Source organism: Ovis aries, chromosome 24 (genome assembly GCF_016772045.2).
Source record: "Ovis aries strain OAR_USU_Benz2616 breed Rambouillet chromosome 24, ARS-UI_Ramb_v3.0, whole genome shotgun sequence".
In the NCBI taxonomy this organism is placed as follows: domain Eukaryota; kingdom Metazoa; phylum Chordata; class Mammalia; order Artiodactyla; family Bovidae; genus Ovis; species Ovis aries.
Genome location: NC_056077.1, coordinates 12123401 through 12700116, shown reverse-complemented (window position 1 = coordinate 12700116; position 576716 = coordinate 12123401). Strand labels below are relative to the sequence as shown.

The window sequence follows — 576716 nt, the reverse complement described above, 5'->3', positions numbered from 1 at the left end:
CAATTTACTCCCATAAAAATTAAATATATATATATTTATATAAATATATATATTAATTGCAAAGCACTTAATTTTTTTTCTGAATTAGTTATCAAGATTAAAGCAAAACAAGCAAGCAAATGTTAGCAACAAAGCTAGGAGATCTAACAAGAAAGTTAGAGTTCTGGTCTCTTTTGAAAACATGGAAGATCTGGCAATGTGGTCCTGCCTGGGCAGTAAAAGTGGCTAGTGATGCTGTCCCTTGTCCGCAGGCAAGCACTCAGCAGGTCCATGAGGCTTTCTTCACTGGTGTTACCTGCCTGGCCTCTGGAGTCAGCTGAGTTTTCACTGCATTCTTAGGAAAGGGGAGTTATTATTATTACTAAGTTACAATTAGCATACAATATTATATTAGTTTCAGATGTGAAACATAGTGATACAATATTTTTATACACTAAGAAATAATCACTACAGTAAGTCCAGTTACCATCTGTCACCATACAAAATTGTTACAATATTAGTGATTATATTTCCTACTATTTACAATAGCCAAGATAAGAAAGTAACTTAAATGTCCATCACCAGATGAATGGATAAAGAAGACATGGTATGCAGTCCATGGAATTCTCCAGGCCAGAATACTGGAGCAGGTAGCCTTTCACTTCTCCGGGGGATCTTCCCAACCCAGGGATAGAACCCAGGTCTCCCGCATTGCAGGCAGATTCTTTACCAGCTGAGCCACAAGGGAAGCCCATATAAATATACATAAATTTGAGCCACTTGGGAATGCATGTATTTATATGAATATATATATATATATATATACACATGGGTTCCCAGGTGGCTCAAGTTGTGAAAGCAGATTGACTCCTCTGCCACCTACTGTTCTCCACTCCCTTCCCGATCCCCACCACTTCATCTAATTATTGCTGTTGTGAGTTAGAGTAATCCTGGGCCTTCGAACATACCCATACCCCTTCTTAAAACAAAACATACGCAGGCTCTAAGCTAATGAGAAAGACATTTGGAAAGAAAGAAAACTGTGGAGCAGAGACAAAAGGAGACTGTTCACAGAATAACTAGGAAACATGCTAAAAGATGGCCAGTGTTGACTTTTCTGAATTTGGATGTTTTGTATTTACTCTGTTTTACAGCCAGACAATAGCAAAATCTTCCTTTCTTTTTCTTCTCCAATAAAGGGACTTAAACTCCATCCCTGGTTCCCAACACAGCAGGGAATTAGACAGATCAAATCCAATGACTGACAACTCTGCCCTGAAGCCAAAGAGAGGAGGGGAGGATAATTATTGGGGAAGCGATGGCACATTAAAAGGATGTGCTAAGTCGTCTCAGTTGTGTCCACTCTTTTTGACCCTGTGGACCATAGCCTGCCAGGTTTCTCTGTCCATGGGATTCTCCAGGCAAGAATACTGGAGAAAACTGCAGTGGGTTGCCATGCCCTCCTCCAGGGGGTCTTCCTGACTGGGGGATCAAACACACACTGCTGAGTCACCTGAGAAACCCCATTAAGGGGATAGGGTGCCACAAATTGGGTTTCCCAGATGGCTCAGTGGTAAAGAATCCACCTACCAATGCAGGAGACAGAGGAGATGCAGGTTCCCTCCTTGGGTCAGGAAGATCCCCAGGAGAAGGAAATGGCAACCCACTCTAGTATTCTTGCCTGGAAAATCCCGTGGAGAAAGGAGCCTGGGAGGCCAGAGTCCATGGGGTTGCAAAGAGTTGGACATGACTGAGCACACACACCATCAATGGGAAGTAGACAAGATAAAAAAGGGAGAAGTTTCCGTCTACGGAAAGGGAGCCCCAAACATCTAAAATGAATCCCTACCCATATACACAGTCACTATTAAGAAACCATCTGTGGGAATTTCCTGGCAGTCCAGTGGTTGAGATTCTCTGCTTCCAATGCAGGGGCCATGGGTTCAATCCCTGGTCAGGGAACTAAAATTCCACCTGGCATGCGGTGCAGCAAAAAAAAAAATTTTTTTTTTTTACTCTTCAACTTATTTATTTATTTTTGCTCTTTATTTTTATTTATTTTTTTACTTTACAATACTGTACTGGTTTTGCCATACATTGACATGAATCCGCCATGGGTGTACATGAGTTCTCAATCCTGAACCCCCCTCCCACCACCCTCCGCATATCATCTTTCTGTAAAAAACAAAGATTTTAAAATGAATACATACATAAAGAAGTCATCTGCAAATTCATAATTCTTGTGGGGGTATTTGAGGGTGTAATATTAAGACTGAGGATTTTCCAGGTCTCTCCTACTCCCATGTGTGTAGAAAGATCACCACCCTCCAACACACATCCTCCTCCTTTGTGCCTAAATTTTAACCCAGCCCTCTAATAGCATTTCATCTAATCACAGCCCCAGCCGCCCATGCTGGTAAATGGCTGAGATCACTGCCACTCTAATGGAAAGTTTGGAAGGTCTAAAAGAAGCAGAGTTGGCTCCCAACTGGGCTGTTGAGAGCTGACCTTTTATTTCTTCCATGGCTCTGCAGCAGAAATAAAGTTTCCTAAGATGGTCCCCATAATTGGGTTTAACACAATGACATCCGCAAAGATGCTTGGAAGATGGAGAGTCAGGCTCAAAGTCAAGGAATTAAAATTTTGAGAGGCGCTTCCCTGGTGGCTCAGTAGTAAAGAATCTGCCTGCCAGTGCAAGAGATAAGGGTTGGATCCCTGATCCGGGAAGATCCCACATGCTGTGGAGCAACTAAGCCCGTGCACCGTAACTATTGAGTCTGTGCTCTAGGACCCTGGAGCCGCAACTGCTGAGCCCATGTGCTGCTACTACTGAAGCCTACAAGCCCGAGAGCCTGTGCCCGGAAACAAGAGGAGTCACCACAATGAGAAGTCTGCCCACCACAAGCAGAGAAAAGCCCTCACGGCAATAAGACTCAGCATCAGTGCAGTTCAGTCGCTCAGTCGTGTCTGACTGTTTGTGACCCCATGAATCGCAGCACGCCAGGCCTCCCTGTCCATCACCAACTCCTGGAGTTCACTCAGACTCATGTCCATCAAGTCAGTGATGCCATCCAGCCATCTTATCCTCTGTCGTCCCCTTCTCCTCCTGCCCCCAATCCCTCCCAGCATCAGAGTTTTTCCAATGAGTTAACTCTTTGCATGAGGTCCATACATCTCAGCATAGCCAAAAGTAAATAAATAAAATTATAAACAAGGGACACCCAAAAGGCGTGTGATCCAGTCTCTTGCTTTTGGGCTTCCCTGGTGGCTCAGCTGGTAAAGAATACACAGGCAATGCAGGAAACATGGGTTCAATCCCTGGTTTGGGAAGATCCCGTGGAGAAGGGAACAGCTACCCACTGCAGTATGCTGGCCTGGAGAATTCCATGGACTGTATAGTCCATGGGGTTGCAAAGAGTTGGACACGACTGAGCGGCTTTCACTTGCTTTCAGTTTCAACCATTCTTCATGGAGAGGTAACAAATCTTCCCTCTTGGCTTCCATATTCCAGGTATGTCATACCTGAAAGAGAGGCTCTCCTGGACAGACATTTCTAGAATCCCTGCAGGTAACCTTTTAAGTGTGTGTGTGTGCATGCTCAGTTGCTTCAGCCATGTCCGACTCTTCAAGACCCTTTGTACTATAGCCTGCCAGGCTCCTATGGGATTCTCCAGGCAAGAATACTGGAGTGGGTTGCCATGCCTTCCTCCAGAGGATCTTCCCAACCCAGAGATGGACCCCTCACCTCTTATGTCTCCTGTATTGGCAGGCAGGTTCTTTACCATTAGCGCCACCTGAGAAGCCAACCTTTTCAGTGTACTTCATAAAATAAAAATACCCCAAGCACTGTGCCTACATATCCTTGGCATTCTTTTTAAGTCAGCTTCTTGAGTTTTCTCATTAGCAGAGATGGAGGCAATCACTTCATTTAGCAAGGGGATGAAGACAGTAATTAAGTGGCTGTGTCATCTTTTCCTTTCTAGGCTAACTAATCCCAATTATTTTTTAACCTTTTTTCATGGGCCTTTTTTTCTGACCTTCAAATGAATTTTCACTGCTTAGCTCTGGTCCTTATCTAGAGGTAAGGCTTCACAGTTTGCCAAAGCTTTTCAGTAGCCATATGAAATGCTTACTATTTTCTCCCTCTTTGTAAGAGTAGACTCCCATTTTTGAGAAATATCTAACAAAAATTATATGCCTGATTTTCAGCTGCTGTTCTGCAATAGCATTCCTACCAAATACATCAGCTAGGCTCTCTATTTTTTTTTAAATTTTTTGCATCTAAATGTTTTATCTACAAAATAAAACGATTATTGAAAGTATTTTCAATGCATTATTGAGGCCCTGCGAGGTATGGAAGAGTGTGCTATGTACTACGTTTACGTGCTAAGTCACTTCAGTCATGTCTGGCTCTTTGTGATCCCATGGACTGTAGCCTGTCAGGCTCCTCTGTCCATGGGATTCTCCAGTCCAGAATACTGGAGAGGGTTGCCATTCCTTTCTCCAGGAGATCTTCCCGACCCAGGAATCAAACCAGAGATCGACCCCTCATCTCTTATGTCTCCTGCATTGGCAGGCAGGTTCTTACCACTAGCGCCACCTGGGAAGCCCGCTATGTACTATGTGTGTGTGAGTCGCTCAGTCATTTCCGACTCTTTGCGACCCCATGGACTGTAGCCTGCCAGGCTTCTCTGCCCATGAACTTTTCCAGGCAAGAATGCTGGAGTGCATAGCTCCAGTTTCCCTTCTCTGGGGGATCTTCCTGACCCAGGGATTGAACCTAGGTCTCCTACAATGGGGACAGAGTCCCCCATCTGAGCCACCAGGAAAACCCCTAATTAAGTGGTAGAAAAGTGATATAAACTCCAACTTGTCTTGACCGAAAGCTAATCAGTGGGATTTTCAGGGCTTGGTGGTTTTGCTATATTTACATTTATGACCTTGGCACTCTTATCTTACAAGTAAAGCATCACCTTAAAAATACAAAGCTGATATTGTTAGGGGAAGCACACTGATGGAAACCGCCCATCCTGGCCAGGCACCACAGTAACCATTTGCATGAGCTGTTTTAACGACAGGAGGTCCTGGTAAGGAACACGAACCTAATAAGCCACCACCAACCGGAAGAGTTCAGGAAAGGTCAAAAGGAGACACCATATGTCCGACCACCTCCCAGAATCCTTCTCTCTGGTATTCATCTTGGCTGAACAAGGCGTGCACCACCAGGAAGGACTCTGAGTCAGATGATTGGCTAAAGACTACCCGGAAACTAATCCCATTACCATAAAACCTGAGACTGCAAGCCATGTGACAGAGTTGTTCTCCCGGGTTCCCTTACCCTCCTGCTCTCCGCCCAGGCGCCCTTTCCCAATAAAATCTCTTTCTTTGTCAGCACATGTGTCTGCCCAGACAATTCATTTCCGAGTGTTAGACAAGAGCCCAGGTTTGGGCCCTCAAAGGGGTCCCCCTTCCTGCAACAATATTAGTAACTATTAGTGATATGATAAACATCATCTCCAAGAATCGAATGGAAAGGGACTTCCCTGGTGATCCAGTGGTTAAGACAATGCAGAGGGTCCAAGTCTGATCTCTGATCAAGAGCTAAGCTCCCACATGCCTTGTGGCCAAAAAACTGAAACGTAAAACAGAATCAATACGGTAATGAATTCAATAAAGACTTTAAAAATGGTCCACATAAAAATAATTTTTTTTTCTTAAAGAAAAGAAAAAAGCCAAAGGGGAGTTTACAGGAGAAAGAATTGAAACCCATCAGGACCTTCTCAATGGAGTCACCATGTCCTGTTTGTTCTTCATGGTACTGGAGGCGGTACAGAATGGAATGCATGGTCCCTGGGACCAACCTGGTTTCATCCCAGCTCCCCCACTTAATGGCCGTGAAACCTTAGGAAAAATGCTTCTCCTCTCTCTGCTTCCATTTTCCCATTTGTGCAATCAAAATATTTGTAGCATTGACCTCGTTGCACTATTGGGTGTATTCATATGTTAAAAGTGGGAAGACTTGAGACTGAAATAGACGAAGTGCTGAGTAATTAGTGACCATCACTGTCCTAGAAATGCCTTCTCCCCAGGGTGTCCCAGCTTTTAATGTCCATCTTTTCTGGAGTTGTATCGCCTTTATGGTAACCATGGCAAACAGCCCCTGTAGATGTTTCCATGACATTTTTTTTTTCCTTAAGCAAAAACTTGAAAATCTCTTTTGAAAACCAAAGCTATCTAATTCTTCCAGGCCAAAAGGAATCTAAATTTTCATCAGAGCTGTAAAATGCTTTAAGCAAGGATATGGGGGATTAGACAGGATGTCCTAAAGCAATTAACTACACAAATGGATGAGGCAAAATCCAAGTCTATCTGAAATACAAGGTCATTGTGTTTTAAGGTGACTGTGGAAACCAGCAGGAATATAAAATGGAAAGAATTCTAAAGCGTCCTTGCTTACCTGAGTAGTTTATTCGCTTCTGTTTTCTTAAATATAAAATTTGTACAGTAAGTCCTCTACATACGAACAAGTTCAGTTCCAAGAGCATGTTTGTTGAGACAAATTTGTTCATAAATCCAACGAAGGTAGCCTAGGTACCCAACTAACACAATTGGCTGCATCATGCTGGACTGTAGTAGGTTAGTAACACTTTTCACAGAAATAATAGGTAAGAAAATGAACACACAAAAAATAAAGAAAACACTTTAATCTCACAGTACAGTACCTAGCACAGTACAAGAGCTGGCATACAGGGGCTGGCATCGAGTGAACAGGCAAGAGGAGTTACAGACTGGAGGAGGGACAGGAGGTGGGAGATGGTAGAGCCGAAGGGTCATCAGCAATAGGAGACAGAGCGCGGGCTGCAATTTCACTCATGTCTGACATTGATGGCACAGGTCCTGGTTCCTTGCTGGAATCAGATGCATGTTCACATCTTTGAAAGTTCGTGACTTGAGGGTTTGTATGTAGGGGACTTACTGTATTGAAGTATAACATGTCTATGGGCGAGGATATGAATCTTAAAGAACTTTTATAACATGAGCACACCCAGATGTAACTGACATTCAGATCAGGGGACAGAACATTGAATGAACCTCTCTCACCTTATTTCACTATTTTTAATTCATATTCATACACACAGCCCTAATGAGGAATGATAATATTCAAATGTTTAAAAAGAAATCATTTTGCTTGAACTAACAGAGCTATGGGAGGAACTAATTTTTTTTTTCTCAGATTTTGATCATGGTTGAGTCCACCAGAAATAATTTTTTCTTAATGTCTGGATAGTTTGTATAATATTGATAGCTGCTCATTGAACACTACTTTTCCCAGTTACACGCCAATGAACATAAAATTGTAAAAAAAAAAAAAATTCCCTTTGGAATAGACATTCTTCATTGAGCTGGGCTCAATTATGCAGTTGGCTGCCTTTTCTGAAGACAGTTTACCATCATTTGCCCAGTGCTTTGTTATTCAATTGTTGTGTGTTTATCTTCTCTTTTCAACCACATTTCAGATTCCTGTAGAGAGAATTCTCACTAAACTTCTCTGAAGTCTTTGTACTTCTGAATACTCATGACATAGAGTTATCTCACTATATTTCCTGAAGAAATGATTCAAAGAATGCATGTATCTATCCTCTCCGGCAATACATATTGTTAAAGTAATAGAAGTTTTGCTACACAAAACAAAGACAGAACCTTGGTACATTCTTGAAAGCTGGTGTTTTCATTAATTAGCATAATGGATCAAGTAAACAGGGAAGAAATTATGTTTGAAAAAGAGCAGATTACCTACAGGGCTGAGATCTTGTCATGCGATACATTTGCAGTGATTGCATATTTTTTGTCTTAAAGAGGGATTATTAACGAAGCCTAAAGGCATTCTCTGTTCATGGTATATTCAGAAAAATACCAATTTCTTTCCAGTCAAAACAGAATACAACTACTTTGTAATAGGAAGAATGGTTAATAGATTATTGAATGTTACTGAATTACTTAGCTAAAGTGCTGCTAAAAACCTGGAACACCAGCTCCTATTACTTAATTAATTCTTCATTCCAACAAAAATCATTGAGTAGATACTGTGTACCAGGCAGAGCTTGTCTATCACAGAAATGTCACCAAGCTGACAAAGGCAGACAATAAATGATCTAGAGCCAAAGCACACATAATCTGTCTATCCTAAGAATATGAGGTTAAGTCAGGTGGGCAAATCCTCCAGGCTGTGCTCAGATGCTTTCTCCTTCATGAACCCATTCATCGATTCCCGCCCCCCACCCCTGCATTCCCAAAGATTTTACCCAATACCTTCATTTTCACTTATTTCCTTTTGTGTTATAGTATTGTTACCTTGGATGCTGTGAAGCATGGTGGTCAGAATGTGAATTTTACGGTCAGATTGAGATTTGCATCCTAGCTTTAATCTTTCCTTGCCCTGTGTCCTTGAGCATAGGAATCCACCCCTCTGGACCTCAGTTTATTCACCTGTGAAATAGGAATAATTAAAAATTTCCACAAGCTCTCATACACATGGGAATTCCCTGGAAATGCAGTGGTTAGGACTCTGAGCTTCCAGCACCAGAGGCCTGCATTTGATCCCTGGTCGGGAAACCAGGATCTCACCAGCCATGGGGTATGGCCAAAAAAATCATAAATGCAGTGTGCTTCATGCACTCAGAGATAATAGTAATTATAATGAACACAGCACTAACTGGATTTTTATGAGTGCTTTAGGTATATTAACTCATTTAACCCTCACAATAACCCTAAAGAGCAGGCACTTTGGTTATTTCAGATGAGAGACTGAGATGCAGAGAGGTTTAGGGAACTCTCCCAACATGACACAGTGAGTTAAGCGGTGAAATGGAGTTTTGAATTGAGGTGTGTTGCCTCTAGTTTTCATGACTGTTCTACTGACTTTTCTAGAACATGGTAGGCATAAAATTAATAAGTGGTAGCTATAAATATAGGCTTCCTATGTGGCGCTAGTTGTAAAGAACCTGCTTGCCAATACAGGAGACATAAGACACATGGGGTTCGATCCCTGGGTTGGGAAGATCCCCTGGAGGAGGGCATGGCAACTCACTCCAGTATTCTTGCCTAGAGAATCCCATGAACAAGGGGAGCCTGGCAGGCTACAGTCCATAAAGTCGCAAAGAACTGGACACTACTGAAGTGATTTGGCATGCGCTGTAATAAGCACAATTTTAATCATCTTTTCCCAGCACTATGTTGATAACATAGTGAAACAAAAAAGCGCCTCTATTTATTCATCTGTCTTCCTACTTTTGTGCTCTGCAGATCGTAGGTCCACAACATTTTGTTTGTTGAGTTGAAATGCCTTTCTTAAAAATGAAACAACAAAAGAAAACAAAAACTAAGGGATACACTATTTTAAACTATAATTCTATCAAGTTTTTGAATCAATGTTTCTTCATGACCCTAAGACTAATGCAAAAATGCAGATTTCTGAGCATTTTAGAATGTCACCCTCCATTTCAATCATTTCACAGCTCATTAGCTTCCAGGTTGGTTTTTTTGTTTGTTTGTTTGTTTCCTCTCTCAGTCCCTCACAATAAGGACTCTTAGAAAATAATTCTCACCTTCCAGTCCACATTTGCAGCTTCTGTTTTTGTTCGTTTGTTTTGCAGCCTTGCAAATAGTTGCCTGCCCACTGGCACAGGGGAATGGCATCTATTCTAAGACATTTAGAGAGAATATAGATGTCCTACATATTCTGAACTTGGAAGTACAGAAAAGAGAAATTAGGATGGGGTTGACCAGCTTTTTCAATTGGTTGTTCAGCTTTTCATCTTTCAGAGACTGTGGGAAAGAAATTCGTAACATGAGACTTTACAAGTCTGGGTACAACCTAAAGACACGTTATTTTAATTTTGTTATTGGAATTAAGTATGTATTTCCTTACAAGTCTGAATTCTTCAACAAGTAGGACAACAAAGTCACTGCTGGAACACAGGAAGCTGAGTGAGTCCAAAACCAGTTGTTCATGTCCACTGACTCTCAGATTGATTGTGGAAGAAATAATACTTACTAGAAAATGGACCATGGGCCTGGAGTTGGAAAACCAAACAAACAACAGCAACAAAAAAGCTGTACTGTTTTTTTTTTTTTAGCTTCCACATATAAGTAACATTATATATTTGTCTTTCTCTGTCTGACTTACTTCACCCAGTATGACAATCTCTCAGTCCATCCATGGTGCTGCAAAAAGCATTATTTTGTTCTTTTTTATGGCTGAGTAATATTCCATTATATATATATGTAACACATCTTCTTTATCTAGTCCTCTGTGGATGGACACTTAGGTTGCTTCCATGTTCTAGCTATTGTAAATAGTCCTGCAATGAACACTGGGGTACATGTATCTTTTCCAATTATGGTTTTCTCCATGTATATGCCCAGGAGTGGGATTGCTACAGGAACCAAATACATTTGGTTTGTTTGTTTACCTTTTCTTGCTTCAAGCTGTTGTTTTGTTGCTGGGTATACAGCCTGATAAGATCTTGGTAAAAATAAGTCGGATATTAGAAAATCCAAGAACACATCACATATTCCAGTTGGATGAAAATTTATACACAACAATGTCAGTTTCCTCTCCTAAATCAGAAATCTCTTCTGTCCATTCAATTCTTTCTCCCCTTGACATCTTCTGAGTTTCTACTCAGTTCCAGGTATTATGATGGGCAATGTGTCTAAAGATCTGAACAACTGAGAACAACCGAAGAACCATATAGATGCAGAAAGAGGCAGGCTAACAGGCAACGACCGTAAAATCTGGGAGGTCAAGTTCAAGACACTGAATTCAGGCTGGACCATGAAGGTGATCACAGACTTTCTCAAGTAGGGACAACTGAGATGGATCTTGACAGATGTGTAGGAGTTTCCCCCTATCCAGAGAAGGAAGTTTCCCAAACAGCCCCTGCCCAGGCATTCCTCATGAGGAGAGTCTCCCTCCTTTTCTAGTAGGTAACCATGTGGGAGCAGTTGTTGGAAAACTTCTGGAACCTAAATACACCTTCCTGTAACACTTCTCTTATCTCTGGTTTCGTCTTTTGGAAAAACTCTTCTTTTTACAGAATTCCATCAGACAGTTGAAGATAGTCTTTATGTCCATTGTAACTCTCCCTCATAAAAATAAACATCTTGTAATCATGCTATTATCAATTTTCTTCATCTTTCTGATCACCATTTGCTGATGAAAATAAAATTAAATGTCCATTGAGTCCCTTTCAGGGCCTGTACTAAGCACTTTTGGCTTATCTCCATCTTCACGACAAATCCTTTGAAAGGTTCTTTATTTATTTGGCTGTGCCAGGTCTTAGCTGCACAAGGGATCTTTAATTGCAGCATATGAATTCTAGTTCCCTGACCAGGGTTTGAAGCTGAGCCCCCTGCACTGGGAGCACAGAGACTTAGTCCCTGGACCACCAGGGAAGCCCCTATTGTTGTTGTTGCTTTGGCAAGCTTCTCAGCATGTTACATCTTAGCTCCCCAACCAGGGATCGAACCCATGCCCCCTGCACTGAAAGTGTGAAATCTTGACCACTGGACCACCAGGGAAGTCCCTTTATCCCATTTATAAGTGAGAAAGTGAGGACTTAGAAAAATAACCTGCTCAGAGTAACCCACCGGACCCCTAGCTTTCAGCAATAATTGTGCCTCCTAGATTCCCACTGATTTCATTAAAATCATAAAAGGCAAAGGCTTGCGGTACCCTTTTCTCCCTTTTAGCTGAGGAAAAGCACGAGATCCAAGAAGTAGGATGCACTTGGAGCCAGTTAGGAAAACAAAGTGAAGCCCCTATCTAGAATTGTACTTGACTTGGCAGTCCGTGTTCTGGGTAGGAAGGACGGTGTTTTTGTTAGAAGCAATGTGCCACCGTCACAAGTACATGGACTCCTCTGTCTAAATAGTGAGGGATAAGTCACAGCGGTGTTCGTATCCGATAAACACAGCGCATCACATGCCAGATCTCCCACCACACCCTCCATCTCAGACTCTGAAACCGTGGGGTTCAGCAAGTCCCACTTCTACATCCCTGTCTTCCTATCTTTTCGTGTTTTTATACATTTCTCCACCTTCTGTCCTTCATCTTAGAAAATCAAAATGACCGCTTACATATCTTATGAGAAATCACATCATGGGCGATTTCTACCCCAGGGAACATTTGGCAACGTCTAGAGAACTTTTGGTTGTCGCAACTGAGGGTGTGGGGGTGGCAGTGGGTGTAAGTGACTTCTAGTGAGTGGAGTGATACTGTTAAACATCCTACAATGGACAGGACAGCCCAGGACAGCAGAGGGTGACCCAGCCCCCAAAGTCAGTCATGCTGAAGCTGAGAAACCCTACGTTCATGCATCCGTCTCTCAGTCGTCATCTCCTCTTCCTCTTTCCTCTTCTTCCCTTTTCTCCCTTCTTCCCTTTTGTTTTTTATTTCCCATTATTTTTTCCTCCCTTTTCTTTCTAATTCTCTGGTCTGTTCACCTTCCTTCCTCAGTGGATGACAGATAAAGTAAAACTCTGCTTTTCCTCACTGAACAAAGTTTTCATCTAAAACCCCAAATGGTGGGGCTGCCCTTGTGGTCCAGTGGTTAAGACTCCATGCTTCCAATGCAGGGGGGCACGGATTGGATCCCTGGTCAGGGAACTAGGGGCATGACCAAATTTTTTTGTTTTAATTTTTAAAAATAAAAACCTCAATGGTAATGGCGACCAGAGGTAAACAGCATGGTGGAATCTAGGATACCAGGTCCTGTTAAGGTGGGTGCCCTATAAATGCTTCTTCCTCTAAGCTTCTGGCCTGCTGGAGTTTGCAAAAAGGCTGCATTAATCTTGTCCTTTGGCAGATTAAGGATCCAGTTACCTAGAAAGACTCAGAGCTCTCCATTTTCACATATAATGTCCTCTACTGATCAGGCATCTTAAAGGAGCATCCTTAGATTGTTAAGAACTATATCTGTCTGCTAGGGTTACCATAACAAAGTACCACAAACCGGATGACTTACACAGCAGAAATTTATTTTTTTCCAGTTGTAGATGCTGGAAGTCTGAGATCAAAGTTCCTGTGGGGTTACTTCTTTTGAGACCTCTCTGCTTGGCTTATAGATAACTGTCTTCTCCCAATAACCTCACATCGTGTTTCTTCTGTGTTTTTTCTTCTCTCCTTTCTTCCTTATTTTTCCCAGCCTTATTGGGTACACTTGACAAGTAAAAATTGTATGTACGTAAGGCATACTGCATGATGTTTTGATATATGTACACATTGGGAATGGTTACCGCAGTCAAGCCAATTAACATATTCATCACCTCTTCTTTTAAGGATGCCAGTCATTGGATAATGGCCCACCCTAATGACCTCATCTAACCTTCATTATCTCTTTAAAGGCCCCAATACAATTGCATTCTGAGATTATCGGGGCTTAAACATATGAATTTTGGTGAAGGGGGAATAATTCAGCCCCACGCAAGAATGTTGCAACTCATGTTTACCCCTTGCTAAGTTGTAAATTATATGTTAATATCTTCTTCATCTGCAAACTATCTTAATTTATAAATAAGAAAAACACTCTCAATTAGTCATCAAATCAATTACAACTCCCCAAACTCCAAATACCTTCGAAATGTCTTCTGTCAAGGGTTGTGTCCACTTGCCCCCCACGTCAATATGTTGAAGTACTAACATCAGTACCTCAAAATGTGACTTTATTTGGAAACTGAGACTTCACCGGTGTAATTAGTTAGGATGAGGTGATACAGGAATAGGGTGGGCCCCTATTATGGTTGGTGTTGTTAGAATAAAGCAAAGTTTGGACACAGAGACAGACAAGCACAGGGAAGGAGTATGTGAAGACGGAAGGAGCAATTTGGATGATGTAACAGAAACCAGGGGATGCTAAAGGCTCCCAGCAAACCATCATGAGCTAGGAGTGAGACACAGAGCGGATTCTCCGGACCTCACAGCCTTCAGAAAACACTCACATCTGACACCTTGATCTCGAATTTCTAGCCTCCAGAACCATAGCACAGTACATTCCTGTAGTTTAAGCAACCCAATTTGTTGTCCTTTTGTTGTAGCAGCCCGAAAAACTAATACAGGTCATCTCCTTTATATGCTCTGTACAAAATTAATAATTAGAAATCTCAATTAAATAGAGTTAGGAGACCAGAAGGGGGCGCTCTCACACCCCGCCACGATATAATAGCACAACCCATCGGAAGAAGACGGACTTCTTTCTTGGTGAGGACTCAGCCAGTGACTACAGCCCTCCCGACTTCCTTTTCACCTCTATACAAGAGTGTTTTTTCTCTGGTCATCTAAGGACTTATGCATGACTCCCCATGGTTACGGACCCAAAATTGCAATTCTCTGCTGATCCCCAAAGAAATCCATCTTTGCTAAAGAAACATCAGCAGTCTATTTGTTTCAGGTTGACAGCCCATAAATACAGCTGAAACTGTTCACCATCTTTTCATCATTTCTCACCTAGTCTATCCCAGTTAGCTTTAGGTGTTCTTCCCCCCACAAGACTAAGGGTCTCCTTCCATTTATTCTCCACTCACCTGCATGGTGACCTTTCCACAATTCAAGAGTCACCTTGTACAGAATCCTCACCATTATCCTCAGGATGTGCGCCAAGATAATCAACCCAACATTCAGGAACAGAGTCCCCCATTAATAAAATTACTTCTTTTCCGGGAGCATTGTCCAAATTTAGGATCTCATGAATTTCTTCTTAGGGGTCAGAATTCACTGGGACATGAAATGGAAAGGAGAACCCAGTCTCAGGAAATTGAGTTACCTTTGGGAAGCTAGCATCAGAAACAGATACATCTCTTTTGCTGTTGTTCAGTCGCTAAGTCGTGTCCAGCTCTCTGCAACACCATGGACTGCAGCACACCAGGCTTCCCTGTCCTTGGTTATCTCCCTGAGTTTGCTCAAATTCATGTCCATTGAGTCAGTGATGCCATCCAACCATCTCATCCTCTGTCATCCCCTTCTTCTCCTGCCCTCAATCTTTCCCAGCAGCAGGGTCTTTACCAAAGAGTGAGCTGTTCACATCAGGTGGCCAAATATTGGAGCTTCAGCTTCAGCATCAGTCCTTCCAATGAATATCAGTATTGATTTCCTTTAGAACTGACTGGTTTGATCTCCTTGCCATCCCAGGGACTCTCAAGAGTCTTCTCCAGCCCCATAGTTCAAAAGCATCAATTCTTTGCTACTCAGCCTTCTTTACAATCCAACTCTCATATCCTTATAAGACTACTGGATATCTGTCTTTAGGACTGACAATCACTGGGGCCTCCCAAGGAGACCTTTTCCACTCAGGGTGTGTTTATTTGGAGATAAGGAACCCCTAACTGTTTTGAGCTCTTGGTCAATGTACTTGAAAATCCAGCCTTTGTCATTTTTTTGGTGGCCCGTCCAGGAGGATCCCCAGTGATGGAATCCAACCAAGGGTGTAGCTCAGTGATAAAAGTGTTTGATGATTGCCTTTCTCTCATTTTCCCCACCCCCACCCCTTGCTGGTGATTCTGAGCACAAATAATCGACTTTATTATGCTGGGTTAGGAGGATGCTCTTCCACAGAAAATTACCCACAGCAAATAAAAACAATTCCATATGGCAGCCCCATTCACCGCAAGACTAGTTAAACCTTGACAGCACAGTTTGTGCTCATGTGTCATCTTTCTTGTTGCCTTGGCAATTTGCCAGCATGTGGTATTCTGTGTCCCCTGGTGACAAATTCAACCCAGAAAATTCCTTGCAGGGTTCTTTTTATCTCTAGATTTCTAGTAGTTCTTTCTGTTTTGTCCTCAGGACAGATTCTAAACCTCAAATTGACTTCTCCTGGAAATCATTCAGTGTCCAGTAAATATTTATTAAACACCTCCCGTGTGATGTGCCGTATAGAAAACTCCAGAAATGCTATACTTCTGTAAAAGATGATGCTTTGACTCATTATCGAGTGGGTTGTATCTTCAATGATTGTTTTTTTTCTATCTGTGAATATGAGTTATTCTAGAATAATGCCGTGTTTGCATACCCTAACAGCTTGGAGAACAAAAGCTATAGTCTGTTACCAGTCTGCCTTGTAAATACCTCATCTCCTGCTTCCTCTCTGGTTGTCTCCCTCAAGCCCCCCCCCCCCCGCCCCACTCTGTCCACACTGCTTTAAATATCCAGCCTTATCATCTACTCTTCCCTCTCCATGCATTTACTCCCTTCTATCCTGTACTACCTGGAATGCAAGTTTCCATCTCTCAAGATCCCGCTCAAGCCACATCTCCCTCACAAGGCTTTGTCTCTTCTTTTTTAGCTCATCTACCTCCCAGTTAGAGTGATTCATCCCTTACAATTCTTCTGAGTTTGATTTTTCACGTAAACTGCAGTTGCCTCAATCTGTTTTGTATGACAGTCATCTGTTTACACTTCTTTTTTTAAATTGAAGTATAGGTGCTGTACCAAATTATATAACTCACAAGTGTACTCTGTAGTGATTCACACTTTTTGAAGGTTTTATCCTATTTATGCGTGCGTGGTGTTAAGTCACTTATGTTGTATCTGACTTCTCGCGACCCTGTAGCCCACCAGGCCCCTCGGTCAATGGAATTTTCCAGACAAAAATACTGAAGTGAGCTGCCATACCCTCCTCCAGGGGATCTTCCCAACCCAGGGATCAAACCCATGTCTCCTGTAGCTCCTGCATGACAGGCAGATTCTTTAGTGCTGAGCCACTGGGGAAGCCCCATATTCCATTTATAGTTTTTATAAAATATTGGCTATAATCCCCATGTTGTACAACAGATCCTGGCAGCTTATTTTATACGTAATAGTTTATATCTCTTAATCCTCTCTGCCTACAGTGTTCCTTCCCCCTTCCCTCTCCCTATTGGTAACCACTAGTTTGTTCTCTGTGTTCTGCTTCTTTTTTGTTACATTTCTTTATCAGAGAGGAAAGAGTGACTTTATCTAGCTATATACCCTGGATAGGCTCCTTAGCTTCTCTTCCCTCCTTTATAAAAGGAAAGTTTTTAACACTGGCCTTAGAGCCATGAATTCATTTCTTTCCCTTTCTCATGCTGCTCTGGCTGGTGAGTTTGGACTAAAGGGCCATGGGGCATTTCTAGTCTTGAGCACTGAATTGGCAAAGTGAGATGCTCCCAAACTCCCCTTCCCTCTGCAAGGCCAAGCAGTGGTGTTCCTAAGAGAGCCTGCTCTTCTGCCTGATTTCCGGAGTAGCAGTCTCCAGCTGACTGTTATAGATATACAGCAAGAGTAAGAAATAAACCTCTTCTTATAGCCTCTGACATTTGAGGGTTGCCTGTTACTGCAGCATAGCCAGGACTATCCTGACTGGTGCAGAGGGTTATGATGAGAATTAAATACAATAAGGTAAGAATAATGCTTGCTGGGACTTGGCAGACTGGAAGTGCTCAGTCATCGTCTGTAAAGCACAGAGTGAGGAAGAGAGGATGTCGATTCTAAATGATCTATGTACAGCCATCCCATTTCAGTGTTACATTTTGAGGTGTCTGAAAGATCCCACAAATAAAGGAGTTTTATTAAGTTAGCTCCGTGGCACTTGCTTCCCCCTAATATTAATTTCCTAGTATGAAGTTAAGTCTTCCAGCCTGGCTTAAACTAATAGAGCATCAATATAAGTACTTTATTAAGTCATCTTGATCTTAAGATTGATTGACATATATACACTACTGATACTGTGTATAACATAGATAACTAATGAGAGCCTATGTGTAGTTCAGGGAACCCTACTCAGTGCTCTGTGGTGACCCAAATGGGAAGGAAATTGAAAAAAGAGGCAACACATACATATGTATCAGTTCAGTTCAATTCAGTCACTCAGTTGTGTCCGACTCTTTGTGACCCCATGAATCGCAGCACACCAGGCCTCCCTGTCCATCACCATCTCCCGGAGTTCACTCAGACTCACGTCCATCGAGTCCGTGATGCCATCAAGCCATCTCATCCTCAGTCGTCCCCTTCCCCTCCTGCCCCCAATCCCTCCCAGCATCAGAGTCTTTTCCAATGAGTCAACTCTTCTCATGAGGTGGCCAAAGTACTGGATTTTCAGCTTTAGCATCATTCCTTCCAAAGAAATCCCAGAGCAGATCTCCTTCAGAATGGACTGGTTGGATCTCCTTGCAGTCCAAGGGACTCTCAAGAGTCTTCTCCAACACCACGGTTCAAAAGCATCAGTTCTTCGGTGCTCAGCCTTCTTCACAGTCCAACTCTCACATCCATACAGGATCACTGGGAAAACCATAGCCTTGACTAGATGGACCTTGGTCGGCAAAGTAAAGTCTCTGCTTTTGAAGATGCTATCTAGGTTGGTCATAACTTTTCTTCCAAGGAGTAAGCATCTTTTAATTTCATGGCTGCATATATATATATACATATATGTATGTATACGTATAGCTGATTCACTTTGCTATACAGTGGCAACTAGCACAACATTATAAAGCAACAATACTCCAATAGACATTAATTTGAATTAAAAAAAAAACTCTACAGTGCCCTTAAGAAGAGGGGCTGTTTCTTTCTGGCTCCTTGGGAGCAGATGGACTGTACACAGAGTGTGCCACCAGGGACTTGGTCTCAGAAGTAGGGGCTCCTTGGTGTAGTGGCTGCAGGAAGTGGTTTTAGAGTCAGAGAGACCTGTGTTCAAAACTGACTCCACTGCCTTCTGGCTCCATGAACCTAGGGAAGCTGATTAACCCCTTGACACTCCAGTTTCCCTTGCATAAAATGGAAAGAGCAATAGTGCCTACCTCAGAGAACTGTTGTGAGAATTCAATGAGATAACACATATAAAACACTTGGCTAAGTGCCTGGTGTGGAGTACGCTCCCAATAAATGGTAGCTATTATTATTACAGCAAGATGCAGCTCAAACTACATTTTCTGCCAAATACTCTACACAACCCAATGAACTGTGAAGTTTCTATTATAACAGGAAGGAGAAAGAAGGAAAGTTAACAGAGACCTTTGATGCTGGTGTAGCAAAGTGTAGATCAGCCTTCTGTTGGTTGCTTCCCACGCATTGGCTTCCCGTTACAGAGTGGCTGTGGGGAGGCGAGCACAGGAAATTTGACCTTGAACCATGCCTAAGAACTCCATCTATATCTACAGGGTCAGCAAAACAACAACAATAACTCTTATTTCTAGTTTCCTGGTCTTTGGGTTGCTTACGGATTCTCTGGGAGGAAAGAGATGAGTAAATAAACAACGATAATGACTTTCAAATGTGGTCTTTCCAAAACAATGTTAATTGCGAATGGAAATCAGGACAATAGAAAGCTAAACATGTTTTTCATATCTTTTAAAAAATTTTGTTTATTTTTGACTGGGTCTTCTTTGCTGCGCAGACTTTCTCTAGTTGTGGCGAGTGGGGGCTACTCTCTGGTTGCAATGGGCAGGCTTCTCATTGCAGTGGGAAATCTCTACAATTGCCAAAGCAAGGCTTCTCTTGTTGGGGAACACGGGCTGTAGAGCACAGCCTCAGTAGTTGCAGCACGTGGCCTTAGTTGCCGCTCTGCTTCTGGCATCTTCCAAACCAGTGATCGTACCCATGTCCGCAGCAGCTGTCAGGCAGATTCTTAACCACTGGGCCACCAGGAAAGTTCTGTTTTTCATATTAATGTAAATGAGCGGTTCTCTTTTAAAGAAGAGTTTCTCTGAATGTTACAGTTTTCCTTTCCTCTGGTGACCTGGGACAGGAGTTTCCTTGACTCTCAAAGGATGAAGAAGAGACTCATCATTTCTCAGGACCTTTCTGATGGCTCAATGTTCCCTTGGAACACTCAGTTATACCCAAATCTGTGTCTCCCCAAATGGCAATTCCTAGAACCTCAAACAGTTAGAATCGGATATGAAACAATAGACTGGTTCCAAATTGGGAAAGGAGTACGTCAAAATTGTATATTGTCACCCTGCTTATTTAACTTATATGCAGAGTGAAAGTGAAAGTGAAGTCGCTCAGTCATGTCCAACTCTTTGCGACCCGGTGGACTGTAGCCTACCAGGCTTCTCTGTCCATGGGATTCTCTAGGCAAGAATACTGGAGTGGGTTACCATTTCCTTCTCCAGGGGATCTTCCTGACCCAGGGATCGAACCTGGGTCTCCCACATCGGAGGCAGACGCTTTAACCTCTGAGCCACCAGGAGTACATCATGTGAAATGCCAGGCTGGATGAAGCACAAGCTGGAATCAAGATTGCTGGGAGAAATATCAATAACCTCAGATACACAGATGGCACCACCCTAATGGCAGAAATGCTCTGATGCTGGGAGGGATTGGAGGCAGGAGGAGAAGGGGATGACAGAGGATGAGATGGCTGGATGGCATCACCAACTCAATGGACATGAGTCTGGGTGTTGGTGATGGACAGGGAGGCCTGGCATGCTGCAATTCATGGGGTTGCAAAGAGTCAGACACAACTGAGCAACTGAACTGAACTGAATGGCAGAAAGTGAAGAGGAACTACAGAGCCTCTTGATGAAAGTGAAAGAGGAGAGTAAAAAAGCTGGCCTAAAACTCAACATTCAGAAAACTAAGATCATGGCATCCAGTCCCATCATTTCATGGCTAATAGATGGGGGGGAAATGGAAATAGTGATAGACTTTATTTTCTTGGGCTCCAAAATCACGGCAGGTGGTGGCTGCAGGCATGAAATTAAAACACGCTTGCTCCTTAGAAGAAAAGCTGTGACCAACCTAGGCAGTATATTAAAAAGCAGAGACATTACTTTGCCAACAAAGGCCTGTCCAGCAAAGGACCTCAAATAAAGTTTGGGCTTTTTAGGTGGCACTAGTGGTAAAGATTCTGCCTGCCAATGCAGGGGATGCAAGAGATGCGGATTTAATCCCTGGGTTGGGAAGATCCCCTGGAGTAGGAAATGGTAACCCACTACAGTATTCTTGCATGAAAGATTCCATGGACAGAGGAGCCCTGGCAGGCTACGGTCCATGGGACTGCAGAGAGTCAGATGTGACTAAAGGCCTAAGGAGCAGCAGCAGCAAATAAAATTCTTTGTTCTTTGCCTAACAGTCTTGATACTGATTATTGTTTAACAGGAGACAGACAAGGTGAGGGATACAGGCAGGCTCTTGGCACTGAGAGCAGTCCTTGGTTGAAAGACAATAGGAAGCAGGGGCATCAGCCCTACAGTTGCAAAGACCTGAATTCAGCTAACAACCTGAATGACTTTGGAAGTGGCTTCATTCCCAGAGCCTCCGGAACGGAACATGACCCAGCTAATGCCTTGATTTCAGCCTCATAAAAGCTTGAGCAGGATTCTCAGCCATACTGTGCCTGGTATGGTTATCAGCTCCTAAATGCGTGATGATTTGTTATGCAGAACTAACACAAGGAAAGTGAGTTACTTTATTTGTATATTAAATGAAAAACTGACCCCAGAAAGCCAAAGAAATTAGGAATAATTTGGGTAAATGACAGGAGCTTCCCTGGTGGCTCAGATGGTAAAGAATCTGCCTCTAATACCAGAGACATGGGTTCGATCCCTGGGTCAGAAAGATCCCCTGGAGGAGGGCATGGCTACTCACTCCAGTATTCTAGCCTGGAGAATTCCATGGATAGAGGAGCCTGGGTAAATGATGACTCTCACTTGGAAATACTGAAAAACAGGTTCACAGAATATAAAACAAAATGTAACTATGAGTATCTTTAAGGGATGGGATAGATTACAGGGTAGGTTATTTCTTCTTTCTTGCTTTTCTCTGCCTTAGAACTTTTCTAACTTTTACCATAAGACAAAAATAAAGGAAACAATTTCCAGGGAAACACAAGGCAGATGTCAGACGGCCAGAGACAGTAAAATGAGTAGGCGATCCTTTTTGCCCTCCCTGGCAGCTCAAAGCCTTTCTTCTTTTCAGACACACATTTGGATACCTGACCTCTGTGAACTCCTGGATGCCCAGAGCAAGCCGTTTTTATCACTGACTAATAAAACTTGGAGGTGATCAAACCTATCCCCTCTCTTTTTGTAGGTAAAGGAACTGGTTCTCAGGGAAACTAATTTATCCAAAGCCATGCAACTGATTGGTGGTAGAACTGGGGTAGGAATCCAAGCTCTTCCCTCCCCATCCTGCCCTCTTTCCTCTTCACTTCAAAGTTGCCACGGGAACGTTTCCTTTTAGAGCCAAAAGGAATCTCCAGCCTCAGCTGGGGCAAGATCCTCGTTAGGGAGACAAGGAAATAGAGACACAAAATTGGTATAATGTCACCAAGATCACTTGCCAAAGAGTGGAAGCCACAGGGTTAGAATTCCAATTTCACGCTCTTCCCAACGGTTTTCTATTGATCATTTCAAATGTAGTTCTCTCCAGTCTATTTGAAGGTTGGTGGCATGGAGAAACTTGGTTTTTTTCACCTGGTGCTCATGGCAGGGAAATAAACATATTTGTCATTTGCTCTCTGCTTTAACCTGGGAGCAGAGTTACAGCCCCCACACATTGGCACCTCCCTGCCCCTCTGTGCTGCTTAAGAGGGCTGTTTGCAGAAAGCACCTAAGTGTGACATGAAGGGCCACATGTTACTAGGGGCTGAGCCTGGGTCTTTGGAGTGATGCTTCCTGTGGCCACAGAGGGAAGGGAAACTGAGCAGGTCCCACTCAGCTGTCTCTGCAAACTCAGTCCCACAATAGAACACGCAGGAGAGTAATGGCGTAAGGGGCTCCCCTGGTGGCTCAGGTGGTAAAGAACCTGCCTGCAATGCGGGAGACCCAGGTTCAGCCCCTGGGTTGGGAAGATCCCCTGGAGAAGGAAATGGCAACCCACTTACACTTACTTATTTAATGGCCTATATGGGAAAAGATCTAAAAAAGAGTGGACGTATGTATATGCATAACCGAATCACTTTGCTGTACACTTGAAACCAATACAACATTGAATATCAACTATACTTCACTTAAAAAAGAAAAAGAAAACATATGGAGTGAAAAGGCCCACAAAGTACTCAGTTGGCCAGAAAGTTCTTTCAGCATGGAGAAACCCAAACGAAATGTTTGGCCAGCCCAGTATTTAGGGCCCAATCTAGGCATTCCCTGGGCTTGTCCCCAGGCATTCATCTTTTCCTCTGCTTCCTTCTGGTTAGACCTTTCTTTCAGTGCTGTCACCAAACCAAGCTTGGGTCCCATTGCCCGCTAAGCTTGGGTCCCATTGCCCGCTCTCAAGGCGGAAGAGAAGCGGACGGCAGAGGATGAAATGGTTGGATGGCATCACCGACTCGAGGGACATGAGTTTGAGCAAGCTCCGGGAGATGGTAAAGGACAGGGAGGCCTGGAGTGCTGCAGTCCATAGGGTCACAGAGTCGGACACGACTGAGCGATTGAACTGAACTGCCCGCTTCTAGTCGGAGAAGGCAATGGCACCCCACTCCAGTACTCTTGCCTGGAAAATCCCATGGATGGAGGAGCCTGGTAGGCTGCGGTCCATGGGGTCGCTAAGAGTCGGACACGACTGAGCAACTTCACTTTCGCTTTTCACTTTCATGCACTGGAGAAGGAAATGGCAACCCACTCCAGTGTTCTTGCCTGGAGAATCCCAGGAACGGGGGAGCCTGGTGGGCTGCCGTCTGTGGGGTCGCAGAGTCTGACACGACTGAAGCGACTTAGCAGCCTGCTTCTAGTAAAGCTAGTCTACTGACACCTGGTGGTGGGGAAGGAAAGTGCAACACTTATTGCAGGATGCCAAGCAAGGGACTTCCCTGGTGGTCCAATGTCCAATGTACTCCCAATACAGGGCGCCTGGGTTCAGTCCCTGGTCAGGGAACTAGATCCCAAGTGCTGCAACTAATACCCAGCACAGCCAAATAAATTAATAAGTATCTAGCTTCCCCAGTGACTCAGCAGGGAAAGAAACCCCCTGCAATGCAGGAGACACAGGAGACCTGGGTTCGATCCCTGGGTCAAGAAGATCCCTTGGAGAAGGAAATTCTAACCCACTCCAGTATTAAAAATTCCATAAACAGAGGAGCCTGGCGGGCTACAGTCCAAAGGGTCACAAAGAATTAGACACAAACGACAAAAACACACAAAGAGTCCAGGGTAGCTAGTGCTCAGAACACCCAAACTCCCCAATGGGTTTCAGCAAAGCCTTTTAAAATGCCAGGTGAGGGAGGTGGGGGGTGCTACAAGGTATCTGATCAGCTTGTGCCCAATTCTCTGATTGGTTGTTGGTGAGGTAACAGGGTGGTGTCACTGGGGTTAGCATTATCAATCCTTAGGCACTAGTAGGTACTGGGGCTATGTGCTCAGTTCAGTTCAGTCACTCAGTCGTGTCTGACTCTTTGTGACCCCATAGACTGCAGCATGCCAGGCTTCCCTGTCCATCACCAACTCCTGGAGCTTGCTCAAACTCATGTCCTTCGAGTTGGTGATGCCAGTGCGCTCAGAGTCATCGAGTCGTTAATTTCATCCATTTTGTAGGGGTTTTAGCCTCTGTAAAACAACTCAGGGAATAGGCATCAGATGCTATTATCTGGATACTTCAGAGAAGAACTACAGCCCAGGATATGGGGGAGGGGCCTGTCCTGGGAAGACCCCTGGGGTCCTGCTGGGTTACACAGTGTTATTGGACAGGATTTGCTCCAACCTGGCATTTATTTGCGCAGATGCACTCCAGGTATTAGGTGAAGTGGGGAAGGCCAGTAAGAGGTTTTATGAGATTTCAGGCAAGAATTGTGTACAGTAGAATGGCCTGGAGGAAAGGGAAGAGAACAAATATTTGCTGATATCCCCTGCACCTCATGCACTGCGATAGGTCCTTTAACATACAACAGAATTACAGCAATTAAAATGTACTGACGGTTTATTGAGTTCCACTGAATGAAGTTCACGACTGGGTTTATTAGAGCGGAAGGATGGTATATCGGAATTACGTGGAACAGAGAAAATGCCTGTTGTCGGTAAAGACAGGGATTAGAAATGGCATTGCCTCCAGGAGATCTGAATGCAGTGCAAACTCTCTTACCTGGCATGGGCCAGGGCTGGGGAGTTCCAGCCAACTGCATATTCTTGTTGATGGAAAAGGCTCACTTCCAAATGTTCTCTAGGTTTGCATTCACTGGTTCCAGTTTAATCAGTACTGAAAACGATGTGGAAATCCACTCTCTTCTTGCCTGGTGTGTGGGAAGAGCAATTGAATCACTGCTTTCCCCTGAAGCAGATTTGAGCTGATTGGCTTGGAGTAGCCCTAAGACCATCTTCTCATGAGTGGAAGCTTGTCTGGCTGAGAGGTATTTGATGTTTGCAGAACTTCAGTTGTTTCCAAACAAGGCTGATTATAATACATCCTGAGGCTGGAGAGGCTATGAGCGCATGCTGGGACAGGGGAGTGGGGGGTCAGGGACACTTCACCACTCGTGTATTTCTTGGGGTGATTCCAATTTCTCGACACCTCCAATTTTGTCTTTCCCCATTCCTCCCTCCCTCCCTCTCCCTGTTGCCGTCAGCCTGAACTTTTATTACTTTCTCTAATGAAACACACTCTATCTCACCTTGATGCGTTCGAAACAGCTGTTTCTTCTAGATGGAACAATTCTACCCTCCTTAACATCCTTCCTTCCACAAACCATCTGTGCTAAAACAGGATTCTTCCAGTCTCAGACTAAACCTCACTCCCTCAGGGAAGTCATTTCTGGCTCCTCCATCCTCTAAGATTAGGTGATATCCATTGCATCTTTCCTTCCCACTTCCAGGCATCTTTTTTAGATTGGACACTCTGGGAGAGGAGGGTCACACCTCCCTGTTCAGCTTTGTATTCCCATTGACCAGAACAATGCTAAGCACACGTTGAAGCTAGAGTAAGTATCAGCTAAGTGAACAGCTTTTTCTGGTCTTATCTTCTTTTTTAAAATTTTTTGTGGAAATCTCGTTGATTGACAATGCTGTGTTAGTTTCAGTTGTACAGCAAAGTGATTCATATTATATATACATGTATATATATATGTGCATGTATATGTGTGTGTGTGTGTGTGTGTGTGTGTGTATACCCTGCCAGGCTTCTCTGTCCGTGGGATTCTCCAGACAAAAATAAAATGGAGTGGGTTCCATGCCCTCCTCCATGGGATCTTCCCAACTCAGGAATTGAATCTGTGTCTCCTGCATTGCAGGCAGATTTGATGAGCCACCAAGAAAGCCATATATATATATATATATATATATATATATATATATATATTTCAAAATTCTTTTCCATTATAGATTATTACAAGATATTGAGTATAGTTCTCTGTGCTATATTGTTATCTATTTTGTATGTAGTAGTGTGTGTATTTTAATTCCAAACTTTTATTTTATCCCTCCCCTGCCTTTCCCCATTGGCAATCATAAATTTGTTTTCTATGACTGTGAGTCTGCTTTGTAAATGAGTTGATTTGTATCGTCTTTTTAGATTCCACACATAAGTTATATCTTGCGACATTTGGCTGCTCTGTCTGACTTCACTTAGTATGATAATCTCTAGGTCTACTCTTGTTGCTGCAAATGGCATTATTTCATTCTTTTTTATGACTAAGTAACAGTCCGATACATATGTGTGTGTGTGTGTGTGTGTGTGTGTGTGTGCATGTGAGAAGGCAATGGCACCCCACTCCAGTACTCTTGCCTGGAAAATCCCATGGATGGAGGAGCCTGGTGGGCTGCAGTCCATGGGGTGGCTAAGAGTCAGACACGACTGAGTGCCTTCACTTTCACTTTTCACTTTCATGCATTGGAGAAGGAAATGGCAACCCACTCCAGGGTTCTTGCCTGGAGAATCCCAGGGACGGCAGAGCCTGGTGGGCTGCTGTCCATGGGGTCGCACAGAGTCAGACACGACTGAAGCGACTTAGCAGCAGCAGCGTATGTGCAAGTATCTACTTCTTTATCCGTTCATCTGCAGATGGACATTTATGTTGCTTCCATGCCTTGACTATTGTAAATAGTGCTGCTATGAATATAGGGGTGCTTGTACCTTTTGAATTACAGTTTTGTCTGGATATATGCCAGGAGTGGGATCACTGAATATATGGGAGCTGTATTTTTAGTTTTTTAAGGAGTCCCCATACTGTTCTCCCTAGCTTTTGTATCACATTGTTATCAACAATGGGAAACTTATAATAGAGCTCAGTAAACATTCATAAGATAAAATAGAATGCCTAGAGCAAGGTTAATTGAGCCCTGGCTCATGTGCCAAATCCAGCCGGCTATGTGGTTTTACTGAAACGCAGTCATGTCTGCTTGGTTACGGATCCTCTATGGCTGACTGTGTATCGCAACAGCAAAGCAGAGCGATTTCAATAAAGACTGCACAGCCCACCAAGCCAAGAATAGTTTGTATAATATCTGGCCAACTCTAGGTCTAGATTCTTTCCTTTCAAGCCCCAGAAGAGATATAAGTAATTAACCACTTCAAAATACCTCCTCGCCTTTTGATTTTTCATTCTCTGCTTATAGCCACATTTAGTTTTCCCATTAATCTTTAAACTGCAGAGTTCCGCACATTATATACTAAAAATGTCTAAAGTTTAAGAATTTAAAATGTTTAGGAGAAAAAATAATTGTGTCTTGGGCCAAAAGTCATTAAAAAACATTTCTAGTTTAAAAAATTTTTTCCTTTCTCTGCTTCTTCTCTGCCTAATTAAATCTTACCAACTTCCAGAGCACAGATCAAGTTTCCCGTTTTCAGGAGGCCCTGCTGTTCCCTCCAGCTCTCAGAATGTTTATTTTCCTTGGAGGTTATTCCTATAAAACTTAATGCGTGAGCCATTTCTTTGGGGCTCCCTGGTGACAGCTCTCATATTGTCTTATGCCATTATTTAATGTATATTAATTTTATTTTCCCAATTAGATGCTAAACCCCCAAGGGTGAGGTCATTAAGTACCAAACTTGAACTAAAAATGTTATCAAGTTTAATTTGCTCCTTCATAATCCAGTTTGTTTAAATGGGCTTATATAAGATCAAAAAGTCACATTTCACTAGCTTTGCTTCAACTACTCGCAAGGAACCAGCCGGTCTCTATGGAGTGTCCCCAGTTTACGTCTGGGAATCTCCCCAGGGTTGTCTCATTTGTGCTTATTAACCAGGCTGTTAACTTGACCACTGTGTGATAATGTAAAATGTTCTTTCTCTCCTGCTCTGCCCTGGGCTGTTTATTCTGCCCCTTGGGTGGGCTAATGGTATCCTCGTGTGACAGGACAAGCATTGAGTCCCCTGTGTGCCCAAAGCTAGACTGTGACTTGTAGGACTTAAGGTGATCAAGCCATACTGTATTGTTATCAAGTCAAGCAGAAGGTGAATAGAATCACCCCACCCATGTGCTGCTTTGCCCAGAGAACATCTCTGCTTGGTCCCCCATCATTAGAGCTCCTGCAGCTTCTCTTCTCTCCAGGTACCCAGGCAGGAATCTTTGGATCTGGCTGGGTGACCCAAACAGACTCCTTGCTATACACATTATTTCCTCTGAGCTAATGAATCTCTGAGGACTGGAGTCCCATCACCAAGAACCCCACTTTCTGGTATCTATGCCCTTAAGTTGTCTCATCCCACTGTGAAATGGGGCTAACCCGGTGTAACACAGAATGTACCAGAAGTGATGACGTGTGACTTCTAAATCTTGGTTCTAAGAGGCTTTGCTGTGTCCATCTTGGTCTTGTTGAACACTTGCTCTGGGGGACATCAGCTATTGTATATCTAGGTTGCATATCCTGACACCATCATATTGTGGAGAAACCCAACCTGGTCACACGCAGAAAGAGCAGTGCTAGTCCACCCCCAAAATGTTTCAGCCATCTCAGCCCAGACACCAGGCATGTGAGTGAAGCAGACATCTTCAACAGTCCAGCAGATGCCGCAAGGTAATGAATTGAAGACCCAGAAATACATCCCAGTTGAGAGTCCATCATCTCTAGCCATTCATACATGTGTAGGTCAACCACTGAAACAGCAAATTAGACATGCCTAGAAAAGCCATATTCTCAGAGATGAATACAACAGAATTTCAGGGGAGGGCCTCCCCTCTCAAACTTGTCAGGTATCTGTTGGATGGATGAAGGAGGAAAGGAAGGAAAAAAAGGAAGGGTTCAAAGAAGGAAGGGCAAGAGGAACAAAATAAGAGGCTCATGGTTTCAGCAAGAAAAATATAAGATGGCACTTATGAAGGGTATCATTTGGCATAAACCTTCCCCAGTGATTTTCAGAGTTCTGCCAGCTTCACCACACCAGTGCTTCAAGCAGCCTCTGCTTGACTCCAGTGTTAGGTAGATAAGTCATGGTGACCATGTCAATAGGGTAAGCTTACCCTCCCTCCTTGCTCTACTCTTCAGAGTTAATCTGTCCGTTGTCCCCACTCAGGGAATCTGTGATGGGCTGTTCTTTGTAGGTTGTCTTTGTAGGTGGTACCTAAGTTCAATCGCTCGGTCACGTCTGACTCTTTGTGACCCCATGGACTGCAGCACACCAGGCCTCCCTGTCCATCACCAACTCCTGGAGTTTACTCAAACTCATGTCCATTGAGTCGGTGATGCCATCCAACCATCTTATCCTCTGTTGTCCCCTTCTCTTCTTGCCTTCAGTCTTTCCCAGCATCAGGGTCTTTCCCAGTGAGTCAGTTCTTCACATCAGGTGGCCAGAGTATTGGAGTTACAGCTTCAGCATCAGTCCTTTCAATGAATATTCAGGACTGATTTATACCTACACAGACAGAAATCTGTGATGGTGACACCTGTCCGATGCGTGTGATGCCCATGACGGTGCCATCCAGTCAAGCTTCTTCTGGTTTAGGAACAAGGAACAGAGCAGTGGTTAGCAGGTCTAAAGGGATCAACAGCATAGGCTTGTAGAAAGAAACAAAGACGCCATGCTCAGTTGCTCAGTCCTGTCCAAATCTTTGCGACTCCAGGAACTGTAGCCCATGAGACTCCTTTATCATTGGGATTATCCCAGCGAGAATACTGGAGTGGGCTGCCAATTTCCTCCTCCAGGAAGACTCCATGACAGGATCCCAATTATTAATGAGAGAGAAAGTGAATTCACCGAACAAGTAGCTATTGACTCAGTCTTGGTGCTGTTTCTACTCCCCTGTTTCCGATCCAGTTCTTAGGAGCAACTCCCTTGTCCTTTTGTGGACAGCTAGTCTCTGATCTTCTCTTTTTTAACTTAAAACCTTTCAAATAACACAAGGGACAAGAAGGGAATGTTGGCTTCCATTTTCACTTCATAAGTGCTTCCATCTCTGAATTCCTTCAAGTGACAAAACATATCATAAAACATGAAACATATCCCATTCTCTCCTTCGGGTGCCAACCATCCTTCAACACATTGTCACAAATCCTGCACTGATGTTAACAGTCCTCTAACATCCTGAAAATGCCTGCATCCATTCACGTCTTCTCCAGTTGCTCCAGTGCGATGGGAGCAGTGATTTATTCAAAAGGAGCCTTTCAGCAAGAAGAAAGTTATAGCCCACGTGATTTTCTCTGTGGCTGCCCTAAATTTTTGATAAGCTGGCTTTCTCCATCTCAGTTACCATTGGATTTTGATTTAAACATTTCTTCTGGAGATAACTTAAAGGAACTTATCCCAGTTTCTTAGGTTTCCGGGTAGTTTTCACAGGAATTAATGTGTGAATCAAAGTCCTCCCAGAGGCTACATCATGCGATAGTTAAGATGTGGACCCTGGAGGCTGGTTGCCTTGGTTTGAGTGTATGCTTTATTGTTTTTCTGCTATATGGTCTAGGGTGAGGCACTTAAGCTTTTCAGTCTTGTTTTACTTTCTAAGGATGGAATAACAACTGCATTCACTCTGTGATGTTGAAAGAATTAAATAAATAAATGCATAAAAATTTGAGACTCCAAGTAAGCAGATGATAAAGTGCCAGGTACTGTTTTTATTATGTATAAAGCTTTCTGACAGCTACTGTCTAGCTTGTTTCTTAACTGTGTGAATTTTTGTTAACTTTTTGAGATTTTATTCATGTATGATATATGTACAAAAGAGTGCCAAGGTCATAACAGCATAGCTCAATGGATTTTCACAAATTGATCATAGTCATGTGAGCAGCCCCAGAGCAAAAATAGACATCATTAGGACCCAAGAAGCTTCCCTGCTCCCCCATCCCCTAGTCCCTACTTTCCGAAGAGAACTGCACTTCTGATTTCTAATGCCATTGATTAGTTTTGTCTGTTGTTGAATTTTGTGTAATCTTCCAGTATGTACCCTTTGGGGTCTGGTTTATTTTGCTCAATATTGTATTTGTGTGAGTCACCCATACTTTTGCATGTATAATATCCTGAATGTGTACTATCCCACCATGTGAATACATTAGGGTTTATTTATCTGTTCTACTGCTGATTGGAATTTGGGTAGCTTCCAGTTTGGGGAGGTTATGAAGAGTGTTACAAACATTCTTGAACATTTCTTTGGGTGGACATACATACACATTACTGTTGGAAATGAAATGAGTGGTCATGGGGAATGGATAAATGTGTAGATTTTTAAAATTCATTTCTGGCTGTGTTGCATCTTCATTGCTGTTGCAGGCTCATAGCGGTGGCTTCTCGAGCTGTGGAGCGCAGGCTCTAGAGCATGTGGGCTTGGTCGTGGTGGCACATGGCCTTAGTTTTTCCATAGCATGTGGGATCTTCCCAGACCAGGAATCAAACCTGCGTCCCCTGCATTGGCAAGTGGACTCTTAATCACTGGACCACCAGGGAAGTCATATAAATGTGGTTTTAATAGACAATGCCAAAGCTTTTTCAAAGCCATGGTGCCACTCTACATGCCCACCCCTGGTATATGAGAGCTCTTTGTTCTCTTCATTTCTGCCGCTAGCATTTTCTGTCTTGTCCATTTTAACCATTTTGGTAGGTGTGTTGGTTTTACTTTTGAAAATCCGTCTAGCAAAGGAACAGTGAGAAGAACGCTACAGTAAAAAAATAAATAAATAAAAATAAACTTGAGCCCCTAACTCGAATTTACCAAATCTACTTCCTAGATGTGTGACATGGTGAGTCATTTTACTTCTCTAAGCCTATTTCCCTGCGTTTAAAATGAGGCTAACAATATCCCCAGGGAATTCAAAGCCCTTGTTTCAAGGAATGCTGTGTGGGCATTTGTGAACACCTACTCCATCCTGTTTTCAGTCCATTTTCACCCTGGATGCTAGAACTTACTCATCTGCCAGTGGTATATACCAGTAACAAACTGTAATCATTAGGTTGAGGCAGTAATTTCTGTGGTTGAAAAGTCAGGGCTTAATGGGTCATGCTGCTCTCTCAACAGGAATTTTGCATGCAAGATTACAACACGGAGAGGTAGTGGAGGCTTTGTTTTCCTCCTATTTACTAAATTAAGAAGTGAAAACAGAACCTGGGGATAGCTTAAAACTGTACACATATTTTAGGACACCCAACTCTATCTCATGTGGTGATCAAGGGGCATATCTCAGCCATGAGAAAGTCAAATTTAACTCATGGAGGAAAAGCCACAAAAAGGACTTACCAAGATAATCCTTAAATAACAGGACTTGGAAAGAAGAGATTAATCTGGCCACGGAAATCCCCTATTGGCTCTGCAGTTGCCTTTACGTCTTAGCTGTTGCTACATTTCCAAGATGACTTCTGACATTAAAGATATACTCATAGATACCCAGAGTATCAACTGGCCGATTTAGACATCTGGTAGACCAGTTTCTCCACAGCTGTATACATGCAGACACCTCAAAGCAGGGGTGCATAGTTAATTAGAATCTCATCATCAAAGAGCCTTCATTCATTCTAAAAGCCAACGTCTTTAATATTTTCAAAAGAGAAATCCTTGTTTTGAGAGCCCAGTGAAGAGCCTCAGAAATAGTTCCATCTGCTTGTTACAAATGATAAAATCGGTGACAAGAATGATAAATTGCTTGCTGCTGGGGCTGCTAAGTTGCTTCAATCGTGTCTGACTCTGTGCGACCCCATAGATGGCTACCCAAGGTTAATTTTAGTGACAGGTTTTATTTGTTCAAATTTCCTGATTTTCAATCATCGAATTTTCTTCAAATTCCATAAAGAAATTTGGAGGTGAGCACACAATTGATGGGGTAGATCTTGATTGTGATTATGTGGGGGTTTCTTTCTGCATCCTTTGGAGTCAGATTTTTCCTTTGTGAGAACTTCCCTGAGTTTTCACTTGATCCAGGTGAAATCAGTCCCTCCTTTTTCTGTGTGCCTAGGGTAATTTTGCATATTTCTCTACTATACTATTTCACTCATTCACTTATTATTTGTTTCTTCATGTGTGTATGTATGACTGCATTCCCCAAGAACATCGCATTTTATTAGATTTGTTATCTAATTGTCCCTTGTCTTCTTGAATTTGATAGCTGCCTAAAGTCAGGTATCAGAAGGAATTCATCTTTGCATCTTGCATAATGGCTATCACAGTGAGAAAAATATACAGAGACACAGAGAGAAAAAAGAAGAGAGGAGGGAGAAAGAGAATGTAGTGTAGGGGAAAGAAGAGAAAAGAAAGAAAAGAGAGAGGAGAGAATTTAGGAGATGTTATGGACATCTGTTGATATTGCCTACTGAGCATCTCTATCCCCTTCTTCCAGCTCTCACACCAACACTTTCATCTGGGAAACCAGCCCTCTCTACTCTCACCCAGCCTGTGGACATCATATGGGGCTGCCCTCACAGTCCCCTACTCCAGGGATGAGCACACAAAGCAGGTTGTCCAAGCAGCCTGTTTCATTCTTTGACCATAATCATGGGCACATGTGACCAAGTCAAACTGGTGTCGCTCAATTCTGGGAATTTTATGAGAACTACTGAAAGGAGAAGCTCTCTTTTCACAGGTTTCAAGGGAAGTGTGTCTGGGTCTACCAGCAGCAATTTTGTCAGCATGAGGGGAAAAATCTGCCAAAGAACAAAACTTATTCAGATAGAAGCAGAGATGAAAATAGATTCCTGATGCTGTGATTTGAACCCCTGAATCCAGCTGTGCCTGAAGCTGGATTATTTTATGAATCTAGTCTTCTGAGCCAATTTTCATGCTGAAATCAGTTTGAGTTAGGTTTCTTTCATCTGTCTATAATTAATAGAACTCCAATTAACATGAGAGTTATAGAAGGAGAAAGGAGAAAAGAGTGAGGAAAAATAAGAGGACAGGCTTTGGGTACCTTTGGGTTCTCCTTCTAGGTCCTCTCCACTGATTGAATATTCATGATCTAACCCAATAACAGGAAGCAACAGTTAGAACTGGACATGGAACAACAGACTGGTTGCAAATAGGAAAGGAGTACGTCAAGGCTGTATATTGTCACCCAGCTTATTTAACTTCTATGCAGAGTACATCATGAGAAACGCTGGGCTGGAGGGAAGCACAAGCTGGAATCAAGATTGCTGGGAGAAATATCAATAACCTCAGATATGCAGATGGCACCACCTTTATGGCAGAAAGTGAAGAAGAACTGAAGAGCCTCCTGATGAAAGTGAAAGAGGAGACTGAAAAAAGTTGGCTTAAAGCTCAACATTCAGGAAACTAAGATCATGGCATCCGGTCCCATCACTTCATGGGAAATAGATGGGGAAACCGTGGAAACAATGGCTGACTTTATTTTGAGGGGCTCCAAAATCACTGCAGATGGTGACTGCAGCCATGAAATTAAAAGACACTTACTCCCTGGAAGGAAAGTTATGACCAATCTAGATAGCATATTCAGAAGCAGAGACATTACTTTGTCAACAAAGGTCCATCTAGTCAAGGCTATGGTTTTTCCAGTGGTCATGTATGGATGTGAGAGTTGGACTATAAAGAAAGCTGAGTGCCGAAGAATTGATGCTTTTGAACTGTGGTGTTGGAAAAGATTCTTGAGAGTCCCTTGGACTGCAAGGAGATCCAACCAGCCCATCCTAAAGGAGATCAGTCCTGGGTGTTCACTGGAAGGACTGACGCTGAAGCTGAAACTCCAGTACTTTGGCCACCTGATGCAAAGAGCTGACTCATTTGAAAAGATCCTGACGCTGGGAAAGATTGAGGGCAGGAGGAGAAGGGGATGACAGAGGATGAGATGGTTGGATGGCATCACCAATTCGATGGACATGGGTTTGGGTGGACTCTGGGAGTTGGTGGTGGACAGGGAGGCCTGGTGTGCTGCAGTTCATGGGGTCACAAAGAGTTGGACACTACTGAGTGACTGAACTGAACCCAATAACCAGCTTGTGAATGAACTTTGTTGTTAGGTGGGAGGGAAAGGCCATGCCTGGGCAGACCGACGTTGGAGGGGTGTTTGGATAGTGGCCTCCTCAGCCTTTTGCAATTTATTCTACCTACTTCTCCAGTTAGGCTTCCCAGGTAGCGCTAGAGGTAAAAAAAATCCACCTGCCAATGCAGGCGATTCAAGGGACTGGGATTTGATTCCTAGATTGGGACGATCCCCTGGAGGAAGAAAGGGCAACCCGCTCCAGTATTCTTGCCCGGAGAATTCCATGGACAGAAGAGCCTGGCAGGCTACAGTCCATGGGGTCACATATAATCAGACATGACTGAGTGACTAACACACACACCTCTCCAGTTAGGAATTACATAACCACGGATACATCTTTCCTTTCCTTATATATAGCAAGTCTAACAGAGGAGCCTGGTGGACTACAGTCCATGGGGTCTCAAAAGAGTCAGACATGACTTAGCAACTAAACTAAAACAACAAACCATAAAGCGAGGATTTGGCCTTTATTTTCAAGGCCCCTTCTATCTCTGACACCCCGGGTGCCTCATCTGGTTCTCCTGAAGCTCCAAAACAGTCTCATCCCCAGAGGTCTCTCTGAATCCCATGATGGGGCATCTTGGGTGAACAACCATCTCAGCTTTCCCAGGGCTTAGGGGGGATCAGGAGACACAGTACTTTTAGTTCTGAAACCCAGAACATCCCAGGAAATTGGGACAAGTTTGGCTCCCCAGACTGACACATTCCCATTAGCTGCTGCAGCCCAAGGGTAAGGCTCCCTCTGACAGATCAGACACTGAAGAGCCTAAAATGATGGTGACCTGTCTCTAGGAATTTCAGAACTTTGCAACAATGAGTTGTAAAACTCCTTGTATAAAAACATTGTTTAATTGTTAAGTCTCATAATGATAAAAGTCAAACGTAGAAATGTAGATAGAAATGTATTATAGAAATGTAGATAGAAATAATGGGGGATTCCCAGGTGCCTCCTATGGTAAAAAAAAAAAAAAAACAAAAACAAAAACTACCTGCCAGTGCAGGAGACTCTGGAGACCCAGGTTTGATCCCTGGGTCGGGAAGATCCTCTGGAGGAGGAAATGGCAACCCACTCCAGTATTCTTGCCTGGAGAATTCCACGGACAGAGGAGCCTGGTGTGCTGCAGTCCATGGGGTCACAGAGTCAGACACAACTGAGTGACTGAGCACACAGGCACAGACAGAAATAACAGGTAAGTAGGTTGATAGACAGACAGGCAGACAGGCAAGGGATATGCCCGTGTTTGCCTTAGTTTTCCTTCATCCATCTTGCTTTTTGGAATTCAGATCGCTGTCAAGCCATCTTTGCTGATGCAGAAACAAAAAACAGCCTAGGGATGGCAGAGCAACAAGAGAGGAGGGTCCTGGATCCCTGAATGACCTTGTAGAGCAGAGAGGCCATGCTCACCTGGATTGCTTTCCTTGCATCTCATCTTTTTTATGTTTAAGTCATTACTATTCTGTGCTATTGATACACACAGGTAAACTAACTAATTCACATGTTATCTCATCTGGCCATCGCTGGAGCTGTTTCTGAAGAGAAGTTAAGAACTCTGCCCTTGACCATATACTTGGTCAGTGGCTGAGATTCCAGTAGAGTTTAGGCCTGACTCACATACAATTTGGGCTTCTAATCTCCAGGCTTTACTTCATTCTCACTTTTCCTTTCATGCAGTGCCTTCCAGCTTCCCAAGGGGTTCCATGATTATTACTCAGTTAAGGAGGCAGGAATTATTACTGTAGTTATTAGCCAGATCACTTAGGTATTTGACTAAAATCATCCAGTGAATTAGAGATGGAGTTAGGATAAAAGTCCTAGTCTTTGAAACCTTGCAACATTGCCTCTTTCACTTGACTTTATCTGTCAGGCCCTCTTGGAAGCACCAGACTCCACCAGCCTCTCCTAATATTTTTTAATTACTCTAAGCATTCATTCAGATATTAAATTCAAGAATACTAATGACAGCTATTTTCTTTGAATTAAGGTATATTTGACAGGAGAAAATTAATTTGTTAAATTAATTTGTTAACTTCATAAATGAAGTTATGGTCAATTTCAGTCTCCCCTCCCACAGAGAGTAGTATCTTTTTCACTAGGTTTATTCAGAATTTTTATTAGTATCAGTGAAATGGAGTTTAAACACTCTCTCTTTGAGCAAACAAATGATCTAATTCAGCCACAACCTGTCAGGCTTTGTTTATTAAGATTTAACAGCAGTACCTAATTCTTATCATCAATTTAGCATCCTTGAAACAGTCAGCTTCGTTCCCCAGTGCTCGACTTTCTGACAAACACTCTATTTTTCTTGCATATTTTCTGAACTGTAGGTTCTAATTCTGTATCCCAGTTAATCAGCACCGTCTGTAATTTTAGACAACCCATATCTGTTAAGGCACCCAAAATTCCATCTTTGTTTCCAAAGGTGGCTGTTTGTTGTGCCAGAAGGTACTTAGCTGCCGAAATAAATAGATGACGTATCACTTATAAAAAGTGCCGTTGCCTCACTGGGCAGATGTCTGGTGGTGATGGTACCTAAATATAGCACGCCGATTTTAGGGCAAAGATGTAATTTTAAAAAGTAATCATAAAACTATTGATCGGAACGATATCACTCATTTCCTGTTCACTGCAATTAAAGAAACCTTCATCCTTACCAGGCTTAGGAATTTTTAACCCTTGAAAACTAAAGCCCCCATGAACAGATTTCACATCAGAAAACTAAAAGGGATGGTTAGATAGCATCACAGACTCAATGGGCATGAATTTGAGCAAACTCCAGGAGATAGTGAAGGACAGGGGAGCCTGGCGTGCCGCAGTCCATAAGGTCGAATAAAGTCAGACACAACTTCAAGGCTAAAAAGCAACAACAACCCAGAGGGAGAAAAGCGTGGGTCAAAGACTTTTTTCTGCCCTTTATTCCAGCAATGAAAACACATTCAGGAGGGGAAAAAGGAGGTGCTATGGGAAGTACCATCTTAAATAATAATAAAACTCCTAAAAATATAATCATTGTTACCATATTTCAAACTTCATCATGTGCCAGACAGTGTGATAAGCACTTTATTTATATTGTGGGTTCATTCAGTTCTTGGCGTGCCTGTCATCAGAGCAAGATATATTCATGTGAAGACCACAAAACTTACATTTTGGGGTCCCTTTCCTCAAATGGACCATTTCTAAGGCCCTAGCAATGTGTTTCCGTCATCACATATTACTTTGAAAATTTGTAAAAGTAAAATGTTTGACTGGCAGTGGCTTAAGGCTGCGAATTCTTTCTCCTGGGGCTTGTCCTTTATTACATATTCCATCGTGTTTGGTGCTGGAGAGGCTGAGAGCACTTGGGGATTTGGGATTCAGCCGCAGTAACACATCAGGATAGGGTTTTGTGGGATATATTTATGTGTTTCTCACTCATTTCCATGAATAGTTAAGTTACTCTACTCGGGAGTGACTTATCCCTATGGTTTCCAGGAACATTCCCGCCACCACTGCGCTGACTCATATGATGTCTTGATCCAAAACTGCAGGGGCAGAGGTGGTACTGCAATGGGGCCAGAAGAAATGCAGGCACCAGAGGAGAATTTAGGTTGGAAGTTTACGAAGTCAGAAGCTAGTCTACGGGAAATTCTTCTAAAGCTTATAACCCATATGTGAAACAAATTCATTAGAGCTTTCCCCAAATTTAGTGACAATACAAATTTACATGACATTACTAAAACAGTAAATTGTACAGCTGAAACAAAATTTTCTAAACAATCAATAGTCATATGGTATTTTGTCAACCATGCTAGAAAAAGTTAAAGGGACTTCCCTGGTGGTCCAGTGACTAAGACTCTGAGGTCCCAATGCAGGATGCCTGGGTTCAATCCCTGCTCAGGGATCCCACATTCTGCAAACAAGACCTGGCACAACCAAATAAATAGTTTTGAAAAGAAAAAGTTAGAATTATTTATTCTCTTTATAGAAAGTATCTTTATAAAATTACTGTCTTATGAAGACAGAGTATGCAGCATGAACATAGAGGCTAAAAATATTATAGAGAGATTTATTAGTCTCTTAGTAGTAAAATATATTATCTTTAAAAATTTGGTGATGTGGGCATTTATCATCTTTTAAAATTTGAAATCTGCTGTGGCTTCCTTTTTAATTCTACATTAGCATTTATTTCTGTACCTAGTTTTCATAGTTTTGATTTTGCTTTCTTTTAAAGAATGTATACAACATAAAATAACTTACAGATCCCATAAAATGTAAAAATGGCTAAGCAGCAGAGAGGTTTATTTCTCATATGATAAAGCGTCTAGAGAAAAATGTTTCAAGAAGTTCAGCACCTAGACACTGTCAGGGCTCTGTATGACTTTTCTGTGATTTTCTTGCTTTTCCCCTCATGACTGCAAGATGGCTGCTGTAGCACCAACCATCATAGAATCATTAATGTCTAAAACCATGAAGAGAGGAAGATGGACTCACTCTGTTCCCCATTCTCTTTCTTGTTGCTAGGGAGGGAAGTCTTTCCCCAGCATTCTCCAGCAGGTTCCCCTTTGGACTGCATGATCCAAAAATGATTGCATGGCCTAACCTGAATGGACTAGGATTATTATGATCACCAAGTAAAAATTCATCCCCTGGGACAAGATACCTTGCCTTGAGTACCTAAATGAAGCAATACTCTATTTTCAACAAAGATGGGATGACTGTTGTTTAGGCAACAGCACAATAGCATCTTGCAGTCTCACAATAGCATCGCTGTCTCCTTTCTGTCCCTTTACATAAACAAGTTAAGGCTTAGTGATGTAAAGTGTTGTGTTTCCAGAGTCACACACCTAGGAAGTTGGGAAGTTAGAAAGCCCATATGTGTTTAACTCTGGGACTCAACTGATATCTTATACTATGTCATGCAGCCTTCCCAACTCACAAGGCCACTGGTGCACACTACAAGCTGTACAACTTTGGGGAGCCTGGGAGGAAGGAGTATAGGGCAGCAGAATGCTGGTCAGAAAGTCTCAAAGGGTCAAAGAGGGAGAGCGGCCTCTGTTCTGAGTCCAGGGATCAAATTTCAGTAGGGACCATTACAGGTACCCAAGATACATTTTGTTGTTTTTTGAGTGAAGAAGGGCATTTCAGGTAGTGGAGATGACATAAAGAAAATAATAGTGGAACGTGACTGGATTAAGGGTAAAGAAAGACTGTGTTTGAATCAGAAATCTACCATTTTCAAGATCTGTTATTTTCCCTTGCAATATCTTATATTTTCAGAGGGGGATAGTTTGATAGGGTCAAAGAAAAATCAGAGGAACCATCAGCTTCATGCCCCTTTTCCTTCACAGAGGAGGAAACTGAGGCCCATAATAGTAAATCAGCGACTTGCCCCCCAAATTCCAACCACTCAATACCAAAGCCTTCATCTACAAATTTGATTGCTTGTTTTTCAGTGTCTGTTAGACCCTGAACTGGGAAGGCATCATTCTGTACTCAGTTCCTTATTCAACCTACTCATATCACTTAACGCTAATAACATGCTTCTTTCCTTGTGGAAGTATGTCTGTGATGACGCTTAGCAGCACCATCTAACACTGTGATTAAGTAATGCTTTTGAATTACTGTCTCCATTTCCAATAGGGTGTTTGGGAGATGTCAAACCCAACAGAGATCATGAATAATATTCCACACGAGATTAATATGATTGCTATCAAGGGTGCATTCCACAAGGTACCTCTCATTTCTGGTCAATTACACATTCATTCATTCATTCCACAAGATATACCACACATCAAATATGCTGCTCCAAACTCAGTTTATAATTGTTCAGTTCAGTTCAGTTGCTCAGTTGTGTCCGACTCTTTGCAACCACATGGACTGCAGCACGCCAGGCTTCCCTGTCCATCAACTCCCGGAGCCTATTCAAACTCATGTCCATCGTATTGGTGATGCCATCCAAATATCTCATCCTCTGTCATCCCCTTCTCCTCCTGCCTTCAATCTTTCCCAGGATCAGTGTCTTTTCCAATGAGTCCGTTCTTCTCACTGGGTGACCAAAGTATTGGAACTTCAGCTTCAGCTGCAGTCCTTCCAATGAATATTCAGGGTTGATTTCCTTTAAGATAAGTTCATTAAGAAGATTAAAGAAATGAAAGCAGGTAAAGAGCTCAGAAGAATAATTGGAGCATAGGGGCCCAATAAATTCTCTTTAAACTTTGGAAGATCCAGTAATATGTTTATTATTCTGACAGCTTATAGCAGTGTTTCCCCAAGTGTGGCCAAACTCTCTAGGTCTGAACCTAGAAATATGCATTTAAGTGATGTGGACATAGGCTTATGTTGGAGGCTCACCAGCTTACCTGCTAAGAGATGTTGGGTAAATCTATTTTGTTCACAGCAATTTCCTCATTTGGTTCTCAATCAATTAAGTCCATGTCAAGAAGACAGGGTGCACATCCAGTGTCTTCTAGTCTGTGTCCTTCAATAGCTGGCCATTTGGGGTCATGTGATCTGCATGAAATGGAAACAGGCAAGCTGATGTGTTTAGACATGGAGCGAGGATTTTCAGAATGAATTTTTCACTTGTCATCTAGTTGAGTCACCGTTGCGGGGACCCTGGCAGCAACTGTCCCCCTTACTGGAGAAAGATGCCACTGGGAGGCCAAGCAGAGCCATGGCTGCCCTGCCCCCCTGTCCCCACTGAGAGCTGGTGGGTGGTGTCTGAATATGCCTCCCATCCGCGATCACAGTGGGGCTTCCCAGGTGGCACCAGTGGTAGAGCCCACCTGCTAAAGCAGGATGCACGAGAGACTCAGGTTCAATCCCTGGATCAGGAAGATCCCCTGGAGGAGGGCCTGGCCATCCACTCCAGCATTCTTGCCTAGAGAATCCCATGAACAGAGGAGCCTGGGGGGCTACCGTCCATAGTGTCGCAAAAAGTCAGACATGAATGAAGCGGCTTAACGTGCATGATCACACTTGGTCTTTCTGAAGAGAAAAATAGTGACTTTATGTGATAACGATTTGACTCTGCCAAAAATCCAGAAATAGCAAACTTGAAGTAACCAAATCAATAAACAGTGTTCAGTAAGATGTACTGAATAACAGTATTTAGTATGTTCTTACATACAAGAACAGTTCGTGAATGGAGAATTTTCAGACTTAAAAAGGATATGAAGCTCAGGGGCATGACTTTACAGGATGGCTTATAAAGTGACAATGAGGAAGTTGTTTAACCGTTACAGTCATTGCTTATTACAATAGAAATTTCCAGGCATCAGGGGATTGGTTAAAAGTGACGATCTTATTCCCTCACCATAGTGAAGGTGCGGTTTAAGGGTAGAAACTTCCAGCTAGTAGATAAATAAGTCCTGGAGATCGAAAACATAGCATAGTGTTTACACACAATAATATTGTAATAGAAATATCAAAATGGCTAAGAGACTAGAACTTAATTAGGCTCAGAATACTTATTCCCAGAAATGATAATTATGTGTTGTGATAGAGGTGATAGCTAAATCTACAATGATCATTATATTGTGCTATGTAAATGCATCAAATTAACAGGTAATATGCCTTAAACGTATACAATGTTATTATGTCCAATATATTTCAATAAAGAAATAAATTTAATAGACTCACAGACATAGAAAACAAACTTATGGTTACCAAAGAGGAAAGGCAAGGGGAGGGACAAACTAGGAGTTTGGGATTAATAGATACACACTCTCCTCATTTCTGTGCTAGAAGACCATGGCTGCACCCAGCTGGCCTGTTATGGAGCACTGAGGTATTGAAGAACTCCCATGAAAGGCCAGAAAGCCACACTCCTGGCAGGAGCCAGAAGCAACAGAGCCAGGAGTGACGTGGGGATGTTAGTGATGAGACCATCAGTGGGCTGGTCTTTGAGCACGTGTGAAGCATGGCTGGGGCCACACAGAGCAAGCCAAGGGAGATGGTGGGGAAGGAGAAGGCCATGTGGTTCTTTGCTGGAGACAAAGGGCCATGGCAGTTTTAGTGTTTATGCCAATTTGGCTCCATTTGTGGGTAAGCCAGGTGAAGCCTGGATCATTTTGGATAGATCTGTGCACGTTGCTGCGCTGGACTGTGAACACCTAGAAGGAAGGACGCGGGTCTTGCATGATTTTTAACCCCAGCATCGGGTGCACAAAGCTGGGGCTTAATCAATACTTGCTAAATGGCCTGATGAACTCCATTTATTAATGCATTCATTCATTCATTCATTTAACAAATAATCAGTGAATATAATATTGTCCAGGCACTGTGTTAGAGCTGGGTTAACACTGGTGAATAAACTACATTGTTAGCTGCCCTTGTGAAGCCTGTAATCTAGTGAGGGACGGACAAGCACATGAAATTAATGTATAATTGAAAAAATTATGAAAAATGCTAAATGTGGAATATAGAGAGAAGGATAAAGGGAGAAGGAAGATGCCTGAAGACCGAGTACCAGGAAAACCCCCTTTGGGGATTGATGTTTAAGTCAAGAATTCTTGAAGGATGGGAACATGGAAGGTGGAAGAGCCTTCTCAGCAGCCATCACAGCATGTGCAAAGGCCCTGAGGCAAGAATTAACGGAGTGGCACAGGATTTATGGACATGAAGCAGGGCAGACTCCAGGAGATGGTGAAAGACAGGGAAGCCCAGTGTGCTGCAGCTCATGGGGTTGCAAAGACTCAGATATGACTTGGTCACCGAACAACAACAACACAAGATTTATAAAAAAGATAACCCACACCCTAGTTTGCTGCTCACTGAACAGCCCTACCCTGTTTAAGCAACAGAAATCCTGAAATAAGAGTCAAGTCTGTCTGAGACAAACCAAGTTCTGTTGTGAGCCCTCGGGGTTGCTTTAGTTTGTGCTCCTTTACAAAAGGAGAGTCATCCACTTGGAAAATCCAGGCGCTGCAGGGTTTGAGTTTCTAGGAGATGTTCGCATCTCAGGGCTCAACCTAAAATCTCGTCTTGTAGGTTTCTAATTTGTTACTCTTTCCCCCATCTTGATCATGGAAGATGAAAGCGTGAGTCATGCGATTTAGAACGTGTTAGTGTCGCATTTCAGGGCTGCGTTCCAAATAGAAAGGACTGTTTGTTTTTTGGTGAAGATAATGAAAAAGTTCTAGCTCTCCTGTTACTATTTATGTGACCCTGAACCTCTTACCTCAACTTCCCACACCTGGTTGCTTCCTTGCCAAAACAGTCTTTGTGAGCCCAGTGATGTTTATGAGAACTGGCTCAGTTTTGTGCAGTAGGAAAGCATTTCTTGAGCACCTAACAGTCAGTCACTCATTTGACGAATGCGTTGATTCCCTCTCTGTATATTTTAAGCACTGCGTGAAACTCTGGAGATATAACAGAGTGAAACAGGAGCATCCCAGCTGCCAAGAGCTCACGGTCTACCAGGAGAGACAGGCTTAAAGCACAGCAGATGTGAATTTCAGCCCAAAGTGTTAGCACTATATATAAAACAGGTAGACAACAAGGATGTATTGTATACCACAAACATCTTGAAGTTTACTGTATAAACCCCAAATAATGGAAAAGAATCTAAAGAATTTTTTGAGAAAATACACACACACACACACACATATATATCGTTGCTGTTTTTTTTTGTTGCTAAGTTGTGTCTTTTGCAACTCCATGGGCTGTAGCCTGCCACACTTCTCTGTCCAGGGGATTTCCCAGGCAAAGATACTGGAGTGGCTTGCCATTTCCTTCTCCAGGAGATCTTCCCTACCCAGGGACTGAGCTCGCATCTTCTGCTTGGCAGGCAGATTCTTTAGCACTGAGCCACTAGGGAAGCCCTGTATATAATCACTTTGCTGTACACTTGAAGCTAACACAATGTTGCAAATCAACTATACGCCAGTCAAATTAGTTTTTTTAAGTGAGGTTGCAAGAAATAGCAAAATATTTATTGTCTGTAAACCAAGTGAAGGCGCCTTTCAAGCCCCGATTGTGTCTGGTTGGCAGGTGATTCAGTCTTGGAGATTACCAGGCTCAGTCTCTTAACGTGGGACTTTGCAGAGGACCTTGACTTCATCCCATGAGACTTCTAGCAGAGAACGTATGCTCGGCTCAGATTCCTGACCCCGGGAAATGGTGAGATGATAAATTTGTATTGTTTTAAGCCCTCGGATTAGTGGTGGTTTTGCAGCAGTAGAACAAGAATACAGAGGGTCTCCACCCTTCCCCACGTCTCTCCTGGTTTCTGTGAGTGTCCTAGTGTGTGAGCCTTCACGGTTCCTGCTGTGGTTTCCATGACACCTGAGAAGCCTTACTGACCAGCAGCCTAGACATTGTGACCCAAGGTCTTTGGTGCACCAGACCTCCAAATCCTTGTGCCAAGCATCCATCCCCACTGTCTATCCTCTCTCTGGGGTACTCTCTTGTCTCAAAGCTAGACCCCCAAATCAAGCTTCTCTCTTCCTGTTCCCCTGCTGGGATGATGCCAGAAGTGGCTTAGAATTTCATAAGATGCAGGGGGAAAAATAAAACAAACCCAGATTCTTACTTTGCTTTAAAATGACATGAAGAATCATCACAGAGCACTGAGCTAGAGGGGTGGGATGAGGGAGGGAGGTCCGAGGGGGAGGGGATATGTGTATACAAACAGCTGACTCACTTTGTTGTACAGCAGAAACTAATACAACCTTGTAAGGCAATAATGTGCTCAGTCGCTCAGGTGTGGCTGGCTCCTTGTGACCCCATGGACTGTAGCCCACCAGGCTCCTCAGCCCACGGAATTCTCCAGGTAAGAATACTGGAGTAGGTAGCCATTTCCTTCTCCAGTAAAGCAATTATACTCCAATAATAAAATAAATTCACAAACAAAAAGATGACACGGAAGAAGGGGTCCTACAGACAACTTGGGATTAGTGTAGGGGCTGGGGGCAGTTTGGAAAGCAAAGCGTGGCTATTTCTCCTTTGTTCTTATCGTTCTGCAGAACTGACAATGGAACACCAATGTCTTCTTATATTTTCCCATCAGACTAATGATGACATTGTACTGTTTCAAGTGCAGTAATAGGAGAAGGACACGGGGCAACAGGAGCATATGCCAGGGGCCGTTGGCATTTTCTAGCGAGTCTGATGGAAGATTGTGGGGTTGCACCCAGCAGTGCAAGCCCTGTACTTAGCCAGCTTCAGGACGGAAGAAAGAGCTCGGAGTCAGTGACAGAGACATCACTGGATTAATGAATGGGGGGATCTTACAAGCAAGTTCATGGAGCGACACCCCACCATGTGTGGCAGATGGTAGGTGGGACATGGCAGGAGACTACCAGTTATAGGGGGGATTGACATCAGATTGGCTCATCCGTTACCAGGGAAATAAGCAGAGGGGTGCACTGCTCACCACCCCTTTGATAAGCTCTCATGGTCGAGATGTTCTCATCTGAAGACTGGAACAATCACTAGCTGGGGCAGAGGCACGTATGTAGGAAGGTCAGTCATGTGAGTAGGGTGTAGGTGAACACTGGTCAAGCGGGGGATGTACAGAGAGCAAGAGAACAGCCATCTTAGAGGCCTGATCGTACAGAAACTTACTGATGGAAGTGGAATTTAGTGTGAGAGCCCAAGAATGAGGAATTAACTAGGTGAAAGTGTAGTAGGATTGGGAGGGGGGGTGGTGGAAGGAGACAGTATGTTATTAACTCAAAGCCAAGCAAGACATGGCACAGTTAAAGAATGAAAGAGCATGTGCTGGAGAGAAGGGGATGACGCTGGGGGATAAGTCTCGGTAAATAAGAAAGGCTCAGCCAGGAAACGCCGTACAAACCCAGTTAGCAACATCTCTGTGTCAGTCAGCTTTTGCTGTTGTAATTCTGCCTAACAAAAACCTCCCAGACTACACGGGCTATTAAAAACAAAAAGCATTTCAGTTTTGCTTATAGGTCTCCGGAGAGGCAGTTGTGTTTCTGGGCTTGACTAGAATCAGCCAGCTTTGAATCTAGGTTGGGCAGTGGGTTGACTCCACCTTCTTCCTCCTTCTCTTTGGACCAATGGCTAAGTGAGCCATGTTTTTCTCACTGTAGATGGCAGATATGCAAGCAGGTGAGAGGGAGCATGTAATGTTTCTTAGGGTCTCAGCTGGGAACTGGCACAATGGTAGTTCCATTCAAGTTCCATTGGCCAAGGCCGGTCACCAGGCCAGGGCAGGAAAGGTCACTTTGCCCACAGAGGAAGAGACACACTACAGAGGCTCACAGAAAAGGGCAGGGAGGTGCGATTTCTAAATCAGGGAGGGAAGAGAGAAGTGGGAACAGCAGCTCAACTTGTGATCCTAAGGGTAATAGAAACCCATGCCAGGGTTTCAAGGAGAGCTATGAATAAAATGATCAGATGAGCAAAACGTTGTGCCAGTGTGAACAGCCCCGCTCTCAAGAGTCCTGAGGGGTGCAGCCCTTCCTCCATGGTTCTTGGTCCTACTTGGTCACGTGAGCCTCACAGCTGGCCTATCTGTTCTCAGAAATTCACACAACCTCTAATGAACTGTTGCCCCTTCCCTCAGCTGCGGTCCTTAATAGGACTGACCTGGGAATTGAACCCAGGTCTCCTGCATTGCAAGTTCAATCTTTACCATCTGATCCACCAGGGAAGCCCCACCAGAGTGGATGAGTCAGATGAGTCCAGCACAGTCCCCTTCTGCCATCTACTGTCCCCGAACCCCTGGAAATGACCAAAATAATATTACTAAAAGGGAAAACAAATGACCAACAGAAAACATAACATCAATGAAAAACAACAAGAGAGGGACATTAGTGGACCAGAAACAATGAGAAATCACTACAAGCAAGTAAACAGGATGTGACTGAAGGAAGGAAAATTGGTAAGAGGCTTGGGGACAGGACAGGTTACAGACTTTGCAGGGCCCAGTGCAAAATGAAGATGCTGGGCCCAGGTTAAGAAACGATTTAGGATTTCAAGATGGCGACACCAGAGAACTCAAATAAGCCCAGAGCCCTTCTACGTGTACAGCCCATTGAGAAGAAGAAAGATTTCATTAAGGTGACTAGTCAGTTGATGTTAGTATAGACAGGATCCTAAGTTATCCAACTGGGCCCAGTGTAATCACATGAGCCTCATGAGACTCTAAGTAGAAAAACCACCAAGCTAAGCTGCACATAACCTTCTAAAAGATGGAAGGTATGAGATAATAAATCTATATTGTTTTAAAAAAAGAAGAAGATTCCTTTTCTTTCCTGGCAAGGGCTCAGCCAATGAAAAGCCACAGACACTGCACAGGCCCCATGCCCATGAAGCTGGCTGGCTAAGGGCAGCAGGCACCATGTGCAGGAGAGGGCCAAGAGCAACAATCATGGGAATTGGTTTGAAATCAGATTTATAACCAGGGCAGGATTCCCACGTGGTGCCGTGGTAAACAATCTGCCTGCCAGTGCAGGAGACGCAGGAGATGCAGGTTCGATCCCCGGGTTGGGAAGATCTCCTGGAGGAGGAAATGGCTGCAGTATTCTTGCCAGGATAATCCCATGGACAGAGGAGCCTGGCAGGCTACAGTCTATGGGGTGGTAAAGAGTTGGACACAACTGAGCCACTGAGCACGCATTACAACCAGAGCAGTTGATGAGTTTAGCACGTGTCTTCTGCCAGGCCTGAAACCCTCCACTTGTTCCCATCAGGTGAAGGATTGGTTCTTCTGACCTGGACTGCTGTCATAGTAACCACTCACTGGGTGGCTTAGACAACAGAGACGCATTGTCTCCCAACTCTGGAAGCCAGAAATCAGGAACTGTGGTGTCAGCTGGGCTGGTTCCTCCTGGAGGTGGTGAGAGAAGTCAGTCCCATTTTCCCTAGCTTCTGGAAGTCTGGTGGCAATCTTTGGTGTTCCTTGGCGTTGCCCCAATCTCTGCCTTCAGCTTCACGTGTTGTACTGCCCATGTACATGTCTGCAACCAAAGTCCCACTTTTCATAAGACACCACTCATTAAGGGGAGGGTCCATCCTTCTCCAGTAGGACCTCATTTTAAATAATTATATCTGCCATGACCCTATTTCTAAACATCATATTCTGCTCAATATTTTGTAATAATCTATAAAAGACTCTGAAAAAGAATATATATAGATACGTAGATGAAACTGAGTTATTTTGCAGTACACCTGAAATAACAGAACATAGTGAATCAACTATAGTTCGACTAAAAAAATAAAGTCACATTCTAAAGCACCGGGGGTTAGCCAAATGCCCAACGACAAATGATGGAAAATGAGGATGTAACACATAGACACTTGGTCATAATCAGAAACAAAACTGGGTCATTTACAGTGATGGGATGGACCTAGAGTCTCTCATACAGAGTGAAGTAAGTCAGAAAGAGAAAAAACGAATACTGTATATTAATGCAAATATATGGAATCTAGAAAAATAGTGCTGCTGCTGCTGCTGCTAAGTCGCTTCAGTCGTGTCCGACTCTGTGTGACCCCACAGACGGCAGCCCACCAGGCTCCCCTGTCCCTGGGATTCTCCAGGCAAGAACACTGGAGTCCGGTTGCCATTTCCTTCTCCAATGCATGAAAGTGAAAAGTGAAAGTGAAGTCATCTGACTCTTAGTGACCCCATGGACTGCAGCCCACCAGGCTCCTCCGTCCATGGGATTTTCCAGGCAAGAGTACTGGAGTGGGGTGCCATTGCCTGTGCAAATTAACCTATTTTCAGGGCAGGAATAAAGACGCAGATATACAGAACAAACATATGGACCCAGGGGGAAGGAGAGCGTGGAAGGGATTGGGAGAGTGTGATTGACATGCACACACTACCATGTGTAAAATGACAGTGTGAAAGGGCTTCCTGGGGAAGCTCCTGAATAGAAGGGCTTCCCTGGTGGCTCAGCTGGTAAAGAATCTGCCTGCCGTGCGGGAGATCTGGGTTTCATCCCTGAGTTGGGAAGATCTCCTGGAGAAGGGAAAGGCTACCCACTCCAGTATTCTGACCTGGAGAATCGCATGGACTGTATAGTCCATGGGGTCACAGTCAGACATGACTGAGCGACTTTCACTTTCACTTCATGTGTAAAATAGATAGCTAGTGGGCAGCTGCTGTATAGTACAGGGGACTCGGCTTAGTGCTGTGTGGTGACCTAGATGGATGGGAGGTGGGGGTGGGAAGGAGGTCCAAGAGGCAAGGGATATATCTATACAGAGAGCTGATTCACTTCACTGTACAGTAGAAACTAATGCAACATTGTAAAGCAATTCTACTCTAATGATAAAATAAAAAATAAAATTTTAAAGCACTAGGGGTTAGGAATTCAACACATGAATCTGACCAGAGACACAATTCAACCCACAACAGGGGTATGGTGGGAGCTTGAGGCCGAGGTGCAGGGCCGTGCCCTGGCACAGACTTCTTCACTCCCAGGCCACGGGCAGGCAGGGACGCCCCCCACCCCCCGCCTCACCTGGCTGCGTTCTGCTCCTCTCCCCACAACCACAGGCAGCAGATGGCCCTAAACAGACAGCAGCAAATGAGGACCATCAAACACCAGGGGCAAACCAAATGTCAGGGAATGAGAAAGTTGCTCATGAAGAATATCATTTGATTAGACCGCATCACTTATCCAAAACAGATGGGCTTTTCATAGTCCTCTGGCAGTTCTGAATTTTTACGACAAATACCCAACAAGTGCAGCCGTCTCTCGCACTACTCTACCTGCTGCAGTCAGGTTACACAGTTTGGAAACACTGTGGCTTGACTCATCCAAGGTCAGAGGTTGTGAACCTCAGCTACACACTGGAGTCCTCTGGGGGGCTTTGAAAATGCTGCCTGGGCCCCACCATTGAACTGGTCTGGGGGGTGCAACCTGGACACCAAGATTTTTTTCTTTTGAAAGCTCCCAGGAGATCACAGTGCATAGCGGAGGCTGAGAACCACTGGCTTGGAACCCTCCCAGAACCTAGCCATCTGCGTAGCTGTAATGATGCATATTGATTGCAGATGGCATGGGATAGGTTTGTTGGGGGTTGTCTTTTGTTCGTTGCTTTCGAATGAAATGCATCAATATCTCTATTCTTTAACTCTGCAGGGCCGCATGCTCTATTTTCTTTAACTTCTGTCGGTTGCTAAGGAGCCAAATCTTTGCCGTATGAAGTTGACTTTGGCTTACACAAGCAGCGCCTCAGCTGGAAACCGAGGCAGCGCAGTGAATTGTAGTAAAACGGAAGAGAACAGAAAATAGGTTTGCATTCAGTACAATGTACGATCAGGAGTAATCGTGTGGACCATAGCATCTTTTTTTTTTCCCCAAGGATGCAGGTTGGTCTTGGTTACTCTATTCAGCAGAAAACACTGGTCTAAGGCCACAGTGTATCTCTCCCTGTGTCTCTTGGGTTCTTTTCCTTTTACTCTCTCCCTCTCACTGATTCTCTTTCCATCTTCTCATTTATTCTTATCCTCTTTCTCTTCTCTTATGTTCCTTCCCATGTTGTCTCTCTCTTTCCCTTTCTATCCTCAAAACTCTTATTCTCACAACTTTCACAGGCTGGGGTAGAGGCAGTGTAGGTTCAATAGCTTAAATGCTCCGACAATCAAGACATTATACTTGTAAACCCTACGATCTTCTGGGACATCTCCTATTGCTTCTTGTAAAAGATGTGAGGAGAAACCACACAGCCAAGAGAACTAAGTAGGTCTCTCTTTTCCTCAACCCATGAAGTCTTTCTCTCCCACAGTCTTGTCTTTCCAAATCTATGTCACCCTGTTTCCTGGTCCCAGAAACTATACCTAGGGAAGTTGGCTACACAAACCTGGGAAATAATAATAGCGCATGCTAGAGCATACTTCTTGCATGCCAGGCGCCCTTCTTAGCACTTCTGACAGATAAGGAGACATAGCCAGAGGTGGGGGTAGATTTCAAGCCCAGGCTTTGTGCTCCAGGGTCTTTATATTATGAGCATTTCAGAAGGGGGAGTGAGAAAAAAAGATTACAGAGAAGGAGAGAGAGACAGAAAGTAGAAAGCAGAAAGATGAAAGTCAGAGGCACGGGGGGATGGAGAGAGACAGCCACTAAGGTGCAAAGAAGGAAAAACAGAATAGGGCCATAAAAACCTCAACAGTAACAATCACAGAGCCAGAGAGAGCCCTGGTGAACACACTTGGTACTGGCTGTGAACTGGGTAAAAACAATCCCACGTCTAGGGCCAGTTTAGCTGAGAATCTCCAGCTGAATGAAGTACAAGTCTGACTCAGGTATGGCTTGAAAGAAAATTCTGATGTCATGGTTCACTGGTTTTGGAAAATGTGTGTTTGTTTCTGGTTCACCTGGTGTCTTTTGAAAAGGGAGAAAAAAATCCCCTTTACTTCTAGTTTCAAGCCAGAAAAGACAAAAAAAAAGTGAAAGATTGTATTTAAGTTTTGTTTAATTCAGCCTTCAAAAAAACCAAGGCAAAAAATTCTGATTCTTTTTCAAGTCTTGTTATTTCCACTTGCCGATTGAAATCTTCAGAGACCCTGTTAAATCCAATGCCTAAACTAGTAGTTTCATTAGAAGTAAGTGGGGATAACAAGACAGGATGGGGCTGCATTTCCTGGATCTGAAGTTCCAAGAGCACGCATCGTAGGGAAGCAGGGGTGGATGGAGCCTGCTGGTGGTTACAATTGGTAGAGGTATTGCATTGTGATTTTCAGGCCAGTTCCAGTATCCTCAGCTAATCAATTTTATTTCTTTAATTTCTTAGTGTGGTAGGTGTTAGGGTGCTAGTGACTTATCTTTTGTGGTATGTTGCTGGGACCCTGAATCATTAAGAGGACTTATTTCCCTTCCAAATGGTCTTGGAATGTTGCTATCTGCTCATTCCATGCTGTGATCACTGGAGTGTAAGATGGAGACCTAATTTAATTCCATAAAAGTTGCATGTTCTTCAATAGGTGAATGGATATGTGAACTATGGTACATTCAGACAATGGAATATTATTCACTGTTAAAAAGAAACGACCCATCGAGCCATGAAAAGATATGAAGGAACCTTAAATGCTTATGACTGACTAAGTGGAAGAAGCCAGTCTAAAAATGCTACATACTATACAGCATGCTTTAAGTTTTGAGGTGAACCTAAAACTGCTCTAAAAAATAAAGTCTTTACTTTCAAATTGTGGTGCTGGAGAAGACTCTTGAGAGTCCCTTGGACAGCAAGGAGATCAAACCAGTCAATCCTAAAGGAAATTAACCCTGAATATTTATTGGAAGGACTGATGCTGAAGCTGAAGCTCCCTTACTTTGGCCACCTGATGAGAAGAGCCAACTCACTGGAAAAGACCCTGATGCTGGGAAAGATTGAAGGTGGGAGGAGAACAGGACAACAGAGGATGAGATGGTTGGATGGCATCACCAACTCAATGGGCATGAGTTTGAGCAAGCTCCAGGAGATAGTGAAGACAGGAAAGCCTGGTGTGCTGCAGTCCATGGGGTCACAAAGAGCTGGACATGACTTAGCAACTATACAATAACACAAACATTTTAAAAGAGATTTATATATTAAAGACTTGATAATCTCATTTGCTAGGATGCTATTAAACATGAAAATTCCCTTTCCTCTTTGATTTTTCCATCTCCTCTGAGTTGGGCCCTACTTTTTGCTCAAATTGATTTTTGATAGAACAACTACTATGAGCCAAGTTTGTCTCTTTTACAAAGGAGACTTAGGCTTGGTAAAGGCTTATCGGTATTTCCAAAGGACACAGCACATAATAGAACCAGGATTTTTCAAACACGAGATTTTCCAAATCCTGAGCTTTCCCACTGCTTCTCCATCCTGAGAATCTGCTAGAGGTTTGGCAGTCATTCCCATGCAGCTTTCTGTAGTTTCCTACTTAACTCCTGGGACTGAAAACTCCTCGGTCTCCTGTTCCATACTGCAGTTCACAAAGACTATCCCAGAACTGATACCTGGGAGCCACCAGGACCCAGATTGCAACTAATAGAAATTGCTCCACAGGGCAGAGAGCTCCCCAGTGTAGAACGGACTGCTTCAGTAGTAACGACCTCCCCATCACCCCAGATATTCAAGCAGATGATAGAAAAACAAGGATTCTTCAATTGGGATTCACAAATGAACTGTGGACCATCTAAAATTGCCAAATTTTGAGCGTGGAGTATATACATATATGGAGGAGAGTTACACTAGGTTTTCAAATTTTAGTTTGACCCAATAGTTGAGAACTTTTGAGACCAAAGGTGGAGGAAAGGGTGGAATGAAATTACATCCCAAAGTTGATCATCCAAGAGTCTCCCTACTGAGTCCTTTTCATGAGTGAAAAATGAGTCCTCAGGGATAATATTAAGCCAGGCATCAGCCGAAAGACTTGAGTCTCCTGTGCTGCATCATAGGAGTCAGTGCTTTCCTAGGGTCAGGGTGAAAATGAACTGTAAATTGCATAAAAATACGGGATCTTACTAAGGTGATGGAAGTGCTCTAAATGTGTACCATGTATTGCTACTGAAAAAAAAAACAGCTATATTTGAAAGCACTAAAAACTCATATACAGACTTAAAGGACAGACTTGTGGTTGTCAAGAAGAAGAGGTGTGAAGGAGGAATGGACTGGGAGTCTGGAGTTAGCAGAGGCAAACTATTATGTACAGAATGGATAAACAATAAGGCCCTACTGTATAGCACAGGAACAATACTCAATATCCTGTGATAAACCATAGTGGAAATGAAAAGAAAAATGTATGTATGTGTATAACCGAATCACTTTGCTCTCCAGCAGAAGTCAACACACTGGAAATCAAATAAACTCCAATAAAAAAAACTTTTTAAACAAATGTATCTTAGCTTCTTAGAGCTTTTGTAACAAAGTACCACCAACTTGGTGCCTTAAAACAAGAGAAGGTCACATTAAACTAAATTATACCTATAACAATCCTATTTTCAAATAAGGTTATAATCTGAGCTCCTGGGGGTCAAGATTTGAATATATCTTGTTTGATGTACACAATTCAATACACAGAAAAGTAAAATCATAGTTCTGCTTGCAAATGTATGTCCATTTACAGAGATAGGTATATTTTATAATACGTAAGTTAAACTTTGTAAAAAATGAATAAACAGAAATCCCAATAAAGTAGAGTTGGGAAACCACAAGGGGGAGCTCTCACGCCCTCTGATGATAGCACAGCCCAAAGGAAAGAAAGACTCCTTTTAAGGACTCAGCCAGTGCAAAGCCATGGAACCTTTGTTTACTACTACCCTCATCCGCACCCAACTTGCTTTTCCTCTCTATAAAAGCCTTCTCCTTCTCTTGCTCCTTGGGGACTTGCAACGACTCAATATGGTTGCAAACCACCAAGTTAATATTCTCTGCTGATTCTGATTAAACCCATCTTTCATGGAGAAAAAATATCAGCAGTCTATTTGTTTCAGGTCAACATTTTAAATCAAGTAATTTTTAAAAAGTGGCAAGGAGATTTTTCAAACCATTGCTGGGATTCTGAAGTTCATATAGTCAGCACTATATCTTAACACACCATCTGAAAGTTTCAAGTCATATTTAGTGAACCAGCTATTCCATTTCTCACGTATAGCTCAGAGACACACTCACATGAGTTTAGATAGCACAAAATTAGGAGCAATCTAAATCTCTTGGTAAATAAATTGAAATTAGCCGATCATGGAATACTATGCCACAATAACAAAGAATGAGATAAAGTGACATTTAGTGACATGGAAAGAAATCTGAGATAGCTTGTTGTGAGGAGAAAAAAGCATAAAACAGACTGACACAGGAAACATACCATTTGAATAAAACACGAAAAGTCAACATCAGAAAAAAGTATACTACCTGTTGCCTGAGAATACAAATGTAAAATAAATCTTGAGCATTTACTATGTTCCAGGCTCTGTTCCAACAGACTGACATATAATAACTTATTAAGTTCTCAGAACTAATTAACTACTATATTATTATAGCTCGTTTAATGAAGATGAAGCTAAGGCACAAAGAGGTTAAGTTATGTCTCCAAAGATATCACCTGGTGGAATCAGAATTTGAATCCAGGCTTGTCTGAATTCAGAGGACTATTTCCACTCCGGGCTGTTTTATGTACTCCAGAAGAATGCACATTAAAATAATGAATGTGCTTATACTCACTGGAAATATACTACATACCATCTTACAAGTTGCTTTTTTCATTTACAAGTCTATTATGAACACTGCCCCCATTTCATTAAGTATTTCTCTTAAAAATGTATTTTGGCTTTTTCCCTTAATTACTCTTAGTCATCATGATAAACCTACTATGTTTGGGGAACTTGAAGGAGAGCTGGAGGTAATGTTAGAGACCACCTTGCTCACCTTCCTTGCTTATGAATGTAGCATATTCCCAATGAGTATAAGCACACACACACACACACACACACACACACACACACACGTGTATATAGAAAATTTCACACATATAAAAAATTATCTGAGTAAGACAAAGCAGATTATTACCAGTGATGGCATTGAAATTACTGATATTTTATTTTTGGCAAGTTTTTGCATTTTATAATTTTTCTGTAAGGTACAGGTTTTACTTTATTAGCTAGAAAAAGATAAATTTTGTGAATGTTTTCTTCTGATCATTAAGTTAATGTGTGTATCTTCTAATAGAGCTAATATTTTGTAACTATGTAATTGGAATTAAAGTGATAGTTGACCAAAAAAAAAAAAAAGTCCTGAGCATTCACCTTCAGAAATGAGTAGAGGGGAATCCATGACTCCAGTTAGTAATCAATGGATTTTAACTTTTTTACTATTGTCAGGAAATAATGCAGAGAGATTTGTATATCATTTACTCCGTTCAGTTCAGTTCAGTTCAGTCACTCAGTAGTGTCCCACTCTGCAACCCCATGAATCTCAGCATGCCAGGCCTCCCTGTCCATCGCCAGCTCCCGGAGTCCACTCAGACTCACAACCATTGAGTTAGTGATGCCATCCAGCCATCTCATCCTCTGTCATCCCCTTCTCCTCCTGCCCCCACTCAGTTTCCCCCAATCATATGATCTTGCAAAATTGTAGTAAAATATCATTATCAGGACATTGACATTGGTGTAATCCACTGGTAAGTCCACCTATTTTTACTCATTCATGTGTGTGTATTTGGCTCTGTGCACTTTTTATCTATTTATTTTTGGCTGTGCTGGGTCTTCGATGCTGTGCGTAGGCTTTCTCTAGTTTTGGTGAATGAGGGCTACTCTCGAGTTGTGGTGCCCAGGCTTCTCATTTCGGTGGCTTGTCTGGTTGCAGAGCACGGGCTTTAGGACTTCCGGGCTTCAGTAGTTGGGGCTCATGGGGCTTAGTTGCCCTGCAGCATGTGGAATTTTCCTGGATGAAGAATCAAAAGTTCCATACATTTCATATGAATTTTAGAATCATTTTTACTATCTCTGAAAAACTCCGTTGGAATTTTGATAAGATTTGCATTGAGTCTGTAGACTTGGGGGGGCAACATGGACATTTAAAAAGTATTTTTCCAGTCTACAAACATGGGATATCTTTCCCTTTATTTTTATGTTATTCAATTTCTTTCACCAAGGTTTTGTAATTTCCAGTATCAGGTCTTTCATCTCCTTGGTTAAATGTATTCCAGGTCTTTCAATACCATAGTTTACTCTTAGCATGTAGAAATATAACTGATTTTTTCCATGTTGAATTTACATCCTGCAAATTTAATGAATTCCTTTACTAGTTCTAACAGTTTTTCTGGTGGCATCTTTAGGATTTTCTATATATAAAATCATGTCATCTGCAAATGGAGACAATTTCACTTCTTCCTTTCCTACTTGGGTGCCATTTGTTTCTTCCTCTTGCCTAATTACTTCTGGCTAAGACTTCCAATACTATGTTAAATAGAAGTGTTGAGAGTGATACCTTTGTCTTGTTTCTGATCATAGAGCAAAAGACTTCAGTTTTTCACCATTACAGTATGATGCGAGCTGTGGGCTTGTCACATTTGGCCTTTGTTATGTTGACATTCATTTCCTCTACACCTCATCTGCTGAGATTTTTTTTCTCATGAGCAGATGCTGAGGTTTGGCAAATGCTTGTTCAGCATCTGTTGAAATGATCATATGGTTTCTATCCTTCATTCTGTCAATGTGGTGTATCATGTATATTGATATGTATATGTTGAATCATTCTTACATTCTGGCAATAAATCCCATTTGATAGTACTGTATGACCCTTTAAATGTGCTGTTGGAATTTGTTTGCTAGTATTGTGTTGAGGTTTTCTGCATTCATACTTACCAGGAATATTGTCCTGGAATTTTCTTTTCTTGGAGATCCTCATCTGACTTTGATATCAGGGTTCTGTTGGCCTCATTAGGAGCAATTCCTTTCCTCTTCAAATATTTGTAAGAGTTTGAGGAGGGTTGACATTAATTATTCTGTAAGTGTTTGGTAGTATTTACCCATGAAGCCATGGGGTCCTGGGCTTTTCTTTGTTAGAGCTTTTTTGATTACTGATTTAATCTCCTTGTAATAATTGATCTGTTCAGATTCCCTGTTTCTTCATGATTAAGACTTGGTAGTTCACATGTTTTCAGGAATTTATCGATTTCTTCCAGGTTGTCCAATTTGTTGGGATGTAATTGTTCACAGTAGTCTCTCATTATCCTTTGTGTTTCTGTGGCATTAGCTGTAATACATCCTCTTTCACTTTTATTTATTTTAATCTCTTTTTGTTTTAGTCTTGCTAAAGATTTCTCAATTTCATTTATCTTTAAAAAACTCAACTCTTCGTATCATTGACCTTTCTATTGTTTTTCTAGCCTCTATTTACATTTATCCAATATAACTCTGTGTTCAATGATCATGAACCCAACTAGATCATGGCCTAGTTAGTACGTATAAGTTTACTGCTGAGCTAAGCTGTATACATGGATTATCTTTTCTCAGTAACGTAACTTTATATTTTCTTGGAGTTGATAATTGCTTGAGTTTTTCATTTGCTTAGCTTTCACACTCCACAGAACTCTGGAAATCATTTTAACACTGTTTTCCTCACAGTCAAGTGAAACAGTTATATTCATCTCTCTCAAGTGCCTCTGTGTCCCTGTTCTAATCTGTTGTGGCTGTTTGCTGGGCCTCTTTCCCAGTGTCATCTAGAGACATCCCCTCAAAACCATTCTTAAAATTACCTCTGCCTCTCCTTTCTGCTGAATCCCTCCCCTAGAAATCTTATTTTTCTGTCTTTTGGCTACTTCTTTTTAGAGGAACACTTTGTCCAATAGCTTCCTGAGAACTTACAAATATTAAGGAAAAAAAGCTTTCCCTTAATACTTGGTCACTCGTTTGAATGGCATAGAATTCTTATTCAGAAATCATTATTAGTCAGAGAATTGAAATCATTGTTCTATTGTCTCCTAGTTTCCAACATCATTGCTAAGAAAACTAATACCATACTCATTTCCAATTCTTTGTATATTGTCTCCTTTTTGTCTCTTTTGAAGCATTTCAGTTTTTCTTTATTCCCCTTGTTTTAAAATGAAATAATGATGTGTCTTAGTTTTATTATTATTATTGTTTTGTTCTGGTCATTGGGTTAGAAAGAGAGTGTTTTTCAAAACTGGAAAATATTTCTTGTATTTTTTCTTTCATAGGTTTTCCTTTCTCTGTAATTCCTGTTCTATTTTTTAAAAAAAACTTTCTTTAGTAAAATATTGAATCTCTTGGATTGATGGTCAAATTTAAAGTAGTATATATGTGTTTCTGTGTTTTTATCTTTTGGCCCTACTTCCTCTGAGATGTCTTTGATTTTATCTTTCAACTCTTATGTTTATTTTGTTCTTTAAAAAGTTTGGGTATGATATTTTAATTTAAAAGATCTCTTTCATACATCTGATAGTTTATCTATGATTTCCTATTTCATGGGTATTTCATGAATTATAAAGTAAAATTAGCTATAATGATAGCTAATATTAGTTGAACCATGGAGTACTTTAAGAACTTTGTGAAATTAGCTCCTTTAATCCCCAGAACCATGGACTGAGGGAAGGGAGTGGTTCTCTATAACAACAACAAAAAAAAAGGCATTGATAATAGAAGAAAAGGAAGGGAATGTGGAATGTCAAAAAAGGACAGATAGCCATGAAAGAATGCTTCAAAGCAATATATGCCTACCAGGAGAAGGGGACGCCAGAGGATGAGATGGTTGGATGGCATCACCGACTCAATGGACATGAGGTTGAACAAACTCTGAGAGATAGTGAAAGACAGGGAAGACTGGTGCCCTGTGGACCATGGGGTTGCAAAGAAGTCCAACAGGACTTAGCAACTGAACAGCAACAACCAGAGCCCAGGCACTACTGTAGGCCCAGCGGCTGGGACCTTGGAGAGGGCGATAAGGCACCATTCCTGCTGTATTCACATCCTTTAGTAGAGTTGAAAGCTAATGGCGTTTGCCACTTGTCAGCCCCTGATGAATTCCTCCCCCAGTGCCTTGAAGCAGCCAGGAGCTCTGCAGGAAAGGCCTCCTGGAACAGGAGGAGGAAAGGGAGGGGACCTCGGAGTTGCTCCTTCTTTGTGAAAAACTTTGATGGGAAAATTGTCAGCTGTACTCCCACTCCCTCTGAAAGTCAGTGTGATGTTGCATCCATCTTAATCACCATCGGAGAGAGCAGGCATTTTAATAAGCAGCATTATTCATGAAAACTGTGTTCTCCTTTCCCACTTCCTTCCAAAATAAGATAGACGTGAACTTGGAATGAACTCCTCATTTGTCTCCTTCTTGCCTCTTCTTTATATTGAAACCTGTTACCTTCCCACCATGGTCTCCATCCTCTGGACATCTCTGGGGAATAACTGAGGAGCAGCTGTCCACCTGGGGTTGGAGGCGGGGGGAGAGTGTGGCTGGAGGTGTCTGGACCCCTAGAGTGTAGGGACCTGTCACTACAAATTGAGAGGCCAAAGAGATGGGATCCCTGCTGTGGTGGAACCTAGAAGTCATTCACTGAACCAGCAACTTATTTAACAAGTATTAATTGGTCACTTAATGTGTGCTTTGCTGAGAACACAGTGAATCAGATATGATTTCTATCTCCGGCATGCATATGTGCTAAGTTGCTTCAGTAATGCCTGACTCTTCATGACCCTATGAACTGCAGTCTGCCAGTCTCCTCTGTCAATGGGATTCTGCAGGCAAGAATACTGGAGTGGGCTGCCACGCCCTTCTCCAGGGGATCTTCCCAACCTAGGGATCGAACCCATGTCTCTTATGTCTCCTGCATTGGCAGGCAGGTTTTTCACCACTAGTGCCACCTGGGAAGCCTTCTATCTCCAGAGGAACTATCAATTCATTCAAGAAATAGTGTTGAGCTGTGGAACAGACCCCAGACAAGATTCTCAGTATGCCCATGTATTATGCATTGTAATTCATTGCATTATAGGGACACCTACATATTTTAGGTATTGTACTAGATACTGGGCTTATAGAAACATAGAAAGTCCAAGCCTCTGTTCTACTCAGGGTCTAGAAGAGAAGGTTAGGAAAAGAAAAGAAATCTATAAAACATATTATGTATTGTAGGGGATGACACAGGTAACAGCTCACAACTTCTCCCTTCTAGAGATTTCTCTGAGTGTTTCAGAGGCACTATTGCACCTTCCTGTACACAGTGATTGTTTCAGAGATGGAGCAGGACTCAGACTGAATAATGCAACACTTTGTGGGGACACTGCTGGGACCATGGAGTAAGGCATGTGTTTATATTAGGGTTTCTCAGTGTGTACCTTGCTAGCATATGGAGAGAGAGTTGTTGTTGTTGAGTCTCTCAGTCATGTCCAGACCCTGTGGACTGCAGCACACCAGGCTTCCCTGTCCTTCACTATCTCCCAGAGCTTGCTCAAACTCATGTCCATTGAGTCAGTGATGCCATCCAACCATCTCATCCTCTGTCATCCCTTTCGCCTCTAACCCTCAATCTTTCCCAGCATCAGGGTATTTTCCAGTGAGTCTATACATCGGGTGGCCAAAGTATTGGAGTTTCAGCTTCAGCATCAGTCCTTCCAATGAATATTCAGGAGAGAGCCTGCCTGAGAATAAAACCAATGAGGAGCAAAATAGAGCAGAGATGAAAAGAGATCAAAGCCTTTAGACTCTGGAGTGCCTGGAACTAGTCATACCTGGAACCAACTAGTCATGTAAGAGTAATCCCTAAACTCTTGGGGATTTTAGGGAGGCCTCAATTTTGAGGCTTCACTTAATTGTGCATTGTAGATACTTCTATTTTTTATTTTTATTTTTTTTAAAAAATTGAAGATTTATGCAAATCCTACATGGAGCAAGTCTATCATCATCATTTTTCCGACGACATTTGCTCATTCTATGTTTCTGTGCCACATTTTGGTAATTCTCACAATATTTAAAATTTTTCCATATTTTATTTGTTATGATGATCAGTGATCATCATGTTACGGTGATCTTGGACTTTACTACTTTGGCTCACTGAAGGCTCAGATGACCGCATATTTTTTTAGCAATACAGTATTTTTAAAAAATAATTATGTCTTTATTTGGATGTGCCTGGTCTTAGTTTTGGCATGCAAGATCTTCAGTTGCAGCATGTGGGATCTAGTTCCCTGACCAGGAAAGAAACCCTTGCATTAGAAGCACGTGGAGTCTTGGCCACTGGACCATCAGGGAAGTCCCCAGCAGTGAAGTATTTTTAAATTAAGATATACACATTGCTTTCTAAGACATAGTGCTTTTGCATACACAATAGACTACAGTAGAGTGTAAACATAACATTTATATGCACTGGGAAACCAAAAAATTAGTGTGACTTGCTTTATTGTGATACTTTACCATTGTTGTTCAGTAACTAAGTCATGTCTGTCTCTGCAACTCCATGGACTGCAGCACACCAGGCTTCCCTGTCCTTCACTATCTCTCAGAGTTTGTTGAGAAGGTAATGCCATCCAACCATCTCATCCTGTCATCCTCTCCTCCTGCCTTCAATCTTTCCCAGCATCAGGGTCCTTTCCCATGAATCAGTTCTTCACATCAGGTGGCCAAAGTATTGGAGTTTCAGCTTTAACATCAGTCCTTCCAATGAATATTGAGGTCTGATTTCCTTTAGGATTGACTGGTTTGATCTCCTTGCAGTCCAAGGGACTCCCAAGAGTCTTCTCCAGCACCACAGTTTGAAAGTATCAAATCTTGGGTGCTCAGCCTTCTTTCCAGTTCAACTCTCACATCTGTACATGACTACTAGAAAAATCACAGTTTTTGCTAGACAGATCTTTACTGGCAAAGTGATGTCTCTGCTTTTTAATACACTGCTTAGGTTTGTTATAACTTTTCTTACAAAGAGCAATTGTCTTTAAAATTTTGTGGCTGCAGTCACCATCATCAGTGATTTTGGACCCCAAGAAAATAAAATCAGTCACTATTTCTACTTTTTACCCACCTATTTGCCATGAAGTGATGGGACAGGATGTCATGGTCTTAGTTTTTTGAATGCCAAATCTTAAGCTAGCTTTTTTACTCTCCTCTTTAACTCTCATCAAGAGGCTCTTTAGTTCCTCTTCACTTTCTGCCATTAGAACATTATCATCTGCGTATCTGAGGTTGTTGATGTTTCTCCTGGCAGTCTTGACTCCAGCTTGTGATTCATCCAGCCTGGCATTTCAAAAGATGTACTCCTCATATAAGTTAAATAAGCAGGGTGACAGGATACAGCCTTGGCATGCTCCTTTCCCAATTTTGAGCCAGTCCATTGTTCCATGTCAGGTGCTAACTGTTGTTTCTTGATCTGCACACAGGTTTCTCAGGAGGCAGGTAAGATGGCCTGGTATTCCTGTCTCTTAAAGAATTTTCCACAGTGTGTTGTGATCCACACAGTCAAAGGTTTTAGCATAGTCAGTGAAGCAGAAGAAGATGTTTTCTTAGAATTCCCTTGCTTTTTTGGTGATCCAGAGGATGTTGGCAATTTGATCTCTGGTTCCTCTGCCTTTTCTAAATTCAGCTCGTACATGTGGAAGTTCTCAGTTCATATACTGTTGAGTTTAGCTTGAAGGATTTTGCTCACTACTTTGCTAGCCTGTGAAATCACTGCAGTTGTACAGTAGTCTGAGCATTCTTTGGCACTGTCCTTGGGACCGGAATGAAAACTGACCCTTTTCAGTCCTATGGCCACTGCTGAGTTTTCCAAATTTGCTGGTATATTGAATGTAGCACTTTAACAGCATCATTGCTTTCCTGTGATGTTCGCTTTATTGCAGTGGTCTAAAACTGAGCCCTCAGTATCTCCCAAGGACGCCTTGACGTGGATCATTAAATCTCCCCTTTGATCTAAGCCAGTTTGAGCTCTGTTCCTAACTAATATAGAATCTGATACATATTAATATTTCCCAACTCTTCAGCCTTTGTAGAATCAAAGAGGACCACGTGTCAGGTGTCTCCAATTCCTAAAATGAGATTTTATTTTTTATACAGAAAAAAATAAGAAAAATGAGATCCAGAGAAGTTAATTATTTTCCTAAGATCACACGATCACAACACATAGCAGAGTTGAGATTTGGATTTAAGTTAGTCTGATTCCAAAGAAACAGTTCTTCATCATCATGATGGAGCCCCCATATAACTTATACTCAGAAAATGTACTGTTGAATCCTAGAGGGCTGGGATGGGGGCATGGTAGAAAGCTCAAGAAGCAGGAGATATACAAATATTTATGACTGATTCTAGTTGTTGTACAGCAGAAATCAGCACAACATTGTAAAGCAATTGTCCCCCAATTAAATTTAAAAAATAAATAAAATGTACTCTTAACTATCAATCACCAGAATTTTAAGGGGGTTTTCCGGTGGCTCAGTCAGTAAAGAATCCACCTCCAGTGTAAGAGATGCTGGAGACCAGGGTTCAATCCTTGGGTTGGAAAGATTTTCTGGAGAAGGAAATGGAAACCCACCCTAATAGTCTTGCCTGGGAAATCCCATGAACGGAGGGGCCTGGTGGGCTACCATGCATGGGGTCTCAAAGAGTTGGACATGACTTAATAGAAATTGTGCATGTGTGCATGTGTGTGTATATTATTTAATAATCACAAAATATCTATGAATTGGATACTTTTATGCTCACTTTACAAATGAGAAAACTGAGGTTCAGAGAGTTGACTTGGACAAGATCACTTACCATTAAGAGGCAAATCATTAAGAGGATTGGAACTGAAACTGCTCTTGTTCCAAAGGTCCCTTCATGTTCTTTCCAGAAAATCAGTTTCCCAAACTTATTCAGTGGTATCTACAGGGGATCTGATTTTATCTCCAAGAATGCCTTTGCTGCGGTGCACAGCTACAGTCCATCTTGCTGCTGTTCCAAAACTCTTCACCCTGTGTACTTTCCAATACCCAAGGGAAGAGAAAGTACTGAGCTCTTTGGGTTAAAATGGCATTTAAAAAAATGCTCTTGGAGAACAAGATGGTGGAGGAGTAGGTAGATGTGGAGTACATCTCTCTCCATGGATACATCAGGAATATACCTTCAGACACAAAAGTGTATGCAGAACACCAGCTGAGAGAAGACGGGAGTACCTGACCAGCAGAAAAGAATATATAGAACCTCACAAAACTCAAGATCAAGCCCTGAGCCCTTGGAGTGGGAGCCCTGACTCCAAAACCCTGGGCTACCAGATAACTAACCCTAGGGATTATCAAATAGTGAGAACCCACTTGAATACAAGACCTGGCATCACCCATCCACCAGTAGAACCCTGTGTAGGAGGCCTCATCCAAACAAGAAACAAAACAAAAATACAAACCTAATCATCAGCAGACAGGATTACCACCTCACTCAGCCCTGCCCATCAGAGGAAAAACAAACAGACAAATAAAAAACTCAGCACAAATCTCACCCTATACAAAGCTTACAAAAACCACTGCACCAAACCTGGGAGAGCAGAAACCAAAAGGAAGAAAGAAGTCAACCTTAAAGCCTGGGAAAAGGAGACCTCAAGCACAGTAAGTTAAAAAAAAAATAATAATAATAATGAAAAGGCAGGGAAATGCTACACAAATGAAGGAACAAACTAGAAACACAGAAGTCCAAATAAATGAAGAGAAAATAGGCAAACTACCTGAAAAAGAATTCAGAATAATGAGAGCAAAGATGATCAAAAACCTTGAAAACAGAATGGAGAAAATGTAAGAATCAATTAACAAAGACCTAGAAGAATTAAAGAATAAACATAGAGTCAAACAAAACAATTACTGAAATGAAAAATACTCTAGAGGGAATCAATAGCAGAATATCTGAAGCAGAAGAACAAATCAGTGAACTGGAAGATAAAATGGTAGAAATAACTTCTGAAGAGCAGAATAAAGTAAAAAGAATGAAAAGAACTGAGGATAGTCTCAGAGACCTCTGGGACAATATCAAATTCACCAACACTTGAATTATAGGGGTCCCAGGAGAAGAAAAGAAAAAGGAAAATGAGAAAATTTTTGAAGAGAGTATAGTTGAAAATTTCCCCAACATGAAAAAGGAAATAGTCAATCAAGCCCAAGAGGTGCAGAGTCCCATACAGGATAAAGCCATGGAAAAACAAGCCGAGACACATATTAATCAAAAAGAAAGAATATTAAAAGCAGCATGGGAAAAGCAACAAGTAACATACAAGGGAAACCCCATACATTTAACAGTTGATCTTTCAGCAGAAACTCTGCAGGCCAGAAGGGAATGGCAGGATATATTTAAACTACTGAAAGAGAAAAATCTACAACCAAGATTACTGTACCCATCAAGGATCTCTTTCAAAATTGATGGAGAGATAAAAAGCTTTTCAGACAAGCAAAAGTTAAAAGAATTCAGTACCACCAAACCAGCTTTACAACAAATGTTAAAGGGACTTATATAGTTAAGAAATACAAAAGAAGTAAAATATCTATAAAATCAAGCCCCAAACAATTAAGAATATGGCACTAGGAAAAAATATATCAATAATTACTTTAAATGTAAATGGATTAAATGCTCCAACCAAAAGACACAGACTGGCTGAATGGATACAAAAACAAGACCAACATATATGCTATCTACAAGAAACCCACTTCAGAGCTAAAGACACATATAGACTGAAAGTGAGAGAATGGAAAAATATATTCCATGCAGTTCAGTTCAGTTCACTTCAGTTGCTCAGTCGTGTCCGACTCTTTGCGACCCCATGAATTGCAGTATGCCAGGCCTCCCTGTCCGTCACCAACTCCTGGAGTTCACTCAGACTTGCATCCAAGTGGGAAGCAAAAGAAAGCTGGAGTAGCAATTCTCATATCAGCAAAATAGACCTTAAAATAAAGAAGACTACAAGAGATAAGGAAGAACAATACATAATGATCAAGGGATCAATCCAAGAGGAAGACCAAATATATATATATATATATATATGCACCCAATATATCTATGCACCCAATATAGGAGCACCTCAATACATAAGACAACATTAACAGACACAAAAGAAGAAATTAACAGTAGCACAATAATAGTAGGAGACTTTGACATTTGACACCCCACTCACACCAATGGACAGATCATCAAAACAGAAAACAAATAAGGAAATACAAGTCTTAAATGATACATTAGATAAGAGGGATCTCATCAATATCTTCAGGACATTCCATCCAAATGCAGAAGAATACACCTTCTTCTCAAGTACACATGGAACATTCTCCAGGATAGACCACATCTTGGGTCACAAATCAAACCTCAGTAAATTTAAGAAAATTGAAATTGTATGAAGCATCTTTTCTGACCACAACGCTATAAGACTAGATAGCAGTTACAAGAAAAACCTGTAAAAAACCACACAAATACGTAGAGATTAAACAATACGTTTTTAAACAATGAACAGGTTACTGAAGAAATCAAAAGGGAAATCAAAAAATTTCTAGAAACAAATGACAATGAAAATACAACAACTCAAAACCTATGAGATCAGCAAAAACAATTCTAAGAAGGAAGTTTATAGAAGTACAATCCTACCTCAAGAAATAAGAAAAACATCAAATAGACAATTTCTAACTTTACACCTAAAACAACTGAAAAAAGAACAAAAAAAAATTCCAAAATTAGCAGAAGGAAAGAAGTCATTAAGATCAGAGCAGAAATGAATGAAAGAAGAAATAGCAAAGATTAATAAAACTAAAAGCTGGTTCTTTGAGACGATAAACAAAACTGACAAACCGTTAGCCTGACTCATCAAGGAAAAAAGGGAGAAGAATCAAGTCAACAAAATTAGAAATGAGAAAGGAGAGGTTACCACAGACAATGCAGAAATACAAAGGATTATAAGAGACTGTTATGAACAACTATATGACAACAAAATGGATAACCTGGAAGAAATGGACAGATTCTTAGAAAAGTTCAATCTCCCAAGAATGAACCAGGAAGAAATAGAAATTATGAACAACCCAATTACAAGCACTGAAATTGAAGCTGTGATCAAAAATCTCCCCCCAAACCAAAGCCCAGGACCAGATGGCTTCACAGGAGAGTTCTATCAAACATTTAGAGAAGAGCTAATACCTATCCTTCTAAAACTCTTTCAAAAAATTGCAGAGGAAGAGACACTTCTAAACTCATTCTGTGAGGCCACCATCACCCTGATACCAAAACCAGACAAAGACAACATAAAAAAAGAAAACTACAGGCCAATATCATTGATGAACATAGATGCCAAAACCCTTAACAAAATTTTAGCAACAGAATTCAACAACACATTAAAAAACTCATACACCATGATCAAGTTGAGCTTATTCCAGGGATGCAAGGATTCTTCAATATATGCAAATCAATTAATGTGATGCACCATATTAACAAATTGAAAGATAAAAACCATATGGTAGTCTCAATAGATGCAGAAAAAGCCTTCGACAAAATTTAGCACTCATTTATGATTAAAACTCTTCAAAAAATGGGCATAGAAGTAACCTACCTCAACATCAGTTCAGTTGCTCAGTCATATTTTATGTTTTGTCACCACATGGATTGGAGCACACCAGGCTTCTCTGTCCATCATCAACTCTTGGAGCTTACTCAGACTCATGTCCATAGAGTTGGTGATGCCATCCAACCACCTCATCCTCTAGTCCCCTGATCTTCCTGCCTTCAATCTTTCCCAGCATCAGGGTCCTTTCCAATGAGTCAGCTCTTCACACCAGGTGGCCAAAATATTGGAGCTTCAGCTTCAGCATCAGTCCTTCCAGTGAATATTTAGGACTGATTTCATTTAGGATGAACTGGTTGGATCTCCTTGCAGTCCAAGGGACTCTCAAGAGTCTTCTCCAACACCACAGTTCAAAAGCATCAATTCTTAGGTACTCAACTGTCTTTATAGTCCAACTCTCACATCCATTCATGACTACTGGAAGAACTATAGCTTTCATTAGATGGACCTTTGTTGGCAAGTAATGTCTCTACTTTTTAATATGCTGTCTAGGTTGGTCATAGCTTTTCTTCTAAGGAGCAAGCACCTTTTAATCTCATGGCTGCAGTCACCATCTGCAGTGATTTTGGAGCCCAAGAAAATAAAGTCTCTCACTGTTTCCATTGTTTCTCCATCTATTTGCCATGAAGTGATGGGACATGATCTTAGTTTTCTGAATGCTGAATTTTAAGCCAACTTTTTCACTCTCCTCTTTCACTTTCATCAAGAGGCTCCTTAGTTTTTCTTTGCTTTCTGCCATAATGGTGGTGTCATCTGCATATCTGAAGTTATTGATATTTCTCCCAGCAATCTTGATTCCAGCTTGTGCTTCATCCAGCCAGGTATTTCACATGATGTACCGTGCATTTAAGTTAAATAACCAGGGTGACAATATACAACCTTATATATAAAGGAAAGTACTACTTTCCTGATTTGGAGCCAGTCTGTTGTTCCATATCCAGTTCTAACTGTTGCTTCTTGACCTGCATACAGGTTTCTCAGGATGCAGGTCAGGTGGTCTGGTATTCCCATCTCTTTAAGAATTTTCCACAGTTTGTTGTGATCCACACAGTCAAAGGGTTTGGCAGAGTCAATAAAGCAGAGGTAGATGTTTTTCTGGAACTCTCTTGCTTTTTTGATGATCCAACAGATGTTGGCAATTTGATTTCTGGTTCTTCTGCCTTTCTAATTCCAGTTTGAACATCTGGTAGGTCACACTGCACATACTGTTAAAGCCTGGCTTGGGGAATTTTGAGCATTACTTTGTTAGTGTGTGAGATGAGTGCAATTGTGTGGTAGTTTGAACATTCTTTGGCATTGCCTTTCTTTGGGATTGGAATGCAAACAGACATTTTCCAGTCCTGTGGCCACTGTTGACCTTTGCAAATTTGCTGGCATATTGAGTGCAGCACTTTCACAGCATCATCTTTCAGGATTTGAAATAGCTCAGCAGGAATTCCATCACCTCCACTAGTTTTGTTCATAGTGATTCTTCCTAAGGGCCACTTGACTTTGCATTCCAGGATGTCTGGCTCTAGGTGAGTGATCAGACCATTGTGGTTATCTGGGTCATGAAGACAGTAACATAGTAAAGGGCATATATGATAAGCCTACAGCAAACATTATTATCGATGGTGAAAAACTGAAAGCATTCCTCCGAAGATCAGGAACAAGACAAGGGTGTCCACTTTCACCACTATTATTCAACATAGTTTTGGAAATCCTAGCTACAGCAATCAGAGAAGAAAAAGTAATAAAAGGAATCCAGATTGGAGAAGAAGTAAAGCTCTCATTGTTGCAAATGACATGATACTGTGCATAGAAAACCCTAAAGATATTATCAGAATATTACTAGAGCTGATCAGTGAATTTAGCAAAGTTGCAGGATACAAAATCAATACACAGAAATCACTTGCATTTCTATACACTAACAATGAAAAATCAGAAAGAGAAATTAAGAAATCAATCCCATTCACCATTGCAACAAAAAGAATTAAATATCTAGGAGTATCTAACTTACCTAAGGAGACAAAAGAACTGTACACAGAAAATTATAAGATACTGATGAAAGAAATCAAAGATGACATAAACAGGTGGAGAGATATTCCATGTTCCTGGGATGGAAGAATCAATCTGGTGGAAATGACTATACTACCAAACACATTCTACAGATTCAATGCATTCCCTATCAAATTACCAATGACATTTTTTCACAGAACTACAACAAAATTTCACAATTCATATGGAAACACAAAAGACCCCAAATAGCCAAAGCAGTCTTGAGAAAGAAGAATGGAGCTGGAGGAATTGACTTTCCTGACTTCAGGTTATACTTCAAAGCTACAGTCATCAAGACAGTATGGTACTGGCACAAAAACAGAAATACAGACCAATAGAACAAGATAGAAAGCCCAGAAATAAACCCATGCACCTATGAGTACCTTATTTTTGACAAAGGAGACAAGAATATACAATGGGGCAAAGACAGCCTCTTCAATAAATGGTGCTGGGAAAACTGGCCAGCTACATGCAATAGAAAGAAATTAGAACACTTCCTAATGCCATATACAAAGATAAACTTGAAATGGATTAAAGACCTAAATGTAAAACCAGAAACTATAAAACTCTTAGAGGAAAACATAGGCAGAACACTCGATGACATAAATCAAAGTGAGATCCTCTATGACCCACCTCCTAGAGTAATGGAAATAAAAACAAAAATGAACAAGTGGGACCTGATTAAACTTAAAAGCTTTTGCACAGCAAAGGAAACTATAAGAAAGGTGACAAGACAACTCTCAGAATGGGAGAAAATAATAGCAAATGAAACAATTGACAAAGGATTAATTTCCAAAATATATTAGCAGCTCATACAACTCAATACCAGAAAAACAAGCAACTCAATGAAAAAGTGGGGAAAAGACCTAAACAGGCATTTCTCCAAAGAAGACATACAGATGGCTAACAAACAGATGAAAAGATGCTCAACATTGCTCATTATTAGAGAAATGCAAATCAAAACTACAATGAACTATGACCTCACACCAGTCAGAATGGCCATCATCAAAACGTCTACAAACAATAAATGCTGGAGAGGGTGTGGAGAAAAGGGAATGCTCTTGCACTGTTGGTGGGAATGTAAACTGATACAGCCACTATGGAAAATAGTATGGAGATTCCTTAAAAAACTAGCAATAAAACCACTATATGACCCAGCAATCCCACTCCTAGCCATATGCTCTGAGGAAACAAAAATTGAAAAAGACACATGTATTCCATTGTTCATTGCAGCACTATTTACAATAGCTAGAACACGGAAGCAACCTAGATATCCATCGACAGATGAATGGATAAAGAAGTTGTGGTCCATATATGCAATGAAATATTACTCAGCCATAAAAGGAATGCATATGAGTCAGTTCTAATAAATCTAGAGCCTATTATACAGAGTGAAGCAAGTCAGAAAGAGAAAGATAAATATCATATACTAATGCATATATATGGAATCTAGAAAAATGGTACTGAATAAGTTATTTGCAGGGCAGCAGTGGAGAAACAGACATAGAGAATAGACCTATGGGCAGGGGAAGTGGGGAGGAGAGGGTGAGATGTATGGAGAGAGTAACATGGGAACTTACCTTACTGCCAATGGGATTTGTTGTATGTTTCAGGAAATTCAAACAGGGACTCTATCAATCTAGATGGGTGGGATGGGGAGGGAGATTGGAGGGAGGTTCAAAATGGAGGGGATATATGTACAAATATGGCTGATTCATGTTGAGGTTTGACAGAAAACAACAAAATTCTGTAAAGCAATTATCCTTCAATTAAAAAAAAATGCTCTTTCTACCTCTCCTTTCAACAGTCATGGAAATATCACTGTATAGTTTACTTTTAATCTGGTTTTCTTCTGTCTTATTTATTTTTTTATTTTTAACTGGAGGATAATCGCCTTATAATGTTATGTTGGTTTCTGCCTATAATAACGTGCAGCAGCTATAAGCATGTTGTATGTATGGTAGAATACGTATGTCAGTGCTACTTTCTCAGTTCATCCCAGCCTCTTCTTCCCCTGCTCTGTCCACCAGGACATTTTCTACATCTGTCTCTCTATTCCTGGTCTGCAAATATTAATAGGTTCATCAGTACCACTTTTCTAGATCCCATATATATGTGTTAATATATGATATTTGTTCTTCTCTTTTTGACTGACTTCACTCTGTATAAAATCTTATTTTTTAAATAGCACACATGCTAAAATTCAAACAGTACAAAAGTATTTACAATGAAGACTAGGTCTCCCTCCCGCCTACAATCCTAGCCCCAGCTGTAACAGGGACAGCTGCCACCGATGATTCACATGGTTATTCTAAAGATGATCTGTGCACACGCAAACACTCATAGCCCTTAAGTTCCATGCATCTATGGCTGTCATTCTTAACCAGCAGTGCTTTAGCATTGCTTTCCCCAGGGAACATCTAGTAATGTCTGGAGATATACAGAGTGAAGTAAGTTGAAATAGAAACACCAATACAGTATATTAACACATATTTATGGAATTTAGAAAGACAATAACAATGACCCTATATGCAAGACAGCAAAAGAGACACAGATGTAAAGAACAGACTTTTGGACTATGTGGGAGAAGGCGAGGGTGGGACGATATGAGAGAATAGCATTGAAACATGTATATCGCCATATGTAAAACAGATGACCAGTTCAAGTTTGATGCATGAAGCAGGGCACTCAGAGCTGGTGCTCTGGGACAACCCAGAGGGATGGGGTGGGGAGGGAGGTGGGAGGAGGGTTCAGAATGGGGGGACACATGTATGCCCATGGCTGATTCATGTTGATGTATGACAAAAACCACCACAATATGGTAAAGTAATTAGCCACCAATTAAAATTAATTAATTTTTTAAAATTTTATTTATTTATTTATTTATTTGGTTACACTGGGTCTTCGTTGCTGTATGTGGGCTTTCTCTGGTTGCTGTGAGCAGGGGCTATTCTCTAATCATGGCATATGGAATTCTCCTTGTGGTGCCTTCTCTGGTTGCACAGCACAGGTTCTAGGGCACACGGGCTCAGTGGCTGGAGCTCCCAGGCTCTAGAGCACAGGCTCAGTAGTTGTGGAGCGTGGGCTTAGTTTCTCCGCAGCTCATGTGGGATCTTTGCAGACCAGGGGTCAAACTCTTGTCCTTTGCATTGCAAGGCAGATTCTTAACTATTAGACCACCAGGGAAGTCCTGGAGACATTTCTTACTGTCATGGCTTGAGAGTGGTAGGGATTGCTTCTGGCATCTGGTTGGCAGATGCTGCCAATCATCCAGCAATGAACAGGACAGCCCCTCCACGACAGAGAATTATCTGGTCCAAATTGTCAATAGTGCTGAAGTTGAAAATCTCTCCTCTAAAGCAATCTGTTTCTAACTTGCTTTCAACACTTAGCCATGTGTTGAGTCTCTTTCCATATCAGCTTACACCGACATTTTTCAGTGTGTTAAATAGCTTCATGATGCTCAATTATATAGATAGGTCATAGTTCATTTAATTAGCCTGCTATTGATAAACATTTAGGTTATTTACTGTATAAGACAAGTACAGTACAATACCATGCAGCAAAGAGTCTGAACATGTCTTTGGACCCAGAATTCATGCATCTGTAAGATATATTCACAGAGGGTCAATCACTGAGTCAAAGGGAACGTATTTTCTCTTTGCTCTGAGAAGTATTTCCAAGTTGCTCTTCAAAGAAGCCCTCCTGGATTACACAGCCACATCCATGAATAAGAATGCCTGATTCCTCACATTCACTCATCCTGGGTTTTACCAAGCATTTTAACTTTAGTCCATTTGATAGATAAATAATTGGTGTGTGCTCAGTCGGGTCCGACTCTTTGTAACCCCATGGACTCTAGCCCACCAGGCTCCTCTGTCCATAGCACTTCCCAGGTAAGAATACTGGAGTGGCTTGCCATTTCCTACTCCAGAGGATTTTCCCAACTCAGGGGTCAAACTCGGGTCTCTTGCACCTCTTGCACTGGCAGATGGATTCTTTACCGCTGTCCAACCTGGGAAGCCCCAAATCACTGGATCTAGCTGCTATTCAAAATACCATTTCATTACTAATGAGCATGATTGAACATCTTCAGTGTGCGTAAATTCTGAAGGTCCTAGAAACGGTCCCTTGTTGCTACAGGACCAGGACACTCACCCTTTCAGAAGGAGGTTTTGCTTTAACACCTCTTTGCCCTGCTCCTAGAGCCTGACTGATCCTCTTGCAGAGCCCTCGGAAAGTGTAAGATGGTGTCAAGGCACTCAGGACTATGTTTCTTGTAAAAGTGAAAGTGTTAGTCGCTCAGTCGTGTCTGACTCTGCGAACCCAGGGACTGTAGCCCACCAGGCTCCTCTGTTCATGGGATTCTCCAGACAAGACTACTGGAGTGGGTTGCCATTTCCTACTCCAGGGGATCTTCCCGACCCAGGAATCGAATCCGGGTCTCCCACATTGCAGGCAGATTCTTTACTGTCTGAGCCGCTTAGAAGCCTACATATTAGTTAGAAACAGATGGGGACTCCCTAATGTATCTGAAGTCATTCCAGTCCTTATCTTCATGACCAGAGGTGTTTTTTGGTTTCGTTTTTCTGTGGTGTGGTGATTCCGAGATTGAAGTTGCAGAAAACCAGAAGGAGGACTATGCTTCTGAATAAGCAAATTAATTTATTTTAGGCTGATTAAAAACTACATTTCTATTTTCCAGAGTAGAGTTGAGAGAACATTTCTTATTCTATAAATGATGAGATCTTATATGAAGAAGGCATTTACCCAAAGGGAATGTAAAACATCAGAAGCTTTAATGCCACCTCCCTCCTTTCAGGAGACAGGAGAAAGGCAAGGGTTACAGCATCTCACCAGCCAGCGAGGGTGCCATGCTCACCAGTGATAGAGAACAGGGTGAACCCCCATGAGCCAGACTGTGCCTCGAATGGATAAGGGATAAAGAGCTCCTCTACCAATACAGGTGGCCGTTGCCATGAACAGTCTATATGTACATGAATGGCCTATATGTACCATTGCTCAAGCTGCTCAGGAACAGAAGACTATGGATTGACTTTGTTATGGGGCAATCTGAGTATTGAAAGGAACTAGGCACTAAGGGAATATGCTGCCCAGTTTCTGGCAATCCATCAATTCTTTGGCCTTGTGTTGCCATCTATCGATCATTCATTTATATTTTGAACTTCACATTTATTCTAAATTTTAATGCCTCATAAATTTGCAGGGAGGAGAAGGCAGAGGACTGTCCCAATACACTCTCCCATTATGACTTTGTTGTTGTTCAACTGCTAAGTCGTGTCCGACTCTTTGTGGCCCCATGGACTGCAGCACGTCAGGCTCCCCTGTCCTTCACTGTCTCCTGGAGTTTGCTCAAATTCATGTCCACTGAGTCAATGATGCTATCTAACCATCTCATCCTCTGCTGCCCTCTTCTCCTTTTGCCTTCAATATTTCCCAGCATCAGGGTCTTTTCCAGTGAGTCGACTCTTCAAATCAGGTGACCCAAGTATTGGAGCTTCAGCTTCAGCACCAATTTTTCCAGTGAATATTCAGGGTTGATTTCCTTTAGGATTGACTGGTTTGATCTCCCTGCAGTCCAAGGGACTATCAAGAGTTTTGTCCAGCACCACAATTCTAAAGCATCAATTCTTTGGTGATTAGTCTTCTTTATGGTCCAAATCTCGTATTTGTAAAAGCCATAGTTGGATATGATTGGAAAAACCATAGCTTTGACTATTCATATTAGTATGCCATCAGTCTAATTGAAATATTGTCCATGGTATGTTATATCGATGCTGAAAATATTCACTGCTTCTCTCTAAGGGAAGACTGCACATTTTCCCCACTGATATCAGGCTTGACCGTATGATTTGTTTTGGCAAGTAGAATGTGAACCAAAGTGACATGAACCAATCATGAACAGAGTCATCAGCTAATAGTCCACTTCCTCTCCTTTTTTTCTGCACCACTATCAGTGACATTCCAGGGTGGACTTCTTCTATCACCTTGGATACTTAGGTTGGTTGCTGTAACTTGAAATCAAGAAATGTGAGTACGCCAAATTTTCTGTTTTTCAAGACTGTGCTGTTTAGGATCCCTTGCATTTCCATATGATTTTTAGTATCAGCTTGTCAACTGCTGAAAAAATGGGAAAAGAATTGTAATAGACACTGTGTTGAATCTGTAGATCAATTTGGGGAGTGTTGTCATCTTAACAGTAAGAAGTCTTCTGATCCATGAATACATTCTATCCTCCCCCCGCCTTTTTTTTTTTTTTTTTTACTTCTTTAGTTGTCTGCAAGGATTTTTACCATTTTCAGTGCACTAGGCTTATATTTCTTTTATTAAATTTCCTGAGCATTTTATTATTTTTAAGGCTACTGTTAGTGGAATTGTTTTTTCATTTCCTTTTTGAATTGTTTATTACTGGTGTATAAAAATACAACTGATTTTTGCATGTTGATGTTGTATCCTATATCTTGCGGAAGTAATCTGTTAGCTTCAGTCTTTTTTTATTCCTTTGGATATTCTGTGTAAAAGATTTTGTCATTTGCAAAAAGATGCCAAGATGCCAGTATTACTTCTTTCATTGCAGGATGGACAATTTTATTTCTTTTTCATATCTAATTGCCCTAGTTAGAAACTTTAGTACCATGTTGAATAAAAGTAGCAAAAGTTGACATCCTTGTCTTGTTCCTGATCTTAAGGGGAAAGCTTTCATTCCTTCACCATTAGCTATGATGTTAGATATGAATTTTTCATAGATATCCTTTATCAAGTTGAGGAAGTTCCTTTCTAGTCCTAGTTTATTGAGTATTTTCACTCAGGAAAGAGGATTAGATTTTCTCAAATGCCTTTTCTGCATTTATTGAAATTACCACGTAGTTTTGTCCTTAACTCTATTAGTGTGACATATTACATTGATTGATTTTTCATATATCCAACCAACATTATATTCCTGGAATAAATTCCACTCAGTTGTGGTGTGCAATCCTTTTTATATTTTGCTGGATGTACTTTCTTAGCACTGTGTTGAAGATTTTTGTGACTACATCATGCAAGGGATATTAGGGATATTGTAGTTTTCTTTTCTTGTGATGCCTTTTTCTGGTTTCAGTATCAGAGTGCTATTATCCCAGTAGAATGAGTTGGAATGTATTCCCTCCTTTTCTATTTTTTAAGATTAAAAAAAACCAAACAAACATTTGGTAAAATTTGCCAGTGAAGCCATCTGAGTCTGGGATTTGTTTTGTGCATGTTTCTTTCTTAACTTGATATTCAGACCTTCTTGAGTCAGTGTTGGTAATCTTTGTTTTTCTAGGAATGTGCCCATTTCTTCTAGATTTTCTATTTGTTGTCATACAGTTGTACATAATATTCTCTTATAGTTCTTATTTCTATGAGATTGGTATTAATGACCCCACTTTCATTTTTAACTTTAGTAATTTGAGTCTTCTCTTTTTTTCTTGATCAATCTGGATAAAGTTTTGTTACTTTTGTTTATATTTTCCGAGAACCAAGGTTTGGTTTCATTAATAGTTTTCTCCGTTATTTTTCTTTTCTCTACCACCAATTTCTCTCTAGTATTTATTATTTGCTTCCATCTATTTGCTTTGGGCTTAGTTTGCTCTTTCTTTTCTAGTTTGCTAATGTAGAAGACTACAGATCTTGAGATCTTGAGATCTTACAGATCTTGCCTTGAGATCTTTCTGCTTCTCCCACCACATTTTGTTATTGTTTTTGTCACTGCTGCTGCTGCTGTGTGTTTAGTGACTTTCCTGAACTAATTATTTAACATTTCTGTTCATTGTTATGTGTAGACATTGAAGTTTCTGTTTGCTTAGCTTAATAGTCAGTTAATAACTGGACAGAAATTGTCTTGGATTCTTGGAACCAGTAAGTCGAACAGGCTTTGTTTCAAGTCTCTGTCTGTATGTGGAGACGCCCCTTCAGATCTATGGCTCCTCCTGTCTTCACCTCCTACTTGTGTAAAGCCTCCAGGTCAGCAGTGAGAACTTGGGGCCTTCCCATTTCTTTCCTAATCACGTGCAGCATTGTTCATGTGTGTACGCGCCTAGATTCTCAGGAACATGTCAGAAATTTACAAACCCTTCAATGAACGTCTCATTTTTCACCTTTTCCTTTTAATTATTTTTGGTCAGTTTGTTTTGTTTTCCCAAATTTTTGTTGCTGCCTCAGGCAGCTTCCATGTTAAACAATTGCCACGAATTGTTTTTGACAAATGCCTAGAGGGAAAAGGGCATTCACAAAGAGAAGGCTCTGAGACAGGTCAGGTAAATACAAATCGCCTTACTGAGTGTTTCCAGGCTATTGTCAGATAGGTCAAAAATGATAATTACCTGAGAATGGTTTTTCTGGAGAGCTCCAAACTAGTTGTTTTCCTTCACTGGCCACTACGCATGCATGCTAAGTCACTTCAATCATGTCTGACTCTTTGTGATCCTCTGGACTGGAGCCTGCCAGTCTCCTCTGTCCATGGGATTCTCCAGGGGAGAATACTGGAGTAGGTTGCCATGTACTACTCCAGGGGATCTTCCCAGCCTAGGGATCAAACCTGCATCTCTTATGCCCCCTGCATTGGTAGGCAGATTCTTTAACACTAACGCCACCTGGGAAGACAGTTTTCACTGTGGTTGCAGTCTTTTGATTTTCAAGGCTATCATGGAGCTGGAGAGAGGGACTTAAAGGGAGCAAGTTAAAATGCCACAAAGCTCTCTATTCTTATTGATATTTATCTGCTTTTCTTGACAAATATTTCTTAGATTGTTGCAAGCCTTTAGTTAATCTCCAGAGTTCTGAAAAAGTTGGGTTTTGACAATTTTCACTAGTGTTGTATATATGGAACAACAGATTTTTGAAGTTCATTACAATGCCATTCCCACTGATGTCCCTCTGGTGGATATTAAATCTGAGTCTAAATACTTTACTTTTGTAATCTTTTTTTTAAGTGTCTCTCTCATTAAACCAGAGGCTCCATAAGGGCAATAATTCAGGTTTTCTTATTTATCATATTCCACCATGTGAAAGTCACTCAGTCGTGTCCAACTCTTTGTAACCCCAGGGACTATACAGCCCATGGAATTTTCCAGGCCAGAATACTGGAGTGGGTAGCCTCTCCCTTCTCCAGGGGATCTTCCCAACCCAGGGATCAAACCCAGGTCTCCTACCTTGCAGGCAGATTCTTTACCAGCTAAGCCACAAGAGAAGCCCATTCCACTCTGTAGTACAATATAGTGTAGCAAGATTTCACTACATATTTGATGTGTCAAGGTATAAATGAATGTTCCCCATAGCCAACCAAGAGAAAATGAAATTTTAGAACTAATCAATTATCTATTTACTCCCCCCGCCCCCCACCCCTCCACAACAGCAAACTAAGGTTCCCTTTTCTCAATGTACGCATGCTAAGTCGCTTCAGTCATGTCCAACTCTTTTTGACCCTATGGACTATAGCCAACCAGGCTCACCTGTCCATGGAATTCTCCAGGCAAGAATACTGGAGTGGTATGTCATGCCCTTCTCCAGGGTATCTTCCCAACTGAGGGACTGAACCCTTGTCTCCTGCAGCTCCTGCACTGCAGGCAGATTCTTTACCACTGAGCCGCCAGAGAAGTCCCCCTTTCTCCACAGCATCCCAGTTGTTGTTGTTGTTCAGTCACTCTGACTGTGACACTATGGACTGCAGCATGCCAGGCTTCCCTGTCCTTCCCTATCTTCCAGAGCTTGCTCAAACTCATGTCAGTTGAGTCAGTGATGCCATTCTTCTAATATGTGGTGTCTTTTTGAAGCTAGACATTCTGACAGCTGTGCAGTGATACCTATTTGTGTTTTTGATTTGCATTTTCCTGATGATTAGTGATGTTGAGCACCTTTCCATGTGCCTGTTGGGCAGTTGTGTTTTCCCTTTGGAAAAAAAATGTCTATTTAGGTCTTTTGCTGATTTTTCAGTTGAGTTGTTTGGTTTTTTGATACTGAGTTATATGAGTTCTTTATATATTTTGGACCCCTTATCAGACATCATACTATGAAAAGCAGTATGGAGGTTCCTCAAAAAACTAAAAATAGAACTACCATATGATCCAGCAATTCCACTCCTGAGTATTTGCACAGAAAGAATGAAAACACTAATTTGAAAGTATATATACACCCCAATGTTCATTGGTATAGTTCAGCCACTCAGTCATGTTTGACTCTTTCTGACCCCACGGACTGCAGCACACCAGGCTTCCCTGTCCATCACCAACTCCCAGAGATGTTCAAACTCGTGTCTATCAAGTCGGTGATGCCATCCAACCATCTCACCCTCTGTCATCCCCTTCTCCTCCCACCTTCAATCTTTCCTAGCATCAGGGTCTTTTCCAATGAGTCAGTTCTTCACATCAGGTGGCCAAAGTATTGGAGATTCAGCTTCAGCATCAGCACCAGTCCTTCCAGTGAATATTGAGGTCTGATTTCCTTTAGGATTGACTGGTTTGATCTCCTTGCAGTCCAAGGGACTCTCAGGAGTCTTCCCCAATACCACAGTTCAAAAGCATCAATTTTTCAGTGCTCAGTCTTTCTTATAGTCCAACTCTCACATCCATAGTTGATTACTAGAAAAAAGATAGCTTTGACGAGACAGATCTTTGTTGGCAAAGTAATGTCTCTGCTTTTTAATATGCTGTCTAGGTTTGTTATAGCTTTTCTTCCAAGGAGCAGGCATCTTTTAATTTCATGGCTGCAGTCACCATCTGCAGTAATTTTGGAGCCCAAGAAACTAAAGTCTGTCACTGTTTCCATTGCTTCCTCATCTATCTGCCATGAAGTGATGAGACTAGATGCCATGATCTCAGTTTTTTGAATGTTGAGTTTTAAGCCGACTTTTTCACTCTCCTCTTTCACTTTCATCAAGAGGCTCTTTGGTTCCTTGTCACCTTCTGCCATAATGATGGTGTTGTCAGGCAAGGGTATGTTCCTTGGTTCTGTTTCATCACAACAAAGATTTGGAGTGATGGACATTAAAGCCCTCGTCACATCACAGCTCTCGGGTCTTAGACAGATTGTGTTATAGCTTTCAGGTCTCAAACAGACCATGTTATAGCTCTTAGACAAATCAGTGTTACAGCTCTATTTTATTTAGAAAATAGCAGGAAAATCCATCCTTGAGGCGTGAGGGCATGTCAACCTAAAAACGCAAAGAGAAGAGCACCCCAGAGTGCGGGGGAGAGAGAGAGAGACCCCTGGTCCTTTGGCTCCTCTTTTTATATGTTTTTTTCTCCCCCTGGGCCTGCCCTATGTAAATTGGGCTAGCCGGGAGTGTTATTTGTTCTACCGGAGGTCCTCACTCTGGTCCTCAAACCTTCCTTTGTTCTATTTTCACGGGCTTTTCCCTTCCTTATCTTTTAGCCACTGCCATTTTGGACTCCTATTTCCTATTCTAACTACCTAACAGTGTTATCTGCATATCTGAGGTTATTGATATTTCTCTAGGCAAATTTGATTCCAGCTTGTGCTTCATCCAGCCTGGCATTTTGCATGATGTACTCTGCATATAAGTTCAATAAGCAGGGTGACAATATATAGCCTTGATGTACTCCTTTACTGATTTGGAACCAGTCCATCGTTCCAGGTCCAGTTCTAACTGCTGCTTCTTGACCTGCATACAGATTTCTCAAGAGGCAGGTCAGGTGGTCTGGTATTCCCATCTCTTGAAGAATTTTCCACAGTTTGTTGTGATCCACACAGTCAAAGGTTTTGGCATAGTCAATAAAGCAGAAATAGATGTTTTTCTGGAGCTCTCTTGCTTTTTCTATGATCCAATGGATGTTGGCAATTTGATCTCTGGTTCCTCTGCCTTTGCTAAACCCAGCTTGAACGTTTGGCAGTTCTGGGTTCACATACTGTTGAAACCTGGCTTGGAGAATTTTTAGCATTACTTTGTTAGTGTGCGAGATGAGTGCAATTGTGCTGTCGTTTGAACATTCTTTGGCATTGCCTTTCTTTGGGATTGGAATGAAAACCAACCTTTTTCAGTCCTGTGGCCACTGCTGAATTTTACAAATTTGCTGGCATACGGAGTGCAGCACTTTCACAGCATCATCTTTTAGGATTTGAAATAGCTCACCAGGAATTCCATCACCTCCACTAGCTCTGTTTGTAGGGATGCTTCCTAGGCCCACTTAACTTCAATGTTCATAGGAGTCCCATGTTCATAGGAGCATTATTTACAATAGCCAAGATATGGTAACAACCTAAGAAAGATATGGTACATATGTATACAATGGAACATTATTCAGCTTTGAAAAAAAAGAATGTCTTTTCCCATTTGCAACAACATGAATGGACCTGGAGTTTAGTGAAATAAGTCAGACAGAGACAAATAGTCAATGTTTCCACTTACATATGGAATCTAAAAAAAAAAAAAAATTACAAAATGGAAACAGATTCACAGGTATTATGGGAACAAACTAGTGGCTACCAGAGGGAAGAGAGGTGGAAGGAGAGGCAATATAAGGGTATGGGATTGAAAAGTGAAAGTGAAGTTGCTCAGTCATGTCCGACTCTTTGTGCCCCATGGACTGTAGCCTACCAGGCTTCTCAGTCCATGGGCTTTTCCAGGCAAGAGTACTGGAGTGGGTTACCATGTCCTTCTCCAGGGGATCTTCCCGACCCAGGGATCGAACCCAAGTCTCCTGCATTGTAGGCAGACGCTTTACCCTTTGGGCCACCAGAGAAGCCCTGAGATTGAGAAATGGACTGCCATATCAGCAAACAAGGATGTCACAGGCATCAGGGATTTCAGCTCTCCATTGTGAACTCCTGAGCCCTAAGGGCAATCAAGAAAGAAAATAATCGGCAATCTCAAAGCCATCCAATTCCAGTCACTTCCTCTGGGTGAGCCCAAGGGAGCTCAGATTGTAAAAAACACAGGACACTGGCCACGAGGTAGCTGAGATTCATATGAAAGGAATGAATTCAGTGAGCCCAGACTCTTTCATCTTCCAATACATAGAAAAGTGCTCTAAATTCCTTAACTTGGGAAATCTGGCTTTCCTAAATTGACAATAATCTTTTGATGTTCAGACTACCTGCTCTTTGTTGCAAAACATCTATGAACCCTGACTCAAACCCTCACCTCCAGAGCAGTTCTCTCAGGGTTATTTGAGATGCTGTCTCCTGGGCTTGAAGTCCTAAAAATTCCCACCAAATAAAACATAACTTTCAACTTTTAGGTTGTGGCTAATTTTTAACTCGACAAGATTCAGAGATACAAACTACTATGTGCAAAATAAATAAAGCTACAAGGATATAATGTACAACGTGGGGAACATAATTAATATTTTGCAATAACGTCAAATGGAGTATAACCTATGACCCTATTGAATTACTATGTGGTACATCTGAAACGAATAGGTCATTGTAAATCAACTTTATACCAAAAAATAAATCAATTATCTTACTGAAGTTAGCTGTACTTCATGATTCTCATCCCTGGCTGCATGTTAGCATCACCTGGGAAGGTTGTGACTCATTGGGTTTGGGGTGGAGCTCAATGGGTGATTCCACAGTGGGAGCCAAGGCTGAGAAGCAGTGCCTCAGTATATCCCAGCTCTACTTCAATTCAATGGTGTGTTTGTAGTGTCTCAAACTTCAGGTTCCTTGGCTTTAACTGGAGAGCTTGTTTAAAACACCCAAATGCCAAGAATCCACCCCTGCGCCCATTTTCTCAAAATCCATGGAGGTGAGGAGAGCCATCTGGAATTTAGCAAATCCCTCAGTTGAGAGCCAGTGATCTACCTTCATCCTCTTGCTTTACACCTGAAAAAGTAAACGCCCAGAGAGGAAGATGACTTTCCAAGTCTGTCTCTCTCAGGTTTTACTTCCTCTCACCAGACACAGTGCTTAACCATAGCAGACACAGAGTGAAAGTTCGATGACTGAATAATTGTTGAGTGGCTTTCACCTTATGAATTTAGAGAGGCAGTGCATCATTGTGGTTAAAGTAACAGGCTCTGGAGCTAGACTTCCTTCATTCAAATCCCAGCTTTGCCACATACTAGCTTTGCCATTTTGGGTGAGTTAACCTAACCCTCTGCCTTTGTTTTTTCAACTGGATCATGGGACTTATAATAGAATCTCCCTTATAGGGTTGTAAGGAATAAATGGGTCTAATTCACTTAGTAAACTGACAGAATCAGCAAAGAAAAATACAGAAACTTACAATACTAAAGAAGCACTCACTGTTTATCTAAAATCCAAGTTTAACTGGATTTCCTGTGTTTTTATTTGCTAAATCTGGCAACTATCATTTAGCATACCCAGCAAGTGCTAATAGGTGTTTTCTATTTTTTTTTAAATTTTTATTATTGAGCCCACTCTGGTCTAAGCATTTTGCTCAAAGTAAGGAGCAAAGAACCCTTCAGAACCTTGCTAATTTGGCTTCCAATAATATTAATGCATAACCAAACAAAGGTAGATGGGAGCTTTTCATTACTAAGTAAACACTCCCTCAAAAATAAAATAAATTTATGCTAAGGATAATAAGATCATGGTGGGAACACTTAAAATAGTTAACTGAACAATGTGTTTTAATGAAACTTCTGATGTTTTAGAAACTCTCATTTCCATACAATTAGGATAATTATAAATTATTTTGTGCTTGAAAGGAAGTCCACTCAAAAGCATCTTCTCAAGCCAGTTTAGGGCTTGACCTATCACTTCTGGAAAATAAATCCTTATAAACAGAATTTCCTTCAACTTTATTTTCAAGACGGTGTCAGAAAATCAGCATTTGGCAGAAATGGAGACACAGAGATGGATAACACATATGTGGATTACGAGGGGGAAGAGGGTGGGTGGAATGAATTGGGAAACTGGGATTGACATATATACACTATTGATACTATCTGTAAAATAGATTACTAATGAGGACCTACAGTAAAGCTCAGGGAACTCTACTCAAAGCTCTGTAGTAACCTAAATGGGAATGAAATCCCCAAAAGAGGGGCTATAGGTAAAAATAGAGCCGATTCGATTTGCTGTACAGTGGAAGCTAACACAACATTGTAAAGCAGCTGCGTGTGTGTGTGTGTGTGTGTGTGTGTGTGTGTGTGTGTGTTAGTCACTCAGCCACGTCCTACTCTTTGAGACCCCGTGGACTGTAGGCCACCAGGCTCCTCTGTCCAAGGGATTCTCCAGGCAAAAATACTGGAGTGGGTGCCATTCCCTTCTCCAGGGGATCTTCTCAACCCAGGGATCAAACCCAGGTCTCCTGCATCGCAGGCAGATTCTTTACCATCTGAGGCACCAGGGAAACCCTGCTGCTGCTGCTAAGTCGCTTCAGTCGTGTCCGACTCTGTGCGACCCCATAGACTGCAGCCCACCAGGCTCCCCTGTCCCTGGGATTCTCCAGGCAAGAACACTGGAGTGGGTTGCCATTTCCTTCTCCAATGCATGAAAGTGAAAAGTGAAAGGGAAGTCACTCAGTCGTGTCCAACTCTTCGTGACCCCATGGACCGCAGCCTACCAGGCTCCTCTGTCCATGAGATTTTCCAGGCAAGAGTACTAGAGTGGGGTGCCATTGCCTTCTACTCCAATAAAATTAATAATAATAAAAAAGAAAATTATCATTTGAATTCTGGATCTGCTACAAATTCACTGTGTGTCTTTAGGTAAAGGTATTTTTGTGTTTCAGGACCTTTATGTTCTCATTTTGAAAATGTTGCTATTATATCATATAGTCTCAGGGTTCCCTTTTAAGCCCAATAAATCTACTCTTTATTTCCCACTGAGGTCTGTGTCTGAGCAGAAAAGGCACCCAGCAAGGCACAAGGCGATGTATATTTATAACCACTATTTACATTGATTGTTACCAGACCATAAGGAGTAAAAAGAGACAGAACCCATGATTGTGGCGCTTTGGAGCACACGTAGCCCAAGGTTCTCAGTCTAGGCTGCACGCTGAAATAAGTGAAGGGACTTTAAATGAAATGCCCACACCAGGTCTCCACTCCCAGGGATGCTGATCCAGTTGGTCTGGATAGGGAGCAGGCACAGTGGAGCTGCCCAGGTATTAAAGATACAGAGCCAGGGCAGAGAACCATTGGCTTAACTGGCCTCCATGATCCCAGTTTTTATCCTTCTCTCATATGCCTCTCAAATTCACCCCAAATCCTTCAGTATGAGGCTCATAGGTGATCACAGATCACATTGCTCCAGGTCACTTGATTTTCATTTGCACGTGGCTAACAAGGATGCTATAAGCATGAAGGAAAAGCCCCGTGCAGGATCGACCTGGAAGTGCAACACCACAGCTTAGTCTTGGCCACACCCTCTGCTGCTCTCTCACTTTTAGAATTTTTGTCAGAGGATAACTGCTTTACAATGTGGTGTTGGTTCCTGCCATACAACAATGTGAATCACCCAGGTGCCTCAGTCTCTGGAATTCTCCAGGCAAGAATACTGGAGTGAGTAGCCATTCCTTTCTCCACGAGATCTTCCTGACCTAGGGATCAAACCCAAGTCTCCTGTACTGCAGGCAAATTCTTTATCATCTGAGCCAGGGAAGCCCAAATCAGCCATAATTATATATACACGTATACACACACACACATATCTCCTCCCTCTTGAGCCTCCCTCCCCTCTTCCAGCCTACCCCTCTTGGGTCATCAGAGCACTAAGCTGGCCTCCCGGTGTTATCAGCAGCTTCCCACTAGCTCCCTATGTTACACATGGTAGTGTATACGTGTCAGTGCTACCAGATATCATCTCACAGCAGTCAGAATGGCATTTGCACCCTTCTTTTGGCTAAACACCCTGTTCATCTCATTTCGACTCACCTCACTCGTGGGGTCCCAAGAAAGTCGCCTCTGGAGCCTCCCCACACTGTGACTTACAAATCTCACTGTCCAAGATACAGTCTCCTCAATCCACCAGTTTAGCACGTTTCCTTTCCTTGATCATTATGAGCTATCTGGAATACATGGACGAGGATAGATTCATTTAATAAGCTAGCAAGCTGCCACGCCTGTCTGCCAGAGTGAACAAATGTTAATGCTTTGTTCAGACTTCTTTTATGGTATTTTCTAATCTTGTGCTCTTGATTTTTTCCCAGGTGTTACCATCACTCTCAGATTAGTGAGCATCCCTCTCATTTTGGGGATGTGAAAGCCTTTCTATACACAAATGTTAATAAGTGACAAAGGATATTGTTTTATGGAATCACACTGGGTATTTATTCTGCAGCTTACTCTTTTCACACAGCATTTTGAGATTTATCTAAATTCGGTGTATTCATTTTAACACCTCTGTAATGTTCCATTGTGTAACTGTCTAACACTTTTTTCATTCTAGTGCATTATCTTTCTACCAACAGAACATTTAAAATCTTTCCAAACACACCTATTCACACAAAGATGATCTTCCTGGCTAAAGAGTTTCTTCTTTTCCAGAAAAAATGTTGGATTATGCGCCCAAACGTGCGCATATTCATTTCTACATTGTGCACCTAGCCCACTGTCAATCACATGTTAAATATCCGTAAAGCTTAATTTCCTTCTTTTTTAAAACACCGTTTTATGTATTAATTTATTTTATTTTTGGCTGCGCTGGGTCTTCATTGCTGCACAGGCTTGTCTCCAGTTGCAGCGAGTGGGACTACTCTCTGGTTTGGTGCGTGGGCTCTTCCCTGCAGCGGCTTCTCTTGGGTGAAGTATGGGCTCTAGGGTGCACGGGCTTCAGTAACCGCAGCACTCGGGCTCAGTACTTGTGGCTCACGGGCTTCAGTAACTGCAGCACTCGGGCTCAGTACTTGTGGCTCACAGGCTTCAGTAACTGCAGCACTCTGGCTCAGTACTTGTGGCTCACCGGCTTCAGTAACTGCAGTACTCGGGCTCAGTACTTGTGGCTCACAGGCTTAGTAACTGCAGCACTCGGGCTCAGTACTTGTGGCTCACAGGCTTCAGTAACTGCAGCACTTGGGCTCAGTACTTGTGGCTCACGGGCTTAGTTGCTTCACAGCATGTGAGGTCTTCCTGGATCAAGGATTGAACCTACGTCTCACCTGCACTGGCAGGTGGGTTCTTTACCACTGAGCCACCAGAGAAGCCCCTTAATTTCCTTCTTCACTGTGAGAAGAACTTTTAAATATTGTTAAAAGTTCTATTAATAATATTTTCTCCCCATATCCCAATGTGACTTTTTTACGCACATTGTCTTGCTTCAGAGGCCATTGCTCTAACAAATGCATCTTTGACTTAACTGAATGGTTTTCTATCTCCTAAAAGAGTTCACTTTCCCCCTATAAGTTTCTTTCTTTTTTTTGTTGGAGGATGATCGCTTTACAATGGTGTGTTTTACACACGGTAGTGTATATATGTCGCTGCTACTCTCTCAATCGGTCTCACCCTATTTTGATCAATACAACCCTCCATTTTCTCCCCAGTTGCATGTTCTTTTAATAGGGGAGAGGTAGAGAGGGATAAATTAGGAGTTTGGGATTAAAATATACCCACTACTATGGGCTTCCCTGGTGGCTCAGACAGTCAAGAATCTGCCTGCAATGCGGGAGACCTGGGTTTGATCCCTGGGTTGGGAAGATCCCCTGGAGGAGGGCATGGCAATCCATTCCAGTATTCTTGCTTGGAGAATCCCCATGGACAGAGGAGCCTGGCGGGCTATGGTCCAGGGGGTCTCAAAGAGTCGGACATGACTGAGTGACTAAGCACAGCACAGCATATACAAAATAGATAACCAACAAGGATTTACTGTGTAGCACAGGGAACTATACGCAATATCTTATAATAGCCTACAACGGAAGAGACTATAAAAAGAGAATATATATATATATATATATATATATATATAACTGTATCACTTTACTGTATACCTGAAACTAATACAGCGCTGTAAATCAGCTATATTTCAATAAAAAAAATTTTTAAGTCTTTTCTCATTGTTAAAACAAGCCCATAATGCACCACACACTTTCTCTCTCCTCATCCATATAGCGTCTCCCTCTCCCGTTCACATTTAAAAACCTTCAAATCCAAACAGGCCCCGAGCTCCCAGGGGTCTTTCTTCTGATAGTCCTAAGTCATGTTCCTTCGAATGAGCATGTCTCTGTATACAGTTGATACTGATTGAGTGTGAGTTTGGTCTGTTGCAACTCCTTGGATAGCAGTTACAAGGAAGAGCCTGCCTACGCTACCAAAATTCCTTGAAGCTCCCCTCTTCCCATCTCACTGTGGAAGAACCGACCTCTGGCTCCCCAGGGGGCTAGAAACATGGCTGCAAAATCATCATCATGATTACACCTACTAGTGCCCCTGGCTCATATATGGCTGATTAGAAACGCCTTTGCAGGTGATTTCAGCCCAATTTTAAGGACTTGTTGATTAACTTGGTTGATTAATCATTTGAAGCACAGTAGGGAATTGCCAGTCTGTGGGTACTTGGGAGAAGCCTTTTCTGAATTATAGATGATTACAACCATTGACAACATGGATTTGAATTGCAACTAGGAGGCTAATGGCCTGGAAGACTGTGGGATGCCCAGGGATAAGTAAGGGCTCATTAGCAGATCTTTTTTCTCCGTCCAGATATTAGGAAAGGAGACCAAGACCAGCTCAGTTGTGTGTGTGTGTCTGTCTGTCTGAAACCTATTTTGGGAGGGATCTTCATTTTCTCAGCCTGTTCATCTTGTTTTAGGATAAGGAGCAGCATTTTCATTCCAAATGATGCAAAATGCTATAGAAGCTGAATAATGCATCAAGAGACCCATGGTTCAATTCTTAGTTTCCCACCCAAGGATGAAGCAAATTTGAGCACACCACTTGACTTCTCTGCCTCTTGGCTTCCTGTTCTGAAAAATGGGGACAATGATAATATTCTCCTCTTACCATTGTGAGGATTAAGTGGGAGAATGTCTGTAAAGTGCCTGGCACAGCATAAGAGCTTAATAAGTGAGACCCATGGGTGACATCTTTCTTCCTCTGTTTTATGTACCCATTTTGCCCAATTTCAGATCTCAGCATGATTGGGTACCACAGAGTATACTCTGCATGGTGCCTGACATTCAGTAAGCATTCCACACACAGCAGTGGATAAAGTTTGATTTCTGAATGGTTGTTGGCACAAGTTGTTGGACATTTATTTAGAAGTTCGCCCTGGTAGTTTGTTTAATTCTTTGAGTTTAAATTTTGTTGATTGGAACTCCTTGTTGTACCAGTTTCATAGATGATTCTTGAGGTTACTAAGATCTTTGAGAGAGGAGAGAATTATTGACACACATTAACTCAGGTATTTACAAGCCTAGATCCTTGATGCTCATAGGATTCTCTGGGAACCACTGGCATCACCTGGGAGCTTGTGTACAAATGGAGAATCTCAGCATCCCCACACCTACTGAATCTGAACCTGGATTTTAACAGAGTCCTTGGGGATTTGCTTGCACAATAAAGTTTGAAATGTCTTTACCTAAATATTAGTACCACATGTGAAAACACACTTCCACTCTCCTTAGATAGATGTCACCTCTATCTTCACAAGTTAACTGTCTAGAGCTGGCACTACAGAAGGTGAACAGACAAGACTCAGGGTCGCATTAAAGCACTACCTATTGAGTTATCGGCAATGTCTTTTCAAATAATGTGAGGCACGGAAACAAGATATTGGATATTTTGTCATAAGGTGAACTGATGGCAGTTTTGTATACACCTTCTTCACATGGCCCTTGAATGATCCTTATTTTCTGGACCAATGGCAAGACAAAATTACCAACATTATACCGTGTGATGATAAAACCAAAATAAGGGCTCCATGCATTTCAATTCAAGGCGATTTAGAAGACTTCAGGGGAGTTTTAACTTTCTCTGAGATAAAACTTCCCTGGTGGAAATGTCTTTCTTTAATATTTTTTAATTTATTTGGCTGCACAGTGTCTTAACTGAAGCATGCTGGATCTTTCAGCTGTGGCATGTGGGATCTAGTTCCCTGATGGAGGAGCAAACCCAGGCCCCCTGCAGAGGGGAACAGAGTCTTAGCCACTGGACCACCAGGGAAGTCCCCATCCTTAGGGGAAATTTCTGGCTGTCCTCACTTTTTTTCAGTGGTTCAAATCCCTGGGTTGTCCATGGAGTCCCATAGACAGATACAAACCTGGGAGTCATCCCTGACTCATCACCATCATCATCCTTTTTGGAACACAAATATGAAGTCCCAAGGTCCTTGTATGTTATGATCCTCTCTGCCCTCCTCATTGTTCCATATCCCAAATAGCTCATTTCCTCATTCTTATTGACCACAGAAGAACTGAGCCCCTAACTCTGACATTGCCCAGCATCATGTTCAAATGAACATGATTCTCCAACCAAAGAAATTCACCAGATACAGAAGTTTTTATTATAACTGTCACTTGCATTATTCAAAACGTGATTAATGTCCATGGAAGGAACCCATTCAGAAAGCGCAATTCCTCAGACATCGGGAATCAAGTCTCTTTCAGAGGTTGATCAGAGAAGAAGCGAAATATGAAATGATCTCTCAAGAACCTCTTACCATTAAATTGTCTATTTAATTAAAATATTCCCTGGTGTTCATTATAATTGGGTATTGTCTAGTTAATATTGTCTATATGGCATATTGTCTGTTGAATAAAAATACTGAATGGCGTTAATTATATTTGGGTGAAAAGAATCATCTTGCATATTCATTGAAAGACATAAACTACCCAAATTCTGCAAGTTGAGTGAATGTTGAATGGGGAAATTTCTCTTCTTGCTGGTTCTAAATTTGCTTCTCTTTATTTTCTCAGGGCGTCTCTTGTCTTTGTGTGATTCAGTGTCTTTGGCAAAGGCACAATTGCTTTTTCCTGTTCCTTGGAGCATGCGAACACCAGAGACTAGCCTTATTCCTCCCTCCCTAGATTCTGGTCTGTTTCATATTGTTTTTAAGAACTGAGTGGACACGGGTCTTTCTGAAGAAGTCCAAGCTATTTCTAAAAGGCAGAGTAAATCTATTAGCAGGGTGCTAAGCCAATGAGCGTAAAGATAAGGAAACTGTCTAGAGGTGTTATAGCTTCTCAAACTGGGAAGATCATCAAAGATAAGTTTTTATTTTGTTTTTATTATAGACTTTTGGCCACACATCTTAGATCAGGGGGCTTCACACTTGAGCATGCACCAGAAATCATATGGAAGGACCTCGCTGGTGGTCCAGTGGTTAGGAATCTGCCTGCCAATGCAGGGGATACAAGTTCGATCCCTGGTCCGGGAGGATCCCACATGACTTGGAGCAACAAAGCTCATGTGCCACAACTACTGAGCCCACACTCTAGAGCCATCTAGCTGAAATTATTGAGCCTGTGTGCCACGGCTACTGAATCCTGCTCACCTAGGACTCATGGTCTGCAACAAGAGAAGCCACTGTAATGAGAAACCCACACACCGCAATGAAGAGTAGCCCTGCTCACAGCAACTAGAGAAAGCAATGAAGGCCCAGTGCAGCCAAACATAACATAATACATAAATAAAATTTTTAAGAGGAAGATATTATTTAAAACCAGAAATCATATGGAATGCTTGTTAAAATACAGATTGCTGGGCCCCACCAGCTGAGTGTCTGACTCAGAAGGTCTGGGAGGGCCTGAGAGAGTACATTTCTAATGAGTTCTCAGGAGATGAAGTTGGTTGTCATTTCTTCCTCCAGGGCATCTTTCCGACCCACGGTTGGAACCTGCGTCTCCTGCCTTGCAGGTAAATTCTGCACTGTTGAGTCACCAGGGAAGCTCACCAAGCCACTTGCAGTGGCCCAGATTCAAAAGCATGTCTGCACCTTAGCATCTCTGCACACACTCTTTTGATCTGTTCTGAATACTCCCCCCCCCCACCCCCCCACTTCTCTGTTTCATGCTTCAGAGCTCAGTTCAGGTGCCATTTTCCTCAGGACCACCCTCCCTTAAGGAAACTTAGTTCTTCTTCAAGGAAAATCTCAAACAAAAGACGATCTGGAGGGAGAATCAGGAAGTGAAAAATTCCCGATTGTGACACTGCCTTTGTACTTTGCTGTACACATGTTTCAATGTAGGGCTTATTTCCCAGCATTGAAACGGTTGATTTCTGTGGCTGCTTCTCCCTGTAGACTGCAGCCTCTTGGAAGGCCAAATCCACATCTTTTCATTTCACTGCACTTAGTTGGTCGGGTGGTTGAATCTTTCCTAAAGGCTTTCTGAGCTCAACACAACCGCCTTATACTAACACTAGTGCAGCAGATGTGGAAACCCTAATTATTTTATTAGTTGGCCTCAGAATTCTTTCTATATGTGCTTGCCTGTTTTGGTTAAGAAGAATCCCATGAGAAGCCACTTGAGGCTTGAATAAAAGCTCAGAGCATCTGAACTTTGAGGGGAAAATTCAAGGTGATGAAAGAAAAGGGTACTTGGCTCTGTGTGAGAAGATGAAAGGAAGGTGGCTTTGCTCCTGGGGTAGGGAGAGAAGGAATATAATAGTAGCAGAAAGGGAAATGGAATAGGGCAAGTGATGAGTGAAAGAGACTGGGAAAGGGGGGCATCTGTCACCAGTGAGATGGGCTGAGACTAAGGCATGAGATGGGATGAAGCAGCCAGGGAAAGTTCTCTGGTTCCAGGGTGACCAGAGCATTTCAGCAACAGATAAAGTTTTTATTTCACTTTGATTAGGAATCTCTTCTATGTGTGTCCCATGCAGCCCATAATTTTCAATAAAATCCACCAACACACAAATGCCTTTTACAAGTGCTTTCTGTTATTTTATTTTATTTTTTATTTTTGCAAATAAAGGAAGAGTCTGAGTTTTGCGTCTGGGTCAGCACACTGAGGACTGGAGCCAGGATTCCTGGGACTATGGTAAGATGATCTTAGAGATAAAATGATACAGAATGCCAGTCAGGAAATACTCACTGAGCATGACTGGGTGCTGGTCATGCTTGTAGAACTGGGGATACTGCAGTGAACACAGCAGGGGAGGAAAGTCCCTGATCCCACAGAGTTCACATGCACGTGGAGGAGACATTTAACACAACTGGAGTGCTGAGCGCTAAGCTGGAGAATGAAATACGGCACAATGATGGTGTGATGATGGTCCAGGGTGACTGGGGAAAGCCTCTTTGAGGAGGAAGTGTGCAGCAGCTGTGCTGTGCTTAGTCACTCAATCATATCCAACTCTTCGGGACCCCATGGACTGTCGCCCACCAGGCACCTCTCTCCATGGCAATTCTCCAGCAAGAATACTGGAGTGGGTCGCCATGCCCTCCTCCAGGGGATCTTCCCCATGGAGGGACTGAACACAGGTCTCCTGCATTGCAGGCGGATTCTTTACTGTCTGAGCCACCAGGCAAGCCCTGATGGGGCAGAGACCTGACCGAAATAAAGAGCCACAGGCAATCTGTGCGAGAGGTCACTGGGCAGAGGAGAAAGCGAGCCAGTCCTGAGAGCGAGAATGGTCCAGCTGAGAACAGCAAGCCTGCCAGCACTTCTGGAGCAGAGTGCATGCGCGGAGGAAAAGAGAGGAGGTCTCCAGACAACAGGGAGAAGATCACTTGGGGTGCTGATTGGCAAGGACTCTGGATTTTACCCTGAGTGGAGGGGGGTGTGGGATGGGGAACCATTGAAGGGTTTAGAGCAGAGAAGTGACATGATCTGATTTGAGTTTTAAAGGCTTTTTCTGGCTGCTGTGGGGAGAATAGACAATAAGTGGTGAGAGTGAGAAGGAGGAGCCCAAATGACCTTCAGAATTAATGGAAATCTTGAGCAGGACTTTGGACTTCCCCTGGTCATGGAATCGAGATTTATATCCATCTCTTGTAGATTGCATACAGTTGGGAGGCCCTCTTAACATCTGGATTTTAACATCTGCTACTGCTACTGCTACTATCACTTATTATTACTACACTTGCAGTAAATAATAATTACTAATAGATAGTGAGGGCGGTAATATTACTACTACTGTTACTACTGTGACTGGTATAGTTACTGCTGCTTAGTACTTTATTACTAGAAAAGTACTTGGTGATTACTATGCTGCTTTATTACAATAGAGTAATAAGCATTATGTGGCAGAAGCATTGAAGAGTGATTTGCATAAAATAAAGCAAGCTCATCCAGCTCTCTCAACAAACCTAGGGGAGAGGAGCTATTTTTAAAATTCATATTTTGCAGATGAGAAAACTAACCCTGGGACATGTTCAGTAAATTACCTAAGGTCACGTAACTATTAAGTGATGGCAATGGGATATGACCTTAGGCCTTTCTGACTCTAAAGCCTGAAATTCTTTACCTCCCTTCTGTAATGACAAGTGACAATGAATATTTCAGTGTTAATGCAAACAAGAGGTAGTACAGGGGAACTAGTCGGTTAAATAAAAGCCCTTCATTCCACAGACCATTTATGTGAGACTATTGTATTGAAATATGAAAGAGAGGAGGCGTGAGCTTAGGTGAAGGTGGAAGGGAAGCAGCCTTTTGAGAAGGACAGGGTGAAGATGCTAGGATGGGAAGGTAGGGGCGTGATGCTCATAAGATGTACAGGTAGGAACACACATGGTTAAAATCAGGAGTTCTGCAATTGGGAAATAGATTAACACCCTAGGCCCCACTCACTCACTCAAACATCCTTGGGCAGGTTCCTGGACCTCTCTGTGCCTCAATTTCATCATTGTTAAATGGGAGGGAAAATAGTATCATCCCTACAGGGATGTCAATGCAATTAAGCATGAAAAGTTCATAAGATGCTTCAAATTTAGCAAATATTCAAAAAAAAAAAAAAAAGAAGAAGAAGATTAGGGACTTCCCTGGTGGTCCAGTGGCTAAGACTCTGTTCTCCCAACGCAGGGAGCCTGGGTTCAATCCTTGGTCAGGGAGCTGGATCCCACATGCCACAACTGAGAACTCGCATGCTGGAGTTCAGATCCCACGTGTTGCAATGGAGATTGAGGCTCCCACATGCCACAGCTAAGACCTGGTACAACCAAATAAATAGTTTAAAAACAAGAGGTTAGCCTTTATTAGTTTAGAGCTGCTGCTGCTGCTAAGTTGCATCAGTCGTGTCTGACTCTGTGCAACCCCATAGATGGCAGCCCACCAGGCTCTGCTGTCCCTGGGATTCTCCAGGCAAGAATACTGGAGTGCATTGCCATTTGCTTCTCCAATGCATGAAAGTGAAAAGTGAAAGGGAAGTTGCTCAGTTGTGTCTGACTCTTAGCGACCCCGTGGATTATAGCCCACCAGGCTCCTCCATCCATGGGGTTCTCTGGGCAAGAGTACTGGAGTGAGTTGCCATTGCCTTCTCCTTAATTTAGAGGGATGTGGACAAAAGAGAGAAATGATTGCTATTTGGTGATTGATTCAAGGATGAGAAGAGAATGACCCCCCACCTTGCCCTGGCCAGTTTTCTGGGTTAAGTTGCTAAGGGCATCACGGTAATAACACGAATTGAAACATATGGTCCTGGTGGAGAATCAGGCTTTTTCAAGACAACATATCTTGTAGTCCTATTTCCCTAAGAATGGAAGAAAGAGAAAGGTGGGCAAAGAGACACAGAAGAAAAGATGATGGCGGATTTTCTCAGCCTTTAAGGGAGAAATGGAATCATCTACGAGTGTTGGAAATGAAGGATGCAGTGGGAGTGTTAGAAAAGAGGAAGAATGAGGTGAGGTGTTAGTTTCTATCTCCCCAAGCAGAACCTGAGACAAGTTCTCAGGTAGTATATTGAAGAGGTTATCTTTAAAAGTCGGAAGAGGGAGCAGTACAAATCAGACGAGAAAGGAAGAAAAGCTGATAACAGGGGCATTATTATTATGGCCACACCATGCAGCATTCTGGACCTTAGCTCCCTGACCGGGGACGGAACCCATGCCTCCTGTATTAGGAGCGCCAAGTTTTAGCCACCAAATCACCAAGAAAGTTCCATGGTGGAGGGGGGGTGGGCATTATTGAGTTATTACCACTGTGGGCAGCCAGAAAGCTTCCTGCTGGAGCTCCTTGGAGAAGCTGTGTAGAAGGCACTTCAGGAAGCCCCCTCTAATGACTAGGAGTCTGGGCATTTATCCCCTGACTCTTTGTCTCCCATTGGCTGAGGGTCACCATGCTGGCATTAACTTTACCATGTTTCCATGGGTGATCGGAGTGAGCTGCCACCATTAAAAAAAAAAAAAAAGTCCCGAAGACAGTAAAGTGGGGAGACACTGTGGGGACCTGAAGTCAGACACTGGCAGTGACCGTTCAGCTCAGCTAAAATCAGACCCTGATGCTTGAGTCCCTTGGACTGCAAGGAGATCCAACCAGTCCATTCTGAAGGAGATCAGCCCTGGGATTTCTTTGGAAAGAATGATGCTAAAGCTGAAGCTCCAGTACTTTGGCCACCTCATGTGAAGAGTTGACTCATTGGAAAAGACTCTGATGCTGGGAGGGATTGGGGGCAGGAGGAAAAGGGGACAACAGAGGATGAGATGGCTGGATGACATCACCAACTTGATTGACTAAAGTTTGAGTGAACTCCGAGCGTTGGTGATGGACAGACAGGGAGGCCTGGCATGCTGCGATTCATGGGGTCGCAAAGAGTCGGACATGACTGAGCGACTGAACTGAACTGAACTCAACTGAACTGATGCTAAGAAATATTGAAGGCAGAAGAAGCAGGTGACACAGGATGAGACAGTTGGAAGGCATCACCAGCTCAATGGATATGAGTTTGAGCAAACTCTGGGAGATGGTGAAGGACAAGGAAGCCTGGTGTGCTGCAGTCCATGGGGTTGCAAAGAGTTGGACACAACTGAGTGACTGAACAACTACAAAAATCAGAGATGGGCTAAGGGAAAGTGACACATGGGTAAGAGTGGCATCTGCTAGGTGGGAGATTAGGGTTTAAACCCACATGGGATGGAATTCAAAACTCTTGTCTCAGCTACCGTGCTGCCAGTCTTCAGCAAAGAATTCTATTAAATTGAAAATGGCAACAGCATTAATGGGCCAATTCTTCCCAGGACTAATTATTGGAATTTTGCTGACACTGTTTTCCAGACCAGGACCTCAAAATACCCATGTCTTGAGGGACCAGACACATGAGAGACTCTAAAGAGGAAAGTGAGAGCCACGATGAATTCAAAATTGGAGATTCTTCTCCAGTTCAAATTTGAGGGATGGGAATTGCATTTCTTAGCCCAATCAAGACATTCTTTACCTCCAGAAATAGGTAGTCCTTAAAGTTCCAGGCTTTTGTCCTTGGAGGAGGAATTCCAAAACTTCCACGTATAATCTGCTTAGCTCAGCATTGTACCCAGTGGATTAAGGTACTTTTCCATTTTCCTCATTCTGACAGACCTTTTAACACTGGTCCTAAAAACACTTTAGGAAATCCTAAAGGAAATCAGTCCTGAATATTCATTGGAAGGACTGATGTTGATGCTGAAGCTCCAAATTTTGGGCCACCTAATGCGAAGAACTGATTCATTGGAAAAGACCCTGATGCTGGGAAAGATGGAAGGCAGGAGGAGAAGGGGACGACAGAGGATGAGATGGTTGGATGGCATCATTGACTCAATGGACATGCGTTTCAGCATGTTCTGGGAGCTGGTGTTGGACAGGGAGGCCTGGTGTGCTGCAGTCCATGCGATTGCAGAGTTGGACACGACTGAGCAACTGAACTGAACTGAAAAACTCTTTGTCTTCTAGGCCTATCAACCATATCGTGTTTATCTTCTCTGACCTTCAGAATTTCCACTAAATGATTGAACTATTTAGAATTGTGCTGAATCTGAGAGTCCTGAAAATAGAGTAAAATTTCCTTATGATTTTCATGTTCGCAGGACAGAAAGGAAAGGGGAGAGGAAAGTAGAGAGAAATTTACTGAGCATTTATTTATGCCCAATACATCTTCACAGATTGCATAAACGCATGTGAAGTCACTTCAGTCATGTCCAACTCTTTGCAACTCCATGGACCGTAGCCCCCCTAGGTTTCACTGTCCATGGGATTCTTCAGGCAAGAATACTGGGGTGAGTTGCCATGCCGTCCTCCAGGGGATCTTTCCCAACCCAGGGATTGAACCTGAATCTCTTACATCTCCTGCATTGGCAGGCGGGTTCTTTACCACTAGTGCCACCTGGGAGGCTCAATTCTTCACAGATTATTTCATCTAATTCTGACAAGTTGATGACTTTTTAAGGCTCAAAAACTCATGCTCATCTTTCTCCATTCATCTTCCGTTGGATACTTAGGTTGTTTTCATGCAGTTATAAATGGTGCTGCAATGTACATTGGTGTACATGTATCCTTTTGAATAATGGTTTCTCAGGGTGTATGGCCAGTAGTGGAATTACTGGGTCATATGATATTTCTGTTTTTAGTTTTTAAGGAATCTGTATACTGTTCACAGTGGCTATGCCAATTTGCATTCCCACCAACAGTGTAAGGGGGTTCCCTTTTCTCCACTCTCTCCAGCATTTACTGTTTGTACACGTTTTTGATGATGGCCAAGCCAGCGGGAACCTGCTATAAAGCACAGGAAGCTCAGCTCCGCACTCTGTGATGACCGAGATGGGTGTGGGAGGGACATCCAAGAGGGAGGGGATATATGTATACACAGAGCAGATTCACTTCATTGTACAGCAGAAACTAGCGCAACATTGTAAAGCAATTAGATTCCAATTAAAAACAAACAAACAAACAAACCTCATGCTCAAAGCCAATATTTGGACTCAGTTGCTGTCTGGACAGCAACTATAGCACCTCCGACTGCACATTCCTCTCCTACCCCCGGACAGATGTCACTAATCAATCAGGCTCTTCAAAATCCTTCTCAGTGTCCCAAATAGTCACTACCAATTGAGTAAGAGCCAACTGATACACTTCCCTCTGTTAACCTAAAGCGATAGAATGACTAGTCGTTTTGCAAGCGAAACAGGTTTCTTTAGGAACTGCAGAGAATTTCAGTTCTGGACATCCAACAGTGGGGGACCGTGTACCAGCCTGGGAAAACAAAAGAGAGGAAACTCTTTAATGGAGAAGAGGACGTTAGTTGGGAGGGGCTGCTCTTTTTTTTTTTAATTTTTATTTTTACTTTATTTTGCTTTACAATACTGTATTGGTTTTGCCATACATTGACATGAATCAGCCACGGGTGTACATGAGTTCCAAATCCTGAACCCCCCCTCCCACCTCCCACCCCGTATCATCTCTGTGGATCATCCCCGTGCACCAGCCCCAAGCATCCCATATCCTGTATCGAACATAGACTGGTGATTCGTTTCTTACCTGATAGTATACATGTTTCAATGGGGAGGGGCTGTTATTAACTAAAGTCCATTGGAGAAAACTGGGAGTTTGACTTAACAGTGGCTTTTCGTTGGTTGAAGATGACAGGCTCTCATTGGCTAAGCTGTTGCTAGGTCAGGAGAAAAAAACATTTTTTCTTCTCTGGCTGGCCATAGTAGCGGCACTTCTACTGAAGATGCAAAGTAGTCTCTTTCCTTTAGGACGTGTATTGACACCTTGCTATGTGTGTGAGAGCGCCCCCTTCTGGCTTCCAGATTCCCGAGGTCAGTAAGATGTCCCTTTATTAGTTTTCACATGACTTACCGAAGATTGGAGGCCTCCCTGGCTTCCCTTGTGGCTCAGCTGGTAAAGAATTCGCCTGCAATGTGGGAGACCAAGAAGTCCATATAGTCCATGGGGTGGCAAAGAGTTGGACTCGACTGAGTGACTTTCACTTCACTTTGGTGGTTCAGAAGGTAAAGAGTCTGCATGCAAAGCAGGAGACTCGGGTTCGATCCCTGGGTTGGGAAGATCCCCTGGAGTAGGAAATGGCAACCCACTCCTATATTCTTGCCTGGAAAATTCCATGGACAGAGGAGCCTGGCAGGCTACAGTCCATGGGGTCACAAAGAGACTGATGCCAAAGATTTGCTAGCAGAAAGACGATTCCCCTTCCATGAGAGGCCATGCCCATCACAGAGCCACACCTTTGCTGTCCAGACCAATCTGAAAGGTCATCCCAAGACAACACAGTGTGCCCTAGATTCCTACCAGGATCACACTTCCATGGCAACAAACTGTGTTGGCGTATAACACTCCTCCCATCCCCAGCAGCAGCCACTGAAAACATATTAATACATTTCTTTCCAGTCTATTCTCACTGTAGAAATTTTGCTGTGGACTTGAACTTAATTGTGAACACACCGCAGCTGCATTTCAAATGCTGCCTTCTTCATGTATCATCATAACAAAAGCATTAAACAGACTCTCCTATCATAATGCTCTCCGCTGGTTCATTTTTATTTCTGCCCCAGTTACAGGAAAACAAAGAAATCAGACCATGCACTCCTTTCTCCCTCTCTTCTGCACTCTGTGGGTAGAATAGAGAGCTAGTGGGAAGCTGCTGGTTAGCACAGGGAGTCCATCTTGGTGCTCTGTGATGACCTAGAGGGGTGGGATGAAGGGAGGGTGGGCCAACAGGGAGGGGATATATGTATACATATAGCTGATTCGCTTCCTTGTACAGCAGAAACTGACATGGCATTGTAAAGCAATTATACTCCGGTAAAAACAATAGTCATTTAAAAAAAGGAGATCTAAGAAGTGAGCATTGCTACTTAGTTTGGGCAAAGAGGAAGTTTTTTTCTGGGGGGGTTGTTTTTGCTAGAAGTTGGAGAAGTTTCTTTCAGCCGTCACTTCTTTCAGCTGTCATTGATACTCATCTCTCCAGCCTGCTTTGATGTCAGCAAAACCATTTTATTTGCACAGGAGCGGGCACCGTGGCTGATTCCCCACCTGTTGTTATCCTCTCCCCCGCCCCCTCCGAACTTCTTCCAGCAGAGAATTTAGAAAAACTCTTCACAGGGTAGCAGTGTGTTTGCTGTGGTGCCGCAGTTCCCCATGTTTGATCTTATGTTTCTTGCCTGGAGCGTGTATTTCAGACTAGAGTAAATTATTTACCAGTGCTAGCAACCAAGTCTTGTGTTATTCAAAATATAAACCTGAGATATCGGAGCAATCAGACCTTGCCAGCTGACACTATTTATGCTTTGCAGACAAAGAGACAGATCAAAGGATGAATCATAATTATTCCAACACATCAGTTTTTCCAAGTGAAAGACGGGGAGATGCAGTCCTCTCTGGTGGCCATGAACTTCAGGAAATAAACACCGATTTGCTCGTCTCCTCCCCAGACTCATCCCAGCCAGGAAAGAGGACTGAGGGTGTGGGCAAGCGATCAGGACCTGGGCTGACTCTAAAACTGTTCTGGCTTCCTTTCTTTGCTCTCTCAACCTCCTTTGCACATCAAGAGTCCTTGGTTGGTAGTTCTGCTCATCATGGTGTTTTCTGTCTCCTTTCTCTTCTCTGCCACCCACCAGTCTATGAGTTCCTGCAAGGGCAGAAAACCAAGTTATACAGAAAAGTGTGTTTATGTGGAAGCAGCTGTCATTTGCTTTCCTTGTTAGCTTTAACACTGGCTGGCTAGAAGCCTATTTTGTCTACCTGCCGGGCAGACTCCCTTGTGACAGAGAAAAATAAGAGCGGCCCGTGGCAGGCAGTGCCGGTAATTGACTAAGAGACTGGACTTTAGAGTGATGTAGATCTGGGTTTGAGTCCTGTTCTGCTACTTTTTGCTGTGTGACCTTGAGAAAGTTACTTAATCTCTCTGATCCCCAGTGTCCTCATCGGTATAATGGGGGTTGTTAGGGAAATTGATTGAGACAATTCATATAAAAGAATCGACTCTAAAGACTTCTGTAGCAGTCCAGTGGTTAAGATTCTGTGCTCTCTCTCAGTATAGGGGACACAGGTTTGATCCTTGGCTGGAAAACTAAGATCCTACCAAACAGGGCATTGCCAAAAAAAGAGAATGGACTCTTATGAAGAATTTACCACAGGGACTTCCCTGGTGGTTGAATGGATAAGACTCCATGCTCCCAATGCAGGAAGCCTGAGTTCAATCACTGGTGAGGGAACTAGATCCCACGTACAGCAACTAAAGGTCGTGAATGCCACAACTAAGATGCAGAGCAGCCAAATGAATAATTTTTTAAACAAAAAATTAAAAAAAAAATTAGCAGAGTACATGCACATGCGTGCTATATCACTTCAGTCATGTCTGACTCTTTGTGACCCAATGCTGTAACCCGCCAGGCTCCTTGGTCCATGGGGATTCTCCAGGCAAGAATACTGGAGTGGGCTGCCATGCCTTCCTCCAGGGGATCATCCTGACCCAGGGATTGAACCCAGGTCTCCTGCATTGGCAGGTGGGTTCTTTACCACTAGCACCACCTGGAAAATCCTAATCCCTGCCTAATAAATGATAGTGATTATGCTTAGTGCGCCGGTCACGGCCACCTGTGCTTAGTGCACAGTCGCAGCCACCTGTATTTAGTGTGCTGGTCGCAGCCGCCTGCCACTGCGTAGTGGGATAGCTAGAGGAGCTAGCCCACGTTGAAGGCCAGGAAGGGCGGCAGTGAGGAGATACCCTCATCCAAGGTAAGGAGCAGTGGCTGTGCTTTGCTGGAGCAGCTGTGAAGAGATACCCCACGCCCAAGGTAAGAGAAACCCAAGCAAGATGGTAGGTGCTGCAAGAGGGCATCAGAAGGCAGACACACTGAAACCATACTCACAGAAAACTAGTCAATCTAATCACACTAGGACCACAGCCTTGCCTAATTCAATGAAACTAAGCCATGCCCGTGGGGCAACCTAAGATGGGCAGATCATGGTGGAGAGGTCTGACAGAATGTGGTCCACTGGAGAAGTCAATGGCAAACCACTTCAGTATTCTTGCCTTGAGAACCCCATGAACAGAATGAAAAGGTAAAATGATAGGACACTGAAAGAGGAACTCCCCAGGTCATTAGGTGCCCAATATGCTACTGGAGATCAGTGGAGAAATAACTCCAGAAAGAAGGAAGGGATGGAGCCAAAGCAAAAACAATACCCAGTTGTGGATGTGACTGGTGATAGAAGCAAGATCCGATGCTGTAAAGAGCAATATTGGATAGGAACCTGGAATGTCAGGTCCATGAATCAAAACAAATTGGAAGTGGTCAAACAAGAGATGGCAAAAGTGAACATTGACATTCTAGGAATCAGCGAACTAAAATGGACTGGAATGGGTGAATTTAACTCAGATGACTATTATATCTACTACTGCGGGCAGGAATCCCTCAGAGGAAATGGAGTAGCCATCATGGTCAACAAAAGAGTCTGAAATGCAGTACTGGGATGCAATCCCCAAAACAACAGAATGATCTCTGTTAGTTTCCAAGGCAAACCATTCAATATCACGGTAATCCAAGTCTATGCCCCAACCAGTAATGCTGAAGAAGCTGAAGTTGAATGGTTCTATGACGACCTACAAGACCTTTTAGAACTAACACCCAAAAAAGATGTCCTTTTCATTATAGGGGACTGGAATGCAAAAGTAGGAAGTCAAGAAACACCTAGAGTAACAGGTAAATTTGGCCTTGAAATGCAGAATGAAGCAGGGCAAAGACTAATAGAGTTTTGCCAAGAAAATGCACTGGTCATAGCAAACACCCTCTTCCAACAACACAAGAGAAGACTACACATGGACATCACCAGATGGTCAACACCGAAATCAGATTGATTATGTTCTTTGCAGCCAAAGATGGAGAAGCTCTATACAGTCAACAAAAACAAGACCAGGAGCTGACTGTGGCTCAGATCATGAACTCCTTATTACCAAATTCAGACTTAAATTGAAGAAAGTAGGGAAAATCACTAGACCATTCAGGTATGACCTAAATCAAATCCCTTCTGATTATACAGTGGAAGTGAGAAATAGATTTAAGGGCCTAGATCTGATAGATAGAGTGCCTGATGAACTATGGAATGAGGTTCGTGACATTGTACAGGAGACAGGGATCAAGACCATCCCCATGGAAAAGAAATGCAAGAAAGCAAAATGGCTGTCTGGGGAGGCCTTACAAATAGCTGTGAAAAGAAGAGAAGCGAAAAGCCAAGGAGAAAAGGCAAGATATGACCATGTGAATGCAGAGTTCCAAAGAATAGCAAGGAGAGATAAGAAAGCCTTCTTCAGCAATCAATGCAAAGAAATAGAGAACAACAGAATGAGAAAGACTAGAGATCTCTTCAAGAAAGTTAGAGATACCAAGGGAACATTTCATGCAAAGATGGGCTCGATAAAGAACAGAAATGGTATGGACCTAAACCGAAGCAGAAGATATTAAGAAGAGGTGGCAAGAATACACAGAACTGTACAAAAAAGATATTCACGACTCGGATAATCACGATGGTGTGATCACTCATCTAGAGCCAGACATCCTGGAATGTGAAGTCAAGTGGGCCTTAGGAAGCATCACTATGAACAAAGCTAGTGGAGGTGATGGCATTCCAGTTGAGCTGTTTCAAATCCTGAAAGATGATGCTGTGAAAGTGCTGCACTCAATATATCAGCAAATTTGGAAAACTCAGCAGTGGCCACAGGACTGGAAAAGGTCAGTTTTCATTCCATTCCCAAAGAAAGGCAATGCCAAAAAATGCTCAAACTACCACACAATTGCACTTATCTCACATGCTAGTAACGTAACGCTCAAAATTCTCCAAGCCAGCCTTCAGCAATATGTGAACCGTGAACTCCCTGATGTTCAAGCTGGTTTTAGAAAAGGCAGAGGAACCAGAGATCACATTGCCAGCATCCACTGGATCATGGAAAAAGCAAGAGAGTTCCAGAAAAACATCTATTTCTGCTTTATTGACTATGCCAAAGCCTTTGACTCTGTGGATCACAAGAAACTGTGGAAAATTCTTCAAGAGATGAGAATACCAGATCACCTGACCTGCCTCTTGAGAAATCTGTATGCAGGCCAGGAAGCAACAGTTAGAACTGGACATGGAACAACAGACTGGTTCCAAATAGGAAAAGGAGTACATCAAGGCTGTATATTGTCACCCTGCTTATTTAACTTATATGCAGAGTATATCATGAGAAACGCTGGACTGGAAGAAACACAAGCTGGGATCAAGATTGCCGGGAGAAATATCAATAACCTCAGATATGCAGATGACACCACCCTTATGGCAGAAAGTGAAGAGGAGCTAAAAAGCCTCTTGATGAAAGTGAAAGAGGAGAGTGAAAATGTTGGCTTAAAGCTCAACATTCAGAAAACAAAGATCATGGCATCCGGTCCCATCACTTCATGGGAAATAGTTGGGGAAACAGTCGAAACAGTGTCAGACTTTTTTTTGGTGGGGGAGCTCCAAAATCACTGCAGATGGTGACTACAGCCATGAAATTAAAAGACACTTACTCCTTGGAAGAAAAGTTATGACCAACCTAGATAGCATCTTCAAAAGCAGAGACATTACTTTGCCGACTAAAGTCCATCTAGTCAAGGCTATGGTTTTTCCTGTGGTCATGTATGGATGTGAGAGTTGGACTGTGAAGAAGGCTGAGTGCCGAAGAATTGATGCTTTTGAACTGTGGTGTTGGAGAAGACTCTTGAGAGTCCCTTGGACTGCAAGGAGATCCAACCAGTCCATTCTGAAGGAGATCAACCCTGGGATTTCTTTGGAAGGACTGATGCTAAAGCTGAAACTCCAATACTTTGGCCACCTCATGTGAAGAGTTGACTCATTGGAAAAGACTTTGATGCTGGGAGGGATTGGGGGCAGGAGAAGGGGACAACAGAGGATGAGATGGCTGGATGGCATCACGGACTCGATGGACGTGAGTCTGAGTGAACTCCGGGCGTTGGTGATGGGCAGGGAGGCCTGGCGTGCTGTGATTCATGGGGTCGCAAAGTGTCAGACATGACTGAGTGACTGAACTGACTGACTGACTGATTACTGTTGGGAAGACCTGCAATACAAGCCTTTCATGGATCCGTGAGGCAGTGTTGATGGAAGATGTGAAGAGATCATGTTCTCTGGAACAGCTGGATTCCAGGTGAGATGACATCTTCCTTAATCCTACTTTGCCAAAGCCTCTTTTGGAGAATGAAGAGGGATTCTGTGCTATAAGGAGCAACATGTTAACAACAACTACTCAATGAACCATTCAGAGTTAGTACTCCAGTGCTTGCCCTTTTCCCTCACTGCCTCTCTCTCTGCAAAGACGAGCTGAGGTAAGTCTCGGAATGACTCGTGCCTCTGGAGCCCAAATGCATTTCTGGAGAGCATTCACTTCTCTGAATTCATCTCTGCATTTTGGATGCAGAGACACAGACCTGAAACTCCCAAGGATGGCTCTCAGAGGGCTGAGCCCTGAGGCTGGTTCCAGGCTCATCTCAGTGGACTGAACATGTACATTGATCAGTTCTGGAGCCTTTCAGAAAAGTCTAGTGAAAGTAATGGATGTTCTAACTTCTGCACTTCTGAGGAATCAGGTCTGTCTTTATATCTGACCTAATCCTTCCCTTTCAGACCAGATAAACACCAGACCTCTTAATCTGCTTCCCTAAACAACAGTAACCATCCCTGCATGAGATTTATTACCACCTTTCCAAGAGTCTAAGATGCCCTATTTGTAAGACACGTCATTGATTTTATAGCACCTTTCTAGAAGAAAAACACAAAAATAAATGTACACATCAATTGTCAGTTGTAACAGGCTTTCAGAAAATAAAATGTAGAAAGAAGTGCTCCTTGGAAGAAAAAAACATCCTAGTCATCTTAACTAAAGGGCACTTGTTGTAACAGAAATACTATAACTGTCAATGGATTAGAGAGCAAACAAGGTTTCCAGGCCCCCAGGCCTTTTCCTATCTCTATTCCATGATCCTCAGGAACCGTGTACTTGGCCTCCAGAGTGATAAGTGAAGGTTGCTCAGTCACGTTCGACTCTTTGCGACCCCATGGACTATACAGTCCATGGAATTCTCCAGGCCAGAATACTGGAGTAGGTAGCCTTTCCCTTCTCCAGGGGATCTTCCCAACCCAAGGATCGAACCCAGGTGTCCTGCATTGCAGGCAGATTCTTTACCAGTTGAGCCACCAGGGAAGCCCACTTGGCCTCCAGAGACCTGGTACTAAACCAGTGAAGTCATGTCTGTAGTATCTGTCCCTTGTGACTCTGGCCTCTCTCCTTATCTAGGCAAATTTGATATTTTCTGCAGAAAATCAGACTGCCACTATAAAAGATCTCTTTTCCTTTAACTCACCATGTATTCATATTGTGGATGATTAAGACAAACTGAATATCAGATAATAGGAAAGTCTAAATTGATGGCGGCTTTGCAAAGCTGACCTGCCTCTTGAGAAATCTGTATGTAGGTCAGGAAGCAACAGTTAGAACTGGACATGAAACAACAGACTGGTTCCAAATAGCAAAAGGAGTACGTCAAGGCTGTATATTGTCACCCTGCTTATTTAACTTATATGCAGAGTACATCATGAGAAATGCTGGACTGGAAGAAATACAAGCTGGAATCAAGATTGCCGGGAGAAATATCAATAACCTCAGATATGCAGATGACACCACCCTTATGGCAGAAAGTGAAGAGGAACTAAAAAGCCTCTTGATGAAAGTGAAAGAGGAGAGTGAAAATGTTGGCTTAAAGCTCAACATTCAGAAAACAAAGATCATGGCATCCGGCCCCATCACTTCATGGGAAATAGTTGGGGAAACAGTCGAAACAGTGTCATACTTTATTTTTCTGGGCTCCAAAATCATTGCAGATGGTGATTGCAGCCATGAAATTAAAAGACGCTTACTCCTTGGAAGAAAAGTTATGACCAACCTAGACAGCATCTTCAAAAGCAGAGACATTACTTTGCCAACTAAGGTCCATCTAGTCAAGGCTATGGTTTTTCCAGTAGTCATGTATGGATGTGAGAGTTGGACTGTGAAGAAGGCTGAGTGCCGAAGAATTGATGCTTTTGAATTGTGGTGTTGGAGAAGACTCTTGAGAGTCCCTTGGACTGCAAGGAGATCCAACCAGTCCATTCTGAAGGAGATCAACCCTGGGATTTCTTTGGAAGGACTGATGCTAAAGCTGAAACTCCAATACTTTGGCCACCTCATGTGAAGAGTTGACTCATTGGAAAAGACTCTGATGCTGGGAGGGATTGGGGGCAGGAGGAGAAGGGGACAACAGAGGATGAGATGGCTGGATGGCATCACTGACTCGATGAACGTGAATCTGAGTGAACTCTGGGAGTTGGTGGTGGGCAGGGAGGCCTGGTGTGCTGCGATTCATGGGGTTGCAAAGAGTCGGACATGACTGAGAGACTGAACTGAAATGAACTTGCAAACCTCATTGGCATTTTGTAGGCAGAAGCTAGGAGGACAAAGGGAGTTGATATTTACTACACAGTAGGATTTTCTCGTTTATTTTTAATAACTGCTGCTCACTTTCTTACTAGACTTTCTCCACCAAGCAACACCCAATGATATTTTGTGGAACATGCTTTAAATTATCTACTTGATGGATTGTCCAGAGCGTGGGGGATGGGAGCTGGTGACTTAATACTTTAGTTCTGATGATGACTAGCATTTTACTTTGTGGTATAAGACAAAAAATCGGAAAATGTAAATGTCTTAAAAAAGCAAAACCATGCAAGATATAGATCACATGTTGAGGGACTGACTTTGGGAATGGAAAAATGAGATCAGCAGAACTATTGGAGGTCTGGAGATTTGATGATAGGAAAATTAGGGAATTCTCTTCAGTTTTCTTAACCAAGAAGTAAGATCATCAGACAAGAGGAAGGTGGGCTAATGACAATAACAATCATAACAACAGTAATAATATTAACAATAAACGTTCATTGAGTGATTCCCATATGCCAGTTAATATTTTAATCATTTTGTATACATTAACTCAGTCATTACAACAACCTTACGCATTTGAATTAGATCCTGAAGAGCAGGAAAGTAAGCTCAGTGGAAATAAAGACTATATAAAAAAAGGATGTTTATATATGTGTGTATGTTAGTTGCTCAGTTGTGTCCAATTCTTTAGGATGCCATGGACTGTAGCCCACCAGGCTCCTCTGTCCACGGGATTCCCAGGCAAGAATATTGGAGTGGTTTGCCCTTTCCTCCTCCAGGGGATCTTCCTGATCCAGGGATCAAAGCTGGGTCTCTTGCATTGGCAGGCGGGTTCTTTACTGTCTGAGCCACCAGGGAAGCCTAAGGTTATTATGAAGTGAAGTGAAGTCGCTCAGTCATGTCTGACTCTTTGTGACCCGTGGACTGTAGCCCACCAAGCTCCTCCATCCATGGGATTCTCCAGGCAAGAATACTGGAGTGGGTTTCCATTTCCTTCTCCAGGGGATCTTCCTGACCCAGGGATCAAACCCAGGTCTCCCACATTGCAGGCAGACGCTTTAACCTCTGCACCACCAGGGAAGGCCAAGGTTATTATATGTATGTGTATACACACACACACACACACATGCACGCGCGCGGCGCACACACACACACACACACACACACACACACACACACACACATCCAACCTAGGACTGATGTTGAAGCTGAAACTCCAATACTTTGGCCACCTGATGCGAAGAGCTGACTAATTTGAGAAGACCCTGAGGCTGGGAAAGATTGAGGGCAGAAAGATAAGGGGACGACAGAAGATGAGATGGTTGGATGGCATTACCGACTCCATGGACATGAATTTGGGTAAACTCCGGGAGATGGTGATGGACAGGGAGGCCTGGCGTGCCATGGTTCATGGGGTCCCAGAGAGTCAGACACGACTGAGCGACTGAACTGAACTGAACTGATCCCCAACCTTGGCTGGGTATACATAAACTATGTAAATATATGTACATTAACTACTACTTCCCTGCTGGCTCAGACATTAAAGAACCTGCCTGCAATGCAGGAGACCCAGATTCGATCCCTGGGTTGGGAAAATCTCCTACAAACAGAAATTGAAACCCACTCTAGTATTCTTGCCTGGTAAATACCATGGACAGAGGAGGCTACTGGGCTTCAGTCCATGGGGTCACAAAAGAGTCAGACACAACTCAATGACTAAACAATAATAACAGTGCATATGTATGTATGTGTGTGTGTGTGTGTGTGTATATATATATGTGAATCACTTTGCTGTACAGTAGAAATTAACACAGCATTGTAAATCAGCTATATTTCAACCAAAAAAAAATAAGAGGGGTAAAAAAGAAATACATTATAGAATGTAAAACCAGTATCCTAGTTTTATTTTCTTATTGCTTTTGGTTACCAGGGGGAGCTACAGAGAAGGCAGAAAGCTTATTGCCTATAGGGTTGGATTTTACCAGGCAAATGCGGTGGAGAGAGAAAAGGAGTCAAGTGTATCCAAGATAGTGGGCCTTTGGGAGCAGATAATCGCAAGTGATGGGCCATGAAATCAGGATAAGAATGGGCATGAAAAGAGGCTTAGGAATCTGGGGAACTTGGTGTCAATGGCTTAGGGTCATCATGAAGTTGAAGAATGATCTTATGAGAGTTAGCTGCCTCCAAGCTGGAAGAAGAGGAGTTTGCAGTCACAAAGAAGGGAGATGGCATTTGTGATGCCTATAAATGGGGCAGCATTCAGTGATCATGAGTCCTAAGATGTGACCCTGATGTGGCAACTGAGGTATCAGTTCAGTTCAGTTCAGTTCAGTGGCTCAGTTGTGTCTGACTCTTTGAGACCCCATGAATCACAGCATGCCAGGCCTCCCTGTCCATCACGAACTGAGGTATACAGGAGGTGAAATAAGAGATGGATTATTACACCTGATTAGGTTGATGTTTAGGAAGATGAACATTATGGAAGGGACAAGATCTTTCTGCTATGATAGACAGGATCCTTCTATGTTTCTTTCAGTGTTTCATCTCCTGGAAGGAGTTTTTGCACTTGACGAGGTTACTAATGAACTCAAATAAAGACCTGTGGTGGGAAAGCGTGTTGCCAGTGGAAATGCGGATACAGAAGTTAGGGAGGGCATTTTAAGGACTGAAGGTGGGATCCCGCCAGCGCTAGACATAACCAAAGTGCTGCTCTCTGGTTAGGCTGGGTCACCTGATGAACCAGAATAGAAATAGCAGCCGATAATGACAACCATGGTTTGTTGATGACAAGCCTGTGCTGTGTAGCCTCCTTTTTTAAAAATCAAAATTTTTATTGAAGCATGGTTGACATGCAGAGTTGTGTTAATTTCCACTGCACCGCAAAGTGATTCAGGTACACGTGTATAAACGTTCTTTTTCATATATGCTTCTCCATTATGGTTTATCAAGGATATTGAATGCAGTTCTCTGTGCTATACAGTAGAACCTTGCTGTTTATCCATTCTATATATAAAATCTTCTATCTGTTAACCTTAACCTCTCACTTCATCCCTCATGTGTATCCTCCTTTTGAATCACCCTGGAAGAGGAAATCTCTTGGGAGTTTCTCAATTTCCGTCTCCTTATGGCAGCATAAAGGGTCTTATTGGGTTGCAGATAAAAGAACCCCACTCACATATGATTGAACAAAGCATAGGCATTCAGTGAAAGGATGGTTAGGGCCTCTCACTGAATCTTTAAAAATGTGAAGAAAAGAACACTTCAAGGAGAGTGGTGGTGAGAATCAGGGCAAGTCTCAAATCTCAGCAGCTGCAGTATGTAGAATTTCTCCCTGTAGCTCTATTCATTCCTGGCAAGGAGATCAAACCAGTCAGTCCTAAAGGAAATCAGTCCTCAATATTCGTTGGAAGGACTGATGCTGAAGCTGAAGTTCCAATACTTTGGCCATCTGATGTGAAGATCTGACTCATTGGAAAAGACCCTGATGCTGGGAAAGATTGAAGGCAGGAGGAGAAGGGGATGAGATTGTTGGATGGCATCACCAACTCGATGTGCATGAGTTTAAGCAAGCTCCAAGAGCTGGTGATTGACAGGGAAGCCTGGCATGCTGCAGTCCATGGGGTCACAAAGAGTTGGACGTGAGTGAGTGACTGAACTGAACTTATTCATTCATTCAGCAAGCATTTATTGAGCATCTGTTATGGACAAGGCATTGTGCCAGACACTAGGGACACAGCAGAGAGCAAAAGTGAAGATGACTTCATCCGAATGGAGCCTGGATTCTGCTGGGAGAGACTGTCATCAATCAAATAATCATGCAGATACATGTGTAACCACAACTGCGGCTTGTATTAGGATGAAAAGGACACAGGGCAATGAAAGCCCACAGGACATAAGCTTGACCCGGTCGGGGAGGTGAAGGAAGATGTCCTTGCGAAAGTAACTACAGAAATGATATAGGAAAGATGAGGAGGAGAGCAGAAGGGCTGGTGTTCCAGGCAGAGGGCACGGCAACGGCATCAGCAAAGACCCTTTAGCAAGGGCACCCGTGGTTAGCACAGGGCCAGCGCACTAACAGAAAGGTGACGCACTGTGAGATGAGGCCCTGGGGGTCCACGGTGTCTCCAGTCAGACTCTACAGGTCCTTGTTCCCAGAGCAAAGGGGAGCTACAGATGTGCTCGAAGCAGGAAGGAGGTGATTGATTTTCAGAAAAATCACTCTTGCTGAATTGTGATACCAGGTTTGGAGGAACTCAGCTTCCAGTTCCCACCTCTGCAGAGAGTGAATATGATTGGATCAGGGATCCAACTCCAGTCCAGTCATGTAACAGGAGGAGAGGGTCACATGGCTGCCAAGGACCCACTTGGAGGGAAGTTTTCAGAAAAGATGTACTAGACACGCATGTGGGCTTTGCTGGTGGCTCAGACAGGGAAGAATCTGCCTGCAATGGGGGAGACCCGGGTTCGATCCCTGGGTTGGGAAGATCCCCTGCAGTAGGGAATGGCTACCTACTCCAGTATCCTTGTCTGAAAAAATATCATGGACAGAAGAGCCTGAAAAGCTACAGTCCGTGGGATCGCAAAGAGTTGGACCCGACTGAGCGACTAACACTTTCACTTTCAGACATGCCTGTGTGTTCAGTTGCTGAGTCATGTCTAAGTTTTTGCAACCCCATGGAGTGTAGCCCGCCAGGCTCCTCTGTGTACGGGAGTTTTCAGGCAAGAATACTGGTGTGGTTTGCCATTCCTTTCTCCGGGAGATCTTCCCATCCCAGGGATCGAACCTGCGTCTCCTGCATTGGCAAGCGGATTCTTTACTGCTGAGCCACCAGGGAAGCCCCAGAATCACCCAGATAACTATGACATCCATTTACATGACACCATCACTTTCCATGAATGAAGACCCCATGAGTAACACTTCCCCCTAAATGTTTCCAGTCTCCTTCAGAGCGGGCAGCTTCTGGGGAGGGATGAGGGCAAGAGATTTAGGGAAAGACATTTGGCCAAAACATTTGTGTGTCTGTACACAAATGGCTGAATCATTCCTACTTCCTCCTTTGCAAAGTCAGAGATCATCACAAGAGCCAATGTTTCCTAAGCTGGTACACCGTGATCTCACTATAGTGTCATTTTAATCCCAAGGGGCAGAAATCACAATCTCTATTCTATAAAAGTAGAAATGAAGGTTGAGTGTATTTTAAAGCGGGAATAACTTCAAAGTCTTTATACTCTTCATCATTTTCCTCCCTAAATCTCCTAACCCTCTACATCAAATGAGAAATTATTATCATTATTATTCTTAATAGCAATAATAGCAGGGTTTAATTGATAGTACCATTACTATGGATGGTTTAGATGTATAGTACATCACGTTACAGGCATGGTTCTAAGCACTTCTGTGTTTGGAATTATTCATTTAACCCTCATAGCAATCTATGGGATAAAACAGTATTATTACCTTTACTTTGCATGTGTGTGTGCTAAGTCACTTTAGTCATGTCCGACTGTGTGACCCTGTGGACTGTAGCCCTCCAGGCTCCTCTGTCCATGGGATTCTCTAGGTAAGAATCCTGGAGTGGGTTGTCATGCTCTCCTCCAAGGGATCTTCCCGACCGAGGAATTGGACCCACGATGTTTATGTCTCCTGCACTGGCAGGCAGGTTCTTTAACACTAGTGCTACTTAGAAAGTCCACCTTCACTTCAGTCGCTCAGTCGTGTCCAACTCTTTGCAACCCCATGGACTGCAGCACCCCAGGCCTCCCTGTCCATCACCAACTCTGGGAGGTTACTCAAACTCATGTCCATTGAGTCGGTGATGCATAAATAGCAGAGACATGGGGGTAGGGTGGGATGGATGGGGTTATGTGGTGAGTAGATGCAAACTAGTATATAAAGGATGGATAAACAACAAGGCCCTACTGTATAGGACAATGAACTAAATTCAATATCCTAGGATAATCCATAAGGGAAAGATACACTAAAGAATATATATATATATATATATGACTGAGTCACTTTTCTGTACAGCAGCAGTTAACATAACAACTATACTTCAATTTAAAAAGTTGAGCAACTTAAGAAAAACAAAATTTTTTTTTCAACCATCCTGTGTGCCCACTAGGATATTTTGTCTTTAAAACAGTGAAGCATTGCAAGCTGTGATATATAAAAACAAACAAATAAATAGTAGAGACATAACTTGAACCCCAGATGTTTGGCCTCAGAGTCCAGGTGGTCATTCTGCTCTGTTCTTATTCATTTTCTCTCTGTCTCCCTCCCCACCCCATTCTCTCTAGCTCTCTCATGCTCTCTCTCTCTCAACACACATACACACACCAAACAGGAAAAAAAACAACTAGGACTATTATTATTCATGAATTATTATCTCAATAGTTTTTAAAGAGGAGGCACAAGAGAATATATACTTTGTACAACCACTGTCTTTATACTATTATCATTGCCTCCATTTTACTGATAAGAAAACTGAGGCTCAAAGAGATGGACTTCCCCAGTGGCTCAAGTGGTAAAGAATCTGCCTGCCAGTGAAGGAGACGCATGAGACATCGGTTCAATCCTGGGTTGGAAAGACCCCCTGGAGAAGGGAATGGCTATCCACTCCAGTATTCTTGCCTGGAAAATTCCATGCTCACAAAGAGTTGGACACGACTGAGCTCACATGCCATTTTACTAATAAGGAAACTGAGGCTCATTCACGATAACACAGATTGTAGCTGAAAGAATCAAGATTCAAATTCAGGTCTATTTTACTCCAAAGTTCTATTGACATGAGAACAGGAAAACAATTTTCCCATCACTCTCTCTCCACTGCTTCCATCGAAGCCCTTCTTGAATGAACTTTGGGACCCTTGTGAGAAAATAAAGACAAAAATGATAAAGTGCCTGCTGCTGCTGCTGCTAAGTCACTTCAGTCATATCTGACTCTGTGTGACCCCATAAACAGCAGCCCACCAGGCTCCCTTATCCCTGGGATTCTCCAGGCAAGAACACAGGAGTGGGTTGCCATTTCCTTCTCCAATGAATGAAAGTGAAAAGTGAAAGGGAAGTCGCTCAGTCATGTCCAACTCTTCGCGACCCCAGGGACTGCAGCCTACCAGCCTCCTCCATCCATGGGATTCTCCAGGCAAGAGCACTGGAGTGGGGTGCCATCACCTTCTCCAGGAAAAGTGCCTATTAGCCCTTAAATTTTGCCAGTTCCCACTCCATCCATGACTCCCATATACCCAGACCAACATGTGTCAGCATTTTTACACAATAAAGTCACAACACTGGATTAATCTCCAGTATTTTCTGCTTCAGTTATGATTTCTGACATAGAGGTGAGTTATTTAGATTGTTAGTAGCTGACAGTGCCCATAAATTGCTAGAGGAGGTTCAGCAGGGTAAAAACTGACTCTGTTTTGCTCTCTGCCATGCAGTATATCTCTCTTTCTCTTTCTTTCTCTCTGGTTACAATCTCTCCTTGCAGTTCCGTTTACCGAGTGGCAATGAATTATACATGTTGTTTCTGAAGTTAAATGGAAGTTCCCCCACCTATTAAATCGCCAGTTTCCCAAATCTAGCATAAATCTAATCCAAATACACTTAGGAAAATATTGTACTGTTTGTTCTTCTATTATTGGGTCTTTTTCTTTATTGTATCATGTATTCAAAGTGCCAAGAGATTCTGCTTACTATATTTTCACCAGGGGATTACAGACCAGTCTAATGAGTCTGCAGAGTGGCTCAGAGATGTTAGAAATCCACGAAACACAGGCTGGATCATTCCACCCCATCAAGCAGGAGAAAGCTAGTCCACTGCCTTGGAAGTAGCAAGTAGAAAGAGATAGGACTGCAGGAGAGGAGTCAAACTTCCAAATAAAAATCCTAAGGCAGAGAAAGCCAGAGCTACTTTCTAAGCCTTTCACTGGCTTACTATTGTCTATGAGTGATGAAATAAACTTTAAGGGAAGCATCCTAGGTTCTTTGTGGTGTAGTTTCTCTCCATCTGTGCATCTTTCTCTGGTCACACTTTTTTCCCTACCATTTCAAACTACAGCAGATTCTTGACATGTCATGTTGAATAATCCCGTTATCAATTATTTATGCATGACCCTGAGGTCTTTGAATGGATTAAGGGGTTTTTGTGTTTTGGTGTTTTTTTTTTTTTTAGTTGCAAGTGAAAGACGTATAACTCAGATTTAAATAAAAGGAAGAAATTGTTAGGCTATGCAACTAGAAGGAGCTTCCTAGGTGGTGCTAGTGGTAAAGAATCCACCTGCAATGCAGGAGAGGCAAGAGCCGTGGGTTCAGTCCCTGGGTCTGGAAGAGCCTCTTTAGTAGGAAATGGCAACCCACTCTGGTATTGTGGAAATTTCCATGGACAGAAGGGCCTGGCAGGCTACAGTCCATATGGTCACAAAGAGTCGGACATGATTGAGTGCACACACACACACGCAGCTAGAAGTTCAGGGCTGTCAGAAGCTTCAGTGTGGTTGGATCCAGGAGTTCAAATGCCATCACCAGGACTCAGCTTCCCACCATCTCTCAGTCCTGCTCTAAACGGTTGATGTCATTTTAGATAAGCTTTCTCCCCAAGTCAACAAGAAGACCCCTCAGAATACTTGACTCACAACCTATCTCTTCAACGAAAAGAAAACTAAGACTGTGATTTTTTTTTCCATACTAGCAGAATATCTTCAAATATTTGCTAAAAATTTGAGCCAAGAAAAAAATCAGACTATTACTTATGGATATCCTAGTTGAGAGTATCTTTGGAAAAGTCAGATGATCTAGCAATATTGGGCCTTGGTTGGCAAACGGTAACCATAGTTTGGCCCCTTAGAAGTGCACCCTTGACACAGAGCACATACTCTTCAGTTGATTACCATCCCTCCCGCACTCTACTGTCTCCGAAACTCTAGAGCCAGGCATCAATGGCCAGTCATCACCATACTCTCATTGGTTTTGTTTTAGAAGAAAAATATTTCTCTGTGGCCATGTCTTTAAGAAAAGTGGGTCAATTAATGAACAACTGAGAGACCCTTGTGAGTTTTCTTAGACCTGTCCCACTTCATTTATATAGATTGCCTACCTGGCTTTGGACGGCATGGAAGTGTGAGCCTCCATGGCAGAGACATGCTGCTTGGATGGCGTGATGAGGAGGAGAGTAACAAACAGTACTCAGAGAGCCCGGGTCCAGGAGTGGACAGAATGGTACAGATAGAATGGAGACACTAATGAAAATTCATCCACAGTTTGAATATTTCACTTCCTTCTCACCCCAGACCAAATTCCCTGCCCAACACTTGGTCCACAGCTAAACTGACAGCTCTTGGTGATGGTCCAGGGGCACATACATAGGAAATGCATTCCTCACCTTCCAAGTTGGCCATCCTCTTGGGATGGAGAGAAAGAACTCTCCAACTATTTTAAGAAAGCAATGCTGTGGGTTGCTACATGCTTTCACCAAGGAAGCTTCCTTTCTGGGATCAGAATGATTCACTGCCTGCTTTTTGTCTGGGACCAGCAAAAAAAAAAAAAAAAAAAAAAAAATTAACATCTTTTATATGAATCTGGGTCCTGATATACCTAAACAGAGACTTGGGTTCATAATAGGAATCCTCAAGTGTGCATTTATTAAATTATTGATTATTTACTTGGCTCCCTTTGTGATCCGGGGTCTTCATTGGCTCTTTATTTGGCATAGAGGCCACTACTGTTGACCCCTTTTTAAAATAAGGAACATTATCAATATTATCCCTCTGTGCTTAAGTTGGAGAAAGTTGATTCCGGGAAGATGGTATGGCATGCCTGAGCATGCCTGGGTGAGTCTGAGCAAAGTAACCTCACAACCTTTCCACTAAGCCCCTGGAAAAGGGGTTCTGATCTGATGAAGCTCCGTGCTGGAAGCCCTCCCTTCAGTATTTAACTATAATTAGCGAGCGCCATCCATATGGCAACTTCTCTCAGGCCAGATGGGTGGTTGTCAGGTAGCACATGATCTTTGCTTCACTTTGAAGGAGACGTGAGTAATCCTGGGGATATTAATCCAGCAAGGGCTATATTTATCTCCATTTCTTTGGTTGGTAACACATCTCTGTTTCTTCTCTAGGCATCTGGGGGGATGGGACACAGGGTGCAAGCACCAAGATGATCCTGCCCAGAGCTGATGCCTCCACTCTGGGGTTCCCACCTGGTTCCATGGCCCCATCCTCCAGGGACCTCAGACACCCTCGAAGGTGCAGAGCATCAGAACCTGGTGGCGTGTCAGAGCCTCAGAGTTTGTCCAGGGAGTTCGACAGATGAGGAGACTGGGGCTCAGAGAGGGCGTGGGATGGTCCGCAGCAAGTTAAGGATAGGACTGGTGTAACAGTGGCTTGACCTTTCCCTAGCTTCATGTGGGAGTGACAACCTATTTTGCATGTGCTGAAGCAAAGCATGAAAAACTATATGGTTGCCATATTTTAAGAGACTACAGTTCCTTTTAAAGGGAGCCAGAACAGGTAGACATTTTCAGCATATATATGGTATAAATGGAACCAGAAAAGCTATCACACTTCAAGGTAGTTCCACAAGCAACCTATTCCATCCATTTCCCTCTTTCTCCCTAATGATGGCTCTGCATCTCATCTCAACTCCGTCACCCTCTCCCTCCCACCTAGCTGGTCCTCCTCCTGTCTTATGGGCCACGTTCCCCAGGAGGCTGGTCTGATTGGCTCTGCTGATAGTCATCAACTCCTCTGGCCATTCTATGTTGCCTTGTTGGTCATTGGCCAGTCAATGGACAAACTACAGACACCAGATTCAATGCCCCATGGAGTCGGCAGCCTAGCTGAGTAAGGACTGAAGCAGGGGTCGTTTTAGCTAGAAGAGGGTGTTGTGCATGGTGAACTTTGGGTTGTAAAAGGTAGGGTCCTTCTTGGGATTTTGTTAATGACTTTATTACTAACATTCTTTGCTGAAATCATAGGTACTTAGAATAGTCAGAGAGTCAGAATGTACACTGGTAGATGCCAGGGGCCGGGGGTGATGGGTACTTAGTGTTTTAATGGGAACAGAGTTACAGTTTAAGAAGGTGAAAAATTCAGGAGATGGCTGATAGTGAGAGCTGCACAACAATGTGAATGTCCTCGGTGCCACTGAAATGTGCACTTAAGTATGGTTAAAACAGTATCTTTGATATTATAGGAATTTTACCACAAAAACATTTAAAAATTATAACATACTTTTGAATGCTTCCTGACACCAGTTTAAGATTATTTTCTTAATCTTCACACAATCCTATAGGGTACGTATATTCTCAGTTTATAGACAAGGAAATGGGGGGCCAGAAATTCCATAATTTGCTGAAGGTAATGCAAATGCTGCTTTTATTTTTTATTTTATTATTATTTTTTTAAATTATAATTCTTACATGCGTTCCCAAACATGAACCCCCTCCCACCTCCCTCCCCACGACATCTCTCTGGGTTATCCCCATGCTGCTTTTAAAATGCTGTCTTGACCCAGTTTGGAGGGCCTGGCTAGAGGTTAATTAGTTCTTTTTGAGCAGTAATGTCCACACCCAAGCATTTCTGTAATGGGCTCACACTCCAGGCAGATCTGTCCACCCCAAGGACCCTAGACCAAATAACCTGGGAGAGCAACTATGCCCCAGAGCCTGCTGAAATTATTCATGAGCCAATCTTACACCTGCTTACTCTGCCTCTCCTTTTCCTTCCTGCTGCTGCTGCTGCTGCTGCTGCTGCTGCTGCTGCTGCTGCTGCTAAGTCGCTTCTGTCGTGTCCGACTCTGTGCGACCCCATGGACAGCAGCCCACCAGGCTCCCGTGTCCCTGTGATTCTCCAGGCAAGAACACTGGAGTGGGTTGCCATTTCCTTCTCCAATGCATGAAAGTGAAAAGGGAAAGTGAAGTCACTCAGTCGTCTCCGACTCTTAGCGACCCCATGGACTGCAGCCCACCAGGCTCCTCCGTCCATGGGATTTTCCAGGCAAGAGTACTGGAGTGGGGTGCCACTGCCTTCTCCTGAAGAAGCCACAATAAAGGAGCCTGACTACAGTCTCCCTCTCCCCCTGCCTCATGGTGGACCAGGTGCCCCCCGAGCGGCCCTACATGGCGTGCTCTTTCTCCCCAAGGAGCTGTGAGTGTGCCAAACCACAAAACTCTACCCGTTTCTCTCTCTTGATCTGCATCTGGTCACACCATACCTCACTCAAAGTAATATGGTTAAAAGTGACGTAACTGGGAAGAAGTGGAGCTGGGGTTTGAACCCAAGCAGCCTGACACGAAGAGCCACACACAGGATTATGTTACCCTGTCTCTCATTCACTGCCAAGCACACCCTCCAGGGATGGGGTACCACCAACTTGTTAATCTGTGTTGACTCTGACCTTGGAATAGACAGAGTTGCTACAAACAGGTTCGGCCCCACCTTCCAAGAGTATCTTTTACCTCTATTTCCAGTCTGGGTATCTATTAGTTCCTACCTTGAAGGTCCTTGATAGCAAGTAAAAATTTCAGTCAACATGACCTGGCAAAGTTTGCAGAATCTTTCCTGTTTCTTATAGTTGTTATTGCTGTTGTTATTATGCATTTTACTCATATCTTATTATTTTGTATTTTCTGATTGTTGTTATTTTGCAATTTATTGGTAGTCTGGAAAGCCTATAAGATCTAATATTATGAACTTTAACTGTAACAGAAAAGAAAAAGGAAGAGACCCAAAATGCAGGCAGCACATATCTGTGACTTTGGACAAGTTACCTTTCTGAGTCTCAGTGTCTTCATCTGTAAAATGAGAACAATACTTCCTACCTTACAGAGTTATTCTGAGGGATGAATGAGAAAAGGCCTGTGGAAGTGCCTAGGAGAGTCTCTGGAACCTAGTACTTGCTCAGCAAGTATTTCTCTCCTGGCTTGAGTAAGTCCTTAGGCAGCACCAATGTGTCATCTATGTGGGTCTCCGACGTGAGGTATCATTATCCTTCTTTGTCCTGACACTTCCCTATAAGTTCTTTCTCTCTCCAGGGTATCTGAATTAATTATTCCTAGGTCTGATTTCTTTACCTACTTATGTTTTCTCCCATTTCTGATCTCAAATAGCCCTTCACACCTAAAGCCCTTCTCTTCCTCCCCACTATGGCCATCAGATTTTGGGATAAATGACTTGCTACCTCTTTGCTCAAGAAAAGAGAAGACAGTTAAGGTCTTCTGTTTTTTCCTGAGCTGTAGATAGCAAATATCTTTCATGCAAGCTGGAATCAAGATTGCCAGGAGAAATATCAATAACCTCAGATATGCAGATGATATCACCCTTATGGTAGAAAGCAAAAAGAACTAAAGAGCCTCTTGATGAAAGTGAAAGAGGAGAGTGAAAAAGGTGGGTTAAAACTCAACATTCAGAAAACTAAGATCATGGCATCTGGTCCCATCAGTTCAGTTCAGTTCAGTTCAGTCTCTCAGTTGTATCCTACTCTTTGGACCCCATGAACCGCAGCACGCCAGGCCTCCCTGTCCATCACCAACTGCCAAAGTTTACCCAAACCCATGTCCATCGAGTCAGTGATGCCATCCAACCATCTCATCCTCTGTCATCCCCTTTTCCTCCTGCCCTCAATCTTTCCCAGCATCAAGGTCTTTTCAAACGAGCCAGCTCTTCGCATCAGGTGGCCAAAGTATTGGTCCCATCACTTCATGGCAAATAGATGGGGAAACATTGGAAACAGGGAGAGACTTTATTTTGGGGGGCTTCAAAATCACTGTAGGTGGTGACCACAGCCAAGAAATTAAAAGATGCTTACTCCTTGGGAAAAAAGTTATGACCAACCTAGACAGCCTATTAAAAGGTGGAGATATTACTTTGCTGACAAAGGTCTGTCTAGTCAAGGCTATGGTTTTTCCAGTAGTCATGAATGGATGTGAGAGTTGGACTATAAAGAAAGCTGAGCACCAAAGAATTGATGCTTTTGAACTGTGGTGTTGGAGAAGACTCTTCAGAGTCCCTTGGACTGCAAGGAGATCAAATCAGTCCATCCTAAAGGAAATCAGTCCTAAATATTCACTGGAAGGGCTAATGTTGAAGCTGAATACTTTGGCCACCTGATGAGAACTGACTCACTGGAAAAGACCCTGATGCTGGGAAAGGTTTAAGGAGGGAGGAGAAGGGGATGACAGAAGATAAGATGGTTGGATGGTATCACTGACTCAACGGACATGAGTTTGAGTAAATTCTAGGAGTTGGTGAAGGACAGGGAGGCCTGGCGTGCTGCAGTCCATGGGGTCACAAATAGTTGGACATGACTGAGTGACTGAACTGAACTGAACTGACTGTTCATACTGAAGGCTGACTGTGATTATATGAGAGTGGCTGAGTTCTTAAGATGCCAAGTCCTGAACAGATTCTGTGGGAAGGAGTTCCATAATCGATTGGCCATGTCTGCCTGGGCACAGAGTGGAGAGTGACAACCCATGTTCCATTTTTCCCCTGTGCTTGTGACACTGATTATTCCTAGAATTGTTGTCACATCATGCTCTTGGTCAGGATGAAGGTGATGTTACGGACAAGCACCAAATGCAAAAGCCTCCACCACCACTAAACAAACCATTCAAATGCTTTCACTCCTGGTTTATAGAAAGTCCATCTTCATATGCAAAAATGCACATTATGCAGATGAAGAAAAGACTCATTGTACCATCTTTCATGAGTAGTTGAGGGATTTAGGCCAATTGGTTCTCTATCTTTTTAAAATATTTTTAATTAGTCATGCAATTAGGAAAGAAAATCTGGGGAAACAGGTGTGATTATTTTATTCTTTAGGACATAATAGCAATTTCATTATTGATAACTACTTTTTAAGTAGGTCCCACAACTATCTAGCTAGCACTGTAATCAAAACAATTGGTGGTCCAGTGTTTAGGAATTCACTTTGCAGTGCAGGGGATGCAGGTTCAATCCCTGGTCAGGGAACTAAGATCCCATGTGTTACAGAGCAACTCAGTCTGTGCACCACAACTCGAGAGTCCATGCACTATGACAAAAGATCCTTCATGATGCAATGATAATCCCACATGCCTCAGCTAAGACCTAAGGCCCATGGAAGTGCCTAGAAGAGTCTCTGGAACCTAGTACTTGCTCAGCAAGTATTTCTCTCCTGGCTTGAATAAGTCTTTAGGCAGCACCAATGTGCCATCTATGTGGGTCTCCATGCTATGGCTTCTCATTCAACATTACAACAACACTATTAGGTCAATACTATTTGTATCTCATTTTATGGGTGAGGAACTTGTCCGCGTTCACACTGCAGTTGAGCAGTAGAGCTGGATTTTACCCTGGCTGCTGCCAGTAACCAAAATCTGAGCTCTTCCCAAAATACTGGGTTTCTGAGCAAGGGTCTGGAAGATGTTGTCTGTCAGCTCAGCCCTCCTGACCTGACTATCCCCTTTCCTCATTTTCTGGTTAATTGACATTTGAGATAGAGCCTCTGTGTGTGTGTGTGTGTGTGTGTGTGTGTGTGTGTGTGTGTGTGTGTGTGTGTGTGTCTGCTTCTGCGCCCAGCTTGGCTTTCTGCATAAGATTGAATTTAGATTTGGGCCAAAGAGTCCAGGCAATGAAGCATGCATTAGCTGGGTCATAGCACAGAGGCCGTGAAAGAATTCTAAATTGAACCACACCCTCACACCAGAAAAACCTAGATGAGTCCCTATCCAACTTCTGGTGTGTTTGCTTCCTAGGGCTGCTGTGATAAAGTAGCATGAATTAGGCCACTTAAAACATCACAAATGCATTATGTCACAGTTCTAGAGGCCAAATGTCCAAAATCAAGGTGTAAGCAGAACTATGATCTCTCTGAAAACTCTAGGGAGGGAACTGCTCCAGACCGTTCTTCTAGCTTCTGGCAGCCTCAGGGCCCCCCTTCACTCCTGTCTTATGGCCATCTTCTCCCTTTGTGTCTGCTCATTACCTTCCTTCTGTGTGTCAGTTTCTGTGTCCAAATTTCCTCTTTTTTATAAGGAGACCAGTCACAGGCCATGGTGGTTTAGGGATCCCCTTTATCAGATCTCCTTGGTGGCTTAGCAGGAAAGAACCTGCCTGACAATGCAGGAGACACAGGTTCAATCCCTGGGTCAGGAAGATCCTATGAAAAAGGAAATGGCAACCCACTCCAGTATTCTTGACTGGAAAAATCCCATGGACAGAGGAGACTCCATGGAGTCTCAAGAGTTGGACATGACTGAAGTGACTAAACAGCAACAACAATACCCTTAATGATTTCATTTTACCTTGATTACCTCTGTGAAGATCTTACCTCCAAGTAAGGTCACATTCTCAAGTACTGAGAGTTAGGACTTCAGTGTATAATAAGGGATTGGGGGATAAGATGTGGCCCATAACTCTTGGGTCCTCTGTATGGGAATCAGAACTCAGGAACTGTTCTTCCCATGGAAAGAACTAATCCCATGGACAGGGGAGCTTGGTGGGCTATAACTGATGGAGTTGCAAAGAGTCAGACACAACTGAGCAACTAAGCACAGCACATGGAAAGAACCATAAGAAGCAGGAAACATTGATAAAATCAAGGGTGGGATTCACATAGCCTCTTAGAATACTTAGGACCATGGTATATAGAACTGGAGTAGAATATCCAGCTCTAGGAAGGGTGGGCAGGTAACATTTGCTGAGCACCTCCTATGTGCCAGGAACCTTTACAATCTGTATTTAGCTCAGTGAGTATTGGGCAAATAAATATTCATATCCATTCATCGGTCTTTCAGAACAAAATCTTGGACAGGGGATCTTATTGTCTCCATTTTACAGAAGAGAAACACGAAATTCAGAGGAGGGAGAATGCCTCAGTTGGCAGGATTAGATTTCCAGATCAGGAGCAGTGAAATGCTTCTCCCCATGGCCATCAGTCTTGAGGGCTGGTAGTGACCAACACCAGCTGAGACCTCAGACAACGGGGGCAATGATCACCAAGAAGCAGACTCTTTCTCTTAGGAATGGTAAAAACATGAAGAACTCAAGAAAGGGAAAACCAAGCACGGAGTTCATTGACGAGTGCCAACTGGATCCCCAGTGAGGAGAGAAAAGGAATTGAATTTCTCTTCTTGATGTTCAACTTGGACATTATAAATTTTGAAACTTGGCCTGAAAATCCAAAGATCAGCAAACCCCAGTTTTCTCATCCTGAAAACTGGGGACGCGAACTTGGTTGGGGAAATCAAATGGACTGAGATGAGTGTAAAAAACAGAAGCAAAAAGCAAGGGAGAAAGGAGTATACCCAACTGAATCCAGGATTCCAAAGAATAGCAAGGAGAAATAAGAAACCCTTCTTAAATGAACAATGTAAAGATATAAAGGAAAACAATAGAATGGGAAAGACCAGAAATCTCTTCAAGAAAATTGGAACTATCAAGGGAACATTTCATGCAAGGATGGGCATGATAAAGTATAGAATCAGTGAGGAACTAACAGAAGCAAAAGAGATTGAGAAGAGGTGGCAAGAATAAACAGAACTATACAAAAAAAAGGAATTAATGATCCAGATAACCACGATGGTGCGGTCACTCACCTAGAGTGAGACATCCTGGAGTATGGAGTCAAGTGGGCTTCAGGAAGCATTACTATGAACAAAGTTAGTGGAGGTGATGAATTCCAGCTGAGCTCTTTAAAATCCTCAAAAATGATGCTGTTAATGTGTTGTACTCAATATGTCAGCAAATTTGGAAAATTCAGGCATGGCCACAGGACTGGAAAAAGTCAGTTTTCATTTCAGTCCTAAACAAGGGAAATGCCAAAGAATGTTCAAACTACCATATACAGTCACACTCATTTCATATGCTAACAAGGTAATGCTCAAAATCCTTCAAGCTAGGCTTCAGCAGTACATGAACTGAGACATTCTAGGTGCACAAGCTGGAGTTAGAAAAGGCAAAAGAAGCAGAGATCAAATTGTCAACATCTGTTGGATCATAGAGAAAGCAAGGGAATTCCAGAAAATCGTCTCCTTCTGCTTCATTGACTATGTTAGAGCCTTTGACTGTGTGGATCACAAGAAACTGTGGAAAATTCTTAAAGAAATGTGCCCACCAGACCACCTTACTTGCCTCCTGAGAAGCCTGTATGCAGGCCAAGAGGCAACAGTTAGAACAGGACATGGAAAAAAAGACTGGTTCAAAATTGGGAAAGGAGTATGTCAAGGTTGTATATAGCCATCCTGCTTGTTTAACTTATATGCAGAGTATATCATGTGTAATGCTGGGCTGGACGAATCACAAGTTGGAATAAAGATTGCCGGGAGAAATATCAACAACTTTAGATATGCAGATGACACCACTTTAATGGCAGAAAGTGAAGAAGAACTAAAGAACCTCTTGATGAGGGTGAAAGAGGAAAGTGAAAATGCTGCCTTAAAACTCAACAGTCAAAAAACTAATCATGCCGTCTGGTCCCAACACTTCATGGCAAATAGAAGGGGAGATAGTGGAGACAGTGACAGATTTTATTTTCCTGGGCTCCAAAATCACTGTGAATGGTGACTGCAGCCATGAAATTAAGAGACACTTGCTCCTTCGAAGGAAAGCTATGACAAATCTAGACAATGTATTAAAAAGCAGAAACATCACTTTGGCAACAAAGGTCTGTCTAGTCAAAGCTATGGTTTTTCCAGTAATCATATACGAATGTGAGAGTTGGACCACAAAGATGGCTAAGCACTGAAGAATTGATGTTTTCAAATCGCGGTCCTGGAGGAGACTCTTGAGACTCCCTTGGACAGCAAGGAGATCAAACTTGTCAATCCTAAAAGAAATCAACCCTGATTATTCATTGGAAGAACTGATGCTGAAGCTGAAACCCCAAATACGTTGGCCACCTGCTGCAAACAGCTGACTCATTGGAAAAGACCCTGATGCTGGGAAAGAGAAAATGCAAAAGGAGAAGGGGACAACAGAGGATGAGATGGTTGGATAGCATCACCAACTCAATGGACATAAGTTTAAGCAAACTTAGGGATATAATGAAGGACAGGGAACCCAGGGATTGCAAACAGTTAGACAAGACTTAGCAACTGAACAACAACAAAAACGGAAAAACGTGATGAAAAGGTTGATCTTTTTAATCTCCATGGTCGGAGTTAGAGCAGAAGTGGTTTGGAGCTAGATAAGATGATCGTTTCTGAGAGATGAGGCCTTTGTTATTCTATGTAACAAGGTTATGGAGTTCTCTTTGATTTTTTTTTAATTGGAGTATGATTGCTTTACTGTGTTGTTTTAGTCTCTGCTGTACAACAACGTGGATCAGCCATGTGTACACATGCATTTCCTCTCTTGAGTCTCCCTCCCACCCTCTAGGTAGTCACAGAGCACTGAGATGAGCTTCCTGTGCTATATAGCAGCTTCCTGCTAGTTGTCTGTTTTGTAACACATGGTAGCATGTATATGTCAATGCTACCGTCTCAATTTGTCCCATTCTCGTTCCCCCCACCATGTCCATGCTATACATCCATGTCTCTACTCTTGCCCTGCACATAGGTTCATCAATATCATTTTTTCAGATTCCATATATATATATATGTGAATATACGATATTTGTTTTTCTCTTTCCAACTCACTTCATGTTGTGTAATAATCTCTAGGTCTATCCATGTGGCTGCAGATGGCATTATTTCATTCTTTTTACGGCTGACTAATACTCCATTGTATATATGTACCACATCTTTATACATTCTTCTGTCTATGGGCAACTAGTTGCTTCCATGTCCTGACTACTGTATACAGTGCTGCCGTGAAATAGGGGTGCATGTATCTTTTTTAATTATAGTTTTGTTTTCAACAAAGCAGCAGAAATTATGTCAGAGCAGGGGCACTTGAGAACTCCTCCACTTCCGTGTGTTTTTTGCTACAGTTTTTTGACGCTGAAAAAACTGGATGGTTATCTTATGACCAGGCAGTTTAGGTACCAGATATTTACATAGTGATTTTCATTCTGTTTCCATTTGGGGACATCCTTGCTACTCTCTCTCTTCCATCTTTCCCAAATGTTTTAGTGAGTCAATGGGTTATTATCTCTCAAAATTACACAACTTGTTCCTTCAAATGTGACTCTTGGCTCTGAGTGTGAGATTGTTGGAAGATGTCCAGAAGCTCCATTCACCCTGTGTGCCATGAAATATACATGACACCAAAATAGGCAGACTTGACAACCGCCACCCCCCCCCACCCCCGCTCCTGCATGTCAGAAGGGTAATGTTTGTGATTTATATGCATCTTGATCAAGCAGACGTCTGGGGATCAGCTTGAGACTTATCAATAATTTCATCAGGGTGATAACATTTCACACATTACCCAAACCAGCTTCCTCTTTTCCAGATGATCTGAAGAACCAGGTGAAACTTTGATTGCAGCTGAAAAAGCTCTAGAACCAAAGTGGCCCTGCCTGGCCCTGGCTATGGTTTTACTTCCCTTCCCTTGAAAGAGAGAAGTCAGCCTGTTTGATGTTTGGATGGATGTTCCAACCAATCACACATGTGCACTGATGACCCCTAATCTGCAAGGTCCAAGAGCTGGACCAGAGAACATCCTCCTTCCTGCACTGAAGAACATTTTCCTTTCTGCACTCTTCCTGGCCTCTGACTTCTGAAAACAGACACTGCAGAGGACCTCTTGCCAAGAAAAGAAGCAGGATGAAGAGCTGGGTATCTTTTTGTGAAAGTTTTTTTTTTAGTTGTTTGTTTATTTATTAATTTATGACTGCACTGGGTCTTCATTGCTGGACATGGGCTTTCTCTAGTTGTGGTGAGTCAGGGGTGCCTACACTCTAGTTATGATACACAGGCTTCTCATTGCAGTGGCTTCTCTTGTCACTAAGCATGGGCTCTAGGCATGTGGGCTTCAGTAGTTGCAGCTTGCAGGTTCTAGAGTGGGAGCTCACTTGTTCTGGTACACGGGCTTCATTGCCCTATGGCATGTGGGATCTTCCAGGACCAGGGATCAAACCCATGCCCCTGCATTGGCAGGCAGATTCTCAACCTCTGGACCACCAGGGAAGCCCAAGATTGGATATCTTTAAGTGTTAGTCACTCCAATGTGTCTGACTCTGTGACCCCATGGACTGTAGCCCACCAGGCTCCTCCGTCCATGGGGTTTCCCAGGCAAGAATACTGGAGTGAATTGTTGGGCCCTCCTCCAGGGGATCTCCCCTACCCAAGGATCAAACCCCTGTCTCCTGCATCTCCTGCATTGGCAGTGGGGTTCTTTACCACTAGCGCCCTTGGGAAGCCCCAATATAACTGTAGTGTGTGGTGTTAGTCACTCAGTCGTGTCTGACTCTTTGTGACCCCATGGACTGTAGCCTGCCAGGTTCCTCTGTCCATGGAATTCTCCAGGCAAGAATACTGGAGTGGGTTGCCATTTGGATTTCTCATTTTTTTTCTGGTGGCACTGCTTTGCTTCAGATCTACCTCCAGTAATTTCTCTAGACTCCAGCCATCCCCCTCTTTCTTTTTCTAAATATCACTATCTAATTTATACCCCCAACTAGATTAGCAAGAAGGAAAACCAGCCCAAGATCATGGGGAGTGTTTTCTGAAGGATGTTAGGGAATAGAGATAGAACACGAAGCCAATTGAATACACATCATGAACTGTACCAGCTATTTAATGCATACCAGGTTATCATGGCAACCTGGGGTAAGTATTATAGTTACAATAATATTATTACTGTTTCCATTCTTCAGACAGGAGAATAAAGATCAGGAAGATTCAATGACCTGTTGGAAATTATACCGCAAACATATAGTGGAACTGGAATCAGAACCCAGGACTGGTCGGGAGAAGAGACAAGGTCATTTTGGAAGGGAAGCTTGAGATTATAGCTACAAAATATCCCAAAATGTTGAAGCCAGGGAGGAAAAATAAACCCACTGTGATGGAGGGGAGCAGATGAAGCAGAAATGTGGGAAAACTGAAATATATGCATTTCTCGTTTTTTTTTTTTTTTAATTTAACACTCTTTATGGAACTTAAGTCATTTTGTAAGCTTTGAAACATAAAAATGTATTATGTATAATGTGCTTTGCTCATAAAATTATCATGTTTGGTGTATTTAAAGACATGAGAACATGGGAAGAAGGAGAAGAGTTTGAGGGGAATAGCTTTTTTTCTTTTTTTTTTTTTTTTGAAAAAAGTTAAAAGGTTTTGATGAGAAAAAAAAATGTTAAGTTAAAATTTTCTATTTTTTTCACCAGATGTGCATGATTCTATTTGCAGCCATTAACTTTTCCCTTTTTTGGTTAACTTTCAGGAACCCTCAAACTGACCCTCAGGGGTTCCTCCATCTGCCCCAGGCCCAGAGTTCATCATCACTATCCCCACCCCTCTGGGGATATCCCCTCCTTCTCTCTAGTGGTGGACACTTCACAACTCCAGTACCCTTGATTTTTCTGGCCCTTTCTCAAGTACTAGCCTTCCATCCAGCTTTCTGTTCAGTAGCTGTTACTTGGTTCTGCCTCTTCATGGTAAACTACTCCTTCTGAGTAGTTAGTGTCTGTATAGTTCACAGTGGCTTCTAGTCATCTCACTGAGATGACTTATGACCCTTGGGATTGGCTGGGTACTAGGTAAGGAGGACTGCTTCTCTAAGACGTTTAGAGGGGTCAGGCCAGGGAATTCTCCTTTACTACACCTGTACACCTGGGGGACACAGTCCTACGCTAGGGTTCCTGGTCTGACGAATGGAGTGTGGGCTTGATTGTTACTCCCAGTTGGCCTCTTGGTCAAGTGTCCATCCCCTCTGTCCCAGATCAAGCCAAGGTTTTCAAAAGAACTTTGCTAAAGACTGGAAATAACCTAAAAAGCTAAAATAGGATTGTTTAAATAATGAAGCATCCACAAAGTGGGATCTGTGCTGCGCAGTCGCTTCAGTAGTGTCCAACTCTTTGCAATCCTATGGACTGTAGCCCTCCAGGCTCATCTGTCCATGAGGTTCTCCAGGCAAGAATACTGGAGTGGGTGGCCATGCTTTTCTCCAGGGGATCTTCCTGACCCAGGGATCGAACCTGCATCTCCTGTGTCTCCTCCTAAAGTGGGATGATATACAGCTATCAAAATATTAAGACAGAGCTATGTCTACAAAATATGGTACCATCCTTAAGGAAATTTAACTGATACAGGTAAAATACAAAGTTATGTGGAACTATTTCCTATTTACATAAGAAAGAGTAGAAACAGACTGATAGGTGCATTTTGCTTATATGTCCATAAGATATCTTACAATCTTTACAAGCCCCAGGAAACTATGACAGAGAGGTGACCTAGGGGATGAAAGATAAGGAGCAGGAGAGATTTAATTTTTACTAAATATTATTTACAGTGCTTGCTTTATATCACTTACATGTATTACCTTTGGATAGCTGGCTAACCAGATAGCTAGGTAAACGAATAAATAAATGAAAATTTAAAGGTAGTTTGATACATTGTATGCATTGAGTAAGTTTGCTATAGATTTATTAAATGATCAATTTGCTAATTGATCAAGTCACCACTGCATAAGGGATAGCAGGCATGTACTCTAGTAAATCTGAAAATTCTGTTTGTCTCTGTGGAAGGGAGGCAAATGAACTTGTCTCTAAATGGTCTCTCAATCATTTCGTTATTTCTACAACAAACATAAACTGAGAACTCACATGTTCCAGCACTGAGGTGCACACTTGTGCTGCAAAGGTGAGTAAGACACAGCTGATTCATTTGGATCACATAGTGAACGGCGGAGGTAAACACCTCAGTAAATCACTAGCTCAATGTAATGCAAGCTCAACCCAAAGATCGTGGGGGATAATCCACTAATGGGAATATGGGAGGTCTGGAGAAGACACTGAATAACTTCAGAGATGAAAAGATCCTTAGGAATCTTCTAGTTCAATCTCTTGTTGAAAAAGTAGAAGAAACAGACATGCCCAAAGTCAAGCGGGAACAAAATGACAGAACTGGATTAAGCCAAACTGTGCTTGCGCTCAGTTCCTCTGTTGTGTCTAACTCTGTGCGATCCCATGGACTGTAGCCCACCAGGCTCCTCTGTCTATGGGATTTTCCCAGAATGAATACTGGAGTGGGATGCCATTTCCTCCTTCAGAAGATCTTCCCAAGAGATCGAACCAGTGTCCGCTGCATTGGCAGGGCAGATTCTTTACCACTGAGCCACCTAGGAAGCCCGTGAGCCAAATATAAATGTTCAATTCTGCTGCATGACAAATACCCTCAATATTGCAACAACATGCAATAATAAGCATCTATGTAGCTCCAGTTCTGAGGGTTGGTTGGGAGTGGGCAAGGTGGCTCTGTTCTGCTCCGTGTGCCTTTCATCGATTGCCCTACCCTGGGCATGTTCTTCTCCTGACATGGCAGAGATGCAAGAAAGCAAAGAGAAGCATGCAAGGCCTCAGAAGGCATAATCTCAGAACTGGTACCACGTCATTTCTGCTTCATTCTTGACTAAAAGAAGTTTCTGGCTGAACCTAAATTAGAGGAATGGAAAATTATTTTCCACTCCTTTGGTGGAAGAACATAAAAGTCATAAGGCAAGGGGCATGGTTAGAGAGAAGGGTGAAGAAGAGTCAAGAATAAAATCCAGCACACGAATTTTAACTCACATCTTTTGGTCCCAAGCCCAATGCAGTAGGCTACATCTTAGGAAAAATAGTTGCTAACGTAGGGTAGTCCTGTAGACTAGGCACTTGTAATCACATTGGTATAGTTAAGGAGGAAAATAGATCCTTTCTAGCAAGCTGGCATCTGGAAATTTATCTTTTCCTCTTTCAAAGCTATTGCAACCCGCCCAAGGTTTTGCAGACGTGTGCAGGGGCTAGAGAGTTTGGTGGTGAGGGGCACCTGCTCCAGGACAGTTTGAAACAGAGAGTAGGGGGGCGGGGCCAGGAGAGACAATACTCTTCTCCTTGCATAATTGTTAAAAGTAGAATCTTTTCAGATATTTGTTCAGATAATATATGAATAAATGGACATGTGAGAATGAGGAATCATTTCAGATGAGACAAGTGTCAAAGTACAACCTTGGGGCTCGAAGAAACTCAAGATCTGGTGCTTCTAAGTGAGCTGGCTGATCTGCCAACCAGAAATCTCCAGTTCCATCCTAACAGGCCCCACCCTTAACAGGCCCCACCTCCAAGAGGCCGAAACTCTAGCAGACTCCAACCAATCAGGCTCCACCCCCAGCAGGCCCCACCCCCAACCTCTCCTTCCTCCCTGGTTAGGACTTGTCTGTGCCTCCAGGGTGTTGGGCAGGGAGATGGGTTCGGTTCGGTTCGGTTTGGTTCAGTTGCTCAGTCGTGTCCGACTCTTTGCAACCCCATGTATCGCAGCATGCCAGGCCTCCCTGTCCATCACCAACTCCCGGAGTTCACTCAGACTCACGTCCATCCAGTCCGTGATGCCATCCAGCCGTTTCATCCTCTGTCGTCCCCTTCTCCTCCTGTCCCTAATCCCTCCCAGCATCAGAGTCTTTTCCAATGAGTCAACTCTCTGCATGAGGTGGCCAAATTACTGGAGTTTCAGCTTTAGCATCATTCCTTCCAAAGAAGGAATTACTAGGAAGTAAGTGTTCCTAGGGAGAAGGGTTACTAGGGCTCAACTAGTTCTATTAGGAAGCATAACCTGGAGCATTACTTTCACAGAGGATAATGCCTAGTGTTTCCTGCAGGCAAGACTTCTAAAAATTGGTAAACACTGTGGCAAGAACTGAAATAACTGTTATCACACTGTTTAACACCTAAATTGTGTATATTGTTGCTGGGGAAGAAGCAAATTTGGCTGGTGGGTGTTGAGATTGTTTTCAGGATAATCAGGTTGCAAAGACATTCTATGATGAGTCACTGAGTCACTGATAATAAGGCACAGAGAGGAGAGAGACAAAAATAATAACAATAGCTACCATGCAGGGAACACCTATGATGTGCTGGGTATTGCTGCCAGATTATTTTTCTTACTGCCCCAATACAGTAGGGACAGGCACATGACCTAATATCAACCAATTCAATTCTTTCCTGGGACTCTGACTCTTAAGTGAAATGGTGCAATGTCCATGGAAACCATTAAGGTTTGTTTATTCCCGGGTTAGCCTCTGGGTGAGACCACTGTGCTGGTTAATTTTATGTGTCAGCCTGATTGGATCATTGGCTGGTCTGAATAAACTGGATTGCTACTTTCAATGTAGATGGGCCTCAGCCAATCAGTTGGAGATCTGAATAGAAAAATGGAGTCTTCCTTGGTGACTGAGATGGTAAAGAATCTGCCTGCAGTGCAGGAGACCTGAGTTCAATCCCTGGGTTGGGAAGATCCCCTGGAGAAAGGAATGGCAACCTACTCCAGTATTCTTGCCTGGGGAATTCCATGGACAGAGGAACCTGGTGGGCTATACTCAGTGGGATTGCAAAGAGTCAGACATGACTGAGCAACTAACACTTTCCCTTTTCATAAAGGAAAATGTGCTTTCTCTTCCTGTTTTAACATTGGTCTTTTACATCAGACTGGAACGTAGTCAATGCCCTTGGTTTCCAGGCCTTCGAACTTGGAGTGGAATTACACTGCCAGCTTTTATGGGTCTACAGTAGAAAGTGGAACTTCTCAAACTCTATAATTCTGTGAGCCAATTCCATATAATAAATTTCTTTGATAGCTAGGTGATAGGTGGATAAATGAAAGACAGATACATAGATAAACATAGATAGTTGTTATTTTTCAGTCTCTAAGTCATGTTCAACTCTTTGTGGCCCCACGGATTGCAGCATGCCAGGCACCGCTGTCCTTCAGTATCTCCCAGAGTTTGCTCAAATTCATGTCCATTGAGTCAGTGATGCTATCTAGCCGCCTCATCCTTTGCTCCCCTCTTCTCCTTTTGCCTTCAATCTTTCCAAGCGTCTGTTGACTCTTTCTCTGGAAAATCCTGGCTGATATAACCATCAAGAGGTTTGTGCTACCAAGACCTTTGGGAGAGGCCCAGACACTTTTTACTGTCTGCTTTGATCTATACTGAAAGCTACTCCGTGTATTTTTAATTAATTAATTTAAAAATTAATTTCTAATTAATTCCTTTTGGATTAAGTGATTCAGAGCCAGATTCTGTTGCTTGTGACCAAAGAATCATAGCTTCTGATGTAACCTTAGTAGATTGGTAAATACTACTCTTTCCTAAAGATAAAAACAAACAAAAGCAAAACAAAATAGAAACCCCACAAAATCTATTGCAAGTCATAGAGGTGAAGCTGTGTGCACAGTTAACGAGTGGTGGGCTTGTGATTTGAAATCAAGACTCTGAGCTCTTTTCCCTTTGTCCTTTGGGGTTGCCAATCATAAGGTGACTGGAAACTGGTCTTGGATTCTGGAGGAGGCTCCTCACCAACTCTGAGCTACAGAAAATTCCAGAGGCAGATGACCTGACTCATTCTGCAGCAAGGGAGATACTCACAGATCAAAGGTTCTTAGAATAAAGGGTGTCAAACCTGATTTAGTGCCAAGTGCTAAACCTGGGGTCTGCCACTAAGTTGCTAGAGGTTCTGTTACTAAACGAAGCTCGGGTTTCCTTGCCTGCATGCAGTGAAGCCGATCTACTGACACCAAGTTGTGGTGAAGGAAAGTGCAATGTTAGCTGCAAGCGCTAAACAAGGAGTCCAGGATAGCTAATGGTCAAAAAGCCCAATCTCCTCAAAGGGGTTTTAGCAAAGCATATTTAAAGGCTAAGGGATGGAGGGGCATCCCAGGGGCTGTGACCAGTTCATGCACAGTTCTCTGATTGGCTGATGGTGAGGTCACAGGGGATAACATTATCAGTCCCTAGGCTCCAATGTCTTCCATCTGGTGACTGTTTTAGCACCTGTAAAACAACTCAGGAAATGCACGTGAGTCGCTGTTATCTAGGCCCTTCAGAGAGGAGCTAAAGTAGTGAAAATGGAGGAAGGGACTGTGCAGAAAAGGCCCCATACGGTCCTGCACCATTATAGAACCTGAATTGGAACCTGAGTCTCTTAACCCCAGAGCCCATTGCTGTTTTGTTCCACGCTAACCTGCCATTTCACTTGAGAGTTTCATTTTAACAGGATAAGAAGCAATTATAATTGCAGATTTTCCTTTTTCCTGGCCTTGCCTCAAATTCAAGTATCAAAACAAATGTAAAACCAAAGTTTAAACAAGAACCATCCCCACTGGAAAAGCCACCCGTGTTCTGTTCTTCACCCTGTTTTTATCAGCTCTGTGCACATCTCTGCGCTGAAGTCCCTAGAGAAACCTTTGTTGGGACCGAGACGGACCCCAGAAGAGCCTGAGCTGAGAGCCCAGGCCTCCTGCGATCAGCTCAGGGCTGCATCTAGTGGACAGATGGTTATTGTTTAGTCCTCAGTCATGTCCAGCCCCATGGACTGTAGGCCGCCAGGCTCCTCTATTCATGAGATTTCCTAGGCGAAAATACTGGAGTGGGTTGCCATTTCTGTGGAGACTTTTACTAAGGTTACTGGATAAAAATCTCTGGAACTGACCAAGCCTCATAGCAACTGTTGCCATGAGCCTCCAGATCTAAACCCACCAGTTCCCTGACTCCGTATCAGGTAAAATACTCACCCTATAGTATCCTAGCCTTCCCTGGTGCCTCAGTCAGTAAAGGGTCTGTAAACAGTACAGGAGACCTGGGTTCAATCCCAGGGTTGGAAAGATCCCCTGAAGAAGAAAATGGCAACCCACTCCAATATTCTTGCCTGGGAAATCCCATGGACAGAGGAGCGTGGCAGGTTCATGGGGTTTAAGAGTTGGACATGACTGAGTGACATAACCTACCTACCTATAGCATCTTAACCAATCACCTAAAGCCACCATTTCAGTAGGAATTTTCTCTGTCTTGTGGCTAGAAAAAGTGGCTACTAGCCTGTGGAAGTGTTCAGTTCTCCTTTGAGCTGGTCCACTGTTCTAGCAGCATCTCCCACTCTAATAAACTCTATTCTCCCCTCATTCTGCGTTGTGTCTGGAAATTCTTTCCCAACCTGCATGGACCACGACAATTTCCTTCTCCAGGGGATCTTCCTGACCCAGGGGTTGAATGCACATCTCCTATGATGGCAGGCAGATTCCCTACCACTGAACCACCTGGGAAGCCCGGTGGACAGAAATGAAAAGGCTTAAAATTCAGACCTGGAGAATCACACCCTCATATATATACACACACACACACTCATCCCCATTCCCAAGGTCAGGGAGCCAGAAACAAGTGAAGGAAGGCTTTCTTGAACTTGGGCTCTTTCCAACTAGAGTCTTTGCTGTACCATTTCAAATCTATGTCAGGCAAAGAGGAGAGTCAGCTTTATTCTCATGTGTTAAATCCTTATCATTGCTTATTCATGCAGGGTTTACCTCTTAGTGTCACATTGGCGACTGAGATATTTGTTTGAGAGTTCTCCAAACAGATCTCTTAGGGCAGAAAAAATGCAGCTGGCTGGAGAGCTTTCTCGCCAAACAGTTAGGTTTGTTTTGCAAAAAAAAAAAAAAAAAAAAGGTGAAATTAGTCCATGAGGACTGCCTTAGTCTTCATTGGTGCACAACTGAGAATATAGGCTGGACCTATGTCTTGCAGGGCTTTGGATGTCTGCTGAGGAGTCTGCACTTGACTTAGAAAGTGATAAGGGGTGGTGGAGGTGGGGTTTTGTTGGTTTGTTATATTTTTAGTGGAAGATGGCTGTGATTCAGGTTTATTTAATCATTTTGCAAATATTAGTCACCTACTACATTCCAGCTACTCTTTCAGGGCCTGGAAATTTTATAGAAGATAAACCAGATAGACATAAGTAGGTTATTATGAAACTTTGATTCATCTACAATAGTGGTTTTCAACCAGGGGCAATATTGCCTTCCCAGGGGCCATTTGGAAATGTCTGCAGGCATTTTTGGTTTTCATAACTAGGGAGGGGGAGGCAAATTTCCTACTGGCGGATAGGAATGAAGACCATGGATCCTATAGAACACAGGACAGGCCCCAGAACCAAGAACTGACAAAATAACCAATGATACAAAGGTTGGAAATCCCTGACCTAATAAGTCATAAGCTCATGAATGATAAAGATATTTTCTCCTGGCACATAAATCATAGACACTACTGAAGTGCTGGACACAGGATAAATAGTGGACAAAATTAAATAAGGCATACATAGGCTTTAGAAATTAGTCATTTATATACCATTTATATAGTCATTTATATACCAATAAATTAGTTATTTATTAGACATTATATATATATGGACCTTTTCCAGTCCTGTGGCCACTGCTGAGTTTTCCAAATTTTCTGGCATATTGAGTGCAGCACTTTCACAGCATCATCTTTCTGGATTGTCTACTCACACAGCAAACATCAAAGGCAATGGCTTTTTGTTGTAGAATCTTCCTGACATCCAGAGTTTCATGCATTATTATTATTTTTGAAAGTATCCTGAGACCCTAAGGTTGGAAGCACCTCATGTTTGACTTTCTGGAGATCTCACTAGGTGCTCAGAGTTTCTATCTGAAATACCCAATATTTGACTATATATACAGTCAAATACTGGATGTCAGGAAGATTCTACAACAAAAAGCCATTGCCTTTGATGTTTGCTGTGTGAGTAGACAATCCAGAAAGATGATGCTGTGAAAGTGCTGCACTCAATGTACCAGCAAATTTGGAAAACTCAGCAGTGGCCACAGGACTGGAAAAGGTCAGTTTTCATTCCAATCCCACAGAAAGGCAATGCCAAAGAATGCTCAAACTACTGCACAATTGCACTCATCTCATGCTAGTAAAGTAATGCTCAAAATTCTCCAAGCCAGGCTTCAGCAATACATGAACCGTGAACTTCCAGATGTTGAAGCTGGTTTTAGAAAAGGCAGAGGAACCAGAGATCAAATTGCCAACATTGGCTGGATCATGGAAAAAGCAAGAGAGTTCCAGAAAAACATCTATTTCTGCTTTAATGACTATGTTAAAGCCTTTGACTGTGTGGATCACAAACTGTGGAAAACTCTGAGAGAGATGGGAATACCAGACCATCTGTCCTGCCTCTTGAGAAACCTATATGCAGGTCAGAAAGCAACAGTTAGAACCGGACATGGAACAATAGACTGGTTCCAAATAGGAAAAGGAGTACGTCAAGGCTGTATATTGTCACCCTGCTTATTTAACTTCTATGCAGAACACATCACGAGAAATGCTGGGCTGGAAGAAGCACAGGCTGGAATGAAGATTGCCAGGAGAAATATCAATAACCTCAGATATGCAGATGACACCATCCTTATGGCAGAAAGTGAAGAGGAACTAAAAAGCCTCTTGATGAAAGTGAAAGAGGAGAGTGAAAATGTTGGCTTAAAGCTCAACATTCGGAAAACGAAGATCATGGCATCTGGTCCCATCACTTCACAACAAATAGATGGGGAAACAGTGGAAACAGTATCAGACTTTAATTTTTTGGGCTCCAAAATCACTGCAGATGGTGACTGCAGCCATGAAATTAAAAGATGCTTACTCCTCGGAAGGAAAGTTATGACCAACCTAGATAGCCTATTAAAAAGCAGAGATATTACGTTGCCAACAGAGGTCCGTCTGGTCAAGGCTATAGTTTTTCCAGTGGTCATGTATGGATGTGAGAGTTGGATTGTGAAGAAAGCTGAGAGCCAAAGGATTGATGCTTTAAACTGTGGTGTTGGAGAATACTCTTGAGAGTCCCTTGGACTACAAGGAGATCCAACCAGTCCATCCTAAAGATCAGTCCTGGGTGTTCACTGGAAGGACTGATGCTGAGGCTGAAAGTCCAGTACTTTGGCCCCCTCATGCGAAGAGTTGACTCATTGGAAAAGACTCTGATGTTGGTCGGGATTGGGGGCTGGAGGAGAAGGGGACGACAGAGGAGGAGATGGCTGGATGGCATCACCAACTCAATACACATGACTTTGGGTGAACTCCAGGTGTTGGTGATGGACAAGGAGGCCTGGCGTGCTGCAATTCATGGGGTCGCAAAGAGACAGACACGACTGAGCAACTGAACTGAACTGAGACTATCGTAATTATCAATTATTAAGCACTTAGTATATGCAAGTGCGTGCAAGTCCCGCTTCGGTCGTGTCTGACTCTGTGTGACCCTATGGACTGCAGCCTGCCAGTCTCTGTTCATGGGACTCTCCAGGCAAGAATACTGGAGTGGATGGCCAACTTTCCTACCCTCCTCCAGGGGATCTTCCTGACTCAGGGACTGAACTTGTGTCTCTTACATCTACCTGCATTGGCAGGTGGGTTCTTTGCCGCTAGTGCCACCTGGGAAGCGCAATATATGCAGAGTGTGATGCATTATCCCTTGCATTCCACTACCCCCCCCACCCCCCACAACAACAACCCTGTGGGTTCAGGCTGTAATGATCTCCACGTTACAGATGAAAGAACAGATGTACAGAGGGATTAGGTATCTTGTCCAAGATCACCTCATTTGCATGCAGAGCTGGTCTTGCAGGCAAGAAGCCAGCTGGACCCCAGAGTTTGCACTCTTCACCCAAATTTCCTCTTGAGGAAACTTGTGCTTGATATTGGGGAGCCACCAGTGAGCATCCCCTGCCATAACTCACATCAGGCCAGCTGGACTTTCTGGCCTGGAAGTTTCTCTCTTAAACTTTGTGACAATGAAACAGAAATGGTTGATCGATTTCCCTTCAAGCAGTTGTAACCAGATTCCTTGTGTTGCCCTGGGTCCCACTTTCCTGTCCATTCTGCCAACTGCCTCTTTTCTCACCAATAAACTCCACCCTCTGCTAATGTAGGTCATTGTTCATTTCTATTGTTTGCAACCAGAGATTTCTGGTACAGAAAAAGATCCAGGAAAGGAATTATGCACGTCCTGGGCCCTACTGGCCTCTTAAAGCAGCTAGAAAGTCAGTCTGTGGAGCAGGGGAGGCTGGAAGCTGTGAAGACAGGCCTGAGGCTCAGCTGAGGAAGGAGAGGAAGGAGATTAAAGAAGCCAGAGAGCATTCTGCCTCAAGTGCCTGGAGAACAGATGACCTGCAGGCTCCCAGAAGTGCATGGGCTTTCACCAAGCTGCCTAGATTCAAACGGTGGCTCTCTTTTACTGACTTCCCTGGGTGACTCCGTCAGTAAAGAGTCCATCTGCCGTGCAAGAGACCTGGGTTCAATCCCTGGGTTGGGAAGATCCCCTGGAGAAGGAAATGGTAACCCACTCCAGTATTCTTGCCTGGGAATCCCATGGACAGAGGAGCCTGGCAGGCAACAACCCATGGGGTCAGAAGAGTCGGACACGACTGAGTGACTAAACCTACCTACTTACCTCTCTCTTACTAGCTGTGTAACTTTGACAAGCTGTTTAACGTTTTGGAACCAGTTTCCTCTTCTTGAAGGGGGTGTATATTAGTATCTGTTTTGTAGAGTTGACAGACAGATTCAAATGAGCTAACAGTGTATTCATCACTTCTATGGTGTACATTTGCCACATTTTATCATCTTTAAAAATTGGAAGGTGGCCTACAATGGATAATATAATACAGATTACTAGATGGGGTATTTTTTCCTTTAGCAGTACATGAAATAAAAGTAAGTTATTGCTGTCATCTTAGATTCAGTGATACAGCCTGGATTTACAGCTTAAAATATTAGCAATTATTATTCCTATTTATATCAGCAGTTCCTGGCATATCATAAGCACCCAGTGACTGTGAGATTGAAAAAGATCCCTCTTGAGCTTGAGCTTTACCTGAAGATGTATTTGAACACTTACACCCAGTGAAGGTCAAGGAGCAGTTACACTTGGGCTCCCTTTATGGGGAGAGAGGTCGACATGAATGTACAAACGAAGCCCCTAGCCAGGAAGAAATGATGAAACTCTGGTTGCAATAAATCACTTTGGACAGGTTTATCTGTGTTTTCAGGGAAGTTTTGCAATCATATTTCTCTTTTGTTCCATAATTTGCAATACAAAACCACTGACCCCTCCACCTCTGCTTCCTGGCACACTGACAAGTCATCCAGACTCTAGGTAGCAACCAGAAGTTGACAGTAAGTGATTGCTTCATATCCAAGCTTTGCAGGACCAGTGATAAGCCTTTTCTAAATGCCATTACTCATCTTCAGCTTGGCCACAAAATTAGGCATTTGCAACTCTCTGGTTGTCATTGATGTAATTGTTCAGATCACAACACTTCTTATCAGATTTTATTTCCTCTGACTTAAATATGCAATTCTACAGGAGCATACAGCTCATCTGGGCATTTTTATCAGTATTCACTCAATAGTTAACTAGGGAGATGGAAAATACAGCATGATGGTTAAGAAACAAGTGCTGGTATGTCACTGTCCAGGATCACAGCTTCACTTCTAAATATGTGACCGAATAGGAAAATACCCAACTGCTTTCAGCCTCAGTGACCTCAGCTATAAGACAAGAATAATAATAGCTGATAATATTATGGACTAGACACTGCTCCATGTGGTTAACACACAACTGTTTATTTGCTCCTCACAACCATCTCTGAGGTAGGCATTCTATTAACATCCCCATTTAACAGATGTAAAAACAGATTTAAAAAAAAAAGAAAAAAAAGGATGTTTCAAGAGGTTCTGGAAGTTGCCCAGTGAATGACAATGGCAGGCTGGCAGTCTCTGGGTTATGTGCTCATAACCGTAACTTTATGTTGTGTCCTAAACCCAACAGAAATGCCTCCCCAATGGCAAGAGTGTGGTAAGATTCAACAAGATAATGAATGCAAATATATAGCTTAATGCCAGGTTTTGTAAACACAAGAAAGTTCAATGCTGTCAAGACAGCTTTCATTTATCAAGCGCTGATCATATGCCACACACTGTGCTATAGCCTTGACCATGCAATCTCACTCATCCTCACAATGACCCAGCAAATAAGAATTGTTATTACCTCCTCTTAAAGATGAGAAGCTAAGTTCAGAGAGGCTTTGTCCTTACAATTACTATGGACCAGTCACCATTGCACATGTTGTGCAAGAGTGGCGTGCAGGGCACACCACTACTGACTAGCCAGGTCTACTGGACTCTGAGACCCATTCTCTCTCCATTTACCCCATCACTCCAACAATAGGCTTTATTTATCTGATAAGAATGCTGAGATCATTTCAAGAGGACCAAGCAAGGCTTATGGACTGTGATGATCAAAGAATAGGAGTTATTCTCAGTACTTATTAAGTTACCTGGGCTTCCCAAGTAGAGCAGTTGGTAAAGAATTTGCCTGCCAATGCAGGAGACACACGTGACTCAAGTTCAATCCCTGGGTTGGGAAGGTCCCCTAGAGTAGGAAATGGCAACCTACTCCAGTATTCTTGCTTGGAAAATTCCACGGCCAGAAGCTCCTAGTGGGCTGTAGTCCACAGGGTCATAAGGAGTTGAACATGACTGAGCCCACACAATAAGTTGCCCTGGAATTGATTCCAAATGCCAGAATAAGAAATAAGCTTTGGCAATCATTTAGTTCCAACCTTCTTTTTGCAGCAGAAGAAGGGAGCCTGGAGACCTGCCTAAAGGACAGAGCTCTTTAGCAGAACCAGGGCAAACCTCCATGGCTTCCCAGAAGAACCATCCATTTTGCCAGCTGCTCAATGCAAGGGGCTTCCCTGGTGGCTCAAATGGTAAAGAATCTCCCTGGAATGAAGGAGACCTGGTTTTGATCCCTAGGTCAGGAAGATTCCCTGGAGAAGGGAATGGCTACCCAATCCAGTATTCTTGCCTGGAGAATTCCATGGACAGAGTAGCCTGGTGACTAACACTTTCACTTTCAACACAAAGAGAATGCAAACTGCACTGAAGGGCTTCCACTGAAGTCTTTTAATATATAGTTTATTTTTGAATTATGAAAGCTGTGCATGTTTGCCATAGAAAATTGGGAAAATACAGAAACAAAGAAAGTTGTGACAAAAATAAAATGACCCTGTTTCCCACCACCCAGAGAGCTGTAGATAACTTGGCATGTTTCCTTCTAGGACTCTTCCTATGCATAGCTTTTTGTTTGTTTTCTTTTTCGTTTTGAGATACTTATGAAGGCACTGTGTATGCAATTTGTTACCAGCCTTCCCACTTAAATTATAAATATTTTCCCATGTTATTACAGTCTCTTTGTAAACAATTTTCCTTTTCAATAATCAAGTGCAATAGTCTCCTGCGCTATGCCTACACTCTACCCTGCACATACATGCATCTATTGCGATCCCCTTGGGAACTGCTTTCAACCATCTGTGTTTAAAGTTTTTCTGTTACCTCCATATAGCTTAATATGTGACTTCTAGATTTTTCTACTTCGTAATTACCTGTTGATTTCCTGCTGTGATAGATGGGAATTTGAGTTTATTTCTACCACCAACTCTAGATATATCTTTTCTCCTTATTCTTCTCCCAATAATTATAATAATTATGCCATTATTTTTCTTATTTCCTGCTTGGTCACCATGATAATTGTAGATAACTTGCCTAACCTTCACTTTCAAGATCTTTGTCTTGTTTTCCTCCCTACACTTCTGAACTTCTATTAACTCTAGTTTTTATTTTTAAAATTTTTATTTTATTTTATTTTTGACTGCACCATGCAGCATGTGAGATCTTAGTCTCTGCACCAGAGATTGAACCTGTGACCCCTGCAGGAGAAATGTAGAGTCTTAACCACTGGACTGCCAGGGAAAATCCTGACTAGTTTTTCTTTTAATTTGTCAGTTTTGATAATACTTATATTCTCTCCCCACTCCATAATTAAGACATTAATGAATTCTTTATAGGTTGATTCTGAAACTTGAAAACAAATAAACAACATTCACACTAGCAGGAAAAATGGATATCTGTTATGACTGCATAATATTCCATTGGATGTTTTTGTTTCTCAATTTCCCTAACTATCAAATGCTTGCTGCTGCTGCTGCTGCTAAGTTGCTTCAGTCATGTCTGACTCTGTGTGACCCCATAGAAGGCAGCCCACCAGGCTCCCCATCACTGGGATTCTCCAGGCAAGAACCCTGGAGTGGGTGGCCATTTCCTTCTCCAATGCATGAAAGTGAAAAGTGAAAGAGAAGTCACTCAGTCGTGTCCAAATCTTAGTGACCCCATGGACTGCAGCTTACCAGGCTCCTCTGTCCATAAGATTTTCCAGGCAAGAGTACTGGAGTGGGGTGCCATCGCTTAAGGAGGATTAAAAGAGGCTCCCCCCCTAATTATTCGCTATTATAAATTACACTGTGATAAAAGGCTTTGATTTTTGTGTTTGTCTGAATATCCTTCTCTGATGGTTTCTTTAGAAGAGATACCCAATAGTAGCCAGTAGGGTACCTGACATACTGTGAATTCTTAATCAATATTTGTCACAGCAATGAATAAAGTGTAGATGTGAACAGTTTTAAGACTCTCAATAAATAACTAACGAGAACTTACTGTATAGCACAGGAAACTCTACTCAATGTTCTGTGGTGACCTTACTTAGGATCCAAAAAAGAAGGGATATATGTATATGTATAGCTGATTCACTTTGCTGTACAGTAAAAAGAAACTGACACAACTTTGTAAAGCAACTATACCAATAAAAACCAATAAAAATTATTTTTAAAAAAAAGATTACAAAACTACTTTCCTGGAATTATTCTAAATATTCACCACTGAATGTCCCTGAAATCCATGATAGAGATTGGGGATAAGAGAAACAATTAATACAAGCTCATTTGGAAAAAAAAAAAAAAGAAAAAGTTGGTGATTGTGATGCTGGAAGGGCTAGAGCAGGGGTCAGCAAATTATGGTCTACCCACCAAATCTAGGCCACCACCTGCTTTCATAAATAAAGTTTTATTGGAACACAACCATGACCATATGTTTATAAATTCAGTGGCTGCTACAGCAGCTTGGTTGAGTCACTGTAACAGAAATTCAATAACCGATGAAGTCTAAAATATTTACAACCTGGGCCTTTAGAGAAATATTCATAGTCTTCTGGACTTCAAGATTTGGGAAAATAAAGCTGAAGGTTGGGTTACAATGGCTTTAGTAAATGGAGCTAGTTCCCTATCCCTCTTCCTAGACATCCTTCCTGAAAAACCACTGTTATTACAGGAGAAAAATAACACACAGTTGTAAAATTTTACTATTTTTCAAGCAGGGTACTAAGGACTTCACATATCATCCACTCACTTAATTTTCACAACAATCTATGACATAGTTACTGTTATCATAACGTCGTTTTTGTTGATAAGGAAACTGACATCAAATAACTTGCACAGGATGATAGCACTGGTGAGCGGTGGAGGGAGAAATCATGGCTGGGAGGCAGACTCCAGGGCCTGGGCTCCTAACTACCGCATTATAACACGTTGTCCTAGAGAAATGAAAGCAGAAGGGACCAAAGAGAGCAATCTCCACTAGCTTGTAAACATAGAGTTTTTAGGAGTGGAAATGTTGTATCTTCCTACTTCACAGTCACCTTCCTTATTTGCTCCCGTCACCCCCCAGATGGTCTTCTAGAAGCCTTGCTTAAACAACATGACTCAGTCCAGAGCTGATTTAAAAAAAAAAATCCTCCAAGTCACTGTCCAAGTGAGCTGGACCAATGAGAGTCCTTTCAGTCCCAGGAACTAAGAGGGAAGGAAAGCCCATCTCTTCATGGGGTTGGGCTTAAAATATGTATTGCAGAACCTACTTAGACTGGCCAGATAAAATAGAGGATTCCCACTGAAGTTTAGATTTTTGACAAAAAATACTGAATTTGTTTATGTAAGTATGTCCAAATATTGGATAGAAAGCACACTAAAAAAAAAAAAAACCTTTCTTTTTAAATCTGAAATTCAAATTTAACTGAGTGTCATAATACACATATATATACATACAACATGCTAAATAAAAGATATAATATGTAATATATAAAATATAGTATATATGAATATGTATATATACAGGTATACCCTGGAGAAGGAAATAGCAATCCACTCCAGTATCCTTGCCTAGAAAATCTCATGGACAGAGAAGCCTGGCGGGCTGCAGTCCATGGGGTCCCAAAGAGTCAGACACGATTGAGTGACTAACACATACATACATATACACGTATACGGGTCTTCCCTGGTGGCTCAGTGGTAAAGAATCTGCCTGGCTATGCAGGAGATGCAGGTTTGATCCCTGGGTCAAGAAGATCCCCTGGAGAAGAAAATGGCAACCCACCTCCAGGATTGCCTGGGAAATCCCATGGACAGAGGAGCCTGGTAGGCTATAGTCCATGGCATTGCAAAGAGTCAGACACGACTTAGCAACTAAACCAACACCACCATGCATGCATACACACACACACACACATATACACACACATACATTATATAGATGCATACACACACACACACACACACATACACACACACACACATATACGTTGTTGTTCAGTTGCTAAGTCGTGGCGGACTCTTTGTGACCCCGTGGACTGCAACACGTCAGGCTTCCCTGTCCTTCATTATCTCCCAGAGTTTGCTCAAATTCATGTCCATTGAGTCGGTGATGCTATCTAACCATCTTCTCCTCTGCCACCCTCTTCTCCTTTTGCCTTCAATCTTTCCCAACGTGAGGTATTTTACAATGAGACAATTCTCTTTGCATCAGGTGGCCAAAGTGTTGGAGCTTCAGCTTCTAGGAGCCCTGTGAATACCCTTGTTTTGGAGAAAGTCTGCATGCTGAGCAGGAAAGATCAAGCAGACACATGGAGAGAAGCAGAGACGTGAGCGTGGAAGTATCTCCCAGACCCTGATTCAGTTCCTTCATACATTCTCAGTCTTGGATTCCACCTAGGCTCCCCCACCATTTACAACCAAAGCACCCTTAGAAGATAATCCTTCAGTAGAAAATGTGAATGTTCAAGTGTGAAATTAATGCCATTCCCTATAGCATAGTGGAGAATTGAGATCCAACATTCAAACCATCTCTCAATTTTTTTTTTTTTAAGAATTCTTCAAAATAGTCTGGTTTAAATGGACATACAATCGCACAAAAATACTCTTTCTTTCATCCCTATCTTAATGAGTTAGAATTCCTCTATTAAACAAACACGCTTCTAGGAATGATAACATAAAAACCAAGATAGCAATTCTGTGTGTCGACAGGGCAAAATGAGACTAAAGAAGTGTCTCAAAGGATCTCAGTTAAATTTATGTTGTTTTATTTCTTAAACCATGTAGTAAAGACCTGGAAGCTAATTAAAATATTCTTTGCACTTGTTTTGCATCCTAAATATTTCATAGTAAAAAACAGAACAAAGCTTTTTAAGCCTGATCACAGTTCTTGAACTTAGTTAAAACTATCTTAAGAATGGGTTAGGTAGAAAAGATTTAAAAATATCTTTGCAGTTTATTTGATATTTAAAATACAATAGCTTGCATTTTTTTTTTAAAGATTTGGTCTGTAGGTCCCAGGAGCATTATCATGACCCATTTGGAATTTTAGCATTCTCAATAAAAAGGTTTCAGCATCTGGAACAGTGCCTGGCAAATGGTAAGTATTCCGTGTATAGTGATTGAGTTTCCCTGGTGGCTCAGATGGTAAAGAATCTGAGATGGCATAATGATTAAATGGATGGCAAAACACTAATATCATCACTGTTCAGTTCAGTTCAGTCGCTCAGTCCTGTCGGATTCTTTGCGACCCCATGAATCGCGGCACACCAGGACTCCCTGTCTGTCACCATCTCCCGGAGTTCACTCAAACTCACGTCCATCGAGTCAGTGATACCATCCAGCCATCTCATCCTCTGTCGTCCCCTTCTCCTCCTGCCCTCAATCCCTCCCAGCATCATCTTTTCCAATGAGTCAACTCTTCACATGAGGGGGCCAAAGTACTGGAGTTTCAGTTTTAGCATCATTCCTTCCAAAGAACATCCAGGACTGGTCTCCTTCAGAATGGACTGGTTGGATTTCCTTGCAGTCCAAGGGACTCTCAAGAGTCTTCTCCAACACCACAGTTCAAAAGCATCAATTCTTCAGTGCTCAGCTTTCTTCACAGTCCAACTCTCACACCCATACATAACCAATGGAAAAACCATAGCCTTGACTAGATGGACCTTTTTGGCAAAGTAACGTCTCTGCTTTTGAATATGCTATCTAGGTTGGTCATAACTTTTCTTCCAAGGAGTAAGCATCTTTTAATTTCATGGCTGCAGTCCCCATCTGCAGTGATTTTGGAGCCCAAAAAACTAAAGTCAGCCACTGTTTCCACTGTTTCCCCATCATCATCACTGTACACCCTCTTTTATGTTAAAGTTTTCTCCATCTCTTCCCATACGCCTTGTCTCCAAAGGTATGGCTATGTGTGTACTAAGTCACTTCAGTCATGTCTGACTCTGCATGACCCTATGGACTGTAACCCACCAGTGTCCTCCATCCATGGGATTCTCCAGGCAAGAATACTGGAGTGGATTGCCATAACCTCCTCCAAGGAATCTACCTGACCCAGGGATCGAACCCATGTCTCTTATGTCTCCTGCATTGGCAGCTAGGTTCTTTACCACTAGTACAACCTGGGAAGTCCAAGGTATGACTCTTCTAGGGCTTATACTGGAAATGGAACAGGGTTGGCAGGAGAGAATTTGAAAGAGCTGCAGTTTTGTGATTTCCAGAATGTTTTCCTGAGACCCAAGCTGAAGATACACTATGTGGCTGACATCATCTCTACCCGTTTTCCTGCCTGAATGGTCTAATTTGAATAATGTTACCTTGGGCCCCTCACCATGACAGTTCAGTTCAGTCGCTCAGTCATGTCCAGCTCTTTGTGACCCCATGAATCACAGCATGCCAGGCCTCCCTGTCCATCACCATCTCCCGGAGTTCACTCAGACTCAAGTCCATCGAGTCCGTGATGCCATCCAGCCATCTCATCCTCTGTCGTCCCCTTCTCCTCCTGCCCCCAATCCCTCCCAGCATCAGAGTCTTTTCCAATGAGTCAACTCTTCACATGAGGTGGCCAAAGTACTGGAGCTTCAGCTTTATCATCATTCCTTCCAAAGAAATCCCAGCGTTGGTCTCCTTCAGAATGGACTGGTTGGATCTCCTTGCAGTCCAAGGGACTCTCAAGAGTCCTCTCCAACACCACAGTTCAAAAGCATCAATTCTTTGGTGCTCAGCCTTCTTCACAGTCCAACTCTCACATCCATACATGACCACAGGAAAAATCATAGCCTTAACTAGATGGAACTTAGTCAGCAAAGTAATGTCTCTGCTTTTGAAGATGCTATCTAGGTTGGTCATAATTTTTCTTCCAAGGAGTAAGTGTCTTTTAATTTCATGGCTGCAGTCTCCATCTGCATTGATTTTGGAGCCCCCCAAAATAAAATCTGACACTGTTTCTACTGTTTCCCCATCTGTTTCCCATGAAGTGATGGGGCCAGATGCCATGATCTTCGTTTTCTGAATGTTGAGCTTTAAGCCAACTTTTTCGCTCTCCACTTTCACTTTCATCAAGAGGCTTTTTAGCTCCTCTTCACTTTCTGCCATAAGGGTGGTGTCATCTGCATATATGAGGTGATTGATATTTCTCCTGGCAATCTTGATTCCAGCTTGTGTTTCTTCCAATCCAGCGTTTTTCATGATATACTCTGCATATAAGTTAAATAAGCAGGTTGACAATATACAGCCTTGATGTACTCCTTTTGCTATTTGGAACCAGTCTGTTGTTCCATGTCCAGTTCTAACTGTTGCTTCCTGACCTGAATACAGATTTCTCAAGAGGCAGGTCGGAGATCTGGTATTCCGATCTCTCTCAGAATTTTCCACAGTTTATTGTGATCCACACAGTCAAAGGCTTTGGCATAGTCAATAAAGCAGAAATAGATGTTTTTCTGGAACTCTCTTGCTTTTTCCATGATCCAGTGGATGTTGGCCATTTGATCTCTGGTTCCTCTGCCTTTTCTAAAACCAGCTTCAACATCTGGAAGTTCACGGTTCATGTATTGCTGAAGCCTGGCTTGGAGAATTTTGAGCATTACTTTACGAGCATGAGATGAGTGCAATTGTGCGGTAGTTTGAGCATTCTTTGGCATTGCCTTTCTTTGGAATTGGAATGAAAACTGACCTTTTCCAGTCCTGTGGCCACTGCTGAGTTTTCCAAGTTTGCTGGCATATTGAGTGCAGCACTTTCACAGCATCATCTTTCAGGATTTGAAGCAGCTCTACTGGAATTCCATCACCTCCACTAGCTCTGTTCATAGTGATGCTTCCGAAGGCCCACTTGACTGCACATTCCAAGATGTCTGGCTCTAGATGAGTGATCACATCATTATGATTATCTGGGTTGTGAAGATCTTTTTTGTACAGTTCTTCTATGTATTCTTGCCACCTCTTCTTAATATCTTCTTCTTTGTTAGGTCCATACCATTCCTGTCCTTTATCGAGCCCATCTTTGCATGAAATGTTCCCTTGGTATCTCTAACTTTCTTGAAGAGATCTCTAGTCTTTCCCATTCTCTTGTTTTCCTCTATTTCTTTGCATTGATTGCTGAGGAAGGCTTTCTTATCTCTTCTTGCTATTCTTTGGAACTCTGCATTCAGATGCTTATATCATTCCTTTTCTCCTTGGCTTTTCACCTCTCTTCTTTTCACAGCTATTTGTAAGGCCTCCCCAGACAGCCATTTTGGTTTTTTTTGCAGTTCTTTTCCATGGGGATGGTCTTGATCCCTGTCTCCTGTACAATGTCACGAACCTCATTCCATAGTTCATCAGGCACTCTATCTATCAGATCTAGGCCCTTAAATCTATTTCTCACTCCCACTGTATAATCAGAAGGGATTTGATTTAGGTCATACCTGAATGGTCTAGCGGCTTTCCCTACTTTCTTCAATTTGAGTCTGAATTTGGTGATAAGGAATTCATGATCTGAGCCACAGTCATGATCTGAGCTCCTGGTCTTGTTTTTGCTGACTGTATAGAGCTTCTCCATCTTTGGCTGCAAAGAATAGAATCAATCTGATTTCGGTGTTGACCATCTGGTGATGTCCATGTGTAGAGTCTTCTCTTGTGTTGTTGGAAGAGGGTGTTTGCTATGACCAGTGCATTTTCTTGGCAAAACTCTATTAGTCTTTGCCCTGCTTCATTCCGCATTCCAAGGCCAAATTTGCCTGTTACTCCAGGTGTTTCTTGACTTCCTACTTTTGCATTCCAGTCCCCTATAATGAAAAGGACATCTTTTTGGGTGTTAGTTCTAAAAGGTCTTGTAGGTCTTCATAAAACCATTCAACTTCAGCTTCTTCAGCGTTACTGGCTGGGGCATAGACTTGGATAACTGTGATATTGAATGGTTTGCCTTGGAGACGAACAGACATCATTCTGTCGTTTTTGAGATTGCATCCAAGTACTGCATTTCGGACTCTTTTGTTGACCATGATGGCTACTCCATTTCTTCTGAGGGATTCCTGCCCACAGGAGTAGATATAATGGTCATCTAAGTTAAATTCACCCATTCCAGTCCATTTTAGTTCGCTGATTCCTAGAATGTCGACGTTCACCCTTGCCATCTCTTGTTTGACCACTTCCAATTTGCCTTGATTCATGGACCTGACATTCCAGGTTCCTATGCAATATTGCTCTTTACAGCATCGGATCTTGCTTCTATCACCAGTCACATTCACAACTAGGTGTTGTTTTTGCTTTGGCTCCATCCCTTCCTTCTTTCTGGAGTTATTTCTCCACTGATCTCCAGTAGCATATTGGGCACCTAATGACCTGGGGAGTTCCTCTTTGGTATCCTATCATTTTGCCTTTTCATACTGTTCATGGGGTCTCAAGGCAAGAATACTGAAGTGGCTTGCTGTTCCCTTCTCCAGTGGACCACATTCTGTCAGACCTCTCCACCATGACCCGCCAGTCTTGGGTTGCCCCGCAGGCATGGCTAGGAGGAGCTTCCCCACATCCGAGGTCAGGGGCAGCCAGGAGAAGCAACCTCGCGCCCAAAGCCAGGGGCGGTGACCCTGAGGAGCCACCCTGAGCCCGAGGCCAGGGGCGGCAGCTGGGAGGAGCCACCCACGCCTGAGGCCAGGGCTGGTGGCCGGGAGGAGCAACCGAGGAGCAGTGGCTGCGCAGGCGCAGGAGGCCTAGAGGAGCTATCCCACGTTGAAGGTCAGGAACAGCGGCGGTAAGGAGATACCCCTAGTCCAAGGTAAGGAGCAGCAGCTGTGCTTTGCTGGAGCAGCCGTGAAGAGATACCCCACGCCCAAGGTAAGAGAAACCCAAGTAAGATGGTAGGTGTTGCAAGAGGGCATCAGAGGGCAGACACACTGAAACCATACTCACAGAAAACTCGTCAATCTAATCACACTAGGACCACAGCTTTGTCTAACTCAGCATGTTGGTTAGAGGATATGGAGAAAGACGAGGTCAGGACAGCGGGGGCAAATCTCTTGTCTTGCCCTTTCACCTCCACAAACAATGACAGCTGAAATACATCTGATGCTTTCCCTCACATCCTCACTTATAAGCATCGGAACAAGATTCTCCCCCAAGAGGATGATCCTGGAACAAAGACCACTTTGATGAATATAATAGAGCAGTTCATACGCTCTGCTGCTTTGGGGGGCAAAAAGTCCCAGAACATTCTATTCCTTTTTCCCCCCACAGTCCTATTATTCATGTGATGCCTCAAAATAATTATTTTCTAAGAGGATTTTAGCATCCCAGATGCACTTTGAATGTCATGAAAGAGCAGAGCAAACACAAGCATGAGATGAAGCACAAGGCAAGAACACAAAACAAACTGCCTGGGTCTGTGATGTACGGCACCCAGAATAAACACAGGGAGCTCTGTGAAAGCCGGTTCATTTTATGTACAAGGCAATCCAACTTTAGTTGCTGGCAAGACCATTAGTCGTCCTCACCTAATCATGGAAACAGTGAAGTGAAAGTGTTAGTTACTCAATTGTGTCCGATTCTTTGTGACCCATGGACTATAGCCCGCCAGGCTCCTCTATCCATGAGATTCTCCAGGCAAGAACACTGGAGTAGCTTGCCATTCCCTTCTCCAGGGGATCTTCTTGACCCAGGGATTGAACCCTGGTCTCCTACATTGCAGGAAGATTCCTTATCATCTGAGCCACAAGGGAAGCCCATCACGGAAAACAGCCCATCTAAATTTTCCTGAAAATTCCAACTCATTGAGTGGATTAAAAGGATGGTCTTTTTATTTAGAGGTAAGACATTTTAAAAGTCACTTTCATAAAGTGGCAAAACCTAATTTTGTTCTTTTCCTCTCTATTAAATATGTCTAAACAACTTATTGATTCCTGTAAGAGAAAGTGCAGGGGAAAAAAATCATGTACAAATTGAATAAAGACTTAGGGGTTTCTTACTCTAGAGTTATAATTCAAGCAGGCTTTGAAAAGAACTTTTGTCTAATTAGTCATTGTAATCAGGTATCTATGGGAATACGTGCTAATGCTTGGAATAGACAACCAATTAATCATGTCTACAGTCAGCATAATAACTGGCATCAGGTTCTGTGTTTTTTAGAATTTTTATACAGCAAGTACAAAACAGGCTATCCTGTGCTTTTCCTGGAACAGAAAGCAAACCCCCTTTCTGCACTGGGAGGCCCCTGGGATAGCTCATCCCTGGATGTCTGAATCCTTATAGCCTCGACCATAAGCCAGGGGAAACAGCAGCAGGGAAGGTACACGAGAGTCCCGTCCATTCAGGAATACATGGCCCCTCCACTTAGAAGATTCACAATAATTGACATTCATAAAGTAATTCTATGTGCCAGGCAGTGGACTAAGTCCTGAGCATACATCAGATTATTTAATCTTTATAACAACTCTGATATATAGGTGCTGTGATTCTCTTTACAGACAATGAAACTGACCTGTGGAGTAGTTAGTTGCCTTGATCGAGTTTGCGCAAGTAGAACCAGGGTCAAACTCAAGCCAGTCTGACTGCAAAGTATCTGATGTATCTATTGCTTAATAACATGGAACTATGCTTTACCATTTTTGTGGGTCAGGAATCTCGTGTGATTTGTTCAGTCATTTAACTCAAGGTGCCTCACAGAGCTGTAGTCTTCATCTCAAGGATCAACTGGAGAACAGTCCATGTCCAGGTTCAGTCATGTGGCTGTTAGAAGCCTCAGGTCCTGACTGCCACTTGGACTGCCCCTTGGGGCAGCTTACAACACAGCAGGTGGATTCCATCCAAGAGAGAGAAGGGGAGAGAGAGGATGAGTGAGAGAGGGTAAGTGAGGTGGAACCAGAGTCTTTGTAACCTAATCTCCGGAGGACAGCCCATCACTCTGGCCACATACTTATTAGAAGCCAAGTAACCAGGTCAGCCTGAAGAATTGATGCTTTCAAATTGTGCTGCTGCAGAAGACTCTTGAGAGTCCCTTGGACTGCAAGGAGATCAAACCAGTCAATCTTAAAGGAAATCAACCCTGAATATACATTGGAAGGACTGGTGCTGAAGCTGAAGCTCCAATATTTTGGCCACCTGAAGAAAACAGCGGACTTGTTTGAAAAGACCCTGATGCTGGGAAAGACGGAAGGCAGGAGGAGAAGGGGATCACAGAGGATGAGGTGGTTGGATGGCATCACCGACTCAATGGACAAGAGTTTGAGTAAACTCCAGAAGATAGTGAAGGACAGGGAAGCCTGGAGTCCTGCAGTTCATGGGGTCGAAAAGAGTTGGACATTATTTAGAGACTGAACAGAAAAACCAGGCCATCCCAGAGAGATGATTAAGTGAGAGCCTAAATACCTGGTGATAGGGATCACTGGGAGATACCTGAGGAGCTGCTGCCTTGAATATCTTGACCTTGTCTCTCAGAACAGGTCCAGACTTGCTTTCACATGCTTTCTCTAAGAACCATCTTGAACTCCTGCCATGCACCGCTCCTGGAAAACAGGAGCCAATTCCTCTGCTCCTGCGTATTCAGTGGATGGCAGTCCATCTCTAAACTCAGTTCATCCATTGATCAGTTCTGTGTTTCAGCCTTGGCCGTGTTGCTTAACTTCACTCATGTTCTAACTCTCCATTTGTAAGATGGGGTTAATAGTAGAGCTCGTTTTGCAAGTTTTTTCTGAGGACTGAAAATGCACGTAAAAGCTCTTAAGAGTGGTTCTCAAAGCAATGTAACTCCTCAGTAAACAAAAGCAACCTTTACTTTTTTTAAAATTTATTTTTATTTTGTTTTCACTTTTTGGCTGTACTGTGCAGCATGTGGGATCTTAGTTCCCCACCCAGGAATGGAACTCACGTCCCTTGCATTAGAAGCATGGAAGTCTTAACCACTGGGCCACCAGGGAAATTCAGCAACATTTACTGTGGTATTGTTGTTATAACTATTACCATTTTAGCCATGAAGGTCAAGATATCTGAAAGAGAGCTTCTGCATGGTGGGAGACACTGCTATACAAATCTTCCCAGAACTAGAAATGGAAAATTACAAGGAAGGAACTGTAAGACCTCACTGGTGCCCCAAGAGTGTGGATGCCCCAAGATAGAGATTGGAAGTGGACTAAGAATCAGATCCCACAAAACTGTAGTATAGACAGAAATCAGGGTGGAGAGGGGTTTTTTTTGTACATTTCCTTCTTTAAAATAATTTCATTTGGTTTCCCTAAGCAATTAATGGGTGGTGGTGGTTTAGTTGCTAAGTCGTATGCAATAAGTGTTAGACTCACCAGGCTCCTCTGTCCATGGGCTTTCCCAGGCAAAAATACTTGGATGTGTTGCCATTTCCTTCTCTAGGGGATCTTACCGACCCAGGGATCAAACCTGTGTCTCTTGCAATGTAGGTGGATTTTTTACTGCAGAGCACCAGGGAACTCCCTATGCAATTAATACGGTCCTTTTAAATTTAAGGATAACCCAGCTATGCTAAGAGAATCCAGGGATGATCTGTACAGTCTGTAAAAAGATTAAGTCTGGGAAGAGAAAGGCAAACAGCATTTATTGAGTGACAGTTGTTAAGCCACAGAGTGCATTTGAGTTCCAGTTGCATTTCACTGTCACTCAACCACTTTAGGGGATAGTTTTCCTTATCCTCCCATTTTGAAAACAATGGTCAGATAATGAAATTATTTCACCATAATGCTGCTGCTGCTGCTGCTAAGTCGCTTCAGTCATGTCCGACTCTGTGCAACCCCATAGAGGGCAGCCCACCAGGCTCCCCCGTCCCTGGGATTCTCCAGGCAAGAACACTGGAGTGGGTTGCCATTTCCTTCTCCAATGCATGAAAGTGAAAAGTGAAAGTGAAGTCTCTCTGTCGTGTCCGACTCTTAGCAACCCCATGGACTGCAGCCCACCAGGCTCCTCCGTCCATGGGATTTTCCAGGCAAGAGTACTGGAGTGGGGTGCCACTGCCTTCTCCATTTCACCATAATAAAATCACATAATAAAATTAACCATTTAAAAGTGAACAGCTCAGTGGCATTGAGTACATTCAGAATATTGTGTAGCCACCATTTCTACACAGATGCAAATAATTCCCATCACCCTTAAAGGAAACCTTGTTCCCATTATACACTTTTTGTCCGTTTCCTTCCCACCCCACATTCAGCCCCTGGCAACCACCGACCTGCAGTCTGTCTTCATGGATTTACCTCTTCCAGATATTTCACATTAATGGAATCACACGTAGGTGACTTTTTGTGTCTGGTTTCTTTCACATAATGTGTCTGAGGTTCATCCACACTGTAGCATGTACTGGTACCACATTCCATTTTATGGCTGAATAACACTCCCTTGCATGGATACAGCACAATTTGTTTATCCATTCATCCTTTGATGGATATTTGGGCTGTTTCCATCTTTTAGGAACTGTGAATAATACTGCTGTGAACAAGATTTTTTATCGGAGAATAATTGCTTTATAAAGTGTGAGTTTCTGCCGTACAACATCATGAATCAGCTCTAAGTACACATATATCCCCTCTCTCTGGAGCCTCTCTCCCAACCCGCCCCATCCTACCACTCTAGGTCATCACAGAGCCCTGAGCTAAGCTCCCTGTGCCATACAACAGTTTCCCACTAGCTAGCTATTTTTGTGTGCACAGGAGTTTGTGTATCTGCTTTTTGGTTCTTTGGTATATATTCCTAGGAGTGGAATTTTCATGTGAACTGCCGACTCATTGGAAAAGACCCTGATGCAGGGAAAGAGTGAAGCCAGGAGGAGAAGAGGCAATGGAGGATGAGATGGTTGGATGGCATCACCAACTCAGTGGACATGAGTTTGAGCAAGCTCCAGGAGATAGTGAAGGATAGATAAGCCTGGCGTGCTGCAGGCCATGGGGTGGCAATGAGTTGGACACAACTGAGTTGTTGAACAACAACAATAGTGATTCTGTTTAATGTTTTGAGGAACTGCTTCATCTCACTTTTTACGGGTGGAGGAAAAAACATGAATGCTTTCAGTTTAGAGTTATCAGGTCTCTGAGGCATAAAAGTCATTGCCATTTTCACTGATTACCAAAAGCTGCATGAAGGAAGGCTTCCTGGAGGAGCGGGACTATCTCAGGGAAGCAAGTTGCTCCTGTGGGATAGAACAGGGCAGAAAGGGTGCTGATGCCAGGATGATATGGATAGAGGCAGAGGCAGGCAGCTTAGTCTGGTTGCAGCCAAGGTCCTGCCTGGAAAGAACTCAGGCCACAAGGCTCCATTCACTCCATTCACTCCTCCGTGGGTATCTGCCTGCTCATATCTTTATTTACATTTCAGAGTCAGAGGAACTAATCTCTGTCATGTTGAGTAAGAACTATGTATCCCAGGATAGGCTCTGGGCTCTGTCCAGCTCACACAGGGACACAAGCTATGGACTTTGATTTCTTTTTAAAAAGAAGTGGGGGGGTGGGGAACGGGCTAATTTCCGCCTGCACATCTCAGCTCTTTAGAGGCAGAAACAAGAGATTACACAGACAGATTGCTGGCTCTCCTGGTTTCCCATTAACAATCATGACTCAGTCGGACCAAGAGACAAAAGTCTAGGTCCTCCAGCACCACGAGGAAGGAAATGAGCAGCCTAGATCCAACCACCCTACGCTCTAACAAAACCTTCTCCCGCTGCCCAACATCTTTAAACATCAGTGTATTCTCTTCACCCCAGACACTCCAATTCCTCTGCAACAGCAAAATTGCACCATTATCCCCATCAGTTCAGTCTCTACTTTGTGTCAGGCACATTCTACACACTATCTTCTTGAGCCTTCACAATAACTCTGCAAGGTACACAAGATTACCCTCATTTGACAAGGAGAAGAGTGAGGTTCAAAGAAAAAAAATTGGGTGGAATCAGGTTCCAAGCCAATGTCTTGGCTGAACTTTCAAAACCCGTGTTTCTTCTGCTTCGCTGTGCATCCAGGTTCACTCAGCCTGCGGCATGAAAAGTGAAAGGGTCCGTCGCTCAGTCATGTCCAGCTTTGTGTGACCCCATGGACTGTAGCCCACCAGGGTCCTCTGCCCATGATATTCTCCAGGCAAGAATACTGGAGTGGGTTGCCATGCCCTTCTCTAGGGGATCTTCCTGACCCAGGGATCGAACACACGCTTCTTGCGTCTCCTGCATTGGCATTCTTTACCATCTGAGCCACTAGGGAAGCCCATGCTGCTGTATATTTCATCTAACTCTGTAAACTGTGACCAATTTTTCCCTCCAGCCCCTCGTAACCACCATTCTACCCTCTGCTTCTATGAATTTGGCTATGTTAACAGCATGTTTTTTTTAAAGAAGAGAAGCGATGATTCCATAAGCTTTAGTATTCTGTTGCTGGAAGATACTTTTTGGATTTTTTTGTTTTGCTTGGCTGTGCCATGGGGAATCTTAGTTCCCTGACCAGGGATGGAACCCATGCCCCTGCAGTGGAAGCACAGAGCCTTAAGTGTTAAAGTCTTAACTGGAACAGTTAACTGGTAACTGGGAAGTCCCCTAATGGCATTTTTGAAAGAAGCAAAGGAAGAGGTAGAGAAAAGAGGAGAGGAGAGGAGCCAGAGTGAATAGGGACAAAGAAAGGAAGGCGCTCCATGAATGGAGGGGGAGGAGGGTATGGGTAGGAGGAAAGAGAGCGATCCTCTCACAGTGCTGAGAAGAGCCCCCCGCCTTTGTGCGGTTGGCAGAACCCCCATTTCTCTAAAAGGAAACCTGGTCCCTCTGCACGACTTCCCCCCAGGCTGGGAGCGTGCAGCCAGGAGGCAATGACAGGGGCGCACTCACTGATGCTAAATAGACTCTGCTGGGAGCACATCAGAATGATTTTCGGGATTCAATTGAATCAACTCATTCTTTAAATTAAATTCTTTCATTACAGCTCAGCTCCTCCACAATTGCCCAGTTCTCTCCTAAAGGGCTCCGATTCCCAATTAGTAAATGAGATCTCTAGTAATGCCAGTGTACGTTTTGCCAATAGGGGTGGACTAGATGGCGGAGGGGAAATGCAAGGAACACTGCACCTGTCTGCTTTTCCTCCTGGAGGGCCCATGTGGATGAGCTAGTCTGGGGGAAGGGTGGGGAAGAAACAGGATTATATTTGCAGGGAAGTTCCAAAACCAGGTCCTTGCTCTAGGGAAGCTGGCTTGTCTTCACAGTCTGTTACATCATGGGGTCCCACTCAGAAATGGGATCAGGGGTGGGATGAGTTTGGGAAGTCAGCACCCCATGAAATTCAGGATTGTTAGAGGAAAAGGTGGGCAAGAGCCCACTACTTCTGGACTCTTATTCCCCTTCCCTCCATCACCTTGAATGCTTGCTTTTGCTTGAATCAAGGTAAAGTTTCACATCCTGGAGGACAGAAACAGCTGGACTGCTTTTCTGTTGTTGCTGTTTTTTTTTTTTTTTTTAAATTTTTTGGCTGCACTGCACTTGCATGCGGGATCTTAGTTCCCCAACCAGGGATTGAACCTGTCCCCTTGCAGTGAGATATCTCCAGGAGACAGTGAAGGACAGGGAAGCCTGGTGTGTTTCAGTCCTTAGGGTAGCAAAGAGTTGGACATGACTTGGCAACTGAACAACCCTTCAGTGAAAACACAGTCTTAACTACTGGACCAACAGGGATGTTCCTACACTGCTTTGAAATAGGAGCATGGAGATGGAAAGGGAGGCTGAACAGAAACCTTGGGGAGCGAGTCCTTTTGGGAAATCACACTCCTTCCTGGAGTTTCATGTCTGCCATTTCACTGAATCCTCACAGCAATCTGATGGTGTAGGTAGAACTAGCACCTGCATTTCACTGATGGGGAAACTGAGGCACAGAACTCTTCAAGGCTGTGCCCACAAAGGCAGAGGGGGATGAGGTAAAGCCAGGATGGGGACCTGGATCTGCTCATCTCAGTTCTACAGAACAGTTAAGAGTCTGAGTCTACAAGTCCATTCTCTACATCTATGTCTGGGGAACTGCGAGAGCTGGATCGACATAATTACACTACCATGCATGAAATAGATAGCTAGAGGGAGGCTGGCGTATAACCGAGAGCTCAGCTTGGTGCTCTGTGATGACCTAGAGGGGTGAGATGGGGGGAAGGACTGGGAGGGGGGCTCAAGAGGGAGGGGATATACACATACACATACTTACTTATGGCTGAGCCACACTGATGTACAGTGGAAACTAGCACAGCATTGTAAAGCACTTATACTCCAATTAAAAAAAAAAAAAGATAAAATATGATTCTGGAGCCACTCAATGTATATTTGAATCTCAGCTCTTGACCCTACTGCTGTGTGACCCTGAGCAAATTACATAATATCTCTGTGCTTGATGAGTGAAAAAAAATGTGAGACACTCAGTTGCATCTGACTCTTTGCGACCCCACCAACTGTAACCCACCAGTCCAGGGAATTCTCCAGGCAAGATTACTGGAGTGGGTAGCCGTTCCCTTCTCCAGGGGATCTTCCCAACTCGGGGATCAAACCCAGGTCTCCTGAATTGCAGGAAGATCTGAGTCATCAGGAAAGCCCAAAAAGTGTTGGTCACTAAGTCGTGTCCGACTCTTTGTAATTCACACGGACTGTCGCCCGCCAGGCTCCTCTGTCCATGAAATGCTCCAGGCAAGAATACTAGAGTGAGTTGCCATTCCCTTCTCCAGGGGGTCTTCCCAATCCAGGATTGAAATGAGGTTTCCTCCATGGCAGGCAGATTCTTTACCATCTGAGCCACCAGAGAAGCCTTCCCTGATGAGTATCTGAATGATTAGAGCAGTGATTGCCTTGTGAGGTAAGTGCTAATGAGAGTGCGGTAAATGAATTTTTACATTCTTAGCCACCAAGTGACATTCAGGACAATAACGGAGGGAGTGATTGTCTTTGGAGGGTGTGGTTTAGAAGAAGGGGGAGGAGTCCAGTCTCAGCTGGACTTTATCACGTGAGCAGGAAGTCTTCTGGCTGCCCTTCTGAGCATCCTTCTGTGGGTCCCCTCCTACGCAGTCTTTGCCTAACTCTTGCAGCTCCAAGGGGAGCCAAGGAGACTGCTCATTTGAGCCAAGTGGATTTGGGGACAGGCCTCTAGGCATCTTGCCCAGGGAGCTTCCCACTCTGTCAGTGACCAGAACTCAGTGGCAGGCAGCAGGGGGTGCATGTGCCCTTCTGACACACTGAGCCTTCCCCAGGCTCTGAGAGCCATAACGAGGCCAGATCTCAGCATGGCGGCCAGGCTGCGTTAGACAGGAATTTCCAGCCCTCCTTCCCCAGGGCCTAGTTAACTGGATAAACTCTTCCAAAAGGCCACACATCAGCAACTCACTAGATAAACTGTGGCTTGGACAGAGCTCCCTCTGTGAAACAAATTGAAAGACAGAGTTCATCAGACAGAAGTGAGTTCAAATCCCAACTCCATTAACGTCCAGTTCTGAGTTCCTGGAGAAATTGCTGAACCACTCTAGACCCTGGTTTCCTCTTTCTCTGTAAAATTAAGATAGTAATCCTACTGACTTCTTTTTTAAAAACATATTTTTGTTTATTTTTTAATTTTTATTTATTTATTTTTTTGGCTTTACCTGTGGTTTATGGGATCCCACTCCCCTGACGAGGGATTGAACTTGGGCCAAGGCGGTGAAAACCCAGAACCCCAACCAGTAGGCCACCAGGAAACTACCATTACTGACTTCTTAAGCTTGTCATAATGATGAAAATGAGATAATCCATGTAAAGCTTTTAGCAGAATGCCTGGGAGATCATTGCTTAGTATTTGTGAGTTATTATTTTATTATTGATAGTATATTGATGTCAATCATTATTAAAGTTAATAAATTAATGGAAATTAGAGTTTTCAGAGGGGGACTTTTTCCAGCAAGAGTTTCATCATCAGTTCCTTTTGACTTAGTGGGGTCCCTCAAAATCTACAACCTCTGTGAACTTCTGCACCATCAGAAGGACAGGGCTGTGGCCAGGAAGCCTGTGGAGAGCTTCCATGAGGAAGGGAGCATCTTTATATAGTAAGTCCCCTGCTGGGGTGGCGCTAGTGGGAAAGAACATGCCTGCCAGCACAGGAGAAATGAGACTTGGTTTCAATCCCTGGGTCAGGAAGATCCCCTGGAGCAGGGCATGGCATCCCACTCCAGTATTCTTCAGGGCTTCCCAGGTGGCTCAGTGGGTAAAGAATCTGTTTGCAATGCAGGAGATGTGGTTTCAATCCCTGGATCAGGAAGATCCCCTGGAGGAGGGCATGGCAACTCACTCCAAGTATTCTTGCCTGGAGAATCCCATGGACAGAGGAGCCTGGAGGGTTACAGTCCATGGGGTTGCAAAGAGTTGGACACGACTGAAGTGAGTGAGCAGGCACACTGCATAAAAATGAGTTCCAGTCCAAGAGCACATTTGTAAGTCCAGCAAAGTTGGCCTAGTACCCAGCTAACACAATCAGCGATCTAGTACTGTACCATAATAGATTTATAATACTTTTCATACAAATAATATATTTTTAAAAAGCACAAAAAAACAAAGAAAACATTTTTAATCTTACGGTGCAGCACCTTGAAAAGTACCAGCTGTGTCACTGATGCTTTCCCACTGTCTTCTGGACATGCTGGGCTTGAAATACAGATAACTGTACTGCTGGATTCTATACCGTGCACTAAAGTACATAAAGACACAACAACCTGTAGAGGATTTGTGCATAGGATGATGTTCGCCAGACACATGAACTAACTTTGTGATTGGCCAGGGGAATGCATGTTCACATCTTTGAAAGATCACAACTTAAAGGTTCACACGTATGGGGACTTACTGTATTTGAATAAAAATCTCCTTTTTTTTTTTTTTTCAGTTGAGTGGCAGGCATCATGATTTATGCATCCACCTGAGCATATTTCCCTACCTTCCAGCAAGTGCGTCGAAGGTAAGTGTCTCAGAAAACCCTGAGAACTGTGCCAGCAGGGAGCACCTGAGGTTAACTTCCCCTTCTTCCTCTCTCATGAAGCCGATAGTCAGACCACCCTCCTTTGCTAAATCAAACCTTTGCTGCCTGGGAAACTTTGTATCTGCTATATCCTTGCGGGGACTTCTTCCTTTAGATGAGTGGATGGCTCTTTCTCACCTCATTCAGCTGTCTGACATCATCCTGGTCAGTACAGGCTGCTATAACAGAACATCATAGACCCAGAAGCTTATACGTAACATACATGTGTTTCTCACAGTCCCAGAGGCTGGAAGTCTGGGATCAGGGTGCCAGCATGGTCTGGTTCTTTTCTTCTATTTTGCTGGAGTGGGGTTGGTTTCCAATGTTGAGTTAGTTTCTGCTGTACAGCAGAGTGAATCCGCTATACACACATATTGTGGCTGTTGCTGTGCGGTCACTCAGTCGTGTCCAGCTCTTTGTGACCCCAGGGACTGCAGCACGCCAGGCCTCCCTGTCCCCCAACATCTCCCAGAGTTCACCCAAGTTCGTGTCCACTAATCAGTGATGCCAGCCAACCATTTCATACACACATGTGTCCCCTCTTTTTTAGATTTCCTTCCCATTTGGGTCACCACAGAGCACTGAGAAGAGAGGTCCCTGTTCTATATAGTAGGCTCTCATTAGTCATCTGTCTTATGCATAGTAGTGTATATACGTCAATCCCAATCTTCTAATTCACGCTACCCTTCCCTCCCCGCTTGGTCTGGATCTGATGAGAGCTCTCGTCTGCCATGTGCCAAGCTGACTTCTTGCTGTATACCCACGTGGTAGGGAGCAGGGAGAGAAGGCACTCGCAAGTCCCTCTCTTGTGACCCTTATAAGTGCACTAATTCCACTTAAGAGGGCTCGACCCTCATAACTTCATCTGATCCTTATTACTTCTTCAAGGCCCTAGCTCCTAATACTATCCAATTGCAAGGTAAGTTTTCAGCATATGAATTTGGGGGGACACAGACATTCAGTCCATAAGAGTCACATAGGAACACCATCCCTGACTATGCTATTATAAATCCAAACCCCACCACAGCATTCTCTATTTCTCAAAATGTCTTCTCCCTCAGGACAAAGGGAAGCCCCTAATATAGACCCAGTCTCAGAAGACCTCACAGTATAAATTTATACCACTTTCTTACAAAATCATCAGTAGACTTGAAAAACAAATATTGTATATTAATGCATATGAACTGGTCATAGCAAACACCCTCTTCCAACAACACAAGAGAAGACTCTACACATGGACATCACCAGATGGTCAACACCGAAATCAGATTGATTATGTTCCTTGCAGCCAAAGATGGAGAAGCTCTATACAGTCAGCAAAAACAAGACAGGGAGCTGACTATGGCTCAGATCATGAACTCCTTATTGCAAAATTCAGACTTAAATTGAAGAAAGTAGGGAAAACCACTAGACCATTCAGGTATGACCTAAATCAAATCCCTTATGATTATACAGTGGGAAGTGGGAAATAGATTTAAGGGCCTAGATCTGATAGATAGAGTGCCTGATGAACTATGGAATGAGGTTCATGACATTGTATAGGAGACAGGGATCAAGACCATTCCCATGGAAAAGAACTGCAAAAAAAGCAAAAGGGCTGTCTGAGGAAGCCTTACAAAAAGCTGTGAAAAGAAGAGAAGTGAAAAACAAAGGAGAAAAGGAAAGATATTCCCATTTGAATGCAGAGTTCCAAAGACTAGCAAGGAGACATAAGAAAGCCTTCCTCAGTGATCAATGCAAAGAAATAGAGGAAAAGAAGACTAGAGATCTCTTCAAGAAAATTAGAGATACCAAGGGGACATTTCATGCAAAGATGGGCTCGATAAAGAACAGAAGTGGTATGGACCTAACAGAAGCAAAAGATATTAAAAAGAGGTGCCAAGAATACACAGAAAAACTGTATAAAAAAGATCTTCATGACCCAGATAATCGCGACGGTGTGATCACTCATCTAGAGCCAGACATCCTGGAATGTGAAGTCAAGTGGGCCTTAGGAAGCATCACTATGAATAAGGCTAATGGAGGTGATGGAATTCCAGTTGAGCTGTTTCAAATCCTGAAAGATGATGCTGTGAAAGTGCTGCACTCAATGTGCCAGCAAATTTGGAAAACTCAGCAGTGGCCACAGGACTGGAAAAGGTCAGTTTTTATTCCAATCCCAAAGAAAGGCAATGCAAAAGAATGCTCAAACTACCGCACAATTGCACTCATCTCACATGCTAGTAACGTAATGCTCAAAATTCTTCAAGCCAAGCTTCAGCAATACGTGAACCATGAACTTCCAGATGTTGAAGCTGGTTTTAGAAAAGGCAGAGGAACCAGAGATCAAATTGCCAACATCTGCTGGATCATGGAAAAAGCAAGAGAGTTCCAGAAAAACATCTATTTCTGCTTTATTGACTATGCCAAAGCCTTTGACTGTGTGGATCACAAGAAACTGTGGAAAATTCTGAGAGAGATGGGAATACCAGACCACCTGACCTGCCTCTTGAGAAACCTATATGCAGGTCAGGAAGCAACAGTTAGAAATGGACATGGAACAACAGACTGGTTCCAAATAGGGGAAGGAATACATCAAGGCTGTACATTGTCACCCTGTTTATTTAACTTATATGCAGAACACATCATGAGAAATGCTGGGCTGGAAGAAGCACACGCTGGAATCAAGATTGCTGGGAGAAATATCAATCACCTCAGATATGCAGATGACACCACCCTTATGGCAGAAAGTGAAGAGGAACTAAAAAGCCTCTTGATGAAAGTGAAAGAGGAGAGTAAAAAAGCTGGCTTAAAGCTCAACATTCAGAAAACGAAGATCATGGCATCCAGTCCCATCAGTTCATGGGAAACAGATGGGGAAACAGTAGAAACAGTGTCAGACTTTATTTTTGGGGGGGCTCCAAAATCACTGCAGATGGTGATTGCAGCCATGAAATTAAAAGACACTTACTCCTTGGAAGGAAAGTTATGACCAACCTAGACAGCCTATTAAAAAGCAGAGACATTACTTTGCCAACAAAGGTCCATCTAGTCAAGGCTATGGCTTTTCCAGTGGTCGTGTATGAATGTGAGGGTTGGACTGTGAAGAAAGCTGAGTGCTGAAGGATTGGTGCTTTTGAACTGTGGTGTTGGAGAAGACTCTTGAGAGTCCCTTGGACTGCAAGGAGATCCAACATGTCCATCCTAAAGGAGATCAGTGCTGGGTGTTCATTGGAAGGACTGATGCTGAAGCTGAGACTCCAATCCTTAGGCCACCTCATGTGAAGAGTTGACTCATTGGAAAAGACTTTGATGCTGGGAGGGATTGGGGGCAGGAGGAGAAGGGGACGACAGAGGATGAGATGGCTGGATGGAATCACTGACTCGATGGACAAGAGTTTGAGTGAATTCTGGGAGTTGGTGATGGACAGGGAGGCCTGGCGTGCTGCAATTCATGGGGTTGCAAAGAGTAGGACACAACTGAGCAACTGAACTGAACTGAACTGATGGAATCTAGAAAAATGGTACTGATGAACCTCTTTGCAGAGTAGGAATAGAGACACAGAAATAGAAAACAGACTTGTGAACACAGAAGAGGGAGGAGAGGGTGGGAAAAACTGAGAGAGTAGCTTTGAAATATATACATTACCATATGTAAAATAGATAGCTAGTATTCTGCCACAAGGGTGGTGTCATCTGCATATCTGAGGTGATTGATATTTCTCCCGGCAATCTTGATTCCAGCTTGTGTTTCTTCCAGTCCAGCGTTTCTCATGATGTACTCTGCATAGAAGTTAAATAAGCAGGGTGACAATATACAGCCTTGACGTACTCCTTTTCCTATTTAGAACCAGTCTGTTGTTCCATATTCTGTTCTAACTGTTGCTTCCTGGCCTGCATACAGATTTCTCAAGAGGCAGGTTAGGTGGTCTGGTATTCCCATCTCTCTCAGAATTTTCCACAGTTTATTGTGATCCACACAGTCAAAGGCTTTGGCATAGTGAATAAAACAGAAATAGATGTTTTTCTGGAACTCTCTTGCTTTTTTCATGATCCAGCAGATGTTGGCAATTTGATCTCTGGTTCCTCTGCCTTTTCGAAAATCAGCTTGACACCACCCTTATGGCAGAAAGTGAAGAGGAACTAAAAAGCCTCTTGATGAAAGTAAAAGAGGAGAGTGAAAAAGTTGGCTTAAAGCTCAACATTCAGAAAATGAAGATCATGGCATCCGGCCCCATCACTCCATGGGAAATAGATGGAGAAACAGTGGAAACACTGTCAGACTTTATTTTTTGGGGCTCCAAAATCACTGCAGATGGTGACTGCAGCCATGAAATTAAAAGACATTTACTCCTTGGAAGAAAAGTTATGACCAACCTAGATAGCATCCTCAAAAGCAGAGATGTTACTTTGCCAACTAAGTCCGTCTAGTCAAGGCTATGGTTTTCCAGTAGTCATGTATGGGTGTGAGAGCTGGACTGTGAAGAAGGCTGAGCGCCGAAGAATTGATGCTTTTAGACTGTGGTGTTGGAGAAGACTCTTGAGAGTCCCTTGGACTGCAAGGAGATCCAACCAATCCATCCTGAAGGAGATCAGCCCTGGGATTTCTTTGGAAGGAATGATGCTGAAGCTGAAACTCCAGTACTTTGGCCACCTCATGTGAAGAGTTGACTCATTGGAAAATACTTTGATGCTGGGAGGGATTAGGGCAGGAGGAGAAGGGGACAATAGAGGATGAGATGGCTGGTTGGCATTACTCACTCGATGGACTTGAGCCTGAGTGAACTCCGGGAGCTGGTGATGGACAGGTAGGCCTGGTGTGCTGCGATTCATGGGGTCACAAAGAGTCGGACACGACTGAGCGACTGAACTGAACTGAACTGAGGAGGAAGTTGCTGTATACACAGGAAGTTCAATCTAGTGCTCTGTGACAATCTAGAAAGGTGGAATGGGTTTGGGGGGGGGTGCAGGGAAGAGAGGTTCAAAATGGAAGGGACATATGTATACTTACGGCTGATTTACATTATTTTATGGCAGAAACCAACACAGCATTGTAAAGCAATTATTTTCCAAATGAGATAAAAAGAAAAAAATCTGTTCCATCTGACTCATTCAAATAACCTAAGGTAATAACATGAGATACAAGAATGATGAGCAGGAATATTTATCCAAGTAGCATTTATGGAAGCAAAGCATTGGAAATCACCTAAATATCGAACCATAAGGGGATGGATTAAAATGTTATTGCGCATCAGTGTGTCGGAACACCATGCAGACATTTTAAGTCTTTTAATACTGTAGGGATGCTATTAGAGTAAAAAATAAATCTGGATATTAATATTTACTTACAGTGTTATTCTGAAGATGTGCAAGGGAGACTATATTTCAAAGTGCTAAATGTCTCACTGATGGAAAGAAACACGAGCAAATATTCTCTTCATCTCTTTTATAGTTTCTAAGATACGTTTACTATGAACACTCATTATACTTATAAGGAAATAACTTTATAGGCTATGTGAGTTTTTAAATTTATTTGTTTTTAAATGAAGGATAATTGCTTTACAATATTGCTTTGGTTTCTGCCATACACCATCACGAATCAGCCATAGGTGTACATATGTCCCCTCCCCCTTGAAACGCCCTCCCATCTTCCAGCATTTCCCGCCCTTCTAGGTTGTTACAGAGCCCGGGTTTGAGTTCCCTGAGTCATACAGTGAATTTCCATTGACTGTCTATCCATCTTACATGTAGTGGTGTAGCTTGCATCCTACCCTTTCCACTCATCTCACCTCTCCTTCCTCCCCTCTGCCCTGTGGTACATAAATAGTTGAGGGTTTGTTTTTTTTTCTCCATATATCCCATCATGTGTTTTGTTGCCATGAATACAATCATCAGTCCCACCAAGAGAATGGGGTCCCCCTAAAAGAATATTAACAGCCACATTCCCAGAGTTTCTGGACACAGTGAGGTAGGAACCTACTATCCCTGCCTCCCACCCCTCCATGCTATTCAAAATACAGCAGGCATAGCAAATCACAACCATCCCGATAACACAGGTGGGTAAATATTGATAGGATTTGTTATATGAAATACTAAAAAATATAACTTGAGGATGTAACCACTTATTTTCCCACCTTCAGAAATCCCAGTACCCTTTTTTGCCATAAAGATGGAGGGTGGGGAATTTTGCAGAGATTAAAAAAAAAAATTCAAAAGTCTCTTCTTTCGAACTGACAGAGGAAGAGGTGGGGTTGATAATGGAGGAAATGCACTAAATCAGAGGTTTGGCTGTTATCATTTCTGAAAGCACAAGTGAGCTGGATTTTGCAGCATGCAAGTGACAGGTGAGACCGATGGAAGGACTGGGGATTAAGAGACACTTTTCAGATTTGCAGGGAAGGCAGGGAAAATCCTTCCTCTTCTCTAACTGATGGACACACAGAGTCTGACACAGGCTTAAGAGACATAGCCTGATTCCACCAGGACTTGTCATGTGATTTGGGGCAATTCAAGGAAAGGCTCAAAGAAAAGGAGGGGAAAAGTTCTCTCTGAATCAACGTTCCTTCCTCTGCATTTTCAAACTTTCTGGCACACCCTCTCTGGCACTGTTCATCTCTGTGCATTGTGTGATCAATTTTTCATCATCCTTGGGACTTCCTTGGGGTTTTCCCTCTTCTAATCCCTCTCTCCACCCTGCCAATTCTTGACAACAATGTTAAGCCACACCTGCTTGGCACCTGAGACATCTCTTACCTGCTCAGGTCCCTGAAGGAAGGTAAAACACTGAAGGTGAAAAGGCTGTCAGCAAGTTCCAAGGTTGATCTGCAAACCAAGGCCAGTCTCTGCCTTGGGCTCAATTTCCAACACCCTCTCAAGGATGAGCCAATGTCAAGCAGTGACTACCTGATACCCTGGACCAATCAATGCCAGAGCAGGAGATTCAGCCCGAGTTTCATGGAGACACTGCTGGGATCTTGGGGACTGACTTTTGAAGCTGTGATTGCATTCAGGACTTTTCCAGAAGAATAGGAGACCTAGAGTGTCTGGGCAGCTGCCCTGGATTCAAGATGATAGAATTGTCCTTAACAGACCAACCCTTCTACAACAGTGATCTTAAACTAGAGGTCCAGAGCCCAATTCTGTCCATAAGCATACCTTCCTTGGTCTGCACAGCTGATTTTTGTTTATTTAAATGCCTTGTCAAGATGTGAATCATGAATGATTGCATGTGAAAATACACATTTCTGACTTTTTTTTTAATAAAAAGATTTGATTGTAGCTGTGCTGTGCTGTGCTTAGTCACTGAGTCATGTCCAACTCTGTGGGACCCCAGGGACTGTAGCCCCTCAGGCCCCTCTGTCCATAGGGATTCTCCAGGCAAGAATAATGGAGCCATGGCCTCCTCCAGGGAATCTTCCCCACCCAGAGCTCGAACCCAGGTCTCCTGCATCACAGGCTGATTCTTTACCATCTGAGCTACCAGGAAAGCCCAAGAACACTGAAGTAGGTAGCCTATCCCTTCTCCAGGGGATCTTTCTGACCCAGGGATTGAACTGGGGTCTCCTGTGTTGCAGGCAGATTTTTTACCAGCTGAGCTACCAGGGAAGCCCTTTGGTTGTAGAGTACAATGTTTGAGAATGTAAACTCTGGAGCCAGATTTCCTGATTTAGAATCCTAGCTCTGTGATTGAGAGCAAAGTATCAAACCTCTCTGTGCCTGAATTTTCTCATCCAAAACATAGGAATAATAATACCTGTCTTGTTATTATTGTCGTGAATAAATAAACTAATATAAGCAATTTTAAATTTTTAATTATTTATTTCTTAGCTTTCCAACCAGGGATTGAGTTCCTGACTCTGGGTAGTGAAAGTGTGGAGTCCTAACCCCTGGACCACCAGAGACTTCCCTAAGTGAAAGTGAAGTCATCGCTCAGGGTTTGAACCCAGGTCTCCCACATTGCAGGCAGACACTTTAACCTCTGAGCCACCAGGGAAGCCCTGAGACTTCCCTAAGCAACTTTTAAAAAACAGTGTCTAGCATGTATAAGTATTAGAACAATTACTACACTGTGTTGCTGGGTTGGGAAGATCCCCTGGAGAAGGAACTGGCAACCCACTCCATATTCTTGCCTGGGAAATCCCATGGATGGGGGAACCTGTTGGGCTACAGTCCACTGGGTCGCCAAGAGCTGGACACTACTGAGGGGCTCACACACAGACACACAGACATGTTGTTATTAACAAGGGTGGGGCATTCAGCAATTACCTCCCTCACTCAAGGTAGGACATAACCTCTCCTTTTCATTATGCTTATCACCCCCTCAATTTACTCATTATTTTGTATTGTATTAGCTTCCTGACCTCTGGATCAGTAGTAAAGAATCAACTCACCATTGCAGGAGACACAAGAAATGCAAGTTCAACCCTTGGGTTGGGAAGATTCCCTGGAGGAGGAAATGGCAACCATTCCCCCACTCCAGTATTCTTGCCTGGGATATCCCACAGACAGAGGAGTCTGGTGGGCTACAGCCCCACAGGGTCACAAGGAGTCACACGACTGAGCATACACACGCATATTGTGTTGTATTACCCTCCTGGCCTCTGTAAGTACTTGAGTTTGAGACTCATGGTTTCCAATGATGATATAGGATTTGCCAATTGGGACCTTTGTAAATCCATGAGGGTAGCACTACCTTGGGCAATAACCAGGTGCAAATTTCCTCGCACCGAGAAATCTAGGAGCATAATAGGTGAACATCACTTCCTGCTCATGATTTGGCCATTATTTAAGGAACAGTCTTACGAATTAGGTACTGTTGCTCGCTCACTTTTACAGCTGATGATGCTAAGGTCCAAGTGATGCAGCCTACAAATGGTAGACTGAAGCCCAGGGAGTCTAGATCAGTATCTGGGCTCCTAACTCCTGCATGCTTCTGCTCCGGCATTATTTAAGAGTTTTGCAAGCGGTAGAATAAGCAGAACTTAGTGGTTGATCAGCCATAGAGGTAAAGAACAGGGAGTTCAAAACTGTTCAAAAACAACCTGATCTTCTCATTTGTTTTAGGGAAGAATGTGTGTCCTGTGTGCGCAGGTGCCAATTTAGTGACAAACAAGAAGCCCACTAAGAAGAGAAGATCCATGGGAGAATGATTACCATCAGCAAGGATTTGGTGGATTTCACATATTCGGTTCTGACTCTTTCGATCAAGAAATCAGGACAGAGGCAAAGAGGTGGGAGGAGTTTTGAAAGGAGGAGGAGTTTGATTTGAATGTTTGGAATAATTTTCATTGGTCAAAACATTACATGGATGGGATGAGCTGCTTTGAAGATACACAGACGCCTGGCGTTGCAGTTGTCTAAGCAGGGAATGGACATCACTTGGCAGGAATAGTGAATAGGAGAATCTAGCAGTGGGGTGTGTGCGAGTGTGTGTGTGTGAGAGAGAGAGAGAGGGAGAAAAGAAAGAGTGTGATAAACAAATTGTTTTTGTCGTTCAGTCTTTAAGTCACATCCAGCTCTTTGTGACTCCGTGGACTGCAGCACACCAGCTTTCCCTGTCCTTCACCATTTCCCAGAGTTTGCTCAAACTCATGTCCATTGAGTCAATGATGCCATCCAACCATCTCATCCTCTGTTGCCTCTTTCTCCTCCTGTCCTCAAAATTTCCCAGTATCAGGGAAATTTTCCCAATGAATTGGCTTTATGAATCAGGTGGCCAAATTATTGGAGTTTCAGCTTCAGCATCAATCCTTCCAGTGAATATTCAGGACTGATTTCTTTTAGGATTGACTAATTTGATCTCCTTGATGTTCAAGGGACATTCAGAAATCTCTTCCAAAGTATCAGTTCTTCAGTGCTTAGGCTTTTTAATGGTCTAACTCTCACATCCATACATAAATAAATTTCTTAAAACAATCACAGCGTCATTTTGTGACAACTTCTAAGTTGTCTACTGCAGCTGAGAACTTGTTTCAATCTTTTGGAGGCTATTTAAAATCTGTTTGCTGCCTTGATTTTTCTAGTTAATACAGTAGCCAAGACTCAGCAAGATAAACAACTATTTGGAAGGGGAAAAGCCTGGATATTCTTGGCTTTGTCAGGTTCTTTTTTAAAAAAAAAAAAAAATTCTTGTTTGATGCAGAGCAGCATTCTTTCTCTCTAGAGCAGAGATCAATAATGACTTTTCTGCTAAAGGTAGCATGTATATTTTCTTTAATTCCAAGGGATGAATGCTTGCAGCAAGGAGACAGAGAATCCTCATTCAACTTGATGCCCTAAAACTTTTGCTCCTTGACGAAAATTTTGGAAGAGGTCACTTTTGAGACAGGCTTTCAGTCTCAGAGTCTTTTGCTTTCTCCCTGATCTTGTCTTGAAGTTAAGCTTTCTTTCTCTATAACCACCTCCCCCACCCCTTGTCCGAGTGACTGGTACTATCTGGTAGGAATCGATGGCCAATTACAGGACTAGGAGGGCATCTCTCAGACTTCCTCCTCATTACCTGATGGAGGCTACCAGTAATAGGGAGATCAATGGATATTTGAGATGGAATTCAAAAGATGGGGGAAAAGAACTCAGAAAATCTGTCATGTGGTTTGGTGTGAGCACAGAGCTGGGTAACAGAGTCTGAATAAAAAGATCAGAGAAATGAAAACATGGGGGTATTCTGAGTAGGGCCGTACAAAGACATGAATAGAGAAACCCAAGCCTTTCTTGATGAACTGAACGGGGATACCCAACTCCTCTGTTGTAGGGTTCCAACTATATGACATGAAAAAGAGTGTGTTAGAAGTGGCCTGGGTTTTTTTTTAAATTATTATTAATTGTATTGGATATAATTGCTTTACAATGTTATGTTAGTTTCTACTGTATAGCAAAGTGAGTTAGTGATACAATAAACATATATTCCCTCTTTTTTGGATTTCCTTCACATTTAGGTCACCGCAGAATACAGTTCCTGAGCTATCCAGTAGGTTCGCATCAGTTATCTATTTTATATATAGTATCAGTAGTATATATATGTCAATCCCAATCTCCCAATTCATCCCATTACCTCTTTCCCCCTTGGTGTCCATGCATTTGTTTTCTATGTCTGTGCCTCTATTTCAGTGTTGCAAATAAGCGCATCTATGCCATTTTCCTAGAGTCCACATGTGTGTTTGTGCGTGTGTGTGTTAGTCATTCAGTCTCGTCCAACTCTTTGTGACCCCATGGACTGCAGCCCACAAGGCTCCTCTGTCCATGGAATTCTCCAGGCAAGAATATTGGAGTGGGTTGCCATTCCCTTCTGCAGGGAATTTTCCTGACCCAGGGATCGAATCTGGGTTTCTGCATTGTAGGCAGATTCTTTACCATCTGAGCCACTAGGGAATCCCAGATTTCACACATATGCCTTAATATGTGATATTTGTTTTTCTCTTTCTGACTCCCTTCCCCATGTATGACAGTCTGTATATCCATCCTCTTCCCTACAAATGATCCAATTCCATTCCTTTTTATGACTGAGCAATATTTCCATCATATATCTTCTTTATCCAGTCCTCTGCTGATGGACATTTAGGTGGCTTTCATGTCCTGGCTATTGTAAATGGTGCTGCCTGGTTTAGAAGCAGCAGTCAGGACAAACATGCACATATTCTGAGTCGTAACTGGCCTCAGTTCAGAGGCCATGGTGGCTTATATGAGTAGGTCATGAAATCTGATGGAGGTCCAATGGCTAAGACTCTGTGTTCCCAATGCTGGGGGCCCATGTTCCATCCCTGGTCAGGGAACTAGATCCCACATGCCACAACTAACAGTTCACATGCTGCAAATAAGCAACTAAATATCCCACATGGTACAACTAAAGACCCCATATGCTGCAACTAAGACCTAGCACAGTCTAATTAATTTTTTTTAAGTGGCTAAGGACATAAGTTGCAACCATGAAATTAAAAGACGCTTACTCTTGGAAGAAAAGTTATGACCAACCTAGATAGCATATTCAAAAGCAGAGACATTACTTTGCCGTAAGGCCCATCTAGTCAAGGCTATGGTTTTCCCAGTGGTCATGTATGGATGTGAGAGTTGGACTGTGAAGAAGGCTGAGTGCCGAAGAATTGATGCGTTTGAACTGTGGTGTTGGAGAAGACTGTCGAGAGTCCCTTGAAGTGCAAGGAGATCCAACCAGTCCATTCTGAAGGAGATCAGCCCTGGGATTTCTTTGGAAGGAATGATGCTGAAGCTGAAACTCCAGTACTTAGGCCACCTCATGTGAAGAGTTGACTCATTGGAAAAGACTTTGATGCTGGGAGGGATTGGGGGCAGGAGAAGAAGGGACGACTGAGGATGAGATGGCTGGATGGCATCATGGACTCGATGGACACAAGTCTGAGTGAACTCCTAGAGTTGGTGATGGACAGGGAGGCCTGGTGTGCTGCGATTCATGGCTTCACAAAGAGTCAGACATGACTGAGTGACTGAACTGAAGTGAAGGACATAAGGCTACACTTTTAAAGTCATTTCTGACTCCATTTTCTTGCTCTTCTGCATTTAAAAAAGATCTTCCATCTATTTTGCATTTGGGATTTCTCTTTTGATATCAGATATTCTTTTGTGTCATATGATATCTTTTCTGAACAGTAAATCAAATATCAAATGAAACATACCCTTGGACATAAACTGGCATCCATGCATATATATGATTGCATGATCTACATACATATGCTTTCATTCCCTCTCAGTACCACCTCCTTACATCACCACCACCACAGCAAAATAATTAGGAGCACTTTATAAGCCACTGGTAAAGAATCCGCCTGCAATGCAGGAGACCTGGGTTCAATCCCTGGGTTGGGAAGATCTCCCGGAGAAGGGAAAGGCTACCCACTCCAGTATTCTGGCCTGGAGAAAATCCATGAGGTCACAAAGAGTCGAACATGACTGAGTGACTTTCACTTATAAGAAACATGATCCAGAGAAAATGCATAAAGTGTATTTGGATAATGGAGTTAGTGGGTTATGTGACTGTTTTGTGGGAGCTTCAATTTCCTAAACTGCCAGAGACAAAAGACGTGATTTGCAAAAGTTAGTGAAAAAAAACAAGTGATATCCCATATGATCCTGGGTGATGTGAATTTGCCAGTCCTCTCAGCAAGAGTTGGAGTCTGTCTCCCCACACCTCAAATTTGGGTTGGCACAGTAAATTTCTTAGATCCACAGAAAGTGGTAGAAGTTTCTTTTTTGGTTGCCCTGTGTCTTAGTTGCAGCACTCCAGATCTTCAGTTTTCATTGCAGCATGTGGGATCTTAGTTCCTGGACCAGGGATCAAACCCATGCCCCTTGCACTGGGAATGTGGAGCCTTAACCACTGGACCACCAGGAAAGTTCCTAGAAAGTGGTGGAAATGATATTGTACAAGTTTGGGAGTCTAGGTATCAAGAGTTCTTGCAGTCTTATGGAATGTCTCTCTGAGACCATCCACAGAAGGAAGTGGATCTGGCCTAGTGAAGAATGAGCAGCCACGTGGAAGACAACCAAGGCATCCCATTGGCCATCAGCTTCTTTTACTGCTGCTTTACAGAGTAAAGTGCTGCTTTACAGAGTAAACTGCTGCCCGAGGCTGGGCCAGAATCTGCAGGCCTCTGCTCTCATGCCCTTTCAGAGTGTGTTCAACAATAATGTTGAACCTCTTCCCTGTGCACCTGTGCTCAGTTGCTCCAGTTCTGTCTGACTCTTTGCGACTCCATGGACTATAGCCCACCAGGCTCCTCTGTCCATGGGCTTCTCCAGGCAAGAACACAGGAGTGGGTTGGCTTGCCCTCAGGAGACCTTCCCAACCCAGGGATCAAACCCACATCTTGTGTGGCTCCTGCACTGCAGGCAGATTCTTTACCACTAGGCCACTGGGGAAGCCCCCATACCTTTCCTTTGTAGGAGAAGAGATGCTGTGAAAGTAGAATTCGGTGTTACAGCAGGAAGGGGACAACCCTGAGGGTCAAAAGACAAGAGCTTTATCCCCAGCTCAGTCAACAACTTGCTGGGTTGTTGCTGTTCAGTCGCTCAGTCATGTCCGACTCTTTGCAACCCCACTGACTGCAGCATGAGAGGCTTCCCTGTTCTTCACTATCTTCCAGAGTTTTCTCAAAGTTATGTCCATTGAGTTGGTGATGCCATCCAACCGCCTCATCCACTGTTGTCCCCTACTCCTCCTGTCTTCAATCTTTCCCAGCATCAAGGTTCTTTTCCAATGAGTTGACTGCTTGCATCAAGTGGCCAAAGTATTGGAGGTTCAGCTTCAGCATCAGTCCTTCCAATGAATATTCAGGACTGATTTCCTTTAGGATTGACTGGTTTGATCTCCTTGCAGGCCAAGGGATTCTCAAGAGTCTTCCAACACCACAGTTCAAAAGCATCAGTTCTTCGGTGCTCAGCCTTCTTTTAAGGTCCAACTCTCACATCCATATATGACTACTGGAAAAACCATAGCTTTGACTAGATGGACATTTGTCAGCAAAATGATATCTCTGCTTTTTAATATGCTGTCTCAATTTGTCACAGCTTTTCTTCCAAGGAGCAAGCATTTTTTAATTTCATGGCTAAAATCACCATCCGCAGTGATTTTGGAGCCCAAGAAAATAAAGTCTGTCACTGTTTCCTTTTTTCTCCATCTATTTGCCATGAAGCTCCTCTTCACTTTTTGCCATTAGGGTGGTGTCATCTTCATGTCTAATGTTATTGATATTTGTTCCAGCAATCTTAATTCCAACTTATGCTTCATCCAGCCTGGCATTTCGCATGATGTACTCTGCATATAAGTTAAATAAGGAGCCTGACAACATACAGCCTTGAAGCAAATGAAGTGAACTTTCTGGACCTCCACCCCTGCATGCGTGGGCTGAGCAGGTTGGAGAAGCAAGTCCCCAGTAATGCTTATTTATTTGTGGCTGTACTGCGTCTTTGTGGCTGGGAGCTTTCTCTGGTTGTGATGAGCAGGGGCTGCTCTAGCTGTGGTGTGTGGCCTTCTCATTGTGGTGGCTTCTCTCGTGGCAGAGCATGAGTTCCAGGGCACTTGGGCTTCATAGTTGCAGCATGCAAGCTCAGTAGTTGTGGCTGATGGATTTATTTGCTCTGTGGCATGTGGAATCTTCCCGGACCAGGGATGCAACTCAAGTCCCCTGCAGTGGCAAACAGATTCTTATCCACTGTACCGCCAAGATATCCCAAAGCCCCTTTAAGCTCTCATAGTCCCTATCTGTCTGACTCTAAAGCATCCTTCCCAGTCCCTTAGTCACGGCAAGAGCTCAGGGATTTTATCATGACAGGCAGGAAGCCAGTGTGGGGGAGGGAGGGGGTTGCATTTCATTCTGTCAGCTCCCCTTCTTCTAAAGGGTAACATTGTCACTCACAGCTTATCTTGCTGTGAACTTTCCTTAATGGTTTAGTTGGATTCAGGCTCAGATTAATCATCCTGGGCAACAGGCAACACGACAAACTCATCACTAATTAATTGGCAGCTGCACAAGATACCACGTTCCCTGGTGCAGAAGGTCTGTTTCTGTATCAGCCTCCCTCCTCCCAGGTTCTAACAATGGTGTGCCTTTTCATCCTCCGTGCACTCATCTTGGCTAAACGCATAAGTGAATGCTCACCATGGGGAAGAATGACAAGGAGAAGATCCAGGTCGGGAACGTGTGTTTCTGTTTACATCTTCATTCCCCAAACCTCTGTTGTAGTTAAGGGAGAAGTTCTACTTTGGCCATCTTCCACAAATGGAAATGTTTGCCCTTGCAGCGTTAAGCAAAAATTCAATATTACTGCTTCACATGCAATACTGTAGATGCGAAGACTAGGTTGTTCCATAAATAGGCTCTAAATTTTGATGTTCAGCAGAACTTTTTATCAAAGAGGTTTATTCACACTCAGATATAGATATGTGTCACGTGTGTGTGTATGCATTCATGAGTCTTGTCTGACTCATTGAGACCCCCGGGGACTGTAGCCCATCAGGTTCCTCTGTCCATGGGGTTCTCCAGGAAAGAATACTGGAGTCGGTTGCCATTCCCTTCTCCCGACTCAGGGATTGAATTCACATCTCCTGTATCTCCTGCATTGGGTCTGTCACCTCTGGTCAATGCTAAATCACCCAGTACACAGACGAGTAAATGTTTCTTGTAGAAAAGGAAGAACCTCTCTTACAAAACAACTACACTATTTTCTCATCTTCTATTGATTCCTCAGATTACAGTGTTCTTGCTTTCATCTCCACCCCAACAATCTCAGTATTGGTCAGGAGTCTTCCATCATTTTAGGAGCATAAACACAACTCGAACTCATTTAGAGAAAAGAGGGAATTTTTGGATTGTGTGGCTGGAAAGAAAACTGGGCAGCTTACAGTGATCAAAGGAAAAGATCTGGGGAAACATCCTGAAATTCTGTGCTGCCAGAAAGCAATCCATCAACAAACAAATCCCGCCATCCCCAACCTCTCTGTCTCCACCATGTACGGACAAGCAAGAAGGTGGCTGTATGTAAACCATGAAGCAGGAAGTGAGTTCTCACCAGAACCAAACCATTTGGGCACCCTGATTTTGGACTTCCAGTCTCCAGAATTGTGAGAAAATAACTTTTTGTCATTTAAGCCACCCAGTCTGTGGCATTTTATATGGTAGCCTGAGCTAACACACCAGTCTAATCTAGTTTTCTTCTTATCTCTGAAATCTTTTCTTGTTATGCTGTCTTTGGGGTTGAATTTTACCTCATCCCATGTTTTCAATGGACTGAGGCTTTTGAATTGTGGTGCTAGAGAAGACTCTTGAGAGTTCCCTGGACTGCAAGGAGATCAAACTAGTCAATTTGAAAGGAAATCAATCATGAATTTTCATTGGCAGGACTGATGCTGAAGCTGAAGCTCCAGTACTTTGGCCACCCGATGTGAAGAAATGACTCATTGGAAAAGACCCTGATGCTGGGAAAGACTGAAGGCAGCAGGAGAAGGGGACGACAGAGGAGGAGATGGTTGGACGGCATCACCGACTCATTGAATATTAATTTGAGCAGGCTCCAGGAGTTGGTGATGGACAGGGGACCCCGGCGTGCTGCAGTCCATGGGGTTGCAAAGAGTCAGACACGACTGAGCGGCTGAACTGACGTTTTCAATTGTCACCACCATTTAGGTCGCCCAGATGTCATGCGCAGCTCATGTTTCCCGCAGGAGCTACATATGAACATATCTTGCTACTCACTCCACCCAAACTGAATATTCTCTTCTCCCAAAGCCATCACTGTTCCCATCCACACTCATCATCTCTGTGAATGAGTATCACAGTGAAAGAGTATGCGCAGTGAGGCAATCTTTTACCCCAATGTCAAGTGCAAACAGCAGCTTCTTATTATAACTACTAAGAAGTTCTAGAACTCTTCTGTTTACCTTCACTTAATGTTGACAATGCTTTAGTGAAAATGAACCACCACTGCTCATTTTACAACACTCTTCTAAGAGGTCTCCATGACTTCAGATCTGCTCTCTGGAACCCGCTCTACATTCTGCAGTCAGACTTGACCATGCTATCCCTCTGCCAGAAACTCAGCACAAATCAAAGTGTTGGACTTACCTTTCCAGCATTATTTCTTGCTCTTTTGCTCTCACACTCTTTATTTCGGCCATTCAGCAGGCATGGATGTTAAGTCGTGTCCGATTCTTTGCCACCGCATGGACTCTAGCCCACCAAGAGTCTCTGCCCATAGGGCTCTCCAGGCAAGAAAACTGGAGTGGGTTTCCAAGCACTCCTCCAGGGGATCTTCTCGACCAAGGGATCAAACCCACATCTCATGTCTCCTACAATGGCAGGCGGGTTCTTTACCACTAGCTGCACCTGGGAAGCCCTGAGTCACGTGGATCTACTTACAATTCTTTTGGACCATATAATTCTCACTAATGCCTCTGAATGTTTGAACATCTATTCTATCTAAAAAGATCGTTTCCATTGCTCTTTTCCATTGCTCTTTACCTGATTACTTCCTACTGGTCCTGCTGGCTTCAGTTGTTCTTCCTTTGAGAAGCCGCCTCTTTCCCTCAATTTAACTAGGTTCTTATGGGATCTCATAGACCATGTTATTAATCTTACTGTAGGATCAGTTTACAGTATCCTAAACGATGTGCTTACTTTTCTCCTCTTCTGTTAGACTGTGAATTCCTTCACTGTAGGAGTAGTGTTTGGTGTCCATTCTGAATACTTAATTTGTATTTGTTTAATGAGTACATCAAAAAGTAATGAGTGAAAAAATATACAAACCTATCCCCACCCCCTAATTGTTTGATGACCATAATTCCTTTAGCTCAGTTCTTACAAAAATATAAACAAAAACCAAACAAATTCCACAGCTTCACCTTTTTAATAGGGAAACATAAGTATCATTTTATAGCTTTATATAGAAGAACAAGAAGGTTATGTGTTTTATATGCTAATTTCATTACTACCTTCTTGAAAGTCTATTCTGTCCATCAATTTCTGCTGTACTAAGCAGAAGGAAGATTTGTTTCATCAACAGTTGTCCCCTGCAGATATATAAAATCACATTAAATGCCTCAGATGGACTTTATGAATGACATGTTCCTTCTTGTTACTTTTTCCTAATATTGGTTTAATTGTTTCATCATCATTGTGGAAGAAACAATCACTGGCTGTTACATTTTGCTCAGACAAGTGGCTCACTCAGATCTGTTTGCTTGTTTTATTTGGGCTTCTTGAGTTTGAGTTTTACATGGGTGTGAATACATTTAGTGACAAAGAAAATGCTTGGGGACAGGTGGTAACTGAAAAATAGGATATAAAATTATTCGTAGAGACTTGTGGTTGAATATGCAGCACTGAAATGATGGAAGAGAATTAGACACATTTTTAAAAATCTGTAGTAGAACTGGAAAGATGCGAAGGGTACCAGGAAAACAACCTGATGGAAGAGAAAAGGGGCTGGAAAGGAGTGACCGAGGGAGAAGAGGGGATAAAGGACAAAGAGCCAAGGGTTCTTAGTAGAGTCAGTAGTTATAAGGTAGAGAAATTAAGGCAAGCTCTGCATAGCAGAAGGTCTTTATCTGATATTTGTCCCCAGGACAATGTTTTACATATCATCTTTGACCCTGAAATTCTGACAAAGGCTCCCAGAGAAAGATATTTGGCCAGTGAGATGAGACTGTGCCTCAGATAAATTACATCTTCCAGGAAAGACAAAGAGGTCACATATTCAAAGTGAAAAACTCATTCTCCACTTACACACCTTAAAGGAAATTCCACTTGGTCTCCCATCCCTTCCTTCATTCCCTTCTTTTACAAAAACACTGACATTAAGGTGCTTATGATCTAAATCTGCCTTCATTACCAAGAGGAAGAGAAATTTCACTTGGACTGAGGAATTACCCCCTGGCTGCCAACATTGCTCAATTTAGATTTCATCAATGATTACGAACAGCAGCTAATAAATACCATACATTTGAAGAAATCTGACAGTGTGAAGAGGAATTTCAAATACAATAAATAACAAATTAATGTGGAAGAAACAGTGGACACAATAAGCTGAAGGAACTTTATCAAGCTATTTCACATCAGCAAGAAAGAACAGGCTGCAAAGGAAAGGAAACATCAGAACTCTCAAAAACAAAATCCCACCCCTGGGCATATGTTTAGAGAAAACTGTAACTCAAAAAGATACACACATCCCAGTGTTCATAGCAGCACTATTTAGAGATATAGCCAGGACACAGAAGCAACCTAAATGTTCATCAAGAGATGAATGGATAAACAAGCTATGGTAGCCCAGTACTTACCTCCAAAACAGAAGCTGACCCGCAGACATAAAGAACAGACTTGTGGTTTCCAAGGGGGTACTGGATCAGGGAGTTTGGGATTAGCAGATGCAAACTATTATATATAGAATGGATAAGCAACAAGGTCTTACTGTATAGCACACAGAACTATATTTAATATCTTGCAGTAAACCATAATGGAAAAGAATATAAAAACAAATATATATGCATATATGTGTAACTGAATCACTTTGCTGTATAGAAGAAATTAATACCACATTGTAAATCAACTCTACTTCAATGAAATTGTAAAAATATAGTGGCATATAGAAAATGTAAAATAGTGAAGAAAAAAGAAAACATTTATATAAAAGGAAATCAGAACTATATTGACATCATCTTTTAGAGCAATAGAGCCATGTCTTGAGTTCTTATAGAATATGATGTTGAATTCTTATTTCTATATCAGACAAAATTGTATATGCAGTGCCATCTCAATTATGTAAAAATATGCATAGGAAATATTGAAAAGAAATGTGTGTTGAACACCTAACCAGTTCCAGTATTAAGGGTTTTAGACATATCACACTTGATCCTCCCAGAGTAAGGATTATTTTCCTTGTTATTGGTCAATCTGACAGGGCTGGTAGAGAACAGAGCTAAACTCAGACCATGCCTTCTGTAGAGGAGGAAGTTAGACTGCCTGCCTTGTCATCAGATTTTAGAAATTTACACTTGATACTGAATGACAGATACCCCTGCAGCATCAAATGATCAATGCTTCCACTACAAATGGACCAAATGCCCAGCATACTGGGCCAGATGTCCAGTGGAACTTGGGAATTTGTGCTTGACCAGAGGACAACTGGGCTTCCGAGGCAGCACTAGTGGTAAAGAATCCACCTGCCAATGGAGGAGACACAAGAGATGTGGGTTAGATCCCTGGGTCAGGAAGATCCTCTGGAGTAGGAAATGGCAACCCACTCTAATATTCTTGCCTGGAAAATTCCATGATGCGCAGAGGTGCCCAGGAGGGTAATACAGTCCATGGGGTCCCAAAGAGTGGGACACAACTGAGCGACTGAGCACACGCACAAGAGGATGATGGCTAGATTCGCAGCATGGGCTAACGTCTTTCTGCTGTTGGGAATTAGCAAGTTCTCCCTGAAACCTGTTTGATTCTACTAGGTTTCCTCCAAAGGGATGGCTATCATTGCCAAGTGGCTTTTCCAGCTTCAAGGCAGCATGAATGACTTTTTCAGGCATTCTGATTCCACACAGAGTTGGCATGGAATTTGAGCTACTTGACACAATCGAGGGCCTTCTCCTTCCTCCACCTTTCACAGTCAGCCAGCAGTACTGTGGCTCCCTTCCATCTGCCCACATCGTCTCTACCAGGGGGAATTAACAACCACTTCACTAGCACAGCTCTGAGAGGCTGGAATAATTCATTAAAATTTAAAATAAAACCATTTACAAGCCTTTGCATCTGAAACCATAGGAGTGGGTAACCTCTTCAAGGCATTGCAACTGATTGGCAAGGAAAGGAAAGTTTGTTTTCCAGAGGATATTAGCAGTATAAGTGATTTCTTAAGCATATATATAAATAACCAAACCACAAAAGCTGACATTAAACCCGAACAATCTTGATGTGTATAACAATTAGAAATTTATCCAGAGGATCAAGATGGGTTCATGGGCAGCAAGTAAGGGCTAGGCTACTAAGTGAAAAATGTGGATGCATAAAAGTGACGAATCAAAATGATAACTGGTCCAGCTTTACCTTTCATGAGGTGCTCCCCAAATTCCTGGAATAGTCCAGTAGCTGATGGACAGAATACAGTTTTATGTTTTGATTTTATGATGCTTCAAATGAGAAGGAAACAAGCTAATGACATGTGTTATAGACACTTGTCCAGCCAAATTTGTTGCTTTTGCCTAGATGAGGAAACTAAGATATATTTCTTTGGTCACTGGAGTGACCTTCTCAAAGTTGTTATAACAATGATTCGTTCCTAGAAACAATCTTGCTGGAAGAGCCCAGATTCACTTTCAACATTTGTATTTTCAGTTCCAGCTCACTCAGAATGATGCTTGATTGATGACCCAGATATGCCAGTTATGCAAATGCTTTCTCAGAGACATGGATAGCCATGAACTTCGACAGTTGATGACAATATTACACTTCTGTAATTTTTCTGAGGCTTGGGGAAGAGGATTGAGTGTTCACTGTGCTTGGATTTTCTGTATATGATGATCTCATTGAATTTCCTTTTGTTAAATATTTATTTTATTATCACAAAAATATTTATTTTATTCAATACTAAACTTAATTGAATGAACTGAAATCATAATCACAGAAAACTAGTCAATCTTCATGGGAAATAGATGGGGAAACAGTGGTAACAGTGTCAGACTTTATTTTTAGGGGCTCCAAAATCACTGCAGATGGGGATTGCAGCCATGAAATTAAAAGACGCTTACTCCTTGGAAGAAAAGTTATGACCAACCTAGATAGCATACTGAAAAGCAGAGACATTACTTTGCCAACAAAGGTCCGTCTAGTCAAGGCTATGGTTTCTCCAGTGGTCATGTATGGATGTGAGAGTTGGACTGTGAAGAAAGCTGAGTGCCAAAGAATTGATGCTTTTGAACTGTGGTGTTGGAGAAGACTCTTGAGAGTCCCTTGGACTGCAAGGAGATCCAACCAGCCCATTCTGAAGGAGATTAGCCCTGGGATATCTTTGGAAGGAATGATGGTAAAGCTGAAACTCCAGTACTCTGGCCACCTCATGCGAAGAGCTGACTCACTGGAAAAGACTCTGATGCTGGGAGGGATTGGGGGCAGGAGGAGAAGGGGATGACAGAGGATGAGATGGCTGGATGGCATCACTGGCTTGATGGATGTGAATCTGAGTGAACTCCGGGAGTTGGTGATGGACAGGGAGGCCTGGTGTGCTGCGATTCATGGGGTTGCAAAGAGTTGGACATGACTGAGCGACTGAACTGAACTGAAATTGAATGAATGCGTATGTCCATAGTAGTTACTCTATGTTTCACTATTGTAACAAGTTGAATAATCTATTAAAATTTTATGTTTATTTATCTATGGCTGTGCCATGCAGCATGCAGGATTCTAGTTCCCTGATCAGGGATCGAACCAGGACTCCCTGCAGTGGAAGTGCAGAGTCTCAACCACTGTATAACTACCTTGTGCAATAGGCATTCCATATTTACAGACCATGAAAAAGTTTGGAGTTAAGCAACTTGCCCACAGTCATTCTTTTGCCACCCCATGGACTGCAACCTGCCAGGCTCCTCTGTTCATGGGATTTGCCAGGCAGGAAAACTGGAGTGGGGTGCCATTTCTTTCTCCAGGGGATCTTCCTGACCCAGGGATCAAACCCGGGTCTCCTGCATTGGCAGGCAGTTTCTCTACCACTGAGCCAGCAGGAGTAAATTTGGGGAGATAATGGAGGACAGAAGAGCCTGGCAGGCGACAGCCCATGGGGTCGCAAAGAGTCGGACACGACCTAGCAACTGAACAACAACCATCACAGTCGCACAGCTGCTCAACTGAAGCCTGAGATTTCAAAATGCCTCTATTCGGGCACGCCATCAATATGTCTCTGGGAGATCTCTGCTTGCACCAGTGTGACCAGGTGCATAGGCAGAAATTGGGTCTTCCGAAGTACTTCTGTAGACCGCTCACAGCTGATGGGCTGAATCAATGTAATGCAGTGAACACTACCAATTCTGGTGGCAATCAACTAAGGGTTTGGCCAAATCACCATCACTGCACTGATTCCCTGGCTTTCCCAGTTTAGAAAATGAGAGAAAGCAGTAGCTTTAGTTCTCCCAAGAGTTTAAATATCCCAAATTAAAACAGAGGGAGAGAGGGAGGGAGAGAGAGTATCAGCATGTCTAACAGAAAAGTCTGTATGACTGACACATAGAATCGTATAGGTGATTCTAAGGGCTGTGGGGGAAAAACCCCATTTGATAACATGGATAGTTCTGATGGTAAACAATGGGATGGAAGTTGGCGGTAAAGAGAAAGACAATGGGTTTTGCCTGAGACTGAGAAAAAGGAGACCCTATTGTGCATCTTCCTCCTGTCTAGGCACTCTACCCATATCATTTCAACATGTATCATTTCATTAATCCTCACAAAACTGGTGTCAGCTGTTCTATAAACTTACTATGAAAATATGGTGATGATTATTTTATTTTTCCGAGGAATCGTAGAGTCCTCACCTACTAGATTGGAAAAAAAAAAAAATCTGATTGCCTTCTCATGGATTTCCCTATGGATTTCCCAAACACCAGAAAGAACTGGGGTTTACGTCTACATGTGGTGGAGGTAGGGGAGGGAGTGGGTGGTTGTCCAACTTCCACACTCAAGCAGAAACTTTCACAGCTTTCAAACAGCCCACCATCACCATTGCTTCTTCCTGCCTCATTGTACTGCTTTTATAAACAACTTTATCAAGGTATAGTTTCTGATTAGGAAATCCATCCATCTCAATGAGACACTTTGATGATTTTAGTTAACTTTACTAAGTGGACTGGAGAAGGCGATGGCACCCCACTCCAGTACTCTCGCCTGGAAAATCCCGTGGATGGAGGAGCCTGGTGGGCTGCAGTCCATGGGGTCGCTAAGAGTCGGACACGACTGAGCGACTTCACTTTCACTTTCCACTTTCCTGCATTGGAGAAGGAAATGGTAACCCACTCCAGTGTTCTTGCCTGGAGAATCCCAGGGACAGAGGAGCCTGGTGGGCTGCGTCTATGGGGTCGCACAGAGTCGGACACAGCTGAAGCAACTTAGCAGCAGCAGTAGCAAGTGGACTAACCATCATCATCAATCAGTTTGAGAACATTTACACACACAGCACACACACATATACACACAGGCACACCCTGTAAGGTCCCTAATATGCCCATTAACAGATAATCATTATTCCCACCCCCAGCTCCAGGCAACCACTAATCTACTTTCTCTTTTATATTCTTACTGGACATTTTGTATAAATAAAGTTTTTTAATCTGTGGTCTCTGTGGGTCTTCTTTTTCACTTCAAACATTGTGTTTGAGACTCATCATTGATGGAGTATGTGTCTGTAGCTTGTTCGTTTTTACCATTGAAAAGCATCCCATCGTACAGATAGACCACACTTTTCCACTGATCAGTGTCCACACACTTGCACATGGATGTTCTTAGCAGCATTACTCATTGTTGTTGCCGTTCAGTTGCTAAATCATTTCTGACTCTTTGTGACTTCATGAACTGCAGCATGTCAGGCTCCCCTGTCGTTTGCTATCTCCCTGAGTTTGCTTAAACTCTTGTCAGTGAGTCAGTGATGCCATCCAACCATCTCATCTTCTCTCACCCCCTTCTCCTCTTGCCCTCAATCTTTCCTAGCATCAGGTCTTTTCCAATGAGCCAGCTCTTCACATTAGGAGGCCAAAGTATTGGAGCTTCAGTCCAGTTCTTCCAATGAATATTCAGAGTTGATCTCCTTTAGGAATGACTGGTTTGATCTCCTTGTGGTGTCCACAGTTTGAAGCATCAATACTCTAGAGCTCAGCCTTCTTTATGGTCCAACTCTCACGTCCATACATGACTACTGGAAAAATCATAGCTTTGACTATACGAACCTTTGTTAGCAAATAGATATCTCTGCTTTTGAATACACTGCCTAGATTTGTCATAGCTATTCTTCCAAGGAACAAACACCTTTTGATTTCATGGTTTCAGTCACCATCCACATTGATTTTGAAGCCCAAGAAAATGAAATCTGACACCGTTGCCACATTTTCCCCATCTGTTTGTCATGAAGTGATAGGACCTGACACCATGATCTTTGTTTATTGAATATCGAGTTTTAAGCCAACTTTTCACTCTCCTCTTTCACTTTCGTCAAGAGGCTCTTTAGTTCCTCTTCACTTTCTGCCATTAAAGTAGTATCATCTGCATATTTGAGGTTGTTGTTGATATTTCTTCCGGCAATCTTGATTCCAGCTTGTGATTCATCCTGCCCGGCATTTTGTATGATGTGCTCTGCATATAAGTTAAATAAGCAGGGTGACAAAATACAGCCTTGACTTATAAAAGCTACAAATTGAAAACAATCTAATGCTTTTTAAAACTGGTCTACAGCTGTGGTTTTCAAGCCTGGATCTGCATGATGATTTTGACTTAATAGACCTGGCGTAGAGATGCATATTGGTTTTCAGAGCTTTCCAGATGAGTCTGTGGACCATGAGAATTCTACAGAGTCTAACAGAAGATGTTTGCTCTCTCTCTCTCTCCATTGATGTTACAGTTTGGTTGCTTGATCTCACTCCTTCTGAATTGAGCTTGGCCAAAGGTGAGCTCTATATTACAGAATTTCATTTGTGTCATATTTGGGACATAAAACCCCAAATATGGGGCTCTCCACAGAACCCCAAAGTCCCATCCATTTCTCCTCCCCAGACCTGAGATCAGTGGCTTTCTCTTAAACCCTTATAATCCAAATATCTTACATATGTCCCCTTTCCTGCAGAATGGGAGCACCTGTCTACTTCCCAAGTGAAGCTCCAGACCCTACTCCTTTCCCTAGAGATACCACTTTCAATGGATCAAAAGCCAATTCTCTCTCAGGGAAACTCCAGTTGATTCCAAGTTGCCACCTCCTATACTGCTAATTAGAAGCTACTTTTATGACTCCAAGATACTCTGCATCTCCCATTTCCTGTTGATTATACATGTTTCTTGGTTAATAAAGCAGAAAAAAATATACATTCGGTGACTGCTGTGTCACTGCTGTGTCACAACCTGCATAATCACACCATTGTGTAAGTATATTATTATCCTTATTTTCAGACATTGATCCCCAGCTAGGTTAATTGGCCAGGGTTATGCAGCTGATAATTGCAGATCAGCACTTTAACTCAAGTCTTCCTGTCTCCGAAGCCTGCGTCACTTTCTAACTTTCTACCACAATCTGCTGGCTTCTCTCCACCAGGCTTCTTTGCAGAGTAAGGATTTCCATATTCCCTTTAAAATGCAATTTAGTTGTAAATACATTCTGGCAAAGGCTCATTCTATCTCCCTCATTTTCTCCTCTCATTCCTCAGTCTCCTAAGAGAGAGTCATTAGGAAGGTACATTCTGTTTCTAAGTCTGCTTTGCCTTGTACAAAAGGTCTTCATTCGAAAACTCGGTGGGGGTACACTGGAGAGTTAATAATGATGTCCTGATACACTCCCTGTTGCTGCTGCTGCTCAGTCGCTTCAGTCGTGTCCGACTCTGTGCGACCCCATGAGTGGCAGCCCACCGGGCTCCCCCGTCCCTGGGATTCTCCAAGCAAGAGTACTGGAGTGGGTTGCCACTTCCTTCTCCAATGCATGAAAGTGAAGTCACGCAGTCATGTCTGACCCTCAGCGACCCCATGGACTGCAGTCTTCCAGGCTCCTCTGTCCATGGGATTTTCCAGGCAAGAGTACTGGAGTGGAGTGCCATTGCCTTCTCCACACTCCCTGTTAGGTCTGCAGAATCTCAGAGCCTTGAGGACACATCAATCCAATATTACAAAGTCCTACTCACATCCCAGACAGGCTGAAGCCTGCAGACCCTCACCATTGGGGGGGAAATGTCAATTAAAGGCAAATTGTATTTCTCATCAAATAAACAGTTGGATTTTGATGGGGTCCACTGAGCAAGGCAGGGCATTGCTCTATTGAAGTCTTTATCAGAGCCCAGCAAACACTTCCTCTCCATGTAGCTTGCTTTAAATGTTCTGTAATAGGGAGAATGATGATAATTAAGCCAGCCTGTCAGGGTCTTATACCAACATTCTTGCATCCAACCAGTTTTTGGTAAATGCCCACCCTGCTGCTCAGGTAGGGTGAGGGAAGCTTTCTGGAGGTCAAGTCTCATTCATAGTTGATTGCAGAGACATAGATTTTGGTAACTTTGTTATTGTCATTCAGTGGCTAAATTGCATCTAACTCTTTGCAACCTGATGGACTGCAGCATGCCAGGCTTCCCTGTCCTTCACTATCTCCCTGAGTTTGCTCAAACTGAGTCAGTGATATTATCCAACCACCTTATCTTCTGTTGCCCCTTTCTCCTTTTGCCCTCAGTCTTTGCCAGCATCAGGGTTTGTTTGTTTGTTTGTTTGTTTTCTATATATCAGCACTTTGCATCAGGTGGCCAAAATATTGGGGTTTCAACTTCAACATCAGTCCTTCCAATGCATATTCAAGGTTGATTTCCTTTAGGATGGACTGGTTTGATCTCCTTGTAGTCCAAGGGACTCTCAAGAGTCTTTTATAGCACCACAGTTTGAAAGCATCAGTTCTTCGGTGCTCAGCCTTCTATATGATCCAACTCATAGTAGCTTGGAGTTGGGATCATATCTCATCCCCTCTTTACAAGGTATGTGGCCGTGTGTGTGTGTGTGTGTCTGTGTGTGTGTGTGTGCGTATGTGTGCGAGTGTTAGTTGCTTAGTCATGTCCCATTCTTTGCGACCCCATGGATCCTACCCTGCCTGGCTCCTCTGTCCATAGAATTCTCCAGGGCAAGAATACCAGAGTGGGTTTCCAGTTCCTTTCCCACAGGATATTCCTGACCCAGGGATTAAACCTGGGTCTCCCACATTGCAGGCAGATTCTTTACCGTCTGAACCACCAGGAAAGCCTTGGGCAACTCTACGGAGTCACAGATTCCTCCATACTTAGTTCAGTCATTGCCTCCTCTATTCTTTCTCTTCACCCATTTACCTCAAATATATCACCCCAGGACCTGTGCACATACTGTTTTCTCTTTCTGAAACATGAATAGAACATTATAACTGACAGAGGCCATTGTGCCTACCACCTTCCTATTATAGGTGAGGAAACTGAAGTTTTGAGAAGGGAAGTGATTTTTCCAAGACCACACAGTGAATCAGTAACAGAAGAATATAACTGGCAGAGTCCCATTGTTAAGAGGACAAACAGAGAGGGGCAAGCATGGGAGACAGTCTGGAACCTGGGACACTTTGCTGCAGTGCTTGCAGCACTGGACAAATGTCTCTCTGAGCAACAAAATACAAGGAAACTAAAAGGGATTATAAATATCTACATGCTTGTGCAGATGAGGCAAATTATGGACAAGATACAAAAAGACCAAAATCCCAACTGCCACTTCTGAGGAGTTCAGAACAAAAGTAGGGTGTTGGGAGCAAAAGCTGAATACTGTGCTTGTACCCTGCACACAGCGTCACCAAGGAGGTGGGCAGACCACCTAAGCCACTCCTCCAGCCCAACCCCACCCTCATCCCATATAAGGACCTCCAGACCTGCTCCCACCCTCTTCCCATATAAGGACCCAGATTGCTCCATCATCACCACCACCCCCAGGGAGGGAGCCAAGGAACCTGGTACTTGTTTTCTATTCCTCATACTGCAGCAGGAGTCCCAATAAAACCTTGCCTGAATTTCCTGTTTGGCTTCTTATCAACTTCTACTGATTAAGAAATCCAAGAACCCTGATGGGTAACACAGGGAGCTGGCTGAGCATAAAAGTCTTCAGCTTATGAAAAGTACTTTCTATTTATGATCACCAGAAAGCTGAGCATTCCTGGACACATAGAAGAGAAAGATCTCATGCTATATATGCCCCATAGTGTAAGTATTGGTTTTCCCATCTTACATATGAGAAAAGTGAGGCTTAGGGAGAGTGGTTAGCATTTTCAGTAGACACAGCTGGTAACTGACTGAGCTAGGATTTATTCCAGGCTCTCTGCCTTCAAAGCCCTCCTTATATGCCCTATAAGATACAGCATCCCCTACCTTGCTTTGCTTTTAAACATTCACAGACTTACTCCCCTCTCAAAGATCAGCTTAAATTCACCACCTTTTGAAACATCTTGGTACTTTTTCCTGAACAGTCTTCCCTTGCACTTTGATGTGGCTCTCCTAACATCTGTCATAATTATTTCTTGACCTGGATGTTTTCACCTCTCAATCATTTCTTGTGGAGAACCAAGAACATGTATTAACTTCCACCTCTGCCCATTACAGACACATAATAGCTATACTCAGACCTGATAATAGATATATAGGTATAACTGGTAATATGTGTCTAGGTGGGCACATAATAGGTATTCATCAAATATCTTGCTGAATGTGTCACAAAGCTAGTGATGGTGATTTTCTCCAAGAACTGTGATTTATTCCAGCTGCAAGTTGACTTGCTTTTATTAAAAGATTTCCAGGATTGATATGAAGACATGTTATCTCATTAAGAAAAAATATCACAGGAAACTGTGCCCACTATAGGAAAAAGGAAAACATGCTGACATTGAAGATGGAAATAAGACAATGAACGCTACAGAGAGAGGTTCACTCTTTCTCCTGAACATGGAGAACATTATGTGCTGATAAGCATGCTCAAAGAGAAAAGTTTTCATTGAACATAAGGAATGGCTTATTCATCTCCATGTTCTAAACATCTCTACAACACTTACCTCTGCCCTCAATGAGAAGCACAAAACACCTGTTGCAATTGAATTGGGAAAGTTTCAGTAGAAAAATGAGGGAGGGAGGGAAATATGTGGGGTCCTTGAGCACCCTCCCCCATAGATTCATGTAACAGCTACATCTCCTCCGGCCCCCAAGTACTGTAATTCCTTTTCTCTCTATGCATGACTTCCTGGTGTCTACTTAAAAATAAAAAAAGCACAATGTGAGAGTTGCGAGTTATTTGTGGCAAAATGAGGACTACAGCCTGGGAGACAGCACCTCAGACAGCTCTGGGAAACTGCTTCAGAGAGGTGGGGGGTGGAGAGGTCAATAAATGTGATTTTGGTGAAGGGGGAGTTCATGTAATCAAGCACTTGCCTTTGCAAAAGGTTTTCTACTGGTCACGAGGAGCTGATGTCACCATGAAGGGATTTGGTACTTTTCTAGATATGGGAAGATGCAAGGATTGGGCTCATACGATCAGCTCCTAAAAATGTCTAGCTATCTGAAGACCTGGAACACAGAGTGCCTTGTTCCTGTTCTCCACCCTGAACTCCCTTCAGGGTGTGTCGAAGGTCAACCGTGGCAGCAGCGCATGATTTAATCCTTGTATTAATAGAAGCAGATGGCAAGTGCCCATGGCAAGGGCCAGTTTGTAGTTGACCCTGGTGAAATCCTCTGGACACAGGGATCCTTTGAGTCACAGGAATATCTATTGTAACCCTTGGAAGTAGAGTGCTAGCTGCTAAGTCATAAAAGGCTGAGAAACAAGAAAAGCACGCTTGGTCTCATGGGCCAACTACTAAGCTAAAATTCTCACCACCACCCTCTAGGGTGCCCATTTTAGAGATGATAAGGAAGCATGATCAGAAATGTAAACAGCATTCCACGGGACACATGGACGTTAAGCACGGAGCAGATGCAGGTTGGTTGGACTCATTACCAACAGCTAGAATAATCCAGCAAGTGGATTCCAACATTTATGTAAGTATTCCCCGTCCTGTTATACATTTAGCTTTGCTGTTGTTCAGTTACTAAGTCCCGTCCAACTCTGTGACCTCATGGACTGCAGCACGCAAGGCTCCCCTGTCTTTCACCATCTCCCACAGCTTGCTCAAATTCTTGTCCATTGAGTCAGTGAGGCCATCCAACCATCTCTTCCTCTGTCGTCCCCTTCTCCTCCTGCCTTCAATCTTTCTCAGCATCAGGGCCTTTTCCAGTGAGTCAGTTCTTTGCATCAGGTGGCCTAAGTATTAGAGTTTCAGCATCAGTCCTTCCAGTGAATATTCAGGTTTGATTTCCTTTGGGACTGACTGGTTTGATCTCCTTGTTGTCCATTGCCTTCCCGTTTTCACCACTGTAAACAACACTGCAAAGAAGTTTTTTAATACAAGAAGCTTTGGCTGCATTTAGGATTGCTGCCTTGGAGGGAGAATCGTTGAATTAAGAAGCATGGGTGTTCTTAAGGATCTTGATATGCATTGCCAAATTGCTTTCCAAAAGGACTGCATGAACTCACATTGCCTCCAGCAGTGCCTGTGAGTATCAGTTTTACCACACCCCCATCAGTTTGGGTATTCTGGTTTTTTGGAAAGGTTACATACACATTTGCTAGCTGAAAATAGTATCTCCATTTTAATTTGCATTTCTTTGATTACTAGCAAGGTTGAACATTTTCCCATATGTTTTTCAAGCCATTTTGTTTCCTCTTTGTGATTTTTATTTTCCTGTCTATTTTAGCTTGCAGCATCTTGGTGATTTTCATAATAATTTTATCAGCCCTTTTATGTTAAGAATATCAACACTGGGTTTGTCAGCTTCACTTAGAATATTGTCCCATTTTGCTTCCTTTTAACAATTTTTAAACCAAAGATTTTCAAAATCTATAATTAAATACATCAATCTTTTATTTTGTGACTTTATCCACCCGTATCCTCTCTGTCTCCACAACTCAATAAATGTTCCATTTTACTTTGTCCTGGTGCTTGTTTTTACTAAAAATGTTAAGGCTTTGACTCTATCTAAAAGGCTTTTTCTTTTTTTTTTTTCCGGTGTTAAATCCGACATGAGGGATCAACCTGAGTTTGTGGCAAAATGCTAACCAACATTTCTCCCAGCAGTGTGTACTAAATAATCCCTCAGCTTCCCCATTGCTTGTTATCATATATTAAGGTCTTATTCCTGAGAGTGACTGTTTTTCATCCTTGTCTTCACTGAGTTATACTGAGTTAGGCTGTCCTGGGATCCTTTGCTGCTGCGCTTGTACCCGGACAAACACCTCCTCCATCAACAAAATACAAAGAAACTATGACTGACTGAAAATATCTGCATGCCTGTGCAGGTAGGGCAAATTATGGACAATAAGACACAAAAAGACCAAAAGCCCAACTGCCACTTTTGAAGAACTGGGAGCAAAAGCAGGGTGTTAGGAACAAAAGCAGGGTATTATGCATGCCCCCTGCACATGATACCCCCATAGGGGTGTGCAAACCACCTAAGTCACCCCTCCAGGCTGACCTCTGGAGTGGCCCCTGAAAGTTAAAAGTGTTAGTCGCTCAGTCCTGTCCGACTCTTTGTGACCCCATGGACTGTAAAGCACCCCCGGCTCCTCTGTCTATGGAATTCTTCAGGCAAGTATACTGGAGTGAGTAGCCATTCCCTTCTTCAGGGGATCTTCCTAACCCAGGGATTGAACCTGGGTCTCCTGCACTGCAGGCAGATTCTTTACCGACTCAGCCATCAGGGAAGCCCTGGATTGGCTCCCACCCTCACTCCATATAAGGAACCAGTTTGCCCTTCCTCAGCAAGTGAGCAAGGGAGCCTGTTACTTGTTTCTTGCTCCCCACCCCTGCTACAGAAGTGGCCCCAATAAAACGTTGCCTCAATTTCTTTTCTAGCCTCTTATTAATTTCTATTGATGAAGGTGGGCCAAGAACCCTGGTTGGCAATAATAACAGGGGCCATACAGATGTCCTTGCTCATCTGTGCTCCACCCACCACCACCTACTCAGTACCCCCTCCAGCAGGGTCCTCAGAGCTGTCCTTGGGCCAGCCAAATAGTTTTCCATCCCAAAAGTTCTTTGGAAAGCATTTGCAAGAATGGCCTGAGTTCCTGGAGGCCAAGACCTCCCAGAGAAATTCCAACTGAGAAACAGCAATAGTTAGTGCCTGTAGGAAGGCAAATTGAGTCTTTTCTTTAATATATATTTATGCAGAAGTTTATCATTATGAACATTAAAGCACATTAATATTAATATAAGACAAATGTTTCATATCAGGAATAGGCAGATTGTATATTTGAGCCTGGCAACACTGCTCCCATCAAAGCTCTCTCTCTCTCTTTCTCTAGCCTGGACAAGCCTTAAGGTAGGAACAGACTGTATGGGATTCTGAGAAGTACTATAGGCTCTAAGAATCACAGAATCCTCATGTTCATCTAAGATTAAGAGAAGAATTCACTCCAGTATAACAGAACTACACCCTTATCTTCCCAAAGAGAGAAATCAATAAATAATATCTGGGGGAAATTAATCAAGAAATAGCAAACCATACATATTTAGAAATATAGAGTTAACCATCAAAAACCTTTGCCTTTGAGAAGGTACCCAAGAAGGGAGAACAGGACACACAGGGAAAGAGGACCTCTGATTTTCCTTATAAAACTGATTGATATTTTTAACTCCATGCATGAAATTGCTTTGATATAAAATTAACACATCTTAAAAAGCATCCTCTGAACATGACAATGAAAAAAAAAACAAAAAAGGGATTTACTTTCTTATCTGATGTCTGGTGAGCAGAATTGAATTTTTCTTCTCTGATCCCTTGTCTTAAGAACAGAAATTCTCACCACCCAGGCCTGCAGATGGAGATGAATTAGAGTTTAGAAAATTGATTACAGTGTGAATTGGTGGCCAAAACACTCTGGATGTTGGCAATGATTCTTTTAAAAGAAAATATCCTCTAAAGTAGCTTGTTTTTGTTTGATTGTCTTCTGCCTAGAAAAGAATGGTTCCTGTCTCCCACACCAAACTCTGCACTTTTGGAGAAAAGGGACCAGGTATCTTTAGTTTATGTATCCTCTGCATATGCTTGGTGAACATTTGTTGAATGAACTGATGGAGAGGATAGGATGGAAGAGAATAGGAGAATTCTCCTGGGCCTCAGGAAGTCAGTGTGTCCACTCTCTTTCCCCCACATGGAAATACATTAAAAACTTCTATGACGGAGACTATCTTACTTCTGCTTTGGGTCTAATATAGACAGAGAGCTGTGAGAGCTAAAGGAAACTAGCGTGTTCAGGAAGGAGGGAGCTGAGACATGAGGCTGAAATTCACCAGAAGGTTGTGGATTGCAGAGTCAGGGATTTGGACTTTTAATGATATTTCATGAAAACCAACACATTCTGGCTGTGTTCACCTGTGTAGGAGCTCAAGCCATGTCACATCAATCTACAGCCAGTATCAACTCTGTTTTTTTCTTATGGCTCTGAGCACATTTGGACCAGTTTTCCTCCCTGGATGATTGACAGCCTGTTGTTTTGCCAGATTGTCTGAGGGCATTTGAGGGTGGTGGGGATGTTGGTTTCCTTTCACCCTGAACCTCAGTGGGAACTCATGACTCTTTTTTCATTTTCTGAGTCACTGTAGAGGGATCTTACCTGAGGAGGTTGATTTAATTAATGTCTCTGTTATCTACCTGCCACCTTTGAAGCTGTTGTCATGTTGCTTGAGTTCAAGCTACACAGTGACATCCCTGTGGGCTACACCTGCCAGCAAACTCCCATCTACTGTCATCCTTAGCTGCAGAACCTAGAGGCAAGGCAAGGGATGCTTTGATCTTGAGGATGTTCATACATCATCCTGAGAGAGTTGACTACAGATAGGTTTAAATCTCACTAACTTCCATCTTAGGGCTTTCCAGATGGTTCATCAGTAAAGAATCCACCTGCAATGCAGGAGGCGCAGGAGATGAGGGTCTGATCTGTGGGTTGGGAAGATCCTCTGGAGGAAGAAATGGCAGCCCATCCCAGTATTCTTGCCTGAAAAATCCCATGGACAGAGGACCCTGGCAGGTTACAGCCCAAAGGGTCACAATGAGTCGGACATGACTGAGCAACTGAGCGTGCATGCAACTTCCATCTCACAATTTTCTTTGTCAGTCATCCCAAACTCATGAAAGCATGGTCACCAGCCCATCTGCATTTCAGGTGACAGAGAGAATTCATGATCATGTAACCTTAGCACATGGCATTGAGTAGACAGGTGGCACCATGAACCCGCCAGTTTCTTCCTATATGAATTTATAAAAATGTTGAAAACAGTACATTTGGATGATAAGAAAGCGTAATGTAGACATCATCAAAGTGCATGATTTGGAAACTCAAATTTCATCCCTGTCTCATTTCAGAGTAAATCCTCAATCTCTGTTAGCTTAGAGAAATCTGGTGAGAGTCTTGGCCTCTGAAATTAGGAAGAACCTCAGTTTTGAATGAACTCTGACACTTAACAGCTATGTGGCCTTGGTCAAGTCTGTTAATGCCAGTGCTCAGTATAAAATGTGAGCGCTGTCCTTATCATCATCATCATCATCAAAGTTATGATCATCAGCATCATCATTAGAATTCCATCTGTACTCTATAAAATAACCCAGGCTGGGTTAGACTCCCCTCCTGGGGTGGCGCCTGTAGTGAAGAACCTGCCTGCCAATGCAGGAGACAGATAAGATGTGGGTTTGATCCCTGGGTTGGGACAATCCCCTGGAAGAGCATGGCAACCCACTCCAGTATTCTTGCCTGCAAAGAATACTGGAGGAACGTGGTAGGCTATAGTCCATTTGGGTCACAAATAGTCAGACACAACTGTAGAGACGTAGCATGGATTCCCCAAGCACCTTAAACTTCCCCATCTTAGAACATTTCACATGTTACCACTAGACTTCTGAAAAGCGTGGAAAATGCAGTTTTGTTTGCAAAAAAGTAGAAGAGGAGGGAACCAACTCTTATTGAGACTCTATTATATGCCATATGCTCTGTAAATTTATTTCTAATCCTCAAAGTAATCTTGCAATATTTCCATTTCTGTCCCCATTTCTTGGCTGGAGGAATGAAGACCCTGGAAAGTTAACTTGACCAAAGATGCAGTTAATAAGTGGCAGGGACAGTACTGAGAACCAATCTGCCCAATAATCTTTTCCTACTGGATGATTCCCTAATGAGCCAGAAAATTTATTTATTCAGAATCTTTTTTACTCTGACTCTTGTAGGTAATCAAAGTTTTACTGTTTCCCCGTGGGGTCATAGGGGAGGAGCACTCAGGTTGAGGAAGAGGCTGGCAGATGGTGCCAGAAAGACTAAACTACATGGCCTCAGGGCTGCTAAAATTTTCTAGTCGAATTCCAATCTCTTAGAATTAAGAAATTACACATTTTTTCCCTCATTTGCAAAGCTATCTGTGGACACAGAGTGTGCTGAGCAGTCTGGTCATGATGTTTTTATTTGCAGAAGGCTGCTTTCAAAATCTCAGAGTCCTTTGCAAAGAAAATGGCAAACACAGGTTTAAATCACCAATAAAATTAAGTGTTTAAACTAGATTTTCTACAAATAGCACATAATGGACAGATTTCAGATTTCATCAGCTTCAAGTAGCACAGAAGGGAACCTAAAACATTAAGGCAAGAGCAAGCAGTCCAATGTAAAGGTCAAGTTAAGGGCTTTTACAAGCAATGCTTGATTCCAGGTGAACAGGCATACAGAGGTGGTAACATCTGCCAAGACATCTGGGTTGTTCCTCAGAAGCACAATATTTAAATTGGTGGAAATGACACCATGAGGGAATGACATATTCCAGCAAACTTCTTGCTTTACAAAAAGGAATGATCAAAATAAGATAATATTGTAAAGGTAAAATATCACAAAGTCAGATCAAGAGATCTGAATCCTAGGTATAATAATGCTGGGTAGGGGTGATGACATGATTTTTTACTATGTATAACAACTAGATATTGTCCTAGTCACCATCCTTGAGTATTATCTATTTAACACCTTGTGAGTCTGTTATTATTAACCCAGTCTTAGTGATGAGGAAAGAGAGTTCCAGAAGATAAGTAACTGGTCACGTAATTAATAACAGGTAGACCAGATGTAACTTAGACCAACCAGTCTCAGTTCAGTTCAGTTCAGTCTCTCAGTCACGTCCGACTCTTTGCGACCCCATGAATCGCAGCACGCCAGGCCTCCCTGTCCATCACCAACTCCCGGAGTTCACTCAAACTCACGTCCATCGAGTTGGTGATACCATCCAGCCATCTCATCCTCTGTCATCCCCTTCTCCTCCTGCTCCCTATCCCTCCCAGCATCAGAGTCTTTTCCAGTGAGTCAACTCTTCACATGAGGTGGCCAAAGTACTGGAGTTTCAGCTTTAGCATCAGTCCTTCCAAAGAATACCCAGGACTGATCTCCGTTAGAATAGACTGGTTGGATCTTCTTGCAGTCCAAGGGACTCTCAAGAGTCTTCTCCAACACCACAGTTCAAAAGCATCAATTCCTTGGCGCTCAGCTTTCTTCACAGTCCAACTCTCACATCCATACATGACCACAGGAAAAACCAAAGCCTTGACTAGACGGACCTTTGTTGGCAAAGTGATGTCTCTGTTTTTGAATATGCTATCTAGGTTGGCCATAACTTTCCTTCCAAGGAGTCTTTTAATTTCATGGCTGCAGTCACCATCTGCAGTGATTTTGGAGCCCAAAAAAATAAAGTCTGACACTGTTTCCACTGTTTCCCCATCTACTTCCCATGAAGTGATGGGGCCAGATGCCATGATCTTCGTTTTCTGAATGTTGAGCTTTAAGCCAACTTTTTCACTCTCCTCTTTCACTTTCATCAACCAGCCTAATTACATTCAATTACCCTATGCAATATCTCTAAGAATTAATCAAGTCACTCTCTAGGGTGATAATAAAGCATGTTATATCAGCAGCAACACAGAAAGAAAACGTTTTTAGAAAGGTTCCCACATCAAGGACCAAAGTCTTCATCTAAGAGAGAATGTGATGTCCCAGGGGAAACAGAAACAGACTTCTCATCCAATTTCCGCTCCTACAAAATGTTCTAAATGGACAGTGATTCTCTGACACAGCATTTGTTTCCTGACGCCATTTCTAGAGATAGAGTTCTTACTAATGAGTTTAAGAGATCCAGACATTTAAAATTATTTTTGGTAAAAAAAAAAAAAAAAAATCCATGGATTCCCTACAGCTAAATCAGATATATTGTGTGTGTGTTTTCTGGGGGAAACGGTTGCATCGGATGCTCAGAAGGATCTAAAATATCCCTTGTTGCCCTCAAAGGAAGGTTTTTTGTCCCTAGGTCTTTTAAACCACAAACTGTCCCCTGTCCTCAATGAGTCCTGGACTACTCAATGATCAGAAAGGCAACAAGGTGTAGTAAAAGTAGCATTTTTTTCATTTACTCATTCATTTGGGTATTTATCCATCACCTTGCTTAATACCCTGTCCAAGGCGAGGGGAGTTCAGAGACAAAATCATTTTTAAGGAGCTCCTGGTCTAACAGAAAGAGAGATAGCTAAGTAGATGATTATAAGACAGTGTTATAATTTCAGTAATACATATTTACAGGCCGCGAGGAGGAGCATCCAGTCCAGGCTGAGAGGGTTGGAGAGATCTGAGTGTTAAGTAGTGAGCACAGTTAACCAGATATAGGAGGAGAGGCATTCCAGGCAGAGGAAAGAACCAGGCCAGGCAGGAGGGAACAGGATGGCGGATGCATGGGGGAACTTCCAACAGCCTAATTTTCCTAGAACTTGAAAAGGTAGAGAATGAGAAAGGATGAGTCTGGGGAGATTCCAGGGCAGGCAATGGAGGCTGTCACATGACTCATCTTTATCCTATCAGGAGGCCCTGTGAAAGGGTTTAAGCAAAACTGCAGGTAACGTAGCTGCAGTATGGAGAGCAGATTCAGAAAGAAATTGACTGATTAGCCCAGGCATGAAGTCATAAAAAACACACAAAGACAGTGGTGTGCCATTCCAAGTAGACTTGGATCCCATCTTATTCAGCATTTTTGTTACTTGTCCCAGACCTACTACAGATATCAACAGGCACTCAAGTAGCACAGGGTAAATGAATTAATTTATAGGAAGGATGGAGAGGTGGAGATCATGCTTGAGAAATATTTCAAGTATTAGGTTAGCAGGAACTGGAAATGAACTAGACATGATACGTGAAGAAGAGTGAGATTGAGGCAGCTTCTAACAGCACAAGCTTTGGAGTCTGCCAAACATGGGCGTAACTTCTGTCCTTTGAACTTGAATGGTGCTTGTCTGGGACAACACAAGCAGGGATGGAAGATGGTAGTGATGGTTTAACGTGGACAGTTCTTGAGATAGAATGAATCCTTTGGACGTGAAAAAAAGAGAGGATGAAACAGAGAGACAGAGAAGAGAGAGTCCCAAAGACAGAGAGCCAGAGAGGAGAAACAAAAAGAGACTAGACAGAAAGAGAATTTTAAAGAAAGGAAGGGAAGAGGAGGAAGGAAGAGAGGGAGGAAGGAAAGGAGGGAGGGAGGGAAGAAAGAGAAAAGGAGGAAGGAAAGACGCAACATCAGGTTAAAGGAAAGGAACCACAGTGGTTAACAGTATGGGGGAGAAGGATACAGGCAGGAGCAGAAGCACAACAGAGGAGAGAAAGAGAAAGGATGAGAAAGCAGCGGGAGGGCCAGGCGTCCCAACAGGTGTCAGTAATGCTCCTGACCTGGTACAGTCAGGTATACAGGTGTGTGGACGCTGGGAGGGTGAGTAGAGGCAGAAAAAGAAGAGAGAGAGCAGACTCCCGGGGTGGTCCGGTGGTTAAGAATCTGCCTGCCAACGCAGGCAACATGGGATCGATCCCTGGTCTGGGAAGATCCCACAAACTGCAGAGCAACTAATTCCATGGGCCGCAGTTACTGAAGGCCACGAGACTAGAGTCTGTGCTCTGCAACAAGAGAAGCCACGACAACGAGAAGCCCGCGCATCGCAACTAGAGCGTAGCCCCCACTCGCCGCAACTAGGGAAAGCCCTGTGCAAAAATACATAAATTTAAAAAAATTTTTTTAAAGAAGAGAAAAAGCAAAATGATAGAGACTCAGGCTGGGAGGAGAGGGAGCAGACCGCATCGTCTTTTGTTATGCAGACAACAGCTCACACCTGATCCTCTGTTACCCCCAGTATTCGTCTGCTGATCTCTCACAGGACAATGTTGCCTCTGGGCACACCTGTGCAACAAGATGACTGGCACTTAACTGACCTGGAAGGGACTGTTCCTCCCTTTGCAAGAGTTTGCTTCTCTCACTTTGCCCCAAGGTGTCCACTGAGGATTCTCAGGCAAGCCCCAGAAACAGCTGAAGTCTAAAGTCACATCAGTAGGATTTGCTCCAAGATTCTGTTCCGTTCTGGGTGAGGTGATTAGCCAGACCAAGAGGTCCCTTTCTGAAAAGAACCCTCTGGTAATTGCTGACAGTCCCCGGATCCATAGATGGAAAAGTTCAGGAATAAGAGAATAATGAATAAGCAATCAGTCTATTCTTGGATCTGCTATTGCTGTCCTTCTAATGGGGTGTCTCAGAGTCTCCTGGGATTCCCTAAACGATAGCACTGTTCCCAGAGAGATTGAGAATCCAAGACTGAAGACATGATAACTCATAACCACAATTCTGATCGAGATAGCCAGTCTGGAAGTCATGATGAGTTGTCTCCTTGTCTTGTCTCTCCCCAAGACCCCCTGTGAGGGCTGGACAGAAAAAATTCCTGACCAGAGAATTCAGCCAAAGTGAGTCCTCAGTCTGCCCGGCTCCAGCTGTGTGGCTTCAAGCCAATCACTTCACCAGCCTGAGCGTCACTTTCCTCCTCTAAAATTAGGGTGACTAGTTCCCACCTCATATGACTTTTGTGAAGACTGGTGCTAATGTATGCAAATTGCCTGGCACGAAGTACACTTTCAATAAATGATAGCTATTAGGATTATTATGATGGAGGGCATCTTTGGCAATGACGCAAGGACTGGCTGCCTGACAAATAAGAAGCCAGAGCCACATTTTGAAAGCTGCCACCAAAGTGTGCAGTAGCCCTAATTAGAATTCTCATTAAGTCCTGATAATGAGAAATATGCGAGGAGACACTTTTCAATCTCCCAAGAGAAAACAGGAAGTGGGAGGATTTTTGAAAAAAGTGACAAAAGTAACTTTCAATGGCATCTCATTTTCGTCTTCTTAATCTTAGAGAGTGTTAGGAGAAATTAAATGAAATCTCTCTTCTGTGCTCACCTTTTTGACCTAATGGGGGTGTTTCATAATACTCTTGGTCCAAGGATAATGAACGCCCAACTGGATATAGTTTAAGTACTGATGGGTCCTCAAAATAACTGAATAAGTTATAGGAGGGAGCATGAAGTGAGTTCGACCCCTGGGTTGGAAGGTCACCTGGAGAAGAAAATGGCAACCCACTCCAGTCTTCTTGCCTGGGAAATCCCATGGACAGAGGAGCCTGACAGGGTACAGTCCATGGCATCGCAAGAGTCAGACGCGACTTAGTGGCTAAATAACAAAATGGTGTGAGCCGGTGGGTTTGAGCTGTAATTTTTCTTTTTGGTGGTGTCTTTGACTAGTTTTGGTACCAGAGTGATGATGACTTCATAGAATGATTTTGGGAGTGTTCCCTCTTCTTCAGTTCTTGAAAGAGTTTGAGAAAGATTGGCATAAGTTCTTAGCCTATTTGGGAGAATTCCCCAGTGAAGCCACCTGGTCCCAGACTTTCATTTGCAGGGAGTTCTTTTTTTTTTTTTTTAATGTAGTGTTGCTAATTTACAGTGTTGTGTCAATTACTGCTGTACAGCAAAGTGATTCAGTTATACTTATATATACATTCTTTTTTATATTCTTTTCCATTGTAGTTTATCACAGGATATTGAATATAGTTCCAATGGGGAGTTTTTTAAATTACAAATTCTATTTCACTTTTAGAGATTGGTCTGTTCAAATGCTTTGTTTTTCTTGATTCAGTTTTGGCAGGCTGTATGTGTCTAAAAATTTGTCCATTTCTTCTAGATTGTCCAGATGGGTTTGCATAAGAGGTTCAGGATTAAGGTTGTAATTGGCAGAATAGCTCAAGAGAAACCTTTTATAGGAGGTTTGCCAAATGACATGTGGGTGCCCCTGGTGGCTCAGTGTAAAGAATCCACCTGCCAAATAGGAGTTGTAGGTCCCATCCCTGGGTCGGGAACATCCCCTGGGGAAGGGAATGACAACCCATTCCAGTACTCTTGCCTGGGAAATCTCATGGACAGAGGAGCCTGGTGGGGCTACAGCTGAACACGACTTAGTGACTGAACAACAATATGACATTGGTACAAAATAGAAGCTTCAAGGTAGTTCTTTCAGGAAGTGATCCTAAGGAAGAGGAGGAGGGACTAGGCAGAAGAAACAGGGAAGGAAGAAAAGCCAACCACAGAGGGCTTCCTGGACCTGAAAACCACTGAGTACCTGGGCTTTAGCCCACTGGGACCTCCAGGGAGCTGATAGAATGTACTCAGAATTGTCTGCCCGAGAGACAGAAGGGCATGATATGTGTCACCGACACACCTCCTACTGGTCATGCTTTGGACCATGGGGTGTGAATTCCTCACATTTGCAGAATCACACATGATTCTGAATGGCTGGGCTGGTTCCGGCCTTGTCTTACCCAATGAAGGCAGGAAGGCACAGAGGCAGAAAATATGAGCTTGCAGGGTATTCGTGCTCTCTGGGTAGACCTGCCAACTGGTTGCCACAGCCATAGCTCAAGGAAAACCAAATGACCGAGAGGAAGTGAGGTGGGGCTTAAGAGGAGTCTGATGTAGCAAGTACAGCAAGGGGCTGAAGTGTTTACGTGAATATACTTTGCCTGAAGTTCCCTCGTCTCTGAGAATAGAGAGGTGGGACCTTGGGGCCGGTGCAACCTCACATACGAAGACCATTACCTTTGATTCTTAGAATTTTTCCATCTGCCATTTCAATGGTTCCTGACAGAAATCCTGCAGAATACAGGGCAGGGATGAAGAGCCCTGTTGTACAGACAAGGAGAGATGCTCAGAGGCCTTCCGCAACTAAGCTGGAACTTTGGGAGCAGAGCCAAGCCCAGGTGTCTAGAAGTGATTCTCAAGCTGTGGTCCATCAATTACTCACCTAAGAATTCTTGGTATGTTTCTTAAAACACTGATTCCAGGGCCCCTAGACCAACTGAATTTTTTAAAACTTCCTCAGGCTAAATTATTTCAACTTTTTAATTCACATTAGAGTATTAGAGTTGATTAACAATGTTTTGATAGTTTCAGGTGGGCAACAAAGGGACTCAGCCATACATATACATGTCTCCATTCTCCTCTAAACTCCCCTCCCATGCAGGCTGTCACGTAACACTGAGCAGAGTTCCCTGTGTTCTACAGTAGGACCTTGTTGGTTATCCGTTTTAAATATGGCAGTGTGTACATGTCCATCCCAAACTCCCTAACTATTCGAGTCTGAATACTGTCTTATGCAAGTCACCAAAGTTTTCCTCTCCTCCCAGAGCAGCTGCCCTAAATGTTACAAGAAAATGGTACCTGGATTCCAGCCAAGAGTCTGTTTCCATGAAACCTTTCTCAAGTCCAAAACTACTCATCCTCCAGAATCCAAAAATGAAAAAAAAAAAAAAAGCTGGTTATTATTTTGGTAGTACCTCACGCGTGCCTTTCCAGGACTGAGACCCAATGTAGGGAGGAATTAGAGATTTTTGACGGCGGAATTCCTGGCCAAGAGGACTGGAGCAATCCTTAAAGATCAGAGCCTGTCTATCATGTGGATGAGGAAAAACAACATCCAAGATCAATCTCAGTGCTAGAATCAAAACTACAAATTGCCCTATTCCTACCCCAGGGCACTTGGGAGGCCACCCATCTGCAAAACAGCGGGAAAAATCACCTCTTGTCCAGACCCTCTCCCCACCCCTACCCCCCATCCTCCCAAAGTAATGAGCCATATATTCTGTCAGTCCTCATGGCTGCCTACTTGGGCTGCTAATTTCATTCACCGTGCCTCCCATCCTCCCCGTGTCCAAGCTTTAACTGACACTCTGGATGGTTTTCTTTTGTTTCTAAGAAACCCTCTGTCACACCTGTGGGTTTGGCTTGAATTGAATCTCCCAGAACTTCACAGATTCTGCAACCTTCAGAGGGGCCTTGGAAAATAACAGTGGGAGGGAGGAACTTCACAGGGCGGAAGGTTGGATATGGTCCAGTTGAAAGAAAGAACTAGGTCTGTGTGGTAGGAGGATGCAAGACAGAACTGTAGAGAGGAAGTGAAGGAGGAAGGAAGTGGGGCGGAAGGAAGGCGAGAAGGGACAGCGTCAAAAAATAAAACATTAACGCATATATATGGAATCTAGAAAAATGGTACAGATAAGCCCATTTGCAAAGCAGAAATAGAGACACAGATGTAGAGAACAAACGTATGGACGTCAAGGGGGGAAGTGGGGGACTAGATGAATTGGGAGATTGGGACTGACCTATATACACTATTTTAAAAAAATTTAATTGGAGGATAACTGCTTTACAATGTTGTGTTGGCCTCTTCAGTACACCGTGTGAATTAGCTGTGAAGTATAGATATATATTTATATATATCCCTCTTTCACGAGCCTCCCTCCTACCCCCTCCCTACCCCACCCCTCACAGAGCGCCAAGCTGAACTCCCTGTATAACACAGCATCTCCCCACTAGCTATCTGTTTCACACATGGTAGTGTGTGCCTGTCAATGCCACCGTCTAGATTCTTCTCACCCTCTGCTTTCCCTGTCCACTCTCTACGCCTGCATCTCTGTTCCCGCCCTGCAAACAGGTTCATCACTATCATTTTTCTAGCTCCCATATATATGCATTAACATACCATATTTGTTTTTCTGACTTACTTCTAGTATATGCATTATTGATGCTAGGTATAAAATTGATACCTAACAAGAACCTACCATACAGTACAGGGAACTCTACTCAATGAGAGGGAGATGGAGAGAGAGAGAGAGCTTACAAGAAGGACAGGATCTGTAATGTCTGTGCCTGCCTCCACCACTCAGTGGCAAGCTCAGTACCTATGTTGGATTCATTTCAGGATACCGATGCTTAGCCCTAAGCTTACATGTAGCAACTGCTCAGTAGACATACTGCCAAAGAAAACAGTAAACATAAAGGCATCTCAGCCCAGAACAAAATTACACCAAGTATATCATTATTCTGTTTACAAATGAGAAACTTTAAGTCAGAGAGGCTAAATCAGTTCCCCACAAGCTGCAAAAAGATAGGCCGAGATTTTCTCTTGAATCAGGCTGACCCCAAAGCTATGCCCCAATGCCTCCCATTAGCCAAATTTGGACAGATAAATCTTTCAAACTTCCTGTTGGGTCAGGGTTAATGAGAAGTCAGAAAAGGGAGGTATAACTGAAAAAGTTGGTGTTTCACCCAGATTTCCTCATGTGTGATCGTCACTCAGTTGTGTCTGACTCTTTGCGACCCCATGGACTGTAGCCTGCCAGACTACTCTGTCCATGGGATTTTTCCAAACAAGCATACTGGAGTGAGTTGCCATTTCCTCCTCCAGCGGATCTTTCCAACCCTGGGATCAAACCTGTGTTTCTTTCATCTTCAGCACTGGCAGGCGGGTTCTTTACCACTAGCACCGCCTGGGGCTACTGGTACCACTTCCCTTCACATGCGGTGAGTCAGCGTTCTTGAGGTTGTCACCCCTTTGGCTAATGATTGCCAAGTGTAAGAACGGAAGAAGGAAAAGCCCAGTTTCTGTGCCAGGGGTAGGTGTAAATTCTGAAGAGTGGTACACATTGGAGTACCCTGCATGGGACATTACCTGAAATTGCATCCTTGTTTGACTTCTTCCCCTTGTGTCTAACTTCCACCATTCCCTTCCACTTCCTCCCAGGATCCCCTTGAAGCCTGAACATGAATCCTTGTCTTGAGATCTGTCTCTGGGGATCCTAACATAAACAAAAGGCAAAAACCAAGCTGGTCTCCAGTGAGTAGGAATCAATGATAAACAAATGTTTCGTATTAATATCACCTCCAACTTCTGGAGCATCCACCATCACTGAATGTTTCACACACCTTATCTCAGATGCTCAAACAATATTGCAAGGTAAGTATGATTATGTCCATTCTAGGGATGAGAAAACTTAGGCTCTGAAAAAGCTCAGTCATTTCCCCAAGGTCACATGGCTTGAAGTGCTAGGGAGGAAATTTGAACCCAAGGCTATCTGACATCAAGGATTTCCTCTACCCATGATGTCTTTCTATATGGTACTTGCTTTTCCATTTGTCCATCTTCCATCTTCCCTTGTTTTTTAAGGGATGGGATGGTGGCAGAGGGTCCTTGTATCCTCAAGGACTAGTATAACACTTGGCACATAGTCGGCATATTGTATTTTGTTGGATGACTATGAGGTGCTTTGAGAGGAACCAAAGTCTTCCCTGGCTTCCCAGGTAGCTCAGTGGTAAAGAATCTGCCTTCCAGTGCAGGAAATGCAGGTTTGATCCCTGGGTCAGGAAGATCCCCTGGAGAAGGAAATGGCAACCCAGTCTCATATTCTTGCCTGGGAGATCCCAGGGACAGAGGAGCCTGATGGACTGCAATCCGTGAGGTCAGAAAGAGTTAGCCACGACTGAACACTTTGGGGAAATTCTCAGAAGTCTCTGTATTTTCACTTAAATTTTGTTAAGTCAAGTTGAGAAAGCATTGAGTAACCATGAAACAGATACCCACAGCAAATAAAGAGGCCCAGGGTGAAGGCTTTAAGACCCACATGGTGTTAACTTTTGGCTCCCTGAATGTGGGGACCCCAGTGACACCAACCTATAGAATTCTTGTACATTCAGCTTAACTGACTTTGATAAGCGGACAATGAGACACAAAAATGAAATTAGAGCATCAAAAACAGCTTCCAATTACCAGAAAATAAGGCACCTGCCCATCACAAATTGCCTCTCTAAAATCTTCCCACTTCGTCCCTTTTAAGACAAAGACAACGAATCATTCTATTTGGACGCTGAGATTTTTGAAAATGAACTGTGCTTTTATAACTTTTTAAAGACAGGCACTATAAGATTTGAATCTAACTGAAACCTCTGAACTTGCAAGGAGGAAAATTTCAAGAGGCTGTGACAAAATTATTTCTAGCAACCATGACATTTCTTGATGTGAAATGCTTTCTTTGAACTGCACAACACAGCACAAGTTCGGACTGGAAATCTGACAAGAAAATAAGTGAGATGCCAAGCTGACTATGTAGATAATTCTCCTACAAAGGTTTTATCTCCATAACTGGGTCTAGATCATACCAGAAACTTTGAGAGGGCTAAGTGGGATGCTAGAAATGGTGGAACCAGACAACATAAACAAGGCTTCAAGTAGCACACCAGCACTTGCTCTGTGACCTCAAATAAGTCATTTAACTTCTCAATTTCCTTATCTAAGAAATGGAACTACTGATACTGGTTGCTGGGCGGATTAGAGAGGTGTGTAAATCTCTTAGCACAGAGTAGAAGTTTAGTTAATTAAGATGATGATGATGGGGGCCACCCTGGTGGTCCAGTGGCTGGAACTCCACACTCGCAATGTGGGGGACCCTGATTCAATCTCTGGAGAGAAGGACCGGATCCCACAGCTGAGGGATCCAACATGCCACAGCTAAGACTTGGTGAAAGTGGAAGTGCTAGTTGCTCAGTCATGTCTATTAGTGACCTTGTAAACTATAGCTCACTGGGCTTCTCTGTCCATGGACTTCTCCAGGCAAGAATACTGGACTGGGTTGCCATGCCCTTCTCCAGGGGATCTTTCCAACCCAGGCATCAAATCTGGGTCTTCCATATTTCAGGCAGATTCTTTACCATGGTGTTGCCAAGTAAATAAATACATAAAAATAAAAGATAAGAAAAACGATGATGGTGGTGGTTGTGGTGATGGTAACAGGGAACATTTATTGACCAGAGCCCTCAGTCCAACAATCCTAGAGGAACTGAGCTTACAAGCAGATCATTCCCCTCATGAGCCTTCAGATGAGACTTTAAACTTGGCTGAAACATTAACTGCAGACTCATGGGATGTCACTAAGCCATGCTCAGATTCTTGACTCCTGACAATAAATGTGTGCTCTTTTTAAAGCTAAAGTTTGGAATAATTGCATAGTTGTGCTGCAATTGATGGGTTCGATCCCTGAGTTGGGAAGATTCCCTGGGGAAGGAAATGGCAACCCACTCCAGTATTCTCACCTGGAAAATTCCATGGACAGAGGAGCCTGGTGGGCCCCAGTCCATGGGGTCGCAAAGAGTTGTACACGACTGAGCAACTGAGCTGCAATTGATGGTGACTCTAAATCCAGGAGCTCACAGCCATGTGTACTACCATGGATCTCTTTCATTATGACTTATCCCCTGTAGACCTCTAGATCTCAAAAGTTCCTTCTACCAAGAAAACCACATTGAGCAAAAATTTATTTTCTTTCCCATTTTTAAAATTCATTATAATTATATCTAATTGGATCTGCAGTAAAATCAGCTCCTTGCCATGCTCATGGCATCACCAACAGCCAAAGAATTGGAGGAAAAGCACCCAGTGAGGTTCAGATATGTCTCACCCAAAGTAAAGAAGTGTGATATTTCTTCTAACCCCTTCTGCAGAGCCTGGGTATATGATAATTTCTGAATGAGGTTTTAAAATACTGAAAACATTACCTGTGAGCTGTGCTCAGAGCTTTATCTAAATTGCCTCATTTCATTCTCATAATAACTCTATGACAGATGCTATTATTATGCCCACTTGGATTCAGACGTGGATCCTTGAACTTCAGAGGTCCTACTCTTATCCAAAAGATTGCTCCTAGAGATGGGAAGTGACTTTTGCAAGGTCATTCAAAATGAAGGCATACTAAGTTAAAATTCCTAGTTTCTGATCCACTTGCCCCTTCTGGCCCTGTTTTCTTTCCACCTCACAGACCCTAAAGCATTCTGAAGATCAAATCTGTTTTGTCGGAGAACAGATTTGAGGACATGAAGGACAGAGTCATCAACGGAGGCAGCATCAGGCCAAGTTCAATGCCTCTAGCTCAGTGACAACTCATAGGATGAATATTGACCAGTGGATACTGCCTGACCCAAAAGAGTCTGTTTTTCCCCAGACTTAACTGTATCCCCTTGGAACAATTTTAGTTTGCATTAGAGTCCCCAATTATTTATCCCAAAGGTAGCAAGCACAGATATGGATCATGCAGGAATGTGGTTTGTTGTGATAATGTCGGCTTTGGAATCATAAAAATCTTGGTTTCGATTTCAACCCTGCCATTCATGTAAGATCTTGGATGAGTCATTCTACCTCTCTGAGCCTCAGTTTTCTTCATCTCAAAAAGGGGATTGATGCCTCTTCCTCAGAGGACTGTTGAAAGGAGGGAACAAGGCAATGCCTGCGCAGTGCCTAAACCAGAAGGAATTGATACCAGAATTCATACCAGAAGGAATCATTGCTATTATTTTCATTATGATGATTGTTATATCTTTCAAGACTGAGAATGTCTGAATTGATAAGACATACTTATTTCAGTTTTCTGTTATAAATATATTTCTAAAGGGATTGAGTTTTTAAATCAAAGAACCTGAAAATTTCCAGGACAGTGAGGTCCCTGTAATTGGAATCTGCTCAGCACTGGGGCTCAGGAAAGCTTATTTTGAATGGGAGGACATTATCAGAAACTGTCTCCAATATGCCTTTAAATAAATGGTCCTCAGACAAATCTGACAAGAGCTTCCTGAATTTCTGAAACCTGCCATTTTCCTTGGGGAGAGGAGAAACACTGAAAACTTCACTGGGAGACACCCCAGGGTCTGACTGGCCACTTTCCAGGGAGTAGTGAGGACATTTAATTGCCAAAAATAAAGTATACCTGTGGTATGTGGTCAAGAACTTGAGTTTCCATCACAAAAATCTGGGTTTCATTCAGCCCTGGTACTGACTTGCTGTGTGACTTTGTGCAAATGTAATGTCTCTGAGGGGCTTCCCAGGGCTTGCTAGTGAATTCGCCTGCCAATGCAGGATACTCAAGAGACGCAGTTTTGGTCCTGGGTCAGAAAGATTCCCTGGAGTAGGAAATGACAACCCACTCCAATATTCTTGCCTGGAGAATTCCATGGATAGAGGAGCCTGGTGGGCTACAGTCCATGGGGTTGCAAAGAGTCAGACATGGCTGAGCAGCTGAGCACACAGCATGCAATCTCTCTAAGCCTGTTTCCTCTGGGAGTGGTAAATAATAAAATGCTATTTCCTAGGGTTATCATGAGGATTCACTGAAATAATAATCATGATAAGAGAAGCCAACTCAAGTGTTTACTGAGTTAATCAATGCCTTGTAATCTATTGTTTTATTTCTCAAGACAGCCATTAATAAATATACTCTAATTGTTCCTATGTTTAAAAGATGAGAAAACAGAAGTATGGGGGAAATAGGTAAGTAGTTCCAAGTCCCATGAATCCAGGAGAGCTTAACCCAGATCTGCAGACCATCAAGGGGATCTATGGATAGAATTTAGTGGGTCTGGGAACTTGGATGGTACAAAATGACATCTTTATGTTCAGTTCACTAGCCTATCTTTGAAATGTAGTATGTCCCTCAATTGGTGATGATGTCACCAACAGAAGAACAGATATTGTCACATCAACTTGCAGGGGTAGCAGAGAGCTCAAAGGATTGTGCTTAGTGGGTATTGAAACTTGTCATTAGGTATTGTTATTGAATGTATGAGTTAAAAATCGAATATATTACTATATGACATGTGGATTTTAAAATATTTTCACCAGTGTTATTTCAACATGATAGGTTTATTTTGTAATCCTATGCATTTTGTTCTATGCATTTAAAAACCATTGTTTTAAGAAAGGACTGCAGGTGTCACCAGACTGTCAAAGGGGTCAATGACTCATAAAAAGTTAAGAACCTCCACCATAGCACATAGCTGATGTGTGTGTGTGTGTGTGTGTGCACATTCAGTCATGTCTGACTCTTAGCAACCCCATAGACTGTAGCCCATCAGGCTCCTCTGTCCATAGTATTTTCCAGGCAAGAAAACTGGAGTGGGTTGCCGTTTTCTGCTCCAGAATCTTCCCAACCAAGGGATCAAATCCACGTCTCTAGCATCTCCTGCACTGGTGGGCAGATTCTTTATCACTGCACCACCTGGGAAGCCCCACATTACTGTCAGAGCAATGAAAAGACCTTAGCATAGAGCTGGGTACAGAGCAAGTGTTCAGTGCACAAAAGTCATTACCATAGTGATTGTTATCACACCCAGCAAAATCTTGTTTATCTAGGAGCAAACTTTGGAAGTAAGAAGGGAGTCAGTGCTACTAACGATACCAAATGACACAGTGACGGGGAGGGAGACCATTCAATCGAGTGAGACAGCAGAATTGGAGATTACCCATCCCAGCTTCTTCCTTCTTGGGATGAAGAAATAGAGTCCCAAGTGGGCTATTTTCAGGGCTCAGAGCACACGGCAAATTAGTACTGGAATCAATACCAGCAACCAGCTCTTCGAGAGTCAGTCCTCTGCCCATTAGAGAACACGACCTTCCAACACTAGACATGAAACTGAAGGGTGAAAGGTCTCTCTCTTTGGAAGCACATATCTTCATTCCATTTTCTCCTGCATCCCAAGGTCCACAGGATGAGCCCACAGATATTGGATGATCAGGAAACTGGCATCATACAAATGCCTCTTGGGAGTGGTCCAGTTGTCGCTACACTATGAAGAGGCAGTGTCTCTTACAAACGCTGAATCTGGGGCCCCATTCAGACTGACAGAGCTTGGAAATCATTATCTTTATCAAGTTTCCCCGCTGACTCACAGCTTCATGCAAATGAGCAGTACGTGTAGGAGTTAAAGCATGAAGTCTGGAGTTCGAATCCCAGTTCTACTACTTAATAATTGAATGGCTTTCACAAAATTACTCAAGTTTTAGGTTTCCCTGGTGGCTCAGTGGTAAGAATCAGCCTGCCAATGCAGGAGACGTGGGTTTGATCCCTGGGCTGGGAAGATTCCCTGGAAAAAGAAATGGCAATCCACTCCAGTGTTCTTGCCTGGAAAATCCTATGGACCGAGAAACCTGGTGGGTTGCAGTCCATGGAGTCATGAAAGAGCTGGACTCCACTTAGCGACTAAACGTTTTAGATAAATCTCTCACCTCCAAAGCTAATAGTGCCTACCTTATGCAGTTGTGAGGGTCCAGTATGACAGTCCCATCTACTCTTCAGCAGTGGCTCATCCTGGGAGCTCTACAAATATAATTTACAAGGTGAGGGTGGTTGTTATCGCCTGTGTTTTGTGACCAAGTTTCACTAATGGAAGAGTCTGTCACTGCCTCCCACCGCCCACAGAGGTATGAGTCTCTGTCCTAGGACAGCATCTGTGGGGAAGGGGTGTGCTGTTCAGTCCCTCCATGGATCTGAACAGTTCCAGAGTACTGGAAAAGCATCCACTGCCACCCAGGCTTCTCTGATGACCACAACTATGTCTCAGAGAGAAAGCCACAACATCTGCTCTGGGAGATACCAAGTGACCCATGACCAGTGAAGGATCCCAGATCCCAGACTGAGGACCCTCACTCTGACTGCAGTTTGGGGTCCACAATCCTTATGGACAACTTCTCCAAGTATCCAGAGGGTGGAAGCTTCATTCCCAGGAGATTCTAGACATCTGGGTATGAACAGCTCCTGTGAGCCGCCGCCCCCCCATCCCTGTGTCTTTAAGACTTCCCATTAGTGTCAGAGCATGGGTGGGGAAGGGCTTTCCAGGTGGCTCATTGGTAATGAAATTCACCTGCCCACGCAGGAACCACAGGAGACTCCTGGGTTGGGAAGATCCCCTGGAGGAGGAAAAGGCAACACACTCCAGTATTCTTTCAGGGAAAATGCTGTGGGCAGAGGAGCCTGGTGGGCTACGGTCCATGGGGCCACAAAGGGTGGGACACGACTGAGCACGCACACATGCATGAGTGGAGCAAAGAGAGTCCCCCTGCCTCGTTCTGCTCTCTCTTCTAAGCCTTCTCACCCTACCATCCCTGTGTGTGGGGCTTTCTCTGTCCTTGCACACGATGGCCTGGGACTGTGCGAGCATAAACACTCCTTGAAAGCAATGCTCAAATGATGTCTGATGGGAATTGGTGTGTAAGCACCCCAGCTCCATGCCCATTTGGGTGGGATAATTCTCCCAGTTTCCCTGAAGCAGTAAACTCTAGTCACTCAGAGCGGTAGCTGACATGATTGAGCATCCTTGGTGGGCTGGTTTCCTTCCCATGTTTCTTGCACCTCCCCACCCCTTACCAGTGTTCCCTTCACATCTCAAACTCCTTGCACCAAATCCTTCTCTCAGAATCCCTCCCTTGTAGAACCACATTAAGGCAGATTTCTACCTGAGCATTCCAACTTAATGCTATTGGAAGCCAGGCAGGAAATGAAATTCAGTAAATAGTAGAAGAATCCAGTCTCCCATACTTTTTCAATATTTGTGTCTTTTACAAACCTAGTCATTGGTAACAACAAAAGTGCAAATCTCAGCAAGATTCCTGACCATGAAGAACAGATTTAGTGATGATAAGAGAGATTGATCTGTGTTATACATTTCAAGGCAGGAAGTGAACTAAGAGACAGGACAGACTCTTCCCCAACACCTTTCAAACTCTCCCAGAAAAATTTGTCCCAGTTAATTAAAATTTTCCTTTACCTGTAATGATTTCCCATATATTTAGAGTATTAAACATTTAGCTCTCAATACTGCTATTCATTGGTGAAAACTCAGATCAAGATGTAGGGCCCTACAAAGATACATGGCAACCCCAACAGCATCACATATAATCAATTTTATTGCCAGGTAAGAAATTCATATTAATATAGTGAATACATATGTTTACAAATAAACATTCTTAGAAAACAAACAAATGTTTTTTTAATCATTGTAGGAAGTATTATTGGTATCATAAACTCTGCAGTTGTTGACAAGTATTAACACAGGTTTACTTGCAGAACATACGGTTACTAAAATATTTGCACATAAAATATGCTCCATTTACACACACACACACAAAAAAAAACCTGGGGAGAGTTAGATGGGGATGCCAGGTGGAGCCCAAGGCAGATGAAGGATGAGATATTCTGGGAGGGCAAAGAGTGGTCAGATTCTGGTCCCATTGGGTTGGAAGTGGGGGGAGCAGCTAAGAGTACGTAGAGGCAAGTGCCAGGGCATGGGATGAGAAGGCAGTCTCCCTGCCTTGTTCTGGTTTCTGTCTTCTGAATCTGCCCATTTTAGCTGGAGGAGCCTTGCCATCACAGCCATGGCCATCATAGTCCTACAGGTCATCCTTCAGGGTAATCTCAGTATCAAAAGGTCTGTCCACTCTCCCTAGAAGAAGCCAAAACACAAACTTCCCTGTCGAAACTTCCTCACTGCCCCCACGTGAGTTCAGCTCCCAAAGCCAAGAGGAAGGTAACAAGGCTAAGGATTGGGCTTGCCACAAAGTTTGTAACACCTCACGGAAAAACCCAAAGGAAAATTTTGGCCACCCCAATACTGTTCTTGGATTCTCACCACTGCTACTTCTTACGGACCATGCTGGAACTTCACTGCCAAAATTATAGCTGCAGACTCCCAACTAACAAAATTCACTGGAGGCAGTTTACTTGGAAGAGAAGGAACATGAAGAATACATCCTGTAGATTCAGAGACCAAGAAAGGTCCTTAATCAGGGCTGGGGTAAAGGTCACACGAAAGGGATTGAGGGCAGGGAGCAGAGAAACCAGCTCAATGGGAGACTAGAAGGAGAGAACTTTTGAGCTGAAGGAAACCTCACCAAATGAGCCAATCCCATATTTCCTGAAGCATGTGCTGTGTACCACCAGCAAATGCAAGCCAAATTTAAGTAGTACATGCATAGGGCACTAATTAACATTGTCACGTGGGAAATGATTCCCCTTTCACTTTCGTCAGTCCATTTGATTACTTCAAAAAGAAAGTCTCCATTGGGGGCTAGAATATCTTCAGCAACTCTTGAATGTCTGCTAATCTGTTTAATAAAGAAAAGGGCCTCCCTGATGGCTCAGTAGTAAAGAGTCTGCTTGCTAGCAGGAAAAGCAGGTTTGATCCCTGGATCAGGAAGATCCCTTGGAGAAGGAAATGGCAACCCACTTCAGTATGCTTGCCTGGGAAATCCCACAGACAGAGGAGCCTGGCAGGCTACAGTCCATGGAGTCGCAAAGAGTCAGACACGACTAAGTGACTGAAAAACAACAATAACAATAAAGAAAAGCGGAGAGAAAGAGAGGAGAGAAAGAAGGAAGAAAAGGGGACAGCAAAGGCCAGGCTCAAACCCTTCCATGGGCAATAGTCTGTAATTAGAACTTAATAATTTTACACTTACTTCCTGTTTAGGATGGCTGCCACTGAGAAATACTGGTTTTCTATTTATGATACTGGCAGGAAGTTTTCCTTTCAGAAGGTAAATGTATTTAAAATGCACCAATTTATCACTGAAATTAAGCAGGTCTCCAGGGTAATGGTAGCAAATAACACTTCCTGCTCCACTGACTCTAACACCAGCACTTTTTATACATTCTTAATTCAAAGCCACTAGACTTAGGACACATAGAGCCATATACTAAATAAATGTCACTGAAGATTACCAGGGAAGGTCTAATATTTTCTAAATCTGACTTCAAATAACTTATTTATTGAAGTTAGAACACTAATAATGAAAACCCATAAGACATAGAAAATACCATATGCATGAAAAATGGCCCTCATATTATAAATAACTATGCATTTTCCTCCATTCCCACTTGGAAAGAAATGAGTCTGAGGCCTTCCTTTGTCAGAAATGTCTTGGAGTTCTGTGTATTTAATGCTAGATGGTTGCTGTGTACATGTTTAACAAACGCTGATCTCTTTTCCTCTTAAGTATCAGTGCTGTTTTCTGGCTGTTTCTTTTTTAGGGGCATGACAATGCTGTTTACGTGGTCATTTAAAGTGTTACCAAAAACGCATCAATTTAGGTACAAGTATTGTGACAGGAACACACAGACATACCAAAAGTGTGTTGCAAGTACACAGATAACTAACATCAACGAGACATTGACTAAGCCCCACGGTGTTTACTCTACAGTGGGGAGCACTGGGATTTCAGCCAAGAAGCTGAGAAAACAAGCACTGAAACCCCCATCCCTGCTTCACCTAGCACAGAGCCTCGGTCTGCACAGGGATCCAACAGGAGGTCTTCTGGGCACGATTTCATTTTTTCATTTTCATTTTCAGAAATCTTGAAAATCTTGATCTCTCCCCGACTCCCCATGTAGCAATGGAAGACTAAAGCCCAGAGGGATGAAATGCATGGTGCACATCCCCAGATCAGCCGGGGCTAAGGAATAAACAGCTGGTTTCCCTGATCCCATGACGTCAGAGTGCAGAGATGAGGAGGCAGAATGCTGAAGTCCAGCATTCCAGGAAGGGTCTTGGACCAAACCACATTGAGCTTCTGACAACAGAAGACCTTGGGGTCTTTCAGAGGCTCCTGTTAATTAGCCAAACCCTTGAGGGACAAATTGAAAACTTCTCACCTTAAATGCAAATCTCTTCTCTGTCAGTTCCCCTCTTTGGACTTCCATTAAACTTCCTTCATGGTCAGTGGTAAAGAATCTGCCTGCCAATGTGGGAAATGCAAGTTTGATCCCTGGGTGGGGAAGATCTCCTGGAGAAGGAAATGGCAGCCCACTCCATATTCTTGCCTGGGAAAATCCATGGATGTAACCTGGCAGGCTACAGTCCATGGGGTGGCGAGAGTCGGACGTGACTTAATGACTAAACCACCACCACCAAGCAAATCAAACTAGTAGGAAAACTGTCTTTGTTGGGACATCCTTTAGCTACGCGAACCAATCTGAACACCCACCTTGGGGGATCATGAATGGGGGATGAATGTACCACAGTACCTGGGGAGGTGGTTTGGAGGGACCGTGGGACCCAGAAATGCTTGGGGAGCTAAAAGATCATGGGACTCATGGAATTTTGAGGGTGTGGGTGGTAAGGAGGTCTTGGTCTTTGCAAGTTGCAACAGACCCCTCAGAGTGTGTGGTGGGGTGGGCTCACCAACAAAAGGAGGATGGAAACAACTTCTACTACTGCAGAAAGACAGGAGGGAGGAAGGTAAAAGAACACAGGTTGCATTTGGGAAACAAGACTGTCATTCAACAGTGACACATTGAAGGCACCACCCACGCTTATGACATTTTCAGTCCAAAGCAGTTGAAATTTGGCAGCGGCGGCGGCGGCAGCAACAGGCTGAAAGGGAAGGGAGTCAGGGATAGACAGTTAACAGAGGACCGGGTTTTGTGTCTGTTTCTTGTCTCAGAGGCTAGGGGGCAATGCCAGAAGTCACAGGCTCCGTGTCCCCTTCTGGCCTCTCGTTGACATCTCAACTGTGAATTTTGTTTGTTCTTGATGACGTTGTTGATTTCCTAGGTCTTGAAAATATTGGACAAAAATTACTTTGCTGTTCTTGTCTGTTTGGTAGTGGGATTCTATTGTACTTTTCTTTTTTAAAAAATAGTTATTGAAGACTCTCTGGACCCTCTTCCTGCCATACAAGCCTACCCCTTCCATTTCCACGGTCTTTATGGGAGTTGTCTAAAAATGGCCTCTCGTTCCCACCACTGTAGGTGGGTTCAGGATCTGTTTATTTTTTGTGAGTTTGACTGTATGTTGTTTTTGCTTCCAACCTTGATGATATGAAAAGTACTAAAAGCATGGTGGTGGTGGTGGGGTCCAGTTACTGCCTCATGCTTAGCAAAGTTCTGTGTCCATACCACTGCTTCCTGGGATTAGGAAATGCTTATCACAGGCACGCACGACCCCTTTTCTCTACCCCACCCTTTCCACCCTTTTCTCACTTTTTCACCCAGAAACAGACAACATGTGGTAAATGGTATATGTGCTCAACTGGACAATTTCTCTAAATTGTGCTACCTTTTTTTTTTTTTTTCATCATGGATTTCAGTTTCAAGTTAGGAGGAAAAGAAAAAATCAGCCCCATGGTTTGGGCGTGTGAGTCGGCCGCCTCAGCCCTGAAGTTGAAAGAGGGTGTCTCCATTCCCCCTTGGCTGTACCACGGACCGTCCACGCTCCAGTCTTGCTCAGCTGCCTGCCGACACACGTTAGGCAGGACAAAGGAAAAGCACGATTCCATGTCACCAGGAGGTTTATCATCAATTGCTGTGGAGGATGAGTGTGTAGGTGGGTGTGCTGGCGGGGGACAGGGAAGACGTGGGCTGGGGTATTTTTTTGCCTCTCTCAGTTGAGTGTGGTCTCCAGGATGTCCCCTGTGGCGACAGCTCAGACAGTCACTTCCGTTTTGCTGTTGGTGATGAAGTATGGCTGTGGGGGTGGGTAGTGCGGGGTGCGAGTTCCCAAGGGGTCGCTGGAGCCTGACTCAGCCGTGCCAAGCTTGCCCTTGTTCCCATAAGCCTGTTGCCGCCGGAGAGACTGATCCTTGGGGTCCCAGCTCTTAAAGTTGGCAGTGGAGTTGTAGGCCAGGGGGTGGGGGGGCGTCTTGTTGGTGCGGGACTTCTGTCCATTCTGCTTGGCAGGGCCGTGCTCAGGGCTGAAAGCCCGTGGCTCATCCTCCACTCTTACAGGATGCAGAGGTAAGTTCCCCTTGGCAGCCAGCTCAGCCAGGTGCCGTCGCTTGGAGTAGAAGTCATCGTTTACCTTGTCGGCTGTACAATGGGACAGGTAGGTGGACGAAGGAGGGGAAGAGAGAGCAGAGAGAGGGAGAGAGAGGAGAGAGAGAGAAAGACAGTTAGGGATCGGCCAGGTCAACCCAAGAACAGCATCTCAGTGGGCCAACAGTCCAACAAGACACACACTAGAAACACCACCTGGAGCAGACAGAAGGAAGGAAGACAGGGCCATGTGTTTTTCACAAACGAGACCACGATCAAGAAGGTGAGGGCATCCCCAGTGCAATCTCTAGCTTCCCCCAACTTGATCCTTCTTCCCTCACCATCACACCTAGCACTCTGCCCTCCTCGCCTTTCTCATAAAATACCAGTGTTGTTTCATCATTATGAAAACGATAGCTTTCCAGTAGAGAAAATATTGAACACCCTGAGAAATATTCATATCTATCAGCTACTGCACAAAACAATCGCTATCAATACTTGCGTATATTTCCTCTTGGTTTTCTCAACAGCTTCACTTGGAATTTGTATTAGCGCTTTCGTTTTTGCTTTCTGCAGTTAGGCAGACTGGTGTTCAAATCCCACTTCTGACACATACTAGCAGTGTAACTTTGATATAAATAAACTTTATTACCATCAGCATCTGCACCAGGAAAGTGGCTTCAATAAAAAGGCTATTTTATAGGTTTGTTTAGTGGGTTAAGTGATATGACATATGCAATGTGCTTAGATGTTAGTCACCATTATTATCATCGTTATGAATAATTATAATTTCCCATGTAACTTTCTAACTAGCATTTCTTCATATTTTTATGAATCATTAACAAAGAGTACCCTAATACCTACATAATATTTCACTGAGCAGAACTACAAAAATCAATCAATTGTCCTATTGATGAATATTCAAGTGGTGCCAACATTTTGCTAATATAAATGAGGCTGAAATGAGAATTTTCTAGACTAAAGCTCTCTTTGTATTTAGAATTTTGCAAGGAAAATATTTCTTAAAATATCTTTCAATCTATATCAGGGGATGGAAAACTATAGCCCATAGATCAATCTAGCTCCCACTGGTTTTTGCAAATAGTTTTACTGGAATCATCCCCAGATCCATTCCGTCACCTACTGTCTGTGGTCGCTTTTGCTCTGCAGTAGTAGATTTGAGTACTTGTGACAGAGACTGCATAGGTTACATAGCCTGAAATATTTACTATCCAGCCCCGAAATGAATTATCTGAAGTAGAATTACTTGGCCAAAGGGTGCAAACATTATTAAGGCCCTTTATACATATTGACAACCATGCTACAAAAGAATTATACCAATTTCCACTTTATTCATTACACTTTAGAGCACTGAATGACTCAGTTCTTTATTTTTTTGTTGTTGTTTCTTCCTTCCTTCCCTTCTTCCTTCTTTCTTTTCCTTCTCTGTCAATTTATTTAATAAGTTTCTGAGACTTTTATACTTTATTTTCTCTCACTATTCTTTTATTAGGAGAGCCTCTATACCTTTAAAATTACCATGTTAGCAATAAACTTTTGAACGTACATCTCCCAGGAGCCCAGAAGAATGTGCTGCTCTTTTATTCACACTTCTAACATCTCATACTGTTCCATGTATGAATGTATGTAAATTCATGGAGGTCATTGCCCGTCTATGCTTATTTTCTCATTTGATCCTTTCAACAACTACAAGAGGTGGTAAAGATGGGGATTATGGCATCTGCTTGACAGATTAGGAAACTTTCAAGCTAAGGCATGTGACATTATTTAACTGAGGTTACTCACAACTAGTGACTGAGCCAAGGTAGAACCTAATTCCAGTAGATGCTATTTGATGTTTTTGGAAAATTGCGGAGGGAAAGGTTTGCTTTCAGGACTGAGCAGACAAATATGCCCCCCTGGCCCCCTCTGCATCTGTATCAGAAAGCACTCATTGAGCTCTTTCCTAGTAGGTACAGCCTGGGTACTTAAACTCCTCAGCACAATGCCCCAAGAAGCCACATGTTAATTTCTAGGCTCAATGCAGTTTAGGTTGGGTTTCTGTCCATGTTTAATACAAACATCCCTGCATAAATGCAATCTTTCAAGAGAATGCTCCCCTCTTCCTTGAATTGTAGAGCTGCATGAAGACACAGAATATCAGTGCCAAAAGGAACCGTGGGATAGCTACCGACATGGGAATGAGTTTTTAAGTTAATAGTAAAACTGCTGTCTTCTAGAGGAAAGTTCTAGGTTTCCAGTGCCATAATGCCCCAACAGAAGGATGCTCTGACACCATCTCCTTGGACTTCAAAATTCACGTATCCAGTTATCTTCAGGACAGTCACTGGCATCTCCCACTCAAGGTGGCCAAGCCTGAATACGTCAACACCATCCAGTCTGTTCTTCAGGTCCTTCCTTCTGTTGCGAGTGGGAACACCAACTCTCTGGTTACTCAAGCCACGAACACAGGAGCAGGTGCTGATGTCATCTTCATCTTCTCCCCAGCGCAACTGCTAACCCATAGGTCCTTCCAGCTGTACCTACCAAATGTTCCTCTAGCCTATGCAGCTAAAGGCATATTTCTAAATGCAAAAATGACCATCTACCAAAACCTCTCCAAGCAGTTTTGTTTAGTCGTTCATCAAATAGGTATGGGCCAGGTGACAGACACTGGTAATATAAGGGAGAATCAGAAAAAGACAAAGTCCTTGACCTCACGGAGTGGATATTCTGCTAGGGAGGATGGAAAGTAACCAAATAATCCCACAAATTACATCAAAGTAAAAATATGATAAGTGTTGTGAATTGTCAAGTCTTTTGAGTATTTATAATAAGGTCTCTGAGCTGGTCAGAGAACCAGAAGATGGAGCTGATATGTCTCACCCCTTCATTTACACCAGATGCTCTGATATTTATCTTTCAAGACTAAGCTAAGGTGCCTGATTCTCCCAGATCCCCCAGCAACCCCTGTTCTGTCTATCATAGCACTGACTGTGCTGGTTTATAATTTTCCATTTTCACATCTATTTGCTCTCATTAGACTGTGAGTGCTTTGACAGCAGAAACCTTATCTTCCCATCTGCGTGGCTCGGTGGTTCTCCGTGCTGGCAGTGCATGGGAATCACATGGGAGAGCTTTTAGAGCATACACCTCTTCTTCTTCCAATTTAGGTTCCTTTTAATTCTTTTTCCTGTGTGATTGCTGTGGCTAGGACTACCAATATTATGTTGAATAAAAGTGGCAAGAGTGGGCATCCTTGTCCTGTTCCTGATTTTAGCAGAAATGCTTTCAGCTTTTCACCATTGAATAGGATGTTAGCTGCGGCTTTGTCATTTATGGGTTTTATTATGTTGACATATGTTCCCTCTATGCCCACTTTCTGGTGAGTTTTTGTCATAAATGGATGTTGAGTTTTATCAAAAGCTTTTTTTCCCATCACTGACTCAATGGACATGAGTTTGAGCAATCTCCGGGAGTTGGTGATAGACAGGGAAGCCTCGCGTGCTGCAGTCCATGGGTTGCAAAGAGTCAGACACAACTGAGCGACTGACCTGAACTGATTGAGATGACCCTGTGGATTTTATTCTTCAGTTTGTTAATGTGATGTATCACACTGATTGAATTGCAGATACTGAAAAATCTTTGCATCCCTGAGATAAATCCCACTTGATCATAGTGTATGATTTTTATAGAATTACAGATTCCTGGGTTCCTCCCCCAAACAATTTCATCAGAATCTCTGAGGGCGTGGTCCAGGCATTTTTTTTTTAAGCCTCCCTGGATGATTCTAATATACAGCCCAAGTTGAGAACAAAGTTGAGATACAGTCCTTGTGTCTAGCATGGTGCCTGTACATAAGGGTTTTTGGTTTTTTTTTTTTAATTAAAAAAGACATGACTACTCATTTTATTTTTCTTATTTCCAGCTGCCTCCCAGCTCAGGCACCCTTCCTTCATATAAAGTTTGACAAAGTCAGATCCCTCCATGACAGGTCGTTCTCCAGGCATGGGTCACAGCTGCCTTTGTACATTTGTTTACTCAGTTCATCCATTATTGTCTAACTCTTCCATGAGAGTTTCAAGAAAGAGAGCCCGGGTCTGATTTTAGCCCACCATTGTATAAGCAATGTCCAACCTAGTTCCTAACAGACATTAGATATGCAATAAATATTCAGTGAATAAATTATGATCAAAATACAAAGCACAGGTAATATCAGGACAGTAGTAGGAGTGGAAGTTCTTTTCCCTCTTTTAGTCTCTTGCTAAAAGTCTCACCCACCATCATTCTGCACCCCCAGCATCATTCAGAACCATTTATCCCCATATTCCTCTTTCCAATCAATGGACTAGTCTAAGGTCAGCTCAGATCAAGGGATGCATTTGAGACTTCCTATTTATGACAGACTCAGGAAACTGATTATGAAGCAGGGGTGCCAATAAATTGGCCAGTTGATATCCTCTCAAAAAGTTCTAGATTAAAAAAAAGAAAGAAGGCTGAGCACCAAAGAATTGATGCCTTCAAATTGTGGGGCTAAAGAAGATTCCTGTGAGTCCCCTTGGACTGCAAGGAAATCAAATTAGTCAATCCTAAAGGAAATCAACCCTGGATATTCATTTAAAGGACTGATGCTAAAGCTGAAGCTCCAATATTTGGCCACCTGGTGTGAAGAGCTGACCCACTGGAAAAGACCCTGATGCTGGGAGGGATTGAAGGCAGGAGGAAAAGCAGATAACAGAGGATGAGATGGCTGGATGGCATCACTGACTCAATGGACATGAGTTTGAGCAAACTCTGGGAGATAGTGAAGGACAAGGAAGGCTGGCATACTGTGGTTCACGGTGTTGCAAAGAGTCAGACACAACTTAATAACTGAACAACAAAAATAGTCATAGAGGCAGCTCTTACCATATCAGTGCTGGTGTGAGAAGCAGCCCCCACTAAGAAATCATGGAGTCCCACATGGAGAACCTACATCCTTTTCCACACTCAGCCCTGAATAGGTCCTTTCGGGAACTTGGCACTGGGAAGCACCTGAGCTCTGAAAATGTTTGGTATATGGTGCAAAGGTGGGACAGAAAAGTCTGTAGGCTTTGGAGTCAGAACCTGAGTATATGAGATGCTGGTAATTTCAACCTCTTATATTGCTATTTCTGTTGGTGTAAAATGAAGATAAAATAAGTAATCCGAGGTTTATTGTTAGGAATAAATTATATGAGACATAGAAGCTATATAGCATAATTCTGAAAGAGAGTAACTATTCAAGACATCTATTTTGTCTGTTTTCTGGTTTATGAAGGAGGCACTGGATTAAATCCAACATTTACTGAGCACTCTGTGCCAGACATCCTGCTAAGCACAAAGGAAGCAGTCATCCAAACCAACCTTCCTTCCTTCCTTCTTTCCCTCTTTGCTTCCTTCCACGTGCCATGTGTGATGGATGCCTAGTTCTCATTATGAGATGACATAAGAAGGGGCCTTTTTCACTTGGGATGAGGGGCTGGTTAGGGAATGCATCCTTGTGGATGCTGTTTTAGGTGGCATCTGAAGGTAAAAAGTAGCAGAAACAGCACCCAGGTGAAGGCACATAGAGTGTATTGCAAAAGTAGCTGTAATACTTTGCAATTTCTTCCAGTAGGAAGTAGAGTTATATTCCATTTTTGGAATATAACCTGATCTTGTGATTGGCTTTAATCAGTAGACTGTAGCAGAAATGATGTCATGCACATCCCAAATCTGTGCTTTTAGAAGTTCTACTGCTTCTGCTATCAGGCTCTTGGTACCTTGCCTCCATGTGCAAAAAGAAGCCCAGGTTAGCCTCCTGAAGGATGAAAAACCTGCATTCCAGTTGCCCACATTCACCCAGCCAACAGTAGCTTGGTACCTGCCAGATACAAAGTGAGGCTGACCACAGATACCAAGAAGGCCTGGACAAGAACAGCCAAGCCAGCCCAAACCAGAATAATTGCCCAGCTAACCCAGAACCACAAGCCATATAAGTAGTTTCTATGTTAAGCCACTAGGTTTGGGGGTTATTTGTTATGCAACAGTAGATTAAAGCCATATAAGTAGTTTCTATGTTAAGCCACTAGGTTTGGGGGTTATTTGTTATGCAACAGTAGATAACTGATACAGGACAACATTTACAAAAGCCCTGAGGTGGGAAGTAGTATGGTAGTTTCAAAACCTGAAAGGATATCTACGTAATAAAGTGAAGAAAACAAGGGGTTAGCAGATCATCTAACGTTCTGTAGGGAGGATTCTACTACTCACATCTACTGTCTGATACCCTCCCTTCACAAAACTCAGAGGTGTTTTCTTCAAGTGCAGAGCAAGTACAGACTTGCTGCCTCGGGTGTGAAACTGTCCTTCAAAGAGTTATTTTCAAGATGATTTCAACAAGGATGTGGTTGGTGGTTAGGTTGGATAAACTGTTCCCATGGTCAGAAAATGCAATTTCCGTGGAATCCTCTTTCTCATCACCTCTGATTTAGGTATCAAGGACAGGAAAGAAATGCTTACCTGGCCACTCTCAGCTTTGTGCATTTGGTCCCTGTCTTAGTATATTAAAAAGCTACTTGTGAAAGAAATCACAGATTCACTGATCAGCTTTGTAAGCCCCATTAGTAAATGTATTAACCTAATAATCTCGGGTATCTCGTGGGCAGATGGCTAACAAGCCAACCAGGAAACAGATGTGTGAGGCTTTCAACAACACTGGTCTTCTCCGTTTTGATTTTTCTTCATTTAAAGAGAGGAAGAAGGAATGAAAAAGGTGCTTTCTTTCCAATAAGCCTAATTGCCTTGAAGGAACCAAGGCTATAAAATTAAACTGTACCTTCCTCCATCTGTCTCTCTCTTAATTAGCAGCAGACACTGGTACAGGTGCTGGGTGGGATGGAGCCTTGCCTCCGTGGAGATGGAGAGAGTCAAGGTAATAACCAGTTTTCAAAACAAGCTACATAGCTGAGGGTCACAGCAGGTGGCCTCCCACCTACCTTCTTTCCTTGGGACAAAGGTATCTTAAGGAGAGGTTCCCACAGCTCCTTCTCAGTTGGTGTTCATCTTGAGTCTCAGGTGATGGATTTCACCTGGTGAGCAATGTCCCAACCTAGGCTTTCACTAATTCCCCACTTATCCCTATCTTCGGTCCAAGAATATAGCAAAATAAGCTTCCCATCACATTTACAAATCAAATCCAAATGATCTGCATGACTTGGTCTGCCTGACCTGATCCCTGGCTCTTGGTCCACCCTCATCCTTCCCACACTTGCTATGACCTCACTTAGTGTACTGGTTTCCCAAGGCTGCCACAGCAAGTTGCCACAAACTAGGCAACTCCAAACAACAGAAATGGATTCTCTCCCAGTTCTGGAGGCCAGGTGTCAGTGGGTCTGTGCTCCTTTTGCAGGCTCTAGTGAAGCATCCTTCCTTGTCTCTTCCAGCTTCCAGTGGTGGCAGTAATCCTGGCATTCTATGCCTGTAGCAGCATCTCCTGTCTTTGCTTCTGACTTCACAGGGCTCTCCTCTGTGTGTGTGTCTATGTGTCCAACTTCCAATTTGTTCTGTTTCTCAAATACATCGTCCACACTGTGGAAGGCTTCGTGACCTGGGCTTCACAGGGATAAAAAGACTGGAGCTTCAGGGCAGGAGAACCAGGTTGCTGCCCAGCTCCAAACCCCTGGCTGGAAACTTGCAGAGGCATGAACATTTTCTATCAGCCATAGCTCAGGGGAGCTAGGATGGAGTCAGGTGCAGGAGGCAGGGATAGATTAAAGAGACTGTCTGGAGACAGCAGCAGGCTGTGCTGACACAGCACCCTCCCAGCTCCCCCAGCAGTAACCTTTAATCTGACTAAGAGCTCCCCTTTAGGTGTATGCTCTGCACCAGGTACAAGGGAATGGACATTTGTTATCCCATTTAATACTCTCAAGGGCTTCCCTGGTGGCTCAGATGGTAAAGAATCTGCCTAAAGTGCAGAAGGACCTGGGTTTGACCCTTGGAGAAAGGAATGGATACCCATTCCAGTATTCTTGCTGGAGAATTCCATGGACAGAAGAGCCTGGCAGGCTACAGTCCATGGGGTCGCAAACAGCTGGGCACAACTGAGCGATTAACACTTGTACTTTCACACTCTCAATATCCTAATGAGATAGGTACTATGATTGGTCTCCTTTTATAAATGGGGAAACTGAAACAACAGAGCTTTGGCGATGTGTCCAAGTGACAATGCTGGGATTGGAATCCAGGGAACCTGGCTGAATTCCAAGTATCTTAGAATTTATTAAATCTGTGGCAACAACACTCACCACTATTTAACCATCTGCCCACCTGATAGAAGAAGCTCTTATTTCCTTAACAAGTTTCTATCCACTAGAAAACATTTTCCCCAAACTCCAAAGAAGATGGAGGGCAGAGTGAAAATTACATGGAGAAGATACTTTTCTTGATTCCTCCTCTGAAAACACTAGGGATTGAGATATACATGTAAAGCTTGTTCACACAAGGCGATATCAAAATGTCACAACTGGAAATCTCATGAAGTCTCAAATTTTCCCTGAAGGCAAGATCTGTTTTCTGCTTTCGTCCTTAAAGTGGGACAGGAGAAAGGGAGCTGGGGTGTCATAGACTGCCTGCCAGGTCCTCCGCACTCAGCCGGCTACTGCATTAAAGAATGCGGGTCTCACCTCCTCTGAGATGCACTGGCATTGGCTGGAGTGCTGGCCAGTCACCAACCACAAGCGGTTTCCTTTTGCACAGCTGGGTTGGCTAAGATGCTATATGCTTCTCATAGAACTGGGAGGGGCCTGAGGCTTCATCATTGCTCCAGCCAGGCACACCCAGGTGCTTTAGACGAATCATCTCATTTAATTGGCCCCCCTGCCCCACCCTGAGCCAATGAGGTACACGTGATCGCCTGGGTGTTTCATGGTCCATCACCCTGATTCTCTCCATGACAATGTGGAGAGATCCCATTCTGAGATATTCACCAACATTCTTTTCCCTCTGCTTCAACTCTCCCCTCCCCACCACTCAGAGAGCAGAGATCACTTTTGATGGTGACAAAGGGTTCCAAGTGTTGCTTCGGAATCCTACAATGAGATTTCAACAGCCACAGTAGTCATGGAGGGTGAGACTTCAGCAATAAGATCTGAGAAGGCTGAGAGAGAAAGAAAGATTAGTGAGATTGAGAGTGCATCAGGTTTATAAAGCAGATAGCAGAGTTTGGAAGAATGTACCCCTGCCTTCTGTAACTGTAGAATCTTCTTTACAATACAGTAGAAAGAACATGAACTTGGAAAGCACATGGACCTGAGTTCAAATCTCAGTGTATAAGCTGGAGGCCTTCAGAAAGTTACCTAAGTTCCTCAAAGCTTCCCCAATACAATTGAAAATAAAATAACAATGCTGGGTGATTTTCACTGTTATATGGCAGAAACCAACACAGCATTGTAAAGTAATTATCCTCCAATAAAAAAATAACAAGGCCTGCCTATGCGGTAGGGGGTTAAGGTATTCAAGAGCATCGTGTGAACTATACTGTATAATGTGAAGTACTAATGGCCTTGCTTCATAGTAGGTATTCATTAGACAATAGCCACTATTGCTTCATTGTCAAAAAATAAAAAGAATATAAAATGAGGATAAGAGCTACTCTGCAGAGTGCAGCAGAGAAGTAAACAAGACGAGGCATGAAAACAAAAGCCACTATGCATGGCGCACAGTAGGACTCCTTAAATGTATACCCCACATGAGATGATATTGTAAATACTGCTACTTGTCTCCCAGAACTCTTCTACCATTTTTTCCTGAGCACATGACCACCCAGCCCTAGATTTCCCCAGCCTCCTTAGAAGCTAACCTTGGCCATGTGGCTGATCTGTCACCAATGGAATGTTAGCAAAAGTGATGCATTCAATTTCCACTCACATTACTCAAAAGAAAATTGGTTGCCCTGGGTGTCCTATCTCCCCCTTCCCATAGGCGATGACAACAACTAACTATAACAGTGCAGACAGGGGCAATATAGTAGAGGGTCTGCAGAGCAACAATGTTGCAGGAACCTGGGCCCCTGAGTGACAGCTTGTAGTACATAGCCCTACCAGTCTGGACCACTCCCTTTGGGGCTATGACATGAAACAGACATATATTTCTTTCTTTTAAGCCACTGTATTTAGGGGGCCTTTTGGTTCACTAGGACAGTATTGACCTTTTATTTATATAGGAATGTTTCCTTGGTTTCTACATTATTTCTCTCCATCATAAGCTGAATTTTAAGAAGGGGAAACAGTTCATGTTTAAAAAAAAAAAACACCCAGGTATTTCTCTCTTCTTTTGAAATACATGCTCTAAAGCTACAGAGGCTTCTGGGGCTCTCTCAGCAGGCAGAAATAAGAAAGGCAGAAAAAAGAAAAAAAAAAAAAAGCCCAGCTTCCCAGGCAGAAGAGAACCAGGAAGAAGATGGAAAGATTTGTCTTTATGGCAAATCAGCCCCATTTCACCTGGTTCTGGACCTCGCTGCAGAGATACAAGGAGGGAAAATCACATTTGAACCAGTTTCTAATGAAACCCAGGACTCCTGGCTGTTCCTAGAGGGCTGCACATCTTTCCTGAAGCCTTATCTCTCCAAGAGAGAAAACTGGAGATGGGAGAACAGGAGCCTGGCCCTTTATGTCTCTGCCCTGAGAGCTCCCATGTGGAGGTCCTGCTACCTTTGTTGACAGGGTTCTGGAACAGTTCCTGGCTTGGGCTTTGCACCAAAGTTGTCCACCTGCACCATTGGCCCCTTGGTTGTGGCTGCAGGGAGCGCTCTGTGAATGTCTTGCTGCCAACGGACCTATGAAACCTCAAGCCCTCTGTCTCTTCCCTTAGGCAGCCCTGCTGAACAGTCACTGCTTTCTGAAAGGCTACTGAACAAAGATGGATGGCCTCACTGTCCATCCCTGGCTGACCACAGCATCCCCTGTCTTGAAAGGTCCTAGATGGAACTTGTGCACTCGTTCACTGCCTTTCATCCTGCTCCATAGATGGAGATATTTCTTTTTAGAAACTCATTACTTGGTTTGTCTTATGATCAACCTCCTAGCTGGTGAAATTTTACACATCTGGTGATTTTTTAAAGGGAGGAAATAAAGGTCAATTCTCCTTAATCCTACCTACCTCCTTCCAATGTACTGTAGCAAAGGTCCATCTCAGAGTAGATGATAAGATTTGGTACCCTGTGTTAGATGAATGCATGAAGGACCTCCATTCTTCCCTGTTCCCTATATCCATATTCTTTTTATGTGACTTTGAAATTCACCCCTCAAAAGAAGGATCTCGTTTCCTCGCCACTGGATTCCAAGTTCATCCATGTGACTAATGAAGGTGAGCAGACATGACACGCACAGAAGCTTGCAAAGTGTGTTTTGGCATTTGGCTGCTCTCTCACACCTTGGTCCCCAACATGAGAACATGTCTGCACTACCCTCTCTGAGGTTGAAAGACAGCTGGAACAGAACCAAGTCACCCCAGTCTTTCCAGCTGAAACTAGCCTACATTAGCCAACATTCAGCCAACCCCCAGATATACGGGTGAACTCAGTTGAGATTAGAAGAACCTCCTGCGTCAGCATAAACCACTGGCACTTAGACCCCAGTCCCAGCAAGTTCTGAGCTAAATAATTTTAAGGCATGAGATTTGAGGTTGCTTGTTACACAGCATTAGTGTAACAATGGATAACTGATACAAATACCAATCATTCACTTACCCTACTCCCAGGAAGAGCCCCAGTTCCCAGATGGGGATCCATGTTGCCTCTACTCTAAATCCACATGGTTTGGATGACATACCCATCCACTCCTTACCCCCAACCATTCTCCAGTGACGACAAATGACCCATTTCATTGCCCTCACCATAACAATTTGTCCAGAGGTGAGTGGTCACATGACAAGGTAGTCAATCAGAATAAAGCCCGGGATCTTTACTTATGGAGACAGAGGGGCCAATGAGATCAAGGATCCCTGCCTTCCACTTATAGGAGAAGCAACCAGAGCTGTGGGCTCCCCGTGACAGCCAACAGAACAGAAGCAGCACTGGATCTAAACACAGGCTTCCTGGCTTCCACCTGGTTGGTTTTTCTGCTATTTCCCATTGCCTCTTCTGAAAAGACAAGATTCCCCTCAAATGCAATGCCCAACTCCATTTAATAATTTATTAATAAAATATATGTTGTGTGTCTACTATATGCCAGGGCCACCATGCAAGATTTGGGGGAATTTAGCAAGCATGGCATCAGTACATACATGCTTCAGTCATGTCCAGCTCTTTGAGACCCTATGCAGCGTAGCCCGCCAGGCTCCTCTGTCCATGGGATTCTCCAGGCAAGAATACTGGAGTGGGTTGCCAGGCCCTCCTCCGGGGGGCCTTCCCAACTCAGGGATCAAACTCGTGTCTCTTGTGTCTCCTACACTGGCAGGCGTTTTGTGTGTTTGTTTTTACCACTAGCGCCACCTGGAAAGAGTCCTTAGCCTCAGAAGGACACACTCAAACTAGTACCCAGGACTGGGCACTCGGACCTCCAGCAGTGACCACTAGGGGGAGACTTGCCTGGAAAACGTCAGGTATTGACAAATACGAATCGCCAGTCCAGGTTGGATGCATGATACTGGATGCTTGGGGCTGGTGCACTGAGATGACCCAGAGGGATGGTACAGGGAGGGAGGAGGGAGGGGGGTTCAGGATGGGGAACACGTGTATACCTGTGGCGGATTCATGGTGATGTATGCAAAACCAATACAATATTGTAAAGTAATTAACCTCCAACTAAAATAAATAAACTTATATTTTTTAAAAAAACAGAAAAAAAATACAGTAGTGCAAGGTGGGCTGCCACAGCAGCTCAGCAGTACAAGAATCTGCCTGCAACACAGGAGCTACAGGAGGTGCGAGTGTGATCCCTGGATCAGGCAGCTCCCCTGCAGGAGGGCATGGCAACCCGCTCCAGTATTCGTGCCTGGGAAATCCCATGGACAGAGGAGCCTGGCGGGCTATAGCAGAGAGGTGAGTGGTTACAAGACACTCTATTGAACTCAGTGTCACGAAAGGTTACAAAGGGCTAGACACGACTGAAGGGACTGAGTGCACACACACGCCCACAGCGCAAACTGGTAAGATCTGTTTTGCCATTTCCTAGCAGATAGGATTGGAGAAGGCGATGGCACCCCACTCCAGTACAACTGCCTGGAAAATCCCATGGACAGAGGAGCCTGGTAGGCTGCAGTCCATGGGGTCGCTAATAGTCAGACACGACTGAGCGACTTCCCTTTCACTTTTCACTTTCATGCGTTGGAGAAGGAAATGGCAACCCACTCCAGTGTTCTTGTCTGGAGAATCCCAGGGACTGGGGAGCCTGGTTGGCTGCCATCTATGGGGTCACACAGAGTTGGACACAACTGAAGCGACTTAGCAGCAGCAGCAGCAGCAGCAGCAGATAGGATTCCCCTCCAAAGTCAGTTAGAGTCAACACAAATGGAAGCAGGACACTTGGATCTTCAGGGACCTTGTCCTCTCTCCTTCTCAGCTACTACTTCTTTATCCAACCTCCCCTGGACACAGCCATCCCTCACCTGGTGTTTGTAAAGTGGGTTCATAGCAACATTCACACTCTGGATCTTAAGACTTGAACTGGCTTTACTGATAGAAAAGATATCAGATGTCAAAAGTGTTTGAGGGACTTCCCTGTTAGTGCAGTGATTCAGAATCTGCCTTCCAAGGCAGAGGACACAGGTTCGATTCCTGGTTGGGGACCTAAGATTCCACATGCCACAGGGCAACTACTGAGCCCACACACCACAACTGAGACCCAATGCAGCCAAATAAATAATTAACAATTTTTAAGTGTTTGGGAAATGATGGATTTTACAGAGTTTGATAGTTTCTTTACCATGAGATTTTTCAGAACTTTAATTTGCTCACCTGATAATTAGTATTAATAATACATGTTACTATGACGTGTGTTTTCACTTTCAACACACCAGGCACTGGGACATGCATTGCACATGTAACCTCATCTTATCTTCACAGCAACCTTAAGCGGGAGGTGATAGTGATGTGGCCACCCTGTAGATCAGAAGAGGCTCAGAGAGGTTGAATGACTTGGAGAAAGTAACAAGATGGGGCTATGAATAGAGCCCAGGTGTGTCTGAGGCTAAGCCCATCACGTCCTGCTTGTACCTCCCTTTCAACAAGCTGGTGTGTGTGCTCCGTCAGTCACTAAGTCGTGTCTGACTCTTCATGACCCCATGGATTGTAGCCCACCAGACTCTTCTGTCCATGGCATTTCCCAGGCAAGAATACTGGAGTGGGTTACCATTTCCTTCTCCAAGGGATCTTTCTGACCCAAGGAGCGAATCCACTTCTGCATCAGCAGGCGGGTTCTTTACCACTGAGCCACTGAGGAAATCCTCAAGAAGCTGACAGGTGTACAAACCCCTGACCTGTTATCACACCTTAGGCAGACTGAGGGTCTGGAGCTTGAGAAGAAAACAACAGGGGAAGACCAGTGACCCCAGAGGCCCCCTCTCTGGAACCTCTTATCTTCTCCCCTGATAAAGCAGAATAAATAAAGGTGCATTTAGCAGGACAGGTGAATTTAGCCTGGTTGGAGTAGAAAAATAGCCTCTAAGCCCTTGCTTCTGACGCATCCTGAAATATTTTCTAAATGCATCCGACAATAACAGGCTGATATCAGGACACGGATGCTGTCACGGGCATCGTAATGGCTTTGTTTTTCACAAGGGAAGGAAAAAAAAGTTTACTCCTCTAATTAGCAGGACTGTCATGTTCCAAATTGTTTGCATTTCTAAAAATGGACGTTGACGTGAATAGTTATTATCTAATACAAGACCCAAAAATCTGCCTCTCTCAAGGCAACAACTGGGTGATCAAGGGATTCTCATTAGACACGAGGGTCTAAAGCTCTCTCTCTCCCAATTCTGGAATAAGGGGCTGCCCTCTCCATTCCCCCCTCTTTGCTGAGGCTGCTTATGAGCCTCTGGGATTCTGGTCAAACTACCCTATTCAGAACTCTCAAGCCACAGAAAGATGTTTGGAGATCCAATCAAAGGGTCTTAGGGTCTTAGTTTCCCAGCAAGATTTCTCTAGTGCAGTGGTTTTTGAAGTATGGTCCCCAGACCAGCAGCATCAGCATCACCTTGGAACCAGCTAGCAATTCAGCTCCTCAGGCCACACTCAAGGTCTAGTGAATGAGATGCTCCAGGATGGTGTCCAGGAAGCAGGTTTCAACATCCCTCCAGGGGATGCTGATACACGCTCAAGTGGCTCAAAGGTAAGGACCCGGGTCAGCCCACAGCTCCCTCCCCTCCTCTCACATACATTCTACAGTCTCTTCATTATCCCTCGACTCCATTTTCTTCTCTTCATCCTCTACCACCCCAGATCAGGGCACCGCCCACCTGGATGACTGCAAGAGCTTCCCAGTGGGTGGTCTCAACTTCAATCCACCCTCCTCTGATCCAGTCTCCAGTTGGAAACCAGAACTGTCTTTTGAGAAGGCAAAATGGCCCTACCAGTACCTTACCTACAGCCCTACAATATTTTCTAACATCTCCCAGTTCAAGGTCACTAAAGAGACTGAGCTCCATCTGCTTGGGTCAGCTATATCTTTCCAACCACCAAATTCAACAAAGCACGTGGAGTGGAGAGAGAAGAGAACTGTTCTCTTCTCTTTCCGGCCTGTTCTGGAAAAGAACTACTCCCACCACACCCCAGTGGGAAATAACTAAATATTAGAGCTAGGCAGATATGGGTTCAAATTTCAGCTCCATCACTTACTAGCTAGCTGACTTTAGATAAGCAAGACTTAGACTCAATCAGACACCCAGGTCCTTCTTAATAAAGAGGTTTAATAAAGGGGAAGGACAACACACATATGGCTGGGTCATCGGAGAATTCAGTGATACAGTGATATCAAGGGCCCATCCCTCTGTCTGGCACATAGCAGGGGGTAAATAAATTATAACTACCACCTGCCTCTGTCAGCCAGCTAGTTAACATACAGACTCAGGTGGACTAACTCCTTTACTTTCAGCTCATCGTGATGGCCAGGAGAGTTAAAAAGAGCATCTGTTCCCCAAAAGGCTCATCAATCCCAAGACCCAAGGCCAACAATCTGTTTATCACTCCCTCAGAAGTTGTTTTCCCCCTGCATTAAATCACCTTATGTTTTGCCATTTGCCTGTGCAGCTTTCTGAGAGAAAAAAAAAAAAAAATTTCCTGGATGTCTTACCTGGGATGGCTTCTGATAGCGACATTTTCCTTCAGGCAGTGAATATCAGGAAGCAAAGAGGAGCACACTTTTTAGCAACAGCCTGGAGACACGCCACCCCAGGCGTGCACACACACACACACACACACACACAACACCTACACACTGGAACTCAGACAGACCTGCAGATCCAGCCAACATGAACACACGTGTGCACTGGGTCACACACAGACAGTGGGACGCTCTATGCCTTCACGGATCAACGCCAAGTCCAACAACACCTGGACAAAAGAGCTAGAAAAAACTGTACGGTACCTTTCGGTGACTTAAGTGTCGCCACTGTCCAGTCACCCTCAGAACTTCCTAAAAAATAACAATGGAGAGATGCTGATCTGCTCACCAGCTACCCATGTGCACGGTGCCCTCACACCCAGATGCTGCTGTTGGCATCTCTGCTGCAGCTTTTAAGTGTGTGTGTGTGTGTGGGGGGGGGGGTCGGGGGAGGGGGGCAGGTCTCAGGGGACTCAGGGAACAAGGTGAGGGAGTGAATGCACAACCGTGATTGTGTGAACACTTCTCTCTGCAAGGTCCTGAAGCATGATCGAGATTATGCCCAACACAGGACCAAAAAAGGTTCCCCTTGAAAAAGCCTAGATGTACTCCGAGGGAGACAGACAATTCTTAGGTGGTGAATCTGGCTCTAAATTTCCACCTTCTAAGAAAGAAGGCAAAGTTTTAGTTACAAGAAGTCACAGTGGTGAATAACAATGCTCTGTGGTCAAGAAAGAAATTTGGATCCTCTTCACTGCAATCTCCCTGCTAAAAGGGAGTCAGGGGTGCATCATTAGCTCCATATCCGAGATTGGGGCAGGCTAGGTTCTGCTGACTGTGACTTTAAATGCTAGGCAGCAGACCAGGTGGGGTGGAGACCACCCTGTCCCAGTGCCCACCACACAATCTGTATTTGCAAAACATTGTTGAATGAATGAATGAATTCAAGGTTCTCCGCGGAGTCACTCTTCCTAAGGTAAGGAAGTTCCCCTTAATGCAAAAGGGATCAAGCTTGTTATCTGAGAATCCCTAACGCCTGGAATTTTGATTGTAAATCAGTTTCTCTGGATTGAATTCCGTTTCAGATGTACTGGCTGAACCCGGGGGGAAATCTCACATGATTAGCAGGAGCCCACAGTGCAACCCTTTTCGTAAAGGATGTTGAGAAAGGCTCCGGCTATGCCTTACCCAGGTCCTCCATAGGCCTTCTCTGTACTACGGGATTTTGCTCAAAGGGGGCAAACCTGCCCCCGTGCCAGTGCCACAGCCTCTGCCCATTGGCTGGCGGCCTAATCAGCGTGCGCTACTAGCTCCTGTCTCCTTTCTTAGGAAGCTACCTGGAAAAACCAAGTCCTCAACGTTTCTGCACAATTTCCAGAGATATATCCGGCTGCCAGCTGGGAGGAGACGCAGGGAACAGTCTGTGATCTGAATGATTACAGAGCACAGATTCGGGCCCATTTAAGCATTTCTGGTTGGCCTCCCAGGCGTGCCAAAGGACACTCAAATTGCCATGTTCCTCTGCGGATATGAACTCTACACGCTCATCTCTCACAACAGTCGGGAAACCGGAGTGACAGGCGAAGAGTGACGAAGTTAAAATTAAGCAGGATCCGCCCGGGATGCCCTGAATGCTTCTTCTCCCTCTGAACCAGGATCACTGACATCTGGAAATAGTGATATAGCCCCAGATCTTCCGGCGTGGGCGGACACAAGCCTGACACAGTCACTGAGTCACTAATTCCAAGGAAGCCATTTGCCCCCAAGTCAAATACATCACTACCTTGAAGGCAGGAAACACATGGTAGACATCCCTTTGTCCACTCCCTAAGGCAGGGCTTCACTCTGGTGAGGTAGTAACACGTTTTGTTTATTAAATCCAGTGCTAATAAGGGCACTTAATAAGATGGTACAGAAGCTACCAAATATATACTTTAAGTCCCCTTTTGTGCTTGGTGACACAAACCCAAAACTGATTCTCACAAAAAGTGAGAATTAGTTAAACATTTGTTGGGTGAAAAATTAAATGCCTGTGTAAAGAGGATGGGCCTTAGGCATTGGGAGGAAAAGAACATGAGGGAACTTTCCGAGAGAGGAAAATATTTCTTATCCTTCCTGGGATGTTAATGACTCTAGCATATGTATATTTCAATAATCACACTATTATAAAATTATGATCTGAGTCTTATACTATACATATTAAATTCTACCTCAACTATAATATACCTTAAATGTGTTATATACCTCAATCATACTAGCATGATGAGAAAATTTTTACCTCCAAGCAAACAAACAAAAGAAAAATAATTAACACCTTAGTAAGTCTTCCCGGACAAAAGAGGAGAATGCGCCTCTTCAATCTTCTTTTTTTTTTTTTTTTTTGGCCTGGTAAGATCCTTCTGATGCCAGAAACTGCTTCTAGGAGATAGCATCATTTCATGGGAAGAAGACCTGATTCAGGCTATCTCAGATATGACTCTTGGCTCTTCAGGTATTACTTTGGAAAAATTACTTAACTATACTGAGCCCCAGTTTCCCCATATTTTGACGCTGGCACTAATACCTCCCCCAGAGGCGTACAATTTGGGAATCCAGTGATACTAGCTCCCTTTCTTCCACAAAAACAAAAACCAAAAAACTAGTAGAGGTTAATTCAAAGTTGAGGGGTTTATGCACCACTCAGGGTCTTTACACATGATTCCTACAGAAAGAGCAGAAAAGAATTCCTAAGTGCATTGTTGCTGTGGTTTTAAAAAGTGCTATTGGAAAACTGTAACAAGTTTCTGGGAAAACAGTCCACAGACTGTTAAACAGTAACAGAGAAAATATTTTCTTATTAAATTCTGGAATTTAAAAAGAAAACACTACGTTTTATCAATAATGCTGGTACATCCTGTCTCTTTTACTCACTGGACAGCTAGGTTGTCAAGTAAAAGTGTCCAAAAGCATCTAAAGGGCACATGGTCGAGAACCATTAGCAGCTGAGGATTTCAACTCTCAAGACACCCTGGGGAAAACTAGACCTGGGGCCAACAGGGGCTAAATGCCAATGTGCAGGCAATTTTCCATTTTCCAGAGCTCTCAGGAATTACATAAAAGAGCGGCCTTTTCCCAGTTTTGGAAGCAGGAAACAACCAACTCTGAACCATCAGGTGACTCTTAGGGATATTTTCACAACTGTCTTTGTAAACATTGACCAATGAAGAACCATAAAGTGGGTCCTCACATTGTCACCACCCTTGCACAGGGCAGGTGGGGGAGGGGGGACGCAGAGGATTTGTGTGCTTAACTGAATTTTCAAAAGGTTACAGTTTGGCTCAGTCTAGAACAACACACACTTCTTGACTTTTCTTGGTAGCAAACACTTTGAAACTGTTTAACCTCACATTCCTGACTGAGTAAGGAAAGTTAATTGAGGGAAACAGAATCTTTCTTTGATGGATTATGGGAGTCGTGGGTCTGGGCACATGGACCTTCATTGTCCAGGCTGTTAATGGGGAGAGTAAAGTGGTCTGGGCTGCCTCTTAGCTGGCCTGAAATGTGCTGCGTGATGCTAGGTCCTTGGGATACACCAATGAAAGGACAGACTTGGTTCCTGACTCAGCGGGACTTGCAATTGAGGGACACTAGATTAAACGACTGGAGAATGAATGAATGATTTGGACAAATAATTATTCAACTCCATCACTCCTTGTACAGAGTACAGTGAGGTTTCTGTTCAGTTCAGTCACTCAGCCGTATCCGACTGTGTGACTCCATGGACTGCAGCACACCAGTGAGGCTTAGGGTTTCTCTCATAGCTCAGTTGGTAAAGAATCCACCCGCAATGCAGGAGACCCTGGTTCGACTCCTGCATTGGGAAGATTGCCTGAAGAAGGGATAAGCTACCCACTCCAGTATTCTTGGGCTTCCCTTGTGACTCAGCTGGTAAAGAATCCGCCTGCAATATGGGAGACCTGGGTTCGATCCCTGGGTTGGGAAGATCCCCTGGAGAAGGGAAAGGCAACCCACTCCAGTATTCTCGCCTGGAGAATTCCATGGACTGTACAGTCTATGGGGTTACAAAGAGTCAGACACAACTGAGCGACTTTCACTTCCTTCAGTTCAGGGAGGTTTAGCCTCTTACATTTCCCTAGTGTGTGCTAACATTTTACAATAATTGGGCAGGGAACACCCTGGGAACAGAGACCATTCTGCAGCCACATGGTATACAGGACCAGATGTTACATTCCCAAATCCCTCCTGAATCACAGAGAGAAAGGAATTCTGTTTAAACATGAATGAGTGTGATTTCAACAAGCAAACAGTAAATAAAATATAAGATTGGTGTTTTTGTTTAGTCACTAAATAATGTTCGACTCCTTGTGACCCTATGGACTGTAACCTGCCAGGCTCCCCTATCCATGGGATTTTCCCAGAAAGAATACCAGAGTGGGTTGCCGTTTCCTCCTGCAGAGGATCTTCCTGACCCAGTGTCCTAACCCATGTCTCCTGCTTTGGCAGGAGAATTCTTTACCACTAAGCCAACAGGGAAACCCAAAATATATGATAAAATAAAATAGAAGGGAAGGCCTGTTTTGGAAGAATTTATCTCAGGAACTACCAACAGTTCCTATTCTGAGTTGGTTGTGAATGAATGAGACATATTTCATGGCCCACAGGTATTCTAATAACTAAAATGAATAGAATTGTTTCATTTTCTTTAATTTTAAAATCATAATGGAGTTTGGAAACTACAGAGTTCAGCTTCTTCATTTTTCACACAAAGAAGCCGAGGCCAGGAGATTTCAGTGACCAAAACCCCCTTGAGGTTCTGAATATTAAGTCCTCCAAGAGAACACCGATTTTCCAGAAATATTTTTGAACTTGGCAGTTAACCCTAAAGGCTGTCCAAGCCTCTCCTTATTGACTGAATTGAATTTTTTAGAAAATGAATCTGGTTATCAGACACTGCAGAACTTTCCACAGCAAACCATTTTTTTAAACAACTCTCCTGGGTGGTAATGATTTTGTTAATGAAATGCATTTCATCCTTCACACCACAGTCATATTATGCCTTAATAAAGAACCCTTGAAAGAACATTTATTATGGGATTTGCATTTCATTTGGGCAGGCAGACTCTGGACTCCTGGGTAACCCACTAGGCAGGCAGCCACTCAGTCTGCCCCACACTGGACCTCACGAGACCATCTGTGACTCAGATAAAGCCTGTGAACTCCTATAATAGAAAAGAAGGGCAGCAAAGAAGAGGGCCACATCAATCATATTCAGGATTGAGGAGGGTTCTTCATCTGAGATCCTTCAAAGTTTTTAGAAGATATAGGGGTTCTCCCTTCCAACTAAGCTATTCTTGGGTTGGGGTCAAAGATAAATTCATTCATTCATTCAGCAAACGTTTCAGGAGTGCCCTCTTTGTGGGAGAAAATGTTACTCAAGGAATGCTGAATAAACTTTCAGACTGCAAATTTAATTCCAAGTGCATTGCAAACATTTGCTGTACCAAGGAGCCCTATGTCAAGCCAGGACAGAATCAAGGAACTCTGCTGGAAGATCCGTTTATGATTTACCCAAGAGCTACAGGATGCTGAGGGGGAAGGAAACACAGGGCCTAAGTGAAGAAATGAGTTGTTTGGGGTAATGGGAACTGTTCAAAAAGAAAAAGATGCCTGGGTGGGATTTTTTTTTAATGTCAAAAGAAGAATCAAATATAACAGCAGATGCTAGTCATCACCTAAATGCAAGACTCAAGAAACGGAGGTGGACAACAGCGTAGTGCATGAAGGCTTCTGCAGGGACATTGGCACAGAAGCCAAGACTTCTCTCCTAGGCAACAGCCCTCATCCCTCGCTTGTAATATCTGAGTCTATTTGAACATGCTTAGGATGTATGTGCTCTACAAACATGCAATACAGAATAGAGGGAATCTACGGTCACTGCTGCTGTCTATGGGGTTGCACAAAGGCGGACATGACTGACGCAAGTTAGCAGCAGCAGCAGCCGCAGCACGGTCACTGCGGGGCTTCCCTGGTGGCTCAGATGGTAAAGAACCCACCTGCAATGCAGGAGACCCAGGCTCAATCTTGAAGACTCCTGGATAAGGGAATGGCAACACACTCCAGTATTCTTGCCTGGAGAATTCCATGGACAGAAGAACCTGGTGGGCTACAGTCCATGGGGTCTCAAAGGGTGGGACATGACTGAGTGATTAACACTTTCACTTAATGGTCACAGATGTAGATAAGGATTGAGTTGGGTGGAGAAATTCAACAGGAAACATGGGGTGCTGGTATGCGAGAGCTTGTGAGACTTGGGATTTAGGAAGCACAAGCTATATCCTCAGAATTATAAGCACCCCTCAAACTCTCTTCAAAAGTTTCCATTCAAAAGTCCTAGGATATCAGGGGATATAAATTCCTATAGATAGATTTCTAAGCTCCAAGTCTGGGCCTGTCTGCAGGGCACCAATATGCTTGTTTTTTGAATCTGATGTCCATAGACCATAGTTACGACACAGCCTAGCCATGTGATCATGTCTGTGCTTTAGTTTCTGTCCTTAATGTGTATTGAAATTAGGATATTTCATACTAGAATTGATCTGCAGAGTACATCATGAGAAACGCTGGACTGGAAGAAACACAAGCTGGAATCAAGACTGCTGAGAGAAATATCAATAACCTTAGATGTGCAGATGACACCACCCTTATGGCAGAAAGTGAAGAGGAGCTAAAAGCCTCTTGATGAAAGTGAAAGAGGAAAGCGAAAAAGTTGGCTTAAAGCTCAACATTCCGAAAACAAAGATCATGGCATCCGGTCCCATCACTTCATGGGAAACAGATGGGGAAACAGTGGAAACAGTGTCAGACTTTATTTTTTGGGGCTCCAAAATCACTGCAGATGGTGACTGCAGCTATGAAATTAAAAGACGCTTACTCCTTGGAAGGAAAGTTATGACCAACCTAGATAGCATCTTCAAAAGCAGAGACATTATTTTGCCAACTAAGGTCCATCTAGTCAAGGCTATGGTTTTTCCTGTGGTCATGTATGGATGTGAGAGTTGCACTGTGAAGAAGGCTGAGCGCCAAAGAATTGATGCTTTTGAACTGTGGTGTTGGAGAAGACTCTTGAGAGTCCCTTGGACTGCAAGGAGATCCAACCAGTCCATTCTGAAGGAGATCAGCCCTGGGATTTCTTTGGAAGGAATGACGCTAAAGCTGAAACTCCAGTACTTTGGCCACCTCATGTGAAGAGTTGACTCATTGGAAAAGACTCTGATGCTGGGTGGGATTGGGGACAGGAGAAGAAGGGGACAACAGAGGATGAGATGGCTGGATGGCATCACTGACTCAATGGACGTGAGTCTGAGTGAACTCCGGGAGATGGTGATGGACAGCGAGGCCTGGCGTGCTGCAATTCATGGGGTCGCAAAGAGTTGGACACGACTGAGCGACTGAACTGAACTGAACTGATCTCATGTCCAAAGAGGAGCTTGGCAGAAGGGGGAGAAACTAGAATGAGAAGCTGATAATAAAAGAAAGCACATGGTCTGGGTGTCTTCTGTTTGTCCCAAACCTTGATTTTGCTGGTAGTGCTGCTTCCATCCTATAGAAAGTGGCCATGAGTCATTTGTTAAGCAGTCTGGGTTATCATCAAGGTCACCGTCACACTCTGTCGTGTATGAATCAGAGGAACCGACTGAATCCCCACTCCAGGGCTGTGGGAAGGGAGTGGCAAGAACACAGGCTCTGGAGTGATAAAAACACAAGCGCAAACTGCCCACAGGCTGCTTGACTTAGGGCAAGTTAAATTAACCTCCTCAGTCTCAATTTTCCTAATCTGAAAACTGGGGCAATATTTATGCCTTCCTCTTTGGATCGCTCTGAGAAAATGAGGCAACGTTCTGTAAGAACGCCAATGCAATGTCCCAGACTTGATAAGAATGCAGATATCAGGAGCTCCAGGCTGTCCCTTCAACCTGGAAATATTTACACCTGGAAACCAGAAGCTGCCTGAGATAGGAATATGCAGGCTTCCCGACTTCTCCAAGGGAGGCTAGACTGGGTAGATGGTGAGCGTCTGCCACTAAAGGGCAGGACGTTCAAAGACCAGTGCCCTGGATCCTATGTCCAGGTTCCCTGAGGATTCACTAGGGCAGATGTTTGACGGTGAAGGGGCTGAGGTATCCACAGGATCAAATGAGTATCCATGTTCTCCTCTTCCCCCATCCACCCTGCCCCACACAGCAAGGTAGGACTTGACCTGGGGTCGAGAGCAAACAGCTAAGGGGCTCTGGTCCTTAGTAAACTGTGTCCCAGGTACAGAGACCCAGAATATATTAGAGAGAGAGAGAGAGAGAGAGAGAAAGAACATGGAGAAAGAGATGCTGGATGGATAGATACATGGTGGATGGATAGATACCGTGTAGATGGATAGATGATGGATAATAGTCAGATAGATGGATAGATGAGAGAGATCAGAAAGATAGAAAGTGGAGTAGAAAAAAGTTCGAGATAAGGACATGTAGAAGGGATGGAAAAGTGCAGGCCAGAGAGAAGAACAAATCGGTGCTCACCGACTGCCTTCAAGGAGGCGTACTTGTTGAGCTCTTTGCCGGGTGGCTGCTGTTCGTAAGGGTTGGAGATCTGGCCCAGGCTGGGATAGGAATGCGGGTGGCCCATCTGCTGGAGCAAAGGGGAGGTGGGCACTGCGTTGTTCATCTGAGTTGTGTCTGGAAGAGAAGAGAACAGAAGGAGATGGTCATCAACCAGGCGGGCAAGAACTTCTATCCACCCCCACCATCGCCACAGCCCTCGAGACCAAAACTCCTCACCCTCTAGGGACAGGAGAGTGAGGGCAGCCAAGGATGGGCGGGAATAATGGCCTCAGTCAGCTCTGCAGTCGTCACTAGCGAGCAGCTGAGGATGGATGGGGAACAGCACGGATGCACCTGGAACATTTCCACCTTCCCCAATTAAACCTAAGTCCTGTCACTGCAGGGGATACTCTTGTGATTGAAGCAATATATGTATAAAAGGATGACCAACTTCAGTAGCAGCCAAAGAAATGCAAGTCAGAACAATGGAAGGCCACTCCTCTGCCAAGAGATTGGCAACAATTAAAAGGACTGAAGAACACCAATCTGGCAAAGACGCTTGGACCCTGGGCAGTCTCATAAACTCACGGTAGATACGCGATTTGCTATATCTGCAGAAAGGAAGCAGATAGTGTGTGTACGGAAATTTAAAATGGTTGGCGTGGGCATGTTCACCAGATAATGCCAGTTCCAAGGATGGTGAATTCAGAAACATAAGCATCAGAATGTGAGGGTGCTGATTCCCTAGTTGTCCAATGGCTAGGATTCCGTGCTCCCAATGCAAGAGGCCCAGGTTCAATCCCTGCTCGGGGAACTAGATCCCACACGTTGCAACTAAGAATACATATGCTGCAGCTAAAGATCCCACATGCCACAACTAAGACCAGGAGCGAGCTAATAAAAAAATAAATATCTTAAAACATAAAAAAAAGTGGGGGGGGGTGTGTGGTAAGAGAACACCAGGGCTTCCCTGGCGGCTCAGCGGTAAAGAATCTGCCTATCAATGCAAGAGACATGTGCTCAGTTCCTTATCTGGGAAGATCCCATATGCCATGGAAGCAGCTAAGCCCACAGGCGCCGTAACTATGGAGTCTGTGTTCTAGAGCCTGGGAGCCGCAACTACTGAGCGCAGGAGCCGTAGGGCCTGAGCTCCACAACAAGAGAGGCTATTGCAATGAGAAGCCCTCACACCACAATTAGAGAGTAGCCCTCCTCCACAACTAGAGAGTAGCCCCCTCCACAACTAGAGAAAAGCCCTCACAGCAACGAAGACCAACACAGCCAGAAATAAAAGAGTAGATGAAATTTGAAAGTGAAAGGCGCTCAGTCCTGTCCAGTTCTTTGCGACCCCATGGACTGTAGGCTGCCAGGCTCCTCTGGAATTCCTCATGAAATTCTCCAGGTAAGACTACTGGAGTGGGTTGCCATTCCCTTCTCCAGGGGGCTCTTCCCAAATAAAATTTTAAGTAAGTAAATAAAATAAAAAATGATCATATATATATATATATATAATTTTCTTTACCCTTTTTGAAATTAATTAATTAATTGGAGGATAATTACTTTATGATATTGTGGTGGTTTTGCCATACATTGACATGAATCAGCCACAGGTGCACACGTGTCCCCCCATCCCGAAACCTCCTCCCACTATCCTCCCCACCCCATCCCTCTGGGTTGTCAAAAAAGAATGTGAGGGTATTTGTTAAGAGATGTGCATTGCACCATTGTTTGTTAAGTGAAAAATAAAAACCACACAGAAAACACTTGAACTTCTATCACTGGCAATTCTTAAATTATTGTACATCTGTATTAGGTACATAATATGAACATACATATGAAGGGATATCATTCAGCTCTTAGAAAAAATGAATTAAAAATCAGTTAACTATACATTCAAACTGGAGAGTGTCTTATGATTTGTATTGGTAAGGGGAAAAGAGCAGATGTCAAAGTAATGTAAATAACAGTGTTTGCTTGAAAGAGAAGAAAGTCTGCATATTTTTGTGTGCTGCGGTTTGCAAAAATAGGTAAAGACACGCAAATTGAATATTGGGTACTTCAAGGGACTGGGATTCATGGGGAGAAGGGGTCAAGACATTTTTCCAGAGGAAATACTCTTTGTGCTTTTAAAGGTTTCTGTCTTCACCCCAAGGACAGTGGGACAGATGGACTACGGATGGACCGGAGCCAGGAGGGAAGCGGGAGTCACAGAGTCCAGGTGAGGTCATTCGGGCTGAGATAAGATAGAGGGAGCGGTGGTTCTCCCCATTCCCAGGAAGCACATCTGCAGATACAGATCAACACAGCGGTAGTTGCTTCCGGTGCCTTGAGAGATGCCCTTAACCCGCAAGTGAGTCCCAGCTGTTTCAGCTGCTAAGAGCTCATCAAGAAAGAAAGATAGCGCTAAGTCGTATTCAACTCTTGCAATCCCACAAACTGTAGCCTGCCATGTTCCTCTGTCCATGGGATTCTCCAGGCAAGAATACTGGAGTGGGTTGCCAATTCCTTCTCCAGGGGATCTTCCCGACTGAGGAACTGAACCCAAGTCTCCTGCATTGCAGGCAGATGCTTTACCGACTGAGCTACATGGCTTCCCCTAATATACAGAAATTTGCTCTCGGCTGATGTGAGCCACCATCTTGGGCTTAATCTGTTTGACAGACCTCACCCCCAACACCCCAAAGTGGGTGACAACAAAAACTCAGCTGACGCTAAGGTACTGAGACCAGCCCTTGCCTCAGGGTAGGGATAACTCTATGGAGCAATGCAGGCTCCAGAGCTCCCACAGGTTGGGACAAGGTTTAGAGCAGGCATCAGTAGGCTATTGCTGGAAAGAATCAGACTATAAATAGCTGAGGCTTTGCAGGGCATCCAGTCTCTGTGATAACCACTCAACTCTGCCCTTGAAGCAAGAAAGCAGACAGCCATTATGCTAACACAGGGGCATGGTTGTGTCCCAATAAAACTTCATTTACAGACACAGGGGCAGCTGAATTTGGTTCAGGGGCCATAGTTTGACAACCCCTGGTCTAGACTTTATCTGAAACTGAGATTCCCATCCCGGTGCGTCTCCTTTATTTTTCTTGTATTGTTTCCCTCACAACCTTTGAAGCGTGTGTGTGTGTGTGTGTGTGTGTGTGTGTGTGTGTGTGTGTTTCACTCCATCAGAGTCTCATACACCTGAAGCTGTCTCTCAAACACTGCTTCTAGACGATTTGACCTGTGACATGTATGGAATAAGTTTGGCTTTAGAAACCAATACACTCAAATTGGGCTTCCCTGGTGGCTCAGACAGTAAAGACTTCACCTGCAATGCGGGAGACCTGGGTTTGATCCCTGGGTTGGGAAAATCCCCTGGAGAAGGGCATGGCAACCCACTCTAGTATTCTTGCCTGGAGAATCCCCATGGACAGAGGAGCAGGCTATATAGTCCATGTGGTCACAGAGTCAGACATGACTGAGCAACTAAGCACACACTCGAATGAGAAGAGGCAGAGATGTCACAGCTGAGACACAGTGATAAGGAGAGTATTTATATCACTGCACATGCATGGGCCAACCCACAAGCCCAACTGTCTAATGGGAAGATCGCCAAACAGAAGCCAAGTCGCCCAGCTGCTGGCCAGCATCTGAGGAGCCAGGCATGTCCTTCTGCTGTGACAATTTTTTGGCTGGCATTCAGCTGGGGTGGAAGAGTCCTAAGATTAATGGAGTTAGGGTGGAAATGCTGGCTCCCATAAATTACAGCTCTGCCTGTTGCCTGGACCCCGAGATCCGCTGACATTTTTGTCTCTAGAGCAGCCTGCTAGGGAGGTCTGTGGGCTTCCCCTGGGCATAGCCAGCAAGTCATGGTTTGTTTCCAAATGTTGGTGTAATAGGAAGAGATTTGCCTTAAGTTCTCATTGTTTGCTGTTCTCTGGATTTCTTCCCCCTCCCCACCCCCCACCACCCAGCAACACACACATATGTATTTCAGTAGACAACTACTATTTTGTGTATTCAGAACCATCAGTTCCTTCAGCACACTGCTTCATCCCGGTTTGACTCATGTAATGAGCTGTCACTCACAATAACTCTCTTAGTTTGGGTTTTCCCATAAATCACTGAGATTAGGACTCAAGTACAAGCAGAAAAATGTCTACTTCTGCTTCACTGACTATGCTAAATCCTTCGACTGTGTGGATCACAACAAACTGTGGGAAATTGTTAAAGATATGGGAGGACCAGACCACCTTACCTGTCTCCTGAGAAACTTGTATGTGGTCAAGTTGCAACAGTTAGAACCAGACATAGAACAACTGATTGGCTCAAAACTGGGAAAGGAGTACAACAAGGCTGTATGTTGTCACACTGCTTATTTAACTTATATGCAGAGTACATCATGAGAAATGCCAGGCTGGATGAAGCACAAGCTGGAATCAAGATTGCCAGGAGAAATAGCAACAACCTCAGATATGCAGATGATACCATTTTTCTGGCAGAAAGCGAAGAGGAACTAAAGACGCCCCTGAAGAGAGTGAAAAAGGAGAGTGAAAAACTGGCTTAAAACTCAACATTTAAAAAATGAAGATCATAGCATCCAGTCCCATCATTTGGTGGCAAATAGATGGGGAAAAAATGGAAACAGTGAAGATTTTATTTTCTCAGGCTTCAAAAGCAGTGTGAACAGTGACTGCAGCCATGAAATTAAGAGGTTTGCTCCTTGGAAGGAAAACTATGACAAAGCTAGAGAGCATATTAAAAAGCAGAGACATCATTTTGCTGACAAAGGTCCATTATAGTCAAAACTGGTTTTTCCAGTCATCATGTACAGATGTGAGAGTTAGACGATAAAGAAGGCTGAGCATCGAAAAACTGATGCTTTTGAACTGTAGTGCTGGAGAAGACTCTCCAGAGTCCTTTGTACTGCAAGGAGATCAAATCAGTCAATTCTAAAGGAAATCAACCCTGAATATTCATCAGGAGGACTATGCTGAAGCTGAAGCTCCAATAGTTTGGCCACCTGATGTGAAGAGCTGACTGACTGAAAAAGACCCTGATGTTGGGAAAGACTGAAGGCAAAAGAAGATGTAGAGGGTGAGATAATGGGAAGAGCATCACTGACTCAATGGACATGAATTTGAGCAAAGCCCAGGAGGTAGTGAAGGATAGGGGAGCCTGGTGTGCTGCAGTCCATGTGTTGCAGAGTCCTACATGACTTAGTGATTGAACAACAACAATCAGGAAATACTACAGAAAAGGAAGTAGGGGGAGAGGCAGAGAATAAAAATGGCAGATAAAGAGTGCAATGTCTGCAAGGGGGCAGTGGTGAAGAATGGGCATCTAATCCCACTCTAGCCTTCTGATAAGTGGTGTTGAAATTCTGTCAGCCCATGGGCAAGAGTCCCTGAGTATTTATATGCCAGTTCCCATCAGTCATTTGAGGGCTGCTTCTGAGATACAGTAATTCCTCAGCACTTGGAACCTGCCACATTCATGGGCAGAGAAAGCCCCAGTGTCCAGAGAAACTCTTACTCAGAGATATAAGTAAGAGCTGGCAGTTGGAAATCAGGTCAGAAACCTACCCCTCTGGTCACACAGTGAGCACGTGGTCCAAATCAAACCAACCACAACACCTTCTTCTCACAGTGATTGGCCCAGATGTGAGCATGTGATCTAGGCTGGACCAATCAGAGTTCTTCCCTAAATTTTTTCTATTGAGGAGCTTTGAAGTCAATGAACCAGGGGGCCATGAATTCAAGTGGAGAAAGTCTTCCTTCATTGTGAAAGAATAAGGACAAAGAGAAGTAGCACAGGAGATAGGGAAGCTCCTTTCTAAGCAAGCTCGTGTGCTTTGAGGTTACTGGCAAATGCAACATAGAGTTCTGACAAGTGCAGTTGTCTGGATTCCTTCCGGAAAGCTGAACTGATCAGAAGAGAAGCTTCCCATGGGGTCTATGGAGTACATCAAGATGGAATGGGCATTGGCCCTAGATTTCCTTTTTCTTTCTTTCTTTTTTAACTGTGCTGGGTCTTTGGTGCGGTACATAAGTACTTCTCCGGTTGCACTTCTCCGTAGTTGGGCTTAGTGGGACCTTAGTTCCCTGACCAGGGTGGGAACCCATGCCCCCTGCTTTAAAAGGTGAATTCTTAACCACTGGGCCACCAGGAAGGTCCCAGCGCTAGGTTTTCAATAGAGTTGCGGAAGAAATTTCAAGCAGCAGATTGCCTGAGTAGTGAGTAGAGAATACCCTAAGACTTCAACAGTTAATTAATTATCTTAACAGCAGGTTTTTTTTTTTTTTCCTGAAAATATATTCCAAACTAGTTGAAGAGCTGACACCACCTAAGCCCATCATCCAGTGGGAGCCCTTACTCCCATCTCTTTGTTCCCTCAGTCCCAGATCCCATCCACTATTGTTCAAACCCTGTAACCAGTCTTGCCAGGGGAAAGCTAAACACTTCATTAAGGGAAAAGATATTTGTAGAGAGCTTCCTTATCACTTGGGATAGCCTTTTATATTATTAGACAGACTACTTAATACATCAGTATAAAACACTTGCTTTTGAATTAATTCTTTCAAGTGAAAGTGAGTTGCTCAGTCGTGTCTGACTCTTTGCGATCCCATGGACTGTAGCCCACCAGGCTTCACTGTCCATGGAATTCTCCAGGCAAGAATACTGGAGTGGGTTGCCATTTCCTTCTCCAGGGGATCTTCCTGACTCAAGGATCGAACCTAGGTCTCTGACATTGCAGGCAGATTCTTTACCAGCTGAGCCACCAGGAAAGCCCCAATTTCTCCCTGTCCTGAGCTAACTCAGGGGCAGTGAGTAGTTACTTAATGGAAGTGGGTAGGACCGAAGTGGCCCTCCAAAGGGATTCCTCACAAAGGAGGAAGAGCCTGCCGCAGAATCACGTTCCTGCTTTCACATTCAGGACAGCAGGAGGCAAATTTCTGGCAGTTTTAGATAGCCATATTGTACTAGCTTCCAGGCTTTGATTATTAGAAATATTGAAATCCAGGCACAGAGCAGCAATCAAGAATTATTAAACAGACTTTGGTGATTGGGTTTTTTTTTCATCTTATATTCATTTTACTGAACAGGAAACTGGACTGGACCTGACAACTCAGATTCTCTGTGAGTTTTGCACAGATATATCCAGCTAAGGGGGACAAACAAAGAATACACATGAGGTAAGCTTAGGTTGGCATCTAAGAAAAACAGAACAAGAGTGAGTGAAGAGAGAAGAGTGGGTGAGACCTGGGTTATCTACAAATCCTCTCCTTGACAATCGAGAGAAGAAACATAAAGACAGGTAGCTAAGTTGATAAATATTTGAACATATGTATATAAGTAGTATGTATACGTGTCTATGCATGTGTATGTATATATATACATTATATATAATATAAATAATCATATATTGCATAATGTAGTAATATAATAATATAATAAATATATAGGTATATAAATATAAAACATATTTCAGATAACTTTATAAATCATACATTTATATATTATATACTAAGTATATAAATATTATATTTTATAATTACATATTATGATGGACTAGACAGTCCATGGAGCTCTCCAGGCAAGAATACTGGAGTGGGTGGCTTTTCCCTTCTCCAGGGGATCTTCCCAATCCAGGGATTGAATCCAGGTCTCCCATATTGTAGGTGGATTCTTTATCAGCTGAGCCACAAGAGAAGTCCAAGAATGCTGGGGTGGGTAGCCTATCCCTTCTCCAGTGGATCTTTCCAACTCAGAAATTGAACCAGGGTTTCCTGGATTGCAGGCAGATTCTTTACTAACTAAGCTATCAGGAAAGCCCACATATTATGATAAATGCATATTTTTATATGTAGTATATTTATGTAGTAAATAAATATTATGCAAAAGAAATCATGTATAGATATATGTAACTATATGTCACATGTATATAATTTGTATATAAAATATATATATAATGTATAATTTGGCTTTCCTGGTGACTCAGTGGTAAAGAATCTGCCTGCAATGCAAGAGGCCTAGTTTGGATTCCTGGGTTGGGAAGATTCCCTGGAGGAAGGCATGGCAATCCATTCTAGTATTATTGCCTGGAGAATCCCATGGACAGAGGAGCCTGGTGGGCTACAGTCCATAGGGTCTCCAAGAGTCAGACATGAGTGAAGCAACTGAGCACGCATGCAGGCATATAATTTCTTTTGCAGACTCATGACCCTAGAGAGAATCTAGTAGGATCAGCAATGTCTAGCTGCCAGCCGTGTTGTTTCTCTTCCAGACACATCTCAGCCCCAGAGATATCTTACCCACCTCATCTCTGTAGAAGGGTACTTTCTACCCAGTGTCACAAAAAAACTTTCCCTGCTTAATCATAATTTTGCAACTCCTTCTCTTTTTAAAATTTTTATTGGAGTATATTTGATTTATAATTTAGTGTTCATTTCTGCTATACAGCAAAGTGAATCAGTTATACATATAATGTATCAACTCTTTTTTTGCCACTCCTTCTGATCCTTAGAAATAACTGATGAGGACTTGCTGTTCTTGGGTGATGCGTTCTGTCAAGACCCTCAGTCAGCAAACAGATTGATGACATCCCATCCTCTCTCCTTCCTAAGACAGAAAAGAGGGCCTCATACACTTACTCAGTTTCAAAGAAAGTTAAGATACACTTACTCTAACTGGAAGTAACTAAATGGTGGTTACCAAAGTAACCGCCATATAAGTACCATTATTATGAGGTACATTTTAGTTACTAAACAGACTAATGAGTGCAATCAAGACAGACTCACTGAAGTAAAAATGCTCAGTTACAAATACTGGGATGATGCTCTAATTTTCTCAGTGGAAAAGAAGCAGATAACAACTATCAGAAGCTAGAGCAGTCTGGCTCATCTTGGAGGGAAGGCAACAGTATCAAGCTTTTCAAGGCATGAAACAAGGAAGAATAGCACAGAAAGGAAAAAATGGCCAAAGCATGTTGCTTTGTGGAGCACGTATTACCCATCACTTGGTAAAGAACGTTTCATGCACTGTCTCCTTAAATCCTCATATCAATCCCATGGAGTAATGATATAGGGACAACATACCTTTTAAAATAAACTTTTACTGTAGAACAATTTTAGATTTACAGAAATACTGCAAAGACAGCACAGAGTTTCCATATCCCCAGACCCAGTTTCCTCTATTATTATTAAATTACATTAGTAGGGTACATTTGTTACAATTAATGAATCGATACTGATACATAACTATTAACTAAAGTCCAAACTTTAGTCAAGCTTCCTTGTGCTCAGTTGCTCAGTCGTGTCTGACTCTTTGCAGCCCTATGGATTGTAGCCCGCCAGGCTCCACTATCCACAGAGTTTTGCAGGCAAGAATACTGGAGTGGGTTGCCATGCCCTCCTCCAGGAAATCTTCCCCATCCAGGGACTGAACCCTCATCTCTTGCATCTCTGACATTGGCAGGTGGATTCTTTACTACTAGCATTACCTGGGAAGCCCTCAAGCTTCCTTAGTTTTATCTAATGACCTTTTTCTATTCTAGAATTTTATCCAGATAGCACATTAAATTTAATCACCACCTTTCTTTAGGTCTGTCTCTTGGCTGTGAATTTCTCAGACTTTTCTTATTCGTGATGACTTCGACAGTTTTGATGAGTACTGGTCAGATATTTTGTAGAAATGTCCCTCAGTTGGAATTTGTCTGATGTTTTTCTCATGACTAGACTGGGGTTATGGGTTTGGGGGAGGAAAACCATACAGATACGATGACATTCTCAACATATCAAGGATACCTTTTATGATGGCATCGCTATAGGTAGTAACCTTAATCACTGCCTGAGCCAGTATTTCTCGTCTCTCCATTATAAAGTTACGGCATTTTCCTCTCTTTCCACATCATACTCTTTGGAAGAAAGTCACTATTCACAACCCGCAAGTAAGGAGTGAGGAATAACGCTCCGCCTCCTTGAATACAGAATGTCTACATAAATTATTTGGAATTTTTTGTCATAGGAGATTTGTCTCTTCTTCCATTTAATTTGGGCTTCCCTGGTCGTTCAGCAGTAAAGAATCTGCCTGCAATGCAGGAGATGCAGGAGACATGTATTCGATCTCTGGGTGGGGAAGATCCCCTGGAGGAGGGCATGGTAACCCACTCCAGTATTCTTGCCGGGAGAATCCCATGGACAGAGGAGCCTGGCAGGTTATAGTCCATGGCATCACAAAGAGTCGGACAAGACTGACGGCGACTGAGCACATACCCCATTAAATTATTAATTCAACTATATACATATATATATCACACATATATGATATTATTAATGTGGACACATGGATATGTATTTTATACTTTGGATTATAATCCAATACTATTTTATTTTATTTTTTTTTTTACTCAAACATTCCCAGGTCTGGGGAATCTCCTTCAAGAGGCTCCTATAGCCCTTCTCTTTTTTTGTTTTAATAACTTTCTTATTTTTTAATAATGCAACATGCCCAAGGTTAATCTTGTTTATTTCCTGCCCCATCCTAGAATCCATTTCTCCAAAGACCCTGGCTTCTTTTCTTGGAGGATGATGTTAGAAACCAAAACATGGGTGCTAAGGGTACTCGTGGCTTTTCATCCCTCAGCTGACTAAGGAAGTCAATGTGTATATGCCGACTTATATACAGATACTTATCTATGAATATTTACCCATGTAACTGTTCGTATCCATCTTAAGCTAAACATGAATTCATCTTGATATCTCCAACTCCAATCCATTATCTCATGGATCATTCTAGCTTTTTCCCCTTGCTCGTTTGTAACCTCTCACCCTAACAATGAGAAACGCGACTCCCGGCCTCCACCATCTATTTACTTAGTTGTTTAATTACAGTATGCATGTCTAGCAATATCAGGATTGTTAACCTATGAGCCTATGGGAAAACAACTGTACCAACTAGAATACAGTCTTAGGGACAATTTTTTTTTTTCAAATTATTTATGCACTTTTCTTTTGCTTTCCTGAGTATATAAGCTTCATTCTGGATGGCCATGGCATCCATATAGCTATGTAAGTCTAGGAAATCAGGATTTATTAAAGAAAGAACACAAAAATAGTGATGATGATATTAATTAACGATAAAGAAGGTGAAAGCACACACGTACCTACTAAACAGAAAGGTGCTATTGTGAGCCAGGCACTGTTTCATACACAAACTAATGTACTATTTCATGGACTTCCCAAGTGGCTCAGTGGTAAAGAATCTGCCCGCCAATGCAGGAGCTACAGGAGATGTGGGTTTGATCCCTGGGTTGGGAAGATCTCCTGGAGAAGGGAATGGCTACCCACTCCAGTATTCTTGCCTGGAAAATCTCATAGACAGAGGGACCTGGTGGGCAACAGTCCATGGGGTTGCAAAGAGTCAGACAGGACTGAGTGACTGAACACAATGTATTATTCCAAGAGCCCCTATGATATACTAGTATTATTAGCTACATTTTGCATACAGAGGTTTCATGGTTTACCTGAAGTTACATCACTTGAATAAGGCAGAGCCAAGCTTAGAATCTGGTAGTCTGACTCTAAAATCTGTGATCTTCAGCACTCCTTACTGCCTCAAAGGGCATTGAATGCAAATTTCTGACATTCAGAAAATGATTGTGCAGCTAGACAATAATAAAATTTGTCACAATATTGACTTTAGAAGGTAGTTTTTACTAAATACTTTTATCTCTACTCTTAAAGATCACACTTGGTTGGCCAGACCATAGCAGTCATGTCCTCTGATCTCTCCCACTTGGCTCATCCACTTATTCCCGCACACATATTTGAGTGTCTCTCGCAGGCCAGGCACTGTGTTTGGTGGACAAATTCTAGCTCTTATACTACTTACTGGTGGCTCAGATGGTAACAAAACTGCCTGCAATGCAGGAGACCTGGGTTCAACTCCTGGGTCAGGAAGATCCCCCGCAGGAGGAAATGGCAGCCCACTCCAGTATTCTTGCCTAGAGAATTCCATGGACAGAGGAGCCTGGCGGGTTACAGTCAGTTGGGTTGTAAAGAGCTGGACACAACTGAGCAACTAACACTTTCACTTTTCACACTACTTACTAACTAGAGAAATGCATACCATTTTTCCAAAGCTTTCTTTACAAAGGAGAAGCACCACATTTCTGCTTGGCCCACAGGCCATGTTGATCCTACCCAGGGCCCTTCTTTACCTCTCCACTTTCCAAGACCCCTACTCTTCCTGTGCCCTGTGCTGGAGCCTCAACAGACTCTCTCCCATGACAACATCCAGAACAACATGATGAAAGAAGCATGGATTTCTGGATAGGTCAGTTCTGGATTCAGATTCTGGCCATTCACTTCCTAACAGCGTCTTTGGGTGTGTTATAAAGTTTCTCAGGTCTAAAATGAAGCTGTTGTTGTTTTTCAGTCTCTCAGTCATGTCTGACTCTTTGTGACCCCCTGGACTGCAGCATGCCAGGCCTCCCTGGCCCTCACTATCTCTCGGAGTTTGCTCAAACTCATGTCTATTGAATCGGTGATGCCATCCAACCATCTCATCCTCTGTCATCCCCTTCTCCTCCTGCCCTCCATCTTTCTTAGCATCAGGGTCTTATCCAATGAGTCAACCCTTTCCATCAGGTGGCCAAAATATTGGAGCTTCAGCATCAGTCCTCCCAATGAATATTTAGGGTTGATTTCCTTTAGGATTGACTGGACTATAACATAAATCCTCATAGGCTTTGCTATAAAGTTTAGAGACTGTGGATATTCCATGCTCAGTATCGCACATGAAGCATAGTAAGCATCCAAAATTTTGTAGCTAAAGTTTTATTGCTTCTGATTGTCAGGGAAACCAAGAAGAAGAGGGTGTCTGTTTTCCCTAAGGCCCCCTCTGGACTCTTGGATACATTCTGAATTCTTGGATACATTCCAGATTATTCAATTGTCCCAGAACTGGACAAATGAGAGAGAATAAGCAGGAGATATTCCTGTGGGAGTCAACTGCACTGCTAATTCTCTTAACAACAAAAAAGGAGAATAGACATTCAGAAATTATAACAGGATTTAGCTCCATTTTCCTTTCCAATCCAAATATGTACATCCAGCATCCTTTTAAAGAGAAAACCTGAAAATTATAGTTTGAAATATCATGTAGATTTTTCTCTGACCACAAGAAACCAAAAAAAAAAAAAAAATCAGATCCAACTCAAAATTACTCTGAATTTGTCAAAAGAGATCATAGAAGGCTAGGTTCTTACCTGAAAATGTTGATGTAAAAAGAGAATTAAATTCATCTTATTGAACCCTGGTGGCAGAGAGAATTTGTGATGCAGAAAAAAGTGTACATATTCATTGGAAAACCTTTCACAAATTGATCATGTATGTTACCCAAGAGATTATATCTTTGAGAATGCAAAAAAAATTAATTTTGAGCATTTAGGATGTGAATATTTTGAAACTGGGATTGTTAAGCAAATGTCTATTTAATGTTCATTTCTGGCCACTTTGTATGCAGATTCTGAGGGACAGAGATTCACTTCAAATTTCAGTTTGTGCCCCAAGGAGATGATGGTCTAGAATAGGGAGCAGCCCAAGAACAACACAGGTGAGAGAGAGAAGAGTTAAAATCAGCATGGTTTGCGCTATGACACAACAAAACAGATTCTGTGAAGGCCCAAGGGAGCAGGCACCTAACTCAGGTTTATTGTCGTTCAGTTGCTAAGTCGTATCCGACTGCTTTGTGACCCCGACCGCAGCGCACCTTGTCCTTCACCATCTCCCAGAGTTTGCTCAAACTCATGTCCATTGAGTCAGTGATGCCATCCAGCCATTTCATCCTCTGTCACCCCCTTCTCCCCCAGTTTAGAAGGTAGATTTTTTAATTGAATTTTTAAAATTATTTATTTATTTTTTACTTTACAATATTGTATTGGTTTTGCCATACATCAACATGAATCTGCCACGTGTGTACACGTGTTCCCAATCCTGAATGCTCCTCCCACCTCCCTCCCCATACCATCCCTCTGGGTCATCCCAGTGCACCAGCCCCAAGCATCCTGTATCCTGCATCGAACCTAGACTGGTGATTCGTTTCTTATATGATATTATACATGTTTCAATGCCATTCTCCCAAGTCATCCCACCCTCTCCCTCTCCCACAGAGTCCAAAAGGCTGTTCTATACATCTGTGTCTCTTTTGCTGTCTCGCATACAGGGTTATCGTTACCACCTTTCTAAATTCCATATATATGCGTTAGTATACTGTAGAAGGTGCATTTTGAAAAAGAGAGACTCTCAAAGACAGTAACAAGAAGAGAAGGACCTTTTAAATTTGTAGTAGCATTGTGTGTCGAAGAAACTACAGTTTATTGGCATCACTTCTGAAACAGGACATCTCTAAAGTGGTTAAACTCACCACTGGTGGCTCAGTATTATCATTAAAGGATCAAAGGGTGGTTGGTGGTTCTGTGCTTCAAGTAGCCATTTCCCCAGAAGTCAATTTCATGAGCTAGTGTGATGATGGAGGTTTGTCCTTTCACTCAGTAGACAGATGAATGGATAAAGAGGATGTAGTATACACACAATGGATTATTACTCAGCCATAAAAAGAAGGAAACACAGATGGACCTAGGGATTATCATACGAAGTGAAATAAGTCATTCAGAGAAAGACAAATAGCATATGATATCACTTACATGTAGTATCTTTAAAAACAAAGAAAAGAACATGTTTACAGGCTTACCTGGTGGTACTAGTGGTTAAGAGCCTGCCTGCCAACGCAGGAGACATAAGAGACCTGGGTTTGACCCCTGGGTTGGGAAGATCCCCTGGAAGAGGGCATGGTAATCCACTCCAGTATTCTCGCTTGGAGAATTCCATGGACAGAGAAGCCTGGCGGGCTGTGGTCCATAAGGTCACAAAGAGTCAGACACAGCTGAAGCGGTCAGCACACATACATGCATGAACTTGTTTACAAAATAGACTCACAGATATAGAAAGCAAACTACAGTTACGAAAGGGGAAAGGGGAGAGATAAATCAGGAGTTCGGGGTTAACGTATACACACTATTACATACAAAATAGGTAACTAACAAGGACCTACTGTATAGCACAGGGAAGTATATTTAATATCCTACAATAACCTATAATGGAAAAGAATCTGAAAAAGAATGTCCCTATATTCTTAAATGTATATATCTAAAACTACCACAACACTGTAAGTAAACCATACTTGCATTTTTTAAAAAGGTTTAAAAATTTTTTTTGAAGATTGAATGAGACCATATGGGTGGACCCTACTCCAACCCTGACTGGAGTCCTTATAAGAAAAGAACCTTGGGACACAGAGATGCACAGACAGAGGAAAGATCACACGAGGACATGACAAGTAGACAGCCGTCGGCAAGCCAGACCCAAAGACCTCAGAAGAAATCAAACATGCAGACACCTGCTAACCTCCAGAATGGTGGTGAAATTAATTTCTATTGTTAAAAAATAGAGCCCCCCCAAAAAAACACTAAATGGAAAGGTTGTTTATTTCTGTTCCTCTTCTCTTGCCTTGTGTTCTCGTCCTCCCAACTCCACTGATTTAAGTCCACTTTCCTCCACCGTCACGGTCAGCCTGTTTTACCAGCCACACGGCGAGCAGCAGCCAGCTCTTGGACTTCACTGTTTTCTAGTCCTAATATGTTGCGGGATTCGAAATGTGATTCCACGCTTGTTAGAAAAGATTGTAACCACTAGCAGCGTATCAAAATACTGTTTCTTCTGCAACACGCTATTCGTTGGCTAGTCAGGCTTCTCATTGCGGTGGTTCCTCTTGCTGCGGACCACAGGCTCTAGGGTGCACAGGCTTCCAGTGACTGCTCTCAGGCTCCAGAGCAGTCAGGAGTGGTGCACGGGCTTAGCTGCCCGGTGGCATATGGGATCTTAGTTCCTGGAACAGGAGTCAAACGTGTGTCCCCTGCCTTCAAACAATGCAATGTTATTCAGCTTTAAAAAGGAAAGGAATTCTGACCCATGCTGCAACACAGATGAACCCTGAGAACATTCCGCTAAGTGAAATAAGCCAGTTACAAAAAGACACATACTATAGGAGGCACCTAGTCAAATGATAGAGACAGAAAGCCGAATGATGGTAGCCAGGGGCTGAGCAGAGGAGGGAACTGGGAGTCAGTGTTTGAGAGGGGTCTGAGTTTCCATTTTCTACGATGAAAAGATTACAGAGATGAACGGTGGGGATGATTGTACAACACTGAACGGGCATTACACTACTGAGCTATACACTCAGAAATGGTTAAGGTAGCAAAGTTTATGTGATGCGTTCTTTACCACAAAAAACACACATGCCAAGTACCTTACCTACACACCCTTCAATATACTAAAGCCACAGCATTAGCTAGGCATTGTATGTGCGTGTGTGTGCTCGGTCATTTCCGCCGTGTCCAGCTCTTTGCAACCCCATGGACTGTAGCCTGCCAAGCTCCTCTGTCCATGGGAATTCTCCAGACAAGAATACTGGAATGGGTGGCCATTTCCTCCTCCAGGGGATCTTCCTGACCCAGGGATTCGGACCCACATCTGCTGCGTCTCCTGATTCTTTACCACTGAGCCACCGGGGAAACCCAGTTAGACATAATGTGCTCATTTTGCAGAAGAGAAAACCGAGACAAAGGGAAACTCTGAACCACTTGATCAGGGTCACAAGCAAAGAGACAAAGTCCAGTGGTATCCAAAGCCAGTGCTTTTTTCCTCTACACTGATTCTCTATCAAGAGTTCAGGATGGGATAAGGCAAGATACATCCTGAAAACACTGACCTTCGTGCTTGGCACACGTGAAAGCCTGCAATGTGAGATCCTTCCCCTCCCCCCCAACATTTCTATGTTTTAAAAATTCAGGCCCCAAGGAAAAACAACCTAACCATTTTCTTCTCTGAGAACACTCAAGGTGGTGATTGTTGAATAAACCAAATCCTTTCTAATTACAGGTTGAGCAATTTCATTCTCTGAATAACCCACTTATGAAATAATCATCATGTGCCATTCCTAAGCCACACATCTTTCTGGGTACTGCAGGAAAAGAATCGGATAAATCACACCCCAGCCTTTGAGAAGCTCACAATTCAATGAGGGGAACAGACAGCAAATAACTTCACCATAACACACGTGACATTAAAAGTAGGTTAGGAACAACAGTAAGTGAAGTAAGTCGGACAGAGAAAGACAAACGTCATATGTTACCACTTATATATGGAATCTTTTTTTAAAAATATCAATTTATGTATTTTAATTGGAGGCTAATTACTTTACAATATTGTATTGGTTTTGCCATACATTGACATGAATCCTCCGCGGGTGTACATGTGTTCCCCATCCTGAACACCCCCTCCCACCTCCCTCCGCATCCCATCCCTCTGGGTCATCTCAGTGCACCAGCCCTGAGCATCCTGTATCCTGCATCGAACCTGGACTGGCAGTTCATTTCGTATATGATAATATACATGTGGAATATTTAAAAATGATATAAGTGAACTTATTTACAAAGCAGAAATAGGCTCATGGACGTAAACTTACAGTTACCAAAGGGGAAAGGGGGTTGTGAACTGGGAATTTGGGGTTTACAAATACACACTGCTGCTGCTGCTGCTAAGTCGCTTCAGTTGTGCCCAACTCTGTGCGACCCCAGAAACGGCAGCCCACCAGGCTCCCCCGTCCCTGGGATTCTCCAGGCAAGAACACTGGAATGGGTTGCCATTTCCTTCTCCAATGCATGAAAGTGAAAAGTGAAAGTGAAGTCGCTCAGTCGTGTCCAACTCCTAGCGACCCCATGGGCTGCAGCCTACCAGGCTCCTCCGTCCATGGCATTTGCCAGGCAAGAGTACTGGAGTGGGGTGCCATTGCCTTCTCCGAAATACACACTACTATATATCAAAATAGATAAACAACAAAGACCTACTGTATAGCATAGGTAAGTAAATTCAATATCTTATAATTACCTATAATGGAAAATAATCTGAGTAAGAATATATATATACATAAATATATAAAACTGAATCACTTTGCTGTACACCTGGAACATTGTAAATATACTTTTTTTTTTTTTAAGTAGGCTTGTCATGGGCTTCTTAGGTGGCATTAGTGGTAAAGAACCTGCCTGCCAATGCACGACACACAAGAGACGTGGGTTTGATCCCTGGGTCGGCAAGATGCCCTGGAGGAGGGAATAGCAGCGCACTCCAGTATTCTTGCCTGGAGAATCCCATGGACAGAGGAGCCTGGCGGGGACACAAAGAATTAACCACGACAGAAGCAACTGAGCATGCCTGAGCGCATGGCATGCGCACACAGTGATCTCCTGTCTGCCATAGGTCCCCGGGGCAATCTAAGCTTGGAAGTGAAATGAACCAGAGGTCATGCGCCTTATAGACGCTAAGGAAATTTTCCTAATTGCCTGATGACTCTTTCACATTACAAAGTCATCAATATCCTGGGCCAACATTCACCCCAAGAGAGAGACCTAAACAGATATCTCGAGTCTTGTCCTATCAATTTCACCCTGCTCCCAACACAATATTTTAATGCCCACATCCTTCTGCCAGGGTGAAACAGCAGAGGGAAATTTTGGCTGTGACCCTTCCTCTTTACATTAAGAAGACTCTGTTCTGGGCTTCCTTGGTGGCTCAGTGCTAAAGAATCCACCTGCCAATGCAGGAGACTTGGGTTCGACTCCTGAAAGATGCCACATGCCGTAAGCAACTAAAACTAAGCCTGTGTGCTACAACTATTGAGCCTGTGCTGTAAAGCCTAGGAGCCACAGCTACTGAGGCCTGTGTATTCTGGAGCCCGTGCTCTGCAACAAGAGAAGCCACGCAATGAGAAACACACGCACTGGAACTCGAGAGTGGCCCCAATTAAGAAAGCCCATGCAGCAACGAAGACCTAGCACAGCCAAAAGTAAACAGACATTTAAAAATAAAAAATAAAGGGGGCTCTGTTCCCATCCAACGGCCTGGTCTCACCCTTGAGTTTTCCAACTGGACCGCAGATTCTTGAATTTCTACACTGAACCTAAAAATCAATAATTCATGGAAGAAATAAGAGAGAAGAGTCTCTTTCCAGCCCCATCATCTTTCTCAGAAGATGATCATCACTGGAGCCAAGGCCAGGAGGCCTGCTTATTTAACAGAGGATTTTCCTTCAATTACTTAGGAGGAAAGTGGGTTTGCTTGAATACAATCTTAGTTCTACCTTTTAAGACCTGTGCAACAATGGCACCCCACTCCAGTACTCTTGCCTGGAAAATCCCATGGATGGAGGAGCCTGGTGGGCTGCAGTCCATGGGGTCACGAAGAGTCGGACACGACTGAACGACTTCACTTTGACTTTTCACTTTCATGCGTTGGAGAAGGAAATGGCAATCCACTCCAGTATTCTTGCCTAGAGAATCCCAGGGATGCGGGAGCCTGGTGGGCTGCCATCTATGGGGTTGCACAGAGTCAGACATGACTGAAGCGACTTAGCAGCAGCAGCAACATTGAGTAAATTTCTTAGCATCTCTGATTCTCTGTTTCCTTGCTATAAAATAGTGATAATCACCATATCTGTCTTATAGAGGTGTTGGAAGGGCAAAATAAGAGCTTATGAATATGTTTATGTCTAGCACATGGTCAGCGTTCCTGGTGGCTCAGATGGTAAAGAATCTGCCTTCAATGGGAGAGACCCAGGTTCAATCCCTGGTTCAGGAAGATCCCCTGGAGAAGGAAATGGCAACCCACTCCAGTATTCTTGCCTAGAGAATTCCATGGACAGGGGAGCTTGGTGGGTTACAGTCCATGGGGTTGCAAAGAGTTGGACACAACTGAGCGACTAACACACATACATGTAATTAGCACTCAACAGATATTAGAGAGCTGTTGTTATTGTCATGGAAATGTCTGACCATTCAAAAGTCTTCAATCTCAACAAACAAGAATAAGGTGTGTTTCAATTCTCAGACCACCTTATAATCAGTATCAGGCCTTTCTAGAAGTACTGATATTATTACTAAACAGGTCAGCCAAAGTAATCCCATTGGCTGAGAAACTGGACCTGAAGATAGATCAAGCTAGCTATTATTTGTCTGGACACCACGTCAGCCTCTTCTGCTTCTAGGCACTATTGCTAAGTCCAAATGGGGCTTCTCTCTAAGGCCTCGCTGACCCATGGCTGGAAGCTGGCTTCTCTGCTCCACGTTCCCCAGGTCCCGAGTACAGACAGAGCATGGGGGTGGGAAGTTGTCTGTGTTGCTGGGGATAGGGAGGGCTCTCCCAGCGTCTTGGAGCTAGATGACACTGTCAGATAGCCAAGTGGTTAAATGTTGAGGGCTGTAAATGAGGTTCATCTGTCAGTCGTGGGTGGGCACCGGCTCCATCTGCTATGTAGCTGCCTAGAGAGTGCTTGGAAGAAGCAGCTTATAAAGCATGAAGCTCAGGATGGTGGCGGGGGGAGGCGCAGAAGCATCCTTAGAAGATGATAGAATGTGTACCTTGAAGACTCTCTCAATCTTATTGAAGGTTAGAAGGCAGACAAACAACAGACCTAAAGAGGGCTTGGCCATGATCACTCAGCAAAGTGCATGATGATTGCCAGGATGACATGTCAGCTCCCCAGGATTCCAGAGTACTTCTCTCTCCACCCAGACACACCTGACCCAACTTACACCTAACCCATGGGTGGAAGGGATGCTCTGAGCAATGTGAGAATAACACCTCCCAGTTCTCTTTCTATGCTTGCATTTGTTCAAGTATCTGTTCCTCTCTCTAAAACCTCAGAATAGACCTGATCACATCCACTCATTCATTCAATAGATAGTTTTGGAGCACCTCCTTGTATAAGGTCTCATCCCAAGCACTGAATACATCGACGAAAAACACGTACCTAGTTCCTACCTCCGGAAGCCCATAACCTAGTGGGCAAGACAGATCTTAGGCAGAAAGAAAATGAGTTTTTGTAAAGAAAAAGTACTGGGTACCAGTTGTCCCTAATTCACACATTGCAGAGTATTATGAGGAATTATCCACTGTTTCCCCCTCACCCCACTTCTTTTTATTCAGTGACCCTTCTTCACTGGGCTGATGGCCACAGGGCAGCCAGAGTCTTGGTGGAGAATTTTGCACAAAGGAATCAGACAGCAAAAGAGTCACATTCCAGATTTCTGAACTTCAAAACATAGTACTGATATGGACAAATATTTGCTAAGTTAGCATTCTATTTCTGGCCCAGAAGATATGAGGAATTCTGGGCTACAGGAAGAGCAAAAGTTAAATAAAAGAGCAACTGAGTCAGCTGTTGTTGTATATTCTCTGAGATGAGGTTCTGTAGGTTGCCCAAAGAAACAGGCACAAGCAAAAATACAGATCTCCCTAATTCTCATATCCCCAAGCACATCGAAGAGTTTGGCCCTGGATCAGAGATATTCCCAGCTGATGAGCTGAGCAGGGTAAAGGAAAGGCCAAGAGAAGCAGGCTTTCCCCAGTCAGCAAATGAGGAGGCTTCCCCAGCCTTGGGTCCTCCGAGGTCAAAGGCTGGCAAACAGTCTATAATTGGAGTCATATGTCCCCCAGCCTTTGGGTAACCACATGGCTGAATAACTACAAGTCAGCATCATGGCTTAGTTATTGTCTCAACAACAGATGAAATGCAGAAAGAAGAGAAGCGATGTGGGTGATCTGAGAGCTGCAGTCCTAGAAGGCCATTATCTGTCTTAAGCTTCGGCCCACCCTACCGCCCACTCCTCCATGGGAGGCTATAATACAGCAATAAGTCTGCAATTATATTTTACTGGTGAAAAAAAATAGTGGTGAGTCAAAAGCCAGCTCACAGATGTAGTGTCTCTACTAGTTATTTAAGTGGGAGGGGGCCAAGTCTTGGGCTGAAGTCAGACCCCTCACTGTGGACCCATGTTCTTGAGTCTGACTGCTCTGGACCAAGTCTCCCAGGAGCACTTGGCCTGAGCTGGTGATGACCACTGGGCACAAGAGAGGTAGTGGCTAACATCTGGGTTCTGGAAGGAGGCTGTAGGACTTTGGACAGACCCTGGGGTCTGGCCGTTGTTGTTGGGTCACTCAGTCATGTCCGCCTCTTTGCAACCCCATGGACAGCAGCACACCAGGGTTCCCTGTCCTTTACCATCTTCCAGAGCTTGCTCAAACTCATGTCCATCGAATCAGTGATGCCATCTAACCATCTCATCCTCTGCCATCCCCTTCTCTTCCTGCCTTCAGTCTTTCCCAACATCAGGGTCTTTTCTAATGAGTCAACCCTTCACAGCAGATTGCCAAAGTATTGAAGCTTCAGCTTCAGCATCAATCCTGCTAATGAGTATTCAGGGTTGATTTCCGCTAGGATTGACTGGTTTGTTCTCCTTGCAGTCCAAGGGACTCTGAGTTAAGCATCAATTTCTTCCGTGCTTAGCCTTCTTTATAGTCCAACTCTCACATCCATACATGACTACCGGAAAAACCACAGCTTTGACTAGATGGACAAGACACAGCAGCATCACACCTGGACCATCTCACCAGAGACAGGAGAAGAAAAGGGGCACCTCTACAGATGTAAGAATGGATACCTCAGATCAGCCAAGAACCAGACTGGGCAACATAGCCATCAGTAGAAACCGCTGTAGACACATCACCACCAAAGGCCAAACCTGTACCCAAATATGCCTGGACAAGGTGTCAGCTCCCCCTGAATTTAGATGCAATCATGGGGACAAGGCTGAAGGCAGAATATATCGAGTAAGGAAATCTTAATTGCCATATGTAAGTTTTTAACATCAAGCAGAATAAGGACATAAAACAGAATCAAGATAAGTTATAAATATAAGAAAATATATGTAAATATATGTATATATTATAAACATGTACTTATAGGTATATTTTGGGTATCCCAGGTGGTGCTAGTGGTAAAGAACCTGCGGGCCAATGCTGGAGATTCAAGAGACACAGGCTCGATCCCTGGGTCAGGAAGACTCCCTGGAGGAGGGCATGGCAAACCACTCTAGTATTCTTGCCTGGAAAACTTCCACGGACAGAGGAGCTTGGCAGGCTACCGTCCATGGGGCCGCAAAGAGTCAGACATGACTGAGGGACCGAGTAAACAAACAAAGTATATTTGTATCTTAGTATGTTTATATATTTATATAAACATATATAACTAATATTAATATGTATATATGCAAAACATAAAATGAAATATAATTATATAATTAAATACCAATACAAATATAAATACATATATTTATGATCTATAAATTATATATAATGAATACATTCATATTTATAAAATGTATACTTTTCATATTATATGATTATATATACTACTTTATATTTTTTACAGATGTACTTATTTATATACATATATATTTACATTTTCAGAGAGAGAAAATGAACCTCAGTTCAAATCCCAGTTATGTCACTTTATAGCTCTGTAACTTTCAGCCCAATACATTTCTCTCTTGATTTCCTTATATATGACATTTCAAGGGTGATCCTACCCACCCACCCTTGAAAGCCTGTGGGCCTGTGGGAGAGGTCATTTTCAATTTTATCGGTGATAAAGAAGAGGCTTCTAGCCTTGGGGCTTCCTATTCTCCAAGATCCGAGACGCTAATAGCGCCTCTACCGGAAGACACTGGAAGGAACCTCACATCCCTTCAAGACTACCTGGAGAATCGTTGTTGTTTTTTTTAATTTATTTATTTAAATTGGAGGCTAATTACAATATTGTGGTGGTTTTTGCCATACATTGACGTGGAGAATCACTGTTAATCCAGACTCTTTCCACAGTCACCTTCTGCCTGGCCAGGGGTGGGCATGAAACTGAGTCGACGGCCACCCCAGAACCCTGCCACGGGGCATGTCCCACCCAAATCACAGAAGCAAGCCCCCAGTCTCCAAAGAATTCTTATCATCCATTCTCTCATTTACTCCTGGCAGCTTCTCTGAAACCCCTCCTCAAAGGGGAAAAGTGAAGCACATTTGATGCCAGTAGCATCGCACCCTCACCACCCGTTGTGACAACCAAAACTACCTCCAGACTTTGTGAAATGCTCATGCAGTGGGGGTGCAGAGAGAGACAGGAGCACAAAATCACCCCTAGGCAGAAACAATGTTCTTCTTATATAGGAATATAAATATTCCTATGATGCAGCTCAGGGCCTGGAATATGGGAAGCATACAATGAAATTTAATTTATGCCTGTGAAAATGCATTTGTGGTGTGTGTGTGTGTGTCCGTGCACACACAGACAAACATGCTATTTGCGCATGGTGGTTTCCAAAATAAATTGTCATGGATACGAGATTTTTTGTTTTTCTGGGATGCATTCAATACTGCTCTGTGTTTATATTGCATTGTTAAAAGTAACAACAACAAAAAAAAAACGTTGCTGTTAATTGGAACTTAACAACCCTTTGTTCTTAGGTTGGTGATTGTGTGTGTGTGTTCATCTCTTTTGACTGATAACAGGTTCCTTTCAAACAATATTCACTTGGCGAAGAAAATGAATTTTCAGTGAAACAAGAAAGCCCTTTTTCCATTCCATAAAAGAGACATTATCAGATCATTAAAGCATCATTACATGTTGAGCTCCTAATGCACTGGTCTTTACTTGGGAGCACATGGCAATCTCAAGGAAGAATTTTTATTGCCAAATGAAGAGATCAGGAAGTAAGATATTATGAAATGTGCTATTAGGCGGCAGATAAGTAATTAGGTGACAAGCAAAATACATTATTCGGTCATATGATTGTTTTTAACACTTTCAATGAGCCTAAAGAGACAGGCATAAACAGGTTCAAATTACCACTGGCAGGCTGAATGACTGCTGTTCTTGCCAGCAGGAAGGTGATGGTAAAATGGTGTTTTCATTAGTATTTCACACACACACACACACAAAGGAACTGAGGAGCCATGGATGGCACCATAAGAAGGGAGACTCGTTCAAACCATAGTCAAGATGATTGTGCATCTTTAAAGAGACCCTGCACGTTGATCCTTGGCCTTGGCCAAGGACTGGACGCAATAACAAATTCCCCAGGGGAAGAGCAATTAGCAAGCTACCTGGTTTCTGTGTAGCCTTTGTCCCTACCACCACCTGCTTATTTCAGTAAGGACTGTTCAAGTGTTTCATGATATTAAGATTCACATGTGCTATAACAGGGAAACCTTCCCGTCCCCTGGCCCTCTTTGAAGAACCAGGCATCAAGTTAGTGCCCATTTTATACTCACTGATCAATTTGATAACCAGCTGATTTAGTAAGAATAACAAGCAAAGTCCCTAGCTTTTGTTGTTGTTGTTTAACAGCCTTGAGTTTTAAAAGAATTAAAATGCACTCTTCGCTTAACATGATAATCTCTAGGTCCATCCATGTTGCTCCAAATGGCATTTCTCATTCTTTGCTATGGCTGCATAATACTCCATTTACCTACATCTGTTTTATCCATTCATCTGTTGATGGACATTTAGGTTGCTTCCAGGTCTTAGCTATAATAAATAGCAAAAAACATTGGGGTGAATCTTGGGGTGCTGGTATCTTTTCAAATTAGTTTTCATTTTTTCTGGATATATGTCCAGCAGTGGGATTGCTGGATCATATGGCAACTCTATTTTTCATTTTTTAAGGAATCACCATACTGTTTTCCACATACTAAGTGAAATACCTCAAAGACACATATCATTTTATATCACTTATATGTGGAATCTTTTAAAAATGATACAAATGAACTTATTCACAAAACAAATAGACTGACAGACATAAAAGAGAAATATCGTTACAAAGAAGAAAGGAATTGGGGGATAAATTAGGATTTGGGGATTAACAGATACAGACTACTATATATTAAATGGATAAAAAAGGACCTACTATATAGCACAGGAAACTATATTTAATATCTTATAATAACCTATAATGGCAAACAATCTGAAAAGGAATATATATTCATAAATTTATATGTATGTATAACTGAATCAAGTTGCTGTATACCTGAAACATTATAAGTCAATTGAAATTGTACAGAAAAAATGTATTCTCTGGTCAGTTGGGTTTTTTTCTCAAAGGGGACATTAGCTTGATGAATACAGAAGAGAGAAAGGAGGGAGAGAGGGATGGAAGAAGGAAGGAAGACGAGAGAGAGAAAGAAAAAGAAAGAAAGGAAATTTTCCTATTCAGCATACCAAATGCTAAGAAAAGCATCTGCTCTTGGCTTATTTCCTATAATTACTACTGCAAAACTAGAGGTAAGTCCTATTATTAGTATCACCTAATACACGTGGAAAGGATCAGAGAGAGAAAGCAATTCATTCAGCATCACATGAATGTTGCATTTTTATTTTATGCGTACGTGTCTGTGCGTACATGTCTGTGTAACTGTGCTCATGTCCTTCTAAAATGCTCCAGCGGTTTTCCCTTCTCTTAGGACAAAGATGACAGGGAACCCACACAGCGCCTGCATCTCTCCACCTTCCTATCTCTCCCAACACCTCATACTTTCAGCTGCTTGCCTTCTTCCAGTTTCCCAAATGTCCTTGTCCTTTGTTCTTCATCTCCCAGGGCTAGACCTTTGCAGATACTGTTTCCTCTGCCTGAGACACCCTGATTCACCCATGGAACCGGTTCCCTTCCTTCTTGTCAGCTTCAGTGGGAGCCTTCCCTGAACCTCCTTGACAGTATTAACAGCATCAGTTATTAATACTCTCCTCAGCACATACCTCCCTCATTTATGACATCTGTCTCATTTGCAACTTCACACCAATCTCTGTGATTTGTTGATGAAGAGATAACCCCTCTATTTACTTTTTGCGACCCCATAGACTGTAGCTTGCCAGGCCCCTCTGTCCACGGAATTCTCTAGGCAAGAATACTGGAGTGGGTTGCCATTCCCTTCTCCAGGGCATCTTTCCAACCCAGGGATTGAACCTGGGTCTCCTGCATTGCAGGCATATTCTTTACCAAAGAGTCAGACATGACTGAGTGACTAGTGCTTTCACTTCACTTTCACTTTCTGTTACACCGGTGGCTCTAGTGGTAAAGAATCCGCCTGCCAAAGCAGGAGCCACAGACTTGGGTTCAATCCCTGGGTCAGGAAGATCCCCTGGAGGAGGAAATGGCAGCCCACTCCAGTGTTCTTGCCTGGGAAATCTCATAGACAGAGGAGCCTGGCAGGCTATGGTCCATGGGGTCACAAAGAGTCGGACACGACTGAGAACAGAGCACACACGTACGCAGCCACTATTACGTGCGAAGTATCTAAGTTCAGGGACTGTTCCATTCCCCAGTGTAGCCCCTGAACCTAGCACAGAGTGGCTCAACAGATCTTCATCCTGGAGATGAATACATGAACAAACGAATATGTATTTTAAATACCGATATTTTCAAGCACACAAGTAACAATTCAGAACTTGACTGCCACACCAGCCAGTGAATGAGGGTGACCCAGGAAAGTCCCAAGAGAAGAGAGTAATTCAGGACTGGGACACAGAGCATGAGTTTTTACCCAGAGTGATCATCCATCGTCATTAGTTTTGGGGGGAGCTAGTGATCATATTACAAAGACTGTATCAATCTCTGACTTCTGGCCCAGGCTTCTCGTAATTGTTTTAGAACTCTAAAACCATTTAGATCTAGAAATCTAAAGCCAGAGATCTGACAATTTTTTTTTTCCCTTAAAAATGATAGATCAGCCGTTTGGTATTTTTCATAAATTCTTCAGCCAACGTTGCATTTTTCCATCTACATTTTGCATTAAGGATTTGCTATGAAAATGGCTGTAGGAGAGGAATTTAATGCAATTATGATTTTTTAAAGCTCCATCTCTCTAATTAATACCCCAGAGGGGGGATTTTTTTCTAACATAATGGCCTTTCAGTGTTAAAAGGGCTTAATATTATGGTAAAATATGTTAACTTGCCTGACACTCCGACCCAAATGAAAGAATGAAGAGGGAGCGCATCTGTCTTCCCGGAGCTTCTGCCACCACAAATGGTGTTGTTTTCAGTATTTTCATAATGAACTAATCAACTGCTTATTCACTAATTGCGTCTACATTAAAAACTTATTACCCTGGAAAAGGGCTGCTCTGCCATTGACCTTCTGACTAGAGGAGAGAGGCATGGGGAGCATATGGAAAACTTAAGCCAGAGGAAATGGCCAAACCCAGGGCAAGGGTATCTTTCTGTTCATTGAAACAGGCATAATGCTTTCCGTGGGGCTGTCAAACACAAGGAGTTGTAAGTCCAAAAGCTGGAAGTTGTTTCTGCTTTGCTGGGTAGGGTCCATGCCTCAGCAGGCTTCACAATGCTAACCAAGAATACAAAAACATCTCTAATGATGACACTGACTCATGGGGCAAAGTGGTCGTGCCAGGCGCAATGATGCATAATATCCACTCCTACCAATAAAGAACGTGGGGCTCAGACAGGTCAAATGACTTGCCTAAAGCCACACAGCTGGTCAATGTCAGAAGTAGAAATAAATCAGACCCTTCTAACTGCATCTCCTGGGTGCCAAGCCTCTCAAGGGATGCTGGAAAAATGAGAAACTAGATGCTGATGAGATTTAGAGCAAATCCAAGATCTCTAGCTGTTCCTAAGCTCTCATTGCTCCCTGGCCAGCTGTCTTCCAAGGCTCCCTCCTCTCTTTCATGATGTAGTATAGAGAGACAATGCTTTGCAATTCACCAAGGCACACAGGAAGACTACATTTCCCAGCCTCCTTTGTGGGTAGGCTTGGACCATGTGGTTAAATATTAACCAACGGAGCACTGGCAAAACTGATGGACCCCAGGCCACCACTGTGACAGTCCTGGAGGCCATATGCTTGGAGGGCATTGCTAAAGGAGCTATACTGCTGAATACCCAGCAGAATTTGTGTAAATGGGAAGCAAAGGTTTATTGTATTAAGCTACTGAGTTTCTAGGCTTTTTCAATCACTGATGCATAGCCTAGCCTTGCTTGACTAGTCTACCCTCTCAAAGAATAATTGTAAGTCTCTATTCTTCATTCAATTGACAAATTTTATTAAGCAACTCTTGCATCCAGAGAGACAAAGGCGATCGAGGCTGACATGATTCTATCTCTACAATGGTTAATTCTAGGAGTCAACTTGATTGGCCCCCGAGATGCACAGATGTTTGGTCAAACTTTCTGGTTATGTCTAAGGGTGTTTCTGGGCAAGAACATCTGAAGCAGCAGACTGAGTAAAGCAGATCACCCTCCCAAATGTCGGTGGTCCTCTTCTACTCAACTGAAGATCTGAAGGGAACAAAAGGCTGAGGAAGAGGGACCTTCACCTTCCTGACTGTCTGGGCTGAGATATTAGTCTTTTCTTACATTCAGACTCAAACCAAAAAATCAACTCTTCTTGGGTCTCAAGTCTGCCAGATTTTGAACCGGAACTTCCAGTCACAGGTGAAAGAGGAGAGTGAAAAAGTTGGCTTAAAGCTCAACATTCAGAAAACGAAGATCATGGCATCTGGTCCCATCACTTCATGGGAAATAGATGGGGAAACAGTGGTAACAGTGTCAGACTTTATTTTGGGGGCTCCAAAATCACTGCAGATGGTGATTGCAGCCATGAAATTAAAAGATGCTTACTCCTTGGAAGGAAAGTTATGACCAACCTAGATAGCATATTCAAAAGCAGAGACATTACTTTGCCAACTAAGGTCCATCTAGTCAAGGCTGTGGTTTTTCCTGTGGTCATGTATGGATGTGAGAGTTGGACTGTGAAGAAAACTGACTGCCGAAGAATTGATGCTTTTGGACTGTGGTGTTGGAGAAGACTCTTGAGAGTCCCTTGGACTGCAAGGAGATCCAACCAGTCCATTCTGAAGGAGATCAGCCCTGGGATTTCTTTGGAAGGAATGATGCTAAAGCTGAAACTCCAGTACTTTGGCCACCTCACACGAAGAGTTGACTCATTGGAAAAGACTCTGCTGCTGGGAGGGATTGGGGGCAGGAGGAGCAGGGGACGACAGAGGATGAGATGGCTTGATGGCATCACTGACTCGATGGACCTGAGTTTGAGTGAACTCTGGGAGTTGGTGATGGACAGGGAGGCCTGGCGTGCTGCAATTCATGGGGTCACAAAGAGTCAGACAGGATTAAGAGACTGAACTGAAGAGAGACAGAATGATAAAGATAGAGACAGAGATAAAGACAGATAATGACAGAGATAAAGATAGAGAGAGATAGTGATAGAGAGATAGCAATAGAGACAGAGATAGAGAAAGATAGAGATATAAAGATACATCTCCTATTGGTTCTGACTCTCTGATTAATGCACTCTTAAGAAAGAAACTAAGTAGACAAATAAACACAGAATTAAATAATAACAACCTAGGGTACCTTCCATGCAGGCTGGGAATTATAGGTGGTTGGGAAAAGGCTCTCCAAGGAGACAATACTGTTTTAAAATGTAGCTTTTATTATATTCCAATATGGCAAGGCCAAAAGATCAGGAGACCACAATGAGGTACCATTTCACTCCAGTCAGAATGGCTGCGATCCAGAAGTCTACAAGCAATAAATGCTGGAGAGGGTGTGGAGAAAAGGGAACCCTCTTACACTGTTGGTGGGAATGCAAACTAGTACAGCCACTACGGAGAACAGTGTGGAGATTCCTTAAAAAACTGGAACTAGAACTGCCTTATGACCCAGCAATCCCACTGCTGGGCATACACACCGAGGAAACCAGAATTGAAAGAGTCATGTGTACTCCAATGTTCATCGCAGCACTGTTTATAATAGCCAGGACATGGAAGCAACCTAGATGTCCATCAGCAGATGAATGGATAAGAAAGCTGTGGTACATATACACAATGGAGTATTACTCAGCCATTAAAAAGAATACATTTGAATCAATTCTAATGAGGTGAATGAAACTGGAGCTGATTATACAGAGTGAAGTAAGCCAGAAATAAAAAGACCAATACAGTATACTAACACATATATATGGAATTTAGAAAGATGGTAACGAAACCCTGAAAGGGAGACAGCAAAAGAGACACAGGTGTATAGAACAGTATTTTGCACTCTGTTGGAGAGGGAGAGGGTGGGATGATTTGGGAGAATGGCATTGAAACATGCATAATATCATATAGGAAACGAATCGCCAGTCTAGGTTTGATGCATGATACTGGATGCTTGGGGCTGGTGCACTGAGATGACCCAGAGGGATGGTACAGGGAGGGAGGAGGGAGGGGGTTCAGAATGGGGAACACGTGTATACATGTGGCGGATTCATGTTGACGTATGGCAAAACCAATACAATATTGTAAAGTAAGTAACCTCCAATTAAACTAAATAAATTTATATTTAAAAAAAGGTAGCCTGTTACATTATTAGATTCCAAGAGGATGAGGCACGGCACACCACGTGGGGCCATGTGTGGAAGCACCAGGGCCAGGCAGGAGGCAGAGTGAGGAGCCAGGAGAAAGCATGCACATTGTGGCTTCTACTGTGGTTTCTGCAAGAAGAAAGAGGAGAGGCAGAGTAAGGAGGTTTAGGAATGGTTACTGTGGATAATTTTGCTTGGCTCTGAGACATAAGAGCCATCCCTAGTTGTCTAGTACCTAGACCTGGGTGATAAAGGAAAAGGATGAGTGAGTGATCTAGAGTGTAGAAATCCTGTGAGGGAGGTGGCTGGGGGTCTGCACTATGGACTGGTTGGTTTGCATATGAAAGGCTCTCTTGAGTACCACTGGGATGGAGAGACCCATCAGGGTCCAACAAGGTCAAAAGATGTCCAAGCATCAAACAGAGAAACCAGAAGATGTGGTTCTTAACAGGCATGTGGGCTGAGACCTGAAGAGTGGGAAGCCACCAATCATGAAAAGAGCAAGGCATACTCAGATCAGAGAGAATAGCATAGAAACTCAGATAAGTGAGAGAGAGAAGGAGTGGCCAGAAATACAGGGAGAAGACCAAGTCAAAGGAGGAGAGTGTTCCAAGAAGACGAGAGGGCTGCTAGGAAATGGAGTCAAATAAGAATGGAAGCATATTCTCATAATGAAAAAATAAATCTCAGTATTCTACACCCTGTTTCCTCAGCTTCCATACTTTCTCCATGATCGTCTGGCTTCTTCACCCAGAAGCACCCCGTGAAGGTCATTGGTGGCTTCACACTGGATCACATCGAGTGCTCTTTCCTTTGCCCTCTTTTTGATAGCATCTCCGGAAAATTTGGACTTCTCTGGTGGCTCAGACGGTAAAGCGTCTGCCTACAGGGCGGGAGACCTGAGTTCGATCCCTGGGTCAGGAAGATCCTCTGGAGAAGGAAATGGCAACTCACTCCAGTACTCTTGCCTGGAAAATCCCATGGACGGAGGAGTGTAGTAGGCTACAGTCCATGGGGTTGCAAAGAGTCAGACACAACTGAGCAACTTCACTTCACCAGGTACACATCAGTAAACAGACAAAAATATCTGTCCTCATGGTTGTGCCATTCTAGTGGGGATGAAAGACAATGCAACAGAAAATGTATAGTATTAGATAGTAGTGCTGAAATGGAGTAAAGCAAAGCAGGAAAAGAGAGAGCATGGGGAGAGGAGGAGAGGACTTTGATTAGAAGTGGCTAGGAAAGACCTCACCAATCTTCCCTAGCCAGCCATGCCGAGAAATGTGTACTTGATCCTCAAGAGAAAGCTGAGCACCAAAGAATTGATGCTTTTGAATTGTCGTGCTGGAGAAGACTCTTGAGAGTCCTTTGGACTGTAAGGAGATCAAGCCAGTCAATCCTAAAGGAAATCTACCCTGAATATTCATTGGAAACACTGATGCTGAAGCTGAAACTCTAAGGCTTTGGCCACCTGATGCCAAGAGCCAATTCACTGGAAATGACCCTGATGCTGGGAAAGGTTGAGAGCAGGAGGAGAAGGGAATGACAGAGGATGAGATGGTTGGATGGCATCGCCAACTCAATAGACATGAGTTTGAGCAAACTCCAGGAGATGGTGAAGGACAGGGAAGCCTGGCGTGCTGCAGTCCATGGGGTCACAAAGAGGCAGACACAGCTTAATGACTGAACAACAACAAAGGAGGTATTCTAAGTCTGGGAGGCACGGGAGTCCCGTAACCAGAACTGCTTTATCAAAAGAGCTGAGATGTGAAGGGGGAGTGAGAAGGTGCTCCAGCAAAAGCCCAGAAGCATGAAGGAGTAACATATACCTGTGAGGACTGCTAGTGGTCTGATATGGCTCCAGTGCAGAGAGGAACTGGGGGACAAACCATAATCCTGGGCAAGTCCCTTCATTTATTCAGACCTGAGTTATCTCATCTATGAAATGGAAAATACTACAACTAACATGTGCAGGTTCAAACAGCAGGTATGAAATCCCAAGCACAATCTCCTGCAAAGAGTAGGCATTAACAAATGATAGCTACCGTAATGACAATGACTTCCCATTGAGAATTTTATGGCAGGAGAATCACAGGCTTCAGACACTGAGCAGCTGATAATATCTGCTATTCTATTTTTTAAAAATTTTAGTTTTTTTTTTTTTTTTTTTGTAATACTGGGTCTTCGTTGCTGTGCACGAGGCTTTCTCTAGTTGTGGCAAACGGGGGCTATTCTTCTTTGCAGTGCTTGGGCTTCTCAATGCGGTGGCTTGTCTTGTTGTGGAACACAGGCTCTAGGTGCACCAGTTCAGTACCTGTGGTGCACGGGCGTAGGTACTCTTCAGTATATGGGATCTTCATGGACCAGGGATCCAACCCATCTCCCCTGCATTGGGGAAGCCCTGCCATTTTCTTAAAGGCTCTACTGAGAGTTGTACTTAAAGGCTGTGTGAGAGCTGGACCATAAAGAAAGCTGAGGGCTGAAGAACTGATGCATTTGAACTGTGGTGTTGGAGAAGACTCTTGAGAGTCCCTTGGACTACAAGGAGATCCAACCAGTCCATCCTAAAGGAGATCAATCCTGATTATTCATTGGAAGGATTGATGCTGAGGTTGAATACTTTGGCCACCTGATGCAAAGAACTGACTCATTTGAAAAGACCCTGATGCTGGGAAAGACTGAAGGCAGAAGGAGAAGGTGATGACAGAGGATGAGATGGTTGGATGGCATCACTAACTCGAAGGACATGAGTTTGAGCAAGCTCTGGGAGTTGGTGATGGACCGGGAAGCCTGGTGTGCTGCAGTCCATGACGTCGCAAAGAGTCGGACATGACTGAGCAACTGAGCTGAACTGAACTGAGCCCACCATATGGGGCCAATGCTGCTTCTTGGGCCTGATTCAAAACCTCCCCACTGTTTTTATAAAGATCTGTTGACATGATTTATTGGGAATTCTGTCCATTAACATTTTTAAATGTTCAATAAATCCTCCAACCAGGCTAGTAAGTTAATCTTAATAAATTCACAGCAGAAACAGCTTTGCTTGGTGATCAGCACATGACAGTGTGTTTGCTCCCCTGTCTGTTGTAGAAAGGGATGGTGTGTGTGGAGCTGAAGCCCCTGAAGACAGAGGGGAAAGACACTGAACAGTGCCTTCTCCACAGAGGAGGAGTCTTAGCTCACCTCAGCCTCAGTTTCCCCATCCACCCAATGGGACAAAAGATGAAACAGAAATTTGTCCAAACTTATGACACATGATACATTGAGCCCAAGTGCCAACAATCCCATGAAACCAAGATTAGTTTATCATTTGAAAGTCAATGTAGTATGAACATCATATTATTAACAATCATATGATTATTTCAATAGATGCAGAAAAATCATTTGCTAAAATTCAGTACTATTACTGATACAAACTTTCTGCAACCTAGGAATAAAGGAGAATTTTTCAACTGATAATGGACATCATACTTAATGGTAAGATACCCAATAGTTTCCTACTAAAGTCAGAAAACAAGGCAAGAATACCCACTTTCACCATATTTATTCAATATTTTATTAGAAGTTCTAGTAAGCACAATAAAGCAAAGAAAGGAATCCATGTCAGAAATTGTCTTTATTATCAGGATTCCTTTCCCTTGGAGTCTACAAAAAACATAAATAAAATAAACCTATCACAACTAATAAATGATTTTAGCAAGATTGCAGGACACAAGATCAATATATAAAACTCAATTGTATTTCTATAGAATACTAATAGACTACTAGAAATTGAATGTGAATAAAAATACCATTTGAGATAACATAAAAATACTAAATATTGAGAGATAAACCTGACAAAAGAGGTGCAAGTCTTATACACTGAAACCACAAAACCTTACTGAGAGAAATTTATAAAGACTTTAAAGGAATAAGACACTGGGTTCTTGCTTTAGAAGATTCAGTGTTGTTAAAATGTCGATTTTCCCCAAATTGGTATATAAATTCAGTGCAATACCAATCAAAACCCAAGCAGACTTCTTTTTTTACAGAAGTGGCATGCTGATTCTAAAATCCATACAGAAATTCAAAAGGTCTGTAACAACCAAAGCAATGCTAAAAAGTAGAATAAAGTTGGCTTAGAAATGTTAAATAATTTTCCCAAGGTCAAATGAAGATCATGCCTCTCTCCTTCCTTAAATGACATGCTATTGCCCTTATCGCCCCTCCCGTATTGCCTCTCTCCCCAGTACCTGTCCTAGGTAGGTATTTCCAAACATATTGTTTCATGTCATCCTTACTATGAGCCCTAGAAGTTTATTAGCTTCCCTTACAGACAAAGAAACTGAGGCCCAAGTGACTTATGGTGAAACTAAGCTAAGTAACTCATGGTCTTTAAGAAAAAGAATATGGGCTGACTTAGAATTTCTCTCTCTCTCATTCTGGCAAATAAAAAACACTAGATAAAATACTCACAGTAAGACTGAGGATTGAGAAGAGTCATCTTTTGACAGACGCAGGGTAACTACTACAACGTAATAAGATAGAATGTGCTCAAAACCACTTCTTCTTCCATCAGGATTTTCTCATGTAAATGATTAACTTAATTTGCTTTCTTTTCAAAAGCACTTGCTATTGAAGTCTTTTTCGAGTGTCTGACATCTCTCACAACAATGGTCATATACCCATCTGATAATAGCTATCCACTAAGTCACATCACAACAAAACCCTGTGTGTAACACACAGTCAAGTCCCAGGAGTGGCCTACTTATTTCCAAGTCCACTCACTCTACCCCAATTCTATCACAGGAAAAAAAAAAATTGGGACAAGCTTTGAATTTATCTTAATGGAATTTGACTTATCATTCCAGCAATCAGCCCCATGTATCAATATTAAAGACGCACTCCACACCTAACACAGTGATTGATGTTAATGCAAGGTACCAAAAACAGCATCCTTACTTCTCTAAGTGTTTTTCCTCAACAGTCCTATTAGAATCACCTGCCAGTCTGGTTTAATTTATTTCTTAATGACTCCTCTATCCACACAAGTATCTCTTGTCCGTTTCCCCTGCAAGAGAATTATACCATTCTATGTGCATGCATGCATGCTCAGTTGTATCCAACTCTTTGACATCCCATGGACTGTAGCCCACCAGGCCCCTCTGTCAATGGGATTTTCCGGGCAAGTATACTGGAGTGGGTTGCCATTTCCTACTCCAGGGGATCTTCCTGAAACAGGAATCGAATCTGAGTCTCCTTCATCTCCTGCATTGGTAGGCAGATTCTTTAATCACTGAGCTATACCTACTCATAAATCTCAAAAAAATTCATGTTTATTTTCCTTATTCTTCTACACTCGCTAGGTCTCCAAGAACCTGAAATTGATATGCATACTGTCTCTAAGAAAAAGCTCTCTCCCACCTCCTTCCAAACATCCACCCTTCTGACTACTTTTGCTAAACCTTATATTATCCACTTGAGGATCTTGGGGACTCTATGGGTCAACTCATCTGTGACAGCCATGTCTGAGGTCCACCTCTGCCATCACGTTTCCACCTCCCCCACGATAAAGTCTCCAAGGAAGCAAATCATTAGCAACTCTACATTTCTAGCACCACTGGGGGAAAATAACAAGGAAGCGGTTTTTTTAGTAGGGCAGCATCAAGACTCTCCAACCCTGGCCCGTCAAAACTTTATCTTACAAGTAATGGTTCACAAAGGGTGAAATGCCTATAAAAGAGACTGGTAGATATAGGACTCAGGGAGTGAAGACAGGGAAATACAGAGACAGGAAGATAAGTTCATCACTGCCTGGGTCCTAGACTTGGGTCTGGGCCATCATAGGGGAATCAGGATGGCTGGGTATAAAAATCCCTTTGAGTTTGTGCGGACACGGCATCTTAGCTGTAGGGGGACAGCCGAGGTTGGGATGGGAAAAGTGCCAAAAGTCAAGGTCAAGATGAAAGAGATGGATTAACAGGTTCAGAAGCCGATCAGAAAAAAAAAAAAAAAATGTGGCCACGTAGGTGAAGAGTTGTTTAGAAATAAGGCAGCATACTGAGAGCATTAGGGTCCAGCTCTGACGTGGGGCTGCCCATGTGAGCAGCTGGGTCTGATGACACAAAGGCCTGGGCAGCTGAGAAAGATGTCCTCAGTGTGACAGAGAGTGACCCACTGAAGTAGCAGAGGTCCACCCTCCCCTAACTTTGAAGGCATCACAGACATCTCCCAAAAGCCCCGGAAGCCTGGAGCTCCCCACAGCCCATCATCATTCCCTCTGCTCACTGCCTCCTGGAACCTGCCAGGACAGAGCACTCTGAGAATGGCCATGGCTCCTTTGAAATATAGGTCTTTGGCTCTCATCAGGGTTTGCCTTTTCCAACAAATTATTTATGAAGCTTTGGCTCAAGCGCCAACTTTCAACTCCTCTTGCCATGGAAAATGAGACTAGGGAGAGAAACCAGGGCCATTTTGACACCCTCCCAAGGCTGAGAATGTACTTGTTTCCTTGAAGACATCCAGTCTGAAAAGAAGAGCGCTGCTTTCTTCCCAACTTGTCTCAGCCAGAGGCAGTGAAATGAGAGGATTTCAGGGAAACATCATCCCCTTCCTGTCGGAAGGTTCCCAGCAGAAGTATTCCGATAGATATATGGACATATGTGACAAGGAGCTTGTTAAGTGCTAGGAGCTGTATCTTTCAACTGAGCTCAAGGAGGTATAAAAAAAACAGTTCCCAAAGAGCACATACTAGAATTTCATCAGATTCTGGTTCTCATATCTGATGCTCAGGTGTGGTCCTCCTGATTTGACTGTACTGGTGAAATGTGACCCAATGTTCATTAGCTATGCCCCCATGTGGGGGGCCTCCCTGATGGCAATAGTGGTAAAGAACCTGCCTGTCAATGCAGGAGACAGCAAGAGACAGATTCGATCCCTAGGTTGGGAAGATCCTTTGGAGGAAGGCATGGCAACCAACTCCAGTATTCTTGCCTGAAGAATTCCACGAACAGAGGAGCCTGGCGGGCTACAGTCCATAGGGTCACAAAGAGTCAGACACGACTGAAGTAACTTGGCATGCACACAAACAACATGGGACCTTGCAGCCTTCTGCTTTGGGCTGCAGTATTTTGTGGAAATAATAACTTGAAGGGACCAGGACCACTTATGCGGTGTAAAATACAATGAGAGGAGGAACAATTTCAATCAACATGTTTCAGCGAACACTCTAAACAAAACAAATAACAGGCAGATAGGAAGCCCCTGGTGGTCTAGTGGTTGAGAATCCTCCTGCCAATGCAGGGGACATGGGTTCAATCCCTGGTCCAGGAAGATCCCACATACTGAAAGGCACTAAGCCCCTATATCAACAACTGCTGAGCCCGTGCTCTGGAGCCCATGCTCCACAACAAGAGAAGCCACTGCAATGAGAAGCCTGAGCATCGCCACTAGAGAGTAGCCCCTGCTCACCACAACTAGAGAAAGTCCATGAGCACCGAAGGAGACCAAGCACAGCCGAAAATAACCAAGTTTTAAAAACAGGCAGATATCAAGAAGTAGAAAACAGACTTGATTGCCGAAAACACAACTTAATAAGCGAACACACAAAATACCATTGTTGTTCTTGTTCAGTTGTGTCTGACTCTTTCCAACCCCATGGACCACAGCATCCCAGGCTTCCCTGTTCTTCACCATCTCCCAGAGCTTGCTCAAACTCATGTCCATTGAGTCAGTGATGCCATCCAACCATCTCATCCTCTGTCCTCCCCTTCTCCTCCTGCCTTCAATCTTTCCCAGCACCAAGGTCTTGCCAATGAGCTCTTCGCATCAGGTAGCCAAAGTAATAGAACTTCAGCTTCAGCATCAGTCCTTCCAATGAATATTCGGGGTTGATTTCCTTTAGAATGAACTGGTTTGATTGCCTTGCTAAACCTCTCTCCTTCCCTCACTGCTCACCAGCCATGCGAGCCCTCTGTCTATGCCTGGAGCACATCAGCTCACCCTGATCTCAGGGCCTGTGCTCCTCGGTTTCCTCTACCTGGAACTCTCTTCCTTGGGTCTTCAGTCTTCCTTAGAAGGGACCTCACTAACATTCAGGCATCAAGTCTCTCCACCTCACCTGATGTCACTGTCCCAGAGTCTTTCTGGCCCACACCCACCACAATATAAAATTAGTTTATTTCTTTACTTGTCAGTTTTCTCCTTTCCCCACTAGAATAAAATTTCTCTGGGAGTAGACAGCTTGTTTGTCTTATCACCCACTTTATCTCCTGTGCCTAGAACATAGTTAGGCCCTCGGTGAAAATGGTGAAAAGAAAACCAAGAGTGAAAAAAAAAGAGGAAACCATGTGAGCTCCAGGAGCAGGGATGGGCACTGAATGGTCCCAGTGAGCTTCACCCAGGGGACAGACTGGAATCCGGGTCTTGGAGAATGGGCAGACGATCTGACACCTCCATGAGCTATTCTCCTCCCAAGAGTAGCCACCTCTAGGTGTCAGATGCAGGGAATGCTATGATGGCACAGAAATGTCACAAATGTTTATACAGAAAAAAGCATATGTTCAAAGGATGCTCTGATGAGTGAACCAAGAGCTGCTTATGTCCACTTCTGTCAGACTCCTAAGTGATATTCAGCTCATTCTAGGGACTTCCCTGGTGGTCCACGGGCAAAGACTCCACACTCCCAAAGCAGGGGGCCCAGAATCAATCCCCGGGTTCGATCCCAGGGAACTAGGTTGCACAGGCCACAACTAAGAGCTTGTATGCTGCAACTCCAACCCCTGCATGCCACAACCAAGACTCGGCATAGTCAAATAAAACAAGTATTTAACTCATCCTATGGCACCCAGCTCCAGCACTCTTGCCTGGAAAATCCCATGGACGGAGGAGCCTGGAAGGCTGCAGTCCATGGGGTCACTGAGGGTCGGACACAACTGAGTGACTTCACTTTCACTTTTCACTTTCATGCATTGGAGAAGGAAACGGCAACCCACTCCAGTGTTCTTGCCTGGAGAATCCCAGGGATAGGGGAGCCTGGAGGTTGTGGGGAGAGACCAAATTACCCAAGATGGTGCGGTCATGCTCTCTCGCCCCACAGCTCCTTGGTCTTGCCCTGCGTTTTGTAAATGATGTTTATGTAAGAGCTGAGAGCACTGGTAGCACTGTGCACGGGCATCACAAAGCACTCGCTTGGTCACAAACTGCTTTGCGCAGTAGGCCTGTAAGAGCCTCACCACGAAAGCCCTGGCTGCTACGGCATATGGGCTACACTGGAGCGGCATCGTGGTTATGCCATATGAGGCTATGTCATGGCTGTGTTACTGCTCAGTTCAGCTCAGTCGCTCAGTCGTGTCCGACCCTTTGCGACCCCATGAATCACAGCATGCCAGGCCTCCCTGTCCATCACCAACTCCCAGAGTTCACTCAAACTCACGTCCATCGAGTCAGTGATGCCATCCAGCCATCTCATCCTCAGTTGTCCCCTTTTCCTCCTGCCCCCAATCCCTCCCAGCATCAAAGATTTTTCCAATGAGTCAACTCTTCCCATGAGGTGGCCAAAGTATTGGAGTTTCAGCTTCATCATCATTCCCTCCAGAGAAATCCCAGGGCTGATCTCCTTCAGAATGGACTGGTTGGATCTCCTTGCAGTCCAAGGGACTCTCAAGCATCTTCTCCAACACCACAGTTCAAAAGCATCAATTCTTCGGCAGTCCAACTCTCACATCCATACGTGACCACTGGAAAAACCATAGCCTTGACTAGATGGACCTTTGTTATGGTTATGTTGTGGCTTCTGCTACAGCTGCTCCTTCCAGCCTCTTAGCTCACGCCTTGCCTATCCTGGGTTCAGCAAACAGGGCGGACAGTATGAACAGTGAGACAATTGGTGTCAGGAACAGGATCAGCGGTACAGCAGGCTACAGTCCATGGGGTCACAAAGAGTCTGACACCACTTAGTGACTTAACAACAACAAGACAAGGGGACAAGACCTTTGCCAATCCTGAACTCCTTCTCAGAACTGAACAGTATCAGGTGCCTTCTCTCATATCTTAGGAAGTCATTCTAAGGAACTTCCATGAACCACTGGGAGTCTGAAGACAGGTCAACATCATAAACCAAGGCAGCCTATACCACTTATGTAGCTAGGAAGGAACAGCCTTCTGGGAACCATCCCCTGAAACCCAATCCCTGAAGTACTTTCTAGAAACAGGGACAGGAAAGAAGGATTTGTTGAGGGCATATAATGTGCTAGGTACCATGCTCCAGGAGTTCACGAGGGCTAACAGGTAACTTTCACCACAGTTCTTAGAGATGGGTCTTGTTTTCCCAATTGTACGGAGAAGGAATCAATATTGTTGCTGACAGTGCTAGTTGAGTTTGCTGGTATTTCAATCATCTTCATCATCTCTTCCTTCGTTTAGAGGTGTTTGGGGAGGTGCCCATCTTAAGAATCTTGAAGGGAGATGGAATCTACCTCCCAGAAATTGAAAAGACCAGGTGCTTTCCCAGCCTCCCTTGCTGCTCAGGAAGGTGCATGTGACTAGACACATGTGACTAGACTTGGCCAATCAGATGCACCAGCCAGCAACACTGAGTTGGGAGCAAAACACCATGGCAACAGACAGGGTCCTGGGAGGGCAATAGAGGGTCCTCAGAGGATAGCTTCTGTGGCAGGATTTGATGGTGGTTCTGGCTACTGTGCGTCTCTCAGTCCCTGCTTGTTTCACGAGCTAGTTTCCCAGTGCATGTGTGTGTGCTCAGTTGCTCAGCCATGTCCAGCTATTTGTGACACTGTGGACTGTAGCCTGCCAGGCTCCTCTGTCCAGGAGACTCTCCAGGCGGGAATACTGGCATGGGTTACCATGCCCTCCTCCAGGGGATCTTCCTGACTCAGGAATTGAACCTGCATCTCCCGTGTCTCCTGCATTGCAGACAGATATTTTACTGCTGAGCCACCAGGGAAGCCCTTACTTTCCCAGACACCCTGGAAATTCTATGAGCTTCTTAATATCCCTTCAACAAATCTGTCTCCAGTAGAATCATTCAGAGGCAGGTCCCTTTCCCTTGCAACTAAGAACTCAGACTGATTCAGCCTTGGAGAAGACAGCAAGGTCATTCAAGGATTTGGACACTGGTCAGTCTGAAGGCAGGGCCCATGCTGTCTCCACTGTATCTACACTGCTCTGGGAAAATGCTGATCCCATTACACAGATGAGGCATAGAGAGGAGAGGTAACCACCCAGCCTGGAATTGACTGTAAGCTCCTGGTTCTCTGTAATGTACCATGACTCACGTTCTGTTCCACCACTCTTCACCACAGCTTCTTGACATAAAAATCTTGTTTCAAACTAAGGAGCCCACAATAGAGGGAATGAGACCCCAAACATGAATAGAAGCAGGGACTTCCCAGACAGAGAGATACGGGTTCTCTTTTCGAAAGAAGATTAAAGCCTGTGATCATGGCCAGTTCCTGGGAAACTGGGAACGGGAACGAATGATTAACAGGGGTGTGGGGGTGGTCTCCTTCCTGGGAGCAAGCAGGGAAGACAGCTAAGAGGCAGTGACACTGATCTGCTCTGACCCTGTCTTCATATATGCAAAATAGAAACAACATCACTTCCTGCACAGGTCTGCCTGAGAACATCAGTGCAGGAATTTTAGCAACAACCTATAGCACTTAAAATAAACCACACACTGTTTGAAGGGTTTTTCCTATATGAATTCTTTCAATCCTCACCAAAACATGAATTGAGTACTATTGCGATCTCTGATTTCCTGAAGAGAAAATGGGGTACAGAATGTTTAAGTGAGTTGTCTAATTACAGCAAATAATGGGGACAGCTGGGATTTGAATCCAGGGATCCTAGTTCCAAAATCAGAGACCGTCAGGGTTGTGCTAATCAAGTTTTATCATGGATGCAATAGAGGTTTGTGACTATAAATTGCTTCACACAGATTAGCAAAATATATATACATGTACTTGATGCCAGGATAGAGTCGAGTCTCTGAGTAAGGAGACATGTATCTGTCTTGGAGCCCTGCACCCGGCACATGGTTAGCCTTACCACAGGCATCGAAATCATGTTGCTGGAATGAATGAATGAATGAACGAATGAACAAGCACATAAAATGAGGATTCAGATAGTAGCGAGGAGATGGGAAGGAAAGAGCCACATGGAACCAAGAAAGAGTAGAATATAGAAACGTCGCTCTAAGTGGGTATCCTCTGAGGCAGGCTTGAAAAGCCCTCAGCCAAGTTTCCAAAGGAAACTTGCAAATCGCTTCCATATATCTGTGGTATCAAAAAAAAAAAAAAAACACTCCATAAGTGTTCCATTTCTTCATGCCTTCATGCTTCAGTGGGGAACACGGTATGGAGTCATGCGCAACCAGAGGTGTGCACAGGGTTCTGTGGATAAACAGCATTCCAGAGGGGTGCCCAGCTTTTAGTGTGCACGGCTGTGCAAGGACATAATTTCACACTGTATGCAATCAGACCTCTCAGTGAGTGTCTGCAGGACTGGGCGCATACACCCACGTGCAGACAGTTAATAATGGGCTAACACTAACTTGAACTTACTATGTGCCAGGCTCTGTCTTAAGCATGTTGCAAACATCATCACATTTAATCCTCGCAGTGGATACAGTGCCACCCAGGGATGCACGTGGATGTGTGCATAGCTGTTGTGAGCTGCACATACACAGATTTTTCCCTGGGGAAGCACAGGTTCAGACTGGCTGTCAATTTTCAGCTGCTTAACCCAAGCTCTATGAATAATGCCAGGAAGGCACACTTTCCTGGGCTGGAAGGAATAACAATGAATTAAAAGCTAGATCATAAAGTCCTTTCAAAATACCATCCACTTAAGAAACAGCAGACACCCAGCCTGCGTTTTCTTGCTGTGTAAACACATTCCTACCACCCCACTCACTTAAATAAGGCTCACTCCACTTTGGCAACCCCGCAAACACATTTTTTTTTTTTTTTACAGTTTCTTTTTCAAAAACAAGATTGCTCCCTCGGCAACTGTTTCCAAGCACATTCCCTCATTCTGGGAGAGGGAAGGAAAAAGCAAGAGAAAGCCTCTTGTTACTATACAGGGAACATAGATCAGGGGCAGGCAGAGATGTGGGGAACAGGCTGAGAAGCCAATGGGACAGGAAGATGTATTCCCCCCAAATGAAATTGGCCAAATGCTCCCCTGACCCAGCGATGTATCCCCAGGACCCAGTAATTGTGAGTTCTTTTACAGGTTAAGGTCTGGGTACCCCAACTAGGATACCCCAACTCTTCTGCACTGTATGTGCGTGCGTGCGTGCGTGTGTGTGTACACAGGCAAATATGCATGCTATTCAAGGTCAGAAACCATCCCCGAATCAGCCAAAACTATCTCCCTCCAAAGAGGGGACATCTTTTGAACAATGACATTTTCTCCACAGTCTGTGGACTACTGACAGCAACAAAAATAGTCCCCAGGGCAGGGCTTGGGGGCAGGGCAAGGATAAGAGGCCAGAAGAAAAAAACCCCGTCTGCCCCATTCTATGCCTTTCATTCAGTGACTAATTCTGTTCCACTCAATTCATTCTATTCCATCTGATCCGAATATCTTACTCTGTATCACCCCCTAGCTTCCACGGCACGCTATTCCCTTCTCAGACCTTCCATCCCACTGAAATTCCCACTCCTGCCATTCTACCTCATCTCCGTCCATTCTCTCCTAATCTACATCCAGGTCATCTCATTCCATTGAAAGTCAAGCTCTTCCATGTCAAGCCCCAGGGTCCAAAATCATCCCATCTCATCCCGTTTCACCATTGCAGCATCTTCTTAACCATTTTAATCTGTTCCCATAACTCCTGCCAGACATATTCCAACAGGATCGGCGACGTGACCAGTCATAGGGGCCAGAAGGGGTCTGGAGAGATGGGCTGAGCCCCCACCTTTGCTCTCTCTCTTTCTAAAATTTTATTTAGTTTCTTTATATTTTGGGTGGTGCTGGGACTTCATTGCTGCGCCAGGGCTTTCTTTAGTTACAGTGAGCGGGGACTACTCTTCACTGCGGTGCATGGACTTCTCATTGTGGTGGCTTCCCTGGTTGTGGGGCACAGGCTCTAGGGCGTGGGCTGCAGTAGTTGTGGCTCACAGGCTTTAGTTACCCTGTTGGCATGTGGAACCTTCTCGGACCAGGGACCAAACCCGAGTACCGTGCATTGGCAGGAGAATCCTTATCCACTCTACCACCACGGAAGTTGTGCACTCTAGTACAGCATCAGAAGCCATCCTTATGAAACAAAATAAGGACCATATCACACTATGGTCTTCACAGACCCAGCGGAACAAGAATCATGGGCAAGGGCTTCCCTGGTGGTCCAGTGGCTAAGACTCTGCGCTCCCAATGCAGGGGGCCCCAGGTTCGATCCCTGGTTGGGACCTAGATCTCACACGCCACAACTATGACCTAGCACAGCCAAATAGATAAAAAGGATCACAGGCAAAACATCTGAATGTCTAACTCTCTACACAAATCTCCATGCTTTGGTGCCATGTGGAATAGAGGTAAGAGCATAAATTTTGAAGCCACACTAATAAATGGTAAAATTCCAGATCTTCTTAGGAGCTGTAATAGACAAGGTTATGTACCTAACAGCCTTAAAAAATGTCAGTGGCGGGACATCCCTGGTGGTCCAGTGGTTAAGAATCCACCCGCCAATGCAGCAGACGTGAGTTCGATCCCTGGTCCGGGAAGAGTACACATACCCTGAGGCAACAACGCCGATGCGCCACGACTACTGAGCCCCTGTGCCCTAGAGCCCATGCTCTACAACAAGAGAGCAGCCCCCCGCTCGCCACAACTAGAGAAAGCCCGCCTGCGGCAATGAAGACCCGGCACAGCCAAAAATAAATAAAGTTTTAAAAAGTCAGTGGCTAAAAATAAAGTTTTCTCTCTCACACATGACTCACGGCTCTCACACATTGGATGGGGGCCCTGCTCCATGGTAGCCTCGCTGTCAAGACCGAGAGCAGCCTGTGTCTGGTACATTGACCATCACCATGGTGGGGGGCGGGGAGAGCACACAGCAGTGTATGTATTAGCACTTAAAGCTTCCGCCCAGAAGAGATGCACTTCATTGCTGCTCACATTTCACTGTCCTAAAAAAGTCACTTGCTTCCACTCATGTTCGAAGGTCGGGGAAGAGAAATCACACACTGGCTGCAGGAGATGCGGGATCGATCTTGAGTTGGGAAGATTCCCTGCAGGAGGAAATAGCAACTCACTCCAGTACTCTTGCCTGGAAAGTTCCATGGACAGAGGGGCCTGGTAGGCTACAGTCCATGGGGTCACAAAGAGTTGGACACAACTGAGCTCACACATACAGCACAGAGAAGGACAAAGACCACAGAAATGTTTATGTTCTTGGGAGGAGAATGGGCAACACTGATGACGATCACATCAGCTGGGTTTCCATAGGCCCCTAATTTCATTTTCTCGAGCCTCAGTTTTCTCACCTGTAAAATGGGGATAATTAGAACCTACTTCTCAGGTCTATTGTAAATGATGAGATAGGATAAGAAAGAACCCAGCACAGGGCAGGTGCTTAATAAACATGAATTCCCTTCCCCAAACCTCTGCATTTATCTCTCTGCTAACCTCCACACACACACACAAACCCACATCAGAGACACAAACTAGACAGCTCCTATCTGGGAACTGAGAGGTGCTCTTCAGTCCCACTCCCACCTCCCTTCCAGCTCTCCCCGCAGCAGCTTTAACCACGTGCTCAATGATGATGCATCTGCTTCGCAAATGTAATTATATCACAACACTGATTTCTGATGGGCAGAGACCAATACCCAAAGCTGCTTTGTTCCCAAACATTGCAGGAAAAAAATGGTACCATACTTCCCTGGAGCAGAAGTGTAATCAAAATGAATGATCGTCATGCACAATATTGTCTCATGCTCCAGAGAAGACGGACAGACATCCTGGAACAGCAGGTTTGGACCTCTCCAGAGGGCCACATCCCCCTGCCTGCGGGAGCTTGTGATGGCTGGAACCGATCCTCTGGGACACGCTTTGGCTTTTTCTAATGGCTCTGTGGGAAGCAGAACCTGCAGACAACCCTCCTCTTGTGGGAAGTCACCCATAGGAGTTCCACCATCAGGTTCCAGGACAGTGGGCACGGGATACCTCCACAGTCCACTGAACACCACGACTGAGAGGACCAGGAGCAAGAAAGTTCCATCGTCTATCAATGGATGAATCCAGCATGCATCAGCCACTCCCTTTCCTACATGGGAAGGCTGAGCACCAAAGAATTGATGCTTTCGAACTGTGGCACTGGAGAAGGCTCTTGAGAGTCCCTTGGACAGCAAGAAGATCAAACCATGAGATCAACCCTGAGTGTTCATTGGAAGGACTGATGCTGAAGCTGAAGCTACAATACTTTGGGCACCTGATGTGAAAAACTGACTCACTGGAAGAGACCCCGATGCTGGGAAAGATTGAAGGCAAGAGGAGAAGGGGACGACAGAGGATGAGATGGTTGGATGGCATCACTGACATGAACCTGGGCAAACTCTGGGAGACAGTGGAGGACACAGGAGTCTGGTGTGCAGCAGTCCATGGAGTCACAAGGAGTCGGACATGACTTAGCAACTGAATAACAACAACAAGGTTTTTATTTATAAAAAGAGGGCATAATTAAATTATAGTCTGTGAAACCATTTTTTAAAATTGAAATACAGCTGATTTACAATATTGTGTTAGTTTCCAGTGTGCAACAAAGTAATTCAGTTATTTTCACATGTGGTGGCTTCTTTGTGGCCCCCAGGCTCTAGGGCGCATGGGCGTCAGTAGTTGTAGCATGCCAGCTTACTTGCCCCATGGCAGGTGGGGTCTTAGTTCCCATGTCCCCTGCACTGGCAGGCAGATTCTTAACACTGGAACACAAGGGAAGCCTCCTGATTCAGTTTTGATCAGTTCATCAAACTGGGTGCCATATTCTTTCCTGTTTAAAGACTACACATGTGAGGTAGGCCAGTCAGGTATCCTGTCCCTGGGATTTGAATCTTGAATCGAACGATCCCATAATGGAAAACTGTTGACGTTCAATCACTTTCATCACAGATTGTGCTGAAAGGAGCTTAATAGTTCCAGTTCTCTGAAACTTCCCTGGTCTCTTTCCTTCTTAAAGTGAGGTTCTCTATTATTTCTTCTGATTCTGTGAGCTGTCCCATGTTTCTTCCAAAAGATCATTTATTGGCTTAAGTCATCCGGATATAGTTTCTGTTTCTTGCAAACCATAAGCCTTGAGATATTCAGACATAGAGACACACACAGAGATAAGCAGAGAAACCCACAGAACATGAAGATAAAGCAGGCACATAGACAAACTCTCCTGACTTGTATTGAGGACAACAGACTTAGTTTGAAAGAAAAAAAAAAAAGTGAGTCTGAAATAAATAGCTTGGCCAGATGAATTTATTTCTAGGGAGTGGTAGACTTTTTATATGCATCTCTGGGTATTTTCACAGTTCCATTGTTGAAACTGGCCCCTTTTATTTATTTACACTGAATGATAAAAGGAGTATGATAATATGCATGAAATAAGGTTTCTACTTTGCTTTCTTCTCTGATCTTTTTCTCACAAAATTTAATCTAAGGAGCCATAATAATTCCTACTGGCAAAGCCTGCAGAACTGATTTCCACGTCTATCCATTCATTCATTCAAAAATAAATTATAACACCTACTCTGTGCTGGGAACCTTAGAGATGTGGAGATTTAAAAAGTCAGACACCCTGGACCCAAGAGAGTTACTGAGTCATTCATTGAAAAGAATTCCCTGAGCATACCCACTAAGTGCCAGCTAATCCATCATCCTGTTCTCATGGAGATTAGAGTCTAGAGATAAACTTATGAACGAGACACGTGCTGATGTAGAATGATCAGCAGGGAAATCTTTTTTTTTTTTTTTTCTGAATGAGAGAAAGTGCATTTGGCTAATTAATAAGCATACAAAACATATTTAGTTCAAGATTTGTAAAGGTTTAATTATGCAGTCATGTAAATTTAGAAATATTCTTTTCATAAGAGCAGGAGAGATAGATACTGATGGCAGAGAATTGAGGGAACACATCTTGGTGGATGAGATATATAAAGAGGATAGAGCTGCAGAGTATTTATATTCTTGTGACCGTAAGAGGAAGCTGAATTCTCTGCTGTTCAGCCAAATGGAGGCAGGATACAATACGCTGAAAAATCAAAGAGATTGGGTACCACTCTTTGTTGTTCCATATGTGGATATTCCTCCTCATGTTGATGATAATGTAAAAAAAAAAAGTCCATATGCAAAGAAATATGCAATAATCAGAGACACAGTAACCCATAGTTTGCTGTTTCCATCTGGGAAATATGGGAACAGAGTTTGGGGGAGGTTTGAGATGAAGGCAGGAAAAAGATAATATGGAGAAAAATTAGAGGATTCAGTGAAATACCAAGACTGTATTCTTGAATGCATCATACATACATATGATATCTACCCGGAGTTTCTTCCATAGACATGGTAGAAATCAGACAAGTGTTCACAGATGCCCTTTATTTCACCTGTCCAGCTCATCACCATCATTGCAGGGGGAAGCCCTAGACAGTGTTTCCCAAACCTCATTATTCAAATGAATCACCCCATTATTAACATTTAGATTCTGATCTGGAAGCTCCGGGGTAAGGTTGAAATTCTGCATATAAAACAAGCCCCCAGGTGACAAGGATAACCCCGAAACACAGGTTGAGTAGCAAGGCTAGGAGTAGACTGATCTTATGATACTGTAGACAGCAGTGAGCCCTCCTTCTTAACTACTCTCCCTGTCTCTCGCTGCTGCCAAAGAGGGCCAGGTCTGCCACACGGGTGAAGGATGGGGGGCAGGGGATGACCATGCACAAGGATCAGTAGGAGCAGAAGAAGTCTAAGTCTGCCTTGGGGAATCCAGGATGTCATTCAGAACAAGTAACATTTGAGTCCACACTTGAAAGGCGAGTAAAGGTTTGCCAAGCCAACAAGAGAGAGGAGGGCAGCACAGGGAAATAAGACGGCGCAAGAAAAGACACAGAGGTATGAGCTAATGTATTTGGGGAGCTGTTGTTTTGGTCACTGAGCTGTGTTCTGCTGGTTTGCAACCCCTAGTAGTTGGGTCTTTCTCTTTGCTCCTACTCTTTCGGTGGACTGTAGCCCGCCAGTCTCCTCTGTCCACACTATTTCCCAGGCAAGAATACAGGAGTGGGTTGCCATTTCCTTCTCCGGGGAATCTTCCCAACGCAGGGGTTGAACCTGTGTTTCCTGAATTGGCAGGTGGATTCTTTACCACTGAGCCATCTGGGTAGCCCATTTGGGGAACAATTGAAAGGTCAATATGAGTGAGGAGCAAAGTGCATCCTTCAAAGGTGAAATAAACGATCAGGGTTTCCTTAGAATTCAATCTTGACGAGAGTCAGTATAGAAAAATAAGCTTGGCTTAAAAAAAAAACAAAAAAGATGCCGATAATGTCTGCTGAGTGGTTCCTGTGTGGTGGGCATTGAGCTGTGCTCATCTCACCATTATTTCTTTGGACATCACAACGATCCCCATTTTAGAGCTGGGAAAAGTGAGGCTTGCCCCAGATCCAGGAGCTAATAGACAAATGAGATGGAATTTGATGGAAAGCTACCAGCTCCAGGCACCATGGATTTATACTGTGCTCTACTAATCCCTTCCCAGGGCTTCCCAGGTGGCTCAGTGATAAAGAGTCTGCCTGCTGATGCAGGAGACACAGGAGATGTGGGTTCAGTCCCTGGATCAGGAAGATTCCCCTGGAGGAGAAAATGGCAACCCACTCCAGTATTCTTGCCCAGATAATCCCACAGATAGAGGAGTCTGGCAGGCTACAAGTCCGCGGGGTTGCAAAGAGTCAGACACAGCTGAGCACAGCACATACACATGCTACTGCCCCCAACTGGTGATACAGTGGCCACTCCATCCTCACCCATAGGTGGTTCCTGGAAGCCTGTGGCCCTGTGCCTGCAGAACACGAGCACCAAAACCCAAGGTACTGAACCATAGTCTCTTCACATGGGGCCCTCATTTCCATTCCCAGTTGGCCAACTGGGCCCAGAATTTTAGCCTGGTCAGCTAGTCCCCACTTTTCCAGATATTTGTCTCACATCAAGAGATCTTGGGAAGGGATATGTGCCAAGAATAGACCATTTTTCATACATTGGTCTCAGCCTCAGCCTTCACCAAGCAGGGCTAGCTGTGGCAGGAAGCTCATCTAACTAGCTGAGAGCATCACTCTCCCCCCTCCCCAAATATTCCATCCCGTCAACAGAGCAGTAAATATCCCCTTGCCTAGAACACCTGCTGCTGCTGGTGGTAGATAAAAGGAACTTGCACGCCCATCACCAACAGTAGAGCAGATGCTGACGTCAGAAGTCAGAGCTGCTGAGTTACATAATTCCAGAGGCTGCTTGAGCATGGAATAAGGCCACGTTTAACCTTAAGGAAGATAAAAATAGGCAAATAGAATCTTATTTCCCCATAAAATTTTTAAGCTTTAAATAATATTTTTTTTTAGTGATTGTAGGCAAGAATTATGTTTGGCCCCAGGAAGTTTTTTCACTGTTGAATTATGTTCCCCAGGAAATAAATATAGGATATACACATGGCATGCTGTGTCCTGCTTAGTTGCTCAATTGTGTCTGACTCTTTGTGACCCTGTGGACTGTAGCCCACCAGGCTCCTCCATCCATGGGGATTCTCCAGGCAAGAATACTGGAGTGGGTTGCCATGCCCTCCTCCAGGGGATCCTCCCAACTCAGGGATTGAACCCAGGTTTTCTGCACTGCAGGCAGATTCTTTACCATCTGAACCACCAGGAAAGCCCAAGAATACTGGAATGGGTAGCCTATCCTTTCTCCAGGGGATCTTCCCAATCCAGGAATCGAAGCAGGGTCTCCCGCATTGCAGGCGGATTCTTTTATCAGTTGAGCTACCAGGGAAGCCCCATATACATGGCATAGGCATAGCATACTTATGTGTATGTACATGTAGGAATGAAGGTTTGTGTGTGTAAGGATAGATATAGATACGAGTAAGGCTATGGATGTAGATATAGAGGATGTCAGCTGTGTTTTGCTGCAATAAGGTGGCCCAGAATGTGTATCATGTGACTGGGTTGGGTAGGGAGTGTAAGCTGGGTGGGACAGTTTTGATACCAGTGTGTGGTATATTTCTGTGGCTAAAAACATGAGCTATATGCGTGTGTGGTGGAAACTGGGCATTCTGTGTAGTGCTGGTGTGTCTGCAGGGATGTGTAAGATATGTGAACCCAAGGCATTGCATCTGCTCTTGCTTATGTGAGCATGTGGTGGATTGTGTGTTTGTGTGCATTCAGACTGTGTGGGAAACATATGTTGACAATACGTGTGGGTCACAAGGATGTGGTGAGTAAGCAGGTGTGTGCTGGAAGGGGTGTGTGCATGTTTATGTCTGTGGGTGCATGTACATGTCAAGGCTGAAGACACCAAGAAAGATGGTCCCAGAGCCTTGAACAACCCTGCCCAATCTTTACAACATCCTAGATCTTCCTCCAGCTCATTTCCAGAGACTTATTTGAAGGTGTTCTCCTGAGTACTGACCTCCTGCTCTCCTTTGCCCTCCTGGGACTCTAGTCCCTAATTATTCCTTGGACCAGGCACAAAGTTTCTGGGGCACTCGACATTTCTTGGTATATATAGGCTTCTCTCAAACTCTTGTCTAGAGGCAGAGGTGTCCCAACTTGATGGAGATGGTCAAAATCAAACAATCAAACTGTAAAATAGAAATTGAGTTTTTAATTAATAAAAATGTTTAAAATGTGAAAAAAAAAACCTATCCTGAACAGAAACAGCCTCAATAACCTCAGATATGCAGATGACACCACCCTTATGGTAGAAAGTGAAGAGGAACTAAAAAGCCTCTTGATGAAAGTGAAAGAGGAGAGTGAAAAAGTTGGCTTAAAGCTCAACATTCAGAAAATGAAAATCATGGCATCTGGTCCCATTACTTCATGGGAAATAGATGGGAAACAGTGGAAACAGTGTCAGACTTAATCTTTTGGGGCTCCAAAATCGCTGCAGATGGTGACTACAGCCATGAAATTAAAAGATGCTTACTCCTTGGTAGGAAAGTTATGACCAACCTAGATAGCATATTCAAAAGCAGAGACATTATTTTGCCAACTAAGGTCCATCTAGTCAAGGCTATGGTTTTTCCTGTGGTCATGTATGGATGTGAGAGTTGGACTGTGAAGAAAGCTGAGCACTGAAGAATTGATGCTTTTGGACTGTGGTGTTGGAGAAGACTCTTGAGAGTCCCTTAGACTGCAAGGAGATCCAACCAGTCCATTCTGAAGGAGATCAACCCTGGGATTTCTTTGGAAGGAATGATGCTAAAGCTGAAGCTCCAGTACTTTGGCCACCTCATGAGAAGAGTTGACTCACTGGAAAAGACTCTGATACTGGGAGGGATTGGGAGGAGGAGAAAAGGGGACAACAGAGGATGAGATGGCTGGATGGCATCACTGACTCGATGGACGTGAATCTGAGTGAACTCCGGGAGTTGGTGATGGACAGGGAGGCCTGGCATGCTGCGATTCATGGGGCTGCAAAGAGTCGGACACGACTGGGCAACTGAACTGAACTGAATTGAAAGCTCACTTCACATTTCCCATAAGAATTAAGAAAACATAGTGTGGCTTAGAAGAAATTCTCCAGCTTTAGGGTTTCTAGCTTCTGCTGTTATTATTCTGCAGTCTGACCTTGGGTAAACCCCTCCTTTGTCTTAATCTTTGTCTTAACTCCCACCCATTCCAGCCATTCCATAGTTGTCTCCCTACAGTCCTCAGAGAGAGTCCAATCTCCTTAATGCACCACTCAAGAATCTTCATGACCTGATCCTACTAGTTTCTCATTTCTGGCCATCCTTCCATGCCACCATATCTTTTAGGCTCATCTATGCACTGATCCTTCCTCTCAAAGGCAAACTTAGCAAAGAAACACACGTCGCTGTCCTTTGTGCTGAATAAGCGTACTTCCTCTGTCTTCCTTTCAGCAAAAAGACCAAGGACCGGGAAGGACATATCCTACCATAGTCACTCATGACTGATTCATTCATCCATTTATAGTAGTTTCTGGTAACTAGTAAGTTTCAGAAGCTCGATTACCTTCTAGAATACAGTGTGTGTGCATGTTCAGTTGCTCAGCCATGTCTGATCCTTTGCAACCCCATGGACTGTAGCCTGCCAGGCTCCTCTGTCCATGGAAGTCTCCAGGCAAGAACATGGGAGTGGGTGCCATTTCCTACCCCAGGGGATATTCCTGACACAGGGATTGAACCAGAGTTTCCTGCATCTCCTGCACTGGCAGGCAGATTCTTTACCACTAGAATACAGAAGTCAGCCAGAAAGACATGCCCCATGCCCTTGTAAAGCTAACATATTAAAATTAACTGAAATAAGTCTTTTCTCCAGAAACCCAGTGCCATAACCTGTGCCTGAGTCTGGAATTAAGGAGAATTTGAAGGAAAGACTTCATCCATCAGGCTGGCGTCTCGTTAGTCCTGGCTAAGAGCATGAGTTCAGGATCAGGTATATCTGGGTTTGAAACCTGAGTCCACCAGTGTTAAGGTGGGTGGTCATGGGCACAACTGCTTCAGGGAACAAATCTACCTCAAAAAGTTGAATGAGATGCTGTATTATCGTAAGGGCTCAATAAATGTTGCTTTAGGAAATATACACCTAGCTTCCTCCCAACAGACACAGATCACGCTCCTTTCATTTCCTGAATGCTGGAATTTGAGTTTCAATTAAGAGTCTTGTCCATCAGGCTGAGGCTTCCCATGTCTCCTCAATTCAGATGCTAATTTTAGCTGTGAATTATTAATAAGGTACTAAGATAGTACATCATGATGACCTCCATGAGGTCAAGGATTTTTTTTTCCCTCTGTTTTATTCACTGACACAATTCAATGCCTAGAACAGTTTTCAGCACAGAGTAGGTTCTCAGTGTAGGATAACAAATACTGTACCCATCAGTAGGTTGCAGAAATTAATCTGTCTAATCATTGCTATTATTAACAGCTGCCACTTTCCCCATGAACTGTGAAAAGCCTTCCACAGTTCATCTCTAACTCTCTCCACAAAATCACAAGGCAGGTCTGAATATTCTTTTCTATAGGTGACCAAGCTAAGTGACCTAAGACCAAGCGAGGTTAACAACTAGCCTAAGGCCACGTAACTGCTAAGTGACAGAATTGGGATTTGAATCCAAGATTCGTTTCCACACTCTCCTATGATACAACCCAGGAACTCTCATGGTTTGCTAAGAATAAGCAGAGAATTTTCTCTCCACCCCCATTCCTCTTATGGAGCCCCCAAACTAGATGCTGAGGGACACAGGAAAAGAGGCTGGCGTTAAGAAAACAATAGGGCTGAAGAAACTGCATTGTCAATAACTCTCGAAAAATCATGACACTAATTAAGAACGATACTCCTTGTTCTGCCAAAAGCTCTATCTTCTTGCAGAGATCAATAAATCAAAACTAATTGTTTACTTTGTCTAGGCTCCTTCCCTTCTGCCTGTATTTTTTTTTCCTTCTTTCTTTGTATAATGTGAAGGTTGATGAAGGAGCCTCATCTCCACTAATGAAAGAAACTTAATTTGGGGGCCACTATATCCCTCATTAAGAAGAGCAAAATCCATTTAGTGGTGGCTTTTGCTGCCTTCCATTTGTCCAAACAAAGACCCAGAATCAGCAGAAGGCCAGTTTTAGCATGAAATTTAAGCTTCCATGAAATTTATATCTATTGTTTTAGGGAAGATATTTAATGATAGATAGAAACGGTCACTAAAAATGACCACAGCCATTTCTTCACTGTTTTTTTTTTTTCTAATCTCTTTGCTCTCTCCTCAATAGTGTATGCAAGAACAACTGTGAGATGGCCACAGAGAATTTGGAATCTAGAAACTGGGTTATCATGGAATACTACAGATGTATATAATTCTTTCCCTTAGATAGACACTAGAGAAGAAATAAATAATATTACCTTAAAGAACTAGCAAGAAAAAAATGTGGGCTAATACATAATAGCAGATTCACTCATCAGAAGGGTGCTTGCCCAGCCACACATACAACAAGGAGTGTTATGGAAGAAGCCATAGGGCATGCCCTTCCCAGGACTGTCTAGCAGTTGTTTAGGGAAATCCTACCAGCTTAAATATGTCTTATAGCACGTATGATAGTTCAAATAATGGTTCAAATGCTGGTAAATGTTTAACAACCAGATTTTGGGGGAAGGAGCTCTAATTTGTAACATTTGCAAAGTATGATAGTGTTCATATTCCCACCATGGTTCATTGCAAGCAAGCAACATAAATGTTGGATTGGAAAGAGATATGTACAATTCTTTGTATACAGATTATACAATCCATTGACTGTGGATTTAGTAAGAGATATATAAAATTGGCTCTTATGCATCAAAACCAGCAGACTCTGGCATCCCCAGTGGTAGCCTTTGCCTTAGGAATCCTTTGATTGTAACTGAGCTTCCTGTATGATTTGGTCCTTGAGAGGAAATTCACTTATCTGCTTAATGGCTCTTTTTTCTTGGCCTCCAAAATCACTGTGGATGGTGACTGCAGCCATGAAATTAAAAGATGCTTGCTCCTTGGAAGAAAAGCTGTGACAAACCTGGACAGTGTATTAAAAAGCAGAGACACCACTTTGCTGACACAGGTCCATATTGTCAAAGCTATGGTTTTTCCAGTAGTCAGGTACAGATGTAATAGTTGGATCATATAGAAGGCTGAGCACCAAAGAACGGATGCTTTCAAACTGTGGTGCTGGAGAAGACTCTTGAGAATCCCTTGGACTTCAAGGAGATCAAACTAGTCAATCCTAAAAGAACTCAACCTTGAATATTCATTGGAATGACGGATGCTGAAGCTCTAATACTTTGGCTACCTGATGTGAAGAGCTGACTCATTTGGAAAAGGCCCAAAGATGCCAGGAAAGATTGAAGGTAAAAGAAGAGGGTGGCCTAGGACGAGATGGTTAGATAGCATCACCAACCCAGTGGACATGAGTTTGAGCAAAGTCCGGAAAAAAGGGAAGGATAGGGAAACACAGCGTGCTGCAATCCATGGGGCTGCAAAGAGTTGGGCACGACTTAGTGACTGGACAACAACATAATGGTTTCCACATCAGTTTACTGTGAGTCAGTCTCCAGAACCAGTTCACATTAAGAGGAATAGCCAGCAAGGCTGGGTAGCACAGCTGGAGTATGGTGAACAAATCACAGTATGGCTTCCCCCCTGGACCAGTGCAGTTGCCCGGGGGCCTTCCTTCACCTCCTATCACCCTCCTCTGTAGCTGTTTGCTTCCTTCCTTATCAGTCTCTTTAGGTAGGCTCTGAATTCTAGAAGGATAGGTTTGGGGACATATTCATTCTTGAAATGCTGAGGTTTTAGGCTGAAAACCTTCATTAATATAAACAAGCAGGCTAATTAGAATAAAGGAAACATCTACTGAGGACCTTCATCTATGGCTACATGCTGCTAAGTTCATCCTCAGAACCTTGACTATATCTTCTCCCATAAAACACTTAAAACAGACATTACAGGGAATGTCTCTCGAGGTCCAGTGGTTAAGAATCTGCCTTGCAATACAGGGAATGCAGGTTCAATCCCTGGTTGGGGAACTAAGATCCAACATGCCACAGAGCAGCTAGGCCTACGTGCTGCAATTATTGAAGCCTGCACACTCTGGAGCCCATGCGCCACAACTGGAGGGTCTGTGCACCACAGTGAAGACCCTGCATGATGCAAACAAGATCCCGCATGCCACAACTAAGGCCCAATGCAGCCAAATAAAAAAAGAAAGAAAAGAAGAATTAGGAAGAGACTTGTAACCCTTGTCACAGACACTCTAACACTCTTTAAAAACTCCTGAACAGTGTGCTCACGTGCTTTAATTTGGTTCAAAGTGATGACGGAAATATCGCCCCCCCCCCGACCCCCACCATACTCCCTTGAAATTATGAGATGATAATAAAATAATGAACTTGGGGTAAACAAGAGGCAGAAATACTTTAATCCAGATGATGACCAATTAAGAGACTATTTGATAATACATTGTCTGAAGACTTAATGGTGGGGAGAAGTTAATGATGTACAAGCCTAATAGGAAGACTTGGAGTTTGAGTATTGTAGTCTACTGGTTTCTACTTGCAAAAGTCCCATTGCAGCTAGCCAGAAAGGTATACAATAAATTAGGTGCTGATAACCTGCATTTAGCCAAAGTGTGAAAATCAAGTGGATCCTAGAGGAACTCAGAAGCTACCAAGGTTTAAACTGCCTAACTCAGGCAGTATTGTTGGGGGACTCAATAGTATAAATATATATATATATATATATATATATATATACATACATATATATATATACACACACATATGGAAGGGAACGTGTGAGCTGTCACTCATCTGGAGTTAAGGAAGACCTAATAAGTAGTTATGGCTGCACCATTCAGTCTGGTCATGTTAGACACCCTATTTCTAACATAATTATAATGACTCCTGGAATCCTACTTCACCCAGTCTACACCCAGACATGAAAGACCTAGAGTCAGACCCCACAGGACCATTTCCAACTGGCTATGGCTCCCAGGATGACCTCAGGAATATTCCTAGAATGAGGATCCTGCAACTTTACCTTAGGTAGAATGGAAAGCTAGGTTTATTTTGGCTTGTGTGATGGGGAATCTTTCTACCATCTGAGTTAATTTCCTGCCTCAGCGAGGAAGATCTACAGATTTGTCCCTCCAGGGTCATCGATGTGAACTCTCACCCTCAGGGTCCAGCATTACAGCTGCAGAAAATATGGGAGGCAGAGACTGCCATCATGTTTTTAGACAAAGCCCCAGGACTTGGCTATTTTTTTATCTGACTGACAACCAGTAGTGGCAATAAACTTCAATTAATTAAAGGACTAATAAATGAGTACACAGGAGCTCTCTGTGCTATCTTTGCAACTTGTCTGTAAATCTAAAGTGTTCAAAAATAAAACATTTCAAACAAACAAAAATCCATTACAAAATTCCCGACTCAATGGACAAGAATTTGAGCAAACTGGGAGACAGTGGAGGACAGAGAAGCCTGGCATGATGCAGTCCATGGGACTGCAAAGAGTCGAACATGACTTAGCGACTTAAAAACAACAATTTCTAGTTTATTTAGAAGTTGAGTAGGGTTCCATAAAGGGAGCACTTTCCTGTTTAAAACTCCTTTGTTATCATCTCCACTGTATAAAAATCTATGTAGAAAAAAAAGACTGAAAGAAAAAAGCAAGGATGATAATAATGGTTGCCAGTGGAGGGTGGTAAAAGTCATTCAGTCATGTCTGACTCTTTTCGACATCATGGACTTCTCCAGGCTAGAATACTGGAGTGGGTAGCTGTTCCCTTCTCCAGGGGATCTTCCAAACCCAGGGATCAAACCCAGGTCTCCCGCACTACAAGCAGATTCATTACCAGCTGAGCCACCAGGGAAGCCCCAGTCAAGACCATCCCCAAGAAAAAAAAATGTAAAATGGCAAAATGGTTCTCTGAGGATGCCTTACAAATAGCTGAGAAAAGAAGAGAAGTGAAAGGCAAAGGAGAAAAGGAAATGTATGCCCGCCTGAATGCAGAGTTCCAAAGAATAGCAAGGAAAGATAAGAAAGCTTTCCTCAGTGATCAGTGCAAAGAAACAGAGGAAAACAATAAAATGGGAAAGACTGGATATCTCTTCAAGAAAATTAGAGACACCAAGGGGACATTTCATGCAAAGATGGACACAATAAAGGACAGAAACAGTATGGACCTAACAGAAGCAGAAGATATTAAGAAGAGGCGGCAAGAATACACAGAAAGACTATACAAAAAAGATCTTAATGACCCAGATAACCACCATGGTGTGATCACTCACCAAGAGCCAGACATCCTGGAGTCTGAAGTCAATTGGGCCTTAGGAAGTATCACTGTGAACAAAGCTAGTAGAGGTGATGGAATTCCAGTTGAGCTGTTTCAAATCCTAAAAGATGATGCAGTTAAAGTGCTGCATTCAATATGCCAACAAATTTGGAAAATTCAGCAGTGGCCACAGGACTGGAAAAGGTCAGTTTTCATTCCAATCTCAAAGAAAGGCAACTAAGGAAAGTTCAAACTACCACACAATTGCACTCATCTCACACACTAGCAAAATAATGCTCAAAATTCTCCAAGTCAAGCTTCAACCGTGCATGAACCAGGAACTTCCAGATGTTCAAGCTGGTTTTTGAAAAGGCAGAGGAACCAGAGATCAAATTGCCAACATCTGTTGGATCATGGAAAAAGCAAGAGAGTTCCAGAAAAACATCCACTTCTGCTTTATTGATTATGCCAAAGCCTTTGGCTGTGTGGATCACAAGAAACTGGAAAATTCTGAAAGAGATGGGAATGCCAGACCACCTGACCTGGCTCCTGAGAAATCTGTATGCAGGTCAAGAAGTAACAGTTAGAATGGAACATGGAACAACAGACTGGTTCCAAGTAGGGAAAGGAGCACATTAAGGCTGTATATCGTCACCCTGTTTATTTAACTTCTATGCAGAGTACATCATGAGAAACACTGGGCTGGATGAAGCAAAAGTTGGAATCAAGATTGCTGGGAGAAATATCAGTAACCTCAGATATGCAGATGACACCACCCTTATGGCAGAAAGTGAAGAGGAACTGAAGAGCCTTTTGATGAAAGTGAAAGAGGAGAGTGAAAAAGTTGGCTTAAAGCTCAATATTCAGAAAACGAAGATCATGGCACCCGGTTCCATCACTTCATGGCAAATCGATGGGGAAATAATGGAAACAGTGACAGACTTTATTTTCTTAGACTCCAAAAATCACTGCAGATGGTGTCTGGGGCCATGAAATTAAAAGATACTTGCTCCTTGAAAGAAAAGCCATGACCTACCTAGACAGCATATTGAAAAGAAGAGAGATTACTTTGCTGACAAAGGTCTGTCTAATCAAAGCTATGGTTTTTCCAGTAGTCATGTATGGATGTGAGAGCTGGACCATAAAGAAAGCTGAGAACTGAAGAATTGATGCTTTTGAACTGAGGTGTTGGAGAAGATTCTTGAGAGTCCCTTGGACTGCAAGGAGATCCAACCAGTCAATCCCACAGGAAATCAGTCCTGAATATTCATTGGAAGTACTGATGCTGAAGCTGAAGCTCCAATACTTTGGCCACCTATTGTGAGAACTGACTCATTGGAAAAGGCCCTGATGCTGGGAAAGATTGAAGGCAGGAGGAGAAGCATATGACAGAGGATGAGATGGTTGGATGGCATCACTCACCTGATAGACATGAGTTTGAGTAAGCTCCAGGAGTTGGTGATGGACAGGGAAGGCTGGTGTGCTGTAGTCCACGGGATCACAGAGTCAGACTCGACTGAGTGACTGAATTGACTGGCTTGGAGGGAGGGCATCCATTCAAAAGATGAAAGAGTATTTTTTTTTCCTATTTCTTATGATTTTTCTCTGTCATCTAGATTTTACATCATTGCTTTTTTAAGTGTCTTTAATTGTGGCTTTATTTTGCATTTCCCTGATTATTTTTTATTGGAATATAATCACTTTACAAGGTTGTGTTAGTTTCTGCTGTACAGCAAAGTGAAAAGGAAGAGAGAGGAAGAGAGAGGAGGAGACAGAAGAGGAAATGAAGAGAGGAGAGGAGGAGACAGAAGAGGAACTGGAGTGAAGTAAGAAGGAGGGAGGGAGAAAGTGGAGGAGGAGACCAGAAAGAAAAGCAAGTTAAAAAGAGAGAAGAAAAGAAGGAAGGAAAGAGAGGTGGAGGGAGATAAGTTAAGGAAGAGAAACAAGAAGGCAGAAAGCAAACTACTGATAAAACCCAAACTTGTCATGAGAAAACAGAGTCAAGAGCAAAGTGAGATTTCTGAGGTCAGAGGACAAAGAAAGGAGATGGTGTCATCGTAGTGAAAACTCTGGTCCTCTTCTTCCCAACTCAGGACTCCATGTTTCAGGACAGAAGCTCCAATAGTCCTTCTACCTCTCCATCCCCCCACAATGGATGCCCTCATAGCTGCTGCAAGCCCAGGATGCCCAACAAAGCACAGAGCAAAAGCGAAAGGGCAGATTGTGAAATCTAAAACTCCAAATAGGACATCAGACATGCTGGTCATCTCATCAGCCATGAATCCTGAGAAAAAAAATATATTGCCAAATAGAGAAGCCTGATGACCTGCTCACATGAATAGAGGAAAATGATTTGTAATGAGGGCTGCAACTGTTTGCATGTAAATAAGAGCTATATGCCTGGAAAACCTTTGTCCTCCCAAATGGCTCAAATATCTCCTACGTGAGGTATTTATAATCCTGTATCACTGAAGAAAGTTCCTATCCATTCTCCCAGATGTAGCTCAAATATTCTTTACTTTATACAATTTTTCCTCATCCCCTCTCCTGAAACAGAAGTAACTCTTTCAATTTTTCTCAACAAGCTGGGTAGAAACTCTTCTGTTAATCCCTACCCAGTGCCTAGAACATTGTCAGACACTTAGCAAGGGTTCAGTAATATTTGTTGGAACAAATCATAGTGTGTACTGATGTGTTAGTGTGTGTCAGGCACTGTACTAAGTATTCGATGAAGACTATATAACTTAAATGAGGGTAGGTATTACTGCTGTTCCTCATTTGACAAATGGGAAAACTGAAGCCCAGAAAGGTTAAGTGACTTTGTTGGTACTTGGCATTGGCAAAACCAGGCAGTCTGGTTTTACTAGGCATTTCTTCGCCACTGTCTGTGTGTGCTTAATCATTCAGTCATGTCCAAATCTTTGTAACCCCATGCATTGTAGCCCACCAGACTCTGCTGTCCATGGGATTTTCCAGGCAAGAATACTGGAGTGAGTTGCCATTTCTTCCTCCAGGGGATCTTCCCAACCCAGGGATCAAACTCAAAGCTCCTGCATTGCAGGTAGATTCTTTACATGCTGAGACATTGGGGAACCACTGTGCGATATTATAGTAATTCATGGATTCCCAGATTCCAAGCAAAATCACTGAAGCCATGAAAGTAAAAGACACTTACTCCTTGGATGGAAAGTTATGACCAGCCTAGACAGCATATTAAAAAGCAGAGACATTACTTTGCCAACAGAGGTCCATGTAGTCAAGGCTATGGTTTTTCCTGTGGTCATGTATGGATGTGCGAGTTCAACTATAAAGAAAGCTGAGCACCAAAGAATTGATGCTTTTGAACTGTGGTGTTGGAGAAGACTCTTGAGAGTCCCTTGGACTGCAAGGAGATCCAACCAGTCCATCCTAAAGGAGACCAGTCCTGACTGTTCTTTGGAAAGACTGATGTTGAAGCTGAAACTCCAATACTTTGGTCACCCCATGTGAAGAGCTGACTCATTGGAAAAGACCCTGATGCTGGAAAAGATTGAAGGCAGGAGGAGAAGGGGACGACAGAGGATCAGATGGTTGGATGACATCACTGACTCAATGGACATGGGTTTGGGTAGACTCCAGGAGTTGGTCATGGACAGGGAGGCCTGGCATGCTGCAGTCCATGGGGTCACAAAGAATCGGACATGACTGAGCAAATGAACTGAACTGAGATTCAACCAAGTTTCTTAAGAATAGGGATATTCAATAAGTGACAGCAGCAATATTTCAAGCCGGGTGTTTGGAGGGGTCTGTTCCTACTGCAAGCATAGAGGAAGTATGTTGACTGTAAGAAATTTAAAAACAGTGGTAAAACCAACCAACATTTGGTCTTCTTTGTAATATCACCATGCACTAGTAATTCTAAACAATTCTAGCAATTCTAAATGTCAGTAATAAAATACTCTTCCATGCCAAGATGGATCTTTTCCACTCGCCCATCGACTGATACAACATTGGATGGTTGCTGAATGAATGAACAAACCAGTTGATAGAACTGAAGAGAATGTGAATGATGAAGAGGCAGCAGTGATAAAGAACAAGTCAATTACTTCCATGTCTTTGAATGAAAGCAAAGCCCATAGCCTAGTGTGACATGCTGCCTATCTTGCATAATGTGAGTAAAACTGGGCAGAAACCAGCCAATTCAGCTGGATGGTCCTGGCGTTCCAAAAACAGGATTTTAAAAAAAAATCCATATGAAAATCCAAAGGGCCTCACATCACCCAGTAACCTGAAGGGTGGGGACAGAGAAATATCTCACCTTGGTGTTCCCATGCTGGCTATGTCAGTGATCGGAACTGCAGAGATGCAAGCAGGATTCAGGGAGGAATCTCAGCCTAAATTTGAACGGGCTCCATTGGGCAATGACCCAGGTTTCCACAGTACTCATCACACTATTATTCCATTAGGAAAAAGAAACGAGAATCATGAACGTTCCTTATGAGTAAGTTCTGTGTCTCAGGTCTTCAATGATCATTTCTACAGGCATTTTATCATAATAGAGCATGTGAGTTTCAGTATTTGCACATTTCCACATCAATACAAAATTCCCTAACATTTGGTTAAGCCAAAGTCCATCTAAGATCCAAACCAGCTCTGTAGCCCCTATCTGGGAGACTGCTCACTTGTTTGTCTGCTTGTCTGTCTCTTTGACCAGATTGTGAGTTCCTGGAATGTGGAGAAGCTATCTCCCTTTTCATTGCTTCCTGAGCTAGAAAAGTATTCCTTGGTTTGTTGAGTGACTAAATGATGACCTTCCCTCTTTCCATCATGGTCTGACCTGGTGACTTTCTCTTAGTACACCTTCCCGAAATGATTGACTAGGACACTCAGAACATCTTTCCCATCCATGAAGAGAACCTAGAGAGCTAGGTTGGGGTCAGATCCTAAAATGTCTACTTTCCTTCAGAAACACTTTCCTTCAGAAACGCTTTCCACAAGCTGCTCACTTTTCCCCGAAAGTTTTCTCCAAAGACCTTCAATGGATCATATCAGTGAAAGGGTCTTGCTGCTAAGTCACTTCAGTCGTGTCCAACTCTGCGCAACCCCATAGACGGCAGCCCACCAGGTTCCCCCGTCCCTGGGATTCTCCAGGCAAGAACACTAGAGTGGGTTGCCATTGCCTTCTCCAACACATGAAAGTGAAAAGTGAAAGTGAAGTCATTCAGTCGTGTCCGACCCTCAGCGACCCCATGGACTGCAGCCTACCAGGCTCCTCCATCCATGGGATTTTCCGGACAAGAGTACTGGAGTGGGGTGCCATTGCTTTCTCCGGAAAGGGTCTTGACTAGGGGTTAATTGCTTCTGATATTTTTTAACACATTAATTTTTCTCTTCAAGAGGAAGGCATGTGTCAGGATTTGCCAAACAGCCACAAGGAAGAAGTGATGACATCAGAGCAGGGGTTCTCAACTAGGGGAGAGATTTTTGCCCCCAGGACCCAATGGGACATTAGGCAATGTCTAGACACCTTTTTGATTTTCCCAACTGGGGGAGGAGATGCTACTGCAACTACAGGGGAGAGGCCATGGATGCTGCTAACACCCTAATATTCACAAGACAGTCCCCTATGAATTTTAGGATGTTAGCAAAGAATTATCCAGTCCCAAATGCCAATGGTGCTGAGGGTAAGATACTCTGCGTTAAGGCACTGGCACTTAGAAGCAATTAATATATGAAGTCATAAGTTCTACATTGGGAAAAATGATGATGATGATGATAGCAGCAACAGCAATAAACACCTATGGGGTGGCAGACACTCTTCTTCTTTTTTTTTTTTTTTCTTGGCAGCTTCTTTTCTTTTCTTTTTAAATTTACTTATTTTAATAGGGGACTAGTTACTTTACAATATTATAGTGGTTTTTGCCATACATTCACATGAGTCAGCCATGGGTGTACATGTGTTCCCCATCTTGAACCCCCCTCCCACCTCCCTCCCCATCCCATTCCCCTGGATCATCCCAGTGCACCAGCCCTGAGCACCCTGTCTCGTGCATCGAACCTAAACTGGCGATCTGTTTCACATATGATAATATACACGTTTCAATGCTATTCTCTCAGATCATCCCACCCTTGCCTTCTTCCACAGAGTCCAAAAGACTGTTCTGTGGGCAGACACTCTTCTAAGCACTTTGCACTTGAACTGTTTCAACCCTCATCCAACAGCCCTCGGGCGGGGACAATTACTCTCCTTATTTTACTAATGAAAATCCTGAGGCACCCAAAGTCAGCCAGCTAGTAAGTATCACCTGCCTGGCTCCAGATCTGTATTCCAGCACACACTTGGGTGTGTTGGAGATCAGAGACCGTGCCTATTCTGGCTTCTAGATTCATCTCTTCAGGAAAGAGACAATGCAACTGAGCAAAGCGTCTGTACTTGTGTAGGTTTCTGAGGAATAAAGGCATCGGGAGTGAACACTGAACAGTGACCAATGTTTGCAGTCGGAAGGAACAAATGGCAAATACACGAGCCCGAGATTGGTTTCTGTTTCCGCCACAGTGGTTAATGAGGGAGGTTGGTGTAGTGGAAAGAACATTAAGTCAGGAAGCAAGAAACATGGATTCAGGACACAGCTCTGCCACAAAGATATCCTGGGACTTTGAGCAAGTTTGTTAAATTCACCTCATCTTTCTCTCTCTCTCTCTCTCTCTCTTTTTTTTTTGGCATATTCCATGTTTTTCATTTTATTTCTGGCAATTGTACAGAGTACAAGCTGACAAACTATGACCCATAGCCCAAATATGACTGTCACCCATTTTTGACAATAAAGTTTTATTGAGACATGGCCACACCCACATTGTAAGTGTCATCTATGACTGCCTTTATGCTACCGTGGGCAGAGGTGAGACATTGTAATAGAGATGGTAGGGTCAACAAATATTTAAGATATTTACTATTTGGTACTTTACAGATAAAGTCAGTAGAGGTAATTCTTTGTAGATTTTCTTTCTAAATCTATGAAGTAGAAAAACAAAAACTCAAACATGGGCTGACTGCTAACACTGAACTACCATGATGGTCTAGTGAGATGATCCATGTGAAAGCACTTTGGAAAAGAACTAAGAAATATAGGCCTCTTGCAATGTAACAGAATGAAAAGCAAGCAAGTAGCATAGGATTTGGAATCAAGCACATTTGAACCCAAGTCCAACCAATGATTACTAATGTGATTTGGGCATAGTAAATTCCGTGATCTCGGTTTTCTTAACTGAGGATAATATTCCCTGGTGGCTCAGTCAGTAAAGAGTCTGCCTGTAAGGTGGGAGACCTGGGTTCAATCCCTGGGTCAGGAAGATCCTTTGGAAAAGGAAATGGCAACCCATTTCAGTATTCTTGCCTGGAGAATCCCATGGACAGAGGAGCCTGGCAAGCTACAGTCCCTGGGGTCAAAAGAGTCAGACACGACTTAATGACTAAACCACCACCACCATGGAGAGGGAATGATGTATAATGGGAACAGTGAAAGTGTTAGTTGTGTCTGACTATTTTTGACCCCATGGATTGTAGCCCACCAGGCTTCTCTGAGCATAGGATTCTCCAGGCAAGAATACCGGGATGGGTGCCATTCCCTTCTCCAGGGGATCTTCCCCACCCAGGGATCAAACCTCGGTCTCCTGCATTGCAGGCAGATTCTTTACCATCTGAGCCACCAGAGAAGCCCAGGGATAATTATACTCAATTCCTAAGGTTGCTGGAAAGGAAGATTCAGTGAAATGTATTCAATGACCTATGCATTTGTTCACTGAATATATCATACAGTTTCCCCACTGTGCACCAGGAGCTGTGCCAATCACTGATGGACCACTATGCTCAGACAGCATGGTCCCTGTTATTCTGGAGCCTAGGGTCTATTGGAATAGAAAGACCCTGAGCAGGAAACTTCAGCACATGAAATTCACGGAAAACTGGAAGGGCCATTCAAATTAAGTAATTCACTTAATTTGAAATTCTACCAACAGCTAAGAATTTTTTAAAGGTGTAAGACATCTGGGTTCCCAGTTGTAAGAGGGCTTTGAGAGGTGACTGAGGGATTCACAAGAGTGGGAGAGCTTAACCCAGGGAAGAAGGAAGGAGAGAAGATACACAGGAGAACATTGTGTATATCTGAGCACTGGATAAGACATAGGGTAAGAGAGGCAGGGGCTTTCCTGGTGGTTCAGTAGTAAAGAATCCACCCGCCCATGCAGGAGACATGCATTCAATCCCTGGGTCAGGAAGATCCCCTAGATAAGGAAATATGAACCCCACTCCAGCATTCTTGCCTGGAGAATTCCTGGACAGAGGAACCTGGTGGGCTACAGTCTATGGGGCCATAAAGAGTTGGACATGACTCAGTGACTAAACAACAGAGGGCAAAGAGAGAAAGAAGAGGATGTGAAAATGGCAGGGCTAGTGATCAGATTTCCCTCCTGGACATCGTGAAACCATACAGAATGCTACACATCCACCAAGGATGCCTCCTCCTCTGGAGGAATGCAACCCCCCGAAGCCCATGCAACCGTAAACACACAACAAGGCACTGCGCAATCACACTTGTGTACACTGCAGCAGGGTATGTATGTATTTTTACTAAACTAGTTCCCTTTTCTTCCTGGGAAACTATACCATATCCACCAGCCTTTCTTGTATTTAGGTTTAGCCATACAGCAGTTCTGTGCTTCCCCTCTGGTGCTACTAAAGAAGCTACCTATCAATGCAGGAGATGTAAGAGACGTGGGTTTGATCCCAGGTTCGGAAAGACCCCCTGGAGGAGGGCATGGAAACCTAGTCCAGTATTCTTACCTGGAGAATCCCATGGACAGAGGAGCCTGGAGGGCTGCAGTCCACAGGGTCACAGAGAGTCGGAAATGACTGAAGCAACTTAGCATGTATGCATACAACAGTTCTAGCCAATAGAAGCTAGGCAGAAATTGTTTGCCCCTCTAAGACTCCCCAAGCCCATCCAAGTAAAGCATCCCATCTAGAGCTCTCCTAGTCTGCTGGTCAGATTCAGACCCTTGGCCCTGTGGGAATTGTGGAATCAGAAACTAGAAGAGTCCCTGAGTCCCTGAAAGACTACATGGAGCAGAACTCACTAGCTGTGCATGAGGAAAAAATCATTGGTTATATTAATGCACTGAGATTTGGGGGCTGTTTTTCTTCTTCACAACCCTAGTTAATACATATAAGTACCTTGATATGGCTGTTCAGTCACTAAGTTTTGTCCAACTCTCTGCGACCCATGGACTGCAGCATGCCAGGCTTCCCTGTCCTTCACTATCTCCAGGAGTTTACTCAAGTTCACGTTTGCTGAGTTGGTGATGCCATCCAACCAACTCATCCTCTGTCACTTTCTTCTACTTTTCCTTTATACTACCTTTGAAATGAAAGCTTCATGAAAACAAGAACTCTGTCCTCTTACTTACCTTTGTGTCTAGAACAGTCTGACATAAAGAAGATGCTCAGATAACATTTGTAGACCAAAATATTAGCAAGTTGAGGACAAGATAAACAGCAATCAATGATCTAGAGTCCTTGGAAAGATGAGATAAATGCATATTCAGAAAATTGCTCTTCTGTAAACAGTGAAGTTCTGTGAGGATATTAATTTTTACTATCACTGCTGAGGTGGGTTTGCAAACGCACAGGTCAGAGCTTGTGTACAGACACAGCCACACAAAATTCTTACAGCATCATGATGCAGACCCAGGTACACAGACACAGCATAGCTGAATTCTTACAGCACAATGGGAACCCAGAGTGTTCATGTCCCAGACAGAACAAGAGATTTCCAGACTTCATGTACATATGGGACTCATGTCCATGCAGGACACTCCATTTCCCAAGGGCACATAAGCTGAGCTTACAGATTCATACATCAAGTGTAGGATTTGGGTCCAGATAATCACAGAATGAATAAGAATATTAACTTACACTTATCAGGTTCCTTGTAGCTGCTCAGCACTGTGATAAGAGCGTTATATATGTCCCCTCTTACTTGATTCTCTTATCAACCCTACCTGGTAGTATTATTGTTATCTTCACTTTCCAAGTCAGCACATTTAGGCTTAGAGACCTGAAGGGAGGTGCTTAAGGCCACCTGGCCAGTGGGGCTTCCTAGAGGCTTGACCCTGGTACAAGCCTTCAACCTTCCATCACCCTGTATCTTCATCTGAAACGTGGAAGCCACAATGCACACCTGATCATCTACTAGGATGAAATTAAATCAGACCATGGGTGCAGAATTCCTGTTGATCACCTGACACTTAGAGCTCAGAATTACGCCCCCTTCCTTCCTTTTTCCTTCTCTTCCTTTGCCAAGGATTGCTGTTTTGTCCTAGGCAAGTTTCTGGCCTCCAAAAGCCAGCAGCAAGCAGAGGCTGTGTTCCCAAATGATGCCACCACAAAGGGCCAGCCAGTGCGCACCAAATCCTTAATAGTATGTTAACTTTGTCTGGGCACCTAATTCTCTTAATGATGCGGCATTCAAAATAGCACAGTCTGTGTGAACCCCAGGAAAGGCCCCGTTCACAGACAGAGGCCTATGAAGCCAGAGGAAAATGTCTAATAACAGAATTTAACAACTGCAACCTTAAAATGGGGAAGGCTGACAGGTCTTCATGCAACCAAAGCTGGGCTCTCCCCAAGATACCTACCTCCTGGCTGAGCTTCTCAGGATGCTTTGGCCTCTGAAATACCTCATCTTGGCTTCAGCCTCCCCTGCTTTGGAGATTGTGGCTTTTTTATTGTTATTATATAATTTAATTCTTACAATCATGTGAGGTCAACACGGTTAAGCCCATTTCACAGATGAGGACTGAGCCTTAGAGAGTTTGATATGGAACAAAACTCCTAAGCTCTCCCTGCAGCTCAGTGTCCACCTTGACAACTTAAGAAATTGTATCTTGGTAGAGAACAGGTTTGTGGTTGCCAAGTTGTGGGGCGGAGGGACAGACAAGGAGTTTCGGATTAGCAGATGCAACTATTATAAATGGAGTGGATAAATAACCAGGTCCTACTGCAGAGCACAGGGAAGTACATCAATATCTTGGGATTAAACCATCATGGAAAAGAATATTAAAAAAATGTACATATGTGTGTAACTGAGTCACTTTGCTCTACAGCAGAAATTCACACAAAATTGTAAATCAGCTATGCTTCAATAAAATAAATTTTATTTATTTATTTTTTAAATTTTTATTTTTACTTTATTTTACTTTACAATACTGTATTGGTTTTGCCATACATTGACATGAAAATAAATACTAATTTTTTAAAAAGAAGAATTTATGTCTTGGAAAAGAACCAAAGAGAAACCTTTCAAGAACTGGCCTATATTGTGCTGTTTTCTGCCATATATCAGTATTGTAAGGCACTTATCCTTCAACTAAAAATAAATATTTTTTAAAAAATTAACTTCATCTTTGAAGAACTAAAAAAAACCAAAAAACTGGCCTATAGAGTCTGCCCTTCCCTCCTATCTTTTCCTTTCTTCTCCTCCTTCTTCCCTCTTTCTTCCTTCCCAAATTTCTTTTTTCTTTTCTCACTTTAGTCTTCACCCCCTGTTTTCTCTTGTCTTCCCCTCTTTTCTTCTTTATCTCCCTAGTCTCTCTATCTCCCCCCCCACCCGATGTCTTTCTCTATTTCTCTTTGTCCCTGTCTCTATCTCTCTTTCTCCATCTGCCTATCTCTCTCCACCTCTGCTTCTGTTTCTGTCTCTCTGTATCTCTATCTCTGTCTCTGCCTCTCTTTCACTCTCCATCTCTACCTCGATCTCTGTCTCTCTGTCTCTGTCTCCCCCCTCCCACCTCCTCACTCTCATGTGCTCTCATTCTCTCCCTGTACTGATTGCCCACCTACTCTTTGCCTGGTCTCCTGCATCCCACTGGGATGTGAAGCTCCATTAGACCTTGTCTCTGCCTTCCAGGAACCCACACCCAGGCAGAGCTGGGAGATAAAGAGCCACACAAACAAGTGCAGTAGGAGGTGAGCACGATGGTAAGGGAGGTCAATGGGCTGTAGGAGCATGGAAGAGGGCCCCCGGAGAAGGCTTGGTCTGCACAGCAGTCTGTATGTCACTGTGTAAACCATGCTCCTGGCTCAAGAGGTCACCTTCTGCATAAACAGAGCTACCAAGGCTTTGTCAGCCTCTGTACATCTCTGAGTTCTCAGGTTGTGCCATGGAACACTTAAGGGCTTACTGTCAGCTAGGATGTGTCAGGGAACTGGACCCTTCCTCATATCTTGTCCATTTCAAACTGGGCTGGCCATTGCTGAGAGAGTCATCCTAGTTGTCAAAAAGAAAAAGAAATCGGTCTGCTGTCAGCCTGTCTCTGGGCAATGGCAAATAGTCAGGTAAAATCAGGTATCGGCCGGCCAACGTCCCCCACTGGTCTCACAGTCGATCAGCGTTCAGCATTTGTGAGAACAGATTAGTAAACAAAAAACACAGAAATATCCTGAGTGGTAATGACAGCTTTGCACCAGACTGGGTTTTCACAGGGCTTCCCAGGTGGCACTAGTGGTAAAGCACCTGCCTATCAATGCAGAAGACACAAGAGACGCAGGTTCGATCCCTGGGTTGGGAGGATCCCCTGGAGAAGGTCACGGCAACCCACTCCAGTATTCTTGCCTTGAGAATCCCATGGACAGAGGAGCTTGGTGGGCTACGGTCCATGGGGTCGCAAAGAGTGAGACACAACTGAAGTGACTTAGCACAGCGATGAGAGAGTCATCCTTGTTGTTAAAAGAGAAAAAGAAATTGGTCTGATGTCTGCCTGTCTCTGGTCTGGGCAATGGTGAATTGTCAGGTAAAGTCAGACAATCAGAGACTGTCTCATGTTAAAGGTCATCTTGTGTAGATGGGATAAACATCATATTCGGAGTCAGACAGATTTTCATTCCTAACTGTGAGGTCTTGGGCAAGAAACCTCAATTCTATGCAGCTCAGTGTCACATTTTCCCAATGTGGATTATGACATCTGCATCGCAAGACTACTGATCAAAATGGAGATTAGAACAATGGCTCCTCCATCATAAAAGAAGAACACAATTTCTTAGAAAACTTACGATTTCTAAATTTATGACTCTAATTCGTCATTACGTTGCTGTGAGATAGGTATCATCATATACTCATTTCAGGAGAGAAGTGAAAACTCGAAGACACATCACTAGTAAAACAGAGGGCCAGAATCTGAGGCGCCATCCTTCCAAATGGAATACCCCACCCCATCAGAGCAGTTACCATCAGGAAGGAAATCAGTGGTGAATTCACATGGCAAGCCCATGCAGACAGTGGAAGACACCAATCGCTTCTCAGTTTTTTTACCCTGTCCAGAGGATAGGTTAGAGGAGAAAGTGTGCCTGTCCAGAATTCCCTGAAATGTTACAGGTAAACTGCAAACAGTGAAAGTCTCCAGAGACCTCGTACTTTAACAGGTCTGATCTCTCTTGAGCTTGGGAAACTGACACTCCACCCCACCTCCACACCCCCCTCCCCACCTCCACACCCGCCTCCACACTCCCCAGCTAATAACTTTGGCCATAGGTCAACCTCTCTTCAAAGCCTTTCTTTGGTCTCAGCTTAAGCAAGCTCCAATTTGGTGATTGTTCATTATCCCCCCATTTAGGTAATTTTCAACACACAGTGGAGCCTTTAAACACTGAACAATGTTGCCAATCTTTTTTGGGAAGCCTCTGCTAGGCATTAAGAGGTAAATTGACTGCGGCAGGAGGGGTTGGAACACAGTTTCCATTAATAGTAATAGAGGAAGCCAAGTACATCTTGAAGTTGGGTCATGGGAGGGGTCATTAGACACCTGTGTATGGAGGGCTGGACTCAGTCTGAGTCAGGATTAAGTGCCCCTCAGTGAGGGCTTTCCCCATCAAGGACGGCAGCCCCAAATGCAGGATACAGTGGCTTGGAGAAGGTACTCAAGAGCTGGTACTCAAGATGTCATCTTCTGCACACACAGGACTGCTAACGCTTTGTGAGCCTGTGTAGATCACTGAGTTTTCAACTTGTGCTATATAATGCTTAAGGTTTGTCACTAGCTAGGATGTGGCAGGGAACTGGGCCTTCCTCATATCCTGTCAATTTCAAAATGGAGACAAGCACAGTGATTCCTCCATCATAAAAGAACACAGTAAATGATACTTGCAGCGTGCATGCTAAGCTGCTTCAGTCATGTCCAACTTTTTGCAAACCTATGTACTATAGCCCTCCAAGCTCCTCTGTCCATGGGATTATCCAGGCAAGAATACTGGAATGGGTAGCCATTCCTTCCTCCAGGGGATCGTCTCGACCCAAGGATTGAACCTGCAGCTCCTGCATTGCAGGTGGATTCTTTACTGCTGAGCCACCGGGGAAGCCCAAAATGATACTACGGTTTCTAAATTTATAACTCCAGTCCACTGAGTACCTGCTGTATGCAAAGCCTTTTAATAATTTACCTTGCTTCATTTTCAGAATAACGTCAAGAGTTGGGGGTAGTATTCATATTTTGTAAAAGAGAATACAGAGGTAAAAACCCAAAGTCATGTAGTGCCTAAGTTCCAGGATTTGAAATGTGATCTGTCTAGCTCCAACAATTGCCTGGCTAATAACCACTTTACTAGGAAAAGGGCTCACTTCCTGGATTCTCCCTAATATCTCTTTTTTGCCCAGACAGGGCTGCTTCTCTTGGAGGCAGTTGAAGAATTATAAGCTCACTATCTCCTATTCCCAGGTGGCTCAGTGTGAAAAGAATCCACCTGCCAATGCGGGAGACAGCAGTTTGGTCCCTTGATCAGGAAGATACCCCAGAGAAGGAAATGGCAACCCACTCCAGTGTTCTTGCTGGGACAATCCCATGAACAGAAAAGTGGATGGGCTACAGTCCACTGGGTCACAAAGAGCTGGACATGACCGAGTGACTGAGCATTCACTCACTCACCTTCTATGATAACACAAAATGTTATCACATAACATCTGCCCATTCTCACCTAGATTCTCAGTTTCTGCCACCCATGTTTACCATCCACCTCATACCTTTGTTTTAAAAAGATATAATCCACCTGCCCTAATGTGTGCATTCAACAGAGCAATTTTCCTGTATTATTCAGAACAGCCACTTTATGAGTAGGTATCAATAGCAACTGGGTCACTCATACCCCATCCTATTATGGCAGCCAGGCATCATTAATCAATTTCCCACTGAGCAGCCACTACCAATGGATCAGATTAGGCACCAAAGATTTAATCTATTCACCAGCCCTGACCCAAGCCCATCACAGCTCCTAAAAATATGAATGAATTTATCCTTTGGATTAACAAAATTTCTTCTTTCTTGCCTCACTTCCCAAGAGAGCAGAAAAACAAACTGACTGTATTATAATGTGTACCTTTACCATCACATCTCTTTTATTTTTTTAATTCCCACATATTCCCTCAAAGATTTGGATCCAGACAAATATTCTAGTTCTCAAACCCTAGTTCTATCATATTTGTTTTAGTTACATGAGCTTTGAGATGTTAGATTCTTTATCCATAAGACAAGTGGGATAATATGGTCCCTGTGGTGTTGCTTGAGGATTAAATGAGCAAACATTCATAGGGCACCAAGCACAACACCATTAGTGACATTAGACCACTAATGTCAACACGCTTCTCCCTTCCCCCCCAAACACCAGTCATTATACTTGTCTATTTGCTCCTTACAGAAAACTGATACTGAACAACACTATACAGCAAACCTACAAACCCAAGTGACATCATATATTTCTTTTCCAACTTCTTGGGAAAAAATGCCCAAACATCTTAAAGGTATCTCTTCCTCCTCCATCACAACTGCCTGACTGGTTTCCTATAGTACAGAGATCTTTCCACCCCATTCCCTCCAGAATTCTGGGAAGAGCATGAGTACCTCAAGTCAACCTGAAGACAGGGCTTTCCTGGAGGTCCATTGGTTAAGAATCCACCTACCAATGCAAGGGACATGGGTTTGATCCCTGGTTTGGGAAGATCCCACATGCTGCACAGCAACTAAACCCATGCACTGCAACTACTGAAGCCTGTGCTCTAGAGTCCACGCTCCACAACAAGAGAAGCCACCACAAGGAGAAGCCCGTGCATTGCAACTAGAGAGAAGCCCCCACTTGCCAAAACTAGAGAAAGCCCAAGCACAGCAATAAAGACCCAACACAGTCAAAAATAAACAAAAACAAAGACCCTGATTCTGGGAAAGACTGAAGGCAGGAGGAGAAGGGGGAAACAGAGGGTGAGATGGTTCAATGGCATCACTGGTTCAATGGACCTGAGTTTGAGCAAACACCAGGAGAAGGAAGCCTGGCATGCTGCAGTTCATGGAGTCACAGAGTTAGACATGACTTAGAGACTGAACAACAACAATAATTAATAAATAAATATCTTTTAAAATTTAAGGATAGCCATTTGCCAGAAGCAGAAACAGTCACTGTCGTCTTGGTAAGAAATGGCCGTGACCCAAATGGATGGAGAAATATACCATGTTTATGGATTGGAAGAATCAATATAGTGGAAATGAGTATACTACCCAAAGCAATCTATAGATTCAGTGCAATCCCTATCAAGCTACGAATGGTATTTTTTAGAGAACTAGAACAAATAATTTCACAATTTGTATGGAAATACAGAAAACCTCGAATAGCTAAAGCAATCTTGAGAAAGAAGAATGGAACTGGAGGAATCAACCTACTTGACTTCAAACTATACTACAAAGCTACAGTCATTAAGACATTATGGTACTGGCACAAAAACAGAAATACAGATCAATGGAACAAAATAGAAAGCCCAGAGATAAATCCACACACCTATAGACACCTTATCTTAGACAAAGGAGGCAAGAATATACGATGGAGAAAAGACAATCTCTTTAACAAGTGGTGCTGGGAAAACTGGTCAACCTCTTGTAAAAGAATGAAACTAGAACACTTTCTCAGAAAAGGCAATGGCAACCCACTCCAGTACTCTTGCCTGGAAAATCCCATGGACAGAGGAGCTGCAGTCCATGGGGTCGCTGAGGTCGGACACGACTGAGTGACTTCACTTTCACTTTTCACTTTCATGCATTGGAGAAGGAAATGGCAACCCACTCCAGTGTTCTTTCCTGGAGAATCCCAGGGATGGGGGAGGCTGGTGGGCTGCCATCTATGGGGTCACACAGAGTCAGACACGACTGAAGTGACTTAGCAGCAGCAGCAGCAGTAGAATGCTTTCTAACACCTTACACAAAAATAAATTCAAAATGGATTGAGGATCTAAATGTGAGACCAGAAACTATAAAACTCCTAGAGAAAAACATAGACAAAACACTCTTTAACATAAACCACAGCAGGATCCTCTATAACCCACCTCCTAGAGTAATGGAAATTAAAGCAAAAATAAACAAATGGGACCTAATTAAACTTAAAAGCTTTGCACAGTGAAGGAAACTATAAGCAAGGTGAAAATATAGCCTTCAGAATGGGAGAAAATAATAGTAAACAAAGCAACTGACAAAAATTAATCTCCAAAATATACAAGCAGCTCATGCAGCTCAATTCCAGAAAAATAAATGACCAATCAAAAAATGGGCCAAAGAACTAAACAGACGTTTCTCCAAAGAAGACATACAGATGGATAACAAACACATGAAAAGATGCTCAACATCACTCATTATCAGAAAGATGCAAATTAAAATCACAGTGAGGTGCCATTTCACACTGGTCAGAATGGATGCTATCAAAAAGTCTACAAACAATAAATGCTGGAGAGGGTGTGGAGAAAAAGGAACCCTCGTACACAGTTGGTGGGAATGCAAACTAGTACAGCCACTACGGAGAACAGTGTGGAGATTCCTTAAAAAATTGGAAATGCAACTCCCATACGACCCAGCAATCCCACTGCTGGGCATACACACCGAGGAAACCAGAATTGAAAGAGACACGTGTACCCCAGTGTTCATCGCAGCACTGTTTATAATAGCCAGGACATGGAAGCAACCTAGATGTCCATCAGCAGATGAATGGATAAGAAAGCTGTGGTACATATACACAATGGAATATTACTCAGCTATTAAAAAGAATGCATTTGAATCAGTTCTAATGAGGTGGATGAAACTGGAGCCTATTATACAGAGTGAAGTAAGTCAGAAAGAAAACCACCAATACAGTATATTAACACATATATATGAATTTAGAAAGATGGTAATGATGACCCTATATGTGAGACAGCAAAAGAGACACAGATGTAAAGAACAGACTATTGGACTCTGTGGGAGAAGGCAGGGGTGGGATGATCTGAGAGAACAGCATTGAAACATGTATATTACCATATGTGAAATAGATTGGCAGTGCAGGTTTGATGCATGAAACAGGGTGCTCAGGGCTGGAGCACTGGGATGACCCTGAGGGATGGGATGGGGAAGGTGGTAGAAGGGGGGTTCAAGATGGGGAACACATATGCACCCATGGCTGATTCATGTGAATGTATGACAAAAAACACTACAATATTGTAAAGTAATTAGCCCCCAATTAAAATTAATTAATTAATTTTAAAAAAAATTAAATAAAGAAATGGCCATGTCCTAAAGCTGAAGAGGATCTTTGGTTGAACAACAACAACAAAATTCTACAATAGCTGGTAGATGCCTAGAGCTGAATTATACACAGAGGCTGACTTTCCTTCTGTGAAAACCAATGTCAGTCCCAGCTTATTTATTTCTTCAACAAAAGTATTGAGCCCCTACTCTGGGCAACCCATGGGTTATATCCACCAACCACCCCTCCAGGCAATCCTTCAATGAGCTGAAAAAAAATGAGAGTAACCTTGGACCTGGAATGAGAGCTTCCCGTGTGTTGGGCACTGTGGCATTTGATGTGGGCTCTCTCCCTCTGTCCTCAGAAAATCCAATGCAATAGGACTTCCATTATCATCATTTTATCAAAGAGGAGATTTGACAGTGAGAGGAAAGTATGCTGAATATGCCTGTTATAGACACCTGTTCTGTGTGTGTGTGTGTTGAATTTAGTAATCTATCACAAAAGTCACAATGATCTTGCAAAAATTTTAAGAAGAAATGGACAAAATGAAAAATTAAAGTTGTGGCTCAGACGGTAAAGCACCTGTCTACAATGCGGGAGACTCGGGTTCGATCCCTGGGTCGGGAAGATCCCCTGGAGAAGGAAATGGCAATCCACTCCAGTACTATTGCCTGGAGAATCCCATGGACAGAGAAGCCTGGTAGGCTACAGTCCATGGGGTCACAGAGAGTCAGACACAACTGAGTGACTTCACTTCACTTCACTCCCCTTTTGGCTCACAAGATTAACATGGATACTGTCTGGTGTAGACCCTTGCCAGACATTGCCCATCCAGCAAAAAAGGCATATTGTATATAATTCTTCAAATATTAGAGCTTTCTTCTATTAGAGTTTTGTATTAATATCTTTGGCCTTCCCTGGTGGCTCAGACAGTAAACAATCTGCCTGCAATGTGGAGATCTGGGTTTGATCCCTGGGTAGGGAAGATCTCCTAGAGAAACGAATGACTACACAAATACAAATACAAACGAATCTTTGTATTTCCAGTTGAAAAAGTAACACATCGTTATGATGGAAAATGTACAGAATGCAGAGACAGAGTCTCTCAATTGCCCATCACATTACTGCACAGGTCTGAACTGGGTCAGGTAACCAGAGTTTAGTGGTGGAAAGACCACTGGGCTAGGAGACAAATCAATGTGTAGGGAATCCCAGGTCCTTCCCTATGTACTAGCTGAGTAACTTGAAAAAAATTCCCTTAATCTCCTTGACTCAGTTTCCCTATCTGTAAAATGGGTTTAAATGCATGTTTTCCTATCTGCAAAATGGATTTGAAATGCTTACCTCCAAGAATTACACATGCTTAGCAGAAGGACTATCGTACTGGTACTAAAAACACAAATAAAAAGTGCCCATCCTCTTCCCTCCCTAATGGCATTATTATTCAATTAGCCTTGCCTTCTCTACTCCCTTCCTCAAAAAAAGGCAGCCTTCCCACACTGTGGAACATCCTTGACTTCTCTCTTCCCTCCTTTGTCAACCTGCCAGGGCTATTTCTCTCTCTCTCTCTCTCAGCATTTTCCTCTCTCATAAATGTTTGCAAAGGCTGCTCTGTCGCATTGTGTTTTCATGACTGGTTTTGTCACCTTCACAGAGCTGATTTGACATAAATATTTATCTGTAAAAATATGTTCTCCTGCCTCCCCCCGCCGTGTCCTCCTCCCTACGTACTACCACTGGGAAATGGCGGAAATGGTGCCACCAGGCAGTGTGGGGGGCGCCAGGGCCACTAGCTTCATCCCGCATAGTGAGGGGACCAGATGTTTGATGTGGAATTCCCTGGTAACAAGTCCTCACTGATATGCCAAAGAGCCCAAAACTCTCTAATGGAATCTATCATTCACATCCCTCAGGGGTGGGAGTAACTCTGTGTTCAAACCAGTCCAGTCAAAGCTAAGAGAAATATATATATGACTATCTGTACCCTTCAAAGAAGGCAATGGCACCCCACTCCAGTACTCTTGCCTGGAAAATCCCATGGATGGAGGAGCCTGGAAGGCTGCAGTCCATGGGGTCGCTGAGGGTCGGACACGACTGAGCGACTTCACTTTTCACTTTAATGCATTGGAGAAGGAAATGACAACCCACTCCAGTGTTCTTGCCTGGAGAATCCCAGGGATGGGGGAGCCTGGTGGGCTGCTGTCTATGGGGTCACATAGAGTCGGACACGACTGAAGCAACTTAGCAGCAGCAGCAGCAGCAGCAGCAGCAGCAGCACCCTTCCTTTAATCCATTCTCAGAGCTGCCTGCAGACACACCTACACTACTGTCCCCTCCTACACTACAGTCATGCCATTTTTAAGGACATGTCAGCTGGAGTCACCCCATTCACACCTAACCTCTAAGACCACACTGTCTTCATCTCTGTCTGTCTCCCTGTCAGAATGTTCTCATTCTCCCTGGAGTCCAGCCTCCTGTTTCCGAGGTCATCCAACATCCTTCTTTCAAAAACTGTACCTCCTAGTGACTGTTGCTGTGGAAGGTGGACTCACCTGGTATCTTAGATCTCATGCAATTCAGAACAACAGCAAAAACAAAAGATGAGGCCTTTTTCAATATTCAGCAGTCATCTCAGGAAAGTGGTTGTCCAACAACTGAGTAACAGAATGTTTGCCTTGAGCCGAGCAAAAGACCCACACTACAGCCCTCTGAGGCCCTGATCAGGGGAAACGTGGTTTTGGGTGTGAGAGAGTCAATTACTAGGTAGGTTGATAAGAAGTCCAGGGACTCCAAGGGAGGGGAAAAGGACAAACATTTTTTTTCTACATTGCTTTGTCTTAGTCAATATAACAATGTATCTTGCTCAAGGATATGTTTCTCCTTAACAAGAACTGACTAATCTTTTTTTTTTTTTCTTGTAAACCTTTTTTTTTAATTAAATTTTTATTTTTACTTTATTTTACTTTACAATACTGTATTGGTTTTGCCATACATTGACATGAATCCACCACGCGTGTACATGCGTTCCCAAATATGAACCCCCCTCCCACCTCCCTCCCCATGACATCTCTCTGGGTCATCGCCGTGCATCCTGTATCCTGCATCGAGCATAGACTGGCGATTCGTTTCTTACATGATAGTATACATGTTTCAATGCCATTCTCCCAAATCATCCCACCCTCTCCCTCTCCCTCTCCCTCAGAGTCCAAAAGCCTGCGCTACACATCTGTGTCTCTTTTGCTCGCATACAGGGTCATCATTGCCATCTTTCTAAATTCCATATATATGTGTTAGTATACTGTATTGGTGTTTTTCTTTCTGGCTTACTTCACTCTGTATAATCTGCTCCAGTTTCATCCATCCGAGGAAACCAGAATTGAAAGAGACACATGTACCCCAATGTTCATCGCAGCACTGTTTATAATAGCCAGGACATGGAAGCAATCTAGATATCTGACTAATCTTGTTATCTTAAAACTTGTATACTGTGGGAGTGTGTCTGGTAAGATCTCTCATCTACTTCTAATCCTGTTTTCTTAAGATGTGTGTGGTGGGAGTGGGTCTGATAAAAGTATATAAGGCTTTGCTTAGATTAGTGAGGGGGGGCACTCTCCATTCCCCTTCTGATGTCTATGTCAGAAGCTTTCTCTGTCCCTTTCATACTTTAATAAAACTCTGATACACAAAAGTTCTTGAGTGATCAAGCCTGGTCCCTATCCCGAAGCTAAATCTTCTTCTTTGGAGACCAAGAATCCGACACTATTCATCATAAGTTATCAGGTACAGCCCAGTTCACCCTCAACTCCCCCTAGGTCAGTTTCTCTAACAGTGAAAGTATTAGTCACTCAATCCTGTCTGACTCTTTGTGATCCCACAGACTGTAGCCAGTCAGGCTCCGCTGTCCATGAGATTCTCCAGGAAGGAGTACTGGGTTGGAGTGGGTTGGGTGGAGTACTGGAGTGGGTTGCCAGTCCCTTCTCTAGGGTATCTTCCCAACCCAGGGATCAAACCTGGGTCTCCTGAATTGCAGGTGGATTCTTTACCATCTGAGCCACCAGGGAAGCACCCACCTTCCCTGAAGGAAACAACAAATAGAGACACTGCTGCCTACACCTTTTAGGAGGCTATGAAAAGAGGTAATTTACTTACAATTCATAAAATTATTAGTGACTAATGAGGATAATTAACAGTCACTAGTTGACATACTTATTCAATAATACAGAACATAAGTAATAATATTTATTATTGATTAGTAATGAGCACTTACATTACATCAATAAGTAGAAATATGACATTAACAATCTATTAGCAAAAGCAGTCTCTCAGACTGGGTCAGAAACATTAAAATCTAGCCCTTCTTTGCAGAACATAGTGAAATTGCATGATGAATTATTCAAAAGGACACCATTTAGAAAAAAATCAGAAAAGCAGAGTTCTGACATAAAAGATATCATTTGAGCCTGTGTAACTTCATGCTTGCAGACCTCCTCTCAACAAGCTTCTGGTTTACCAGCTGCAAACCAAGGACACGACTATCTCCAGGGGAGCATGTGTGCTAAGTCGCTTCAGTCATATTTGGCTCTTTGCAACCCCATGGACTGTAACCTACTAGGCTCCTCTGTCCATGGGATTCCCAATGTAAGAATACTGGAGTGGGTTGCCATACCCTCCTCTAGGAGATCTTTCCAACCCACAGATCGAACTTATGTCTCTTACATCTCCTGCACTGGCAGGCATTTCTTTACCACTAGCACTACCTGGGAAGCTCCTCCAGGGGAGGGAGGCATGTAAATTTCAGGATATTCAGGCCTTGCTCCTCCAAGTGTGGTCCACAGAACTCAACTGTGAAGGAACAGCTGAGGTCAGCTGGACTCTGAGCTCAGAAGGGCTTTCACTAAGACCCTGGCCTGTTCCCTCCCTAGCTGTTTGGCCCTGGGTGAATCACCGAATTTTTCTCAGTCTCAGTGTCCTTACCTGTTAAAGGAGAATATGTCTATCTGTGTCATAAAGTCATTATGAGTATAAATAACACAAAACACATAAGAAAGAATAAAGTTGTTATCACTACAGATACAGCTGAAATTAGAAAAATAGGGTATGATTTGTAAGTTTCACCATAAATTAGAAATCAAGTTGATGTAGTCAATTTTCCAAGCAAGATATACATTACCCAACTGCCCCAATAAAAAATTGAAAATCACAGTAAACCAAAAGCCATTTAAAAATTGAAGTAATTTCTATGGTGCTTCTCTTTCAATGTTTTTTGTCAGTCTTGCAGCATTTCAGAATAAAAAGTCAGGGTAAAAAGAAATTTAGACAAAGGTCCTAGCGCAAGATGGTTTTCTAGCCAAATTCTAGCAAACTTGCAAGAAATAGATAATTCCCATTTTAGTCACACTATTCTAGAACATAGAAAAGGGTGGGACTCACCCTCATAACTTTATAACAGCAGTATAATCTTAGTACAAAGACAGGACAAAGATGGTTAGAAATGTATTCTGAACCAATCGCCTTTACTTAAAAAGGACCACACAAGAAAACCTATCTCCTTTAAACACAGAGGTGCAAAACAAAGCAAAAACAAACTGAACTAGGGTATTTGTAAAAGCTTGGCACCAGATCAACAATCTGTCTCATAGATTCAGTTCAGTTCATATCAGTCACTCAGGCATGTTCAACTCTTTGCAACCCCATGGACCGCAGACTTCCCTGTCCTTCTTCATCTCCTGGAGCTTGCTCAGACTCATGTCCATCCAGTCAGTTACGCTATCCAAATAGTTCGTCCTCTTCTCCTCCAGCCTTCAATCTTTCCCAGCATCAGGGTCTTTTCCAATGAGTCAGTTTTTCTCATCAGGTGGCCAAAGTACTGGAGTTTCACTTTCAGCATCAGTCCTTCCAATGAATATTCAGGACTGATTTTCTTTAGGATTGACTGGTTGGATCTCCTTGAGGGACTCTCCAAGGGACTTTCAAGAGTCTTCTCCAACACCATAGTTCAAAAGTATCAATTCTTTGTCACTCAGCCTTCCTTATGGTCCAACACTTACATCCATACATGACTACTGGAAAAACCATAGCTTTGAGTAGATGGACCTTTGTCGGCAAAGTAATCTCTCTCCTTTTTAATATGCTGTACTGCAGATGGTGACTGCAGCCATGAAATTAAAAGACGCTTACTCCTTGGAAGAAAAGTTATGACCAACCTAGATAGCATCTTCAAAAGCAGAGACATTACTTTGCCGACTAAGGTCCGTCTAGTCAAGGCTATGGTTTTTCCAGTAGTCATGTATGGATGTGAGAGTTGGACTGTGAAGAAGGCTTAGCGCCGAAGAATTGATGCTCTTGAACTGTGGTGTTGGAGAAGACTCTTGAGAGTCCCTTGGACTGCAAGGAGATCCAACCAGTCCATTCTGAAAGAGATCAACCCTGGGATTTCTTTGGAAGGAATGATGCTAAAGCTGAAACTCCAGTACTTTGGTCACCTCACGTGAAGAGTTGACTCATTGGAAAAGACTCTGCTGCTGGGAGGGATTGGGGGCAGGAGGAGAAGGGGACAACTGAGGATGAGATGGCTGATGGCATCACTGACTCAATGGACGTGAGTCTGAGTGAACTCCGGGAGTTGGTGATGGACAGGGAGGCCTGGTGTGCTGCGATTCATGGGGTCGCAAAGAGTCAGACACGACTGAGCTGAACTGAACTGAACTGAACTGAACTGACACCTTGGTCATAACTCTTCTTCCAAGGAGCACACGTTTTTTAATTTCATGGCTGCAATCACCATCTGAAGTCATTTTGGAGCCCAAGAAAATAAAGTCTGTCACTGTTTCCATTGTTTCTCCATCTATTTGCCATGAAGTGATGGGAATGGATGCCATGATCTTCAGTTTTTGAACGTTGAATTTTAAGCCAGCTTTTTCACTCTCCTCTTTCACTTTCATCAAGAGGCTCTTTAGTTTTTCTTCGTTTTCTGCCATAAGGGTGGTGTCAACTGCATATCTGAGGTTATTGATATTTCTCCCAGAAATCTTGATTCCAGCTTTTGCTTCATCCAGTATGGAATTTCGCATGGTGTATTCTGCATGTAAGTTAAATAAGCAGACTGACAATATACAGCCTTGATGTACTCCTTTCCCTACTTGGAACCAGTCTGTTGTTTTGTGTCTGGTTCTAACTGTTGTTTCTTGACCTGCATACAGATTTCTCAGGAGGCAGGTCAGATAGTCTGCTATTTCCATCTCATAAAGAATTTTCCACAGTTTGTTGTGATCCACACAGTCAAAGGCTTTGGCATAGTCAATAAAGCAGAAATAGATGTTTTTCTGGAAGTCTCTTGCTTTTTAAATGATACAACAGATGTTGGCAATTTGATCTCTGGTTCCTCTACCTTTTCTAAATCCAGCTTGAACATCAGAAAGTTCCCAGTTCATGTGATGTCCATGTGTAGAGTCTTCTCTTGTGTTGTTGGAAAAGGGTGTTTGCTATGACCAGTGCGTTCTCTTGGCATAACTCTGTTAGCCTTTGCCCTGCTTCGTTTTGTACTCCAAGGCCAAATTTGCCTGTTACTCCAGGTATATCTTGACTTCCTACTTTTGCATTCCAGTCCCCTATGATGAAAAGGACATCATTTTTTTGGTGTTAGTTCTGGAAGGTCTTGTAGATTGTCATGTGCTGCTGCGCTAAGTTGCTTCAGTCATGTCTGACTCTGTGTGACCCCATAGACAGCAGCCCACCAGGCTACCCCGTCCCTGGGATTCTCCAGGCAAGAACACTGGAGTGGGTTGCCATTTCCTTCTCCAATGCATGAAAGTGAAAAGTGAAAGTGAAGTCGCTCAGTCGTGTCTGACTCTTCGTGACCTCGTGGACTGCAGCCTACCAGCTCCTCCACCCATAGGATTTTCCAAGCAAGAGTACTGGAGTGGATTGCCATTGCCTTCTCCTGTAGGTTGTCATAGAACTGTTCAATTTTAGCTTCTTTGGCATTAGTGATTGAGGCATAGACTTGGATTACTGTGATATTGAACGGTTTGCCTTGGAAACGAACAGAGATCATTCTGTCGTTTTTGAGATTGCATCTAAGTACTGCATTTTGGACTCTTTGTTGACTATGAGGGCTACCCCATTTCTTCTAAGGGGTTCTTGCCAGCAGTGTACATATAATTGTCATCTGAATTTTGTCTCCATCGTTGTAGCACTTTCAACTTCTTCGAAGTGTTTTAACAAAGGGAACTACTGAAATATGAAAGTAAACCAAACAACCTTGGGAAGAGGATGTAAGTCTTACAAGTTGAAAGAAAAGTCAAATGACACAAAATAACATGAACAAAAGTGAAATGTACAGTCCCCACCCTACCCCACCCAGGACATACACCCACCACCTAGAGCTTACTAATTAAACTGAAAGAAAGACTCTCTGAAGTAAGAGGGAGGATGGGAAAAGCATGAGTCAGTATCCACTTTTTTTTCAAACATTTTCACAATAATGAATGAAAAGGTTCTGCTCCAATTTTATTGTTAACAAATGAACAGTGGCCAAGGTTCAATCTCTGGTTGAAGAGCTGAGATCCCACAAGCCACACGGTATGGCCAAGAAACAAAACAATATAAAAAGATTAAAAGAAAAAACAAAAATGAAGAAAAAGAATTAAACGTACCCATTAAGCACATAAAGACAACCAGCAGAAGAACTTTAAAAATGACTATAGAAATCATGCAAATAGCAGGAAATGAGGGGGAAAGAAGGCTAAAAAAAGATCTAGATAAGTGATTCTCAATTCTGGTTGCTCATTAGAATACCTGGGGAAGATTTTTAAACCCTGATGCCTATACCACATGCCAGAGCAAAGAAATCCAACTCTTGGATGGGAGCCAGGCATCAGAATTTGTTAAAGCTCTGGATGGGATTCCAGCATGTGGCTAAAGTGGGAAGCACCCATTTAGAGCAAAAGATACAAGATGGAAAGGAAAGAAAACAGCAAGGGGGTATGAAGAACAAGAATATCACCCAAAAGTGAAAACAGAATTAATCATAAACAAGTTTTATCCTAAGTAGAAATATGATCAAATAATATAATAAAAGAAAAAGATTCACAGGCTGGGTCCAAAAAAAAAAAAAATCAAAGCCCAAGGACCTACTAGATAGCATGTAGAACTCTACTCAATATTCTGTAATAAACTAAATGAGAAAAGAATTTGAAAAAGAATAGATATATGTACATATATAACTGAATCATTCTGCTGTATACCTGAAACTAATACAATATTATAAATCTACTATACTCCAATATAAAATGAAACTGAAAAATCAAAGCCTAGACTATTTGCTGAGTGCTGAAGAATGGATGCTTTCTAACTGTGGTGTTGGAAAAGACTCTTGCAAGTCCCTTGGATAGCAAAGAGATCAAACCAGTCAATCTTAAAGAAAATCAACCCTGAATATTCATTGGAAGGACTGATGTTGAAGCTCCAATACCTTGGCCACCTGATGCAAAGAGTTGACTCATTGGAAAAGACCCTGATGCAGGGAAAGATTGAAGGCAAGAGGAGAACAGGGCAACAGAGGATGAGATGGTTCAATGGCATCGCTCACTCAGTGGTCATGAGTTTGAGGAAACTCTGGGAAATGGGAAGCCTAGTGTGCTGCAGTCCACAGTGTCACAAAGAGTTGAAGACAACTGAGCAACTAACAACATTCTCCAGTATAAAACAAAATTGAAAAATCAAAGCCTAGCATTTATTTGCAAGTCACAAATAAGTTGCACAATGAGTTATATAAAAGAGTATTGTACACACTGCTGTATTTAAAATGGATAACCAAAAAGGGCCTACTGTATAGCACATGGAGCTCTGCTCAATGTTATGTGGCAGCCTGGATGGGAGGGGAGTTTGAGGGAGAATGGATACATATATATGTATGGCTGAGTACCTTTGCTGTTCACCAGAAACTATCACAACACTTAGCCATGCATGCATGCGTGCGTGTGTGATCAGTCACTTAATCAATTACACTCCAATACAAAATAAAAAGTTTTAAAACACAAATAAAAGAGCATTATATTCTCAGTCGGAATATCTGAAATCTAAAACTGAAGATCTCACTTGAGGCTATGTGATGTCATGCAAGGTACCTCCTCTCTTTAAGCTTCCACTCTCTCTTTTTTTTTTTAGCTGTTATAAGTTTATTGTGTTTTTCTACAGTTTCTTTACCCTTTTATTAGTTTTAATATAAATTTATTTATTTTAATTGGAGGCTAATTACTTTACAATATTGTATTGGTTTTGCCATACATTGGCATGAACAGCTGCAAACCGAGGACCTGGCATTCTTCAGGAGAGACTGCAATGTGTTAAGAAATGGGCAAAAGTGCTCTAAACTTCAGAATACCGGGGCCTTGCATCTCAAAGTGTGGTCCGCAGACCAGCCACATTGGCATCTTCGAAGAGCTTGTAAGAAATGCAGATTCTCTACCCATTTCAGACTCGTGGAATCAGAATCCATATTGTAACAAGAGCCCCCTAGTGATCTGTGTACATTTTTTTTTTTTTTTTTTGCCACATGGCATGTGGAATCTTAGTTCCTAAACCAGAGATAGAACTGATGCCCCCTGCATTTAAAGCATGGAGTCTTAACGACTAGAATGCCAGGGAAGTCCAATCTGTGTGTATCTTGATGTTTGAGAAGCACTGCTCTAGATGGCTATGTGACCTTCCCTGAGTTAACTATGCTTAACTCCGTAACCTTTCCAGAAAGTTACAAAGACAAGAGCTATTGCCTGTTCTTGCCATCTCATTGCCTCTGTCTTGGCTCCCTCCTCTCAAATGCCTTCCCCCGACCCTTGTCTAGCTAACCCCTCGTTGATCTTTGAGGTACAGTTTAGATCAAGCTTCAAGAAATATTTCTGAAAACACCCACATATATACCTCTCTGCTGGGTTACCTGCCTTTCCTGTGCTTCTCTCTATCAAAATCTTCACCTGCATAATTAATGCATAATTTTTGGTTTTTATGGCATCCCCCATAAACTTTTTTTTCAAACAAACAACTTTTTATTGAAGTATGATTGGTAAACACTGTTTTCTATGGCAAAGTGATTCAGTTCTATATATATAAATATAGATATTCTTTTTCAGATTTTTCCATTATAGGTTAATACAAGATATTGGCTGCAGTTCCCTGTACTTTACAGTAGTTTCTTATTGTTTATCTACTTTATATATACTAGTATGCTTCTGTTGACCCTAAATTTCCAATTTATCCCTCCCTGCCTTGCACTTCGGTAACCATTAGTTTGTTTTCTATGTCTGTGAGTCTATTTCTGTTTCATAAATAAGTTCACTTGTACATTTTTTAGACACTCTATATAAGCGATATATGATACTTGTCTTTCTCTGTCTGACTTCACTTAGAATGACAATCTCTAGGTCCATCCATGTTGCTGCAAATGGCAATATCTCATTCTTTTTATGGCTGAGTAATATTCCATTGTGTGTATATATACCACACTTCTTTATCCATTCAGCTGTTGATGGGCACTTAGGCTGCCCCCGTGAGTGCTGCTATGAACACTGGGATGCATGTATCTTTTCAAATTGGAGTTTTCCTCTTTTCTAGATATAAGTCCAGAAGCGGGATGGCTGGATCATATGATAATTCTGTTTTTAGCTTCTTGAGGAACTTCCCTACTGTTCTCCATAGTGACTGCAGCAACTTACATTCCCACCAACGGTGTAGGAAGGTCCCCTTTTCTCCACAGCCACTCCAGCATTTATTATTTATAGACTTTTCAATGATATTTACTCTTTACTTTTGAAGGGCATTTCAGGAAATTCCTACAGCATGCAAAGGATTATTGCATAACCAAAACTTAGCACAGAAACCACCTGTATTAGTTTCTATGGTTGCTGTAATGAATCAACACAAACTTGGTGGCTTAAACAACAGAACTTCATTCTCTCACAGTCCTGAAGGCCAGAAATTTGAAACCAAGGTCCAGGCAGGGCTGCTGTAGAGGTTCTGTTCCTTGCTTCTTCCAGTTTCTGGTGGCTCCAGGATCTCTGCTCTGTGGTTACACTGCATCCTCTGTGTGTCTCTTATAAGGACACACCACTGGACTGGGGGCTTAGGCAGGTAATCCAATATCATCTCATCTCAAGAAGCTTAACTTTATTACAACCTCTTTTTCCAACTAAGTTCAAATTCACAGCTTTTGGGGATCAGGGCTTGACTCTGTCTTCTTGAAGACCACCGTGGAGCCTACTGTACCATCTCATAGTAGGTATCCCCAGATATGTCTGCTGTGTTAATGAAGACCCATTTTACAGAGGCAGAAACTGAGGCCAAGAGTGTTTTAAAACAAATCAGCAACAACAATTACAAAACCTTCCCCAGCATTGGGACAAACACATATGTCTGTCTCCTGGATGTTTGTCCCTAATGTACACAAGAGCTCCCACCCATATTAAGTGAAAGGTGTTTACTGCATACACACCATGTGCCAATCACAGTGTTAGGCCTTATCCATCTGTGAAATCTCCTTTGTCCAACAGCCCCAAAGGGTAGACTCTTTTTGTTATCATTTTTCAGACAGGGAAACTGAGCTTCAGTTCACAGAAGTGTGCTCAGTTGCCCAATCATGTCCAACTCTGCAGTCCTTTGGACTGCAGCCTGCCAGGCTCCTCTGTCCATGGAATTTTCTAGGCAAGACTACTGGAGTGGGTTGCCATTTCCTCAGCAGATGGACTCTTAATGGCTGCACCTCCTGAGAAGCCCAAGAAATGGGCCCAAAATCTCAGAGGTGGATTCAAACATGAGAGCCAGGATTTGAACATGTGGCTCTCTGGCTCCAGTCACACACTCAGCAAATATTCACTGAACGCCCAGCACGTGCCAGGAGTGACCAGGTTCAAGATGCACACTTTTCTAGACTTTATTCTAAGCACAGGTTCAGAGTAGTTAGTGTCTAGCTCTCCTCCCTGTTCTACACCTCCTGGCTCTAAAGTGTCTTGGTTTCACCTTCTCAAAGCACGTTTTACCCCTAAAATTTCAGCTCCTTCCCGAGATTATCAGCAACATCATTCTGCCGTCCCATAAACCACTTTGTTCTGATGAGCTCTCTCAGAGCTGAGGACCTTTAAAGTCAGGACGCCTTGATAAGTTCTTATGAATGAGAACACGAGGATGTGACATTATCATGTTGCCTCCTTGCACACCTACACCTCATGCCATGTTGACTCCATGGTTGACTCCCAGCCCACCTAACAAGGATTTGCTGAGGCCCCTAGGTACCAGATGGCATGCATGTTTAAGTGAGTTGCTATTCAGTTGCTCAATCATGTACGACTCTTTGTGACCCCATGGACTGTAGCATACCAGGCTTCCCTGTCCTTCACTATCTCCCAGAGTTTGCTCAAACTCATGTCCATTGAGTCAGTGATGCCATCCAACCACCTCATCTTCTGTCACACCCTTCCCCTCCTGCCCTCATCTTTTCCAGCATCAGGATCTTTTCTAATGAGTTGGCTCTCTGCATAAGGTGGCCACAGTACTGGAGGTTCAGCTTCAGCATCAGTTCTTCCAATGTTTAAGTAAGAGGCAGATACAAAAGAAGGTCAGACAGATTAGTAAGGTACAGTCCCAGGTTCAAGGAAGTTACAGTCCACTGGACCATTCAAGCCATGGACAATGCTACAGGCATAATCCTGATTACAAAGCAGAGTGGTGTCAAAATAAAAATTTGTCTTGGAGACCCTAGAGTTGTCCATGCAGGAAGTGGAATTTGAACTTGGCCTGAAAGGCTGCTTACATTTCTACAAGCAGAGATGATGAAGGAAATGTTTGGGTAGTAGAAGGGAAGGGTATTTTTGAGGAAGAAAATGAGAGGATTTTGTTCATAAGAACGTCAGCACTGGAAGGAATTTGCTAGAATATGGCTTGCAAACCCAAGTGTCTACAGGCAGGGTTATTGGACAGCTGGTATGAACCAGTATGATAGATTTACCAATTATTCAAGGTCAAATTTAGCCTCACCGGGCTATTACAAGCTTTTATTATTTGGTGCCTGGGGGCATGAAGGTTGTTAAATATATTGAGTATCACCCCTGATACATGAATTAGGAAAGAAAAATGAGTGAGTGAAATAGGACAGGTGTAAAACAGCAAGACAGCAGCCAGAAATATGAATAAGTAGACAGACACATTGATGATGATAATGACCATGATGATGATATTGGTGATAATGATGGAGGGGAAAAAAAGAAAGAACAAAAAAGAGAAGAAGAAGGAGAGGGGAAGAAGGGAGAAAGGAAAGAAAGAAAGAAGGAAGGAAAAAAGAAAAGAACAGTTAGCTGGATGGATGGATAGATACATGGAGCTAGGCATAATACCTAGTTACAAAGCAACCCATGGAAAGCCACAAAGCATAACATTAAGTGAGGGGAAATGTAAGAGCAGAGTGAAGTGAAAAAATATGAGACAATGTACATAAATAAAAACATAAAAATATTATACATTATTTACTGAAACACAGACCTATATGTAAAAGTTAAAAGTAAACCTACTTGTAAGAGAAAGCTATGAAAATATTAGAAAACAACATAAGAGAAAAACTTCATGGCACTGGACTTGACAATGATCTCCTAGAAATGACAGCAAAAGCAAAGGCAACAAAAGAAACTACATAAATAGATTATGTCAAAATAAAACACTTCTGTGCATCAAATGAGATAAGCAACAGAGTAAAAAAGTAACCTATGAAATGGGAGAAACTATTTGCAGATCACACATTTGATAAGGTGTTAATGTCCAGAATCTATAATGGACTCTGAAAAACTCAAGACTAAAAATAAAAAAAAAAAAAAAGAACAAGAAAATTTAAAAATGGGCAAAGGATTTGTACACACATTTCTCCAAAGAAGATATACAAATTACTAATAAGCACATGCAAAGATGTTCAACATCACTAGTCATCAATGAAATGCAAATTAAGACTCCATCCTTGGGCATCCTGGTGGCTCAGTGGTAAAGAACCTGCCTGCCAATGCAGGAGGCATGGGTTCGATCTCTAGTCCAGGAAGATTCCACATGCTGCAGTGAAACGAAGCCCTTGTACCACAACTACTGAACCTGTGCTCTAGAGCCTGGGAGTTGCAACTATTGAGCCCACTCCTTTAATAATTGAGCCCACTCCCTTACTAAATATACCAATTACTAAAGCCTGCTCACCCTTGGAGAAGGCAATGGCGACCCACTCCAGTACTCTTGCCTGGAAACTCTCATGGACAGAGCAGCTTGGTGGGCTGCCGTCTATGGGGTCGCACAGAGTCGGACACGACTGATGTGACTTAGCAGCAACAGCAAAGCCTGCTCACCCTAGAACCCATGCTCCTCATTTAGAAAAGCCACTGCAATGAGAAGCCCACACACTGCAATGAATAGTCCTCACCCACAGCAGCTAGAGAAAGGCTAGCCCCCAATCACAATGACTAGAGAAAAGCCTGGGCAGCAAGGAAGACCCAGCATAGCCCCAAAATAAATAAACAAATAAAGAAAAATTTTTAAATGACCCCACATTCTCATGCCTGTGAAGATGGATACTATCCCAAAAAAATGGGGGGAAAAACCCCAGAAAAATAACAAGTGTTGGTAAGGAAATTGGAACTCTTGTGCATGGCTGATGGGAATGTAAAGTGAGGCAGCTACTATGGAAAACAGTATGATGGTTTCTCAAAAAATTCAACAAAGAATTATCATATGATCCAGCAATTCCACTTCTGGGTATATGCTACCCACCCTTACCCTCCCACCCTGCCAAAAAAAAACACACACACACACAAAAAGCATAAGACTGAAAACAAGGACTAAAAGAGTTGTTTGCACACATGTTCTTAGATGCATTATTCACAAGGACCAAAAGGCGGAAGGAACAAAGTGTCCATCAACAGATGGATGGATAAACACCAGTGCAATATTTATTTATGATGGAATAATCAACCTTGAAAAGAAAGGAAATTCTGATGCATGGAATGAACCCTGAGGACATTATGCAAACTGTAATAAGTCAGACCCAAAGGACAAATACCATATGATTCCACTTATATGAGGTACCTAGAGTAGTGAATATATAGCGATAGAAATTAAAATGGTGGCTGCCAGGGGTTAGAGGGAGGGAATGGGGAGTTAGAATGTAATAGGTACAGAGTTTAAGTTTTGCTAGATGTAAAGAGTTCTGGAGATGAGTGGTGGTGGTGATTGCACAGTTAATGCCAAACTGGTAAATCTTGTTATGTAAATTTTACAATTAAAAATAAATAATTTTAACTATTTACTGTTAAAAGGGAACACATTGTAATCAACTATACTTCAATACAATAAATTTTTTAAAAAGTTAAAAGGTATTAGAATTAGGTATAAAAAGAAAACACACAAAATTCATGACTATAAAGGGACTTCCCTGGTGGGCCAGTGGTCCCAATGCTTCCACTGCAAGTGGCACCAGTTCAATCTCTGGTCAGGGAACTAAGATCCTGCATATCGCATGGTGTAACAACAACAACAAAAAAAAAGTGGCTCTAACTCCCTGATTGGAAGAGGGTGGGATATAGCACTGGGAGATGGCATTAGGGAAAGACTTTTTTTCCTCTTTTTTGATTTTTGGTACTTTTCATTTATTTTTCTTGTGCTTCTTTTTTTTTAAATTGAAATACAATCAATTTACAGTGTTGTGTAAATTTCTGCTGTACAGAAAAGAGATTCAGGAAAGACTAGATTTCAGAAAGATTCAACATGACCAGTAACATACTGGTTCTGATGCCAAATATATATACCTATTGGAAGAAATATGACCAAAAGTCAACAATTATTCATTCTGGGTGGTGGAAAGCTGGGTAATTGCTACTTGGTTCTTCGTCCTTTTCCTCAAACTAGAAATTAGAATGAAGAAGCAAAAATTGGGACTTGGGGGAGACTTCAATATTATGACTTTGCTAATAGTCAAATTCTGTGCTCTGGGAACAACAGTCATTTATTTCTAGGACTATTTAAACCAATACAGGTAATCTCTAAAAATTTTCCTGGTACAATTTCATGCTTACAATAGGTACCAGGCAAATATTTGTGAAAGGAAGGAAGGGAGGGAGGGAGGAAGGAAGAAAGGAAGAAGAGAAGGAGGAAGGGAGGGATGCTTGCTAGGTAGTTTAGAGCAGAGGCCTGCATTGACTGGGAATCAGATTAACTGACCACTTGACTATGGTCACAAAACCCTTTTCCTCCATAAGATAGTGGCCTGTGCCTTTTTTCAGGTTCTAATATGTTCAGCCCTCCCTCCTCCCTGGGTTCCAACAACACAGCCTGAGAATGCAAACAAATGAGCCACTAATTTTCAGGACATTCTCAATTTCTTGGCTGGGTCCCTGCAGCAACTGAATATTAAGCATATTAACTCTGACTTCCATGCACAAATTCCTTTGTATTGGCTGCAATAATGAACTTCTCAAGCAAGACCATTTTCCCAAGGCTTAAATGTCTATTCTTGTCCAGTGGGTGATACCCACAAGTCCTGAAGGCAGCCAGTTAATTCAGAGATGTCTTTCTAAACAAGGATGACCACACTCCACTGTGGGTGGTAGGAAATTCAGACTAGGCAACCTCCAGGCTGGGTCAGGATGGATACTGCTTGGAAAAACACCTCTCTCTATCCTTAACCTATCCCTAACCCTATACCTAATCCAAACCCCTATCCCTAACCCTAAAAGACTGTGAGAGCCATGTTATATAAACACATGTATGTGTTAAGTCACTTCAGTCATGTCCAACTCTTTGTAATCCCATGTACTGTAGTCCGCCAGGCTCCTCTATCCATGGGATTTCCCAGGCAAGAGTACTGAGTGGTTTGCCATTCCTTTCTCCGGGGGTTTTCCCGACCTAGGGATTGAACTCAGGTCTCCTGCATTGCAGGTGGATTCTTTACCACCTGAGCCACCAGCAACAAATCCTACTTTTGCTTAAAACAGTTCAGTTCAGCTCAGTCGCTCAGTCGTGCCCAACTCTTTGTGACCCCATGAATCGCAGCATGCCAGGCCTCCCTGTCCATCACCCAACTCCCGGAGTTCACTCAGACTCACGTCCATCGAGTCAGTGATGCCATGCAGCCAACTAAAAACCTTACAAACACGATTCTCAATGAGACATACAATTTAGAATCAAATTTCATTTGTCCACAACTGACCTCAGGGATTCCAATTCAGTAGGTGTGGGTATGGTCCTAAAAAACACATTTTTATGGAAATTCTAAGACATAACCCTCGTAAAGTCCCATAAAGTTAATATAGTATAAAAATGTATCTTGCAAATGAAAACTCAAACCTCTTCTTTCCTTCTTTCTTCTCTCCTTCCTTCAATTAGGCAAATAGGTACTGAATATATATTGTTAGGCTTCCCTGGTGGCTCAGGGGTAAAGAATCTGGCGGCTAACGCAGGGGATGTGGGTCTGATCCCTGGAAGTCCTTTCTTTTTAATGGTGTGAGCACCTGGACTAAAAGTAGCAAGACCTTTTAGGTCATTTTTAGAAGACAGACGGTAAAGAGACCTGGTCTTGAATCTCAGCTCTGTTTCTTAGTTGTGAGTCTTTAGACAAGTTTCCTAGTGTCTCTGGGCTTTAATTCCTACATCTGTAAATACAAGATAAAATGGACCTCCGTGGATATCAGCCATGAAATGACAACCCACTCCAGCATTCTTGCCTGGAGAATCCCATGGACAGAGGAGCCTGGCAGGCTACAGTCCATAGAGTCGCAAAGAGCTGGACACAACTGAGTGACTAACACTTTCTCTTTCTTGTTCCTTGGACAGACACAGGTTCAATTCAGGACCATCTGACACTGAATTCCTCAGGTGCCCACAGGATGAGCCAGGAGGCTCTGATCATGAGCTCTTTCTCCATCACAGCTCCTCGGCTGGCTGACTAGCCTCATTGACCTGTCACATCATCAGGAGACTAGCTCCAAGTCTCCAGCAACCTTTGATTCTCACTAAAGTTTCAGGTCTCTCCCCTCTGTGCTTTTGGATGCTGAAACAGACCAGGCAGAAGCAGAAACTGAAAAGGGACCATGTCTCCTCCCAGAGAAATGAAGAGCAGACACCGCACACTATTCATACCCGCTACCAAGGTTCACCTTTTAGCACAACATTCATCTTTTTTGTCTCTTTCATGAAAAGCCCTTTTCAGGAGGGAAGCATTGCAGCTGCTTTTACAGGACTGCACCCGTCTCCTCTGGAGAAAAAGGCGAGTTCAGACAGCTGTAGCTGTCTTTGTGTTTCCTCTTCCTTGGGGTGGGCTGGGGCAGGAAGGGGAAGCTTGGAGGAGCGACTGGCAGGTGGAACTGCCCCAGCACATGGCAGGTCCTGAAAATCCCACTGCAGGCTGGGCGGCAGTCATGTAGAGAGTACCCAGGGCCACAAGGAAGGCTCAGGCACTGCCCTTTTGATGGGCCAAAAGGACATTTTAACAAGGCTTAAAAGCTAAGTTGGGTTGCCCAATGGCTCAAGCAGTAAAGAGTCCACCTGCCAATGCAGGAGATTTGAAAGGTGCAGGTTTGATTTCTGGGTCAGGAAGATCCCCTGGTGAAGGAAATGGCAACCCACTCCAGTATTCTTGCCTGGACAATTCCATGGACAGAGGAACCTGGTGGGCTACAGTCCTTGGGGCCTCAAAGAGTCAGACACGACTGAGCAGGTGCTGGAAGATGGAAAACCCAAGCCATCAGTTCCTCTTTTTTTCAATATTTCATTTATTTATTCACTTTTGGCCGTCCTTGTCTTCATTGCAGCACATGGACTTCTCTAGTTGCTGTCCATGGGCTTTCTGGTTGTGGCGCATGGGTTTACTCGCTGCACAATATATGGGATCTTAGTTCCCTGACCAGGGATCGAACCCACATCCCCTGCATTGGAAGGAAGATTCTTAAACTTAAATATAATCTTACTATGTGCTGGGTGCTTAGTTGCTCAGTCATGTTCGACTCTCTTTGTTTTTTAATTTATTTATTTTAATTGGAGGCTAATTGCTTTACAATATTGTGGCGGTTTTGCCATACATTCACATGAATCAGCCATGGTTGTACATGCGTCCCGCATCCTGAACTCCCCTTCCACCTCCCTCCCCATCCCATCCCTCAGGGTTGTCCCTGGGCACCAGCTTTGAGTGCCCTGTTTCATGCATCGATGTTCGACTCCTTGGACATGACTCTTTGATCTGACCCAGGGAGCAAATCTGTGTCTCTCGAGTTTCCTGCATTGGCAGGTGGATTCTTTACCTGGAGAGATTTGAAAGGTGATTTGAGAGGGGGCCACTTGAGAAGCCCATAAGCTTACTATAGGCATCCACCAATTCCACTCCTATAAGGCTACCCAAGACACACAATGTCTTGCATGAAAATATTCAGAGCAGCGCTATTCATACTGTTCCCACAGTGGAAAACACTCGGGTGTCCACTAACAGGTGAGTGGAGCGGTCCCTCCCTATGCTGTTGTTGCTGTTCAGCCACTCAGTCGTGTCTGACTCTTTGCGACCCCTTGGGCTGTAGCGTGCCATCTAGACCGTCTGTCCCTGTCCCTCACCATCTCCCGGAGTTTGCCCAAGCTGATGTCCATGGAACTGGTGATGCTATCTAACCACCTCACGGAATATTATTCATCAATGAAAAAATGAAGTATTGATACCTGCTACAACCTGTGTGAACCTCAAACCAGCCTGATACACAAGACCACATAGTGTATGATTCCATTTGATATTAAATTTGCCAGAATAGGCTAATTTATAGAAACAGAAAATAGATTAGTAGCTGCCTGGGGCTAGGAATGGGAACAAGGATAGTATTTTACTGGGGCAATGGAAATGTTCTAAAACTGTATGGTGGTGAAAGTTGTTATGTTTACTTGGGGGGGGGGGGGGGCGCGGAAACAACCCAGGGGCTTCCTTAGTGGCTCAGTGGTAAAGAATCCACCTGCCAATGCAGGGAACATGAGTTCCCTGATCCCTGATCTAGGAAGATCCCACATGCCATGCAGCAACTAAGTCCGCGCGCCACACCATTGAGCCTGTGCTCTAGATCGCAGGAACCACAGCTACTGAGCCCATGTGCCACAACTACTAAGGCCCCTTGCACACCCTAGAGCCCATGCTCGGAAACAAGAGAAGCCACTGCAATGAGAAGCGCATGCATGGCAACTAGAAAAACGCCCGAGAAGCAGCAAAGACTTAGCATAGCCCTAAATAAATAAATAAAGCTATTTTTTTTTAAATCTAAATTGTACATTTAAAATAAGTGAATGTTATGCTATGGTAAATTGCACCTCCATAAACTTGAATTTTTTTAAAGTCACCAAACATTCAGTTTTTGTTTTTTTTTTTTTTTACAAAATCTAATAATGTGTGTATGAGACACCCTGGGAGTTTGCTGCTGTCAGTCCATCTCTAAGCAGGAAAAGTCAGGGAAAGGAATGATGCCAACATGGGGCTACCCCTGAAGCCTCAAAATGAAATATGGGGGGGCTGATGCCCAAAACACTAGGTACGCTTTTTCAGTGGCTTGATTTTTAGAATCCTGAAAAGCTCATAAATATCACATGACTTTGGAATCAGGAGCGCCAGGTCAAAATGGCCACCTGAATCATGGAGTACATGTCACAGCCTCATCTGCTCCATGTCACCCAACACTTGCTGCTTAGCACACCCAGGGAGGTCCTAGTCCATTCTGTACATGACGGTTTGGAAAGCATATTGAAAAGCGGGCTCTTCCCAGGAAATCTGTTCTCCAGCCCAGGTTCATGAGTCTCCTGGATATCATCAGTTGTGCTCTAAGTTGTTTCAAATCATAAAAAAAAGAAAAAAGAAAAAAAGTTTATAAGTGACTTGCTTTAAACAAAATTTTGGATCAGAGTCAAGATTTCCCCAGTGGTAAAAGAAAGCAATCTCTCTCCCCATCAGCTTTCTAGCTCCTTCGGCTCATGTTCACTCCATTTTGTATTACATTATGAACATTTCCCCAGAGATTAATAAACATATCTTCCTATGCGTCCTGCTCTTAAGGTAGACTTCCTTGTCAGCTTTCCTTGCCCACCTTCTTAAATAGCACTTCCTCCCCCAACTCTCATTTGCTCATCCAAAGTTCTTTTCTTCTTAGCTTTGATCACCACCTGATACATTCCCTGGTGGCTCAAACAGTAAAGAATCTGCCTGCACTGCAGGAGACCTGGGCTCAATCCCTGGGTCAGGAAAATCTCCTGGAGAAGGGAATGGCTACAACTCCAGGCAGTATTCTTTTGTTGTTGTTGTTGTTTTTGTTTTATAAGTCTCTTTTATTTTTTATTTTTATTTACTTATTTTTTAATATAAATTTATTTATTTTAATTGTAGGCTAATTACTTTACAATAGTGTATTGGTTTTGCCATACATAAACATGAATCTGCCATGGGTGTACACATGTTCCCCATCCTGAACCCCCCTCCCTCCTCCCTCCCCGTACCATCCCTCTGGGTCATCCCAGTGCACCAGCCCTGAGCATCCTGTATCATGCATTGAAACTGGACTGGCGATTTGTTTCATATATGATAGTATACATGTTTCAATGCCATTCTCCCAAATCATCCCACCCTGTCCCTCTCCCACAATGCTGTATGCGAGACAGCAAAAGAGACACAGATGTATAGAACAATCTTTTGGACTCCAGGCAGTATTCTTACCTGGAGAATTCTTGACGTAGCCAAGAGCTGGACACCACTGAGCAACTAACACTTTCACTTCTTTAGCATATTATAGACTATTGTCCCATTCGACACTCTGAGAAGTCCAGGACACTTCCTCTTTTCTACCAGCTGAATCCAAGTACCTTGTACAATGCCTGGTCTGTGAAGTGTTAGGATACTATCAAACTATAGCTGAAAACCTCAATTCCTTGAAAAAAAGTCAAATCAAACCAATTCATATCTGTAGAACCTACTACATGTAAGGCTTGTGCTATGCCATATTAGACTCTTATTCATATCCCTACTTTCCAAGCTGATTTATGATGACTTGAGATTAAAGACTATTTATGTGCCTCAAAAGACTGCCACTGTTCTTATTTATCCCCACTCAGTCTCCCAAAATGATCTACTTGCCTTTGGTTTCACTGGCCACCATTCATTCCCCAATGCACTGTCATGCCATTGAAGGTTCTGATGACCTGACCCCAACTTACCTGGTCAGCATCATCTGCCAGAATTATTCCTTGACCCCAGTGCAACTCCCATACAAGAAAATAATGCAGCCACAGTACCTGCATCCAAATGAACACCTTTCACCTTGTGAATTCTGGACCCTATTACCTGTCTGTACCTTGGCTTCCCATCTAATTATTTGATCTTTGCTAAATCTAAAGTTCAACTCTGATCATTTTATAAGCATTTATTATTTCTATTCACTCCATCACTTACTGAACATTTAAATGAAAGCAAGATTTGCCATAAAACAAATGAATATTAAAAAGTAGAAACAGACTCATGGGAACAGAGAACAACCAGCAGTTACCAGTGGGGAGATGGATGGGAGGAGGGGCAAGAAAAGAATGGGGATTAAGAGGTACATACTACCATGTATAAAATAAATAAGCTACAGGGATACAGGGCACAGAGAATATAGTCAATATTTTATAAAAACTTTAAATGTAGTCTAATCTATAAAATATTGAATCACTATGGTGTACATCTGAGAAAAATACAGTATTGTAAGTCAGCAATACTTCAATTTAAAAAAAAAAAAGACTGGCCATTTTTAAATGCCTATTATGTGAAGCACAAATTTCTCTTGCAAGTAACAAAACATATTTAAGCTAGCTCAAGCCAGAGCAAGAAAAGAGGGAGAATTTTTTGTTTGTTTGTTTTTGGTTTATGCAACTAGAAATGTGGAGGTATGACATGACCCATAAACTCACAATGCCCAGAGTTCTCTCTTTCACCTTCCTTCTCTTGGTTCTGTTTCCTCTGGTTTGGCCTCATTCTCAGGAAATGCTTTCCCACCAGGTGGCAACAGCTCAGTGTTTATATGTCCCTTGGCACCCATCAACTTGGAAGGCTGAAAAGTGCCTCTTCATGATATTTCTAGCCAAAGTCCCAAGGCAGGCATGGATTGGTCCACTGAGGTCACAAGACTTCCTGTGAACCAATCCTTGTGACCAGAGTCACAACACTGTTCCTGGAGCTGGAGATTACAGTAAATCTCATCAAAACTGAGCTGACTGAGGATAAACAAGGTTTGGGTGCCCAAAGGAAGACAAAGCTGCCCACCACACTTAGTTCCTATCAGGTACCATTTAGTGAGGCATCACCTCACTAAATCACAAACCCTCTAGGTAAAGAAAGCGAGGGACTTCCCAGGTGGCTCAGTGGTAAAGAATCTGTCTACCAATGCAGGAGATGCGGGTTCAATCCCTGGGTCAGGAAGATCCCCTGGGAAGGGAACGGCTACCCACCCTAGTATGCCTGCCTGGGAAAGCCCATGGACAGAAGGGCCTGGTGGGCTACAATCCATGGGGTTGCAAGAGTCAGGCATGACTTAGTGACTAAGCAACAACATGCACCACATACTCCAGTGAAGAAAGTGAGACTCAGAAAGGTTAAACAAGTCACCCAAAGCCACAGAGCCAGTAGGTGGAAGAAGTGGGGTCTGACTCAGGAACTTAACACACACCAAACTCACTTCCGTCCTCAGGCTCTGGGCTGGGCCCAGAAGATACAGTGATGAAATCTACACAATCTTGCACACGAGAAGCATATGCACTGGTGCACAATTATGATATGATGTGATAACGTGTGGCATGATTCACACCAAACTCTGGGAGGTAATAGAACTTCGTAGCCAAGAGATCAGGCTCTTGAGTCATTGAAAACTGGGTTCTAATTCCAGCTCTGCCACCGATTTCCACATCTGCCAAAAGAGAAGGGGGGGAGGGCTGCAGGGATGAAGGCAAAGAAGCAGAGGCAGAGCCGAACCTGTGGAAACAGGGAGATCAGGGTATACAGAGGACGCAAACTCTGGTGAGATGCAACAGTGACGTGTGTGCAACCGGAAGCCAAATGATGAAGAATTTCCATGCCAATATCCAAGATGGTGCTCTCGAGTTCAGCTCCACATTTCCCAGCCTCCAAGCTCTGTATTCCGCACCAGGCAGTGCCAAGTTTTCAGTAAACCCAGGAGGAGCTGGGTAACTTGTAAGGATGAGGTTTCTCAGCCGCTGGCAGCTCTCTTCAGCAGCAGAGCTTGATTCCTCCTGACAGCACAAGCGCTTGCCATGCCCAAAATGAAACTGACTGCTTAGAAAGTTCAGCTCCCTTTCTGTGCTCTATTTTCTCTCTCCCCAGACTCGCAGCCATTCTGCTGGCACAAGCCCAGACCTTCCTCCTCCAGAATCTCCCCACAACGAGTCTAATTGGGATGCTGCGGGAAACCCCGTGGGGACAGCCTGCCCATCCTCCCGCTAAGCTTCCTTACAAGAAGCTTTGCAAAAATAGGAAGCAGGAGCCAGGAAGACCGGAAGACCTGTTGTGGTAAGCAAGGAGCAAGGAAGCTGGTGGCCTGAAATGCAGTTCAGATAGGACCCACTTGGGACTGAATGCAGCAAGCAATAATGATAATAGTGCGTCTCCTCCAGTCTAAGACACCTTCGATCGGCAGATCGATCTGCAGATGCATGGAAGGTTCAGAAACACTTTTCAAGATAAAAGAAACCTAATCACCACTATTGATACTATGTATAAAATAGATTACTAATGAGAACCTACTATAAAGCACAAGAAACTCTACTCAATGCTTTGTAGTGACCTAAATAGGAAGGAAATCCAAAAAAGAGGGAATATATGTATACATATGGGGCTTCCCAGGGGGCTCTAGTGGTGAAGAATCCACTTGTCAATGCAAGAGACACAGGAGACACGGGTTCAATCCCGGGGTCAGGAAGATCTGCTGGAGGAGGAAATGGCAACCCACTCCAGTATGATTGTGGTGAAATCTCACAGACAGAGTAGTCTGGTGGGCTACAGTCCATGGGGTCACAAAGAGCTGGACATGACAGAGCATGAACACACAAATATCTATACACATAGCTGACTCACATTAGTGTACAGTACAAATTAACACAACATTGTACAGCAACCATACTCCAATAAAATATTTTTTTAATACTTGTATTCAAGGTCATTGCATTTGTGCTTTTATGAATATACCTCATCATTTTAAAATGTGGAATAGAAAAAGAACCACTGACAATAAAGAAACATAATTACTCCGCTAGATGTACACTCTTCCAGTATATTTTTAAAATGTTAATAATATTAAAAAACATCAGCATTAAGGAAAGACAACAATTAAAAATAACTTGCTGAATACAGTATATAAATTGTTCTTTTTTTACAAATTCTAATTTTGGTTGCTATATTTTCTTGATGTGAAGCATTTCTCATGTTCTAACCAATATCTATCTTCACAAAAGCCCAAGGAGGTAGGGCTTATGCCCATTTTATGGAAAAGGAAACTGAAGCTCAATTAAATTCAGCAGTCCACAATGGCATAACTAGTGAGCAATGCAGTAGGAACTCAAATTAAGGTCTGTCTGAATTAGAGCTCATATATTAAAAATCAGTTTCACTGAGATATAATTTACATACCATAAAATTCAGCCATTGTAAGTATACAGTTCTATGGGGGGGGGGGGCTTTTAGTAAATCTATAATATTTCAGTCATTACCACCCTCTAACTTTAGACATTTCCAGCACCCAAGAAGATTCCTCCTGCCTACTTGCTCTTAATTCTTGCTCCCACTTCTAGCCTCAGGCAACCTGATCTACTTATTGTCTCTTTAGAGTTACCTTCTCTGGATATTTCATAATAGAATCATACCACAACTAGCTTATATATCTGGCTTATCCCATTTAGCATAAGGTTTCTGAGGATCACTCATGTCATAACAGTTCCAGTATTTGATTCCTGTATATTGCTGAATTGTATCCCACTGCTTGGACATACCACATCTTATATATCCATCCATTGACTGAAGGACATTTGGATTGATTCCACTTTGAAGCTATTATGAATAATGCTTGCATAAATATTCATGGATTTGTCTTTGTGTAAACATATGCTTTCATTTCCCTTGGGTAGATTCCTAGCAATGAAGAAGTTGCTAGGTTGTATGGGAAATTTATACTTTAAGTAACTGTCAAACATTTTCCAAAGCCACTGCACCATGTTACATCCCCATCCATAAGCATACTGTTCACTATTAACATGCCCTACCTTGACTGAACTTCAGATATGTCTGAGAGTGTGGAGAACTGGTGAGCTAAGCCCCTTGAGACAATGAGACAATGCTTTCACATGAGTCCCTTGCAGTAGAGCACTGGATGGGGATAAAGATGAAACCAAGAGACTTGGATGACCAGAGAGAGAGAGAGAGAGAGAGATGTGGGGATGATGCAAGAACCAGGTGTGTGACCCTTGGAGCATTCTAGAGAGGGAATGAATGGAGAAACTGAAGGCTCTGGTTTCATGAGATGTTTTAGTGTAAAGCCAAGCAGGATGGCTTTGGAACTCAGGTAGTAGATTCCATCTCAGAATTGGGGAGAGACTACTTCTCAGGATTCTGGAAACTTCCGAGTTAGAAACTTGTGAACATCAGGACACAGAGTCAATGGGTGGTGATTCAAGGGCACCAGCGCCATGAAGCATCCTCAAGAGCTTCTTAAATCACGAGTAATGACAATGAGGCCAAACAGAAGGAAAAAACCATAGTGGATACTATGAAAGGAACGCAGCTAGACAAATGCAGGTACACAGTGAACCCGCTGTGAGCAATCTCGACAGAATGTTTGCACGGGCAGAAGTCTGTGTGTGTGAATGATGATAACAGTCAGGAAATGTGAGCAATCTCTGCCCCTGTGACTCCATCATTCCTCAAGGCTGAGAATCCCAGGAAGACTAGGTCACACATGATGTACGAGAGGGGAGCTGATTCCCACTGGAGACTTCTTGCTTTGCAGATGCGAGAGCAATAAGCTTCCTTCCCATCAGCCAAGGCTTCTCCCACTCACACGCTCATGAGACATTAAAGATACTCCGTGGCCCCAGACGTGCAATAAGTCATCCAAGAAAGACAATCACGTCCCCCTAGACATCACGGAAACTCTATAAATCACTCTCAAAGGACATAAATCATCAAACTCACACAGGAGAAATCTTTAAGGAGGGAGATTTCATCCTATCCCAGAGAAGCTTAAGGGATGAAAAGCAGGGGGATGGGGGTCTTGGTGGGTGTCTTCCTCAATTAAGGAGGGAGATTTCATCCTATCCCAGAGAAGCTTAAGGATGAAAAGCAGGGGGATGGGGGTCTTGGTGGGTGTCTTCCTCAATGTATGGCATGAGCTTGGAAGTCTGACACATCTGTGTTTCAATCCCAGTTCTGCCACCAGCTAGTCATATGACCTTGGGTAACTTGTGCCATCTTCTTGCCTCAATTTCTTCATGTCATAACTGAGAAAACTACCTTGCAGGCTATTGGGAGAACTAATGTAGTCAGAGATTCACACATAGTAGGCCTTCAAAAAAAGTAGAAATAAGAAAAGATAAGGACTTCCCTGGCACTCCAGCGGTTAAGACTCTGTGCTTCCAATGCAAAGGGCACAGGTTAAGATCCCACATCACACATGGTGCAGCCAAAAAAAAAAAAAAAATTAATTTCTGGATACTTAAAAAAACAATTTTTTTAAGGGCATTGCTATACGAATAGACTGTCATAAACTGTTCCATCTGCCAACCCATGACCTGTGTCCCTTAAGAATGAAATCTGGAAGTTGACTTAACGATTTATCCTTTAAATTAAGATGACTTTTGGCCCAGGGAGGATAATAATTATTTTTCCCTGAACAGTGACTGCATCGGATGCCATATTGATTGGGGATTAGCAGGGACAAAACAAGTCATGGAGAGTGAATTCACCCCCAAAATCAAGCGGAATCAGTGGAGCATCACAGTGACAGAGAAATGGAGAAAGGGCTGGGGGATGGGGAGTCGGGAGAGAGGACAGAAAGGGGAAAGCCAGTTACAACCTCATGAACGAAATGTTTCCCAAGGCCCAGCCGTGACCCTGACTTTACGGTGTCAACTTGACCAAGAAGGCTGAACTGGGGCATCAGATGGGATGGAAGGAAAATCCCTCCTCTCTCTCTTGCCCCTAATAGTTCAGAGGGCAACAATGGCTACCATGGACCTCCTGGCCCTGAGAACCACCTGGGAACAGAGGGACCTGAAAGAGATAAAGAAAGGCTGCCTCTGGGACACACACGGCAGGTCAGAATTCTCCCCAAATAGCAGTAATTATCATTTCCTCTGAAGGCTGCTCTGGCCTGGAGATTGAGCCAGGTGCATGGAGATGCAACAGCACACTGGAGGAATCGTAACTGGTCACAGTGGACACATGAGGTTCTGAGTCCCAGGGCCAAGCATGGGAGTTCATACACACAAGACTCAGCCCCAGGCGTGCTACTCAGATGCGCAGCCTCAACTTCGAGAGATGCCAACCCAGAACTTCAGGGAGGAGGAGAACAGGCAGGGTATATAAATTAGCCAAGTAGACCTGGCCCAGAGTGAGCGGGGAGCGCACAGCCCACCTGCAAGAGGGAGCCATTCTCAACATCACCGTCACCCATGCAGGAATTTGGGTCTGGTGTGGCCAGATTCTCCCAAAATTTTCATGAGAAGCCCAAATCTGGAATTTACTCTGAAATCTTTCACTTTTCAAAAGCCAGCAGTTAACTTAAGACATTTTTTATTCTATATGCAATTATGTTGACATTTTTTATTCTATATGCAATTATGTTACTCAAACAAAATGCAATTGCTAGCCAGACTCCAGTCTATAATAATAACCCTAACCCTAACTTTAACCCAGTTATTTCTCTGTTTTGAAGGACTTGTATGCTACTCTTTTTCCTAGAGTGGAAACTTCAGGAGGGTGAGCATAAGCTTGTAGTCTCTCAGTCTCTGGAGTAGCCCTGAAGACAGGGTTAGACCTGGGGTAGGAGTGAACCAAGCGAGGACCCGTCATTGCTCTCAAGCTACTCCTGCAAGTTGCAAGCGCGCTAAGTCATTTCAGTCGTGTCCGACTCTTTGTGACCCCATGGACTACAGCCCATCAGGCTCCTCTGTCCATGGAATTTTCCAGGCAAGAATACTGGAGTGAGCTGCCATACCCTTCTCCAAGGGATCTTCCCAACTCAGGGACTGAACCTGGGTTGCTTACATTTCCTGCATTGGCCAGTGGGTTCTTTACCACTGGTGCCACCTGGGAAGCCCAGCTGCAAGGTATGAGAAGCAAAAAGGGGGCATTCATCTGTATTTGTGCTGGAAACTTTCTGCTGATACTCTTTGTTTTGCATGGTATTTTAAAAAGACAAGGTGAATTACTAGCAAACTTACAAAAGCTGGAAGACCTGACATTAAAATCTGCTTTTCTGAGTTCTCCTGAGAAATCGCCTCTGGGGCACTGAGCTCCCTTTCCTGTATTCCCGACAACCGGCTGCCGGGGATTCGCACCCATCCCTTAAAGGCCGCTGTTCCTTCACATCAGCCCCGCTTGCTGTCGCATCACAGGCTGACCCTTGTCAGCTCCTGGGTTCTCATCACCGCCTGCAGGTGTCAAGGGAAATGGTCCAGGATGCGAGGCTCAGAGCTCCACGTGGAGACCCCAGGCTCTCCAAACTCCTGGATTGTCCCTGGCTCAAATATTGCAGCTAAGGAGGGAGTTACAAAGTACAAGTCCGATCATGGCCCTTCTCGGCTCCACATCACCGCGTGTTCCAGCTCACACAGGGCAAAAGGCAGAATTCTCTGAAGAAACCACAAGGTCAGAGACAACTGCCCCCCACCCCCCAGTGGGACGCTGTTGTGCAGTCGCTCAGTCATGTCTGACTCTTGGCAACCCCACGGACTGCAGCACGCCTGGCTTCCCTGGCTTTCACTATCTCCCAGAGTCTGATCAGACTCCTGAGTCGGTGATGCCATCCAACCGTCTCATCCTCTGTTGTCCCCGTCTCCTCCTGCCCTCAATCTTTCCCAGCACCAGGGTGTTTTCAAATGGGTCAGCTCTTCGCATCAGGTGGCCAAAGTACTGGAGCTTCAGCTTCAGCATCAGTCCTTCCAGTGAATATTCAGGGTCGATTTCCTTTAGGATTGACTTCCCATTTCTCTTCCCTGTACATTCTGCTCCAGCAACGCAGACTTCACTACTTTCAGGATGCACTGAGCACTCCTCTGCCTCAGGGCCTTTGCACTTGTAACCTCCTGTCCCTGGGCACTCTCCTCCCAGATACCTCACTGCTCATTCCCTCACCTCCTTCTGAAATGTCACCTTCTCAATGCTGCTGGCTCTGGCTACTCTTCTGAAGTCACAACTATATTTCCTACCAGCATGCCCTGTCACCCACCCTGTTTTGATCTTTCTCCATTGTTCCTACCACCTCCTAACGTAATAGATTATTTTACCTATTGATTTATTTTCAGCTGTGTGAGTCTTTATTACAGCATGTGGGCTCTTCATTCCAGCACACAGGCTTTCTCTATTTGTGGCTCGTGGACTTCATAGTTGTGACATGAGGACTTAGTTGCCCCATGGGATGTGGAATCTTAGCTCTCCCACCAGGGATCAAATCCATGTCCCACACATTGCAAGGCAGATTCTTAACCACTGCACCACCAGGGAAGTCCCTATAACATAAAATTTAGCTGTGTATTAGGTTTATTACCTATCTCCCCTCTTCTAGAGTATCCCACTACACTAGGGAAGCGGTGTGTGTGTGTGTGTCAAGACATTTTCTATGTGTCATTACCCAGATCAGAGGTCAACACACTTTATCTGTGAAGGGCCTAATAGTAAATATGTTAGGCTTTATGGGCCATATGGTCTCTGTCACAACTACTCAATTCTGCCATTGTAGCATCAAATCAGCCGTGGACAATACGTAAATGAATAGATGTAGATGTATTCTTATCACGCTTTGATAGGCAGCAGCTGGATTCGGCCTGCAGGCCATGGTTTGCCAACAGTGGATCTTAGAACAATGCCTCATACACTCAAGAAGTGACTAAGATTCCATCCGTCCCATGCTGGGAAAGACTGAAGGCAAAAGGAGAAGGTGGCAGCAGAGGATGAGATGGTTGGATGGCATCCCCGACTCAATGGGCATGAATTTGAGCAAACTCTGGTAAAGTGAAGGACAGGGAAGCCTGGCATGCTGCAGTCCAGGGGGTCGCAAACACCATGCTCCCTGTGCAAGGGGCCTGGATTTGATTCCAGAGAACTAGATCCTGCATGCCACAACTAAAAGAACCCGCATGCCACAGGATGAGCAAAGATCCCGCTCCACAGCTGTGACCAGGGACCATGAAATAAATAAAATCAGATTTTTTTTTAAATTCAGCAGCTTTTAATGTCAGTCCCTTACACACACACACACACACACACACACACGCGCGCGCGCACATATCTGGCATTTCCTTTTAGCTAACTACTGTTCACTTACTCTTCATAGCCGACCCACTTTGCAGGTGAAGAAACCAAAGCTTAGACAGGCGAAGGGAGCTGTCCAACATCACAGAGCCTCAAGGGGCAGAGCCAGACCTATCAGAGCTGGGCCACCGACTCTGGAACCCCACTGGGAATGTTATCCAGCTCAGCACTGAGCTCCACTCCCAAGGCAGCAGCTGCCCCCTGCACAGAGTGGATGGCAGCCCAGAAGTGGTCCTCGAAGAGAATCTGGACATTCTGCCCTGGGCACCCTGCAGAAACCTGTCAAGACCTTCAGGCTAATTATGGATGTCTCATTCTCTGAGCCTCCTTCCTTCCTCATGGTGGCCTAAAAGTGGTTCCCATGCGCTACACAGGGAAAAGGCTCCCCTTTCACTTGCAGAGAACAGGATTCAGAACTTCAGGGAAATTCTAGGGATGGGTCGGCCCCTGGTGGAGGGCATGGTAACCCACGCCAGTATGCTTGCCTGGAGAATCCCATGGACGGAGGAGCTTGGTGGGCTACAGTCCATGGGGATGCAAAGAGTCGGACACGACTGAGTGATTAAAACACACAGGTATGCACACGCATACACACGGGATGTCAGCACACAGAGAAAAGACCCCAAGAGGGCACAGCAAGAAGGGGCTATTTGCAAGCCAAGGAGAAAGGCCTCATAGGAGACTAACACTGCGCTCCCCTTGATCTTGGACTTCCAGCCTCCAGACTTGGGAGAAAATTAATTTCTGTTGTTTAAAGCCCCCAGTCTGCGCCACATTGTTATGGCAGCACTGGCAAACAAATACAATAACATTGGGTGGAATGGTGATTTTTTCAGTTATGAGAATAAGAAGAATGGACCTGATTTATTAGAGATACAAAATGTAGCATTTACAAGTAAATCAAGGAAAGCAAAAATTTAATAAAAGAACAAACGAAATTCTGTTAGGATTTAAAATCACTTTTACATTAATGTTGCTATTGTGCTCAGTCGTGTTCGACTCTTTGTGACCCCACAGACTGCAGCCTACCAGGTTCCTCTGTCCACGGGATTCTCCAAGCAAGAATACTGGAGTTGGCTGCAATGCCCTCCTCCAGAAGATCTTTCCAACCCAGGGACTGAACCATCATTTCTTGTATCTCCTGCATTGGCAGGCGGGTTCTTTACCACTAGCGCCACCTGGGAAACCCCAATTTGTTTATACACAAGCTCAATTATCTATATATTTTATATTCCTTGAGGAAAGGAGGGGCTCACTTCAAACCTGTCATAAATGCTTAGTACATCCAAAAAAATGTATATTTCAAAGTTTAAGTTCTTTGGTGGATAAATTGTTGTCTAGAATAGTGCCTTACAAAAAAGAAATTCAGAAAGCACAATGCAGGGCCAGCAAGTGAGAGAGAAACAGAGACTGCTTGGTTTGCTGGGGCTCCAGTGGGTTTACGGCAGCATAGAACAGCTAATTCTGAATTAGTTAAGGAAAAGGATATTGGCCATTAATTATCAGAGCTGGCATTTATGGATGCCAATTACACACCCGGGATTCATTTGGCATCTTATACACATTGTGTCTAAATATTACAACACAGGCAGTGAGGAAACCAAGGTTTGAAGAGATTGCCACTTGCCTGAGATCACTGCTGTTCAGTTGCTAAGTTGTGTCCTACTCTTCTGTCCTTGGAGACTTTCAGGCAAGAATACTGGAGTGAGTTACCATTTCCTTCTCCAGGGGACCCTCCCAGATCAGGGATCGAACTCATGTCTCCTGCTCGGGCAGGCAGATTTTTTTTTTTTTTTTTTTACCACTGAGCCACTAGGGAAGCCCTGCCTAAGATCACACAGCTAAGTGTCACAGACAGGATTCACACATCTGCATCAAAATTACCCAGCTAACACCTGCAGAAGTAGGAATTCAAACTCAAGTCTGACTTAAAAGCTTTCACTACTGACACCTGAGCTGTAGTTCTCAAAATGTCAATTCTCAGCCCCCCCACCCCCACCCCAGACCTAATAAATAGTAAACTGTAGCCATAGGCTCAGCAATGTGTGTTATCACAAGCCTTCCAAGTGACTCTGAGGCACATTCAAGTTTGAGAACCACTGGCTAGAGTTTATTGTCAAGCAGAATAAACCTATTTACTATTTATTGATATTCACAAAATGCCAGATAGTAGGTTCAATGCCAGGGATAGAGAGATGAGAAACAGTATCACCAGCTTCTGCCTGTGTAGACTGTCAACGGTTTGTTGACTGAATGTTATACTCTGCCAAACTTAGCAATACAAGGCTTGTTGTTCTTGTCGTTCAGCTGTTAAGTCATGTCCAACACTTTGCAACCCATCGACTGCAGCACGCCAGGCTTCCCTGTCCTTCACCATCTCCCAGAGCTTGCTCAAACTCATGTCCATTGAGTCAGTGATGCTATCCAATCATCTCGTCCTCTATCACCCCTTCCCCTCCTGCCCTCAGTCTTTCCCAGCATCAGGGTCTTTCCCAAAGAGTGGGCTCTTTGCATCAGGTGGCCAAAATATTGGAGCTTCAGCATCAGTCCTTCCAATGAACATTCAGGGTTGATTTACTTTAGCATTGACTGGTTTGATCTCCTTGCAGTCCAAGGGACTCTCAAGAGTCTTCTCCAGCACCACAGTTCTAAAGCATCAATTCTTGGGCACTCAGCTTTCTTTATGGTCCAACTCTCACTTCCATATGTGACTACTGCATAAACCATAGCTTTGATGATATAGACCTTTATAGGCAAAGCGATGTCTTTATCTTTGCCTTTTAATACTCTCTCCACTATGACCCATCCATCTTGGTGGCCCTGCACAGCATGGCTCATGCTTCATTGAGCTACACAACCCCTTCACCATGACAAGGCTGTGATCCATGAAGGGGATGCAAGGCTAGAGATCTGTAAAATAAGGACTGCCTGGACCACAGTCTTCTTCTTTGACAAATAGCAAATATTGTGCCTAAAGTCCACAAGAGCTAGAACAGTCCTGAAGAGGAAGTTGGCAGCCTCTCAACACTTAAAAACCTTCCTCCCCGGAGAAGACAACTCCAGATTCCCAAACAATTAACTGCCTTCAGCTCAAACTCCAACATATTTGACTCCTGATTGGTAGTCGCTCATTGTGTTTGGACACGGGTCCCTTGGGTACCAAAGACATAAAATCTTGATACAAAGGCAAAGTTCACATCATCTCAAGGACAGCAAAGTGTATTTCCATTAGTTCAGTGTCACAGCCCTCCTGGAGGACTGGGCAGTCCAAGATCAAGGCAACAGCAGCAAAGTAGGTGTCTGGCTAGATTCCTCTTGGTTCAAAGATGAAGCCAGCAGTCTTCTTGCTATTTCCATGCATCGCAGAAGCAACAATTTGTGTTTTCATGTCCCTTCCCTGACCTAGTGAGGTCACTATATTCACATTTGGGAAATGATGATTTGCCTCTTCACTCATTGTGCCTTCCCCAGTTAATTAAAACATGCAGAATGGAGATGGTCAACCAACCCAGAAACCAAACAGCAAGGCAGGCCATTTCCCAGCATCCTTAGCTTAGCTTGAAAGCACAAAGACAAACTATGTATGTGTATTGTGGGCTAATGGGTCTCATCGTCCTCAAAGCAGAGGTAGGAATGAAAAATGTTTCAAGCAGATGCCTGCCAGTCTCCTGAGAAACAGGCTCCAAACACACAGTGCCAGCAAGTATAGTCACAAACAGTGTTTGCTCAGCTAATTCTCCTCTTCTTTCTCCCAGTTATCCCTGGGGCCTAGGAAGTATTAAGAAACCATTGAACCCAGCAAGTTTGCTCTCTCAAGGAGGAGGGGAAAAAAATTGATGTCTATAAAAAGAGGAAGCTGCGAGGAGAAGGACAAAATAATATTTCCTGAGCACCGACTTTGTGCCAGACACTGTGCAAGTTGGCCTTACGTATGTGTGTGCTTGCTAAGTCACTTCAGTCGTGTCCAGTTCTTTGTGATCCTACAGACTGTAGACCTTCAGGCGCCTCTGTCCATGGGATTTTCCAGGCCAGAATACCAGAGTGGGCTGCCATGCCCTCCTCCAGGGGATCTTCCCAACATGGGAATCAAACCCGCAGCTCTTACATCTCCTGCATTGGCAGGCAGGTTCTTTACCATCAGCTCCTCCTGGGAAGCCCCAGCCTTACACATAGATTATCATTAACTTTTCTGACACTCTTATACAGTTAAATTAATACCTCTACTTTAGAAGAAGAGATCAGGACTCAGAGAAGTTAACTAACTTAGCCAAGGACACACAGCTAGTACAGAGCATAACTTGAATTCAGTCCCAGTCGTACTTGACTACAGAGACCAGAGTCTTGTCAATTGCATAAGGCACTATCTCTTCATTACACCCAAAGCAAGGTCTATAAGCCAATTAGGAGAGAGGTCCAGAAAAGTCCATCTTCAGAGAATGTATATTTTGTCCCCAATATCAAATGCATAAATCTCATTTAATGGGAAATTCAGCATGTGTGCTGTTGACACTGAGACAAATGGAATTAAAGTTGGCTTTCCCTCTGACTTTGAGAAAACATTCTGAGTATGTTTTTCTATTTTAGGCACAGTTACAACCCGAGCAGTCAAAGTGAATTAGTTTGGGGTATTTTTTTTTTTTCTTTCATTTTTGCCTAGTCATCTGTAAACAAGATCTATTAAAATAATTAAATGCAAATTCGGTAATTTCTGCAACATTTAACTCAAAAATAGCAGATTTTATAAGAATGGGTATATTTAGCACCCAATTGGCTCTTCGCTTACTTTTGTCTAATGGCCTATTTTAAAGTCATCTTCCAAAGAGGTGAAGTTCAGTTACACGTTTTGTCAACTGCTTCGTGCAGTTCTGAGGGTGGGTGAAACTCAAATCTTCTATCCTTCTCCCAAATCAGAGGACCACATCTGGGGAATTCATCACATTTTGCCTTTTCTCCTTTCCTGTGACAATGACAATCTTTTCTTTCCCAGAATCCCTTCTGCTGGCGCTTTGGCAAAGGACAAAGAGAGAATGGAAAAGTACTGAGAAGCGGAGACCTGGGCAGCGTCCTTGAAACGGGAGATGGGAGACACAGGAATAGGCCCTCTCCTGACGGGGTATTCCTTTATGGGGTGTGGTCTGAAGCTGGGCAGAGTCCAGCTACAGAAAAGGCAGACGAGGGAGGAGGCAGACAGAGGGGGAAAGTGAGCCACACCTATTTAAATCCTTGGTGCTCCTCTCCTCTGCCACAGGAGTGAGCATCTGAGGCAGCGACAGTTTCATCTGAGCTAGTTTGTCCTGGCACCTCTCTCTCTCTCTCTCTCTCTCTCTCTCTCTCTCTCTCTCTCTCTCTCTCTCTCTCTCTGTGCTGTGCTAAGTAACTTCAGTCATGTCTGACTCTTTGCTATCCTATGGACTGTAGCCCACCAGGCTCCTCTGTGCATGGGATTCTCCAGGCAAGAATACTGGAGTGGGTTGCCCTGCCCTCCTCCAGGGGACCTTTCCAACCTAGGGGTCAAATTCACAATTCCTGTGGCTGCTACATTAAAGGTGAACTCAATTGCTGAGCCACCTGGAAGGCCCTCACCCCTCTCCCTGTCTCTCTGCCTCTGTCTCTCTCTCTATATATATATATACATATATATATGTCCCATTGTACCATGTTGCATATAGAGAGAGGCTTGTCACTGTGAAAATGCAAAGAGATACAAAGGCTGCAGGCAGGGGAGGTCAAGGAAGAAAAATACCCAACTCCGGAGGAAATTCTCCAAGCCCACCTGAGTACCCAGAAGAAAAATCCAGGGCTGAATTGGAGCAACAGCTCCCCAAAGGGGAACAGGGTTTTCCCCAGAGGCCTGACTTTCTCTGATTTATAATCTGTCTATTCCCTCTGTGTCCCATGTGCATACTTCATAACTTGGATTTTAATAGTTCTTCACTCTTTTTGATCCTTACCTGAAAATCGATGACAGCTAACATGGACTCCCTCCTAAGTGGACCCTTCCTGTCCCAATTACTCTGTTGTATCCAGAAAGAGTCACGACTGACCACCTTTCTGCTAGCATTTATTGTAACTTTTATTATCAACTTGCCATTTTATGTATGATTCAGGAAATCTTGTGAAAAGTCCTATAAGATGAGCCTTATTAACATGCCCACTTTCCAGATGAATAAACAGAGGCTCAGAGGCAGAAAGCAACTGGACCAAGATCCTACAGCTAGTGGCAGAGTCAGGCTTTCTGAAACCCTCTGTTACAGTGAAAGACAGAATCTACAGTAGAAGTTCCTCCAATCATCTTGTTACCTGAGGTTGAAGTCAGGTCCACGGCCAAGTCCAGAAAAAGAAGGATCCAGCTCCCCAAGCCATCTGCCCCATCTTCCCCTCTCCCTCCAACTCTGCTGCAAATCCAAGACTCTATGTCCTGAGAAAAATCTCAAGGTAACCCCCCTTACCATCCCAGCTTCAGTATTTCCACAAATGGGCTTTGGTGTCCAAAAGAGCTAGGTTCACATTCCCACCTCTGTGTGTGTTCCGTCATGTCCAGCTCCTCGTAGCTGCGTGGACTGTAGCCCGCCAGGCTCCTCTGTCCATGGGATTCTCCAGGCAAGAATACTGGAGGGGGTTGCCATTTCCTACTCCAGGGGATCTTCCCAATCCAGGTATCAAACCCACATCTCTCGTATCTTCTGCGTTGGCAGACAGATTCTTTACCAGTAGCGCCACCTGGGGAGCCCCATACCCACCTCTAGTGTTCACAATAATAATTCATTGTATCTTCAAGCCTGGTTCTTAGAAAAATGAAAACTTCCTTATAATGCCTGAAAATCAGCCTCTCTCTACTCAACCCAGTCACTGGTTTCCCTCCAGAGGATAAGCTCACTGGTCTCTTTCTTGTGTCTGTGCTTAGTCGCTCAGTCATGTCCATCTTTTTGTGATCCCACGGACTGTAGCCCACCAGGCTCCTCTATCCATGGGGATTCTCAGCCAAGAATACTGAAGTGGATTTTCACTCCCTCCTCCAGGGGATCTTCCTAACCCAGGAATCGAACCCAGGTCTCCTGCATTGCAGGTGAATTCTTTACCATCTGAGCCACCAGGGAAGCCCAAGAATACTTGAGTGGGTAGCCTATCCCTTCTTCAGGGGAACTTCCCAACCCAGGAATCGAACCAGGATCTCCTGCATTGCAGGTGGATTCTTTACCAGCTGAGCTACACAGGAAGCCCAGTCACTGCCTTAGCAGGCCCATTTTTCTTGGTCCTGAAACACAAAGTATCCTAAATTTCATTCTAATTGCACCACGTTTGCCTGGGACAACACAGCTCAGGCATCCTTTGACTCTATTCTTGACACCTTCCGATTCATCAGCACCAATTTTTCACTCTGGATAATTTCTTTCAATGTATCTTTCAAACTACTACCTTTCTCTGAAGCTACGTCTAATTGTTTATGAAATCAAGTAATAAAAAAATTTTTTTTGGCTACGCTGCATGGCATGTGGGATCTTAGTCCCCCGACCAGGCATTGAACCCATGCCAAACCCGCACTGGAAGTGGGGAGTCTTAACCACTGGACTGCCAGGGAAATCCACAAGTATTTCATTTCAGGGAGGATATTCTTGATGACTGTTTATTTCAGTTGGCCTTAAATTTTTTTTCTCTCTTTTTTTTACAATATCCTGTGCTTTCAGGATTGTCTTTCATCCTTCTTTTATTTGATCATTTTCAACAAACTGATTTTATAATCTCTTACAGACGGTTCAACTGTCTCAAGTTCCTGAGATGTTATTTCTTAACTTTCCTTTATGTAAAATATCTAATGATGTGGCTTATAATTTTTTAATAATGAGCTCCTGATCAACAGAGGTTCTTTATTTTGTGAAAGTTCTGTGAGCCAAGGGATGCAGAAGTTACCATACAAAGGGGTCTTACTCTCCAGGGGTTTCCTTGGCCCCAGATGAATTTATACCTTAATTTCTCATGTTAAAATTTCTAGGAACCTCCCTAGTGATCCAGGGAAACTAAGATCCCACATGCCACACAGTGCCGCTAAAAAGTCAAAAAAATAATAAAATCTACTTCAGGTGTGCACCCAGACATAACACAGAACTAACCTCTCACTTTTTCACTGGATATTTTCTTTTCTCAGGGGCTTCCCGGATGGCTCAGTGATAAAGAACCTGCCTGCCAGTGCAGGAGATGCTGGTTTGATCTCTGATTCAGGAAGATCCCCTGGAAAAGGAAATGGCAACCCACTCCAGGATTCTTGCCTGGGAAATTCCATGGACAGAGGAACCTGGTGGTCTATAGTCCATGGGATGGGAAAAAGTCGGACACTTTTGTAGAGACTAAACAACATTTCCTTTTCTCAACCTTCAACCCTGGGTGGACAACAACCTTCCCTGAACGTGTGGATAGAATTTCTCCACCCTTTTAATAAAGGAAGCTGCATTCTAGTCTTAAGAGGAGATATCAGTAGTTACTATAAATTATACTCATTAATAATTGCTGTTCAATTGCTAAGTCCTATCTGACTCTTTGCAACCCCATGGACGGCAGCATACCAGGATTCCCTATCCTTCACTATCTCCTGGAGTTTGCTCATGTCCATTGAGTCAGTGATGGTATCCAACTACACAGTAGTAATAATATATTCATATTATATATATATATATATATATATATACATATATATATATATTTCTCTCTCCAATAATTCTACCTTATGTGAAGAAGGGAGAGGGCTATGCCAGTTGAGTCTGCCATATTGCTAAGTATACTCCCTCATGCCATAACGTCCAGAATGATACTTCTAAAACACAAATTGTATTCTGTTACCCCCCACCCACCCCCCGCCATAAACACACACGCACACACACCCTCAACCCTCATACCTACTGTTTTTACCTTCCTGCCCTGTCCTCCTCTTGACTCAAGAGTTAATTTCCACCCTCATCTCTCAACACACGCATTCCCACCCTACCCTCCAGCCACCCCACCTTCCTCAAATGAAGAGGGTCTCAAGCAGACCGCCCCACCCTTCTCTGGAAAGCAGTCTTTAATAGGTCCCTTGCACAAGAGTCCCTATTTGAATCCAATTTAAGATGCAAATGGAGGCGCTATTGCTTGTCATCATCCCATGTAATGCCGAGAAAAACCCTCAGAATAACCCATGTATGTGACTACTGTGGGCTTCCCAGGTGGCCCTCGTGGTAAAGAACCCACCAGTGAGAAAGAAAGACTCCAAGGACTCGAGTAAGAGGTATTTAAGGAGACGTTCTGTCTTCTCTGAATGATGTAGGTTGAAAGGTGGAAAGTCTGCAGCTGCTGCAGCTGTTTCTAGACCAGGAGCAAAGGGCATGGAGCTACTGATGGCCCACGAAGAGAAGCCTGAGGATGAAGCTATCACCACGAAGATGCAAACGGAGAGGGCTGTAAACCGCTAGATCAAGCCTTACCCGATCAACCAGACTGAGCAGGGTCTGGATTTCCCTGTTGCTGTAGTCAATAAGTTGCATACATCGTGTTAGCCAGAGTGACTTGTGTTTCCTTTCTGTATACAGTGCAAAACCTCTTAAGTGACACATATCTATCCTGTATGTTCTCGAGGGAGTTAAATACTTCCGGTTAATACTGCACTTCTGCTTCAAAGCATTCACCCATACAAAGTTCCCTGTCCTTTTTTTCTCTCCCTTGGGATTTTCTGTTGCTGTTGTCTTTGTTGTTGCCTTGGCGATTACCTAAAGAGTCGGCCGTGACTCCCAAGTGTGGCAAAATACTGAAGAGAGATTGAGTGCAAACTGTTTCTACTCACAATCTCAATTCTGAATCTACATTTGGGGCAATAAATTGGGTCATCCCCGCACCCCCCCATTCCCCACCGACACCCCCCCCCCACCCATTCCCCAGTCCAGTTGATCAGTGGAGGCCATCTCAAGTGCTGGGCTGAGAAATATTCTGAAACCCAATCCTACCTAGACAAAATGTTGTGGTTACCTGGGGGGGGGGGGTCACAGAATTAGGGGCAGAAGGGACACTAACTGATCACCTCGGAACAAAACCACACCTTGAAGGCTCGCTTCAATGTCTGACTTTCCTTGCAGCCAGAAAGCCCTTCCTCATGTTCTGCCTAAATAATTCATGTTGCAATTTCAGCCCAGCCTTCCTCTTCACAGCAGCTGTGAGGACTGGCTTGTCAGCCTCATCTGACCCTGTTACACTCATGATAAAGAGTGCTATAAAGTTGCCTTTCCCATCTCTTCTTCTTCCCTGTGCTAAGTGACCCCACGCCACTGCTTCGGGTCTAAATCCAGATGAGGTACTCTGCACAGAAAAATGATTGCAAAGCCCAGATTGCTAAGAGACTCCATCTCTGGGGACCACATTTTCTGTCCTTTCTTGGGTACAGAGACGACTCCCTGAATTAAATCAAATGGGACCAGGATCATCTAGTCTCATCCTAGTCCTCCAGAATCTAGTGACTCCCTTCTCTGACAGCATCTCTATTTCATGTTTCCAGTGATAGTCAATCCATGACTGAAGTTGGCCATCAGCCAACCACTGCAAAGCACTGATTGCAATTCCGGTAAATGACAACCAAAGAAAAGGAGGTCCCATTCAGGAAAATACACCATGTCCTTGTTCCTGTCCTTCTTTTAGGAAATCTCCTCTCCCTCAGTGTCTAGGGTTTCATTGAAATTGTAAATCACTGTGCCTCACCTTCTCCTAGCCAAGGAGCACGCATACAAGCCAAGCAAGACCAATGGGACTCTAACTGGGAATTTAGCCCTCAAACACAGCAAAACAAGATGGAGATAAAGCTGCTCAAGTGCTGGAGTCTAGACAGGATGGTTCCACTGTCCTGCTTCCTTAATACCTGGAGCCCCTGGTTGCTGGCTCCCTACCCTTCCCTTACTCTTATCCACTCACTATGTTCTAACGTTCTCCTTTTTCTTGTGCTAGCCAAGGTTGGTTTCTATTGCTTGCATCAACGGATACTAACGCGTACTGTTAACACTCCAAGAAGGTGTCTCCCAGATTTTTTAAACCTTAATTACATATTTTTTAAAAACAACCATTTCACACTTGTGCTGGCATAAGAGTTTGAGCCTGGAAGTCAATGGAAAAGAGTTTCTCTGTATCAACCAAATAATGTCATGACAACGGAATTTTTGTCAAGCAACCAGACTACTCTGAAATTAGTTTTGTGACATTGACCTAATGTCTCATTAAAATTAGGCAAATTAGGGGGACTGCAGATACCATCAAAATGAACGAACATTGTCAGAAGAAGATGGATCTTCCTGGAAAAATGAATTGTTTTGGGGGGCATTGTGACTGTCATAAGTGTCCTCCTCTTGTTAAAGTAGTTTTGCAGAAAAAAACTTGAGTGTAATTTACTAATTGTACAGTGCAAATCACTTAACAGTGGAATGGGTTTTATGCTCTCATTTTTAACTGCCCACCTTTTTCTCTGTGTTACTTTAGTTCCTCATCCTAGAATGTTGACGATAATAACAACAACAAACTGACAATATGCAGTAGATAGCACTAGGGACTTTACCTTGAATTACCTGAATTCTTCCTCATAAGACCTCACGAGATAGGGTCTATCGTCAAACATGCTTTTTAGATGAGAAAGTCAAAGTTTTTTGAGAATTAATTCCAAGTGTGCAAAGATTGTAAGGTACACAGGCTGGAATCCACACTCTGTATTCCCAACTAACATATCATTGCATTTATTAAGGTCTTCTGAGTGCCAGGGGCAGTACTAGGCATTTCAGAGGTCCTATGTTACATTTAACAGGCTTCCCAGGTGGTGCTAGTCATAAAGAACCTGCCTGCCAAGAGACTCAAGAGATGCGGGTTCGATCCCTGAGTCAGGAAGCTCCCCTGGAGAAGGGCAAGGCAACCCACTCCCTGGAGAATCTCCTGGACAGAGGAGCCTGGCGGGCTACAGTGCATAGGTTCACAAAGAGTTGGACTGATTAAAGCAACTTAGTACACATGCATGTCACATTTAATCCTCCCCACAATCTTCCACGGTAGGTTTTTTTAATCCCCATTTTACAGAAGAGGAAGCTGAAGTTCAGAGATATTAAGTAACTTTGCACAACATCAAGATTCAGCTAGATTCAAACCACAGCTGTCTGGCTGCTGCAGAGCCTAACTCTAATCACTCTCCTGCCTCCTCCAGAGGAAGTCACACATGCCCTCCCTCTTTATTCTCCTAATTAGTTTCAAAGCTATTTGTGAGGAGTTTGAGCACCACCACTCCCCAACCTCCAGTGTCTAGTACTAGGTTTCACACCCTTTAGAATCTCCATCAAGTTTCTGCAGGATTAAATGAGTTGATAGATAATCTATCAAACACTTACAACAGTGCCTGACACCCAATAAATGCTATATACACATTTGCTATTTATCATTATCATTACTTAAGAGAATCAAACAAGCACCTGTTTTCATTCCAACCATTTCTGTGTTCATTACCATCATTATGGTTGTATTCAAAAAAGCAGATCCCCTGAGATTTCTTTTGCTTAGACTTCTATTCATCTTCTTTGGCTTCTTTTTACTTGTTTTTGCTGCATTTTTATGACTGTAATATAACTTGTTGTGTGTCCTTACAAGTAATAAGGCTGGTAGGTCAACACCCAGCTCTCCCACTGTCAAGTTTCTTATTGAGTACATGCCTTTTGCCAGCCTAGGAGGACCTATGACTTCTCAGTTGGGCAGAGAAAGAACAGTAGCAGCCTTTGGGGCTGTTTCCCCATCACCTACTCCCCACACATAGAAATGGGACTCTGGGGTCATTTTATGTAAAGCAAACCCTGCTTACTTCCTGGACACTCCTGATTGGACCAGACATGATCATCCGATCCAAATTGAGCCAATCAGAGTCTTTCTCCTGAAAATTTGAAATTGATGGTTAGGGAGTTTGCTTGGTCTGGATTTCTGTTTGAAGTAAGAGGTCAAGTAAATGTGAGGATCAAGATTTTAGTTTTGAGGAGATTGGTTTTTTGCCATGTAGACAAAGGAAGCTGGTCTGGAGAAAAGGAATAAAAAGATAAAAAGGAGAGGGGCAAGCAAAAAGAGGGAGATGAAGGTAATCACTAAGCAAACCTGAGGTCAGGAGCTATTCCTGCAGAGAAAGGCAGAATAATGGCTTTGCTGCTGAGGAATTCCATTTCCTGGTCCTGTCGCTCAGGAAGCTAGGCTGGACTTCTGCCTTTGGAGTCTGTATCTGTGGATCTTTCCAGCAAATAGCTCCTTTGCTTTACATAGTTTGAGTGGGTTTCTGCTTCTTCCTTCAGAACCCAGTGGTAACCAAGGTAAACTGTCACTGACACTAAGACCTAATGAATGCTCCCAAGATTTAAAAAAAAATTTTTTTGCCCACTTTCTTTTTTTAAATTTTTTACTTTACAATATTGTATTGGTTTTGCCATACATCAACATGAATCCACCACAGGTATACACGTGTTCCCCATCCTGAAGCCCTCTCCCACCTCCCTCCTCGTACCATCCCTCTGGGTCATCCCACTGCTATTGGAGAATAGTTGATTTACAACGTCGTGTTAGCTTCAGGGGGACCTCAAAGTGATTCAGTTATACACACATATGTGCACGTGTGCTATTTATGTCACCTCAGTTGTGTCCAACTCTTTGCAATCCCATGGACTGTAGCCCCCCAGGCTTCTCTGTCCATGGGATTCTCCAGGCAAGAATACTGAAGTGGGTAGCCATGCTCTCCTCCAGGGGATCTTCCTGACCCAGGGACTGAACCTGCATCTCCTATGTCTCCTGCATTGGTTCAGTTCAGTTCAGTTCAGTTCAGTCGCTCAGTCATGTCAGACTCCTTGCGACCCCATGAATCACAGCACGCCAGGCCTCCCTGACCATCACCAACTCCCAAAGTTCGCTCAGACTCACATCCATTGAGTCCGTGATGACATCCAGCCATCTCATCCTCTGTCGTCCTTCCTCCTGCCCCCAATCCCTCCCAGCATCAGAGTCTTTTCCAATGAGTCAACTCTTCACATGAGGTGGCCAAAGTACTGGAGTTTCAGCTTCAGCATCATTCCCTCCAAAGAAATCCCAGGGCTGATCTCCTTCAGGATGGACTGGTTGGATCTCCTTGCAGTCCAAGGGACTCTCAAGACTCTTCTCCAACACCACAGTTCAAAAGCATCAATTCTTCAGTGCTCAGCTTTCATCACAGTCCAACTCTCACATCCATACATGACTACAGGAAAAACCATAGCCTTGACTAGGTGGACCTTTGTTGGCCAAGTAATGTCTCTGCTTTTGAATATGCTATCTAGGTTGGTCATAACTTTCCTACCAAGGGGTAAGTGTCTTTTAATTTCATGGCTGCAGTCACCATCTGCAGTGATTTTGAAGCCCCAAAAAATTAAGTCTGACACTGTTTCCACTGTTTCCCCATCTATTTCCCATGAAGTGATGGGACCAGATGCCATGATCTTTGTTTTCTGAATGTTGAGCTTTAAGCCAACTTTTTCACTCTCCTCTTTCACTCTCATCAAGAGGCTTTTTAGTTCCTCTCCACTTTCTGCCATAAGGGTGGTGTCATCTGTATATCTGAGGTTATTGATATTCCTCCAAGCAATCTTGACTCCAGACTGTGCTTCTTCCAGCCCAGCGTTTCTCATGATGTACTCTGTATATAAGTTAAATAAGCAGGGTGACAGTATACAGCCTTGTATAGTACTCCTTTTCCTGTTTGGAACCAGTCTGTTGTTCCATGTCCAGTTCTATCTGTTGCTTCCTGACCTGCATACATGTTTCTCAAGAGGCAGGTCAGGTGGTCTGGGATTCCCATCTCTTTCAGAATTTTCCACAGTTTCTTGTGATCCACACAGTCAAAGGCTTTGGCATAGTCAATAAAGCAGAAATAGATGTTTTTCTGGAACTCTCTTGCTTTTTCCATGATCCAGTGGATGTTGGCAATTTGATATCTGGTTCCTCTGCCTTTTCTAAAACCAGCTTGAACATCAGGGAGTTCACGGTCCATGTATTGCTGAAGCCTGGCTTGGAGAATTTTGAGCATTACATTACTAGTGTGTGAGATGAGTGCAATTGTGCGGTAGTTTGAGCATTCTTTGGCATTGCCTTTTTTGGGACTGGAATGAAAACTGACCTTTTCCAGTCCTGTGGCCACTGCTGAGTTTTCCAAATTTGCTGGCATATTGAGTGCAGCACTTTCACAGTATCATCTTTCAGGATTTGAAATAGCTCCACTGGAATTCCATCACCTCCACTAGCTTTTTTCGTAGTGATGCTTTCTAAGGCCCACTTGACTTCACATTCCAGGATGTCTGGCTCTAGGTGAGTGATCGGGTTCTTTACCACTCACGCTACCTGGGAAGCCTATACATACACATATATCCATTCTTCTTCAGAGTCTTTTCCAAAGAAGACACACAGATGGCTCTTGTGATTTGAATGCAATGGAAAGGGCACTAAAATTGATTTATTCATGAGTTCAACAGGTATTTACTGAAAGGCTACTACCTGCTAGGCACCATAACATTGGGGATACAGTGCCAAACATATTAGAGAAAAACTATTAAGCTACAGACATAACAATCAAGCTGATTCTTGTAAAAGAATGGAGGGGAAATAAGGAAATCAGTGATCTCAAGATGCTCTTGCTAAGGCCACATAATGAAGCCTCAAAAAGCCCATCCAGTAACTTACTGATCGGGCTTCCCAGGTGGTGCTGGTGGTAATGAACCCACTTGCCAGTGCAGGAGATGTAAGTAATGCTGGTTCGATTCCTAGGTCTGGATGATTACTGGAGGAGAGCATGGCAATCCACTCCAGTATTCTTGCCTGGGAAATCCCATGGACAGAAGAACCTGGCAGGCTACAGTCCATAGGGTAACAAAGAATCAGACATGACTGAAGTGACTTAGCATTCAACTTATTCCTTGACTTTAAAACAAGTGGACGAACCTCTGTGTTGATCCACACCACTAAAATAGCAGAGGTGTGTGTGTTTGTGTTTGGAAGAGGAATTGACTAGGCAATGATGAGGTGAATGAGTGGTATCATATATAACGTTATACTCTGATGACTCATACAGAGATGCTCAGATCTGGGATGTTCGCAGAGGCAGAGCAGCATCTTAGGAAAAACACAGGATCCATAGTTTGACCCCTAGTTCTCAACAGGAGGTAGTTTTGTCCCCACAAGGATGATTGACAAGATCTGGAGATATTTTGGCTGTCAGAACTGGAAAGGATATGCTACACTGTACAGGACAACCCCCTCTACAGAAAATTATCCAGCCTCAAATATTAACTGTATTGAGGTTAAGAAATGCTGAGTTAGATAAATCCTGGTTCTGCCTCACCAGCTGTGTGACCTTTGGCAGGCTGCTTTTTCCTTGGGTTTTATTTCATCCTCTGCAAAATAGGAAGCTGTAACATCTTTCATGTAGGTTTCCCCGATGGCTCAGCAGGTAAAGAATCTTCCTGCAATGCAGGAGACACAGGAGATATGGGTTCAATCCCTGGGTCAGACAGATGCCCTGGAGAAGGAAATGGCAACCCACTCCAATATTCTTGCCTGGAGAATTCCATGGACAGAGGAGCCTGGCGGGCTACAGTCCATGGGGTTGCAAAGAGTCAGACATGGCTGAGCACATAAGCTCATTAGGGGCTATGGGCTCTCGATTGGTGATTTTCTGAGGGTTGATTAAGGTAATACACGTGAAGAGGCTGCATAAAGAGGACAACCAAGGCTACCAATAGATACTATGAACTGAATGAGCTCAGCTGTTCTAGAAATCTCCAGGGTGAGTTTTCAGAACCAAAAGAATCCCTTGAGGATCCCAGAGACTTTAGCTGATGGTTTTCCCAGTCCAGCCTGGCTTGTCTCCCCATCTTCCTGTCTCTTATAGGCAGCAGACACAACAGAGCACCTTGGATTCAAAAGATCTTCCTAAGTGTTCAAACCATGAGGATGGGCTCCAGATCCCTTCACTTTAGGACCTCGAGGACCAAGCGAGAATCTCTAGCCAGCCAGGCCCTCTGTCTCCTAAGGGGCTGATGCCAGATGCTAGAAACCAGAGAACGGTGAATAATGGAGACTTCTTGGGTATATAATTATGCTGACTTCATTACACCATTCAAGCAGATGGTTAGGAAATTTCCAGCCCCCTACCCAGCTTCCTTCCTGCCCCCAAGGTGTGAACCAGAGAGTCAAGCCTCATGTTTCTTGGCTTTGACATCTTCTCATCCAGGCCCGGATGCTTCAGGCATTGAGCCTGAGTCACTTACAGTATAGGACAGATGTAAGGTCCCAGACAAGTGTTAACCAGGTTCACTTTCTTCCCCTGCTGAACACAGAGAAGCATAAATAAAGCTAGCAATAAAAGCAATAGTGAGAATGATAATAATAACAAATAACAGTTGTACTAGTGAACTTATGGTTGCCACGGGGGAAGAACGAAGGGAAGAGATACCTAAGGAGTTTGAGATTGATATGTGCACACTCAGTTCAGTTCAGTCACTCAGTCGTGTCCAACTCTTTGCAACCCCATGGACTGCAGCATGCCATGCTTCCCTGTCCATCACCAACTCCCAAAGCTTGCTCAAACTCATGTTCATCAAGTTGGTGATGCCATCCAACCATCTCATCCTCTGTCATCCCCTTCTTCTCCTGCCGTGTATCTTTCCCAGCATCAGGGTCTTTTCAAATGAGTCAGTTCTTCACATCAGGTGGGCAAAGTATTGGGGCTTCAGCTTCAGCATCAGCATCAGTCCTTCCAATGAATATTCATGACTGATGTCCTTTAGGATTGACTGGTTGGATCTCCTTGTAGTCCAAGGGACTGTTAAGAATCTTCTCCAACATCACGGTTCAAACGTATCAATTCTTCAGTCCCCAGCTTTCTTTATAGTCCGACTCTCACATCCACACATGACCACCGGAAAAACCACAGCTTTGACTGGACCTCTGTTGGCAAAGTGATGTCTCTGCTTTTTAATATGCTGTCTAGGTTGGTCCTAGATTTTCTTCCAAGGAGCAAGCGTCTTTTAATTTCATGGTTGCAGTCACCATCTGCAGTGATTTTGGAGCCCCAAAAATAAAATCTGTCACTGTTTCCATTGTTTCCCCATCTGTCTGTCATGAAGTGAGGGGACCCGATCATTGCATCATGTGCACGCTGGTATATTTAAAATGAATAACCAACAAGGTCCACCTGGATATCCCAGGGAACTCTGCTCAATGTTATATGGCACCCAGGATGGGAGGGGAGTTGAGGGGAGAATGGATACATGTATTTGTATGGCTGAGTCCCTTTGCTGTCCACCTGAAACTATGACAACCTTGTTAATCAGATATATTCCAATATAAAATAAAAAATTAAAAAAAAAAAAGTTCTCCTGCAAATGTAGAAAGCTGGCTAAAGAAGGATGTGTCTTGTTTGACTGGCACGGCCAGGCAGGGAAGAAGAGACAAGAGGTTTTTACTCACAAGGTAACACTCTTCAAGGCTAAACACTCTGTTTTTAGTGTGCATAAAAGTAACCATAGAAACTTGCTTTAAAAACATAAAAACGTCTGCTTTGGGTTTGATTTTGTTTGGGCAAACGAGGGATGGGCCTCTGTACCTAGACACTTGGAGAAGTACTGCTCTGAGCCAGGGGGCTTTCAACTTTAATGTGCACCAGAATCCTCTAGAGGGTTTTGTGTTCATTTCCTGTGGCTGCCATAAAAGTGACCATAAACTGAGTGGTTTAAAACAGAAATGTGTCCAGAGAAATCGTACAGATGGCCAACAGGCACAGGAAAAGATGCTCAACTTCACTAATTATTAGAGAAATGCCAATCAAAACTACAACGAGATACCACTTCATACCGATCGGAATGACCATCATCACAAAAAAAAAAAAAAAACCCTACAAATAATAAACGTTGGAAAGGGTGTGGAGAAAGGAAACCCTTGTACACTGTTGATGGGAATGTAAATTGGTACAGTCACTATGGAGAACTATATGTGAGTGAAGTGGAGTCGCTCAGTCGTGTCCGACTCTTTGTGACCCCATGGATGGTAGCCTACCAGGCTCTGGGTCCATGGGATTTTCCAGGCAAGAATACTGGAGTGGGCTGCCATTTTTGGAGGTTCCTTAAAAAACTAAAAATAGATTTGCCATATGATCCAGCGATCTCATTTCTGGGCATATTATCTGGGAAAGATGGAAATTCTAATTTGAAAGGATATATGCACTTAATGTTCATGTGCTCAGTCACTCAGTCGTGTCCGAATCTTTGTGACCCCATGGACCATAGCCCACCAGGCTCCTCTGTCCATGGGATTCTCCAAGCAAGAATACTGGAGTGGGCTGCCATGCCCTCCTCCAGGGGATCTTCCCAACCCAGGGGTCAAACCCAGGTCTCCCACATTGCAGGCAGATTCTTTACCATCTCAGCCATCAGGGCAGCCCATCTAATGTTCGCAGCAGCTCTGTTTACAAAACTTAAGATGTGGAAACAACCCAAATGTCTATCCACAGATGAATGGATAAGGATGCGGGGTATACAATGGAATACTACTCGTCCATAAAGAAGAATGAAATAGTGCCTTTAGAGGAACATGGATGGACTAGAGATTATTATTCTGAGTGAAGTCTGAGAAAGACAAATATATGATATCACTTATATGAAGAATGTTAAAAATGATGCAAATGAGCATTATTCCAATCTCTGCCTCTGTCTCCACATGCATGCACCTCTGTGTGTTGTTTCCTCTTTTCTCCTCTTACAGTGACGCTTGTCACTGGATTCAGAGCTCACCTTAATTCAGAATGAGTTCATCTCACAATTCCTACTTTCATGACATCCACAAAGACTTTTTTTCCAAATAAGATCACATTCACAAGTTCCAGTTGGACATACCTTTGGGCAGGAGGGGGCATCAATTAATAGAGATTATCGGGCCCCTTCCCCGGAATTTGCATATCTAACAAGTTGCCAGGTGATGCTGATGCTTCTGGTCTGGGAAACACTCATTGAGGACCATTGCCTTCAGCAAAAACTCCACATCCGAGTGACTCGCTGTTCTGATATTTAACAAGTGTCAGATGTCTACACTGAAAAGAGCGAAGAAAGATGGCAAAGACTCGCCCCCATCTTTCACCCTTGCCTGCCTCATCAGTCCCTGTCCTGCTTTCCCAGTGACCCCAAATTAGTCTTCAAGAAGCAGCAAGGCCTACTGTACAAAAAAGTGGGAGTGGGAGGAGCTTTGAGCTTAGCCAGACCTGTCACTTCATCTTGCCAAAGTGTGTGAGTTTGGATGAACCATTTCCTCTCTCGAAGCCTTAGGTGTCTCTATTCTAAAATGGAAATAAGAATCTTGCCCAGCCCAGGGGTTTCCCTGGTCATCTCATCTAGTGGTTAAGAATCTGCCTGTCAATCCGGGGGACATTGGTTCAGCCCTTGATCCGGGAACTTCCCAAGTTCCCGTGGAGAAACTAAGCCCACAGCTGCAACTACTGAGCCCAAGCACTACAACTACTGAGACACATTTGCCTAGAGCCTGTGCTCCACAACGGAGAGTAGCTCCCACTCACTGCAACTAGAGAAAGCCCGCGTGCAGCACAATGAAGACCCAGCGCAATCAAAAGTATAAAATAAATAAATCTCAAAAAAAAAAAAAAAAAAAAGGACTCTTACCTGGTCCGATTCTAGTTCTTAAAAGGCTGAATGGGCCATATGTGTAGATGTAGCTATTGCTACGGCTAAAGATGTCAGCAAGCCAGCAGTCCTGATAAGTGGCCTGGCTGCTGATGTGTGACGGGCACAGGGTAGCAGGAAGGACCACGGGTCTAATTCTGCCAAAAGATAACTCGAACAGAGTGTGTCTCTGGCTCTCACTTCCTCTCCTAGCCCCACAGAGGCCCAAGTTCCTCCCCTTCCACTAAGCTACTACCAAGCCACATAACCAGCATCGATGAGGGCAGGTAATCACCTGGGTTGTTGCCCACCTCCGAGGATGAGCCTCGTTAGCTTTGATGTGGCTGGCTTACCAGCCTTGGTCCCAGGTCTCTTTCCAGCCACTGCTTTGCAACACCACTGAAGTGGCTTTGACACTTTGAGGACACTGGGGAGACAGCCTGGGCCAACCAGCTGCCTGCTAGGAGACTGATGGGCACTCAGGCCTTCAGAAGGAACTGAGCTGGAACCAGGGATGAGGCATCATCTAATCTCCTGGGACTACAGAGAAGTCAGGCTCTCTGATCGGCATCCCTGCGCTGGTAAAGCAGTGGAGGCAGATTGGATTTGTGAGGTATGCTGGTGTCAGAAAGGTCTGGGTTCACACCAGGGCTGCCTGGCTAGCTAGCTGGGCGCACTCCAGCAATGCCCCCACCTCTGGAGCCTCGAGTATTCCATCTGTAAAGTGGAGGTAATAGGAGAAGCTGCCTTGTAGGGTGCTGGGAGGATACAATGAAATAATTCACATTTAAGTGTTTGTCAAGGTGCTTACCCAGGGTAGATAAAGTACTCAAAAGTATCCTGGTGGCTGATTCCTCTCCCTTATGTGGTGTGAAAAGCATAGGGCCAGAATCACAAGTTCACAAGACCCCAATGGGATGTAATACCTAGGACCCTTGTCACTTTTCTTTAAATACACATAACATAAAACATACCATTTAACTCTTTCTAAGTGTACAGCTTTGTAGTATTAAGTATTTCACACTGTTGTACAACCATCACCACCATTCACCTCCAGAATACCATATCATTCTTAAAAGGTAAAAAGGTTAGGATTTCCCTGGTTTAAGACTCCAAGCCCCCAGTGCAGGGGGCCAGGGTTTGACCCCTGGTCAGGGAACTAGATCCTGCATGCCACAACTAAAGATCCTACACGCGGCAAAGAAGATCCCAAACGCCACATCTAAGACTCGGCACAGCCCAAAAAATTGAAAAAAAAAAAATGATGACAAAGTGGGTGTCACACGCTAGCTCCTGAGACCTACAGGGCTCCACAAACTGGCTGGCTAGTTACTCCAGAGAGAGAGGAACCAGATCAAAGGATGGGGGCTGAGTGGGCAGGAAGGTTCTTGAAAAGCATCTTACTCCCCTGCCTCCATGAACCCAGATCCCAGATACTTCTAGCCCGTCTCTAGGATCCCCAGGGAAGGTGGCGATTCAGACTTTTTAATGACAAGATACATCTGGGTTTACATCTCAGCTCTGCATATACCCGCCATACAGTCTTAACCATGTTACTTCTCTCTCCCTCTCCTAATCCATAGAACGGGGAGAAACATACCACCTACTTCATAGGTTCGCTAATGAGTTTATATATATTATATATATACACATATATATTATGAGTTCATACATATATATATGGAGATTGGGGTTGACATATACACGCTACTATGTATAAAATAGATAACTGATGAGAACCTGCTGTGCAGCACAAGGAACCCTATTTGGTGTTCTGCGGTGACCTAAATGGGAAGGAAATCCAAAAACAAAGAGAGGATATAGATATATGTGTGGCTGATTCACTTCGCTATACAGCAGAAACTAACAGAACTGTGTAAAGCAACAGTAATCCAATAAAAAAAATCTTTTTTTAAGAGTTTACCAAACAGTGGCTGATAAATAGGTGAGAACTATTACCAATATGGACCATGCTGCCCCTCCAAGCTGCTTGCATGCCTTTTTGTAAATCTGTTCAAGTGGCCTCATTTTGCGACTCAGAGTCTTCATCAGGACAAGAATCCCCTCCTCAGCTTGGGAGCCCTGCTCACCAGGGCATGCTTTGATCCCTTTCATGTTCCAGAGAATATCCCTCCCTCAAAAGGGACCAAGGACAAGACTCGCCCCCCAAAATCTGCCCACCAACCCAGAGTCAGGCCCCAGCCCGGCCAATCACATGTGCTCACCCTGCAGTGGTTGCCTAGGTAACCAGCACTCCTGTGCCAGCCCAGAGAGACTGGGTGCTGGGCGAGGGGGCGCCGAGGAGGGGCACGGAGACAGACCCGGGGAGGGGCAGCCTGACAGCAGGAGGGTCAGTGGCAGGGAGGACAGAGGTCAAGGACGGTCATGGAGATGAAGCGACACAGGCAGGGACTGAGGGGCAGGAAACGGAGAAGGGTGGAAGGGGAGGAGGAAGAGGATTCCCTCTCTTCTTTGGCTGTTTCCACATGTCTATACACGTATATACACACAGACACACCTGCACACATAAAATCAAAATATATACGTGTACAAAATACACACACACACCCCTAGAACCCTTTCTCATTCGCAAGCTGCAGGGAAAGTTGGGCTTCCTAAAGGCCCAGCTGCAGTATTTGTTGGCATTTGCGAAGCTTATCAAAGCCTTGGCTCAAAACGAATTTATTTACGGAGCTCCTGGGATGGGATGGAAGGAGCGCCTGGGCAGAGACACTCCTGCTCTCCGTCTAAACACAAACACACTTCCACCTGTCACACAAGGTTTGGCACTTTGAAGGGACCATCTGCAAGGTCCCTTAGTGACAGAGAGAGGGAGAATGAGCGTGTGTGTGTTCATGTGTACCCATGCATTCACACCCCTTTGAAGAACGTTTTTCTTTTCAGGTCCACAAAACAACAGGAAAGCGATGAAAAAAAATGCCACCATGTATACAGCATCTCCTCTGGACCAGGCACCGCTTACATCATCAGTGTCATTAGCACAACAGTGATGGCTGCTAGCCCATTTCATGGAGGAGGAAAACTGAGTCACAAGGAGGTGAAGAGTGCTGTCCAAGCATCCACACTATGAACGGAGACACTGAGGCACAGGAAGGTGAAGAGCTCCATCCGAGGGCTAACCCCTGTCAGTCAGGGACCCAAAATTCAAGCCCAGGGAGCTGGATCTCAAGCCTGAGAGCTGAACCACTCAGTTATTCAGCCCCCAGGATAACGGCCCCAGCCTGGAACTGATGGACAGAAACTGTGCATAGCTAGTTAATGCCGGCGCCTGGACACTTGACAACGAACATGTAAAGTGGGCTCTGAAGTGTGAGGAGGAATCAATGCAAGGAAGGAAGGCGGGGTGCAAGGCGGGAGTGTGAGCAGGTAAGAAAGGGCGTGAAGCCCTACTACAAAGCCTGGATGCAGTTAGTGAGGCAGCAGGTGCAGGTGGAGATGGGCAGGCAGAGGAAGGCCAGGTAAGGCAGAGCCTCAGCTGGAATAGAGTTCAGATTCCACCCAGAAGACAATGCCAAGTCACTGAAGACTTTTTTCTTTAGGAGAGGCATCACACAATCAAATTTGCCTCTTAGGGAGAACACACTGGTTTCCACCAAGACAACAGACTGAAGGAGGTAAGCCCTGCTGGAGAGGCATAGAATCTCATCTGATTCTTCCCAGAGCAGCAGAAAAGGAAACCAACGCACAGAGAGGAGAAGCCATTTGCCCCAGAGTCACCAGAGCCCAGCTCTGCTGGACGTGCACAAGCCCCGCCCACCTGGGTGTTATTTACAGGCTCACTCTACTCTCAGCCAAGAGGCTGGAAGAGATTCGGCTATGGCCTTCTCCTTCACTGGGACTAGATTCTACACTCATCACTGAAGGGGAAATAAGTGTAAGCACCCACTCTATACCTTCTGGGTGTTTTTTCTTTTATTTATCTATTTTTAAGTGAAGGATAATTGCTTTACAATATTGTGTTGGTTTCTGCCATACACCAACATGCATCAGCCATAAATATACATATGTCCCCTCTCTCCTGAACCTCCCTGCCACTTCCCACCCCATCCCACCTCTTCTGGGTATTTGGACATCAAAGTATAATTTTCTATATAGCATCACTACCCCTGTCTGTGAAGGCCTTATCAGATCAGATCAGTCACTCAGTCCGACTCTTTGCGACCCCATGAATCACAGCACACCAGGCCTCCCTGTCCATCACCAACTCCCAGAGTTCACTCAAACTCATGTCCATCAAGTCGGTGATGCCATCCAGCCATCTCATCCTCTATCCTTCCCTTCTCCTCCTACCTCCAATCCCTCCCAGCATCAGAGTCTTTTCCAATGAGTCAACTCTTTGCATGAGGTGGCCAAAGTATTGGAGTTTCAGCTTTAGCATAAGTCCTTTAGCATAACACCCAGGACTGATCTCCTTTAGAATGGACTGGTTGGATCTCCTTGCAGTCCAAGGGACTCTCAAGACTCTTCTCCAACACTACAGTTCAAAAGCATCAATTCTTCAGCGCTCAGCTTTCTTCACAGTCCAATTCTCACATCCATACATAACCACTGGAAAAACCATAGCCTTGACTAGACGAACCTTTGTTGGCAAAGTAATGTCTCTGCTTTTGAATATGCTATCTAGGTTGGTCATAACTTTCCTACCAAGGAGTAACCATCTTCTAATTTCATGGCTGCCATCACCATCTGCAGTGATTTTGGAGCCCAAAAAGATAAAGTCTGACATGGTTTCCACTGTTTCCCCATCTATTTCCCATGAAGTGATGGGACCAGATGCCATGATCTTTGTTTTCTGAATGTTGAGCTTTAAGCCAACTTTTTCACTCTCCTCTTTCACTTTCATCAAGAGACTCTTTAGTTCCTCTTCACTTTCTGCCATAAGGGTGGTGTCATCTGCATACCTGAGGTTACTGATATTTCCCCAAGTAATCTTGATTCCACCTTGTGCTTCTTCCAGCCCAGCGTTTCTCATGATGTACTCTGCATAGAAGTTAAATAAGCAGGGTGACAATATACAGCGTTGATGTACTCCTTTTCCTATTTGGAACCAGTCTGTTGTCCCATGTCCAGTTCTAACTGTTGCTTCCTGACCTGCATACACATTTCTCAAGAGGCAGGTCAGGTGGTCTGGGATTCCCATCTCTTTCAGAATTTTCCACAGTTTCTTGTGATCCACACAGTCAAAGGCTTTGGCATAGTCAATAAAGCAGAAATAGATGTTTTTCTGGAACTCTCTTGCTTTTTCCATGATCCAGCGGATGTTGGCAATTTGATCTCTGATTCCTCTGCCTTTTCTAAAACCAGCTTGAACATCTGGAAGTTCACGATTCACATATTGCTGAAGCCTGGCTTGGAGAATTTGGAGCATTACTTTACTAGTGTGTGAGATGAGTGCAATTGTGCGGTAGTTTGAGTATTCCTTGGCATTGCCTTTCTGTGGGATTGGAATGAAAACTGACCTTTTCCAGTCCTGTGGCCACTGCTGAGTTTTCCAAATTTGCTGGCATACTGAGTGCAGCACTTTCACAGCATCATCTTCCAGGCCTTATAGGCACTAGCTATTTCTTCCTATTTGAACATTTAGCCTAAGACTCAAAGCAATTAAAGCTTGAGGGATGGGAGATGAATTGAGACAGTAGCATTAACATATATACACTACTGCTGCTGCTGCATATATACACTTCCATGTGTAAAACAGATAGCTAGTAGGAAGGTGCTGTATAGCACAGAGAGCTCAGCTCAGTGCTCTGCGATGACCTAGAGGGGTGGGATGGGGGGGAGGGTGGTCCCAGGGGGAGCGGGTACATGTATACATACTGCTGACTCACTTTGCTGTACAGCAAAGAGTAACACAACAGTGTAAAGCAATTATACTCCAGCTAAAAAATAATGAAAGAAACACACATGCATGAAAGAAAAACAACATCAGCAAAAACAATACATCTACAGACATACCTGTGGCTCAGTGGTAAAGAATCTACCCACCAATGCAGGAGACACAGGAGATGTGGGTTCGATCCTTGGATCAGGAAGATCCCCTGGAGGAGGAAATCACAACCTATTCCAGTATTCTTGCCTGGGAAATCTCATGGACAGAAGAGCCTGGCAGGCTACACACCACAGAGTCTAAAAAGAGTGACTGAGCAGGCACACACACATAGGCACAGATACAAAGAGAGACGAAGTGCTCAAAAAAAAAACAAAATGAAAGAGATAAATAAGTAAAGCTTGAGGGGGCCTTGAAGGTGCTTCAGTCCAATACAGAAGGGCAACCTTCTCCAAATTCCAAGTCCAGCTTGTTATCTAAAAGCAAACACTTAGAACAAGGCTTCGAGAGCCTCTGTGAATGAAGACCCTGGATTCTGGTGTAACAATGCATCCCTTTGCTAAAGAGTCTTCCATAGGTCTGGAGAACAAATGTATCTGCTAAATGTAACCTATCACAGAGGCCCTGTTTTGGGTTCACCGGATTGACAATCATTACAGAAACAACAGCATGTGTTTACTGCACCCTTACTATGTGCCAGGCAGGGTGGAAGGTCCTTTACCTTGATTCCTTTAATTCTCAACACGTCCCTCTGAGGCAGATATGATTAATATTCCCATTTTATGGACAAGGAATGTGAGCCTCATAGAAGTGAAGTGACCTTACCACATTAACCAGATTATTAGTCAAGTCATTCAACACATATATTAACTGAGTGCCTACCATGTACTAGGCACACTTCAGGATAACAGGGTTACTCCGCTGAATACCAATAAACAACCACAAAAAAATGGTTCTCAGGGAATTTCTAGTTTAGAGAAAACAGGCATAAAATAAAGAAATATGCATGATGATGGTGATTGATAAGTGCTATAGAGAAAAAAAAAAAGAGAACAGTTTAAGGTGATATTATATATGTCAGAATCCATTAAGTTACACTGCAGTAACCAACAAGCCCTAAGTCTCAATGGCTGGTCCAGCTCTCATTCACACCCCATGTGAAATGCAGGCAAGAAGAGGAATATGTTTACCCTAGTCCCTTGGGGACCGTGATGGAGGCTTCCTCTCAGCATATTCTGTCTCCACAGACAGGGCACAAGGACACGGAAAATCACACACTGGCCCTTAAAGCTTCACCCGAGAAGTGACACCCGTCACTTCTATTCACATTTCATTAGCTAAATCAAGTCATAGAGCCACTCTGAACTTGTATTAAAATAGAAGGAGAAGAGTGATTCTACCTGGTCCCTGGGAGACAGGGAAACAGAGGATAGTGATCAGCCCTCCTCAGTGAGGGACACTAATCGAGGGGGCTGCTTTGAGCAGACAGATCAGAGAAGCCCCTTTGGGTAGCAGATTGCGGGACTGGAATTTAAACCCTGGTCTTTCACAAGCCCACACCTTTTCATGAGGCCAGGCTACTAGGATGAATTATCAACAGACCCTGGCACAAAAGACCGTTCACGCACCACGGGTACACAAGACCGAGGCCTGCACACAGACTGAGCTGTGGCAGTCAGTACATTGTCAAGGTCTAGTTCAGAGTGATGGAAGACTTGCCAAGTCATCCTGACAAGCAGAGATTCTGGGAGCTCCAGACAACAGTCGCTGCTTCTGCCTTTCTTGCAGAATTCAAAGGACTTAACACCTTGGTTCTGAAACTTATTTTCCTTTCTCTGTTCCTTTCTACAGAAGAGCCACAGTGTGGAAAAACATGGCAAGCCTTCTAACCTTCTTCCATAGCAACAGAATTGTCAAAGTAGGCAAAGAACACTAAAAGCATTTAAAAAGAAAAAAAATCTCACCTGAGAGCTAGAAATGAGTAAAAGGCCACTTGGATGCCTGAAGTTACCATTTTCACATTAGGTGCCTGAATAAACCTGTCTTTCCCATGTGAACAGTGTTAGTTTCAGTTGGAGCCCTGGACAGAGTTTTGACCTTGAACTCTGTCCTCTTCTCTCCCCAAATTTCTTGTTTATATGTACATCAAGCTGACCCTAAGGATGAGCTGGTATCCTGACTGGGGTCCAACCAGCATGATGGAGAGAAGAGAGAGAAAGAGAAAGAAAAAGAGGGAAGAGAGAAGAGGAGGGGACAGAGAGGCTGAGGAAGGGATAGAGAGAGAGGGAGAGAAGACCAGCATCAATAACATGTGCTCACTGTCAAGGTGCAGAGGACCACAGGAAGCACACAAAGAGTGAGGCACGGGTGTGACTGGCATCCTTGTTAAGTGAGGTCCACGGTCTAGGAAACCCAGAGGAGACAAAGGCACGATCTCAGGCTAAGGCCAGACTGATCCCATTAAGGCAAGGAGACTAAGCCTTGCCTGATGTCTATTTCTCACCATCCTCCTGAGAGGCAGGCTTTGTCCCCATCAAGCAGATGAAGATGCCGAGCTCAAGGGTGCATGGAGTACGTGGTCCATCAGCTCTGAGCTCAAACATCACACCTTGGTGAGACTGCCCCTCTCCTTGGTACCTCCTCCCCATCGCCCTCTCCCTTGGCCCTGGTTACTTTCTACCCCATCACAGCTCACTCAATCCTTTGTTCTCTTGTTTTTTGCCAGCCATCACAATGGGAAGACAAGAAGGGTAAGCTTCCTAACTGTAAGGACCTGTCTCTGTTCATTTCCTGCTGAAACTTCAGCATCTGTAGAAGGGCCCAGGACATAGTAGGTGCTCAACTAAATGAGTGGTGGCACTAGTGGTAAAGAACCCGCCTGCCAATGCAGGTAGATGTAAGAGACGCAGGTTCAATCCCTGGGTTGGGAAGATCCCTGGAGGAGGGCATGGCAACCCACTCCAGTATTCTTACATGGAGAATGCCCATGGACAGAGGAGCCTGGAGGGCTATAGCCCCTAGGGTCGCACAGAGTCGGACACGATGGAAGTGACTTAGCACATACACACAAGTGAGTGACAGTGACCTGCCATGACACCTCTTTGAGTCTCGGCTCTCAGCAGCAGAAATTGACAGTTGAAAGGTAAAATACAGAAAATGGGGCAACGGTGAAGGCTTGGATCCAGACAGCGGTGCAGGAAAGCCAATCAGAGCCTGCCTCAGCCAGGAAGCCTCAAGAGCACCAGGCAGGGCTCGGGGGCAGGGTGGGGGGTGGTCAGAGACACAGGCTGAGCCAAGCTCAGAAATGGGTGGGGGCTGTCCAAAAAGTGGTGCTGGGGAAACTCCTGCATTGTCCTAATGCCAGAATGCTCCGGGCTTGGTTTTCCAGGGTCACAGTCAGCACGCCCGCTCTCCGAGTTGGCGCATTTGCACTGGCCTTGGCTTCAGGCTGCCCACTGTCCACATCTCTGTCATAGTCTCTGCCACCTCTGTGCCCCTGATGAGAAGCCACCACCCCATCCCTGCTGGAAAGTGGCGGGAAGTAAATAAAAACGACCAATACATAAAAATAAGCTGCTTTCCCGGTGTAAAGACAGGAGAGGATGCTGAAGGATCCTGGCACGCGGACATTCTGCATAATTGTCTCATGGATGCACCATAAGAAATCACTGAGATAGAAGCTGGTGTGGTCCTCACTTTACAGATGAGGAAACTGAGGCTCCAACAGGAACGGTGAGGTGTTTTGAACACTTTGTAAATGCCAGGCACTGTCCTAAGCACTTGACATGAACTTTTTTCCCCTCAGTCAACGGTTACAACCAACGCTGAGACTCGTGCTTTTATGAAACCCATTTTGCAGATAGGGAAACTAAAGCTCCATGAGACACTAAGGCACTGAGAGTCACCCTGCCAGTAAGCCTTGGGTCTGGAAGCACAGCAGGTGTGTCTGGCTCATGATGCTGTCCGTCTCTGCCTAAGAAACCAGGACTAGGGAACTTCCCTGGTGGCCCAGTGGTTAAGACTCCACACTGCCAAAGCAGGGGGCATTGGTTCCATCCCTGGTTGGGGAACTGAGGCCCCATAGGCCTCACGGTGCAGCCAAAAGAAAAAAGAAGCCAAGACTAAGGTGAAAGCAAGTGAGCTCTTCTCCTTGCATGTAAAATGTAAGAGGCAGGCACCAAAAAACTGAGTCATCAAGATAAATAATATTTTAATGCAATAATTTAAAAAGTTAATTCAAAACAATCTGTGACGAAACTGTGTCAACATTTAAAATAAAGACAGCGTGAGTAACTGTGTTGTGCCAAGCCAAAGTAGAGCCTGTGGTTAAGAAATAAGCAGTAATACCCTCTTCAACCTTGTCCAGGAAACTCCTAAGCAACCAATTGATGTCAGGGGCTCAGGTATGATAACTCATATCTTCAAATAATAAAAATCCTAGTACTTTTCACAGCACTTGGGCAAACATTCTGCAAATGAAGCCTCAGTAAAACCAGCTGAGGTACTACAGACCTAAATTGGAATCTTTATTTTTAAGCTGTGGCAGCTGGGACACAGAGAGGTTAGGCAACCTGCTCTGGGTCACACAGCAAGGTCCACTGTGCCTCGCCACAGTTTTCACTCTGTGCCACAGAACTTCCAGGGCCAAAACAAATCACCATCTTTGCCCACGAGATTTCTCTCAACACTGCAGTATGGAGTTAGTTGATCACTCCAGTTAGGGCTGCCGATTCAGCAAATAAAAAGACAAGATGCCCAGTTAAATTTGAAATCTGGATAAACAAAACTAAATAAACCAGTTTTAGTATAAATTCCATGCAATAGTTGGGACCTACTTACGCTAAGAGTTGTCTGTTGCTTATTTGAAATTCGACTTTATCTGAGCACACTGTATTTTATTTAGCCACTCTAGCCGTAACAGATTTGGGGTAACAAGAATCATCAAATACTAAAAATAATCACTTAACTGGACACTTAGCTGCCATCATTTCCCACTCCCTCTCCACCTGAAGTCTAGCCCCATTTTCCTTCTCTTCCTTCCTCAGTTGTATGGAGCTCTTTCCAGCCTGAAGGACCTTACATGGATCCTTCTGTTTGGGCTTCCCTGGTGGCTCAGACTGTAAAGAATCCACTGTAATGCAGGAGACGTGGGTTCAATCCCTGGGTCAGGAATCATCCCTGCAGAAGGGAATGGCTAGCCACTCCAGTATTCCTGCCTGGAGAATCCCTTGGACAGAGGAGCCTGGCATGGCAAAGAGCCAGACAGGACTGAGCGACTAACCCTTTCAACTTTCCACTATTCAATGGCTCCATCTTTTCTGTCCTTTGAGTCTTGGCTTAAATGCTCCATTCTTGGAGAAATCTTCCCGTCACCTCATGTCTCACTCTCTCTGCCTCTTGTTTGTTTCCTTTACAGGAGAAATCACACCTTGCAGCTGTTTACGTTTTGGCCTGTTACTTAGTTTGAGATTGCCTCTTCCCAAAGGACTGCAAGCTCCAAAGGGCAGCTTGCTCCTCCAGTCTCCCCCAGCACTGAGCCCAGTGGCCGGCACATAGTAAGTGCTCAGTAAATGTACCAAGTAAACACAACCAAACCATTAGGCACTCCCAATCCAGCAGCTTCTCATCTGTTCCCAGAGAATCGTCCAAAGTAACCTCGCATTCATGCTCGCCTTAAAGCAGGCAGTGCATAAATCCTCCCAGATCAAAGGCTTTGCCTGCATCCAACAGTCTTAGACCTTGAATCTCACCAACCTTCAGGTTACTTCCCTCAACAACAATAGCAACCCCAAAAAATGTATTATATAACTCTAGATGGGGGCAGAGTCATCAGAAATATTTCCTTGCCTGGCATCATCCTGTTATTATTTTGACATCTGTGTAGGCAGCAGAACGATTCTTTTAACGCTGTGTGTGAGGCATATTTATGTCTTTGGCTGGAGTGCAGAGCATATGCAAAGGCTTCGGAAGCCTGTTCTAGTGCGTCTTGCTTGTAGCTGTAGCAGGTCCCGTGCGGACGGCCTGAAGGAGCATCCCTGCTGTTTACTATGTTTAAGGAGATGAGTTTCCAAGTGGCAGGGGAATAACCAAACCCTGCTTCTCCTACCTGCCAGTTCCATTGGTCTCAATGGAGATGAGACCATTGGGAAGCAAAGGTTCCTGTCCCCCATCCCATGCACCTTGACTTGAAGGGACACCATCTGATTCAAGTGGCAGCAGGTGCCATGGGCTAGGAGTGCTGTCACGCCCAGCGCTGCTCTAGACTGTCTCCAGGCATTACTCCTTCCAATCTTTACCATCACCCTCTATGCTCAGCTTTGGGCTTCTCAGGTGGCGCGGTGGTAAAGCACCTGCCTGCCAGTGCAGGAGACATGGGCTTGATCCCTGGATTGGGAAGATCCCCTGGAGGAGGAAATGGCAATCCACTTCCTTCTTGCCTGGAGAATCCTATGGACAGAGGAGCCTGGTGAGCTCCAGCCCATGGGGGTGCAAAAGAGTCAGACATGAATGAGCATCTGAGCACACAACACACCACACACTTTATGATCAGCTTCACCCTCCACACTTCTCAGAGAAGGAAACTCGGGCCCAGAGACAGCTTTAAAAACTGTCTTGTGATGAATGGCTAAACAAAATGTGGTACATATACAAGATGGAACACTACTCAGTCATAAAAAAGAAGGAAGCAATGCCATTTGCAGCCACATGGATGGACCTAGAGATGATCATAATAAGCGAAGTAAATCAGACAAAGGGAAATATCGAACAATGTGGAATCTAGAATATGACAGAAATGAACTTCCCTACAAAACAGAAACAGACTCACAGATACGGAGAACAGACTCATGGTTGCCAAGGGGGAAGTAGGTGGGGGAGGGATGCTTTGAGAGCTTGATATTAGAAGATGCAAGTGATTATATAGAATGGATAAACAAGGTCGTACTGTATACACAGGGAACTGTATTCAATATCCCGTGATAAATGGAAAAGAATTCTGAAATATAAGATATGGTAGCATCACTGACCCAGTGGACATGAATTTGAGCAAACTCCAGGAGACAGTAGAGAACAGAGGAGCCTGGCATGCTACAGTCCATGGGGTCACGAAGAAGCGGACATAATTCAGTGACTGAACAACATAAGTGGATCACTTTGCAGTAGAACAGAAATTAACACAACATTGTACTTTAAAAAGACACGTGTGCCCTAATGTTCATTGCAGCGCTATCTGCAATAACTACAAAATGGAAGCAACCTAGATGTCCATTGACAAATGAATGGATAAAGAAGCTGTGGTATGCATGTACAGTGGAATACTACTCAGTCATAAAAAGGAAATTGCTATACGACTCAGGGAACTCAAACTGGGGCTCTGTAACAACCTAGAGGGGTGAAAAATGGTGGGAGGTGGGAGGGAAATTCAAGAGGGAGGGGATATATGCACATCTGTCACACAATTGCACTCATCTCACACGCTAGTAAAGTAATGCTCAAAATTCTCCAAGCCAGGCTTCAGCAATACATGGACCGTGAACTTCCTGATGTTCAAGCTGGTTTTAGAAAAGGCAGAGGAACCAGAGATCAAATTGCCAACATCCGCTGGATCATGGAAAAAGCAAGAGAGTTCCAGAAAAACATCTATTTCTGCTTTATTGACTACGCCAAAGCCTTTAACTGTGTGGATCACAAGAAACTGTGGAAAATTCTGAAAGAGATGGGAATACCAGACCACCTGATCTGCCTCTTGAGAAACCTGTATGCAGGTCAGGAAGCGACAGTTAAAACAGGACATGGAAAAACAGACTGGTTCCAAATAGGAAAAGGGGTACATCAAGGCTGTATATTGTCGCCCTGCTTATTTAACTTATATGCAGAGTGCATCATGAGAAACGCTGGGCTGGAAGAAGCACAATCTGGAATCAAGATTGCCGGGAGAAATATGAATAACCTCAGATATGCAGATAACACCACCCTTATGGCAGAAAGTGAAGAGGAACTAAAAAGCCTCTTGATGAAAGTGAAAGAGGAGAGTGAAAAAGTTGGCTTAAAGTTCAACATTCAGAAAACGAAGAAGATCCTGGCCTCTGGTCCCATCACTTCATGGGAAATAGATGGGGAAACAGTGGAAACAGTGTCAGACTTTATTTTGGGGGGTCTCCAAAATCACTGCAGATGGTGACTGCAGCCATGAAATTAAAAGATGCTTTCTCCTTGGAAGAAAAGTTATGACCAACCTAGATAGCATATTTAAAAGCAGAGACATTACTTTGCCAACAAAGGTCTGTCTAGTCAAGACTATGGTTTTCCAGTGGTCATGTATGGATGTGAGAATTGGACTGTAAAGAAAGCTGAACGCCAAAGAATTGATGCTTTTGAACTGTGGTGTTGGAGAAGACTCTTGAGAGTCCCTTGGACTGATGCTGAAGCTAAAGCTCCAACACTTTGGCCACCTGATGTGAAGAACTGACTCACTGGAAAAGACCTTGATGTCAGGAAAGACTAGAGGCAGGAGGAGAAGGGGACCACAGAGGATAAGATGGTTGGATGACATCACTGACTCAATGGACATGAGTTTGAGCAAACTCCGGGAGATGGTGAAGGACAGAGAATCCTGGCGTGCTGCAGTCCTTGGGGTCGCAAAGAGTCAGACATGACTGAACAGCTGAACAGCAACAAGCCTCACAGCTAATGAGTCCCAGAGCCAGTTTTCACCCTAAACATACAAAGGTACAAACCTGCCAGACTCACTGTCTCCCCAGACCTCCTGTGTCTATAATACTCTCTGCCACTTCTTCCTGATAATACTGGAGGCTTACCCAGCCCCTAAAAAGAAACTTACCCCTTTCCCATCCTAATAAATTAATGCCTCTATAGCACTCATGCTGTGCTCAGCAATCTTGTGAGCACTCTGTGTGTCCTGATTCATTTGGTCCTCAGCCACAACACCGTGAGGCGGGAGGCACATCTCATTGAGAGGAAAGGAGCAGTCACTTAGCTAAGACCACAGAGCTCATTAAGGAACAGACCCTGGAATTGAACTCAGGCAATCAGATTGCAGAGCGTGCTTGCTGTCACCCCTTAAATTCACCATCGCATAACTGATGGTGACCTGGTCATATCCATTGTAGGAGGCCCTCTCCAGCTCTAACGGTGGTCTACATATCTGACCTTGATGTCCAGGGTGACTCCAACATAGATGGACCAATGTGGATCCCATTACCAAGAGAGGTGGATTCAGACAGTGGGCTTTTATTTCCTTGTGTTCAGCCCCCTATTCAGTGATTGGACCCTTCCGTGTAGATGAAGTCTGGTTTGCCTCCACCCTGGAAAAATGCACTTCTCTCCTCCTGCCAACGCTTCTCCGAATGAAGTGAACATCCCCAGCACACTTGATGCCATTTAGTGCTAAGCGATGCACGCAGGATTTCCCTCCTCTTCTGCTGCCCCAGGGTAAAGCATTCCACGGTTCAGTCTATTTAAGCAAATGACCCCCATATCTCATGCATCCACTCTGCTGATATTTCCAGGGCTCCTACTATGTGTCAGACCCCGAGTGGTGTCCTGGGGAGTCCATGCTCTCCTAGAATTCACAGTCTACCAAGGAAGCCAGACCTGAAATCCAGTAAGAACATCAGGGTCCCAAGCATCATGAAAACCACATGTTATGTATGGCATCCACCAGAGTCCATAGGTCTAGATGGCAGCCCCTGAGGCCTCCACCCACCAAGGGCTCATGGGTGCTCACCAAGGACGTGTGGTAGTTTTTCAGCCAGTCTCAGTTGAGCTCAAAGGAAAGGTTTTTCTAAAAACACTTTGGTTGAGTCATGAATAGCAGAACGTCAACCTTGCTGCACCCTCGGTGATTCCACAGACTTCTGTGCTACCCAAGAATGTATCTCAGTGTTTCTCCAGGTTGGTGCCTGGCCTCTAGAATTCTGCGAAGGAAGCAGGTGGGTGGACGTAGAGGGCGAATTTAGCATCTGCTCAGCTATTGTAACTCAGAGTGGGATGCTGCCTCATTTTTCAATGGGTCCCACAAAGTCACATTACAGTTCCCAGGTGACTGGGATTCAAGCTGGGAGTCTAGGGACCTTCCTGTGACCATCACCAAGGTTAAGGAAATAGTAAACTGAGAGCTGATTCATGCTGTTGTGCAGCAGAAACTAATACAACATTGTAAGGCAATTATACTCCAGTTTTAAAAAAGAATAATGAGGGATTTCCCGAGTGGTCCAGTGGCGAAGATTCTACGCTCCCAGTGCAGGAGGCCTGGGTTCAGTTCCTGGTCAGGGGACTAGATCTCACGTGTCACAACTAAAACCTGGTGCAACCAAATAAATACATACTTTTCAAAAAAGAAATAAGGAAATAGAGGCTTCAGGGCACAGAATTAGAGAAATATTCATTCATTCATTCATCCCCAAAATACTTAGGTGGAGCTTATCTTATGCTAGATTTAGAGAGACAGTGAGCAGCAAAAACCAACACGGTCATTGCCTAAAGAAAACAGAACAGACCAGGGGTTACAAGCACAGATTCTAGAACATGGGTGCCTGAGGTCTAAGCCCAGTTCTATTTACTGGCAGCATGATCTTAGGGAAATCACTTACTTTCAAGGTGGCTCAGTGTCCTCATCTATATAATGGGCACAATCATAGTACCAAACTCATGAGGTCATTGTGTGGATTCCACAAACTAATATGAGTATAAATGCTTAGAACAGTGCTGGACACAGAAAAGGAACTCTACAGGTGTGAGCTATGATGATAGAGAAGATGGCCAAATTGCGGGGAGGGCTACTAACGTAACAATGAGACATAGATGGGAACTTGTAGCTGTGATCACTGGGACCCTTTAAGAGCACAGGGTAAAAGGATTTGATTTGGAGGTATTGGGGAATGTTTCCCCAAGGAGGAACTATTTGGATGAACAGGTAGTGGCTAACTTGTTTTAGACTAGAGAGAATAGTGAAGCAGTCAGAGAGAGCAGCATGTGCAAAGGTCCTGTGGCAGCAGGGACAGAGTAAATTTCCTAGCACTAAAAGGAGGGCTGCATGCCCAGAAGGCAGAGAGTGATGGGAACATAGGTCATGATGGGGCTGGAGGTGCAGGCAGAGGCCAGAGAGAGGCAGCCCATGTAGAAGAAGTTGCTCTCGTTGAAGCATCTGCCTGAGGCAAGTTTAAACCCTCTCCCACACCAGACAATTCTTATTTGCCTTTTTAACAATCATCCCCAGAAGAGTCACAAACCCCCTCAGCAAAAACCCTACTGTTGCCCTGAAAAATAAGTCAAACTTGTCAGCTATTTTTAAAAGGAGGCTCTGGTGGAAAGTTAAAGGCCTTCTTCTTGATTCGCCAATGAGAATTTCCAGGGCTTTGTGTGTAGTCGAATGACTTACAAGACTCCTTGGTTCCCAGAAATATCGGAGAGTTTAAAATAGAACAGTCATCATTTGCTGCTTGGGAAGCTTCAGTGTTACACAGAAGGTGCAAGAGCAAAGCAGCAATGTTCACTGAGGGCCAACGTGCACCAAGTGATAAGCCAGTGGTGGGCTCCACGCAGGTGCTTCTTAGGTGGTCTTCACACTCACCCTGTAAGGTAAAGATCATTCCTCTCCCACTTAAACAAAACTGAGTCTCTTTACATGATTTGCCCAAGGCCATGGTTTAAACCTAAATCTACAGCATTTCTACTATCCTTGATTAGTGGTTAAGAGGAAGCAGAAAGACAAAGTGATGGTTAAAAGTTGGGCTGCGGGACTTCCCTGCTGCTCCAGTGCTTAAGAATCCACCTGCCAATGCAGGGGACATGCGTTTAATTCCTGGTCCTGGAAGATTCCACATGCCACGGGGCCACAACTACTGAGCCCGCATGCCTAGAGCCTGTGCTCTGCAACAAGTAGAAGCCGTTTCAATGGGAAGTCCCCACACTGCAACTGGAGAAAGCCCGTGAGCAGCAACGAAGACCCAGTGAGACAAAAGAAATGAGGTTTTCAAAGAGTTGGGTTGTCAGGTTAGCTGGTCTGCTCTCTTTACGATAGCCAACCTTAATGTTTTGTCTGGAACTACCCCAGTTTGGGGCTTCCCAGGTGGCACTAGTGGTAAAGAACCCGCCTGCCAATGCAGGAAGCATAAGAGACTTGGGTTTGACCCTGGAGTCAGGGAGATTCCCCCAGAAGAGGGCATAACAACCCACTCCAGTATTCTTGTCTGAAGAATCTCATGGACAGAGAAGCCTGGCAGGCTGTGGTCCATAGGGCTGCAAAGAGTGCAAAGAGTTAGACATGACTAAAGCAAGTTAGCCCACATGGATGCATCCCAGTTTTAACACTGAAAGTCCCACATCCCAGAAAATCCCGTAGTCCCAGGCAAACCTGTGTGGTTGCTCACTCAACCTCCCATGCCAAAAGCAACCAGGGAAACCCTCACAAGTCAGGCTTTTGAGTAAATTTTGATCTGAGTAATACTGCTGGCACCTTATTAATGGCAGGCTTCCAACACCTCTCAGCCCCTTTAAAATTAAAATACACAACAAGCAGGTAGGAATAAAGGGTTTCAAGAGCTGGTGGCATATAGGATGACCATGTTTTCCAAACCTAGGGATGGTATCATTTATTCAGTCATCAGATGTCTGTTGAACTGAGTACCAGGCATGGTTGTATGGGTGAGGAACACACAGCTATGGTTTCTGTCCTTTTGAAAGTTACAGTCCTGTAAGGAAGACATCAAATTAAGCAAACTTCTATGTAAACAAAATAATGTCTGATGGGGGAACTGATGGGGGCTTTAAAGAAGATAAAGTAGGTGAAATGGAAAGGAGGGTCTAGGGGCAATGAGGTCAGATGTCTCTGGCTGAGATTGTCACAGAGGGTCTCTTGGGGAGGTGGTGGCATTTGACTTTAGACCTGGACCATGAAACCATATCCAGCACCTGTGGGTAGAGCATTCCAGGCAGAAAGATCCAGTGCAAATGTCAGTCTCTGAGGCAGGAAGGAGCTTGGTGGGTTTAAGATGTGTGCGGAAAGATGGGGGAGGCTGAGCTCAGGGAGATGGGAGGCAGATGGCAAAGGGAGGTCAGAGAGAGGTGGTGGTTGTTTAGCCGCTAAGTCGTGTCCGACTCTTTGCAACCCCATGGACTGTAGCCTGCCAGACTCCTCTGTCCATGGATTTTCCAGGCAAGAATACTGGAGTGGGTTGCCATTTCCTACTCCAGGGGATCTTTCTGACCCAGGGATCGAACTAGGGTCTCCTCATTGCAAGCAAGTGAGAGGGAGTGTTCAGAGAGCAATTCAGGTGGGCGAGAAACCTCTGGAGGGCGCCATAATGGGGTGATGTAGTCACTTTCCCTTTTGACTTTTTTATGGTAGCAACAACTAATTTGTCTTTTTTTCCAAACTTTAAACTTTTTTATTTTGTATTGCAGTGTAGTCCATTAACATCATTGTGGTAGTTTCGAGTGAGCAGCACAATTTCCCTTTTTGAAAGGAATACTTGGGCTGCTATACTGAGAATGGATTGTTCGGGACTAGAATGGCAGCAGAGAGACTGTGGTTGTAGCTCAAGCAACAAGTGATGGAGACTTGGACCAGGGTAGAAACAGAGAAGATGAAAAGAAGTGATTGGCTGGAAACGTTATTGTGGAGGTGAGATGGCAGCCCTCGACTGATGAAGGGTTGGATACAAGGAGGAGAAGGGAATCTTAAAGGATTTCTTGATTCCTAACAGCTGTATCAACTTGAGCAACTCATTTAAATTTTCTGAGCCTCAGTTCTTCTAATCTTAGGTGAAATAACCATCTATGACAAACCTACACAGCATATTAAAAAGCAGAGACATCATTTGCTGCCAGGGTCCATGATCCATGGAGTCAAAGCTATGGTTTTTCCAGTGGTCAAGTACAGATGTGAGAGTTGGACAATAAAGAAGGCCGAGCACTAAAGAACTGATGCTTTCAAATGGTGGTGCTGGAGTAGACTCTTGAGAGTCCCTTGGACAGCACAGAGATCAAACCAGTCAGTCCTAAAGAAAATTAACCCTGAATACTCATTGGAAGGACTGACACTGAAGCTCCAACATTTTGGCTACCTGATGCAAAGAACTGACTCACTGGAAAAGACCCTGATACTGGGCAAGATTGAGGGCAAGAGCAGAAGGGGGCAGTGGAGGATGAGATGGTTGAGCAGTATCACTGACTCAATGGACATAAATTTGAGCAAACTCCAGGAGATACTGAATGACAGGGAAAGCTGGTGGCTGCAGTCCATTGCAGTTGCAAAGAATCAGACACAACTGAGTGACTGAACAATACCACCACCCCCTGACAGTTGCAAAGAAGACCAAATACCTACTTCTTAGCACAGGGCTCAGCTCAAGTGACATCTTTTTTAAAAATCTATTTTTCCATTAGTGTGTTTGAAGTTTGGCTGCCACTGAGAAAGAAAAATGTATGGTTAAAAATATGTATGGTTTAGCTTAATTCAGGAAAACAGAAGTGATTCTTCTGCAGTTTGGAGCCATATGGATTTCTTGGTTGGGTGGACTCATCTGAATAGGGTCTGTAGACAGCGTCTGTCAGCCAGTTGTATTTTTGCCATAGATTGTGTGGCAAGATGATTATTTCAGTGCAACTGGCAGCCTCAGGTATTTAAGAGATGTGTTTGACTCATTTCTCAACAACCAGGAGGGAGCAAAGGAGGAGTGTCTCCTAATAATGACTGTTTGCAGAGCTCTCAGAAGACAAAGCCCAACAAAAGGTCTCCTTGGCCTTATTTCTTCCCTCCCTCACACATAATCTTTAATCATCCTTAGAGCCAAACACTTGGGGTGACACATTCACCAAGAGTTATTACAGAAAAACGATTTCATTTCCACAGCCCAGAAGTATCCTTAGAAAGGAAGAAAAATCTCTAAATCATCACCAAAGGCATCAAGCCCTTAGGTGACTGGGTTCTAATTTGGAGTTTTATACAATATTGCTTGTTTCTGCTTTCCTTTTCTTGGCTTATTCTTATTCTTATTTTTAATGACAGAGGGTTTCTAGCATCTGTGGGTAATTGAGGTTTGATTGGTCCTTCCTCCAAGACTTAAGGCTTGCAATGAGAAGTATTAAAAGTCAAAAAATGCTTTAAAAATATGGAAACTTTATGGGGGCATGATTGAGGACAAACTGGGCCGTATTGTAAAGCGGTCCTCCCTCTGGAGATATGGAATAGCTTCAAAGATTCACTTTTATTTGCTCATTTGTTTGTTTAAACCATGTTGTGCAAACCATGTTGTCTTAAGGAGAGGGGGGAGGCGAAGGGGAGGGGGAGAGGGGAGGGGAGGGAAGAGAAAACCACAGACAGATAATGAGGAAAGTAGTAAGAACAACTGGAGAGTGTCTGGAGTCCAGAAGCAGCTAATACACAGTACTCGATCCATATTCTGTGCTGAGCACTGTTTAGAAGCAACATCTCAAATCTTCACAAACACCCTCTGAGATAGAATTCATTATTAACCCCATTTTTCAGATGAAAAGACTGATACCCAAGTTATACAGCTAGGAGTGGCAAAGTAGAACTCCGGAGCATACTAAATTATAATGCACCTACACATAGGGATTTACTCATGAGTCAAACATGGCAAATACTTAGGATTTTCCTGGTGAATCTTTGATGAAGCTTTAGGAGACAGAATGTCACAAGAAAAGAACTTGAGCACGGAAGCAGATTGAACTCTAATCAGTAACTAATTTGTTAAGGGACTAAAGAAAGACTGATGATGCCACATGCTCTAGTTATTAAAAAAAAGAATCTATGATAATATTTACTGTATTTTTATTATAAATGTAATGGACACTTACTATAGAAAATTATAAACTGTCAACTGGAAGGTGGTTCAGGATGGGAGGACACATGTACACCCGTGGCTGATTCATGTTAATGTATCAAAAACCACCTCAATATTGTAAAGTAATTAGTCTCTAAATTATAATAAATAAATTAATTAAAAATTACAGAAACAAACAAACAAAGTTCTCCAAGTCAGGCTTCAACAGTATGTGTTACTGTGAACTTCCAGATGCCAACATCCATCTGGATCAAGAGAGTTCCAGAAAAACATCTGTTTCTGCTTTATTGACTATGCCAAAGCCTTTGACTGTGTAGATCACAACAAACTGGAAAATCCTCCAAGAGATGGGAATACCAGACCACCTTATCTGTCTCCTGAGAAATCTGTATGCAGGTCAAGAAGCAACAGTTAGAACTGGACATGGAACAACAGACTAGTTCCAAATTGGGAAAGGAGTATGACAAGGCTGTATATTGTCACCTGCTTATTTAACTTATATGCAGAGTACATCATGCTAAATGCCAGGCTGGATGAAGCACAACCTGGAATCAAGATTGCTGAGAGAAATATGAATAACCTCAGATATGGAGATGACACCACCCTTATGGCAGAAAGTGAAGAGGAACTAAAAGCCTCTCAATGAAAGTGAAAGAGGAGAGTGGGAAAGCTGGCTGAAAACTCAACATTCAAAAAACTAAGATCATGACATCCAGTCCCACCACTCCATGGCAAATAGATGGGGAAACAATGAAAACAGTGACAGGCTTTATTTTCTTGGACTCCAAAATCACTGAAGATGGTGACTGCAGCCATGAAATTAAAAGACGCCTGCTCCTTGGAAGAAAAGTTATGGCCAAGCTATACAGCATATTAAGAAGCAGAGACATTACTTTGCCAACAAAGGTCCATCTAGTTAAAGCTATGGTTTTTCCAAGAGTCATGTTGGGCTATAAAGAAAGCTGAGCACTTGAAGAATTGATGGTTTTGAACTGTGGTATTGGAGAATACTCTTGAGAGTCCCTTGGAGAGTCCCTCAAGGAGATCCAAGCAGTCAATCCTAAAGGAAATCAGTCCTGAACATTCATTGGAAGGACTGATGTTAAAACTGAAGCTCCAATACTTTGGCCACCTGATGGGAAGAACTGACTCATTGGAAAAGACCCTGATGCTGGGAAAGATTGAAGACAGGAGGAGAAGGGGACGACAGAGGATGAGATGGTTAGATGGCATCACTGACTCAATGGACATGAGTTTGGGCAAGCTGTGGGAGTTGGTGATGGATAAGGAGGCCTGGTGTGCTGCAGTCCATGGGGTCACAAAGAGTCAGACATGACTGAGCAACTGAACTGAACTGAACTGTATATACATTTGGAAACAGTGTCAGACTTTAATTTTTTGGGCTCCAAAATCACTGCAGATGGTGACTGCAGCCATGAAATTAAAAGACGCTTACTCCTTGGAAGAAAAGTTATGACCAACCTAGATAGTATATTCAAAAGCAGAGACATTACTTTGCAGACTAAGGTCCGTCTAGTCAAGGCTATGCTTTTCCCTGTGGTCGTGTATGGATGTGAGAGTTGGACTGTGAAGAAGGCTGAGCCCCAAAGAATTGATGCTTTTGAACTGTGGTGTTGGAGAAGACTCTTGAGAGTCCCTTGGACTGCAAGGAGATCCAACCAGTCCATTCTGAAGGAGATCAACCCTGGGATTTCTTTGGAAGGAATGATGCTAAAGCTGAAGCTCCAGTACTTTGGCCACCTCATGCAAAGAGTTGACTCATTGGAAAAGACTCTGATGCTGGGAGGGATTGGAGGAGAAGGGGATGACAGAGGATGAGATGGCTGGATGGCATCACGGACTCAATGGACATGAGTCTGAGTGAACTCCGGGAGTTGGTGATGGACAGGGAGGCCTGGAGTGCTGCAGTTCATGGGGTCACAAAGAGTCGGACACAACTGAGCGACTGAACTGAACTGAACTGTATCTTCAATTATAAGAAAAAATTGAAATTTTAAGTTGTTTTTTTAAAAAATAATGTATCTATAATTCTCCACTGAAAGATTAAATTTAACATTTTGTTTTCTATTAACATAGCCATATTTCTATCCATTTCACAAATTGAATCATATTAGTCAGAGAATTTTGTAATCATCCTTTTTGAAAACTTCCCACTACATCATGACACCTTTTCATGTCAACGATTATTCTACATGATCATGATACGTTGTCCTAATATTTCGTTTTATCTAGCATCCCCTTTCTTGGACATTTAGCTTGACAGCTCCAAGCTGATTTCCTTGGGATCAATTCCTAGAAGTTATTTCTCCTTTTGGGAAGAAGATGTGGACCTCTATTCCTGCAGAGACATGTAGGGACAAATGAGAAAATAAATATCAAAGAAAAAAACCACGAGTGGGGATACAGATGCTGTACCCAGCCACTGAGAGGGCAGATCTGACCCCCCACACCATCACCTCTCCTATTTGAGCATTTCTCAAGGTGAGAATCAGCTGGCAGCAGAAACTGAGTTGAGGGTAGGAGGTGTGAAGTTAGGGCATTTTGTCGGCACTGCCCCAGGAGGAAAGCAGCAGGAAGAAAAGAGGGCTCATTATCCGTTCAGAATTTTCCTTTTGTCTAATTCTCCCCTCTTGACAGGGAAGATTTAAGCTCTGGATCGAGAAGAAATTCATGCTGTCAAGGGCTGTTCTTGTTTTAGTTACAACACATGCAGCGTGTTTCACTGTCTCCTGCTTCCTCATCACTACCAACACCATCCGGCGGGGAAAACAACAGAGAGGACACATTTCCCTCCCCAGAGTATAAAGAGCAAAGCCAAACTGGGTCGTTTCTCAATGAATCCTCCTTTCAAACCTGGAATAAGAGAAGCAAAGGAAATGATTACCTACTGTGAGCAGGCTGCACACGGAATCCTAGGTCATCTGGTCAACCTGCCTATTCTACAGCTTGGAAAAGTAAGACCAAAAACGTTCTTCAACTCCCCAGAAATGGCCCAGTTTTTGAGGAGCAGGGCCATTCCAGGGCCCAGGGATGCTAACTTCCAACCAGAGCAGGCTGGGACCATTCATCAATGTTGTTTGCTTCCTCTATGCCATGAAACACTTTCGTCACTCTTAGACTTGTACCTGGCAAAATACCAAGTAAGCCTGCAAACTCAATACACACACACAGACACACACACACACACAGACACACACACACACACTCCTAATCAGAAATTAGAATAGCTGCTCAAAGCTTTGGATTTGCCAATAATTCCTGAATAGTGCCCACTAAGCCCAGCACCAAAAGTAGACTTCTTTGAAGGTTTTCTTTTCCTTTTGAAAATTCCAGCACCTCACACACTAGACCAGAAATGTTTGTTGAATGACCAAAAGGTTTAATGAATTGAATGACAGAATCAATCAATAGATAGTAAGAGAAAGAAAATCTTGAATGAATGAGTGAATGCATTTAATTGAAAATTAATTCATATCTGACTTGTCTACTCAGTGAAACCCACACATATTAGACCAGTTAAGTCTCATGACCTCTGTACACTGTGGAGTTCTCTTAAAGTCCAAAGTTCATCTTACAACAGAGCTTCCTTTCTAGACTTCTGGATCCTAAAGCACTTTTTAAAAGATGCCCTTAAGGCTTCCCTGGTGGCTCAAACAATAAAGAATCTGCCTGCAATGCAGGAGACCTGGGTTTGATCCCTGGGTCAGGAAGATGCTCTGGAGAAAGGAATGGCTTCCCACTCCAGTATTCTTGCCTGGAGAATTTCATGGGCAGAGGAGCCATGGACGGGGAAATTCCATGGATGGAGGCGGGCTACAATCCATGGGGTCACAAAAACTCAGACACGACGACTGAGGGACTAACACACACACTCTTAAGTCCATGAGTCACTTTCAATGTCTCGAAAAGCTCATTAGAAATTGCACTCTCTACACATGCCTGGATCTGCTTTGGGTTACATAAACGTTTGCCCTCCTTATCATTCTGATCAGAAGTTCTGATGATCCTATCTGATTTTGAGTTATGCAAAGTGAAAAAAAATCAAAGAAATTGCTTGTTACTTCATCATCCGACTTTGTTTGAGATATGCCATTTATCAAAACAACAGTGTCTGTGTGGGGGAAACAAATAAAAAAGGAGTGATTTTGCTTGCAGATGGCAGAGACATGCTACCTCAAAGCTGAGCCTTCAGAATCCATCTCAAGGAATTCCTGATGTGGTGGCTGGTGCCTGGGATGATGTCTTTCAGAAAGCATCACAATGTTCAGTGACAAGTTCAGCTAACCACTAAAAGATGCTAAACTCTAAAAATAATATGAATCTTGACATCTGCTGGGCAAAATTGGAATCCCCTTGCAGAACATGTGAGCCCAGGCAGCTTTCTCAGTTTCTCTGAGTTACAGGGTCTCTCTACAAAAAAGGAACATTAATAACTTCCACCTTCCACGGAGGAAGTGATGATCCAATGCGATGTGTGTGCATGCTCACTCATATCCGAATCTTTGCGACCACATGGACTGTAGCCTGCCTGGCTCCCCTGTCCATAAAATTTTCCAGGCAAGAATACTGGAGTGGGTTGCCATTTAGTTCTCCAGATCCAATGAGGTGATGTATTTTAAATACTCACCATAAGGTCTGAGACACGGCAATTTCTCAGCACACTTTAGCAATTTTATTATTGAATATTATTAGTAATCAACCCATAGGGCTGTGTGAGCCTCAAGTGAAATATAGTGGATACAGAATCTAGCACAGATTCTGGCACTCAGGAGGTACTTAATGTTTATTTCTTGTCACTTTTTTTAGATGGCCCTGTTGGGGATCCTCTGCATTTATCCTTTTTCCAAAAGGGCAGAATCATTATGCGTTAAACATCCCAGCACCCTCCAGAAAGCCACTTCACAAAGCTAATCCCTATGCCCTGGGCAAGGAAACTGACCATAAACTTCTCTGTGTTCTTCTTTCTAAGAAAGCTTCTTGAAAATAACAACTGCCCATGTGCCACCAACTGGGACCGAATATGGTCCCCCAGGCTCCAGGATGTCTTCCTGACTTTCCCCATGATAGATGAGGTACCATGGGCTGATGATGTGACTGATAGAGGGAAGGAAGCTTGCTGGCCCATGGCAGGGAATGAGCTTGCTCCCTTCTTCCTGTGATGGACAGAGGGGCAGATAAGGACTGAAGAAGGCTCTGCAGAAATGGCCAGAGTAAGTCTTGAAACACTGGTCTCAGAGGCATTCAATCAGGGCAAGAATAAAGAGTAGAGAGTTGAGGGGATTCTTATGGGTTAAATGTGTAGCCCTCCTTAGTTTATCTTTTGAGAAAATACCCAGCCAGACCCACTGGAGAGAGAACTATGGTAGAATTTATCTTCAAATTGCAGGTTCCCCTGGCAGCCCCAAAGGATCCTTCCAATTTATCCCAAAGTTCCATTTCTACTTTGTGTCCACCACTTGTTTATGGTGAAACTTTCCCCTAAAGTTGACACCTAGTCTAATGAAAGAAGCAAAGATAATATGCACGATATCTACATACAAATTTTGTGGAAGTGATACTTGTCAGAATAACATTGGTGCTTATGACATAATGATATCAAAACAAAAATGAATTTTAGTGAGGTCTGACTTACACATTACATTTTAAAAATATGTACACTCAGGGCAGATTCAAATCAATGTACAGCAAAACCAATAAAATATTGTAAAGTAAAATAAATAAACTAATTAATTTTTAAAAAATAAAGAGGGAAAAAAAAACTTTAAAAAAACATACTTTTAAAACAAAGGGGACAAGAAAAAAAAGAAAGCTGTCAGTTTTTTTCTCATGAACAGTATTGAACATTTTCTCATCTACTTGCCAACATGTTCAACATTCATACTGTTTGCCTGGGTGGTTTTTGTTTGTTTGTTTTTTGACACAGTAGTATGCAAGAGAGTACAGAGTATAATGGAAACCCAGAACAGGAAAGGCTCATCTACCCTAGAGGTTCCAGGGACACAACTGGGAGAAATGATGTTGTAACTGGAGCATGAAGGAGGAGAGGGAATTAGCCAAGCAGAGGTGTGTATTTTAGACAAATGAAATAATGCTATCAAAGACTTACATGCAGAAGACCGAATGTCTAGGGAACTGGAAGAAGCTCATGATGGCTGGATTTAAAAGCATGGGGGAAGAGGAAAGGGAAAGGAGTTCAAAACAGACCAGAGCCAGATTATACAGGGTTTTGTAGGCTATGATAGTGTTGTCGCTGTTCAGTTGCTCAGGAGTGTCCAACTCCTTGCAACCCCATGCGCTGCAGCATTCCAGGCTTCCCTGTCCTTCACCATCTCCCAGAGCTTGCCCAGACTCATGTCCATTGAGTTGATGATGCCATCCAACCATCTGGCTATAGTAAGGGGAGCTTAACTTTCCTTGTGAAAGCAACGGGGAGCCACAGAGCACTTTAGGCAGGAGGAGACTTCTGAAATTCCCTTTTATGAAATGTGCCCTGGCTGCTTTGTAGGGAATACTGGTTCTCTCAATAACTAGCTGTGTGATTATGGGTTATTCACACATTTTCTAAGCGCTTTTCAGGAAGATGAAGAAAGTGGATTGATGATATGACATCATAGCAAAAATCCATCCTGGCTCCCGCTTCCCAGAGCAGGCCCAAGAAATGCTCTGTGTCACCCAGCCCCCAAACCATCCAGAAACTCTATACGCTGGGAGTCTGGATCTTATAACCTGAATGCCTCCCACACTTAAAACAGTTTGAAAATCCTTTGTCACACCAATAAGGATCTACTGTGTAGCACAGGGAACTATATTAAAAATCTTGTTAATAATCTATAACAGAAAAAAGTGTAAAAAAGAATACACACACACACAAACATATACACACACACATACACACACACATATATATACACACACATATATATATGTGGCTTCCCAGGTGGCCCTAGCAGTAAAGAACCTATCTGTCAATGCAGGAGACATAAGAGAAGCCAGTTCAATCCCTGGGTCAGGAAGATCCCTTGGAGGAGGGCATGGTAATCCACTCCAGTATTCTTGCCTGGAGAATCCCATGGACAGAGGAGCCTGGCGGGCTACAGTCCATTGGTCTGCAAAGAGTCAGATACGACTGAAGCGACTTAGCACACACTCATACATATATTTATATTTATATAACTGAATCACTTTGTGGTATATGTGAAACACAATATTTAAATCAATTACATTTCAATTAAAAAAAAAAAAACCACTTTTAAATCCTTTGTCAGCCCAATAGGATCTGAATTGAGGGTCAGGAACTACAGCCTCCGTCAGAAAGATCCCTTCTTGCTCAAATACACTGTCATTCTTTATTCATCTAGTATACAGCTAGGCTTTGGACAACACACAGTCACAGAGGAAAATTCGCCTTTTCCCAGGAAAGGAGGGGAGGGGAGCCGATATCTGTCTCACGGCAGCATTACCTTCAGACCACAGCTTCTTGCTGATGTCTGATTAATATGCTATTGCACTTGGAGAAAATTAATGGGTTTTGATGGTTATTTGGAGCTTGCCTCCTCAATTCCACTGCGAGAGAGTTACGAATTTAAACAAACATTGACAGAGAATAAATCTGTTCTCTGCACACTCTTCGGAAGGTCTGACTTAATAGGCCTGACCGTCTTGAAATTTGGATTGAATTCATAACTCTGACATGGGCTCGCTTATCAGGGAAGAAAAGCCGCAGCTGGGGAAACGGCCAGACCCTTCCTTTCCAGGCACCACATGCCCTCTCCCAGCAGGGCGGCCACACAAAAGTTCCCAGTCACTCTCCATCCCATTATCCAGTTTTATTTTCTTCATAGGACTTAAAATCTGGGTCTAAAATTAGCTAGTTTATGTATTTGTTTACTGATTTGTCATCTGGAGACTGAAGCCCTGCAGGAGATATACTGCTAACCATTGTCACCCCAGCAGTTATTTTCAATGGAACCCACCACATACTAGAAGCTCAATAAATATTTCTCAAGTGAGTAAGTGAGCAAGCAATCTTTCCCTAGTCATGTCATATCCATGGACCATCTATATAATTTAAATGGATACAGTATAGTGTACTAGTGAGCAGTAGAGGATCTGGAAGCAGAATGCATTGAATCCTTGCTCTGCCATTTGCCCTGTCCCTGGGCAAACTACTTACCTGTTTGCACCTGTAAAATGGGTTAATAACCCACCTTCACAGTGAGCATTCAGGGAGATCACACGTAAGACCATTAGCACATCACCTAGTAAATCCCCAATCCAAGTTTATCTATTAACTTCCTTTCATATTGGCTCACAATTTCGACTTAAGTACATTGGTGAGTCTTTATATTTCTCCCACTAATAATAACAAACATGCGGAATCTCTATGACAATCTTATGAAGTAGTGACTACTATTATCTCCATCTCACAGATCAGGAAACTAAGGAGATTTCCCTGTGGTCCAGTGGTTAAGAATCTGTCTTGGAATGCAGGGGACAGACGTGAGCTTGATCCCTGGTCAGGGAACTAAGATCCTACATGACAAGGAGCAACGAAGCCTGCGTGCCACATCTAAGACCGGACACAGCCAAGTAAATTAATTATTATTATTTTTTAATGAAACAGACACAAGAAACTGGTGTGAGGTCACACGTTAGAAACCTCAGTGCACAGATTTTTCAAACAGGCAGGATCTCTGTGATTAACTCCCAACTGGTGTCCCCCATGGAATACTCATGAGGCTTTTCAAATAGAGACTGTAACTATCGATATAAACTTTCTTTCTTTTTTTTTTTTTTTTACTCTTTGTGGTGGAAAAAAACAAAACGTGCCAAAAATGGAGAGAATGCTATTTTTCAAAGGTTGACGTGATCATGAAGCTATTACCGTAGAGCCAACCCGAGAAATACGAGTGGGTCATTTATCACCTGGTGGGAAATTGCAAGGGTTTATTTAATCCTCTCAACAACTTAACAAGGACCCCATTCACCTCCAGACCTTCATATACACATACTATTGCCTCTGCCTGGAATCTTCCAGTAACCCCTTTCTCTGCCGTATCTTGCTTACTTTCCAGTGTCAGCCCCATAGCTTCCTGGGGATCCCTTCCTCTGAAGTCTTCTCTTTGCATTGAAAGAGACCTTAAAGTCATTGGTCTAATACCCCAGTCCCTGAGATCTACGTGCCTTCCATTCACTCTCATACACCTGGCATCTACATCAGTACCGGCACATAACAGACACTCAGTAAACAAATGTTGTGTTAAAGTCATCATTTTTTGCATGAGAAAACAAAAGTCCAGAGAGGTTGAGTAACATGCCCAAGGTCAGACAGCCAGTAAACAGCACAGGTGGGATCCCAATCAGTGTCTTTCTAGACCCAAGCTCCTGCCACCCAGACACCCACAAGCACCATGTGGATTTGACCTGTTGCCCCTCAGACATTAGGAAATTAGACATCCTCTAGGATCCCTGCCTTCAACAGGATTTTCAGATTCCAATTCATGAAACAGATCACAGCTTGAGTCTGCAGGATCCCCGTGGGTCAATTTCCAAGCAAAATTTAAATCGAGCCCTTTCTACTAGCATGGGGCCATCAAGACATATTTGCTTGGCCAAGCTAAGTTCTGGAGCATGACATAAAAAGAATAAAATATTTTCTAGTTTATTTACTGCTCAGTGGTAACGAATACACCTGCCAATGCAGGAGACCCGGGTTCAGTTTTCGGGTCCGGAAGATCCCCTGGAGAAGGAAATGGCAACCCACTCCAGTACATGGACAGAGGAGCCTAGGGGGCTACATTCCAAGAAGTTGCAAAGAGTCAGACACAACTTGGCAACTAAATAACAAAACAAGCTGATAAGGCATTTTGGCCAGAGAGAAGAGCGGAAGTCCCAAAGCGTAACACGCATGGCTCTGGACCTTGCAACATCCATTCAAGGAGGGATGTGAGGCTGTTGGGACAGTGAGTTCAGCCTATGGAAGGCTAAGAAGTTTGAACTTTCTGCTGCAAAAAGGGAGAGGTCAACTTCGGGTGCTCAGAATAACAGACACATCTTTAAGTCCAACACAGGAGTGATACAGCAATCACAAAAGTCCCCATGATAAGGAGTGGGGAGTACCAAGGTCATTTCTGTTTCCTCCTGGGTGCACAGCTAGACAGCATCTCCCAGGCTCCCTTGCCTGCGGCCATATGACTGAAGTTCTGACCAACAGACTATGGAGGCAACTAATGGAGTCACTTCTAGGTCAGACCCATTAAATCCCTCCAAAACATCTTCCATTCCTCTGCCTACATCACTCTGACCCCCTAATGTCTAAATAATGATGCCCAGACCAACACTGAAAGCCATATGATGAAGCTGAAACTTTCTCCATCCTCCTGGGTTCTCGAGTGGCTGCAAGGAGCAGACCTCCTCATCCAACCTCCAATCCTGAGCTGCTGTCCAGGAACAGTTAGATTTTATCTGAATACAAAATAAGTTTCCGTTTCATTAAGCCCCTGAGATCCTGAGATTTGTATGTTCTGGAAGTTAGTATCACCTTAAGTGATATACCCCTTGAGTTAGTTTATTCCATGAATGTTCTTTGAGCATCAACTATGCGGCCAGGTAAGCTTCTAGGCATTTGTGGTAAACAAGGAGAAGGGCTCTTGTGCGACTTTAGTGGGAAGAGACAAAGTGAAAGTCAGTAAGCAAATAAGATCACATTAGACCATGATAAGAAAAAGGAGATAAAGGAAATAAAATGAGAAAATATATATAAAGGAAATAAAACAAGATGATGAAACTAGAGTGGGAAACAGGGAACTTACTCTAAGCAGGGCAGTCACTTCCCTCTGCCTTTTTTTCTCTTTTTTTGGAAACACAAAACCCTGTGTCAGGACCCCCAAGCATTCTAGACACTACAGGACCAGAGAACTACCCAAAGCAGGTGGCTCTTGATCCCTTCATCAAAAAAATTGAGCATTCAACTCAGTGGAAGTCAAATGATCCTGTCTTGGGAAGACTTTGATGAGAACAACTAAGGCATTCATCACAGAGGCTGGGCAGATGTTTGCAAAGCCTGTCGGTGCTTGGGGAGTTTGGCTCAGCTATATGTTGTCCTATAAATTGTCATTGTATTTCCCACTAATTACAGTCAAAGTAAATGTGCCATTTCATTAATCCTAATACCAGCCCCCAAAGGAACAGATTCTGTCAATGAGCAGAAAGCAATCACAAGCATGGTATTAAAACTTTGCCAAGCAGCAGGTTAGAACCCCTTCCAGGTGCTAGTCAGTATGAGCACAGTTACAGGGTTAGGTGGATGTGAGAACCGGCCCAAGACTTCGGGTTTTCTTTATGGCCGATGTTCAAACTGTATTCTACAAGCGTGCAACCAGCATGTTTTGGAAGAGCTTGGTAGTCACACCAGTTATTAAAATACAGAAGTGCTCCCAACAAATGTTGTGTGTGTGCTCAGTCACTCAGTCTTTGCAACCCCCTGGACTGTAGCCTGCCAGACTCCTCTGTCCATGAGATTTTCCAGGCAGGAATACTGGAGCGGTTGCCACTTCCTACTCCAGGAAATCTTCCTGACCCAGGGATCAAACCCCTGTCTCTTGCGTTTCCTGCATTGGGAGGTAGATTCTTTACTATTGCACCACCTGGAAAGGCCTCCTTCAATATAAATTAGGGGCAGACAAGTACTGTTCAATTCCATTTATATGAGGTACCTAGAATAGTCAAATTCATACAGTCAAAAAGTATACTGGTAGTTGCCAGGGTCTGGAGTGGGTAGGGTGGAGAGGGAGAAAGGGGAGTTAGTGTTTGGTAGGGACAGAGCTGGATGATGGTGAGAGTTGAACAACAATGTGAATGTACTTAGTACCACTGAACTATACAGTTAAATATCATTAAAATAATATATTTTATATTAGGCAACTTTAACCACAATGCTTCCAGGCATGCGTGCTCAGTGGTGTCCAACTCTGCAACCCTTTGGACTGTAGCCCCTCAGGCTCCTCTGTCCATGGGATCCTCCAGGCAAGAAGACTGGAGTGGTTGCCATTTCCTCCTCCAGAGGACCTTTCTGACCCAGGGATTATACCTGAATCTCCTGCATCGGCAGGCAGATTCTTTAGCCACTGGAGCCACTGGGGAAGCCCCATGCAAAGCAGCCATACTTGTGGGTAATAGCCCCTGTCCCTTGAACCCTAAATACCCACCTGATTATCAGATACTACAAGCCCTCTCTCTAAGTCCCCTAGACCTTCTCCTAATCCAGAAACCAAAAGCTCAACCCAGGCATTTTGGGAGAGATTGAGAAAGAGCTCCAATATCTTGTTGATTGGCTAGTGCTGATGTCATGTAAAGATTTTTTGCTATTACCCCTGGACCTACATCAGAATTCCTGAGAGTTTGTTCAAATTGCAGATTCCTGAGTACCAGCAAACACATACTGAATTGCAATCTGTGGAGGTGAAGCCCAGCAATTGGTGTTTTATCAGGCTTCCTTAGCCAGAGTCATGTACTCTGAAATTTGAGAACTGCTAGTTTGGGCACTGTGTCGACATTTTGCCAAAACAAGGAGAAACTGGGTTTTGCGTTCATCTGATCTGATCTGCAATTTTGAAACTTGATCCAAGGCTTCCTTTAAACAAGTTCTACACTGGGATTTCAAAACACAAAGTAAATCAGAACAGAGCCACATAGAGCCCCTTGTTTGTAAGCCCAATCTGTGAGGGTAGAGCATGCACCACGGAAGCCATACCTGGGGCTGCCTGATGCTGGCAGGGAACAGAACAGCCAAAGAAAGGTCAAGGCATGACTTTAGATGAGGGAGGAGCCTAGCAGGTTTCAAAGTCTGATAATGGCAGAGCAGAAAGCCAAGGATAGGCCAAGAGCCCAGCGTCTTATATGTGCACCAGCCGTGATGAAGAACTGGAGTGCAAGGCACAAAGGGAGATCAGAGAGAGGGGACAGAGAGAGGCCAACAGGATAACAGGTTGGCCAAATAAGCAGGCTCCATTTGGCCAGGAAGGAAATGGTGAGGAAAGGGAAGTTCTTCGTGGGGCCCTGCACTGCTCCTGTAGACAGGTACACAGCTCTGATAAAGTACAAGACAGCACCTCCAGCTGTGAGTTGTTGGGAAAAGAAGATGTGTGTTTGCTCAAAATTGCATGCTAAGTATCTCACCCAGTACGTGCATAAAATCTGCCCTCAATAAGATAGTATTTGTTGGATGGACGCATGCATGTATGCATGGCTGAGTGGATGGATGGATGGATGGATAGATGGGTGGGTGGATGGATGGATGGATAGCTGAATAGATGAGTGGATGAAGGGCTTTATATCTGCAACAGAACCCATTACTTGCCTCTGGCAGTCAGGGATCACTGGACCCAACTCTGGCTCCCCACTTCAAATGCCAGAAAAGTCTGTCTTGCTCTAGAGAAAACAGACTTGCTCCAAAGAAAAAAGCTCAGTAGAGTATCTTAACACAATGTTTATTTATAAGTCTTTAAAAATCCTATGTTTATTGTTCTCTTGCACCAAAAATCTATCTAAGAGTCCCCATACCTTAGCATAATAGGAAGAAGGAAAAGAAGTTTTTCTTTACTGGGTGGCTCTTCAATATTTTAAATTCAAAAATTCTATTGGGATGTTTTATACACCAGACACAGTATAAGGCACTGATGATAGAGCGGGGGGGGGGGGGGAATAGGTCAGGTTCTTCTCTCTTGAAGTTTGCATCCTAATAGAGAATCAGGCCATAAACATGAAAACATGCAAATAAATGAGATTATTTGGAATGTGATAAATCCCATGAAAAAATCTGAAATGGGGATATGCAAAAGAAAGAGACTAAAAGGCAGGAAGCTTTTCAGAAAAGGAGACCATTCTTAGAAACGGCATTTGAGCTGAAATCAGAATGACAACAAGACAGTCATGCAAACATTAAAAGAGACTAGCACAGCAGGCAGCAGGGTTAACGACCAGTGCAAAGGCCCTACAAGAGTCACGTGTTTGAGGAACAGAAAGGAGGCCAGTGTGATTGGAACTGAGTAGTAAGGCAAAAATAGATGAGCCAGAAAAGAGGCAGGGATCAGAGCAAGCACAGTGAGGAGTGTGCGGGTGGTTTGATGATCTGATTTGGTTTTGAAGGACAATTCTGACTGCTGTGTGGCAAACGGACAGTAAAGGAAGCCAGAGCAGAATCAGGAAACTGGGTAGGAGGCGATGGCAGACCACCAGCAGGGAGATGACTTGGACCAAGATGGTGCCAAGAGGCAGAGCGATTCAGGAAATGTTAGGGAGGCGGAACTGACAAGACTGAAAAGCAAAAGGAATTAAGCAAACTAGCATCCAATAGGCATGATGAGGAAATGGTTTCTCATCTCCGTTTTTTTTTTTTTTTTTTGGGGGGGGGGGGTGGTCAAGAAACTGAGGTCCAGGTCACAGCCGGGAGCTATGAGGACCAGGATCTGAAACCATGTCTTTGTGTCTTCAGAACCCCTACATTCTTTCCAATCTTTCTCCTTTGTATGGAGCTTTTGTTCTTGAGGTCATTGCCAAAGAACAGGTGTGTGGGGTTTGTGCACTCCCTGTATGCCAACTCCTCCTCATTTGGGGAAGAAAAATTAACCTTGCACTAGTTAACACCATGCTGCTTATTGATTTAGGCAAGTGCTTGGCAGCTCCAATTCATCTTCCAAAGGGTAATGTAATAAGAGCCTGGATTATGCTGTCACTTTCTCAGGGCTCTGAATGGGCCACCCTCCTTGGTCTCACAATCTCCTCTTAGAGTTATAGAAATAAACAACCCCATGGCATTGACACATTGGCCAGGCGTGTCTTTTTCCACAGATGGAAGCAGGAGGTGGAGGCATGGAAAGAGCTGGAGATAGAAGTTCTCAAACAGTTTATGACCCTGTGCAAGTCACTTAGCCTCTCTGAGTCTTAAAATACCTGGAAAATTGGGTAATACCCTGTCCTGTCAATCTTGGAAAGTTCAAGGAGAAACAGGGAAGACATTGTATGTCATTTGCGAACTGAAATGTGTAATGTTAGGATGAATATTATGAATTGTTTAGTATTCAATGAGGGAATGAGTAGAGAGAGCCACTGAGTGATTCAATAAATATTTATTGGCTCTCTACGCCAGACACTAGCAATTCTGTGGTGGGTAAAGTAGACGTGAGAGGTGGTCTCTGATTCCATGGAGCTTATAGTCTAGTCAGGGAGAGAATGAACAAATGATTGCCTCTGCAGATACATAATGTCACATTGTTAGAACACATGTTTAAAGAAACGTGCAGGGTGATACAGGATCTCAGAGAGGGTATCCCAGAAAAAAAAAAAAAAAGAGCTGAATCCCGAAGGATGCCTTAAAATGAACTGTGAGATGGGCAGCTATGGAGAAGGATGAGAACATTCTATGGAAGAGCATGTGCAAAGGTCCTGTGGCAAGAAGCAGTATGGGGCACATCAGAAGAACTGAAAAAAGCCAAGGGTAATGGGCACAGACTGAACAAGAATGAGAGGACTACAAGATGAGGCCAGAGTAGGGGCAGAGTCTACACTGTGCAGGACCTTATGGGCCACAATATGATGTCTCAGTTGCTCTGAAGGAAATGGAAGGAAGGCACAGGGATGAAGAATGGAAGGTAAATTACAAATGATTAAATAGATCTGTATATTGCCATGTCCCCTGGAGTAGGAAGTGGCAACCCACTCAGGTATTCTTGCCTGGAGAATCCCATGGATAGAGGAGCCTGGCAGGCTATGGTCCACAGGGTCAGACACGACTGAAGTGACTTAGCATGCACATATTACCATGTGGAACTTTTAACAGAGGATTAGAATACAGATAGTGTAGGCGTGCAGAGAAGGGGTCTCTGATCCAGCTGGAAGAATGCTGGTGTTGGAAGGAGGAGGAAGACTCTGAGAGGCTGACACGTGCATTCTTGATTGGAGGATATCTGGGAGTTACAGAGACAGCTGAGGCAGGAAGAGGGCATTCAGGCAGAGAGAATCATGAAGGCGAAATACTGCATCATGTGATACACTGAGCACCCTGCCTATGAGGGATGAGGGCTGAGGGAGCACAGGAGCAAAGAGACTGGTGACGTAGTCAGAGCCCAGGTTTTGAATGACACTTGATGTTTATGGAGGACTTGACTACCTGAGAAAGCTCAGTTTGGGGGAATGTTTAACATATTTGAGAGAACACAGTGTGGGGGTGGGGGTGGGGAGCAGATACACATGTTTATAAAGAACTAGGGTCAAGACAGGGAAAGGTTGGAGTGAAAGGACCAGTTAGGAGGCTGCTTCTGGAATTCAGGCAAGACATGGGAGATGGCACCATGGGGACAATGGTGTGGACGGGAGGAGATGCAGGCAGGCAATGAGCCGGGGTCTGAGCTCTCAGCTTGATTCTTTGCCCAATCTCCTACAAGAAGAATTTATCTCCGCCCCATTCTCTCACCAGCATCCCGCCCAGAGCCTCAGCCCCCCAGGCCCTCTGAGCCACCACTTGCACCACGCACATCCTCCCTTGCTGCTGCCCACCCTCTAATCTTGGTCAGATGCTCTGCAAAACCAACACTGCTGATGCCTGTTATGTAACACTGTTGTTTCTATCTTCTGGGAACTAAGGGGGAGAAAAGTCTGCCTGACGAGTAATTCCGTATGTAAGAAACAATCTGCCAGAGGCCTGGGGAAATATACCCGCAGTTCCTGTGCACACTGGCAGGTACACCTGCTTGCCTGATGACAATTCTGCCTTCAGACATCCTGGAAGCAGAACATGATTACACACAAGACATAAAAGTGCCCTTTCCCATTTCAGGGACTGAGACCACCACTTTGAAGTTTAACGTGTGTGTGTGTGTGTGTGTGTGTGTGTGTGTGTGTGTGTGTGTTTCATTGTTCTCTGTTTCCCTTAAAAAAAAAAAAAAATTGCCCTGAGGAAAACGTCTGATTTTTCTACTGCAGAGTGAGGATAATAACAGTGGCTGGGGAGAATAAGACGAATGCATATAAATAGGGTCTTACATGATACCTGGCATATAGTAGGCATTCATTAAAGGGTTTTTTGAGCTGCCTTTTAGTGAGGGCTTACTCTGTTGCCAGGCTCTGTGCTAACTGCTTCACCTGCATGTTTACCATTGACTCCTGAGGTGCTGTCCATGGTTCTGAATTGGGTTTTTTCCGGTGACTGATGCCATTTTCCTCCTAATTCCAGGAAGCTGATTGTACCACAGCATCCGCCATCTCCCTGGAATTCTTAATCTTATGACTTTCAGAAGACAAAATTTTAAGTCTCTTTTAAAATCATCTTCATCAATTATAATTTACATACAATTAAATGCAACCACCTTAATTGTACGTTTTAATGGCTTTTGACAAATGTGTATACCAATTTAACCACCAAGATACAGAATATTTCCATCATCCTCAAGTGTCCCCTGGGGCTCCATCTTAATAAATCTCCTACATCTCAGTCACAGAAAAATTCTTATTTACCTTCAATCACTATAGATTTGATTTGTCAATCCTTGACTTAATAGTAATATCAAGTATATAGTACATAGTCATTTATGTCTATCTTTTTTCTCTTAATGTAATTTTTTAGAATCCATCCATGTTAATGCAGATATCTGCAATATATTCATTTTTGTTGCTCATGCAGCATCCCATATACAGTTTACTTATTTATCAATAGATGGACTTTCAGACTATCTCCAGTTTACAGTTATTTTGAATAAAGCTGATACAAATATTTGTCTTTGCATGCAAGTCTTTGCATGGACACATTTACATGAATCTTGAATAAATACCAAGCAGTGACACTGATGCATCATACAGTAAGTGTAGACTTAACTTTATTTAAAAACAGACAAACTCTTTTTCTGTTGTACCATTTTACACCCTCAGTGTACGAGGATTCTAGCTGCTCTGCTTTCCTCACCATCACTTGATATTGTCACTGTTTTTAATGTAGCCATTCTAATGGGTGACATCTATCTTATTATGGCTTTAGTTTGCATTTCTCTGGAAATTAATGATGCTGATCATCTTTTCATGTGCTTGTCAATCATTTGTATATTATTTGTGAACTACCTTTGCCCTCTGTTCAAACCTTTGCCCTTTTAACAAACTCAAGATCTTCATGGTAAAAGTTATTAAAACTGAGACTTGAAGGAAGACATAACCTCAGGATGACAACAGTCCAAGAGAATGTTCCCCTTTCCTCCAAATTATTGAGCTCTTTGAACTAACAGCAATGGCCACCGTAGGATTCTGGGTGTGGATACACCACAGAGAGGTAGGTAGACTGGGACAGTGGAAAGTGCCTACCTTGTTATCTCTAACTAATCCCTTATTAGCTAGGTGGCCCATGCAAGTCATGCAGCCTCTATAATTCTTATCTCAGTTGTCTTCAAAACGCAACCTTCCTAAATGTGCTGGGAAGACCGAAGACCATGCACATACGGTGTCTGTTGCATAGTAAATACTCGAGATACAAAACTTTTAATTCTATCTTAAACATCTTAGTTATAGATTGCCACAGCAATGCTGCTTTAAAAACCATCCCCCATGTGAATCACTTTACTGTATACTTGTAACTTATAAAATTTGAAAAGACCCTGATGCTGGGAAAAACTGCAGGCAAAAGGAGAAGAAGGTGATAGAGAATGAGATGGTTAGATAGAATCACTGACTCAATGGACATGAATTTGAGCAAATTCCAGGAGAGAGTGAAGGACAGGGAAGCCTGGAGTGTTGCAGTCCATGGGATCACAAAGAGTCAGAACCAACTTAGCAACTGAACAACAACAACTTATACAATACTGTTCATTAACTATACTTCAGTTGTAAAAAATCATCCCTCAAATGCTGTGGTTATTTTCAAAATGTGCTTATTTAGCTCTCAAGTCTATGACCAGTGACTCAGGTTAGGATCATCTAGGTTTCCCTTCCTGTTTCAGCTCAGCTCACTCACAAGTCTGGGGTTGGTTGACTGTTGACTAATCTAAGATAATCTCAGATGAGTTTGCTAGGGGTTTCTGCTTCACATACCTTGAGACCTCCAGCAGGTTCATCCAGGCATGATCCCTAGGCAATGGTGGAAGCACAAGAGAGCAAGCAGAAACACACAAAGACGTCCCAGTCCTGGACTCTGAACTGGTGGAGAGACACTTCGACCATATTCTATTAGTCAAAGCAAATCACAGGTTCAAGAGGTGGGAAAACATCTCCACCTCTTTGGTGATAGAAATCGCAAAGTCACGTGGAAAAGTATATGCATACTGAGAGGCAGAAGGGTTGGTTCTATCATGCCAACCTGCCACACAAAACTTGAGATAAATTTAAATTACTTCCCACTCTTGAATCTCACTAATTCTGGCCTCAGGCTGAATATCTATGATCCAGTTTCCCTCCCCCCGGAAAAAAGAACAGCCCAATGACCTGACTTCTGTAAGATGTGAGTCAGTGTCATTGTCCATTAGCAAGTCTAGCAGGACCAGGAAGTGAAAGAGAAGCTGAGAAGTTAGGTCATTTGTGAGTGAGTGAGTGAAGTCATTCAGTCGTGTCCGACCCTTTGTGACCCCATGGACGGTAGCCTACCAGGCTCCTCTGTCCGTAGGATTTTCCAGGCAAGAGTACTGGAGTGGGTTGCCATTTCCTTCTCCAGGAGATCTTCCCAACCCAGGGATCGAACCCAGGTCTCCCACATTGTAGGCAGATGCTTTACCATCTGAGCCACCAGGGAAGAGTAAGCAGATGTTAATGGTGCTCACTGCCTCTACACCCTCCCTCCCCCGACACACACACATACAGCTTTATTCCTCTGTATTACCCTCTATCCTGCTAAATGAGCTGGACTCCAAAGAGCCAAGCAGACTACCTTTCACTACCTACGAGGGAGTGAAAACTCTGGACTCAGATAGAGATATCTATCAACTCTTCATCATCCATGAGTTAAGCCATCTTGGACCTGAATCTTGGAAGTAGTGGAGTTATACTACAGCAGTTTGAGATGACCTGCCTCTTTATGGACACCTACTTAGGTAGTCTGACCAACTCACAAGGACCATTCTGTCTGTCTCCACATCCAGAGACATAACAGTTGGCTCCTGAAAGTCTATTTATACAACAAAACAGCAGCAACCCCATGCTTGAATCAGGTCGCTTACATGAAAGAGAGCCCCTGATTCAAGCTGGGTCAGAGTCCTTGCTTTAGAATTTTGAATTGAGATATTCAGTCCTTCCGGTGGCTAGCTCTTTAAGAGTTTGGATAGTGTGGGGCTGGCAGATTCTGCCCATTATGAAGACTGTGTGGATCAGAAAAGCAGAGGAAGAAAAATTTCAGGAAAAGAAAAACAGTGAAGCATAGAGCAGTTAAGAAAATCTAAATGGCTTCCAAACCTCTGATTTGGGCAATTTTTTATAGCGGAATCTTGTTGATTTTGCCAGTATTCATTCTTCCTTATTTGGGTACTAATACATTGAGGTTCCTGTGAAGAAGCACTCTTTCCAACTCTCCCTCCAGGTCCATTTGCATAAGATCTGACGATACCCTAAATTCCAGGGGAACATATAACAGCCAAGCCTGGCAATAAGAGAATCGCATCACTCTGACCACAATTATAATTTCAGGAACATGATCCAATTAGAGCCAATAAACCCCAGGATTTAAGCAGAAGAGACTAGAAGAAAGAAGCACCCTATCTTTTCCACTAGACTTGGAATGTATGGATGTGAGCCAAGAATCACTGGCCACCATCTTGCCATCAGCAGGATTAAAGCCTGTTTGAAAACAGCCAGCAGAAGGCAGGGCTGAGAGATAGAAACTAAGTCCCAGGGGCATAGCAGGGGTTTAGTTCCTTGATCCAGCTGTGACCGAACCAAATCTTCAGGGAACCTCTTAGTTACAAGCCAATAAACTTTTTTTGTCTTCACAAGTGTGAGTTGGGTTTACTGTTTCATACAACTAAAGGTCATAGCCATGACTTCAGTGAAGCCCAGTTACATTCCTCTCCCTGAGATAGCTATTCTAGTAAATCACTCATTCTTTTCTACCTGTGAAGCCCAAGTTGTTTCTCTAAGCAATCGAGAGTCACAATTCAGCTCTTTCTACTTTTCATCCTATGAGGATTTAAAGTGAGGGAATGAGGCTACACTAATATTTACTCTATACTATGTGCTATGCCAGGCACTTTACCTCATTATACAGACAGTGCTGCTATCATATAACATATGCATTCCTTAAATTCATTGCACTAAGCAAAACTGTACAATAAAAACTACAGAGTTCATGGGGAAATGAGGCTGGAGTACAACACTCAAAAACCTCACCAGTGACACATTAAAAAATACAGCAAACTCATAATAATGGAGGTGCTGTTTTACACACGTTAAATCATTTTTAAATACATACATACTACAGCAGATATGATCCTTTACTCTGGAAAAGACCTGAAGTTGGCTTATGAAGGGTTTCTCGGTGGCTGAGTCAGTAAAGAATCTGCCTGCAATGCAGGACACCCATGTTCAATCCCCGGGTTGGGAAGATCCCTTGGAGAAGGGAATGGCAACCCACTCCAGTATTCTTGCTGGAGAATTCCATAGACAGAGGGTCGCAAAAGAGTTGGACATGAGTGAGTGACTAACACTGGTTTGTGAAGGTGGGGGTTGGGAAAACCAGCTGATGCACTATGAGGTGATAGAACTGCTAACAGCTATCTGAAGTCAGACAGGAAGTTTTAACACCAGATGAGGTTAGGTGTGGCTCATAATTTAGGGACTGGGTCGATGCTTGAGGTGTGTGCAGATTGCATCCCATGTATTCTTACCTGGCTCATTTCAGCTGAGCGCAATTGCCTTCATTCACCTATTATTTCTCACTGATGACATTGTACATAAGCAAACACGAAATTCACATTATGTTTAGATTGCTTCCTAATGTATCAATCTCACTGGAACAAATTCATGTTTCTGGGACAAGTGTTAAGAGCAGCATTAACCTTCTCATATGATCGTAACCTTAATCTTACATCATAGATATTAGTTCTCTCATTTTAAAAGAAAAGACCTTGAGGTTCAGGGAGCCAGTGAGTGGCCAAACTTAGATTCAAAGCTGTGTCCACCAGACTGTAGAGCTCACGCGCTCTCCACACTGGCAGGCTCCATCTCCGCACCCGTGTTTCCTAGGTTACGTGTCTAAGTTGCCTTACCCTTGGCTGTCTTCTCCTCAGGTTTCAGGAATTACATAAGATTCTGCACTGAAATTTTAAAACTCTGGCACAGGAGGCAGTGACTACATCGTGTTTCTCACTCGACCTTGGTTACTCCATCTGTAAAATGGGGCAGTTCCATGTATTACCCACCCACCCTGTGGAGAAGGTGCACCGGCTGCATATGCTCCTGACAAGGCACTAGCCTCACATAGTTCACAACACAGGAACACAACGCGGCTTCTTCATTCAAACCACTGCGTTTGACACAGGAGGGGGCTTCCCTGGTGGCTCAGATGGTAAAGAATCCGCCTGCAATGCGGGAGACCTGGGTTCAACCCCTGGGTTGGGAAGATCCCCTGGAGAAAGGAACGGCTCCCCACTCTAGTATTCTTGCCTGGAGAATTCCTTGGACAAAGGAGCCTGGGAGGCTACAGACCATGGGGTTGCAAAGAGTCAGACACGACTGAGTGACTTTCACTCCACAAACTGCAGGCCAGAGAGAGCGGAGGACTCACCAAGGTCACATAGGAAGGTGGTAGCAGGAGAGTGATTAAAATCCGGGGCTGTGGACGCCTAACAAAGTCATTTACAGTATGCCTGGAATAAGACTCATTGTAACCATGGTGCCCAGTGGCACCTGCTTAAACCACTGTTTACTCAAACTAGCCCCTCTGTCAACAAAGAGCTACAGAAATGGCCAGGAGGTGTGTGCTCATCTTCCTAAGCCTTGCAGTTTCGCAAAGTCACTTGGCTGCACATAAACCCACAGCCCATTATTCTGACAGAGTGATAGCCCCACGCTACAAGCCAGGCTAATCAATCACTCAACCGTTGTTTACAGAAAACTCCCCTCTCTTTTGTTGTGAAAGGGCCTTTCAGGATTCATCTCCCCCATTGCATTCTTCTCCTATAAGTGCTTTAATAGGGTCTCCCTACCCAGCAAATGGCATTTATTAAGAAACAATTCTGTTCTACCATATTTTATTCATCAAAGCCTTAAAGAGCTGCCAATCAATACCCTTGGCCGGCAGAAGATAACTAGCCCAGACTATGACACTACACAATGTTGGGTGATTCTAACCAAGAGTAGAATTGTGATGTTTCAACTCATTCATGGGATCTGGATCTTGGATTGGCTTCAGAAGGAGGGTCTGAAATAAAGTCTGAATGCAAATAGTTTATATAGTAGGTAGGAAGGAAGAGGGAAGTTAGACAGAGAAGGGGCATAAGACAATCCAGTCTTAAATGGCAGGGGGCAACTGATGCTCAGTCCCCACACTGAGGGTGGAGGAGGGGGATCTCCTGGGAGATGCTGTAGAATAGGCGAGATGAGGAAACTGGGGTATCCATTACTGGCTGAGAGCTGCTTCCAGAGGTATCAACTCTCTAGCACTTCTAGGCCACCTCACATGCAAGAGAGCATGCCAGAGAAAGCCCTCCTACAGAGTGAGCGGAAGGTCCCTGTATTGGAATGTCATCACCAGATACGGGTGGGAAAGTGCCAAGGAGATAAGGGTAGGCACCCATTCACCTGCTACACTTGGTTACAGGTAAGCACCCAGTTTTTTTAAAGTCACTTGCAATATTAAAAATAGTAATAATACATAGATGAACTTATTTGCAAAGCAGAAATAAAAGCGCAGGTGTAGCGAACAAACATACGGATACCAAGGGGGGAAGGCGGGTGGGATGAATTGGGAGACTTGGATTGGCAAATGCACACTAGTATGTATAAAACAGGGCTTCCCTGGTGGCTCAGCTGGTAAAGAATATGCCTGCAATGCGGGAGACCTGGGTTCGATCCCTTGGTTGGGAAGATCCCCTGGAGAAGGGAAAGGCTACCCACTCCAGTATTCTGGCCTAGAGAATTCCATGGACTATACAGTCCTTGGGGTTACAAAGAGTCAGACACGACTGAGCAACTTTCACATTTCACATGTATAAAACAGATAACTAATGAGAGCCTACCGTATAGCGCAGGCAACTCTACTCAATGTCCTGTGGTGACCTAAATGGGAAACAAGTCCAAGGAAGACAGGATATATGTATATGCGTGGCTGATCCACTTTGCTGTGCAGCCGAAACTAACCCAACATTGTAAAGCAACTATATCCCAATAAAAAAAGTAGTCATCATAGATTCCACTGATTAAGTGCTTACTGTGTGCCAAGCATTGTGTAAACACTTGATACAAACTATCTCACTGAATCCTCACAGCACTGTCATAGGGTAGGTCTTATAAGTATCCTCATTTCAGAGACAAGGAAGTTGATTTTTGAAGAGCTGAAATAAATTGCCTAACTTCAAGGACTCAAGAAGGAGCTGAGATGAGATTTGAACCCACGTGTGTCTGACTTCAATGCCTTTGGCTTTCTTTGACTTCATGCTGGTCGTAGAAATCACGAAAGTGATGAGACAGATGTATCCATCTCATTCTGGAGGATGAAGGGTCTGAAAGAGAGATGGGTACCCAGCCAGAAATGTTATATCCAGGAAAGGCCTGTGTATAAGACCTCTGTGGCATTTACGTCCATGTCTCCATCTTTTAGTAACAGCACCCCTGCATTCCCTGAGAAAGGATTCCATTCCAGTTTTGGAGGGCTGAACCCACCCTCCAACCCAATTACATGACCCAGGCCTGGCCAATCATAGAATTCCACTACCATCTCCAAACAGTGATAGGTTCAAGGAAGGTCATATGACCCTGATGACTCCAATGACAATTTATACCATAACTATAATATAAGAAGAAGCTCTTTTTCCCTTGAGGTTGCTGAACTGAGGAACATAAATTGCCAAAAACTGGCTTTGCTACCACGTGGAAAGAGCCTGTCTGCAAACAAAGCCACATCAACATAAGCAGAGCCAGGGAGAGAGGCAGATTTATCCATAAAAATTACTGAGGTATAATTTACATAAAATAAAATACACCTATGTTAAGGGCACAGTTTGATACATTCTGACACTTGCATATAGTCAAGTAACCACCATGACAAGCGAGAGTTATAATGTGTCCATCACCTTAGAGGCGTCTCAGACCTGTTTGCCTTCAATTACTCCTTCCCAACTCCAGGTAAAAGACCCTGATGCTGGGAAAGATTGAAGGCAGGAGGAGAAGGGGTCGATGGAGGATGAGATGGTTGGATGGCATCACCGACTCAATGGACATGAGTTTGAGCAAACTCTGGGAAATAGTGAAGGACAGGGAAGCCAGGCGTGCTGCAAAGTCCATAGGGTCGCAAAGAGTCAGACATGACTGAGCGACTGAACAACAACTCCAGGTAACCACTGGTCTACTTTATCACTATAGGGTTACCTTCTTAAAATCTCATATAAATAGAATATACAGGTGTACCAGCTTCTTTTACTCAATATAATGCTTTTGAGATTCTACCTTGTTTTCACATGTATCAATATTCATTCTTTTCATTGCTGAGAATTACCCCATTGTGTGGATACCAACTTGTTTATTAATTCTCCTGTTGATGGACATTTGGGTTGCTTCCAGTTTGGGGCTATTATGAATAAAGCTTCTATGAATACTAGTGTAGATTTCTTTGCATGGATATAATTTTCAATTCTCTTGGGTAAATACACAGGAAGGGGATGTTTCAGTGGCATGCTAAGTGTTCATTGAATTAAGAAACAAAAGGTAAACTTTAAACAAGGTCTTTAGAGCACTTGTTTCTAGTTGGATTCCTAGACTTTGTGTTACATGACTCAATTAACAACATTAATTGTTTAAGGAAGTTTGAAGTGGATTTTATTGCTACTTATAACTGAAGGAATACTGATGGGAGTCCATCTTCCAGGTAACAATATCCATAACTATTGGCCAGTTTCCAAAGAAACCTAGGAACTCTGCATCCAAGAGTTGACAACCAGTGTGCGTGCTGCTGCTGCTAAGTCACTTCAGTCGTGTCCGACTCTGTGTGACCCCATAGAAGGCAGCCCACCAGGCCCGGCTGTCCCTGGGATTCTCCAGGCAAGAGCACTGGAGTGGGTTGCCATTTCCTCCTCCAGTGCATGAAAGTGAAAAGTGAAAGTGAAGTCGCTCAGTCGTGTCCAACTCTTAGCGACCCCATGGACTGCAGCCCACCAGGGTCCTCCGTCCATGGGATTTTCCAGGCAAGAGTACTGGAGTAGGGTGCCATTGCCTTCTCCTAATATGCGTGCTAAGATGCTTCAATCATGTCCAACTGTTTGTGATCCTATGAACCATAGCCTGCCAAGCTGCTCTGTCCATGGGATTCTCCAGGCAAAAATAAAGAAGTGGGTTGCCATGCCCTCTTCCAGGGGATCTTCCGGACCCAGGGATCGAACCCACGTCTCTTATGTCTCTTGCATTGGCAGGCAGGTTCTTTACCACTAGCGCCACCTGGGAATCCCTAGTACAGCTTAATGTTGAGAAGAGAAATCCTGGGGCTCCCTGTTTTGTTGTTCAGTAGATAAATTATAGCCCCAAAGACTTGGGTGCAGTGGTTCAGACAATTGCAGGGAGTCTCTTCAAGTCTCTTCCAGATGACAAAACTGCAGGAAATTTCGGTACCCTGAAGGCAGAGCTAATAACTTTGAACCTTAAAACCTGATGCTTTGACTTTGATCCAGGAGCGGCACTGATTTCCTCTTTCTTCAGCCAAAGTCTTTGCGTTTCACATTCTACTCCTATATAAAATGAAAATGATACTAATCATCCCAGCTAATTGGAAGTTTTTCATTGTATTGAGTGCTTTATATGCATTACACAGGTAATCCTCCAAACAATCCTATAAGAAGATTCCCATTATTACTCCTATTAACAGATAGGGAAATTAAGGCTGACAGAGGTTAAGAACTGACCCACAGTGAATGTAAAACAGGATAATCACTATGAAAAACAGCATAGAGTTTCCTCAAAAAAATTGAAAATAGAACTACCATAAGATACAGCAACCTCACTCCTAAGAATACACCCAAAAGAATTGAAATCAGGATCTCAAGAGCTGTTTGCCATCCCGTGTTCATTGTAGCATTACTCACAGTCAGCAAGATAGCGGAAAACAACCTGAAAGTCCACTGATTGTTGTCTTTCAGTTGCTCAGTCATGTCCGACTCTTTGCGACCCCATGAACTGTAGCACATCAGGCTTCCTTGTCCTTCCCTGTCTCCCAGAGTTTGCTGAAACCCATGTCCTTTGAGTCGGTGATGCCATCCAACCATCTCATCCTCTGTCGTCCCCTTCTCCTCCTGCCTTCAGTCTTTCCCAGCCCCACGGTCTTTTCCAATGAGTCAGCTCTTCGCATCAGGTGGCCAAAGTATTGGACCTTCAGCATCAGTCCTTTCAATGAGTACTAGGGGTTGATAGATGAATAACAAAGAAAATGTATATCCATACAATGGAATATTAGTCAGCCTTTAAAAAAAAAAAAAAGAGGGAAACAATGCCACACACGACAATATGGATGAATCTGGGAGACATTAAGCTAAGTGGAATAAGCCAGTGTCGAAGGACTAACATCACATGCTTCCACTTACGTGAAGAATCTAAAGCAGTGAAACTCCTAGAAGCAGAAGATAGCATGGTGGCTGCCAGGGGTTTGTGGGGGAGGAGGAAATGGGGGAATCGCTGTTCAAAGGGCATGAAGTTTTAGCCACCCAAAATGAATAAGTTCTAAAGATCTGCTGTACAAAACAGTGCCTGTAGTTAAAAACACACAGTCTCTCAGTGGTGTCTAACTCTTTGCAACCCCATGGACTGTAGCCCTCCAGGCTCCTCTGTCCTTGGGATTTCCCAGGCAAGAATATTGGAGTGGGGTGACATTTCCTCCTCCAAGGGATCTTCCCAATCCTGGGACCGAACCTGCACCTCCTGTGTCTCCCACCTTGCAGGCAGATTCTTGACCACTGAGCCACTGGGGAAACGCATAATTAAAAATACTGTAATAAAAATTGTATGATGTTGATGAGAGAGTAGATTTCACACTAAGAATTCTTGCCACGTTTTCTTACATGTGGGAAAAAAAGAATGGACCCACAGTTTAAAACAAGGACATTAGGGTGTCATCTATGTCTGACTCCCAAGCAAGCACTGAATCACCATGTTCTACTAACTAACAAATGCACTTTGAGTCGGAGAAGGCGATGGCACCCCACTCCAGTACTCTTGCCTGGAAAATCCCATGGACAGAGGAGCCTGGTAGGCTGTGGTCCATGGGGTCGCAAAGAGTCGCACTCGACTGAGTGACTTCCCTTTCACTTTTCACTTTCATGCATTGGAGAAGGAAATGGCAACCCACTCCAGTGTTCTTGCCTGGAGAATCCCAGGGATGGGGGAGCCTGGTGGGCTGCCATCTATGGGGTCACACAGAGTCGGACAAGACTGAAGTGACTTAGCAGCAGCAGCAGCAGCACTTTGAGTGCCTATTGGGAGTGACACACCATGTCGGTGGTTCTCACCTTTGGCTAGTCATCCTTTGGAGACTTCAAAGGATCCCAATGCCCAGGACATGCACTGAAACAAGTAAGTCAGAATCTCTGGAAGTGAGACCAAGGCATCATTATTTTCTAAAGCTCCCTAGGGCTTCTGGCACATTGCCAAGCTTGAGGACCAGAGGTCTGGGGCAGCTGTTTTCCAACTTGAGCATGTATGAGAGTCGCATGGAGGGCTTGTGAAACAGACTGCCAGGACCCAGGCTCAGAGTCTCTGATCCGATGGACGTGGGGTATGTCTTGAGAATTTCCTTTTCAAACAAGTTTCCAGATGATGCTGTTACTGCTGGTCTGGGGACCAAATTCTGAAAACCAGTGGTCTAGGATGATGAAAGTGAAAGCCATTCAGTCATGTCTGACTCTTTGCGACCCCATGGACTACACAGCCTATGGAATTCTCCAGGCCAGAATACTGCAATGGTTAGCCTTTCCCTTCTCCAAGGGATCTCCCCAACCCAAGGATTAAACCCAGGTCTCCTGCATTGCAGGCAGACTCTTTATCAGCTGAGCCACAAGGGAAGCCCAAGAGTCCTGGATTGGGTAGCCTATCTCTTCTCCAGCAGATCTTCCTGACCCAGGAATCAAACCAGGGTCTCCTGCATTGCAGGCAGATTTTTTACCAACTGAGCTATCAGGGAAGCCTGAAAAAAGAATAGTTAGCCCTTGCCTTTAAATGTGTCCTTACCTGGGTCTCCTTCATTGCAGGTAGACTCTTTACCATCTAAGCCACCAGAGAAGCCCTATATAATAAATAGGACATTAGAATCCAATGTCATAAGTGTGATGATAAATTAAGTATGAGGTATTCTAGAAAGTCACAGAAGGAAAAACATCACATAGGCCTAAAGGTTCAGAGAAAATTCCAAGAGGGGATGATGCTACACTGAGTTTTAAAGAATCCTCTTAAAATACTGATATCAGTCCCAAGTTGACTATGATATCGCTGTTGTTGTCGCTTAGTTACCAAGTTGTGTCTGATCCTTGTGCCACCCCATCGACTATAGCCCGCCAGGCTCCTCTGTCCATGGGATTCTCCAGGCAAGGATACTGGAATGGGTTGCCGTTTCCTTCTCCAGGATTACGTGTGTGCTGAGCTTAATCACTCAGTCCTGTCCAACCCTTTGTGACTGCATGGACTGTAGCCCACCAGGCTCCCCTGTCCATGGGGATTCTCCAAGCAAGAATACATGAGTGGGTTGCCATTCCCTTCTAGAGGGGATCTTCCCAACCCAGGGAACGATCCCAGGTCTCCCACATTGCAGGCAAAGTCTTTACCGTCTGAGCCACTAGGCAAGTCCCACCAGGATTATGACATACCTGAAATCTAAAATATGACACAAATGAGCCTGTCTATGAAATGGAAACAGACTCCCTGGCATAGAGAACAGAATGGCGGCTCCTAAGGGGGAGAATGTTAGGGAGGGATAGATTGATGAGAGTTTGGGCTTAGCAGATGCAAGCTATTACATACAGGATGGATAAATAACAAGGTTCTACTCTACAGGACAGGTTACTATATTCAATATCTTGTGATAAACCATAATGGAAATGAATATCTAAAAAGAACTATACTTCAATTAAAGACAAAAAAAATCAGGGTGACTATGAGAATAAACGAGAGAAGCTAGTAAGGCACCTGCACAGGGCCTGACTCACAGCAGATATTCAATAAAAGCCCTTCCAGACCAAGTCACATGGGATCCCACAATCTTCCACCCAGACATCCCTTCTCCAAGATCTGCTCCCTCCCCTCCAATTAGTGAAGATGCTCAACATATTTGCATTTGACAGAAGGTACCTGGTACTGAGATGCCAGCTACACTACTGCCACTTCCAGGCAAGCAGAGACCTCACCCTACAGAAGATGCTAATCGGGGATAAGGAAGCATCACAGGGACCTGCAGACTCATCCAACCCAGGAACTCTGGGTCTACGGCATGGCAGGCATCACTCAAGGCATTTTATGTGCAGGCTCTGCAAAGGTGGATACTATCATCCTTTAGGTTTTAGCTGAGGACGCTGAGGCTCTGAGAAGATGCCAAGGCTTTGAGAGGATGCTGAGGTTCAGAGTGGATGCAGAGGCTCTGGGAGGAGGATGAGGATGCTGAGGCTCAGAGAGCTGAAATAACTCACCTGTGGTCACACAGCCCATTATACAGCAAAGGCAGAACTTGAGCTGGAGTCTGTCTTGTTCCAACCTTCTCCCTATAGCAGACTATACTGCTTCTCTCTTGGAAAATTCTGCCTGACTTGCTCCAATTCCAGCACTGGAGGGTGTAGGGAATCCAACCCTTTAATATTTTTTTGTGGGACTGGCTCCTCTGCAGTGCCAAGTGGCCAAGGGTGCCAAAGAGGGTGTTGCCACTGAACCTGCCAAAATCTGCCTCTGTGCCCCCACCAGCTGGGCTGCCCAAGGCCCTGAGTTCCAGCTGCCAAAGGCAAGGTGGTGAATGCCAGGCTGGGGGAGTCCCAGCAGTGACAGCTTCTGTGTTGCAAAAGAGATGTCCGAGTCTTGACCTCTCCCTACAGCTGCTAGTAAGAAGCCATGCAAATGCTTCCTTTACCCTAGAAAGAGCACAAACTCTAGAATCAACGGTGGTGGTGCTGGTGGTGGTGGTGGTGGTGTAGTCTCTCAGTCTTGTCCAACTCTTACAACCCCACGGACTGCAGCCCACCAGGCTCCTCTGTCCATGGGATTTCCCAGGCAAGAATACTGGAGTGGGGTGCCATTTCCTTCTCTAGGGGATCTTTCCGACCCAGGGATCAAATTTGCATCTCCTGTATTACAGGCAGATTCTTTACCAATGAGCCCCCAGGGAAGAATCAGCAGAGCTGTGCTGTTTCTGAATGTGTTTGAGCTACTTGTTTATTTTCCCTGAGCTTCTGTTTTCATCTTTAAAATTGAGATGACCCCTGCAAATAGGTTCATCACTACCATCTTTTTAGATTCCACATGTATGTGTTAATATATGATATTTATTTTTCTCTTTATGACTTACTTCACTCTGAATAATAAGCTCTAGAGTTGTGGACACAGTGGGGAGAGCAGAGGGAGGGACAGACTGAGAGAGTAGCATTGAAATATACACATTACCATGTGTAAAATAGATAACCAGCGGGAGTTTGTTGTACGATGCAAGGAGCTCAAACCTGGTGCTCTGTGACAACCTAGAGGAGGTGGGAGGTGGGTTCCAGAGGGAGGGGACACGTGTATACCTATGGCTGATTCGTGTTGTTGAATGGCAGAAACCAACACAATATTGTAGAACAATTACCCCCCAATTAAAACTAAAAAATAAATTTAAAAATGGAGATGACCCATACGCCAAGTGTTAGCAAGGATTCATGGCTATGAGAAATGGAGAGCTTTAGTCCAGTTCCTGGCATATAGTATTAGTTGCTTAGTCATGTCTGACTCTTTGTGACCCAATGGATGGTAGCCCACCAGACTTCTCTGTCCTTGGGATTCTCCAGGCAAGAACACTGGAGTGGGTATCCATTTCCTTCTCCAGGGGATCTTCCCGACCCAAGGATCAAGCCCAGGGCTCCTGTACTGCAGGTAGCTTCTTTACCATCTGAGCTACCCTGGTATATACTAGATGTGTTATTACCGTTACTCCCTCTCTGCCTCAGTTGCTCCTGAATTTTAGGTGGTAAATCACTTTCCACAGTATTCTCTTATCCCTTCTATCTTTCTGGTATATCCCATTCTGTCCTGGGTTGGATAGCATCCCCACTAAAGTCTGTCCAATGCTAATCCCCAGAACCTGTGAATGTGACCTTATATAGAAAGAGGGTCTTTGTAGATATAACCAAATGAAGAATCTCATGATGAGGTCATCCTGAATTATCCAGATGGGCAGGCCCTAAATACAGTGACAGGTGTACTCACAAGAGAAATGCAAAGAGATTTGACACATAAAAGCACAGAGGGAAGAAGGCCACATGAAGGCAGAGGCTGGAGTTTTGCAGCCACAAGACAAGGAATGCTTGAAGGCAGGAAGGCAAGGAAGCATTCTCCTTACAGATTTCAGACCTCCCTGGTGGTCCAGTGGTTAAGACTCCGTGCTTCCAATGCAGGAGCATGGGTTCAATCCTTGGTCAGGGAAGCTCCGCATGCATGCCTTGAGATGCAGCCACACAGACACACACACACAATCCTTATAGATTTTAAGGGAGAGTGTGGCCTTACCAACACCTTGTTTTCAGACTTCCAGTCTCCAAAACTGTAAGAAAAAAACTTTGTATTGTTTCATAGCCAAGCAGTGGGTAGTGATAGGATCCAGCTGCAAGAGAACCCTAATGTGCCTTCTTCCCACCCCTCACCAAATTTCCACCTCAACCCTTAGAGAAAAGAATAGCCAGTTGACTGAGTCTTCCTCCTCTTCCTCCTCACCGCAGTTCCCCATCTTCTTACTTCACACGGGAAGAGAAGTAGCTCATCTGAATGTCTGGAATTAGATACATGGATTGAGCCACATTTTACTAATGGCACTGAGCCTTAAATATCAGAAGCCTGGCTCCATATACTATTTTACACTTGCGTCCCTCATTTGTAGAAGACTGTTTTGCAAACATGCCCTCAGCAGGACCACTAAAAGAGAATTTCTCGATGGATGGCATCACTACTGTTTCGACTGGATCACTTTTTATTATGTGTGTATGGAAAGAAGGGAGTCAGGACATCCCTAGTGATCCAGTGGCTAAGACCCAGAGCTCCCAATGCAGGGGAACTGGGTTTGATCCATGGGCAGTGTAATAGATCCCACATGTTGCAGCTAAGAGTTTGCATACAGCAACTAAGACCTGGGATAGCCAAAATACAAAATAATAATAATAAAATAAATTTTAAGAAAAGAAAGGAGTGGGTCCTGTGATGTCTGGGGTATTGAGAAGCACCCCTGGCCTTTACAAGCAATAGATGCCAAGAGCCACCACCCTCCCCCAGTGATGATGACTCATTGGATCATTGGTGGTCCAGTGGTTAAGACTCCACTGCAGGTTCGATCCTTGGTCAGGGAACTAAAATCCCACATGCTGAACCAAGCACAGCCAAAAAGAAAAGAAGAAGGGCTACTGGCAAATACCCCTAAAGGAGGAGAGAGAGGAAAACCATCCCAAGTTGATTCACTCCTGCTCTACAGGAAAGTCCAGTATCTACAAGGCTTGTAGAAAGGGTAGAAACACCCTGTCATCTCTGTCTATAAGACTGAATGAGCAAGCTCAGCCTGGCACACCCAGTCCTTCCAGATTGAAATAAACCAGGAACAGAAATCCCAACAAGTTCTGGGCCTGACCTTCTTGCTCCAGCACCAACCACCAGAGGAGCCTAGGACTGGGGAGATATTAGGTGTCTGCAGATAAAAATGAATGCAAGACTCTGTGTCCTTGTGTATAATTCCTTCAAAGAGAAGTAAGTGAGAGGATATCCAGCTCACACAGAATGCCTGACAGTTATAACCAAGACAGAGGTCTTGAAACGTATAGCTCCACAGTATCAGAGGCCTAGTGTCGTTTGGTACATTTGGCCCATAGAATACAGAAAGGAAGGGAAGTTGGAGATGGAAAGGATGTGCTAAAGACTCTTATATGCCATACTTGTATGGATGGATTAAATACTCCCTCTGATACTCAAATTCATATTTTGAAGTCCTAACCACACAGTGGCTATGCCTGGAGATGGGGCCTTTAGAGGAATTAAGGTTAAGGGAGGTCATAGAGGTGGGGCCCTAATCCAATAGGAATAGTGTCCTTATAAGAGACACTGAAGAGTCCCTGCCCTCTTTCTCCCTCTTCCTCTACCTCAACCTTGATCTCTACCTCTAACTCTCTTCTTAGACACACACCAAGGAAAGTTCATGTGAAGGTATCATAAGAAGGAACCATCTGCAAAAGTGAGAAGGAGGGGCCTCACCAGAAACTAAATCAGCTGGATCCTTAATCTTGGACTTCTGGCCTCGAAAACTTCAAGAAAACAGATTTCTGTTATTTAAGCCCCCCAGCCTATGGTATTTTGTTATGGCAGCCTAAGCAGGTAAAGGCTCATTCTAAGGAGTTTGAACTTTGTCCTGTGGGAAGAAACTTTCCAAAACGCAGTTCCTGGACCTTCTGTATCAGATCTCCTAGTTCACTTCAGTTCAGTTCAGTCGCTCAGTCGTGTCCGATTCTTTGTGACCCCATGAATCACAGCACGCCAGGCCTCCCTGTCCATCACCAACTCCCGGAGTTCACTCAAACTCACATCCATCAAGTCGGTGGCCATTCAGCCATCTCATCCTCTGTCGTCCCCTTCTCCTCCTGCCCCCAATCTCTCCCAGCATCAGGGTCTTTTCCAATGAGTCAACTCTTCTCATGAGGTGGCCAAAGTATTGGAGTTTCAGCTTCAGCATCATTCCTTCCAAAGAACACCCAGGACTGATCTCCTTTAGAATGGACTGGTTGGATCTCCTTGCAGTCCAAAGGACTCTCAAGAGTTTTCTCCAACACCACAGTTCAAAAGCATCAGTTCTTCGGTGCTCAGCTTTCTTCACAGTCCAACTCTCACATCCATACATGACCACTGGAAAAACCATAGCCTTGACTAGATGGACCTTTGTTGGCAAAGTAATGTCTCTGCTTTTTAATACGTTATCTAGGTTGGTCATAACTTTCCTTCCAAGGAGTAAGTGTCTTTTAATTTCATGGCTGCAGTCACCTTCGGCAAGAGGCTCTTGCAAATGCAGACAACCCATACCTGCTGAACCAGGGGCTCTGAAAGTGAGGCCAAGGAATCTGCATTGTCATAAGAGCACCAGGTGATATTTACACACATTAAAATTATATGACTAGGACTTCCCTGGTGGTGCAGTGGATAGGAATCCACCTACCAATGCAGGGGACACAGGTTCAATCCCTGATTCAGGAAGATTCCACATGCCACGGAGCAACTAAGCTCATGTGCCACAAATACTGAGCCTGCATGCTGCGACTCCTGAAACCCAAGCACCCTAGAGCCCAGGCTCCACAACAAGAGAAGCCACCGCAATAAGAAGCCCAAGGACCACAACTAGAGAGTAGCCCCCACTCGCCACAAGTTTAGAGAAAGCCCACATGCAGCAACAAAGACTCAGCACAGCCATTAATTAATTAAATTTTTAAAACTGCATGACTAAAGTTAACAAGTGGCTGGGAATCCATAAAGAACTTTAAGCAGACATATTTTGGAAATATTTCCAGCTGCAGTGCCTCTCCTGGACTGAAAAGCAGCTGGGATGGAGGCAGAGAGAACAGTGCAAAGTCTGCATGTGTTGAGACTCTTCTTTCTGCTGCTTGGCAACTGTTTGCCTTCATCCCTACGGAACAACCCTTCTCTTCCTACACCTTGCTCAAAGACACAGCTTGTAAAAGATGACCCATGAAGTGAAGGATGGTGTTCCGGGAAAATGCTAAGAGGTAGGGTAGACAGACTGAGGGTAGGAAAAGAGAATGAGTCGGGGCGGGGGGGAAACACAGGAAGGAAACAGGAGATACTGAGAAACTGGTCTTAATTGACCATATTTAATGACTTCCTCAGGAAGTGGGGCCAACTGGCATGAGTCTAAATTCAAACTAGAGGCCAGATCCCTCTTGCCAGATCTGGGACCAAAGCTTTGAGTGCAGGGCATGAATAATGAGGGGGAGCCAGGCCAACATGAGTTCAAGAAGCCCTCTCCACAGAAGGGTTCTGCTGATTATGAAATCCTCCAAGACAGGCAAACAGTGGGGAGCAAAAGCTGCCTGGGCAGGGATCCAGCTGTGGTTACCTCTGTCCAATCAAGGGCTGGGACTCTGAGCTGGCCTCTTAGTAAGGGACAACGTAGGATTTGGGGAAGCGTGAATGGTCTTGACTGATACAAGGAAGAAATCCAAGTTCAGACCTTTTTCCTTTAAGTAACCAAAAATCTTTGGGATTAACATACACACATTGCTGCTACTGCTAAGTCACTTCAGTCATGTCCGACTCTGTGTGACCCCATAGATGGCAGCCCACCAGGCTCCCCTGTCCCTGAGATTCTCCAGGCAAGAACACCGGAGTGGGTTGCCATTTCCTTCTCCAGTGCATGAAAGTGAAAAGTGAAAGGGAAGTCGCTCAGTCATGTCCGACTCTTCATGACCCCATGGACTGTAGCTTACCAGGCTCCTCTGTCCATGGGATTTTCCAGGCAAGAGTACTGGAGTGGGGTGCCATTGCCTTCTCCACTACTATATTATATATACTATATATATATACATATATACTACACTCATATATATATATATATACTCACTCATATATATATATATATATATATATACTCACACTATATATATAAAATAACCAACAAGCACCTACTATATAGCACAGGGAACTCTACTCAATATTCTGTAATAACTTAAAGGGAAAAGAATCTAAAAAAGAATGAATAGATGCATATATGTAATGAAATCACTTTGTTGTACACCTGAAACTGACATTGTAAATCAACTACACTTCAATAAAAATTTTTAAATGAATAAATAAAAATGTTAAAATAGTCAAAAGTCACCTGTTAGAAGGGAATACAGGCATGAGAGGACTTCCTTAAGGCCAGTTGACCCCTTATTGGATGAAGGATAGATGAGATGGCCTCTAAGGAAAGACACTGGGTTGGATGCATGAATCGGTTTGACCTGAGAAGGGCAGAAGTTGGCAGAGTCCATGTCCTTGCAGCACCGGTGTCACACAAGGATGTATTCAAGCCCTTTCTCTGATGTTTACAACTTGGGGAGCCTTGAGCCAGTAAATTAACTTCCTTAAACCTCAGTTTCCCTTATCTGTAAAGTGGGAATAATAACCTATTTTGTAAGGTTATCATGAAGATTAAATGAGATAATCGATGGATGGTGTTTACCACAATGCCTGGCACAGAGTGGGCAGTCTGTATTATCTATTAATATTTATTGTTGTTGATGATATTATTTTCAAAGAATAAGGACTTTCAATAAGAGAGATCTAAATGGGAACCCCAACTTAGCCAATAGTCATGAGATTTTCAACAAATTACTTGATAATTTTGAGTGTCAGTTCCCTTTTCTACAAGATTATTCCAACTTGGAAATCTGTTTATGAAACTCCAGTGAGATGATGTATAGAAAAGTGCCTTTCACAAAAGTTTACATCCCATCTTTTCAGAAGAGCAAAAGTTCCCATGAGGCAGGGAGCCCCAACATATGCATAAACATTTAGACTCCTGCTGAACACTTCAAAATGCGTTTTGAAATTTCTAGTGCCAGGGAATACCCACCTAGGTCAAAATTGCCTTTCTTGGGGATTATGTTTTTAAACATCTCAGGAAAGTGCCTAAGAAGCACAGTACGTCCCTGCATCTTGGTGTTGACTTCATCTCCCTTCATGATTTCCCACACAGCCCATTCCTTTAACACGTGGTATAATGCTTTTGTAATACTTTCAATATAAAGGTTGTCATAGGTCTAATCCATCAACCAAGCAACCAATAAATGAATGTTCTGGGACTTCCCTGGTAGTCCAGTGGTTAAGAATCCACCTTGCAAAGCAGGGGATGTGAGTTAGATCCCTGGTAGGGGAAGTAAGATCCTACATGCCTTGGAGCATCTAAACCTGTGCGTCACAACTAAAGAGTCCATGCACTGCAATGAAAAATCCCACACGATGCAGCGAATATCCTGTGTGGCACAACTAAGACACAACACAGACAAGTAAATATTTTTTTAAAGATCCAATACATAAATAAGTAAATGAATGTACTGAATTGAGTTTGGTTATTATTCTTGTAGTATCTGCCCAACACAAATATAAGTGATGATAAAGCCACCAAAACTGGAAAGCTAGACCCTGCCTCTTCCTTTGTGCAGAGACAAAAATAATCTCTGCCCTCATCACCACCTATTACACAACCAACTACGTGGACTTACGCTTGCGAATTCAGTGTTACTGCCCCTCCTCTTCCTTGCACATATAGTCAGCAAAGATTTAGACAGCTCTAGGAATTTGCTGGAGAATCCCAGGGACAGCAGAGCCTGATGGGCTGCCGTCTCTAGGGTCGCACAGAGTTGGACTCGACTGAAGCGACTTAGCAGCAGCAGCAGCAGCAGGAATCTGTGACAGGGCTTCCCCAGTGGCTCAGTGGTAAAGTGTCTGCTTGCAAGGCAGGAAACGCAGGAGACAGGGTTGATCCCTGGGTCAGGAAGATCCCCTGGAGGAGGGCACAGCCACCCACTCCAGTATTCTTGCCTGGAGAATCCCATGGACAGAGGAGCCTGTCAGGCTACAGTCTTAGGATCGCAAAGAGTGGACAGAAGCAACTTAGCACGTGCACACGCACAAAGAATCTGTGGCATGGAGAAGCATGGGGAAGATGTTCCTGCTGAAAGCTCTAGGAGGGCTGAAGCCATCAGCAGCTAAGAAGCTAAAGAAATTAATTTGTCTTTGTGAAATTGGCACCAGACTTCAAAGGTATTGATGAATCAGCTGCTCCAGACACCTCTGATCTCCAGGAGCAAATCTGTGTATTTATGCAGAGAGCAACAGTTCCCTCCAGTTACAAACTACTCAAGCATCCTGCCTGCTTTCTTAAGTGATTTTAGGCGGCAGTGCCCTCAAAGCCCCCAAAAGAATTAACCCCAGATGCTCCAAAAACTGGGTTCAAAAATCAAGGTGAAAAAATTCAGTCTGTTCTCAATTTTCTGCAGTATCGGGGAACAGGGAGCTTAAGGTAGACTAAAAAAAGCCTTGGCTTTAGAGAGCTAGACCTGAGTCCACACCCTGCATTCACTACTTATCAGATGGGAAAACTGTTTAACCTCCTTGAACCTCAATCCTCTCATCTGTATAATGGGAACACTGCCTTTCAGGTTTGTTTATAAAGCAGGGGTCAGGCAACTTTTTCTGTAAAGAGCCAGATGGCAAATAGTTTAGGCTTTACAGGGTCATATGGTCTCTACCACTACTCAACTGTGCCGCTGCAGAACAAAAAGAGACACAGACAATACATACATAGCCAGGCATGGCTGTGTTCTGATAGTACTTTATTTACAAAGATAGACAGCCAGCTGAACTTGGCCCATGAGGTAGAGTGTGCCAACTCATGGCTGAAAAACACAAAACCCAGTGTCTACACATGAAAGACAATCAAAAATGGTAGTGATGATGATGATGGTAGCAAGGCTGATTAACACAGAAGACCCACCAGCCAGTCATCTGCTGAGTGCCCTGTTTGTCCAACCCTCTGCACACATGAATGCTAAGTCACCTCAGCCGTGTCCAGCTCTTTGTGACCCCATGGACTGTAGCCCGCCAGGCTCCTCTGTCCATGGAATTCTCCAGGTAAGAACCCTGGAGTGGGTTGCCATGCTCTCCTCCAGGGGATCTTCCCAACCCAGGGATCGAACCCGTGTCTCCTGCATTGGCGGGCAGATTCTTTACCACTAAGCCACGAGGGAAGCCTAGATGCTAAAGGAGAGAAGCACCAAGCAGATAGGTGAGGCCTCCATCCTCGAGTCACTTTCACTTATCGAATAGGTAAATAACAGGTAAAAAGGAACACAGCAATGAAAAAATATCAGAGAGGTGTCTTTGAAATCCTGCGGCTCTATGATATTTTAAACAAAAGGCTCATAGTGAGATCTGATTCATCAGAGTGTGTGTGTGTGTGTGTGTGTGTGCGTGCACGCGTGCGTGTGTGTTTAACAGCCTTAACCCTGGTTCAAAAGCCACATTAGCCCTCCTCTGTGACAGACAGCATCACACATCAAACTGGTGCAAAGCAGTAACCCAAGATGAGATGCTGTTTGAAAATTCCCCCTTTGGTGTTCATGCTCTTTCTGGAGTCAGAAGGAAGAACCAGGGGATGTGACTGTAAAGCCCTCCTGTTGGAACTATTGCCAATATAAGGAAATAAGCACAAATGAAAGAGACTGGATTGGATTAATTAAGGACATTATCACTCGCTCTGTTTAATTACCTCCAAGCAACTGTTCCCAAAATGCTGTCAGAAGATGTTAACAAGTACGCCCAGAAAATAAAAAGGGAGGGGTCGAATGATTGTAGGAAATGCCCCTTCTTGGAGACTCAAATCCTATTAACCTATTAAACTCCTTTGAATCCTAAAACTGAGAGTCCCATTTAAATTGGTTACCTTGGGAGGCTGGGTCTGGAGTCAAGCAAACGTGGATGTTAATCTCAAATCTGTCTCCAGCCTTGTTAGTTTGGGCACACGCCTTTACTTCTCTGTGCCTCCGTTTTCTCATCTGTGAAATGGGGAGAATTAAAAGACCTACTTCATGGAACTGTATGAGGGTGAAATGAGATGGCGCAGGTGTCTCACCTGGCACCGTTTCTATGTCCAGTGAGAGCTTTAAAGGCACCCAACATTTTTCAATCTGCTTTGACCACACTAACATCTGGCTCCAACAAGCTTGGGCAAAGCAGGAGCAAATGCAGAGATGTGAAAAGTGGGGCCTTGTGAATTAAAGAAGATGGGCCTTTAGAGTCAGCCTTCTTACAAGTACATAGCAGGATATTTGGTGAATAAATGCTTAGAACCTCTGGATGCTACAAGCTGCAGCATGGGACAAGCAAACTGGATGCAACCTCTGGCCATTTGGAATTTAGTCAACTGTATCTTTATTGAGTCCATGGCCCTGAGCCACTCCCAGGAGCCACTGGCCTTGTGCTCCAGGCAGATGAAAGCCTAACTTCCTTGCAAGGCTCTGAAGATCACAGGCAAAAGCCTTGAAGGCCAACACAGGCCCCAGGCTAAGAAATAAAGGCCTGCCAGCCTCCTTGTCTCTGGGCCCATCATTCCAGAGGAAGCTGGTGGCAGCCCAACCCTGGCAGAGGACAAACAGCCTGTAGGGGATGTGTTTTCAGTCAAAGCTGTAGGCTTCAGAGCTCATTAGCACCAGGCACTTGGAAGCCTGCCAGCCCTGGGGTCCCTGATGCGGTTGGCAAGTCCCACCGTGCTGCCGAAAAGCCCCCTCTGATCCCAGCACGGAGCATAGAAAGGTCCTGCCTCCGTGGCCTCTGACTGCTTAATCAATAATAACTTCAGAGAGGGAGAGAGAGAGAGGAGAGATAGGCAGCGAGAGAGGCAGGCCCCCTTCTCCCTGTCTCCCTCCACTTCCCCTCCCTCTGGGATGCTGAAAATAGCCTAATTAGATTGTCCCCCTGCCTGGGTACCATGGAGATGGCAAGCACAGAGGCTGTGACAGCTCTCACACATACTTCTGAAAGTTGTCTCTCTTCCCCGTCTGGCCGTCGTTGATGGAGATACAGGAGCCCAGCCCCACAGGAGCAGAGAGGAGGGGAAGTCACAAGGCGAGGGTGATGGGCAGGTGGTTTCTGTAAAGAAGACACTCGCAAAGGCTTCCCAGGTGGCACTAGTGGTCAAGAACCTGCCTGCCAACACAGGAGACGTAAGAGACTCGGGCTCCATCCCTGCGTCGGGAAGATGCCCTGAAGGAGAGTATGGCAACCCACTCCAGTGTTCTTGCCTGGAGAATCCCATGGACAAAGGAGCCTGGCGGGCTCCAGTGCATGGGGTTTGCAGAGTCAGACACAAGTGAGCAATAAGCACACAGGCACGAGAATGCTTGCAAAGCACTGACGAAGCACAACCAGAGACCCTTGCTTGAAGCAGTGGCCCAGGGCGCTGCTAACCCTGACCTCATTCTCTGTGGCCTGCTTCTACATCCAAATCGCTTAGCAAGCACTTTGTGTAATGTGTAGTGGGCAGTGGGTTAAACACAGGTGTGCTGAAAGTTTCTCATTATTTATTTGAAATGAAGAGAGGGTGCACTGCTGCCCAGCAGTCTGACCGTGTCTCCTCCACCCTGTTCCCTCTCCCACTCACTGTGCTTCAGCCCACCAGGGCTTTTCCTGCACCACGATCACACAAGCTTGTTCCCACCTCAGGGCCTTTGCACCTGCTGTTTCCCAGGTTGGACCTCCCTTCCCCAGATCTGCCCATGGCTGACTTTTCCTCATCATTTGGGTCTCCTCTCAAAGGAGGAGAAGTCCACCCTGATCATCCCATCATGTCAATTTCTGTAGTATTATGCTATTTTCTTTCTCCTTAGAACTGATCACTGTCTAAAATTATCTTTCATGTCTGTTTTCTGCCTGCCCACCTGCACAAGAATGTGTGCTTCATCACAGCAGGCATTATGTCTTTATGGTTCACTGATGCCCATATGTATTAGGCGCTCAATAAAAAATATTTGGAGGGGACTTCCCTAGCGGTCCGAAGAAGGCAATGGCACCCCACTCCAGTACTCTTGCCTGGAAAATCCCATGAATGGAGGAGCCTGGTGGGCTGCAGTCCACGGGGTTGCTAAGAGTCGGACACGACTGAGCGACTTCACTTTCACTTTCCCTAGTGGTCCAGTGGCTAAGACTCCAGACTCTCAATGCAGGGGGTCTGGGTTCAATCTCTGATCAAAGAACTAGATCCCACATGCTGCAACTGAGAGTTCACAAGCCACAACTAAGACTCAGCACAGCCAAACAAATAAATGTAGGTGTGTGCTTAGTCGCTTCAGCTGTGTCCGACTCTTTGCGACCCTATGGACCGCAGCCCACCAGGCTCCTCTGACCATAGGATTCTCCAGGCAAGAATATTGGAGTTGACTGCCATGCCCTCCTCCAGGGGATCTTCCCCACCCAGGGATCAAACCCACGTCTCCTGCATCTCCTTCTTTGCAGGTGGATTCCTTACCACTGAGCCCTCAGAGAAGCCCAAAGAAATAAATAAGAAATATTTAAAGTATATATTTCTGGAAGAAATGAACAAGAATATCTTGGAGGGGATCCAGTTCATTCAAGCAGAGATTTGCCAAGTAGAGTCATTCAACCGGCATTCTTAAAGGCCAGATACTTGTTGTAGGAGGCACCTGATTCTAATAATGCTTGATTATGAGGTTGTAGAGGTTAATTAGTAAAGGTCTAGACTCAAAAAAACAAATAACACTAGTAATTCTGTTTTTCTGGTTATTCAATTTTACATTCCTGAGATTTCAACTAAAATTCTGCCTGTTATTCTAACGATTGAATGTGTCAAGTACCTAGGATGGTTTTACCTCTAAGAATCTATAACACTAATGATTCTGACGTTAAGATTCTCTTGGTTCCTCATTATTTATTTAAAATGGATTCTGTCAAGCTAAGCACAATATTCTATTGTCTCAAGTAGGGGGTCTTAATAATGGGGTTATAAACTGAGTCTGATCCATTAACACATTTTGTTTGAGCTCCTCAATGTCACCCTGCAAGATGTTTTTTAAAACTAATTTATGGCCAATACTCACAATTTAGGATGTTCTTCCTTTTAAAAATTGGATTTCTGTTTTCTCTTTCCTGTAGAATGGGAAAAGCAGCCATGCTGAACCCCCAGCCCCACCAAGCAATGAGGGCCTGCAGTGGACTGTCGCTTGCCCCCTCCAGACAGGACACAGGTGCTGCCATTTACCATCTTACCTCGAGGGGTTCACCTTGGCTGCCTGGCCCGTGCAGGCATTTGAGTCTGCAACCTTGGCCATGAGGCTCCAAATCCGGTGGTTTTGCATCTAAGTTCCAGTGTGCATTTGAGACTCCTGCAACCTCTGCCTAAAATTAGTAAAGTGACAGAAAGGAATCTGCTACTGCAGCGTGTGTAGCCAGATTCCTCCGAGGTTTCTGATTCCAGACTTTGACCCCTCAGCCTTCCCCACATCCCAGGATGCTGGTAATAATATAGCGTGTGTGTGCATGTTAAGTCGCTTCAGCCGTGTCCGACTGTTTGCGACCCTATGGACTGTGGCCCGCCAGGCTCCTCTGTCCATGGGATTCTCCAGGCAAGAATGCTGGAGTAGGTTGCCATGCCCTCCTCCAGGGGATCTTTCCCAAGCCAGGGATCAAAACAGCCTCTCTTACATCTCCAGCATTGGCAGGCAGGTTCTTTACCACCAGCACCTCCTGGGAAGCCTGATAATAAAACTGACCTTTTCCAGTCCTGTGGCCACGGCTGAGTTTTCCAAATTTGCTGGCATAACGAGTGCAGCACTTAAACGGCATCATCTTTTAGATAAGAATACAGGGGACAGGAAAAGGGGAGGAGGAAATGAGATCATTGCAGAAGGCAGAGCTTCCTGCAGATAAATAAAGTCCCATTTCTATTAGAAGGAAACAGATGAGAACCTTAACAGTAGTTAGGTCATACAATAGCATCAGAATTTGCTTTTCTGCTTCTTTTTCTCTTTATCACTGCTGCTTCTGTTTAGTCGTTCAGTCGTGTCCATCTCTTTGTGACCCCATGGACTGTAGCCCACCAGGCTCCTCTGCTCATGGGATTTCCCAGGCAAGAACACTGGAGCGGGTTGCCATTTCCTTCTCTAGGGGATCTTCTCAACCCAGGGATCAAACACTATGTCTCCTGCTTGACAGGCAGATTCTTTGCCATTGAGCCACCTGGGAAGCCCCTTTTCTCTTTATTACAATGAGTATATTATTTTATAGTAAAAAAGCAATTACAGTGATGTGTGTCAATTATTTCTGAACAAAACTGAAGAAAAAGAAGCAAAACAGAAGAACAAAAAAAAAAAAACCTCCCCTCAAGGCATACGACCCTGAACAAATCCTGTACTTTCTCATCTTGCCTTTGCTCCTGCTGACCCCCCTTCCTAGAACACCCTTCGTGACCTCTTCCAAAACCCAAATCAAGCCTCACCCTCTCTATAAGGCACAGCAGCTCAGAATCCAGCTCAAAACCAGACATCTGGAGCCAGCTCCCAGCTCCCTCACCTACAGCTGGGAAGCTGGGTTAACCATTTTGTCTCCCAGCTCACTTCCTCATCTATAAATAGGGATTATTATAATGGCCTGACCACAAGCTGCTGTGATGTTTAAATGAGAGAAACACACACACACACACACACACACACACACACACACACACTCACTCTTAGAGCCTGGGACCTGGTCAATGCCTACTCAGTGTTAACGCTAACTACTCGCCATCCTCACTGGGGTCCTTATCCTCTGATTTACAGAGGCTTTGAATCGGCTGATTGGTGGTTGTAAACTGTCTCGCGTCGCTCACTTTCTGTTTTACAGATACTTTATAGTCATTGTATGACATGTTTTAGTCAGTCATTAAACATCTTTCAGGCACTGTCTTAGTTGGGCGGAGGCAGACGTTGAGACAAAGATCTGGATGCGTTAGTGAGATGACGACCCCTGGAAGTCTCAGCAGAGAAATGGGGACGTGACACGAGGGAGGGTGTGCTGGCGAGCAAGTTACCCCTGACACGGCTGGAGCACACTCACGATGAGGACCGCTGAGAGCGTGTGTGAAGATCATCTCATCATGGCTGCACCCAAGCAGTGAGGAAGCTGGGCTATTAACCCTCCAGTGCTCATCTAAATTCAGAAGAGTTTTTTGAATTAATTTTTATTAGAGTATAGTTGCTTTGCAATCTAGGAACCCTGGTTCGATTCCTGGGTCAGGAAGATCCACTGGAGAAGGGGTAGGCTACCCACTCCAGTATTCTTGGGCTTCCCTGGTGGCTTAGCTGGTAAAGAATCTGCCCACAACGTGGGAGACCTGGGTTTGATCCCTGGGTTGGGAAGATCTCCTGGAGAAGAGAAAGGCTACCACTCCAGTATTCCAGCCTGGAGAATCCCATGGACAGTCCATGGGGTCGCAAACAGTTGGACACAACTGAGACTTTCACTTTTCATGGCTGCTTTACAATGTTGTGTGAGTCTCTGCTGTACAGCAGAGGGGATCAGCTGTACCTACACATATATCCCCATTTGTTGGATTTCCTTCCCCTTCGGCCATCACAGAGCACTGAGTAGAGTTCCCTGAGCCATACGGTGGGTTCTCTTTAGTTCCCTATTTTATACACAGTATCAGTTGTGCATATACGTCCATCCCAATCTCCCAATTCCTTGCACCCCTTTTTTTCCCTCCTCAGTATCCATATGTTTGTTCTCTACGTCTGTGTCTCTATTTCTATTTTGCAAATGAGATCATCTATATCACTTTTAACATAATTTTCTTTATTTATTTACGGTCTTCCCTGCTAAGCAGGCTTCTCTCTAGTTGTGGTAGCTTCTCCTGTTGTGGAGCACAGGCTCTAGGGCACGTGGGCTTCAGCAGCCGCACAAGCTCCCAGGCTCCTGAGCTCAGCAGTTGTGGCAAACGGGCTCAGTTGCTCCACAGCGTGTGGGATCTTCCTGGACCAGAGATCGAACCCATGTCTCCTGCAATGGCAGGCAGATTCTTTACCACTGAGCCACCAGGGAAGTCCCTATCTATACCATTTTTATAAATTCCATATATGTGCATTAATATATGGTATTTGTTTTTCTCTTTCTGACTTACGTCACTCTGGATGAGAGACTCTAGGTTCATCCACGTCTCTACAAATGACCTGATTTTGTTCCTTTCTATGGCTGACTATGATTCCACTGTAGTTATTTTTAATTATTATTTACCCACCGATGTTCCCTAAAATGTTAACATCCTGACACTTCCATTCTGCTCCATTCACCTCCCAGGCATGCTCTTGCGGTCAGAGAAAATCCTCACGTGGAGTATCACCCATGCTGGCAAGCAGAAACCTACAGCTGGTATGGAAGAGGGACAAGCTGAAGGAATAAGGGCTTTACACCCGCTCCAGTCGCCTACGAGTGCCAGGCACCGGGAAGACTAAGTGACTGCTCCCCCTATTGTGGGATTTAAAGGAGAGGGTCATGTAAACACACATGTGCAACAAGAATACAGAAGCAGAGGGACTTCCCTGGTGGTCCAGTGGTTAAGACTACATGCTCCTAAATGCAGGGGGCCTGGGTTCAATCCTTGGTAAGGGAGCTCGATCCCACATGCCACAATTAGAACCCAGCATAGCCAAATAATAATATATAAAATTTATGAAGAAAAGAATAAAGCTAGGGGTAGAGACGGGGAGTGGGGGAAGGAGGCTCCGGAGGAAAGGGATATACATATATATAGACTGATTCGCATTGTTGTATGGCAGAAACCAACACAAAATTATAAGGCAATTTTCCACCAATTAAAAAACACATACCATTTTTTTTAAAGAGTATAGGAGTAGAGCTAGATGACAGGGCACAAGAGGGGTCTGAGAGAGGGAGAGGCCAGTTCTCTGCAGGGAGCTGGAAGAACAGCTGCAGAGAAGAAAGCTGGCAAGAGCAAAGTGTTGCTGGGTCACACTAGGGGAGCCAAGAGCAAGTCTGCACGAGGCCATATAAGAATGGGGGCTGGGAGAGCGTATCGCGGAAAGTCATGCAGGGCTCTGAAGGTCACGTTTAAAAGCTTGGGTTCTCACCCTTGGGCAATGAAAGGCTCTCAAGTTTTTAAGTAACGCAGCAATGTGAAATTATTGGGCTCTCCCATTCCTCTGGCTGCGGTGGGGAGATGAGTTGAAAGAAGGAAAGAACAGAAGCAGAGAGAGCAATATGGCTGCCATAGCGATAAATACAGGCAAGAGATAAAGAACATTTGTGGGTGGAGAGTAGAGAAAAGGGAGCAATATGGGAGATGTGGGAACTACAGGATTGGGACCTACTGAGTGTGGGAGGTGTGCGAAGAGGGCAGAGTCTAGAATGAGTCTCTATTCTCTGGTTTGGGGAAACAGGTGATGGAAAGAACCATCTGGTGAGACCCATAAAACAAGAGGACGGGCTGGTCTGGTGGGAGAAAGGATGAATCTCTTTTTGAGGTCCAATAGAACATCACGTATACATTTGGCTACATGAGTCTGGAACTCAAGACGGAGACTTGGGAGTAGGAGACAGACATTCTTGGAGGACAAGGACTTGTGTGTGGTTCGTTGTATTGTCTGTAACACCTAGAATAGACCCTGAAAGAGACACATGGATAGTACCCTGTAAATACCTGGTGACAGAATGAAGGAGCATTTTGGAGGGGCTCACCAGCATTGAAGTAGCCCTGAGGCAGCAGGTGTGCAGAAAAGGTGTGGAAGGTGATGAAAAGAGAGCTGAAGACACCTACAGTTGGAGACAGGTAGGAAAAGCATAGCCTGAACTATGGGGACTTCCCTGGTGGTCCAATGAAGACTCTGTGCTCCCAAAGCAGAGGGCCCGGGTTTGATCCCTAGCTGCTACTGCTGCTAAGTCGCTTCAGTCATGTCTGACTCTGTGTGACCCCATAGACGGCAGCCCACCAGGCTCCCCCATCCCTGGGATTCTCCAGGCAAGAACACTGGAGTGGGTTGCCATTTCCTTCTCCAATGCATGAAAGTGAAAAGTGAAAGTGAAGTCGCTCAGTTGTCTGACTCTTAGCGACCCCATGGACTGCAGCCCACCAGGCTCCTCCATCTATGGGATTTTCCAGGCAAGAGGACTGGAGTGGGGTGCCATTGCCGTCACTGTTGATCCCTAGACAGGGAACTAAATCCCACATGCTGCAACTAAGGCCTGCCACAGCCAAATAAATTTAAAAAAAAAAAAAGAGTAGCCTGAGCTGGATGGTCTAAAAGGTAGAAAAGAAACAGGAAAGTACAGCATGAAAACCAAGGAAAAGGTGAGTCTCAAAGACCAGAGAGTGGCCAGTAGAGTCAGACATGAGGTGGAGCCGAGTAGGCTGCAGGACAGAGCGCATGCCGTTCAGGGATGGTGTCTATGTGCCCCCAGTGAGTGTAAACATCCAAGGTAAGGTTCCTGGTCCTTTCATCACAGGGTATAACTCACTTCATTTTCTTATGTCTTCTCTCATTTGCACATCCAACATATATGTACTCCCCACCTGTAGTGAGCCAGGCAGCATGCACGGTACTAGCACCACAGTAATGAACAAGACAGATAAAAATGGCCGATAATTTATGGTACAGATGAGCCTACCTGCAGGGCAGGAATAGAGGCGCAGATGTAGAGAACAGGTATGTGGACACAGAGCAGGAAGGGGAGGGTGGCATGAGTTGGGAGAGTAGGATTGACATAGATACACTGCCATGTGTAAAACAGCTAGCTAGTGGGAGGCTGCTGCACAGCCCAGGAAGCTCAGTTCAATGAGTGATAACCTAGAGGGGTGGAACTGGGTGGAGGGGGTGGTCCAAGAGAGAAGGAAAATAGGTATTCATATAGGTGACTCACTTTGTCATATAGCAGAAACTCACACAACATTGTACTTGCATGGCAATTATACCCCAATTAAAAAAGGTCTGATGAATGAATGAATGAAGTCCCCAGTGACTTGCAGAGTCCTTGAGGACAGAGTTCTGAGTCATGCTTCACTGGCATCCTCTCTGCCCTCAGCCACAAGTCAGAGAGACAGAGAAAGTGCTCCATAAATGCTGACTGAGTGTCAAGGGCTGACTGGTATGTTGATATAGTAGCAGGGAAGTGGGACTCCACACACCCCCACTCATCACCCTGCTGATAGCTGGTGGTTTGACCTCTCTGGTTCCGGGTTTAGGAAACAAGGCAAGGGACAGGCGCTCAGAGCAAACACACCCACTCAGATTCCTGGGGTCACTCTGGCCCCTTCTTTTGGAGGAGGAAGGAAAGAGTCTGGCAGGCTTATTTTTCTTTCCTGCCAATGATGCTAACACTCAGATGTGAGTCTTCTTTGCACAGATGATATGCTAGCTAATAAAAGCTCATCTGAAATCAGGCTCTTGGAGAGTGTTTTTGTGTATGTGTTTGTGTGTGTGTGTGTGTGTGCGTGTGTGGCTTTACTGCCCATCTGTAGCCTAAGCTGCAGGGAGACATATGCCTTAGTGGGTGACTTTGCAATTGAAAAGGACTCCAACATTCTGTGCTCAACTCTCTGAAATAAGCCTCCCACCGCTTCAGACCTTCCCTGCTCACAAGCCGAGGTCACCCAAGAAATGCCATGTGGCAGCAATGCTTTTCCAAACAGGCAGCCGTCCCTGGGACATTAGTGCCCAAGAGGCAGAGTGTCTGTTTGCAAAGGTCACCTGCTCCTCGTCCCCGCCAGCATCCACCCTCCACCCTCTCTGATCACAGTTCCTCCCCTCCCCCACTCTGCAGCCATGTGGTCAGTGGGGTCAACCTCAGTGTCCTGTTTCAAGGGATGACCCTTGTCCCGGGCCTGGTCAATCAGAAGGTCCCACTGGCCTGAGGAGGGGAGCAAGGATGAGAAAGTACTCAGATTTGTCCAGTGAGCTCAGGACCCTCATGGAAGATTTTTTTCCTAGAAGTGGAAGACAGAAAGAGCTGGATTTAAATTCCACCTCTGCATACTTCCCTGGTAGCTCAGATAGTAAAGCATCTGCCTGCAATGTGGGAGACCCAGGTTCAATCCCCGGGTCAGGAAGATCCCTTGGAGAGTGAAATGGCAACCCACTCCAGTACTCTTGCCTGGAAAATCCCGTGGACATAGAAGCCTGGTGGGCTACAGTCCATGGGGTCGCAAAGAGTTGGACATGACTGAGTGACTTCACTTTCACATTCTGCACACTTACTGTGCGCCCTTGGGCAAATAACTTATCCGAGCCTCATTTTGTTCATTGGCCAAAAATGGGTATCCAACCATCCAGTGCTTGCAGGATGCACGATGACAACACATAGTAGGTGCTTCATAAACACCATCCCCCACACCCAGCCTCTTCCTCTATGCTTCTTAACAGCTGATCTCATCTACCTGGAAACCTTCCAAAACTCATAAATTTAAATCTCCAGCACTGATCTCTCTTTTGATCTCCAGACTCATCTATCCAACCGCTGACTTGGCATGTCTGTCTGGACATTTCCCAAGTGTCCCAAATGTAACAATGCCTCAAATTGAGGACTGAGCCACCCTTCCCTGCACCAAATCCCCCAAAGAATTCAATCACCTTCATCTCAGAAATGGCACCTCCAATGGTCTCAGCCAGCCAACCCAGCAACCCAGGAGGCATCCCCCATTTTCATAACTAAGCCATCACCAGGTTCTATTGATAGTCTCTCATATATTTCTTGAATCTCTCCCCTTTCCAAAAACATCCCCATCCCAACCTAGGTTCAGTCACCATCATCTCCTGACTGGATGAGAGCACTGATCCACTCTAGAGTGAGCATCTAGAGATCTCTTTGTAAAAGGGGAATCTGCATAAAGTTTTCCAATGGCTTCCCAGGACTTTTAGAATAAAACCAGAAATCTTTACCTTAACTCAAAAAGGGCGTGAACTGGTCCAGCCCAGCCTTCTGGCCTCACCATTGACGATTCCTTTGGCCCTGACTTTGGGGATATTTAACACACAGACCTGACTATCAAGCAACCTGACTTCTGGTTCCTGAATGACCATAGGCTTCCTTTTGAGCTTTGACTGCGTAACATCTCTTCTCTGGGGCTTTTTTAAAATGGACAAGTAGGACACTAAGGAGCCTTACAGATCTGTCAAAAGCTGGGCTTTTTTCTAGAGCCCCTTTGAGGCAGGCTTAAAGAAGAGACCAAATATATACACACAATGGAATACTCCTCAGCCATAGAAAAGGAATGAAATAATTCCATTTGCAGAAACATGGATGGATCTAGAGATTATCATACTTAGTGAAGTAAATCAGACAGAGAAAGACAAATACCATATGATACCATTCACATCTGGAATCTAAAAAAATGATACAAATGAACTTATTTATGAAACAGAAATAGACTCAGAGACACAGAAACCAAATTTATGGCTACCAAAGGGAGAAGGTGGGGAGAAGGATAAATTAGGTGTAGGAGCTTAACGTATCTACACCCTTCTATACATAAAATAGATAAGGATCTACTGTACAGCACAGGGAATTATATCCCATCTTATAGCAACCTATCATAGAAAAGAATCTGAAAGAGAATAGATATGTATAGATAAATAGTAAATATATATGTACAACCAAATCTCTTTACTGTACACCTGAAATTAACACATTATAAATCAATTATACTTCAGTCTAAAAAAAGAATGCAAGGCCAGCGTATGGCTTATCCAACAATTATTATTTCATTCTGCCCCACAGAATATTATGGATGTTGTCACTTCTGCTTATTGTTGTTAGTAGTGTTTGCAGATTGCTTTTATGCCCTCTGTCTTATAACGAAGAGAATGTTTCTTGCCATTCGAGCAGGTTGGGTTTTTGCATGTGGCCAAAACAAACAATTCTCAGAAATACACACCAATGTTTGAAAAGATTGGAATACATCAATCTTAGGGAGACAGAGGCTTTGAGGGCAAAGAAATCTGGGTCTAAATCTGGATTTGGCCATTTTGGAACTTACATAACCTGGAGCAAAATGGGTCATGTTCTTCCCATGTTTGAAGCCCTTCCTTGGTTCCCCGGTGATCTGAGGCTATAGTCCTGGGTCACTGCCATGGGGTCTAAGCCTCTGCGTGTTGTGGCAATTGCGACTGCTCTGATCTCACTCTGCACCACACCCCTCTCATCTCACTCTGCTTCAACCACGCTGACCTTTTCACTCCTGAAATCTTTCCCACTTTGAGGTTCATACACATGCTGTTTCCTCCAGTGGGATGTGTGCCCCTTCACAACACCAACTATTCCGTTTCAGCTCACTGTTATCCTCTTAAGGATGCTGTCTTTGATGGTCTATCCATCCCCAAGACTCTGTCTAATGTCCTTTGTAGAAGCCCTCACAGCTCCCTCTAATTAGATCTCAACAGCATAAATCATGGCTGTCATCCAATACTTGGTTAAGAATGCAATTTTGAGCTTACATTCCTGTTAGAGTGCAAGCCCTATGAAGACCCAAGTGCCAAAGAATTGATGTTTTCAAATTGTGGTGCTGGAGAAAACTCTTGAGAGCCCCTTGTAATGCAAGGAGATTAAACAAGTCTATTCTAAAGGAAATCAATCCTGAATATTCATTGGAAGGACTGATGCTGAAGCTGGAGCTCCAATACTTTGCCCATGTGATGCAAAGAGCCAACTCACTGGAAAAGACCCTGATGCTGGGGAAGGTTGAAGGCAAAAGGAGAAGGGGGCAGCAGAGGACGAGATGGTTGGATGGCATCACTGACTCAATCAACATGAACTTGAGCAAACTCTGGAAAATGGTGGACGACCGGGGAGCCTGGCATGCTGCAGTCCATGGCGTCACAAAGAGTCGGACACAACTTGGTGATTATACAACAACAACCTACAAAGACAGGGGTCACTGACGCTCTGCCGGGGCATTGCCAGCTCCTAGCACAGTGCCTGACATTTAGATCAGTATCAAATGAATGACTGTGAAGTGATTTAACCCCCTGTAGCCTCTGCTTTTGCACAATGAGGATAATCAGGACTAACTCCTGGCATGATTGCAGGGAGAAGCAGGGAAATTCTGCCGGCTTATTATCATGCCTGGCCCACATTAAGGGGATTCATCAAAGGGCATGATTTAGGGATCCAGAGCATAGTGTTTCCAATCCTGGCTCTTCCACTTTGTAGCCATGTGACCGTGACAGACACCTCTCTGATCACTCAGAGCTGTTATGGGGGATTAAACAAGATCTTGCAAGTGAAGGTCTTGACATAAAATTGGCAATTTGTAAAGTCCAAATGCTATTACTCTGAGTCAGGTCAGTGGTTTTCCATCACAGAGAGCTTTATAAAGCACCGATGGCCAGGCCCCATTCCGGATCAATTAAATCCATTTATCTAGGGTAGAATCCTGGGTGATTGGCACTTTTCCCAACCTATTTATTATGAATGTGCTTAAGCACACAGAAGAGTTGAAGAATTTTTACCATGAATGCTCATATATCCACAACTTAATTTCTACATTTAACATTTACTATTCTTGCTTTTTCATATATTTATCCATCTTTCCACCCATCAACTCATATTCGTGGGATTGCTTTTTTTTTTTTTTCATTTCAAAGTGAATTGCAGACAGCAGTCTGTCTTCCCCTAAACACTTCGGCATGAGTGTCCTGTCACGAACTAAAGTTCAGTATCTGTTTATATTTGTCTCTTTGGAGATAAAATTTATTTAAGAATGTAACACACAATCTGAAGTATATCATTTTACAGGTTAACAATTGCATCTGCCCACATGCATGCTCAGTCGCTCAAGGGTGTCTGACTCTTTGAGATCCCATGGACTGTAGGTTGCCAGGCTCCTCTGTCCATGAAATTTTCCAGGCAAGAATACTGGACTGGGTTGCCATGTCCTCCTCCAGGGGATCTTCCTGAGCCAGGGGTTGAACTCAAGTCTCTTCTGTCTCCTGCACTGGCAGGTGGATTCTTTGCAACTGTGACACCTGGGAAGCCCCCTTGCATACACCCATGTAACCTCAATCTGTATCAAGACAGACAACATCACCACCACCCCAGAAAGTTCCTTCATATCCTTGCTCAGTGAATGCATACCCCTACTCCCCAGAATCAACCCTTGTTCTGATTTTTTTCTACCACAGATTAGTTTAGGGCAATGGAGTTTTCAATACTCTAGAGGAGCAGAGATTAACATTGTAAATCAACTATCCTTTAATAAAATTGCTTTAAAAGTGCTCTAGGGGAGATTCTTTGTGAAGTCAAAATTCAGAACCAAAGACCTAGTTAAATGCACTTACCCTAGTGAGTCTCAGGAGAGGGGAGGAGACTGGGACGTAGAAGAAAGCCCTTCTGACCTTCTCAGTCAACGGGCCCCCTCGAATTGGCCAGGGAGAGGAGGAGGAAAAGAAGCAAACACATAACATTCTCAAAATGACAAAGCTCTTACAGATATAAAACAGATTCAGGATTGAGGGTGTGTAGGGGGAGGAGAAGTGTATGATTGTGAAGGGGTAGAATGAAGAAAAGCTTTGTGGTGATGGAATCTTATTCCAGCAGTGGTTACAGCAATCTACCCATGTGGCAAAATGGCAGAGAACTATACACACACATTGTACCCATGTCAAATTCCTATTTTTGATACTATAACTGTAATTATGTAAGATTGAACCAGTGGAAGAAACCTGGTAAGGAGTACATGTAACCTCTCTGTACTATTTTTAAACCTTTCTGTAAATCTACAATTATTTCAAAAGTAAAAGTTATATTAAGTGAACACCTTTGACAAAAAAAAAAAAGCTAACACAAAGGACTACATCGGCTATAATTCCATTTGTACCATGTTGGGGAGCCTGTGAACCTACTTCACAGTAGAAGGCATCAAAACAGCGGCTTCCTCTAGCAGTGATCCCCAACCTTTTTGGCACCAGGGAGCAATTTTGTGGAAGACAATTTTTCCACAGATCAGAGGGTGGAGTTGGTTTGGGGATGATTCAAACACATTACATTTATTGGGCACTTTATTTCTATTATTATTACATCAGCTCCACTTCAGATCAACAGGCATTAGATCCCAGAGGCTGGGAACCCCCACCCGAGGAGACTGGGGTGCTGCCTGAGAAGAGCTCTAAGGGAATTTGGGGGATGACGGAAAGGTTCTCCATCCTCATAGGCGAGTGGGTACTGCAGGTTTATGCATCTGTCGAAACTCATTGTTCACTTCAGCCACTGGGCAGGTCACTGTATGTAAATTATACTGATTAAAACAAATTCGAGGCTGAGGATTTGGCAGTTGGGAACTTGCAGACACCAATTACATGCATGCTAAGCAGTTTTATCCCCAGAAGACTCAGCACTGGGTGCCTTATATAAAATGAATTTTGGCCATCATTAATCAAATTTTCTTAACAAACTTTTTTTTTTTTTTCAAAATTACAATTCAGCGTGCCAAAATCACAGACCCAAAGGAAGCTTTCTGTTTGAAGTGGAGATAAGCAACTGAAGGTCTCTCGAAGGCCCCACCCTCAGGACTTCCCCTTCTATCCTGTAAGACCCTGAGACACATCCAGAGATCCTTAGAGATCATGGATCCCAGGTTGAGAATCCCAGGTTGAGAGCCAAGTCAGTTGCACGGGTGAGCACTGCACAGCTTCAGACTATGATGTGAACGACCTCACTTGAAGGTGTGCAAGGCAGCAGCCTTGGGGGCCATGCTGTAACACAAGCAAGACAAGCAGGCCTGGGAAAGGTAATGAATGGTAGCTAGGACTTAGCCAGAGCACCAAGCTCAAGAGAACATGGTGGGGCCTGACGCAAACTGATGAACTCAGCCCTATTAAAAAAGTAAGGACAGCTACTACTCACCTCCGACTGATTGTTGCTATGTGGGAAAACCAGCTCAGTACTGCCAGATCTGAATTTTTTCAAGAGAAGCCAAAAATCTGGATTTCATATGAAGCTTCCCAGTTTTTAAATGCTAGGAATTAGGTTCATTTTTTAAAAAAATTATGTAGCCCAAATCAAATGTATCTGCAAGATAAATACACCTCTGGGTCACCAGTTTGCAGCTTTTGGTTTGATACTTTCATTAGAAAGTATCTGAGTTCTTGGCAACAAATAAAAAGAGGCACGTATGTATCACACCCTCTGTGCCATGGATATATCCAGGAATTGGAGCGGTCTGCCTTCTGAGTCAGGAGACCTCAGTCACACCTCCCTGCAATTTCCAAGGAATTATGCAATCGGCATTACCAGCAACACAGGCAGAAACCCCAGCTCTGGAAGCACAGAAAGAGCTATGGTACTGTTTCCTGCATGTCCGTCCATCCCTTGGCCAGAGATACACCTGGGTGGCCACCACTGCGAAGGTGGAGATTCCAAGATTGAGGTACCCAGATCTCAGACTCAGAGCAGCTCAGCATAGGCACCATTTAAATGAATAAGCAAGATAAAACTGCTTACTTAATTCGCTCCTTAGGGGAGTTTGGGAGAAAATGGATACATGTATATGCATGGCTGAGTCCCTTCCCTATTCACCTGAATTATCACACATTGTTAATCAGCTATACCCCCAATACAAACTAAAAAATTTAAAATAAAATAAAATTCACATTAGATCATCTAAAAGCAGGCTCTTCTATATACATAAATAAATACATAGAAAGGAATGCAAACATCTCAGGTTTTTCAAGCCCTTCCTCCATGTCATGTGGCGAAATCCTCTGAGATTTAGGAGGAACTCTTAACGAAGCGAGAGTAGAAGCCAAGTGAGGGAGCAGGAGAGAGCAGGAAAAAATTCAGAAGCCAAACCATCATTCTTGTTGGGCTGAAGGCCAGCTGGACATTCAAAACACTCCTGGGACTTCCCTGGTGGGCCAGTGGTTAAGAAACCACCCACCAATGCAGGGAACATGGGTTCGATCCCTGGTCCACGAACTAAGATCCCACATGCCGCGGGGCCAGAAGCCCATGTGCCACAACTACTGAGCCCTGGCACCGGGAGCCTCTGTTCTGACACAAGAGAAGCCACTGGGCATTGCAACTAAAGAGTAGCCCTGGCTCACCACACCTAGAGAAAGCCCACACACAGCAATGAAGACCTCACAAAGCCAAACATAAGATAAACTGAAGATAATATTTTTTAAAAAGACACTCTTGTTTGGGTTTGGGACATCCCTGACTGACTGGAAAAGATTGGTTTTCATTCCAATCCCAAAGAAAGGCAATGCCAAAGAGTACTCAAGCTACCACCCAATTGCACTCATCTCACATGCTAACAAAGTAATGCTCAAAATTCTCCAAGCCAGTCTTCAACAGTATGTGAACCGTGAAATTCCAGATGTATAAGCTGGATTTAGAAAAGGCAGAGGAACCAGAGATCAAATTGCCAACATCCGTTGGATCATCAAAAAAGCGAGAGAGTCCCAGAAAAATGTCTACTTCTGTTTTATTGACTATGCCAAAGCCTTTGGCTGTGTTCAGTTCAATTCAGTTCAGTCACTCAGTCATATCTGACTCTTTGCAACCCCATTAATTGCAGCACACCAGGCCTCCCTGTTCATCATCAACTCCCGGAGTTCACCCAAATTCACGTCCATCGAGTCGGTGATGCCATCCAGCCATCTCATCCTCTGTCGTCCCCTTCTCCTTCTGCCCCCAGTCCCTCCCAGCATCAGAGTCTTTTCCAATGAGTCAACTCTTTGCATGAGGTGGCCAAAGTACTGGAGTTTCAGCTTTAGCATCATTCCCTCCAATGCACACCCAGGACTGATCTCCTTTAGAATGCACTGGTTGGATCTCTTGCAGTCCAAGGGACTCTCAAGAGTCTTCTCCAACACCACAGTTCAAAAGCATCAATTCTTCAGCGCTCAGCTTTCTCAAGAGGCAGTGGATCACAACAAACTGTGGAAAGTTCTTTAAGAGATGGGAATACCAGACCACCTGGACCTGCCTCCTAAGATATCTGTATGCAAGTCAAGAACCAACAGTTAGAACTGCACACGGAACGACTGTTTCCAAATCGGGAAAGGAGTACGTCAAGGTTGTATATTGTCACCCTGCTTATTTAACTTATATGCAGAGTACTTCATGAGAAACACTGGGTTGGATGAAGCACAAGCTGGAATCAAGACTGCCAGGAGAAATATCAATAACCTCAGATATGCAGATGACACCACCCTTATGGCAGAAAGTGAAGAAAAACTAAAGAGCTTCTTGATGAAAGTGAAAGAGGAGAGTGAAAAAGTTGGTTTAAAAGTCAATATTCAGAAAACTTTTAAGATCATGGCATCTGAGCCAAGCACTTCATGGCAAACAGATGGGGAAACAATGGAAACAGTGAGAGACTTTATTTGGGGGGTCTCCAAAATTACTGCAGATGGTGACTGCAGCCATGAAATTAAAAGATGCTCCTTGGAAGAAAAGTTATGACCAACCTAGACAGCTCATTAAAAAGCAGAGACATTACTTTGCCAACAAAACTCCATCTAGTCAAAGCTATGGTTTTCCCAGTAGTCATATATGGACATGAGAGTTGAACTATAAAGAAAGCTGAGCGCTGAAGAATTGATGCTTTTGAACTGTGGTGTTGGAGAAGACTCTTCAGAGTCACTTGGACAGCAAGGAGATCCAACCAGTCCATCCTAAAGGAAATCAGTCCTGAATATTCATTGGAAGGACTGATGCTGAAGCTGAAACTCCAATATTTTGGCCACCTGATGCGAAGAAGTGACTAATTGGAAAAGACCCTGATGCTGGGAAAGATTGAAGGCAGAAGGGGATGACAGAGGATGAGATGGCTGGATGGCATCACTGACTCAATGGACACCAGTTTGAGTAAACTCCGGGAGTTGGTGATGGACAAGGAAGCCTGGTGTGCTGCAGTCCATGGGGTCACAAAGAGTTGGACATGACTGAGCGACTGAACTGAACTGAACCACCTGATTCAAGTCCCTTTCCCTACCTGGGTCCTACCTCAGCCTACTCAGTTAGAATCTCCATAGGTGTGGCCAAGAAACCTGCTTTCTCAGCAAGTATCTTCAAGAAATTCAGACACACATCAAATTCAAGAAACACTGGCCCCCAAAATCTTATCCACTTCTGTCTTCAAATTCTGTTTGCACACCATTAGAAAAATACCATATATCTTTATTCCAGAACTCTCTTGTGAGTGCAAGACACAAAAGATAATCTGCAGACTTGATTTTTCTAGCTGGGCACCTCACAGGTATCTTAAATTTCTAAGAACAACACTGAATTCTTGATCTTCTTAGTAAATGGCACCTCAATCCAACTAGCTGCTTATGCCAGAAATTCGAGAATTGTCTTTGAGACCTCTGTTTTCCTCACCCATGACATCATATCCCTGACCATGATACACTGATGACCAGTTCTACCTCTGTAAGGGTCAGGTTTTCTGTAGAAACAAATAGCTCTAAAATCGGAGTGGTTGAAGACCACGATGAGTCAGCTAGAGCTCTGCCTGACTCTGTAGAACTTATTCTCAAGATGCAGGCCAAGTTCAGGACCTTCTCAAGATGCAGGCCAAGTTCAGGACCTTCTCAAGATGCAGGCCAAGTTCAGGACCTTCTCAAGATGCAGGCCAAGTTCAGGACCTTCTCAAGATGCAGGCCAAGTTCAGGACTATGCCACGTGTCACCTCATTCCAGAGCCAGGGTGATAGAAAATGACAGGGACACAAGAGGCTGCTAGATGCACGTGAGTTATCTTAAAGCCTGTTCTCTGACTGTACCCTGTTGGTTCTGCCCATATTCCATCAGCCAAAATCAGCAGAGTGAGGAAGTACATGAAGCAGAAAGTGAATCCTTACAGAACAATGAGAGAGTCCTCAGTGACGTCCAAAATATGCCCTGGATCCACCCACTTCTCTCTGTTACCATGGCTCCCATCCTGGTCCAAGTCAGCATCATCTCTGACTGGCTGTCCACACAGCCCCCCAGCTACCTGCCTGCCTTCCATGGCTCCTCCAATCTGTCTCCACACAGGAGTCAGTGCAATCTGTTCACAGGGTTGATCCACTCATGGTGGGCCCTCTGATGGCTTCCACTGCACTTAGGAAAAATTCAAAATCTGTATTGATCGCTAAGGCCCAACCAAAGCTGTCCCTAGACTATCTCTCTAGACCAGGTATATTGAGCCTGGAGTCCACAGACCCGCTTTGGATTCCTGCCTTCCTTCCCTGTCTTCTCTGCTCTCATGCTGCAGCCACACCACCCTTCCTGCAGGTCCCTCTAAGTCACCGTCTTCATTTCTAGATGCCACCTCGCTTCCATTCTAGATGCCATTCCCTCTGCCTGGAACATGCTTCCCATTCTCCCTGCTACCTGAGCTTCCTCCTATTCACCTGACAGTTCTCAGTTTACAATACCCTACTCAGAAAGACAAAAGATTGCCCAGTCTAAATGAACTAGTCATATAGTTTCTTAAATATTCATTACAAATTGAAATTGTAAGGGGGCAATTACCAGCTTGATGTCTGCCTGTCTGCCACATGGTAAACTCCACGTGGGCAGGTGCTGTGTGTCTATGTTACCCACCATCAAGTCACCAGTGTTGGACACAGTATACATAGTAGATGCTTGATGACTGCTTGCTTGGGATTTTTTAATACTTTATTTATTTCTTTGGCTGCACTAGGCTTTCGCTGCCCCATGTGGGATCTTCAGTCTTCGCTGCAGCATGCAAGATCTTTAGTTGCAGCATGGGAACTCTTAGTTGTAGCGTGTGGGATCAAGTTCCCCAACCGGGGACTGAACCTGGGCCTCCTGCATTGGGAGCACTGAGTCTTAGCCTCTGGACTGCCAGGGAAGTTCAGATGACTGGTTGTTGAATGAATACCAAATGCTCTTTAACTGAGCACTTACTTTCATTTCGTCATCCTCATTCCTGATCTAGGTATATTAATCCAAGGAAACTGAAGCTCAGAAAAGTAATGTGCCTAAACTCACAATGTTAGAAAAAGTCAGAGCCTAGATACAAATCCAGATGTGTCTATTTCTGGGGTCCACACAAGTGTTGTCCCTTGTTGCTTCCCCTAAAAGAAACGCAAAAGTAGTTTCGCAGGACATGAGATGATCCATCCTGTGTTCTTTGCAAGGTAAGTCAACCTCCAAGACAAGAAGAAGGTCAATTCCTTCCTCTTGCAAAAAACCTACCTGAGGGTCAGCACAGTGGGCTCAGGGAGGGACTGAACTGTCCGATTCTCCTCTCCACCCAGGCTCCACCATGAAATGAGTCATCTCGTTTAGAGAAAGAGAGAGAAATACACACAAAGCTGAATTGCTTAAGAATCCAAGATGGAGACAGAGTATGGCACAGGCCGTGTGTGCCCAGGGCCAAATGGATTGGACAGACAATGCCACACTAGAAGTGGGATGGCACTTCTGTGCCTCAGTTTACCCAGTTGTGAAATGGGGTGATAAGACTGGTCCCAATCTCCAGGAAGTAAGGGAAGGAAGCTACACATTCGAAGTGTTTGGTTTTACCTAGAAAATCGCAAGCGTTCAGTGATGACCCCTTTGCAAAATGCCAGTCACCCTAGACAGTTTACAAATCAAAAATGACAGTGACCTCTGCGGATACTCTAGTTACGACAGTGAAGAAGGGAATTCCGTGATTAAATTGCTGTAAACAACCTTTAGTTAGGGCATAAAAAGCCCAGGTCTCTGAGACAGAAAAACTGGGATTTAGAGCAGATTCTAGGTCCTACCTACCCTGTGATCATGGGCAATGTTTCTCCTGCTGTGAGACTTAATTCTGTTTTGTCTGCAGTCAAGAATGTTAACAGCACTCTTCTGCAAACTTCTCAGTCTCCTAGCACTTTCACAGATTTCACTGAACAGTATACCGCTTCTCTGACGGCCCAGTAGTAAAGAATCTGCTGGCAATGCGGGAGGCGCAGGAGACATGGGTTCAATCCCTGGGTCAGGAAGATCCCCTGGAGAAGGGCATGGATACCCACTCCAGTATTCTTGCCTGGGAAATCCCATGGACAGAGGAGCCTGGTGGGCTACAGTCCATGGGGTCACAAAGAGTTGGACACGACTAACAATCTCAGGTGCTCCAAGTGATACAAAGTGGATGCTTTTGGAGACCTGGATAATAGCTAAGATTCCTGCTAACTCTCAAAAATGTTCTGTTCTAGATTTCTCTGGAGAGACTGACACACTTTATCTCCTCTCTTCCAACCCACTCTGCTCCAGCCATGAACAGAGTGACATTAATTAAGCAATTATTCAGCAATTACAAGAAGATTTTTTCTGAGCCAGAGACTAGGGTTCTGTCAGTTTGAGAACATGCTTGAACTTCCTGGCTCTCCACTTTTAATTCACACCCCAAACTTCAGGCACTTTCATCTCCTCCCCTTCAGTCACAGAGGACTTTGGTTTACACCCAAGCACTGTTTTCATCTTCAAAGGATATTATCAACTTGCAATGACATCTCTATATCTGACACGGGAACAGCTCCAAAAAAACTCATATCACTCTACTAGACAGCTCTTCCCAACAATAGTTAATAAGCAGTACATAATGAGTCCAAAATGTATGCTCTGAGTTGCCTTTGAAATCCGAAAAAAAAAGGTTTGCAAGGAAAACTTTCCCACCAATCAGTTAAACCCCTAAAACTTCAGTAGAAAAGTGGGCTAAGGACAGGAGAGCTAATTCACAGGAGAAGAAATACAAACAACTCATAAGCATATGAAAAGGTACTCAGCTCCTTAATAAACAAAGCAAATGCAAATTAAAACAACAAGAGAGGACTTTTTTCCGGTTTCAAATTAACAAAGGGTCATAGTATAATCATTTTCCATGCTAGCTAGAGTGGGGTTTAATAGGTACTGGTGCTAGAAGAATGGTATTTCCACCTTGCTGGAGAGCAATTTCATACTGTGTTTCAGGATCCTTCAAAGAGGTTCTAATATTTGACTCAGTACTTTCCCTTCTAGGAATCAACCACAGAAAACCAGAGGAGATCTGTCTGTCAAACATGTCCTGTTTAATGGACAAAGAAGTCTAGCATGCTGGTTTTTCTAAGATCAGGGTTTCTCCATCTCAGCACTCTTGACATTCGGGGTCAGACAATTAATTCTTTGTTGGAGGGCTGTGCATTGCAGGATGTGTGGGGCATCCTTGGGCTCTACACACACCCAACATCCCTCTAGTTATGACGATCAAAACTGTCTCCAAGGCTTGGGTGGAGGGGGGAGTGGAAGTTTGGGGTTAGCAGATGCAACCTATTATATATAGAACGGATAAACAACAGGGTCCTACTGTAGAGCATAGGGAGCTATAGTCAATATCCTGTGATGAACCATAAAGCTTCCCAGGTGGCTCAGTGCTAAAGAATCCTCCTTACAATGCAGGAGACCTAAAAGACATGGGTTTGATCCCTGGGTTGGGAAGAACCCCTGGAGGAGGAAATGGCAACCCATCCCAGTATTCTTGCCTGAAAGAATCCCATGGACTAAGGAGCCTGGCAGGCTACAGTCCATGGGATCTTAAAGGATTGTACACAACTGCAATAAACCATAAGGGAAAGCAATATGAAAAAGAATGCATATATATATATGTATAACTGAATCACTTTGCTGTTCAGCAGAAATTAACACAACATTGTAAGTCAATAATACCTCAATAAAATAAAATTTTTAAAAAATTGTCTCCATACACTGCCTCATATGGACAATGTTCCTTGGGGTGACAAAATCTGCATCAGGAACCAGTAATCTAAAAATAAAAACTTCTAAACGACCTAAATGTTCAGTTAGAATGGTCAGATGTGTTACAGTCTGTTCAGAAGATGAAATATTATGCAATCACTTAAAATGTTGCTTTCAAGGAGTATTTAATGACATGGAAACCTAATCATGATTAAATGGTGTATGGTAAAAAGCAAAGAAGAAAAGTACTTAACTAGTCATTAATTGGCCCCTAATCATTTAATTAGTAATGCTTTTCCTAGAAAAACAGACTGAATGGAAACAAAGCACATGTCCACTGCAATTATCTCTAGGTAGTAGGATAAAAAAGCAGTTTTCATTTCCTTTTTAAGACACCTATTGGCTCTATAAGCTCAGAAAATGAATTTCTAGTCTGAAAAACCTGGCTTTAAATCCTAGTACTGCCACTATCTACTATTCATTAACACTTTTTTTATTTTTTATTTTGAAATAATTTTTATTATTTTTTAATTTTTCCTTTATATTGAAGAATAGCTGATTTACAATGTTGTGTTGGTTTCAGATTTGCAGAAAGTGATTCAGATACATACACACACATATATATCTATTTCTTTTTTATTGGAGTATAGTTGCTTTACAATGAATGCTGTATTAGTGTCTGCTGTACAGCAGAGTGAATCAACTTGATGCATACATATATCCCTCTTTTTTGGATTTCCTTCCCATGTAGGTCACAGCACTGAGTAGAGTTCCCTGTGCCAGACAATTGGTTCTCATTGGTTATCTATTTGGGGGGGGGGGTGTTAGTTCTAAAAGGTTTTGTAGGTCTTCATAGAACCGTTCAACTTCAGCTTCTTCAGCATTACTGGTTGGGGCATAGACTTGGATTACTGTGACATTGAATGGTTTTGCCTTGGAAATGAACAGAGACCATTCTGTCATTTTTGAGATTGCATCCAAGTACTGCATTTCAGACTCTTGTTGACCATGGTGGCTACTCCATTTCTTCTAAGGGATTACTGCTGTGTGGATCACAATAAACTGGGGAAAATTCTGAAAGAGATGGGAATACAGACCACCTGACCTGCCTCTTGAGAAACCTATATGCAGGTCAGGAAGCAACAGTTAGAACTGGACATGGAACAACAGAAAGTGAAAGTGAAGTTGCTCAGTCATGTCTGACTCTTTGCAACTCCATGGACTGTAGCCTACCAGGCTCCTCTATCCATGGACTGGTTCCAAATAGGAAAAGGAGTACATCAAGGCTGTATATTGTCACCCTGCTTATTTAACTTATATGCAGAGTACATCATGAGAAATGCTGGGCTGGAAGAAGCACAAGCTGGAACCAAGACTGCGGGGAGAAATATCAATAACCTCAGATACGCAGATGACACCACCCCTATGGCAGAAAGTGAAGAGGAACTAAAAGAAAAACCCTCTTGATGAAAGTGAAAGAGGAGAGTGAAAAAGTTGGCTTAAAGCTCAACATTCAGAAAATGAAGATCATGGCATCCGGTCCCATCACTTCATGGGAAATAGATGGGGAAACAGTGGAAACAGTGTCAGGCTTTATTTTGGGGGGCTCCAAAATCACTGCAGATGGTGACTGAAGCCATGAAATTAAAAGACGCTTACTCCTTGGAAGAAAAGTTATGACCAACCTAGATAGCATATTCAAAAGCAGAGACATTACTTTGCCAACAAAGGTTCGTCTAGTCAAGGCTATGGTTTTTCCAGTGGTCATGTATGGATGTGAGGGTTGGACTGCGAAGAAAGCTGAGTGCTGAAGAATTGATGCTTTTGAACACTGGTGTTGGAGAAGACTCTTGAGAGTCCCTTGGACTGCAAGGAGATCCAACCAGTCCATTCTAAAGGAGATCAGTCCTGGGTGTTCTTTGGAAGGAATGATGCTAAAGCTTTTGGCCACCTCATGCGAAGAGTTGACTCATTGGAAAAGGCTCTGCTGCTGGGAGGGATTGAGGCAGGAAGAGAAGGGGATGACAGAGGATGAGATGGCTGGATGGCATCACCGACCCGATGGACATGAGTTTGAGTGAACTCCGGGAGTTGGTGATGGACAGGGAGGCCTGGTGTGCTGCAATTCATGGGTTTGCAAAGAGTCGGACACGACTGAGTGACTGAACTGAACTGAACCGAACTGGTTATCTATTTTATATATAGCCATGTATACATGGGGCTTCCCTGGTATCTCAGATGGTAAAGAATCTGCCTTCAATGAGGGAGACCTAGGTTTGGATCCCTGGGTCAGGAAGATCCCCTGGAGAAGGGAATGGCAACCCACTCCAGTATTCTTGCCTGGAGAATTCCATGGACAGAGGAGCCTGGTGAGTTACAGTCCATGGGGTCACAAAGAGTCGGACATGACTGAGTAACTAAATACACACACACAGTGTATACATGTCAGGTTCTTTTTCAGATTCATTTTCCCATATTACAGAATATTAAGTAGACTTCCCTGTGCTACAGGAAATAAGTAGGTCCTTGTCAGTCATTTATTTTTTATATAACAATGTGCATATATGTAAATCCCAAACTCCTAATTACTAGCTCTTAACCTCTAAGGTGCGGTGACTTCATCAATCAAACAGGAATAACCATGTATCTATTGCAAAGAGGGTAAAGAATAAACGAGTTAATGCATAGAAAGTGCTAAGCAAGGTGCCTTGGGGGTCATAAGTATTCAGCTAAAGGTGAGTTCTCATTAAGAGGTACTACCTTTTTAATTAAAATCGTTTTTCTTAAAACACACACCACCAAGACAGAAGGAGCTTGTCTAGTTTCTCTGGGGAGAGACAAGGTCTGAGAATGAGATTGCTGATGCTCGGGGATCTGACACTGGACAGAACTGTTAGTGGTGAAATGAAAGCAGCGATGAAGAATCCATCTGGCAGCGGAAATGGTCTGCGGGGAAACGTTATTTGAATTGGACAGGATGGAGAGACAGCTTCAACTCAAGAGTACTGAAGTGTCAAGAGCTGTAAGTTTAACTGCCTAACAGGTTAGACTACCGGTCTAGGGTCTTACAAAGAGGCATTGGGAATTGGCACCGGAAATGTTCCCAGACGTGCCGTGGTCCATTTCATCTGAAGCCTGGAGAGCCATGAGCCCCAGGGCATTGTGGGTACATTGTGAGCCCCAGGGCATTGTGGGTACATTGTGAGCCCCAGGGCATTGTGGGTACATTGTGAGCCCCAGGGCATTGTGGGTACATTGTGAGCCCCAGGGCATTGTGGGTACATTGTGAGCCCCAGGGCATTGTGGGTACATTGTGAGCCCCAGGGCATTGTGGGTACATTGTGAGCCCCAGGGCATTGTGGGTACATTGTGAGCCCCAGGGCATTGTGGGTACATTGTGAGCCCCAGAGGTCTGTGGGTAGGTACTAGCGCTGGGACGGACTGAAACAACCTGGATACTTGGTTTCAAGATCTTGCTGTCTTGTCCTGCAAATTCCTTTTCCTCTTTGTATCTCTGACAATCGATATATCCAGATAAGCAGACTGGCTTCATTTAGAAGAATGGGAAAACTGGAGACCAACCACCTAAACGTGATTTCTGGGCCTACGACAGATTAGCTATTGTATCTCTGGGTGAGTTGCTTAGTTGATGGATCTAAGCCTTCATTTCTGCATCTACAAGAGGTGGGTAATGGTATCTACCCTCTGTAAGAGGTTCCACATGGAGCCAGGTAACTCTCAGCAAGGACTTAAAATGGCAGCTCTAATTGCTTTCTTTAAAGTTACTTCAGGGACTTCCCTGGCAGTCCAGCAGTTAAGAATCTGCCTTTTAGTGCAGGGGATGTGAGTTCAATCCCTCGTCAGAGAACTAAGATCACACATTCCTCCAGGCAACTAAGCCCCATGCACCATAACCCCTGAGCCAGTGTGCCACAACCAGAGAGAAGCCCACGCGGCGCAACGAAGACTCAACACAGCCAAAACTAAAACAGCAAATAAATAAGTATTAACAGTTACTCCATACTCAAACCTACTATACATAAAATAGGTAATCAGCAGAGACCTAGGTATAGCCCAGGGAACTCTACTCAATATTCTGCAATAACCTATACGGGAAAAGAATCTGAAAAAGAAAAAAAACATATGTATATGCGTAACGTACATATATGTATAGTCACTTTGCTATACACCTGAAACTAACACAACATTGTAAATCAGCTATGCTCTACTAAAAAATAAAAATTAAATCTAAAAATAATAATAAAATGTATTCCAAACATAAAACTTGAATCTCCCTCAAAGTGGAATTCATTGTTTTGAAATTTTGAGTGTGGGGTAGGTCAATGGGCAGAGGTACAAAGGACGAATGACACCAGATCTTTAGTCCATCAAGACTTCTCAGGGGCTCCCGGGTTTATCACTATGTTTCTGACCAGTGCCTGGTCCTGGGTAGGCACTGGGGCTACTGTGATGGCCAAGAAACAGTCCCTTGGCCTCAAGTTGCTCAGGATCCAATAGAGAAGACAGACAAGGAAGACATACTTCGTTCAGACAGTGAGAAGAGGAAGCAATATCAGGCCCTGGTAGCACACAGGCCCTAGAACCACCCTCCCTTTTATCTTTAGATCTTGAAGCCATGTGAACTTGAAAAGGTGACTTTACCTCTTCAAGCGTCAGTATCTTCATCTGTAAAATGGGAGAATAATATAAAATAAAAGAATAATAGTCATGTTTCTCCTTCATAGGGTTGTGTCAGGACAAAATAAGGGGATCCCCTTAGAACTGTGCCCAGCACACAGAGTTTAATAAATGTTAGCTTGGTTACCTCTATTAACATCTAAGTGGCAATGGCACCCCACTCCAGTACTCTTGCCTGGAAAATCCCATGGGTGGAGGAGCCTGGTGGGCTGCAGTCCATGGGGTTGCTAAGAGGCATAACTAAGCGACTTCACTTTCACTTTTCACTTTCATGCATTGGAGAAGGAAATGGCAACCCACTCCAGTGTTCTTGCCTGGAGAATCCCAGGGACGGGGGAGCCTGGTGGGCTGCTGTCTATGGGGTCACATAGAGTCGGACACGACTGAAGTGACTTGGCAGCAGCAGCAGCAGCAACTAGTTATATGGACCCTAGAAAGGCAGTCTGGGTCTCTGATTTGCAAAGGGGTGGGATCCACCCAGGGAAAGTCAGCCCATCCCCTCCAATATCCAGTTTGGGCATACCTCAGGGGCCATGATCACGCCACACCTGAATTCCCCCTCAGCATCACCACACAGATCTAGAGAAAACTTTCTTGGGAATTAAGATGGACACTTTTATTGTTTTACCCTCCTCCCCTAAAACCACAAAAGATCTGTGGCTGTGAAGCAATTCACCCATTTTCTAAATGGGAAAGAGACTCCAAATCACTTCAAAAAGTAGTATCAGGGCTTCCCTGGTGGTCTAGTGGCTAAGACTCCATGCTCCCAATGCAGGGGGCCCAAGTTGGATCCCTGGTCAGGGAACTAGATCCCGCATGCCACAACTAAGACCCAGCGTAACCAAATAAATAATTAAATATTTTAAAAATTAATAAATGAAAACAATACCCCACTCTCCCCATCTCCTGTGCCACACACACACACACGCACCCCAACAGTGAAGGGCGGTGGAGTCGGGTGGGGGGCTGGGCGGTGGTTGTGAGATGGGAGAGGGGCGGGAGGAAGGCAGGAAGGCAGGAAGTGAAGAAGGAAGCCCTTTAACAGGAACCGGAAAGGGTGATGAGGAACTACCTGTGGGCAAGACAGGGTTGTTTGAGGATGGACACAGGGACCAGACGCCTGAACACACGCTCTCCTGCCTCACCTGACTAAGCAGACGGGTGACAGGTGTCTCCTCTGTGCCTATTCACCTGAACACCTGCTGGTCCAGCCGCCCCCAACCCAGGTCACTCTGGGTGAACCTCAGACTGAATGGACTCGCAGTCTCCTGCTGATCTTCAACAGAACCCAATTCTTCCTTTTTCCTGGCAGAGTCTGGGCACTGGGGCAGACACAAGTGCTTGAGGGTTTTGCTAAACAAGGGAGGCATTGTGACATCTGGGAGAAATGCCACCACAAAACGATAAAGTTGGACCAGCCTGCCTGCCATTCTTAAGCACACATACACACACACACTTCCGAGTAACCCCATGTGTGCCTATTTAACAAGGTGCTGGACAAAATATCTAACAACTCTGACAGCGCATCTACTAACCAAGCAGAATGGACAAAGATCATAACTTTAGAGAAAGTTCTGGAAGTCCCCTGCTGTTATCTTTTTATTTAAAAAATCTTGGGAAGGTTAGGCGATACAAGGGAAGGGTCAGGGTGGCAGGCAGGAACTTGGGGCACCAGGGCAATGATTGTTGCCCAGCTGGTGTGGAAGTATTTCAGTATTTTAATGCCCACCATGGGCACGCTGGTGCACACCAGTCAGACTGAATGTAGCCTCTAAGATGAGGATTTGTATGTGGGTGGTTTATTAAAAAGCTGTTCCCAGGGAGAAAAAATAAAAACAAACAAACAAAAAACAGTAAGAAAGCAAGGAAAGCAGAACAAAAAAGGAGGAAACCCTGGGCTGGCTCAGGACTTGAATCAAAGCCCCACAAATGGTGACCTCAACCTGATTCCACGGGGGAGTCTGGAGCCAACAGTCAGCCCCATGGTCAGCTGATCAAAGGCTAGAGAGCCTGACTGTCACGTTCATGCATCTGGAAGGCAAGAGTTGAGGGCTGCCCTGGCAGCAGCAGCAGGATACAGAGCAAAGCAAAGCACCTCCAGGGGCTGCCCTGGTAGTTCTCTGAACAAAAGCCACCAGTCCCATCTGGAAGCAAGAGCCCAGGAAAGTCAGAGGCTGGACACCATGAAAATGGCAAAAAAAAAAAAAAAAAACCCACACCAATAATAATAATAATTAGTGGATTTAGATGGAGTGCCAGAACTTCCCATGACACCAACTGAATGTCAGCCCAAGTCTTTAGACAAGGAAGAAACACATATAAGTGCGGGCTATGGTGCCCAGAGTAGCATGGGGTACCGGCTTTGGGGTTCACCGTTTCTCCTACTACATAATTCATTTCAGGATGAACTCCTTACCTCCCGTGTCAACCCTTTCCATCCCAAAGAGTAATAAGAGCTAAAACTATAGTATAGAATGGGGGTTCCCAGGGGCTCAGCGGTAAAGGACCTGCCTTCAATGCAGGAGATGTGGCAGGAGCCTCGTGTTTGATCCCTGGGTCAGAAAGATCGTCTGGAGGAGGAAATGGCAACTCATTCCAGTATTCTTGCCTGGACACAGGAGTCGGGCAGGCTGCAGTCCATGGGGTCATAAAAGACTCCGACAAGATTTAGTGACTTAAGAATAACAACAACAAATGTATAGAGCGCCCACAAGGGGCAGGAGACCATAAAATGCCATGCTCAGCCTCACAGCAACTTCCTATGGTGGGTCACATTCTTTCCACTTTACAGATGAGCAAGATGAGGCTCGGAGAATTGAAGCCTCTTCTAAAAGTTTGCACAACAAATAAATGGTTATGGAGAAATTCCAATCAATCTCAAGTCTATAGGACTCTAGAGCTGCCGTTCTGTCCAACTGCCATCCCTACTCAAAATCACCTCCTCTGGATGCAGACATGACCCAGACACAGGCTCTGAGCTGAGGACTCACGTGCAGTGAGGGTCATGCAACATCTCATGCAGAAAGAGACTTCCTTAAGTGGGAGAAATGGGTCAAGGAAGAGGATGGAGTTGTGCATCAGGCGGTCTTTAGGAACCTCTCAGCCCCAGCCCCCCAATTCCAGCTAGGGCTCTGGCGTGTACATCAGGCTTCAGAATTAGTTCCAACTTGAAGCAAAAGAACTAGGCTTTCATGTGCCTGCACCACATAGGCACCCAGAGCATGTAACTTTCCCAGTAGAATGGCTCGAGTAACCCACAGGAGTCCATCAAAGACAGGTAGATGAGACTTCCCTGGTGGTTCGGCGGTTAAGAATTGTCCTTGCAATGCAAGGGACACCGGTTCGATTCCTGGTCCGGGAAGATCCCACATGCAGTAGAGCAACTAAGCCCAGGTACCGCAACTACTGAGCCCTAGTGCCACAACTACTGAAGCCTGCACACAAAGAGCCTGTGCTCCGCAACAAGAAAACCCATCACAATGAGAAGCTCACAAACCGAAACAGAGTAGACCCTGATCTCCATAACTAGAGAAAATCCACGTGCAGCAACAAAGACCCAGCACAGCCAAAAATAAAATTAATAAATAAACCTTTTTTTAAAAAAAAAAGAGATGGGGTGGGCGGCAAGCAGACCATAAGAGCAAAGGCTAGAGAGGCATGCCTAAGGAACCAGAGGCGGTCTGGACATCCATCATTCTTAATTAAGCCTGGCAGTCCTTTCCCTAATTCTTAGCTTTCACCCCCAAGAACCAATTTCCCTATTGCCCAGGGGGAAGAAAGTCTCCCTTTCTGATAGTCTGAAGATCATCTCAAAGACCATTTTCAAGAGCTGATTACCTGAGCCTGGCTCTAATCTAAGAAAAGTATCCCATTTTCCACCTCTGTAGAGAAAGAAACATAATCAAGTGACTTGTCCCTGGCTCTTCGGCTTTATTCATACAGATACCAGTAAATAAAGGAAAATTTGACTGTTCACAGAACTTCAGCAAATTGAGCTCCTATTTGGGGGCAAAAATAAAGGCTGCTGAGATTTAATATGAAATCTTTCTACAAGGAAGATGATTGAATACATTATGGGGGCTTCAATTTTTACCATGACAGATATTGAATGAGCCTTTCATTTCTTTCTGCTGCTCATTTCCTCGATGCTTGAGGCTCTGATATTGAGGAAGAGATGGAATCAGTGTCTTGGCAATGGAGTAAACTGGTAGGAAGGCCAAGGGCTCCGGGCTGGAAATGCTGGGATGACATGAAGGCGGTCTCATACGGGGAGCCCAGGATGGACTTGAGCTTCAAAATCAGTGCTAAATACCAAGCATTTAAAGAAAAGCACCAAGAGCAGAGTCGAATGGGTGCCCATAGGGGAGTCTTGAACAGGAGCTAATGCCAAAAGCCAACAGGCACTCATTATCCTAATCATGCACCATTTGGTTGTAAGAAACAAAAACTCACTCAAACTAGCTGGAGATGAAGGAGACTTTAATTGGAAGAATCAGAAGAACAATTCAAAGCAAAAGGGTGAATAAACAAGAGAATTCAAAATCAAAACCACAGGGACTTCTCTGGTGGTCTAGTGGTTAAGAATCTGCCTTCCAATGCAGGGGACGCCAGTTCAATCCCTGGTTAGGGAACTAAGATCCACCGTGCCATGGGGCAACTAAGCCTGTGCACCACAACTACTGAGCCCACCAGCGCGCCATGACTAGAGGACTCCACACACTGCAACGAAGACCTAGTGCAGCCCCAAACAAAAACAACAAACCACCCTCTCCTCTCTGACTCCACATAAATACATACTGTTGACTGAGGTCCTGCTATGTGTCAGGCACTGTGCTGAATGCTTTACCTGCATTATTTCACAGTTTACCCACACAGAAAGTCTCTGAGACACAAACATCCCCATTTTTCAGATGGGAAAACTGAGGCTAAAGTAATTTCCCAAGGTTGCACAGCTACAAATTGGCAGAATTAGAATTCACACCCTGCTCAACTCGGTGCTCTGTAATGACCTAGAGGGGTGGGATGGAGTGGGGGTGGGAGGGAGGCTCAAGAGAGAGGAGACATATGTGTACATGCAGCCGATTCACACTGTTGTACAGCGGAAACCAACACAACATTGAGAAGTAATTATACTCCAATTAAAAAATAAATTTGAAAAATTTTAAAGGAAAAAATTCATACCCGGTCCTTGAAACAACTGTCCTCTATCACCAGTCATGTGAGCTCCATCTCAGCTTCTTCTCTCTGGGTCTACTATCTCCTGAATGCTTCTCCCTGCAGTCTGGCTCTTCCTGCCTCAACAAGCTTGTGAAGTGGCAAAATGGCCAGCCTAAATCTGGTTCCGGCACCCAGGGGAAAGTACCAGGATAGGAGCCGTGAGCCCACCCATATCAACAGTTATATTCAATGGTACCTGAAGCCATCTAATGCAAGTGTCTGTGTCTTTTGGTTCAAATTCTCAGAGTAAAGAGTCTGATTGGTTTCTTATCCCTTCGGCTCTGATGATGAGCAAGACCTCACCTTGTGAAAATCAGGGCAGTTCGTGGTGGGGTGGCAATTTCTCTATGAAAGTGGGTGTGTGACATGGGAAAATAGGAGATACTTACAATGCCCTCATTTATACACGCCACACTTCTTGAGTGAGCATCTCATTCTTCCCAGGTAATCTAGGTGCCAGAGCTTCCAAGACATAGAAGTTATCAGATCCTCCCTTGGGAGGCTCACCATATCTGGAATAGACACATCACTAAACCATGGCCATCCAGCAAGATAAGTGCTGTGGTTGGGAGAGACAGGAGTGCTGCCACTTTGCAGACAAAGTATGCTGGTCTGGCCCAGCAAATCAAGGAAGAGGTCCTGAAGACAGTAACACAGGAACCCAGCTTTGAGTGAATGAGCAGGCACGATGAAAGTATAGTGTATTCCTGAAAGGTGTGATGTGCTGGGGAGGTCTGGGGAATTGGGTACCATGGAAAGGTAGCAAGAGTGAAGGAGTACCAGAAAATGAGTTGAAAAGGTAGACAGGGGCCAGTTCATGAGTGACTTTCTGTGCTAAGAAAAGAAACGTAATCATTTTCCCAAGCAGCAACACAACCTAGTGTCTTGCTGTCCAATAGAACTTGATGATGATGGAAAAGGCCTAAATCTGCAGTGACCAACATGGCAGCCTCTGACTGCGCACATGCCTAGAGCAATGGAGTAACTGACTTCTTTATTTTATTTAATTTCAATTCATTCAAATTTAAATGGCCAGATGTGGCTATCGGCTGCCCTATTGGACACCCACATCTATCCATGAAGCTGTGAGTTCCCCAGGAAGACTTGAAACTGGCTCCAAGTTAAACTGGCTGTGTGACTCTGAGAAAGCTCCATGACCGCTCTGTACCTCAGTTTTCCCATTTGTAAAATGGGATGATAATAACATATCTCCTAAGAGTGTTGTGAGGATAAGTAAGTCAATACACGTAAAGCAGTTGGACAAACACCCGGCATATTGTAATAACCCAACAAGCATCTGTGTAGTTAGGAAGATGATGGGAAGCTTTGAAAGGTGCTAACGGCAAATTTGTTTTCCTATAATTCTGGAAGCTGGAAGCCCAGGGTCAAGGCATCAGCAGGCTGGGTTTCTGCTGAGGTGGTCCTCTTTGCTGTGTCAATGGCCATCTTCTCCTTGTATCCTCACATGGTCTTCCTGCTGGGTGACTGTGTCCCAGGTTCCTCTTCTTATAAGAACACCCGTCATATCGGATGAGAGCCTCATTCTAACACAGCTAGCTCTTTAAAGAGCCTAGCTCCGAGTATAACCACACTGTGAAGTCCTGGGGGTTAGGACATTGACATGAATTTGCAGAGCACGGAGGCACAATTCATATAGTAGTAAAGATGCTACAGACTGAAAATCAAGACCAGCAGTTCCATTTCTGACCTACATACTGGCTCCTTTCCGCATGAGCCACCTCGGAAGAATCAAGGGGAAAGCAGAGAACCTGGGAGGGGTTTCTGGCATGGCAGGGGGCTGACCCAGACTGGGATGGGCAGGGACCACTTGGATCCAAAGCAGAAGCTGCCCAGCGTGGTTGGAGAAGGACACACCAGAAAGAGGGTTCTAGAAGCTCGGCCCTTGGTGCTCCTCTACCATTTCCCAGATGCATACATTGCCTGCCCCCACAGCCCGACTCAGACCTCTGGTCCAGATGCCATCAGGGAAAAGAGAAGGCCCGAGTAAGAGCTGTGTGCTTGTGAGGTGCTGAGAAATGGGGGCACGACAAAATGACCTCAAGGAAGTTGCTCCCTCAGAAAGAGGTGAGGACTTCTCCCTTTCATACCCCAAAAGCGGTATGTGTGAGTAGGGAAAACAGAAAAGCTCCATGAGGAGGCGCTTCCTTAGGGGCAAAAAGTGATGCCTGAAAAGCCATTGTGAATGGTGAGCAGTGATCGTGGGGTGCTTCTGTCTGGAGCTCTCCATCCTAGGGCTCAATCACTCCCTACCCTCTGAGCTCATGGGAACTGACATGGGCGTCAGGCCTTCATCCATCCACACTGCCCATCAGAGTCAATGCCCAATTCCTCCAGGGTGACATGAGCTCATAACCTGAAATAACAAGACATTTGAGGATTAAAATAATTTCAAAGGGAAAACAACACGCTGGGCTTCAGATGCCAACAGAAGTAAGAATATTAGAACAGCTGGACTTTGAATATAAAATTAGCCTTTTGTAAAGCATATTAAAGAGATAAAAGAAAATATGAACAATATAAATCAAAGCAAGAACAAGAAAATATGTTTTAAAAAGGCAAGCTGAAGTATCACACATGAAAAATGCAATGGTTGAAATAAAGAACACAATGGATGGATAAATGGAGACAGAATGAACACAGCTGAAGAATGAATTAAGCAACTGGAAAACAATGTTGAGGAAATCTTCTAGAAGGAAGCCGAGAGACAAAAGTTTTTTGTTGAAGTACAGTTGATTTACAATTAATTTCAGATGTACAGCAAAATGAGTCAGATATATATATATATATATATATATATATATATATATATATATCTTTTCAGGTTCTTTATATTACATGGTATTACAAGATAGTGCTATATATATCAGATATCTATATATATCCATCTATCCATCTATCTATCTATCTATCTATATATATATATATCCATATATATATCTATCTTTTCAGGTTCTTTCTATTACAGGGTATTACAAGATAGTGAACATAGTTCCCTCTGTCATACTAGGACCTTGCTGTTCATCTATTTTATATACAGTAGTATACACGTTGATTGGGATTCCCGGGTGATTTGGTGGTAGAGAAGCCACCTGCCAATGCATGACACACACGCATCGTGTGTTCAGTTCCCGGGTGGGGGAGATCCCCTGGAGTAGGAAATGGAAACCCACTCCACTATTCTTGCCTGGAGAATCCCAAGGACGCAGGAGACTGGGGGGCCACAGTTCTTGAGGTCCCAAAGAGTCAGACACAACTGAGCAGCTGAGTTCACATCCACATATGTTAATTCCAAACTTCTAAATTATACCTCCCAAGACTGTACCCTTTGGTAACTCTAAGTTCATTTTCTATGTCTGTGAATCTATACTATTTTGTAAGCAAGTTCATTTATATCCCTTTTTAAGATGCGACGTATAAGTCATGTACAACATTTGTCTTTGACTTATTTCACTTACAGTGATAATCTCTAGGTCCATCCATGTTGCTAATAATGGCGTTACTTCATTCTCTTTATGACTGCGTAGTATCCCATTGTACGTACGCACCACATCTTCTTTATCAATGTCATCTGTTGATGGACATTTCGGTTGCGTATACATCTTGGCTGATGTAAATAGTGCTGCTATTATTATTGGGGTGCATGTAGCTTTTCTAATTAGAATTTTCATCTTTTCTGGATATATGCCCAGGATTGGGATTGCTGGATCATATGCTAACTCTATTTTTAGTTTTTTAAGGAGGCCAAAAAGTTTTTAAGCTAAGTGATATGAAAATAGAATTGCTAATACAAAATAAGATTTCAGGGGGTGGAGAATAAATTGAGAGATTGGGATTAAAATATGCACATTACTATATACAAAATAGATAACTAATAAGGACCCACTGTATAGTACAGGAACTGTACTCAATGCTCTATAATGGCCTATATGGGAAAAGAATATTTTAAAAAGAGTGGATATATGTATATATAATTGATTCAGTTTGCTGTACCCTGAAACTAACACAACATTGTAAATCAACTATACTCAAATAAAATTTTTTTTTAATTAAGAAGATTCCCAGAGAGAGGAATAAATGTGAAGAGGAGTAAACATTTGAAAAAATGTTAGATACAAATTTCTTAGAATTTGTTTAATGTTCCATAAAGTCTCAAAGAGAAGAAATGAGGAAAAACACATCTACACACATCATAGGTCAAGAAGCAAGAGTTAGAACCGGGCATGGGACAACAGACGGGTTCACAATCGGGAAACGAGTACATCAAGGCTGTATAGTGTCACCCTGCTTATTTAACTTATATGCAGAGTACATCATGTGAAATTCCAGGCTGGATGAATCACAAGCTGGAATCAAGACTGCTGGGAGAAATATCAACAACCTCAGATATGCAGACGATACCACTCTAATGGCTGAAAGTGAAGAGGAACTAAAGAGCCTCTTGATAAGAGTGAAAGAGGAAAGTGAAAAAGCTGGCTTAAAACTCAACACTCAAAAAACTAAAATCATGGCATATGGTCCCATCACTTCATGGCAAATAGATGGGGGAAAAATAGAAACACTGGCAGATTTTATTTTCTTGGGCTCCAAAATCACTATGGACGGTGACTGCAACCATGAAATCAGAAGATTATTGCTTCTCTGCAGGAAAGCTATGACAAAGCTAGACACAGTATTAAAAAGCAGAGACATTACTTTGCCAACAAAGGTCAGTTTAGTCAAACTATGGTTATTCCAGTAGTCATGTATGGATGTAAAAGTTGGACCATAAAAAATGCTGAGCACCAGAGAATGGATGCTTTCAAACTGTGGTGTTGGAGAAGACTCTTGAGAGTTCCTTGCACAGCAAGGTGAACAACCCAGCCAAGCAACCCTGACTATTCACTGGAAGGACTGATGCTGAGGCTGAAGCTACAATATTTTGGTCACCTGATGCAAACAGCCAACTCATTGGAAAAGACTGATGATGGGAAAGATAGAAGGCAGGGGAAGAAGCAGGCAACAGAGGATGAGGTGGATGGATGGCATCACTGACTCATGAGACATGAGTCTGAGCAAGCTTCTGGGAGTGGTGTAGGACAGGGAAGCTTGGCAGGCTGCAGTCCATGGGGTCTAAAAGAGTCGGACATGACTGAGCAACTGAACAACAGCAACGCACATTATAAAGTTGTGTTGTGCTTAGTCGCTCACTCATGTCCAACTCTTTGCAACCCTATGGACTGCAGCCCACCAGGCTCCTCTGTCCATGGGGGTTCTCCAGGCAAGAATGCTGGAGTAGGTTGCCATGCCCTCCTGCAGGGGATCTTTCCAACCCAGGGATCGAACCCAGGTCTCCTGCATTGCAGGCAGATCCTGAGCCGCCAGGGAAGCTAAGAGGAAATTCTAAAAAGCTTCCAAGGAGAAAGAGATCACATTTTTAAAAAGAAAGAATCAAATTGACATCAGAATTTTTTCATCAGCCATACCAAACACAAGAATACATGACGGTCCAGTAGTTACATGAAATGTGACTAGTCCAGATTCTGACGTGCCTTAAGTATAAAAGATATAGTAGATTTCAAAGGCTTAGGACAAAAAAATATACAAATTAGCTCATTAATAATTTTTATGTTAATTCCATGTTGAAATGATTATATTTTGGATCTACTAAGTTGGATAAAATATATTATGACTCACATAGTTCTATTTTTTCAAATGAAACTATTAGAATATTTAAATTATTAATATGGTGCACATGTATAGCTCACTTTATATTTCTATTTAATATCACCATTTAATTCCATTCTGCTATCATATTTCTTTCCTTAGTTACGCTAATCTGAAATTTCCCTTTGTATTTACTCATTGGCTGTTTACCCCAATTAGAATCTAACTCTATGAGAGCAGAGAACTTAAGTGGTTGTGGGTTTTTGTGTGTGTTTTTTTTCGCTGTATTCCAATTCTTAGAACAGTGTCTGGCATAAAGAAGGCACTCAATAAATATTTATTGAGTGACTAAAAAAAGAATAAATGCAGGAATGATTTCAAGGAATTTAGTGAAAAAAACAGAGCTCAAAATGTTATATCCAGTTAAGCCATCATTGAAATATGAAGGCATAACAAAAATATTTTCAGGCATAGAAGCCCTCAAAGATTAGCCACACAAAGCTCCACCTTGAACACAATTTGGGATGAATTACCTAAATTAGAGGAAAGACATATCCAGGAGATGGTACCACACATAAAGCTGTAGATAATCAAATACCTTGATGCTGTCTTTAGGACCAAATAAAAAGAGAAATTATAACCAGAAAAACAGAGAATTAAGTCTCCAGATCATACTCAAACTGTGGTCCCTGGACCAGCAGCAAGAGCATCACCTGGGCTTGTTAAAAATGCAAGAACTGTTGTTCCACCCACAATGTACTGAAACAGACTCTGCATTTTAATAAGACCCCCAAGTGACCTGAATGCACTTTGAGTAGCTTTACACAGATAATACCAAAGCTTTTGATGTAGTGATGGGAAGGAAAGAAACCAAGGTATGGGAAAGTATGTCAAATCCCTATCTTATTAGAGAGGAGATGCAGATACCCATTTTTGAAAAGAAAGCATTTTAAAGTTTAAAAATGTTACACGTAAAACAAATTAAAATGGATAAACAGCAGTCAAAACAAATGAACTCTAGCCACACGCAACATTATGGATAAATCTTAGTAAATGGAGATAAACAAAGGAAGTTCCAAAACCTTACCTAGAGTGTGCTGCATATTCCACAAGGTTAAAGATAACCAAAATAAAAATGTAAACAACTAGGAATATGAACAGAAGCGATAAATATATCAACAGGAGAGCAAGAGACTGCTGCTGCAGCACTGAGAACGGTATTTGACTTTGATGGAGGAAGGCACGGGGTGGGGTTGAGGGGCTGATAGAGAACCATAAGGTTAGATGCACTTTATCATCAATATTCCAGATTTTGTTTGGGGCATGAGTTCAGAGGTGCTTCTTCCATTATTAAAAATAACAAACTTTAGCTATTGAACAGAATTAACTAAACAAAAGCAAGTCCCACATGGAATGATGAAAGCGTGTTATAAACTAACGATTATCATCCATCCCTGGTAGCTCAGAGGGTGAAGAATCTGCCTGCAGTGCAGGAGACCTGGGTTCCATCTCTGGGTCTGGAAGATCCCCTGGAGGAAAAAATGGCAACCTACTCCAGTATTCTTGCCTGGAGAATCCCATGGAGAGAGGAGCCTGGTGGGCTACAGTTCATGGGGTCACAAAGAGTCAGACATGACTGAGCAAAAAGCACTTTGTGTATGGTGTTAGGGGTTCTTCTGATTTTATTTCTGATCTTCCTTTCAGTTTTGTGTACCTGAGGTCCAATCCCTTGGCAGAGTGTCTAGCACATGGCTGATACTCAAAAGGTGCTTCATGAATAAATAGAGCACTTTGATAGCAGTGTGAAGGATCAATCATAAAGGGATCAGATAAAGACCAAGAAGGGATGGCTGTATAACCCAGGCAAGACCTTCTGGAGGCAGGAGTCAAGGGAATAGCTAAGGGAAGGATGGAATCTGAAGATTTAATGCAATAGAATCCACAGGACCTGGAGACTAATCAGATGAGGAGTTAGAGAGAAGAGAGGAATCAACGTTAGTGACCGAGTTCTGAGATTCCAAAAAAGATCACGAACCATCCTGTAAGTCAAAGACACTGCATCTCACTGTTTCATTCCCTCATCATTTTATTGCAGAAACTTTCCAATATACAGAAAATGTGAAAGAACTGTATGTGAATACATACACCTACATACTCACTCACACTTAGATTCTACAATTAATACTTGAGAATAGCTTTTTTTTAACATACATTTTTCCTTGTATCTATCTCTCTAGCCACCCATCAACTCTTTTCTTTTTTTCTTTTTTTCAAAAGGGGGTGGTTCCAGTTCTGTCACGTTGCAGTGGAAAGAAAACAAACTTAAAAGAAAATGCATCACCGCCTTAAACACAGAAACCAAATGTTCTGTGATGATCTCAAACACCACCAACCTCCCCCTCCCACAAGGTAACTGCACTCCTTTAAGGCTGTTTCTAACATCATTGGAATTAGATATTAAACAGATAACTCTGAAAACAAACACGGTTGTCCTTAATTGTTCTTTGTGGGAGCTTTACAGAAGTGGCAATTGGCATAACTGGCATTTGGTCTGGGGTTTGGAAACACACTCATTGTTTACCATTTCAAATTATTTACCATCTACATGGAGCATAATTGAATTCTGAGTGCGTCAAATAAAGCTCAGATGTCAGGTTATAATCCAAAGCGACTCCTTGGGTTACACAGTGGCTCTTCCTTCTCTGTACAAATTGGCAATCATAATTTGATGAAATAGGGCTGTGCTTATGAAAATTCTTCCCCAGGGGGAGATAGAAGTCAGGCTTGTTTCTCCCAGGATAAACAGTAAGCAATCCGATTATCCTATCCAAAGTAGGTGATGCCACTTTGGTTCATGAAAGCAGGAGCTAGATGGGGACCAAATTCAGGCTTCCATTTTATTTTCTGGAGAACATCATCCTCTTACTGTGTCATCTGCCCATTTCCAAGCACTTTTTTTCTTTCCCTTTATTCATTTTCTCTGAACCACCTAGACCCTCTGCAAGGCTCCTCCCCACCAGCTACCCTTATTCACATAAGATGAATGTCCATCCCTCTCTCTTTCTTCACAGCTTTGCTCAGGTGCCAGTTTCAAAGACGCCTCACCTGATTCTATCAAGTTGGACTGTGTTCTCCACAGTACCATATTCTTCCCTCCATCAGGATTCCTCCAGGGGGCCTCCAAGCTCCCAATGTGGGGGTCCTGGCTTCAGTCCCTGGTTGCAGAACTGGATCCCACATGCTGCAACTAAGAGTTCAAGTGCCCCAGCTAAGACCCAGCACAGCCAAATAGGTAAATAAATATTTGGGGGGAAAAAAAAACAGTTCCTCGAGGGCAGGGGCCATTCCCTTCATTTACCTGTCCAGTGACTGCTATAGGATTATCCAAATAATATCTTCCCTTTCTCATTCATTCATCAGGTATTTGGCTTTTGTTTGTTTGTTTTAGTTATGGCATGCAAACTCAGTTGCGGCACATAGCCTCAATTAATACTTACCTAAGAGAAGGCAATGGCACCCCACTCTAGTACTCTTGCCTGGAAAATCCCATGGACAGAGGAGCCTGGTAGGCTGCAGTCCATGGGGTCATGAAGAGTCGGACACGACGGAGGGACTTCACTTTGGATTGGAGAAGGAAATGGCAACCCACTCCAGCGTTGTCGCCTGGAAAATCCCAGGGATGGGGGAGCCTGGTGGCCTACCGTCTATGGGGTCACACAGAGTCAGACACGACTGAAGCAACTTAGCAGCAGCAGCAGCAGCAGCAACCAGGTCCCCTGCATTGGGAGTGCAGAGTCTGAGCCACTGGACCACCAGGCAAGTCCCATCAGATATTTGTTGAGCATCTACCAAGAACTCTTCTAAGCATGTGGGACACGGTGGTAAACAAGACAGGAAATGCCCTGCCTTCATGGAGCTTACAGTCCAGTGGGAACATCACACACACACGACAGGAGCTATGCCTATAATGGCTCCGTCTTCCTTTAACATAGAAATATAGAGCCTGAGCTTTGATGCAGAAGGAACCCTACAAGTTACTAAACTTGTAGCCTCAGACAAATTTAGATTAGCCTTTTTGGACTTCAGTTTCTTTTCTCATTAAATGAGCAGGATAAAAATCTACCATACACAGCAGGTAGTGAACACATAATTTCTAATGTATGTAAATCATTAACCAATGCCTAGAACATAGCAGAATCTGCAGCTATAATTATAATGATATAAAACTCAAATCATGTAGTGACAAATCCAAATGATTCCAAACTAATGCTATAATACTGTTGGTAGGCATTCCTACTGTCCACTGATATTCCTCATTTTTCTTTTTCCAGATAGGATCAAACTCTACAACAGCCCCCTGCCTCCTTGGAGCTACGGATAGCTATGTTACTTGCCTTTGTCAATGACATACAAAAGGAAACCTTTAAGAGCCACTGCACGGCTTGTCACCTTCTCTTCCCCCTGTCTTGAATGATGACAACATTGCAGACAACTGAGGCTCTGATAAACTGGGTGTCTAAATAGGTACAGTTTGGAGCAGAGCCTATCTGTGATAACTTACAGCAGGAGTAATAAACCTTTTTGTTTATAAACCAGTGAGATTTAGGGGCTATTTGTTACTGCAGCATAACCTAGACCATGGTGACTAATACACACCTATTCTTCTAAGTTCTTAACCTCTGAAATATGTTCAATTTACTCTCTGCTCACACTACTTTATATTTTCCTATATCACTCAAATTCACAATATTCTCCTCCTCCAGAAAAACCATGCAACCCTAGACGATTTTTTCTTCATTTAAAGTGTCAGCTCTTCCTAAAAGCCTTCCTTGGCTTACCTTCAGCCGTTCTCCTCTGAGATCCCAGGTATATCTGCCCATTTTAACCATCCTATCTCATTTTCTCTACCTGGAGTGAAATTCTAAGCAAAGCCAAGCCTGGAATCAGAGTAAGTCTGACTTTCAGCCACAAGACTTACTGTCTCCCACTGTAAAAATCACTTGCCTAAAAACCATTTATTATTTGACCCCCAAAAGGCCCTTTGCATTGGAAAACCTTAGCCACACTTTAGCACACCTGGAATGGTTCAGAGAGATTCTGAGAATAGAGAAAATGTCTTTAGTTCAAGCCTACAAGATAACTGAATTTTGAAGGAAGTAAGCATCCTTTCCAATCTCTGTGATTCAGTTGAGATGGTAGCAGAATAAGAATTATTCAGTGGGGGATGCTGAATCTCAAAGCTTTCATGCCAAGAGATGATGCTTACATGGCCAGGACCACAAAAGGAGGAAGAAAATCCAAAGGACCACACTCTTCAAAAATTAACGAGTTTCCTTTCCTAGAGCCATCAGCAGGGAGACAACTTATGATCTGAAGGCATCCCATGATTGGTTCAAACATGTTGCCAAGTGAAATTAACTGAGAATCACAGTAAAACTTTGATTTTTTTCAGGACACTCTGGGTCATCAGATTTTATGATGAATTAAAGTTTAACTAGAATTTTCTATTAGTTTAACGTTCATTGCCAAAAACGCTGCTCAAATAAATGAAATCATTATCCTTTTTTATAAGGCAGGCCATTGAGGATGACTTTAAGTCTTCTTAAGATGACAAAGGATCTTGCCAAAATCTGGGTCATCATCCACCTCCTATCAGACCCCTCACTCAACAGTTCTATCTTAAACTTGCCAATTCTTGATGAGATGGAGCCTATTCATAATTCCATGTGTGTGCCTCTCAGTTACCACTGCCTGAATGACCGTCCTTGGTCATTACCTAAATAGTCTTAATAATCCTTTAACTCCCAACTCCCATAAATCCCAACTATTGTGAAGGACCTAATAGCTCTAATCTCTGAGCCCCCCACAACAATTTGTTCATGTGATTGTACTAGTTTCAAACACAACATATGACAATTAATTTGTGAGCTTATCCATCTCCCCACACCCCACAACTGCCCACATTTAACCAAAAACTCCTCAAGAACAGGAAATGTATCTTATATAATTTGTGCTCACATAGTGCATAAGGACTTCCCGGGTGACTCAGATGGTAAAGAATCTGCCTTCAATGCAGGAGACCTGGGTTTGACCCCTGGGTCGGGAAGATCTCCTTGAGAAGGGAATGGCTACACATTCCAGTATTCTTGCCTGGAGAAGTCCATGGACAGAGGACCCTGGAGGAACCTTTGAGTCCATGGGGTCACAAAGAGTCAGACAGGACTAAGCAACTAACACTTATTCAATGCTTGGCCACAATTAGGTGCTAAACAAATTGTTGGATGACTGTTGGTGCTAAACAAATTGTTGTTCCAGGGGAAGGGTTGGTTGGATGAATGAATGAATGAGAGCAGTGTGCATGTAGGTTATCAATGTACAAGAATCTTAGCTGATTTAGTAGCAGACACAGAAGTATATATATAGACAGACATATACATACTTTGCCAACAAAGGTCCATCTAGTCAAGGCTATGGTTTTTCCAGGGGTCATGTATGGATGTGAAAGTTGGACTGTGAAGAAAGCTGAGTGCCGAGGAATTGATGCTTTTAAACTGTGGTGTTGGAGAAGACGCTTGAGAGTCCCTTGGACTGCAAGGAGATCCAACCAGTCCATTCTAAAGGAGATCAGTCCCGAGTGTTCTTCGGAAGGACTGATGCTAAAGCTGAAACTCCAATACTCTGGCCACCTCATGCAAAGAGTTGACTCATTGGAAAAGACTCGGATACTGGGAGGGATTGGGGGCAGAAGGAGAAGGGGACGACAGAGGATAAGATGGCTGGATGGCATCACCGACTCAATGGACATGAGTTTGGGTGAACTCCGGGAGTTGGTGATGGATAGGGAGGCCTGGCGTGCTGCGATTCATGGGGTCGCAGAGTCGGACACGACTGAGTGACTGAACTGACTGATACACATAAATGTAGACATAGGGAAAGACAGAGAGAGAGGCAATCCTAGCTTCACAATAATTTTCACAGGGAGTAACCTAAAAATGCCAGTGAATTGAGGATTCTGACGAATAGGGGGTTTGCTTAGATTTAAAAATCACTAGCTAGCACAGACTTTGTGTGCATAGCAGTTAGACTGCATGCTTAATTTTCAAAAATATAGGCTGTGTTTTTAGGGAACTGTCTATCCGGTTCCTCTGCCCTTCTCATTCAGTAAGTTCCTTTAGGAAACTACCTCTCTCCTATCGGATGCAATTTTTACAAAATTATTATAAAAGATGTCCTGCTCTCTCCTGGCCAAGGAGTGGGCCAAGCTTTTCTAAACATATGCTTTCTCCCCATAATTTGAATCATGAGCATGTGAATACAAGGACTCACCTAGACAGGTCTTCACTGCCTTTCTGTGGATACCCTGGAGCCCCCTGGTTCCTGTCCTTCTGAGGCCTCATACTTCAGCATCCCTGGCTTCTGCTGCTTGCCACCCCAGAATGCTGATCATGCCAATGCTGGAGACCCTCGCCTCTGGCTTCACCTTTCCCCAAGCTCCACTCCCAATAAATAGCCGCGAGGCCATTAACACACAATAAAGAAAGCAAGCACACTTTGATGCCATAGGTTACAGAACCCAGAATGGAACTTACAAAATACCTGATTAATCCCCTCCAAGTAATATCTGGACACACAGGGAGAGCTTTCCCAGGCCACACAGCCAACTGGTGACAAAATTCAGACTAGAACACAAGCCTCTGTTCCTTCCATTGTACCCAAATCAATGCTGCCATCCTTACCTCTGAGTCTTTTTTTAATATTTAATTTCATTTGTTTGTATTTGGCGGTACTGGGTCTTCATAGCAGCACATAGACTTCTCTTGTTGCGGTGCTCAGGCTTAGTTGTCCCATGGCATGTGGGATCTTAGTTCCTGGATCAAGGATTGAACCCATGGCCCCTGCATTGGAAGGCAGATTCTCAACCACTGGACCAGCAGGGAAGTCTCCTCTACAGATCTTATTTTGAAAATTTTGAAATACTTTTTAGGGACCTATCATTAACAGGCAGAGAAGGCAATGGCACCCCACTCCAGTACTCTTGCCTGGAAAAACCCATGGACGGAGGCGCCTGGTGGACTGCATTCCATGGGGTCACTAGGAGTCGGACACGACTGAGCAACTTCACTTTTACTTTTCACTTTCATGCATTGGCGTAGGAAATGGCAACCCACTCCAGTGTTCTTGCCTGGAGAATCCCAGGGACGGGGAAGCCTGGTGGGCTGCCATCTATGGGGTCGCACAGAGTCGGACACGACTGAAGCAACTTAGCAGTAGCAGCACCATTAACAGGCAGAGTGGTTCTGAAAATTCAGTGTTACATATATGTAAGTTGTGTAGCTCATACGTACTAAAAGCAAAAAGGCAACTATCATTATCATTTGTAGGTTTTATGAAGCGCATTTTGTCTGAAGAAGGAAAGAAAAGTGATGGGGTGAGCTAGTCTCATCTTGTCCAGCAGTCTGACGACTCTGTTCTGAAATCAAAATGTTCCTCTTGCCTAGTGAGTGACCGGTGGTAAAGTAGCTTGGTCTGTAGCCAATATCTTTATGGGAGTCAAGAATCCATTCCACTAGAATTGAGCTGTCCATTGAAACACAGTGCACACTCCCTGGGGCTTACTGTCTTCTGAAAGCATCAGCTCAGTCTTGATCCTGGACCATTCCAGAAGAGCAGACAGCATTTGGGAAAAAAAAAAAAAAAAAAGAAGGAAAATTTTCTTCGAATATTAGATTCTTCTACCAGGTTTCTCAGGAAAAGTGAATGGCATAAAACCTCCTCTGAAATGGGCCCCTGCTTCTACGCTTGCCCTAAAAATTCACCCTCCAGAAAACTATTACCCAATCATACCATTCCACTGGGCTTCCCCGGTGGTTCAGTGGTAAAGAATCTGCCTGCAATTCAGGAATCACAGGAGATGTGGGTTCGATACCTGGGTTGGGAAGATCCCTGGAGTAGGAAATGACAACCAACTCCAGAATTCTTGCCTGGAGAACCCCATGGATCGAGCAGCCAAGTGGGCTATAGTCCATGGGGTCACAAAAAGTCAGACATGACTGAAGTGACTTAGTATGCACTCAGACACCACTCCACTGAGCAAAACTATGCATTGCTTCCTGGATCACGCATAACTGCCCTCCAATATGGTAACCAATAGCTATTCACAGCCGTTCCAATTGAACTCTGAATTCATTAAAATTGGCTAAAATTAAGAATTCAGTACTTTAGTTGCACTAGCCACATGTCAACTGCCCAACAGTCACAAAGGGTTAGTGGCTACCATGTTAAACAGAGCAGATATAGGACATTCCCACCATCACAGAAAATTCTACTGGACAGTGTTGACCGAGAAGAAAGACTAACTGCGCTTTAAAAAATTGTATATAACTTCACTCCTTCCAATATCTCTAATTCCATTATGCATCAGCTTTGTTCTCACTCATTTCGAATTACACTGGACTCTCCAGATTTGAGTGTGTGCTCAGTTACTCAGCCGTGTCCAACTCTTTGCAGCCGCATGGCCTGTAGTCTGCCAGGCTCCTCTGTCCATGGAGTTTTCCAGGCAAGAATACCGGAGGGAGGGTGCCATGCCCTCCTCCAGGGGATCTTCCCGACCGAGGGATCGAAACCCTGTCTCTTGCGTCTCCTGCACTAGCAGGCGGATTCTTTACCACTAGTGCCACCTGGGAAGCCCCTTGTTTGGTTTTAGGCCCTGCCAGACTTTGTTCTGCCTCAGGACTTTTGCATCTGTAGTTCTCTTTGGCTGGAATACTCTTCCACTCTGCCCTACTGTCTCTTCTTTGTTTCTATTTATTTAAGGCTGCACTGGGTCTTCATTGTGGCCAGAGGGTTTTCTCTAGTTACAGTGAGCAGGGCCCACTCTTCCTTGCAGTGCAAGAGCTTCTCATTGCAGTGGCTTCTCTCGTGGTTCCTAAGCTCTAGAGCACAGGCTCAATAGTAGTGGCACACGGGCTTAGTTGCTCCAACGCATGTGAGATCTTCCCAGACCAGGGATCAAACTCTGATCAAGCTCTGATCAGATCAAACTCTGATCAAACTTTGATCCCTGCACTGGTAGGCAGATTCTCAACAATCGGACCACCAGGGAAGTCTTTATTGTTTTTCTTCTCATCTTTCAGGTTCTACTTCAAATATTTCCTTTCCAAATAGCCCTCCCTGACCACCCTAGTTACTGTATGTCCCTACAGTTTTGATCCCTGGGTTGGGAAGATCCCCTCGAGAAGGGAATGGCAACCCACTCCGGTATTCCTGCCTGGGGAATCCCCATGGACAGAGGAGCCTGGCAGGCTACAGTTTATTGGGTTGCAAAGACTCAGACACAACTGAAGCAACTTAGCACAGCACACACACAGCACAGTTTTAATATCAGTGCTCACACAACTGGAAATGATCATATATATTTACTTATTCCTCCCCCATTGGGCTCCACTTAGACACACACACGCTAGAATATAAACTCAAGGAGGGAAGAGATTTTCCCCTAATTTATTTATGACCACATCCCTGGTGTCCAGAAGGTGCCTAGCATAGAGTAAGGGTTCATGAGAAAATTTTGTGGATTAACTAGGCTAAATACAATGCAAAGACAGGCCAGGATCCAAGGGGCAATTCTGTAAAAGGAAAGCTAATATGAATAACCCCATGGGTACCACTAAAATTGAGCTGAACACTGAGCTGAAAAGGAGCTAAGAAAGTCTGCCAAATACCAGCTTTCTCCATTTTTATAGGATTTTCTTTACTTTGGCTGCCTTGATTAATTGCCTCCCAGATCCACCCCAAGAACAACGATGATGGCATTAATAATAATGGCCATCATAAAAATAATCGGGTACAGTGCCCGGTGCTTAGGGCTCATCCTCCTAAATAGAGATGATCTACACAACAGCACAGAGTGAGTAAGGAGATTCATGAATTTTTTAAATGACAGCATCCCCCGAGCACAGGGAGCATGCTTGCCTCCCCAATTATGCACCAAATTAGGCCACAGTTTCCCCCATCTCCTCCCCAAGCTTCAGAGGCTGACTCATGCTTCACGGGAAGACCTTTTTCCCATTCAAGACCAGGCAGCCAGCCAAAAGACAAGCGGGTTTCTGCCTGCCTCTGCAACACGGCTGGGCACAACCTCCATCTCCCCCGACCCCCCCCCCCGCCCCATCACCTCCTTCCCCACCAGTGATCTGAGCTCCCTGGCTTCTGACAAGGCTTCAGGATTTACTAGACAGTCTCACAAAGCAGGCAGGCTAAGGAGTGCCTCACAGCCTCTCCTGCACAAACTCAGAATGTGGAGAGGGAACAAGGTCAACAGGTATCATCATTGAGATGTTGGACACAGAGTTTTGCTTTTGCCATTTAGGCTGGAAAATCAGAAGCTTTGCAGACTGGGCAGAAGGGGAGACCTGACAGAGTCTGTCTTACTGCTCAGGTCTCAGGTGGGGGTCTGTACAGAATCCCTGGCTTCCCTTCTCTCCAAATTCCCATGACACCTCCAAAATGTATTCGTCGGTCAGTCTGCAACTGTCTCAGGCGGTGAGCATTTCATCCATTCATTCATTCAACAAATATTTGAGGTGTCCCTATTGTGTATCAGGGCTTCCATCATGGCTAAAAGAATCTGCCTGCAATGCAGGAGACCTGGGTTCGATCCCTGGGTTGAGAAGATCCCCTGGAGGAGGGCATGGCAACCCACTCCACTATACTTGCCTAGAGAATCCCCACGGACAGAGGAGCCTGGGGGGCTATAGTCCATGGGTTGCAATGGGTCAGACATGACTGAGCAACTTTCACTTCACTTTACTTACTGTGTATCAGGGTTCAGATGGTAAAGAATCTGCCTGGAATGCGATAGACCCAGGTATGATCCCCAGGTTGGGAAGATTCCCTGGAGATGGGAATAGCAATCCACTCCAGTATTCTTGCCAGGAGACTTCCATGGACAGAGGAGCCTGGTGGGCTACAGTCCATGGGGTCACAGAGTCAGACACGACTGAGCAACTAACACTTTTACTTTCACTTTACTATGTATCAGGCCTTATTCCAGGCACTAGAGAGAAATAAAATAATTAAAAACCACTGTCCTCCTGGGCGCACATTCCTCTGAACTTTGAAGCATTTGCCCCTGAAAAATAAGGATACCGTCTGCTATTCTTTTTGCTGTTAGTACTGAATGTGTGCTGTGCTTAGTCACTCAGTCATGTCTGACTCTTTGCGACCCCACGAACTGTAGCCCACCAGGCTCCTCTGCCCAGGCAGATTCTCCAGGCAAGAAAACTGGAGTGTGTTGCCATGCTCTCCTCCAGGGGATCTTCCCAATCCAGGGATTGACCCTAGGTCTCCCACATTGCAGGCAGATTCTTTACTGTCTGAGTCACCAGGGAAGCCCAAGAATACTGGAGTAGGTAGCCTATCCCTTCTCCAGGCAAATCTTCCCAACCTAGGAATTGAACCGGAGTCTCCTGCATTGCAGGCAAATTCTTTACAGGCTGAGTTACCATGGAAGCCCCTATCACTGAATAATTGAACACAAAAAAGAAATAAAGGATAATGTGATAAACCTCACTTAATCATCACTCAGCTCAAGAAATAAAAAAACTACAACTCCACACAAAGGCCTCTGTGGACCCCTTTCCCTCCCATATCTCTCCCTGCTTCTGCACCGAGCTACCCAGGACCCTGAATTTGGTGCTCAATCTTAATCTAGTGCATGGTCCCTAAGCAGCTTATCACATCGTTCTGCCTGTTTTACATTCTGTGTATGGAGAATCCCACGGATGGGCGAGCCTGGTGGGCTGCCATCTATGGGGTCGCACAGAGTTGGACACGACTGAAGCGCCTTAGCAGCCGCAGCAGTGTACCTTCCAAAACACAACTTTTTTGCACATTATGATTTAGGGCATATCATTTCGGCTCATCTGTTTATTTGCTGCTTCTAATGCAAACTTAACATTGAAGAATAATACCACACAGAAAAGTGTACACATCAGAAGCGCACAGAATGATGAATTGCCACAAAGTAAACACAGCAGCAGGATCAGCAGCCAAATGAAAGAGAAAAAAAAAAGATCATTTCCTGAGCCCCTGCAGCTGCCCTTCTCATCCCGACCCTCCACTGGAGTAACAAGTCTCAGGGCAGTTTTAGCATTGATAAATGTTGCTTGCTTTAGAATAGGGATCAGCAAACTCTGGCAAAACTACACGTGGTGAGCCAAAGCCAGCCCGCTGCCTGTTTTATAAATAAAGTTTTATTGAAACACAGACACACTCACTTGTTTACATACATGGTTTCTTTTGTACAATGGCAGAGTGACTTAGCAACAGCGACAATGCTGCACACAAACCTAGAGAATTTACTGTCTGTCCCTTTGCAGAAAAGTTTGCTGACTCCTGTTCTAGAACATCACGTGCTTGGAATCACACAGTCTGTCCACCTCTGGGCCTGGCTTCTTTAACCCAACAGTGAGTGAGAGTCACACATGCATTGCAGTGTCTTTATTCTCACTGATGTGCAATAATCCGTTTTATAAGCACGCCATGATTTATGCATCCATGTGTGGATAGATGTTTGGGTTGTTTCCATTGGAGCGCTATTACGAATAGTGATGCTGTGAACATTATTTTCACCAACTTTGTTATTGAAGTACAGCTGATTTACAACATTGTGTCAGTTGCTGGTGGACAGCAAAGTGATTCAATTATAGATAAATATACACATATATTTTCTTTTTCATATTCTTTCCCATTATAATTCATCATAAGATATTGAATATCGGTGCCTGTGCATACAGCAGGTCCTTGTTGCTGATTTCATTTATTGCTGTTGTTTAGTCTTCCCAGGCAAGAATACTGGAGTGGGTTGCCATTTCCTTCTCCAGGAGATCTTGCTGACCCACAGATCGAACTCAGGTCTCCTGAACTGGCAAGCAGATTCTTTATCACTGTGCCACTGGGAAGCCCACATATAGGTAATATTCTATGATATTTGTCTTTCTGTCTAACATACTTCACTTCGTATGATCAGCTCTAGAGCCTTCTATATTGCTGTAAGTAGCATTATTTCATTCTTCTTACGGCTGAGTAGTATTCCACTGTGTATGTATATGTGTGTATGTATAAACCACATTTTCCTTATCCATTCAACTGTCAATAGACATTTAGGATGCTCCCATGTCTTAGCTATTGTAAATAGTGCTGCTGCTATAAATATTCTTTTTTTTTTTTTTCTTCTTCACACCACATGTGGGATCTTAAGTTTCCTGACCAGGGATTGATCCCATACCCTGTGCATTGGAAGCACAGAGTCTTAACCAATGGGCCAGCAGGGAAGTCTTGCTGTAAACATTCTGGTATACATCTTTTGGAATAGTTCATATGTTATAATTACAGCAAGGCAACCCATGATATAAGCATACCATAATTTATTTATACATTCAGCTGATAATGGTCATTTAGATCAGCAGTTCCCATAGGAGTCTGCACACTGGAATTACCTGAGAGCTTCAAAACATAGTGACAGCTATGTCCTACTCCAGCAATTGTGATATACTTGATATGGGATGTAGACCATTTTTAAAAAAAAAAAAAAATAAAACATCTCTGGGTGATTTTAATATGCAGACATGCTTGGGAACCACTGAATTAGGCTGCTTCCAATATTTCGACTATTACCAACAACACTGGAATAACTATTCTTTGCAGGTCCTGCTGTGCCCATAGCCATGGGCTCCTTTAGAATCTCCACCTGGGGCTGATTTGCATTCTTGTACACAGAAACCAACATAACACTGTAAAGCAATTTTTCTCCAATTAAAAAATAAATTTTTAATATAAATTTATTTTAATTGGAGGCTAATTACTTTACAATATTGTATTTGTTTTGCCATACATTGACATGAATCTGCCACGGGTGTACATGTGTTCCCCATCCTGAACCCTCCTCCCACCTCCCTCCCCATCCCATCCCTCTGGGTCATTCCAGTGCACCAGCCCCAAGCATCCTGTATCATGAATTGAACCTGGACTGGCAATTCATTTCACATATGATATTATACATGTTTCAATGCTGTTCTCCCAAATCATCCCACCCTCACCCTCTCCCACAGAGTCCAAAAGACTGTTCTATACATCTGTGTCTCTTTTGCTATCTCGCATACAGGGTTATCGTTACTTAAAAAAAAAAAAAAACACAAGGAAAAAAAAAAAGAAGCAAAAGAATCTCCACTTGGGAGAGAAACTGCTAGTTCAAAGAGTATGAACATCTTTCAGTTTCCAAGATGTTTCCAAACTGCTCTTCAAAATAGTTCTACCAACAAGACCACATCTTCATTTCTAGATCCCCAGAGATTTTCACAAATCCTAGCACACAGGAGGCACTAAGAAAATTTCTACCAAATGACTAGAAGCAGGCAAAAATTCAAGAGGATAATCTGGACCACAGCCTTCCTTCCAGAAGGTGAATATTTAACCACTTTGGCTATAACTGAGTGTTTCTCAAATTCAACAGCTTGGTAAACACACCTGGAAGCCTCCTTTAGGACTTCTTCTTTCTGTTTATATATTCAACAAATATTTCTTAGCACTTATGTGACAGGCACTGTGCTGGAAATGAAGGAGACAGGAGATTCACAGTGTCCAAAGGAAATAATTGATGTATACAGATCACTCCAGTGCAAAGGAGAAAGGGGTTGTCCCAAAGACTGGGTGGGGTTAAGAGAAGCTGCCAAAACTCTGAGATGCACAGAGCTCCTGGCTTTGCCACTGGCCAGCTATGTCACTTTGACCACATTACATAGTTTTTCAAAGCTTCGGCTTCCTAAATTTATAGATGATAGCAATGATGTCATCCTCATGGAATTTTTTTTTCATCCAAGGCAAAATATTTTAACAGGTTGCCATATACTCATGGGATTGTGACAAGGATTGTAAAGCACAGACCCAGTACCTACAGGCACTTGTTTATCATACAAGACATAAAGTGCTTTAGGGATTCTGGGGACTTCCCTGGTGGTCCAGTGGTTAAGTCTCCAGGCTCCAAGTGCAGGGGTTATGGGTTTGATACCTGGTCAGGGAACTAAGATCCCACATGCTGCAGGGCATAGCCAAAAAAGAAATTAAGAACTTTACAGATTCAATTTGTGGACACAGTGGGGGGGAAAAGGAGAGGGTGGGACAAACTGAGAGGGTATCATTAACCTATATACATTATTTTGTGTAAAACAGGGGCTTCCCCAGAGGCTCAACAGTAATGAACTCATCTGCAACGCAAGAGCTGCAAGAGATGTGGGTTCAATCCCTGGGTTGGGAAGATCCCCTGGAGGAGGGCATAGCAACCCACTCCAGTATTCTTGCTTGAACAATCCCATGGACAGAGGAGCCTGGCGGGCTACAGTCCATAGGGTCACAAAGAGTCAGACACAACTCAAGCTACTTAGCTCACACACACACTTGTAAAATAGATAGCTAGTGGGAAGCTGCTATATAAAACAAAGAGCTCAGCTCAGTGCTCTGTGATAACCTAGAGTGGTGGGATAGGTGGGGGTGGTGAGAGGGGGGCTCAAGAGGGATAGATGTATCCTAACAGCTGATTCACGTTGTTGTACAGCAGAAACAAACACAACACTGTAAAGCAATTTTCCTCCAATTGAAAATAATTTTTAAAGTGCTGTAGAGACTCGAGATGGGGGTAGCTCTTTCAACACTGAAGACACAGGAAGGAGGTGGCATTGGAGCCTGGCCTTGAAGGCTAATGGTGGTATTGGACATGGTGGAGCTGGGAGGTAGAAGTCCCTGAGGTGAGCAAAATCACAGATGCAGGAAAGCAATGTGTTCTTCAGAGGATTCTTGAGAATTCAGTTTTGATCAGTGGTGCCCAAGTAGGGACTAACTTTGCCCTCCAGGGAACGCGTGGCAATGTCGGCCCTAGTGATAAAGAACCTGCTTGCCAATGCAGGAGACGTAAGAGACATAGGTTCCATCCCTGCGTCGGGAAGATTCCCTGGAGGAGGGCATGGCAACCCACTCCAGTATTCTTGCCTGGAGAATCCCATGGACAGAGGAGCCTGGAGGCCTACAGTCCATAGAGTCACAAAGAGTTGGACATGATTGAAGTGACTTAGCATGTATGCATGGAGACAATTTTGTTCGGAATAACTTGGAAAATGCTAATGGCATCCAGCAGAGAGAGCCCACAGATGCTGCTAAACATCCTTCAGTAGACAAGAAGCCGCTCCAACAGAGGGTTATCCAGCCCAAGATGGTAATGGTGTCAAGTCAGACCTCAGTTTCAATGGAGCATTTGGTAAGAAAATTTTCCCCATCCTTCAGTTGCTGAGATAAGCACTCACACTTACTACAAGGTGTTCCAAAAATGCCATTTCCTCCTCATCATTCATTTCAAGCATCATCTTGCTCAGTTGTTCTGTCGTGTCTGACTCGTTGCGACTCCATGAACTGTAGCCCACCAGGCTCTCCTGTCCGTGGGATTCCCCAGACGTGAATACTAGAGTGGGTTGTCATTTCCTCCTCCAGGCGATCTTCCTGACCCAGGGATCAAACCTGCATCTCCTGCATTTGTAAGTGGATTTTTCACCGCTGAGCCATCAGGAAAGTGTTCAAGCATAATATCATTACCATTTATTGATCACTTACTAAGCACTAGATGAGCTTCCCCACGGCTCAGCAGTAAAGAATCTGCCTGCAATGCAGGTGATTCAGGAGATGCCATTTCAGTCCCTGGGTCAGGAAGATCCCCTGGAGGAGGGCATGGTAACCTACTCCAACATTCTTGCCTGGAGAATTCCATGGACAGAGGAGCCTGATGGGCTACAGTCCTTAGGGTCACAAAGAGCAGGACACGACTGAAGCAACTTCACACGCACGCATGCGCTAGATGACATGCTAAACTCTTTACATGCCTCATCTCATTTTACCCTCAGATCAACCCTTAGAGGTGACAAAACTAAGACTCAGCAAGACTAAGGCCACACGGCTGCCAAGCTGTGGCAGAGAGAGTAAATCTGGTCCACCCTACACTGCCCCTCCCTGCGAAAGCATTCACTCCCCCTCCCCTGCAGGAATTCCCTGGTGGTCCAGTGGCTCAGACTCTGCACTCCCAATGCAGGGAGCCCAGCTTTGACCCCTGGCCAGGAAACTAGATCCTACATACTGCAGCTAAGACCTGCCACAGCCAAATGAATTAATTACATATTTTAAATTTTTTATTTAAAAGAAGCAGTCACCCCCTCAAAGACAATGACAGTCAGTTCCATTCATTTTTTTATCTCAATAATTTAGGGTTTGTTCATCTGATTCCAAGTCAGTTGGGAGAATTTTCTTATTATCATATTTCCAACTCTTCCTTGAACACAGGAGGTGCTCAATAAAAGAGACACAGAAAGGAGATTAATGTCTGCCAGGGGCTGGGGTGAGGAGGAATGGCAGTACCTGCTAGTCAGTAGGGAGTTTCTTTCTGAGGTGATGAAAATGGCCTGTGAATTTTCACAGTTTGTGACTGTACCCAAAAATGAATTGTATAACTTTAAAATGTGAAATTTTATGGCATGTAAATTATATCTTAAATATATTTATGCACACAGACATATGTCAACAGACTTCAAACAGGGTTGCAGTTTAAGCACATCGTCTCTTAAATTTCCTAGAGGCTGAACTTTCAAGACAAAAACAATAATTTGTTGTCACTGCTGGATCAAACCTTTCCTGAAGGCACATATATACATAATACACATGAATGAATGTATAATGAATGAATTCGTCTAAGCACCTACTATAAGAAACTGTCATGATCAATAACCCATTAATTCCCATGATCACTAATTATAGTTGCTCACTTGCATAGAATTCTAATAGATGTATTTTCTCAGTTGAGGCTTTTGACAACCCCAAAGCATTAAAATAGGGCAGAAATGACTATTCATGTTTATTCCAGGGGGGAAAATCTCAGAGAGACTTAAGAAACTTTTCTGAGGTAACACAGCTAGGAATATCCTCCATTTTCTGTTACATTCTTGAATTCTGGTCATCTGTTCTGTACTTCACAAAAGCTTGGCAATCTGGTGAATTATTTTCCATCTCAGGCCAGATTGTGTGTCTATAAAATATTACCCTTGACCAACCCACAATATCAGACTTCAAACAGAGGTGTAGTATAAACATATCTGTCTTAAATTGCGCAGAAGTTGAGCTCTCACAATGAAAATCGTAATTTTGTGACACTGGCATGGCTGGATCAAACCTTTCCTGAAGGCCAGCATACTGTGAGACATTTTAGTTATACAGCTGACCAATTCTATTACTTGAGTCAGACTGAATTTTTGTTGAATAGACACAGAGAAAGCCCCAAGGTCTTGACAGATACACCATCACCCCTTTGGTTCATGTCATATCTATGATGCACCATAGAATTAATCACCTTTGAATCATTTTTATTTGTTCAGGCAGCAGATAGTTGCATCTACCTGTCAGAGGCCAAGGTCTTGGGCTTGTGGTCACGAAACAATCTTGCTTCCTTCAAGATCAGCTCTGACTCTATCTTGGCTCAAAATTCTTTTCAAACACAGCATCTCGGGCTAGATCTGGAAGTGGACTGATTTTTAACGTAGCCAGGGCAGGTCTGGGCACTGGCCCAACTTCAGCAGGAATTTGTTCAAATAAAAACTGTGATTTGTCAGTGTTAGTCTGCAAGCAGTAGCCCTTTGAAGATTCCTTGTTTGCAGGGATCTTTTCATTTAGTTAATTATAAGGCTGTCACTTGAAGGGTTCCAGAGCCCCCTTGGTGAGGACCAGAGGGAAGGGATTACATGAGTGCTTTTCTCTCTGCTACAACACCCAAAACATGTGAAAAAGCTTGTTTTATTTAATGCCTTCTGCCTGAGGTGAGTATTATCTGTGCTGAGAGGTGCTTAGTCGCTCAGTCGTGCCCGATTCTTGGCGACCACATGGACTGTAGCCCGCGAGGCTCCTCTGTCCATGGGATTCTCCAGGCAAGAATACTGGAGTGGGTTGCCACGTCCTCCTGCAGGGGATCTTCCCAACCCAGGGATCGAACCCAGGTCTCCCTCATTGCAGGCGGATTCTTTACCAACTGAGCCACCAGGGAAGCCCAAGTATTATCTGACGCTGGCATCAATTTTCTCAGCCTACCTTTCACAAGACGACACCAAAGTCTCTACCCCCATGATACCTTGTGACACCATGGGCTGGGGAGCCAGAAAGGGAGAATTTAAATGCCACCCAACGATTTCCTGGCCCTGTAACCTTGCAACACTTTTATAACCTCTTTGTGCCTCAGTCCCCCCAATCTGGAAAATGGGAGAAATAAGAATAGCTACCTCCTAGGGTTATTATGAAAATTAAATGGCATCAGCATGTAAAACATTAAGTAAGGCACCTGGCAGAGAATAAAAGTTCAATAAAGGTTACCTCTTATCATTGTTACTGTTTTACTATCAATTATCCCCCCCACTGATCCCCACCACCCATCTTGTCTCCCTCATGTCCTTATCACATGCTCTCTGATATGGTTATTTATGCCCTTGTCAACATCTCTCCTGATACACTGAGGCCCTGAAGGCCAAGGCCATGCTGCATGTATTTTTGACACTATTTCCCATTCCCAGTCAGGCTGCAGGAAAGATCCAGGCTGCTGCCTCGTTTCTGTCTGCTTCCTCCCCGCCATCCTGGGTCCTGCAGAGATGTCCCTCACGTCCCTCACCTTTCCCACTCATCTTGCTCATCACATGCACACACGTTCATGCTCATCTCACAACATGCTTTCAGCCAACGATTAAAAACAAGTGGTATTTATGTAAGTGTATGGCTGAATCCCTTCACTGCTCACCTGAAACTGTCACAACATTGTTAACCCGCTATAACCTCAGTAAAAAATGATTTTGGTGTTAAAAAATATATAATAAAAAACTTAAAAAACAAGTGTGTTTGGTAGATATGAAGTTTCAAGTATAGAAGGAGAAAAAGTCCTGGTTATCAGCTATAGAACATCGTGCCTACAGTTCACTTAGAATGTGTTGAGAGGGTAGATCTCACATTCTGTGTTTTTTTAACCACAATTTTTAAAAGAGCAATGAAATACTGATACGTGCTACAGTGTGGATGAGCCTTGAAAACACTCCAAGCTTAAGTAGCCAGCCAGACCATGGGACTTCCCTGGCAGTCCAGTGGTTCAATCCCTGGTTGGGGAAGGAAGAAAGACCCCACAAGTCAGGCAGCATGGCCAAAGAAATAAATAAATAAAACCAGACCTGAAAGGCCACATATCATGTGATTCTTTAATATGAAATGGCCATAATAGGCAAATCCATGGAGTAGAAAGTAAATCAGCAATTTCCGGGGCTGAAGGGATAACTTCTAATGGCTATGAGTTTCTTTGGGGATGGCAGAAATGTCCTAATATGAGACAGTGATGATGGATATACAATTTCATGAATATACCAAAGCCAATGAATTGTACACTTTCAAATGGGTAATTTTATTGGTATGTAAATTATGTTTCAATAAAGCTGATTTAAAACAAAAACAAACAGCACTGTAAGTACCCAATACCTCTGAGGTGACCTAGATGGGAAGGAAATCCAAAAACAAGGGGACATATGTATTCTTATGGTTGATTGACTTTGCTATACACTAGAAACGAATACAACATTGTAAAGCAACTATATTTGGGTTTTTTTTTTTTGTTTTTTTTTTAGTGTTTAAGTTCCCAGAACCAGGCTACCCCTCTTGGGGAACCTCTGTCTGCAAGGAACAGAAATGATGGTGGGGAACTGAAGCAGAAACAGACGTGATTGGATGGACCCCGAGCAGCAGCTGACACAGGATGCAAAGGCTGAGAACTCGAACTGGAAGTGGGATTGGGATCGGATGACAGGGGCCAAGCTCCCTTCTTGTCTCCGGGAACACCCTGTGGGAAGAATATGCTGGACTGCAAGAATCGGCAGAGGCCAGGCCTGGGAGAACTCTGACTGGCCCAATGTGGTCACGTGACCATCATCAGTCAGTCCCACCAAGATGCAGCGAGTGAGGGGAACAAAATTCTCCAAACGGAAATTGAGGTACTTTAAAGAAGAAGGCTGGGCTTCCCAGGTGGCACTAGTGGTAAGAACCCACCTGCCAATGCAGGAGACGTTTAAGAGATGTGGGTTCGATCCCTGGATTAGGAAGATCCCCTAGAGTTAAGGGCATGGCAACCCACTCCAGTGTTCCTGCTTGGAAAATCCCAAGGACAGAGGAGCCTGGCAGGCTACAGTCCATGGGGTTGCAAAGAATCAGACATGACTGAAGCGAGTGAGCACGCATGCACACAGGCAAGGAAGGAGGTTCAAGGCTAGCTGTCTTAGCTCAGGTTGCCATAGCAAAGTAGCATAGGCTGAGTGACTACAGCAATAGGCATTTACTTCTCACAGTTCTGGAGGCTAAGAAGTCCAAGGCCAAGGTCAAAGTGCCAGGTGATTCAGTTCACCATGAAGGCTTCCTGGCTTGCAGATGGCCACCTTCCTGCTGTGACCTCATATGGCAGAGCGAGCTCTGATGTCCATTCTTCTTATAAGGGCATTAATGCCATCGTGGGGGCTCCACCCTCATGAACCCCTCTAAACCTAATCACCTTCCAAAGTCTCCATTCCCTAAAATCATCTCCTTAGGGGTTACGCTTTCAACATAAGAATTCTGGGAGGACAAAAACATTTAGCCCATAGCAGAAGTGAATGTGGCAAGTGCCATTCTCACAACTGTGGGTCTGAAAAGTAACGGTGAGGAAGGTCAAAAAGCCCTGAAACTAATGACCCCAGGATCTGCAACTTTGCAGACTTTGGTTCCCACCGTCCTTGAGCAGATCCTTGAGCCTCTCTTGGCCTCAGCTTCCCCTTCCTGCCTCCTAGGGCTGTTGTCTTGAGAATTCAAGGTCACATGCATAAGTGACAGCAGCATAGCGCTGGCACATGATGGCTGGGACATGGAGGGTGCTTCCTGCTTGTCTGGTAGGGTGAGCCTGGCCAGGGCAGGCAAGGGGGGCCAGGTGTCAGTCCTCAGGAGGCAAGTCTGGCCTTGGCCAGAGGCCTCCATGCTGGGAGCACGGATGTCAATGTTGCCATGGGAACCACTGATCCCCTTTTAATTACTCTTACTGGCCTGAAGTGCTGGCCCTGCGCTCTCAGTCTCAGCCAGCCTGGAAGATACAACTCCCCAGCAGAGAAAGGCCAGCTCTGGCAGGGATGTGTGATCACACCTGACAGCCACTCCACTCACAGGGCTTGGCCGAAACCTGACTTGGTGAGTTCACTTGCTGTTCCCCAGGGGAACAGTTCTAGTGCAACGATCTGATTTACTGGATGCTCTGGTTTTACTAGCATTTTAGAATGCGAGGATATCACCTTTCTTCCCCTTCTTTCTCCTTCTTCCTCCCTCATGAAAACACCTTATTAGGCCGTTTGGACTCCATTACCTCTTCAGTTGTTGGTTTTTTTTAAAATATTTATTTACTTATTTTATTTGGCTGTTATCAGATATCATTGCATCATGAAAGGTCTTTATTTGCAGCACACAAAGTCTTACTTGCCACATGTGGGATGTAATTCCTTGACCAGGGATTGAACCTGGGTTCCCTACATTGGGAGCACAGAGTCTTAGCCACTGGATCACCAGGGAAGTCCCATCTCAGTTTTATTTCTGGCCACTCCACTGGCTCCACACACACAGTTAATTTCATCATACCTCTGGACCTTTGTCCCTGCTGTCCCTTCTTCTCTGAAGCCAAACTAGCTTATCCCTACTCCCACAACCAAGGCCTCCTCATCTATTAAAACTTAGCTCAAGAGTCACCTCCTCCAAGAAGTCCTCCCAACCTAATTATATGCTCCATTATATGCTAATTATATGTCCCTAATTATATGCTCCATTTCTGGACTTCTTTGTATAATGCCATTTATGAACATCCATTTGATATCAGTTTATCCATTTCCACGCCTGACTCACCCGTGACACCATCACCTCATTTTTGTCATTGAACCTCCAGCTCCAAGGGTGATACATAGCAACAAATCAGCTAAGCAAAGAATGAATCTTGGGAGCTGACTACAGACATATCACAAAGGCAAAGGGACATACTGCCAGCAGGAAAAGTCACACATTATAAGGGGGTTGGTTGGAGGAAAATGGCATGAACCTCATACATGGTATCAAGGTCCCCACTCAGCTCCTCCCCATGGCAGTTCAAGGGCTCTCATATTCCCTCCCTCATGGTCCACCACTTCCCATCTCCAGGCCTCTGCATGTGCTGTTTCCTCTCCCTGGATTGGCCTCCCCTCAAAATGCCCTCCAGGCTCTACCTGCCTTGTCAAACCCCGATATGCACACAGGAGTTACGTATAACTACAGCATCTTCTCTTCTTCCAGGAAGCCTTCCCTGATTCCCTTCTCCCATTTCTTTGGCCTTGCCTATTCCCGGCTCAAAGCCTCTGTCACACTACATAACAGTTACATGCGGAAGTTCTGTCAGTCCTTTTGGACAGTGTGATCTCTAAAGAGCAAAACCTGACTTCTATTCATCAGGCTATTTCCAGGACCTAGTCAGTGCCTAGCACACAGCCGTCAAATTAACCAGCGCTCCATCTTACCCTCCACAGGCTAACCTCCAAGGGCCTTGAACAAATCAGCTCACCTTTGCACGTCTTAGTCCACAAAACGCTGGTTGTAGGTTGCTGTGAAAGTGAAATGTGACAATACAGGCAGAACACTCTGCATCCGGCATGACGCACGTGCTCAACACAAGTTACGCACCATGACCCTCCAGGGGGGCGACACTTTAACAATTGTTAAAGGTAAGATGTTGATGAATTCCTGTTATTTAGACAAAAGTCTGGCTAGAGGAGGAAGGATGAGATCAAGAGGCTGTTTATTCAATAAATGGTTAAAGCTTCACCACTATCAGATATAGAGAAGAAAATCTCCTGAGAGTGAAAGGAGAGTGAGAATCTCCCATCACTGATTGACAGCTCACATTCTCTTCCCCTCGCCCCACTCCAAAATTCACAACGACTGCTTTTAGAGCTCAGTTCAGCTCATTTTTATTCAATTTTTGAGTAATAAGCCATACACGTGTCTCAGAAGTCAAAGCAGCATAAAAACGTTCCATGCTACAAATGCTGGAGAGGGTGTGGAGAGAAGGGAACCCTCCTACACTGCTGGGAATGCAAATTGGTACAGCCATATGGAAAACAGTATGGCGGTTCCTTAAAAAACGAAAAAGAACTACCATATGACCCAGCAATCCAGCTCCTGGGTATATATCCAATTGTTTGTTGTTGTTCCGTCACTAAGTCCTGTCGGACTCTGCAACACCATGGACTGTGCAGCATGCCAGGCTCCTCTGGAGTGTGCTCAGATTCATGTCCAGTGAGTTGGTATACTATCTAACCATCTCATCCTCTGCCGTCCCCTTCTCATTTTGCCTTCAATCTTTCTCAGCATCAGGGTCTTTTCCAAAGAGTTGGCTCTTCGCATCAGGTGGCCAAAGTATTGGAGCTTCAGCTTCAGCATCAGTCCTTCCAATGAATATTCAGGGTTGATTTCCTTTAGGATTGACTGGTTGGATCTCCTTGCACTGCAAGGGACTCTCAAGAGTCTTCTCTAGCATCACAATGTGAAAGTATCAATTCTTCAGCACTCAGCCTTATGGCCATGCTCTCACATCTGTACAGGACCACTGGGAAAACCATAGCTTTGACTAGAAGCTATGGACTTTTGTCAGACCTTTGTCTCTTTTTAATACTCTGTCTAGGTTTGTCATAGCTTTTCTTCCAAGGAGCAAGGGTTTTTTAATTTCATGGCTGAAGTCACTATCTGCAGTGATTTTTTAAGCCCAAGGAAATAAAATATGTCACTGTTTCCACTTTTTATATCCAGAGAAAACTCTAATGCAAAAAGATACATACATCCCAACGTTCATTGCAGCACTATTTGCAATAGTCAGGACATGGAAGCCACCTCTATCCACAAATGAATGGAAAAAGAAGATGCAGTACATATATATAATGGAATATTACTCAGCTATAAAAGCAATGAAATAATGCCATTTGCAGCAACATTGGTGGATGTCATGTATCATGTTAAGTGAAGTAAATCAGGGCTTCCCTTGTGGCTCAGCTGGTAAAAGAATCCACCTGCAATGCAGCAGACCCTGGGTCAGGAAGATCCCCTGGAGAAGGGAAAGGCTACCCACTCCAGTATTCTGGCCTAGAGACTTCCATAGACTATATAGTCCACGGGGTCGCAAAGAGTCGGACACGACTGAGCGACTTGCACTTTTGCTTGCACTTTTCACAGTTGCTTTACAATGTTGTGTTATTTTCTGTTGCACAGCAAAGTGAATCCATTTATACACAGATCCCCTCTGTTTTGGATTCCCTTCTCCTTTAGCAGAGACATGGATGGACCTAGAGACTGTCACGCAGATTGAAGTCAGAAAGAGAAACACATCTATGTGGAATCTAAGAAAATGGTGCAGATGAACCTATTTGCAAAGCAGAAACAGAGACACACATGTAGAGAAAAAAATATACGAACACCCAGAGAGGAAATGGGGGGTGGGATGAATTGGGAGATTGGAATTGACATTCATACACTAATATGTATAAAATAGATAACTAATGAGAACCTCATCTATAGCACAGGGAACTCCACTCAATGCTCTGTAGTGACCTAAAAAAAATTTTTTAAAGGCACACATGGAAACCACACCTGTCCCCATGCATCTTGCCCCACACATACACACGATCAATATATAGCCTCTTGGGGTGACTTTTCTTCATCCTTCCAGTGTGTCCTTAATCAAACACATGTAAATCCAAATATATACCCTGATCCACCTCTCTTTCTGACACTGTCCTGCACTTGGTGTTCGCCATTCAACATGCCACTCTGGGGACCTTGTCTATCAGGACATGGTACGTGCCATTGCTGGGGGTGGAGAGCGGGCCTTCGCAGCTTACATCCCCACCCCCATCAATGGAACCACATATCCCTCTGGTCTAAAGTGACCTTCCAGAAATGAACTCCAAGTGTGATTTTCTTCTGTTTAAACCCCTTCCACAATTTCCACTGCTCTAAAGAGAAACACCAAAACTTCCCCTTCTCCCCCACTCCTGCCCCCTGGCTCCAGGCCCCCCTGAGACCGTGCCTGACCTGCCTGCTGATCTGTCCACATCCTTCTCCACTTTCTCTCCCCTTTTTTCTCTGCTCCGGCCATGCAGGTCTCCTGTCCGTCCCTCCAAAGACCCGGCCCTGAACCCTTTGCCCAAGGCTTTCCCAGAACCATGCAGTTCCCTCTGCTGATCCATGTTCCACGTGCTCTCCTCCTTCAGCTGCTCTCTCCTACCTGTCCTCTGGGTCTCTGCTCTAGCAAGAAGGAACAGGAAAGTGTTCCCTGACCCCTGACACAATGCGCCCCCTCCATTGCATTCTTCACTCCATGCGGTATAGAGATACTTTTATAAGCGATCCCACTTCTAGATGATTAGTGCCCAGGCTCCCCAAGTAGACACACAGCTACAGGGAAGAAGGAACTTGTTCCCCTTACTCATCACTGAATCCCCAATGCCGGTAAGCCCTTGGCACTAGTTTGCTGTAGACATGTTTATGGAAGGAAGGGAGGAGAGTGGTGAGAAAGAGAAAAGGATAGGGCAGGAGGGAAAAAGAGGAAGCAAGGGTGAGGAGGGCTTGAGAGGAAAGCGAAGAAACAGAGAGGAGGGGAGGGAAAGCTGGAGGGAGGACGCAGGGGAGGAGCTGGGTCTGAAATGGATTTATTAAGCAAACTTCCTGCACCTGGCCCTACACTAGACACTGGGACAGAGGGAAAGGGAATGATAAATAGAAAAAGAAAAAAAACCTCGCTGTTTGCAGTCTAGCTGGAGGTGATTCATTTACACAGGAAAATGCAACTAGGGTTCAAGCCTACAGAAGATCAGGGCCCAGTACTAAACAAGCACACCCAGCAAATACACTCATGAAGACGGTGGCGCCTCTTTTGACCTATTTATAAAGCATTTCTTCAAAGATTTCATAAACATGTGGTCCCAAGTGCTATATAATTAGAAATCCTAATTCCTATTTCTAAACCTTTGCACCTTACCGTTTCTCTTTAAATGTAAACTATCTTTCTGGGATTGTTTTTTAATCAAAAAAGCATCTTCATTCGAAATAAAGACCATCATTTTCTCCCCCAAACTCGTATTTAGAGTGTTTAAACTGTTGGTTTAAGGGTGAGGGTCCAGGGCTTGGGCCTTCCTGGTGTCTCAGATGGTAAAGAATCTGCCTGCAATGTGGGAGACCTGGGTTCAACCCCTGGGTTGGGAAGATCCCCTGGAGGAGGGCATGCCAACCCACTCCAGTTTTCTTGCCTGGAGAATACGCATGGACAGAGGAGCCTGGTGGGCTACAGTCCATGGGGTCACAAAGAGTCAGACACAACTGAGCGACTAAGCTCAGCACAGTTCAGGGCATCATGAAGTAAAGAGCTAGGCAGCAGCTGGGGGTCTGGGGTCTCCAGGGCTGTGAACCAATTTTCTGGGTCATCCTGAGCAATCGATGCCCCCCCAACTTCCATGGGTTTTGGTTTCCTCTTCCACACAAGGATCTGAATGAACTGATGAATAAAGGATGTCCCAGCCCTAACAGTGATTATCTCCCTCTGCCCTGGTTATTCCACCCCAAAAGAGAAGACCTTTTATGAAGAGAATGAGCTCCTTTTATTTTAAAAAAAAATTTTTATTGATTTATTTGGTTTAGCCAAGTCTTAGTTGCTGCGTGTGGGATCTTTTTTTGTTTGTGGCATGCAGGATCTTTAGTTGCAGCATATGGGATCTAGCCCCCTGACCAGGGATTGAATCCAGGTGCCCTGCATAGTGCAGAGTCTTAGCCACTGGACCACCAGGGAAGTCCTTTTCTTCACTAGCTGCCCTGAGATTTTCCTCCTCCAAAGAAAAGACGAGTGAGGACATCATTTCAGTTGAGGTTTCTGGAGTGTTTGTGGACACCCCAGGGGATATGCCCAGTAAATGTCCTCTGAATTAGCGAAATGAATGAATAAATGAACAAACTGACTTAACAAATCTTGCCCAGAAGAGCCAACAAGCTTACCAGCCCCCTGCACAGAGTGGGACTGGGCCCAGTTCCTCAGGGCTTGCACTGCACTGCTTTCTCTGGGAACCAGGTTCTTTATTAATCCAATAAAATATTTACGGAGCATCTGTTATGAACGCAGCACTGAAAAATCTAACATTGAACAAACAAGTCTAAATAATCTTTTAGAGCATAAATCAGATCACATTGGTCAACATAAAATCCTTCAGTAGCCTTCTAATGCAATAAATATAAGATTAAGAACTGCCCCCCCCCCGACCCCGCCACTGCCGTAGCCTTTAAAGTCATGGTCAAGTCTTTCTCTATGACATTATATATTGTCACTGTACTCTTTGTCCCCCAGGCCCAGCTGCACCAGCTGAGATCAGCTGAACCACAGCCAACTCTCAGACCCAGCTATCACGTGAGAAAGTAACTGTTGATGCAAGGTCCTGAGATGTTTTTGGAGGGGAGAGAGTTATTTGTTACACAGCTTTATTGCAGTAAAAGCTGACTGAAACAGAGTGCCATCGTTTACTAGAAGCAGAATCTTAGGAGAGTCACTTAACCTCTTTGAACCTTAATATGTCTCTTCTCCATTTACCTCCAGTGACAGTGGGACGACAAATAAAAAAGGCTTTGAAAACTGCCAAAGCCTGTTGCAAATATAAGTTAGACTATTCAGCAACAGTCTTGCCTACCCAGGCCCAGAGGAAGGTCCGTTGCTGTCCCGACAATGAAGCATGCCTCAGCAGGCCAATAGCAGCCGCCTTATGAAGACATATTGTGTCCAGCACATACACACTCTGAACCAAGGCCCATAGTCCCAGCCCGACAAAAATTAGGGCTTCAGAGAGACATTTTCACAGGGCAGCAATCAAAAGACATTTTTGCTTCTAAAACTATCTGTGGAAAACTATCATGAATACACACAAGGCTGGCAGCACAAAGCTGCCCATTATAACTTTGTTCATGATGGAAAATGAGAAACAGGCTAAACGTCCAACAACAAGGAACTGGGTGCATCCATACGATGGACTATAATACAACCATTTACAATAATGTCAGCTGAGGAATTGTTTTTTGCAAGCAATGCTTGTTGGAAAACTAGAAAATTCACGGAACTGATTTGAGCAAAACAACAAAGCAAATAGGCAGAATTTTGGTTCCTCTATTTACACTTCAATCAAAGAAGCTCTATTTTTATTCATATTATGGACTGAATGTTTGTAGCCCCACCTAAATGTATATGTTGAAACCCTAATCCTCAACATGGTAATAATAGGGGATGAAGCTTTGGGGGTAATTACTGTGGGGTCGCACAGAGTCGGACATGACTGGAGCGACTTAGCAGCAGCAGAAGCAGCAGGATTGGATGAAGTGATGGGGCTGGATGGAGACCTCATGATGGGTTAGTGCCCCTCTGAGAACACAGCAAGCAGGAGACTATCTGCAAACCAGGAAGCAAGCTCTCTCAGGAACCAAATTGACTGACTTGGTTTTGGACTTCCCAAGCTCCAGAACTATAAGAAATAAGTCTCTGTTATTTAAGCCACTCAGTCTGTGGTTTTCATTATAGCAGCCCAAGCAGATTAAGACAATCTGTCTAATAAATTTCATTTCCAAAGACGGTGCTTGCAGAAATGGTCCAGGAGCTGCTTAAACAAGTTTGAAAACCATCACTAGAGGAGAATGTCAAGGTGCCTCTGCTGAGTTGTGAAAGGGAAATGGCCAGTTACAAAATAGCTTGTATAGCATTATTTTAGTTTGTAATAAGGAGAGAGAGAGAAAAAAAAAAACAGATAAGATAAATATGCCCCAATTTGTTAGCAGTGTTTATCACTAGGAGGTAAGATTAAAAGTTTCATGCTTTGATGAATGCTTTTCTACTTTTTTCAACTATCTCCTTTTTATTTTCAATCTTTTGGCTGCACCACATGGCATGTGGGATCTTAGTTCCCTGTTCAAGAATCAAACCTGCACCCTCTGCACTGGCAGCATGGAGCCTTAACCACTGGACCACCCGTTAAAAGTTTCTTTTGATTGCTTTTTGGCTTCCCTGGTGGCTCAGATGGCAAAGAATCTGCCTGCAAATGCAGGAGACCCAGGTTCTATTCCTGGGTCAGGAAGATTCCCTGGAGGAGGGCATGACAACCCACTCCAGTACTCTTGCCTGGAAAATCCCATGGGCAGAGGAGCCTGGAGGGCTACAGGCTATGAAGCTGCAAAGAGTCAGACATGACTGAGCAACTAACTTTTTGATTGCTTCTTTTTGCTTATTGAAACATTCTAAATGTTTGGTGATGAATAAAACTATAGGAATAAGAAGCAATACACAAATATACCTTTCTGTGTGTCTGTAATAAATCAGTCATGCCATTACGAGGAAAAGTGAACGCATGGTCTTTGGCATCCAAGAATTAGTCTCTGTAAATGCAGTCCCTCCTCCCCTCCCCAACACCCCAGTAGGAACAGACAGACACATATCAGCTCAAAGCCTGGAGGGGCAGGCTACACTCAGAGGTGTGATGAGCACTGGAGAGAAGGCTGCTTATGGAAGGAGTCACCTGGCAAGGAAACCAGGGAGCAATGACCGCTAAGAGGTCAATCCTAATGTGGCCATTGGCTGGAGTGCTGGCTGGGGAGAGCGTGGGCACCCCCACAGGAAGCGATGCAGTTAAAAACGATGCCTGAGGAGGCAACTTACTAAGCCCTCAGGGAGAAACAAGTGGAAACATCAAGCAGGGGGGAAAAAACCAGCAGTCCACACCTCCTGGGTTCAGTTTTCTCATCTCCTAAAAGGAGATACATTACTATTGTAAGGAAAGCGCATCAGAAATACGTGCAGACCTGTTCACCTGCACCTAGTACACAGTAGGTGCTGAACACGTGTCTTCATTTATTCCCTGCCCTCTGGGTATGACAATGAGACAAGCGCACTTGACAAAACGAGTTGCTGAAAGCACCATGTTTTATACTGTGGCCTCTGGAACTTTACTGTGGCCTCCAGAATTATAGCCTCTGGGCTGTCATCCCTGCCTCACCAATGAAGGCTGTGTCATTTGAGATCTGCCATTTAACCTCTCTGACCCTTGGTTTCTTCATCTCCAAAACAGAAACAATAGCACTCGGGATGCCTATCATGCAGAGTGATTTTTTTAGAATTAAATGACATTTTAAAATGTGAAGTACTCACACAGAATCTATTCAGCCCCTAGGATGTGCCCTGTGAGAAATATCTACTATTACTCTTCATTACCATAAATAAGAATTAAGAAACCAGTTCCACTGGGCTGATGGGAAGGTGTCAAGAATAATGAAGTGGGTAACATAACCCCCATCAAACCACCATGCATGCACACACTGCTACTATGCTATCTTCTAAAAACACAAATCTATCCACATCACCCCTCATTCGATGGCTACCCATCGCTCTCTGGATAAAACCGAGGTTCCGTAAGCAATCTGAACTCTGCCCACATTTCCTGTCTCGTGAGCTGTTACTTCCCCCATGTGAACACTATGCTGTCTTTAAGGATTGAGATGCTCTGACTCTGTGCCTTTGCACTCTCTGTTCCTTCTGCCTGCCATGCCATTCCCCATGCCTGTTTTCACACCGTACATTTCCAGTTCAACGTTGCCGTCCCAAAAACTCATCCTTCAAGTTTCAATCCATCTTGTCCCTTCTGAACGGTCTTCCATGATTATCCCTCCACTATCCCAGGCTGAGACCAGATCATGCGCTTATCACTTCAATAACAATTCTCAGAAAGCCTGAACCCTGAGGTTGTCTCTACCCTGAGGCAATAAGAGAGGAATGTTGCTGTTCAGTCATTAAGTCCTGTCCAACTTAACAGAACTGTCCCATGTCAGGCTTCTCTGTCCTTCACTATTTCCCAGAGTCTACTCAAATTCATATCCATTCATTCGGGTGATGCCACCCAACCATCCCATCCTCTGTTGCCCACTTCTCTTCCTGCCCTCAGTCTTTCCCAGTATCAGGGTCTTTTCCAGTGAGTCAGCTGTTCACATCAGGTGGCCAAAGGACTGGAGCTTCAGCTTGAGCAACAGTCCTTCCAATGAAGATTCAGTGTTGATTTCTTTTAGGATTGATTGGTTTGATATCCTTGCTGTTCAAGGGACTCTTAAGAGTCTTCTCCAAAACCACAATTCAAAAGCATCAATTCTTTAGCATTCAGCTTTCCTTATGGTCCAACTCTCACATCCACTCATGACTACTGCAAAAACCATAGCTTTGACTAGACAGATCTTTGTCCAGCAAAGTGATGTCTCTACATTTTAATACTCTGTTTAATATTAGTACTGTCATAGCTTTTCTTCCAAGGAGCAAGTGTCTTAATTTTGTAGCAGCAGTCGCCATCTGCAGTGATTGTGGAACCCAAGAATATAAAATCTGCCACTGTTTCCACTTTTTCCCCATCTGTGTAACAGACGAATAGGTCTTGCTTACATCTACTTAGCCTATATGAGGTCCTCCATGGGTGAGAGATGAGGGTCAATCAATGAATCAAATATTCAATAAATCAATGTCCTCATGCCTCCTGATGGCTAAGAGCACTTAGAGCCAGGGGCCTGAGTTCCCACCCAACCTCAGCACTGATGAACTTGGCATTCTTGGGCCAATGACTTCCTCTTTCTATGTTAGGTTCTCACCTATCACATGGGGCTCATCTTAGTTCTACCTTCCTGCATTATCATGCAGATTAATGAATGTCTAAGAAGCACCCCAAACACTGCCTAACACTGCCTAGCACAGAGTAGGCACCATATAAGCACTGGCTGTTTTTATTTGTAGGCCTTTTTCCACCTTCTCAAAAGGACCACTCCTGCCCACCTTATCTGTGATATCCCACACATACCATCACTCTCTATTCTTTTGCCCCTTTTCATTCTTTTCACAAACCTTATCATTTGGCAAGCTTACATGATTTTCTTATTTATTTAAAGTTGATTATTAGGAGATCCCTGGTGGTCCAGTGGTTAAGAATCCACCTGCCAATGCAGGGGACACAGGTTCAATCCCTGGTCTGGAAAGATCTCATGTGCCACGGGGCAACTAAGCCCAGCGCCATGACCACTGAAGCCCTCTTACGTAGTCTGTGCTCTGCAACAAAAGGAGCTTCTGCAATGAGAAGCCCGTGCACCACCACTAGAGTAGCCCCCACTCACTGTAACTAGAGAAGGCCGGCATGCTGCAACAAAGACCCAGTGCGGCCAAAATAAATAAGTAATTCTTTTAAAAAATGAGTATTAGTCTTTCCCACTAGCATACCAAGCCTGACAATCCATGGGTCTTAAAACAGGCTCAGTGAACAATACAGGCTCAATAAACAGTTGTCAAGGGGCTTTGCAAGTGGCTCAGCGGTAAAGGATCTGCCTGCCAAGCAAGAGACACGGGAGACATGGGTTTGATCCATGGGTTAGGCAGACCCCTTAGAGAAGGGAATGGCAACCCACCCCAGTATTTTTGCTTGGAAAACCCCATGGATAGAGGAGCCTGGGGGGCTACAGTCCATTGGGTCACAAAAGAGTCAGACACAACTTAGGGACTGAGCACGCACACAAACATTTGTCAAAGGAAGAGGACAAAAAGGAGGAAGATGTCAGTTCTTCCCTGAAGAAATAAGATTCTGATTGGAGGAGACTGAAGACTGGGGAGACCACTCCAACACATCAATGGGTAAAAACAATCGGGAAGAATCGACTGCCAACCAGCTGAAGGGGCCTTTAGAAGAGTCTCAGCACTCACAAAGAGGGGCAGGGCCATGGGGGTGCCAGAGGAAACGCACAGACACAACGGAGACATTTGTGTCCAGCCCAAACAGGTCACAAAAAGTTCTCTGGAGGCCAGAGAATCATTTTAACTGAGTGATGCCACCTTGAGAAAGCAGGAGTTGCAAAGATGTCATTTCCCCAGGATTCTGTATTAATTATTTCCTGGCCTAAGGCATTCCATGTTAATTGGCCTCAATTAGAAAACTTCATGTTTATGTTTGTGCTGGCAAAAGTTGGGGGGGCAGGGAAATGTATCATTTTAAACAATCACTTAAATCCTCAAGATGACACTGTCATCACCTTCCAGGGTAGACCAGTTGCACAGACCTGCAGAATACTAAGCAGTATCTTTAAATGTTATATTGATGTGCATATGTGCCTCTCCTACAATCCTGAGAAGGAAATAAATATTTGGTCCTGTTTTCCTTCCTTCTGCATATTTCTCCATCTGTAGTTTCACAGTCCAAGCTCCCTAAAATAAAGTTTCCCCCTCAAAGCTTCCTCCTTTATAAACAAAATAGCTAATGGTCAGTAACAAAACCTGGGGAAAATCATTTGGAAAAAAAAAAATTCCAAATCAGGAGAAAAATAGAGGCATATAGACTCCTCCAGCACCACCATCCTTATCTGGTATGAGCACTGACTGCTAACAGTTCTCAGCTGTTATTTTTCCCTAGAGCAGGAATCAGAAAACTACAGCCCAAGGGCCAAGTCAAGCCCACCACTTGTTTTTATCAAGAATCCTTTACTGGAACATGACCATGACCTTTAATGATTTATGTTTGGTCTATGGTTGCCTCCCCAATAACTGAAGAATTGAAATAGTGGTGGAGGTTGTATGGCTTAACAAAGTCTAAAATATTTGCTCTCTGACCTCTAATGGAGTCTGCCAACCCCCACTCCAGAGCAATATTGTCCAGTAGAAATATAATGTAACACAGATGCAAACTATTATATATAGAATTAGTATTACATATATATATATATATATATATATATTCTATTATATATAGAATCAGTAAGCCACAAGACCCTGTACAGCACAGGGAACAATATTCAATATCCTGTGATAAACCATAATGGAAAAGAATATAAAAAGAATATATATATATGTATAGTTAGGATAGCAAGGAGATAAAACCAGTCCACCCTAAAGGAAATCAATCCTGAATACTCATTGGAAGGACTGATACTGAAGCTGAAGCTCCAATACTTTGGCCACCTAACAGGAAGAACTGACTTATTGGAAAAGACCCTGATGCTGGGAAAGATTGAGGGCAGGAGGAGAAGGGGGTGACAAAGGATGAGATGGTTGGATGGCATCATCGACTAAATGGACATGAGTTTGAGCAAACTGCAGGAGATAATGAAAGACAGGGAAGCATAGCGTGCTGCAGTCCATGGGATCACAGAGTCAGAAATGACTTAGCAACTGAACAACAACATGTACCTGAATCACTTTGCTGTATAGCAGAAATTAACACAACATTGTAAATCAACTATACTTCAATACAATAAATTTAAACAAATGAATATAACCCAAATGCATTTCAAAAATTTTTAGAGAAATTATGTGAGCCACATATATAATTTCAAATTTTCAAATAGCCATATTAGAAAAAAATGAAATTTATTTTTAAAATCTATTTTATTTAACCTGGTATATTCAAAATGTTATTTCAATGTGTAATCTACTTTATAATTATTAGGGAAATGTAGACATCACTTTCTTCACACTAAATCTTCAAAATATGATGAGTATTTTATACCTACAGCACATCACAGTTAAATCTAGCCACATTTGAAGGGCTTCATAGCCACATATGGCTATGAGCTACCATACTGGAAAGGACTACTCAAGACAGTCTCCTTTGGTTGACTAGGAGAGGTTTTACCCAGAGGTTTTACACAAGGGAAATAACATAAAATACACATATTGGTCTCTGCCCCTGGTTTCTGGCACAGAGCCCCTGAAACCTTAGTAATTTCCTAAGTGATGCAAGCACTTAATAGCATCTTTTTTCATAGTCTTTTCCATTTTGGCTTATTATTGGAGGCTTCCCTTGAGACTCAGATGATAAAGACTCCACCTGCAATGCAGCAGACCCGGGTTCAATCCCTGGGTGGGGAAGATCCCCTGGAGGAAAGCATGGCAATCCACTCCAGTATTCTTGCCTGGAGAATCCCATGGACAGAGGAGCCTGGTGGGCTACAGTCCACGGGGTCGCACAGAGTCGGACACAACTGAGGGACTAACACACACATGGTTTATTACAGTATATTGAATATAGGTCCCTGGGCTATACAGTAAGACCTTGTTTGAAGCGTCAAAGTCACTCAGTCATGTCCAACTCTTTGCGACCCCATGGACTATAGAGTCCATGGAATTCTCCAGGCCAGAATACTGGAGTGGGTAGCCTTGTCTCTTCTCCAGGGGATCTTCACAACCCATGGATTGAACCGAGGTCTCCCACATTGCAGATGGATTCTTTACCAGCTGAGCCACAAGGGAAGCCCAGGACCTTGTTTCTCCATTCTATATATACTAGTTTGCATCTGCTAATCCCAAACTCCAAGCCAGCTCCCCCTCACCCTCCCTTCCCCTTGGCAACCACAACTCTATTCTCTATGTCTGTGTGAATAAGATCATCTGTGTCATATTTGAGATTCTACATAAAAGTGATATCATATGGTTATTTGTCTTTCTCTGTCTGACTTGCTTCATTTAGTATGATCATCTCTAGATCCATCCATGTTGCTGCAAATGGCACTATTTCATTCTTTTTTATGACTGAGTAGTGTCCCGTTATATATATACACCACGTCTTCTTTATCCATTCATCTGTCAATGCACATTTTGGTTGTCTCCACGTCTTGGCTATTGCAAATAGTGCTGCTACAAACATAGGGGTACAAGAGGATCTTTTGTTCTAGTATTTGGTCTTTGACCACAGGTCCTAACACAGAGCTTCTAAATTCTTTGACATTTCTCTGATGGGTGAGGGGAATGTCTTTTGTTCTAATGAGGCAATGATTGATGGGGTCCTGGATAGGGGCTGGCCGCCAGAAAGACCAAACTATGATAAGAAGCTTGGGTGTTTCATCCCCATTCCTTATCCTCCAGGAAGGGAAAAGTGGGGGTAAAAATTGACTTAAGGATCCATCACACTTATGGGATGAAGCCTCCATAAAGACTCCAATGGTATGTGAATCAGAAAACTTCCAGGTTGCTGAAGACATGAAGGAGCTTGCAGCTGTGTATACCGCCTCCCCACACCTTGCCCCATGTCTCTTTGCCATCTGGATGCTCCTCTGCATCTCATCAAGTTGCTGTTGCGTCGCTCAGATATGTCTTACTCTTTGCGACCCTATGGACTGAAGCCTGCCAGGTTCCTCTGGCCACGGGATTTCCCAAGCAAGAATGTTGGGGTGGGCTGCCATTTCCTTCTCCAGAGGATCTTCCTAATCCAGGGATTGAACCCACGTCTCCTGCACTGGCAGACAGATTCTTTACTGCTAAACCATCAGGGAAACCCACATCTCATCATACTCTTTTATAATAAACTGGTAAAAGGAAGGAAGTGTTTCCCGGAGTTCTTTAAGTCATTCTAGCAGGTTGTTGAGCTCAAGGAGGAAGTCATGGGAAGCCTGGTTTATAACCAGTCAGGCAGAAGTATAGGTGACATCCTGGGGACTTGCAATTGACATCAGAAATATGTCTGATCTGTGATCTGAGCTTCCTCCCATTAATGTCATAATTGAACTGTGGAACAACCAGCTGCTGTCACAGAGAATCGTTTGGCGTGGGAAAAATAACCCTACACATCTAGTGTGAGAAGTGGTGTCAGTATGATCGTAAAGGAGACTCACACAGGAAGAAGAGTAGGTTTTCCCTACACAAAGCCACAGCCAATGATCACTAATGTGAAGATGTCAGAGGTCAACCCCACAGCCTCAAGGTGATGCCAGCTCTGTGATGCTTCAGAGCTCGCCGTGGGATCAGGCTGCAGCCGGGCTCCAGAGTAGACATGCTGTTTCCTTCCTCTCCTGCCCACCTCCTGCCACCGTCTCTTCCTTTCAGATATTTCCTGAGATACCCCCTCACCCCTAAAAAGTGACCTGTGCAAGAATCGACATCTCAGGCTCTGAATCTAGTAAAGTCGTCCAAGCATGAGGAGAAAAGAACACAAATATTTGCTAAGTATCCATCACATGTCAGAAGCTTAATAACTTATCTCATCACAAAGATATGAGGTAGCAAATTCTAGCCCCACTTCAAAGATATGGAAACTTACATAGGTAAGTATACTCAGACATTCAACAACATATTATGGGGTTATTTAAAATTATACTTGTGAAGGTATATGATAGTATTTAAACACGTATAATGTTGATTTGGAAAAATAAGGCCAAAATGTGCTATGTGAATACATGTGTCTTTATTTTTTTATTTTTCTGGCCAAGCCGTGTGGCATAGGGGCTCTCCCCCAAACAGGAATCTAACGCGTGCCCCCTGCAGTGGAATCATGGAGTCTTAACCACTGGGTCACCAGAGAAGGCTCATAGGCTTCTAAAATGCAAACATTCTTTAAAAGCCGGAAAGGATATACAACACAGTGCTACCCGCAACTTACTCTGGGGACTTCCCTGGTGGGCCAATGGTTGAGAATCTGCCTCCCAATGCAGGGGATGTGGGTTTGATCCCTGGCCCAGGAGCTTGGACCACACATGGTGCAGAGCAACAGAGACTATACACCACAACTACTGAGCCCACACCCGCTGGGGCAGCCACACCACAGCCAGAGGGGAGCCCACCAGCTGCAACAACAACAAAGACCCCCGTGTGCTGTAGCTGAGCCCCAAAGAAGCCAAAAACAAACAAATGATTTTTTTTAAATTTACTTTGGGCAATCAAAATGAATGGCTGTTTATGTTTATTAAAGGCTGTTTATTCTACAATTTAATAAGACCCTGCAGGGACTCCCCAGTAATAGACCTCCTGTGTCCCCCAGTTCTTGTTTACAAAAGAAGCCTCGGGCTCCTAGGCAGTCCCCAAGTTCCAAAGAGCAGATGCAAACAGTTAATCATTAGAGAAGCAGAGAAAAAGAAACAAAAAGAAAACAGTCATGCAAAAAAGGTAGTAATAACTGCGTAAATCAGCCATAAAAAGAGCCAGAGGACCCCAGATTCCCCTGCAAAGGATGAAACTCATAGGCCAACTCATGTCCTTGAGCTGTTTTTCAAAAACCAGGACCCCACCAGACAGAAACACAGAGACTCAAGGCTGGATGGAACCCGAGGGTCGATGATCAAGACGCCAAAAAATATCGTTACTTCAGCACCAACCAATCTGAAAAGAAAGTCCATGAGTTGACCACATATCCTATGACCTTCATCCCTTTAAAAACACTTCCCTAAAAGCAATCAGAGTCTGAGTCTTCTGAGCACTAACCTCCTATGCTCCTTGCTTGGCACCTGACAATAAACACTTTATTCAAGACTTCCCTGGTGGTTCTGGGGCTAAGAATCTGCCTGCCAATGCAGGAGACACGGGTTCCATCCCTGGTTTGGGAAGATCTCACGTGCCGTGGAGCAACTAAGCCCGTGTGCCACAACTGCTGAAACCTGCATGCTCAGAGCCTATGCTCTGCAACAGGAGAAGCCACCACAATGAGAAGCCCTCATACTGAAACTAGAGCGTAGCCCCGGCTCGCCACAACTAGAGAAAGCCTGCAGGCAGCAATGAAGACTCACCACAGCCAAAAAAGAATGAATTAAAACAAAAAACACTTTACTCCTTCACTACAACCATTTAATTGGCTCTGCTCCACATTTGGCAAACAGACACAAGTTTGGTTCAGTAACAGTTCCTACCATTCTGTAATTTCAGTTTTTCCAAGGAGAGAAACGGCTCCATTTCTGTTGAGGTTTGGTTTGCCTTGAATGCACTGTAGTAGAGCTTGGTTTGGTTTGGAATGAGTCAACCTAGGGTCCACATCCCAGCTCCACCACTCTGAAGTTCTATGGCCTTGGGCAAACCTCAATTTTAATATCTGTAAAAGGTGGACAATGACATATCTCATAAGGTCGTTATGAGGGTTACATGTTGTTGCTCAGTCACTAAGTCGCGTCTGACTCTTTGCGACCCCATGGATTGTAGCATGCCAGGCTCCTCTGTTCTCCACTATCTCCTGGAGTTTGCTCAGATTCCTGTCCACTGAGTCAGAGATGCTATCTAACCATCTCATCCTAAACCACCCACTTATGAGGATTACATGAGGGTTTGCATTGGAAGTGCTCAGTATGCTGCCTGGCACATGGTAGGCTCTTGGTAGATGGTAGATCCATAAACAGAGGTTGTCCAGCCCCAAGAGTCATGGTCTTTACCCTACTCCATGTTCCTAGATGGAATCCCTAGATCCCCATCATGATCTTAAAAATCTCAATTCAGGCTGCCTGAGGCTCTGCAGTAGGACCCGCAACTGGCGATTTTTGAGCCAAGAAACAGTCCCCAAAGCAGGGGGATCATTCTCACTCCCATCCCTGTGTGACTATGCCACTCGAGTTCCACTTCCCAGCCTCCATTTCCCACTGTACACTAAAAGCTCCAGGGGCTGGGAGTTCTTTCCCCCTTCTCCTGTATGTGATTAATGAGACTTAAATTGGCACAGTGATAGATGAATTATCCTAAAGGCATCGAATATTTAAAACTGAATCCTCCTTTGACAAAAATAGTCTGTAAGTTTCAAGAGCTGCTGTCCTGCTGTCCCTGTTAGCGAGCACGTGATGTCTACGGGCGCTGAATGAATTCCTGCTAAGTGCTCACCAATACCAAGGGCCGAGATAGCTTTTCCTCCTTTTGCTGTCCCTATGAAGGCAGTGTGTGCTTTCCATCTTTATCTTAAGTGACCAGACTTGTTTACAGCTGCTCCAAATAATTAGGTCTGACCACATTGCGTCGAGCACACCTCAGACCATGCACTCCTCTGATTAAGGGTTTCTAAATGGAATTATTCCTTGGAAATAAGCCTAAAGTGGATTTCTTCCCTTGAACAAGCTACTGTCCCAGATATCCACGTGGTCCTGGGAGAAGAATTTTTGTACCACATCACGCTTCCTTGGTATACAGCCTTCCATCTTTCTTCTGGGTGTGTCTGCTTCCCCTGTACCCACATGAACTTGCTCATCCTTGAAGTTCTTCTGGATTCCTCAACATGAACCCAAGTCCAGAGAAAAGAAAAAATGATGCTAGGTTCGATGCAGGATACAGGATTCTTGGGGCTGGTGCACTGGGATGACCCAGAGAGATGGTATGGGGAGGGAGGTTGGGGGGGGGGGAGGTTCAGGATTGGGAACACATGTACACCCGTGGCAGATTCATGTTGATGTATGGCAAAACCAATACAATACTGTAAAGTAAAAAAATAAAATAAAATAAAATCTAAAAAAAAAAAAGGAAAAAGTGAGTGTTAGGCGTTCAGTCATGTCTGACTCTGCAGCCCCATGGACTGTAGCCCACAAGGCTCTTCTGTCCATGGGATTCTCCAGGCAAGAATGCTGAAGTGGGTTGCCATGTCCTTCTCCAGTCCAGAGAAAAGTGACCTCCATTCTGGGGCCGCTCTGGATTACTGTGAACTCCTCTCTTGTCTGAACCTCTGGATTGATTGCTGGGAATAGCAAATACTTGAGCTTTCAAAGTCCTAGGGTGTCCATCACAACTACTCAACTCTGCCCTTGGAGTACAAACAGCCATAGAAAATACATGAACAAATGAGCATGTCAGTGTCCTAACAAAACTTTATTTATAACATTAGCAGCACGCAAGATTTGGCTTATGGATTGTAGTTTGCAGACTCCTGCCCCAGAGACCTGCAGTGGCCGTTCTCAGTGCCCTACTGAAATCCCTTTTACCAGCTGCTGAAATTAAAAGACTCTTACTCCTTGGAAGGAAAGTTATGACCAACCTAGATAGCATTTGAAAAGCAGAGACGTTACTTTGCCAACAAAGGTCCATTTAGTCAAGGCTAGGGTTTTTCCAGTGATCATGTATGGACGCGAGAATTGGACTGTGAAGAAAGCTGAGCACCGAAGAATTGATGCTTTTGAGCTGTGGTGTTGGAGAAGACTCTTGAGAGTTCGTTGGACTGCAAGGAGATCCAACCAGTCCATTCTGAAGGAGATCAGTCCTGGGTGTTCTTTGGAAGGAATGATGCTAAAGCTGAAACTCCAGTACTTTGGCCACCTCATATGAAGAGTTGACTCACTGGAAAAGACTCTGATGCTGGGAGGGATTGGGGGCAGGAGGAGAAGGGGACGACAGAGGATGACATGGCTGGATGGCCTCACCGACTCAATGGATGTGAGTCTGAGTGAACTGCAGGAGATGGTGACGGACAGGGAGGCCTGGCGTGCTGCGATTCATGGGGTCGCAGAGAGTCGGACACGACTGAGCGACTGAACTGGCTGACTGACTGACTGATGGCTCCCAGCTGCCTTCTTCTCCACTTTGGCCAGCAGAGCCTTCTCTACTAAAAAATGACTTCACCCCTACGGCCATCCAATGGGGTGGCCAGGGCCAGTGAATGGGTGACTTAGGGGAAAGCACAGAAGGCCAGCCACTTGTCTTGAGGCAGAAACCATTCTGTGGTACAACTGAAGCTCCGGAGTTCCCTCTGGGATCGGGCAGAAAAGTCCAATGCTTGCTTAGCTTTGTCTCTTTCCCCATCTTGCTTCCTCATCCCCCTTCTAAGAGCCTCCCTTGGTAAATTAAATCCTCCCAAACCCCTGTCTCAGGCTTTGCTGCTAGGAAACTCAACTTGAGATAAGACATTAAAACCCATCCTGGCTCCCTACTGGTGTCGACTTTCTCTCTTGACTGTCTTATGCTTCCTAGGTTTATCTTTCCCTGTACAATTATGAGATTCTTAGAGGGTGAGGAGTGAAATGGAGGCTGCATCTTCAACACATAGTATAGGACAAGGAATGCAGGCTTTTTATGTTAACAGGCCTGGGTTGAAATTCTGTCACTGACTTGGCTTGTGACCTAATGACAATAACTGTTAACAGTGGCAGTGATACTGGTGACCGCAGGTGCCACACAGTGGGCAGTGTGTTGTGTGGCAGGCACTCAGCTAAGCCGTTCTTGTTAGTGGTGCCTGCATTCTCCCAGCACTGCTATAAGGGCCCCTAGCCTCAGAAACTGCCCAGGTCACCCATTCTACGGATGAGAGTAAGGATGGCTACCTTGAAGGGTTGCTATGGTAACTCACATGAAGGTCAAAGTGTTCAGCAACCAGCAGATGCTACCAAAATATCTTACTTTATTATCAGTTCTTTTTATTAGTAGACTGGTATCCCAAACAAGAAATATTTCTTTAAAAAAAATTATTTTTATTTATTTATTTTACTGTACTTGGTCTTAAATTTGCAGCATGTGGGATCCAGTTCACTGGCCAGGGGTTGAACCCTGGCCCCCTGCATTGGCAGCTCAGAGTCTTAGCCACTGGGCCACCAAGGAAGTCCCCATTTCTCATTCTTGAGTTCATCCTTTTTCTAGCACTTTGCTATGTACACCACTGCCCCACCCACCAAACGTCCCTCCCATAGCAGTGCCCTGCCAATATCTGTTCAGGCAGGAGGAAAAGGGACAACAGAGGATGAGATGTTTGGATGCCATCACCAACTCAATGGACATGAGTTTGAGCAAACTCTGAGACAGTGAAGGACAGAGAAGCCTGGTGTGCTGCAGTCCATGGGGTTGCAAAGAGTCGGACACGACTGAGCCACTTAACAACAACAATAACTCACCTCTACACCCAGTGCTGCCATCTGAAAACACCTCTGACTCTCTGTCCAGTAACTTTCCTTCTAGCTGGAAAACACACTTGGTCTCCTAGTTGCCTTGATGATAACTGGTCAGAAAGTACACCTTTTATTAGCTCCTCTATCTTGCTTACACCTACCTAACAGTGTTTCTGGGATCACCTCCCCCCAAAAAAATATTGTCTCAAGGTCAGCTCCTAGAGAAATTCAAGTCAAGGCAGTCCCTAGGCCTCTTGACACTGAAAAAGTTCCTACACTTTTCCAAACACCCATACTGAAGTGTGGAGGGGGAGGACTTCCTATTCCTGCATAAGAAAACATTTGCTCTCTGGCTGGAGAGCTGGCTGTAAGAGAGGCGCATGGCAAGGGCATCTCACAGAGAACTGCCCCTGAAAGTCCTATAATTGCACCCCTGTGCCTGTTCGGCTCTCTCCCTCTCCAGCTATTTCCATCCATTTCCTTCCTGTAATTCAAGAAACAGCCATGATTTTTAGGACAAAATAACCACATGGCTTTGGGCTTAGCACACTTCCAGGAAGGAAGTAATCATGATAACAGTAATGTCAAGAGCAAACATTTCTTGAGTGCTCGTCATGTCCCTGAAAGGAGGTAAGACTTTACCCGAATTAGTTTAGTTCTCCTAACAAGAAGAAATGCGGCTGTTTGGAGGCCAAAAGTACCTAGAAATCAGTTCAAAGTGGGCCAGTTCATTTAGTCAAAGATTTTTGGGGAAAAAAGTAGATGCTCAATTTTTGTTGAGCATCTACTAACTTCCAGACGACTAAGTTATTCAGGGTCCCTCTTCTCTCAGAAGCCACATTCAAATAAGAGTAGTGGTTTTCCTGTGGAGAAGGCAATGGCACCCCACTCCAGTACTCTTGCCTGGAAAATCCCATGGATGAAAGAGCCTGGAAGGCTGCAGTCCATGGGGTCGCTGAGGGTCGCAAACGACTGAGCGACTTCACTTTCACTTTTCACTTTCCTACATTGGAAAAGGAAATGGCAACCCACTCCAGTGTTCTTGCCTGGAGAATTCCAAGGATGGGGGAGCCTGGTGGGCTGCTGTCTATGGGGTCGCACAGAGTCGGACACAACCAAAGTGACTTAGCAGTAGCAGGAGCAGTGGTTTTCCTGAGAAAACCATAATTCAAACAGACACATGTACCCCAATGTACACTGCAGCAATATTTACAATAGCCAGGACACGGAAGCAAACTAGATGTCCACCAACAGATGAATGGATAAAGAAGTTGTGGTGCATATAGACAATGGAATATTATTACTTAACCATAAAAGGAGTGACTTTGAGTCAGTTCTAGTGAGGTAGATGAACCTATAGCTCATTATTTAGAGTGAAGTAAGTCAGAAAGAGAAAAAGAAATATCATATATTAACACGAATATATGGGATCTATAAAAATGGTACAGACGAACCTATTTGCAAGGTAGAAATAGAGATACAGACATGGAGAACAGACTTGTAGACACAGCAGAGGAAGGACAGGGTGGGAAGAATTGAGAGAACAGCATTGAGACATATACACTACCATACGTAAAACAGATAGCTAATGGGAAGTTGCTGGATACACAGGGAGCTCAGCCCCGTGCGCCGTGATGACCTAGAGGGCTGGGATAGGATGAGGGGTGAAAATGAGGTTCAAGATGGAGGAGACACATGTATACACACGGCTGATTCACGCTGTTGTATGGCAGAGCCAACACAACATTGTAAAGCGATTGTCCTGCAATTAAATGCATGAAGCTGGGCACCTAAAGTCAGTGCTCTGGGACAACCCAGAGGGGTATGCTGGGGAGAGAGGTGGAAGGGGACTTCAAGATGGGGGAACACATGTATACCTGTGGCTGATTCATGTTGATATATGGCCCAAACCATCACAATATTGTAAAGTAATTATCCCCCAAATAAAATACATAAAAGTATTTTTTTAATTTAAATAAATAAAAAGAGCAGTGGTGTTTCAACCAACATGATTTTGTTCCCAGGGACCATTTGGTAGCATCTGGAGACATGTTTTGGTTGTTGTAACAGGTGGGAGGGGTAACTTGCATCTAGTGGGTACAGGTCAGGGATGCTGCTAAACATCCTACAATACACAAGACAACCCTCATAACAAAGAATTACCCGGTCCAAGTGTCCAAAGTGTCAAGGTTGAGAAACCCTGTAGTAAAGGAAGGAGAAAACAGAATAACAAATGGACCAAACAAACAAACAAACAAAAAAAAAAAACACTAAGGATTTCAAATTTGAACCTAAGCTAGGTTTCGGTTATCAATCTATAAAATGCTATTTACATCATACGAGCCTCTCATCAGTATCTACAAATGAAGGCAGGGTCATTTTTTAACATGCGTGCCCCTAACAGTATGGAGGTCTTGGCTGCACACCCGTGGGCAATCAGAAACAAGTTTCCCCTCCCCATCACATTCCAGAGCTCAACCTGGGGCTGAGCTTGCGGACTGTTATCTCTCACCGGCCCCTCCCTCCTTCCGTAAAGAGAGATGCTTTGATGCCTCTATTCAATCAGTTTACACATCTTGGTTTTTCATTCCGCCTCATTTCACAAAGGGTTTCAGGCAGTGAAGCAAAATATAAATAAACAATCATACATCAAAACCAGGGACAACAGGTGTGTGGGGTTGTTTTCTTTATGGTTGTTGTCTGGAGTCTCTTGTCTGAGGAGCTCCTCCTGAAATATGACACGCGCACACACACATACAAACACAAACACACATTCGCTGCTCCATAGCGATCCTGTGCTTCTGTGAATTGATTCTGCCTACGTCCAACAGTAAACCCACGATCCAAGACTAACCAATCAGACTTCCTCAGTTAACATGATTGGTCCATGGATGGGCACGTGACCTACCAGAAACCAACGGTAGACCACGCCCAAGTTTTTCCACAAAGTTGTAGAGAAATAAGCTCTTTCCTTCTCTGTAGGTCTGGAGGCTAAGGACAGTGTCAGATTAGGGCTGCTGAAGCCAACTTGCCTTCCCAGGGAAAGAGCTTGTCTGAAAATTAAGTGGAGAGAGGCACACAAAATCTAGAGATGAAGAGTCAGGCCCCTGAGAACACTGGCTGAGTCCCAGCTATGCCTGAAATTCCTGACCCACTAAGTCCCTGTTTGCATTCGGTTTCTGTCACTTGAACCTACAAGATTATGACACATTACAGGGCATATGCCAAGATAAGAGCAAAATGGAAACAGGGAGTAGGACAGGAGGGTGAACACAGGTTTGAATTTGGCTGTGTGCTTCCTGGTAGTCAAAGTGAAAAGGGAAAGCTGGTTACATCATTTTCATGAGTGCAGTGAGAACACTCGGGCTCCTTGAGAGAAGCAAAGCGTCTCCCTAGCACAGACTTCTCAAAGCATCATAAGAAAGGAAACACTGAGATATGAAGGATGGTGCTTTATCTGATTGACACCTTCACGAATACAGATAGTAAACTGCCCTTTACAGACTCTGAAGCAGATGCTGGGGGACTCACTCTTCCCCAGTTGCTCAACTTGTTTCTGTGGGACTTAGAGAGAGGCAGTGTGCTCCAAGGATGAACTTTCCTGAAGGTTTCCTCCATGTGTGAACATTCCTAGAACTGGTTCCAGGACATTTTAATCACGACTGATTCTCAGCCCATTTCTGCCGTTCCCTTCTCAGAAATAAGGTCATTTCAGGACTTCCTTGGTGGTCCAGTGGTTAAGAATCCACCTGCCAATGCAAAGGATGTGGGTTTGATCCCAGGAAAGGGATCTAAGATTCCACATGTCACTGGAACAACTAAGGCCTTGGGCTGCAACTGCTGAATCCAAGTGCCACAACTAGAGAGCCCACGTGCATCAAGGGAAGATCTGCTTGTCACAACAAAGATCCCATGTGCTGCAACTAAGACCCGATGCAGCCAAGAAATAAATAAATATTTTTTTTAAAAAGAAATAAAAATCATTTGTTTCAAATTCAGAAGGTTCCCCCCTCCCCTTCAGAGGAGGAATATTCAAAAGAACTGGAGCCTCCTGCCCTCTAGCGCTAATGAAGATGCACTGAGGGACCCACAGAGGTCAGAGGTCTCAAGAGCTTCCCTCTTCTTCATATCCTGTCTCCATGATTAACTTAGGCCATTGGGATATCATGTTACCATCAGACTATCACAGCACTAAGGATTTCAAGTGACTCCAGCCCAAGTAACAGGTTCCCCCAGGTTCCCTGTTCTTACAAGCAAAAAATTGCCAAACTTGTCTTGGTGAGGTGATGCTTTGATGAAGTATATTCTAACCATGTGTCTCATTCAAGTACCATAAACACAGGCAGGTTTGTCATCTACAACTGTGACACTAAAGAAGACAAGATTTGATTGTATTTGTTGGTTTGCTGCCAAGGGTTTTATATGCATTATTGAATTTCATCTTCACAGTGATCCAAGGAACCAGATAGTAACACCATATCCCATGATAGGAGAAAGAGGTTATATACTTTGTCCAAGATCACACCATTAGCATTAATAAAAGGCAGAGCCCATGAATCTGAACCCAGGTCTAAAGGACTCTTGACCCATGCTCTAGACTCTGCCTCAGACCTTGGAGGGTGAACAACATGTAACCACAAATGGGCAGAAGGATCCCTTGCTCCTGAGGTTCATCCAGCCAGAAATGCCTTCCTTCCCACCAAGGCTACCACTAAAATATGATATCTTGGAGGTGCTGAGTCACTCAGTCGTGTTCGACTCTTTGTGATCCCATACACTGTAGGCCATCAGGTTCCTCTGTCCATGAGATTTCCCAGGCAAGAATACTGGAATGGGCTGCTATGGGAGGAGTCAACCTTCAAATGCCTACTGCCTCCACCAGAGTATGGATAAGTTAGCTGAACAATTAGGGCTCTTAGACAGTATTTCTCAAAATATCACACAGAACCATCCATGTCAGGATCACCTGGGAAAATGTAAGGCTGTTAAACAGGCATATATCCACTGTCGTGGAAGGAATGCTTGTGTCCCCCACAAATGCATACGTTAAAGCTCTAACCCCAAGGTGACTGTATTTGGAGATGATAAAGAAGATGATGAGATGGTTGGATGGCATCATTGACTCAATGGACATGAGTGTGAGCAAACTCTGGGAGATAATGAAGGACAGGGAGGCCTGGCGTGCTGCAGTCCATGGGGTTGCAAAGACTGGGACATGACTGAGCAACTGAACAACAACAAAAGGAGGTGATGAAGGTTAAATGAGACTGTAAGGCTGGGGCCCTTATCCAATAGGGCTGCTGCTGCTGCTGCTGCTAAGTCGCTTCAGTCGGGTCCGACTCTGTGCGACCCCATAGATGGCAGCCCACCAGGCTCCCCCATCCTTTGGATTCTCCAGGCAAGAACACTGGAGTGGGTTGCCATTGCCTTCTCCAGTGCATGAAAGTGAAAAGTGAAAGTGAAGTCGCTCAGTCGTGTCCGACCCTCAGCAACCCCATGGACTGCAGCCTTCCAGGCTCCTCTGCCCATGGGATTTTCCAGGCAAGAGTACTGGAGTGGGGTGCCATCGCCTTCTCTGCCAATAGGGCTAGTGCCCTTCTAAGAAGAGATTTGGGGCTTCCCAGGTGGTGCAGTTTGGTAAAGAATACATCTGTCAGTGCAGGAGATGCAAGTGACGTGGTTTTGATCCCTGGGTCAGGAAGATCCCCTGGAGAAGGAAATGGCAACCCATTCCAGTATTCTTGCCTAGAGAATTCCATGGACAGAGGAGCCTGGTGGGCTACAGTCCATGAGGTCACAAAGAGTCAGACATGACCGAGCAGGCATGTGTGCATGCGCGCACACAGACACACACACACACACACACACACAACAGAGATCTCTCCTTCCGTCCACCAGGTGAGGATGCAGTGAGAAAGCAGCATCTGTAAGCCAGGGTGAGAGCTCTCACTAGGAACCAAACTGACCAGCACCTTGACCTTGGACTTGCCAGCCTCCAAGACAATGAGAAAATAGCTTTCTACTGTTTAAGCAACATACACTGTGGTATTTTGCTATGGTAGCCTGAGCAGATGAAGACATCTACTGGTAAGCGAAATAAGCAAGGTGCGAAAGTGTTTACAAATGTTAATAAATATCTTCAGGAGAACAGACAATAAGCTTATTACAGTGATTGCTTCTGAGGAGGAGAACCGTGGGCTGGAGGGCAGGGGGCACCTTGTGTTTATACCCTTTTGTACCACTTCATTATTTTCTCCATATTCATGCTAACTATTCAGATAGATGAATGTGTTAAGTTTTTGGAAGTACTGAATGCAAGAAGCAAGAGGACACTGTCCAGAGCCTGGCTACGCTGTCCTTCTGGGGAAATCTCCAGCTCCACCAACCACCTAAAACTCAATTGCTGAAAGTCTAACAAATATGCAATGCTAGAGTTATAGATACAAAAAATAAATGGATGGTTGCCAAAGGGGAGGGGATGAGGAGAGGAAAGAACGAGGTGAGGGAGATTAAGAGGCACAGAATTCTAGGTGCAAAATAAATGAGTCACCAGTATGAAATGTACAGTGTAGGTAGAGAATGTGCTTAACAGCTATGTAATATCTTTGTATGGTGACAGATTGTAACTAGACTCACGGTGATCATTTTGAAATGCATAGAAATACTGCGTCACTCTGTTGTGTAACAGGAACTAACCTGGTGTTGTAGGTCAATTACACTTCAAAAGCAAAGTCATAGAAAAAGAGATCATATTTGTGGTTACCAAAGGCAGGGGTGGAGAAGAATTAGATGAAGGGGCTTCCCCAATGGTTCAACGGGTAAAGAATCTGCCTGCAATGCAGGAGATGCAGGAGGCGTGTGTACGATCCCTGGGTTGGGAAGGGACCCTGCAGAAGGAAACGGCAACCTGCTCTAGTATTCTTGCCTGAGAAGTCCCACGGGCAGAGCAGCCTGGGTGGCTACAGTCCATGGAGTTGCAAAGAGTCAGACACGACTTAGCGACTAAGCACACGTGCAGTCAAAAGTTACAAGCATCCAGTTATAAGATAAATAAGTACTGGGGTGTAACATACATGCGATAAATCTAACACTCTTATATGTTACACATGAAAGTTGTTAAGAGAGTAAACCCTAAAAGTTCTCGTCAAAGGAAACTTTTTTTTTCTATTTTTTTAATTTTGTGTCCATGTGACATGATGGACGGTCACTAAACTTCTAATAAGCACTTCAGGTTGCACGTAAGTCAAGCCATATGCTGTACACAATCTTATACAGAGCTGTATGTCAATTACATCTCAATAATACTGAAGAAGAAAAAAAAGTACTATAAGTAAATGGCAAGAGACACTCCCCAGAGGTTTGGGTGAGCTGTCCTAGTAGAACGTCCTCAGCTCCACCACCGACCTAAAAGTCAATCCCTACATCTCCAAAAAACATGCAATGCAAGGGCACTGGTGGACCTGCATAACCCAGGGGGCTGAGCTGTGATTCTTGGGAGGACCGGCTAATTGTATGAGGGTGAAAAAGTGAAAGTTGCTCAGTCCAAGCAACTTGTCCAACTCTTTGCGACCCCATGGGCTGTAGCCCACCAGGCTCCTCTGTCCATGGAATTCTCCAGGCAAGAATACTGGAGTGGGTAGCCGTTCCCTTCTCCAGGGGATCTTCCCAACCCAGGGATCTAACCCAAGTCTCCTGCATTGCAGGCGGATTCTTTACCATCTGAGCCACCGGTACCTAAGTGGTATTTTCTGCTCCAGGTTATAACAGTGATCTCAGAAATGACATCACTGGGGTAAGGTACAAATAAATAAGCCCCACTACCCTCCAGCCAGTCCATACTATGCCAGGGGGGTGGGCAAGTAGGTGAACCCCGTTTTGGGATTATCCATGGCACCAAGTAGGAATTTCATAGAGTTATTCATTGGAATCCTGTCTTGTGCAGAAATCTAAGGCCAGAGGGAGCAGCTAAAATCATGCTCAGCCAAAATTACCCACAATGGCTGTTTCTCCGGTTGAGCACCAGATGAAGTAAGTGGCTTCTGTTTGGTGGCCAAGTTATATGAAAATGCATATCTTTAAATGCTAGAATCACACGCAGGAGAAGCTCGTGGGAAGTGAGTCTGTCTGCGGCAAAAGCAGACTCATGTCTCCCGTCTCACTCCGAGCATATGCTCATTGTGTGGAAGGGTGAGCAGAAATACTCACGTTATTTATGTTGCTCTCTCTCTCTCTCTCCCTCTCACGCCCTCTCTCCCATTTGCTTCTTCCCATCCCTGACCTGAGATCACAGAATAGAATTCACATGTCTTAAAGGCACTTCTGTCTCCCTCTACTCCATAGTAAGGTAAGAAAAGATGGCATTGGACTGACCTGGCTCTTCCTCCAATCATGGAAACTTAGAGAATTATTATCATCAGATCCCAACTGTTCAAGCATCCAGTTTCCTAGCAACCCTCAAAATGCTTTGGTGAAGGGTTAGAACGAGGACTTCATGGGTAAGCGGATAAGGTAGTGGCAGCTGTGTTGGAGATGGCTTGGGAGCTTCCCCGAATTGTCTTAAAAGGCCATTCTCATCCATCATCCCAGCAACCCAACAAGACACTTAGTCACAAAAGTGATGTAAGGCAGCCCAGCTGCTCAACACTCGCAGAGGCTCAGGTCTAAATTCCTTAACCTGGACTCGGGGGCCTTCCATTCATCAGTTTCATCACTCTTCACTTTCGTGTGCAGCCCCTCCACCCCAGCAAGGCTGCCTCCTCTCCATCCACCTTTGCAGCCCTCTCTGAACGGCTTCTTCTATACGCCCGTGTTTCTACCCACATCTCCCTCCTTGCCAACCACATCCCCTCCACCCATCCACACCTCATGTTGTTGTCGTTTAGTGGCTAAGTCATGTCCGACTCTTTGCAGCCCCATGGACTGTAGCCAGCCAGGCTCCTCTGTCCATGGGATTTCCCAGGCAAGAATACTGGAGTGGGTGGTCATTTCCTCCTCCAGGGAATCTTCCTGGCCCAGGGATTGAACCCACCTCTCCTGCTTTGGCAGGCAGGTAATTTACGAAGCCCACCCACATCCCACACCATCCTTGTAATCACTTGACTGCCCTCCCCTAGGAATGCTTTCCCATAATCACTTAACTCTGACTGCTGCTGGAGACATTGTATAGGTTTCGTTATTAGGCCTAATTAGAGATACAGGGCAAATTCATCCCACAAGAGCTAAGCCACAGAGGAAGAAAATAACACAGGAAAGTTGGCCAGGCAGCATCTGGATGTTGGCAGAACTGAGTGGTCTGAAGGGGTTCAGACAGATTTCAGGCATATATAAATTCAGAAGAGCGATCAGACAAAAGATGGGATTTGTTTGGACCTTGGTTTCTCTCTCTGAATATTCAGCATCCATCCCTCCATTGTCTGCCCAGAGTCTCAATTTCATTTTGGAGACTTTCGTCTTCCTCCCGTGTGCAGTCTTGGTGAGACTGTCAGTCAAGGTACCAGCCCTCCCTAGACAAGGTTGACCATGTGACTCAGTGTGGGCTAGCCAGACACTCCCCAGGACCTTATATTTAAGTGGAGTAGGCACAAAGAAAGAAAAATGGTTATAATGATTGATGTCTGCAGGGGAGCTTTGACGAGACCACAGATTAGCTCAAGCCACAAGCCCTGGTTAGAGCTGCCCTGATTCTTACTATGCCAAGCTTTGTTCTTCAAATGCCCCTTCAGTTCTATGAACCATCCCATATTCTTCAAAAGAGCTCCCTTTTTGCTTAAGTCACATAGCACTGACTTCTGTTACTTATTTTTAATTTCTTTTATTTTTATTTTTTGGCTGAGCTGTGTGCAGCAAGCACACAGGATCTTAGTTCCCTGACCAGGGATTGAACCCACTCCCCCTGCACTGGACGTACAGAGTCCTAACCACTGGACCACCAGGGAAGTCCCTGATTTCTGTTACTTATAACCAAACCAGCCTGATACGGACTGTTTACATCGAGCCTTGAAGGATGACACAAACTAGCACGCACAGAGAGGAAGAAAGAGAATTGTTAATAGCTTTGTCCTCCACTGGCTCTTTCAAGACGCTCTAAGGGGTTGGCTAGTAACTTTGGAATGGGCACACTCCGTATCAATGTGGTTCTTGTTGTCTTAGTCACTAAGTTGTGTCCAATTCTTTAGTGACCCTATGGACTGTAGCCTTTCAGGCTCCTCTGTCTGTAGAATTTTCCAGGCAGGAATACTGACGTGGGTTGCCATTTTCTTCTCCAGGTGATCTTCCCAACACAGGGATCGAACCTCATCTCCTGCATTGGCAGGTGGATTCTTTACCACTGAGCCCCCTATCAAAGATAGGGAAAACTAATAGGAAAGCGCCCTATCAATGAAGTCTGCCTGAAACCAGAAAGGATTGCCCTGGGAGATAATAAGTCTACCACCAGGGAAGGTGATTAAGTTGGATGGAGTAAACATAAACCCAGCAGCATTCTTCTCAGTTCTCCAGTATTTCATTTCCTCCATACACATCAGTAATTGCTACACAAAAAGATATTTAACAGATCTATCAGTTTGAAAAACACTGAAATGAATGCAATTATAAATGGCTTTATTACTTTTATTCTCAGCCTTTAAGGTGCCAATAAGATGCACTGAGAATCTCCAAGAGGTGGAGAGAGCATGTAGCAATTCCCAAATTTATTTGGGCAAGAAACTAAAGGACCAGTGTTCAGTGGAACACCCACTGGGAAGCCCAACTAGAGGGACAGAGCAGTCCTGGGACACACCAGAACCGATGTAAAGCACCTAACACAGTGCCTGGCATAGCAAGTGCTCGAAATCGTAGCTATAATCTGCACAGACACACCTCAGAGATACTACAGGCTCAGTACCGGATGACTGCAATAAAGCAAGTATCACAATAAACAAGTCACACAAATTTCTTGGTTTTCCAGTGCATATAAAAATCATGTTTACACTAGCCTGTAGTGTATTAAGTGTGCAATAGCATCGTGACTGAAAAAACGTACATACTTTAATTTAAAAATACTTTATTGCTGAGAAACGCTAACCATTATCCAAGCCTTCAGCAAATCATGATCTTTTTACTGGTGAAGGATTTGAAATATGACAAGAATTACCAAAATGTGAGACAGAAACACAAAATGAGCAAATGTTATTGGAAAAAACGCTGCTGACAGACTTGCTTGATGCGGGGTTGCCATAAACCTTCAATTTGTAAAAAAAAAAAAAACAAAACCAAACATGCAGTATCTTTTTATGGCTGAACAATATTTTATTGTATATATGTACCACGTCTTTATCCCTTCACCTGTCACTGGACATTTAGGTTGCTTCCGTGTCCTGGCTATTGTAAATAGTGCCACAATGAATATTGGGATGATGTATCCTTTCAATTAATTGTCACTGATTAGCTGTCCCTTAAATGTGGTGTTAACACAACATTGTAAATCAACTAACTCAAAAAAAAGTTTTAATGCAGTATCTATAAAGTACAATAAAGCAAAACTTAATAAAACAAGACATGCCTGTAATTAACATCTCACTTTGTTCCCATTTCTGAATATCATTTCCCCACATTTAGGAATATGACCTCTTCCCCTCCCTCACCAGACTCTAGCTCCCTTGGGCTTCCTTTGGCTTCACAGATGAAGTCGTTTCCAGCCTCAGAACCATTGCACATTCTGTTTTCTCTGCCTTCACTTTCCCCGGTGCTTCACTTGGACAGTCCCTTCTCACTCATCCTTGGGTCTCAGTGAATTGTCACCCCCTCAGTGAGTTAGCCCTGTTATCCTTAGTCCCATCATCTTCCTTGTTTCCTCCTACACTTATCACAAGTAATATCTCTTACACTTTTTTAATATATTTAGATTTGCAAACAGTCCTATCCTCCTCAACTGTAGACTCCAGAGGTCAGAAACCTGGCTGGGTTTTGCTCCATTCACACAGTGTCTAACTAGATCTAACAAGAAAAAGATTTATTGAATACATGCATAAGACAGAAGTAATTCCCTCTACAAAGGATGAGCTTCCCAAGTGGTACAGTTGGTAAAGAATCCACCTGCCAATGGAGGAAACACAACAATAATTTTTTAAAAGATCAAAAATATACTATTGAAATATTCAGCTCTAGGTTGACTCTCCTATAGGAAACAAAAAAGTAGTTCTGTTATGTAATTTTATGGTAGAATGACTTGTTACATGTAAATAGCTTAAAGAACCTAGAAGAACAAAGGGTTGTAATATGCCTCAGACTATCCACTCATGTATTCATCCATTCATTAAAGATATGCTAATCACCTACTACACATCCAAACACCATATGTTAGGCACCATGCATTGAGGCCTTCCCAATCCATCAAGTGGGTTTATATTCCCTCAGTTTATATTCCATTTATCTTCCCTCATTAAAAAAATCATAAGTGCTTAGACTTATGTCAATAGGAGTATAAATATAAGGCAAACAACACTATGCTCCTAGCTAGCTCTCACAGCAGACACAGTTAACCAACCACAGCACTCGTGCCCACTGGGTTTGACTCTAACCTAAAACTCCCTCTCAGCGCTTTTCTTCGGGCAGCCCCTTCCCAACACGCAAAAGGGAATCCGTGTGCCTACTTTGGGGAGAAGAAAGAACCCAGATTTTGAAGTAAGACTACAGTGTATGAGATGGTTGGATGGCATCACTGACTGGATGGACATGGGTTTGAGTAAGCTCCGGGAGTTGGCGATGGACAGGGAAGCCTGGCATGCTGCAGTCCATGGGGTCATAAAGAGTCAGACACAATTAAGCAACTGAACTGATACTGATTCAGTGTATTTGAATCCATGCATCAGATGCATAGCTTCTGATACATGGTATCTGATATCTATATCTGTTTACTCTGTCAGATATAGATAACCTCAGCCACCATACCAGCTCATTAAGAGAATTAAATGAGATAATACATTGGAAACACCTGGCAGACAAGGCCCAATAAATGCTAACTATTGGTGTTATCACGCTTACCCAAGTAAACCTCAGAAAGTGGTTCACATACCGTGATGCTTAATCAAATGGGCTGACATGAACAATAACCTGCTGAGACAACCGCAACAGGATACAAAGCTGGAAAACCGGGCAGAGGGAACCAACAATGATGTCCTCTGTCTGCACCCTTCCCCACCATGATATATCCCATTTCTCTCCCACACTTTTACTAAAAAGTATCCTTGGGGGGCAGAGGATGCTCAGAGCATTCGTGATGGAAAATTCAGAGACTGCATCTTTTGTTCTTGAGTGCTTTTCTTAGCTTGACCTGATTTTGCTCTGAGGGTGAGGATTATAAGATCGGTGGCATATTGGGGGCATTTTGGAATTCAGAGTCAAAAGGTAGCTAAGTACTTGATCTTAACCATAGATGTTATACCCAGGGCATATGGCTTGCTACTGGAGGGCTGTCCAGTTATGGGATATGAAATGAATCGGTGGATCTGCTGGGTTTTTGGGTTTTTTTTTTTTTCCCTTTGTATCCACCATCTCCTCCCTCTGGATTTTAAGACTTCCTTTTAAATATAATAATTAAATGTGGAACATAGCTGTTTGGGATTTAATAGTCTGCTTGGCAATATTTGAAAATCAACATTATAATCCTAAGCAGGCTGTTATTACGGTTACTTGGCATACACCGGAGTTGAGTTTTTTTTAATTGTGCACATCAACACAACATAGTTATTTCAAAAATGTTAAATACGCCCAACTCCCTCCTTAATTTGCTTTCGTGGTGATGAAATTGAGAGCCAAGATGGAGAAGGGATATCGCGGGGGACCTAAGACACAGGGAAGTCCAAAGGAATGACATGGGAGAAAACGCTATTGAAAAAAGTCAATTGTGCTCAAATGGGTAGACTGAACTTGGTGTGACACTTCATAATTTCCAGGTGATGCTGGAATACGTATTCACGATTTTTTATTATATGTAATTTCCAGGTGATGCTGGAATATGTATTCACGATTTTTTATTATATGTAATTTCCAGGTGATGCTGGAATATGTATTCACGATTTTTTATTATATGTAATTTCCAGGTGATGCTGGAATATGTATTCACGATTTTTTATTATATGTAATTTCCAGGTGATGCTGGAATATGTATTCACGATTTTTTATTATATGTAATTTCCAGGTGATGCTGGAATATGTATTCACGATTTTTTATTATATGTAATTTCCAGGTGATGCTGGATTATGTATTCACGATTTTTTATTATATGTAATTTCCAGGTGATGCTGAATATGTATTCACGATTTTTTATTATATGTAATTTCCAGGTGATGCTGGAATATGTATTCACGATTTTTTATTATATGTAATTTCAGGTGATGCTGGAATATGTATTCACGATTTTTTATTATATGTAATTTCCAGGTGATGCTGGAATATGTATTCACGATTTTTTATTATATGTAATTTCCAGGTGATGCTGGAATATGTATTCACGATTTTTTATTATATGTAATTTCCAGGTGATGCTGGAATATGTATTCATGATTTTTTTATTATATGTAATTTCCAGGTGATGCTGGAATATGTATTCAAGATTTTTTATTATATGTAATTTCCAGGTGATGCTGGAATATGTATTCACGATCTTTTTATTATATGTAATTTCTCTGGGTATGCAACTTGGCATTTGCTAAACTTTGATAACTGCACTGAAAGTTTAGTCCATAAGAAATAAAACCCTGGTGAACTGACAAGAAAAAGTGTGAGTAGCAATTACTTGAGAAATGTGCTCAGTGTTGTATTTTCTTATATTCATTTTTATTTATTTATTTGGTTTCACTGGGCCTTAGTTGTGGCACATAGAATCTAGTTCCCTGACCACGGATTGAACCCTGACCCCCTGCCTATGAAGCATGGAGTCTGAGCCACTGGACCACCAGGGAAGTCCCTCAGGGTTGTATTTTGACAGTGCTTATTCAACAATTTTGTTATTGAGCACCTAACATAAAGAGATAGACAAGTTTCCTGGTCTTGTGGAGCTGACCTTTGGATGGTGAAGATACTAAAGAAACAAATAAGCAAGTTGATGTTTAGGCAGTGATATGAGCTATGATGAAAAGAAAATGGTGACCTAATAGAGAGTTATGGTTGTGGGATTCCATATGTAGGGTGAGCTACTTTCTATAGGGAGGCTTACCTAGGTGGATAACTGTTTAGCAGAAACCTAAATGATGCAGAGAATGGGGAAGGCAGAGGGAAAAGCAAAAAGAAAGTCCTTACCTAAGGCAAAAGCAATCCTGGTTCATTTAAATAAGAAAAAGGAGAGCTCCCTGTGGTCAAGAGAGTGAAACAGTGTTTGGGCCAGATTATGCGAGGCCAAGTAGGCAAGTGAGGAGTTTGTTATCATTTTTGCACAGAAATGGGCAATGGAGAGCTCACCTGCAGAGTTTTAAGCAGGAAGTAGCATAATGAAATTCAGGTGAAGACCCCCAAATGTCGTTATGACCCAAATTGCCCAATGTCAAATGCAAGAGCACTAGACCTGGGGTTTGGAGTTTGGGATTCTAATCCTTGTCTTGCCACTTAACCAGTGCTCTTAGCTTAGACCGATCACAGCTAATTAAGTGGCTGGGCTTCATTAGTTTATTCACCAAGTAATTACTCATTGTCTACTGTGTTGGAAAAGATCCTGATGCTGGGAAAGATTGAAGGCAAGAGGAGAAGGGGACGACAGAGGATGAGATGGTTGGATGGCCTCACCGACTCGATGGACATGAATTTGAGCAAACTCCAGGAGTTGGTGATGGACAGGGAAGCCTGACATGCTGCAGTCCATGGGGTCACAAAGAGTTGGACATGACTGAGTGACTGAACTGAACTGAATTGTTTTCAAGTCTAAATGTTGGGAATAGAGATACACAGAGAAGAGGTCATAGACTGGTAGAATAAAATCACGACAGATTTAGCATACTTATGGATACATTTGAGTATCCCAGCTAAAGAGGCAATAGTCCCAAGGTGGTTTTTCTAAAAGTTAGATGAGATAACCTAAGTATTGGAAACTGTGGGTAATTTATGATGGTAGATTTTGCTTATAGAAATCAGCATTCTTTCCCATGCAAGTGACAGAAACCCGACTCAAGCTGACTGAGTTTGAAAGAAATTTGTTCTGTTACGGAAAGGCCCGTGGCTTCAGGTATGGCTGGATCCAGGAACTCAAACAATATCAGAACTAAACTCATTCTCTCCCCCTTTCCATTCTGCCTTTCTCTTCCATGTCTTTATCCCATGGCAGGATGCTCCCTCCCCTTGTGATGGCAAGGTAGCTTCAAGCAGCTCCTACCTCCTAGCAACCCTAAGTGATTTTTCTTCCAAGCAGTTCAACAACATGATAGACCTTATTCACATTGAAATAAAATGAAATGGTCTCATTTACATAGAATTAATAATCATTACGACTGGAGATTATTTTGTATCTACAAAGAGGCGATGATTAATGACAGAAGCAAGATTTTCAGTACCACATTATGTGAAGAGGTTCATAATTATATGTATAATGGTGGTGGTTTATTCGCTAAGTTATGTTCAACTCTTGCGACCCTATGGACTGCAGCCTGCCAGGCTCCTCTGTCCATGGGACTTTCCAGGCAAGAATACTGGAGTGGGTTGCTATTTCCTTCTCCAGGAGATCTTCCCAAGCCAGGAATCGAACCCACTTCTCCTGCACTGCAAGCAGATTCTTTATCAACTGAGCTATGAAGGAAGCCCATAGGTGTAATACTCATGTAAATTAAATAACAATGATTACATGTTTAAAGAACCATACCAGGATCTGAACCTACCCACCTCTATGCTTATTAGCAGAACAAAAATCTTCATAATGAGCAATTTTTAAAAATATGCTTATACAGTCATGAACATTTTGTAATATACAGAAGTATTAAGTCACTACACTGTGTATCTGGAACTAACATGGTGTTGCGGGTTAATTATACTTCAGTGAAAAAAAGAAGCAGGATCAGGGTTTAACTTCAATCATTGTTCTAGTCTATGGATTTGGGGAAAACTGCCTTATTTATGTTTTCTTTAAACAGAGACAATATTCTCTCATGTCTTTAGGTGTACATCTTATGTGTAACTGAACCACTTTACTAAACAGTAGAAATCAACACCACATTGTAGGAAAAGTTAAGACTCCGAGCTCCCAATGCAGGGGGCCTGGTTTCAATCCCTGGCCAGGGATCTAGATCCCACATGCTGCAACTAAAGATCATGTGTGCTGGCCACAACTAAGACCTAGCACAACTATAAATAAGTAAATATTTTTAAAAAAACACACACACAACATTGTAAATCAACTGCATTTCAATGAAATAATGTTTTTAAAGTGCACATTCTTGTCTTCACTAATACAATTTTTAACATAGTAAACATGCAATTTCTCTCTTAAAAGTAAAACATGCTTATACAATACCCCTGTCAGTTATTATCAAAGGATTGTTTGACTGAGGACCTTCCTTGACTTTGAATGTATGCACTAAATAGTTTTTAAAAATGCCTCTGAAGAATGAGGTGCTTTCTCCATTCCTTGTTAGTACTTAATAAAGAAAATAAAAAATTACATGCTGCCCCTTGCACAACTTTCAATTCATGGGCTTTAGGCAGTTCAATATTTTGTTAAAATATCTGAGTATCTGAATATTTTAAACAGCTTTCTTTGGATAACAGTTAAGGCATCAAACTAAGGAGGAACTGCACCAAGAACTATGAAGTCTATGCCTGTGCTTCACATCCTTAAGTCCATTTCCAAGAACTGCCAAGTAAACATATATCTGTGATCAGTAATTGTGTCCTAAATATTCACTTTTAAATAGCAATTCATCCACTTTTCATCACTCTGAATTAACAACCATATCAATATCTCAGCTAATTTGCTTGCACAGTTTGTTAAATAATTCTATTTATTTTTATTTATTTATTTTTCTTGGCTGTACTGGGTCTTCATTGCTGTGCAGGTTTTCTCTAGTTGCAGGGGCTGCTCTTCATTGCGGTGCCCAGGCCTCTCCCTGCTATGGCCCCTCCTGTTGCGGAGCACAGTCTCTAGAGTGTGTGGGCTTCAGCAGTTGGAGCACGTGGGCTCTGCAGTTGCAGCTCCCGGGCTCTAGAGCGTAGGCTCAGTAGATGCGGCTCATGGGCGTTGCTGCTCCACTCTGTGTTGGATCTTCCCAGATCAGGGGTAGGACCTGTGTCTCCTGCACTGGCAGGTGTGTTCTCCACCACTGAACCACCAGGGAAGCACACTAATGTTTTCTAAACAGTGTTAACTTCACAAGTCTCACGGCTGTGTCACTTTAGAAAGAAAAACAGAACCCCTGCATTTCCATGTACTTCAGTCTCATTATTTGTCAAATGCAAAGAATGGGCTGACTTTAAGCTCCATGAAGTCATATGCACATGCATACATACATATATATATCCCTATATACAGTGTGTGTGTATGTATACCTACATACATATATATGCACGCGTGCACACACACACAAAATGCCAATCTCCATATCCCTAGCACTAAGCCCCAGTGCCTACCATATAGTAGGTACTCAATACATACCCATCCGATGAGCAAACCATTTAAGGAATAATCAGTAATTCCCCAAAATGTAAGTCTGTGTTCTCACTTTCAACTGACTGGTGGCCAAAAAAAAAAAAAAAAAAAAAAACAGAGAGATAATATAAGGATGCTGGAATGAGATTTTTTCATAAAATCAAATTCATTCAGTTTAGGAGTTGTATTTTATTTTGAGAGCTATATCTAACCTAACTGTTTGGTGTTACAATGCCCATATCATTTGTGAAATGATGCTGATTGCTTTCATAGTTACTTTTTACATCATTATCTTCCTTAGCAAAATTGAAAGCACACTATATTGGTCCCTCCATTCTTGTTTTAGGTTTTGTTTTTTTTTTTTTGGTCACCTTTGAAACCAAAAATGTGGTAAACCAAAGGCAAAATGACTCCCAAAGTTCTTTCTAGCTCTGAAATTCTGTAAGATAGACTTCTTGCTGGGTGGCTTGAATAAATACATCCGGGGTGTGATTCAGCACCATGGACAAATCTCCCTGGACTAAGGGCTGGATTTCAAAGTGTAAAAATCCAGGCTCTGCTTTGAGCTCGGCCGTCTTCGTGTGAGCACACAACTCCAGGCCTAATACCTAAATTAATGAGTCTAAGTCTCCATTCAATGAAATATTCAGATTATGATTACATCTAGTTTCATTAACTGCATTCTCAGACTAATGTGACCGGATTTCCTTTTCAACTTGTAATTAACTTTACTGAGAATTCTTAATTGGGATTTTTTTCCTAAAGCCTTATTACAAATTCTTTTAATATATGCATTATGGTATTAAACTATGTTGCTTAATTTTATATTGGCTGTTATTTTTAAAAGAAGAAAATATTCAGGGACTTCCATGGCAGCTCAGTGATTAAGACTCCGTGCTCTCAGTGCAGGGACCACAGGTTCGATTCCTGGTCAGGCAAAAAAGATCCCACAATGCTCAGAAAAGAAAAAAAAAAAAAGAAGGAGAAAATATTCAATGCTAATCTCCAAGAACAGCAAGCTGACAGAGACTGTTCTGCAAAGAATCTGTACTCAAACCTGAAAGCTGATCCTGAAGTTTTGGGCTTCCCACATCAGACATGGCACTTTAACTTTCCTACCAAAAGCAGTGTGACCCTAAAGGACCAAATCCTCTTCTCCCCTTATATAATTTGTATAAAACCAATCAGACATGCAAGAGAGATCTGTGTTCTAGGACTGGTAATCCTCTTCTCAATCAAAAGCAAGCAAAGTCAGTACATAAAAATCTTCTGCTTTCTTTCACTCTGGTTCCTGGAAAGTTGTTGGGGACTATTTCTCTCACAGAACAAAATACCTATTTCTCAGGAAAATCTGTCATTCCCTTCCCTCCCCATCAGCCCCAGGTGTTTTGAGGAGGCTGGCATGATGCTCCCACAGCATTCTGTACTTACTCCCATCACGCTGCTTTGCAAGTACCTATTTCCCCTTCTGCCTCCCTGGCTGCATCACAGGCTCCAGGAGGATATTTCTTATTTTTCTTTCATTCACCCTCATACCTCCAGTTTTCACAGAGCATTGTGTGACACATAGCAGAATTTTAGTAAATTTTAGTTCAGTGTTGATGAAGACATGGAAATATTAATGACAAGAAAGCAAAGATTGGTGAATATCTGAGTCTTCCAGAAATGATGGCTATATCCAGTTGGTCCATTTTCAAAGAAGCATGTCGTCTAATACAGTGATTCTTAATGAGGATCAATAAATAAAGGGGAGTAGGAGAAAAGACATAATCTGGTACGTCATCCACTGCATGTCCTTGAAAGAAATGAGAAAGGTCATGAATAGAGTTCATGCCTGAATCCATGTCTAGGGTCTGAAGTGTTAAGTGTTAATTGCTCAGTCATTTCTGACTCTTTGCAACCCCATGGACTATAGCCTGCCAGGCTCCTCTGTCCGTGGGATTCTCCAGGCAAGAATACTAAAGTAAGTAGCCATTCCCATTTCCAGGGGATCTTCCCAACCCAGAGATGGAACCCGGGTCTTCTGCATTGCAAGCAGTTTCTTGACCATCTGAGCCACCAGGGAAGCCTAGGATCTGAACTCCTTATCAAATATGTAGGGGCCTTGGGCAGATTACTTAAACTCTCAATGCCCTAGTTTCCTCATCTGTAGTATGGGGGTGCAGTACCTATTTCAATTATTTCATGGATTGTTGTGAGAAGGAAAATGCATACATGTAGTAGGTACAGAACAAATGTTATTATTTCATGTATTCCTCTCTTTTGTAATCCACCCTGTCAATCACATAACAAGCATGTTGCATCTTTTAGTCCCTATACCTAAATAGAAATGCTCTCCCAAAGGAGCTGGATAGGCTTTCCCTAGAATGGAAAGAGCAGAACTTGGCATCTTTTAAACTAAACCAGACACTGTGATAAGCACTTGGGCTTTCTTTACAAATAGTCCTACAGCTGGTTGGAAGCACTTTGAAAGGCAATGTAGATCCAATTAGTCAATGCCATGTGGCCAGCATTAGTAGCAATTTTGAAAAGAGCCCAGGATATGACTTACAGAAAGTGCTATTTTTTTTTTCTTTTAAGGGATCTGTTTCTGTTGCTTGTGCATACACACACACACACACACACACACACACACACACACACACACACACACACACAATCTCGTTTTTCTGGGTGGAAATACAAGGCATGCTTGGGGCCAGACAGATTTCTATGGGTCTGGTCTGCTAGTGTAAGCAAATATTAAAATCAACACTCAGAACAAAAGCTCATGTGTTTTAATGGGACTCGAAGGAAAACATAAGACTCAGGAACAAATGGCTAAGAACGGGACACCTGCTGCACCCCGGTTATTTCTTTGGGAAAGAGTTGACAGTTTCTTCAGTTCTCATTTACATCCGAAACAGTAGTAGAACACATACACACACACAAATGGGGTTATCAACAGGCAGCATGAAAATATGTTCACTGTGAAGACAACTGCATGATAAATGCTGCTGATGAGCATCACTGGCCCCTAGGCTATGGACTACCTTAGCATCAATGCTCAGTCATTCCACAAATAATAACAGTAACAATCAATACATATGTTACCGGGCACTACACTACATCCTTCGTATGTGTTCTTTTATCTCCAAAACAAACTTGTAAGGTAGATGTTATTTTACTCTTTTCAGTGAATGGAAAACTGAAGTTTACAGAATTAAATTAATATTTCCAGGATTCCACAGCTCACAGATGACAGAGCATACATACACCCAATCCAACGATGTCCACCCCTCAAGCCTATATCTCCCACACCCTCACTGCACTATCTCAAAGACAAACGGTCTACTGTTAAATGAGCAACATCACATGTTAGGATTCCATCTATAATGGTGAATACTTCAGGAGAAAACCAGGGCTCTAATCTAAAACCATATCAAGTGAACTCAGGCCACAGCACTAAACCTAAAAATGTTTTTAGGGACTTCCCTGATGGTCCAAAGATTAAGAATTGGCCTTGCAATGCAGCAGACACAGGTTCGATCCCTGGTCGGGGAACTAAGATCCAACATAACATGGGGCAACTAAGCCTGAGCCACAGCTAGAGAGCCCTTGCGCTGTAACACAAGATCCCAGATGATGCAATGAACATCCCATGGGCCACAACTAAGACCCAATGCAACCAAATAAGTGTTTTCTCTTCAAGTGTTTCTGGTGGACCCAGTGTGGCCCAACCCCCTAACTCTTAGCAATGCTATAATCCACTGACCTGTGTGCAAAACTATTTGCAGTCATAGATCTTCAGATGGAAAGACTACCTGTCCAGTCATTTCAGGAACACGAGTGCTGGTAGCTGTCACTTCTTAGAAGAGAATTAAAGCCTCATATGAGTCAAAATTAGCCAAGCTTCCTCAAAACTCAAAAATCTCAAGGGTCCTGTTAATGGGTTCCCCTGGACTTCTTACAGAGCTCCGGCAAGGGAGTCATTCATAGACGCATGTAATCATTCATTCGACAAATGTCTGTTGAACACTGTAATTTCTAGGCAGTGGAGGTGCAGAAAAGAATAAAACAAATGTAATCCTTGCCCCTACCCCTAGGAAGCTTAAAACAGCAATCTCCTCTGTGCTTCTCAAACATAGCCTGCTTGGAGACTAGTCCCGCCTAAGTCCTGAGACTGACATTCTCCATCCCACCCAACTGATTGCTCAGGAGTCTGACAACTGATTCAAGGGAGCCAGGTTGATGGTCGGTCAGAAACCAACCACATTTTCTCTCTCTGGATAAAGTGAACTGAAAGACACTGTGATTGAGCATACTAAGGACAGAAACAAAAGTGATGCTTTACCCACTCTACTTCCTTAAGTCCCTAAGGTGCCCTGATTCTCATCCTTCCTAAGCCTGGATATTCACCAGGAGATAACCCATATGCCTCCATTAAAGTTCATGCTATGATATTGTATTGGTTTTGCTATACATCAATCAATACAATATTGTAAAGTAATTCACCTCCAATTAAAATAAATAAATTTATATTTAAAGTTCAGGCTACAGACTCAGACAGACCGGGGTTTGAATCCCAGCTCCTCTGTGAATTAACTCTGCTATGGTGGACAAGCTGTGTAACTTTCAATTTTATTAGTTTCAAATATACACAAATATAGACTAGAATAATGAATCCCCATGTAGTTGGTTACCTGGCTGTAATAACAGTATTTTTCCCATTTTGTTTCATCTACTATACCCCACAATTTTATATATTCCTGGCGATGTTAAAAATAAATCTCAGTTATCATGCCAGTTCTTTAGTTTCCATGAATCTCGGTTTTCTCCTTCATAAAACAGGGATAACGATACCTCTTCCACAGGCTTTTTCATTTATTAGACAAAAATTTATGGAGCTTCTGTCATGAGCCAGCCCAGTCCTGCCGTGGGGAGTACAGCTGTGACAATACGAAGCTTTTTTCTTGTGGAGTTTACAATATAGTGAAAGAGGAATAAATTTAAATCATGAGCATGACAACTTCAGAGAATACAAAAGTTATAGAGAGAATAGTGGGGAAATGGGGAACCGTAGGTGACTTGGGAGCCAGAGGTAAACAGGGATGTCCTCTCTAGTGCGGTGGCAATAGGGGTAACAGATGAGGTGCAAGAGGCCTGGGATCCTGTGCTATAGACAAAAAGCACAGCAGGTGCAAAGGCCCTGAGGCAGAGATGAGCTAGGCTGTTTAAGCATTGTTTTGCATATTAAAGGAGTTAATATATTCAAAACATTTAGCACCTGTGCCTGGCCCAAATGAAAGAAAAGGTGTCAGTCACCCAGTCATGTCTGACTCTGCAAGCCCATGGCCTGTAACCCACTGCCTGGCTCCTCTGTCCATGGGATTTCCTAGGCAAGAATATTGGAGTGAGTTGCCATTTCCTCCTCCAGGGGATCATCCCAGCCCAGGGATCAAACGCCTGTCCCATGTTTCCCGCACTGGCCAGCAGGTTACCACTAGCACCACTTGGAAAGCCCTTCTTTTCCTTTATACATTATTACAAAATATTGAGGACAGTTCCCTGTGCTATACAGTAGGCCCGTGTTGGTAATTCCTCCCAATTTTTAGAAAGTATGTGGGAATATTCCTTCTAGTATTTCAAAAAAAAAAAATCGAGTATGGGACATCCTGGGTGCCTTTGTAAATATGGACAAATGAATGAAAATCCATTTAACCCTAAACATGAGCTGTACAACATCTTCAGAAACTAAGTCACCGATCTGCTTTTCATCTGATTCCTCATAAACCCGCTTAGAAATGGTCCTGGGGACGGATAGGGTGGGAGCAGAAGCTGGAATAAGAATCCAGTCTTTCTGATGAGTTCTATGCCCTGAAATAGCAAGTCAGCATTTCACCAGAGTTTGGGGTGAGATCTCACTTGCTCAGATTATGCCCATGAAATAAATACTACAACACTGACTCCATTCAAAAGTGGAGCTGTATGTTTGTACGGAGTGTGAGGGTCCTTTGTCCCATGAATAGATATGAGAGCACAGTCAGGACATCAGCTGGTTCCATTCCAACACTGAGCAGGTGCATAACTTAACGCGAGGCTCTCATAGACACTGGGCAACACTTTATACAGTGGCAATAAAGGCTGTGTAATTGCCACTGACTTATTTCATGTTGTTTCCAGCCTTTGCCACATCGTTAAACAATATTGCACAACCAAAATTCTCCTATCAAGTCAGCTGCAATAACTATAACATAGTGTTCTGGATTGAATCCTGGAGCAGAAAAGGGACATCAGAGAAGAAACTAGTGAGAGTCAAACAATACCTACCATTTGGCTAAAAATAATGTACAAATATTGACTTCTTACTTTTGACATATAACTATGGTGTACCATAGTCATGTAAGATGTTAACATCAGGGGCAAGTGGGTGAGAACTCTGTGTACTATTACCTTTGCTACTTTCCTATAAATATAAAATTATTCCCAAATTAAAACTTTATTGCAAAAAAAGCGTGCTTTTAGCACAAACAAGTCAAGAAATGTTGATCCTGGTTGTATTTGGTCCCCACAGTCCCTCACTCAAATCTCACAATCTTGACACTAAAAGAAGTCTACATTTACCCTGGACTCTCAGAAGGTGGGGTTGGGGGGGGCTGTCACTGGCAAACAGGGCGGCTGGGGTGGGGAGACGGTGCACGTTCACAGCACTTGAGAACAAAATGTGCCTTCAAAAGCAAACTGTAATTACACAGAAGCCGAGGAGCTTTTGCAGAAAATCATTCTCTCATCTGAATCTACATCCTGTTAATCAAAGAGGTCCAAGCCCTTTTGATTATCAGACTAAATATTTTTAGCCAATAACACTGAATGCCTGAAAAGACCCTGAACAGCATCTGCTGGAAGATAAAAAAAGGCGAGTCCTGCCTATATCAGAGGAAAAATAAACCATAGGAAACTGATAAAGGTTGGCAAAAGAAATTTCCCAATATTGAAGCCTTTTCCTCCCTATTTGCCTTCACTCTAGTCCTTCCTGACTCCCCTCCTTCCAAATATCCAGGTTTCTAGACTGACTGCTGGTTCGCTTAGTGTTTGAAGCATAAGGAAAAGTGCAGAAAGTGATCTAGTGTTAGTCTCAAGAGGAGAAGATGATTATTCTCTTAAAGCAATGTCAAGTGGGTCACCAAACAGAGATAAAAATAACATTTAAGTTGGAACTTCAATCAAATCTCACAACTTGAATATTTAGTGAAGAACACCCTAAAAAGGGCACAATTGTGCCCCTTCTTGTTGGATCACAAATAGATGCATCTTTCCACTTTTTGTAATGGTAAATCTTTGCAGCTCCCATAATGTCCAGAAAAGGGCTTTATATTCATTGTGTGCCCGGACTCTTTGTGACCCCATGGACTGTAGCCCACCAGGCTCCTCTGTGCATGGAATTTTCCAGGCAAGAATACTAGAGTAGGTTGCCATTTCCTATGCCATTGTATTCAGTAGTGGCATTCTAATTCTGGCACCAAGAGCTGGTCTTACTTTCTGATTTTCAGACAAGATTCCTTCTCTCTTAGTTCTCTGTTAGTCAGTGGGCTCTGGAGACTGCGTGGCTTCTTGAACCTTTAATAACTGATAATGTCAGCCACCTAGCTCTTATCTTCTCAATGAACTCCAAAAATCATTGTTTCTTTTGAACACGTGATTTTTCCCACGTGTCCATAGTATGTAAAGAGCTCCTGTAAATCAATAAAAGACAAACACTTTATTACAAGTAAATATTATCACTACCAACTACTGAATTAATTTGTTATTTAAATTAAACTCATTAATGTAAACCTGTAGAACAGCTATATGCTCTTATTTTCCAGATATTCCCAAAAAATACTAGGAAATAAGGATGGAACCAACTAGTAGAACTACATAATATTAATATCTGTGGTAATTCCTAGGAGAATGCACTGTTTGTGACATTGTACCTAGAATTCTCCCCTGCAGTTTGTCAGGAAAGCTCTAGTGCAATTCCACCCAGTAAAATATTACAAGACACATTTTTTTCCTTGATGTAAAAGATCACTGATTACTGAAACACAAATATAGACTAAAAGCAAGACTCATAAATAAACCAAGTTAGTCAGTCACAGGAGACTTCTGAAATACTCAGTACCTTGAGACCCATCTCTGAACCACAATTTATTTTCAGTACAACTTTAAACAAAGATCCCTCACTAAAGCAAGATTCATTAAGGTTGCCTGCCCTTTTGCCTGACAGAGTGGTGTAATTTGAGTGACTTCAATGAGTTTGTTATTCCACTCAAGAACTGATTCAAAATCATCCTAGAAATTGAAACTTCAAATGAGAAACTTTCAACAGCCACCTTTTTATAGCCAGGGACTCAACACCATTTCAGCTTTCTCTACTTCACGGTCATATTCACTTGCTTATGATATTTAGGACACATATACACCTAGGTTCAACTTATTTTCCACTGCATTCTGAAAGAGGATGTGTTCATTTCCATCAAAGCCAGAACTGGATGCAACAATTGCTATATCGGAGTTGGCGTGATTCACCATGCCTTTCAGGGCTGTGAGATTTGGTCATAAAACTTCCAGTGACTGTGTATTTTGCTCTAACATGTGGCTATTTCTCATATCATTTTTCTGATCCAGTTCATAAATAAATAATGTCAAGTTATTTAATAGAATGGAACTTAAGACTTTCTACTTAGTAACCATTTCAAACCACATACACATCAACTTTGCGAACATACTGCAACATTTCCAAGGCGATGAGAAATTATCACCATGCAGAATCAGATAGTTTGCATCACCAATGTCAAATTCCACAGACTTACTCCTCTACCCATTGAGCCTGAAAATTTGCAACCAAACAGTGCAAAACTATGATTCAGCAAATAAAACACCAATGCTGTTTCTGGTGGAACTTTAGCAAAGGTGACCCAGACTAGAAAAACGTGCAAAAATGCCAGAACTGTTTCTGTTTTTTAAAAACCTCCAGCTACAACTAAATGCATCCTTTAAATTTTCTGGCTTTTATTATTCTAAACCAAGCCTTACACATTACTTTAATGTGGGGCTTACTTGAAAACATAATTGCTAGGAATAACCATGATAGTACACTACTGTCAAAAACAAAACAATCTGATTTTTCCCCACTCTCTATAGTCAGTACATCAGCTCCATAATATATATTGTATATACTGACCTTTGAAAGGAAAGAAAATCTTTGGGACCATGCTAAGATTCCCAGGTATGCTCTGTCAGCTAAGGAATACCTATTGAAACACAATAGCAAATGCAACTTTTTTCCCCTGGGAGAACAACAGAACAATTTGCTTTTGTTGAATCATAGGTATACACCCAAACTAACATAACCACAATTCAAAAGCCCCCACATACATGCACAGGTATACACACACACACACACACACACACACACACAGAGTTTGTGGATTATGTTTATGAAACTCTGGTTTCATGAAAAGTAAATCTAATTCTTCTGAACCAGTATCTGTTAGCTGAAAGCCATAGGAAACCAAAAAAGTGACAACTGGTCTACCTCACGAGGCAGACAGATAAGCAAATGAACCATTGGTTAACAGATTACCCAGTCAAGATGAACCAACAAAATAGGTTATTGGCTGACAGATTTACTATCTAGGATGAACCAACCAAGTAATCCTTTGGTTAGCTAAGTACCTAACCATGATGACCAGCCAAAAGAGCTATTAGTTAACATATGACCAAGATGAACCTCCAAAGTGGCCTGTTAACAGAAGAACCAACCATGAGAAATCCACCACGTGGATGACTCTTTAATGGAGAAACAAAGTGAAATCTGAGGATGCCACCCACAGTTAGATCTAGAAGAGATAAAATAAAACTTCTTATTCAACAAAGAGAAGCTCCTCATGAACCCAAACACACACCATGAAATCTGGAGGTGTGACCACTGCTTGGGTCACCCCACGGGACTGGAACTGGATGGAGAGATATACTTACGAAGATTATTTATGGGGGTTCTGGTATCCATGTTCTCATAATGCTGGACGTGGACCACAATGTTGAGATCTCTCTCCATGTGGTCAGTGTTGCAGTGGCCCTGTGGCCTCATGACGTCTGCAAGGGCCCTGAGAGGAGAGAAAGTTTAAATTGATTCATTCAAAACAATGACTAGCACCCACTTATTCTTAAAAGTTGAAAGTGGCTCAGTCATGTCCGACTCCTTGTGACCCTATGAACTGTAGCCCACCATGCTCCTCTATCCATGGGATTCTCCAGGCAAGAATACTGGAGTGGGTTGTCATTTCCTACTCCAGGGGATCTTCCCCACCCAGGGATCAAACCCAGGTCTCCCACATTGCAGGCGGAGGATTCTTTACCATCTGAGCTACCAGGGCTTTGGGCTTATGAACAAAAGACAAGACCTCTTTCTCCATAGAGCTACCATTTACTTAGGGTGGAGGGGAAAAAGACATAAGTAAAGAAGATCACTGCAATTAGAGATTACATAAGGATCTCCTGCAGAGGAATTCATACACCTCTCATGTTACTGATGTAATAGCAGTGTTACCCACTTTATAGAGTTATTGAGAGGATTAAATGATGGATATATGTAATACGTCTGCACCCAACAAGTTTAGTCACCTTTTATAACTAATCCTAATAATTAAAAAAAAAAAAAAAACAATGTTTATTCCCAGGTGACGCTAGTGGTAAAGAATATGTTTGCCAGTGCAGAAGATGTAAGAGACATGGGTTTGATCCCTGGGTCAAGAAGATCCCCTGGAGAAGAAAACTGGCAACCCGCTCCAGTATCCTTGCCTGGGAAATCCCATGGACTAGAGGAGCCTGGTGGGCTACAGTCCGTGGGGTCACAGGGAGTTGGACACTACTGAGCACAGTACAGTACTCTTGCTAACCCTAGATCAACACTTCAGGTACAGCTACGGCCCAGTATTAGTAACAATCAGTAACATTTATTGAGTACTTCCCATAAGCCAGGCACTATGCTAGTCACGTGACATGCCTTAATTCAATTAGGCAGCACATAAACACATCACGAGGGTTATTACTCCTTCTTTGCAGATGAGTCAACAAAGACTCAGAGAGGTGAAGTGATTCCACTTACTTGAAATGTTCAGAATGGGAAAATCCATACGGACAGCAGATTAGTGGTTACCAGGGGCCAAGGGTGTGGGAGGGGAAATGGGAAGTCACTGTTAATGAGGGAGGGGTTTCTTTTTAGGGTGATGAAAATGTTCTAGAACTAGACAGTGGTGATGGTTGCTCAACTTTCTCAATATAGTACAAACCACTGCATTGTATACTTAAAAAAAGAGTCTGAAACTGACAGATTGGCTGATCAGGAAAAAGCCTTCCTGAGGAGGCATCTGAGCTGAGCCCTGAACAGGGAGGTGTTACTGCCATAAAGAGGATGAAAGAACATTCCAGTCAGAGGAGTCAGCAAGTGCAGAGACCCTGAGGCTTGAAGAGTTCAGATCTGAGGGACAAGAAGGTTAATAAAGCTGAACTGCAGCCAACAAGTGGGAGGGCATTACAAGGTGTGGATTACTATACCCACTCTCCAGAACAAAGACTGCCCAGCGGGGCTTCCCTGGTAGTCCAGTGGCTAACATTCCAAGCTCCCAATTCAGGGGGCCTGGGTTCAATCCCTGGTAAGGAAACGAGATCCCACATGCTGCAACTAAGACCTGGCACAACCAAATAAATAAATAAATATTTTTTAAAAGACTGCCCTGTAGGGCTACAGTCCATCAGGTAGCAAAGAGTTGGACATGACTGAAGCAACTTAGCATGCACGCACGCACGCACGCCCAAGTTAACCCAGCTAATCAGTGGAGGGACTAAGATACAAACCTGAATGTCTTTGAAATCACTGTTTAAGCTCCTGCCGACCCTGCACAGTAAGCAGAACCTGAAACTTGAAAGGGGCTGCAGAAAAGAAATGTTTGAAACACAAGACAGACGTCTCTCAAAACTAATTTGCCTTTTTTTCACTTCTAAACATGTTCTTTCCTAGTTGCAGGACAGGAACAGAGAGCCAGACATAGAGAACAGATTTATGGACACAGTGAGGGCAGGAGAGGGTGGGATGAACTGAGAGGCCAACACTGAGATATATATGTTACCATATGTAAAACAATAACTAATGAGAAGTTGTCGTAAGCTGATTCATGTTGATGAATGGTAGAAACCAACACATTGTAAAGCAATTATCCTCCAGTTTAAAAAAAAATTTAAGAAATACATTAAAATAAAAATAAATAGATACATAGGTTCTTTATTGAACTTCAGAGGATCTCTGAACTCCTCTAGAATTGAACAGAAATTTTATCTGTGCATTTTTCCTGAACAAGAAGCCATAGTTTGGGATTTCCCTGGCCATCCAGTGATTCTGCCTTCCAATACAAGGCTTGATCCCTGGTCGGGAAACTAAAATCTTCCATGCCGAGGGGAAACTAAGCCCACAGTCTACAATGCAGGGCCCGCACACTACAGTGAAGACCCACTGCAGCCAAAACAATAAAATAATCAAATAAAAATAAATAAAGGCAGATTGAGACACTATCAAGTTTAAAAAAAAAAAAGGCCAGAGTTCTCACCACATTCTCTAAAGATTTCTCTCCAAAATTTCAAAATATTTGAACTTTCAACAGGATAGCAAAGTAAATGATCAGGGTGGCTATCCGTGAATTAGGTCAGCACTGCCATCGGCAGATTCCCTGGCTCCTGCTGAGTGCCAAAATTCATGAAATTCACCAGAAAGTCAAGGATACTTTTCCCCAAGGCAGCCCTTCCCAGAGGAGGCATGAGGACAGGGATTCTTAGAGCCTCTGTATCCTGGACAAGGTGTCTTCAAGGTGTGGTCCACTCACTCGGGGAATGCCTAATATAGTTTGGCAGCGGGGGAAGGAAATATGACAACTTCTGTGTATGGTCTTTAGTCATTAAAAATAAGAAATAAATGTGTGAACTGAGGCTGGAGCCCTCACTTGGAACACCCATGTCAGATGGTGAGAATCAAGAACCTTGGACCAAGGTGCCAACCTTGTCAGTGACATCATCCTTAGGGTACATCAGCTGTGCTGTAGTTACATATACCCCCAAAGGGATGTGCAAGCCAAGAATCTAGTTGTACCAAGCTAACCATCACTAGGTGGACATGGGGCTTAAGAATGTTCCCTCATAACAAAACCACAGCCCGGAGACAATATTGATGACACAAGGGCAGGAGATGATAGACTGGGCCCTCTCCTCTTCAACAGCGTCTCAGGAGGTTAGAAAAAATGATGGCCTATTCAGATCAAAATGAAGTCAGCCAAAAATAATTCACACTCTCATGAAGAATATTCAAAATATGGATCCATGTATGAATGATGAGCTTCATCCTCAACACACATTAGTGTGTTACTAGACAAAGTCATCACCATAGGCAACAAATTGTAAAGATTTGTTTCACCTTCAGTTCTGTTTAATATACCTGCTCTTACGTATGCTTTAGAGTCTATCTAAACAACAAGGTCCTATTATATAGCACAACATTCAAAAAATGAAGATCATGGCATCCAGTCCCATCACTTCATGGCAAATAGGTGGGGAAACTGATATACTTTATTTTCTTGGGCTCCAAAATCACTGCGACAGGGACTGCAGTCAGGAAATTCAAAGATGCTTGCTCCTTGGAAGAAAACTTATAACAAACCTAGAGAGGGTATTAAAAAGCAGAGATATCACTTTGCTGACAAAGATCCATATAGTCAAAGCTATGGACTGTCCAGTAATCATGTATGGATGTGAGATGGACCATAAAGAAGGCAAGTACCAAAGAATTGATGCTTTTGAATTGTGGTGCTAGAGAAGACTCTTGAGAATCCCTTGGACTGCAAGGAGATCAAACCAGTCAATCCTAAAGGAAATCAACCCTAAATATTCATTGGAAGGACTGATGCTGGAGCTGAAGCTCCAATACTTTGGCCACCTGATGCGAGTAACTGACTTATTGGAAAAGACCTTAATGCTGGGGAAGACTGAAGGCAAGATGACAAGGGGCAGCAGAGGATGAGATTGTTGGATAGCATCACTGACTCAATGGACATGAGTTTGAGCAAACTCCAGGAGATGGTGAAGGACAGGGAAGCCTGGCATGCTGCAGTTCATGGGGTCACAAAGAACCAGACATGACTTAGCGACTGAACAACAACTATAGCACAGGAAACTATATTCAATATCCTGTGATAAGCCATGCTGCTGCTGCTGCTAAGTCACTTCAGTCGTGTCCGACTCTGTGTGACCCCATAGACAGCAGCCTACCAGGATCCCCCGTCCCTGGGATTCTCCAGGCAAGAATACTGGAGTGGTTGCCATTTCTTTCTCCAATGCATGAAACTGAAAGTCAAAGTGAAGTTGTTCAGTCGTGTCCGACTCTTAGCGACCCCATGGACTGAAGCCTGCCAGGCTTCTCCATCCGTGGTATTTTCCAGGCAAAAGAGTACTGGAGTGGGGTGCCATTGCCTTCTCTGAGTGATAAGACATAATGAAAAATAATATGAAAAATAATATATATAACTGAATCACTTACTGCAGAAATTAATACAACATTGTAAGTCAACTATCTTTCAATAAAAATTTTAAAAATAATAAATGCTATAGTGTACCTAATAACTGTTGGCTAGTATGTGCATATATCGTGTATGTTAGTCCCTCAGTCATGTCCAACTCTTTGGGACCCTATGAACTGTAGCCTGCCAGGCTCCTCTGTCCATGAAGTTCTCCAGGCAAGAATACTGGAGTGGGTTGCCATTTCCCTCTCCAGGGGATCTTTCCAACCCAGAGATCGAACCTGGGTCTCCTGCATTGGAGTCAGGTTCTTTACCATCTGAGCCACCAGGGAAGCCCATATATTGTGGTGTATACTAAAACCCAGGTTACAAATAGGGATGTGTTTTTTTTTTTTAATTTAGTGAATTAGTGGAAATAACCAACTATGTACTACAAACCAAACTAATGCCCAAGGAACTGGTATTTATGTGTAGCACACACTCCGAGTGCTTCTCAAACTTGAATGTGCACACGGATTACCTAGGGGGTTTTTGTTAGGAAGCGGATTCTGATTCAAGATGTCTGCAGCAGGCCCTGAGATTTGGGGCCAGGTGATGGAGAGACCACTGGTCCACACTCGGAAGAGCAAGATCCTAAAGGTATTGTGATGGTGAATTTTATGTGTCAGTTTGACTGGGTGCCACAAGGTGACCAAAGATTATTCTGGATGCCCGAGTGGATGTTTTTGGGTGAAATTAACATGTAGATTGATAGACTGAGGAAAGCAGACTGTCCTCCACAGCATGGGTGAGCCTCATCCAGTCGGTTGAAGACTAGAATAGAACAAAGCCTCATCCTCCCCCAACAAAGAGAATTTTCCTGTCTGATGGTCTTCAGACTGGGACATCAGGTCCTCATGGTTCTACAGTGACTTATAGGCTTTCAGATTCAAACTGGGACCTTAGGACTTCCCTGGTGGTCTAGTGACTAAGACTCCATGCTTCCATTGCAGGGAGCATGGGTTTGATCCCTGATCAGGGAAGGCAGTGGCACCCCACGCCAGTACTCTTTTGCCTGGAAAATCCTATGGATGGAGGAGCCTGGTAGGCTGCAGTCCGTGGGGTCCCTAAGAGTTGGATACGACTGAGCGACTTCACTTTCACTTTTCACTTTCATGCACTGGAGAAGGAAATGGCAACCCACTCCAGTGTTCTTGCCTGGAGAATCCCAGGGACGGGGGAGCCTGGTGGGCTGCCATCCATGGGGTTGCACAGAGTCGGACACGACTGAAGCGACTTAGCAGCAGCAGCAGCAGGGAACGAAGATCCCACATGCTTTGAGGCACAGACAAAAAGTAAAAAAAAGAAGAAAAAAAATGGACCTTGACTCTGCAGATTTTGTCCCTACCAGCCTCCATTATCATGTGTGGCAAGTCTGTATCTCTAGATAAGTAGCTAGTTAGACAGATCTCCTAAAGATTCTGTTCCTCTGGAGAACTCTGACTTAATAAAGGCACCTTATTGAAGAAACTACACTTTTCCTCGATATCCCTTAACCCAGTTCCAAACAGCTGAAAGACTGCCATTTCTGAGGGTGAAGATGATGGAATACTGGCAGTTTCATAAGGTTCAACTTAGTGTCTATTCACTTGTACATTCCCTTGGACATCACCCATCTCCTGCCATGGACCATGAGCTCTGTGCCTGCACTATTCCTCGCAGTCTCACAGGTCTCAGTCCAGTGCTGGATCTGCTACAGGTACTCCATAAACACCTACAGAATGACTGCATCCATGAGCAAATGAATGATGGAATGAGGAGGTACCTTATGTCACGTAAACCAGGATGTCAGGCATCAGAACTCCTATGCGCCAGGTACTATACCAGGACTCAAGTGACAGATGGGGAAAGACTGCATTCCTTACTGTGAACAATAATGGAAGGAGGCAGATGATAAACTAGTAAGCCAGTACATTAGTAAGTTCATTTAAGACTGTGATGTGAAATGAAGCAAATCACATTGAGTGATGGGCTGGAGGGAGTGGGGGAGCATTGGTAAATAAGCCTAGGGGATCAAGAACAGCTTCTCAGGCAAGGTGACACTGAGCTGAGACCTGAATGCTGAGAAAGGGCCAGCCAGAGAATCTGAGGCAAACCAACACAACTCCAAGGCAGCAATGAGCATGGCATATCTGAGGAATGAAAAGAAAAGCCTGCATCCCTTTTCTTTCCAATTACAGTGAATAAATAAAAGACCCCAACATCGCCAAATAGAGCTTAGAGTTCCAACATCTTGCTTCGAAGCCTCCAGGGGTTCCAAGGCCTGAACTGTTTTCTGACTTTTAAACACTTGAATGGGATTCCTGAGATTTTCCTCTTGTACCAGAAGCATCATTTGTTTTTCAAGGATCTGAGGGCAATGGACATGAGTTTACTCTCTGGAGTAGTGGTTATACGGGTGTAGCCATGTGTCCAAATTCATCAAACTACACATAGTATGTGTACACTGTATGGTGCAAATTAGACTCCAGTGAAGTTGGTTTTTTAAATGCAGGGTCTCAATGCCCAAAGAGAAACAAAACATATTCTGCAAGGAAAAATAATTTAGATAGCCAGTGGGAATTTTCTATATGATGCAGGAAGCTCAGGCTGGTGCTCCATGACAACCTGCACAGCTGGGACGCGGTGAGGGGTGGGAGGGAGGTTCAAGAGGGAGGGGACGTAGGTATACCTATAGCTGATCCATGCTGATGAATGGAAGAAAGCAACACAACATTGTAGAGCAATTATCCTCCAATTAAAAACTAAGATTAAAAAAATAACTTAGAGACTTTTTGTGGCCAACAGCATATGCATTCATGGGCTTCTCCAGCCTGGGCAGCTGGTGGAAGCCACAGGATAACCATAAATGTATAAGAAAAGGGAGACGGGGGGGAGCTGCAATAAGAGAGAAAAGGCAAGAGCAGGAGGGACATTTATCACTCGATGCCATTTCTTTGCAAGAGACTCAAGTGTTCGTGAAGCATGTTTGAAAAACACATGGGACATGGCGCTATGTAATTTGCCACTTGGATTTCTGACTGTTTGAAGGTGGGCAAGATAATGACATGCGTTCCTACTGGCTTCAAATGTAAAGAGCTTCAAACAGGCATTCCTGCCCTCACTAATGCCTTTGCCAAGAGGGCTGGCCCTGCCAGGGGCAGATGCAGGAAACATCCATAGTCTTGATCTGACTCGGGCTCCTTGAACCAGCCCTGACGTGTGCACTCGTATTTGCAGGGCATCAGGCACCTCTCTGTGATCGGCAAAGACTGAAGTCCTGGATGTCAGTGCTTCAAGGCAGTGCAGCCTGATAGTCAAGGACCCGTGCCATCGCTTCAGACTGTCTGGGCCTGAAGTCCAGCTCCTCCACTTCCTAAAGGATTTTGCATCCTCTTGAAAAGCAATCTGTGCCTCTGCGAAAAGCAGATTGTCATAAAGCTGACCTCCATGGGACATGAAATTAAATGAGAATTTACACACAAGCTTATGTAAAATAGCAGGCCCAGCAAGTGTCCTTGATTATTAGCCAGGCCAATGAGGGGGTGTGGGATGGATTGGGATGGACGTATATACAGTACTATGTATTAAATAGATAACTAATGAGAACTTACTGAACTTGCCACTCGTCCTGCTAAAATTTGATGCAAGTCCAGAGAGGTGACGAGACTTGGCCAATGTCACGCAGCTAAATAGACATAGCAGAGCAAGCACTAGGCACAGAGTTCCAGACTACAACTTCACCTCCTTCCATAGATAAGGGGGAGAAAGTTCCAATAAGAAGGATGATGATAAAGGGCAATAGTCACTGAGCAGTTACTCTGTGGCAGGTCCTGCTCTATGAGATTCCTAAGCTCAGTCTCAGTGAGTCTTCACACAGACCTATGACATAGGGACCCTCTTCATCCCATTTTTAAAGATAGGAATCTGAGAATCAGAGATGAGCCACAAATTTCCCAAAATTCCACACTATTAAGTGGCTGAGCTGGGACTGAATCTGGAGCCATTTGACCTGAACCCATTTCTCTTCAGGTCAGCCCAACGACCTCTCCAGGGACTGCAGGGAACATGACTGACTGAACTGGGGACCGGGGCGGGGGGTGGGGGCAAGTGAAATTAACCTGAGGGGGTCCTAAAGGGAACAGATGCCGCTTGAAAAGACAGGTCCAGGGTTACCAAAATCTATTGGCTTCTCAAGAGAAATCATAAAATCGGGATTTCTCTGAGAAACCTCCCAGTGTTTTAAATGTTGGTCACTGGTTCTAAGTTGGTTTTAAAACACTATACACCATAGAGACTAAAGAGATTTCACAGCCAAAAGTAGTGAGCCTTGACCGAAATCCTGGTTTGAAAACCCAATCTCTAAAAGACATTTCTGGTGTATGACTGGGAAAACAGTAATACAATTGGCTATTTGATGATGGTATGGAATTTTTGTTCCTTTTTGGGGGCAGGATACTGGAACTGTGTTATGTGGGAGAAATGTCCTTGTTCTTAGGAGATCCACACTAAAGTATTTAGGGATGAAGTGTCATATCTGCAACTTATTTTCAACTGCTCCAGCCAGAAAAAAAGGAAAAAAGAGAGGAAGGAAGGGACGGAGGGAGGAAGGGAAAAAAGGAAGGAATGAAAGAAGGAAGAGGGAGAGAGAGAGAGCCATAAAGCAAACGTGACAAAATACTAATAGCGATTCAATCTAAACGAGCAGTTTTGACTGGGAGTGACTCCACTCCTGGATGACTTTTGGCGATGTCTGAGGACATTTTAATTGTGTGTGGGGGCCACCTGCACCTAAGGGGGCAGAGTCCTGAGATGCTGCCAAACAGCCAGCAATGCACCAGACTGCATCCCACAACAGAGAACAATCAAGCCCCAGATGTTAGGAGTGCCAAGGGGAGGAAACCCTGCTCTAGATGAAAGATCTACTGAAGTTTATGTTTATCCTTCTTTCAAGTTTTCTGTATGTTTAAAATGTTTCACAATAACAAATTGGGAACAACTTAAGAATTCATGCGTGCATGCTGAATCGCTTCAGTCGTGTCTGACTCTTTGGGACCCTATGAACTGTTGTCCCCCAGGCTCCTCCGTCCATGGGATTCTCCAGGCAAGAATACTGGAGTGTGCTGCCATGCCCTCCTCCAAGGAATCTTCCAGACCCAGGGATCATACCCGTGTCTCCTGCATCTGCTGCGTTGCAGGCGAATTCTTTACCCACTGAGCCACCTGGAAAGCCCAAAAATAAGAATACAGACATAGAAATATGTTGCACACCAAATAAAATAGGTCCGCATGGTTTGGGACCATTTGGTACCCACCATTTGTGGTCACTTCTTCCAATAAATAGTGGTTGAATGTGGCTGTGGTTATATCTGCTGTAGAAGCTTCTATACAGTTTTCTCCACATCACAGGCCAGCCCTGCACATACTCTGGAATTGCTGTCTCTCCCCATTTTCAGTCCTAATCAGCGCAGAAGGAAGCAGGCGATGTGCCCAGGCCTCTGAGCCTGGAAACTGACCTCGTCAAACACAAACACACTGGTCACTAGGAGCAGTCAACGGTGTGACGTGGGAGCAGCACATGCTGTGAGTCTTTGAGAAGGTACCCTCAGGTGAGGTAAGAACAAACTTCCCACCCCCGTGACCCCGCAGCTCGAGAAAAAATGAATGAAGAGGCTGCAGCCAGCAGGTTAATTTCACCTGAAAGCCACCGTACAGTCTCTCTGATGCAGAGTGTGGCATGCTGGACCCAGCCAAACATCCTATGGTCCATGCAGGCAAAAGCGAATGAGCCATGGCTGGGATGTGAAATGATTAACTGCATCAGTAAAGCAGGATGCACTTGGGGAGTACTTGGGGCAGCCCCTAGCACCATGGAAACACACCCAAAGGCTACACAAATGGGGAGAACCAGCAACAGAATGTCAGTAAGAGTCACACTGAATGAATCCATCCACCCTCCATCCGGGAAAATGTTCCCAAGTCAAGTGTGGACCACTTTACACAAGCCGTTCAGGGAGGTGGTAAAAAATGCAGACTTCTGAGGCCCAGATAGATGGATTTAGAATCTCTCTGGATCAAGTGCAAGACTGTGCATTTTAGGAAGCTCCTCAAATTCTGATGCTCACTCAACCTGAAAACATCTGCCCCAGACACAGCTGACACCAGGGGAGTAAGGAATGAGCAATTTTCCATGTGACCTTGAGCAAGCTACCAACCTCAACTATGATTTGCTTCTATGTAATAGAGAATTAGCACCTGTCTCATCACTGGGCAAACTAAATTATGTTTACACATACAGACACACACACATCCCTGGTACAGTGCCTGGCACCCAGAACTGTGCTCAGCAATTGTTACTTCCTTTTCCTGGACAGTGACTGACTGAACACCATAAAGCCTGGAGAGATATACAGAAGTATAGATGCACAGACCCCACCCTAGAGATCCTGATTTGAACCATCTAGGGTGGGGCCCCTGGCAAGAGAGTTTTTTTAAAAAAGCATTCCAGGTCACCCTAAACGTCAGCCAAGGTTGAAAATTATACCTTGGGAGTCATCAGTAAAAATCAAGCATTCTTTCTTTTCAGGAGTATGTACCTTCACTCCAGCCTGGAATTCTCAAAATGTATGCAAGGAGAGCCTGTGTTGGGGCTCTGCAACCTCAGGACTGGATACCCCCTAGATTCCACCTCCAAGGAGACATTTCCCGGTACCTGTAGAGGAATGTGGCTGCAGCCTGCTGGGCTGGAGTAAACAGAGCTGCAAGGGGGCAGGACCAGGAAGTTTCTCCCACAGTTGCCCAAGGTTAGTGCTCCTCCCCAGCTTCCCACCTGCCTCCTCCTGCCTCTCCACCCCCATCCCAACCGAACCAGGAGGAGAGCTCCCAAAGCCCTAGTTTGCAACGCAAAGGCTCCAAGGAGATTTCAGCAGAGGAATTAAGTCGAAATCTGCCAGGCACCCTACCCATCCCTGGGTGAATTTCCCTACCGAAGCAACAGTCGCTGCCGCAACCCTGCTTCCGAGTCTCGCTCGCAACACCAGACCCTTGGCGAGGACAGCGAGGGGACGTGAAACCGCAGGCCCGTGGGGTTGGCGATCGGGCACCTTGGGGTGGCGGGAGGTGGGCGGGGCCCGCACTTGACTCTTTTGGTAGGTCAGGCTTTCTCGAAACCCCTGGGGTGGGGTGGGGGGGGGGGGGTGGCGGGGGTGTGGTTCTGTGCCTCTTGATCCCACCATCCATCCACACCTCCCTGCTAACCCAAACGGAGAGGAACTTCTCACCTCTTTCTTCCCCCAAATTCTTCCCTTGGAGTGGGGAAGGAGGGGGGGGGGGAATCATCTGATAATCTGCATATAAATAGAAAATAATTACTAGTGAGGTGGTGGTGATGTTCCTCGCCTATTTTTGGTGGGTCTCTTTGTTGAGATTTTTTAGGCAGGCACACGGAGCGCGTGCAGACACACGCGCGCGCACAGGCAGCCGGAGGTGCGGGGTGTGTGTGTGTGTGTTTGGGGGTGGGGGAGAACACATGGCGACTCTTGCGCGTATACGGGAAGAGAATAAACCTTGTTCCCCAGTCACCCGGCTGTGTGCACGCGACCCCGCTCTCTTCACCACCCTCCCCCATCCCTCCTCACCCCAGCCCGGACCCCACACCAACCCCTGGCCTCTCCCCGGCCGGGGGTTGCATCCTCCCGTCTGCGTCTTCAGCCTCCAAAGTTACTGGGTTGTGCGAATCGATTTAGACACTCGGGGGAAAAAAAATGGCAAATAGCTCCATTAATCCCCAAATGCCTTCTCCCATCTGCTGCGACTTGCTCGTGCTGGGACTTGCATAATGAACAAGGCAAAAGGGAAAGTTGACGAATCAGGGTGTCTGGGGGGGTGAAGGCACGCTGGGAGGGGGCTCCGGCCCTGGGAGGCCACACCAGCCCGCGCAAAGGGCGCAGCGCCACCGCTGAGGTCGCTGCCCCCGGCAGGGAGAGGAGGCAGCTGGAGAGAGGGACGAGGGGGTGATGGGGGATGCGGGGGGTCGAGGTCCCAATTCCAGGGACCTGGCAGCTCGGCGGAAAGCGAGGCGGCCGCTCCGAGCAAAGCTTTTGTTCTCGCCCTCCCCGCACTCTCCACCTCCCTCGCCACATTTTCGCGAGTCTTACGAGTTGCAGGCGGCACACACTCCTTGCCTCCCTCCCTCCCCCCACCCCGCACACACGCGCGCGCGGGCTCACACACGCCCCTCTTCCCTTTCGGGCTCGCCGGCCCCTGTTTACCTAGAGGGTAGTATGCGGAATCCGAAGGCTGGACCACCCCCCCTCCCCAAAACCCAAGACTCCAAAGGCACGGGCCCCCAGGCTGTGTGTCTCAAGTCCGCTGCAATTCTCGGCGGGAGGGGGCGGCAAGAGAGAGGGGGTGGCGGGGGAAGACACCCCTAATCCACACACACACTCTCACATCCACACCTGTGCTGAGCTCCCCGTCCCTCTCTGCACTCCCAGCCCAAGTTGGCTGCCCGGGTGACATTCCCCCGCGGAGAGGCCGGGCTGGAGGGGGAGCGCCATTGCCTCCGGGAAGGTGGAGAAGGGAGGGGAGCGGGGGAAGAGCGGCGCCCGGGGAGTGGGGGGGGCGGGGGGCGGCAGCCCACCTGGACATGTGCTCCCTTTGGGGCCGGTGCGCTTTCTCCAGCCCCAGCTTGGTGAAGATGCCCACGAGCACCATGACGGCCACCACCCCGCAGATGATGTAAACGATCAGGTTGGTCTTGTCCTTGGTGGGGTCGTGCAGGGGGTCGTCCTTGCGCGCGGGGGGCTTGCCGGTGTTGAGCCAGAGCGGAGTGTCGTAGTTGGTGCAGGTGCTCTGATTCAGTCGCCGCTTCTTAAACGTGCAGCAGAACCGGAAGCCACAAGTCCCGCAGCAAAAGATGAAGTCGCCCGAGCTGCAGTTGAACGGCGGGTCCCACTGGCCCATGACATCGAAGTAGCCCCGGCAGAAGTCCGGCGTGGGCGCCCGGGTCGGGGGCGCGTCCGAGACCCCCACGCCCTCGCCGACCTCTCCGGAGGCGGCCCCGGAGCGGTTGCCCCCTGTCAGCAGCACCACGCCGCCCAGCTGCGCCAGCTGCCCGTGCCCCGCTCGTTCCTGCGCCCGGCACACGCGGGCGCACAGCTCGGTGAGGAAGCAGCCGAGGAGCAGCCGGAGGACGCGGCGCATCGTGTCTCCCAGCCCGGGCTCGGCCACTCGGCCGCCGCTGGAGCCGCTGCAGCCGCCTCTCGAGGCGCGGCCGAAGCTGCCGAGGCTGCTGCCGGGGGCTGCGAGCCGCCGCGGGCCGCACATGCAGGGAGCGGCGCGGGGCGCTCGGTGGTCGGCGGCCACTGCGCTCGGCTCAGCCCGCGTTCGCCTCCAGCGCGCCGCGCGCCGAGGGGCCGGCCGGGGAGGAGCGCGCCGGGCCGGGCGGGGGGAGGAGGAACGGGGGCCAGCGCGGGGTGCAGGTCCGGCTGGCTCCCGGGGGAGGCGGGGGCCGGAGAGCAAGGGCGAGTCGGGCGGTGCGCGCCTCCCCTCGGCCGGCGGCTCGGGACTCGCCGCCCCGCGCCCGCTCGCAGGATCCCTGCTCACCTCTCCAGCTCGCCAAGTGCGCGGGAGAGAGCGAAGCGACACTTGTGGAATGAAGGGAGGGCAGGAGGGAAGGGGGAGGGGGAGGAGGGCGGGCAGAGGAGGCGCGGGGGGGAGGGGGCGGGAGCGAGCTCGAGAGGGGCGGGGGCGCGGGAGAGGTGACTCCGCCGGGCGGGCGGGCGGGAGCCAGGCGGGGGGCGTGCGGAGCCGAGCCGGGCTAGCGCGCGGACAGGAGCGAGCTCCGGCAGCCGCAGTGGCTGAAGGCACAGCTCGGATTTCCCGGCAGGTGGGGGACGGCGGCGGGACCTCCCGCGCCCTCACTGGGCGGGAGCCGCGGCTCCGACCTGTTCGGGGCGCGGAGGCGGCTCCGCCCGTGGCTTTTTCCCGGGTGCGTGCGCAGGAGCGGCGTCTGGAGTCGGCCCACCGGGGAAAGAGGTGTCTCGAAGGGTTGAGGGACAGACCAGGTAGCTTCCACTCCAAGACGGAGTGGGGCGCGATCTGATCAGGATCGTCCTTCCCAGGTGCCCGGGGGCTGCCTGGCCCTTTCCAGGGCCCTGCCCTCCAACCCGAGGCTCCCCCCCCACCACCCTTCCCCGGCTAGGTGGACTCCCGGGGCCCAGGCGAGGACCAAAGCAGAGCTGGGAGGGAGCCTGGGCCCGGCGTAGGCACCCCGAGGAGAGGGGCTCAGGATGAAATAAAGTCAAAGAAATGCAGGGAAGGTGAGACGATGACCTGGCCCCAGAAGGTCTTTCCTTGGGACGCGCTCCCAGGCCCCTGGACCTGCCACTTGGTCCCTCTTCGCCTCCTTCCCCGCGCTCCACAGGAGGGCCACACCGCGGCGCCGCCTCTGCGCGCCCAGATCTGGTGCAGCGCAAGGCCTGGGCGCCCAGCCTCGGCCGCCCTCCGGTACCTGCAGCCCTCGCGCATCGTTCTCCGGGAGCCGGCTGGCCCCTGTTCCCACCGACTCCCACCACCACCACCCCGGATATCCTCACCGGAGCTGCCGAACCCGGCCTTGCTTCCTCGGCTCCAAGTCTCCCGTCGTCAGTGTTTCCAAATCTGCCCTAGCTCACAGCAGCCGATTCCAGCCAGCCGTCGGCCCTCTCCCATTTCTCCCACTTCTTCCTCTCCTCGGCTTGAATTTGACTCCAGGAGCCCCTAAAACAGGAATTGTACCAAAGCTGCTACACCAAATTTAGATCCCCACACGCCCCTGCGTTTTGTTTTTTAATTGCATTAACTAAGTATACACTTTGCAGTCGGCTAGGCGATTTGCAGGCAAATGTTTCCACCACCCCTCTTCTCCATTTGGCTGCAGTCAAGGGTTTCTCAGGGCATTTCCGAAGAATCAAGTGCTTGGGCCACAGAGAAGGTGACATACTAGGGTGGGGGTCTCCTTAATTGAAAAATCATGGGGTTTTAATGGGACTGTTTTGCAAATTTTCTCAGCATGAGAGGGGGTTTGGCTTTGAAGAAGCCTTCTCTTTGAAGAAATGGTCACCTACCCTCTCCTGCTAAAGACTAGCAGAGAATGACCTGATTCCAACAAAAACACACCAGGGCCATATTGATAGAGCCATATCCAGGAGTGAACCAGCCCTGGAAGAATCAATGAATTATGAACTGTGTTATATTCCCAAAACCCTCAGGACAAGGCATGAGATTGTGTAGTCTGAACTCCTCCTGTTCATCAAAACAAGATCCCCGAAACAAGACAGCGTCCACCCACACCTGTGTCCACCCACACCCACCACCACGGTATGAGTCTCTGCAAACGCAGGCATTGGTGTGTGCGCTGACCACAGCTGACATTTATCTGGTGCCTGTAACATACCCACTAAGCTTGCTTGTGTAAAATCACCTCCTCATGATGCTTAAAGCAGTGCCTTGCATCTAGCAGACAATCTGGGAATATCTGCTGAACCATTGAGTGACTGATCTCATTTAATTCCCCCCTGTTAGGTAATCTTTCCAAGCCCACACAACAGAGGGAGAGACTGAGGCCCAAAGCAATTAAACCAGGTGCCCAAGGAAACATAGCAAAGAAGTGCTGCTGCTGACATTTGACCCAAGAAATTTGACTCAGGAGCCTGTGTTCTAATCAATGCAGGTAGCGCCTTCCTGAAATAGACCTCCACACTCTCCATCCAGCTGGCAGTATATTATTATTTCTTTTTTTTACTGTCAGACTACATTGAAATATAAAGCCCAGGCCAGAAAAGGCTTTGACTCTGGCAAGAGCCCCCCAGCATCTAGAACAATGTGGATGTGGGAAACACTTTGAAAACATGTTGTTGTTGTTGTTTAGTCACTAAATCATGTCCAGCTCTTGCCCAAAGACTCCTCTGTCCATGGGATTTCCCAGGCAAAATATGGGAGTGGGTTCCCATTTCCTCCTCCAGGGGTTTTTCCTAGACCAGGGATGAAACTCCAGTCTCCTGCATTGGCAAGTGGGTTCTTTACCACTGAGCCGCTGGGGAAGCCCCCCACCCCAGGTACCTACAGGCTGTTTTAGTGAACTAATTAAGATCTTTTATGCAACACCCTGTCTTTAAGAGAGGAAAGGAACTCTTAGGGCTGAGATAGATGTGCAGAGGGTTTGGAATATTTTCACACGAGAATTCAGAATTGAGAAGGGCTGCTCCAACACATTTGCTTCATTCCAGGAAGGTGAGGCTCAGATAGATTAAGGGCTTTGTCCAAGGTCACACAGCCAGCAGATGGGAAATGCAGAGCTGCATGCAGAGCACCAGGCCCCTAATCCCAGGCCATCCTACCCCACTACACCCCGTGTGACACTTCCCAGCAAACATCAGGGCTGAGGGCTGAGGGCAAGACCCGGACAGAAGGCTGGATCACAGATATCTTCCTGCAAAAGAGGTTTGAAAGCATTCCTAAATTTGATTTTTAAAAAAGAAAAAGCTTAGCAAAAAGAGAAGAAATCTAGACTGAAAAGTCCATTTCAGAAGCAGCCTCCAATCTCTGCAAAATATTGCCTGTCACCAGGACATTTGAGTCCGATCCTCAGAGGAGACCGGCTCTGGAGGCTGCTGCCGGCTTTAATTAACAGAGACTGCCCCCTGTTTGTGACAAAGAGAGTGCAGGGAACGGCTTTGGGAAGAAGCAGACCTAATCCACTCTGCCTGGCTTATTTGCCAGATTCAAACCTGAAGCCCTGTAAGCTTTGCCCCAACCAAATTCCCTTCCTGCTCCCACCTGCCGCGGCTGTCAGTGTCCCCTGGAATACTGCCCGAGCCTATTTCCTAAGAATTGGAAAAATACTTAGAGGAGAGGGAAGTCATCTTCGTTTTACTCCTCAGAGGGAAAAAAAGTCAATTTCCTCTGGGTATGTCAACTCAGGAAATAGATTCACTACTTCCTACCAGATGTGTGATTATTGGGAATGTGCCCCCATTCGGGACATGTGATTGAGAAGATATTTCTTTCAGGGCTTCTGGGGATGAGGGGTGGGGCGCATTTATAAACTTCCTAATTGAAACACCTGGCAAGTTCATGGAAGATGAAAAATCGTTATTAAACGCCACCCCCTACCTACCACTACCCGAATGAATTCATGCAAATATGTTGAAATTAAAACGTAGCTCTTAATGAAAGTGCTTTCTGTGAAAGAGATGATGACCTTATTATCATCATTTACAACACAGGGGCTTTTAATATCTGAAGAAGAATCTCATTTGCTCCAGCCTTACTGCTGTCAGGCTGCAGTATGCGCAGCATCGAGAATGCAGCTGTGCCCCACCACCCACCCCCCCAACAATTAGTGGAGGTAGCGTTGTAACGAAGGATGTTCACTTACCAGGACTTGTAATGAAGGACGCTCACTTACCAGGACTTGTAACCCACGTCCAGAAGCAGCTCAGCAAATCAAATGATTTGTGCAGTGGTCCTCACTCCCAGGAGTTCTTTGTTAATTCTTTGTCCTCATCCGGTGCCTTGGGGTTTCGAAGTAGTCTCTAAGCAACTGTTAGCCTTGAGAAAGAAAAAAATAATAAAAAGCATTGAAACAGAAGCTGTTGGTCTAAATCCTCAGGGAGCTTCCCAGGTGAAATTCCAAACTGGCCTATCTCCGGAGAGAGGAGACAGGAGAAAGAGGCAGCCACTTCAGATTAGCAGGATTAATAAACAAGAGAATTTACAGATGAGTTTGTCTTGCGTGGCTGCAAGAGGAATAGA

At 43.8% G+C, this 576716-nt stretch overlaps 1 protein-coding gene across 2 annotated transcripts; it reads right to left on the bottom strand.

Annotated features, from left to right (window-relative positions):
* Positions 1 to 221100: 221100 nt before the first annotated feature.
* Positions 221101 to 572302, bottom strand: SHISA9 (shisa family member 9). Of its 2 annotated transcripts, XM_060405984.1 has the most exons (5): positions 571561 to 572302; positions 558322 to 558449; positions 250851 to 251006; positions 242545 to 242592; positions 221101 to 226015 (listed from the first exon to the last, which is right to left on the bottom strand). In XM_060405984.1, exons 1-5 carry the CDS (start codon positions 572244 to 572246, stop codon positions 225633 to 225635), a joined length of 1401 nt encoding a protein of 466 aa, XP_060261967.1. In that variant the 5' UTR covers positions 572247 to 572302; the 3' UTR covers positions 221101 to 225632. The 2 variants fall into 2 exon arrangements, with proteins under 2 accessions (XP_060261967.1, XP_042095756.2); XM_042239822.2 differs by lacking the exon at positions 242545 to 242592.
* Positions 572303 to 576716: the final 4414 nt, after the last annotated feature.

Coding starts and splice junctions, on each gene's coding strand:
- SHISA9 (XM_060405984.1), bottom strand. CDS start 572,246: ATGTGCGGCCCGCGGCGGCTCGCAGCCCCCGGCAGCAGCCTCGGCAGC. Junction 558,450..571,560: donor CAAAGGGAGCACATGTCCAG/GTGGGCTGCCGC, acceptor CTCTCCTCTCAG/GGCCCTTGCAGACGTCATGA. Junction 242,593..250,850: donor CGCCTCCTTGAAGGCAGTCG/GTGAGCACCGAT, acceptor GTTATTTTTTAG/GAAGTTCTGAGGGTGACTGG.